The following is a 500,201-nucleotide window of genomic DNA, read 5'->3' on the forward strand; positions in this document are numbered from 1 at the left end:
ACTGAGGGAAAACTTTCTGTAACGGAGTCACTGATCATCATTAGATATGGAGGGTGGAACTTTGGACTTCAAACTATTTTTCATATCCTGCAAAGCATGGGGCTATTCTTGAGTTCCAATTGTTGCACTTAAGCATAAGAAGAATATGACAATCAGGACTGTGTTTTTTCCAAAAGACATGCTAAGACAAAAATAAAACATTAATTTAGTAATCACCAGATTTTTCCAGCAAGCACAGTTTTGTGTTAGAATGTTTCAGAGATGAAGGGAAGGGGGAAAAAAACTGACAAATGCATTTCACTAGCTGTAATTGACGTGTGGATAGGTAAATGGACATGAATTAACAGCTTTTAAATGGTTATGGCAGATGTTTTAAATGGGCCACACTGGACATACATCAATATCCAATCTTCCAATCTTTTTTGTAGCAGAGTTAAGAGACACTAAAAGTACTTTTAAGTTAATGAGTGACTAGCAGGTAAGCAACGAGCAAATTGATAGGTTATCTGTCCCAATTTCATCTGTGCATCTGACAGGTCCCACACAGTATTTAAATTGACTTCAAAAATATTTTTTGTGTTTGCTATTATGAAGGTAATTGGTGTAAAATTCCCTTGTTTCACAAAGACAAGTTAACCAAAAAAGAGTAAAATAAAAATCTCCACCAGAGGTCAGCAGTGTACACATTTTCACCATGGTTTAAACTCAAGAACCCCCACTACAGGTGGGATCTGAGCTTTATCAATAGGGTGAGATGAATTCCCTGACGATAGCACTCTTTTGCCTTATTTCTAAAGCACTCAACTCCAGTAAAAGTTCACAAAATACATCTTTGAAATTTAGAAATTATGAATGCTGCTCATTTTGGTGAAAAGATGAGAGTATGGGCCATGTGGTATGGAAATGGACAGTGGTCTGATGACTGACAAGGGAATAGAAGCCTGGGTTGCTCTTTCCCTGTCACAGGACTGGTGTTACTGCCACATGCAAAAATCTCCTTTTCAGGAGTCTTTTAGGTTATAGTTCGGTGAGAAATATGTCAGAAAGTAGCCACAGAGATAAAGGGTCTTTTTCTTATGTATAGTAAAATAAGGAAAAAAAATATATAGATATAGCTTTCAAGTAATAGCTATATACTTTGTAAATGTTTTTGATAGTCATATTCCTCTAATTTTTGAATATTCTTTCTGGTGAAAGGCAGTCAGTCAAGTTTGTGTTTCTAACTCTTGTCCATTACTGGGATGATGTCTCGTGAGTTAGAAGGATATGAAGGCTTTAAAAGTTTCCCTTGGAAAGGGTGGGATTGAAACTGTTGGTCTCAATGTCTTTCCAGCCATTGAAGTTTGTAATAGTTTTGTTGAAGTTAGCAGTCTTTTGGTAGTTTTTTGATTGGCTTTACTCAGAAACTCTGTGGTCAAAATAGGCATTTGTAATGTGTTTAACAAAGAACATTTTGCAAAATGTCTGACAATATGGAGTATGAGGCAATTGACACTCATATATGAAGTCATCATCATCATTACCCAGAGCAGCCATACCAAGTGCCAACACAACACTGGCTACCCAGCATCACTGGAGGGTGCCAACAGGACCACAGGAGGATGTTGACTTGGAGGATGTTTCTCCAGCGTCCTAGACAGCATTATAGTCACATCAGGATATCTACAAAAAGCAAAGCTATGTTACCACACTAGGGTTTCTTACAATCTTTTGCTTAATTAACATTAATTAACTAAATCTACAAACATGCCACTTCCTTTTTTTTTTTTTTTTTTTTTTTTTTTTTTTGAGATGGTGTCTCACTGTGTTACCTAGGTTGGAGTGCAGTGATGCAATCTCAGCTCAGTGCAACCTCTGCCTCCCGGGATTAAGTGATTTTCCTGCCTCAATCTCCCAAGTAACTGGGATTACAGTTGTGCACCACCACACCCAGCTAAGTTTTTGTATTTTTAGTGGAGATGGGGTTTCACCATGTTGGCCAGTTGGTCTCGAACACCTGACCTCAAGTGATCCAGCCTCCTCAGTCTCCCAAAGTACTGGGATTACAGATGTGAGCCACCACACCTGGCCCCACTTACTTTTTTATCAATAAATCTTGAATGCTTTACATTCCAGAAGAGTTCGAGAGAGAAACATGGGTGCTTTAATCTTAGGCTGTGCATAATATATGATATTTCCAAGTTGTTTCTCAAGAGTTTTAAAAACTGGTCATGAGGCTTAAGTATATTAAATCAGGCTTATTTTCAAAAGCCCTAACTTTAATTTCTATTGACAGTCTTTTAAATAGCAAGCAAATTTTAGTTGAATCCAAATATAAACTCTATACATTCATTATTTTCTATAAAATTGTAAATGACGGTAGTACATAAAGCATATATATATATATATATATATACCCAAAAAAAAGAAATGAAATAATTATTCTTTCTTTGTCCACAGAAGCAAAAGATCACTGAGAAATTCAGTCAATAAATATTTAATAAATATCTACTTGAAAAGATCACTTTAGAAGTTATTGGAGGAACAATAGCAAATAACTGAGTCAATGTCAACAAGATAACCATTTAAGGTAATCATATATATATATTTAATAATTATAAATTATTTATTCAGAAAACACTTAATGATTACCTGAGGAGTACCAGGCTTTGAGAAGAACAGTGGAAATCATTAGTAATAATAATAATGATAATAATGGTAATGGTGATGCCACTAATGACAGCATCTATCATTTATTGAGAGCCTTTATGTGCCTGGTACTGTATCAAGCATTCTCCATTTTGTTTTACCTCCATTTTAAGTTAAAAAACAAAGGACTAGAGAAATTAAATCTCTAATACAAACGTTCAGATATATTTGCAGAACATTCAGCCAATGTCTGATGTGTTTGGCTCAAAAGATGTTACACTGTATGGTACTACTTCTCATACAAAGATATAAAAGACAAATACACTTTCCTTCAAAGATCATAGATCATGAAGGATGTGAAGAAATATTAATAGCTATAAAACAATGTAATGATTGCTGTGATGTAGGGATATCTACACCATAATATCCATCAGGGTGAAGGGAGCTTCTAAATGCCTTGTGGTCCATTCACAGAGGAGAGGATGATGCTCATTTTGAGGTGGCGTATGAGTAGGAGTTCACTGTACAGTCAAGGGTAGGGAGACTTGCAAATGAAGCGAATAGGAGAGCAAAAGTTCCTTGCATGAGAGAACAAGCACATGCTTTAATGAGCCTTTGCACAGAACGACTTTGTAGAATGAACAGGGAACAATGCTAGAAGAATAGGCAGACTGAGGCCATGAATAGGACTGGGTATGCCTTGCTAAGGAGCTTACACTTTATTCTCTAAGCAATGGGGAGAAGTTAAAGCTGAGTGTTGACCCAGTTAGGTTTGACTTGCCAAATAATCACTTTAGTAGCCGTGTGGAGAACAGGGGAGAACAGGTAAGAACAGGAAGAGCAGTTGCAATATTTTAGGTGAGAAATTACAAGGGATTCAACTAAGACAGTCACATGCAGTAGAAATGGGACTGGCTGGAGGGTTGCTGGCTAGATTAAATCAAAAGAGACCCCCTGAAAGTACATATATGGCGCATGTGTCTCATAATTCTGGCTCGAATGACTGAGCATAGGGTGGTACTACTACGTTTGGGAACACTAAGAATTGAGGAGGTTTTAAGGTGGGTAGGAATAATGAGTTGAATTTTAAACATGTTGAATGTCAGGGGTTATGTTACATATAGATTGGTAAGTCCAGTAATGATCAGAAATCCATGGATGCCTGCAAAAGAGAAAAAGTTTTGTGGCATAATAAGCAATTTAGTTAGGGAGTCAGTCTTCCGGCTTCAGAGCAAGGAAGAGGAGAGGTCATGGGTGAACTCCAGCTTTTAAAGGGAAGGTAAAGGATGGTAAACTAATGGAGTAAAAGAGAAAGCGCCAATACGAAGGGAGATAATCGGTGCAAAAAAAATCATTTATTTAGCCATTTTTATGTGCGTTGACTCTGTGGGGGACTGAGTACATAAAGATGAAGAAGACATGGTTTCTCTCTTAAGGAGCTTATAGTGTAGTGGTGGAGAAGTGATTTCAAAGACGTGGAGATCAACAGCATGTCATACCACAGAAGGGAAATGTAGGAAATGGACTGAAAAGTATGTTTGATTTGGCCATTGTCTTAGCTCAGAATTCTATAACAAATTACTACGGACTGGGTTGCTTAGAAACAGACATTTATTTCTCATGGTTCTTGAAGCTGGAAGCCTGAGATTAGGATGCCAGTATAGTTGGGTTCTGGTGGGAGCTTTCTTCCAGTTTGCAGAATGCTGGCTCCTCCCTGTATCCTCACACAGTAAAAAGAGCACTAGCTAGTCCTCTGGCCTCTTCTTTTTGAGATGGAATCTCACTCTGTTGCCCAGGTTGAAGTGCAGTGGTGCAATCTTAGCTCACTGCAAGCTCTGCCTCCTGGGTTCAAGTCATTCTTCTTCCTCAGCCTCCTGAGTAGCTAGGATTACAGGAGCTCACCACTACGCCCAACTAATTTTTGTATTTTTAGTAGAGACGGGATTTCCCCATGTTGGCCAGGTTGGCCTCGATCTCCTGACCTCAAGTGATCCACCTGCCTCAGCCTCCCAAAGTGCTGGGACTACAGGCGTGAGCTACTGGATCTGGCCAGGCCTCTTATAAGTGCACTAATCCCATTCATGAGGGTTCAGTTTTCATAAACGAATTACCTCCCAAATGCCCCATGTCCTAAAATCATCACTTAGGATTAAGGTTTTAACATATGAAATTGGTGGGGGGACAAAAACATTTTGTCCATTGCAGCCACTAAGTGGATGGCCATTTTTCTGTAGGAAAGCAGGTTGGTATGGTGTGAAAGCAGCGGGCAGAGAGGTAAGTGTTAGTTTATATTATTTTTGCCAAGGAATTTAGCTATGAAAGAAAGATAGATGGTGGGATGATCAATAAAGAGCACAGGAGACATAATTAAGACTGATTATTTTTAAGATAAAAAGAAATTTAGCCAGCTTGAATTTCAGGGAAAATATGAAATAAAGAAGATGGAGAGGCAGGATGGAGAGGAAAATTTGATGGAGCAAGTCTTGGAAAGGAATGACATTGTATTAGTCTGTTCTCATGCTGCTAATAAAGACATACCTGAGACTGGGTAATTTATAAAGAAAAGAGTTTTAGTGAATTCATAATTCCACATGGCTGGGGAGACCTCACAGTCATGGTGGAAGGCAAAGGAGAAGCAAAGCCACGTCTTACATGACGGCAGGCAAAACAGCACGTGCAGGGGAGCTGCCCTTCATAAAACCACCAGATCTTATGGGACTTATTTAGTATCATGAGAACAGCATAAGAAAAACCTGCCCCCATGATTCAATTACCTCCCATTGGGTCCCTCCCACCACATGTGGGGATGATGGGAGCTATACTTCAAGATGAGATTTGGGTGGAGACACAGCCATAGTGAGAGGTGACGGCGTGCTGGCAGCCCTCGCTCACTCTCGGTGCCTCCTCAGCCTCGGCGACCACTCTGGCCGCGCTTGAAGAGCCCTTCAGCCCACCGCTGCACTGTGGGAGCCCCTCTCTGGGCTGGCCGAGGCCAGAGCTGGCTTCCTCTGCTTGTGGGGAGGTGTGGAGGGAGGGGTGCGGGTGGGAACTGGGGCTGCACAGGCTTGTGGGCACTGTGGGCATGGGCTCAGCAGGCCCTGCACTTGGAGCTGCCAGCCGGAGCTGCCAGCCTGGGGCAGTGAGGGGCTTAGCACCTGGGCCAGCAGCTGTGGAGGGTGCGCTGGGTCCCCCAGCAGTGCTGGCACTGTGCTCAAATTCTCACCAGGCCTCAGCTGCCTCCCCGTGGGGCAGGGCTCAGGACCTGCAGCTCGCCATGCCCAAGCCTCCCCCACCCCCTCCCCTCCCCGTGGGCTACCGCACGGCCCAAGCCTCCCCGACGAGTGCCGTGGAGCACACTCGGCGGCGCCTTGTCCCATAGACTGCCCAAGGGCTGAGGAGTGAGGGCGCACGGCACGGGACTGGCAGGCAGCTCTGCCTGCACCTGCAGCCCGGTGCAGGATCCACTAGGTGAAGCCAGCTGGGATCCTGAGTCTAGTGGGGACTTGGAGAAACTTTATGTCTAGCTAAGGGATTGTATATACACCAATCAGCACTCTGTGTCTACCTCAAGGTTTGTAAATGCACCAATCAGCCCTCTGTGTCTAGCTTAATGTTTGTGAATGCACCAATCAGCACTCTGTATCTGGCTAATAGGGTGGGGACTTGGAGAACCTTTACCTATAGCTAAGGGATTGTAAATACACCAATCAGCACTCTGTGTCTAGCTCAAGGTTTGTAAACACACCAATCAGCACTCTGTATCTGGCTAATCTGGTGGGGACTTGGACAACCTTTATGTCTAGCTAAAGGATTGTAAACACACCAATCAGCACCCTGTGTCTAGCTCAAGGTTTGTAAATGCACCAATCTGCTCTGTGTCTAGCTAATCTAGTGGGGACTTAGAGAACTTTGGTGTCTAGCTCAGGGATTGTAAATGCACCAGTCAGCACCCTGTCAAAACGGACCAATCAGCTCTCTGTAAAACAGACCAATCAGCTCTCTGCAAAACAGACCAATCAGCTCTCTGTAAAATGGGCCAATCAGCAGGATGTGGGTGGGGCCAGATAAGGAAGTAAAAGCAGGCTGCCCAAGGCAGCAGTGGCAACCGGGTCACATTTCACACTGTGGAAGGTTTGTTCTTTCACTGTTTGCAATAAATCTTGCTGCTGCTCACTCTTTGGGTCCACGCTGCCTTTATGAACTGTAACACTCACCTCAAAGGTCTGCAGCTTCACTCCTGAGGCCAGTGAGACCATGCACCCACCAGAAGGAAGAAGCTCGGAACACATCCAAACATGAGAAGGAACAAACTCAGGACACGCCGCCTTTAAGAACTGTAACACTCACCGTGAGGGTCCACAGCTTAATTCTTGAAGTCAGTGAGACCAAGAACCCACCAATTCCGGACACAATAGGACGTAGGAGATTAAAGCATAAACCTAGGGCAAAACAAGAAGCAAGTCTGCCTGATAACATAGGGATTGAGCATTTAGGTTGGGTCTATGGTGTAGATAATTTTGTTTGGTTGGAGGCACATCGATTTAGAGGGAGTTGTGAAGGCCTGTAGGAGATATGAGGGTTTGAAATAGCCAATGTGGGGAGGGGAAAACAACCTGATCAAAGACCAGAAAAGGCTTGTGGAGAAGTTTTGAGGGTCTACCTGAAATTGGAGATAACTAAATTGAGATGCCATCAATCTTTGCTATGGGAAGGTTTTTCTCCTAACCTTGCCTCAGGAAATCCATGAAAAAGTGACTAGGAAAACTGCTAGATAATCAGTGTTGGCAAGGTGTGTGTGGCAGGGCAGGGTGTAGAGGGAGCTGCAGCTATTGGCAAGAAAAGTGTTGACATGATAAGCCGTGAGATCTGGGCTGGGTATGGGAGTATGCAGGGAGATTATTCGCCATGGTCTGGCATTTGCACGTGTCTTCTGAGCAAAGGATGTTTGCTCAAGGTTATTTGCATATTGGACAACCTTGGGAAGTTGTAGACAATGTTTCCGTCCAGAGAGATTCAGATCTTTTTCTTCCTGGAATCATTCCAGCGTAATAATGTCTCCTTCCCATCACTAGAGCATTCTAGATAATAAAGGTAATTGTTTCTCCCTGGAGGGGAGGACTAGCAGGTTGGCCAGTGACCCATAGATAAGATCCAGGTCTCCTTATTTTGGAGTCCTCAGCTGTGACACAGATCCATGTGTGTGCAGCACTGACCTCACCCCTGTGGTACTTGCAAAGCTAGTTAGGGGAACTCATGTGAACAAGAAACCCAGGCCTTCTGTGCTGTGAGCAGTAAACTGTTGAAATTCATTTGGAATCATTACATCCTTTCTGCTTGAACTTATGAAAGTGTGGGCACCAACCTACCAGCTATAGCAGTTTGTTGCTACTGCTTAGGGACTGCTTGACTGCTTGACACAGTGAAGTGAGGACAGAGGAGGCCAGTTACAGAGTGGGTGTGAAATGAAAAGAAAGGAGACTTTGATGGATGTGAAGAGCAATGTGTGAGTGCAAGACAGGATATAATAAGTGCCTACAGCTTATTCCCCCCAAAAAGGTAACATGCCTTGGGAAGGGTTTGTGAAGGAGGTTCTATTTCAAGCCATTCTTTGATGATTGGAATGTTGTGGTGCTCAATGATTAAGAATGATGGGAGTTTCTTCAATGTGGGTGAATAAACAGCAGATGCAGAAGTTGAAAGCTAGAAGGTAAGAGACCAAGCTTGAGTGGAATAGCTCGGGGCACATGGAGAGGGCAGAGTTGCCCAGTTTAACAGTTACGAGGCCCGATGAAATGATGCTAGAAATGGCTTCAGTGAGGCCAGCATCCAAGTAGCAGACAAGCTTGACAGCAAAGTGCATGAATCAAAGGCTAAAATGATTAAACTTCAGAATATTAATTTTTTTTTGACATAGAGTTTCACTCTTGTTGCCCAGGCTGGAGTGCAATGGTGCAGTCTCAGCTCACTGCAACCTCCACCTTCTGGGTTCAAGCAATTCTCCTGCCTCAGCCTCCCAAGTAGTTGGGATTACAATCATGTGCCACCATGCCAAGCTAATTTTTTGTATTTAGTATAGACAGGGCTTCACCATGTTGGTCAGGCTGGTCTCGAACTCCTGACCTCAGGTGATCCACTCGCCTTAGCCTCCCAAAGTGCTAGGATTACAGGCGTGAGCCATCATGCCCAGCCAGAATATTGTTCAGTTGAACAAAAACTAGGGATCTGTAAAAGGGAAGTAAGAGAATATAGCACTTATTTTTGTGATGTTTCTTGTATTAGAAGTGCTTTTGAGACTCACTGCCTGCCTTCATTTCTGGAGTCCACACACCCAATTTAGAAAGTTATAAGTATTTATTGTCAAGGCTGATCTTTAAAGCAGAATGCTGCATTTGAATTGTACCCCTTTAAGAAAAATAAACCCCGGGGAAAAGTAAGAGCTACTTAGGAGTTGGGATCTTTGCAGTGACAGAGACACAGCTAGAGGATGCAAGTTTACACAGAAGCCTTGAAGCCAAGGAACTTTGAGTGATTTAAATAATTGCTTTTGTAAGAGAAAAAAGTTTCCTGTCCTATTTTTTTTGCTTTAGTATCTGCTCTGTGTAATATTTTTTCCTTTCCTTTACTAATTTATTTATTTAGCAAGAATAATGTTGTTACTTTTAAATTTTGGTGTTTTATCTACTTTTCCTAATCAAAAACGTCAAGCAGATGGCTTGTGTGTTTTTATATTGCTTATATGAATGTCAAGTAAATATATTAGAAATGTTTTAATTTTAACTAGGATTCATGCTTTCCTGAGAGATGCTTTTAAAAATATTTTTGGGTTTATTATACTTTCTCTTGTATGACTTTTTTCTTCATTTTCTTCATCCTCTGGAAATGTCATTAGCAGAGCAAACTAAAAAGGCAAATAAAGATGTCTAGGGAAGCAGACTGCCCTCGCTTTTCCAACTCTGGATAAATTATACAACAAGGTTACTCTCCCAATTAGATAATGTCTTGGGATATAACCAGTCACTTCTAAATACAAGCACATTTGAATTTTAAAATGTTAGTTTTCTAACAGGTAATGCTTTTAGAATTTCTGTCTGGGCTAAGTACAAAGTATAGCAGGCCAATCTCAGTGTAGAAAATGGTATTACATAATTCAGGCCAAGAGACTTTTGCAGTGGTAAGTACAAATTCACCAAACATGCATACGTACATGCACACATATACACAAATCTGTATGACTTGTTTTAAACATTTTTCTTTGACCATTTTATTGTTGAGTCATCGCTTGAATGTTTTTCCTTCGGTGTTCCTCTATTAGTTTTTGACTAGTAATAATTCTATTATTATTCACATTTTTGAAGGATGAGGGGAATTAGAGGAAGACTATTAAGAGTTTGTGTCATTTTTAGGTTGGATGAAGACGTGGTATTTCTAGGACAGGAAATCTCTAAATATTTTAACATCTGATTTTTCTTGAAGGATATCCTTTTTCTGGGCATTCAATGAAATAAACAGGAGTTTTTGAAAATTCAGCAACTAACACCTAAATATAATAATAAATATATTTTAGTGTATATATTTATGCATATTTAACTGAAACACACATTGTACACAAGGCTCTTAACTTTTCCATTCAAAAACTTTTCTCCATCTGCTTTTGTAACTCTAATCAAGATATTAAAATACTTTATATACTTTCAAAACCACTTTTATTTTAAAGTCATTTCTGGAAATATTTACATTTTTCAGCAATATAAATCATAGTCTTCATTTAGCCTGACACTGCTGGCTCAGGAATATGGAATACAGTATTAGTTTCTGTAAGACTGAATTGACTTCACTATGAAATAAGGCTTTCTCGGTATCAGTCCTGCAGAAATATATTGGTTACAGCTAAAATGTATGGCTATGCTTACGCTAAAACATACAGACATTATAAAAGTGTATATTGGTTTCGGTAACAATGTATTCTTTCCAATGGATTCATGTGGCTTTCAGCAAGAATGTATTGATTTCATTAAAATGTGCTCCTTGAGATAAACAAAAATTCAGTTAAAATGCATTGGTTTCTGTTAAAGTTCATTGACTGAAGTGAAGAACATTACACTATTATTGGGTAGCCTCAGGGTTTGGTAAGTATTGAATAGAGAAGTATACTAAGTAATAATAAAGGCTGGGGAAAACAAAGATATTATAAACTGTATAAAGATGTAAAAATATTCAACACGTATTATTAGACTGAGTTTTCCCAGAGGCACTAAGAGCTGCCTCAGATACTTTTTACAAAGTCACTTCGACCTCAGTGTATTTGAATTCATAGGAAGTCCAAGTACCTTACTGTATAGAGGAACTCTTCCTCTGTTCAAATTATTCCTCAGGAGGGCATTGGATTCATGAGGGTGCACTTCAGATCACACGTCTGCAAATTCTACACGAAATATGTGTGCATTAACTCTTTGAAGCACCATACTCTGTGTGTGCGTGTGCGTGCGTGCACGCACGCGTGGGTGTGTGTGATATGCACAGGACTTAAAATATTCACATATAGTGGGCCACACTCTGGGAAAACCCAGTTTATTTTGTTCAACCCACATATGCATGTTTATGCTTGTTGTAGAGAAAAGAAAGACCTAGAGAAGGTAGAGGAAGGATAAGTACGGTTACCCACATTTCCTCACATTTTGATTTCTAAGCAAACAAGATCAGAACTTAAGACTCCTTTGGGTGAAATTATATTTAAATACTGTTAATTACAATACCACCTAGCTTTTATTCAAGCAGAAGGTAGATATGTGCATTTCACTTGGGGAAATATTTTTCTCATTATTATTGTTTTATATAATCTAAGCAATCCAAGATCAGAGTAGAAAACATAAAAACATAAGCAAATATAAGTTATTTTTAATTACATCAAATCCTATTATTGATGAATAATCTCCCTGTTAATATATTTTGGCACTTCTTTTTAATAGACATTTTAATGCTCCATAAATACCATTCTATCTTTATATATTTACACGATTAGAAATTATACTACATGAACTTTATTCTAAACTGTCTTTTTAGTGTATACAGGAAACTGTGTAAAATGTAAGGTCACAGATAAATGACTTATAAAGCTGACACTCATGTATGTATCATGCAGATGAGGAAGTATAGAGTTGACAGTATCCAGAACCCCCGTGCACCCTTTCCAATCCAAATTCCTCCCTTCCCTTCAAAGTTAACCATTATCTTGACTTCCATGCTAATCATTTCCTTGCTTGTCTTCATACGTTTTCTTCCTACCTTTACTAAGTGTGCCTTCCCAAACACGATTGAAATTTGATTTAGTTTTGAAATGTATTTAAATGGAAACATAAAGCAAATATTATTTTTGACTGGCTTCTTTTATCCAATATCATGTTTGTGAGATCAGTGTACATTGTTGCAAAATAGCTGTAATGTGTTAATTACGATGAAGCATTCCATTAAATGATATGCCAGTGTTTGTTTATCTACACGACTGATGGACATTTGGGCTGCTTTTGCTTTGGGCTCCTATGAACAAGGATGCTGTGAACCCATGTCCTGGGAACATGCATGCATTCATTTCTTTGTGGTATATCTTGGTGTGGAGTTGAAGGGTTGTGAGGTTTATGTATCTTAGTCAATAATGCCAATGAACTTTCTAAAGTAGTGGTACTAATTTACACTCTCAACATCAGTACGTTACTCCTCAGTTCTGCTTGCTTACTCTAAATCCTTGGCAACACTTGGTATTTTCATTCTAATTTTAGTTATGGGGAGGGTATAAAATAATATTTCCTATGATTTTAGTTAACATTTATCTGGTGATTAACACTGTTTAAGAGCCTTCCTTCCTGTCTTTCTTCTTTATTTTGGGTTGCCAGTCTTTTAATTGTTTTTTAATTGTTTTGAAGCAACCTTTTATATATTCTATACACCAATAATGGGTAAACTCTGGACTATGGGCCAAATCTGATTTGCCATATTTTGGTGAATGCAGTGTTATTAAAACTCAGCCACACTTACTTCCATGCTACAAGGGCAGAGTTTAGTAGTTGAGACAGAAGCTGTATGGCTTGCAAAGTCTGAATTATTTACTATCTGGCCTTTTACAGAAAAGGTTTTCTGACCTCTGGCACCCACTAATCTTTTGCTGGACATATATTTAGCAAACATCTTTTATCTTTGTATGGCTTGCCTTTTCACGTTCTTGATGCTATTTATTTGATAAGCATGATTTCTTAATTTTAATGTGCTCATGATGATTGCTCTGTGCATTTCAATTATAAATAAACTGCCCTTATCCTAAATTCATGAGAATATTCTCTGGCATTATTTTCTAAGAAAACATTTTGATTTGCTTTTCACATATATTTCCATAATCTAATTGGAGTTTTTATGAATAGTGTGATATAGGAGTTTAGCTTCATTATTTTTTCCTGATGCATACCAAAAATGTCCCAGAACTATTAATAAAGACCACTATTATCCCATGCGTGTGCAATGCCACCTATTAAAAAATTAAATGTTTATATATGCATCATATATTTTCACACTCTTATCTTCCTCCATGGGCATATTCTCTATCCTTATGCTAATATTGCAATATCTTCATTACTGTAGTTTTATTATAAGATGTCATAACCTAGATAAAATCTTGACATCTTGTCCTTTTCAAAGGTGTCATGAATATTCTTGGCCCTTTGAATATTCATATAAATTGTATAATCCACTTGTCAAATTCACTCTCTAATTGGGATTGTGGTTAGAATTCCTTGACCCTATAGCTCAGTTTGTAGAGAACTGACGTATTACAATTGACATATTACATATTGAGTTTTTAATGCATAGGCTTGATAAATATCTCTATTCAAATATTCTTTCATTTATCTTAGCAACATTTCATAGGTTCCTACATAAAGGCCTTGCATTTTTTTTAGGTTTATTCCTTTACATTTAGTATTTTTAATACTTTTGAAAGTGGTTCTAAAATTTCATTTTGTTTCTTGCTGGTATATACAACTACAATTCATTTCAATATTTTCTTTGAAAATCTTTATAGCTTTTGGGCTGGGCGCGATGGCTCACGTCTGTAATCCCAGCCCTTTGGGAGGCCGAGGTGGGCGGATCACGAGGTCAGGAGATCCGGACCATCCTGGCTAACACGGTGAAACCCCGTCTCTACTAAAAATACAAAAAATTAGCCAGGCGTGGTGGTGGGCGCCTGTAGTCCCAGCTGCTCAGGAGGCTGAGGCAGGAGAATGGCGTGAACCTGGGAGACGGAGCTTGCAGTGAGCGGAGATTGTGCCACTGCACTCCAGCCTGGGCGACAGAGCGAGACTCTGTCTCAAAAAAAAAAAAAAAGTCTTTAAAACTTTTGTTTTATATATAGCTATTGATGCAGTTTTATTTTGCCTTACTGGGTTACTTACTAGGTTGATGCAAAAGTAATTGTGATTTTTGCCATAAAATAAAAAGGCAAAAACTGCAATTAGTTTTGTACCAACCGAATAGAATCTCCAGTGCTTATTGAACCTCAGTGATGCATGTAGGTAAACATTTTGGTTTTTTTGCACCCAGTAACAGAGAAAAAGCTTTCAATATTTTTTAAGGATACTTTTTATCACGTTTAGGTACTTCCCTTCTATTGTTAGTGGAGATCATTTTTTAAAACCATCAATAATATTGGATTTTATTATTTTTCCAAGATTGTATAGTTTTATAGCATGTAGGGTGTTTATGGTCTGTGCACACACACATAAAGGCTTTAATGAAAAATTTCATTTCTTTATTAATGAGAGGATTATTCATATTCACAATTTTGTGTGATGTTTTGATATTGTTTTTTGGAGGAATTTGTCAATTTTATCTAACTGAACTTATTGGCATAGAATTCTTAATAAAATCATTGAATGTTTTAATCTCTTTAGTACCTATAGTAATGAAAAATTTATCAAAATAATGAAAAATTTATTTATTGAGAGCAACTTTCTCCCAGTCTACATTCTGAAACAGAATCTCCAAGACAGTCTGGTAATATATTGTGTCAATGGGTTTTCGTCTTAGCTGCACACCGGAAATGGCCAATTCGAAGGCCCCATCCAAGACCGGTGTACTTAGAATGCTGTGGGTAAGTCTCAGGTGTAGATATTTTTAAAAGGCTCTTCAGGTGATTCTGATATCCAATCAAGGTTGAGAAGTATTGCACTGGCACTTCTGGAATACTGAATTCAGTTTCTACTTATCAAGACTGGGAGCAAAATTATTTTACTTCCGTGAGCATATAACTTCATTTAAAAAGTAAAATGAGGGTTTAAGCATAACAACCCCAAAGGTTTTCATGGATAAGGAAAGACGGTAAATATGGTCTGGGGAGCAGCCAAGTATAAGAAAATAGGGCATTTTCTGGGATAAACCGGACGGCGTGTCCCACCAGAAGCATTTCAATCCTCTTCTTTTCATCTTCTAACATTGTAATGAGCAAACAAAACATCTCTGAGATGACTTTGGCTCTTGAATTCTGGATTAAATGAACATCTAGGTCCCTTCTAGCTTCTATATACTCCATAAAATTATACCCATCACTCTAGGGAACTAGTGTGTGATTTAAGTCTTTCTTATGTACTTACAGAAGTAGTCAGAGTTTGCAAGACAAGCAGAATCTAGATAAAGTACCTGATAGATTTGCAAAGAACTTTAATTGTTTCCACATTTTTTTCATTTAATTCGGTGATTTCTAAGAAATAGGATGGAAATTATAGAAACTGTCAGGTACTTGGGTTCACATTATCTTTTTACTGGAAAATACATGTATGGGCTTTGCCAAAGAGAAATTGCACTGGATACTTGTGAAAAATGGCAAGGAAGACTTATTCGACTTATTCAGGACTATTGCAATGAAGGAGAGAGATGGAACTCAACTGCACTGAAACAAAAGGCAGGAGAGCTTGTAATCCCTGAGGTGAGCTAGTGAGAAAGCACTGCAGGATAGTAAGGCAGAGGCTGGTCAGTGTGATTAGGCCATCTGTGTTTGCTGATTGTCACTGATTGAAGTTAGGTTCTGAACTTTCCACAGAGACTGGGAGATAGGGGTACTATCTTTATGATCACATTTCAAAGGGATGGCTCCCACATCAGATTTATTTCTCAAACGGGCAGAGAAAGGACTTACAATGCATGTTTTCTAAAGCAAATGTTCTATGAAAAAAAAAAGAGGTCAGGGACCTATAGTTAGGAACAAACCTGTCTAAAGTTTAGCCAAGCTGAAGGGAATGTTAAAGCCATGTAGGTCAGCTTTTTAAAAGTAAGAAATAAGATAGAAATTGATTTTTCTCTTCTGGGGATCTGTAAGCAAAGCTCTATTAACATTATTCTGCCTATGTGGGGTGTGTGTGTGAGCATGTGTGCACACATATGTACATGTGCATGTGAGTTTGTTTAAGAAAACTGAAAGCTCAGTCCTGAAGGTTCACTGGGAAGGTGACATGAGGCCGAGTTGATTTCTGTGGACTTGGGGCCATAGTATTACAAGCCTGCTTCAGATAAACACATCAGTTTTTTCCTGTTTCATATCTAGAGTTCTTCTTTGAAAGGTTGTCTCTTTTTGTTTATACATTCTTTTACCCCAGAAAACTACTTCAGATATAGAGCCTTTTTTGGATGTTATTAATGCAGTATATGGGTCAAAAGCAGATTTGTTTTATGTTAGCTCAATGGAGACCTTAAAAATTGATTTTTATGAAAATTGTCACAAAGGTCATGCCATTTACTTTCTCCCAAAATGGCTTTCCTTTAATATGAAGGTTCTAAATGAAAGGCTTTGGTCTTGGAAAGCGTTGCAGATTAAATTTGCCTACATTAAATTCTAATATTTTCTGCTCAGTGTTGGTGGTCTGTCATTTCCATATTCTGTTTGAAGTTTTTCAGACATACAAAAATTGAAAATATTTATCACCAGCTGACCTACAGTACAAGAAATGTGAAAGGAAGGCCTCCAAGCAGGAGGAAAGCAATACTAAATGGAATCTGGACTTACATGAAGACACTGGAAGGTAACCACATAGGTAACAATATAGGACATTTTTCTTTTTCTTTTCTTTTTTTTTTTTTTTTTTGAGGTAGAGTCTCACTCCTTCATCCAGGCTGGAGTGCAGTGGTGCAATCTTGGCTCAATGCAACCTCCACCCCCGCTGGTTCAAGCAATTCTTGTGCCTCAGCCTCCCGAGTAGCTAGCATTGCAGGCATGTGCCACCATGCCTGGCTAATTTTTTGTATTTTTAGTAGAGATGGGTTTCACCATGTTGGCCAGGCTGGTCTCGAACTCCTGTCCTCAAGTGATCTGTCTATCTAGGCCTCCCAAAGTGCTGGGATTACAGGTGTCAGCCACTGCATTCGGCCAAGGACATTTTTCTTACGCATTTTGCCATTCAATGCAGTCTGTGGGTTAGCATAATAGCAATAGGAGTTTTCTAGGTATTCCCCTCAAACTTCCGCAGCCTCAAAGGCTCGCTCTCCTTATGCGGACAAGCTCCAGTAGAAGAGTTTATCAGAGGCAAGGTTACCAGAAACCCTGAATTAATGTTTCTAGTAAAGGAGCATCAGTGATAACCAGAAAGGGAGGGCACTGGAAGCCTAATGGGAGTTCAAGCTGTGTTTTTGATAACCACCTACACTTGCTGCTGCTTATACAGTGAACTATTGACTGGGATGAATGTTTCCACGAAAGGCCATTCTTCTTGTAAAATTTCATCAGAATTTAAACCCTTCTGATGCTGACCCACTTGCGTTTCTCTGCTTAGTCCCGGACTCTTATTTGACAGTTAATTACAGTAAGCCTGAACTGTTGAACTGCCTCACAGACCAGTTCAAACTTTCCAACAAAATAAATTGAGCTTCACTTCATCTGAATTAAAAGGTTGAAGCTTTCATCAGGAATCTGGACTCTGCCCCCTGCTTTGGGAAATGAAGCATGCGTTGAGACATTATTTTTCTCTCTCAAATACCCAATTGCTGCAATAGTAAAAAAGAAGCAGAAAACATTCAAGTGAAAAGAAAATCATGCACTAATTACTGGATGTGCTGTTCTGAAGTTCTAATTTCAAGAAAAATGCACAGCCAGTATTTCTAACGGGAAATGAACCAACTTTGAGACCAGCCAGGTTTTTGCATCTTTAATTTGTACTGGGTGCTTTTGATATTGCAGGCCTAGAGAGATAAAAAGCAACTGAGACAATAGGCAGGTGCTGCAGTCCTTTTCAGATGCTGAGCTCTCCCTGGTATCCTAATTACAGACTCTTTACATGAAGAATTCTTTTTGACGCTAATCATAGTGCTGAAGGTAATGAGAGTGAAGGTATCCAGAGGATGCTAATGAAAAAGTTGAGAAATCTCTTTCGAGGATGTCTTAATTAAGAGGTCTGTCTTTCAAGGGAAAGAGAACAAACATTTATTATTGAGGACCTACTATACACCAGGCTTTGTGCTTAGTGTATTTCACTTGAGACCTGTATTCATCCAGTCCTTCACTGACTGTGAACATACAAATGAGGTTACCTTACTATATATGCCTTTTCTATCTCATGTGCCTATGGGAACACAGGCTCATTTTCAAGGTTTCTTCTATTCTATTATCTATGAGAATTCTTAGGGGTTGTTTCCCAGGCTCTCATGATCCCGTTCTCATAGCTGCCCACTTTGGTTGCACTGGTAAGGAAAGAATCCACCCCTCTGTTGCACAGTGTTTCATTTATTGAAAGTGTCATTGCAGCAGAACTGATGGATCCCAAAAGTTCTGAGACAACTCTTCTAGTTTACACATTTTTAGCACCTATTCCCCCAGATTTCTGGTGCCAAACTTCCTTCCCTGTTGTCCTGCAGAAAAACTTCAAATTTGTCCTATGTTTCTGTCTGTTCTCATACATTATGGTGAAATCTGGGCACTACCATCATGAAACAATTCAAATTTATTTCCCATGGTATTCTTCAGCTCTTCTCTCTCTGGAGTAAATCCTTGCCCATAATAAATACTTAACTGTACATGCCAGATTTATTCAAATTTCAAGTTTGACCTAGTTAAGAACACTGCTAGAGAAATATCATCTCACAAAATTCTTGCAATAATACGTCAAGGAGGTGACTGTCCTTATCTCCTTTGACAGCTGAGGAGCCAATTAAGTGATTTCCCCAAAGTCAACATCTTGTAGAGCTGAGATTTGAACTCTAGCATTGATATAGTTTTAACACTGAATGTTTTGGGATAAATACAGACCTTGAGAAAAGAAAATAACATAATGCATATAGTCTCCCTCGCTAATAAAATAAGCTTTAAGGAAATACTTTCTTATGGAGTGGCCAATTGTCGATGTTTTCAACTCACTAAATGGTTAACCTTCAGCATCCAATTATTCACTCGACACCTCTCTTTTCTGTGTCATCATTAATGTTTATAAGGCTGAGTATTTACAGTTTATAGAGCACAGTTTTAGTCCTGGTGGGGAAGAACCAAAAATTCACACAAGTGAGAAAAGGGTGAAGAGAAAACACAGGAAACAAAATAATATAGGCCGATATGGTTTGACTGTGTCCCCACCCAAATCTCATCTTGAATTGATAATCCCCACATGTTGTGAGAGAGACCTGGTGGGAGGTGGTTGAATCATGGGGGCGGTTACCCTCATGCTGTTCTCATAATAGTGAGTTCTCATGAGATCTGATGGTTTTATAAGGGGCTTTCTCCGCTTTACTCGGCACTTCTCCTTCCCGCCGTCATGTGAAATAGGACGTGTTTTCTTCCCCTTCCACCATGATTGTAAGTTTCCTGAGGCCTCTCCATCCCTGTGAAACTGTGAGTCAATTAAACCTCTTTCCTTTATAAATTACACAGTCTCAGGCAGTTCTTTATAGCAGCGTGAGAATGGACTAATACGTAAGGCCATGATCAAATGTTGAAGCTCAATGTTATAAAAGAGCTACCTTTAACCAAATGCAGAGTAAGGTGTCTTTCCTCTCCTCTCTGCAATGGGAGTTCTAAAGCTTTAAAATTTCCCCACCATGTATATAAAGGATTGAAGTGTCACAGTACTGAGTTGGGGAGTTTGGAAGACACTTTGGGATCATATACCTTTGTTTGGCATTTAATTGTTGGAGTAGGGTGGGACCAGATGAGCAAGTATATGGGGTTGTTGGGAGAGAAGGTGCTACTTAAAGCCACTCTCTGAAAGTCCTTTGCTTTGATGTCACCATTTTAAATACATTATCCCTTTTCAAATAATTAATGCCATGTGTAATACCTACAAACTGGAATGTATATGGTCTAGTTTTGGAGCTATAATATTGGGAAAGGCATGGTTGAAACCAAAATTAAGACTTTTACTCACAACATGTAAGAGACTTCAATTGCTTAGCTCACAGCCAATTGTACTAACCAGGCTGGATCCTTCTTATTCTCTGGTACCTTCAAACCTCCAGGGGCCTTTTATTCTCCTGCCTTATACACAATGTCTCTCATCTACAGCCTTCACCACCTTGGTTCCTTGAGCACCTCTCCCTCCATGCCCTCTTGTACATCCCACATATCAACAAAGCCCATTTCCCCTTCACACAATCTCTTTGATTGCTTTTCCTTTAAAAATCTATGCATGTACCTTTCGTATATTTTTTGTAAAGGGAAGTCAATATAAATGTCTGGAAGATGCCTAACACCAACCATTGCTTGTTCAATCATAGGTGGCTATAGGGAGAGGGCTGTGAACCCTCATACACTGTAAGTATTCAGTCCCCACACAGGTCAAACAGCTCTTTTCCAACAAGAGCACTCTTTTTTTTTTTTTTTTTTTTTTTTTTTGAGACGGAGTCTCGCTCTGTCGCCCCAGGCTGGAGTGCAGTGGCGCGATCTCGGCTCACTGCAAGCTCTGCCTCCCAGGTTCACGCCATTCTCCTGCCTCAGCCTCCTGAGTAGCTGGGACTACAGGCCCCTGCTACCATACCCGGCTATTTTTTTTTTTTTTGTATTTTTAATAGAGACGGGGTTTCCCCATGCTAGCCAGGATGGTCTCGATCTCCTGACCTCGTGATCCGCCCGCCTCGGCCTCTCCAAGTGCTGGGACTACAGGCGTGAGCCATGAGCACTCTTATAACATGATGCTGTTTTGTCCTCAGAGACCCAAGTGGCCATACCCCTGTTTACATATCCCCGTTCCAATTGATTTGCCTTAGTGTTACATGTCTCAGTACACAAAAGCGTGTGATAGTGTGAGTTGTTAATGAAGTTTTTAATGTCAGGATTCATCCTGTTCTAAGTCGAATAACTTGGACTTTTTTTTTCCCTTTGTCCAGATAAATGACCTCAGGTTCCCTAGTTTTAATTTCTTAGAGTATAGAGTATGCAATCAGTGTTAAAGAATGCCAGTAAAATCTTCTTGCTGTACAATTTCACCAACTGACATCAGCCGAATGACTAGAACTTTATTTCTAGAGTTATTCTTTTGTTTCGGGAATGGTGATCCAGAATTTCCCTCTTAACTTTCCGATCACACTAAAGATAAGAAACAACCAGTTCTTTTTTGTTTGTTTGTTTGTTTGTTTGAGATGGAGTCTCGCTCTCTTGCCCAGGATAGAGTACGGTGATGCAATCTCAGCTCACTGCAAACTCCGCCTCCCAGGTTCAAGTGATTCTTCTGCCTCAGCCTCCTGAGTAGCTGGAATCACAGGCATGTGCCACTATGCCTGGGTAATTTTTGTATTTTTAGTAGAGACAGCGTTTCACCATGTTGGCCAGGCTGGTCTTGAATTCTTGACCTTAGGTGATCCACCCACCTTGGCCTCCCAAAGTGCTGGGATCACAGCTGTGAGCCACCATGCCCAACCATAAACAACCAGTTCTTAAATACAAAAAGTTAATGGAGGAACTAGAAGTGAAAATAATTATTCTAATTTTATTTTATTATTTTAATTTTAATTTTAAAAAATAATTTCAACTTTTATTTTAGATTTTAGGTGTACATGTGCAGGGTCATTACATGAGTATATTGTGTGATGCTGAGACTTGGAGTACAATTGATTTTATCACCCAGGTACTGAGCATAGTACTCAATAGATTGTTTTTCAGCCCTCTCTTCCCCATCTAGTAGTTCCAGTGTCTATTGTTGCCATCTTTATGTCTATGAGTACCCAATGTTTAGCTCCCACTTATAAGTAAGAACATGTGGTATTTAGTTTCCTGTTCCTCTGTTAATTTGCTTAGGATAATGGCCTCCAGCTGCATCCATGTTACCGCAAAGGATATGATCTCATTCTTTTTTATGGGTGCATAGTATTCCATGATATATACACACAACATTTTCTTTATCCAATCCACCACTGACGGGCACCTAGGTTGATTCCATGTCTTTGCTATTGTGAATAGTGCTGCAATGAACATACAAGTGCATGTTTGTCTTTATGGTAGAAAATTTATTTTCTTTTAAATATATACCCAGTAATGGGATTTCTGGTTTGAATAATAGTTCTAACTCCTGTGAGAAATCTCTAAACTGCTTTCCACAATGGCTAGACTAATTTACATTCTCTTCAACGGTGTATAAGCCTTCCTTTTCCCCTTTTCTCTGCAGTCTCACCAGCATCTATTGTTTTTTGACTTTTTAGTAATAGCCATTCTGACTGCTGTGAGATGTAATCTCATTATAGTTTTGATTTGCTTTTCTCTGATGACTAGTGATGTTGAACATTTTTTCATAGTTTTTTGGCCCCTTGTGTGTCTTCTGTTGAGAAGCATCTGTTCAGGTTTTTTGCTGACTTTTTAATGGCATTGGTTTTCCTTGTTGAATTGTTTAAGTTCCTGATAAATTCTGGATATTAGGCCTTTGCTGGATGAATACTTTGTGAATATTTTCTGCCACTCTGTACGTTGTCTCTTTTCTCTGTTGATAGTTTCTTTTGTGGTGAAGAAGCTCTTTAGTTAATTAGGTTTCACTTGTTAATATTTGTTTTTGTTTCAGTTGCTTTTGAGGACTTAGTCATAAATTAATTCCCAAAGCCAACGTCCAGAAGGGTGTTTACTACGTTTTCTTCTGGGAATTTTTTTTTTTTTTTTTTTTTTTTGAGACGGAGTATCGCTCTGTCGCCCAGTCTGGAGTGCAGTGGTGCGATAGTTTGAGATTTCATGTTTAAATATTTAATCCATCTTGAGTTAATTTTTGTGTATGGTGTAAGGTAGGAGTCATTTCATTCTTCTGCATAGGCCAGCTAGCTGTCCCAGCACCATTTATTGATTAGGGAGTCCTTTCTCCATTGCTTGTTGTTGTTGACTTTGTCAAAGATCAGATGGCTGTAGGTGTGCACCTTTATTTCTGGGTTCTCTGTTCTGTTCCATTGTCCTATGTGCCTGTTTTTCGTACCAGTACCATGCTGTTTTGGTTACTGTAGCCTTATAGTACAGTTTGAAGATGGGTAAAATGATGCCTTCAGCTTGTTCTTTTTGTTTAGCATTGCTTTGCATTTTGGGGTTCTTTTTTGGTTTCATATGAATTTTACAATAGCTTCTTCCAGTTCTGTGAAAAGTGACATGGGTAGTGTGACTGGAATAACATTGAATCTTCAGATTGCTTTCGGCAGTATTGGCCATTTTTACAATATTGATTCTTCTAAACCATGAGCATGAAATTTTTTTTTATTTGTATCATCTGTGATTTCTTTCAGCAGTGTTTTGTGGTTCCTGTAGAGATGTTTCACCTCCTTGGTTAGATGTATTTCTAGGTATTTCTTTTTTTTTTTTTTTTGCAGCTCTTTTAATGGTATTGCATTCTTGATTTTATTCTCAGCTTGAATGTTATTGGTGTATAGAAATACTACTGATTTTTGTTCATTGATTTTGTATCCTGAAACTTTACTAAAGTTTAGTTACAGGAGACTTTTGGCAGTGTCTTTGGGGTTTTCTGGGGATAGAATAATATCATCCTTGAATAGAGATAATTTGACTTCCTTTTTTTTTTTTCTTATTTGAATGCCTTTTATTTCTTTCTCTTGCCTGACTGCTCTGGCTAAGTCTTCCTGCTTTTTATTTTGTATTTCAGATTCCAAAGGGTGACAAAAGTACCCATTGCCTATTTAGAAGAAATTTTAGTCTAATTTTGTCATGTCACTATATACCAAAGCTGTGTTATTTAAATCCATGAAGGTTGGTGACTTCCTCACAGTCACACAATATGTTCAGGTTCATCTAAGGATAATATTTTGGTCTTTTCCTACGATATCATTCTGCAAGTGTTATGAAGAAAAGGAAGACGGGAAAAGGGGCAGGTAGGGAGAGAAAGAGGGAGGGAAAAGGTCTCATTATATAATCAGGCAATGCATATTTGATTTACCTTTAGAATCTGAATTCTAATATTTTATATATTATTTTACACTTTATGTAGTGACAACTGCTTCATTATCAAACTTGATTAAACACCCTCACTCTGGCCCCTACCCCGCAATGGTAGTCAGAATCATGGAATATAGATCTGAACTGAAGCTTGGAAGAAATAGACATTTGTTTCTTTTTCTTCTCTCTCTGATTATTTTGTTAGAATAATCAGAGTATGTGTGAGAATTTGTCCTTGTCATAGAATCTGTACTCTTAGACATTTTGTTCCCAGAGGATTCTGCCAAGATATTCATTGAAGAAAGCAGAATTATTGCAGTTTCAAAACTCTTTGACAAATGTTTTTTTCCTATAGTCTAATGCCTATATGTCAGTATTAAAAATAGTCATGTTTAAGGACTAAAGTCATCATCCTCTGTAAAATCAGTATCTCCAATTTTAATGACTGTGATTATCTTTGATAAATGTCATTCCATTTCTTTTTGGTGAACCCCTGTGGCAATTCATCTTTCATAAGAATGGCTGAAAATAACTAGAATTTTTAAAAACAGCATTAAATGTGAATGAAACAGTGAAAAATAAATTCCTGGAAAAAAATCATCAGGAAATTGACTTGTTGGAAATCAAATATTTTCAAGGGAAAGATTTACCTCAAATAAAGAAATGTGCTCAAAGCCAAGTATTGTGGCTGGTACCTCTAATCTCAGCAATTTGGGAAATTGAGGTGGGGGGTTTTCTTGATGCCAGGAATTTGAGATGAGCCCAGAAAACATAGCCAAATCTTGTCTGTACAAATATATATATACACAAATACATATAATATTATATATAAAATACATTATATATAATACTATATATAATACATTATATATAATACTATATATAATATATTGTATATAATACTATATATAATATATAATACATTATATAATACTATATATAATATAATACATTATATATAATGCTATATATATAATATATAATACATTATATATAATGCTATATATATAATATGTAATACATTATATATAATGCTATATATATAATATGTAATACATTATATATAATGCTATATATATAATATGTAATACATTATATATAATGCTATATATATAATATGTAATACATTATATATAATGCTATATATATAATATGTAATACATTATATATAATGCTATATATATAATATGTAATACATTATATATAATGCTATATATATAATATGTAATACATTATATATAATGCTATATATATAATATGTAATACATTATATATAATGCTATATATATAATATGTAATACATTATATATAATGCTATATATATAATATGTAATACATTATATATAATGCTATATATATAATATGTAATACATTATATATAATGCTATATATATAATATGTAATACATTATATATAATGCTATATATAATATGTAATACATTATATATAATGCTATATATATATAATATGTAATACATTTTATATAATGCTATATATAATATGTAATACATTATATATAATGCTATATATATAAAATATATAATACATTTTATATAATGTTATATATAATATATAATACATTATATATAATCCTATATATATAATACAGAATACATTATATATAATGCTATATATAATACAGAATACATTATATATAATGCTATATATAATATAGAATACATTATATATAATGCTATATATATAATATAGAATACATTATATATAATGCTATATACAATATAGAATACATTATATATAATGCTATATACAATATAGAATACATTATATATAATGCTATATACAATATAGAATACATTATATATAATGCTATATACAATATAGAATACATTATATATAATGCTATATACAATATAGAATACATTATATATAATGCTATATACAATATAGAATACATTATATATAATGCTATATACAATATAGAATACATTATATATAATGCTATATACAATATAGAATACATTATATATAATGCTATATACAATATAGAATACATTATATATAATGCTATATACAATATAGAATACATTATATATAATGCTATATACAATATAGAATACATTATATATAATGCTATATACAATATAGAATACATTATATATAATGCTATATACAATATAGCATTATATATAATGCTATATATAATATAGAATTATATATAATGCTATATATAATATATATATATAATGCTATATATATAATGCAATATATATAATATATATACTATACATATTTTATATATATATATGTATACATATATATACATCAGGTATGGTGGTACACACCTGTAGTCCCAGATATTTAAGATGCTGAAGTAGGAGGATGGCTTGAGCCCGGGAATTTGAGGCTGCAGTGAGCTATGGTTGCACTGCACCATTGCTAGTTGCATCAAGAAATTAAAAAATCAACCAGAAGGGATCAGTGTCAAATATGGAGAATTTCTTATTTTTTCTTTTATGTACAAATTTGTGTAAGAAATGAATTTATATAAAATACAACAAACTGGACAAAAGTCTGTAAAAATAGCTAAAGTCAAAAATAATTTTTGATTTATTTATTTGTGGGGAAATTTCTGTATTCTTTTGTAGCAATTAATGTCATGGAAAGACAGTATCCATTGAAAATCTAGTTTAGGAATTAAAGTAAGATTAGAAATTAGTCTTTAAAATTGTTTTTTGCCTTTGTAGATCACATCAATAGGAATATGAAAACATTATTGGCTTCACTAAAATATAGTCTTATATTTAAGGAGCCATTTAAGAAAAACACAATTCAAAATTATGAATTAGGACTTTAAACATTGCAAAAATGCTCCCTGCTTATACTTCACCCAGTTTTCAACTTATATGATGTAAATTTTGGAGGAAGAGCTCATATAATTCCTTGCTTTCCATTCAAATTTTCTGTTCCTATTTTCTATGCTCAAATGCAGAAGGTACAGTAATGATACCTGAATCATCATTCATCCAGTAAAATCCCCGCTCTTCATTCATTCAATCAATACTCTTAATTCATTCCATTTAATCACCAGTACCCATTTTGTATTCTTCCTTCTCAACATAAGCATCTATTCTCATGTCTTTTTGTTTATAAGTGCTTTTGGAAAATGCATATTATTTTTTATGTCTGTACATTTTCAACTTATGTAAATGCTATTAGTTTACATATAAGATATTATGTTTTTAAAAATATTGTTACTTGGCATTATTTTATAAGATTCATCCATTCTGTTTATAAGATTCATCCATGTTGCTACATGTACATCTAGTCCATTGCTTCCTTTTACTCTGTAGTACCCTATGAAGGGCATCCATCAACCTTTATCTATCCATTCTCCTTGCAATGAACTTGCCAAATCTCACCTCCAACACCAGACTTCCCCAAATAATGCTGTAATAAATATTACACATGTCGTCTTAGAAGTCTGCATGAGAAATTTATTGGCATATCTAACTAGTAGTGGAATTGCTGAATCACACTGCAGGTGGGATTATACCAAGTTTAGTCAAATGTACCAGATGCTCTCCACAGGGTCTGCTGCAGTTTACAATCCCACTAGCAGCGCTTGAGGGCCCCTATGTCTCCACACCCCATCGGTTATCCATCTTTCCAATTTTTGTTAATCCAATAGGTGTCAAGTGATGTTGCTTTGCTTTGATTTGCATGTCTCTGATTTCTAGTAAGTTTGAGTGTCTCTTTATGTATTCATATACAGTTAGTCTTTTGGTGTCCATGGGAGATTGGATCCAGAACCTTCCGCAAATACCAAAATATGCAGATGCTCAAGTCCCTGTTATAAAATGGTGTAGTATTTGCATATAACATATGCATATGCTCCCATGTGATTTAAATTATCCCTAGATTACATATAATACCTAATACAATGTAAACTCTATGTAAATATTGATTATACTGTATTGTTTAGGGAATAATGACAAGAAAAAAAGTCTGTGCATGTTTAGTACAGACACAACCATTCATTTTTATATGTGAATATTTTCCATCCTCAGTTGGTTGAATCACTGATGTAGAACCCATAGGTACAGAGAGCTGACCATACTTCCTAAGTTTGCAGTTTCTTATTCAGACCTTTTGACCATTGTTCTATTGCAGTTACTGTCATTTTCCTATCAATTAACGATGTCTAGACATTTAGACATTGTATTTTCTCAATATTATTCACTTTTTTGCCAAGACATATAAGAATCTTCTCTCATTTTTTTCATCTATGAGAACCATCCATAGTATATGTCTTTGAATAGAAATCTTTAATTTTGATACAACCAAATTTATCATGCATATGCCTTATTATTTTTGCTTTTGAAATTTTACCAAGTCATGGTTTATAAATATATATATGCATATAAATCCTGTATTTCTATTAACTTTAATATAAAGCTTTTTTCCTCTTACACATTTAGTTTTCATCAATTTTTTATGTGTAATGTAGGGGTTCAGTTTTATTTTTTAAAGAAGTTAGTTTTTCAAATACATTATTTTTTATTGATCCATAATATTTTACATATTTATGGAGTAATGTGATATTTTGTTTCATGCATAAAATGTGTAATGATCAAGTCAGGGTATTTGGGATATCCATCATCTTGAATATTTATCATTTCTATCACTTGGGAACATTTCAAGTCCTCTCTTGTAGCTACTTTGTTACATGCCATATGTCATTGTCATTTCTAGTCATTCTAGTTCACTATCAAACATTAGAAGTTATATCTTCTATCTAACTGTATGTTTTGCACCCATTAACCAACCTCTCTTCATCCCCCTTCCCACTCACCTACTCTTCCCGGCCTCTGGTATCTATCATTCTACTCTCTACCTCCGTGAAATCAACTTTTTTAGCTCCCACATGTGAGTGAGAACATGAGTGTTTGTCTTTCTATGCCTGGCTTTTTAAACTTAATACTTAACATAATGACTTCCAGTTCCATCCATGTTGCTGCAGATGACATGATTTTATTCTTCTTATGTCTGAATAGTATTCCATTGTGTGTGTGTGTATATATATACACACACACATATACATATATACATATATATATACACACACATATTGTGTATATATATATATATACATTATACACATTTTCTTCATCCATCCATTGCTGAACATTTAGTTTGGTTTCATATATATGTTATTGTGAATAGTGCTGCAGTAAACATTGGAGTGCTTGTATCTCTTTGTTATACTGATTTCTTTTCTTTAGGATAAATACCCAGCAGTGAAATGGCTGGAGTGTATGGTAGTTTTATTTTTAGATTTTTGAGAAATTCCACATTGTTTTCCATAGTGGCTATACTAATTTACATTTTCACTAATAGTGTGTAAGAGTTCTTGATTACTCCAGCAAGTGGCTTATTGATGTTATCTTTTCAAAACACAAACTTTTTTGTTCACCCTTCGTATTATTTTATTTGTCTCTATTTTGTTTAATTCTGCTCTGATCTTTATTTTATTCCGTCTACTAATTTTGGTTTTGGTTTGTTCTTGCTTTTCTAGTTTCTTTAGGTGCATGGTTAGATTTTTTAAGAAATATTTCTACTTTTTGGATGTAGGTGTTTATTGCTTTAACCTTCCTCTTAGCACTGTTTTTTGCTGTATCGCATAGGTTTTGGTATGTTGTGTTTTTATTTTCATTTGTTTCAATAAATTTTTTGATTTCCTTCTTAATTTCTTCCTTGAGCAGGTTATTTAATTTTTAAATTTCATCCTGAATTTCTCCCAGGACATGTTATTTAATTTCCATGTATTTGTACACTTTCCAAAGTTTCTTTTGTTAGTGACTTCCAGTTTTATTGATTGTGGTCTGAAAAGATAATTGATATGATTTATAATTTTAAATATTTGTTGAGACTTGTTTTGTGTCCTAACATATGATCTCTTCTGGACAATGTTCTGTGTGCTGATGAGAAGAATGTGTATTCTGTAGTGGTTGTATGAAATGTTCTTTAAATGTCTGTTAGGTCCATTTGGTCTAAGTCTGTTTTATCTGATATAGGTATAGCTACTCCTGCTCACTTTTGGTTTCTGTTTGCATGGAATATTATTTTACATTCCCTTACTTTCTGTCTATATGTGTCTTTACAGGTGAGATGAGATTCTTGTAGGTAGCATATAGTTGGGTCATTTTTAAAATTCATTCAGCCAGACTGTATCTTTTAAGTGGCAGGTTTAATTTATTTACATTCAAGGTTATTATTGATAAGTGAGGGCATATTCCTCTCATTTTATTAATTGATTTCTGGTTCTATACTTATCTTTTGTTTCTTTCTCTCATTGTTTGTCATTGTTGTTTGGTGGTTTTTTTGTCTTGGTAATATTTGTGTTTTATCTCTTGTGTGTTTGCTTGACCAGTGGTTTATATATATATATATATTTTAAATGATGGTAGATATTATTCTTTCGCTTCCAGGCATAGGACTAAAGAGTTTCTGTAGTGCCAATTTAGTGGCGATGAATTCCCTCAGCTTGTTTGTTTGGGAAAGACGTCAGTTCTCCTTCATGTATGAAGAATAACGTTGTTGGTATAATATCCTTGGCTAGCAGGTTTTTTCTTTCAGGACTTTAAATGTATTATCCCATTCTCTCTGGCCTGTAAGGTTTCTGCTGAGAAATCCACTCTTAGTCTGATGAGAGTTCTCTTATAAGTGACTAGACACTTTTCTATTGCTGTTTTTAGAATTCTTTCTTTGTCTTTGACTTCTGACAATATGACTATAATGTGTTGTGAGGAGCTTTTTAACTGCATCTGCTTGGGGATTTCTGAGCCTCCTATTTGTGGATGTGTAAATCTCTTACTATACAGAAAGTTTTCATCTATTATATCATTAAGTAGGTTTTATTATCAATTCATTTTTTCTTTACCTTCTGGGACACCAAATATTTGAATATTCAGTCATTTTATGGTGTCCCATCTGTCAGGTAGGCTTTGCTCACTAAAAAAAAAAAAAAATTCTTTTTTCTTTTTCTTTTTTCTTTTTCGAGATGGAGTTTTGCTCTTTTTGCCCAGGCTGGAATGCAATGGTTCAATCTCAGCTCACTGCAACCTCTGCCTCCCAGGTTCAAGTGATTCTCCTGCCTCAGCCTCACAAGTAGCTGGGATTACAGGCATGCTCCAGTACACCCAGCTGATTTTTTATTTTTAGTAGAGATAGGGTTTCTCCATGTTGGTCAGGCTGGTCTTGAACTCCTGACCTCAGGTGATCCACACGCCTTGGCCTCCCAAAGTGTTGAGATTACAGGTGTGAGCCACTGTGCCCGGCCTCTTTATTCTTTATTTTTGTCTAACTGGCTTACATTAAAACACCTGTCTTCAAGTTCTGAGATTCTTTCTTCTGCTTGATCTAGTCTATTGTTGAAGCTTTTGAACATATTTTGTATGCATTCAATGAATTCTTCAGTTCCAGAATTTCTGTTTGGCTCTTTTTTATGATATCTATCTCTTTGGTAAATTTCTCATTCATTGTTCTCTTTCTCTGAATTCTTTTTATTGTTTTTCATAATTCTTTTGTATCTCACCGATCTTCTTTAGTATCAATATTTTAAATTCCTTTTTTTCTATAATTTCTTAAATTTCATTTTAAAATCAAGATATATTGCTGGAAAATTATTATATTCCTTTGGAGATATCATAGTTCCTTGTTTTTTCATGTTTCCTGTGTCTTTATGTTGATATTTGCACATGTGGTATAACAGTCGCTTCTTCCAACTTTTTAAATTTGCTTTCACAGGGGGAGGACTTCTTCCTGAAGCTGTATCTATAGTATTGGTTGTGTAGGGTGCATTGGCTTTGTTTCTCGGTATATGCAGTAGTGTAGTCTCTGTATGATTTCTTTGATGGTAAATAGCATCAGTGATGTCTGTGATTTCCTTGGTGAAGTTTTGCTGAGCCCTGAGATGCTACATGGGCCAGTCTTCAAGCTCTAGTCATGGCAACAGTGGGCTGAGTGTTCCTGTCCTTGTGCTTCAGAGTGGCATATGCTGGCACTGGTGTTAGTGGGTTCAGGCAGGCAAATTCTCGGGCCTTCATGTAGCTTGCTTGGGTGCTGGAAATGACAGTGGTGGGCTGGATGAGTGGTTGGGTTCTTGGCCCTTGGGTAGTGTGTGTGGTATGGGCAATGGTGGTAGCAGTAGTTGGCCAACCTTCTGGGACCCAAGTGGTTCACGCTGGTGTTGGCAGTGGCTGTGATGGGTGGGCTGGGTGAATCCCCAGGCCTGCATGTGGGTGCCTTCCAGCTGTGTAGGTAGTGGTAGGTTGGTTGGGCCCAACTTCAGATCCCAGTAGGAGTGCTCAGGTGCCAATGGTTGTGGACTGAGCTGGGCAATCCCCGGGAACCTGGATGGCATGCTTAGGTACTGGGAGGGCCAGAGCTGGGCTGGGAGGACCTGTTCTCAGGCCTCCTAATGGTGCATGCAGTCACTGGTTGTGGTAGGCAGGTACAGGGTGCAAATGTATATATTTTAAAAACTTGTGCTTTCCTGATGATTTGTGGAACACCTTTATCAAATATTACCTACATGTATAAATAAATGAGTATATTTCTGAGCACTCCATCTTATTGGTCTATTTGTCTGTTTTTACATGCATTTCATACAGTTATTACTATGGCTTTATACTATGTTAATACAGGTAATGAATGACTCCTTCTCTTCACTCTTCTTTTTCAATGCTGAATTAATTTTTTGTAGCCATTATAGATTTTAGACTAAGATTACAAAATCCTCAAAAAATTTCAACTGGGACTTTGATAAAAATCTGTATTAGTGGCCGGGTGTGGTGGCTCACGCCTGTAATCCCAGCACTTTGGGAGGCCGAGGCAGGTGGATCATGAGCTCAGGAGAGTGAGACCATCCTGGTTAACATGGTGAAACCCTGTCTCTACTAAAAATACAAAAAATTAGCCAGGCGTGGTGGCGGGCACCTGTAATGCCAGCTACTTGGGAGGCTGAGGCAGGAGAATGGTGTGAACCCGGGAGGCGGAGCTTTCAGTGAGCCGAGATTGCGCCACTGCACTCCAGCCTGGGTGACAGAGTGAGACTCCATCTCAAAAAAAAAAAAAAATTCTGTATTAGTTTTCTATTGTTGCCATAATAAATTACCACAAACTTAACACAAATGTATTGTTTTACAGTTCTGTAGGTTAGAAATCCCACATGATTTCACTTGCATAAAAAATAAGTCACCTGCAGGGCTGCGTTCTCTTCTGGAAGATTTAAGGGTGAATCTATTTCCTTGCGTTTTTCAGCTTTTAGAGGATATCTTAAGCTCATGACCTTCTTCTTCCATCTTCAGAGCCAGCAACATTGTCATATATCCCTCTGACCACAGCTGGGAAAGGCCCTCTGCTTTTAAATGTCCTCGTGATAAAATCTACCCACTTGGATAATCCAGTATAATCTCCTTATCTCAAAGTTGATAATACTAATCACATTTGCAGATTTTTTTTTTGTCATGGAAGGTGACATATTCACAGGTTGTGGGGATTATCATGTGGGCATCTTTGAGAATCCATTATTTGGACTATCCCAGAATTGCTTTGCATTTACAGAAAAATTTAGGGAAAATTTAAGGTGGCCTACTTCTCTTTTTAGAGAGATCAATCACTGTATCCTGTATGACAGTTTCATACTTTTCCCCAGAGTAGTATTGTGCATTCTTCGTTAATTCCCAGATTCTCTATAATTTTTGTTACTAATGTAAATAGTATCTTATTTTTAGTTGCAGTCTCTTATTGTTATTGCTATTGTGTAGAAATACTATTATTCTTGTAATTGATTCAATATCTGGCAGGCTTACTAAAATCTCTTATCAATTCTAATAATTTGTCCATTGATTCTCTCACACTTTTCTATTTTCCTCATTTCTGTAAGCCAGGGGTCAGGCAGCTCTGGCTTTAGTACCAAATCCATCCTGACCACTGTTTTTGTAAATAAAGTTTACATGTTGCCTGTAGCTGCTTTTGCCCCATGATGGCAGAGTTTAGTAGTTGTGACAGAGATGGTGAGTGGCCCAAAAAGTCTAAAATTTTACTATTTTTCCCTTTCCACCAAAGTTTGCCAAGTTCTGCTCTAAGGCTCTTACTCCTCCTTCCCATAGCTTATAGAAATAGGAGTAGTTGGTATACTTTACGAAGTCTTATAAAGTAATGCCTAAAATCCATTAATCCTTACAAAACTTTCTGAAGTCATACAAGTTTAGTGTGATAAAATTTAATACATTTCTTTTCAAAATTGCAACTGCCACTAGGCTGTAAAATGTAATTTTGAAGACTGAGGCAGGTATTACAACCCTGTGACACTTTGAGTCATTCATTGACAAGATGGGACGGCCAGACTGTGGATACTTAGCTATTGGAAGATCCTACAGTTGAGATCCCATTGAAATGGGAAAATTGATCACTCTAAACTTAAGAGCTTTGCTATGTCATGTAGGGCTGCCCTGGTTTCTACTTCAGATCAACTAAATTTGTATTGATAGAGATGCCCTCTCTAGGAAGAATGAGAACAATGCTAAAGCAAGTATTCAGAGCTTGAAGCATACCTTTTGTGCCTCCTCAAGTGGTCCTAAATTGAAGGACACTCTTTCTGCATTGCTAAATGTGGCATACTTAGACATCATAAGTTAACTTTTAATAAACAATTCTGTTTCTTGTGTATAAAATGAAAGAACTTAGAAGAAATAATCTATGGGACAAGCACTTAGAAAAACTTGTTCAGCTTCCAGTTTTTGGCTTGAAGAAAGCCAAGGTGAAACTTTCTTTATTTGTCTCACATCCAAGTTCATCCCACACCAACATCCTCTATTATTCTGCCTCAGTTCAACCCCAAGAAGATCATAGATGTATACCTGAGGTGTACTGGTGGAAAACTCATGCCACATCTGGTGAGGTCCCAAAATTAGTCTTCTGGATCTGTCTCCAAAAAAAGCTGCTGATGACATCATCAGAGTAACTGGAGACTGGAAGGGTCTAAAGATTATAGTGAAACTGACCATTCAAAACAGACAGAAACAGAGGGAATGGGTAACTTCTGCCTCTGCCCTGATTATCAAAGCCCTCAACGATCTGCCAAGAGACAGAAGAAAGTAGAAAATCACTAAACACTGTGGGAATATCACTTTTGATGAGATTGTCAACATCTCCTGACAGGTCACTACTGATCTTTGGCAGAGAACGCTGTGGAACCAATAAGGAGATCCTAGGGACTGCCCAATCTGTGGTCTGTCGGCTGCAGAGTTGATGCTTCCACCCTCATGATATCACAGATGACATCAACGGTGCTGCGGTGAAATTCCCAGTTAGGTAAGAGTACAAAGAAAAATATTTCAACCACCAAAAGTTTATTCACTTCAGCTTGACATTTAAAGTCCTCTATGATTTTCCCATATACTAGTCATTCCCAAACATGGCAGAATCACCCATGGTGCTTTAAAACAATTACAGATTATTTGAGCTCAATTCTGAACCTACTGAATCAAAATCTCTGGAGGCGTGGTCCTAGAGACTATATTTTTTAGCAGCTTGCTAATACATTCTTATGTAACTAACCCAGCTTACTGTCCTAAATTACCTCTTCAGTCCTGCTATCTTGCTATCCGTTATTAGTCCTCACATAACTTTTCAGAAAAATTCATTTCTCCTTTTTCCACCTGTCTTTTCTATTAGTTTATTTGTCCTTTCCTTTTTCTATCTTTTTTTTTTCTAACTCTATGCGTCCCTTTAAAATTTCCTTGCCCTTTTGACGTTTTTCCTCTCTTTGGAAGAGTGAGAAATTGAGAACAACTACAAAATTAGAGGGAACAGTTCCCATGAGACTGCTCTCACTGCTGATATCAAATGGAAGTTTGAAGGGTTTCCCGTAAACATCTCAGGTTTGATAATTTTCTAGAAAGACTCATATAACTCACTGACAGCTCCTATACTCATGGTTAAAGTTTATTATAGCTCAGATACAAATTAAAATCAGCCAAGGAAAGAGAGGCATAGGGCAGAGTCCAGGATGGGCTCAATATAGAGCTCTAGTTGCCCTCTCCCTGTGGCTTCAAGAGTGGCCTTCCCTCCTCCTGGCCACAGTGTGTGATGATATACACAGATAATTACCAACCGTGAAAACTCACCCAAGCCTTTGGTATCCAGAATTTTATTCAGGTCAATAACATACTACCTGTGTGGCTAAACTTCAGTCCCTAGCTTTCCTGGAGTTTGAGCTAATATCTTTAATTATCAGGTTCTTTGGAGGTCAGAACTGATATGGCCTTGCTCTAAGTTTTCATTACAAATCACATTGTTAGACTTCCTTTTTTTTTTTTTTCTTTTTTTTTTTTATTACACTTTAAGTTTTAGGGTACATGTGCACATTGTGCAGGTTAGTTACATATGTATACATGTGCCATGCTGGTGCACTGCACCCACTAACTCGTCATCTAGCATTAGGTATATCTCCCAATGCTATCCCTCCTCCCTCCCCCCACCCCACAACAGTCCCCAGTGTGTGATATTCCCCTTCCTGTGTCCATGTGATCTCATTGTTCAATTCCCACCTATGAGTGAGAATATGCGGTGTTTGGTTTTTTGTTCTTGCGATAGTTTACTGAGAATGATGATTTCCAATTTCATCCATGTCCCTACAAAGGACATGAACTAGACTTCCTGAAGGACAAAGCTCCCAGAAAATACATTCTCATCAGGCAGGGCACTCGAGGGGCCTGAAGATCACCTTCCAGTAGCCAAAGGCAAAGGCCAGATTTCCTGCTTCTCTTCTTTCAGCCTGTTGTCCCTCTGCCTCATTATTTCTTGATAGAACTTTATTTTGTCAAAATAGGCATGTTTTTAAAGTAATAGTTGGCAGCTGTTAGGAAACAATTGGCAGCGTCTTGCAGGAAGCGAAAGGGTTATGAAAATATACCCCAAGCCTAGAATGCTTACAGCACGTATGGAATTTAACTTTTACAAGAGTTTTTAAAGGAAGCTATTTTTTTTAGATAGGATTAAAAAGCAAAGTCTCAACATGATCACAGAGACAGTAAAGGAGACAGAATTTAAATTTGGGTCTTGCTGACTCCAAAGTGAATGCTGTTTTCTCTGTACCAGATGTCACTCTGGGTTATTATTGCTCTTCCTCACCATGGGTGAATATTCAGTGCAAGGAGCAGCCACTGCTTCTGAGAATGATGAGAAGGGAAAAGAGTCTAGGTCAGCCTGAACGTCAATCCAAGCCCATGGGTCAGTATGGGCAGTGCTTGAGCTGGATACGATGAGCTCTGTTTTCTCTCTGACTCCTAAATCTACTTTAGATGAAGAATTAAAGAACCACTGGAGGCCGGGTGTGGTGGCTCATGCCTATAATCCCAGCACTTTGGGAGGCCAAGGTGGGCAGATCGCCTGAGCTCAGGAGTTCAAAACCAGCCTGGGCAACATGGCAAAACCCCTTCTCTACTAAAAGTATGAAAAATTAGCTGGTTGTGGTGGTGGGCGCCTGTATTCCCAGCTATTCGGGAGGCTGAGGCAGGAGAATCACTTGAACCTGAGAGGCAGAGGTTGCAGCGAGTGAGATCATGCCACTGCACTCCAGCTTGGGCTACAGAGGGAGACTCCAAAAAAAAAAAAAAAAAAAAAAAAAAAAAAAACAAACCATTGGAGAAAACCTCCACCTATGACTTTGTGCTCATATTTCAATTATTAAAACTTACTAAATGCCTATATGTTATTTTTTATTGCAATGCATTATAAAGTAGCCATGATTATATTTAGTTTTACACATGAACAAAGTGAGGCTCAAAGGACTGGAGAGCGGATGAACAGAGAGCTGAAATCAAAATGAAGGTGAGCTTGACTCCCATGCTCACATCTGTCTGCTATACCACACTGCTTTATCTTATCACTGTACATAGATAATTCATGAAACAGAAGTTATTATGCATGTGACCTTTCCCACTTCTTTTGTTATTTATATGGAGGGGCACTGATGCTTTTCCAGTAATGCATGCTCCTGGTATTTTGTGGATAGGAACAAGCTCTGTACTTGTCAAGCTTTCAAAGCAAATGAAGGCTCTGCCCATTGTGTTTCTGGTTTGTCTGCGGCTACCCTTTTCTGTAGAGATAGAGTTGGTTAGACCTGTGGAGGAAAGAATGAAGGCAAAACATCTATTTTTTATGGCATGATGTAATTTTAGATCTTAACTATTTTATTACTTAACCTTCTAATACAGAAGCACTTCTGCAGTTCTTGAGTTTATAATTAAATTTGGAATTCAATGCCTTCTTAGAACATGGTTTCAAATCTAGGGGAAATTAAGAGGAAAAAGTATTCTGAAACTCACAAGAGTTGCACTTAAAGCAATCAATCCTACCAAATTTTAGGACTCACAGCCCAGAGAAAAGTCCAATGCATTAATCTGAATGCTGGGTACCTGTGAATCGGCCAACCCATATCAATGTCATCCTATAAATCATCTATTACCCCTAGAGGAGGTAAAAACAGCCAAACACTATATTTAGTAGATCCTAGTCTTGCAATTAAATGACAAAAAGGGAAGCAGGAGACAAGGTGACTAGCTAGAAATATGACTCAGTAGGACATACAATCTCTACTTCAGGAATGTCACACCATGGTTATTTTGGGAGGAAAAAATGATTTGAATGACTATAAGGTCCCCAACATTGGATGAAGTCATACTTATTTTAAGGAATGAGCATAAAATCAATGGTGTAGTATATTTTGCCAGAAAACAAAATTTAAAGAGAAGCTCCTTAAAGCAGCCAAAAGGGAATTTTCTGAAAGAATGTATTTTCTCTTGTGTTAATTTCAAAATAATATAACCCAAGTAATTTAATTGATCATGACATTTTACTGACTGACACTTTGCTGAAACCAACATTTTGATTTTTTTGGTGGGGGAGCCATTGATGGGTGTGAGAACATCATTTTACAGGTGTCTCAAATTTTTTACTTAACAAGTTAGTGTTTTATATTCAATTCATATTGAAGCCGCCATTGCAAAATTGTAACTGAGACATTGAAAAAGAGCTGACCTAACCAACTTCATCTTGCTTCTAACCTCCAAATTGTCCTGTTTATTCCTGGGTGTAGGCTGAACTAACTTTGGGAGGAACTTAGTTTATAGTTTAAAACACAAACGATAACAACCCTTTCCCAAAACAAACCTCCTACTTGCCTGGGGACTAGACTGCCTTTGTAGGACTAACAAATTAGCCACAAGATTAGAAACTACCACTTAGGAGTCATTGCAGCTGGAGGCTACAAGATTCTGATGCTCCCTAAACTTTTCCTAAGATCAATGCTTGAGATATTTTGGAGACCCTGCTGTTGATGGATCAGCTGGCACCACCCAGATCATAAACTGGCTCATCTGATCTTGTGGCCCCCACTCAAGAACTGACTCAGCACAAGAGGACAACTTCAATTCCCTGTGATTTCATCTCTCACTCAACCACCCAGCACTCTCAACTCACTGGCTTTCCCTCACCCACCAAATTATCCTTAAATCCTCTGATGCCCAAATGCTTCGGGAGACTGATTTGAGTAATAATAAAACTTCAGTCTCCCACACAACTGGCTCTGTGTGAATTACACTTTCTCTATTGCAATTCCCCTGTCTTGATAAATCAGCTCTGTCTAGGCAGCAGTCAAGGTGAACCCACTGGGCAGTTATGGTAATATGTTATTTCAATTAATATAGTTCATATTATACGGTATCATATTGTGATACAAATATATTGCTTTACTTTTTAATTTTTAATTAAAGTCATTTAAAATACTTTGCATGGTGAAAATGTATAATAAGTGTTGATAAATCTTCTCACATTAGTAATATCTTCATAACAAATGTGACTTTTGGAAACTACTTGTGGGGAAATGATAGTTTAGATTTAGATTGAACCTTGCAGGGAAAATTGTGTGCTTCAATGGAAAACTAAGTGCTTTGAGCATACCCTTCTGGGTTATCTGATTCTGATTCTATGGGGACTCTTGGCATTGCCTTTGATCCATTTTACAACTGTGTAAGTTGTAGATAACTGATAGCAAGATGCGATAATTCTTGTCTATAGGCATGCAAAATAATTTTGTTTGGTGATTCAATTGAATTCCCTCCCTCCAGGGAAAAAAGCAGGTCTCTCTCTATTTGTAAATGCATTTAAACATTCCTTTACTACACATAACTTTCTGCTCCTTTAACTTATTTTTAAAAGTGATTGTAACAGCTTACTGTTTTCCTCATTAATGAGTTTAAAACAATCTTTAACACGTATTCATTTTATATCTATGTGAGACTCATGATTTTACCTGATTCTTGAAAATTATCCTTTAATAAATGACACTTAAATGTCATCCTTTTAAGAAACCAGAGTGGTATTTTTCTGTAGTTGTTACATATTGAATCATATTAATTGTTGCTTTTATTTTCATATCTTCTGATATTGCTGCTGTTTCATCTGTCATATTTTTAGTTAAATATTCACGTGTGTGTTTTGTTTTCCCACCCTCATTGTAAGCTCTCTGATGGTTAATGCTTCCCTGTATTCCTTGCTGTGCCTAACATAGCATGTTACACATAGTATGTGATCAGCTTGATGATAACTACAAGTTAAATACAATAAAAATACTGGGTTTCCTATTTCATCTAGTCTCTGTACCTTCTCTGTGGTCTTTTGCAAGAGTTACAAGACTAGTAGCTTCATATTGTAGATTGTGAACATCCTAGGAGTCCTATACTTCAAGTATGAAAAGGGCAATTGGGTATTTCCCAATGAGTTTTTAATTTTAATTTTTACTATTTTATGTTATTTTTATATGACAATAGTAGTATGTGAAAAAATAAATCTAGCCTACATTTCAAACAGATTTCAGTCTTTGCAGATGTTTGCTTTATGGTAATAAATTACTTGGAACAATTTCAACCTAAAGTTTCTTTCACCCAAGGACTGAGTGTCTGGCAAACTTCATCCCAGGGATGTATATGGGGAAGGAGTGCTCTCTCCTAACACATGAACCAATGATGTATACTTTCTAGAAATTTAAGTGGATTGGTAGTTTGTATGTTTTTAGCCTTTGATTAATTACTTTAACATGCATTTTCATATTTGATTTTCACAAAAATCTTATAAAAGACATATTTGCTATTTCTCCATTTTACAGCTGAGTAAACTAAGGGTTTATCAAGTTAAGTGGCTAGAGATTTGAACCTAGGCCTTCTCACATACTAACTCATTCTCGTTTCACTAAAGCAAGCTATTCTCTACATCTTGAGAAGGTCTTATCCTTCCAAGCATCACCTCATGGTATAGTCTTTCCAATATGCTCTGGGTCTATCTGTACCATTTTCTAAATTTTACCCAGAGCATTTCCTAGAAAACTGTAAGGATACAAAGAAAATTGTTAGACCACAAATACGTATATTTTTTTTCACATAAATGAAGGCCTAAATAAAATTTGATATTGAATTTCTCTTCATCTGTTTTTCTCTGAATCGGAAACTTGACTTCATGGCAATTTCATGTTGAGCAACTCCAATCAGATTACTTGCTTTCCAAGGCCTGGCCTGATTACTGCTAGTACAGTGATAGGGAATCCTGGATCTTCCAAAAAAAAAGTAGGAGATCAAAGGTTAGTCTTGAATAGTTATTCCCAAATTTTGTTGCACGTTAGAATCCAGACCCTTAGGATCTGAGCCTCCACATATTTTTTGGGAGCTGCTGATCTAAGGCATTTAATTTAGGAAAGATCTAAGGGCCTGGGAACCAAAGTCCACCAGAGCCAGAGAACTGTAAGTTTGTCGGATGAGGTCACAGTTTTCCTAGAAAGCACTCATCTGATTTTTTAGAAGACTATTTATTTTAGAGCAGTTTTAGATTCATAGCAAAATTAAGAGGAAGGTACAGCTCATCTGATTTTAATGTGCTTGAATCTGTCCCCCTGTCTCTTCTGAGGTGACTAGAGCAGACCAGACATAAAGGTAATCCCAAACCATTCTCCCTAGCTCCCTAGAAGTTTATGTTCTTGAATGGATCTGCAAAGACTTACTTATGAATCATTGGTACAGCACTGTGTTCATAGAACCTGAGAGTTAACTACTGAAGGAACCAATAAGATGTTTTTTGCTAAAATGCTAATGAAACTGGTGCAGTTGTCCCATAGAACTGATGTTTATGGGTTTTTTTGAATAAACATAGAAATTGACCTTCCTAGTCATGAAACTTAAGAAAGCGACATTTCTCTCTTAGGAAACCAACCCTCAGGCTTCCCAGATAGTATCAAGGAGCTGAAACTCACCAGATCACTGCATCTAGACAATGGGATGCCAGACCCCTCACCCATCATGGTGGCCTAACTGACCACCCGTGTCTTTCTGACCAACTCCTCTTGCTTATCCCTCCCTGATTCCTATTTCCTCACATGTAGTTACATTTCTTCTCTACTACATAATCCCCTGATTTTAGTCCATCAGGGAGGTGGATTTGAGACTAATCTCTCATCAACTAGGCTGCAGCACCTGATTAAAGCCTTCTTACTTGTCAATACTTGTGTCTCAGTGATTGGCTTTTTGTGTGGTGAGTAGTAGACCTAGTCTGAAACTCTGGCATTTCAGGGACACTAATGATGAAAATAAGGAGAATAAATTATTATTTAGAAGAACAAGAAAGTTAAACAAATGTTTAATAGGAGAATACTAAAACTGCAACATTCTATTGAGAGATATCAAAGAAGACAAATAAATGGAGAGTGAACTCTGCTTCAGAAAGAAAAGATGAAAAATTTTAAAAGTGTTTTGCCACTTCCCTGCATGAGACCTTTCAATGGATTATGCTTATATTCAAAAAGAAAATCCAAAGTCCCTGCCGTTTATCCAAAGGTGCTTCACAGTATGACCTCTGATCTCTCCCTAACTTGTCATCTTCTCTGTTTTCAAAGAAACAGAAAACGTCATCCAGCTTAGTGATCTCCTTTCCTCTTCTCTTTGACAACCATGTGGCTTTCTTCCTTGCTTCCTTCAGGTCTCTGGTTGTAACCTTTTGAAAGGTTCTTCCTGCATGCTGTACAAACAAAAGTAATCCACATTATTGCAGTAGAGAAAGAGTTTAAACTTGATCAAATGATTCCAAATTCATACATACCTAAATTTAGAATTTAAATTTTAGAATACTTTAAAAAACAAATTCTACTTGCAGGCAGTGATTCTAAAAATAATTGAATAAATGTTCATTTATCTATACCAGGATTTTATCATAGAATTAGTCATAAAGCAGAAACTAGAAAATAATTTTAAGTACATTAATTGGAGCTAGGTTTGTAATTTATGGTGTATAAAATTGAAAGATAATCTCTGACAGAAACAATACAATGATAAGTGAAAGATGTTATCAAACAATATGTAGTGCAAAATTATTTAAAATATATAATTGCATATTTACACATATGCAAAACATGTCTGTAAGACTGTATATGAAGATATTAACAATATTTTTTATTGGTAAGTCTAGAATCACCTTCACTTATTTTAAATCTTTTTCTTTTCTGTCATAACCATGAATTATTAATAAAAGAAAAAGAAAACTATTTTAATTTTTTAAAAACAACAGTATCTAGTCCAATTTTTTTATTGTACAGATAAAAGAAATTGGTCTCAAGATACAAATTATCTGTGTGTGTCTGTGTGTTTAAGTATTGAAAATAGGGATAAACACATTTATCCAATATAATCCATCTGGAAAAGAAGAGCAGGCTTGGTTTTAGTGAAAAGTTGTGAGTTGTTTTATTTTTTCCTGAACCAAATAGCTATTTTTTTATAAACTTCAAGCTTAGCTGTCACATTGCCTTTTGGCAAGACACTTGATTTGAAGGTAGATGTACTCTGCAAATAGAGTATATCTATCACAGACTACTAATGTGGCAAAATGAAATCACACAAGTAATCTCTTTAGATAGATTCCAGTGAATCTTCTTGCTCATTTCAATCTAAATCAAATCTATATTAAAATATTAATGCAAGGATTAAACTATATAAGTACCAGGTCAGACTGGAGGAAGATTAAAGGGAATACAAGAATCAATCCTCAGGCATCAAGTTGTAACTTCAGGGTATGAGCTCATAAGATGTAGCTATTTGCATAAACCAAAGTCACAAAGGAAAAAATGTTCTCAAAAGATACCAACATTAGTAATTCCCTGGATTTATGTGCTGCACATAAAAATAAATATTTATTGTTAAACTTAAATGGCTTTTGTTTAACATACTTGTTTGATTTCATTTCTTGATTATTTCATGTATTCATATAAATATTGGGTTAAAAGAATTTGAGTAGTTAAGTAGTTAAAAGAATTTGAGTAGTTAAGTACTTAAGAAGTTCAATTTTGAAAAGCCCAAGCTGTGAAAATATTATGTGAGATGATGTGAACAATTTAAAAAAACATCTGGGGCGACAGCTAGCCCACGTAACGCCCTTGTACACAGTGGAGAAAGCTGCATCCTCCAGGTGGACATGACCACATGGTTTGGCAAGCCTGTTCTCTGGGCAAGTTGGGGAAAAAACCCAAAAACAAACAAATGAAAAAACAGCATGGCTGTGATGAAGGTGGAGGGAAAAGGGGCCTCTTTTAATCTTGGTCCTTTAAACCAAATCACATTTGGTCCTTTGAAACAAATGTGATAAAAGCCCTTTCCTGAAACAAAACCCCTTTTTGCCTGGGGACCAGATTGCCTTTGTAAGACTAACAAATTGGCCACAAGATTAGAAATTATGGTTTAGGAGTCATACAGCCAAAGGTCTCAAGACAAAATTTCTCCAATTGCTCCTAGGGATAACATCACTATTGTAAAACCTAAGATTGGTGCTCGAGACTTTTTTTTCAGATCCTGCCATTCTGAAGCACCAGATGGCACCACCTAGACTGGTAATCTGGCCCAATCAGGAACAGAAGACAACAGAACAGGGACAGAAGACAACAGAGAGAACCCACCAAAAGCCCCAGTGATTTCATCCATGGCCCAACCAATCAGCACTCCCCACTCCTGCCAAATTATCCTTAAAAAACCTCAGTCTCCACATTTTTGGGGGGAGACTGATTTGAGTAACAAAACTCCAGTTTCTCATTTAGCTGGCCCTGCGTGAAATGCATTCTTTCTCTGTTGCAATTCCCGTGTCTAGATAAATAGGCTCTATCTGGGCAGTGGGCAAGGAGAATCCTTTGGGCAGCTACAGTGGCAGAGACAGAAATGGATTGCACAAAGCTTAACCAGGAATTCACATCACTGGCTTGCTGACAGTGTGAATTCTGTATCTATCCTCAGCCTAGTCCTCTTTCCAGTCTTGTTCCCTCTTTCACCTGCACACTAACTATATTATCTTGTTTCTTTAATGCTCTGTTTTTTTAGTTTCTCAACACAGTTTTAGAACTTTCTGTTCTCTTTCTAAATGCTGATTATTTTACTTTATTTTCTGTTTCCATTTCAGTTAACTTCACCTGTTCATTCTATAGACTTCTTGCTTCTCTTTTCTTTCATTTTAATCTTTCTTCTTTTAAAATTCTTGTTTCTAAAATATTTGAAAAAAATTCCATTTTAACTCCAGATAAAACATTTAGAACTTTCTAATTCATGCTTGATTTGATTCTTAAAGTTTAACTTTTAAATATTATTGGGTTTTAAATTGTATTAAAAATTTTACTCCATTAAATTGTCCCTTACCTTGTCCTTAATCTTATATTTAGTCTCTTTAGCCATTCACCTTCCTTTAATCATCCTACTTTAATTTTCTTTTTGTATTTTTTACTCCCCTCCCCTTTAATAAATATTTTAAAAATGACCTTTAGAATGTTTAGCCAAAGAAGTGGTAAAAATGCAGACATTCCTCACCCCAGACAGGAGCTATGGAGGAGCTCTCCCACCACTGTCTTTGCAGCTTCCCCTTGCTTTCCCCTAATGGATTTCCTGGTCCACTTAAGGCTGGCTCTTCAAAAACCTCACCGCGATACCCCATTGTTCCCACTGACTATAATTCTATTAGTGTGCCTGACACTTCTGATTTCCGGGAATAGTGTTTCTTCCTAAGTTCTCATACCGTGTGGTCTTTACCTAGGCAATACGCATTTAAACTCTATAGTCTTCAATACACTGTACGTGCTATTAACTTTGAGACAAACAGCCAAGAGAAAAAGTATGTGACAGCACTAATAATCACACCAGAAACTTTATGTACTAGCCCTGTCTGGCAAGTCTTGCCCTTGGTAAAGAACCAAGTGGTGCTGACGTGCACATGGGAACTCAGAGAAAAGGAGCACGGGCCCCTTTTAATGCCCTTATCTCCAAGTTAACTGTCATTTCTCTTCTAGTAGAGCATGAGTGGATCCTAATTTTTAGCACCTCTTAGAGCTCTTCCTAAATTCCTGGTTCTCATTATAATGCTCAAAGGGAATCTATTTAGAGCAGCTTTTTAAAAGTGACAATTATAAACCTGCTTGATGGTAACCTTGATTTGTTAGGATTTGTATTTAGCAATTTGAATCTGACTCGAATGTCATTACCTAAGAAGAAAAGCCCATTTTCTTAGACATGCACTTTGTTCCCCAGGGAGAGTTCCTGTAGGGAGGATCCCCATGCTGGGCTTCTCTTACCTCTAAAGAAATGGGAATCTGGGGTGGCCAGAGTCCCTGAAGCTCCATGGTTTGCATGCAGGCTGTTAGTGGAAGCACCCACAGAAAACACACTCTCCTCGTCTTGTGTTCTCACACCTTGAAGCTAGTTCCCTTTTTTCTTAATCTGCCTGGCAGTGTCTCATATGCAGTGATCCAAGAAAGGCAATTTCTACATTTAAATAGCTGACTGAATTTTCTTGTCTCTTTTCTCATGTATATGGCATATAGTATCAACTCAGTTTTAAGCTTCCTGAGAACAGGGGTGATGTTTTTTATCCTTTCTAACCCCATAAGAATCCAATTCATTAAGCTGTATGCAGTGAGTACATAAAATGTAGGCCTCATACGTGGGTGACAAAATAGTTTGTACAACAAACCCCCGTGACACAAGTTTACCTAGGTAACAAATGTTACCCTGGTAACAATACCGCAAATGTTACCCTGGTAACAATACCGCACATGTACCGCTGAACTTGAAATAAAAGTTAAAAAAGTTAAAAAACAATGTTGCTGACCTCTTTTCTTTAGCCTTCATATTTTTAGATATTTTACTCCATATTATAAAAGTCAGTGAATAGTATCATTTGAGTATCTTTCATGGTTTATCAATAAATCTTTGCTCTGCAATAAACAACCACAAAATGTCAGTGGCATACTACAGTAAACATGCATTTCTCATGCATCTGCAGGGTTCGTGCATCCAAACTGGGCTTGCCTGGAGGGCTCTGCTCATTTTGGCTGTGCTCACTTAGGCAGCTGAGGCTTAGATGGTCTAGGCTAAACTTGGCTGATGAAACTCAGCCCCATATATCTTTCATCTGATAGAAGCCAGCCTTCTCATGATGCTTGTAGATGTGCCAGAGAATAATCCCCAAGCACTACTCTTCAAAGCTTCATCTCTCCTAGCATCACGACCATCAATGCAGGTATGTGGCTGAGCAGTTGTTTGGAAAAGAGTATGAGAACAGGGAGGTGTGAGGAATCAGCGCCAAATGATGTCATCAACCACACATAGTGTGGAATATAAGTGACTAGTGCTCTACGAAAAAATTGTGGATGTGCATTCGAGGAGAGTTGACTGTGATCACATAATGCCTTCTAATATTGTGCCCACTGACAACAACTTCACTGACTCTTGGTTAAACTGACTCCTTAAGCTTCCCCAATCAAGAAGGCCCCTTTCATCCCTTTCATTACATTGCTTATTCATTAAGCCAAACACATACAGATTGCATTTCCTATTCCTATTCCTATTCCTATTCTTATGTACCTGCTTGAATCCTACTCATTCTTCTCCATTCTTCAAGGCACAGATCAAGACCTATTTTCCATAGGAAGTCTGCTTTGAACTTCATGCTAAAATGTTTCCATGGATTTGTTAATGTCCCACTTCCCTTTGGATCTCCAGCATACTATTTCCATATAAACTGTATGTTGTGTTACTCTAATCTCTATGTATTTGTCACTTTTTTTTTTTTTTGAGACTGAGTCTCGCTCTGTTGCCCAGGCCGGAGTGCAGTGGCACAATCTCGGCTCACGGCAACCTCTGCCTCCCGGGTTCAAGAGATTCTCCTGCCCCAGCCTCCCAAGTAGCTGGGACTACAGGTGCACAACTATGCCCAGCTAATTTTTGAATTTTTAGTAGAGATGGGGTTTCGCTATGTTGGCCAGGCTGGTTTCGAACTCCCAACCTCAAGTGATCCACCCGCCTCTGCCTCCCAAAGTGCTGGGATTACAGGCGTGAGCCACCACGCCCAGTTTTATGTGTCATTTTTATCTGCCCAGGCAGCATGCAGGCTCATAAAAGAAGACATGGGGACAACTCTAGCTTTAAAGACTGGAAATTTGACTTTTGGTGCTGACTCTGCCATTAGCTAATGAGGAAGCTGTTTTAATCTATAAATGGGAATTGCCTTTCTTAAACTGATGGGGTTAAGAAGGCACTCTGCTGTATATCTTACATTTCTTTGCAGTTGTCCATAGCATTTCATTTAGCATACTGTTACACACAGAATATGTTCTTAATATATGCTTTTTGTTGATTGGTAAAATGTGGAATGAGATTTATAAACTGGAATCCTATAATGCACGCAAAGTTAGGATTGACTAAAGTGCAGAAAGTTTGTCTATGGGGAAGACTGAGCTGGCCCAAAAATGTTCTAGTTAGTTTAGTGATATTTTTATTACTAATAATCACTTAAAGTCATAATAAATATAACTATTCCTTTCATAAGCTTGATTGTAATCCATTAAGCTTTGAAGTTCATAAAGATGCTATTGCATTTTTGCCAACAGATTTATGTTAAGTTGGTAAGATAAATGGATATTCTAGATCAAAATATATGTCATATCAAAATCTGACCACAGTGGGGGACACTACAAAGTAACAGGAAAAACAATATGGATAATTTGATAATGTGGATAGGAACACTGTCATATTTTCCAAAAATTGAAAAAACAAATAGAGAATTTCTTGATAGTTGTAGCTTTGGAAATTTCTAAGGTTGCTTGAAAGGGTACCAATAGCTGCTCATTTGACCTTTGATTCACTAAAGCTACCCATCAGGATTGGGAAAGTTTACCTTCTGTTGTCTGTCCTCTATTGAGAGTGTGCATCTTTCTTTCAACTATACACTTTAGCAAGCTAAATATTATCATTGCATGTCAAAGAAGATTGGTGGGGCTTGTTTCAGGATGGAAGAGTCTCATTCCAAACTATTCTTGCTTGGATTTTCCCCTTGCTCTGTTAGGAAGCTACACACCATTTTTGATTGTTTAGGCCCATGTGATGTGTGCAGCAAACGAGAGGTGACTTCTTATCTATAAGCAGAAGCTGCCTGATAAACAGCAGGGATGAATAATTTATAAGGTAGCAGTATGGCAAGTGGCATTTCACACTTCTTTCCATGTAAAATGTCACATGAATTCCAAACAGGCTAAACAGTTTAGTAGGAAACAGAAACCTAATATTGCTAGCAAGAGAAGGGAAAGAGAGGGTCTATAATGTGGCAATTATGATATTACTCAAAAAGAATTCTGATCCAAATATTGTTCTCCATTGATTAAATGTGAAAGCAAATTACAGTTTCTCAAATCAATATTAGGAAATAATTATTATACACATGGAAATAGCATCCGTAAGGCAAATACACTTGGGTTTTATTCCACTCAATTTCAGTCAACTTACAGTAAATGAATCCTGAAAAACTGTATTTTTCATTTTCTAATCATGCAGTTAGCCCTCCATTAAAAAAGAGCTAAAAAATGGGGTTTGATAGATTATTATGCATCATATTGCATAGTTAACATTAGTCCACTTAATCAGAAAATCCAATCAAATTGGTTCTCTGAATTGGAATCATCAAGCCATTAGCAGCTCTTTATTACTAAAGATGGTTAGTAAAATTAAACTGAAACCATAGAAGCTCAAACTTGAAAGTAAGATTGCATTTTTATTCCATTTGATAATTAATATTTAGTAAGTTGATATTTTGGAAAGCTAAAAATTTAGAGTTACCTTATTGAATTCTTGACATTGTTACTTAATCTTGCTTATAGTGATATAACATTTTTGAAATATATTTTAAAAACCTAGATTCCTCAAAGAAATCTGTTAAATACCTTTATATATAAAATATATAGGGAACATTCTGGGGTATAGAAAAATATACGATTGCTTTTGTCTTTAAGGACCTATCTCTGGATCTGGGTGGAGGGAGGTCACTGATGAATACATAAAAGAATTAGAGATAAGGAAATGAGTTATTGTCTGGTGCTAACCATTACTCAATAGAAATTCAGAGAGAAGCAGCCAGGCGTGCTGGCTCACGCCTGTAATCCCAGCACTTTGGGAGGCCGAGGCGGATGGATCACAAGGTCAGGAGATCAAGACCATCCTGGCTAACACAGTAAAACCCCATCTCTCCCAAAACTACAAAAAAAAACAAAACAAACAGACAAAAAAAAACAAATATTAGCCAGGCGTGGTGGCGGGCGCCTGTAGTCCCAGCTACCTGGGAGGCTGAGGTGAGAGAATGGTGTAAACCCGGGAGGCGGAGCTTGCCGGGAGGCGGAGCTTGCCGTGAGCCGAGATCGCACCACTGCACTCCAGCCTGGGCGACAGAGCGAGACTCCGTATCAGGAAAAAAAAAAAAGAAAGTCAGAGAGAAGCAAGATCAGGCAGCTCTGGAACAGTCATGGAAGACTTGCTAAATAACCAGAAATTTGTGATTTTTCTCAACTCTTTCTTTTCCCTCACCAGTTGACCAATAATTTCATATGACCTTGCTGGCCAAATAATTCTTCTGTTTCCATCTCCTTATTTCTTCTCCCACCATCCTGAAATATGGAAGTACAGTTCTAAAGAATGGCCCTGAAACTGATCAGGAATTCTTCATGCATCTCAGTGCTCTTTCTTGGGCAGTCTTCCTAAATATTTCCCACATGTACAAAGAGCACCTCTCAATCTAGCTCTTTAGTGCAATGCACAAAATCCTTGTTGAGGGGTGCCTGCCTTGTCCATGTTCACAGAGTCAGTAAGTGGTAGAGCCAGGACTCATGTCCATGTGGTTTGCTTCCAAAGCATATGTGTTTGTCTAAAATACCATATTGTAATCATACATGGATTTGTCTGCCTCCCATGAGACTGTAAGTTCCTTGAGGACAACTGAACTATGTCTTACTCATTTTCTATCTTCAGTGTCATGCCCTCCTAAGATACTCAGAAACTACATGTTACATAATTTTTGGAAAACTTGCATTTTGAAGATTGCAATGGTGGAAGACCTCATCAGGAGAACAGAGCCTGTGCCAGCTATAATGAGAGGTGATATTTAATAGGGAGGATTAGCTGCAGAAGTCTTGAAAAAGCTAAACAGATAAAAAAAGGGACAGGAAGGTGACCAAAAGTCAGCATCAACAGAAAACGGGACCAACCTTAGGGCTGGGGCACAAGGGGAATATGGGGTTACCAGAGCCAAGGAGACAGAGCTACCTGTGGTGAGCTATGATCACAGAAGGATAGACTGTCAGGAAGAAGCAGGAGAAATGAAGATACAGGTAATTCCAGAGATAGAGACTGATATGGTTTGATTCTGTGTCCCCACTCAAATCTCATCTTGAATCGTAATCTGAATTTTAATCCCCAGAGGTAGAGAGAGGGACCCGGTGGGAGGTGATTGGATCATGGGGGCGGTTTTCCCCATGCTGTTCTCATGATAGTGGGTAAGTCTCATTAGATCTGATGGTTTTACAAAGGGCAGTTTCCCATGCTCACTCCTCTCTGTCTGCTGCCACCTTGTGAAGAAGGTGCTTGCTTCTACTTTGCCTTCTGCCATGATCGTAAGTTTCCTGAGGCCTCCCCAGCCATGCTGAACTGTGAGTCAATTAAGCCTCTTTCCTTTATAAACTATCCAGTCTCAGGTAGTATATAGCAGTGTGAAAATGGACTAATACAGAGACAGTGCAAACACACATGCTGGTTTTTTCTTTCTTCCACTGCTCTCTAGGCTCTCTGTTGGCTAAACCCAAGGGAAAGCCACTTGTCAAAGTAGCCTGAGAAATGTCATTTGCAGAATTAAGGAGTGGGGAAAAGGCAGGAAATGAGTTGTCCTGGATTGTGCCTGTATTAGTCCATTTTCACATTGCTGATAAAGACATACCCAAGACTGGATGATTTACAAAAGAAAGAGAGGTTTAGTGGACTTACAGTTCCATGTGGCTGGGGAGGCCTCACAATTACGGTGGAAGGCAAGGAGGAGCAAGTCGCGTCTTATATGGATGGCAGCAAGGAAAAAGAGAGAGCTTGTGCAGGGAAACTCCACCTTATAAAACCATCAGATCTCATGAGACTTATTCACTATTAAAAGAACAGCATGGGAAAGACCTGCCCTCATGTTTCAATTACCTCCCACCAGGTCCCTCTTACAACCTGTGGTAATTCAAGATGAGATTTGGGTGGGGACACAGCCAAACCATATCAGTGCCTGTTTCCAGACAGGCACACAATAGGCAGAGGGGAAAATACTTAAGGGGCAAATAGTGGGCTCAAAGACATGGATGGAAACATGCATTTGGGAGAATAGAGGCATATGTTTCAATAGGCAGGGAGAGGCCAATTTTGGAGCTATCTTTAAACCAAACCTAGGTGGAAAAGTTTATAGCCAATATCACTAAGTGTTTGGGAACAGAAAGCATTAAGTGAGCTTTTTAGTAGAATATGAAAATATCATGGCTACAATAGACACTAGAGGCAAATTAGAATAGTTGCCAAGCACAGAATAAAATTCTAAGAATCAAATAATAGAAAGTTGTGATATAATCTCTCACAACCTCATTCTTCTAAAGAGGCATTTTCTGAACTTACTTGATAATAAAATTCTCCTGGTGTTCCTGTTAAGCATGCAGACACACACCTACAATATCAGTCCTCCAGAAAAGAGTTTCTGTAATCTGTGCTACTATCAATAGTGCTAATGGTGATTTTTATGATCAGGCAAATTGAGGAAATGTTACCCGAAAGGGTTTATGTGAGAAAAATACCTGCTTTTTTCAATTGATCAGTATGTGCCACTAGCGATCACTTGCAGGACTTGGTGCAGAATGAAAATGTGGGGCCCCTTGCTCAAGTATTCAGAAAGTGATGTGATAATTGTACTGAAATATGAAGCTTCTTCCTTTCCTCTGCAGTCTCTCTTTATGTGTCATGGTATTTTTTATTTGCTTTTCGATGTTATAAGTAAAAAATAAAAATGTAAATTATCTGCCTGAATTGTATCATTCATCTTTATATTGTACAATGCCAGTTTTAAATGCAAATATTAGAGCATTTAGCTTGTGTGTGGAATCACTGACATGACACCATTTATGTTTCATAGCTTACACGTGTGTATGTATTTCTTTCCTACCAGACCAGTGGAAGTGCTGCACAAAACTAACTCAACTATCTTTAATTCACCTCTTGATTAGCATTTACCAACACTTTCTGCCATTGACTTATGAATGAAGCAGGACTGACAAGAAAAGGAGGTATGTGCTGCCCTGTCTTTCCCTTTTCTACTATGTGGTCATTGTCAACTAAGTGGGTGACTAATACAGGGAAATAAATGAGTAGCAAATAACATGCTAGTGTTCCCTGGTTTTTCATGTTTCTTAGAACATCATTGCCTCTTTCTGGATTGAAAGCAAGTTCTGGTTCAAATAGAAGGTGCGACCTCTCTGGGCTGTCTGCCCCCTGCTTACTGATAGACATAATATATGCTTTCCTTTTCTTTCCTTTGGATCTCTCTAAACTCCCAAACATCATGTGTTCACCTGAGCTCTGTGCTCATGGAGCATTGCCCACACAGTATGCAAATGGGGCAGCAAGGGTCTCTCTCTGCTCACATGGATGATGCTCCATTGTTTCGTTGGACTTCATGTGCAAAACGCAAGTTCAAAGATAATCATTATTTAAAATTTCAGGAGGAGTACAGCAGAACTTCAGATCAAGTGTGGGCCCTTCTGTGTGATGGCACAGGTCCCATGTCCATAAAGCTATCCTTGGGCCAGGGAGTTATTATTATCCTCATTTTGCAAATCAGGAAACTGAGGTTTAGAGAGGTCAAGTCATGTTCAAGGCCACTCACCTGGAAAGTGACAGACCTGGAATTTGAATCAGACCATTGGTCTGCAAAGCTCAGGTGCTAACATAAAATCTGCTTCTTCATTTCACCACACTCTCCCTGTTGCTATATTTAGACATATCTGAAAGCAGATGACATAGTTGTGGAAAGTTTGGTTCAGTGATTAATTAGTCACTCATAATCAATATGTGATTAATTTCCAAGTCCTGTTAAGGATGTAAACACACACCTACACAGTTTTCCAGAAAAAAAGCTTGCATAATCTGTGCTATATTGAAAGGGCTTTTTAAATTATTTAAGTAGAGACTATCTGCCCTGATAGTGGTATTTATTTAACTTGATCTCTTATTTCCACACAAAACCACTCCTATGCACTGGGTGCACTGAGGTATGAGAATAAAAATGGATTAGTTCATAAGGCACAATTTCTGCCCTTAGGAAACTTAAATATGTTTGAAAAACCAACATTTCCCTTAGGTTAATTTCACCTATGTCACCTCCTTTGGCTTTTCTCACAGGTTTTGTTTCTCCTCATTTCTCCTTGGTGCTTACTGGGTGCCTTTTCTAGTTTCATGTTCTTTTCAACAGCAACTGCATGGCTGCTTTCATTACTTTTTCTCCCGCATATTGTTATGGTTTGTAAAACATTTGCTGACTAGGCCAGGCATGGCGGCTCACGCCTGTAATCCCAGCACTCTGGGAGGCTGAGGTGCACAGATCACAAGGTCAGAAGATCGAGACCATCCTGGCCAACATGGTGAAACCCCGTCTCTACTAAAAATACAAAAAATTAGCCTGGTGTGGTGGCAGGTGCCTGTAGTCCCAGCTACTCAGGAGGCTGAGGCCGGAGAATCGCTTGAACCCGGGAGGCAGAGGTTGCACTGAGCCGAGATCACACCACTGCACTCTAGTCTGAGTGACAGAATGAGACTCTGTCTCAAACAAACAAACAAAAAACATTTGCTGACTAATCTGATTCTTCAAATTAAGGATGATGGGATGTTTTCCTTTCCCCTGGTCTTTGACGCCTCCAACAAAGGTGAGGTGTGAATGATACTGGGGTGATCTTCCCCAAGGGCCCAGTGAATTTTCTCCTCTCACGTGAACTCTCTGTGGCTTGTGTACAGTGATTATGCCGAGAGCAAGACTTGTTCTCCCTATTTAAAGAGGGAAAGTCATTTAAAATATTTAAGAAATGAGAAGCTGCTCAGAATACATTTCATTAAGGATGTACTTGGGGTGATTTTGAGTTGGCTGTGGGGAAGCAGTAAACAGTCACAGCTCTTAACCACTCCTTCTGAACAAAATCTTCTTTAGGACAGAGAACATATCTCAAAGCACATTTAGTGTATTATCACACATCCAGTAAGCAATTCATTATAATGTTTTAAATGGCTGTGGAGGACAGCCCGAGGCACCAATGCTTTCGGAAAATATATTTTGCATGTCCACTGAATGGTGTCATAGCGAGTCTATAAAAATATTAGCCTTAAAGGAATCATTCCACCCATACTTTACTCTTAGCAATTATGCCTGAAACCACTCCAGCGATGAGGACTTTTTAAAAATGTATAAGTATCTAGAGATAATCAACCAGGCTACTTTATTACAAAAAGTTCACAACTTCCCCACATGAATATACCTGACAGCCAGTTAGTTCACTTAGCTGCTCTGGTTAGCAGTTGTAGGCTAATCCTAACCTATTTTTATTTTTATTTTATTTATTTTTTTGAGATGGAGTCTCGCTCTGTCACCAGGCTGGAGTACAGTGGTGCGATCTTGGCTCACTGCAAGCTCTACCTCCTGGGTTCAAGCAATTCTCCTGCCTCAGCCTCCCCAGTAGCTGGCATTACAGGTGTGTACCACCAAGCCCGGCTAATTTTTGTGTTTTTATAGAGATGGTGTTTCACCATGTTGGCCAGGTTGGTCTCGAATTCCTGACCTCAAATGATCCACCTACCTTGGCCTCCCAAAGTGCTGGGATCACAGGCATGAGCCACTGTACCCAGCCAATCCTACCCTGTCAATATGTTCTTGTAGTCACAGGGGTTGTAGCCATGGGGAAAAGTGACTCATTTAATATATGTGTCATCAACTTCTGCTATAGGCAAGAGAGTTTTAAATGATGAGAGCTGGGAAGGGGCTTAAAGATAGAGCATATGTTGACCTTGAGCAGCATAGCCACCCATCCCTGTTTATAAGATTTCTGGTACAGGAGATTTTCAGTTTCAAAACATGAGAGGTTCTAGGAAAACCAGGAGGCATTGGTCACCCCACCTTTACTCAAAGAACTTACAGTTTAATTGGAAAGAAGTGCACACAAAATATGAGAAATAGAAAAGTACCATCAGTTGCGAAAAAAAGGGAAATAGTTTTCCGCTGAAGGGATTCTGGATCGGGGAATGCAAATCCCTTGCTATACCTGGGGTCTGTGGGAGAAGAGTTGAATGAATGGCATTTTGGTAAGATGAAACTTGATGGAGTCCAGGCATTTCATTTGTCTCCTCCTAGATCTCCTGTGAAATGGCCAAAATGATAGCAAACTAAAAGAACGTTATTACTAAAAACTAGGGAAAAGAGTCAATCATCTGAGAGAAAGTGCAAATAATTTCTGCTGGAAGAGAGCAATTGGAGGACAATTGAAGGAAAACACTGAAGACTGTTTCACAAGGTCCCCTTCTGAAAAGATGATACAAACATGGAAATTAAGGAAAGCAAGTCCTGGCAGCACCCCATGGATATTCCCTTATTTGGAGTGGTGAAGGGAGGGGTGAGGGTCGACTGTGGGCAGAGAGCACAACACCCTCAGAAGCACTTCTGCTGCTGGAGAGTAAGGATCAGCCCAGGGAAGATCCTCCAGGATGTCTGGAGCTTCCAGCATGGCTGAACCAGGCAGAGAGCTGGTGGTGAGCCAGGCATCCCCCTAAGCAGTGAGCCTTCCCTTGGTAAAGCAGAATTTCTTCCTGGGCCAAGCTCACACCTGTAATCCCAGCACTTTGGGAGGCTGAGGGGGGCAGATCACCTGAAGTCAGGAGTTTAAGACCACCCTGGGCAACATGCCAAAACCCCATCTCTACTAAAAATACAAAAATAAACCAGGTGTGTTGGCAGGTGCCTGTAATCCCAGCTACTTGGGAGGCTGAGGCAGGAGAATCGCTTGAATCCAGGAGGTGGAGCTTGCAGTGAGCTGCACTGTACTCCAGCCTAAGGGACAGAGCAAGACTTCATCTCAAAAAATAAATAAATAAATAAATAAATAAATAATAAAATAAAATAAAAGAATTTCTTTCTGGGCAAGCAAGACTCCCAAGAAGCCTCAATCTGTGTACCTGTCATAGAGACCAGGACAAACAAATTTGGATACAGAAAACTGACCTCTGAGCCATACAGAGAAGAGACTGAACAGAATTAGCCTTGACTGATCATGGTTATGATTCTTCCCCATTTCTTTTAGGCTGCTGGCTTTACTAAAAGGGCAAAGCAATTTTAAATTAAAACAGCAAGGATGACAAAAAATACCCCTTTTGAGCTTAAAATTTGAGAGGCGATTTCTAACAGCAAGCAGATGGATAGTGAGGAGACACAGGGACAATCCTCCTACTCTATTTACAGGCAAGCATGAGGCTAGGAGAGACCTCTCCTCTCTCAAGGATGTGTAAATAGAAAACAGCCAACAGGAGGCCTGTGAAAAGATTTTGCAGCTCAAAATAAGGAGAGGGACATAGTACTCAACATCCAGGAAAGGAGCTAGTTTTGAAGAGATTTATTGCAGAAGATAAATTATATTTGGGCAATACCTGCTTTATGATCTCACTAAAATATAAGACAAGAGGAGATTTTTTTTTTGATAGAAGAAGTGAAAGATGACATGGAATCCTATGAGACTAAGGTGAAACAGGAGCTATCTGAAAACTAAAAACACACCAAAAGGAATCTAAAAGAAGTGAAATAATTTAAGAAAATTAAAAATGCAATTTTGGAATTTACAACTGCATTTCATCATTAAAGAACAGAACCAACACTGCAGAATTTTTACTTACTGGCTAGAAAACTCACCTGAGGATCCTAACAGAACACAAAGAAAGTGGGTGGAGAAAAGAAACAGATCAGAGAGAAATAGCAGATAGAATACATTTGGAGTTTCGATATATACATAATCAATGTTTCTGAATAAAAGACTAAAACAAATGGAACTATTTGAAGATATGAAATAAGGAATTTTATGAGCTGAAGAAATACACAAGCTTCATATAAAAGAGATCAATGAGTATCTGGAAAAATTTATGAAACATGGGAAATGTTATGAAAAGAAACAAAAATTTCAATTTTCCCCATGAACATTTGGAATTTCAACAATAAAATGGGAAAAATGCTAGAAGAATTCTCACAGAGTTCTGTAATGGTCCTGATAAAAAAAAATATTAAAAAATGAATAAAACTTTCCTATATGCTACTTAAAAGAGTTTATTAAGGATAGAGTTCATAGATAATATAAGATGACTCAAATAGACTTAAGAAGCAAGTGCCTATATACATAAGAATCTTTATGCATAATAACATAAAACTTGATAAAGTGATATGAAGAAATGAAGATTTAGTCTTTACTCTTAGATACAAAGACTCAGGATTGTATGCATATTAGTTTTTCCCAAATTTAATGCAATTCCAACAAAAATCTTAAAAATCTTAGAAGTTTTTAAAAACTTGGCAAAATGGTTCTAAAATGTAAAATTATCAATGTCCGAAACAGCAAAAATATTTTGAAAAACAGGGATAATAAAAAGTGACTTAACTAGACTGTTAAAATGCTTAACATAGCTGACTAGATAGAGAAATCAATAAATGAAAATAGTAAAACCAGAAATAGGTACATATACAGAAGTTTATAGTGTATAATCCTGTTGGTATTAAAATCCATTGAATAAATATGAATTATTTATTAAATGTCGAGCGTTAACTATCAGGAAAATGTAATGCTATTTGTATCTTTACAGTATACAACAAAGTTAATTCTAGATGAATTACACCACCAACTATAAACAATCATACCAAAAATTAATGAATATAATATGGGAATAAATATTTCCATTCAGGAATGTGGATTTGACTATATGACATATTAAAATCTTCTTTGTATTACAAAACGTAGTAAGTTAAAGAACACAATAATAAAATATTTAATGAACATATGAGGAACTACTGAAATTCCCAAGTAAATCTTGAATGCTTTCTTAGAAAAATGTTTAATGAACACAAAGTTAGTTTACAGAGAAGTACAATAATAATAATAATGGCCAAAATAACTAGAGGAATAATATTTTTATATAACTATAATAAAACTTTAATTTTTAAATAGCATTTTAAAAATTAATAAATTTAGTAAATATTTAAAATGCTAAGAATTCTGGAGGACATGGTGAGAACTCATGTACAGTCTACAGAATTGTAAGTTTGCATAATGCTTCTGGAAGGGACTTTATAAAGTTATGTTAGTGTAATGATATTTCCATCATTATAACTGGATATAACTATCCATATGTGATTATTTAAGAAAGTTGTAATATGTGTTTATCGTAGAATATTATGCAGCCATGAAAGATGTATTTTTAAAGATGCTAATAGCTGAATTAATTGCTGTGAATTAAATCTATTTGTATATTTTCAAGATTTTCTGTATTTGATTTATATTATATACAATTATGTTATTTTGTAAAAACCAAAGAGTCTGCCCCACCACTGGTGATTCAGTAACACAATATTTGCCACAAAAAGCAGCTTATAATTACTACTCAAGACAATGGATTCTTATTGTCTTAGAAATACAACTTACTGTAACTTTGGAGGGAAACAATAATGTAAAACTTGTAATTGCTATGTTTCCAGTCCAAGGTTTGAGCACAAGGTGTCTTTTATATAATTTCAGATTTGCTTGTTCTTATTATTAAGACTTATGAAAGTTTTTAAAGTAGAATATATATAAAATAAAGAAAAAATATAAAGAACATTCTTAAAAAGAGCCTATAAAGAACTACTCCGCGTGGTCAGAAGAGGGAGCTTTTAGATTGCAAAAAAAGTAAAATTTTAAGCACTCTATTATCAGAAGTAATATTATTTCAAGTCCTCATATTGAATACTAATAAAAAAGTAGCCATGGAAACATTCCTTTATAATAACTTAAAAAACTTTTTGTTTCATGAAATATTGAACTTACCTTTATTCTTCATTGAGAGCATGTAGAATCTCACTCTAACCACTGTCTTCTGACGCTTTGCACATTTGACCTTTGTAAGTGTGGCTGATAAACCAGAAGGCTGCTGACCAGTTTCCATCTCCTGCTTTCCCTTTTCATCTTTGCAGGTCGCAGAGATGGCTACTGAGATAAGGGACAGGAGAGTGGAGAGCAAGGTGGCAACAACTAACCAACAACAAAATTAAAGATTTATTACGTATTATTGAATAAAGGTACAGAGGCAAAGTTCTCTGACCAACATTGTCCATTAAAGATAATACTAGAAATATAAAAGTTGAAACTATCCATCTAATCTGAAGCCTTTTTCTATGTCAATATTCAGATTTTAAAAACTAGTATTTCAGTTCCTAGTGCCTTCGTAAGCGATTCATAAACCTGACCGTGTTTATAGGTACGGCAGAAAATGAAGACCCAGGAGTGAGTTCTGTTATTATAAAAATCATGGCAGTTAGAAGTGTAACCTAGAGTGCAGAATGCAACAATAAGGAGGATAATTCTTTTTTAATTGGCATGGATCACACACCAGTTCCACATTCAATTAGTGGCTTTACATCTTGAAACAGAAGTAGAAAATTTGAAGTGAGTTCATGTACTCATAAGTAACATTCTAATTTGGGAAACAAATTATGAGAAACTCTATAAATAGGGTTAATTTTTTTCTTAGGTTTGTAACTTTAAAGAAAGAATTTGAAATGGTTACTCACCATGTATAATGCACAGTCTATGAAGGTTGATCATATCCAGGGGTGGAACCAGATAATTTCCATCCTGCAAGTGAAAAAAGAAAATAAATTGTTGTTTTCAGTGAATGCTGCAAAACACAATGAAAGTGAGTAACCCTGGGAGTGTAAAAGTCCCCCATTCTTCTGTGTGAATCAGTGCTCATCTAAAGCCTGGACCTGAACAGCCTTAGACGTGTCCTCTATTTGCACCCAGCCTGGTTTAGATGACCCCAAGCCTCTTTCTGAAGTTATGTGTGCGGTTGGCTTAAATTTGACAAAAATATTGGGTAGGGTCAAGGCACTAAGCCAAGTGACAAGGAGCATTGAAGTTTCATACAATGTAAGGAAGGAGAAAGACCTGAGGGAGAAGGAACCTCAGTCATCCCATGAATAGAAGGAAAGTGGGGTGTTTGAGCAGAGAGGATATAGAGGGATATTATTCAAATCAGTAAGAGGAGAAGATATCCTGTCTCTATTCCTGTTGACCTTCTCCTTCTTATCACCAATCATTCATTTACTTTTACTGTCTGAAGAGGTGCAAATATTGTAATTTAAAAAGCAGATATTCCTTATAATAATATATTAAATGCTATATACCTGGAAACATTGTTTTAATGTTTTGTCTGTGTATTCTATGGTCCCTAAATATGGTCACATTTCATACATGTGTACTCTCTAAATTTGTGATTTTAAACATTTATTTAAAAGCCCTATTTATTAATCACTGATCTTGTGAGGTGGTGATGGGTGAAAAGATGAATGAGGCACAATCGTAGAAACTCATAGCCTCATAGGGGAATCAGAGAGGTCAGCAGATGTTTAAAACCTGCTGAGAACTAAGTACAGGTTTCAGTGGTTAAGATGCAAGGTGCTGCTGAGGCAGGGTTGGACCCAGAGATGGAAGAGGCACCGACAGTGATATAGTTGGTCTTAAGCTTTGAAATGATCTCACTCCTGAAAATAAAAATCTTTTTTGCTAGCTGGTCACCTGAATTCATTTAGTTTACCTTGTCTTTTTCCTGTAGTAGGATTTCACAGAGGATTTAACGTGTAATGGTAAGAACTCGGAACTGAGTGCAAACAGTTGGTTTTGACCATCAGGGAGAATAAAATCCAGCCCCTTGGTTTTATTAGGTACTGGGATCCTCGTTTCTCATTGCAGATGGTGGATTTTGTAATGTTTACATCCTTCAAGTTGTGAGTTGCCCTTTCCTGAATACTTGATATGTTCTACATGGCAAAGTCTGCCAGTCAAACGGCACAAAAAATGGTGTGTTCTCAGGTTCCTTGTTAACATACATACAGCTTTTCGGAACACAAATAAGTTCAAAGTTGTGCAAAGCTGTAAGGTGTTCCGTGTTGCCCTGGGCATTAATATAAAGTGAAAGCTAGTTACAGTTTGCAACTGAATTAGTAGCAGTCTCTATTTATAATGCAACCCTACTTCGACATAGCACATATATTTTTAAAGAAAGACTTAATATCCAATTATTTTTACAAGAAAGCTGGCTGGCTAACTCCAAGAAGTTTAAGTTTTCCATTAAATATTGTTTTTTTTTTCTTCAGGGGAGATGGTTGTTATGACAGGATTCTTTTGCCTTATAAAAAGCCTCGTGTAACAGATAAAGTAATTAGCTGTAGACCAAAGTAGTTTGCTCTGTGTGATTCTTTAACACCCCCTCAAAGCTACTCAAGCATCATATTTCATTTAATTAAATACACAAAAAGTCAATTGGAGCTCTCCGCTACATGAAACTTCTTGAAAGTATGAAGAAAGAACGTCACAGGAGGGCTTGTGTGTTCACCACAACCTCAGGACTGTCCCGGTGCTGGGCCTTTCTTTTCCTCAAGGGGCTTCCCAGTACAACTCGAAGCAGTCAGGGCCAGGATTGTGAAATCAGTCCATCTTCTTCACTGGTTATTTGTGGAAGCCCAATTTACCCTACTTTTACCCACATCCCTAGGCAAGTGAGTGCAAATAACTGAAATGACTCATAAAGTCTTTGAATGAATTGATTTTCTCTTTTTACTTGAAATCAAAAATAAATGTTCTCTTTTTTTCTCTGGCAAATTGCCTCCTATGCAGTTATAGCTGTGTATTTCTCCTGGGATTTACAGCATTTGAAAATCAGCACTTGAGAGACTCGTGCACCTGTGTGTCCATATATGGCTTCCTGTTTTGTCACATGAGGCAGTTGCCTGCTATGTTCAGATTCAGGGCTTTTTGAGAGGGAGAGCCATGAATGAATGTCCCATGGAAGGCTGCTGGTGAAGAGTGTCATGACTCTTCTGTTTGCAATAGAGTGTGTTTGTATCCTCATTTATTTTATGGAGAAAACAGGGTGCTTGCTTTCCAGAGACCTTTCTAGGATTCCTCTGTGAAAACCTCCTGTGAAAATTCCAAATGGTTTGAAAGACCCTTGGATCCTCAGGAGCACAAAGCTGGACATCTTTGCAAATGATCTGAGCAACCCCGTCTCTACCATTGCTAAGTGCTGTTTATCTCCATTAGAATTTGAGTCTCATGGTGGGTTTGTATTTGATAACCCCTTTTTATGATCACCTCAGTTCAGGACAGGGGATTGAGAAGCTGTATTTTCAGAATGAAATGAACCTGAGCAATAATCATTAACTCGGCATCGAGGAACAAGAATGTGACACCCACCTTAGGGTAAAGATAACAGTGCTCATATGGGAACAATGCCCTCTGTATTGGTTTCCTTGAGTTGATGTCACAGAGTTCCAGAAGCTGGGTGGCTTAAATCAGCAGAAAATTGAGTTGTTGAGAGGCGCATGCTCTGAGGGCTTTTGGGAAAAAATGTTGCTAGCTTCTGGTGGTTGCTGGCAATTTTTAGCTTTCTTTGGTTTGTAGCCACATCACTCCAATCTCTGCCCCCATTGTCACATGGTATTTTCTCTGTGTCTCTGTCTTCACATTGTCTTCCCTCTATGTATGTGTGTGTGTCCAAGTTTCCTTCTTATAAGACACCAGTCATTGGATTATGTCCCACCCTAATCCACGATGACTTCATTTTAACAGATTACATTTAATAAGACCTTTTTAAAATCAGGTCACATTCTGAGGCTGTGGGTGGAAAGCTTCTTCTGGAAGAAGTTTTTGGGGAACACTGTTTAACTCACTACATTTTTCTATGGCATCTTCATTTCCTTGCAGCAGCCTCACAGAAAAGCAAAACCAAATTTACAGGATCAGTTACTCAAATGGAAATCCATCTTCAGTATGATGTGACTGCATAGCCAGAGTTTTCCACATGGTAGGTTGTAGCCTACAAATGAATATGGCTGCTTGAATGTGGCTGACTCTTTTGGGCTACTACTTAAAATTTTTCCAGTCATATTTTTATAGTGCAAAATAGATTCCCCAGACATTTCCTGAAGTGCTCAGTGTAACTCCACACTAGAACATGTGCCTTCCCAAGTCCTGACAACCAAGTCAATTTCACAAACCGACAACATCATCCTGTGTTCCGATGCCCCCAGTGACCGCTGTTCATATCAGTAATATTTGAAATTTATCCTCACTTGTCCCATAAACATACACAAGCACAAAGCCCTCAGCAGCAACTGGACAAAATGCTTTCATGAGAGAAGCCTAAAGGTCTGTCAGTTATTCTCCCTTTGCTATGCTCATTCAGCATTGCTTCCCATGATCTAGTGAGCTAAGACATATAAACTGATACTCAAGGCCTAAAAAACAATAATAGAACTTAGCATTTTAATCTCCTACCTTTCCCTAGAGTTTCATAGCAACTTTTTGGATTCATTATAAGTAGACATTTAGAATGTCAGCTTCCAGCAATACGTACTCTGTGGTTACAAGTCCCCTGTTTTATATTGGGAACATAAGTATAAAGGGTAAAATATAATGGCATTTTAAATAAAGAACTGAAGAGACATACCCAAATGCCAGAAATGACCAAAATGCTAAAAATCAGGATAGGTGGGTATATTAGGCCATTCTTTCATTGCCATAAAGAAATACCTGAGACTGGGTAACTTATAAAGAAAGAGATTTAACTGGCTCATGGTTCTGCAGGCTATATAGGAAGTATAGTAGCTTCTGCTTCTAGGGAGACCTCAGGAAACTTAGAATCATGGCGGAGGGCAAAGGGGAAGCAGGCTTGTCTTACATGGTCAGAGCAGGAGAAAGAGAGAGAGTGGGGAGATACCACACATATTTTAACTACCAGATCTCACAAGAACTCACAATACAGTATCAAGGAAGGACGTTGCTAAGCCATTTATGAAAACTCTGACCCCATGATCCAGTCACCTCCCATTAGGCCCCACCTCCAACATTGGAGATTGCATCTGAACGTGAGATTTGGTTGGGGACACAGATCCACCCCATATCAGTGAGCCAGTGATCAACTTATGTTTGGCAGGCAGGACGAGCATGCTCTGTAGTGGATTAGTTCTCATGATTCCTAACACCTGAAGCAGCTCTTAATTCCTTCTTATTTGATTGTTTTTTCTTATTGACATACCTTCTTGGTCACATTCTATTTCTAGCTTCCTGAATCAGAAGATATAAAACACAAACAGAAACTTAAAATTGTAGTATATACATTTGTCCACGTGTGTCTGCCATTTTCCCTGCTCCATGTTGCTACTAATCTCCTCTGTCCTCATCAATTCCTGTCTTTCTCAAATAGTAGTCTCTCAGTCTTCATTCGTGTGTAGATTTCTTGATTCCACTGTTGAACTGAAAGTTCAAATGAGTGTGGGTAGACAATTATTTTTTCCTAAGCAGCCTGAGGATAGCATTTCTTATTCACAGTCTCTCTTGTTACTAATGAAAAGCCTCTTAATTATCTTCCTTTTGCGGCACTTCTCGTCCTGGTTGTTTTCTCGTTGTCTTCAGCACTCTCCAGTTTCACTAAACTGGGTCTAAAATGTGTTTGATTTTGATTTCATATTCTGTCCAAGGGCTTTGTTTCTTTCATACATTTCTTAAAAATGCATGTCTTTATCTTAGTCATTTTCTTGTAGAATATTATACTTACCCTACTTTCTCTCTTCTCAGCTCAGGAACTCCTGCCAAATGTGTTTGAATTTTTAATTCTAACCTCCATGGCTGATAACCAGCATTGTATGTTTTAAGACAAATATACTTACCCTACACCAAGGGGAGATTCCTAATTTGTTCTTTTTGAGTTATTGACCATGCTGTGTTTATCTATAACTACTCTTTTGGTGTTGCTTAGATACTAGAGTCAGTGGTGATGTTAATTTTAGCCTCAAAAAATGTAGAATGATCTGTGGACATGGACAGGGTCACAGTTACAGGCACAGAAAGCACTGTGAAGTTTTCAAATAGGCAAATATTTACATATGTATATGGTTATTTAAAAATGTATTTCTTATGTCAATCCATGACTTGCGTATGTCACAATGGAATCTGGTGTAGGTTTTATTTCTTGACAGAAAGAAAGATTCTATCCTCATAGTGTTGAGTCTTTTGCAAGGACCTATGGATATAGGTGGTACCTACATGGGAACACATTGTCTAATACCACCCAGAATGGGTAGCAAAGTTCATAGTGAAGTTTCCACTGTGAGCGGCAGGTGGCGGGCTCTTCTGAGAAAGAAGCTTCTAGATGCATATTGTGGGGAGCAGGTATGGGATAACCACTTGGAGTCTCCCTCATCCTCCTTGGATAATAAGTGGGTTTCTGAAGTCTGCATCTTCTCCGCCTTCTATTTCCTCTAGAAATTTGTATAAAGAAATGTAGACATATTGTATATTACAGAGGAAGGCAGACTTCAGCTTAATTTTGAGGCAGAGAAAAGGGAGTGTTCATTTATGTGTCTGAAATGTAAGCATCCATAGAAAGAAGATTCCTCCTCCTGAGAACCCAACCTGCACCTTAATCAATTACCATTCTTGCCTTCACGTGCTGGCATGTCAGCAGCTTTGGTTCAGATTTTGACAATGACAGGGGATGTCATAGAAGAAGTGTGATTGGGTTCCCTGACTGGGATTTATTGTACAGCAGATTTTGTTTTCTTTTGCTGGGAGAGAAGTAGCAAGGACTCTACCTACCTTGAAGGGGCAAATCCTCCTGGGGAAATTAGGAAGTGTTATGCTTGGGAGCCTCCTTCAGGAGTGGCAGTTCTCTGCTGCTTCTTCACTTCCCCAGGACAAACAAAATTTTCTTTGAGGCTGCCCAGGGACCGGTCTGGACACTCACCTTATGTCCGTTTCTCCTGAAATCTGCCAGGAAATCTGGCCCAGGCTGCATCCTGGGACCCGGAGGCCTCTCTACCCTTCCTCCTCCAGGCCCTGTGGAATTGTTCTATTCTCGGTGGTGGGGGCTGGAGGGTGTAACACCCCTCACTCTCCCCCTGCTTCTCCAGCATGCTGTTCTTGGTCTCCTTCTTTACTACTTCAGCACCCACCCCCCAGCTCCCCTCTCTTTACCTCCTCCACAAACCGTTTGGGTGCTCTAAGACCTCAGAGCAAAAGAGTCAGAAAAAAAAGGACAGTTTTTTATTTTTCTGCTTCAACCTGCCATGTAGCTTCCCTGAGGTATCACAGTGCATATAAAAAATGTTTTCTAGGCCGGGTGTGGTGTCTCACGGCTGTAATCCCAGCACTTAGGGAGGCTGAGGTGGGCGGATCACCTGAGGTCAGGAGTTTGAGACCAGCCTGGCTAACATGGTGAAACCTCATCTCTACCAAAAATACAAAAATTAGCCGGACTTGGTGACACACACCTGTAGTCCCAGCTACTAGGGAGGCTGAGGTGGGAGGATCTCTTGAACCTGGGAGACAGAGGTTACAGTGAACTGATTGTACCACTGCACTCCAGCCTGGGTGACAGAGTGAGATTCCGTCTCAAAACAAACAAACAAACAAAAAAAAGTTATCTAGTGAAATTGATCATTAAAAATTTAAAAACCCCTCAAATTGTATAAACATTATATATTATTTCTGTGGGTGGTGTGTATGTGTGTACGTGCACGTGTGTGTACGTGTGTGTAGAGTACATGTGTTCAAAGAAATGATGCCTTACATTTACACTATGGTAATGGTATGGGATAGGGTGGCAATGGTGCACTTATCCCCCAACATTTGCATTAAAATGAAATTTTGATCCATGCGGTTGCTCAATTCATTTTCTTAAAGAGGCCACACCTGATCCAATAATATCAATACTACGATAAATATCTCTGAAATGACACAGGGAGAACCTGGTTAGTAGGTGAGAGAAGCATCACAATTTCCAGTAACTCACAGTTACTTTTACATCAACCAAATTAAGGAGAAATAGCAGTTATGAGTGAAAATGGAGAGATATAATTAGAAAGGCTTTTATCCCTGTGCTTTCTCATGTCCTGCAATTGGCCATACCTGGGTGCTACCCTTTGCAGGAATGCATGTAACATTGTTTCCAATGACATTCTGGCTTAAGGGAAGGAAGGGAATACTAGCAATTTGTCAACAGAGTTAGCCTTTGAGATTTCTGCTTCTACAAACTGAAGCCCTGATTGGCACCTGAACTTTAGAAGGTTTATTTAATGCTACAGAACCTCAGCATTTTCAGGTTACCCTTCAATTTGGAAGTGTTGTGTATATTTTCTCCAGTGATCCATTGCTCACCTCTGCTTAGCCTCTGAATCCCCTTGCTCTTGAGGTTAGCATCTCCCAGCATGTTTCTGTAAACCTGGGCATGTCTGCTATGCCTGGAAGCCTGGACATAGGTTGGCTGAGATTGTGCCTACGCTCTGGCTTTCCTGGCAATGACGTCTTTACTCCACACCTGCTCCTGGCTATTTCACTCATTTCCACCTTTACAAACTTAGATCTATTTTGTCACCACCTAGAAGCTTCTGGTTCCAATAACAAATGTTCGAAGATGCCCTCTCCCTCTGCCCATTCCTCTTTCTGTCATTTATACCCCCTTCCTCCATTGTCATCTGGAGTTTCTGGGTTCTATCATGACACTTGCAAAATGCCTCTGCTGCCTCAATATATAAATAACACTAATTTGTCATTTGAATCAATGCTGCCTTGTCAGTGTTGTGATAATTAACCCATGGGCTGGCATCCCACGTGTGTGTCTCTGGAATGAGAACACACGGACCCAAGTATGATCATGATGCTTCCAGTGAGTCAAGGAGCAGAAAAATGACGCAGGAACAACTGGAATTAGATCAGCAAGCAGAATAAGAAAAGAAAAATGAAACACAACTTTGTTTCATTCTTTGTGTTCCTGATTGTGGCTCAGGTGGCAAACTTGCCAGCTGCATTGTTTATGTACTCACAGAAGAAATGAAGGCTCCTGGTTACCTTGGAGGATGATACATGAAGAAAAAATCTTGAAAGCTAGTGAGCAAATTGCTGTTTACAGATATGACATTTTGGCTAAGAAATAGGGTATAATTGATGTGCACCAATTCCGGGCCTGGCCCATAAAATATTTTTCAAAATCCTCTCCTCAATCTCATTTTCTCATCTCTGCATGGCAGAAAGAGAAGACATTCAAAATGGTGGAGCCCCATGGAGAAAAGAGCTCAGATCCTTGAATCATCACTGAAAATAATAGTCTTTGGTGGAGGTGAAGACAGATTCATTGCAAATGGACCTGGATTAGAAGTGACTAACCTCGACTGTTCTGGGCTCATATTCTGGGTCAGAGAAACAGACAAGTAATAGAATGCTTGGTAGAGGCCATGTGCTACGAAACACTGGGGACATCTGCAGGAGACAGAATGTGAAGGAGTAAGGGGGAGGACTGTGACCTATGATATGTGTTTCCCATAAAGGTGATAAATACTGGTGAATCAGCATAGTGTCGAGGAAAGAGAAAAATTGAAGGGAACTCTCTGAAATCCTTCAAGCTTCAGATGCTGGAGTGATGATGGCTGCGTACAGAAGGCATTGGGATAGATGCGCACGGAGGAAGCATTGGCTTTTGCCTACTGCATTTCTGACTGATGAAAATGAATGGACAAAAGTCCTCTGCACATGTGTTCCAGGAGACATGGTGGTGGAGGGTTTAGAGAATAGAAACCAGGCTTGCCCAAGTACAGAAATATACTCATTCTTCGTGACATCGGAGATACAAAAGAACTTTGGATTCTCATGTTTGTGTTAATTTGGCCAGAAGAAGAGGCATGTGGTCAATGTATCTTATAGGGTAGAGTCAGAGGACTGAAATCCACCTTCCAGAGGGAGGATTAAAGGTCGGTGAGGCCCTACCACCTGAGACCTGTCCATAATATCCAAGGCCATGGGAATGACAATAGGCTGGTTCTACATCTCCACGAGCAGGGTTCTCCAGAACAGGCTCAGGCCATTGAAGGTGGCTTTACCAATTATTCTGCTGTAACTATGGAGAGAATGAGCACAAGCAGGGGAGCTGAGACAAGGCAGGCAAACAACCTCTAAAAATCTACAATTGGTGATTGGTGTGCTACTGATTAAGGTAAAGGCACAGAATTATACATCCAGGTTTCTATTACTTATGGCAGAGCCTCAGACCCAGGTTGAGAGACCACTGGCCTTAAGAAAAAAAATGGGGTTGCTGATTTCTGGATAATAATCCAACTCTACAAATTGAAGAAGCAACATACCCTCTTTGTTAAAGTCGAAGGAAGGGTAAGATTTTCCTGGAAAATTGCCAGCATGCTAAGAACTTGCTTAAATCTATAAAGGAAGCTAAGGATGGCTTGGGGTGCTTGGAAAATGAGAGAGAAGGGGAATCATAAAAGAAAGAAGTGCAACACATGAGTATTATGGGTTAGCATGATAAGTTGACTGTGGTCCATTCGCCCTCCTCAGGTGGGTGCACAGAGAGAAGGAAAGATGAAAACTCAGGTCAGAGAAGTAGGTAACTATGCTAGTTCAATCTAACCATAACTGCTACTGCTGTTTTGGAGCCAAGGACAGTCTATTCCCATTCCTTGGTCACAGAAGGCCTCTTAGAGTTGTCTCCCAGGACTAATAAATTAGAACCAGATGAACAAATGTGAGGTGATAAGAAAATAAAGGGTGAAACAAACAAGAATTGAGAAACAACCCTTATCTGTGCTTACATATACAGCCCCTAGGGTGGAGGTCAAGAAAGTCACATCCACAATCTGATAGTGTTAGGTGTGTAGTAGACACTGTCACTGAGGAACCAGCCCCAAACAAGTGTACAGTTGGCTCCAATACATACTTTGATTATATATTTTTTCACTTATCTGTCTGTGTAAAAATATATAGGGTAGAGCCTTGGCAAAGACTGCGAAGTATTTATACAATGGAGGATGGAACCTGGAGAAAAAGAAAGAAACATAATACATCTAGGGCTATTTTCCCCATTCAGGGGATTAAAAACTAACTTTTATTTCTTTTCCCATTTATGTGGAGGAGGAGAAAGCTCTGCCTAAAGCTCATCTAGAATATGTTGCATCACATCAATCTCCCTTACCCCCACATTTGAAAAATCACTGCTGTAGATGTGTGAAATGGATTTGTGGAACAGTAATATTTCATTTAGGATTTGAGAAAAATGTATTTGATCCTATGGGAGGTACTCTATTGAGTAATTTAAGAGACTAACATTAGTGAGTAGGCTAACAGGGTCTTGAAACAGGGACACCAATACAAAGTTGTTTAATTGGGGTCAGTGCACAGGAAACAGAACTCAAGAGGGTTCCCATTAGTGAAAGAGTATGATAGCTTGTCATGTTAGGAACTGCCTGTAATGCAAGATGGTGTGAAAGGTTGGAGAAATTAAGTGGAAAAGACCATGATTCTTACTGATCAGGACAGCTTTGGTCAGAAGGCACCTGTCTCATTAGTAGTAGAAATAGGAATTACAATTGGAACTAACAACAAATTTGTGTTTCATGTGATAAAGCATGTGAATACTTGAGTAATTAAATGAAACACTTCTAATTTACTTATTTACATATTGAGCCATTTATTCATTGTCATCATCGGCCTCATCGTCATCATCATGATCATGCCTTCTATGTATTCAGCGTCTACCAGTTTTGAAAGTATACTGGGTATGCTGGGAAGATTTTTATCTATTACTTCATTAATCTTAACAACAACTCTGGTAGACATAACTAATGCTCAGAAATATCTTGGTTTTTTTTTCCTGTCACATGGAAGACTGCAATTCCTAGACTCCCTGTGGTTGGATGTAGCCATTTACTTTGTTCCGGCCGTTGGACATGGAAGAGGATTGATGTGCACCACCTTCAGGCTAAAGCACTCAATTAATTGCCAGTGCAAGACTCTCCACTCCGAGCTTGTCCAACCTGTGGCCTGTGGGCCGCACGTGGCCCAGGATAGCTTTGAATGCAGCCCAACACAAAATTGTAAACTTTCTTAAATCATTGTGAGTTTTTTTCTGCAATTTTTTTTTAAGCTCATCAGCTATCATTAGTGTGTTTTATGTGTGGCCCAAGACAATTCTTCTTCTTCCAATATGGCCCATGGAAGCCAAAAGATTGGAACCCCTGTTCTACTCCACCTTCTCCTGGACATCTAAAAGGAGGCTTTGTATTGAGATAGTAGAGTCAAAATTATTCGGTAGCTTGGATCCCTGAGAGGCCTTCTGGTCCCACAGAAGACTTTGTATGAATAAGAAATAAAATTTTATTGTGTAAAGCCACTGAGTGAAGGATTGTTTGTTATCGTAGCATAACCTTACCTCTCCTCACTCTGCAAAGAATATCTGCTTATTAGTTGCATTTTTCTGAGAAAACTGAGGCTTGGAACAGTAACATACCTTAAGCTGGTATTGCACATTCAGTTCAGCTGGAGTATAAGCCTATCTGTTTCTGTCTCTACAACCGGATGATAGTAAAACAGTTTGAACAATGTAACTAGCTTACTGGGTTCTACTAGACTGACAGTACTATAGAGGAATAGTAGCATAGAAAGGTAAATTGGAAAGACTTTGGGGGTATAAATGGGACATTTTTTGAAGAAGAAATGCTTGAGATTTTTTTATGGTGACCTACAAAGATACTGGCACAGAGGACTTGGGGATCTTCTTTTTGGAAGTGACTTAGCCTTGTCTGGATATTTACCTGTTATCTGTGTCCATATTTTAGATAATTTTTTTTTGCACGAGTTATTTAGAAGTTTAAAAAGATCTCTGCTGCTAAGTAAGAAATGCAGAATAAAATAAACAACAAAAGAGCCTTTGCTTTGGCCTGACAGAAACACTGGCTGGTTCATTCATGCTACACTTGGAAAACATTAGGAAAAACTAAGCCGTTATTACCTGTGGCAAAACACTTTGCTGTGGATGGACGCACTGCTAATGACCTCGCAGCAGGAAGTATGGCTCTGAAAGCACTTCTCCGTTTCCAATGCAGGGTGACTGGAGTGTTTTTCTACATCCTGATTAGTGCTTCAGAATCTCTGTGTGGTGCTTTCTGAGAACAGAGTGGGTCTGTATTTTGTTAAATGTTGCAAGGATGGATGATTGACAATCATGGATCAAATAAGCACTCAGTAATCCATCAGAGGAAAGACTGTGAGAAAAAATAGATGACAAACTACCTTCAAATATATAGTTTGCATACTTTAACACTTATTTCATCAGGATGGTTGCCTTATTGTGACATACCATGTTTTTCCATTTCCTCCCTTCAGAATGACTAACAGAACTTGCAGCTCTTTCTCCTTCAAGACCAGCTGTCAGTGTGAGATAGGGATTAAGGCAGGGCATTTTCATGATGAGACTGTAAATCTCTTGGCGGAGAGGATTTGACCTTCCTCACCTCTGTATGCCCAGATTCCAGCCTAATACGTGACACACAGTAGGTTCTCAGCCAACAATGGGGGAGAGCATGAGGACAGCAGAAGCTTCTGAATGCAGCTCAAATGGAAAATAAGCTCCCTGATACCCTGTCATTTTTAGTGTTTCAAATGTGAATTCTTGTTTATAGAATAGTAAGGAAAATACATAATCATAATATTTTAAAACAGAATATGAAAAGACTAAGTCAGCTGGCAGATTCCAAAGTAGAACACAAGTGTCTTAACCTCTAGCCCTGTTACCGTGTATGCTGCCTGGAGGAGGCAAACCTTAGGGTGGGAGTAGAACCAGGTGGTGGATGGCTGGGTCCCTGCTCTCTCTGGATGGCTTTCTGGTCTCTCAACCTGCCTGAGTCAAGTCGTCCAAGCTCCTTCAGGAAAGTGTTAGGGAAGCAATGTGTTTCCACGCCAGGTTTCCTAAGGATTATGAGAAGCTGGCTTTAATACTTTTTAATAGTAAAATTTAATTAAACTAAATGTACCTCCGGGAACAGTAATGTATGCAAACTTATCACAAAATCAAGGACCATGGTGAGAAAAAGTGAGAGCTTAATGTGGATGAATTCCAAAATATTTGGCTTAAGCAACAAAACCAATTTATTCTATATTTCCCCTTAATATGTCGTGTGGATCTTTTAACAGTTGGTTGTTTAATAATAGTAATCTTCAAGCTTATTTCTCGGATCAGCATGCGTGTGACAGTCCTTCATTCTCAGTAAACACTGTGTGATACAATCAGCCTGCCGCAGATGCTCCTTATTCTATTACTGCGGCATAATCATTTGGGGAAATCTGTGAAACTAATGCAAAATCTCACAAAGCTATTCAGAAATATGGATTGAAAATGGAAGACTGGAAAAATAGCTTGTCATAGCCCATTAGCGACTACACGCTGCGATTTAAGAAACTATTTTTCAAACGTTTCCATTTTGCACATTGCTCAAAAAAAAAAAAAAAAAAAATCCTACCTTGTTTGTTCCTGAAGAACAATGGGAACATCTATCATAGGATGTTAAGGCAGATTTACCAGGAAAATATTCATATTTCCGTTGGAAGAAAATATGTGGACTTGATTTAAGATTAGCATATGCATTTTCCTCAAAGATAAACACTATTTATGGTGTTTATTTTTATTGAGAACAGAGGACAATAATGTAATACAATTTAGTGGTATGATTTTGTTGATCTTGATAAGCAAGATTCTATACTTACGGATTGGCCAGCATTTTATCAGACTGGCTATTAATTCTTTCATTTCCCCTCTTTCTTCATTGTTTTATAAATATTTATTACAAATCTTGCCTATCTTCAACCTGCTCTAACCTGGGTGTCTTTCTCTAATCATTGATCTCTCTTTCCAGAAAGAATCTTTTCTATTTTACTTCATAATCAATGACTTTTGGTTTTTCATTTGGGCACATTATTCCCCCTACTGAGATGCCAGCAACTTTTCTAGGTTTTTCTCAATTCCTTGTTAAGAAAACAGTAGTTCTCCCCATCCCCCATACTCCAGGGAGGAAAAGAAGTAATAGTTACTGTGAACCTATTCCTATATCCTGAGCCTTCTACTGAGAGCTATCATGACAATTTCTTATATTTTATAGGTTGGAAACTGACAGTAAGAGGTGTTAAACAACTTTTCTAAGGTTATACATTGAGTATATTGCAGAGTTTGCATTCAAAGAAAGCCATGTTATTCTGACACTCAAACTCCTGGTCTTTCCGTTCTTGCACGGTATTCTAGAATTAACTACTCCCTACACTAGGCAGAGGCATCACAAGCGTGGGCTACAGTCAGAGGGACGAGGGAACTACATTTCACTCTGCCACTTACTGCCTTAGCAATTTACTTAGTTTTCTAGTGAAAATGATACTTAGCTTTCCAATTTAAAATAAAAACCTAGCAGATAATGTAGCACAATGCTTACGTCTGAGTAAAAAGCAGAAAAAGAGATTATTATCATTATTACCCCAAGAAGAGTAGTTGCATATTTATCCTGGAAAAGAGCTATAAATTATTTAATTATTTTCCTTGATTTGACTATTTCTTTCAAGTTCAAAATTTCTGCCCTCCAAGTTCCTGCCCCCTGCACCTTTCCCCAGGTGGCTTGCACATAATGGAAGGGAAGCACTTATAAGACTTACAAGACCCACAGGCTTAGACCTCTAAGTTAGTTACACTGCCCATGAGAGTGAGGAGACACGCTTTCTGCTGTCTTCCCAGTTTCAGGGAAAGGCGTAAGTGCTGTATTTGGGCTATATTACCCGAAAGACCTTGTTTCACCTGCAGGGAAAGGATGGCCAGTAATACTCAACCTCAGCAGTAGACCCAAATGTGTAGGGCAGATGTATAGAGAAGAGATCAATAACCTTGATCTTTGCTGCTGGGTGACCACCCAGTCATGGATACGGAGAGGCTGCTCTTTTCCATAATGTTTCTTTGGAGGCTGACTCTGTAGACTTTCTAAAGCACACTGAAACTTGTAATTCTCTCAAATATCCATTTCTACTGGTATATTCACAAATAATTATTTATAAAATCTTAAGCAGAGTTTTATGAAATTTATGGGAAGCACATAAAAATGAAAGAAAATGGCTGGGCGCGTTGGCTCATGCCTGTAATCCCAGCACTTTGGGAGACCGAGGCGGGCGGATCACAAGATCAGGAGAGCGAGACGATCCTGGCTAACTCGGTGAAACCCCGTCTCTACTGAAAATACAAAAAAATTAGCCGGGCGTGGTGGCGGGCGCCTGCAGTCCCAGCTACTCTGGAGGCTGAGGCAGGAGAATGGCGTGAACCAGAGAGGCGGAGCTTGCAGTGAGCCGAGATTGCGCCACTGCACTCCAGCCTGGGCGACAGAAAATTTAACGTTCAGGGTTCTAAAGTGCAAACTTTCCAAAGAGGTTCTCCCTGCCTGTATATTTAGGAATGTCTTCTGAATTCTACTTTGGGGGAGGAGACGGGTGCCTCAATTCCTTTTGCCAAGCCCTTAACCAGAGGATTGCTGAATGGGACTAAATGGACATTCCGGGTGTGCTATGAGTCAGGAGGATTCTGGTTTGATTGATGACATTTACACTCTACGTCTATACTGGAACTTTCTGATATCTCCTTTGGTACTTATTCATAAAAATATTCATTTATTTTATGGGTTTTGTTTGTTGGTTTGTTTGAGATGGAGTCTCCCTCTATCACCCAGGCTAGAGTGCAAGGCCGCGATCTTGGCTCACTTCAACCTCTGCCTCCTGGGTTCAAGTGATTCTCCTGCCTTAGCCTCCAGAGTAGCTGAGATTACAGGTGCATGCCACCACACCCAGCTAATTTTTGTATTTTTAGTAGAGATGGAGTTTTGCCATGTTGGCCAGGCTGGTCTCGAACTCCTGACCTCAGATGATCCACCTGCCTCGGCCTCCCGAAGTGCTGGGATTACAGGCATGAGCCATTGCTCCTGGCCTATTTTATGTTTTTTTGAAAATGAGCTTGTGCGTAAAGATAGTGAGTGTTGTGATGATCATAAACGAAAATATACATAAAGAGGTAAAAAGCCTGAAAACTTTCTGAGAGCTTCTACACACCCTTCTCCCTTCTCCTCCCACCCTCCTCCATGCAGGGCTGGGGTGATGCACCCATTTGTCGTCAGCCCTCTGGGATGCTTTACTGCCACCATTGGTTTTGAAAGAACACACCAGGGAAAGGGAAAGCCGTGTGCTGAAATTTAGGGGAGGCTCTGAAGACTACACTCATCTCCGCCTTATCTTCAACCCAAATTGTCTGCCTTGTTCACATTTCATTAGCACTAATTTCTAGAGGGCCTGTCTAGTGAGTTAGATATTGTGTTCCCAAATGTCCACTGTACATACGCAGGCATCTTAGAAGGATGACACAGTAATCTACCATGAGCCTTCCATTAGGGCATGAACACAGAGTTTATGGCATCAGGCAACCCATTGAGAACACAGGTGAGGTGCATGAGGCAAGGAAGCCTCACTGAGGAACAAAATTAGGTTTTCCAGCCTGAGGACTTTGCAAAGAAGGAGGAAAATGAGGTAGGAATGATTTGCAGGTGCATTTGTGTGTGGGGAGGCTGCTTATGGGGGTAAGGTAGGAGGGGGAACGTGAGGGTGTCAGATGGGACAGTGGAATGAGAACCCAAAGACACATTTTATGTACTAAGATATTATAGAACATTTTGAAGTGTGAGGGAGCCCAGGTTCTCTCTTTAAAACTTCTTTATGATGAGTCTGTTCAAGGAGGCCTCAATGTTCCTCTCAGCTTTTCTAAACTTTAGACGGTTCTTCAAGCCTCTAGGATCCTTGCCTTCCTTTTTTTAAATAAGTATTTACTTTTAAAAAATTGCAATTTTAAATTCTTCCTTTACATCTTTGAGTTGAAAATCTCATTAAAAGCTTCTTGCCAGTTTTGCAACTCAGAACTGTCTTTCTCAAGGATCTGGGAGTCATCTCTTTGAAAAGAAATAATCAAAAAAGATAGCATCCGTATCTCCCAGTTTCTACGGGAGGATAGGAGCCTAACATTTTCCAAGTTGTAAAACTGCCTCCTGTCCTCAAGATAGGAGAAAATGTACTTTTCCATTGGGTAAGGCCAATAAGCCAACAGATGCCCTAAAATCCCTCCTCCATCCCTAGTCTTAGCTCTTAAAAGCTCTCCAGCCATTTTTTACCAGTGGAGTTAAGACTGAGTTCTGGTGCCCTTTCCATTATTGCGACATCCTTAAAGTCTTCCTTGCCTATGTGATTATGTGTGCTGCAATTTTTTTAAGCCCCAAAGGAATTTGCTTTTTGATAAGAATTCAGTAACAAAAAGTGGGTCTCAGGATGAATCAGTTTACAACATACAGAATTAACATTAAAATGAGATAAGTAACTTTTATAGAAATATTGACCAGAGAATGTCCTTTCAAATGTTTTTCCTCCTAGCATGACAAAAAGTTTTAATTTGTAAAAATTATGTTATGTTTGCTCCTAATGTTTTAAGAACATATTAATTGCATAAACTATACTCCTATATAAACATCTTAAGAATATTTATTTCATAAGATTGACATTAACCGTTGAGTTCCTCTGTTTCTGCAAACGTGATGTTAGTTCACATGCAGTTTTATTTGATGTTACACAACATATATATCAATTGTCACTTTCTTTTCATGTTTCTTTTCTTTTCCTTTTTTTCCGGCTTTATTTTGGTGTAATTGACAAACATTGTATATATTTATAGTGTACTATGTGATGATGCTTTGACACATGCAGACATTGTGAGAGGATTGCCATGATCAAGCTAATTAACATTGCCTTCACTTCACAGAGTTGTCATTTTTTTGCAAAATTTTACAAAATTATTGCAATCTTTGCTTTGACAGTCCAGTGAAAATGCTGGCCCTTGTTTCTTACACACTTTCTTGGACAACAAAAAGTGCTAAACTTACCAGCTGCCTTAGGTTTACCACGGGCCTTCCATGGAAATGAGTCCTGGGGTGGAAATGGTCCCCTTCTGAGGGAGCTTGCTAAAACCACAAACCTCACTCCTTCATTAAAACAAAGCCAAACAAAATTCACACAACGGCATTTTTAACCTGTGTTTGCATAACAATGAGTTTCATTCTTCACTCTGCCTAATTTATTCCCCATAGTGATTCGCCTCAGGCCCCTAGTCCTTGCTCACTCTAATAAATCCGGTGGCTGAAGACAAAGCTTAGTGTTTTTTTGGAATTAGTAACAAAATGCTAACTGTGGTTCTTCTGTAGAGGCCCTGTTTTACAGGGAAATGAGACAACTAGACAAAGCCCTGAACACTTTCCTTATGGAACTTTGTGACTTAGTTAAATTATCATCCCCAAAGCCTTCCAGGTTAGCAATAATTAGACAGCAACTAAGTGACCCCACCATGATAGCTTCTTTGCATAATAATCTAATGCCTGAAACACTCATAGGAGTAATGTATTGTTATCTCTGCTTTGCAGATAAGATAGGGTAGAGAGGTTACCCATCATACTCCAGATTTCACAAGTAAAAAAGTTGGTAGATCTCTATTTCAAAATTCATTTCAGGTGGCTTCAAAATCCGTGAATTTTATATGTCTTGTGCTATTTTCTTACCTGTAAAATTGACAGAATGATAATTGATGTGTAAGTTACATTTCAAGCTTGGAATTCTCAGAGATGTAGTCCTGAAAGAGAGTGTCTTGGACCCAGAGAAGTGTGCAGAATCCAGACTTTTCAATGAAGGCAGTAGAAACAGTTCTCTTTTTTGAGACACTTAAAACCTTTTACCCCACTGGTTCACTCAAGTGCATGTAACGGTACAGATCACTTGGTCCAACTAGAGAACAACTCTCCGCCTCTCCAGTGAGCAGATCCAGGCTTTGCCTCCATGTTTCCACACATTTGTTTTCTAAACCCAGAAAAGTGATATTTACCGTCAATCTGTTCTTGAGATGCTTCTGGGGTATGGCAAAGGAAACGATCCACGATGTCAGGTGTATTCCTACCTCTGCCTGCTTTTCTTTTCTTTGACCTTCCGTAAACAAGCAACTTCGTTTCCCTAAGCCTTCATTTAACTTCTTAAAGAGTGGTGACAATAACACCCATCTTATGGAGATTTTCTAATAATAAGATAGAGTAGAATCTCAGAGATCCTTGAGTTCTCCAGGCTGAATGCATTATATAAAAGTAATTACTTAGTGTGAACAGCTAGGAGGCATTTCATTCTAGTCAGGGGGTGTCTCTGGTATTTGTTTTGGACAAATAAAGCAAGCTTAAAGGAAGCTTGGCTATCACTTTGTTTAATGCTCTTATTTTAAAGATGAAGAACATGCACAATTATGTGATATTATGAAACTGAGTTCAGTTAGGCTAAAAGTCTTTCTCAAAATCCTCAATAATAAATGTTCTGTAATGTAGATATACATACAGTCTACGAAGGCAACCAGTATTTAACTTGCTTGAGGTAGTACCTACTCTTTTGTTTTATAATAACGTTGTGTCTATTTTCCCAAAGAAGTGCTATGAAGAGATTAATTTTAATTATTTTTAATGTCTCTAACTTAAAAATATATACATTATATGGATATAAAATCATTATAACTTTTTTGTATGAGTGCTGATAAAATCAACCAAGACTTTAATAGGACATAACTCCAAACACTTGGATTACCCCTGACACTGTGTTTGCGGTGGGATAAAGCTTTACGTGGTGACACATTCTGCGTGGAATGCTGGCTCCATCTGCTTTCAACATTCCACTTATACTCAAATGTACATAAATTATATACATATATAAATTTAAAATTATGCTCATAAGTTTTAATTGCCCATTTTATACTTATTATCTATGCATCATTGGCTATCTTGCACCACTCTAGGTCTTATTTTCCTAAGTATAAAATAAGCCTACTTGATCAAGACCCTGGGGGTCTGTGTGTGTGTGTGTGTGTGTGTGTGTGTGTGTGTGTGTGTGTACATATGTCATCCTTTGTCCATAGGATTACACTTCATACAAAGTAGGGTCTTGATAAATATGTGTTGTTTGATGATTGATTTGTTTTTCTTTAAATATACTTAACTCACTGACTTGTACAGCAATATTTAATGAATACTACTTTTGTCCAAGTATACAAAAACAGAATCACATACAAGTATACAAAAAAAAAGAATCATATATCCTGATTTTCAAGACTACACAGTTTAGCTGAAGAGCTACGAATCACTTACAAATAGGTAAATGAAAAAAGACAATACATGTGACTCCAGTAGAATTCAGGGAAAGATGTAGACTCCTGCGGGTACAGAATTCTTAGGGGAGATGGGATTTTCAGTGAGCACTGATTGGAACTTAGAGGAAGAACAGAAGGAAGGAGGTCATTCCAAGCTGATGGACTGACTGAGTAAAGGCTGAAGCTGGCTGATTCTGGTGGAGAATCATTTAGAAGTGATTAAATAGAAATTCTGAGAGCTTTGTGAAGTTTAGGTTGGAGACTAGATTGATTTTTAACTTAGCATATTTGTTAAATAATGTATTGATTCACTGCAATTAAAGTTATATCTAATTAATTGCGTATTGAGTTTCACTAGGCTTAATGTTATAGGACTAGAACAATGAGATGAAATAGACACTGGTGTTTTTACTAAAGAAGGTCTCATAACTGCTAGAACTTCAGTTATTATAGACTTTCTGCCATAGTGACATAAAATTTGTCAACAATGCTTTTTCACATTTTATTTTGATTGAAAATTACTATTATATGATTCCTTATAGTGAAGGAATGGGAGGAGAAGTACCTCTCCCATGTGTTTTCCCAAAGACCTCTATGGTCTCCTCTTGCAGTGGTGAGATGGGTTTTCTTGAAATTCTTTGGCAGTTGGCAAGAAACCGAAAATCCGGATTGTTCTACCTCAAAGACCGATCTGCTCAGATCTTCTTTTCTCTGTGGCATCTTTCTCTTATGAGAGTCTTGGGACACAATTTGGCTTTTGCTTTTGGGTATTCTCATGCAGTCTGTTAGATAGATATTAAAGTTGACAGTGATGCTTCTTGTCCATGTGTATGAAGTAACTAAAAGTTTGGAGAGAACGAACAGCCAATGCCACAAAAAAAACAAAATAAGCTTTGGGTCTAAAGTATTTTGATTTCCTTCTCTCACCATCAATTTTTGAGAAGCACTTGTAACTAATTATTTTTCTTTAAAAATAGATTTATGGCCACCAGAGGGGGCATCTTTCAACAAAGAGACCAGAGTAAATAATAAAAGCTTACCTGTTAAATTTCCCAGCCTGATGTGGAGCATAATTAGCAGAGAAACCAAGCCAATTGCTGTGGGATGTTTTGCAGAACAGATGCTCTTCTTCCATCCTCTCTCTAAGATGGCTCTTCTTTTTTTGTTAGTTTAAAGAGATTCTAAATCTCAATAATAGTTAAGTTTAGAGAAACACTCTGAGTGACACAGCACATATTTTAATTAACTGCTAAAGCTGGTTCAGATTAATGATCTCCTTATCCCTGTGTGGTATGCACACAGTGGTGGATTAAACCTGCCCTTAAACTAGGGTATTTTTTTTTTTAGTTTTATAGCGTTTAGAGAGAAATTCCTGCTTAACATATTAGTCGTCGAAATTGTTGAGTATAATATTTGTTTTGGCGCTAACTTTCTCTTTGCATTTGTGAGATGTCTGGAGGAAATTTCAGATGCTCAAGGAGAGCCAGTTTATTGGTCTGTTTTGTTATGTTCAATGTAGGAAAGTTGTAGCCTTTTCAATCCTCCATTAGCCAGATTCTAGAGAGCAAGGCATGAATGATAGCAATTTAGTTATCACGTTCTATTTCCAGCAGAATTGTTTGTAGTTTAGCTCAAAATATCCATCTTCTTAATTTTAACTGGTTTTGCCAGTTGCCAGTTAAACCAGATTGCAAGTGAAAATGAATATCATCAACACACTTAAATATTTCTGTGCACGGTACAAAGCAGACTGTAGATGATTATAGACTACTGGAAAATGTGTTTCCACAGAAACTTTCTTCTAAATTGCTAGGAGTGTGTTAGACTTTAAGATTACTCATAGGCATGTGCTCAAAAATTTGGTAAACTTTAAAATTTTTTTATTTTACTTTAAAAGTATATTATAAAGAAAGCAATATTCTCTAAGGCAATGAATCATCTATTCCCCTCCAGTATAAAAATGGTACATGGAACATTTACATTATACACAAAAATTACTTTGAATAGCTGTGTGTGATCATTTTAAACAAAGCAAATCACTAAACATTAGGCATGACATTGCTGATCACCTCTTCTTTTTTAAATTTGTATAAATTTATGGGACATATGTGTAATTTTGTTACATGCATAGCTTGGGTGGTGGTGAAGTCAGGGCTTTTAGAGTATCCATCACCCAAATAACGTACGCTGTACCCCAAAACCTCCGTCATCCACCCCCCTCTGTCCCCTTACCTTTTTGAGTCTTCATTGTCCATCATTTGACACTCTACACCTTTGTGTACTCACTATTTAGCTCCCACTTATAAGTAAGAATATATGGTATTTGTCTTTCTGTGTCTGACTTGCTTCACTTAAAATAATGGCCTCTAATTCCATCCATTGTGCTGCAAAAAACATGATTTCATTCTTTTTATGGCTGAATAGTATTCCATTGGGTATATATGCCACATTTTCTTTATCCAGTCATTTGTTGATAAACACTAAGGTTGATTCTGTATCTTTGCTATTGTGACTAGTGCTGCAATAAACATACGGGCACAGGTATTTTTTGATACAATGATTTCTTTTCCTGTGCATAGACACCCAATAACGGGATTGCTGGATAGAATAGTAGTTCTGTTTTTAGTTTTTGAGAAATCACCATGCTGTTTTCCATAGAGGTTGTACTAATTTACGTTCCCAGGAACAGTGTATAAGAGTTCCCTTTTCTCCACAAACTCACCAATATTTGTTATACATTATCTTTTCAATAATAGCCATTCTGACTAGTGTTAAGACGATATTGTAGTTTTACTTTGAACTTCTTTAATAATTAGTGATGTTGAGCATTTTTCATGTCTGTTGGCCATTTTTATGTCTTCTTTTGAGAAATGTCTATTAATGTCTTTTGCCCACTTTTTAATGGGATTACTTCTTTGATTTTTTGTTGAGTTGTTTGAACTTCTTGTAGTTTCTAGGTATGAATCCTCTGTCAGATGAATAGTTCGCAAATATTTTCTCCCATTCTGTAGATTGTCTGTTCACTCTACTGATTATTTCTTTTGTTGTGCAGAAGCTTTTTAGTTTAAGTCTCATTTGTCTATTTTTGTTTTTGTTGCTGGTGCTTTGGGGGTCTTAGTCATGAATTCTTTACCTAGACCAATGTCCAGAAGAGTTTTTCCTAGGTTTTCTTCTAGTGTTTTTTATATAGTTTTAGGACTTATGTTTATGTCTTTGATTCATCTTAAGTTGATTTTTGTATACAGTGAAAGATAGGGGTTCAGTTTCACTTTTCTGCATATGATGATCCAATTTTCCCAGACTATTTATTGAAAAGGTTGTCCTTTCTCTAGTGTATGATCTTGTCTATTTTGTCAAACATCAGTTGGCTATAAAAATGTGGCTTTATTCCTGGGATGTTTATTTTGTTCCACCAATCTATGTGTCTATTTTTATACCAGTACTATACTGTTTTGGTTACTATTGACTTGTAGTAAAATATGAAATCAGGTAATATGATGTCTTCAGCTTTGTTCTTTTTGCTTAGGATTGGTTTGGCAATTTGGGCTCTTTTCGTGTTCCGTATGAATATTATGATTGTTTTTCTAATTCTGTGAAAAATGATGTTGGTATTTTGATAGAGATTACATTAACTCTGTAGATTGCCTTGAGCAGGATTGTCATTTTAATGATATCAATATTAATTCTTCCAATCCATGAGCAGGAGATGTTTTTCCATTTGTTTGTTTTATCTATGATTTCTTTCATCAGCATTTTCTATTTTTCCTTGTAGAAATATTTTACCTTCTTAGTTAAATATATACTTAGATATTTCATTATTTTTTGTAGCTATTGTAAATGGGATTGTCTTCTTGATTTGGTTCTCAGATTGTAATTGGTATATAGAATTAATACTGATTTTTGTACACTGATTTTGCATCCTGCTGAATTCATTTATCAAATCTAGAGATTTTTGGTGGAGTCTTTAGTTTTTCTAGATGTAAGATTATATAATCAGTGAACAGGAATAACTTGACTTCCTTTTATCCAGTTTGGATGCCTTTAATTTCTTTTCCTTGCCTGGTTTATCTGGCTAGGATTTTTAGTACTATGTTGAATAGAAGTGGTGAAAGCGGTTACCTCTTCTTGGTCTTCCTAAGCAACTTCCCTAGTTTATCTCTTCTCTTTTCATCTGGATTGTAGTCATAGCCAAATATGCCACTCTACTTCCACTAGCTCCTTCATAATGAACTTGGAATTATCTTCTGATAATGCACTTCTTTTTTAGGAATATTTAAGACTCATAAATTTCAGAATCAAATCAGACTACTTAATCCAAAAATGGCCTTCCTATGCCACCAGGCCCTCTGAAAATGCCCAGTCTTTTTTTAAAAAAATCACACTGTACCCCTTTCTCTGCTAATAAATTCACATAGCAGCAGTACCTCAATACATATTCTACATGCTTTTCTTCTCACTTACCCCAACCTTCCCCTTTGGCTTATCCTATTTTATTTATTTTTTTTTAAGAATGCTCTTTCCTTTCACATTTCTATACGTTAATGCATTATCATTCAGGGTCCATGTGCTATGATTTGGATGTTTGTCCTCTTCAAACCTCATGTTCCAATTTGATTCCCAAGGTGGCAATGTTGGAAGGCAGGGCCTGGTAGGAGGTATTTGGGTCATGTGGGTGGATTAATTATGAAAAGATTAATGCCCTCTGTCAAGAATGAGGGAGTTCTTGCTGTATTTGTTACTTGAGAGCTGGCTGTTAAAAAGATCCTGACAGCACCCTCCTCCACTTCCTCTGTCCCCATAGGAACCCGCCCATCTCTCACCACGTAATCTCTTGGCACACACTGGCTCCCTTCTGCTTTTGGAGGTGAGGCCCTTACCAGATGCAGGTACCCAGTCTTGAGCTTTCCAGTCACCAGAATCATGAGTTAAATAAACTTATTTTCCTTATAAACTACCCAGTCTCAGGCACTCTGTTATAGCAACTCTAAGAACTACCTCTTCCCAAAAGCCTTCTGAGATATTCCCCTTGCTCCTCACTTATCCACACACCTCAGATTAGTCTTGTACTTCTCCAGGAATGACAGTCACAGTATTTAAGCTCTGCATGGCATGGTCATCCACGGATCAGAACCTAGCTGGTTGAATGTAATGGCTGAATGGCCAGCCTGCAGTTCTGTATCTCTCTCAACTGGTTTTCCTCATGTCCTTAAGGAAGAGTTCACAGACATCTTCCTGACTAAAAGATGACTACTCTGTGGTCCTATAGCACCTGTGTGTGCCTCTGTCATGGCACTAATCACCCTGTGCTAAAATCACACCATGTTATTGTCTCCATGCTCTGCCAGGTAGAACACCTGGCATATCTAGACACTCAGTAAAAGCTTGTTGCCAAACTGATTAAATTTTTTAAAAAATGAATTGAGGCCAAACACAAGTCTTAATATGTCCCAATGGCTCTTCCTAGTAATTGCATTTATAAAATGCTAAGAAAATGTTTGTTGTATTAAATTTGAGCTCTTGATCTCTAATAAAATCTTATTAATCATTTAATAATAACGATGATGATGATACTGCCAAACAATTACATAGCAGTCACTATGTATCAGGCACTGAATTAAGTGCTTTATAGGTGCTTATTTAATCCTCACATCTACCTTTGTGAGGTGGTTGTCTTATTTTTCCTGATTTTTAGAAGAAAACAGAAGCACAGAGAGATTAAATAAACTGTCTAGAATCCTGCATCTCATCAGTGGAATGACCAGGCTTCTAACCTAGGAAGTCTAACACCAAATTCAATATCTTTTTGCTCTGAATTAATTTCAATGAAAGCACTTTTTGATCTGATGAACCTATGGTATATATTCATTGTTTTCTTTTCCTAACCATCCATCATTTCCATTAATTACTAGTACTCTGACACTGCTCACAGTGAGTTGTAGAATATTTTCAATCAAAAGCATGTAAATAACTGTCTTACCACCAACATTCATCCTTGAAATCTTGCTAAGACATGAAATTGTTGCCTCCACACTTAAACTATTTATTTCCTGCTTCTAGTTTTTCATTTGCCTTGTCCTGGTTTTCTAGCTGAGGACAACTTGTAAAAGTCTGTTCCCCCTTCACCCTGCCTTTAGCACTCAGCTTCTCAGTGACTCAGTGATTCCCTGGGCATCTGCTACCACTCATACCCCAGTGCTCCCAGTATCTTTTCCCCTCATCTTAATTTCTCACCCACATTTCAGTTCCAAGTCTCTAAAATAGATACTGGCCTTTCTTTCACAATTAAATAAAAAAAAATCCCTGAAGATTATTACTCTTATCTTAATTCGTATTCTCAAATATTTATCCCTTAATTATACCAGTAGCATTACATGGTTAATCTTTTGAACTAATTATCATTGCAATATGTTTAATGAGATACATTAAGTATGTCGCAATTTTTTTTTACTTAAAAAGGAAAATATATACATACATGTGTATCTTAAATCCATCCATATATGTCTTAAATCTATCTTTCTGTCTCTTAAATTTGTCCTGTTATCCTCCTTTCCTCAATCCTTTTACAGTGAGTCTGATACTTATTACCTTGTGCTATGGTTTGAATGTGTTGCCCCAAAACCATGCAATGAAAACTTAACGCCCAATGCAACAGTGTTGGGAGCTGGGGCCTAATGGGAGGTGATTAGGCATGAATGGATTAATGCCATTATCAGGGGGAGTGGGTTTGTTATTGCAGTAATTATAAAAGGGAGAGTTTGGTTCTTTTCTCTGTCTCACTCTCTTTTGTCCCTCTACTGTGAGATCACACAGAAAGAAAATCCTTCCTGGACACTATTTCCTTGATCTTGGGCTTCTCAGCCTCCAGAACTGTGAGATCACACAGAAAGAAAATCCTTCCTGGACACTGTTTCCTTGATCTTGGGCTTCTCAGCCTCCAGAACCATGAACAAATAAATTTTGATTCATTATAATTTACCCAGTCTGTGATATTTTGTTACCGCAGCACAAGTAGACTGAGCTACCTTGCAATTAGATGGTGATGATAGCTTCTCATATGGCCTCTCCTTCTTGAATCTTCCCTCTGTTCCAATTATCATTCATACAGTTGAAGTAATTATACTAAAACCTTCTTCATAAGGATCATTTCTAGATGATAGCATTATAAGTGATTTCAATTCCTTTATTATTTTCTATATTTTAAAAATTTTCTGCAATGAACATACTTTCTTAAAAAAATTACAGTAATTATATTTTTTTCACAAGAAAAAGAATAGCAGCTATTTTATAAGATACGCTAAGGGACTACTATTTTTTTCTCTAAAATCGAAATAGGCATTATTAGGCCCCTTCTCGGCCATTCGGTTAGACATGCTGACCAACATAGGCTCTCGCTCAGCCTCTATGAACAAGGAGCTGTTCACTGAGATATAGGATTGCTCAGAGCTGCCCTTAATAATTTATTCATTCATCTCCTTCCCTTCTTAGTATGGGAATTCTGAGACTGGCTCATTCATTCCACAAATGTTTATGAGATGCATCTTAATGATCAAATTAATGCTTGAGATTGAGTGATTGAGTGGTGATCAAAGCGTGTCCAGCTGTAGTTTCATGTTGCTTACAGACTTTTCATCTTTACATCTCTCACCCCCAAGTGTAATGTTAAGCACTCAGGAGATCTCTCCAAATAACTACTCTTGATTTAGGATTTTTATCAGTCCACTGTATTAAATTGCCAAAAATTATAATATTCATAGAATTACTTAAACCTCATTGTCTCTAATCAGGTAAGGAAAATATTTCAGACATTAAGCACTTTTGATTGCAGGAAAATTTTTTTCCAACTTTTATTTTAGATTCGGAGGTACATGTGCATGTTTGTTACATGGTCTAGAAAATTTTTTAAATCTTAACTACATATATCCCAGTTACAGATCAATGGAAGAGTAACCTTCCTCCCCGCCCCCTGCCAAGTAACCAATTTTGAAACCAAATAACATGTTAGGTGTCCAAAATAACATCAGAAATAAACAATAATTTATCCTTAATTTTTGCTCCCTCATCTCAATATTTAGGGTCCCTTGTCACTGCTATATTACAGGTATTATAATATACTTTCTATAGTTCTGCTTTCTTTAATACCTGCTTTCTCAGGTTCTGAACATGTGCTTTGTGGCTTAGCCCTGTGGTAAACATTTTACATGTATCACTTATTAACCTCTCACAATAATGACATGAGGTAATTTCATTACCCTTATCTTGCAGATGAAACTCTGAGGCTTTCAGGGACGTGAGGTACGGTGCCAAGGCCACACCACTGGTAAGTGAAATTGACACTGAAGGCTAAAATCTCAATGGCCAAGTCCTTGCCAATGCCCATGTCTCAGTCCAAATAGTCTCATGCCTCCTTGTAGCTTAATGAATTATCAGCCTGGTTTCATCCTGAAAAACCTGGTTTATATGTGTTCTGTCCAGAGATGTGTGTGAACAGAGAGTGCCTATTTTCACACAGTATGCCTGGAATCAGCCTCAGGTCATGGTAAGATAACCAAGGAAGCAACCCCTTTATCAAGTCCCTGGAAGCCAGCCCAATGGACCCAATCTCTGTTCGAACTTCTACCTGCTATGTGGGATGGTTGTCATTAGTAACCCATGTTTTCCCATGTGTGTTTCTGCATTGCTATTCTCATCCAACATCCTTAAATAATAGGGCTGAATTTCTCTCGTGGATTACTCTATTTTCTAAATTTTATTCTCATGTAGAGGGCCCTGAACATGCTAGGAATGAGGAAGTTTGGGTTTTTGTAACTGAGCTAATTTTGGGAGGAGGGAGGTTGATTTCAGTTTTACATGCTGAGCTCTCAAGGTAGAACTAGGTTACTCCAGTAAGAAATCTTTTCCTTCTTTTGGGTTTTTTTTCTTTTTTAAGGTTGCTATCAATGACATCCAATGTCACTGCATGAGACTAATGTAAAGTGTCAGATTAAATCAAATAATGGTGTCTGTCTAATTGTTTTGCAAAATGAACAACCCAAGTCACTTACATTCAATGTAGCTTGACTTTCTAAAGATTTAAATAGAAAAGGTGATTCTCTGGAAGAGTGATATTTGCAAGATTCCTGAGCTACTTGTGCAATGTAGAAAGAGCCTAGCTATTCATCAACTTGGCTTATTTGACCCAAATGAGGTGAATGGAAAAGATATAAATTCTTAGTCTGTGACACCATCACCTGCCACCTGTCACCTGTCACCTCCAGGTCACAATCTTGAACTGCTCTTAACATAAACTGAAAAGGAAGTTGAAAAACCTTTACCTACTGCAAGATGTTATTTTATTTAAAGCTTCACAACTACAGTCTTGGTGGGTGTGTTCAACATGACTGGCAGCTGCCTTTGATTTACCTGGGAGCACTGAAATGAAAATCGCAGCCAGCCATCACCTTAAAATTATTGGGGTGGAGTGCTGGGAGAAATTCTCTGAATTTATGATTTATTTGCTCTTCTGGTCACAGGTAGTATTTCATATCCCACTCTAGACTTACATACACTGCTGCGTGTATGGGCATGGCCATACCAATTGTTAAAATATTAAAATACTTCTATGCCAGTTGATAAATAGTCACTGCATTCAGCCTCCTAAGTAACTCCCTTCCGGTCAAAGAACCTCCCTCAGGATCCCAGGAGATTCCCACAATCCAGCAAATAAAAGAAATAACCCTGACACAGCAAGATTCTTCCGGAACTCTGCACCAATACTGAGGCTTCTGCCATTCTGTTGTTAAATATTTTAAATATTGTCCCTGAAATGAGGAGTGGAGAACCTGAGTGGGCTGTCTTTTACACGGGATCAATTGTAAAAATACTTTTTTATTGGTTGCTTTGGATCTTTTATAAAACTTCAGTGGAAGATATTGTCTATTATGAGTCCATTTTCTCTTATTACAGAATTCATGCGATACATTTTTAAATTTCTTCAAGAGTGCCTTATTCTGGGAATGTAATTTACTTTCCAAGGAAGACAAAAACTAAAAGGCTCTTGTTTCTTTTAATTAGGTAGAAGGAATACATTGCAATGTAGTTTTCTTTTTACTTTGACTTTCTGGAATTCTAGTACTAAAATTAACACCTAGTTGAACAATAAAATTATGCAAGCTATTTGATGTGTCTGTCTTTCCTCTTAAATGACTGATTTGCTAATTTTAAAATTGTATTCTTTTTAATATGATTTAATGTTAGAAGTTGCATTAAAAAATTGGGGGTATGGGGATAGGTTTTTAAAAAATCATACCTAAATGGAGCATGTTCTGTTCTTGGCTGTGCTAAGGGCCTTGGGTACCAAGAGCTGCAGGGATGCCCCAATGCTTCACAGTGTTCTACTGAACAACTTCCATACTTTTGCTGTTATTCCTCTGAAGTTAGAACTGACATTTCTTATTATTAAAATAAAAATAGATTTGAATAAATATTAAAAATCCATTTAATTGTCCATGTTTCCTATTCAGGAATCTTCTGCTGAGGTTTGCAAACCTTTAAAGTTGACCTGGTTAGATATGAGAAAAGGAAATCTGAAAATATCCATTATAATATTATTCTTATTTTACATTTTGCCTTATGTGATATTTACTTAGTTCATGGACAATTGCAATCTTTCCAACTGCTTCTTTTTTGTAGCTTCCTTGTAGCCATTTCACATGAACATGTTTATTTTGTAGAATTGGTAAAGGCAGAAAGAGGTTAAATTCAAAACACTCATTTCGCAAAACAAATTAACTAGAAAAAGAAAAAGGGGCTTAAAGTTAAATGTTGAGAAGACTGCTTGGAGTATATGCCAGTTTTCAATTGTCTGTGCATGTCATTTTCTTTTTTTTTTTTTAATTATACTTTAAGTTCTAGGGTACATGTGCACAACGTGCAGGTTTGTTACATATGTATACATGTGCCATGTTGGTGTGCTGCACCCATTAACTCATCATTTACATTAGATATATCTCCTACAACACTCTCTTTTACCCTATATACCATGGATGATAAGCCAAAATAAATACAAAACTTACTTTAATGCATTCTATGTACCTTCAGTAGTTTGTGCATTTCATAAATTTGGAGATACTATGCTTTTATTTTTGTGCTTCTCATTCTTAGTTCAAGGCTTTATACATAATATGTGCTCAGTGATTGTTTACTCAATTTTATGTATTATGTGCTTAGCACATTGGAGAATAATTAGGTCCCTTTTTCTTACAATTTCTGTGTGTTTTAAATCTCTTATTTTAAGTTCTGCCATTCTGCCAATCAAAAGAATAATCATTATCATCCACCTGTTCTACCTTTTCAGTTACCCAATCAATCAATAATATATTACTTACTGTGCGCCAAACACATTTCCAAAAAAATACATAGCAAAAGAAAACATTTTTTTCCCAATAAATTTTACTTACCTTATGCATTAAAAGATCGATAAGTAAACTTTTTTTACATAATGGACTAACTGAAATAAAAGTTTGAAAAAGGTCTATGGAAACAGAGAGGAGGGATTCATCAGCTCTGTACTAAGAAATTCAGTACAATCTTCACAGAAGGGTTGATATTTGTGCTGTAATTGATGAATTCAGTTGAAAATATTAATATGAGTTTCCTGGTAGACAGAAGTGGAAAGGGCAATGACATTCCAGATTATTGAACCACCTTGTTCAATAATTGCTTGTTTAAGAAAGATTGAGATGTTCATGTTGCATAGGAAGGAGATATGGTAGATAAACTTGGAGAGGTAGGGGAGACGCTATTGTGAAAGACCTTTCATACCATCCTATGAAATGGGGCTTTAGTCTGTAGGTAAAGGACAGCTAACAGAGGTGGTTGGCCATGGATTTAAATTTCAACTGTCAACTTGTGTTGATGTTCACAGACCAATGAAAAGGGGGAGGCATCTCACTTAGATCTTTCTTTGCAGCTTACCTAACTCGTAGACTCCTGTGTTGTGCTATTATGTAGAAGCCCTGCTACAAAAATGTGAGATCTTACAGGTTAAAAGATAGAAATAATACGTTCATCAATTGATATGTGTTACTAAAAGAGTTTCTTTTTAAACAACTTGAATAATATTCATGACTAAACGTTGGAACTACATGCTACCATTTATTTTTAAAATGCGGTATTCATTTCTTTATCATTTTAGATTATAATGGAAACCTTGACTTCTATACACTATGCTGCAAATTTGACTTGTACCTAAAAAGTATTCACGCTTGGCTTATGTGACATCTGTTGAGAAATTTAAATTACCCATTGACAGAGATCATTCAGATAGGAAAAGCTAAATCTACATAGGAAAATTGAAAGGAAGTGAATTGGGCAGCTGCAGGAGAGAAATGATAAATCATCCATTTATGTCAGAGGAAAGTGCCTGCTTCTGTATTGTTGGTATGTCATGTAGTTCAGATTTGAAATACAAAGCCAACAATTTTGTTCTTATATATAGCATCTGTCCATGAAGGGCTCAAACAGCATTTATATAATGGTTTCTCACAATATTTCAGTGGAATAAGGGATAGCCTATGATGGTAATTTATAGATGAGGAGATGGCGGTGATTGCTAGCAAAGTACTAGAAATGTTGTAGCATCACTCGTTAGGGATTTGGTGCAACAAGCAGGCAAACCCGAGAACAAGTCTCCTGTAGGTGGTTGAATTGTGGAAGGCAATGTGCTATGTGAAGATAGCTCCAGAAGTGTCATCAGAAATGGGGACTGGATAATGCCAAGATGGCTCACATTCTTGCACTATTTGAAATAAACATGGAAGAAGTAAATTATCTTCCCCAAATTGAAAAAAGTCTCTAATTTTTGTAGCCTGCTTCTTTGTCCCCTGGATTCAAGGGTGTTCTTTATTTTTCCATTATTGATGTAGTTGCAATAGAAAGTATTTTTATTTTGTTTTATAATAAAAGAATAATGCCAATTTTAAGTAAAATGTAAATTTTTGGCTTAATGTAAATAATTGTTGCATTTATTTACATAAAAACTGAAGGAAGTTGGGAGACTGCCTTATAATTTACCTATATTTGGTAGGAATCAATGAAAGCCTTAGGAAAGAAAAACATCATTTTAAGTGATTTCTCCAAAAGACAGACAGGCAGAATTATTCTAGGGCATTTGCATGAGCAAAGCAATTAGCAGTAGCTCTATTGTTAAATAGATTAAGAGATAATTAATTTTAAACGCTTGAGAATTACTTTATTTTCTCTTGGTTCCTTATGTCTATATGTGTGTGATGATAAAAAGGGGTGCCTCATTATATTAATTATTTGCACATATTCAATAATGATCTGTTTCAAGCGCTCTGCCGAATTCCGTACATACGTCACCTTGTATAAACCTTAGATAATTTCCACTCCCCCCCCGAGTAACTCATGGATACCATAATTGTATTCACCCTTTATAAGAAAAACAAAACACAAAATACAGAGCTTAGTAAAGTTAACTTTAGACCACATTCCCACTGAGTGGCAGATTCTGAATTAGTATGCAGTGTAGCCTGGCTCCATAGTGTATGAGTTTAGCCACAGCTCCATGATTCTCCTGGGCCCAACCTGACCTCTCTGGAGCTGGGAAGAGCAGAGAAGAGAAGGTCTTGGTTCCTACCAGAGGACAAGGGGTGTTTGCTGTGGGCATAGCAGTGCTGGAAAAATGGCTGAGGTGTCATGCCCAGGAAGTGCTGAGGACTCTCTGGGTGGCTTCTGCCTTAGTCTTTTGAGGGTGACACCATCCCAGCATGACTTCACAACCAGAATAAAGTCAGGAAAGATGGAGGGCCTGGCTGTGTGGCCAGCTGTGCTGACAAGCAAAGTCGAGAGAATTAGTGATTCCTCCACATGGTTCCAGGGGAACAGCTGGGACTTCAGACACGATATGGCAGAAGCTCAGCCAGAAGAGCCTCCTGTTGTCACTGTTGCCAATTTTGGGTTGTTTACATCCCTTTGCTCATTACCTGAGAAGCCTCAGAGGGAAGTCTCAGAGCAGTCTCAGAGGTTGGCACTGGTTGCATAGGAGATGAGGTGCCAGTGGAGGATTTTAAGCCATCTGCTAACATTTCTGGCTGTGTGCTATGCTGGCCAATGTAAGGAACAGAGAAGAGAGGACATATAGTTTGGGGAGGAATCTATTGCATTAATTGACTCTAAGTGAATTACAACAAGTACCCAGACCAGAGGTGGATGGAGAAGAGCAGTCAGATTTGGGTGGGAGTTTAGAGTCCTAAATAAATTTTTAGTTTTAAGAGCTGAGAGAAAGACTCTACCTCCAGACTTACTCCTCTCTAATCCATCTTCCACCCTGAGGCCAGAATGATGTTTTTAAAATGTAAGTCATAAGTGACTCCTCATTAAAGTCACCTACAGAATAAAACCCCAGCTGTGAGGAGGCCACAGATAGGCTCCCAGAAACGAATTCCTTTCTATCTTTCTACTCTGACCTCCAACCACAGACATGGAGTGTCCTAAGTGAGCATCTTGCCTTTACTTTGTTTGTCTTGCACAGGCCTATTTCTAGAGCCAGTGATGTTTTTTTCCTTACATACTCCATGGTAAAAATCCTACTTACTTCTTCAGGAGCAGCTTAAATCACACCTGCCTTGGAAACTCTTCCTGATTTTCCCATTTCATAGAACAACAAAAAAGGTCTTTCAACATGTCATTTTCATGGTTTATAACTTAATCTTTCAAAATCCAAATCTATTATCGTTCTTTTCTGGCTGAAAACATTCAGTTTTCCCTTTTCCTAAATGTCAAAGTAGAACTTTACCCTAGATGAAACCAGCTTCATATAAAATAGTAAATACTTGAATAACATAACATTTATTATAGTGTTTTTTAAAAAGTATACATGCATAATAAATATTTGAGAAATATAGTTTTTAAGGTATTAAACATCGGAGGGGCTTCAGACAAAAAGATTTTTAATTTCTTTTGTACCACGCTAGACTCTTAAATTATGGAAGATTAGTTCAATATAAATATATCAAGCATCCTGTGATACTGTAAGAAAAATATCACTCAAAATCACCAAGGTAAATTCGTCACTTTTAGGGCATTCATATATGGAAACCCTGGCAAACAAGAATAGCAGGAAAACAAGGAAGTTGTCTACAGCTGGTGAATGTTATTTGGGGAGGGAAAAAAGTTCTTATTAGCAGGAAAACAGCAGGCAAATCACAGTTTCATAATTATGTCCAGTATTTATATAAACAAATTTTCTTGAACTGATCAAGATTTGTTTTTCTTTATTGAGAAAATATGACTTCTCTGCTTCCCTAGCTGGAGAAGAAAATGCTTTTGTTTTTTTCTGGAGCAATGGTAGGAAAACGCTCAAGCTCAGCATGAGGTCTGACATGCTCTGCATACCTACCTTTTAGTCAATCTTGTTTATTTCGCCCCAAGCTGTTTCTTTGTGAAATGACTCATCATTATTTATCTAAATTGGTTTTAAATGAGAATGTTTAACCAAAAGATCTGATCTGGATATTATGACAGCTGTTATAAAATAGGGGGGTCCAAGTTACGTCATTTTCTTTCTCACAATTTATTTACTTGTCAGATTTATTATTATCATTGTAATATTTTCCCAAAACAAAAGTGTACATGTGAAGTTTTCAGGAAAACTTTTGGACTATGAATTAGGGTAAAATTATGAAAATCAACATCGAGTTATAAATTATGAGGTCTACATTCTGATTCTAGCTCTTACAACAGGAATTGAAACAATCAGGCTAAGCTCTCTGGGCCTGTTTCCTTACTTGTCATGAAGGAGTTAACAGATAATGTCTGCATTCGTTTGCTTGAGCTGCTGTAATAAAGTACCACAAGTTGGGGAACTTGAACAACCAAAGTTTATTGTCTCATGGTTCTGGAAACTGGAAGTCCGAAATCAAGGCATCAGCAGTATCCGTTCCTTTTGACCACTGTGGGGAACCGTGTTCCAGGCCTGTCTCTGGTTCATCTGTGGCTGTCTTGTCCTTGTGTCTTTTCACAACGTGTTCTCTTTGTGTGTCTGTGTCTTTGTCCAAATTACCCCTTTTTATAAGGACACCGGTCATATTAGATTAGGGCCCACCCTAATGACCTCATTTTAATATGAACAGCTTTGTGAAAACCCTGTCTCCAAAATAAGGTAACATCCTAAGGCTCCAGACATTAGGACTCCAGCATGTGGTTTTGGGAGGTGGGCACAGTTTAACCCATAATGACATCCGACTTCTTTCTTTTCAGCTTGAACATTTTGTTAAGGCTATATATGTGCCAGTCAGTAACCCTGAGGTTTTTAGGGACAGAAACACAAATGTACATGGTTTTGGCATAAAGGGAGGAATTTGTTGGCACAATCCAGGAACAGGGAATGACAGAGATGCAGCTCAGGCCCTTCAATGTTGGCAGCGTGCTTTCTCCCTTTGTTCCACTTTGCTTTGTTTCAGCTTTATTTTCTTTTTTATTTTGAGACAGAGTCTCGCTCTGTTGCCCAGGCTGGAGTGCAGTGGTAGGATCTCAGCTCGCTGCAGCCTCCACCTCCCGGGTTCTAGTGATTCTCCTGCCTCAGCCTCCCGAGTAGCTGGGATTACAGGCTGCCACCACCATGCCTGGCAATTTTTTATATTTTTAGTAGAGACAGGTTTCACCATGTTGGCCATGTTGTTCTGGCACTCCTGACCTCCAGGCCTGCCTCGGCTTCCCAAAGTGCTGAGATTAAAGGCATGAGCCACTGTGCCTGGCCTATTTTCTTTCATTATAGATTGGTTTCCCACGTAACAAAAGACTGCTGGCATCTTACAATTCTTCTGAGGGTGGGCATGGGGAGGGACGGACGTGGAGGACTTCATTCAAGTTTGAATAATCAGCAGGGCTTGCATCTAATGGCCCAGCTCCGACCAGGTGCTTACCCAGACTACCCCTTCTGGAGGGGCCTCAGGGAAGAATGTGGCAGTGGTGCCTCCACCTGCTTTCTCAGGAGGATGGTGTTTTAGGAGGTAGGCAGTTCCATAGGCTTTAACTGTAGTAATGCTAGTTAAAAATGTGTTTTCGTCCTTACTGATTGTGTGTGTATGATACAGGACTTGTTTAGGTATCTGCCTTCCAAGTACAGATGAGGGTTTTCCACACTGGAAAAATCTTGGCTTGTTGTATTACTCTGTTCTCATGCTGCCATGAAGAAAACTTGAAACTGGGTAGTTTATAAAGGAAAGAGGTTTAATGGACTCACAGTTCCATATGGCTGGGGAGGCCTCAGGAAACTTATAATCATGGCAGAAGGCACCTCTTCACAGGGCGGCAGAAGAGAGAATGAGAGTGGAGAGAAGGGAGAAGCCCCTTATAAGACCATCAGATCTCATGAGAACTCACTCACTATCGTGAGAACAGCATGGGGCAAACCACCCCCATAATTCAATTATCTCCACCTGGTCCCACCCTTGACACCTGCGGATTATTACAAATCAAGGTGAGATTTGGGTGGGGACACAGAGCCAAACCCTATCAGCTGCAAAGGCTGAAATGAGTGGAAATTAAGTAATAGTCTGTGGAACACAGAGTAGATGGTGGGGCTGTCAGAAGAGACAATATGAAGAAGGAAATTACAAGTTGGGAGCTTAGGAGCCTGGCTTGTGTGTGGCGCAAGTCCTTAGATTCTAGGCCCTGTTGTGCCTTAGGAAGGGAAGTAACGCAGCCTGAGAGGTGGTCCAGGACACAGGTGTAGGGCACGCTGGACTGAAGGACATGCTGGCTTGATCAAAGCTTACGTAAGACATGAAGGATAGTGGTGCTGTTTGGTGCTCACTTGATTTGCCATTGCATTGGGTTGCATAGCGTCCACCTGCACCCCTCCCCAAATCCATGACTACGTGGAACCTATAATGTGACTTATTTGGAGATAGGGTCTTTATAGATGTAATCAAGTTAAAATGCAATCCTATTGGATTCTCATGAGTCTTAATTAGTGACTGGTGTCTTTCTAAGGGAGAGGATAGGGGAATCTGGACACACAGACACAACAAGAGCACCATGTGATGCTGAGGAGGAAACTGGAGTGAGGCAGCCACAGTCCAGGGGACAGCAAGCACTGCTGGCAACCACCAGAAGCTGGAAGAGGCAAAGAAGGATCTTTCGCTAGAGCCTTTGGATGGAGCATGGCCCTGCCAGCACCTTCGTTTTTGACTTCTAGCCTCCAGAACTGTGAGAGAACACATTTCTGTTATTTTAAGCCGCCCAGTTTGTGGCACTTTGTTAGGACAACCCTGGGAAATTGCAACAGATGTGGCACTTCAGTTATGAGCTATAGTCTTTCTGTCTGTCTACTATTATTTGAATTTGATTCACCAACGAATAATATTTTCTTCAAAATGTTTTAAATTATGAGCACATATGTGGACACAGATATCATATGTCAGAGGCTCACGACTTGTTTCAAAAGTAAAGTGTTGCACCACTTTTAAACAACTCAAATCCATAATTAAAATTCCGAAGTTGGGGTTGGTGAGGAGTGATTCTCCTTTGCAAAGCTGTCTTTGGAGTCCTGCTATGTCACACTGAGAGAATTCCTATTTTATATCTATGAGTTGTCAGAAATCCTAAACTCTCATTGTTAAGATCAGTTATACAACGTTTAGAGAGGAACACCTATATGAATTTACTAAAAAGGAATTTATCTGAGAGTTAAACACAAGCCATTAAATAATATACACACACATACACACACACACACACACACACAATATAAATCACTAGTTTTCCTTCTATGAACCACCCCCACCCTTTTTAGGAACTAAACTCCTTAAAGTTTTCTTTGTTTTAGAGTATTGCCTGATTTGGATGAGAAATATTAATTTCCTCAACTGAAATTCTTCAGATTGCCTCTCCAAATGTCAATGCTATTGGGCTTTCCCTGGGAAAACAAAACAAGATTGCTGTCAGGGAAGCAGTTTGCAGATCAGCAGATCAAGTAGATAACAGAATCCAGGATGCTATTATTAGCTATGGAGAAGGCAGTCAGTTTGCAGGTTCCATAAGTGAGGGAAATGGTTGCATTCTGGGAATGAGGAAAGAAATGGAAAATTGATCAGTAAGAAAGATCCGGGCTGCTCTCTCATTACCTCTTTTTTTCCCCACCAAAAAGGAAAAAAATAAAAAAGTCCAGAATTGTGCTGTAGTCTTTCTGTCTGCCTACTATTATTTGAATTTGATTCACCAAAGAATAATATTGTCTTTGTTTAAAATGTTTTAAAGTTGATGATAAATCCTGAGTTCAGGTCAGTGGACACAAGTGAGAAGTAAAAAGTCAAGCACCTTATTATGGAAATGTTATTTACATCACACGCTGCTTTTGCTGTGTTACAGCTTATAGAACAGTTGACAGCCCTTTCTCAAGTTTCTGTGTATTTCTTCACAGTCCATAACAATCTGACTGTTGGTTTGCAATTTCTTTTCTGATGAGATTTTTTTGGCATGTGAAAATGCAGAGCAGCTTTAGTTCTACTCCGGGTTGTTTTCCTTCACCGTTTTTCTCATTTTGGGGGGCCTATTTTTTATTCAGCAGCGGGTTTGGTGCTTTTGTGGTTATTTTCTAACCCTTGGCCATGGCATACTTAGTACTTAATTTCGGACAGAATCTTTTCTGATGCTTGTCAGCTTCTATTTGACTCTCTGTGTTTTCTTAGTATGTAAAACTCAACCACCACTTATTGTTTTTTGAAGATAATGTTGGTCGTGCGCCTGGAACGACTTGAATAAGCTTGCAATAAATGACCCTATCCAAATGAATCAAAGAGTATGTGCGGGGCACAGCCGATAACCAGTGCATGCAGACGGTATCAGTAAAAACTGTCAGCTCCCCAGTAAAAACACCCAGAACCGCCACAGGCAACTCCTCATAATAGAACTTTTGCAGGGAACAGTTTCTTTCCAATGACAATGCTTTTAACAGCCTCCAAACATTCTTCCTCTGCGTGCACTCCACCTCCAATCAAAAACTGAAATTCCAAATCAAGTCTGAAATACTTTTTAGCAAACAGCTCAATTCTTAATCTCCTGAAAATCAAGGAACCAGATCTTTAGTGAAAATACATTCAGAGCAGCAGCCTCTAAACAAGGTTATCTTTACTTTCTTTCCTCAAATCACACTGCTGTGCCTATTCACATAATTAAGGACAAAGTGATGCTAGGTGAGGATACATTCAAATGAAGTCATGCCTGTAATCTGTAGGAAACGGGTACTAGGTATAGCCTGATAAAATCCCTAGGAGAGCCACTTTGGTGCTCCTGGTTTGTGGTTAGATACAGCAGAGCAACCCTGGCAGTTTACTCTTTTTACATGCAGCATTTTATTGGTGCATTTGTTTAATTGAACACATCAGTCCAGCATTGTCTGAAGCGTACATCATATCTTTGGGTGAGGCAAGTTCAGGAGTCTTCCCCTGGAAAAAAACAATGTACATGTGTGTGTATTTTAATCTTGAAAAATCACTGTCAAATAAATATTAAATGGTAAATGAAGACAAAAACCAATAAAGCAAGCAATAGGTAAGGCACAGGCATCCAGTGTAGATCTGCTGTTTATAACCAGTCCCTTCTCTATCAGGATGGATGGGTGCAGGATGGCAGGAAGCGGTCGCAGGTCTAGAAGTTGTCCTTTTAACTTCCTAGAAACAACTTCCAAGAATCTTGAGGCAATCCTTTTGAACATGTTATAGCATGTGGATCCTTTCTTCCCAATCTTCCAATAGCAACCCGTCTTACTCAGAATATAGCTAAAGGCCTTAGGATGACCCTCACATCATGACCCAAAGCCTCCATCCTCCCTCTTGCCCTCTTTCATGCTGTTCCAGTGACACTGACCTTGTTCTTCTTTAAACACACAAAGACTGCTCCCACCTCGGAGACCTTGTATCTGCTATTCCCTCGACTCAGGATGTGTGGCCCACAGACAAGCAGGCTGCCCCTTTTCCCAATTCCCACTTTCTGTGACTCTGCTCATGTATCAGAGAGGCCTTCTCTGACTATCCAATCGGAATTACCTTGCGTTCCTCCTCCTCTTTACTCTCTGCTTTGATTTTCTTTCTTTCTTTTTTTTTGAGACAGAGTCTCACTCTGTCACCCAGGCTGGAGTGCAGTAGTGTGATGTCAGCTCACTGCAACCTCTGCCTCCCTGGTTCAAGTGATTCTCCTGCCTCACCCTCCCAAGTAGCTGGGATTACAGGCACCTGCCACCACACCTGGCTAATTTTTGTGTTTTTAGTTGAGACAGGGTTTCACCATGTTGGCCAGGCTGGTCTCGAACACGTGACCTCAGGTGATCCACCAGCATTGGCCTCCCGAAGTGCTGGGATTACAGGTGTGAGCCACCGCACCCAGCCTGATTTTCTTTAGAGTACTTTTCCCTACATGGTAGAGACCGTCTAAGTAGTTTCCTCTCCATCTCCCCAACTAAAATGAACGCTCCTTGAGGACAAGAGCTTTGTTTTGTTGACTTCTTGATCCTACTGTTTAGAGCAGAGCCTGAGACATCCACGTGGTCAACAGGATTTTGGTGTTACTGCCGTGGTTATGTTATGCGATATATGGCAAGAGAGACTTTGCAGATGGCGTTAAGGTTGCTAATCATCTGACCTTGGGGAGATTATTTTTTCTTATCTGGGTGTGCCTGATATAATCAAATGGGCTTCATTTTCTCAAAAATAGAAAAGGGAGGTAGGAGAGTTCATGGAGAGAGATGTGACCAGGGAAGAAAGACACGGAGAGATGCAGTGTTGCTGGCTTTGCAGGGGAGGAAGGAGAGGCATCAGCTGGGTGTACTTTGGAAGCGGAGAGTGGCCCTCAGCTGTCAGCCAGCAAGGCGATGGGAACCTCAGACCTAGCGCCGCAAGGAACCAAATTCTGCCGATAATCAGCCTGAATGATAAAAAAAAAAAAAAAAAAAAAAAAATGATTCTTCCCTGGAGCCTGAAGAAGAGTGCAGCCTGTGGACACTCTGATTTTTGGCCTGTGAAACTTTAAGAAGCGACTCAACTGAGCCCACCACACCTTTAACCTATAAAAACTGTGAGATAATAAGTTTATGTTGTTTTGAGTATGGACGAATAAAGAAAAAAATAATAAAGCATAAAATAAATCACCTAAGGTATATTTTGGGTTTTCAGATTTGATATCCAGAAAGAACCAAATGATTTCTTAAGCTATCTGCTATTAGATGGAGAAGTACAAAGTAAGGGTGTATGTACATAAGACATACACTCAAAAGCTGTGAAACTGAATAGGTTTTTAAAAAAGGTTACTGTTGAAAACGAGCATGAATTCTCTTTTACTTAAAAGATAATCGTTGTAGAAAAAAGTGAAAATAAAAAAGGGGGAAAAAGTTGTTGGTTAATGTTTAAGTCTCAATTCCATCATTCGCAGGCCCAGTGACTGTATGCAAGTCACCCAAAGTTGAGATAATGATAGTATCTACCTCCCAAGAATGGTAAAGAAACAAAAAGACTGTGTATGTGGTAAAAAAGTCATAAACTATAAGTTATTAAATATGATAACTCAACTCTCTTGTATGTACTGGAACTATTGTCCTTAGAAGAGTTCTTCGATTCAATTCTGATAATTCTGAGATGTTGATTTTTCAGAAGTGCAACTTTTCTCAAAACGCTTTGGTATGATACTCACGCATATGAAACAATGTACTTTAGCATTATATGCATACTTTAAATGAGAATATTCTCACTTCATGATTATGTGAAAATGAGAAGCTAGCTCAAAATATTTATGGCATGTTTAAGGCTGATTAATCTTACGATCTTGAAAACATGATCATTTCACAGTTTCTAAGCTAAAATGGGATGTACATTATTGAGCTATAAAGGTCTTGGAATGAAATTTTCTCCTATATTCATAGTTGTGTAGGAACTAGCATAAGAAATGGCATTTTGCTGGCTGAGCTGCAGCTCAGACGCTGCTGTCTATGTGCACTGGTGAGTGGCGAGTTGGGGTGGCTCAACATTTTCCCCAACAATGTGGATACGTGTTTTAATCAGCATGGGGCTTTCATTTCATAACTGGAAGAAGAGAATGTAGTCTGTCTGGGTATGGAGACTAGGTTATAAAATGTTATGAAATTGAATAGGCTTTTAAAAAAGTTGTTGTTGAAAAAGAATGTAGATTCTCTTTTACCTGGAGAGGGATAGATAGATGCAGTGGAGTGGCTGGCTAGCATCTCCTTCCTTCCTGGCCTGGTGGATCCAGGGTAAGTGAGGAATGAGGGTCCAATGCTGGTGGAATTGTATTTACCAGAGGATTGTGAGCCTCTTGGCACAAGCAAGTAACAAAGTGATACAAAGTCAAAGAGGCAGTTATCCCCACCACTTCTAAATGGGACTCTGGTGCTTGATGAGTCTCTGGAGACCAAATACAAGCATGAATTAGTGTTGCAGGGACCCCCAGGCACTGCTGGTGGGAGCACATCTCAGAGCAGCCCTCATGGAGCATGATACACAAGACTTGGTGAAACAAAATCTGTGTCTTACACCATGGCCACCCGCGCCCTATTCCACTCTTGTATATACACCATGGCCACCTGCGCCCTATTCCACTCCTTGTATATAACCCCAGGAACCTTGTATATAACCCCAGGAACCTTCTCCATGTAGTAGAGAGTAGTTGAAAGCAACTTAGTGTTGAAAACTAGGAGAATGAATAAGTAAAACGAGATGGATGCATGCCATAGAATAACGCCAATCACTCAGAAACAATGGGTTATATGAACATACTGCAACATAGATGAACTTTTAAAATAGTGTTCAATTTGAAAAGTTAGAAACAGAATAGAAACTACAATTCATTATCATTAATGGAAATAAAATCATTGCATATTTTAAAGGATCAAACATACCAAAGCACAAGCAAAGTGGGTGCCATGAGGGGAAGGGGAAGAGAGTGGGAGTTAAAGATGTAAGAGTAAACAGTGACGTCAGCATTATGAAACCAACCAGTAAAATTGGAGCTGAAGAAATGTATCTGGCCTTGGGTTATGTGGTTATAATATAATTTAGTCCTTTATTTAAAAATGATCTACTTGTCCTTATTTTGTCTAATTATGATTCCCTCCATTTGCTTGCCAAATCTGGATGGATTGTAAGAGGTAAACATAAGATTAACAAAGCACCAAGATGACACTAAATACCTGTTGATATCTAGCTGGCAGTCTTGATTTCCTTATATAGTAGTAGATGGCCTAGTATCTGAAAAGCATTGATGGTGTGTGTGTGTGTATATATATATATGTGTATACCAACAATATACATATTATATAGTAGTAGATGGCCTAGTATCTGAAAAGCATTGATGGTGTGTGTGTGTATATATATATGTATACCATCAATATACATATTATGTGTACATATATATGTACACATATTATGTGTACATATATACACATATGTATATGTACATATGTACACATATGTATATGTACATATGTACACATATGTATGTACACGTATTATGTATACATATGTATGTACACGTATTATGTATACATATGTATGTCCACATATTATGCGTACATGTATGTCCACATATTATGCGTACATGTATGTCCACATATTATGCGTACATGTATGTACACATATTATGCGTACATGTATGTACACATATTATGCGTACATGTATGTATACATATATACACAGAGATAATTCTTATGTATGTATACATACATACATACATACATACATATATGTATACATGTATATATACACACACACAGATAATTCTTAATTCAAACATGCCAGAAATTTGGAGAATTTTTACAAATACAGGTGAATTTAAAAGGTAAGAAGTATTCTGTTTCCTGAAACACCACAAATTTCTCCTCTTTGTGAATTACATACAGTGCTTGCTAATTATAGAAGGAAGATTTGCCTCTTTATCAAATTCTTTTTATGCCCTGTTTGGCTTCTTGAGGCCAGCACTGATTGGAAAAGAAGAAACTGGCCTTCTATTAATATCTACCTTGCTTATTGTTTTTCTGTCCCATAAAGAGATTCTTGCAAAGGAAGTTGACTGGAGTTGGTGAATTATTTATGCTCTATAGAATTAGGTTTTGTTGCCAATAGCCTTATTTGTGTTACTTTCTGAGGTAGGCAGAATAATGGCCCTTAAAGATGTTCACATCCTAATCTCTGGAACCTGTGAATATGCTACTTTATATGACAAAGGAGAGTAGGGGCATTAAGATGATGGAATTAAGGAAAAAGCAGGAAAATGCACTTTCCCCTGGAACCTCCACAAGAGAATGCAGTGTTACTGAAACCTTATTTTTTGCCCAGTGAGACCTGTATCAGACATGTAATTTACAGAACTGTACATTATTAATGATTAATTTTTTTTTGAGACGGAATTTTGCTTTTGTTGCCCAGGCTGGAGTGCAATGGTCTGATCTCAGCTCATTGCAACCTCTGCCTCCAAGGTTCAAGTGATTCTCCTGCCTCAGCCTCCTGAGTAGCTGGGATTACAGGTGCCTGCCACCACACACAGTGTAGGGAGACCCCCTGAAACTACTGCTATGGAATAAAAGATGAAATGCTCCTGATTATTGTAAATACAAAATTGCATGCAGGATTGTGTAAAGACAATGCCAGGTTGGACTGCCAGAACGAGCCAGCAGCGCGGGATGTGCTTCCCCCTGCAGAGGGCCTATGAATGGACGTGTAGTCAGGGGGTTTTCACATCACCAAGATTCCTATCCCAGAAAAGCAGATGTTCATACCTCTGGGAGTGGAATGTGACCCTCGTGGAGAGCCTATAAACGGACACATGGGGGTCGCCTGTCCTTATGGATAAGATAGGGCTATAAACGCCCTCATCTTGCCACGGCTCTTCTAGGCCTCTTTAGGGTTAAGGCATACTCCCTTCTGAGAATTTCTGGTCTAACCTGTTGTCTAGCTTCACGTCCTGTTTCCATGGATTGTTTGTAACCAGCTTTTGTTGCAATTGTTACTGCTGATTCATATCTTGCTAATCATAGATTATGGAAAGACTGCGTTTCTGTTTTAAGGCTCTGTTAGAAATTACTGATGCACACACTATATTGTAAATTCTTATCTCTATATACTGTACTTCTACCTACAAATGTACTGTACTTCTACATACAAATGTTATGTTAAAGAATTACTTCATCCCCATGTGACCATCTCACCTCATAATCAAATGACCCTAAATCCCTCACTAACCTACCCCCGCCCTGACTAAACTTAATAATAAATGCTGGTATATCCAGTGCATTGTTGGCACCATGGGACCAGAAGGCGGTGACCCCCCTGGACCCAGCTTTCACTATCTTGTGTGTGTCTATTATTTCTCAACCTGCCGATCTGCCTGGGAACAAAGAGAGAGCCCCATTGCATTGTGGGCTGCTGGCCAGATCCCACAATAACCCAGATAATATTTTTTTGTAGTTTTAGTGGAGACAGGGTTTCAACATGTTGGCCAGGCTGGTCTCAAGCTCCTGACCTCAGGTAATCCACCTGCCTTGGCCTCCCAAAGTGCTGGGATTACAGGCATGAGCCACCGCATCTGGCCAGAACTGTACATTATCAAAACTGTGTTGCTCTAAGCCACTAAGTTTGTGGTAACTTACAGCATTGGAAGAAAATTAATGAAGTCTCTGGGTTTTTGTTGTTATACAGGCATAATCATATGCCTATATAATGATATACCCTCAAAGTTAGGTTAGCAGTACCTATTGACAATATTTCTCTTTTTGTAGGGTCCACTTGTTTTCGAAAATCATTAATTTTTGGACTCACAAGATAGATTGCAGACAAAGCTGTTAGAAAAATGTGGGGTACTTATTAGTCATTCCAAAAAGAAGAAAAAAAGTGAAATATTAATATTTTATGGAAAGAACAAACCACAGGCTATCTTAGTAATTAAAAAAAACTCTGAAAGACAATTATCTTTTTATTTTAAGTTAATTTCAAAGTTTTATTCAGCACTGAGTTAATTGTTTTCAAGATTATCTAGTGGTCGAAATAAGTTATGGTTGGTGCCTGGATTAAGAAAGCTTTTTTAGAATAGTAGTATTAGACAAATATGTCCACCATAGCACAGATTGTTTACAAAGAAAGCTAATTTGTTTAGAGAATGGAATGTCCAAAGATGACAGTGTGACCATCCCAAGAAACAGCTCCCATTATGAATTTTTAAAACTGTAACCGTATTTTATGTAGTTGGACTTTGTATGTGTGTGTGTAAATACGCAATGAAAGCTTATGACCAGTGAATGTTGTTGTAAGAAGTAGCTTAAGTGACCAGCATTCCTTCTAGGTTGAATACCAGGATGTTGTGGCAACCAGAAAAATAGAGATGTGAGAGATTTGATCGACCTGGTGCCCCAACGGTCATCCCCAAGTGAGACAGCCAGACATAACCAGCATACATCACAGAACACCTGACCAGCTCCCACCAGCGGGGCTTCTGTGGGCAAAGAAAGATTTAATTGATCTTTCTTAAGTTTCTGTTAAAGTATCCACTAATGGAGAAGAATTGGAAAGCATTAAGATGCCTACATCTTTCCAGACACTAGAAAGTAGAATGCTGTATTTAAGCAGAGACATGTTTTAACACATGCTGTGGGGGACTGGAGTAATGGAAGTGCTGAGAATTTCTCTAGCAGACTAGGACCTAGGGTAAGAGGGGAGGTTTAAGTGTGTGTGTGTGTTTATTATATTGAACCACTGTTAATAAGTAGTGGATCTCCTGCTGAAAACTAAAGGGGATGCTTTTAGTTCAGCTTCACATATTAGCAAGTCAATTTGTATGTTTTTCAGAATGTTTCTTTTTTTAACAGAATTATTTTCTCATACTACTTTCCCAACGTTTTCTTCTTCAAAAAGTACACATACAAATTGCATAATGGAAAGCTGTATATTTAGTGTAAAAGAATCATAGCATTTACTTGAGGTCCAGTAATTTTGAACACCTTCCCCAATGCCACATGAAAATTTTGGAATATTTAAACATTCTGTGGTTGCCATGGTAGTACAATCTCAGCCTTATTCATTCCCTTCAGAAAATGAAAACTCATAGATATCTTTAAACTAATTGGATACCTTATAAAGATTATAGCAAATGGGTGTGGTATTTTTATGTGGCAACATAAGAATTTTAGCCATCAAACTAGCACTATTCTACAGTAATGTTGAAGGTGGATGAAGTATATCGAATGAGTTTATGTGAGTTAAAGTATTGAATACATTTACATAAATTTGCATGTATGTAACACTTTCCCTAAGAAACTCCACAATGCTATATCTGCTCTATCTTCTGTTTTTAACATTGTGAGTAAATTGGACTCAAAATTTACTGATTTGTACAACTGATATACAAATACTTAACTATATTTCTTGTAACTCATTTCATCTTGTTCACCCCTATTCTGGCTGAAAATGTCTGGCTTTGTCCACCAAGGATGGACAAAGTCCATCTCAGTCTCTCTTGAATTAAAATGTGTCAGCTTGAGTTAATTACTCAGTATTTTAGTTGTTCTCGCCCTTTCTCCCACATTGCACTGGGATGCAAAGGGAAATCTACAGAATATGATGACGTGGATTGATAGGTAGAGGGAGTCTGGGGGAGGGAGCTGCTTAAGTGACTACAGCTGTCATAATTCATAATTGGTTTTCTCATATTGGTCAAGGACCAAGTCTCCTGTGTGAATTCAGCCTGCATCTTGCCCAGGTTGGTGCAGCTGGTTTTGGCCTTTTACAATGAAGTCCTTTTGTCCCTACACTTGGTGACCAGTGAACACCATTCACAATAGCACACATTCTTTCTGGGACATCTGGTAACATCATAGGGAACCATCTCGGATGTACGTTCTTAGATGCTGTGCTGACCATGGGGCCCCTAGGAGACATGGGTTTTCCAGGTCTTTCAAGGGACAAGGGATCTTCCAGGTTGTGTCCAGGGAAGTAAGAAAGAAGCTTCCTATCTAGGATCTCCACCCAACCTCAAATGTTTCTGGAAGTCTTTATTGCAGTCTCTCTTCTGAGATTCAGTTCAGAGGGGAGAGAGGAGTGTAAAGTCTAACCTCATGTCTCTCTCTCTCTCTCTTTCAAGCCTCAGCATCTGAACCTATAGTGACCAGAAGAAATTTCTTCCTCTGGGGTGCAAACTTCCCTTATCTCAGATATCTTTATGTCTTTTCACTAGGACTAACTGTAAAACTATGTTCAGATGTGTAAGCTTTGCTCCTAATAAGAAAAATGCATTTTTTTTTTTTTGCTTGTTATATAATCATCCTACATACCCTTAAGCAAGCCAGGCTTGCAACTCACTGTCTTATAAGGGAATTTAATGATGTCTAATGAGGCCTCCAAAGTGGAACAAGGTTCCCTTTCTCTAGGCTGTCTCCAAAGAAGTGGGGAAGGAAAGCAAGATGGGGGGTTATCTCCAGATTTAGGCTCTTTCTAAAAAGTTGGAAGGAAAAATATCTTTATCTTTCTTGGCTATTCTTTTTCTTAGAGCCACACTTGAGGTTTTCTACATACAGTGGCCATAAGGTGGCTGTTGGTTGATGTGTTTTACTTTCTTTTTTTTCAAAGTTATAAGTAGGGAGAGAGTTTTTTTACAAGTACCTTGTGAAGGGCAGTCTGGTTCCTCTGGTGTGGTCAATCTTAGGCTTTCAGGATGCCTCAGCTGGTTTCAGTGGTCCTGGAATCTGTGTTGGATGCAAGGCAGGCTGGATTTGTACTTGTGCCACTCTGTGAGTCACTGGCCAATCTGAGAAGTAGCACTAGGGAGAAATTAACTCACAAGAAAGGGACCTTGACAGACTAAATTGGAGACAAGTTCACAGGAAAGGGGTGTGGAAATCAGAGTCCATCATTTCCTGGACCAGCTCACAGGTGGGCTTCAGATGGCTGTTGAACTGAAGTGGCAGGAATGTTCTGAGAAGTTAAAGGAACATAGTGCAGATAGCTACATCAGCTAACAAAATATATCAACCATACTCCCCTTCATGGCCACTGGTGGAAGGAATCCATGAGTTGAGTGCCTTGTAAAATGTTTCCATAATCTCTTGGGGAGTGGCAGGAATGAATTTCTCACCATGGTATGGAAAGAGCCATCCACTAAAGACACCATTTGTGAAAAAGCGAGCACCCAATTCACGCCTTAGAGCAGGGAGCCTTTATCTGAAGTCATTGAACTTCTGGGGAAACCATCGATGGCAGCCAGGGTGATTTATCACGCAACCATGTGTGCGTGTGCCTCTGTGCATTTTCTCAGGAGAGATTCTGGGGCTTTCAGCCGATTCTCAAAAGAGTCCCTCACTGCAAAATATCAAGGGCCATTAGATGAATGGAAATGTTGTACTAACAAGTAACATAAAGCTTGATGCATAACCCTTTTCTCTTTCCCAGAAATTCCAGTCAAACAGAGCAATGTCAGTGATCACAAAGTTCATTTCTATTTTCAGGAATTCCTTTTGTGGTAAAACTCATATAAAAATGTCCACTTAAAAGAGAATAACAATAACCAACAACAACAAAAGAGAACAAAGTCTTGTCTTGGGTGTTTTGTGAACACTCTCATAAGGACATTTACTACCAATAAGCAAAGAATGGAGAATATCTTTAAATCACGGACATTCCTTATAGGGTGTCCAGCTTTGGAAATTCATTTGTGAGCCAAGAAGTGTGTGCGTGAGGATGAGCGTGGCTTATGATAAATAACTTACTGTAAAGGGCAAGTTTCAGTTAGGAATTAACGATTCGTCCTCAGGAGGCCTTTATTTACTATTAAAAACCTGAGTGCCTTTTGCTGTTAGCAGGCTGATACAGGGAAATTGATTCTCTTCACAGAATTTCCCGACGGTCCCAATAAGCCATTAAGCGCTCCTGGCCTTACCTTCCTTGGTTTAGTAGCTGCTCTGCCGTGGTCAGCATCGTTCTCTCTGCAGCAATTAGTGGCAATAAGTGGGAGCTCGCACAATTGATGGTGTAAAATGCCTGGACAGTGTGCAAGCAGCAGTTCTGAAATGCTTCACCGAGCAGAGCTCTTGTACTCAATGCCTCCCTCCCATCAGTTTTCCAGGTAGCAGAGCCTAATGAAGGCACACAGCAGGTGGTGCAGGGACCGGAGGATCTCCGGTGCGGAGCTTTCTGTCCTGGTCAGAAGGACCAGACTTTGCTTAACAGGCCTGCTACGGATCCCTTCATCTACCACCCCAACTGATGCAACTCAATTAATCCTGAAGAGGTTTTGAAAAAAAAGAGGCTTTTCCATCTCTCTCTTACAGCATTTTTGATTTCTAGCATTCCTTCTTGATTTTTTTTTTTTTTTGGAATTTCCATCTCTCTGTTTAATTGTCCCCATCTGTTCCTGCAAGTTGTCTACTTTTCCATTAGAATCTCTAGCATATTAATCCTAATTGTTTTAAATTCACAATCTCATAATTCCAACATCCCTGCCTTATGGGATTCTAGTCCTGATGCTTGCACTGTCTCTTTAGGATGGTTTATTATTATTATTATTATACTTTAAGTTCTGGGATACATGTGCAGAATGTGCAGGTTTGTTACATAGGTATACACATGCTATGGTGGTTTGCTGCCCCCATCAACCAGTCATCGACATTAGGTATTTCTCCTGATGTTATCCCTCCCCTAGCCCCCAACCCCCCGACACGCCCTGGTGTGTGATGTTCCCCTCCTTGTGTCCATGTGTTCTCATTGTTCATCTCCCACTTATGAGTGAGAACATGTGGTGTTTAGTTTTCTGTTCCTATGTTAGTTTGCTGAGAATGATGGTTTCCAGCTTCAGGGTTTGTTTGTTTGTTTGTTTGTTTGCTTTTTAGTACACCTTGTGACTTTTTGTTGTTGTGTTGAAAGCCAACATGATGGATGGGGTAAAAGAACCAAATAAGCCTTTCACAATGTGGTGGGAAGGTGCCTGTGGGTGTGTGTTGGGGGTGGGACATTCTATAGTCTTATAATTACATCTCCACTTGTGCCCTGGGCTGTGAACTTCACAAGTGCTTCTCAGTCCCCCTCCTCCACTCCTACCACTTTAAATGGGACAGGGTGGCTTGAGTGGGCTGGAATTGTTTTTTCCCCTTTTCCAACAGCGGGAGGTAGAATTGGGTACTTCCCATTTCCCAGGTCAGTTAGGGTCTGGTTAAAACTTCAATAGTTTAAGGTCTGGTGAAATAGTTTCTCTTGCGGGCAGGCCTTGTTAAGAAGAACAGAATGCTCTGGAATATTTTAAAATGATTATCTTTCCCCTCTCCCTGCCAGAAGCATGAGTAGGATTTTCTTGGATTTTCATTGTAAGGACCTAGAGGAGCTCCCAGAGGTAAAATTTATAAAACTGTGAACCGCCCCCGCCACACCCCCACCCCACCGCTTCTATATTTGGGCTCCCCTGGAGTTTTTGACTCTCAGACTTGTCCACACCAAGCCTCCAGCAATTTGTCAGTTACAATTTGGGTTTGGTGTCTATGGTGGTTTCATGCATGGGTTTCTGCTCTGGTAAGCTATGATTCTGTATATCTGCTTGTCAGTCTCAAATTTTGGGGACTGTGGCTTGCCTTGTGACCTCACTTTTCTGACAGATCTAAGAAGGTTGTTAATTGTTTGGTTTGTTCAGCATTTTACTTGTTGGGGTAGAGTGATGACTTCTAAGCCTCTTACAAGTCCACAGGAAACAAGAAGACTGACTTATTTGGGTACAAAAATTTAATTCATTCATTATATTTTACAAAAACATTTTCGAAACCTTTCTCTGCTATAAAAGGAGCCTCTCTAAGCATTTCCAGTATCCTCATGATTTAATTACTCAGTATATGCAGATGATTCTCTATATTATGTCTCTGACCCTGACTCTCTACTATGCTATATATATTCACATGTTCATCTCGCTACCAGGTTGATATATTTGAATAAGCAAACCTCAGACTCACATGTCCACAACTGCTGTCAATATTTCCTTGTCCTTATTCTGGGATCTTTACTTGCCTCCTGCTCTTCTCATAGCCTCTGTGCTCCCAATCAGTGGTGCTGACATTTACCCAGTTCTCCATGTTAAGAAAATAACAACTTATCTTTCCAGACTGCTAATCTCTCACTGTCCCACATCCAGGCAATGAACAGGACTTGCTGCTTTTACTTCCTGAGGGTTTCTTGGATGCATTTCCCATCTCCACACTATTACCATGGTTTTAGCTTGGGCCACGTGGACTCATTCCTGGATATTGTAAAAATCTCTTAGGTCTCCATACCTTCAAAGTCACTCTTACATAATCTCCTCCACACACTACACAGAGTGTCCTCTCCACAGCTGCACACTGCAGAAGTCACCAAATTTGGTTACTTATTCTTTTCCGTAGTATAATCTCCATTCCACTGTACTGTGTTCCTTTTTAAGATGTTATTGTGTCTCATTAATTAGGACAGCATAGTCTGATTTCCTCCTCATAAAACTAGTAGCAGTTTCTCATTCTTTCTTGGTCCCTAGTCCACACCCCTCTCCTTCAAGTGATTGGTCCTCATTGCAGCCCACCTGTAAATCTGTGTAAGCTGATGGCCTGAATGCCTTCTCAGACTGCACATGCAGGCTTTTGTGCAGCTGCCATTTACACGCTCATGGATCTGAATTATCTTTAGTACGAATGTCTTTGCTGAAATGCAGCTGTGCCTATGACTGGAATTCCAAATACAACATGGCCCAAATTGAGCTCCCCGCTTTGTCCCCAATCCCACTTTTCTTTCTGTTCAAGTATTTCCTGTGGTAGAGTTAGCATTATCAACCACCCACTTGCCCAGGTCAACATACGCAGACCCATACCCAGTCTTCTTTTTACTTTAGCTACAGTAATTCCCTGGGCAATCACCTCTTGTCCCTGTGGTTCTAAATATTATCTAAGTGCTGATAGCTCCAAAACCCCTACCTCCAGCCTGGAATTCTTTCATACATAACTCTCTGCTTAACACCTCTACTTGGTGGGCAAATCATACTTACCATTTTGGTATTCTTTAATACTACTCCGCCATTACTCCTTCCCATCTTGGTTAATGGTACCATCCTCCCATGTCTCTGGCTCAAAACAGAGGAGTCCAACTTGATACCTCTCGTTCTTACTTCTCATACTCATTCTATCAGCCCATCATATCAGCGTTGCATAGCCTGAATTCTAAACCAAACCACTTCTTATCATGTCTCATGCTTCTCCTCTAAGTCATTTGTTTTTACCTGGATTACTGTAGTGATCCCTTGATTTGACCTCCTGATTCTACTCTTATTCCCAATTCCGCCAGTAAAATGCACAGAGAGGCTAAAGAGATTTTTTGAAAAGAAAATATCAACTTCTATCATTTTATTGCTTAAAATCCTCAAATTGCTGCTCATTAAAATTAGATTACAATGCAAATTCATTACCAGGACCTAAAAATCTATGGCTCTGGCTTCTGCCTACTCACTCTCCCTTCCCACTTGTTTACTCTTCTCATTTACCTTTGTTCTCACTCTTGAATAGGTTATGCTTTTTCTGACCTCAGGGACTTGGCATAAGCTTTTGCTGATCCCAGAACACTCTTTTCTAGAGACTTGCATGACCCTTTCACACCATTCAAATCTTCACTCAAATGTCCTGTTTTCAGAAACATATGCCTGACCTACCAACCTAAGGAGGCTTTGCAATCCTTTCCAGCTATTTATTACATCATTATACTGCTCATTTTATTCCTAGCCCTGGCTACCTTCTGAAATAATCTAATTCACTGATTTGTTTAAGCAGTTAGTATCTGCTTCTCACCAGGCCCATCTTCCACTAGTACATAAACTACGTAATAACAGGAATTTTGCCTAACTTCTTCACCATTTTATTTTTAGGCTCTAGAAGCTTGGAGAGCATGTAGCAGATTCTCGTTAAATACTTGTTGAATAAATTTAAAAGTTTACAACTTCATTTTCTTTCTCTTTCAAATCTAATGTGCATTTCATTAAATCCTGTTTTTACATCTCTTATGTATTTCTGACAGTGGCTCACCTCTCCAGCCTCACTGTTCCTAACATAGTTTAGGTCTCCATCATCTCTCCTCTATACTGCTGAAATAACCTTATTTTTCTTGCCCACAGTTATACTTTCTCCAGCCAATTCCTTAAAACTTAACCAGAGTAATCTCTCTATAATGCAAACTTATTGATGTTTTTGTGTAGCTTAAACTATTTCATTGGCTTACCACTGCTTTCAGGATAAAATCTGAACTCCTTTGTATGATTTCCAAGGGGTCCATGATCCAATCCCTGCTTAATCCTTCTCTCTCCCTACCTTGATCTTTGACCTTTCCTGGTTCCTAGAAAAGTGTTCTCTCTTGAATCTGGAGCAGAGAATGCATCTCTTCTCTCCACTCTTCCTTCTCACCTATCTAGTTCTAAATATACTTCAAATCTCACCAGAGCGGGCACCTCCTTCAGAAACTCACCACGGACAAGCCAATGCTGTGCCGAATACTTCTTCCATAAGTGAGCACAAAGAACTTTGTTTCTTCTACCTCAGAAATTAACACTTGGTATTCTAATTATATCTATCCAAAAGAGTTTAGTGGTTGAGAATAGAGACTCTGGTGTTGGACAGAGTGGGTTCACATTACCTGAACAGGCAGCCCTGGCCTCACTGGCCTCTACTCTCCAGAAAACCCTCTAGTCATTTTCACCCCCTTCCTTCCCCTCTATCTTCATGACTCTCAACCCAAGTGTTATGGGACTGGAGTGAGGGGGGTAGGGCGCTTGTGCAGGATATTTATTTCTTGGAGGATGGTGGATAAGAGACCAAGTATAGAGGAGGGTATCTGTGGTGACGAGGGCGGATTTGACTGAAATGTGCTATGTCCAATGAGCGACTGAATGTGCGATGTAATATTAAGGATGGACAGTACTGGTCAATATCCCTGGGGGTTGGGTGTTATGTGGGGGTTAAAGTTGATGTGTTACCTGTATTTTTGAATACCCTGTTTAAGACGTGCCAATCAGCTTGTGTTTTTGCACATATCATGTTGCATCTTTGGGATGTCTAGAATTTTTCTCTTCTATCTTACTGGAATGCTTTCTCTACATTGCTTTCCCATACAACATATTATCTCTCTTTGAAGACTTTTCACATATCTGGGTAAGTCCACACCAGGACTTCGTGGTGCATGCAAATCATCTATTGAAATGCCCATCTTTCTTTACAGGCAAAACCTCTCAAGAGCCAGGACTATGTCTTATTCGTTTTTATATTCATCAGGCTCAGTGCTGAGCACATGCTAAATGTTCATTAAATGCCAGTTGAACAAAGAGGGGAGAGAAAAAGAAAATAACTCGAAGTATAAGGTGCTTTGCCATGTGTTTTTCATGAAAGAAAGAAGGAGATTTAAACAACAGGGAATGAAATTCTGCTTTATCTTTCTTTCATTCTCAAGAAAATACTAGGTTTTCTATCTTTTTTTTTTTTTCCTGAGATGGAGTTTTGCTCTTATCACCCAGGGTGGAGTGCAATGACACAATCTCAGCTCACTGCAACCTCCCCCTCCCAGGTTCAAGCGATTCTCCTTCCTAAGCCTCCCGAGCAGCTGGGATTACAGCCATGCGCCACCATGCCCGGCTAATTTTTGTATTTTTTTAGTAGAGATGGGGTTTCACCATGTTGGCCAGGCTAGTCTTGAACTCCTGACCTCAGGTGTTCCACCCACTTTGGCCTCCCAAAGTGCTGGGATTACAGGCATGAGCCACTGTGCCCAGCCCGAGATTTTCTATTTCTAAATGGATGCAATGAATTCATCTGTAAAAATCATCATGGGTACTTTTCCCTCCTGCACCCCACATGGTAGTTGGACAAGTATTTGTGTTAGTCAGATTAGTCTATAGTATTAGGGACACTTGTCGCCAATATTTATCTTGTGAACAGGCCTGACTGTCTTCCTTCCAGCCTATCTCATCCTCTTCTCTCCATCCTGGTTTCGGTGCATCTCAGATTTGCTGCTCTGCTCTGCCTTTTAGGTGTCCGAGTGTGGAACTCTTCTGACTTTCCTATTTCCATTTTCCAGGTTGCACAGAATACAAAAAGTGGAAGGCTGAATAAAAAACAAGGTACAGACACAGTTCCTCAGAACATTGTTAGAAGTTATAGTTGATTAAAATAGGAAAATATTACTTGTGAAAGATTGTCTACTCTATGGAGAAAAGGTCCAGAATGTGAATTCATAAATAACTAAAATGAATAATCTCATTTCCCATAAGGGACAGATTAAAAAATGGATTTTTTCCCTTAAAACAAGTCAAATTGCAAAGAAGGAAAATAGGACCAATTGTGAATTTAAATGAATGCTCAAACTATTACAATTATAACTGCATTTCTTTAGAAGAGTTAAATATTTCTGAATGATTACAGATTAAGTTTATTTTCAAACCTCTGTTCAGATAATTTATCAAGTAGAAGGTGTCATTTAAATAGGAATTACTATTTCTGTACACTGTACTGAGAGGTTTTTTTTCTTTTTCTTTTTCTTCTTTGGGTTCTGAAATCACACCAGTTGATTCTAGATTGAACTTTCAGAAAAGTTTCTCTAAATGCAAACACCCTTTTAAAATAAAACAGCTGAAAATATGGTTTGAGAGATTGAGCCAGTAAGATAGATATTGTCACCTACCTGGTGTTGTCTTTATTAACTACATTAATAAATGTTTCTCAAATGTAAGGAAACATTGAAAATAAACTGAGACTTAAAATTGTCAGCTCTTAACATCTGGTGGGGATGGGGCTAGCTATATTCTAGAATTCAAAGTTCTGAGCATTCTTAGTCTCGGTAAATATTCAAAATTACATTTTGAAAGAACTGAATACTATTTAAATACAATGAAGTAGAATAATTGGCAAATCATTCATGCCTACACATTTTCTTAAAGAACAAATAATCTACCTTCCTCCACAGTCATCTTCCTATTCAAGAGTTAGAAAAAGTTGTTCTGTACCTCATTTTGCTAAAACTTTGCATGTGAGTAATTATGTCTATCAAACTGTGTACATGTTGTTTCTATAATAAAACCTTGTCTATCTAGGATTAATAGCAAAGATGCCTTAACACGTATGAACGAAGCATGACCTGATATGATTGTTCTCACAACCAGACTGCTTCTAGAAACCTGATTATCAGCTGGTTCATTGAAGTGACTCTATTGATCATGTATACAGAACAAGTGACAACACCTATTCCCAGAGAATCCAGAATGCTTATACTTTAAGTGACTTCAGAGTTAAATTGGGCTGTTTCTTTGTGATCAAATATCCCTGCATTCCTCTTCCATATTCTGTCAAGTCAGTTAGCTTTTCCTGTGCTCTGCTTCTCACATTGTTTTTTTGTGAAATGACACAAAAGGTCTCCATCATCTCCTGCACTTTTGGATTATTAATAATTGTGGGGAAGGAAAGGTCAATACCTAGAGGGCAGACTGGGGCCTCTCAAACCATTCTCAAAGATTCCCTGATCAACCTACAAAGAAACATGCTCTACATTTTAGGATATTCAAAAAATAGTGAAAACTGACTATAATTCTGGATATTTTTGAAACTGCTTTTCTTTTGGAAAATCTTTGGGAAGAGGGGCTTCTCCAGCTGAAGTTCACATTTTAAATATTCATTAAAAAGTTGTCTTCATTTATTGAAGGAAAACTCTTTGCTCCAGGTTTTGGGAAAGAGGGAGGGTGGGAGGTGGTCAGCTGTTCTTACATTTATCTTTGATAAAGCACAGGTCGTTTTCCAGTGGCAAAGTTCTAATGTAAACCACATTGAGCCACGTTGGAGAAATTGAGAAGGAAATGGAAGCAGAGCTCATTTTGCTTTTGTTTTTGCTTTGAGTTCTTCTTAGTACCAAATTATGACCCAATAGGCAAATAGACATTAGTTAATGTACCTTGAAATTTCCACTAATTCTCTTGTGACTTTGGATCCGCTACTTCTTGTTGTATTAAATTCTCTCATAAATACTGTGAGTTGTGACTTATTGACTTTAACTAACAGAAAAGTGAATCTCAGTAAGTCAATGTGGAGTTAGGTGGCTGCTAGATGGCTAAATGGGAGCTGAGACTCAGATCGGGAGTGACTCGGTACCCCCCACAGGCACTGCGTGGCATGCCCTGTGTCTAGGAACTTTTCTGACGGCTTTTGTTTTTGTCATTTTTTTTGTTTTTAAACATCTGTCTAAAAACCATTCCCTGAGTGCCCTGGTTCTGCTGGGTGACAGCTTGCTAGCTTTATAAATGAATCCAAGTGAAGGTGATATTGGGTGCTAATCAGATTATCTGCTATTCCTCTGAGATGATACAACTGAATTTTAATAGAGAAATTCCTCAGATCATTTGTTAATGTGAAAGAGTGGATCTCATGCTGACACTAGAGTCACTTGGCTACCAGATGGAGCAGATATTTTTGGCACATGTATCTATTAATGTCCTTAAAGTTGAACTATGTAGTAGGCAGCTCCTACTTTGGATATTCAAGAGGATTGACCTTAATAATAGTGTTTCTGCTGTTATGTATGAATATGGTCAAAAAGATATATATGTGAATACCAGTCTCTTCCAGTGTAATGTTATAGTTTTATCCCCATTTGTAGGAATTTATTGTCTAATTATTCCTACCGCATATTTGGACAACTGATCAAAAGGACCCCATTCTCTTTACTGACAGCTCCTGTTCAAGTGACCTCACTGCTTTCTGATGACCCCCACTGGCTATGCCACATTTCTGGTGCTGAATGGATGCACAACACGTCCGTACTCATCTGGGCTTCGATGCAGTTGTTCAATTTGAAAAGTAAAGCAGTACTTTAATGGTCCCTTCAGTTCTCACACTCAGTGTTTCAATATTTGTCCTGTTCTACCTGGCTTGTAATCAATCCTAAAACTTCCTCACATTTCCAGATGATGGAATGAACAATCCTGCGTATGGCTTCCAAACTGAAAACTCAGAACTTAAGGCTCTGGTCTGAAGTGGCCACAGTTCATCTCTGGCCTTGACAAGCCATTTGTTGGCCGTGGAACTCATTACTTGAAAGAGATTTGCTACAGCTCCCGTTATGGTGCCTTTAGAAGAAATAAAGATCTCCTGCCTCACTTCCAATACTTCTTTTATGGTAGCACCAGAAATCTTGATTTCATTGGCTTATTTGTGAGAGACCTGACCCATCTCCCAATATGCACTCTGTTCTGGGTCTGATGGATGAAGAGTCAAGGCCCCTGCCTTTTGCTCTCCTGGGTAATAAATGTAGCTTACTGTGTCCACATGCCAGAGATGTAGGTGCCAGCAGGGCAGAGAGGGACACAGGACTTACAGCACAGAGTTCATGCGCTCTGTTTCAGGATAATGCGTTTTTGACTGCCAGGTGTAATCTTCACTCCTCTTTCGTGCAGCCCCCATCTCTCCTCTCACTCCCTGTCCTAGATTTTAAATGGTTATACTTTCCTATGAATCCTCAATTTTTCTTTTGTTTTGGAGCCTAGTACACTGAACATTTCTTCTCATGCATAAAAGATACCCTGGAAACTCCCACCACGGCTGCATAAGTATTTATTTATTTTTTATTTTTTGAGAATCAGGTGCCGAGGTAGTACCTTTAAGAAACAAGCATTTATAGTTTTGTTATATGATTTGGTTCAGTTTTTATCTCCCATACTGTTTGTTTTTCAGGAGCGAAGAGGGAATTAAAAATATTACAGAAAGAGAGCTTCCCTTGGTGGTTAATTTTAGGTATTTTGTGAAGAGATGAATTGGATGGGCTTTTGAAAGGAAATAGAACTAAAAGAAATAGAATAAATCAAATATAGATTAGGTGCTAGAAAATTTGTTGCAAAGATGATCTGAATACTGTTGATCACTAATTTTAAATTAAATGCAATCCTGATATGAAACAGATAATTTAATGATAAAGTTTCTATATTTTGATTTAAGATACCAGTATTTCCCTAGAGTTAAAAACAATCATTTTAATCACTTGGGTAAATTGCCTAAATTGTATATAAATCAGGCAAGTAACAAAACATTTTTGCATTATTTTGCAGTTTTACAAGTTACTTTTCTCCTACATAGCACTAATGTTTTGATTTCAAAAGTTAAAGTGAGGAAATACATGTGCTTTATCATAACATGATAAATTTTAAAAATATATTTTGTTTAGAATATAAGAAACTGAAGAACTACGGCTTTGTTTCTTTATAATTGTATTAGTCTGTGCACACTGCTATAAAGAAATACCTGAGACTGGGTCATTTATAAAGGAAAGAGCTTTAATTGACTCACAGTTCCACATGGCTGGAGGAGGCCTCAGGAAACTTACAATCATGGCTGAAGGCAAAGGGGAAACAAGAACCTTCTTCATATGGTGGCAGGAGAGAGAAGAGTGAGGAGCGAAGTGGCAAGAGCCTCTTATAAAACCATCAGATCTCATGAGAACTCACTCACTATCACAGGAACAGCATCGAGGAAACCACCCCATGATTCAATCACCTCCCATCAGGTCTCTCCCTAGACATGTGGGGATTATGGGGATAATAATTCATGATGAGATTTGGGTGGGGACACAAAGCCTAACAATATCAATAATGAAGAATAGTGTTGGAGTTACTCCTTAGGTAGGCAGTATTGTTGGCCCCTTCTGAAGTGTGCAGTTAAGGAACAGCCTGCAATTCACCCGTAGAGAATTTCTTATGAATGAGAAATCACATTCCAGTTGTTTCCAAATGGAACTATAAAAATATATATGTGATACCAGATGCACAAGTATTATATAATTAGATGAGCTTTTAACATTTTTCGGAGTCAAGTGCTGAGGTTTCATGAAAAAGGTACGTTTCTTTTTTCATGAAAAAGAAACCTTGTGCTAGCTCTGACCAGCCTATTTATAGACAACCTGAATGAAATCTCTAGGTTTTACTTAATGCATCTCTACAAGGTATTTCACATGCTTAACTCCGGATGAACAGCCAAAGTTACCTAAGATCTTGCTGCCAGAAGAATGCAAATTTCCCATCCTACTCCAAAATTGTTTCAAAAGTATTTTTGTCCATAAACCACTGGCCTGTAAGAATACATATCTCAGTCCATCAAGTATGCCAAACCATGTCTGTGTTCTTTCCCTCTTTCCCTTTCCACTTAATAGTTGAGCCATGTTCTTCTGGCTATGGTTTTTCAGAGAGAATAAAAAGTTGGAACAATTATTTGGGATAGACAGCACAAAGATTCTATTTTGACATCTGAAGATTATAGAGTTAAATAAAAACATTGAGATTGGCTGGATTGTTTTCATAAATATTCGACAATATTTATATTTATTTTACAATTGGACCAAAATACAATAGTATGATATAAACATGTTTGTCCCACGCTGCCATTTGTAGCGTGGTGCATTTGCAGATCTGAGTATGAAGAAAGGCACATCAGTCTTAAGCCATGGTGTTACACTGAACTAGATATCTAATGACTTTGAAGCAGTCAAAATAACTTTGAAAACTCCTGGAGGAGAGGTAGAGGATACACCTTCCTAAAGTTAACATCATTCTGTCAGTAGAAATATAATATTGATCAGGCATACTATATTTGATAAAGACTGACAGCTTATAACAAAGCAATTCCATCAATTAATTTATACATAATCACAGGGATACTGAAAGCAAGGATTCTCAGAAATCTGTGAATGTGCTAGATTGAATATCATTATAGACACTACTGGAGAAAATAGGCATGACCTGAAAGTTTTTTAGGCAGATGCTTCTTTGATGGGAGGATTCCTATGATCAATGCTGTATCTTCTGTAGGGAAGGGTTATTTTTAATATGTCTTCTTTAGCTTGAAACACACTTTAGCTCATTCTCTCCCTATAATTTGGAAAGAAGGCAGCTACCATAGCAGTTAATCATGACCGAGCCATAGACTACTTAATCAGGGGGAAAAAAGTCTTCTCCTGATGCAATTTGCTCGCAAAAATTTCAAAGGAAGCAGCCCTGGAGTTACCGAGGGTGAATGAAGTCAGAATCCAATACAATGTAGATGCAATAATTCTCTATTTCGGCACACCTATCCACCAGGTTAATATAGCTGTCATTTGTCACAAAAGGCTTTTGGGAAACCAAATGCAGGATTCTTCCCTTTAGCTAGAAACTTACTTGGCTAGAAGGAAAATTGCTGGGGAGGTTACAGAATAACTAATCTCCATTCTTCCCTCAGAAATGTGCTCACCCTGAATTATCTTGCATTAAAATAGAAGAAAAGAGAGCCCTGAGTATTCAGGTGAGCTACCCTGTCAGTCCTTGGGGTTTGGAATCCTATTAGAGGTGTCTTTATAGTTTCACATTAACTGCAACCGTTTCAAGAGCTCTCCAGAGATTTTCTCCTTACCACTGCTCCCCTCAATCTCCACTCCCCACAATATAACTCATAAATGACTTCTCAAAGTTTTTACATTTCTCAGTCCTCTTTTTTAAAGCATCAGTGAAGGTATTTTTGAAGAATTAATAGGATATTGTATTCCTGGGAGAAAATGACCCAGTCAACTAAACTGGCGAAAATGAAGACTTGTTAAAAAAACCTGGTTTACTTTTCTGAATTAAGAACTGAAGTTGCACTAAGTATGACATTTCTCAACCTCTTTTTGTTATTTCTTGCCCCTTTTTCTGTTTCCTCCACTGGACTCTAAGTTCCATGAGGCAGGAAGAGTGTGTATCCTATTGATTCTTGAATCTCTAGATACACACAGGATTAGTTAATGCCTAAATATTTGTTAAATGATTGAAATAATTAATGAACCCAAGGAATAGGACAAGTAGGAAAAATATTGAGTTTACAGGCATTTAATTCTCTTCCCACTATTTAGGATTCTTGAAATTTGACCAAAGAAACTTATGGAAAAATGCTCGCTCAAATTAGAGGGACTTCTTTCCCCGAGTCAGGCCTAATTTTAAATTATTTTAAAATAAAAACAATGCAGAAATTTCAGCATAACCAAGCCCTGAAGACAAGTCAAAGGTTACATTACTGCCTTCATCTCTGCTTAAAAGCAGTATTGTGCAAAAAAAGCAGATAGCACCATGGTGGCCTCAGCTTTTTGTTTACATAGTTTTAGTCCTTGCTTTGTAAAACAAAATTTGTGGAGACCCTCACGTCACAGCTTTTTCAGTGATAAATATGGGATTTAAAAAAGTAACTAGCATCTGTTCCAAAGAATAAAGGAATTTCAACCCATTTATTATGCAGTCTCAGGACTGAAATCATTAGCTTGATGATATCAAATCATAACTCCATCTCTTCATTGCCACCAGGTTTATGGGCCCTTGTTTGCTGGTTATAACATTAAACAAAATGTTGATACAAAATCTGGCCAACATGGCGAAACCCTTCTCTACTAAAAATACAAAAAATTATCTGGGCGTGGTCGTGTGCACCTTTAATTCCAGATACTTGGGAGGGGGAGGCCTGAGAATAGCTGGACCTCACGAGGCAGAGGTTACAGCAAGGCAGCGAGATTGGGCCACTGTACTCCAGCCTGGATGACAGAGCAAGACTTTGTCTCAAAAAAAAAAAAAAAAAAAAAAAGGTTGAAAAACTTTATCAGACTTTTTTGGGGGAACTTCTCAAATTTCCATATTTGGTATGATGTCATGATAGAATGAAATTTGTTGTTCTGCAAAGATTTATAAACATCGTAGTGTCACTTCCTTGAGGACAATATAATTTTAATCCTTTTTTCCCAGGACAAAGGAAAAAATAATCAAATATATGGTAGATAGTAAGGGTACCTTATGTCTGCAAAAGTCCACATTCTCCTGGAATACTACATCAGCAGTAGCAGGAAGGACACCTTTTACACTTCAGAAATGCAGAGAAATTGCTGTTGGGTAGACAATTGCTGGAGATATATTGAAATAAGCCTTATGATCTCCACTGAGATGAGAGACAAGGTGTCTGAACAGTTAGCGGTGGGGTTCCTGCCACATTCCTGTGAAACTTTATGACTTAGAGGAGTAAAGATAGGCAGAGAGGCAGACAGATGGCTATACAGAGCCAGCTGATGTGTGAGGCAAAATGCTAGGTCTGGAGAAGAGGAGTTGAAGAAGATGATGGCCAGGGGGCTGAGAGGTGTTCATAGACCAACTAGTGAAAGGAGAAAATAATATATATATATATATATATATATATACACACATACACACACACACACACACACACACACATACATATATACATATGAGTATATATTATATTTTATATATATAAAAAGAATATATATGTATTCCTATAGGTATATATTCCTACATGTAATTCCATATATATATATTTCTTTCTCTATATATTCCTCTCTCTCTCTCTATATATATATATGTTCCTCTGTATATATTCTTCTCTCTATATATGTTAATGATTTTCCAACCTTGAAAATCGTACTTTCTTTTGAAAACAAGCTAAACTAACACAAATCTCTCACAATGCATGACCCAAGGGTTTCTGGTTTATCACTCTAGGGGCACGTGACCGTGGCCCTCCTTAAGAATCAAACATTGATATTAACTGATGATTGCAGCGCAGTTGGACCAGTGCTCTAACAGAACTCTGAGCAGAGGGCTTGAGCACACCAAGGAGTAAGAGGTGGTAAGCACTGGCTCCTGTACTGAGGAAACGGACAAAGTGAAGACCACGTTTGAACCCAACTAGGTTCATTCCTCCACGACAAGCTCTGCATTTTGTTTGAGCTTCAGAAACAAGGATGAATAAAGCAAGGTGTGCCAAGGAGGGGACACAATCATACCAACTACCCAGCAAAGTCTTCTGATGTGAGGTAATCCCCATACTGTTGTAAGCAGGTAGCCGAAACCCTCGGAATACCTACTAGGGATTAGTAACAGCAATGCCTCTAGATCCTCAGTTGCAGCAGGACAGCACCCTCATCTGGTTTTGCTGTTTTGGGTCTTAAGCTTCTGGCACAGGGCAAGGCACATGGTAAGCACTCAGTGTTAACATTTGCTGCCGGCATTAAAAAGTGTAGGTCCCATGGGAACATATAAAGGACAACTGAATTATGCTGTGGTGGTTGATTAAAAAACTTAAAATAAATTTATTTCTGGTAAAAATCAACATCAGGCTATAAGAAAAAATATAAGATCCACTTAAATTTTTTATTTTACTCTTTAGGGGAAAATAGCTGTTTTATTCCTGCTATTCCTTCAATGTCTCAGTGCTAGTCTCTCATAGCTTAAAAATTATACTCAAGACCAATGGAAAAAATAAATATATTACCAAAATAATAAAAGCTTTGTGTAAGAAATAATTATAATTTTCTCTGTAAAACTGTCACTTTTTCCTTTTAAAGAAATTTTGTATGTAATATATAATTGGTGTCTAGATATAAATTTAAATCATTTGATATCTCCAAAATATTTTGTTTAGCCCATTAGTAATAATGAGATTTCAATGGTTATATAAACGTACTCACTAAATCCAGACTGTTCTCCACTGGGGGAGCTTTAATTAGATTTTAATAAGAATGGTGAGTTAAATATGACTATTAAGAGACCCTTTATTCTGTATATTAATCATGTGTCAAGATAATAAGATGTGTTTTAGGTATTCCAGTTATGGATAAAGAAAGGGGATGCAGTTTCAACTTAGCTGTTACCAATATTGATGAATTTCTGTTTACTGGTTGGAAAATACATGTTTTCATTGTTTACACATTTCATAATTATCACCAGATGTGCCTTAATAAGAATGGATTATTTCAACTGAGGTAAGTAATTCATTAGCTTGTAAATAAAATGCATATTTGGCAAGCCAAAGAGAAAGCATTAACCAATCTAGAATTGTAGTTTTTTTTCCCCTAACTGCTTACAGATTGCCTAGACATTCAAATCCATAAACCACTCGACACCTCCTGCTGAGGCAAGGCCTTACTAATGCTGAGTAATAGATTGTTCAGCAGCATGGGAAAATACATTAAGGAAAGAAGGGTGATGTTCACGTATTTTTTAAAAAACCCTCCCCCTTCCCTTGCTTTCTTCTGTAGCTTTTAATACAGAGCATTGTAAACTCTTCCTCTGCAGTCCTAGGAAAGGACTTGCTCTGTCTTGAGGGATTATGTCTGTGATACACTAGGGTTATACAGTTAGAAAATTAATGGTGCACAGAACTGTATTTGAAAATAAGAGCACTCCTTTCTTTAAATTAAAATAATTTGGATACTTTTTGATAATTAAATAAATTTGGCTTCATTTTAATATATGATACTTTAAATATTAAACTTGTACTTTGCAAATCTGATGCTATGTCGGATGTTGCAATTGATACTACAGATTTTAAACCATGTTATTTATTTATTTCAGCAAACTTTACTTTTACACTTGTACTATAACAGAACTTTTCTATTTTATTTAGTCAAGTTTAAATTTTCTAACTTTAGATCATTAGAATTTCTAACTTCTAAGAAGACTAAGACATTCTTCTTAATTTTGCTTTAAATATATTAACTACTGTTTGTAATAAAATTGAAAATAATACTATAATGAAATAATGACATTAATTACATGCATTTCAACACACTTATGTACACCATGTTCTACTGGAGATAACTTAGTTGCTTTAAAGGTTAGTTAAGTTGAGGGTTGGGGTTGTGGTGTGAACCAAGTACAGGCTAACAGATAACTTGGTCTAGGCGAGAAAGCCAGCCTCAGTGTCAAAAATATAACAATAGCTTTCTGATTTCTTGTGCATACCTCTATTTGTAAAGAATATTGAGCTTAAAGCAGAAATGCTTTTCATTCTCACTTTCAAATGGCTAAAATTAACCAATAGCTAATGAGAAAAGCACAATAGATGATGTGAACACCAAAACAACAGGCTCAATGGTTCTATCTTTATTTGGTAAAGCAAGGAAATAGCTTATAATAGGGTACTGCCTATTTCTTTCTTGTCATTTATCTATTTTTTATGTGTTTTTGCTTTTGTTATGGTCCAGGGAAGTTAAGATAAATCAGCTATTGTTGTAAGGTTTTTGTTACGATTGATTTTCTGTTGTGTATGAAGCAAATCACACTAAATCAGGTTTCAACTCTTTCAGCAAAGAACAGAAATAATAAGAAAGGCAGAAACTCAACTTTTTTTATTTCTCTAACCATTATAACAAAGTTGATGTTTATTAATTTTTATTGTGGCTTCTTAAAAATATTTGCAATTGTAGCAAATTAAATGTTATGTCATTTAATTTATGACCACTGGGGTCTACCATAGTTAGACAATGAGATCTCCAGGTTAATAAACTCACACAGTTGACATAAAATTTTAAATTCTTTTTAATCTCCAGGTTAAAATCTTCTAGAGGTTTTGTCATCTCTGACTACTGCAACAGCCTCTGGACTGGTCTCCCTGTTGCCAGTCTTGAGTTCCTGCAATTCATTGTCCTCAAAACATTAGGAGTGATATTTAAATGCAAATCAGATCACATCAAAGTTCTGCTCCAAGCCCTCCAGTTGCTTCCATTGTACTTAAAAATATATACATTTCCTTTCAAGACCTCCAAAGCCCTTTATAACCTGGTTCCTGAGAGGTCCCACTACTCTCATCTGATTTTATGCCTCTCTACTCAGTCACAGGGTCAGCTGAATGTTTCATCAAAGCACCAAACTCTTACTTATCCAGGTCTCTTTGTGCTATAGGACAACAGCTACTTTTTATGAGCTTCATTTGGTGAAAGCAGTGTAGAGTAACAGCAAAATCCACCAGGTTACAGTAAAGGGTTGCTTTTAATCCAACTTTAATTATTATACCAGGAAGCCCATGCAGTCATTCAAAAAATTATTTTGTCCCCTTAAATAAAATCATTGCAGTCATTTGAGTTTTATGCCTTTTTAGCATTCAAAAATTTATTTTATGATAGGAACATTATTTGAAAGTTTAAATTCATTGCTATTTCTATCTCCTATGCCTACTTCAAAAAGGTTTTGGATTAGGTTTTATAAATTAAGTCCATTAGAATTTCAGAAAATGTGTTAAATGTAGAGACTTTATCTTTTCTTTCATTAGCAGCTCTGGGTCTGTAGGCACGGCACCATGATATGATAACTACCACCATGTTTAGGCCAGGACTGAAATTTGAGGTTTGCTATCTGTCTATCATCTCTCTCTCTCTCTTTCCCTACGTACCTACCTACCATCTATCTTTGGTCTATCAATCAACTGTCTACTTTTAATATCAAGCAAAAACAATAATGGTCAAGTTTTCAGAACACCAAGTATATAGTTAGAAGAAAAAATGTCCTTTGAACAATGTCACAACCAGTAAAATTGAATATGTCACTGTGTATGCTTTAGTTTTCCACATTAATCTGAAAGAAGCTGATATTTGCCCAGTATCAATCCCTTAGGAAGATCAAGCAATTCCTTCGATAGCATCTGAAATGTTCTGAACACCTCAGCACAAGATGTTCTACAAACACAATGTATTATTATAATCATTGTCTCTATCTATTCTGCACCTAGTAGAGCATACTATTTGCCATCCATCTCATACTGATGTTGTAGGGATTAATGAGATATTATCTATAAGGTACTTAAAGCTCCTTGGAATCAGCAGGTTATGTAAATACAAGGGAATTTGATTATTTTTAACCCAATGTGTTATGTTGCCTCCTAATTGTCCCTTTTCACCCAGAATAGATGCAAATGATTGATCAAATTCACCCTGAGAGAAATAGCAATATAAGATTAAGTTGCTTTGGAAACTGGAATGTATGTGTGTGTGTGTGTGTGTGTGTATTTGAAATGTCATTTGAATTCACTATCTTAGATGAACATGTTTCCATTCTGAGCTATTTTGGTTATACTTAAAGGGATGTGATTATAACTCTCAGATCTTGATCTATGAAGCTAAATGTTTTGTACCACATCTCTATTAGAAAAAAAAAAGTTATAAAGTGAGACATGAAGTCATTTTAGTAGCCTTTGACAAGATTACATGTAATAGCTTTTAGTCAAGATTTTACTAAATCTATAGACACTTTAGAAATAAAAGCCTGAATTGATGTTTCATAAAACCTCATAAATTTTTCCCTTTCTTTTAAAATAAAATTTCTCTTTTTGAAAGAAATTTAATATTCCTCAAACAAAAAACCTACATTTTAAATGAGAAACAGGATGTGGGGAGTATTTGTATGAATCAGAAACAAATTAAATGGTATGTAATGAAGAATTAGAATTAATTCAAGTGCCTATGGTACTGTGCTTTGAAAAATACATATGAAGGATTCTGTGCAACAGACAAGAGCACTGCATCAGTTTCCAGTACCAGTGCGCTCTACTATCTACCCCTCTCTCTTGCTGTCTCATAATCCCTCTGTTTCGCCTTTTATCAATCCTTCCATCCATTGATCTACCCATCTATTCATCCAACCGTCTACTATTTATCCATTCACTTATTCCTCTGTCCATCCATCCATCCATTCTTCCATACATCAATCTGTAAATCTATTCACTCATCTATCATTTATCCACCCATCCATCCATCCATCCATCCATCTGTTCATCCATTCATCCACCTACCCATCAGTATTAGGCAAGGTTCTCTAGAGAAACAGAACCAATAAGAGAGAGAGAGAGAGACAGAGACAGAGACAGAGAGAGATATTAATTTATTATGAGGAATTTATTCACATGATTATAGAGGCTGAGAAGTCTCATGACCTGTCCTCTGCAAGCTGGAGACCTAGGAAAGCTGGTGGTGTTGTTTCAGTCAGAATCTGTAGGCCTGAGAACCAGGAGAGCTGATGGTGTAAATCCCAGTTCAAGGGCAGGAGAAATGGATGTCCCAACTCAGGCAGTCAGGCAGAAAGAACACAAATCCGTCCTTCTTCAGTTTTTTGTTCTATTCAGGTTCTCAATGAATTGGATGATGACCACCTATATTGAGAAGGTCACCAATTAAAATGCTGATCTCAACCAGAAACACCCTCACAGACACACCCAGAAATGATGTTTAATCTGGGCACTCTGTAGCACAGTCTATTGACACACGAAATTAACCGTCACATCATCCACCCATTTATCTATGTATTTCTCTATCTTTAATATATTTTTTATCTATCTATAAATGTTTTCATGCAAATAAAAGCCAGCTGCAGGGCTATTAAGTTTTGTGGACAGGGTGCCTGTGTAACAGCACCACTACTTACTAGCAGGACAACTTCCATAAATTACTCTGTGTACCTCAGTCTCTTTACCTGTAAAAAGGGAATAACCATAGCTCAGCTCATATGGTTGTTGTGAAGGTAAAAAAAAAAAAAAAAAAACTACATGTAAAGCTTCTAAAACAGGGTTTAGCACAGAATAAGCACTCAATGATGTTATCTATTAATAGTAGTGATCATTATTCCCTCCCTAATTCCTTTTAATCTTGCTTTCTTTGTTATTTCATTATAACTCTTATTATTTCCTCCTTCATTCATTCAAAAATATTTATTGAGTAAATACTTGGCATTTATTAATTGAACATTGTATTTTTCTACTGGGTATCTTGAATTTGAATCCAGATGACCTTTTAAATTAATCTAACTATATTGCATTTATTTTTGTTGCTTTGAAGAGGCCACCTATATTAATCCTATTTCTCATCTCTAAAATAGGAATAAGACTGTTTTTCCTGCCTGCCTCACAATTGTGAGGGTCCAACACTATAAAATATATGAGATATTTTGTAAATTATAAAACTCAGTGGAAACATGTGTCTTGTGATTATTTACACACTTCTTGCTTCCACCTTTACTCCATAGGGATGGATTTGCTCAGTTTTACTATCTACTTATGGTGGATGCCTAGCGAATCATCTCCAGTTGCCTATCTGGAAATTGTCATTGGTACCCCCATGTATAGTCTACATTTATATCATTTTCCCTATACGCTAAACTTAATTTCCAAATTCAAAGAACATTCGATTTGCTATCATTGAACTTCCAGTTTCTTTAAGTTGAAAAATCCTGGAGTCAATTCAATGCCACAAAAAAATTGAAAACATCATTCTCCTACTTGAATGACTTCCATAATTCACAGTCACCTACCAATACTTCACGTTGACAGTCAAAGCTTATTATACTATGGATTGTGCTTTAATGTTATAGTCTTAGTTACCAGTACTGCTCTATATGCCCTCTGCATTCCAAGAAGCTGGACAACTTGCATAAGCATGCCTGTGCTTTCTCCTTTCATGAGTTAACTTATTCTTATCCCATTGATACTAAATTCTTTATTAGTTAACAGACAAACTAAGTGAAAAAAAAAGTACTTTAGAAAATATATCACAGAACATATACAGTTAAGAGATTATTTCTAAAAGTTTCTTTTAACTGTCACCTACCTATATGAAACCATTTTTCATCCTCTGCAACATGGTATGCTCTCTTTTCTTCAAAACTCTATGGTACTTTTCTATTTTTTTTAATTTAAGAATTTATTTTACTTTGCAACATAGTTATGTGTACATGTTTTGATATAACTATTGTTCATCAGAGCCGTGTCCTCTCATTTTTGTGGTAAGAATCATAGCATCATATTCACAGTAAGACCTCAATGTAGATATACTTTGGAGACATTGCACATTCAGTTCCAGACCATTGCAATAAAGTGAATATTGCAATAAAGTGAGTCACACATTTTTGGTTTCCTAGTACATATAAAACTTATGTTTACATGATACTTTATGAAGTGTACACAAGCAATATATGTACCTCAATTTAAAAATATTTTATTGCTAAAAGATGCTAATAATCATCTGAGCCTTCAGCTAGTTGTAATCTTTCTGTTGGTGGAAAATCTTGCCACCTCGATGTTGATGGCTGCTGACTGTGGCGGTGGTTTCTAAAGTTTGGAGTTGCTGTGGCAATTTCTTAAAATAAGACAACAATGAAGTTTGCCACATCACTTGACTCTTTTCTTCCATAGAAAATCTTCTACAGAAAACAGCATGTGATGCTGTTTGATAGCATCTTATCCATAGAACCTCTTTCAAAATTGGAGTCAATACTCTCAACCCTGCCACTCCTTTATTAACTTAATTTATGCAATATTCTAAAATCATTTGTTATCGTCTTAACAATGTTCATAGCATCTTCATTAGGAGGTGTATATTCCATCTTAAGACACTGCTACCTCCTCCCATGAATCGTGAATGTTCTTAATGGAATATAAAATGGTAAATCCTCTCCAGATGGTTTTCAGTTTACTTTGCCGACATCCATCAGAGGAATTACTCCCTATGGCAGCTATAGCCTTACAAAATGTATTTCTTAATCAATAAAACTTGAAAGTTGAAATCACTCCTCGATCCAATGGCTGAAGAATGATGTTGTGTTAGCAGGCATGAATATGACATTAATCTCCTTGTACATCTCCATCAGAGCTCTTGGTCAGTTACATTGTTAATGAGTAGTAATGTTTTGAAAGGAATCTTTTCTTCTAAACAGTAGATCTCAAAAGTGGGCATAAAATTTTCAGTAAATCATTGTGTAAACCGATGTGTTGTCATCTAGACTTAGTTGTTCCCTTTAGAAAGCATAGGCAAAGTAGATTTAGCATCATTCTTAAGGACCTTAGGATTTTTGAAATGGTAAGTGAGCACTGGCTTCAAATTAAAGTCACCAACCACATTATCCCCTAACTAGTCAGCCTGTCCTTTGAAATTTAGAAACCAGGCATTGACTTCTCTCTAGCTATGAAAGTTCGAGATGGCATCTTCTTCCAATATAAGGCTGTTTTGCCTACACTGAAAATCTGTTGTTAAGTGTAGCCACCTTCATCAGTGATCTTAGCTAGATCTTCTGGGGATAACTTGCTGCATCTTTTACATCAACACTTGCTGCTTCACATTGTATTTTTATGTTATAAAGATGACTTCTCTCCTTCAACCTCATGAAACAACCTTTGTTGGCTTCCCATTTTTTTCTTGCAACTTCCTTGCCCCTTTCAGCCTTTATAGAACTGAAGATATTGAGAACCTTGCCCTAGATTGGGCTTCAACTTAAGAGGATGTTGTGGCTTGCTTTATTGTCTATTCAGACCACTAAAAGGTTCTCCATATGGCAATCAGGCTGTTTTGCTTTTTCTGTGCATTTACTGGAGTAGCACTTTCAATTGTTTTTCAAGACCTTTTCCTTTGCATTCACAACTTGGCTAACTGTTTGGCACAAGAGGCCTAGCTTTTGGCCTGTCTTAGCTTTTGACATGCTTTCCTTACTAAGTTTAATCACTCTAGATTTTGATTTAAAGTGAGAGATGTGACACTCTTCCTTTCCCTTGAACACTTAGAGGCCATTGTAGGGCTAGTAATTGGCCTAATTTTAATATTATTGTGTCTCAGGGAATAGGGAGGCCCAAGGAGGAGGAGATAAATGAGGAAATGGCTGGTCGGCAGATCAGTCAGAACACACACACTTATTAAGTTTGCCATCTTGTACGGACAAGGTTTGTGACATTCCAAAACAATTATAATAGTAAAATCGAAGGTTGTTGGTCACAGACATAACAATAATGACAAAGTCTGAAATATCATGAGAATTAACGAAGTGTGACACACAGACACAAGGTGAGCACGTTGTTGGAAAAATGGTGCTGATGGACTTGCCCAACACAGTGTTGCCACAAACTTTCAATTCAATTTAATTGTAAAAAGCACAATGTCTGAGAAGTGCAGTGAAGTGAAGCACAATAAAATGAGGTATGCCCGCAGGTACTTCTTAAGTGAAGTTGGGCTGCGTGGGGATATCTCGGTATAATAATTAGGGAAGCAAATGAATAGGTTGTATTTTCTTGGGGATTACATAGTCCAGAAGAGAGTTTCAGCTATTCTCTCTTTGTCCATACCAAGCAATGTACACTGTACATTTTTTCAGTGTAAGCCCTTCATAGCTAATATTGTAGCAGTTTTTTTTCTTTTTTTTTCATGCCTTGATAACTGTGAATGTTTCCAGTTTTGAGACCTCTTATCAATATTCACAAAGCCTGCTATCCTTAGTTTGATCCAATTCAGTCAGAAGACCTTGGATAAAGTTCTGCCTGATTCTACTACTTACTCACTTGTGGCTTTAGGTAGCATCCACATCCACATCTGTTTCTTTATCTATAAACTAGGAGTAATTCTTGCCCTGCCTAACACTGAAACTTGTGTTCATGTATGCCAATACACATAAAAGCACTCTCATTTAAACCCCTCAGCTGATCTACCACCTTCTCATAGCAATTATTTCTTTGTCAGATGCTCAGCTGTAATTAAACCAGTGTGTAGGCTAACTTATACAATCTTTGCTCTGCTGACATTTACAGAATACTGGCTGTATGTGAGCCTTGACCATCTGTGATTTGCTGTCTTTTAAATGAGGGACCTGGAGTTGTATAAGATAAGACCCATGGCCTACGGGAACTCACATAAAGTAAGAGAGACAGACATATCAACAAGTTTAATAAATGTGATAAGTATTTTAGGGAAGTTTATATAGAGTGCTGTGGTGAACAATACAGGGAATTAGAAAAGTTTTTAAAATGAAGATGTTGAACTGGATCTTTGCCACGGCATCCTGCTCTTCTAGATTTTCCTCCACTTTTCCTCCATTAAATCACTTGCATCATATACTACAAATTTCAGCTTTCTCCCAAATCTTCTCAGATTACTGTATCTTCATGTTTTCTAGTGTTTTGTACTCAAATTTTTATTACATTGCATTTCCTTCTAAAGTGGTAGAGTGGGAGTGTTTTTTAGTTATTGAATAGTATAAATCTTATTAGCAGAGACAAAATACTAAATTTATTTTCTACTCTTCCCTCTTACTATTTGGGAAAATAACTGGCATCCTCTGTTGGACCTTTAAATGATGATGCTCTGTCTTCTTTCTGGACTCCCTCTCTCTTTCTCTCTACCCTTACCTGCCAATACTGTGATAATTATCCTTAAATGTATATCTTCAGCCAAGATCTATCTTCTGAGTTACTGATGCTCCTGACTTTACACCTCACCCTGGATGTTTGAAGTCTGCATAAATGACACGGCTCCGATGAGTGAAGGAACACCAGGGTCCGTAGTCTTGTGTCGAATTGGGTACAATGACATGGGCACATGTGGAGTGTTTTTAAGGAGCAGAGAGTTTAATAGGTGAGAAAGAAGGAAGAAGCGCCCCATATAGAGACAGAGGGAGGGGGCTCTAAACCCTAGAGATGAAACCTGGTGTTCAGAAGAAAAGTGGCTGCTTATATGAGGAGGCTGGAGGAGATGGTGTCTGATTGCATAGGGCTCAGGGGATTGGTTGACCAGGAATGTCATTCACGTAGCCCACGACAAAACTGGCCCTCCCACCCTAGCTTTTTAATATGCAAATGCAGGGCGCCATGATGTTCTACACAGGTGGGATATGTGGGGGAAGCCATGTTGCCAGGCACGTGCATGGGCAAGGAAGAAGAAGGCTGGAATCGCCATGTTTGGGTGGAGCCAGTTTCTAATGGCTTGTATTTGCATATCAAAGGTTGCCTGCCCTGCTCTAAGAGCTGGGGCTTTCCTGCTAGACAAGAAACGTTTCTGGGGCTGCTTTAAAAACAACAAAAACGTCCCAAGGACTCCTTTTCCTTTTTATCTGCCTAAAATAATTTCTTAATAACTCCTATAACATTACAAACTGGGTAAAACTAAAAAGAAACATATGTCCTCCCACCACTGTGTGCCCCAGCATGCCCTGGCCAGGAATCTGCTCTCCCTTAAGGTGCTACTTACCAGTAAATGCACGTGATTGCTCCAGAGAGGAGCCTGGGAGACCCCTCTCCTCTCCCGCTCATCCCCTATTTCCAAATACTGACTGTGTCCTATTAAATATATTCTGTTTGCCTCTATTAATCTTATCAACTGCTCTTACTCAAAGCAGTTGATAATGACATCTGTTTAGTTCTCAGACTTGCAAATCAAAACTTAACTATTATATCTGTGTAGTTTTCCTCCTCTGCAGGGAGTCATCAAAGCATTAGAATCAGGTGATCGTATACTTGATAGGCTTACAGGGTGTCAGCAATGGATTTGAGATATACCTAATGGCTATAATCATCTCACTGGCCCGCCAAACTGAAGCAATTAAATATATATGTAAATTTTCCCCCCATATAATCAGTTTTTTACGTGTGTGTTATAACATTGAAAAATTAAAGTCTTAGGTGAAGCATTTTCTGCAGTAATGAAATTTTTCTATTGTAAATGATACATGTCTCTACTTTCTTAAATGAAACATCCTGAACATAATAATTCAATATTTCCTTGAAGAGTCAAAATTGACATTTTGGATATCAGTTATTTTATTATTGTACAATTTTTTTTTTTTTTTTTTGAGATGGAATCTCGCTCTGTTGCCCAGGCTGGAGTGCAGTGGTGTGATCTCGGCTCACTGCAAGCTCCACCTGCTGGGATCATGCCATTCTCCTGCCTCAGCCTCTGGAGTAGCTGGGATTACAGGCACCCACCACCAAGCCCGGCTAATTTTTTGTATTTTTAGTAGAGACGGGGTTTCACTGTGTTAGCCAGGATGGTCTCGATCTCCTGACCTCGTGATCCACCAGTCTCGGCCTCCCAAAGTGCTGGGATTACAGGCATGAGCTACCGCGCCTGGCCTATTGTACAATATGTTGATGCCTTCTGTTTAGTTGTGTAGGCCTATTGCCTGTTCACTAAATGATCATATACACCTATAACTTTAAAGTTTGTGCTTTTATTTTTATCGTTTTTATATCGGACTCAATGTGTCTTTGTAAAATTACATGTTCCTAAAGAGGTGGATCTATCAAGTTTTCTTTACACAGCTCTTAGCACAGAGCTTGCCTAAGTAAGTTAGGGGATTACTTTTAAAGGTAAAAGTATTTGAAGCCATTAAGTTTTATTTATATATTTATTTATTATTTTATTTTATTTTTTGAGATGGAATTTCACTCTGTCACCCAGGCTGGAGTGCAGTGTGGCTCAATCTCAGCTCACTACAACCTCTGCCTCTGGGGCTCCAGGGATTCTCCTGCCTCAGCCTCCTATCTGGGATTACAGGTGCCCACCACCATGCCAGGCTAAGTTTTGTATTTTTAGTAGAGACAGGGTTTCACCATGTTGCCCAGGCTGGTCTGGAAATCCTGACCTCAAGTGATCTGCCCACCTCAGCCTCCCAAAGTGCTGGGATTACAGGCGTGAGCCCCCACACACAACCTAAGCTATGAAGATTTTTTTAAAATTCCATTTTGCGGGAAAAGGAAAATGCTGATCAAGCTAATATAAGTTAATAACTTCATAATTTATCTTTTTTTGTGTATGGAGTTAGATCTTGGGAAATATTTTTTAATCCATAGCATATTTGTACCAATAAAAAAAAGATCTGCAAGGAATAACTTTCCCAATTATAGATAATTTGAAGAATCCTCTTCTACTGATAAGAAAACTGATTTTATGTAGGTTTAAATATATCTGGATGCCACTGCTTTCTCTTCCCATTCCCTTTTCACATACTGTCCTTAACATTTGTCATGGAGAAACAGGTGCATGTTAAAGAGCCCGTTCAAACTGAACACATACACATTTTGCTCCAGGGCAAAGGGGAAAAACAAACACTTATTTCACTGGAAGCAGGATGGCTTGCTGGGATTTCATCCCCTTAGTGCATTGTTGCCCTTCATTTTCTAAAGATAAATACACCAGTGTCCATTGGGTTGGCTTCACGTCTCCAGTTGGCACCTAAACTAACATAATTTCCCTTCTTCATCTTCTTTGTCATCAAGCTACTGAAACCACCATTGCAAATTATAACTGAGACAGTCAAAGAGATCTGATCTAACCAACTCCATCTTGCTTCTGTTTTATTTTATTTATTTATTCTTTTTAGACAGAGTCTCGCTCTGTCGCCCGGGCTGGAGTGCAGTGGCTCAATCTCGGCTCACTGCAACCTCCGCCTCCCAGGTTCCAGCGATTCTCTTGCCTCAGCCTACTGAGTAGCTGGGATTACAGGCACGTGACACCACGCCCAGCTAATTTGTGTATTATTAGTAGAGGGGGGTTTCACCATGTTGGCCAGGCTGGTCTTGAACTCCTGACCTCAGGTGATCCACCCGCCTTGGCCTCCCAAAGTGTTGGGATTACAGGTGTGAGCCACTGCACCCGGCCATCTTGCTTATAACCTCCAAACTGTTCTTGTTCATTCCTTGGCATAGGGTGAATTAACTTTGGGAGGAACTCAGTTTATAGTTTAAAAAAAAGATAGCCCTTTGCCAAAACAAGCCTTGCCTTGAGACTAGAGTGCCTTTGTAAGATTAACAAATTATCCACAACATTAGAAATTATGGTTTAGGAGTCATGTAGCTGGAGGCTACAAGATTCTGACCCTCCTGAAACTGCTCCTAAGATCAGTGCTTGAGATGTTTTGCAGACACTGCACTTGATGGATCAGCTGGCACTGCCCAGACTGATAAACTGGCTCATCAGATCTTGTAGCTCCCACCCAGGAACTGACTCAGCACAAGAAGACCGCTTCAGCTCTCTATGATTTCATCTCTGACCTGACCAATCAGCATACCAGGCTCACTGGCTTCCCCCTACACACCAAGTTGTCCTTAAAAGCTCTGATCCCCAAATGCTTGGGTAATAATTCAAGTAATAATAAAATAATTACTCAAATAATTTGAATAATCAAATAATTATTAATTAAATAAGTAATAATAAAATAATTACTCAAATAATTCGAGTAATAATAAAATAATTACTCAAATAATTCGAGTAATAATAAAATAATTACTCAAATAATTCGAGTAATCAAATAATTACTCAAATAATTTGAATAATAATCAAATAATTATTAATTAAATAAGCAATAATAAAATAATCACTCAAATAATTCGAGTAATAATAAAATAATCACTCAAATAATTCAAGTAATAATAAAACAATTACTCAAATAATTCGAGTAATAATAAAACTTTGGTCTCCCACACAGTCAGCTCTGTGTGAATTATTCTTTCTCTATTGCAATTCCCCTATCTTGAGAAATTACCTCTGCCTAGGCAGCAGGCAAGGTGAACCCACTGGGCAGTTACACTACATGTGAATTAGGATGTGGCGGCCCTGGAAATGGTCTTGCCCCAAGCTTAATAAAGGTGCGTCTCCTTAAGGGTGCACTAATTCTAAATATATCAGTAGGATTGCTGCTTACTGGCCATCTTTCTTGGAACAACCCTAGAAAAAGGGTAGCAGGTTCTCTATATCATGGAGATAAAATTTTCCTGGCTACAGCCACAGCAAGAAAAGCTACAACCCAGTGTAGACTCAGCTTGCTCATCATGTCTTGGTCATCGGATATTCAATCTAAGAGACTTACGTCGGTAAAATAGACAGAGCCACCAGCCAACACATTATACTCCCCATCAGCAGCAGGGGCAAGCTCTGACAGACTGGAAAAAAAATTCAAGCCTCATTTGTCAGGCTCCTTTTACTTCTGACATCCTTTTCCTTCTTCCCACCCCCATCAAACCCATTTCATCTTAGATTTCATTTTTAAAATATGGTTACGACATGAGTGGTTGCAGCAAAAATAACAGGGATTTGAACAAAGAAAACTGACAAAAAGTACCCTGGGACAAGTTTGCCTGAAATATAAATTGTTTTTATGCGCACAGACCAGCTTTCTTGCTGGTCTCGAGCTGTCACTTTGGGTTATTTTTATTGTAGTCACTGAGGATGTTAGCTCAAAAGCAAGCAGCTAAGAATGAATGAAGCAGGGAAGGAGAGTGGCAGTGAAAGTCCCTGGATAGCTCAGAGCCAGCCACACACACAGGGGAGTATTTCCCCAGCTCCCCTAGACCCACACACATGCCTGCTTGCATACACACATGTATAAACATGCCCCACATCCCTACATGGTATATGCGTTCCAAAGTCTCATTTTTCTTTCCTCAAATGTATGAGATAAAGGATCAAAGCCAGAAATTTTCTGAGTTCTCAGCTGTGAACAAAGAGAGAAATCAAAATCTTTTTTCTCTCTGCAAGCTTACTTTGAGTTAAAAGAGATGGATGATGTTCAGCTCTTCACCTAAGTATCATGAACTCTCCTCTTCTGAATTTTCCTCCTCTACCTATTGGTCATCATTAGTGTGCTTTACCATTGACTGCAGGGCAGAGTGGTGCCAAACCTACTCCATTAATCAAGCAACAGATGGAGACTTAAAGCCTATGAAACTGGAAAGCTGGAATTCTTTCTTTCTATCCCCTGAGATTTATGAACAGTACCCAGAGACCAGAGTTATTGAGAGATGATCGTGTACTAATAAGCTTTAGAAATGGTGGCTCTTCCTGTGTGTTTGTGTGTAGTTTGATGTGTTTAAACAGCTGAGCAGAAAACTGACTCTGTATTTTCCAAAGTACTTTGCAAAACATATCTTAAATATAAGCTTTGTTTAACATACCAGTGGTATTCTAATACCAGTGCCTAGTGAACACTCTTCATTCCCTGATGTGCTTTTGAATCTAACTTAGTGCTATAGCTGGGAGTGCCTGTTTAATATTTATGGAGACTCACAATGTGTTAAGTACCAAATGGGGCTGATAAGAGTAAATGTTCAAGGATGACTTCATTTTGTTTAATTCCCAGGAAGCAGGAGTGAAATGTATGCGTCACTGGTTAGGAACATGTCTCAGCAGACATTATTCTATAAGGACATTTGACTGAGGCTAACCAAAGGCTGATAGTAGTCATAGCATCCACCAAAATCAGGTATCCCCATTTCTTTATAAAGGCATAGATCTTAAGTGTACAGCTCTGTGGCTTTTACATGCATATATGCACCTGAGTAACCACACCCAGTGAAGACCGGGAGAGTATTTATCACCATATAAGTTGTCTTATGCCCTTTTCCTGCCACTTCCTCCCACTTCCCATACCTAAACCCTTTCTCAGTTCTATAACTATAGATTTGCTTTGTTGATTTATGAACTTCATATAAATAGAATCAATCAGTATATGGTTATGTGTGTCTGCTTTCATTCACTCAATATGTTTTTAACAACAACAACAAATAATAACATGGGAATTCCTTTATTCCTTTGACCTGCTTCCTATGGGTTCTACTTTTTTTTTTCTTTTTTAGAGACAGGGTTTTACTCTGTCACTCAGGCTGGGGTGCAGTGGTATGAACATAGCTCGCTGCAGGCTCAAACTCCTGGGCTCAAGCGATCCTCCTGCGTCAGCCTTCTGAGTAGCTGGGACTGCAGAAGTTCCACTTTTGTCTCTTATATTGTTTCTGCGTGATCCACGGATTCTCTTCTTTGTCCATGCAGTTTTATGTTCCTACACCCTTCCGCATGCTATATTTCATTTCTTTATTGTTATTTGTAGAAAATATTCGATTTCATGGTCTGCAGTTGCTCCAAGTTGCACTTTATGGCGTCTTGATCAGTTCTTGCATATAGTTGAAATACTGAAGCATCCTCCATCAGCTTTTGATTGCCAGCTCTCAGATACCTAGGGAATGTCTTCATTTCTCGTGGTCCCTTGCCCTGAGGTCGCTCTGTTTCCTGAAAAAAGAATAGGTAGAATTACGTAGATCACATTGTGTCTGCCTAAGGGAAACTACTTCCAAGTTAAGTACTACTTCCATAGTTGAGTGCCACCTAAAAAGTATGTCTACTCCTGTGCAAAAGTCATTTTTAAAAAAATTATATTCTCTCAGTGTGTTGAAATCCACATCCTTCCCATCATTTTTACCTTTGACTTTGCTGTCAGGCCTATTTTGGTGGGTAAACATGCTTGGATGACTTTGTAAGATTTTTGGATAAGCTACAACTGTGCTGAAGAAGTGGGGTGGTAACTAGGTCTTTTGGTGGGTGAGCTGACACTTTGCAATTCACATCAACATCCATCAGATTCTGTGCTCACAGCAACATGCCTCTGTGCAGAATTCAGTTGTGCACCGAGTCTGAAAAGTCGTACCAACTGATACTCCCTGGGGAACCTTCCGATCTGCTTTATGGATATCATGCAAACTTGCTCTCAGGCCTTTGAAATCATCCTGAATTCTAGAACTATCTTTTCTCCACTGCACTAAGAGAAAGGTGCCTTAAGGCTCATGGACTCGTATCACACTATGAATCACCGCTTTGGTGGCCAGTCAAGTAGCAACATCTAAAATGATCCTTGCATACATCTCGGAAGGATAGTCAAGACTCACGTTTATTCAGATGCTCAGTACTTGCACAGGAAATTTTATCTCGCATTTTCTTGACTTTATAAGTATTTCCATGCACATCCTTGTTTATGCTACTTGGATTTAGCCTGGGCTGAACTGTCAAAAGCAATTCAACAAGAAGACCAGCACTCTATCTTTAGCATGAAGAAGTAACAATTGTTAAGCTTTAAAGATAATTTAATGTGCTAAGAGGAAGCAAAGGCAATGGTGTTTGCAATACAAATTCAGTGTAAACATGGTTTTTCATTCCCACCTCTTGGGATAAAGTGGTAGAGATGCTAGAAAACCTGAAGCATGCTTATAGGGTAAATGTCATAACCTGTTCAAAAGCCTTTCAAGAAATACAGAGTGTGATCCCCAGCTTTGGGAAACTCTGGTATCTAAACAGAGTCTCTGATTCTTTTTGTTCTTCCTTTATTTTCTCAGTAACCTCTATCCCTCCCTCCTCCCTCCCTCCCTCTGCCTCTCCCTCCTTCTCTCTCCCTTTCACTCTTCCTCCCTCCTCCTCTCTGCTGCTTTCTTTCTTTTCCTTTCTTCTTCACTTTATTTCTTTCATTATTTGGGTGTACCTAGTGTGTACCAAGTATCTTTCCAGCCTTTGTCAATGATCACATTGTCATTGGTCATAAGACAAAGATCCAGTCCTCATGGAACCTGCTTTTCCCTCTCTTTTCCTTCTTCTGCTTTTTCTCTCTTTCTGATTGATTTCATGCCATGCCATTGAACTAAAACTAGAGTAGCTAGTAGTAGAGATAGAGAAGCTATCTTTCTTGATGTTTACATTTCAAAAAGCTGTTTCCCAGGTCTTTGAGAAAGACATTCTGACAAGAGACTGGGAGAAGATTTCAGAGACAGAGAAAGAATTTGCAATTATACGTTTCCTAAAGTAAATTATATAAGAAAAGAAGGGTCAGGGTCCTATAGTCAGGAAGAAACCTGTCTAAAATTTATTCAAGGTGAAGGACTATTAAGGCTGTATTGGTCAATAGTCATCCATTTAATTTGAGTTCTTGATCTGCTTCCTTAAATGCCTGTTGGTTTCGTGAGGAAGGAATATATCTTTAGTTTCTCCTTTCCCTGGGAGTGGTTGTGCTTTCCTCTCTGCTTACCATCCTCCTGCCCTTCTCGCTTAGTGCACCTTCAGTTTCCCTTAGGAACGCACTCTACATCCTGCCAAGCTCATCTCAAAGGGTCCATGGATTTATCAGTTCATCCCTCACCTGACTTTCTTTGTCAAATAATGTGAAGCAGCCCAATCTCATGACTTCCAGCCTTTAGAGAGTCTGAATTTAGCTTATAGTTTCCTAGAAAACAAAGACCATGTTGTGATTGAGCGCTGATTTGAATAGATAAATGGGTTGGTGAGCCTCCCTTTGCCCCAGCAAAGAAGCACTCATTCCCTGACTCAGTGACAAGTCAGCTGACAATGAGAAATGAAGATAATGGGGATATGTGCCTGTCTAAACAATAGACGGCAGAGCAGTCTGTTCCTAGGCATTCTTTGAAATCTGAATATTCAGTGTGTGCATATGTTAAATGTCAAGTATAATTCACTCAAAATTTCAGCTCCAAAGAAAACAAAAAAGCAAGCGTTGGAATCTACAGGAAACAATGGGGAAGGTAACTTATTGAGGTAAGGAGACTCTGGAAGACTTGAAGTTTGAGGAAAGTAAAAGTGTTAAATGTATAAACAAAGACAAGGCAAGTTCCTATAAACATAAACCAAACTGAGAACAACGTCTAAAGAACCTGTAGAAAAGGATCTTGCAGTGGCCAAGGATCGAAGCCTGTGCAGAAATAAAGTTTAGTTCAACTGAATAGGTCTCAGACCCAGAGATCCTTGTGACCTTCATCATAGAGGAAGCTGTAAATCTGTAGTGTTTTGTGATTCTAAGGAGGAGTTACTTGCCTAATCATGAGGAGAAAAAAAGGAAAAACAATTGACAGAAGCTCATGGAGGAAGTCTACTAACAAAAACTTTAGCTCGTACTGAGGGAAGGGAAGCAGAAAAAGTACGCTTGCAGCACTAGACTCCATTTATCTTATTTAGCAGGAACCTTGAGTTCTCAGGTAGGAGTTCAATGGCTGGGTTAATGGGAGGAACAAATTGTTGATTTATAGTGCATGTGCTTTGCAAAAATAGAATAACTGTTGACCTGTTGTCTTAGTGAGTTCAGGCTGTTTTAACAAAATAGCCATAGGCTGGGTGGCTTAACCCACAGAAATTTATTTCTCACAAGTCTTAGAGGCTGAGAAGTCAGAGATCAAGGCACCAACATGGTCAGTTTTTGGTGAGGGCACTCTTTGTGGCTTTAGATGGCCAGCCACATTCTCAGTGTGTCCTCATATGAGGGAGAGAGAGCAAACTCTAGTTTTTTCTTCTCCTTACATGAACATTAATCCCATCGTGGCGGCCCCAACCTCATGAGCTCATCCGAAATGAATTCCTTTCCAAAGGCACCACTTCCAAATCACATTGAGGGGAGAGCTTCAACACAGGTCTTTTGGAAAGACACACACATTCAGTCCATACCACCTGTTAAAGTAAGCACAATAGGCTAATCTATTGAATTAGGTGGCCGGGGCCCAGGCATTCTCTTGCTGTCAGGAATAAATGGTGGTGGAAACAGTCATTCTTTAATGACGCTTCTTTCTTGTTCATCATGGGTGGGGAGAGGGTTGGGGGTTGCTCAGTTCAGGTCATCACATCTGCTCACATTATGTTGAAACCCTTTTTGCCTTTGATGATGTGTTTCTCGGATATCCCTGTGTAGTTTCTTGACTTTTCAGTGACTCTTAATTATAAAAACAGTGTATCGGCCCAGCACAGTGGCTCACATCTGTAATCCCAGCATTTTGGGAGGCTGAGGTGGGCGGATCACCTCAGGTTGGGAGTTCGAAACCAGGCTGGCCAACATGGCGAAACCCCGTCTCTACTGAAAATACAAAAATTAGCCAGGCATGGTGGTGGGCGCCTGTAATCCCAGCTACTTGAGAGGCTGAGGCATGAGAATCACTTGAACCTGGGAGGCAAAGGTTGCAATGAGCCAAGATTGCGCCACTGCACTCCAACCTGGCGACAGAGTGAACTACGTCTCAAAAAAAAAAAGGTAAAAATAAATAAATAAATACAGTGTATCTTGGCCATGAATATTTACATCCATTCCTTTAAAAACTTTAAACTCAAAGCTTTTGTCCTTTCTCTGCAGAGGTCAGATTTGTGGATCTTGCTGACAGCTGTTGGAAGGTGGTAATGTGGAATTCTCTTCTCTGTCACAGCCATTTGATTGGGATGAAGAGGAGAGAAAAACAAAAATAAATGTATTTGTGCCTCAATACAGTGAGTGCCTGTTCTCTTCTGGGCTGGCTACATTTGCTCTGCCTCTGTGTGATCAGCCCTACTTCGCTGGTGATGAGATGTTTGTCCCCTCTCTCCTGGGTGGGGTTTACTTTTCTAACACTGAGAGGCCAAGCCCTTGCTCCTGGGGTCTTATATTATTCAGCTCTCTTGGGAGCTACTTTTGAGGACTTTGAGCCTCTCTGCCTTTTCTAGGTTTTTTTTTTTTAATCTAAATTAAGCACTCTCTTAGCATTTGCTCTCTACTCTCCATCTTCCCAGACCCTGCCCTCACTCCCTGATGCATCTAGATTGGAGCATGTGCTCTGCCGGTTCTGTGACTCACAATTTTCAGGCAAGAAACAAATGATCTGTTGCTGACACAGTGGGAATAGTTTGGGCACCCGTTCATCTACAAGGAGAGGGAGAAATACTCCTATTTGGTGTTCCATAAACTCTAATATTCACTCAAAATACAAACTCTTGGAATCACCCCAAGACTCTGTAATAGGACCCAGTGGTGGATATTCAGAGGGCTGGAGCAGCAGGACTGTAACAGCTGCTTTGCTAAAACGGCACCTTCAGGAACTGTTGTGAAGATTATGGAATGAGGGATGTTTTGCAACCATACCTCCTTTTATTCTCACCTGTGGTCTCTGGTTGACAATTAATGGAAAATATATCTTATAATATATGGAAAGTATATATTTGTATATATTTTTAAATAATATATGTATATATTTTATAATATATACTATATATGTATATATTTTTATAATGTGTATATATATGAGAATGTGGAAAGTATACATATGTGTATATATAATATACAGAAATATATTTACTATTTTTACTTTAAAGGCAATCTATGCTTCCATGATTATAGCTGGTATATGTAGGGGCTAGAGTGTAAGAATTTTATATTGATAGAAGCATTGTTGCTGTAAATACAAGCTACTATTTTGCTGGTTTAAAGTATTAGTTTCTACACACTCCGTGATGTATTTTTGACAACTTAGACAAATTTCACAGTGAACTTTGAGGACTCTAGATACGAGTGTTTCATGTTTTTCTGTGAGGCATTGATTGATGGCTCCTAAAAATAGAATACTAAGGAGAGGAGATGTCAGAAGTCATCCAGACTAGTCCCCTGCTTTTAAGTGCTTAAATTGAGACTGATTGCAGTCTAAACTTCTCCTTCTTCTTTAAAATCCCTCTATAATGGAGCCCCCACAATCTTCTTTGGTGTTGGTTCACTCGAGCATTTTTTTCTAATATCTAATTCAAATCTTTCCTCCTGTGGTGCAAACTTACTTTTTATTTTTATTTTATTTATTTATTTGCAGTTTTAGCTCACAGTCTATTGCTGCAGCTCTTTGACTTTTCCTTTATATTTGATATCAGTGGGGGATAAAAGTAAACATCTGAATTCCCCTCTGACCTAATATTGTGCCCAGAGGCCTCAGGCAGCTTCTAAACCCTGTGGAAACTCAGGGAGAATGGCAGAGGGCTGGAAGGCCGACGGCTCCCTCGTCCCTCCAGAGCCATGGAAGGAAAAAGGGAAAATTGCATGGGAGGGGAGGAAAAGGGAATAGAAAGAGGCAGAAGGGCACACAAGGAGAAAGCAATGGAGTACGTGAAGTCTGAAGACCCTGTGAAGAGGCTGTCCTGCAGTAAGACCAGCATTTCTTCCCCTTTAGGTAGAAAGTGCTGCCTGGGACCGAAACTACCTGAAACTTCCACAGCACCTCGCTGCCCACACCCCTTCCTAACTCATTGAGTGATATATCCTAATCATCCTTTCCCAAAGAAGAGATACTAGTCGTAGGCAGCCCGTCTGCTGGCCTTTTTCACAGGTAGTGTTACGGACAATGCATGTTTAATGTATGGAGAGCAGAGAGAGAAAAGAATGGGACCTATTGGAGACTGTAGTGGAGAAGCAGGCTGAGTATATGAAGGGGAGGTATGGGGTGAAAGATTAAAATAGGGTTTGAAAGGACAACATCTTTGATATGTGAATATGAGTAAAGAGAACTTATAACTTACAGATCAAATTATTTTTTGGTAGCCTTACCTAGTTTTGGTGATTTAAAAAAGGGTCATTAATATTCTTCTATTGAGTTAATAGAAAGTTTTAACATTGTATTTTTAATATCTTAATACAACTACCTACTTTCTCTCTGGCAAGCTAAGATGCATTTATGTCAGCCCAACATGGAAATGTGATTACATTTGCTTCAAAAAAACCAAAAAAAAACCAAAAAACTCACATGGCTGAATAGTGCTCCATCGTTCTTTTCTTTCCTTTTTTTCTACTTCTCTTTCTTGTGCGTGTGTGTGTGTGTGTGTGTTTCATTCTGCCAATGTTATTTCCTTAATAGAAGGAAAGCTGAATATTAAGAAGAAATGACCATTTCTTCACCATTTAATAGTTTAGAATCATGTATACCTAATGAAAGAACTAAGCTAGATTACTTTCCCTAAAATTGTAACTTTATACCCCAAGTTCTTTTTTTTTTGTATTAAAGATAAAAGAGGCTAGAGCAAGGAACCCCTAGTGTATTAAACTTTTATTATTTCCAGACAAGGCAAAATTACAACTCTGATTTCTATTGCACTAGGGAGAATTTAAGACCTCTATACCTACATTTTTAAAAGGTTAGGAAGAACTGTACACAGCTGACATTTCAGTGTATGATCAAAGTGTTCCTCAATCTTAAATATATATTTTAAATGTGTTAGACACACCATCACCTGCTCACTGTAGCATATAAACTTTCCCACATACCACCTGACATTTCCTGACCGAGTGATTTCATTGTTCAGTGTGTCCTACTTTCTGCTTGTCAAGCTACTCTATTTAGCATGATGTCTGTCTAAGAAGGACCTATTTCACACTGGTAACAGATTATATCTGTGCTTCTCTTTCAGATTCCCTATCATTTTTAGATATTTTAAGTGATTATCATCACCCTTTCTTTGGTGGCCTAAAAGGGGGGCAAGAATCCAATTTTTGCAACATCCTAAGTTTAGCACAACAAATGGCAATATTTTCTGCCATATTGTACCTGGTCTGACAGTGTATTTGAAAATTCTGGGAATTAACTGTGATGTGCAATAACTAGTGGTGCTTTTGTTTCCAAATCAAGTTGTCAAAATCAGCAAGGAGTATCTAAGAGACAGGAAAAAATGCTGTAAGGAAGGAGATCACAAGGTCGTGTGTGTTTTTAAAAATCTATGTAGCCCGGATGATTTTGGGTAAATGCACTAATAATCTCTTTGTGAATTTAAGATATCAAAACAATATGATGGGCTGAGACTGCTGGAGACTTAGATGCATAGAAATCCCACAATTCTTATGGAGTAAGTATCATTTTATATACAGACTTCTTTCTTTTGGTGAAATAATTTTAAAAAATTGTGAAATAATGTAGGCACAAATGTCTTAGGTATTGTTTCTTTTCCAGGGTGAGGTTATTTTGCTTAAATTGCACATGAATTGTTGAACATTATTTCAATGATTTCTATTCTATTTTATGGTAAGTCAAATGATACCTTTTTTTTTTTTTCTTAACTTGTGACAGATAGGCAGCTCAATTGAGGAAGCACCACTAAGAAGAGTGTACTGTTTGTTGGAAAGAATCACTGAGGAAAATAGTGGAAAATCGAGAACCCTAGAGAGGGGCCCATGTGTCATGTGCAGCCACTACTGAGCTCTAAGAAGCCTAGCTTCTCTTTGCTTTCTTCTTTCTCCCTCACCTGGAAGCCCAATGTTCAGTTTAGGAAAAGGGAAATTTACTTCAGCAAACATTTACTAAGGGGCTGCCCTGTAAAAACACAGTTATAGTTTTTATGTGGCTAAGAGACAGTTTACTGAGCTGCAGGCATTATCTACAGAGCCTAAAATCTAGGATATTCCTTATATTTTACATATGCATGTGCAGACATATGCTCATGGGTTATATGCAAACAACCACACATTTGTACTAAAGCATTAAATAAGGTTAATAAAAGAAGAACACACATTCATTTTGCTTTGAAAACGGTCCTAGGTTTATCCTGCTTCTTGTTCCCTGTTTCTAGCAGTGGATTGTGGAATACAAAGACTGGCATCTAATTGTGGGTACAGGAAGCACAAATCCCTCCAAGTGAGTCAATAAAAATGATGATGAGAGGGCCCCCCTCATAATTTTTCTCCTTGTTCGTTGATCCTCTATATTTTAACTTTTGAGGGATATGGAGTCAGTATAATATGGTTTATTTAATCTATACTATGTCTTAAACTGTAGCATCTCAACCCCTCAGGGTATTAACTCTTGAGCTGAGCTGTGAGAGGCCATTCCAATGTTTTTAGAGACCAGCAGCTTCGGCATAATACAGTGTGTATTAGTCCATTCTCACGCTGCTATAAGGACATACCCGAGACTGGGTAATTTATAACGGAAAGAGGTTTAATGGACTCACAGTTCCACATGGCTGGGGATGCCTCACAATCATGGCAGGAGGCAAAGGAGGGGCAAAGGCACATCTTACCTGGTGGCAGGCAAGAGAGCTTGTGCAGGGGAATTGCCCTTTATAAAACCATCGGATCTTGTGAGACTTATTCACTATCATGAGAATAGCACGGGAAGGACCTACCCATGATTCCGTTACCACCCACCAGGTTCCTCCCACAACACGTGGGGATTATGGGAGCTACAATTCAAGATGAGATTTGGGTGGGGACAAAGCCAAACCATATTACAGTGCATAAGAAAACTAAAGGATCACATGTTCATGTGGCCATTATCACTTCTTTGGTATAAAGTGGGCTCTTGGTCTTAGGGTATAATTTGCAGTATCTGATATCAAGAAATCACATAGTTTTTGAGCCCTTGCAGAGACACTGCAGACTTTGGGGGGGCGGGAGGAAAAAAAACCCTAGCAAGAATGCATCAGCATCCCCCTCCAGGGTGGAAGGGGCTCTTGTAATCAATTTGCTACCAAGTGGCTGATTGGTCTCCTTGAGGACTCAAAATTAGTCTCTGCTGATTACAGGTCATATATTCATCAGTGGCAGAGGCTTCGGAGACAGACAGCTCATCTCCATCAAGCCATACATAGCCTCCACACTGCCCCTGTGACGATTCCATCCCTGGGTCCTGGAGTGACTGAGGATAGAGGTCAGCTGATGTCACTGGATGGATAACTTTGTGTTTTCTGATTGTTCAGTTTTCATTTGTGGCAAGTGTTCTCTGGACATTGATGTGAGACCTTAAGATCTACACACTTTGCACCAAACCCCGTGGGTCCATTCAATGGCCTCTTCCACAGGCATCCTTGTCCTTGCTCTTACAATATGCCTCCTTTGATGATGCCTCTCACTTTCCAAAATGTTTGCTTTTGGCCAGGAGTTTGTATATATCCTTACCTCAGACCATTTCTTCCTCTATCCAAAGTTGATGCTAAGAGTACTCCTCCAGACTCTGCCCACAGGGCCGGTTTCCCCTCGCCAGTGTGGTTCAGAGTTACCAGTGGACTTGTAGTTTCACAACTCTCCACTATTGGTCTGATACAGTATTTCAAGCTCACCCTTCTGTGAATAAGGTTCAGAGTGCTTTTCCTCTTTCTATCAGATAGCTGTAGGACACTCTCCCCTCCCCCACCTTCCTGTTGTTTTTTTTTTTTTTTTTTCCACCTGAGGCCATTGAAGTAAACTAAGAGAAAAATGTCAGTTTAAAAGAAGTAGATAATATTTGATTTGGGACACTGGTTTAATGTTTGTACTCTGTGAACCTGCATGGCCCAAATTTAGAAATTTCTATTGTCTGTGACATACTGGTACACCTGCTTTGTCTTGTGATTCTGTGGCTACAACAGGTCCTATCTCATGACAAGCATGTCCTAGTGTACAGTCTCGTAGTGCCCCATGTTTCCATCTGAGTCTGTCAGAACCTGGTGGCACATGCTATGGAGACATTTGTGCATAGTGAATAGTTCCGTGCTGCAGAAGGCGTGGGCTTGCCCTGGAACCCTGGAGTTCTACATTACAACTTTTGTTGTGGGTCTTGACAAAAAACCCCACCTAGTGTCCTTGTCTATCATAGATTCTTCTTGAACCATTGACTCTGCCACATCCCGTAACTCATGCTGGAGGGCCACATGTGGCCATGCTGGTGCCACAGTATGAACCTATTAGGAATCCTTTCTTGGTCTGGATCCTGCTCAAAATTTGCAGCCTTCTGAGTCCTCCAACACATGAGTCAGAGCTCTGTGCCTAAGTAATGTATCTTGTCTTCAAAATCTAAAGATAGTTACCAAGCAATGTGACTCTTAACGGTAATAGGTATACTGTAATTAATTTCCCTTATCCTTGGACATGCCCCCAATCACTGAACCCCTAAAATTCTCATTAATGTAGCAGGCCCAGGATTCTTTAAAGGTCTGTCTTTTATCCTCTGGTGTATCTTCTAGCAAACACAGAGACCCAGAGAGTTTGCTCACTTTGCTTCATTAACATGATGTCAACAATGCAGTGAACTGCACTGCAAGATACAGAGGCAGTCAAGCTCACTTTACACTGTGTTGTGATAGAGGGCAGAATACACACCAACTATTTTAGCTGAGAGTTTACCCTAAGGGCTTGGTTAAATAAGTAATGCGAACCTGAAAAAGCAAAGGGGAATATGGAATTAACACAGAGTGAATAACTGTAGAATGTGTTACCTCCCGCCTGGCAGAGGGGAAAATGAAAGAAGTGGGAGTTTTAAAACCTACCTGAGAGGTAAGACCCAGACATCTGAAACGGAGTGTTTGCCAGATGGTGCTGGTGTCTCAGGAGCTTGGAGGGGCTCCCACAATGCTGAACTCAGGTCTCTGAGGAGGGTGCTGATGGGCCATGCCTGGTGTCTCTGAGGCTGCTTCTGAGAATGTGGGAAAAAAAACCTGAACATGGGCCAACTGTGCTTCTGGCACAAACCACCGTGGCTACAGTAATTCTGGAAGAACAGTGAGCAAACTGGAAGAAGCAATGCCCCTTCTTCCTACTCTAGCCTTTCAGTCCGTCTTTGTGCCACCTGTTGGGAACCAATGGCAAAGGAGAAATGGGGTTGGAGAATTCCCAATCAAAGCATCAAAAAGCAAAGTGCAGAAGGAAGGGTTCAGAGCCCAGGAGTAATAACTCAATAACTAGCACATCTCACAAAATAGTAAATAAAAGATGAGGCCAAATAAATCTGTCCAATTCTCACAAATCCAGATTCAACTCCCTTGGATCCTTTATAAGCTGAATTTATATAAGTGCCTTCTAGCTTCTGAAATAGGTGAGTGCCTCAATGCGTTCATTCATTCATTCTTTCTTTCTAAAACAGTGATTATTATTATTACTATTATTATTTTGAGACTGAGTCTTGCTCTATTGTCCAGGCTAGAGTGCAGTGATGTGACCTTGGCTCACTGCAACCTCTGCCTCCTGGGTTCAAGCAATTGTCATGCTTCAGCCTCCCGAGTAGCTGGGATTACAGGTGCCTGCCACCACACCCAGCTAATTTTTGTATTTGTAGTAGAGACGGGGTTTCACCATGTCGGCCAGGCTGGTCTTGAACTCCTGACGTCAAATGATCTGCCTGCCTCACCTCCCAAAGTGCTGGGATTACAGGCATGAGCCACTGTGCCCGGCTTCTAAAACAGTTATTGCAGGTCTGTTGCATGCCACACCCTCTGGCTGGTTGCTTTGTCTTCAAGACTGTTTCACACACATATTTCCTTCAGTCCAACTGGAGCGGTCAGAAAGTAGGAGAAAAGGGCAAGGAAAATAATGATGTAGGCCAAGGAAAAGAGTTTCAGTGAGGAAAAGCATGTTGAACAGTTCCAAATGTGGGGCTGGGCACGGTGACTCATGCCAGTAATCCCCACACCTTGGCAGGCTGAGGTGGGAGGATCCCTTAAGGCCAGGAGTTTGAAACCAGCCTGGGCAACATAGCAAGACCCTGTCTCCACAAAAAATTTTAAAATGAGCCAGGTATGGTGGTGTGTGCCTGCAGTCCCAACTACTTGGGAGGCTGAAGCAGGAAGATCTCTTGAGCCCAGGAGTTTGAATCAGCAATGAGTTATGATTTTTTCACTGTATTCCTGACTGGATGACAGAGTAAGACCCTGTCTCTTAAAAAAAAGAAAAGTCAATAACAAATGAGATGAGTTAAATGAATAAAACCATAATCTCTAAAATGACATATCTGTTTCCAGTTAGAGAAGAAAAGAGCAATTTACCATTGTCAAGGTTATAAGACATTTTGAGTTGATAGTTTCTAATAGAAGAAGGCAAATAATTTTTTAAACAGATATAGTTTGCATAAGAAATAACAACATTGTTTGGAGAAAGAATCAGATAAATTCTAATGGGGAGTCTACTAAAATATGCTGTTCATCGGTGCAGAAAAAAATGCAAAACAGCATGTAAATACAGTTGAAAAAGTGAGTGCCTACAGTTTGCTGCTAATTTAGTCATTCTGGGATGCCTAAGAGGCCCTGCTTTGCTTACATGGTGTTTTCTTTCCTCTGCTTTGTTTGACTTATTGTTAATTGTTTTATTTATTTTTACAATTATCTTAATTAAAACATCTTTTATTTACCGTTCCTCCTCGGATCAAGGCAGAGTGTAATTATAAAAACAAACAGTTAAGTATGTGTGGCATAGTGAAGACTAAGATCATGGTGAGAAGCCAGGACTGATTCCACTGATGTGGGAATAGTAGCCTGGAGGAGCCTGGAAGGCCTGATTAATTCAGAACAAACATAGGGCACCCAGGGACACCTCACATTGAGGAAGGCCCTGAAGGCTGGGTTTTATTTTAGATAAAACAGATTCACACTCTGCGGCTTCTCCACAGTTGATTGGAAGACATCTTCTTGTGCAGGCCTCTGTCCAGGGACCACTTTGCTAGCCATCCTTGTTGCAAAACATCTGCCAGGGAGCATGGGGTGCCCTCCTTGAGAACATGGTCTTCCCTTAGTGCAAATAAAAGAAGCATAGAAATAAGCCATTATTTTAGACTGATTCATCAACACTGGGATTACTGGGGACTTTGCACTGCTTATTCTGATGCAATTGATAACCTGTTAAAACACAATGAGCGGTGGACTTGCTACCATTTAATGTCCTGAAATAGTCTATGCCTTTCTGAATCTGATTTGTACCAGACCGTAAATGGAATGAGGCAATGAAAGTTCTGATGCTCTATATTGAGATGGAGTTTAATGTAAAGCTTTCTTATAGCCTCCTGTTGATTTGAAACCTAGGCATTTCCTTCAATGAACTGCATCTTTTTAATGTTGCTAAGAGAAATGTCAAGTTCAATATCACAAAGTAATGAATTCTTTGCTTATCGTGATAGCTTTTAATAGGAACTATGTACCAAAGTGTAAAATCCTTCATGTTGACATGCATTTTAATAGCAGTACATAATTGTTTTAAGACCATTAAGGAATGAATATGGTGGAAAGCCAATTTTCTTTGTAGTAGTTTTACAGATAGGCAGTTATAAAAGTGGATTTCATGAAAAAGGATGTTTGCACAGAGAACTTAAATCATATCATATATGTGTAGAAAACTTAGGAGACAAGAAAAATACAAGCCAAACCATTCAGGAATCACTAGCTCTGCCCTTCAATAAATTCAGAAGTTGCATCGTTTTAAGCCTAGAATTTTAAACTAACACTTTAATGAGCATTAAGCCTAGCCTTTAATTTAAACAATGTCCTATTATGACCATGTTAGTTAACTTTCCTGAGAAGGCACTGCTTCCTGAAATTCAGACCTGGCCTCCCCTTCAACAGCACACATTGGCTCTGATGCCAGGTGGGAACTCCCCGGACTTCAGAGATTTAAATTATATGGAGTGAGAGGCCAGGTCCACGTTTGTGACAGCCCCAAGTCACCCCAACAGCTTTTGCAAATTCTTGAGAAGCTACTTTCTTAGGAACATCTCTGTTGCCACATCTTGAGACTGAACATACTATTTATGTTTTTTCCATGTCCCCAGAAGGTGACAGCCTCGTCACTGGTTTCCGCACCTCTGCTAAAAACTATCTTATCCCGAGCATTTATGGGTTTTATGCTTCCCTGAGGATTAGTGGGATTCACATCATTTATGTTTTTGACTTTTCCCTCTCCATCTTCCATCTTTAACTCCCTTTCTCTATCTCCTTCCACTTCTTTCCAAAAGAAAGAAAGAAAAGAAAGAATGAAAGGTAAAGAAAAGAAAGAAAGCTGGGGTAGGGGGAGAGAGAGAAAGAAAGAAAGGAAAGAAAGAGAAAGAAGGAAAGGAAGGAAGGAAAGAAGGAAGGAAGGAAGGAAAGGAAGGAAAGAAGGAAGGAAGGAAGGAAGGAAGATAGAAGAAAAGAAAAGAAAAGAAAAAAAGATAGTTATGATTATGCCACTGCCCTCCAGCCTGGGCAACAGAGCGAAACTGTCTCTTAAAAAAAAAAAAAAAAGACAAAAACAAATAAGATGAGTTAAATGAATAAATAAGAAAGAAAGGAAAGAAAGAAAAGAAAGGAATTAAGAAATTCCCCTTTTATGCAGGATTATCTGAGTCCTTCTCCAAAAATGTGTTGACAGAGCGTGCATCTCAGCAGTTTTTTCAAGATCTCCCCCAACTAAGGCGTTCCTCTCACTGTAAGAAGTCACTCACCTGCTACTGAGAGACCGACTTTCTCCATTTCTTTACATTTCAAAAGTTTTTACAAATATGATTTCAGGCAGAGTAAAACACTATTCATTTCTTCACCTACCTCTGGGAATGTTTGGACAACAAATTGACGGCCTCAGTGTAGAACCCTCATTCGGTAGCACAGAGAGAGAGATCTATGGATACACACGCCTTGTTGTCAAACTGGGGTTCTGCCCTGACTGAGGAAGTTGCCATCATTTCAGCAGATGGAGATTTGAGTGAATGACTTCACAATGAATGCAAAATACATAGCCCTCCTCGTCTTTGAAGTACAGCAGTGGTTACTGGGTGGAGAGGAGGCGGTAGGTAACGTGATGCTCTTTAGGTGGCTCCGTCATTAGGAGCACATTTTGGACCAGGCACGACATGGAAGCATCTCAGAGAGTAGCAGAATTGTGCTTATGACGCCAAATATTGCTGCATGATGTGGGCTTAATTTTAAATTCCTGTATCACTCCTACTCATTAGTGATAACTCTGGATAGTGTCTTCTTTCTCTCTACTAAAACACTGGGACACCCTTGCCATTCATTCTGCTATATGAAGATAGTGAATGTTTTTCTATTTATGTGTTACAGGTATAAATAAATAAATGTTTTTGTCCTACTTGGCTCTATCTATGTACCAGAAGTTTCAATATAAACAGGATTTGTAGTGTCTAAATTACTTATTGCTAAATTACCTAGAAAATTTCTAAATAAGTCATTCACACTATCAGTCTATTTTTACAAAATAACAAACTTCCACCAACAAACGATGCTGTGCCTTTGTGACTTGTTAGTTTGCTAATTTGGAGGATCTCACTGCCAGATCTTTTATTGTGTTATGAAAATGAGAAAACTTTCTGTAATCCCAGCACTTCGGGAAGCCCAGGCGGGCGGATCAGGAGGTCAGGAGATTGAGACCATCCTGGCTAACATGGTGAAACCCCGTCTCTACTGAAAATACAAAAAATTAGCCGGGCGTGGTGGCGGGCGCCTGTAGTCCCAGTTACTCGGGAGGCTGAGGCAGGAGAATGGCGTGAACCTGGGAGGAGGAGCTTGCAGTGAGCCGAGATCGCGCCACTGCACTCCAGCCTGGGCGACAGAGCGAGACTCCGTCTCAAAAAAAAAAAAAAAAGAGAAAACTTTCATAATGTATATGTTCAAGGATAATTTGGTTGAAATAATTTCTTTAAAAATGTTGTAAGGGCTGGGGGCCGTGGCCTGTTCCTGTTCTGATCCCAACACTTCCCAAGGCCAAAGTGGGAGGATCGCTTGAGCCCAGGAGTTTGAGACCAGCCTGAGCAACACAGCGAGACCTCGTCTCTACAGAAAAATAAAAAAAAATGAGTCTGGCATAGTGGCATGTGAACCCAGCTACTTGGGAGGCTGAGATTGGAAGACTGCTTGAATCCAGGAAGTTGAGGCTGTAGTGAGCTATGATCAGGCCACTGCACTCCAGCCTGGGCAACAGAGTGAGACCCTGTTGCAAAATAAATAAATAAAACAAAATAAAATAAAATAAATAATGATAAAAAATAAAATGTTGTAAGGTATGACCAATATAAATGATAACAACAGAAAACATTTGTGAAAAATGAACAATTTTGGTTTATCCAATATAGTACATAATTCACTGAACTGCTGATAATCGCTTGTTGAGTGGATACATTATTATTCTTTAACAAAACAATTGTACAATGGAAACTATTAATTAAGGCCATTTCTCCAAGCCCTTGAGTTGTGAATACTTATTTTTAAATTTTGGTAAAATTATCTATTTGTGATTTCTTTGTCAAAGAAACAATTCATATAAAGAGATAATTCATTTCACTGTAACAGTTTAGATATTTTTATAAAAGTTTAGGGACACTGGGCAGGGCGTGGTGTCTCATGCCTGTAATCCCAGCACTTTGGGAGGCTAAGGTAGGCAGATCACTTGAGGTCAGGAGTTCAAAAACAGCCTGGCCAAAATGGTGAAACCCTATCTCTACTAAAAATACAAAAATTAGCTGAGTGTGGTGGCATGTGGCTGTAATCCCAACTACTCAGGAGGCTGAGGCAGGAGAATTGCTTGAACCTGGGAGGTTGCAATGAGCTGAGATTGTGCCATTGCACTCCAGCCTGGGTGACAGAGCCAGACCCTCTCTCAATAAATAAATAAATAAATAACTTTAGGGACACTGTAGTCCACTTCAACAAAGGGTTATCCAAAACTTATTATGTATAAATACTGTGGAATTGGGAATAAAAACTCAAAGTTCTGGTTCTAGATCCTTGAGGAATTGCCACCCTGTCTTCTACAATGGTTGAACTAATTTACACTCCCACCAACAGTTTAAAAGCATTTGTATTTCTCCACATCCTCTCCAGCATCTGTTGTTTCCTGGCTTCTTAATGATCATCATTCTAACTGGTGTGAGGTGGTATCTCATTGTAGTTTTGATTTGTATTTCTCTAATGACCAGTGATGATCAGCTTTTTTTCATGTTTGTTGGCTGCATAAATATCTAGTTTTCAGAAGTGTCTATTCATATCCTTCACCCACTTTTTGATGGGTTGTTTGTTTTTTTCTTATAACTTTGTTTAAGTTCCTCTGGAAACCATCATTCTCAGCAAACTGATACAGGAACAGAAAACCAAACACTGCATGTTCTCACTAGTAAGTGGGAATTGATCAATGAGAACACATGGACACAGGGAGGGGAACATCACACAGTGGGGCTTGTTGGGGGGTGGTGGACTAGGGGAGGGATAGCATGTGGAGAAATACCTAATGTAGATGACGGGTTGATGGGTGCAGCAAACCATCATGGCACATGCATACCTATGTAACAAACCTGCACGATTCTGCCCATGTATCCCAAAACTTAAAGTATAATAACAAAAATTCAAAGTGCTGATAGGCTACTGAATAGGCAAACTGAATAGGCAAATGGGTCATGTCACCATTCATATGATGTATAATAATGAAGGCATGCTATAATAATAGCAAACATTCTTAGGTACTTACAGTGTCTCAGACCTTCTTTCTGAATCCTTAATCTGTATTTTTTTTCTTAGCTCATTTAAAACTCAGAAGAACCTCATGAGGTATATACTATTATTGTCCCTATTTTATAGATAAAGAAGATAAAGAAGGTGAGTGACCAAAATTAGCCAAAATCACACAGCTAGCCAGTGGCAGAACCAATACCTGAACCCAGAGTCTTAAGTCTCATCACACTCTGTAGCAACAACGGGAAATGGTTGATTCTGACTAGTAGCATAGGGGAGGAGGGAGGTTTCACAAGTGAGGAGTATTTGATCTATGCTTTGAAGAATGATGACAGTCTTATCCAATGATAAAGGGAGAAAGACTTTTTAAGGTTGTGCAGACCAGTATGAGCAAAAGCACAGATATGTAGAAGTGCCTGATGTATTCAAAGGAGAACTTACAGCTCCATGGTTGTGTGGTTGGAGACAGAAAAAAAGAGGGAAAGGGTTTTTGCAGTTTCAAGTGTTTCTGTCCAGACCAGAAATGATGTGATTTTTTAGTCTATGGATCATTTCAAGTTTAACATATTGGTATTTTTTCTTTCTTTGCATTTCCTTTATAAATACTCATATTTAGCAACATCAATCACATGCAACACATACAGTTTCCCCAAATTTTGCTCTTCTGTCATGTGAAATGATTGAATGCATGGGTATAAACAGATACGGATTGGTAGTATACATGATGAATTTTGCTAAATAAAGTATTATTTTTCTCTAGATGCATATGAGTAAGTTGAAAATACTAGCTTAGAAATGAGCGAACAGGGTAACATACAATGAAATAATTTGCATACTGGGTAAGCCCAGCGTCTTCACTTCATTAGTTTTTAATTAAGCCTCTGTCTGATTAAGTTATCCATCTCTTTTCTACAACCTTTTGCTTATAATTTTTTTCATTTGGTCCTTAGCAGCCTCCAAGAAGGGTGAAAAGCAGTATTGTTTGATTATCCCCTGATATCTTTCTTGTGCCTATCTTCTATTAAGTTTTGCCAAAAATATAATGTAAAAAATATCACAAATGCAATTCCATAAAATAAGTATAGGATGTGTAGAGGACATAGAATGTATAGAAACTGTGATGATAGTGACATGGACCCTTCTAGAGCACCCCAGGTTAAGACACATGCCCCAAGAATGAATGAGAAGCTTTTCTGGGCTTCTGAGCCTGACTCTAATTCTTCTTAAGGACAACCAAAGGAGAGCCTCAGGCTTCTCAACTAAAATGCCAAAAGATGATGGAGACCAGTCTCACAAGCAGAACGCCTGCCCAGGCCCCTGCCCCGGGCCAGGTATTTTGTAGAAGGGGCCTTTCTGGCTCTCTTCTTACTGTGCTCTTCCTGCAGGTCAAGGGGATATGCCTTCTCAGAACCTACTCCATTCTCCTCTGTTAGACACGGTCCAGACCTCCAAATTCTGGACGCAAAGTCTCCAAGCTGGTTTCCATAGCTTGCAGAGGCCTCTCCCCTGCCTGTCATTCAGAGAGCGGGCTGAACTGCTGTTTGCTTATCTTTTGTTCTGAGGAATAGCCAAAGGGTGGCTACTGTGGCAGCTACTAGATGGTGGTGGAAGAAGCTTGCAAGTTACAGTGCATTGTCCACTGGCCCATATACCTGGCCCCTCTTGGTTCAGGCCAGAGTTGACAGCGAGAAGAGAAGATGGAAGTTCTATGGATCCCAGGCTTTTGTTTGCACCCTTGTCCCAGGTGCAAATGTTAGGAATGAGCATGATCAAGACACTGAACCTGAAGAAGCTTAATTTAAGGAAACAATGACTGTGGAGCACCACACCTCACCTCATGTTTCTTCAGAAGTCGAATTTATTCTTTCACTTTTCTTTTACATTTCTTATTTATGGAACAAATATTTATTCAAAACCATTCTGTGAGCTTATGAGATGGCGTGGCAAAAAATATATATAAAAATATGAGATAGAGGAGGAACACTGCGAGGTTGTGGGCTCCTGGTAACCAGGGGAAGATGGGCTTTCAGAAGGACAAAGTGGTCAGCAGAGACATTGTCATGCAGTCTCAGAATATGCAGATTGAAGTGTCCTCAGTGGCTCAGAGGAGGGAAATGATTAGGTCTCTGGCAGGAGAGGTCCCAAGAAATGGCACAGGCAGAAATGAGGTTGGAGTGAATTAAAAAGTGAACAATGGTGAATGAGGGCCTGGAACTGGTGGGTAGAGTTTACTCTTCAGGATTTTTTCAGTGAAGGTTTACAGGAAGATACTGAAGTGGCTGGAATGGGAGTGGGATTAAGGCAGAAAGTTTTTAAAAGGGGGTATGTTTGACTTTGTTCAAAAGAAGCTGAGATCCCAAGGGTTTGGGGCACTGTAAAGTACACTGCATTGCTTATAACACTTGCATTTGTATGAGACTTGAGTCTTGTACAACAGGTTTTATTTCGATAATAAAATGTCTGCCTCCAGGTTTAGCAATAGGGCAATTTCTAGACAGCTAATCAATACGACTGTGCCCCTCCACCCTGCTCTCCTAATTATGTAATTATCCACAGAGCTATTCCAAGAACAACTAGGCTGAGCTCTTTTCTCTCCACATTTAGCTGGTAGAGTTCTATTCCCTAAGTAGACTTATTTGTTCCCTAAATTTTAATTTATTAACTGTTTCACCTGAAAGCAATCACCTTTGCAGTCAATTCCCTAAATAAAACATCTGCCTTTTCAATTCAGACAGCTATAAGTGAAGAAATACACCAGGGGAGGAGAATTATGTTCTCTTTTAGAAAGCAGAGATGTTTACAAAGACACGAATTCTGGCACCAGCTGCCTGGTTTGCATCATGAATGAGCTTGCATGGGTGCCATGAGAAAGTGAGGCCCGTTAGCCTGTTTCCTCCTGCTCGTCTGTGAAGAGTCTGCTTCGGCTCCTGTTTCTTAATCTTGCCTCTTGTATTGACCTTTTACAGAGGTTACTTGAGAACTGCAAGCTCTGAGGTCATTAGTTCTCACAGTGCTTTGTTTTTCTGTAGCATCTATTTGCATGCCATTTGTGGTTTCAACATGCTTTAAAATAATTTCTACGTTGAGGCCCTAAGGTGCCTTTCTTTGAGTTTGTTAGGGAGGCTTCAGAGACGGATGATATTCCTGCTAACTTTTCTGCAAACCTTGTTCTAAGTACAGAAGTCTGAGGGCAAAAGGTGGGTGGACACCTTACACTAGGTAATATTTTTATCTCTCCTAAGAAGTGTGCATGAGACAGACACTGAAGAAGATGAAAATGTACTATTAATGTACTGAGGGTGTTTTTCCTGAAAATTTGAGCCCTTCAGAGGTTTGGTTTTTAGCCATTGCTGGCAAACAAAGTGGTGGAGACCCTAAATAATAGAAACAATTCAGAGTTCTCTGGGTCCTGCCTGTTTCCAAACCTCTTCTGCTTACAGGAGCTCAGCCATGAGCACTATAGAGCTGTTTGTAATTATAATTCCTGAAAAAGGCACAAGTGCAGACCAGGTCTTGAGGCTTCCCCGGGCAGACTTCTTTCACTCTGCCACATGCATATCTGTACTTCGCTTGTCAGAGAAGCGAGCAGGAAACAAAATGAGCCCCTGAAAGGTTGTTCTCTTTCTTGTGACGGAAAAAAAAAAAGATTTCTGTGATGACGAGCCACCCAAGCAGCCCACACAGCATTGCGCAAGGCAAAGAAGAATGGAAATTTTTGTGGAGCAGAGGTGTTTCAGGAAGTACTGGGGAGAAGAGAATAGAAAAATTTATCTGTGCTAAGAAAGGTCTAGATGTGGCCCCTTATCCCGTTAAGCAATGATGGTTTGTAAATCAGCCCAGGACTTTGGAGGATAGAATTCCACAAGGTCACAGGATTCTTTTCACGGAATCAAAAACATTGGCTTTGGAGCATAACTCCACTTAACCCATGCAGAGCAAAAACAAAAAAGCTGCAATTTCATATACCAGAGGTTCCATGAAGTATATATTGGATGTGAAACAAAGCAGCTGGTTCTAGGTATAAAAGCAAAAGGAAGCGAAAAACCAGCGGACTGTGTGTTAATTTACTCTGGAACTGATTAACAACAGGTGCAGATGAAAATCATCACTACCTCCTACAATGTGTTTTATGACTGGAAATTACCAAAAGTTTCAAAATTTCCTTATGGTGGATGCTATGCTTGAGTAAAAAAGTTTTTTTAAAACTTTCATAACATTTTAAGTCTATACAAACAGAGTGTTTAAAGAGCTATGTTACAAAAAGAAAGAGAAATGCTGCAGTCAAATAACTTGGAACAAGGGTCTTTACTTCCTTCCATCAAATTCAGAAAACTCAACAGAGATTTGTAACTTGCGATAGACGACAGAACACAGTTCAACTTAATCGTATTTGTTGTCTTTACCTCACGTTGATTAGTCAGGGACTAGGCAAATTGTTTAGTTAGATAAATATTTGATATCTTTCAGCTTTCTCATCAGCACAGAGAAGGCAATTTACAAAGCATTTCCTGAATGAACCGAGTATATTATATCCCAGTTATTCTTTTATAGTTTCTTTTCAATTAAAGATAATTTTCTTCTTAAGAGGAGACCTATGTTTCTGATTTCTGATTTCCTCCCTCAAAGAGGTGGCTTACACTATTCTATTTCCATATTACCAATTCTGCCTACATCACATTCTTTTCAGAGCTCAGGGCTTGCTTCCTCAGGTGACAATTTCAGAATGCAGCACTATCCTTTTCATTATCTTTCACTTCCATTTCTGCATTAAGAAACAGTACATCTCAATATCCACTTAACGTAACTGGATTGCTTGTAACTCAAAGGATAAAGGGTTGAGTGAATGGATAACCCATTCTCCACGATGTGCTCATTTCACATTGTATGCCTATATCAAAACATCTCATGTACCCCATAAATATATATACCTATCATTTACCCACAAAAATTTAAACAAAACAAAACAAATATCCACTTAGAGTATAAGGAATTGGTTTACCTCTCTGAAGGAATTTTTAAAAAATATATATTCTTTTTGAGATGGAGTTTTGCTCTTTTTGCCTAGGCTGAAGTGCAGTGGCACGATTTCAGCTCACTGCAATCTCTGCCTCCCAGGTTCAAGCAATTCTCCTGCCTCAGCCTCCTGAGTAGCTGGGACTACAGGCACCCGCCACCACGTCCGGCTAATTGTTTGTGTTTTTAGTAGAGACAGGGTTTCATCATGTTGGCCAGGATGGTCTCGAACTCCTGACCGCAGGTGATCCACCTGCCTCAGCCTCCCAAAGTACTGGAATTACAGGTGTGAGCCACTGCACCCAGCCTCTCTGAGGAATTTTGGAGCACAAACTCAAAGACTGAGCCAAGCAGCATTAAAACATGGGGTACAGAAATTTGTCAGTAGCTTTCCAGAAAGTTTTAGTTACTTCACCACTTCCAATTTGCTTTTACCTTCCAGCAAGTCAGATTCCTTCTGCCTTAGCACTGTACTCTCTCCAACCTAGCACTCATAGTACTGAGCGAACATTACATGTTTAATTCCCATCGCCCCACCAGATTCCAGGTTACACAAAGGTACAGGGTCATTTTATTCTTGTTTATTTTGTTATTCACAGTGCCTCGCACATTTTGAAGTGCTTGATAATTTGCTGAATCACAATGAAGCAACTACTCTTCCCAAATTAAAGAAGGACTGTGTACATTTTCCATAGAGTATTAGACCCGGAAGTCTCTAAAAATCATCTTATTGAACTGTATGAAAGTCCTTGTCTGCTAATGCCCACACCTCCATCCTGTCTGGTTTGTTTTTTTGACTCTGTTGAGAGTTTCCCACCATTAACCCATCTCCTGTGTATCATCTTTTTTTGCTTCTTTGCTCATTTGTAATCTTTGATTGTCTGCTGCACACTGGAGCCTAGTCTGGATTTTGTTTCTTCTTTTAAAGAGTTTTGTTTTGCGCTCTGGCAGGTCCTTCATTTACGGCAGATCAGCTCAATTCTCCCAGGACTTGTCGTTAAACTTTGGGATGAGCCCAGGATTGTTTTGTTCTCAGAGGACTACTCCACTTAACAGCTTTGCGCATACCGCTTGCTAACACTGAATGCCTTCTTCATTTTCTTTTTTCAAAACTCAGGTTAAATTATATCTGTTCAATGGTGATCTGTTCCCTGATTATCAATAAAAAATGTAAATAAGGATGCCATGGGGTGTTGTAGAAGGACCATAGGATTTAGATACAAAGGATCTGAGTTTCACTCTTGACTCTACCAATTTCTCACTCAGAATTTTAATCGACTCAGTTATGAAATGGGCAGTGTGTACCTAATCTATTTCTCTCTTAAGATTTAAGTTAGACAATATTAAAATGCAATTTGCATTATAATAATTTATACTAAAATGAAGACTGCTCTGTAAACATTCTTAAGACCTTTTTTCTCTCTTGTATGTATTTTGAATATTCAACAATAATTCAGTCTCCTTGTGGGGAACGTTCAATCTCTCATTGCTTTTTCCTTCTGGAGGTACTGGAGTGTCTAGTACTTTAGAGTAGATAGCCAACAAATTCAATGAACTCACTCATGGGAAATGTCTGAGTTTTAAGTGAACAAATCTCTTCTTAATATTACAGTATCATTATTCTTTGTTATTCATGAAAAGAGTAGAGCACAAAAGCATAGAAAAATCAAATATTTTCTTAAGTGAGACTTGTTTTCTGTTTTTTGATACAATGTTCTGTTACAGAGACTCTGAAATATGAAATCTGGCGAATAATGGGGTTTACTAACTTAATAACATAACATTTTCATACCAGTAGCAGCTTCTGAGTAATCTTATGCTGTGTGTGTGTGTGTGTGTGTGTGTGTGTGTGTGTGTGTGTGTGTGTGTGTGACGAGGAAAAACCACGCCAGGCTAGAATAGAGAATCAATATTGACAAACTGAATTGATTTTGCATTTGACTTCCCACCACTTATTCCATATCTCACCCACTCAATCCATCTAGCTTACTTCTACATTTTGTACCCCAACCTCACCAGCACCTGTGCTTTGTTTCCTTGTGTAGGTCTCAATTATTTGCAGGCAAACATCATTTCCAAGTTGCAAGTTAAAAATCTTCCAGTAACCTAATTGTAACTGGCATAACATATACTCTTCTAGCTGATCTTAATAGTGCTAACGAAATATTAATGCATTTTTTTATTTACTCACAAATGTCATAAATACAATTAATAATTTTGTCTCTTTCAGATATGTATTTGAGGATAACTGGGGTTGATTTCTTGAGTCTGCTTGGTTCAGCAAGTTCGGATTGGCTCAGCTACTGGCCATATCCTCATTTTGTCCTGGTGGGTTAGGAGGGGGTTTTGCTCCCATGGCTCTGTGTCTGTTGAGTGGGGCTCAGGGTTATGCTGTCCCAGTAGCTCAGACCCTAACAGTAGCTGGCCTTAGACCAGCCCACCCACAGTTCAGTCCCTCTCCCACAGTGCCTTGGAGGCTGTATCTGGAGCAATCAAACACAGGAACAGGTTTAACAGCTCTAAGCCTTTTATTCCTGCTGACCCTGTAGGTCAAGCTCTCCTTACCCCACAGAGCCTATTCTCAGTACCTCTCACCCTCACACAACATTACACAAAGGTGTGGGACCCTGCCCACTAGAGACTCCCAGCCCCTCTCCTACCATCATGCTCTTTCATATGAGGTGAGGGCCACTTGGCATAGCCAGCAGGTAGGCTCTGGGGGCAGACCGCCTGCCTGTGAGGTCCCACTCTCGGCCCAACTGGCTGTGTGACCTTGGCCTGAGCCCCAGGTTCTTCATTTGTAATGTACTTATAATATTCCTTCTTATTTCAAAGGAAGGAATTCCTTTGATCTAAGATTTGATGAGTCTGTGCACATACAGTACCTAATACAGTTCCCGGCACACTCAGACCGTGGAATAAATCATAACTGTTTTATTTCTCTTTCCATATTACATGTAGTTATATTTCTCCATGGTCCAGCTTAGTGTGTTCCTGTAATCACTGCTGCTTCCACCTCACAGGCTGAAGTGAACGAGTGAAAACCAAGTCCAGGAGACCTTTTGGGAAACAAAAGCATTACGCTTGAACCGTGGGTGCCACATCTCAATGTTTATAGGCATGGACATAGACGTGGAGAAATAGGGATACAGATTTTTACATCACTTCGGTGAGGCCAGATGTGCACCCTGTCACTTGCAGACTTTTGGGCATGCACAGAATAAAAAGTGAATGTCCTTGCCACTTGAGCTATTTTAATTTGGGCATAGAAGCCTTTTCCTTTTTGGATGTTTTGTCCAGAAATGTCTATTTTCTCACTGGGTGAAGTATATAGTCTTGAAAGTTATTTTTCCAGAAGTGAGCTTAGATTTAGATTTATTCACAATTGTCCCTTCCCTAATTCACTTCATAGCTAAAGGCACAACACTGAGGCAGGCAGATGGTTGACAGACGAGGAGGTTTCTACCGTAAGCACCTTTTGCCTCTGCATTGAGATTTAACACCAAATTGCATGAGGTGGTGTTGTTCCTTTACGAACTATTCATAGTCAAATTATTTCACTACTTTCACTTTCAGTTTCCTTATCTCAAAATGGAATAAATAATGCTGCGGTAGATAGAATAATGCCCAACCCCAAAGATCTCCCCATTCTAATCCCTAGCACCTATGAGTATGTTACCTTATATGGAAAAAGAGGCTTTCCCGATGTAGTTAAATTGAGGATCTTGAGATAAGGAGATCAACCTGGTTTTGCTTGTGGAGCCCACTGTAATCACAAGGGTTTTTATAAAGAAAAGGAAAGACAGAAGAGTGGGAGTGGGAGGAGGAGATGGGATGACAGGAGCAGAGGTCTCAGGGATACAAGGAAGAGGCCATGAGCCCAGAAGTGCAGGCAGCTTCTAGAAGCCAGGAAAGGCAAGGAAACAGATTCTCCCCCAGAGCCTCCAGAAATGAACGTAGCCCAGTTGATACGGTGAATTGGGACTCCTGACCTCCATAGATATAACACATTTGTGTTGTGCACCACTGAGTTTGTGATAATGTTACAGTAGGTAGCTAGTCCTTTATGAGCGGGCAGGAAAGGGCACCACCCCCATCCCCCACCCCCACACACCGGGAGTGTCGGGCGACCATCAGGTGATGGTCAGGAGGTTGTTAACTGTCTCTCTAAAGTAATAATTAGTCACAGCTGGTACCAGGGAAAGGCCCGCCCCTAATAGATAGAAAACACCTGAAACAGGTGATCAGCCGCTTCTGGATAAGATCTCAGGTGTTGGGAGAAGTGACGCAAGACCCTGGAAGAAGGCCAACGTATAAAACCCCAAGTCAAAAGGTCAAGCTGTGCATTTGTCTTTCAAGTTTTCTGCTTTGCTGTCTTCCAAGTGCACCTTCCTTTCATTCCTGCTGTAAAACTTGCCTCAGTCTTTCCTGCCTGATACCCCTCAAGCAAATGCCTCCTTCTTCTGAGGAGGCAAGAATTGAGGTTGCTGCAGACCTGATATGGATTTTCCACCGCTAACATATTTTGGTGCTGTGTGACTCAGGTACGTTCAGCGGCTAACAATAATTTGTTACAATAATTTGTAGCAGTAACAGGAAGTTAATACCATAATGCCTAACTTGAAGTTTGTGGGGAAAATGAGAGGTAGTGTATGTTAAGCATGTAGTAGATGTTCCAGAATAGCATCATCATATTTCCTGTACACACCTGAGCCTGATAATAGAGCTCCCTGGTCTGAATGTAATAGGTACATTTCCAAAAGTAATAATAGCATTAACATGTGCATAGTATTTTATAGTTTATAAATAATGCTACTTCATGGGCATTACTGAATTAGAATATCATAAGCTTTCTGTGGAAATTATGTAAATTAGAACTGTAAAAATAAAATTATTAAATTCAGCATAGAAGTCTAATAAAATTCCCTATTGCACACACGGAGGAACCATGGATTTCAGAGATTTTGACCTCCTGCAGTCATGAAGTAAGTGCTGGAATCTGATCCCAGTGTTCTCAATTCAGGATTCTTTCCTCCCACTGTATTTTGTTGTAAGCCTCATGTTTCTGTTGTTCCTACTTGTGGCTAAAGACTGGCTGATAGCTTCCTTTTCATCTGTACCCCACTTTTTTTGAGACGGTAAAAATTCAAAGAAAAAGAAAATAGTTTCAATTTTCCTTTCTGCTCTCAACTTCATGCCTATATCCTAAACAAACAAAAGTTTCCCTAGTGTTTTCATTCTTTTCTTTCAGATTTTTTTTGACACCTTTCTAAACTTGAAAGTGCCATTCCTTCACTCTCAAGTATCACATACTTGCAGAACACAAAACAGCCAGGGTTAGAGAATTCTGACTTGTGTTCTGTTACTTCCCTGCTTATACACATTTATGGGACAATTCACTCAACCTCGCCAAGTTTAAGCTCCCCCTCTGAAAATCGAATGCATTGCTATATTACTCTGAAATGTTATTTTCAGAATAACAGCTTCAAATGGTTAGAAAGCTTTTAAAACATTCCTCTTCCATTTAAATGCATGCTTCAAACCAGGCTTCCAAATGTCCAGTGACTCAAAAACACCTTTAGGTAATATCCTCAAAGTAAATTCCAGCCATCGATTGACAGAAATGAACTCCTAGGGTGTTGAAATATACATCTACCCTTTATTGCCACATCCACTCAAGCACTTTACAATGTGAAGTCAAATCTGTTAGACTAGCCCTTTGGACATGTTTGTCTTGTTGGATTCAGGATGTATTCATTTCTGGCTGCCAAGGGTGTAGTTTGCTTCTCTTTAGGTTGCTCAGTTTGAACTGGCATCTGTTATGGATACTGTCTGACTAACGAAGCCTTTTTATTTTCTTAAAGCATGATGTGACCCAGGGAAGTACAGGGATGAAAAAAAAAGACAAAGACCAAGATTTCACACCAAAATAAAATTTTAGGCGAATGCATGATGTATTATTTTCATTAGAATTCAGGAACGTGAAGTGTAGATGCTGTGTTCTGTTAATCCTTAAATCAGGTTTTCTGTAGGTTCCATGCATGTAGCCCTGTTGAGCGTCCTGGCTGTGACTTACCAGCTCTGTCCCCTTTCACAGGGAAGACCAGAGGCTTCAGCTCTTTCATGAATTTCCCCTGAGGGATAAAGTGGCTAGTTATGCAGAATAAATTAAACAGCCTGGGAAATAAAAAAAAAGGCTATCACCACTGTGATGATTCCATTTAGTGTGGCAAATTTGATTTCAGAAGCGGCACAGAGGTGTGAAGTCAAAGGTTAATCTGCCACAGACTGAGTCCCTCTACGCAGCAAGTGATAGTTATTGGCTGGGCTTGTCAGAACACTAGGGAAGCACCTGCTGTCTAATGTCTTACCTCATGAACTCTATATTCCTAGACTTCTCAAATATTTAGGGTTCAGGTAGAAGACATCACCCTAAAGAGAAAAAGCCTAGTGAGTATTTGCAGACAGACAGTTGATTATATTAGTCCTAATTGGCAACTGCAAACACTCCTCTATTCTTTTAAATTATATAACATGTTCACATTTTATCCTCATAAAAGATACCTTGAGGTGATGGAATAACCCTGCTGTACAGACAAGGAAACTGAGAATTAGGAACTTTGGACAACTTTCCTGAGATCATTAAGATAAGTAGAAAAGGCTGATAACAGGTTTAGCCCTGACTCTTTTGCCCTGCTTGCTACCAAATAATATCATCATTAAACACGGAAAATAAAAGGTGCCCTGCAATATTTCTCTACCATAAAGAATAATACAATGAAATGTCAAGTTTATCCTTTACTCATGCATTTTCCTTACACATCACAGGTGAAACTAAAAAATAGATGAGACACAACAGTATCTTCCAGCCATTGACACAGGATTTAAACATATATATATTTGAGATAATTTGCAAGGTTTGGATTTAAATCCCTGAAGTGGGGCCTTTGCCTTGTTTACATTGTAATCCCAATTTAATAATAAGCCAATAGAACACCCACAGGTTCTTTCTGATCATAGGAGTGATAATAATTCATTTGATGATCTATACATTCTTGAAAAGCAACATTCAATTTTCCAGGGAAAGCCCAACTTGGGTTAAATGCCAGTTTGAGGGGAAAAAAAATCAGAATATATATTTTCAAATGTGACAATGCTTGTACCTCAAATGCAAGGTATTCTCTCATAGCAACTCAGGGTCCCTGGTGTGCACTAGTGAAGAGAATAGACTCAATTGGTCACACAGTCAGCTCAAGGAGGCATAAGACAATGATAAAGAAAAATATAAAGAACCTTATATGGAAATGTCGCAGAGGCCCCAACACTGAGATAACGAGGAGTCTGGGGAGAAAATATGCTAGCAAACTTAAAACCCAGAGTGCAGCCTTAGGCAATGTGTTTTGAGTGAGGGTGCAGATTCTCAAAAAGTAAAAGGCACTATGAAGTGAAGTTTCAGTCATATGCAAAATCACCTGTCTATATGATCTTTTAGTCATCCATGCATAAAGATAGTATTTGCTCTCAGTACCAGCACTTTGTCCCCAAACAAAGTTATGGGGGTGTGGAAGAGACAGTGAAGAATAAAATATGCCTCTGTCCTCACTTTGCCAGTGAGACCAACAAGCAAAATGATCAGCTATACTGTAACTTTATTGCTGTTTTAACAGAGGCAGAAAGTGTTGTTTATATCCAGAAAAGGGATAATTCTGATTGAGTTGAAAATGACTTATTAACAAGGTAATCTTTGACTTGAAATTTGAGGAAGAATATTATTTTGTAATAGGAAGAAAGAAAAGAAAGGTCATTCCAGAGAGAAAGTGGAATATTTGCAAATATTAGGAGGGTGGCAGGAAATAGCATGTTTGGGCTATATCCTATTTTGGGAGTTCATTGTCCATTTTAAGAATCTGATTAAAAACAGAGACCTCTCCCCAGAAAAATGCACTTATCTACTTCTGAATCAAAATGTAATATATAATTTAATGGGCATTATAGTATTAAGTGAGATTTACCAGTTCTATTGGAATAACATAGTACATATTAAATTAGTCTTCTAATAGTAGTCAGACTCTAGTACTGACTACCATCGGAAATGGACACAATTATTTTGCTCTTTTAAGTCCTCATTTCATCATATAAGACATGTTTACTGCACAATGGCCTTAGATTGAGAGGATACCTTTTAGTCAGAGATTATTTTTCAAATTCAGGGCAATGATTTTTTTCCTCTTCATCAGAGAATTTCTGGTTTTCTTTTTATTCTTCCCTGTTCACTTTGGGCTGTTTGCATTTGTAATATGTGCAAGTGCAGCATCTGTCTCCAAGTGACTTCCTGTGTTCACTATTCATTGAAGCAATGAAGCATTTGAAATGCAAGAACATTTCTCAAAACGTTGTTGCTAGTTAATAATTCTTCATGCTCGGAATATTGCATCTCTTGCACCTTGAGTCTATTAATCTTGAGACTAACACGAGTTACATGGTTCTCATTCTATGCCCTTAAAGAATACAACAGAAAGGAGGTGAGGAAAGAAGGGAATTCAGTCAAGAGTGTCTAATTGGAACCTTTCAGCAAACATTTTTTGGGGTGGTACTAAAGTCAAGAAATAAATAACTTTATTAAAATGATATTTTATTTATTGGATTAAAAACTTTGATATGTCAGACTCAGGAATATAGGTAATAGTCTGAAAAACCAATAAAAGATTATCATTCTAGTAGAAAAATAAAATTGGCCCAAAACCACATAGAAAGATATTTAACCTCAACAGTAGTTGAAAATAATAAAAAATAGTAAATGGAAATGCTATTTTTCACCTAACCGATTCTAAACATGAAAAGTGAAGGATGATAACTAGTACTTTTTAGGAAGGGTGAAACAGAGTATAAATGGGTATAAGTTTTTTGAAGGGCAAATTCGCAAATCATGTCAAAATTATAGGAAAAAATATATATTGACTTAGTAAGACCTCTTTTTAGAATTTATCCTCAGGAAGCATTATATACTTATAAAAATGTTTACACAAAAATATTCTTGTCAAAATTTTAACATATTGAAAATTGGAAACTAAGTTTCCTACAATATGTATTGATTTGCTAAATATGTTACATGGGTTTATACAGTAAAAGTTGCTACAACTATTTCACATGAAATATACATGTGTATTTACTGTCATAGAAAGGAATTTACAGTGTTAATTTTGAAATAGCAACTTGTTAACTGAAAAATATTTTCCTCAAAAATACGAATATAATCTATTTAAAAATTATGTTTTACAAGAAAATGTTTAGAAGTATATATAGCAGAATGTCAATAGTTATCATCTCTGGATGATAGGATTTTAGGTAACCTCGTATTTGCTCATCTACATATTTTCAGCTTTCTAAATGTGTATTTGTGTAATGAGAAACATGGAAAGTATATAACAGGACAACAAAAAAGATACATAGTTTATTTAATATTTTATTAGATAACCTGAGTATAGATACAATTTAACTGTGAATAATTCTAAGTTAATTTTTCTTCACTTGTCATTTGATATTCTTTGTCTTCCCCTGTATCTAAGAGAAATACTATAGTATATTAAGCAAAGTAAAGGAGCAGATGTGGATGAAAAGTCTGTAATAAATTCCATGTGCAGAAGCTATGGAGTACATCTACAATGGTGTGTTGGCCAATTCAGCACTCAATTAACAGAAAATTTGCAATCTGGTCTAAATAAGTGTCCAAATAAAATGGTAATATGCCTTACACTGCCTCATAACTAAAAATGAAATTTCTTAAAAATGATGAATAGAAGGAATCCTTTAAATTTCAACTTTTCTTTCAACTCTCAGTGGGGCCAGAAAATAATTTTAATAACAACACACAGCTAGTATTTCATATAGAAATGGAATCATGCCCTAATTCTGTCATGAAAGGATGCAATGCTTCTGTGGCCCTTTGTCTGGTGAATTGACCAAAATCAGACTTCAATTCGGTCATTTATTCTGGTCAATTCACAAGCATATAATGAATGCCTCTGACATGCACAGTACTGTTTTAGACCCTAAAGGAGGATTGACGTCTTGGTCATAGTCATTGTCAACAAGGAGTTAGGAACTAATTTGAAATTAAGACTTACCTATGAAACAGTGTGTAGTGATAATGAGGTGTATGCCTTTATACTTCTAGACTACTGGTGCAAACACTTAACAAGTGGTCAAGGAAGGAAGTGGGGAGAAGCTTGAGTGAGTCAGGACTCAAAGGATAAACTGGACTTAGAGATATGGAATGGAAGGGGAAAAGCCAGTCCAAAGAGAACATGGTCACGTGAGGAGTGAAACATTTTCTCTTTAAACTATGTCTTAGTTTAGTTCTATGAAAATATATGATGTGGGAGCTCCAAATTTAATGTTGACCAAGCTGGTTTTTCCCTTGGACTGCTGAATTGACAGGTAGAGGAAGGGTATTCAGGGATAAAAAGTAATGTAAATGGTTGACTTTAAGATGAATTACTTACTGTGTTATGTTTTATTCATTCAATAAACGTATTTACTGAATGTCCGACGTGCCCCAGGAATTGCGCTCTGCAGTGGCACTGCAATGGTAAACAGAAGATAGTTCTTTACTCCTGTAAAACTATTAAGAGTATGATTCTGATAAAGCTTTTCATGACTGCATTCATCTTTCACTGCATACATATAAAATGCAGTTTATTCTTAGAACACAGTTTCAGTAAAATAAAAATTAATAAAAATGTATTTTATCTGGTAATGTCTTTCCAATGAGTCCATTAGAGAAATAATAAATATGACTACATATTTTTTGCAAGTCTGTATTTTAGCCGTATAATGTGGTGTGATGGCTCTCAACTATTTTTTTAATAGGCTCCACAGGCTCATAGTGAGAAATATATTTTACATCAGGTCTCAGCACACCCACTTCCCACACACAAACACACACACACAAATAAAACAAAACTTTTATAAGAAATAAAAAAGTGAAATGATAAAGTGTGGGGAAAGATGGACTCTTTAATAAACTGTATTGGGACAACCTGTTATGCATATGGAAAAAAATGAATTTGTCCTTACTTTACCCCACACATAAAAATTAACTCTCATGATATTAGAACTTGCAAAATGAAAAAAAATCAGCACTCTAAGTTAGAGGGAATAAAGAAAAGTGTATGAGTGAACTGAGTTGCAGAAGATTTCTTAACACACGAAAAGACACATCCTAAACCGGAAGTAGAAAAAATGAGCAGCCTTCAAATTAAAACACATAAATAAACAAACTTGAGTATATCAATTGATAAAATGCAAAAAGAAAGGACAAACATGTCCACTGAATAAAACAGTTTTGTCCCCTCCTACAAAATTCATATGTCGAAGCCCTAACCCCAAATATAATGGTATTTGGAGGTGGGGTCTTTGAGGAGTAACTGGGTTTTGATGAGGTTTGGGGCCCCTTGATGGGATTAATGCCCTTATAAGAAAAGGAGACTCCAGAACTTTTCCCTCTCTGCCATGTGAGGAAACAGGGAAAAGGTGGTCCTCCGCAAGTCAGGAAGTGGGTCCTCACAAGAACCAAATCTGCTAGTACCTTGAGTTTAGACTTCAGAACTGTGAGAAATAAATGCCTGTTTTTTAAGCCCTACAATCTATGATATTTTGTTATAGCAACCTGAGCTGACTAATACGTATTGCTTATAACCAGCTAGCATTAAAATGCAAAATATATAAAGATTTCTTCAACTTACAACAGTAGCAACAATAACAAAAGCCTTTCTATAAAAAAAGGAGAAAAAAGATGAACAGGTGATTTACAGAAAATAAACTCACAAAAATGCCAACAAATACATAAAACATTCTCAACTTCACTCACTATTGGGCAAATGAAAGCTAAAACTACAGTAAGATGGCATTTCATAACTATTAGTTTGGTAAAGCCAGTTTGACCATAGAGATATTGCTTAAAATGTGGTATATGTGAACTCTCACACATTGCTGGTGTAAAGATAAATTGTACAAACGGCCCATTTGGGAAGAAATTTGGCCAAATGTAATGCTAGAGATACTCTTGCTTATATCTGTATGTAGACCTATAAAAAACTTTTATTTCGTCATAAAAGCAAAATGTGGGAAACAACCTAAAGGCCTATCGATAGGAGAATGAATAATTAAATAATGGAACATCAAGCCTAGGAACAGTATGCACAAGTTAAAATGAATGAACTAGAGGTATATGCATTATTGAAGGTAAATCCCACAGAATAACTCCAAGTGATAAAAGCAAATCAAGAATACGTAAAGAATAATATTTACATGCATATTTAAAATATGCTTATTGTACTATATTTTATATGAACACCAACATATTTATTATAAATGCATGACAAACCTTAAATCAGGAGATTGGTTACTGCTTATGTGAGAGGACCCTGAGATCATCCTCAAACTTGACGATTTGCTAGAACTCAGAACTCAGTTTTTACACTTATGGTTTATTACACAGAGAGGATACAGATAAAAATGAGCAAAGAGTAAAGGCCTATGAGGAGATGTCCAGGAGAAACTAGGCACAGGCCCCCAGGTGTCCTCTTCCAGTGGAGTCATGTAGATGTGCTTAATTTTCCCGGCTGTAATGTACGACAACACACGTGGAGTGCTGTCAACAGGGAAGTTCACTTGAGCCTTAGTAAGTGCATGAGCCACTGCAGTGATGACCTCAGCTACTCAGATTCCAGCTCCCCAGGTGAAAAACAAGTTCTTACTATAAGTCATATTGTTAGCATCAACTATCTGATCTTACTGGTATACCTGGCTCAAGGCCTCAGGAATAAAAAAAACACTCTTACGAGGAAGAATATGCCAAGGGCTCAGACCTTACCTTCCAAGGAGCTTACTAAGGGCCAGACCTGAAGACAAGTCTTTCTTGAGAGTGTACAGGGTTTGAATTCAGGCCTGTCCAGTTAATCTTTTCCTGCATAAGCTGGAGAGGCTAGAAGGAGGCTGGGAATGGCAAAAAGAACAAAGAGGACTTCAATGTAGAATGCAATTTATTTCTTATACTGGGATGGGTGGGTAAATAAGTGTCCATTATGTAATTCTTTGGACACTTTTATCCTAATTGCATAAAAATATAAAAAGTCAATATACTAGGGGAGTATCACTTCATACAGATTCCTCTAAAAAACAGTTAAGATAAATTAATAAAGGAATTTTTACAAATGATAAAAAAATAGCTACAAAATGCATGTGGCTTTGGCCTGGAAATAGTACACCCTATCAAAGACTAAATTTTCTTAATGAAAACAATGCCAGAGCTTTTTTCATGATATTTTGTTTTTAGAGATGGGGAACAATCTGGACGTTGTTTCCTTATCTGGGTGGTAATCGAGGCTTAGCAATTTCCCACAGCGTTACACAAATCCAGATTATTCCACATTTTGCAAATATGTCTTATTCTTTTTTGCCCTTTGGGTGAGTATTGCTTTTTGTTTTCATTCCATGATCCTCCTTTTGTTGACCGTGACTCCTGCTGCTACTTTAAGACTCATAAACACAACCGTCTCTGTGAAGTGTTCCACTACCACTAACCCAATAACAACTACTAGTGTTTATTGATGCCACAGAGCATTCTAAAGGTTTCCCAAGCACTAAGTACTTGAACTTTCATGATACCCAATGACGTAAGTATGATCCTCATCTTATCAATGAGGGAACTCAGGTACCTAGAAGTAAAGACATTTAGCCAGGGTCACACAATTAGTAAATGAAGAATGAAGGATGGGACCTGGCTGTAGAACCACAGTCTGTGTGTCTAACAAGAAGCTTTGCTGCTCCGTGGCTCTCCTCTCCTTCAGGATTGTGCTTTTACTGTGCCTTGTATGTAACTTCATTGTTGCATTTGTGGATTGATGGATGTCTCCTTCCCCAAGCAATGTTTTTGAGGTCCTACAGAATCTGTATTTCCTAGCAAAGACCCAGTATAGAATAGGAGTTAAAAACATTTAATAAATTACTCATGAGACTATAGAATGTAGATTTTATTAGGATGTATACTTAGGTGTAAAAAACTAATGTATAGGAAATTTCAGAATAGAAATACTGGGAGGAGGAAAAAAAGACCTTTAAATTCCTTTGTTTTATTCATATTTCAGTAAGAATGATAAATGATGAAGCAAAAGTATATAAGCTACTCCTGTGTGTTTATTTGAGTATTTTTCAGGGAAACATATGTCAATGTAGATGTTACAGTAGTGAATGAAAAATCTAGAATTGTGCTTTCATTTTATTTTTCTTAATCAAAGGGATTAATATTTAATCATATTTTGATGTTTATAATCATTCATAATACATATTACAGACTCACATGTGTTCATTTCTGTTCATTTTATAAAGACATACCTGTATCTTTTATTGTCATTAGCAAAGCCATTTTCACATTCTATAGGAAAGAATTACCTATAGATCACCGTAAAAAACAAAACAAAACAAAAAAAACCCAAAAACAGTTTACCAAGTTAGTTCCTCTTCTAAATTGTTGAATTGTATTGATGGTAAGAAGAAGAAATATCTGGTATGCTGTCCGAGCGAGACCTAGTTCCTTTTAACTTACCATGTTTTAAGGGGGTTGCCAAAGAGGGTGCTGGCTTTTGACAAAATAGCCTTTATCCTTATTTCTTAAATTCAACCTCTATAACAATTTACTGCTTCAATATTTTGCTTGTTTTTTCTTTCTTTCACATTAAACATTTTACCTGCTTATATCCTTCAATTTGGGGTTTATTTGACTTCCACGGCCAAGGAAATGACCCTTTCTTACGTTAAATCTTGGCCATAGCAATCCAAGTTAACAAATCCATTTCCAAGCAGATCAGGAGGGGGACATGAATCAAAACAATAAACGTGTGAGGCTGAACCACTGACTTTTATTTTTCTTGTTTTTAGATTCAACACTGTTACAGAAAATAAAAACCCAAGCCCTTGGTATCGAAATTAGTATTGGAAGGAATTTTTTATAATAAAAGTTCCCTGTGAGTAGGTGCATCGAGTTACTGTTCAAAAGGGAACGTTTTCTTTGCATTGTAGCAAGCATATGGAAACCTTCACCAAGGAAATAGATATCATCTTCTATCAGCCCACCCTAAACGAAAGCAAGCAAGCAAGCTTAAAATTGGTAGAAGAGTTGATTTCGCTACATGTTTATGTTAATAGGGTATTTGACTTTTGAATGCTTCATAAACCTTGTTATGCTCTGTGCTATTTGAGGAGTAAAACAGCTGGAACACTGCCAGAAGCCTTAATTGGAATCAGCTTAGCAGGGGCTGACAAGGTTTCCTAGTGTTTAGTTTCAAACTTATTATAAAAATGCAAAATTATGTGCTATTTATTTTCTATTCCTCTTTGGTTTATGCCCGTAAAGGTAAGACTTAGCTGCATTAAGGAATAAACTCATTTCTCTCTTGTCTGCCCCAGGCTAGTACTCAAGAGTCAGGCAGCCTGGGTATTGTCTCTTCTAATTAGCTGTGGCCTCACTTCTTATGCGACAGAGAATGTCATGGGGCTCCTTCCCCCATGCGTTTCGATTATTGGCTAAATGATCGCTCAAATGGCCAATCTGTGGTCGAGTTACTGAGCTGTGTGGTCCATCTGTCACCAATCTAGTGAGTAAGGCCACAGAAATATGTTCAAAAATGGCTTTGGGGGGCTCTTAGTTTTCTCCTACCAAAGGGTCACATTTGCTCTTGGTCAAATATCGCAAGCAGGCTCTTGGTTTTATTTCAAGCTATGAGAAGTAGATAAGTTTTTTGCTTTCTGCCAAACTTTAGAGAAGTCATGCTTTTTATTTTGTTTTTTGGTTGGACTTTTCAGCTTCAATTGGCTCTAGTGTTTCAACTCGTTTATATCCCTTACTATACTGTTGCCTGACATGGACAAAATAGTCCAGTTCCTTTAAAAAAAAAAAAAATCATAGGCCAGGCGCGGTGGCTCACGCCTGTAATCCCAGCACTTTGGGAGGCTGAGGCAGGTGGGTCACGAGGTCAGGAAATCGAGATCATCCTGGCTACAATGGTGAAACCCCGTCTCTACCAAAAATACAAAAAATCAGCTGGGCGTGGTGGCGGGCGCCTGTGGTCCCAGCTACTAGGGAGGCTGAGGCAGGAGAATGGTGTGAACCCGGGAGGCGGAGCTTGCAGGGAGCCGAGATTGCGCCACCGCACTCCAGCCTGAGCGACAGAGCGAGACTCCGTCTCATAAAACAAAACAAAACAAAAACCACATGAAAAACCCCACAAAAACTTAAGTACCTACTATGTGCCAGGCAGTGTGCTGGGTGCTAATGACATCAATAGATGAATAACACATAGTTCCTGTCTCGACATTGTTACAATCTTTTTGGGATGAAACAGAAATTTGATCAGATTATTTAGAATTAGTGATGAGTGAACTGTGAGTCAAAATGTTGTCTGTTCAGCTGGCCCAGAGGCAGCCAACCCCAGCTTTTCAGTAAAAGGTCTGCAAGGACACAGAAAAGGATGCAAACTCAGCCTAAAGCTGAGATAGATAAAACCTAGTGCTAAATTCTGAAAGGAATTTTCTGTTCTTATAAGGAACTGGGTTGAGAAAAGAATGTCTACTTTTTACGTCAAACCACGCACTCTACTTTTGCTCTGTGGGAAAGACATTGCTCTAAAATGAGACAGAGGTGCTTTACTTAATCCTCAGCCTCTCTCCCTAGCTCTGCAAAATGTTGGATGGAAGGGCCACCTGGGCATCCTTGCCTTGTTACTGATCTTAGGAGGAAAGCATTCAGTCTTCTGCCATTAAGTGTTATGTTAGCTGACACACTTTTGTAAATGTTCTTTATCAAGTTGAGAAAGTTCCCTTCTATTCCTAGTTTACTGAGAGTTTTATAAAGTACAGATGTTGGATTTCTGTTAAATTCTTTTGCTACATCTATATAGATCATGAGATTTTCTTTTTTAGTTTTGTTAAATATGATGAGTTACACTGATTGATTTTTGGATGTTAAATCAGCATTGCATTCCTGGGCTAAATCCAGTTGTATGCTTTGGGTTTTATTTATTCTTCTTATTCTGGTTTCTTAAGGTGGTCTTTGATTTGAGATCTTTTCTTTTCTTCTAATATAAGAACCTAATGAATTTCCCTCTAAGTCCTGCTTTAGTGTTGTTCTACACATTTTGATAAGCTATGTTTTCATTTTTGTTAGGCTCGAAGCACTTTCTAGTTTCTTTTCAGCTTTTCACTTTGACCCACAGGTTATTTTGTTTCAAAATATCTGGGAATTTACCAGATGTTTTTATATTATGCATATCCAATTGAATTTCTAATTTAATTCCATTAGTGTCAAAGAACATACTTTGTATGAGTTGAATCCTTCTAAATTTATTAAAAGTTATTTTATGGGCTGGGCACTATGGCTCACGCCTGTAATCCCAGCACTTTGGGAGGCTGAGGCGGGTGGATCACCTGAGGTTGGGAGTTCGAGACCAGCCTGACCAACATGGAGACACCCCATCTCTACTGAAAATACAAAATTAGCCGGGTGTGGTGGTGCATGCCTGTAATCCCAGCTACTTGGGAGGCTGAGGCAGGAGAATGGGGTGAACCAGGGAGCTGAAAGTTGCGATGAGTCGAGATGGTGCCACTGCACTCCAGCCTGAGCAACAAGCGTGAAACTCTGTCTCAACAACAACAAAAAATAAATAAAAAAGTTATTTTAGGCCGGGCGCAGTGGCTCATGCCTGTAATCCCAGCACTTGAGGAGGCCGAGGCAGGTGGATCACGAGGTCAGGAGATCGAGATCATCCTGGCTAACACGGTGAAACCTCGTCTCTACTAAAAATACAAAAAATTAGCTGGTCATGGTGGTGGGCGCCTGTAGTCCCAGCTACTCAGGAGGCTGAGGCAGGAGAATGGTGTGAACCCAGGAGGCGGAGCTTGCAGTGAGCTGAGATTGGGCCACTGCGCTCTAGCCTGGGCGACAGAGCGAGACTGCGTCTCAAAAAAAAAAAAAAAAATATGGTTTATCTTGGTAAACATTCTCTAAGCTCTTTAAAAGAATGTATATTCTATTGTTACTTAGTGGAATGGTCGGTTAGTGTCAATTAGGTCATGATGTTAAGTCTTCCATATTCTTACCGATTTGCTATTCACTTGTTCTATCAATGTTTGAAAGAGAGGTGCTGAAGTCTTTGAAATAATTAATTTTTCTATTCATTCTTGCAGTTCTATCAGTTTTTGCTTCATGTATTTTGAAGCTCTGTTATTAGGTATATAAAGTTAATGACTTTTACATGTTCTTGATGATTTGACTCCTTTATCCATTTGAAAAGACCAGCTTTAGCTCTGGTATGAACTTTTGCTATGCAATTGACTTTTCTGATCTTAATATATGTATTGTAGCCTTTTTTGATTAATGATAGCATTATATATATATATATATATATGTTTTTTTTTTTTCTGTTGTTTGACTTGTAAACTTTTTGGGCTAGAAGAAGAAATCCAAAGGGAAATTAGAAAGTATTTTAAACTTAATGAAAATGAAAATATATCAAAATGTGTGAAGAAGTCTAAAGGAGTACTTAGAGGAAAAATGTGTTAAGTGCCTATATAAACATAAATACCTATATGAATGTAAGGACCATTTTGGGCCTTTATATTTAAATTGAGTTTTTAGGCATTGTGTAAGTGGGTCTTGCTTGTTTATCTAATCTGACAACCTCTGCTTTTGATTGAGATTTATAAATGATTAATATTGAATGTGATTTTTACATGGTTGTAAGTCTACGATATTTTTATTTGCTATTTTTTCACCCATTTTTATTTTCCCTTTTTTTGGCTTTCTTGTGAATGATTTCAATATATAACATAATTCCAATTTATTTTCTTTATTGGCTTCATAATCATATTTCTGTTGCATTTTTTAGCGTTTAAAAGTTTATGGTATGCATCTTGTATTTATAAAGTATGCCTTCGAAAGGTATTATACCACATAATGTATAGTAAAAGACCCTGCAGCAGTGTATGTTTATCTCTTCGCTCATGGATTTCATGTTACTGGTGCCATATGTTTTATTTCTACATATTATAAACCATATTATAAAATAATATGCATTATTATTTATGCCTTTAGTAATCAATTATCTTTTAAAGGAAATCTTTATCTGCTCTTGTAGTCAATGTTCCTTATTTCTTTTTGTAGATCCAAATTTCCATAGTTTCATTTTCCTTTTCAAATGACCTCTTAACTTTTCTTAGAATGCGTATAAGGTAGTGATGAATTCTTTCAGCTTCTGTAAATTTTTAAAAATTTTAATTTGCCTTTATTTTTGAGAGATGTTTTTACTGGATTTACATTGTTTCTGATAAAATTGCTCTCATTCTTATATCAGTTCTTCTGTACCAAAGACTTGTTTTTTTAAATGGTTGCTTGTGAGATTTTATCCTTATGTTTCAGCTTTATTTTATTTTATTTTAGAGATGGGGTTTCACCATATTGCCTAGGCTGGTCTGGAACTCTTAGACTCAAGCACTCCTCCAAGTCTTGGCCTCCCAAAGTGCTGGGATTACAGGTGTCAGCCCAGACCTGGCCTGTTTCAGTATTTTGATTATGCTGTGCCTTGGTGCACTTTGCTTCATGTTTTTGTGCTTGACCTTCACAGATATGTGAATTTATAGTTTTCAGCAAATTTCGAAATATTTTAGCAATTACATTTTCAAATATTTTTTCTCCCATCCCTTCCTCCATCCTGTTTGATTTCAAATACATTTTTATGAAGCCTCTTAAAGTTGTGCCACAGCTTACTCATGTGGTCCTTTTTTTTCCCAGTTAGTTTTCTCTGTTTTATCTTAGACCATTTCCATTGCTATGCCTTCAAATTCATTAATTTTTTTTTTCTGCAGCGTCTTTTCTGCCTTTAATCCCAGTGTATTTTTCATCTCAGACATTATAGTTTTCATCGCTAGAGGTTTGATTTAGATTATTTTAGTATTATCCATGTCACTATTTAACATGTCCCTTCTTTCCCCTTGCTTTTTGAACCCATAAGCTCCTATGGGTTCCCATATCTGCTGTCTTATTGCCAATTACTCCAGATTCCCAATCTGGCCATATCTTCAGTGAATTCCTTGTTTATCCAATAGTCCCCATCTTCTCTTGCCCACTCACAGATGTCATTCTAACAATTTTCTTCTGTCTTTCTCCATCATATATTTTTTACTCTTTAATGGGTGATTCATACCAGCATGAAATCATGTTACTGTTTCTTCCATCTTGAAAGAAAAAAGTTATTTCTTCTCTTTGCAGTGAAACTTAACAAAAGAGCCCATTTTGTATTTTTTTTTTCTCTAAAGCCTTGCCCCTTTTTCTCTTTTGACTGCCCTCCAGTCAGGCTTTTGAACTACCAACTCACAAGAAACTGCTCTTGACAAGGGAATGAATGACTTCCACATTGCTGACTCTAATGGACTCTTCCTGTCTTGCATTTTTCCTGATGCATCAGCCCCATTTCACACCAGCGTTCATTCCTTCTTTCCTGATACATCTTCCTCATTTGGATTTCACGACACTGTGCTTTCTTGATTTTCTTCCTACTCAACCATCACTGTGTCTAATTCGTCTTTTCTGGTTCCTGTAGCCTTTTCCTGACTTCTAATGTTTGTATCCTCCAGGGTCCTTGGTCTTCTTCTTTTCACTCTTTATGCTTACTATCCCTAATTTCATCCAAGGCAACATCTATATTCTGACAAGTCTCCAAAGCTTATGCCCCAACAAAACATCTTACTGAACTCCAATCTCATCTATGCAATGTAGGTCAGTGGTGGAAGGGATAGAGTGGAGCACCTTTGCTTCACACAGTTACTCAGAAACCCAGGCTGATGGAAGCTGCACCATCTGCAAATGAATAAAAAACTGGAGAGTCATGACCTACGTCTTCTGCTTCAGCCCAGAGGTGACATACGTCATATGAATAATCATATCGTCTCACATATCGGCAAGGAGGTTGAAAAATGTGGGAGGATTATGGATATTCAATGAGCACATGATATACTGCTATATCAGAGTATAGGTGATGCTATATTTATACGAAAGATGGTGTGTGGTTCTATATTTATGGGCATCACCCTTAGACAATAGAAAACTGTTTGAATTCATGCTTTGTCTTTTTCTATATTTTCTATTTGTTATAATGAACTAATAATTCATTTGTTATAATGAATTATTTTTGTAATTGGAAAAATGTCAATTTTTGATTCTATAACTGAAAACAAGTGTTATTTGGGTTTGAGTGTGGCAGCCTTCTGTGCAAGTTAGGACTTAAGGAAAGGGATGAGGAAGAGAGAGGCATGGAGGGAATTGAAATAGAATGGACAAACAAGATGGAGAAGATTTACCAGAGAGGGAAATGTGAAAGCCATTGGTAAAAAAAATTTCATGGAAAAGAAACTAATTTTCAGAAGAATCCCTAGCTCAATAAGGGAGGGTGAGGGAAGGAATAAAACAAACTTGAGAGATAGATGTGGGGGCCTCAGCCAGGTGTGGCTTGCCTCCTGGGGAAGGTGTATCATGACAAATGCAAAGAAATTGTTCACTAAAGTGAAGAAGTAGAAATAGAAAGAAAACGGTGGTTACAAAAATGGGGCTGCAGAGATGGGCAGAAAATACTTTACAGAAGCTCAAACATGCTGAGCTGTTATTCCACACTGCAAGGAAAGCCAGGAATTGATATAATCTCAGTATTGCTAAGGAGCAAATATATATGCATGCTGCTGGCCTTAAGAGAGATGTGCTATCCTATAAAGCACTATGTATTTAAGAACAAACCTATGTAAGCAGTGTGAAAAGTGAATTGGTCTTAGGATGATATTTGTATATGCAGAGGGGGATGTAAATGTTATTTGAATTTTTATTTTTTTTATTATACTTTAAGTTTTAGGGTACTTGTGCACAACGTGTAGGTTAGTTACATATGTATACATGTGCCATGTTGGTGTGCTGCCCCCAGCAACTCGTCATTTAACATTAGGTATATTTCCAAATGTTATCCCTCCCCCCTCCCCCCACCCCACAACGGTCCCCGGTGTGTGATGTTTCCCTTCCTGTGTCCATGTGTTCTCATTGTTCAATTCCCACCTATGAGTGAGAACATGTGGTGTTTGGTTTTTTGTCCTTGTGATAGTTTGCTGAGAATGATGGTTTCCAGCGTCATCCATGTCCCTAAAAAGGACATGAACTCATCATTTTTTATGGCTGCATAGTATTCCGTGGTGTAGATGTGCCACATTTTCTTAATCCAGTCTATCATTATTGGACATTTGGGTTGGTTCCAAGTCTTTGCTATTGTGAATAGTGCCGTAAGAAACATACGTGTGCATGTGTCTTTATAGCAGCATGATTTATAATCCTTTGGGTATATACCCAGTAATGGGATTGCTGGGTCAAATGGTATTTCTAGTTCTAGATCCCTGAGGAATCACCACACTGACTTCCACAATGGTTGAATTAGTTTACAGTCCCACCAACAGTGTAAAAGTGTTCCTATTTCTCCACATCCTCTCCAGCACCTGTTGTTTCCTGACTTTTTAATGATTGCCATTCTAACTGGTGTGAGATGGTATCTCATTGTGGTTTTGATTTGCATTTCTCTGATGGCCAGTGATGATGAGCATTTTTTCATGTGTCTTTTGGCTGCATAAATGTCTTCTTTAGAGAAGTGTCTGTTCATATCCTTCGCCCACTTTTTGATGAGGTTGTTTTTTTCTTGTAAATTTGTTTGAGTTCATTGTAGATTCTGGATATTAGCCCTTTGTCAGATGGGTAGATTGCAAAAATTTTCTCCCATTCTCTAGGTTGCCTGTTCACTCTGATGGTAGTTTCTCTTTCTGTGCAGAAGTTCTTCAGTTTAATTACATCCCATTTGTCAATTTTGGCTTCTGTTGCCATTGCTTTTGGTGTTTTAGACATGAAGTCCTTGCCCATGCCTATGTCCTGAATGGTATTGCCTAGGTTTTCTTCTAGGGTTTTTATGGTTTTAGGTCTAACATTTAAGTCTTTAATCCATCTTGAATTAGTTTTTGTGTAAGGTGTAAGGAAGGGATCCAGTTTCAGCTTTCTACATATGGCTAGCCAGTTTTCCCAGCACCATTTATTAAATAGGGAATCGTTTCCCCATTTCTTGTTTTTGTCAGGTTTGTCAAAGATCAGATGGTTGTAGATATGTGGCATTATTTCTGAGGGCTCTGTTCTGTTCCATTAGTCTATATCTCTGTTTTGGTACCAGTACCATGCTGTTTTGGTTACTGTAGACTTGTAGCATAGTTTGAAGTCAGGTAGTGTGATGCCTCCAGCTTTGTTCTTTTTGCTTAGGATGGACTTGGCAATGCGAGCTCTTTTTTGGTTCCATGTGAACTTTAAAGTAGTTTTTTCCAATTCTGTGAAGAAAGTCATTGGTAGCTTGATGGGGAAGGCATTGAATCTATCAATTACCTTGGGCAGTATGGCCATTTTCATGATATTGATTCTTCTTACCCATGAGCATGGAATGTTCTTCCATTTGTTTGTATCCTCTTTTATTTCATTGAGCAGTGGTTTGTAGTTCTTCTTGAAGAGGTCCTTCACATCCCTTGTAAGTTGGATTCCTAGGTACTTTATTCTCTTTGAAGCAATTGTGAATGGGAGTTGACTCATAATTTGGCTCTCTGTTTGTCTGTTATTGGTGTATAAGAATGCTTGTGATTTTTGCACATTGATTTTGTATCCTGAGACTTTGCTGAAGTTGCCTATCAGCTTAAGGAGATTATGGGCTGAGATGATGGGGTTTTCTAGATATACAATCATGTCATCTGCAAACAGGGACAATTTGACTTCCTCTTTTCCTAATTGAATGCCCTTTATTTCCTTCTCCTGCCTGATTGCCCTGGCCAGAACTTCCAACACTATGTGGAATAGGAGTGGTGGGAGAGGGCATCCCTCTCTTGTGCCAGTTTTCAAAGGGAATGCTTCCAGTTTTTGCTCATTCAGTATGATATTGGCTGTGGGTTTGTCACAGATAGCTCTTATTATTTTGAGATACGTCCCATCAATACCTAATTTATTGAGAGTTTTTAGCATGAAGAGTTGTTGAATTTTGTCAAAGGCCTTTTCTGCACCTATTGAGATAATCATATGGTTTTTGTCGTTGGTTCTGTTTATGTGCTGGATTATGTTTATTGATTTGCATATGTTGAACCAGCCTTGCATCCCAGGGATGAAGCCCACTTGATCATGGTGGATAAGCTTTTTAATGTGCTGCTGGATTCAGTTTGCCAGTATTTTATTGAGGATTTTTGCATCGATGTTCATCAGGGATATTGGTCTAAAATTCTCTTTTTTTGTTGTGTCTCTGCCAGGCTTTGGTATCAGGATGATGCTGGCCTCATAAAATGAGTTAGGGAGGATTCCCTCTTTTTCTATTGATTGGAATAGTTTCAGAAGGAATGGTACCAACTCTTCCTTGTACCTCTGGTAGAATTTGGCTGTGAATCCATCTGGTCCTGGACTTTTTTGGGTTGGTAAGCTATTAATTATTGCCTCAATTTCAGAGCCTGTTATTGGTCTATTCAGAGATTCAACTTCTTCCTGGTTTAGTCTTGGGAGGGTGTATGTGTCGAGGTATGTATCCATTTCTTCTAGATTTTCTAGTTTATTTGTGTAGAAGTGTTTATAGTATTCTCTGATGGTAGTTTGTATTTCTGTGGGATCGGTGGTGATATCCCCTTTATCATTTTTTATTGCGTCTATTTGATTCTTCTCTCTTTTCTTCTTTATTAGTCTTGCTAGCGGTCTATCAATTTTGTTGATCCTTTCAAAAAACCAGCTCCTGGATTCATTGATTTTTTTGAAGGGTTTTTTGTGTCTCTATTTCCTTCAGTTCTGCTCTGATCTTAGTTATTTCTTGCCTTCTGCTAGCTTTTGAATGTCTTTGCTCTTGCTTCTCTAGTTCTTTTAATTGTGATGTTAGGGTGTCAATTTTAGATCTTTCCTGCTTTCTCTTGTGGGCATTTAGTGCTGTAAATTTCCCTCTACACACTGCTTTGAATGTGTCCCAGAGATTCTGGTATGTTGTGTCTTTGTTCTCATTGGTTTCAAAGAACATCTTTATTTCTGCCTTCATTTCATTATGTACCCAGTAGTCATTCAGGAGCAGGTTGTTCAGTTTCCACACAGTTGAGCGGTTTTGAGTGAGATTCTTAATCCTGAGTTCTAGTTTGATTGCACTGTGGTCTGAGAGACAGTTCGTTACAATTTCTGTTCTTTTACATTTGCTGAGGAGTGCTTTACTTCCAACTATGTGGTCAATTTTGGTTAAGTGTGGTGTGGTGCTGAGAAGAATGTATATTCTGTTGATTTGGGGTGGAGAGTTCTGTACATGTCTATTAGGTCCGCTTGGTGCAGAGCTGAGTTAATTCCTGGATATCCTTGTTAACTTTCTGTCTCATTGATCTGTCTAATGTTGACAGTGGGGTGTAAGTCTCTTTCTAGGTCTCTAAGGACTTGCAGTATGAATCTGTGTGCTCCTGTATTGGGTGCATTTATATTTAGGATAGTTAGCTCTTCTTGTTGAATTGATCCCTTTACCGTTACGTATGACCTTCTTTTGTCTCTTTTGATCTTTGTTGGTTTAAAGTCTGTTTTATCAGAGACTAGGATTGCAACCCCTGCCTTTTCTTGTTTTCCATTTGCTTGGTAGATCTTTCTCCATCCCTTTATTTTGAGCCTATGTGTGTCTCTGCATGTGAGATGGGTTTCCTGAATACAGCACACTGATGGGTCTTGACTCTTTATCCAATTTGCCAGTCTGTGTCTTTTAATTGGAACATTTAGCCCATTTACATTTAAGGTTAATATAGTTATGTGTGAATTTGATCCTGTCATTATGATGTTAGATGGTAATTTTGCTCATTAGTTGATGCAGTTGCTTCCTAGCCTCGAAGGTCTTTACGATTTGGCATGTTTTTGTAGTGTAACTTTCCATGTTTAGTGCTTCCTTCAGGAGCTCTTTTAGGGCAGACCTGGTGGTGACAAAATCTCTCAGCATTTGCTTGTCTGTAAGGTATTTTATTTCTCCTTCACTTATGAAGCTTAGTTTGGCTGGATATGAAATTCTGGGTTGAAAATTCTTTTCTTTAAGAGTGTTGAATATTGGCCCCCACTCTATTCTGGCTTGTAGAGTTTCTGCCGAGAGATCAGCTGTTAGTCTGATGGGCTTCCCTTTGTGGGTAACCCGACCTTTCTCTCTGGCTACCCTTAACATTTTTTTCCTTCATTTCAACTTTGGTGAATCTGACAATTATGTGTCTTGGAGTTGCTCTTCTCGAGGAGTATCTTTGTGGCGTTCTCTGTATTTCCTGAATCTGAATGTTGGCCTGCCTTGCTAGATTGGGGAAGTTCTCCTGGATAATATCCAGGACCAACTTGGTTCCATTTTCCCTGTCACTTTCAGGTATACCAATCAGACGTACATTTGATCTTTTCACATAGTCCCATATTTCTTGGAGGCTTTGTTCGTTTCTTTTTATTCTTTTTTCTCTAAACTTCTCTTCTCACTTCATTTCATTCATTTGTCTTCTATCACTGATACCTTTCTTCTAGTTGATCAAATCGGCTACTGAGGCTTGTGCGTTCGTCATGTAGTCTCGTGCCTTGGTTTTCAGCTCCATCGGGTCCTTTAAGGACTTCTCTGCATTGGTTATTCTAGTTAGCCATTTGTTTAATTTTTTTTCAAGGTTTTTAACTTCTTTGCCATAGGTTTGAACTTCCTCCTTTAGCTCAGAGTAATTCGATCATCTGAAGCCTTCTTCTCTCAACTTGTCAAAGTCATTCTCCATCCAGCTTTGTTCCGTTGCTGGTGAGGAGCTGCATTCCTTTGGAAGAGGAGAGGCACTCTGAATTTTAGAGTTTCCAGTTTTTCTGCTCTTTTTTTTCCCCCATCTTTGTTGTTTTATCTACCTTTGGTCTTTGATGATGGTGATGTACAGATGGGGTTTTGGTGTGGATGTCCTTTCTGTTTGTTAGTTTCCTTCTAAGAGTCAGGACCCTCAGCTGCAGGTCTGTTGGAGTTTGCTGGAGGTCCACTCCAGACCCTGTTTGCCTGGGTATCAGCAGCGGAGGCTGCAGAACAGCAGATATTGGTGAACAGCAAATGTTGCTGCCTATCGTTCCTCTGGAAGTTTTGCCTAAGAGGAGTACCCGGCTGTGCGAGGTGTCAGTCTGCCCCTACTGGGGGTTGCCTCCCAGTTAGGCTACTCGGGCGTCAGGTACCCACTTGAGGAGGCAGTCTGTCCTTTCTCAGATCTCCAGCTGCATGCTGGGAGAACCACTACTCTCTTCAAAGCTGTCAGACAGGGACATTTAAGTCTGTAGAGGATTCTGCTGCCTTTTGTTTGGCAATGCCCTGCCCCCAGAGGTGGAGTCTACAGAGGCAGGCAGGCCTCCTTGAGCTGTGGTGGGCTCCACCCATTTCGAGCTTCCCAGCTGCTTTGTTTACCTACTCAAGCCTCGGCAATGGTGGACGCCCCTCCCCCAGCCTTGCTGCCGCCTTGCAGTTTGATCTCAGACTGCTGTGCTAGCAATGAGTCAGGCTCTGTGGGCATAGGACCCTCCAAGCCAGGCACGGAATATAATCTCCTGGTGTGCCATGTGCTAAGACCGTTGGAAAAGCACGGTATTAGGATGGGAGTGACCCGATTTTCCAGATGCCATCTGTCACCCCTTTCTTTGACTAGGAAAGGGAATTCCCTGACCCCTTGCACTACCCAGGTGAGGCAATGCCTTGCCCTGCTTTGGCTCATGCTTGGTGTGCTGCACCCACTGTCCTGCACCCACTGTCCGACACTCCCCAGTGAGATGAACCTGGTACCTCAGTTGGAAATGCAGAAATCACCCGTCTTCTGCGTTGCTCACGCTGGGAGTTGTAGCCTGGAGCTGTTCTTATTTGGCCATCTTGGCTCCTATTCCTGTTATTTGAATTTCTAATGCCAGATTTGAAATTGATTCTCCTTGTTGGCAGGAGAAATGACTCCCCCTGTCGTATTCAAGGTGAGGTGCTATGTACTTGTTGACATCCTGAAGTTGAGTAAAGGCCATGTCTTGATGAAAAGATGAACCCTGTTGTCCAATTCAGGACAAAGTTCATTTTATTGGCAATAGTGGATTCTTGAATAAACTTACATTGCTGGAATTCATGATCTTCTATGTGTTCTTTAATAATCTGATAAACATTAAGCTACTGCTACAGGGGCTGCACGTGATTAGGAAAATATCCTTTGTATTTGGCAATTTGAAGATGACTGATGACTCTTTCCAGAGAGTTTCAAAAGATTGATGGGATGAAAGCCTCTTACCTGGATTAACTGAGGAGTAAATAGGAGGAGCGGATGCAGGAATAGCTACCAGACACAGCTCTTTAAAAAAGCTTGACTTCAAAGGGAAAATGGGAGATCTGTGCATTGATGGAACGTGCAAGGCTGTGATGATGTAAACACACATAATCAAAAGGTTTACACATCAGAAATAGACTTCTTATTTTCCTTTAAACTATTCTTTTAAAATGGAACCATTCTTATTGGCCCTGTGTTGAAATATAGATTTTCCTTCAATCAGTGAAAATGATTGAAGGCTAAACCAGCAGAGCTACTGGTAGGCTGGCAGTTTGGTTCTCTTCAAGTTTATATTCTTTCTGTATTTTTCTATATTGTTTTTTATTTTGTTTAAACTTTTAAGTTCAGGGGTACATGTGCAGGTTTGTTACATAGATAAACTTGTGTCATAGGGGTTTGTTGTACAGATTACTTTGTCACTCAGGTATTAAGCCCAGTACCCATTAGTTATTTTTCTTGATCCTCTCTTCCCAGCCTCCACCTTCCAATAGGTACCATCTTTCTGTATTTTTCAACGTATGTTTTATGAAGATCTCTAACAGAGTTGAAGGGAAGCTAGAGAAAAGGAAGTCTTCTGGTGACAGTGCTTTCTTCTATTTTATCAGCAGTTTGTCTCTGGCCCCAAATTTTGCATGCCCACTTGGAGGGAGGGAATTGCTGATCATACTCTCTTCAAAACAGTTTGCTAAACCTCAACTGTTATTAGGTTGGTGCAAAAGTAATTGCGGTTTTGAAAATAACTTCAGCATGTATCTTGAGGATCTTACCTCCATCTCAAGTGCCTCTAGAACATTCTTTCCAACAACCCAGAGTCATCTTCTTGAGAGTCCCTGGTAAATATATTATTCTCATCTAATTACACTTACTGTGAATTTTAGCCCCCGCTTATAGACAGGCCTTCTAGACATCTGAGCATCTAATTTGGGTTGATATCTGCTGTTTCCTCCCCAAAGATGAGGTTTTGCTTACAATATCCAGCCTTTAGATGATTGGATTTTGATTAATGAGCTCCTTTTTAAGGACATATTTCCTCATTCATTTCTCCTATTGCCTCCTCTAGTTTCATATTTTCCAGGATGTTCTAAGATCAAAGGATAAGCTGACTGAGCATGATACATGTCTAGACAGTAATAAAATACAAGATCTACTGATTTCAGTTGCTATGCTTATAGGAGTTACAACCAGACTATAGATGAATGATTAACTACATCAACAGCACAAGAGAAAGCTCTACAGCAAACATGAGGAATTATTCAACTGTCAAGACCTGGTATTAAAGGAGGAAAAAGCCACTTTCAAATTATTCTTACTATAGGAATAAAGAGAAGGAAATAAAACTGAGAACAACGACAACAAAAAAGAATGAAAATGAGATTATTTTCTTCTTTTTCTGAAAACTGTTTTGTTGTTTTTGCCCTTTTAAAGAGCTCAAGCTAAAGGCTTCCTTACTAAGACCTTTGCCTGACATTGCCATTAAAGAAATGGATTATAACAGAGCAGAAAGCACCAGCCCCGGAGGTTCTGTGAAAATGCTGGTCATAGGGAATAGGAATTGGAAGGCAGAGGCTGTTCGTGCTGAATTTATCTTCTCCAATGCAAAGGCTTTCTGCCGCCTCTCCCCTCAAGCCCATGGGAGGAAGCAGTGAAATTCACTGACATAACTGGGCCAGTTGCTTTTTATTTCAAGTATGCTGTGAGGAATACTTGAAAGCAATCATCTGTGCTCAGTAATTGGCTGATAAAGCTCAATATCCTCAGCAATTACAGTCACTGTTCATTCAGGAAATCCTCCATACATCATTTGAAAGCAGGGCAAAATTATAAATTATTATAATACTAACCCATGCAACGCTAGTAGAACATACTTTTATAGTGTTAGGAGCAAAGATTTAGACACTGAATGGAAATTCTAGTCAGAGAAACCACAGGTCATTGCAGTTTCAAGGGGAACTGGGAAGGAGAACTGGTTGAGGAGGCGCAGCCACCATGACCCTGAGTTATTCCCGAAGCAAATTTGCACTCAGGAAAAGTCAGCCAAGAATGTGATCACAGGGGTCATGATGAGATTGACAAAAAGAACAAACCACCATGCATAACTACTGTCTTAGTCTGTTATCTGTTGCTATGAAGGAATACCTGAGGCTGGGTAATTTACAAAGAAAAGAGGTTTATTTGCCTTGCAGGTCTGCAGGCTGTACAAGAAGTATGGTTTCAGCATCTGCTCTGTGAGGGGCTCAGGAAGCTTCTGTTTTCCATTCGTGGTGGAATTCAAAGAGGACCTGGTATATTATATGATGAGGGAGGAAGGCCAGGGAGGTGGTGCCAAGGCTGTTTGTTTATTTATTTATTTTTTTTGAGATGGAGTCTCGCCCTGTCACCCAGGCTGGAGTACAGTGGCCCAATCTCGGCTCAATGCAAGCTCTGCCTCCTGGGTTCATGCCATTCTCCTGCCTCAGCCTTCCGAGTAGCTGGGACTACAGGTGCCTGCCACCACGCCAAGCTAATTTTTTGTATTTTTAGTAGAGACAGAGTTTCACTGTGTTAGCCAGGATGGTCTCGATCTCCTGACCTCGTGATCCACTTGCCTCAGCCTCTCAAAGTGCTGGGATTACAGGCATGAGCCACCACGCCCCGCCCAAGGCTGTTTTTAACTATCACTCTCTCTTGGGAATTAATAGAGGGAGAACTCATCCATTACCACAAGATCAGCACAAAACTGTTTGTGAGGAACCCACCCTCATGACCCAAACACCTCCCACCAGGCTGCACGCCTAACACTCGGGATCAAATTTCAATATGAAATATGAAGGGGACAAATATTCAAACTCTATCACCTACCTGAGGTTAAGACAGTAAAAAAGCATGGTTCTAAACTTGCCTATCAAGCACAGGACTGGAGTGGGAGGGGAGATTGCTAGTGATTGGCCTAAAAACAACTAAACTAACAAACATTAATGGGTAAGTGCCTTCTAAGGAGTAACTGAATATGTGGGCATAAAGCACAGGAATGAAAGGCATTTTATTTCACATAGAGACACATGAAGCAGAGAATTTCGAGCTGGGTAGTATCTAGTTAAACTCCCAACTTTCAAGCTAAATGACTTGTCCAGGGTAATACCACTGACAATCAGACCTGAGTTTTCATTTTCGCTCTGCCACCAGAGATACTACCACCAACAAGAGATGGCAGAGCTGAAATGAAAACAGGTCTGCTTGTTATTCAGTAAGTATTTACACATTCAGTTTTATGGCTACCAGGCTTGATTTATATATCAGCATTTAGTAGGTTCTTCATCCACTTTATTTCTAGGGCTTCTGATCAGTTAGCTGGCATCAACAATTCTTACATGTTAAATCATTATAAACACCATTTTGTCCCTGGTATATCCATCTTATCTTTGGATAAGCTCTGTTTCTTGTTCTCTGCTATTCAGAGAGCAATCTCACTAGCAAAATTACTCTTAGCTTAGCTGTCACCATCACACCTGGCCTGCAGAGAACAGGCATCCCAGAAATGCTTGTGTTCCTTTACTAATATGTTTCCCAATTCATTGATGAAGGGAGTGTACTCTGGGCCCTCTAGGAATTGTATGTGTGTATGTAAGCAGGGGTGAATTGGCATAATATATCTACTCCTACATTCCTCTCTCCCTAAACCTTTAGATTTCCTCCTCTATCTATATTATGCCAGGAATGATCTGGCATCTCAACCCCATTAAATTTAACCCACTGATAAGTCAAAGTTTTATTCAACCAACTAATCGATCTGCCACAAACAGCTCCATCTGCCAAAACGTTAAATCCAGAAACTCTGATAAGTGGTCTGATAAGTCAAACAAATTTGACCAGTAAATATTCTGTCCTCCTGTTTCTAATTGCCCCTGGGATTCATTTCCATCCATATATCCTGGGCTTATACCAATATTAATAAAATAATGTAAATTAGTAAAAGTTTGCAATTCTCTTGCTTTATAATCTATTTTTCCCAGATAAGTATTTGAACTTTCTCTGCTGAAGCATTCTGAAATTTAATCCCAAATATGGTTCCAAAATGGGGTGGACATGTGTGTCTTAAGAAGATTAAGCATCCACCGCAAGATGATGGCCCAAAAGAGGTTATTACAGTGTCTTCAAATAAGGGGAAGCTGGTGTTTGGAAGACTTACCAGTTAAGCCTGCTCCACTGGCAAAGGAAGCCCAAGGGTTGGTTTTGTATTCTCAGCTTTTACTCAGTCTACCCAAACATCACCTTCTCAAATCTCAGGGTTGAAGATCATTGTGAGGATCAAATAAGAGTATGTTTTATGTATGTATGTATCTTTCCTATCAGACTAACCTTTTTAAGTGCAGAGATTATGTATAATTCAATTATGAATCACTCCCTGGCAGATAGAAAGCACTAAATAATTGTTAATTGAATAATGAGATCAAAGAGGTCTATTTCACTTCTAAGTACTTTGGCAAATATCCACTGCTTATTATTCTGGAAATGTCTTCTTTTATATGGTCTGCTGTAGCTCTCACTAATCTCTCGTTTTCTCAGTCTCTCTTGCACAGGCAATGATCCGTGGTGGGGTGGTGAAGGGACATTTATAGTCTACTATAAGACTGAAAGAGCTAACTCTCAGAATAAATTCAGTTCAGGGAGAAAGGGTGTCCCCAACTGGGAAGACATTATTGACTAGTATTTTCTATTTTAGAGTGTTAGAGCACCCTGCTGACTTCAGCTTTGCTCTTTGGCACTGCTGTGATGTTTGTGCCTCAATGCACTAGGTCCATGACAGCTACAATGGATGGTGGCTGCATTTGAATTCCTTATGGAGCTCAAGGGCCTTTTTCATAATCCCTTTAGGCATCTCCATTAACGGTCCATATTGCATACTGTGGGAAGTTAATTTGGATGAGAATCTCTGTGCCCTCTGTAAAGTGTCTGGGAGGAAAACTTGGGGGCCTCTTGTCCTTGGTGGCCTGGTGGTATCTCACTGACAGGGAGTACTGCAGTCTGTCAAATGGAGAAGAGTTTTAGCCAATGAAGTCTAAGACTGTGTAAAGGAAGGAAATATTTTCTAAAGAAACGAGGCATGTCTTGCTAGGAAATCACTCAGGACAAATGTGAGGGATGAGAAAAGGGAGAGTGAATGCCGAACCCAGACACCATTCCCAACCTCATTTTCCTTGCTTATCTGCTAATATGAAATTGGGGACAAAAATGGGACACTTTTAGGGTCTGATGTGTCCCCAAAAATTCATGTGTTGGGAACTTAATCTTCAATGCAAAATTGTTGAGAGATGGATTCGAATGAGAAATATTTAAGTCATGACCTCATGAATGAATTAACTCCCTTATAAAAGGGCTTGACAAGGGAGTTCATTCATGTTTGTTCTTCTGCCTTCTGCCATGTGAGGGATAGTGTTCCTCTCCTCTGGAGGATGTAGCTTTCAAAGTGGCATCTTGGAAACAGAGACTGCAACCCCATCAGACAACGGAACCTGCTAATGCCTTGGTCTTTGACTTCCTACCTTCCAGAACTGTGAGAAAATAAATTTCTCTTTTTTATATTAGGTTTGTACAAAAGTAATCACAGTTTTTGCCATTAAAAGTTTTTTTTTTTTTTGCCATTACTTTTAATGGCAAAAACTGCAATCATTTTTGTACCAACCTAAAAAAATACCTAATCTTGGAGAGTCTGTTATAGTAGCACAAACAGACTAAGATGTTCACCTTTCACACCTCCATTGCAGTAGGAAGTGGTCTCGAGATGATTTTCTGGCCAAACAGATCTTAGTAGATGTCTTATGGAAGTTTCTAGAAAATATTTACTTTCTTCCTGAGCAACATGAGGGAGCTCTGATTTTCGACGCCCCTGCCAGCCTTCTTCACCAACCCCCTTCTCCATTTCCTGCCTTCAAATTCTGCCATGATGCTTGGAGCAGCAGCCACCACTGTCAGATCATGAGTTAACAAGTGTAAGGAATAAAGGAAATACCAAAGATGATAGAACAGGAGGATGCGAAGAATCTATTATTAACTTTGGGAACAATAGCTCAATTTTAGTAATTATATATCTCTGCCTATATGGTGTTTTTATTTCTTTCTAACAAAAAGAAAGTAAATATTATGTGCTATATGCTCTATTTGCAAGATTTTTATGAAACATTCAACTTCCTTGGACCTCAGTCTTCCAAATTATAAAATGAAAATAATGCCTTCTGCACAACTATAAATCAAGTAGGATACACAAGTAAAATGGCTAGATGAATGTAAATTAGCCTCACAGAAAATTAAATGTATTCTGCGTGAATATAGCAATTTTGGAACACAAGCTTTCTTTATTAATGAGAGAGTGACATTCACATTTAGAAAGCAGGGACTCAGGAGACACTAATTATTATACCCATTCTTTCCACAGACTCACTTTGTAACCTTTAGCAAATCATTTAACCTCTCTGACCTCTGATTTATCACCCGTAAAATTTGAGACAGTAATGATTTTCCTTCCTGCATAATGGGGTTGTTCTGAAGATTAAAGATGGTGAAATATTTGAAAACTTTTCAAAAATATATTGAGGTATGTAAATGTATATTATAAATACATATTTCATTAGAGACATTTAGACATGAGACTGGAATGTTCTCACTTATGTCTGATGTGGAGTTCAAATACTGAACCATTAATTAATAGTTACTTGTCCCTGTGGAAGAACTCTTGTTTATTAGGGATTTATATTTATTTCTGTATTTTAAAATATCTATTCCCAGGCAAAAAGTGGTATTTTAAATTTTAGAATATTCTTTCAGTTTATTTTTATAATTTATTATATGTATTATTCATACAATAATTAATCTATTTATTATTTTGTAATTACTTTCCAGTGATAGAGTAGCATAGGCAGGCCTTAGGAAAATTTGAGAGAATGTATGAAGATAGAAAACTAGGAAGATACTTAACAAAGAAAACATAGGAGCAATTTGATAAAATAAACTTATTTGTCCTGAAAAAAGTCCTACACACATTAACACATTATATTTTAATAACTGTATTAACAAACTGCCTTAAGTGTTATTTTATGAGGAAAAGTCATCTCTTTTTCTGAGGCTAGAACAAGAGCACACACATACACATACACACAATAGAATACAGAGACAGTCAGATGTAGGATAGAATCTACCTACCTATCTGTATCTTATAATAGATATAAACTAGAATACATGAACATACATGTATATGAATTCTAAATTTTATAAGTAAGGTTATGCTACTGAAGATTGAGGAGGTGTTATGAAGTATATTAGATGATTTGATTTCCAAATATATTTGTTTAGACTTGAGGTGACTTTCTTAAGTTTGTTTGACTGTTCTGTGGAATGCTATAGCATGTACACTATTTTCACAAAGTTAGTTTACATTCTAGACTATCTTATATCCATATTTGAGGAGGCTTGCAACCCTTCACAATAATTAATGTTATTTGCAGTGGCTTTCACTGTGGGCTGACAATGTTCCATGAGAGAACTGAAACTTGAAACCCCCCCACCCCTCTCTCTCCCTCTCTCATTTTCCCTCAAGCACTGTCCTTTCCAGATCCAGACGTCTTTCCAGATGTAGCCGCCCTTTCTTCTCACAGAGCTGACAGCCCTTGCTCTGCCCATAAATGTTATTTTTAAACCTTCTCTTGCGCACTGTTACAAGTTTTGATAAGGTCTTGACCACTAGGACAATTACTGGATGCTGCTGCCTGTCTACATTCTTATCAGACTATTTCTAGTAAAGTTTCTACTTTTCTTATTACCTTCCTGTCTGCCTTACACTCAGGGAGCTTTATCATTGTTAAGAGCAAAAAATTGTACTAGATTGAAAAATACCTGTCCTCTCCAAAATCTAATCAAATTTAATCCTTAGAATGTGATTATTACCATTGTTATAAGAACTGCCAGAAAATGACTAAAAATTATAAATTAGAATTCAGACGTTCCACTGGATACCATTTAGCTCATAGTCCTCGACCGTTGCCTTCCTATTCCAAAACAACAACAACAACAAAATAACCCTTAGACATCCATCTGACTCCTTTCTCATGTGATCTGGGTCATCAGATCAAGACCCTATCGTTCACAATTCTGAAACTGTCTGGTCAGTTTTGATGACTACACTAAGCTGCTTGGCTTTTCATTCCAGTTTGATTCCAGCCCCCAAATAGACCAATTCTGAGCTTAAACACGGCTGGAGTTAGCAGCCATCAAGCATTCTTTAAACTCACACAGAAAAACATTGTCTGTCCTTAGTCCGTCACCTTCAAATCTTCCCCCAAAGTAGATGTATGAGGTCGAGTAGTATTCAAATTGCACAAAACAATTTGTTGCCATCTTAATCCCTACCTTATTTAAACTGGGAAATGTTGCTTTGAAACCCCATTCTCGTACATTTTCTAACTTCTCTTAACTTTATTATACCCACCCACTTCAGTCACAAGATCTCTTACCTGAAAGTGGGCAGGAAAATGTGATGAGCTAGGAGGAGGATTACAGATTAAATACTCATGTGAACTTTTAGTTTAGCATATTTCAAAGTCTGTTATTCTCACTGCTGGTGTGGGGGATTATCCTGAACAGCTTCTATAAATGCTACAGGGAATTACGCATGTACGGTCCATCAGTGTTAATGGGTGAATAAACCTTACAGTTTGTTAAGTAATGTAACATCTATTAGGGAAGGGTGAATTGGTTAATGTATGTATTAGGCTCTGAATTTACCTGAGTCAAACCCCTTAATGGGCTACTTATTTTACGCTTTGTGCAAATGAATAATTCAGTCTCAGTGTATGCACCCTCAAGCAAGCAAACTACTTATTAGTGGTATTTGGGAATTGACATAAAATATTCTGTTCAACCTCAAAAGTGACTCTGTTGTCATCTTCAAAACAATTCCAAATAGGACTGATAAAATTCTCTTTATTAATAGAACTGAACAATATAAAACTGGAAAAAAAGCCAAATTTAGATGTGCAGTATTAATTTTACAACTGAAAGCAGTTTGTATAAGCAGCTACAATGAGCCACACATTAGTGATTATTGCTGCTAATTTTGTGGTTTATGGGGCTTAGTTTTAATTTTTATATGCTATCCAGTGAAGTACGTTAGACATTCATATAAGTTACTTTGCATGATACTTATTACAAGGTAGACATAATTTCCTTGGGAATAAACTACTTGATTCTAAAAAGAAAATTATGACCAAGATTTTTAAACTCTAAGACAAAACTCTTTTTTCATTTCTTCTTCAGTGGCAGCAGGAGAGATAAGTTTCCATCATGCATATGCAACTTAATTTCTCACCTCAGTGCTGTTGTGTACATGGAACTTATTTTACTATGCCTGTTTGGGAACATTGGCTATCTTTCCACATTCAGTTGTAAAAGAATGTAACATGATTGAGACTACTTTCCTTTGAGGAAATTAGTTTTTTGACTAAAATCTACTGCTAGCATTTTAAACACAAGCTTTCTTAAGAGCTTTGGATATTAACAGCTAAGTTTAAAACCAGTTCATCATAAAAGGAAACTGCCCCAGAGTTGATGTAATTCTCTCTGAGAGTGGAAGAATATCTTAAACAGACATGCAGAAAACAACCGTCATGGAATGAGATCTCTTTCTTTTCCCTTCTCCTCCTAAAACTCACTGAGAAACAATGAAGAAATCAAGAAATTGAAACAAAGACCCCATATTCTATGAATCCTAGAGATACCTGCAACCCCAATTCATGTATGTTACAGATACACATATTATGTGAAGAGAGAAAGTTGATGATGATGAAACAGTAAATGACTTAGTGAGATGTTAGGAAGATGAAACCTAAATGACTATACAGGGTGATACTGGTGGACTGCAAGTCTGTTTAACCTGCAGAATTCTGAGAAGGCTCAGGAATTAGAGGTGCCACACACCATAAAATGCAGGGAGGCAGGTAGGGGCTGAAAACAAGGAGTTGGTTTAGATGTTGGTCTAAGTATTTTGTCTCCTGGGAGCCCACCCTCACTGCATTTAGGGGATCTCTTCTGTCATCTCCCCAGCAAATATTCTTTTGAATTACAGAAGTTCTAGAAAGAAAATAGGAGAAATGAAAAATTTTTAACACATTATACAAGCAAAATTTTTGAGACTGAAGGACGTTTATTTCTGATAGAAGGGGCTTTCCAAATGCTAGTAAAATAAATTTTAAAGGATACATAGCAATATTTATAATCACAAAATTTCAAAATATGTGAAAATAATCAATGGCCATTAAAAAACAATAACAGTAAAAGCAAACACACAAGCAAAAAAAAAAGGATTTAAGTAAAATAAAAATACTATAGGCCAAGTTAAAGGTAAAGACAAACTGGAAAATACTATTTGCAGTTACCATCACAAAGAACTTACATTCTTAATAAGTGAAGAACTCTTAGAAATACAAAAGCAGAAGCCCACATCTAATAAACCAAAGTGTCTCAGCAGTTAGGTTACAGAAGAGGAAATATAAATAGTACTTAAAATATGAAAAAAGTTTCAGCCTCATTCATGAGATGCAAATTAAGATTTAAATTATATGTATATATGTTTGTGTATATATATATATATACATATGTAAGATTTATGACATATACATATATAATTATATATATGTATAGAAAGATTGGCAAAAATATAAAACATTGATAACTCAATTTGGCAAAGTCATTGGGAAACAGATCCTTATATAAATTTGATTAGCATATAATTATAATCGGCACAACCATTATATATGGACTATTGTATCAAAGTTAGATTTAAAAATACACTGTAACCTATTACTTATTGATTCAATGGCAATGTATGTTTCAGATATACTTGCATACTGGTACAAGATTTGAAACCACAAAAAAATGACAAAGGAAATACACATATAAACAATGACAAAGTTAATACATTTAGTGGAATGATATGTAGCTATAAAAATATGTACTGATATGCAAGATCTTCAAGATAGATTATTAAGTTAAAAATCAAAGAGGTAAGTACCATGTGGAATGTCCTCTTTTTTGTATTAAAAAAGTGGAGAAAAGACATAATTTTACTTGTATTTGCATGAAGAAACTCTAGAAAAATACCAAAAAAGGTATTAAAATTGGCTGTCTTTCTAGGTGATGAATAAGTGAAAGGTGATTTTCACTTATTGTTTTATGATTGTATTTGCACTCTTTGGCTATTTAAATTATGTACAGGTAGTTTTGGGATATAATATAACAAATTTTAAAATTTACTGCTCTTCTTATTTTCTCAAAGTTTAGCTCTTTCATAGTCTTTTAAGTCTGACCTTTTGGCATCTCTTTGAATGTGTTGATAGGAATATAAACTTTATTTTGAGGAAGAGAAAGGGATTGGTTCTGGGGGAGCAGATGACATGGCATGGCATATGTTGGCTGGCATTTCCCTTAGTTGGAGTTGAGTTGGATGGAGATGGCTTTGGAGTGATGCAACACCAACTTTTCATAAAGCAAATAGCTCAAGCTTCCACTGCAGATTTTAAGCAGCTTTTCTGTTAAGATTATGCCCTCCTCAGCTTGAGAATAACTGAGTCATAGGCAAAAAACAAAAGAATCCTGTTCATGCTCAACTTCAGGAGACTCTGAACCCAAGCATTGCAAATGGGGCATCTTCATTTCAAGACTTGTGCCGCGTGTTCACTCCAGCTTGGACACCATGATTGCTCTGACAGATTGGTCACAAACTGATGGCTTTGAGATCATGAAGATTTAACACACTTGTGGTACACAATGGTGCTTTGAGAGTAGGCACCGTCTACAGTGGGGATAGCAGGGCTTCCTAAGAGGAGATCCTCCTCATGGTGGAGCCAGAGTGTAGAGAGAGGGACACAGGAGATGTTGCATGTGACCAGGACAGACTGCTTTGAAAACACATGTAACAACACAGGATTAAGAAGGAGGTGGATTTCAGGGAGTGGGTTAACTTGCATAAGCATAAATGGGCGGGAGAAAAAAAACTGCTGGAAATTAATGTAATCCTCCTCATGTGTCATTTGTATGCTTAGTGATGTTTGGAGAGGGGTGTATAAGGATGGAAAATGTGGAAACATAAATAACCAGTGCTAGGAAACTGGCTAAATAAGCTATCAAATCGTGTTTGCAGGGAATCCTTTATTATGTAGAATAATCTTAACATATTCCTGTGTCATGTATGGCTCCCTAGTTGTAACAACAACAAAAGAATATAATATTCTGATAAAACTTAAGCAGAAATAAATTTATTGGTGAAATATAGAGCAGCTTATGTAATTTAAGGAAAACTTCAGGGAGAGCAGGCACAGAACCACTGAAGAGGTCTCAAGAGGAGGAGGCAATGGATGTCTTAAGTCTGGCACTGTCAGAATGAATCACTTCCAACCAATTTGCATCCTTATTCATTCCAGGAAGAAGGCTTTTTTTGCTTAAATTGCCTCCTAAGAAAACTCTCAGCTAGAGTAGGGCAAGAATCTCTAAAGCTGCACATAAGAGGAAGGGTAGACCCCCAAAGGAAAATTGGGGTAGTGTGTATGCGTGTGTGTGTGACAGAGAGATAGAGATAGAGAGAGAGAGACAGAGAGATAGAGACAGAGAGGGGATGGTGGGGGGGAGAGAGAGAGAGACTACCTTTCTAGCTGTGTGACCTTGAGCAATGACCTTGAGTCACTGTTCTCCAGAGGAACAGAGCCAATAGGATGTCTGTGTATATATATAGAAAGATTTATTTTAGGAACTTGGCTCATACAATTATGGAGGCTGCCAAGTCCACAATTTGCAGGGTGGACCAGTAGGCTGGAGACACAGGTAGGAGCCAATGATGCAGTTCGAGTCTGAAAGCAATGTGCTGGCAGAATTCTTTCCTCCTCCAGGGATTTTTTTTTTTTTTTTTTCAAGCCTCAACTGATTGGATGAGGCCCACTCATATTATGGAGCACAATTTGCTTTACTTAAATTTCGCCCATTTAAATGTTAATCTCATCTAAAAGCACACTCAGAGAAATAAAGTTTGACCTCATATCTGGGAACCTTAGCCCAGCCAAGTTGATCCACAGAATTAACCATTGCAGGTAAATGACTTAACTCCTATGTCTCCCTTCTTGTACCTGTAAATGGTGATTATCATAGCACCCATCTCACAGAGCTGTTGAAATTATTAGACACAGAGCAGTCAGAACAGTGACTTGTCCATGGAAATAGCAATACATATTTTCTGTTTTCTATTGGTATTCTGTAATGAAGATTTAATCCTTTTATAATCAGAAAGTAAATGTTGTTGGTGTCCAGATTGGACCTTTCTGCATGGCCATGGTTACTGAAGTTCTGATGGCCAAACTAGTTTGCAGTGATTTGAGCCTTCTTATCCCTAGCAAACCTAAGGGAAACTTGGGAACAAGCAACACAACATCACAAAGATGTCCATGTCATGGAGGGTCACGTGAATTATGAAAATCTTCTCTCCTTCTGCAATATTTCATCATCCTCCCCTGCTTTGCTCCGTACAGTCATGAGAGGATACCACCTCCTTGACAATAGCAGGGGGAGGATAAGGAGAGGTGTGAGAGGTTGTCATCACTGCAAACTTTGTTCCTGATTCAAATAATTTTGTGTTTGTGAGAATCTTCATCTTTTTCATGAGCTGGTGGCATTTTTGAATCACGGCATTTGCCCAAGACCACTGATCCAGGTACTCATTGCATAAAGGGGTTTGTCCCTGTAGCCAATATTAATAGAATGAACAAAATCTACAGTTACATAAATCTTATATCAAGTAGGGAAATATAAAGTAAAAGGTTAGGTTATTCTTGAGTGGCTTTGCTTAGTCAGTAAGAACAAGCAGACTTGTCATGTTAATACTCAAATACTGAGAGACAAGGGGAAAAATTAGTCAACAGAGCAGTTCCCATCTCAGGCCCTAGCTGTGTAACCAGTGACACACCAGAATTGATCTTGCAATTCTGACCAGTTATTTATCCTCTCCAAAAGCTTCCCAAAGTCTGTTTTTAGAATGAGGTCCCTGAGTTTAGGCCTTTCCACTGGTTCCCCCTTCTATACCTCCCTTCCTTTTCTCCAGTCCCTTCAGTCAGGCACTTACAGCCCCAGACTATGTAAATTGCTCCTCCCAAGGTCAGAAATAGCACCCAACTTTTCAGCAGCATTTTATGTGATTACCACTGCCTCCTATATGGAGTACTCCTTTCCATTCCTGCCCCTGCACTCTCCTTGTTTGTTTTCCTTGTGTTCTTACCGGCTCTTTCTCAGCCACATTTTCTAACTCTTCTTGATTTACTAGGCCATGGTGGGAAAGCCCTGATTCTATTCATACTCTTCTTCTCTTCTCCCTGCATGCTATTAGCACGAATGTGTAAATTGCTAATTAAAAGACAAGAAAGTTCTGAAGTTGACAATCTCATCTGGTCTCATGGCTTAAATATAAACCCTATATCACTGACTCTCAATTTTTTTTTCTCCAATTCTTCCCCTTCTTTCTCGAGCTTAGGCATATATGGGTAAGTACCCACGGACATCCCCACTGGATGGCCTAACACAATTGGCACATCTAAACCGGTCCCAGACCAAGCACCACAATTTCTCACCTACACCCCTGCAATAGCTCTGCATGGACCTCCTGTTTTTCTTTTGTTCTCCTGATTACACTGTCCACATTACAGTCCAAACGATCTGCTAGGGCATAAATCTCTCTGCTTCCTCATTTCCATGCCATTCTATTGAAATTAATACAGATTCCAAACTCCTTTTCATGATCTCAGTGGCCTGGTCCAGATTTCCTTTCTAACTCCATCTCCATCTACCTTCCCTTACCACACTCCAGCTACACTGATCTTTTGATCCACAGATGCACCAACCTCATTCTTTCTCTTTCTTTTCCAAGGCTCTCCGTCTTTGAACTTATTCTTTCCTTTAGAAAACTTTTTCATCTGACAGTTGCTTGCCTGTCAGACATGCTATCCCACGACGATCTATCAAAGCATACAGGTAGACCTTTGTGACACTATTCTTCAAAACATTCACCACTGCTAGAAGTAAGTTATATAGCGTATTTAGCATTTATAGGCTTATTAGGAATAATAAGCCCCTTTCTCCACCAATTAAATCCAAGCTCTACTAGAGTTACCATTTCAAAGGACCACAAATTGGGTGGCTTAAAACAACAGAAATTTATTCTTTCATAGTTCTGGAGGCTTGAAGTCAGAAATCCGTGTGTCAGCAAACCATGCTCCCTCAGAAGGCTCCAAGGAAGCATGCTTTCTTGCCTCTTTCTAGCATCTGGGGATCCTTGGCACCCCGTGGCTTGCAGCTTCACCACCCCAGTCTCTGCTTCTGTCTTCCCACGGCCTTCCTGTCTGTTGGTCTCCAAATCTCTTGCTCCTTATAGTAACATCAGTCATTGGATTTGGGACTCACCCCAACCCAACATGACTTCACCTTAACTTCATCAAGGGTTTAGGAATTGAACATATCTCTTGGAGGCACATAATTCAACCCCTGGGTTGCTGCTGTATACTATGCTGTATACTATGGAGGCACTGCTGTATACTATGTCAGGTGCCTAGAACATAACAATTACTCAATAAGTATTCCTATCTGCCTGAAACACTCTCTCCCTCTCTCTCTGTCCACTGCAAGTATGCGACTATGCAGTTGTATAGTGTGAGGAAATTCGGGAATATTAACCATTTTCTCATTTGCCCCAAGAATACTCTCTGATGGCACTTGAGGCTACAGTGTTTACCCCAAGACAACTTTGCCAGAAATATCTCACTTTTATTATCATTTTCGCATTGCTCTAGTATATCAACGTTGTAAACAAAAGACATCATTCTATTTATACGATTCTGTTTTTAGTAGTGGTATTTCCACTTACAAAATATAGTAATTCTCAATTGCTGAAAATGTCGTATTCTAGAAAACACCATTCCTACGCATGATGTTAACATCGTTCTGGAAGAGTTGTTGGCCGAAGATTCACTTGATGAATCCAATTTTTCCAGAATAGATGATTCTGATGATTCAAACGATTCTGATGTTAATCCTGTTTAGAAATAGCTCCAAGAACAGTTTTTATATCTTATTTTCACGTTGAAAATCAGTCAGATGTGCTTTAACCCCAAAGAGTTTGAGTTGTTTATGTAAAAATAAATGTTGGCATCGAGCTGCACTTTTTTTTTTTCTAAATAGTAAGAAGGGTTAATGATGAGGGGTTGAGATGTTCCAAATGCTTAATCTATATTATGCAGTGTGGCTGAAAACACTGTACGCTGTTTCTGCTCACTCCATCACCCTTACTTTTGTTCATGGGCCCTTCTCTCTGGCGTATTTTTTATTTTATTTTTATTTTTATTTTTTAGAGACAGGGGTCTCACTATGTTGCCCAAACTGGCCTTGATCTTCTGGGCTCAAGCAATCTTCCCACCTCAGCCTCCGAGTCGCTGGGATTGCAGGTACACACCACTACAACTGCTCTTTCTGAATGATTATTCTTCCTGCTACTCCATATTTTTCTACCTTCTAGGCCCCCAAATCAAGTTGTCTTCTGCTTAGGTCTCCGTAATACAAGCTAGGTTTCTGATTCAAACAACAACTGAATATGGTTAATGAAGCCGCCTCTGTTATCGCCCCAACTATTGCCTGTTTTCCTCATTTCTGTGCCACGATTCTTCCTCTGGTGTTTTACACAAACTCTATTCTACATGTGGATTCTGCTTTCTTTGTGTTCTTCTTACTGGTTTCTTCTTTCAGCCTTCCTTGTATTATCTGGCCTCTGGCTGCCACTTATTTTGCTGATGCAGACACACAGACCTCTTTTATCATCTACCCTCTCAGGGATTTACAGTTTACCTCTGGATGTTCCATCAACCCATGAACTTCCACTGCAGCATTTAAAACATATTTTATTATAGAGTTAGGAAAAAATGTGGACAAAGTATTACAGTGTTGGCTTCTAAATGTGATTGTGTGTGATTTTAACTTTTTTTTTTCTTGCAAATCTTTTAAAATATTTTTTCCTCAATGGAATTTTTTATAGCAATCATGGGTTTCACTGTTGGGGGGTTATTTGGGTAATGTCTCATCCCTCTGATCCAGTAGTTACACAAATGGCAGTAACTCATTGAGAAGTAACTCTTCACCGTTTAACAGAAAATGAAAGTAGTATTTGAAACATTAGATAATTTCACAAATATCACACACCTAGAAAGTGGTTGAACCAGGATTAGAACCGATTCTTGTCAATCCTAAAAGTCCATTTATTTTCACTGACTATATTCTCTGTTTAGAAATGTTTCAAGAAAGTGCAGTTTTACATTAGCTGTGTATTTATACACAAATATATATAATTATATATGTATTATATATATGTAGTGCTTAGTAAATATTTAACAGATAGATGTCATTGAACTCATTCTTACTGATATAAAGAGATCACGAATTGTGAGAAATCACCAGATCTTCTTTTCTGTTCAATACCTCATCTATGTTTTCTCCCACAGGAGTTCAAACCTTGTCTCCTAGTTATGAACTTCCAGCCTGAGCCAAACTAGAATCTCCATTGCTCCCTGTGGGTTTCTCCCACGTTGCACCTGTGCTACCCTTTTCCCCTTACTAAATACTCTTGTTCCAAGACGTATCCAGTTCCTAATTTCTATGGTACCCCAACTAGAATTTGACCTTCGAGGCTCTGCTCTCTTAATGGCTCTCACTCTGACACCTCTCATCTCTGAAATTCTGCCATATTTTCTGTGTGTAGTGCCTCTCAGGGACTTGAAAAGTGGCCTCTTATTTTGTCATTCATTGTCTATGTATAGAAATAGCTCATCCTTAATAACTGTGGAAGTATCATTTACTTCTTGGTTTCTCTGGATCCTAACACTTAAAAGACACTAAGTAAGAGTCTAAGGCATTGGACAATGCAGAGAAGTTTTACATATAACACAATGTAGCAGGGCAGTAGGTCAGTAAAGCTGTTATTGTTATTTCTCTTTGTTTTTTGTTTTTTTTTTTTCCTTTCAGCCTGGACAGACTATGACATATATTACACTTCTTTGTATCTTCAGTGTCCCAGCTTGCTGCCTGGAATATAGCAAGTAGTTAATAATACCAATTAAATTTAACTCAATTAAGGACACTTTTTTGGAGAAGGTGAATTTCCAGAGTTGTTTAAATAATACAAAATAACACTTGATAAGTTCTTAGAAAAGGAATGACATTCCAAACATATTGCTTTTTTCTAGCATATTTTTAAAAGGAAATAAAAAGGAGGGAAAAGGTAGAAGCAAGTGCCTGGATGAAAAACCAAGTAACGTAAATTTTAAATTGCCACATAAAGAATTATAGAAACTTTCTATTTCTGCAATAATTTAGTCACATCATTTTGATTTTGCCTTTAGAGCAATCTTGCTGGATTCCTCAATTTATGTTTTCATTTTAAGGATTTTCAAATAGAAATATTGTATCCTCTGAGTTAAGAGATATAAAATGCAAGCATATATCTCAAAGAAAATGCATTATTTTATTCACATAAGTAGAAATCACAGTTCTTTAGATAGCATCTGTCTTACAAGAATGTAGGAAAAAATCACACTACAGGTTTCCAGTTTTATACCTATTTTTTCTTTTTTTTACTGAAAACAGCCTTCTAATTGCTCTGCTAGGATTTATGTAGTAAATAGAGAAAAGCAATTATTTTCAAAGGGTATTTGTTTTCATAGAAGTCATCAAGAAACAAACATTAGTACAGGCATACTTTTACCGAGATTGAAAATATGGGTAGGTTATAATTGCTCAAATGCAGTTTAAGGAAGTTTTGAACAGAAATAGTAAGGAAAACAAGATCAGGCAAAAGCATTAACAAGTCGTAGAAAGCTTGGAAATATACAACACACACACACACACACACACACAACACACACACACACACATATATATATGTGTGTGTATATATATATATATGCACACTACAAGTTATACTAGTGCATAGAACATTGGAAGGAATTGAAGAGGGCCCCAGAAATGAGGACCAGGCTCATATATAGAAAGGATCTGCCCCAGATCAAAAGCAGTCCAAGAAGCACTGGGGCTGAAATCAAAGAGAAAGGAATTCAGAACACTTCTAATTAGTATTCAAAAATACAAGTGTATGTTTTTGTAATGCCTGATAATGATAAGAGCTAAGAGATGATAATTTACTCTTTTTCTTCATTTTATAGATTTTTCCCTCTCCTTTGTGAAATTAGCAGACAAAGCCTAATTATGTGTCCTGTGATGTAAACTTCTTAGGTTGAGAGTTGCATACCATCTCTTTCTACACTTGCACTGCCTAAACTAAGGGTCCAAGGCATAATCATAGCAGTTGTATCTAGCAGTCATTGACTGCTTACCATGCTAGTAATTAGGTACATATATTAACAAACAGTTAGGAGTTGAATTATATCCCCTAAAAAGATTTATTAGATCTATTAGAGTTTTAACCCTTGAACTTCAGGATGCAATCTTATTTGAAAACATGGTTGTTGTGAATGTAATCACTTAAGACGGGGTCATATTGGAATAAGGTATGCCCTTAATTCAAAATGATTAGTGTCTTTATAAGACAGAGACTCAGAGTGAATGACCAAGAGAAGACACAGACACAGGGGCAAACACCAAGGGAAGATGGAGGCAGAGACTGGAGTGATGCGTTCCTAAGCCAAGGAATGCCTGGGACCACTGAAGCTGGAAGAGGCAGGGTATGATCCTCCCCCAGCGGGCTTGGAGGGAGCATGGCCTTGCCAACCACTTGATTTCTGATTTCTACCCTCATAACTGTGAGAGAATACATTTGTGTTGTTCTAAGCCACCCAGTCTGTGGCACATTTTTACAGCAGCTCTAGGAGACTTAGGACACCCAGTTAATCCTTATTATAGCCCATGTGATTATGGTCCTGTTCCTTTCCCATGTAACAGGTAAGGAGGCCAAGTGGCAACAATGCAAAGCAACAAGCCCAGGGTTACAGTGGCAGGACCAAGAACCCATCATAGGGGGCTTGGCTCCAGAATCCATGCTCGTGATGCCATGCTATGTAGGATACTGCAAAACATTTGCTGGTTAAGTGAATTAGTACCTTGATGTATAATATTGCTCTACAGTTCATGGGCATATGCAAAATCACTCCTCAATATATTGTTTTAAATTGCATTTTAAAAACAGTGGAAACAATCAAAATCTTGCAATAAGGTTTATGGTTGCTGCCCCAACCCGTTTCTACCAATTACTCACTAGTCAGACAGTTAGCTTTCATTCAATTCTAATAGGGTGCCTTATGTCTAATTATTTTTTTAAACCTTTATGGGTAGAAACTAAGAAAATGGCTATTTCAGAGCTCTGAGCAGCTGTTCATCTCTGAGAAAGACCATTTCTTTTTTTCTTGAAAAACCGCTGCAAGTATCTAACAAGTCAAAACGAGATACCTAAGACAACCTTTTGCAACTGAGTGGCTAAATTTCCTTTTTGAAAGGAAATAAACGCGTGGGTAGGCTTCAGTAGAGTTCACTGTCTTTGGTTGATGTATCTGTTCATGAGTATTCTAGTTTGGGAAACTGTGTCAGCTGCTTTGCTAGGTGTCCTTAACTCTGATCACACTCTCCAAATAAGAAATTTGCCAGTAACTGCAAAATTATAGGATATTTGCTATCTAATCATCCCTTTAGACCCAGCGAAATGGTCTGCATTGCAGGAGAACCAGTTTCTGGGTTGCAATTCTCCAGTCGGGGCGGAAGGGAGGAACACAGCACTACTTGATCCCTACGGATAAAGTGGCTCCCTGTCATTGCCCAGTTAAGTGGAGAGATACTCTGATGAGCTGGCCTAGTGTTACACTAGCAGCTGGGGAGCATGACCAGAAACAACTTCCAGTATCCTTTTCAAACATCAAATGACTGACTATTCCAGTAGCACTCTGTCCCTCTTGCTCATATTTAAACATTTCAAAACCTAACTACTGTTGAGGCCATAGGAGTCTTAAGCCTTCAAATGAATAATTCTTCCCAGTCCAGAGAAAAGGCCTCTTAGGGAAAGGTTGAAAGAGAAAGTTAAGCTCTACTTTATAAAGGTCAGGGCACTTAAAGCTTTGTCAGGTGCAGACAGATCCTGCCCTTGCCTTTCAGAAAGGCTTGCAGGTGTGATGTCTTTAGTGCAGACTGAGGCTGAGAGGCTTATGGGTTTTATACAAGAGGAAGCTCCTTTGCTTCTTCCTTCGTGCATGAAGACTGCTGACAATGGCTTACGGGCACATATAAACAATGAGGTCAACAATCAGCTTATTAATTAGAGAGAGTATAACCCAATCTAAAGATCAAAACTATTCTTCAGATATCATATGCCAACGCAATTATTCTACACAGAACGGCAGCATCATTATGGAATTTTAATGGCTAGCTAGAGATGTCGGGCAACTCTATTGGTTTTATTGGAACTTATTTTTCTCATTATATAAAATGAGGTGAAATTTTTAAATTCCTGGGATCTTTTTTTGTGAAACTGTGACACACATTGAAAACCCACACAGAAGAGAGGAAGGAGCCCTTCCTTAGAGCCAAGAGTTTCATCATCAAATCTCAGCTTACTGGTTAACTCAGTAACATTGCACAGGTTGTTGAAATTCCAATCCCCAATTTCATCATTTGTAAAATAAAGATATTTATACTGACCTTCAGACCTGTTGTAGCAATAAGCGAAGATAATATATACAAAGCAATTCTATTATACCTGTTGATAACTTTTACCACATTTCCTTTCTCTGTCTACTCATTCTTTCTAAACCCAGGGAGATGGTCCACACTGAGGAATAACCAATTTCTGAGTTGCACTCCTCATTTCTGGCAGAAAATTTTCTATTTTTTAAAGTGCAGTTTTGATTAACTTCTAACATTATGCCTGGCTGACCGCTGGTTTCCACAAACAAGTGGCTGTTTAAAGAATGCAGGAGTAAAGGAATAAATGAACAAATGCTAGCTATGCAAATGTTCTTCCAGCATCTGGCTCTGTCTGTAGCTGGCCATTATGAAAAACCTTCCAAAAGCTGCCATGCTCTAGTAAGATGGATATGACCTAATTATTTGATTAAAGCACCTTTTAAAAAATAAATCTATTCTCTTTTTTTTGAGACAGTGTCTTAGCTCTGTTGCCCACGCTGGAGTGCAGTGGTATGAACATGGTTCACGGCAGCCTTGACCTCCTGGTTTCAAATGATCCTCCCACCTCAGCCTCCTGAGTAGCTGGAGGCTACTCAGGCACATGCCACCATACCTGGCTAATTTTTTTTTGTTATTTTTTTACAGAAACAGGATCTCCCCATGTTGCCCAGGCTGGGCTCGAGCTCCTGGGCTCAAGTAATTCTCCCATCTCGGCCTCCCAATATGCTGGGATTACAGGCATGAGCCACCATCCCCTGCCAAAAATAAAGTTATTCTTTTTAACATGAAACAGTTTACCTTCAGCAATTACACTAACATTTTATCGAATGTACCTCTCATATGAAGTTTATGAAATAAAAATAATTACCCCATTGTAAACTTAAGAGAGTCTCAGAATAATTGAAATTTTTTCCAAGGTGACTTAGGTAGAAATTAGCAAAATCATGACTTATACCTTGGAGCATCTGATTCCAAAGCTACTAATATTGATCAGTACATTATACGGCCTGAAGTTTAATTGGATGGTGCTCACACACTAGTTAGAGAATGAAGCCACAAGCACACGTAACTATAGATAAAAAGAAAAATAAACTAAGGTCTGTGAGACTGCAGAGGAGAGTTGACCCCTACTTGGTAGACTGCCCAGTGATCTTTGCATATTTGCTGGTCTTTACACTTCCTTTGAGAAAATGGCAAATTTTGACAGGGGGATAAGATTTTAGGGAAATGAAGTGCAAATTATGGCATGAAGAATGATATATGTTTATTATCCAGTCATTGGTTTTAGTTGGAACACAGCGTATGATGTTGGGGGTAGCTGGTGAGCAGGCTGGAAAGGAAAATTGTGCCATCTTTTTTATTTTATTTGGAATACAGAGGAATGCTATGTATATTTCATCCAGTGAATGGCATGCTCAGAGCTGGTTTAAGAGGACTGATCTGGTTGAGGTGTGAAAGGTAGAAGGGAGAGAGGAAATGCCAATGGTAAGAAGCCAAGTTAAGAAGCAGTTGAAATAATTCTGATGAAAAGAAAACAAACATTTGTTAAGTACCTGTTAGGGAACAGCACTACACTAGATATTTTAGTCACATCACATTTTTAGTCCTAGCAATAATCTAATGACAACATATTGACTCAGTTGTACAGATGAGGAGACTAGGTCTTGGAGACTGAATGGTCAGATGGTCAGGAGGAACAAACACAATGCTGGAATCTCAGGCTCTCTGACTCTAAAGACCACTGGGTTAAGGAAGGCTTGATTGCCAGTGGCTTGATGCTGCAGCCAATCCGTAGGAAGAACCAGGTGTGAGTGGAGCGTTAGGGACTTCGGGAACATTAAGGACCAATGCCTGGGGCACTACCAGGTTGCTTTTACTGCTTTCTACATGTCAGAGCCTTTTTTTTTTTTGCATCGAAGACCAACTTTCTTAAATAGTCAGTAATCATAGCTACCAGCAACACCAAAATTTTCACATCTAACTTTGTCATCCATTAGAGAAATTTAACAGACAACAACTTTCAAAAAATCTTTTTTTTTAAAAAAAACTCTATGTCACTAAAACTGTTCTGGTATTAGGGAAGAGAAAATCTTGTGTAGAAAGAATGATAATCACATAACCTAGATGTAGTATTCATCTCCAGACCAATGAACTCTAAGCAAGAGAGTATGCTATGATATAAGATGAACACTTTGGTCACACCTAGTTAATAAGGAGTCTTCTTCAAATAAATATGTAGATGGAAACAAGGCTAGTTTCTACCAAAAGAGGCATGGGGCAAACCATTCTATTGGTAGTCACTACATATATTGTCCTTCCATTAAAAAACCCTTTGGGACAGAGCTTCCAGACTTGAATCACAGGATTACCCATAAAAATGGAAGGGAGAAGGCAGATAGAGTGGTCAATAGAGTCTGAATCACAGATATGGCCATAAACATTTCTTAAGGGTCTGGCTTTATAAAAGGGCTTGCTGGTATAAGTCGTACTGATATTAATTAAAATGGATTTCTGCACTGCAATGAAATTCTTGTTTTGATTTTGCTAGTTCACAACGTTATCTTATATAAGCAACAGATAAAAAACCAGTCAATTTTTTAATACCATGATAATTGGCAGTCCTTACATCATCATCTCATAATAAAATGATGACACACATTGCTTTTTTTTTTTTTTTTTTTTGAGACGGAGTCTCGCCCTGTCGCCCGGGCCGGACTGCGGACTGCAGTGGCGCAATCTCGGCTCACTGCAAGCTCCGCCTCCCGGGTTCACTCTATTCTCCTGCCTCAGCCTCCCGAGTAGCTGGGACTACAGGCGCCCGCCACCGTGCCCGGCTAATTTTTTGTATTTTTAGTAGAGACGGGGTTTCACCTTGTTAGCCAGGATGGTCTCGATCTCCTGACCTCATGATCCACCCGCCTCGGCCTCCCAAAGTGCTGGGATTACAGGCGTGAGCCACCGCGCCCGGCCTGCTTTTTTTTTTTAATCATAGATAGGGATTATTTCAGATGCTTTGATAAAAGGCAACATACTTTTCCCTTTTGTTCCCTCAGTATATGTTATTTGGGGATAAGTTTATAAGAGATGATGCAATAAAAATACCAAAACCTATTTATCAGGATAAAATGTGTTACCTAGGCAACCTGAGACTATTTTCAAGATCAATTTTGCGAAAAGTTAGAAAGTTTATTTTTCAGGCTAAAGACCTTTCCATCATGTCTAGTGGATTATTTGATAATTATCTAACATATTTACAGAATTTTACAGGTATTGTATTTTCACATATATCATCCCTTTTGAGATTCATAGCAACTTTCCAAGGTAGCTGGGGAGGGCATTATTATTCTCATCTTGCAGATGATGAAATTGAGGCTCAGATAAACTGATTTTCCAACTTTCACAGTGTATCAGTCATGACTCGTCGTTGCAAAAATCATAACTCATTTCATTATTAGGAAGGAAATAAATGTAAGGACATTTTATAGTTCATGGACTACCTGGGGTGGCTGTAGATTTAAGCTTTATAACTAGGTAGCCAGAACATTTTCCAAATTACATTGAAGAACCACTCCAGAGAAGATGACTCATGTCTCATACCTGTGACACTGAGCAGGAGAAATGCTCCTGGAGGCCTGATCAGTGTTGTCTTGGGAAGCTGAAGGTTTTCGACATCAGCCCCACCGAAGCAATGCATCACCTGCTTCAGCCAGTAAGTTACCTTGCAATCAATGTTCTACGAGTATATGTGAGTGGTAGCCGCCAGATCTCCATTCTTCTAGGGTGACCAACAATCTTAGTGTGTCCAGGACTGTACTGGTTTTAGGGCCGAAAGTCCTAAATTGCAGGAAGTTACTCATTCCTTGGCAGACTGGGATGGTGGTCATCATACTGCACCATAGCTGCAAGAGGACAAGAAGGCAAATTTCTACTACTTGTACAGTAGATAATTCCTTAAAATATACCAGCACTCTCAACCTTACCAGGCTACCAAAACACAATAGCAAATGCCACTACTCAGAAGTGATGAGTGAGCTACTTCTTCTTAAATTGCTAACTAATAGGAGCTTAAAGTATCAGAAAAAAATTAAAATATATTCAGTGGACATCTTTATTTTTTAATCTTCCGGTCAATATAGATGCCATCCACCTGATCTCAGTGATTGATTGGTCCACAGGTGGTCATGATACATCAGGATGATCACAGTTTATCTGGCTTCTACAGGACAGGTTTATATACACATAGAGTGGGCTACATCTGTGTCTCTTACCTTGCCTCCAACAAGGAGGAAAAGAGATGCTTCTTAGTGGGAACTGAATGAGTTCAACATATGGAGGGGAACAGAATCAAAAGCAGAGAGAAAGCGAGAGATGAAGAGAACAACAGAGAGTGAGAAAGAAGGGAGTAAGAGGGAACTGATAATGCTCTGTGAGTTTCTAAGAAGACCTTCTCAGCATATCATGCTAAATTCCTTAATAAAGTACCCTTTTATTTAAAGTGGACTGGCTTTCCAGCTCTTACAATCAATAGAACATGTACTTGCAGGATTTTTATTTTTGCAAGGTTTGATGCTTGCACCCTGGAAAGGCCTGTTGCAGATGCATGCTGCCTGAGTATGGAGCTCTGGGAAAACAGTTAAAATTACTATAGTTAGGGAGAAAAGGCAGACTCCTAGCACACAAAATTATTATCCTTTTTAAAATATGCCTGTGTATGGTTTATTACATCTAGATTTAATTTATTCCCAATTAAGTCATCTTATCACCAGGTTGTTATATATTCCATTTCCTAAATACCTGTATTTGCTTGTTTCTCTATATCTCATATAAAAATATCAACTCCTATTCATAATTCTTTGCATCATTTTCTTCAGCCCACATTCCATTAATATTTTCTGTACAGGAATAACTTTTATGATTAAGATTTGATTCTTACTTTGGGTCCATAATGCCAATGGTTTAATTAATGTCTCTCTTTTGCTATTCAAATTTCCAAGCCTCTATCTTTGGGGCCTCTTTTGTTAGGACTTGCATTTAAGATTTTTTTTTAATGTGCTTTTTCTGGGATGATACAAATGTTTAGTTTTTAAACACTAGAAAGCAAAAACAAGAAAAGATAGAAAATTTTGTTAACAAATACCTGGAATGTCTATTTTCTTTAATCATTTTAAAAGCCTTATAGCAATTCCATGTATATAAGCTGCAGGGTACGCAATACACCAGCAGTCATTCAAGCACCGATTTTGCGAGGAATAAACCATGCCACTCAAGGCTCTGTTCCAGGGAAAGATGCTTACCATCCTCAAGGCTCTGTTCCAGGGAAAGATGTTTACCATCCTGTGAAACCGCACATTTCCAGGGAAGAGGATGAGCAATAGCAGGACCCATGATGCACTGAAGTTCTCCTGGTGGATCAGTCCAGGCCTGCGGGGCATCCCTTGCCTAACCTAGGTCTCAAGGCCCCAGAGGGTGGCTACATGCTTGCCTTGATGCATGCTGCTGATTACCAGACAAAGGAGGAGTAGATAAGTGACAAGGAACTAAAGACCTGCTTGCTTTCCCTGGAACTTGAAGAAACCACTTCCTCAGCTTGTCTACTATTTCTAGCACTTAAAGATGAAGTCGAATGTAAACATAAAGCTGTCGTCATTGTAAAGCCCTTAAGGTGTGTTAAAATTCTGAGTATTAGCAGTATTTTTCCTTCTCAGACGGAATCTCATGTGAAAATATGAATGCAGATTTGACACGTATGTAGAGGATATCAGTGCTCTATCAATAATACTTTCTACATTTTTTGTGTCTTTAATTTATGTATCCTGCAAGGTCTTTCTTAACCCTAAAATCTGACTGAAGCCTCATCCTGTTGCATCTGTTATCAACTGAAAATCAAACCTGTCTGCCTTTCCTTTCTTCCTATCACCACCAAACTGCTTTAAAGAGAAACCTGCATCTGCTCTTTCCGTTCCTGCTTATTACCTTGAAAGTCATACAGCTATCTGGGAATTTCTTTTTCTCTCAAAGAAGAAAAATAAGTAAAGCAATAATATTAAACTTACCAAATATAACGGATCATTAGTTCCCACCCTTTTGCAACTTCCCTTCTACATTGCACATTAATGAGTACCCTGTCATGGGAACTCTCCTTGTTTTGCCTTGATGACATTCTATCTTCCTGATTAAAAAAAAAATAACTCTGTGTATTATCATCCTTCTTTCAACCTTTAAATATAATTCCCTATAGGTCTTATTTTTCCTTGTTTTCATTATTTTCTTCCATGTCTACATCATTTATTTTGGTTATCGTATGCCTCCATTATTGCAAATCTGTCAACCAATCCTAAAATATTTATCTGCAGGCCTAGCCACCCACCAAATTCCGGTTTCACTTCCCCAAACAAACACTCAGGTGAACCTCCAGGTATAAGGCTTGGTGTCAAAAAATGAATTGATTTTCCTAAATCACTCCTACTTAATTTCCTCTCTTTCTGTCTGGGTTACCATCCCACCCCAATTTTCTAGGCACCTGGTTGTGAAACTTCAACATTTTCCCCCTTTATTCCACATATGGGATCAGTTGCCAGGCTAAGTCCATTAGGCTGCCATATACATTCCTCTTATTCTACCCTCTTTTCAATGCTTTCATTCTTTTATTTGCCTCCTGGATTTTTGCCACCAGCCTCCCATTCAGTGATTTTCAAGTGTGAGCTTCAGCAGAAGGTGAGGCGGGAGAGTGGGGTGGGCAAAGCATGTCCCATTAGGAAGTCCTATCAAGATATTGGCAGGGAATGGAGGTATTTGTAATGTGCAGACAAGGTGCTTTATGAGGCTTGGCCATGAAAATGACTCATGCGTTGTTTTCCTACAGAATCTAGGGATACACACAACCCAGGGAGATGATCCACACGGAGAAGGAACATTTTAGATTTTGTTTTCCCTTTATACTTATCCTGTTTTCAGAAACAAAATAGAAAAAGAATATCAGCTTTATTAATATCTAATGTAGGTCTTGACACCGGCCCTCTGCCCTGCTCCTATGTTCCCAGACAATGAATAGGAAGTGTGGAGCTCCTCAAACCTGGGAGATGGGCAGCAGCACCACTGCTTGCTCCTGTGTTAGCCACGTAGTGTGTTATGTTTCAGGTTAGGGAAACACATAAATGAATTTACAGATTATTTATCAAGCTTTAAAAAAAATCGAAAAATAAAATGTTAACACATTCTAGTAAAATTAGAAGGCAATATAAATAAGCACAAGGAAACAAAAGAAATGGCAGAACTGATACTTCTATTTCTAGTATAAGTATTTTGTCACTCATGTTGCAACAGGACATAATGATAATTTAACCAGATCTGACAAGGAATAGACCTCAAACATCTAAATTAACGAGAAGACTATTTGAAATATGGCTATGTTTCCATTTTCAGTGAAGACGAAATTTGCCCTAAGTGTATATTGTGCCTTAAGGTATTAGCTAAAGATAGCATGTAGCTGTCATAATTAGTAAAACATCTAAAAACTGAGTCTAAATTACAGGATTAATTATGTGTGTGTGTATGCACACTGAAAGCAGAAAAGTTTATTGTACCCTCAAAAACGTAATAAATACATGTTTGAAATACTGTTCATTTTCATTTCATCTTTAAATCCTATGCTTAAATAGTATAGTATAAATTAAGTAAATATATTAAAGGCATACTTTAAACTTTCTGTTGAAAGTATGCATGATAAAAAAAAAAAAGTCTGGAGGCAAGGATCCTTCACCAACAGAGACAGGAAAACTTCCCCAGGTAAGCAAATTCATTGCTTAGGTTAGTACACATAATTAAAACATATACTGTGTTACATTTAAAATAATTATTTATTAAATAATATCTTGAATTTTTTGACCAAAATGAACAATTTATTTCAAAAATCTTAATATAGTAAAAGAAAAACAGGAAATGTTTATCCTTGTCAAACTGAGGCATGGGCCATACAATTCTCTGGGAAACATTTAAGGAACAGTATTCTCAATGGTTTTTCAGTCTATGGACTTTCTCCTTTATTCACCTTTCTGTATATTTGTGTGTACTTGTTTATATACAATTCCAAACATTTATTAGTAACTAGGAGTTTTAGCATCAGAAAAAATGCAACGCAAAAGAAAGAAGTGGTGTAAAACTGCTGGAATTGTAAATTTGAATTGAAAATATCAGTATGAACTTATATTTTCTGTTTTAAAAATGTTTGTATTTGCGAACTCTGCCCACTGAACAAGCCAAAAAACAATGACAGGTCCAGGAGCCACAGTCATTGCTACTATCCAGAATGTGGTCTCTCGACTCCCTAGAAAAGTGACTGACTTCAGATCTTAGACATGAAATGTACCAGATGAGCCTAGCATATTTTACTGTACCAACAAATAAGAATGTTGTCAAAGACAAAATCAGAAGGACTCCAAAGATAATGGATTGAAACACAATAAAAACTGTTGTAATCATATACTCAAATGAGACACATGATACTTCAAAAAATCTCTTTGGTAATCTTTGGAAGGTCCTAGAAAACCAACTCCTTATTCTGAAAACTTGTAAATAAAGGGAAAAAAACAAGCTATAATTCAATCTTCCTGTATGTACTGTATCTCAGAATAATAAAAAATTTTTCTGGAAAAGATATTTTTTTAAAGATAGGCTGGCTGTTAGAATATTAATGGAAAAATGAGACCAAGCAATGATTAACAAAGTAAAAAGCCAATGGGGATTTTCTTAGTACATAAATCAAGCTGACAATTCCTAAACCAACTGATTAATCTTAACAAAAGACAGCCATGTGTTTGGTTATGTAGGTACCTCTAGATGTGATTCAAGGAAGTAAACAATACTACTTATGGAATATTCCTTATAAAGCAAACAAGCACACCTGAAATGACATGACAGCAATGTGATCAGCAAAATTTAAAATGAGAAACTTGAGAGGACAAACGTCCGCTTTTCTCAGCAGGCAAATTTCAAGGAAAGAGAAAGAGAAAAAAGAGTAGCAGAAACCATAGATTTAAAATTTAAGAGGCATCTCAACCAAATGCATTCTGTGTCAATCAAACTCTAAGCAAAAAAAAAAAAAAAAAAAAAAGTTGAATTTTGAACATTGATTGGATATTTGATAATATCAAAAAATCATTATTTGTGTGTGTTATAATGACAATGTGGACATTTTTAAAGTCTTTGCCCTTTAGAGATATACACTGAATAGTTTGTGGAATAAAATTAAAAGGTATCTGAGATTTGCCTCAAAATAATCTGGGTTAGGAGACAGTGAGTGTGATTTTAGAAGCAAGATTTACCACTTGTTGATTATTGTTAAAATTTGTTGACTGCTCTATGAGAGTTTATCGTATTATTCCCTCTACTTTTAATATGTTTACTTTTTTGTAATTAAAACTTACACATACAAACAGGTAAAAATGCTAATTTAATGATCATATATATATCTGTGTATATATAAAAATCTAGTTTAAAATATAAATTTTACAAATATAAGTGAAGATCTTAAGACATGCAATTCCAGTTCAATTAAATGACAAGATTTTATGTAGGTACAGTTATGCTTTATCAGTTCTCAGTTCTGTTTGTCATTTTCTTCCTTTGCTGTTAGATTTTCTTTACTGCTCTGCCCTTGCGCTGGAAGATTAGCCCACAGATTTCCAAGCATTCTCTGCATAGATGTGTGTAGAAGGTGTCTTAGATCTAACTTGTTATCTTTCAGGGATTGCAATGCTTCATCTGGGCCCCTGCACAGCTGTGGTGGATCAGACGTCCTTGGTAGTAGGTGCTGATTCAGCTTCATCAATTTTTGGCCTCTGTAGATTTCCCTTACTTTTCTGCAAGCTGGGTACTTGAGAGAAAGTTTGTTATATTTTATTCAACATGGTTAGGTATTTTGCAGTAGAAAAGTTTGCAGATTAATATGCAATATTTCCAGAAACTGAAGACAGTTTCATCTTTCATACAGCTCCCAGATTAACCTTTCTGGAACATAGGCCTGTATAAAATCATGTATTAAACTATCATTTGTTTTGTAATTGCTAACAAAAAGTATTTTAAAATTTACCTAGCTTTCTAATTCCTCCATTATAATTCCCATATCTGTCTATGACTTTATTTTCTACTCATTTTTTGCACTAAGCAAATTTTTTGCATTTTTCACAAATGTCCATTTCTTTGTTCAGTCTCATTCATTCATTGGGGATGCCCATCTCTTCATCTGTACATGATCCAATCTTACAGCTTTCAAAAGTCATTAACTCTTTTACAAAACTATCTCCCGATCTCTCAATAATATCCTCTCTCTTCAGAAACTTCCGTCCTTAGGAATTCATTTCTTTCCTTTTGTGGTACTACATTTTTATGAACATTTTATCTAATTGATATTTATTCTCTAAGCTTCTCATTGCTAGGGCCTTTTTATTATTCACCTTCGCATTCCCTAAATTACAGACCACAGTGAGTTTCACAAAGAGAAGATAATGACTTTCGAAGGTATTAGTAAATATGTTACAAAAAAGAATGTCTGCTACTTTAACAGCTTTATCTTGGAAAGCAAAAGACACCTATGAACTGAGAACACCTGTGTCAACATAAAGTAGATGAAATTGTAAAACACCTTGATCAATATGACTTCTTTACTCTAGGGAACTTTTGCCTAGGAAAGATAAGAATACACCAGCAAATATCTTCATTATTCACTTTGGGAAATTCCTACAGATCAATTTATTGGAGACAGTACTCTTCACCTGGGCAAACAGCTTGCTTATCTAACAGTTTACTTGTCAACACTGGCTTCCTTGTTCTTGTTGCATCCACTTATCTTAAATTATTATATCACAAATTTTGCCCACCCAAACAGTTCCTTGCTTTGAAAGACCTGCCTTGAAATGACCCGAGCACAGATTTCAAAGCCCCATAACAATCCCACTTGGACTTTTCCCTTGTAAGACACCCCTAAGACCCTGTCAATGGTGTTCCTCCTCACTCCTAAATTAAGGCTGTCTGGTGATATTTTGGGGCTTAACATTGTGTGTTATTGCAAAACCAAATAAAAAACACACACCATTTCTCTCAAAACCTAGGATAATTTATTTCTCTCTCTCTCTTCTTTTCTTTATTATTCCCTTTACCTTTCACTTTCCTCTCCTCTCCTTGCTTTGCTTTGCTTTTCTTTCACAAGGTCTTGCTCTGTCTCCCAGGCTGGAGTGCAGTGGAATGACACAACTCACTGCTACCTTGAACTCCTGGGCTTAAGCGATCCTCCCATCTCAGCCTCCCGAGTAGCTGGGACTACAGGCATGCACCACCATGCCCAGCTAATTTTGGTGTTTTTTTCAGAAACGGGTCTCACTATGTTGCCCAGGCTGGCCTTGAACTTCTGGACTCAAGTGATCCTCTAGCCTTAGTTTTCTTTTTTTTTTTTTAATTATACTTTAAGTTCTAGGGTACATGTGCATGATGTGCGGTTAGTTATGTATGTATACATGTGTCATGTTGGTGTGCTGCACCCATTAACTCGTCATTTAATATTAGGTATATCTCCTAATGCTATCCCTCCCCCCTCCCCCTACCCCACAACAGGCCCCAGTGTGTGATGTTCCCCTTCCTGTGTCCATGTGTTCTCATTGTTCAATTCCCACCTATGAATGAGAACATGCGGTGTTTGGTTTTTTGTCCTTGAGATAGTTTGCTGAGAATGATGGTTTCCAGTTTCATCCATGTCCCTACAAAGGACATGAACTCATCATTTTTTATGGCTGCATAGTATTCCATGTTGTATATGTGCCACATTTTCTTAATCCAGTCTATCATTGTTGGACATTTGGCTTGGTTCCAAGTCTTTGCTATTGTGAATAGTGCCGCAAGAAACATACATGTGCATGTGTCTTTATAGTAGAATGATTTATAATCCTTTGGGTATATACCCAGTAATGGGATTGCTGGGTCAAATGGTATTTCTAGTTCAAGGTCCCTGAGGAATCGCCACACTGACTTCCACAATGGTTGAATTAGTTTACAGTCCCACCAACAGTGTAAAAGTGTTCCTGTTTCTCCACATCCTCTCCAGCACCTGTTGTTTCCTGACTTTTTAATGATCGCCATTCTAACTGGTGTGAGATGGTATCTCATTGTGGTTTTGATTTGCATTTCTCTGATGTCCAGTGATCATGAGCATTTTTTCATGTGTCTTTTGGCTGCATAAATGTCTTCTTTAGAGAAGTGTCTGTTCATATCCTTCGCCCACTTTTTGATGGGGTTGTTTGTTTTTTTTGTTGTAAATTTGTTGGAGTTAATTATAGATTCTGGATATTAGCCCTTTGTCAGATGAGTAGGTTGCAAAAATTTTCTTCCATTTTGTAGGTTGCCTGTTCACTTTGATGGTAGTTTCTTTTGCTGTGCAGAAGCTCTTTAGTTTAATTAGATCCCATTTGTCAATTTTGGCTTTTGTTGCCATTGCTTTTGTTGTTTTAAACATGAAGTCCTTGCCCATGCCTATGTCCTGAATGGTATTGCCTAGGTTTTCTTCTAGGGTTTTTATGGTTTTAGGTCTAAAATTTAAGTCTTTAATCCATCTTGAATTAGTTTTTGTGTAAGGTGTAAGGAAGGCATCCAGTTTCATCTTTCTACATATGGCTAGCCAGTTTTCCCAGCACCATTTATTAAATAGGGAATCGTCTCCCCATTTCTTGTTTTTGTCAGGTTTGTCAAAGATCAGATGGTTGTAGATATGTGGCATTATTTCTGAGGCCTCTGTTCTGTTCCATTGGTCTATATATCTGTTTTGGTACCAGTACTATGCTGTTTTGGTTACTGTAGCCTTGTAGTATAGTTTGAAGTCAGGTAGCGTGATGCCTCCAGCTTTGTTCTTTTGCCTTAGGATTGACTTGGCAATGCAGGCTCTTTTTTGGTTCCACATGAACTTTAAAGTGGTTTTTTCCAATTCTGTGAAGAAAGTCATTGGTAGCTTGATGGGGATGGCGTTGAATCTATCAATTACCTTGGGCAGTATGGCCATTTTCACGATATTGATTCTTCCTACCCATGAGCATGGAATGTTCTTCCATTTGTTTGTATCCTCTTTTATTTCATTGAGTAGTGGTTTGTAGTTCTCCTTGAAGAGGTCCTTCACATCCCTTGTAATTGGATTCCTAGGTATTTTATTCTCTTTGAAGCAATTGTGAATGGGAGTTCACTCATGATTTGGCTCTCTGTCTGTTATTGGTGTGTAAGAATGCTTGTGATTTTTGCACGTTGATTTTGTATCCTGAGACTTTGCTGAAGTTGCCTATCAGCTTAAGGAGATTTTGTGCTGAGACAATGGGGTTTTCTCAATATACAATCATGTCATCTGCAAACAGGGACAATTAGACTTCTTTTCCTAATTGAATACCCTTTATTTCCTTCTCCTGCCTGATTGCCCTGGCCAGAACTTCCAACACTATGTTGAATAGGAGTGGTGAGAGAGGGCATCCCTGTCTTGTGCCAGTTTTCAAAGGGAATGCTTCCAGTTTTTGCTCATTCAGTATGATATTGGCTGTGGGTTTGTCATAGATAGCTGTTATTATTTCGAGATACGTCTCATCAATACCTAATTTATTGAGAGTTTTTAGCATAAAGTGTTGTTGAATTTTGTCAAAGGCCTTTTCTGCATCTATTGAGATAATCATATGGTTTTTGTCGTTGGTTCTGTTTATATGCTGAATTACATTTATTGATTTGCGTATGTTGAACCAGCCTTGCATCCCAGGGATGAAGCCCACTTGATCATGGTGGATAAGCTTTTTGATGTGCTGCTGGATTCAGTTTGCCTGTATTTTATTGAGGATTTTTGCATCGATGTTCATCAGGGTTATTGGTCTAAAATTATCTTTCTTTTTGTTGTGTCTCTGCCACAGGCTTAGTCTTTCAAAGTGCTAGGATTACAGGCATGAGCCACTGTGCCTGGCCTAGGATAATGACTTTCTTAAGTTGTCATTCTTCATACTAATCTCAGTGCTTGGAAAATAGTAGATAAAAATTTTTTCTTGAAGGACCACATTTAATATAAGATTTGATGTAAGATTGCCATTTGCAAAGGACCTTTCACATAAAATTCAGCACTTTTTATTCTGCTGGATAACACCAATTTCTTTCTCACTCACTTCACTTATTAGAGGACTGTTGATTTGATTATGATTTTTAGTTCAAAGAGTTACTGTTAAGTTGGAATATTTATTTTTGTCCATTTAAAGTTTACTTGCACTGGAAATCTGGTTGAGGCAACATTGTGATTTTAAAGTCTCTTGTGAAATATAGAGGAATCACTGTGCTCAAATTATGAAAGAAAAAAAGCAAGGACTTCATTTCTATTAGGTTGCAACTCAGAGTTCTGAACTCAACCATGAAAAGGTTTTGGTAAATTGCAAAGCAATCTACAAATATAGTTTTCCTAATTCTAGAATAGGGCATAGTACCTGACACTTAAGAGGAATGCAATAATGTTTATTGAGCAAATGACAGCTCACAGTCTATGATTAGAGGGCTTTAAAAATGTCTCTGAATAATTTAACATCAGTTTACATTTTCACTGTAGTAAAATTGCTAATATCAGATCCTTCCTCAAAAACAAATGTCATCGAAAGGGAAGGAGAGAGAGTAGCCAGGAGTGTGGGCTATGTGACACGTTTTATGGAGCTCAGAGTGGAAAAGGAGAGACTGGGCTGGCAGAGCTCCCACAGACTGTGGTATACACGCTAGTCTACATGAATGGCACCCCAGGGTCATGCAGTGACTGATGTCACTGAAGCCAACTCCTTTGCATTTCAGATGTGAGCTGGTACCTGCCCTGTCAACATGGAGCAATAGCTAAGAAAATTTATTCCCAGTGTGGATTTGCTGGGAGACTTGCAGAATTTTGTGGTAACTCAGGGTGAGCGAGCCTGCTCATTGAGCTTCTTCTGACTACTTGGCATGTCCCTGAAATTTGCAGAACCCTTAAGGGCTGGTGCCCTTTGGGTCATCATGCTGAAAGGAGCATTGCAAAATGCAAAGACAAAGAGCCACTCCACACAGATTTCAGTTGGGAAGGCAAAGTGGCAAATAGACAATATTTAGTCCGTGTACAGAACAAAGTTAGAGCAGATGAACAGAGAAAGAAAGATCCAGTTTTCATGTTAATGCCTTCAATTATAAAGAACAAAAGAAGAGAAATAGTGTTGTAAATTTTTTTTTCCCAAGTGGATTTTTTTTTTTCTGGGTATCTCTTGTCCTTGTTTCTTAAGTTCTTTGTAAAGAGATGATTACAAATGAAATCTATCCTGGTGTGAATGTGTAAGGAGATTACTCAACCAAACACACACATATTTTAAACACAACACTATCCTGCAGCACAATAACATCCCGCCTTGTTTTAAGGAGGGACAATTACATCATAGAAATGATGGGGCATCATCAGTTTTTTGAATCAGGAGAATAAAGGGCATGTCCCAAAAACAATCTTTCTTTTTGATCTGAAGAGGGAAACAGGGACTGACAAATACATGCCTAATATGAGCAGATTAATCTGCAGAAATGTATGAATGGTGCAGATGGTGGTGGACGTCTCAGCTCAAGAGTCACCTGGGGCTCTGCAGGAAAAGTTGCAGAGCTCCTAGCTGCTTATCTGTGGGTGCAGGATAGGGTGCTCTGCCACCAGAAATGTTCATCTCCTTTAACACAAGTGGTGGTATATGATTACATCTGGGGGACAGCTTCATCATAATATGGGTGACAAGTGACAGGAAGACACAGTTAACCGTCACTGACAAGCGTTCAATGAAGCAAAACAGTATGAAACCATTTGAGATATGCTTTATTTTTCTCTGGAAGGTTTCCTCCCACCTTCTGTTCCCAAACAATGCAATCACACCTGTCCTTGGATTATAATTCATTTGGAGAGACCTTCAGGAACACAGGGTGATATGCGATCACTTTCATTTTCTGGAGTGCATAGGACTTTATGGGATTGAAGTCTACAGCAGTTCCCATTAATCACGCAAGCATCCTAAACTATTTCAGAGCTTCAGTGGAATTGTAAAGTCAAATTAATTTAGTTAAAAGATTTTTCTTTATCTTGCAGAAAAGCACCAAGTGTTAAATAAACTACATAGAGCTAAGAAAAGGAGAAGTGAGGTAGTTCTTGAGACAAATAATGGCCTGAAGAAGTGGGGTGATTATGGAGAAGTGGGGTGGAAGGGTGAGGTGGTAGAAAGCATAAGAAATAGAAGAATTGTATCTTGATCCCTTGGGACACTGGATTTGCACCTTGAACTTAGTGGTCCATTGTCACAATAATGAACATGTGTAGAAGCTACCATGTGCTGAGTGAAGTTCTTATCATAACTCCTTCAATTTTGTCTGGGAGAAGGAGAGTTTATTGTACCTATTTCACAGATGAAAAAAGAGGCCTAGGGATCTAAACATCTTGCTCAACATCACAGAGATACTAAGTAGCAAAATCAGCCTTTGAATTCTGGAGTCTGGATCTGAGGTCTGAGCTCTTACCCATAGGCTATGCTGCTGGATTGTAGCAATCAGGACCATGGGGCTCAGGACAGTGGGTGATATTTCCAGATCTGCATTCTAGTTGGGTGTGCTCTAGTCTTTAGGAGGACCTGGGACTTGAATGATGCCAATTGCTAGTCCCCATTTAATGCATGAGGCTTTCCTATGGCTCAGCATTTACTGACTACATATGTGTGTGCTTGTTGTCATCTGCGTTCTGAACAAATGAAGATCCACAAAGGAAGGCTTTCTGTTTTCTTCGCTTCTATTCCGCCAGCACCTGGCACAGTGCCCAGCTGCCCGTGAGCTCTCTCACAGTGTTTGTTGAAGGAATGAAGGGCATCAGTACCTACTGTTGATTGTTCAACTTCCCCAGTGAAGTGTTTTGTATTCTAAACATCTAAAGAAGAAACTAATTTTGGAGCTACACTTTAAACTGATGCTTTTGAAGTTTCTTATTGACAGAGCCCTAGGTTCCAAGCTCATTTTTGGCAGAAAGGACACAAAGAGAAAAGCATGAAGACAAAAAGCCCCACTCCTGATTTGACTGACATTCCCTGCTAAAAATGCTAACCAGCCAGCTGAGTAACTTGAGTCCTTGGTACAGTTCCTAAATGGGTTTGAAAAGGAGCAGACTGACCCTTGTAAATGAGTTTAACTTGCTTTTTCACATGGATAGAAACTGTCAGTTTTCTGTCATCTATGCTGCCTTGAGTAGCTCTTCATCTTCTGTGTCGGGCAGCTCCATTGTTTTTTTGCCCCTGATTTCATACAACTTCAGGAAAGACTTCTCCCTTTCCTTAGAAACACACCACAGTGATGGAACCAAACCCAGGTCCTTCTTCCTCACTTTACCTTTAGCTCATTGCCAAGGTCCTTGTCTTCTCTTTAAAAACCCTTTAATTTTTTTTGAGAAATGGAAAGGCCGAGCCTGCTTTCCAACTGCTTTTGTCTATTTGCCCAGGGCATAACTACTCTCAGGGTTCTTGGGAAAGGTTATCTGGTTGAAAAGGGCAATAACATATTCGGATTGTTGGGAAACCACATGGGAACACCTCTATGAAGGCAAGGCATCTTCTGAAGCAGATCACCATTCCAGGGGCAGGAGTGGATATTAGGTAGGGTCCTTTGTACCCTCAGCTCTCCGTCCTTCTCTTGTTCCAGCCCAGCATGTAGCAGTGTGACTGACAGCTTCCTCTCCCCCACGCTCAGACCTGACCCTGAAGAAGGTGCCAGAAGCCCAAGCCTGAAAACATTAGCTTCTGGTGCCAGAATCAAAGGTCAAGGCACATAGCTTTCTCGCTGTCCAGCTCCCAGTTTTGCTAAGGTGCCCGCTTGGAAGGCACAAAGTACACCAGTGGCATTGCAAAGAGCAAAGGTATATTTCCTCATTCTCTCATCCCCTCTCCCACTCTTTAAAAAAATACTATTATCTGATTATGAACAAAGAACCTTCTCTTTAATGCATCCTACAAATCTCAAAACTAAAGAGATCGCACAATTTTAGATAAGAAAAAAAAATTGATGTTTTCAAGCACAAGGGCTAATAATTACAGTAATTTTCTATTCCTTGGATCTCTGATTGCCAATATCTTCAGATGGCTTCAAATATCATTTTATAGCTTTAGATAGAGCTTCACTGATGCTTTTGAACATTCTAGTAAGTATTGACAATTTATCTTTGAATGGATGACAGTGTTATAGTTTTATTTAAATGGGAGAAAACAAGAGTCATTTTACACTGGCTTTATAGAAAGAGATGAATATTCCAGGCAAACAGTTATGGGGAAATGTGCACAGGAGGGATGATTGTACCCACTGAGGAATAAAGTGCAAATAGCACCATTCCCTCAGAAGGACTCCCACATAAAGGTACAAAAGCAATTATACAATGCAGGTATTTATCCTCTTTATAAACTTAGCGGAAAATAAGAGAAGGCATCACTGTTTAGGAAAGTAATAGAGAAAAGAAAAGCAAACTCCAAATGCTATATGCTGCCTTCAGTCTCTTCAAGAACTTTGCTGTGACCTCCTGTAGAGATTGAGGGCAAGTATAGGTTGACAATTCTGAAGCGGACTCCTTTGGTTGACCTTATCCCATTCACCAGCCAATCAAGCTCCTCAGTGCTTTCCCCTCAAGTTTCTCTGGTTGGTTGATCTGGTTAATAAACTCTCACTTTCTATATTTTCACTAGTAGAAGTGCAACTCTAAAGCTGTATAAATGCACTGCAATTATTTTGTGATGAGTTGCTCCTTGACCTTGGCAGTGACCTTTCCAGATAATATTTTTAAGTGACAGTGACAAATTTGAAGCTTATGCCATTTTCTTTGCTATTGTAAATTATTTTGGGGATCAAGATTGCTAACATTCCTGTGTATTAGTCTCGATTTCTTTTTTTTTTTTTTGCTACCTCTTCCATTTATATTTCAAGTCCTTGAATCCAAAAAACTTTCCTCTCATCCTACTAATGCATAGAGTGTTTTTGTTTTAACCCCTGAGTCGTACTTTCATGGCAGAATGGTTTTTCACTTTTAAATTCTAGTAATTTTCCACTTCAGACCTGTGTAGCAATCATGTTTTGACTTTTCTCGTTTTTCTCCCCTTCCCCTCCCGTGACAATTCTCTTTCTTCTGTTTAGGTGCATTTGCATGATACCAGCATCCTTATTATTAAGAGTTCATCTGCTCCTGCTGTTTATTCTCCACCTGAAGTTCTAATCCTCTGTTTGTGACAACATAATCATTTCCACAGCAACCAATTGTGAAGTTGCAAAGCAAGGATTAGACTTCAGGTGGGGAATAAGCAACAAGGGGCTGATGAACTCAGAAGAAATAAAAAGAATGCCATTTATATGCAAATCTGCTGAAAGGTGGCGAAGGGGACTGGGGAGGCACTGGGCAAAAAGGAATGAATAATAAAGAAAGAGCATTATTTTAACTAGACTTTAAAAGGCTTTTTTTTTTCTTCTGGAAATTCAGTGGGCCTTTTTCTGCAGCTGCTAGTTGATTGGATCTGTTTATTTCTTTTTTTTTTATTTATTTATTCATTTTTTCATTCACTTTTGGTTTCAGAGACCAGATTTGCCACACTATGCTGTTAAAAGAGGATTTTTTTTTTTGGTGTTAATATCCTAGTGAACATACTTTTCTGAGGATAAATGAAAAGAGTACCTGCTTAGTGAATGCTCCTATTTTAAAAGCAATTTTCAAGAAGAATTTTCTAACCTTTACCTTAAACATGGGGACAGAACATAACAGTGACCACCTCAGCCTTCCTGTTTCAATTTAGGGTAGCAAGACACAAACAGAACCAAGAGACTTCATAAGAAGAAATTGTGAGAGAAACCACAATAAATTGACAAGATTCTAGGAATTTCAGAAGTAAAACAAGGGAGGAGAATATCTGGTTGTTAACACCTCTTCATTCAATTCTAGTCATCTTTTGTTTTGGTTTTTTGAATAATGAGCAAGACTAATTTAGAGTCTTTATTTCCAAGTTTGTTTGAATTCAAAGCTTATACCTCATCACTGATTTCTTAAGTTTTGTAGAATGTTGGAGTAACAAGGGAACATGCAAATAATTTAGCCTAGAAGTTGTATCAAAGAAAAATTGCCCTGGACAGAGTTAAGCAGGCAAGGAAGACTTTATTCAAGTCTATTGCAGTAGGGGAGGGAGACTGACCTTAACTCTGCCGAAACAAAAGGCAAGAAGGGTTTTAAGAGGTGAAGGGAACTTTTGGAAAAGTACTTGAGGACAATAGGGGGTTGGTTGATCAAAAAGATTAGGCTAACTGAACTTGCTAGTTGGTGCTTATTGACAACAAATTTAGAGTCTTAGCCCGCCACAGAGACTGGGAGATAGGGAAGCTATCTCCTTCAGTGATTACGTTTCAAAGGGATAACTCCCAGGTCCTTGAGAAAGATATTTCCAGATTGCAAAACTGCCAAGAGACTTTGAGAATATTTTAAAGAGGCAGAGAAAGAACTTGCAATTCCAAGTTTTCTAAGGTAAATGCTCTAAGGAAAGGGAAATCAAGGCCTAGAATCAGGAAGAAGCCTTTCTAAAGTTCAGGGAAGCTGAAAGGAACTTTAAGTCTGCCTCATCAGTTGCTAGATATGCTGTAGGAGCTCGGGTCCTTACAAGGATGTGGGTGCTGAGTGTTAATGCGCGTCCATGTGAAGAGACCACAAAACAGGCTTTGTGTGAGCCATAAAGCTTTTTAATCACCTGGGTGCAGGTGGACTGAGTCTGAAAAAGGAGTCAGCAAAGGGAGATAAGGGTGGGGCAGTTTTATAGGATTTGGGTAGGTAATAGAAAATTACAGTTAAAGGGGGTTGTTCTCTTGCGGGCAGGGTCAGGGGTCACAAGGTACTCTGTGGGGAGCTCCTGAGACTCATTGTCCAGGAGAAGGAATATCACAAGGTCAATTGATCAATTAGGGTGGGGCAGGAACAAATCACAGTGGTGGAATGTCATCAGTTAAGGCAGGAATTGGCTATTTTCACTTCTTCTGTGGTTCTTCAGTTGCTTCAGGCCATCTGGATGTATACGTGCAGGTCACAGGGGATATGATGGCTTAGCTTGGGCTCAGAAGCCTGACACTGGGGGCCAGGAAGCATAGTGCTAGCCAGCCAGTAAGCTTCTTCCAGCATAACAGGTTTCCAATTGTAACTGTTTTGCATACTCAATTTCCTGTAAGCTTTCTTTTAAAAGGAGTTTTCCTTCCAGAAAAAAAAAAGTTTGGAAACTGCCAGTTAGCTGCTTTTTTTTTTTTTTTTTTTTTTTGCAAGCAAATAAACTAAAGCCGAGAGCAGATTAAATGAAGACAATGTTGAACTTTACTTGAGCCCTGTGATCATGGAAAACTGAAGGTTAAGAAATCTTAGCCTTTTGTGTTCAAGAACCTACTTCATGCAAGAAACCACCACTCCCCATGTGATTTAGATAAGACTCAAGATGCCTTCCTTGTTTACCTATGACAAGGCTAGACACAAACCCTCTAGATTCCTTATTTACTTTATACATGATTGGCTGAACTGTTTTGTTCTTCTGATCCACTGGAGCAAAAGTTTGCTAATTAATTTTTGGCAAATCTTCTTTCTTCCCCCCAGGTTCCTGAGCTTTCCCCGAGTGGGCATGGGCAGCCCCTCCTGCAGGGCCCATATAAGGAGGAGGCTGACTCTGGGGTAAAACATTCTCTGTTCTACTGTCAGCTTGATCCACTTTTCATCTGGTGTATTCTATTTCCTCTCACTGGTTCTTTTTAGCTTTGGTTCCTTCTCCTTATAAAAGAAAAGCTCTTTTCTGCCTAACCTTTGAGACACATGCAGATCACATGGTTGAGGTGCCCTCCTCATTGCAATAGGTTCCCTCCCACTATTGCAATAGTCCCTTCCCTCTCTCAGTCATCCTGTAAGATAAAATCTCTCCTTACTTAAATTTAGATTTGCTTTTTCTTTTTAATATGACAATGACATGTACACATTCAAACTGACTTGCTATAAGTTTTGAATTTGTGGCCTCAAATCCAGTTTGGGGTTTCTTCACTCCCACAGTTTTATCTCTCTAAACTGAATGCAGTGTGGTTGTTACAAAGGAAAAGTCAAGCTTGACAAAAGAGAAAATAGGAAATGTGGTACTAAAGATGTCTTAGGTTAGGTCCCCTCAGAAGCCGACTCTGAGACAAAGATTGATGTGCAACTCATTTATTTGGGAGGTATTCAAGGGAGCACCAGGAAGGAAGTGGGGGAGTGTGACGGGAAGCTATGGGAAGGAAGCCAATCTAGGCTGCATTAGTGAGCAACTTACACAGAAGAAACCAGGGATTCACGCTGCTGGAGGTTGCTGGGGGACAGCGTGAACGTGCCTCTGATTTGGTCCACACAAAGGAAAGGAAGCTGTTATTTATTTAACAATTCCTGTTGTTCAGGAACCCACTTAGTGCAAGAAATCACACTCCCATAGGACTTAGATAGACTCAAGATACCTCCTTTGTTTACCTATGACAAGGCTAGACACAACCCTTTGGGTTCCTTATCTACTTCATAAATGATTGGCTGAACTGTTTGTCCCTGTGATCAACTGGATCATATTCATAATGGTTGAGAAGTGCTCTAAGGAATCTGACATCTTATGACTTCCCTGCATGTGGGCCTAACACATTTCTCTTATATTATTAACATATTATTTAACTTCAATACATGTTGTTTTGAATTGTGGTAAAATACACATAACATTTACCATCTTGACCTTTTTTTTTTTTTTTTTTTTTTGAGACGGAGTCTTGCTCGTTGCCCAGGCTGGAGTGCAGTGGTGCGATCTCAGCTCACTGCAAGCTCCGCCTCCCGGGTTTACGCCATTCTCCTGCCTCAGCCTCCCGAGTAGCTGGGACTACGAGCGCCCGCCACCACACTCGGCTAACTTTTTTTGTATTTTTAGTAGAGACGGGGTTTTATGGTGTTAGCCAGGATGGTCTCGATCTCCTCACCTTGTGATCTGCCCGCGTCAGCATCTTGACCATTTTTATGTGTACAGTTAATAGTGTCAAGTACATTCATGCTACTGTGTAACCAATCTCCAGTACTTTTTCATCTTGTAAAATTTAACCTCCATACCCATTAAACAACAACTGCCCATTTCTACCTATTCCCAGCTCATGGCAACAACCATTCTACCTCCTTTCTCTATGAATTTGACTACTCTGGATACTTCTTATAAGTGGAATTATATTCTATTAGTCTTTTTGTGACTGGCTTACCCTGCAGGGCAGTGGTCTCTTCTCTGGCCCAGGGTGGGTCCAGAAGAGCTGACCAAGAGCTCAGGTCTGGACTCAAGAATGCCCCCCATCCCCACCCCTCAGTGCCTGCTTGGTGCTCTACCCACTATGGCCAAGATGGTATCTAAGGTACAAGATAGAATCTATTTCACTTTTCCCCCTGCTTTTCTACAACAGAAGGAGACTTTCGTTGTAGCCACCACAGCTGTGAATGTCCTGGGTAGCACCTGAAGCTAGCATGTCTCAGAGTCCAAGGTCCACAGCATATTCCCTCGGTATCACTGTTGGGTTATTCATGTCCCAGGGACACTTAAGTCAGCAGGTGATGAATCCTGCCAGGCATCCACTGCGATAGGGCATCCTATCAGAGTACAACGCAATGTACGCCAGTCACTGCAGTCTTCCTCTTCCAAGCACACAGATTTCTCCCAAGCTATGTAGCTGCTGCCAGTGAGTAGGTGAGGGGATGCATAAGCACACCCTTAGCCACCCTGACTGGTGTCTTAGTAGGTCATGTCCCTACCCCTCAACAGTCTACTGGCTCTGTGCTCAACTCACACTAGGACTTCACTAAGAATTGCAGTCCTTGTGGCCTAGACAAAAGAGTCCCTCTGGCTAGAATTGGTCCAAATGATCCCTCTGTGGGTGAACGTCAGCTGAGTATAGCAAGGTTCTGCTTTCCATTGTGACAGGGAAGCATCCTACCCTCCTCAATGTCTCTTTAAGTGATAGGAATTTAAAACCATGTACTGTGATTGCTTACCTGGTTTTTGGTTCTTGGGATGGTACTTTTGGTGTAGAGTTAGTTGTTAAAATGTGGTGTCCCTGTGGTGGGACGTGCAGGGGGACAAACAGTAGTATGGGCTTCTATTTAGCCACCTTACTCCACACCCCCTTTGTAAGATTTTAACACATGTCTTGAGACTTGTGTTATGGCCTAATATGTGTTTTTTCCTAGAGAATGTCCCATGCCCACTTACAAAAATTGTGGGTTGGATGGAGTGTGTCACAGGCATCCCTTAGGTCTGAGTGGTCCACAGTGCTGTTCAGGAGTTCTCTTTCCTTGTGGATGCATGCAGATATAAATAGAGCATTGACAGTATATGCCAGAGCAGGTAACATGGTGAAGTCAGAATGTGGAGACAGTTTCATAATATCCTTTGTGTTTTAGGGACAGTAGTTGAAAAATTTTTATAAAACAGCCACTCAGAGTCATTATTTTCCTTACCTCTGCCTCTGTCTAACTATTAGACTTCCATATATCAAGATATTAAGAAAAAAACCCTGAGTGTAACAAACATCATAAAACCAGAAAATCAGCATTATATATTATTTCTATTTATATCTCTTAAACACTGAAAGCATTTTTCTATATTTTTTAGGCTTAGAGGTATTTGTGACTTCACGTGACAGTGCTGTTCTGGTATCATTTTCTATAGAGAGAATGGAAAGGTCCTTAAGATTTTTTTTGTAGAATAATTGATTTTTTAAAAACACTTTATTTTTGATAGCATGAAAATGTTTTAGTTTCACACTGGTATTGACACATAAATTTTTAGAATTGATATTACATTTAGGAAAATATCTACCATGTTTTTTCAGATATAAGCAGGAAGATTCCAAGGCATTTCAGGCTCTCTTGTTCAAGGACCAACTTTAAATAAGTTGAAATGATGAGACTCCAGGACATTCTGATTGTAGGGCATGTGACAAGTTCCATTGTGGGTGCCACACATCAGGTCATGATGCCAGCAGAGTCTACACAGGTAGCTGTGTTCTTGGAAGTTTTTCCTATTATCCTGAAGCAACTAGCAATCATCTAACCATAAACAAAAGTGGCTGCAAACCATATGAAAATATTGCATATATTCCAAAATAAAAAATCCAGAACTCAATAATCTCATAGTAGATTCCAAAAATTCCTGTGGCTATTACCAATTTACTCAACATGACGAAATGTGTGACAGAGATGAAATTTGTGTGGGAAGAGACATTGGTATAAACTGATGACTTTGGCAGATTAACAAATGACCATGTAAATTCATCATTTGGGCTTTCCCCTGGGGGTTTGGTAGGTAAACATGTAGGTGAGTGGCTTCAGAGCTTAAGCTCCATGAGCTACATGTAAATCTCCTCCTACATTATCTTGACTAATCCAATCCATAAATTTTGATCTAGAATGTCTCAATTTATTTTCTAAATAAACTTACAAACTATCACCTACTGCCCTAGATCCCAGCTGTTTATAAATCCTTGGCTTTGCTTCTCTATTCTGGCAGTTCTCTTAAATTTGGATATGTGCACCTGACCTGGAGGTAGGAAAACACAACTACTGTCCCTAAACTAGTTAACTGTGTGAAATTTGACAAGTTGCCAACAGTTTCTAAGTTGGTGATCTAGTTTGGCTGTGTCCCCACCCAAATCTTATCTTGAATTGTGGCTCCCATAATTCCCACGTGTTGTGGGAGGGACCTGGTGAGAGATAATTGAATCATGGGGGGCAGTTTCCCCCATACTGTTCTCACAATAATGAATAAGTCTCACGAGATTTGATGGTTTTATAAGGGGAAACCACTTTCCCTTGGCTCTCATTCTCTTGTCCGCCACCATATAAGACATGCCTTTTGTCTTCCACCATGATTGTGAGGCCTCCCCAGCCACATGGAATTTTGAGTCAATTAAACTTTTCTTTATAAATTGCCCAGTCTCAGGTATGTCTTTATTGGCAGTGTGAAAACAGACTAATACAGTAAATTGGTACTGGGTAGTGAGGTGCTACTGTAAAGAAACCCAAAAACTGGAACTGGGTAACAGGCAGAAGTTGGAACAATTCGGAGGTCTCAGAAAAAGACAGAAAAATGTGAGAAAGCTTGGAACTTCCCAGAGACTTGTTGAACGGCTTTAACCAAAATATTGATAATGATACGGACAATGAAATCCTGGCTGAGGTGTTCTCTGATGGAGATGAGAAACTTGTTGGGAACTGGAGTAAAGGTGACTCTTGCTATGTTTTAGCAAAGAGACTGTTGGCATTTTGCCCCTGCCCTAGAGATTTGTGAAACTTTGAACTTGAAGGAGATAATTTCAGGTATTTGGCAGAAGAAATTACTGAGCAGCAAAGCACTCAAGATATGATGTGGGTGCTGTTAAAAGCCTTCAGTTTTAAAAGGGAAACAGAGCATAAAAGTTCAGAAAATTCATAGCCTGACGATGTGATAGAAAAGAAAACCCCATTTTCTGAGGAGAAATTCAAGCTGGCTACAGAAATTTGCATAAGTAACAAGGAGCCAAATGTTAATTGCCAAGACAATGGGGAAAATGCCTCCAGGGCATGTCAGAGACCTTTGAGGCAGCCCCTCCCATCACAGGCCCAGAGGCCTAGGAGGAAAAAGTGGTTTTGTGGGCTGGGCCCAGGGCCTCCCTGCTCTGTGCAGCCTAAAGACTTGGTGCCCTATGTCCCAGCTGCTCTAGCCATGGGTAAAATGTGGCCAAGGTACGGCTTGGGCCATGACTTCAGAAGGTACAAGCCCCAGGCCTTGGCAGCTCCCACATGGTGTTGAGCCTATCAGTACACAGAAATCAAGAACTGAGGTTTGAGAACCTCTGCCTAGATTTCAGAGGATGTATGGAAATGCCTGGATGTCTAGGCAGAGGTTTGCTGCAGGTGGGAGGGGGGCAGGTTCTCTATCACATAGAGAACCTCTGCTAGGGCAGTGTGGAAGGGAAATGGTTGGGTGTTTGGTTAGAACTCTCACACAGAGTCCCTACTGGGGCACGGCCTAGTGGAGCTGGGAGAAGAGGGCCACTGTCCTCCAGACCCCAGAATGGTAGATCCAGCGACAGCTTGTACTGTGTGCTTAGAAAAGCTTTAACTGCCCCACTGGACTTGCATGGGGCCTTTACCTCCTTTGTTTTGGCCAATTTCTCTTATTTGGAATGGGTGTATGTATCTAATGCCTGTAACCCCGTCGTATCTAGGAAGTAACTAACTTGCTTTTGTTTTACAGGTTTATTGACAGAAGGGACTTGCCTTGTCTCAAATGAGACTTTGGAATGTGGACTTTTGAGTTAATGCCGAAATGAGTTAAGACTTTGGGGGACTGTTGGGATGGCATGATAGGTTTTGAAATGTGAGGACATATTTCAAATGTGAGGATATTTGGGAGGGGCCAGTAGTGGAATGATATGGTTTGGCTGTGTCCCCACCCAAATCTCATCTTGAATTGTAGCTCCCATAATTCCCATCTGTTGTGGGAGAGAACTGGTGGAAGATAATTGAATGATGGGGGTGGTTTCCCCCATACAGTTCTTGTGGTAGTGTATAAGTCTCACAAGATCTGATGGATTTATAAGGGGAAACCCCTTTTGCTTGGCTCTCATTCTCTTGTCTGCCACCATGTAAGATGTGCCTTTTGTCTTCTGCCATGATTGTGAGGACTCCCCAGCCACATGGAACTGTGAGTCCATTAAACCTCTTTTTCTTTATAAATTACCCAGTCTCAGGCATGTCTTTATCAGCAGCATGAAAATGGATTAATACAGGTGGGAACTTTTTCTTATGAATTTATTTATTCTCAAATTCTAACGTAGTAGCTGTCACACAGTAGGCACTCAGGACATTATATAATTATGTAATGAGCACTTTCTAATATTCTTGGTGATGGGGAATTCGGCACAAAGGGAGACAGTGTCCTTGTCCTCCTGAAGCTTACTTGATGTCATGGGAGGCAGACAGTAGCTCAATATGTAATTTAACAAATATTTAAAAAATTAGTAAATATTAGATAATTACAGCTGTAAGTATTACAAAAGAAAACATAGAAAAGTGGTGAAGAGTAAAGGATGGAGGCAGATAAAAAATCTGTCTTATTGAAACAAACTCAAGTCTAAAACTTTGGAGGTCACTTATAAAATGGAATGTTCAGCCTAAATGAACTCAGAGGTCCTTCCTTGCAATATTATTTCCTGATTCTGTGAAGTAGTGGGGGAAATAGAATTTGTGCTTCTGGAAGATTCTTAGTCATTTTCTTTTAACTAGGATAACTTACCTTATTTTTATGTGAAAAATAATAAGTGTATATATTTAAGGGATACAATGAGATGTTTCAATATATGTATACATTGTGGAATAATTATATCAGCTTATTTAACTTATCCATCACTTCATGCTTATCGTTTTTTGTCATGAAATCATTTAAAATCTACCTGTTTGACAATTCTGAAATATATAATACATTAATATTAACTGTAGTCACCATGCTGTGTAACAGATCTCTGAAACTTATTTGTCTTGTCTAACTAAACTTTGTACCCTTTGATCAACATCTTCCTATTCCCTGCCTCCTCTTCTTCCAGCCTGATAATCACCATTCTACTTTCTACTTCTTTAAGTTTGACTTTTAGATTCCCCACATATAAGTGAGACCATAAAGTATTTGCTTTCTCTGCCAGGCTTATATCTCAGTAATTTTTAATCATTACCTTCAGCCAAAAGGCTGGTACATGGGCCTTGGAAGTATTCTTAATTTTCATGAGTCAAAAGGAAGGAAAGGTAGCAAATACATGTCAATGACTTAATTCTAATCATCTTCTGTCCTATATCTGCCCACTTCTCTTTAAAAAGCACATAGCAGAAAAAGTAAAGAGGAACAGGGGAAATAGGACAAAATGTACTATTTCTGTTGACATTCCCAATAGTGGTAGCTTCCCCAAAGGTAAAAGGAAAAAAAAAAAACAGTCAGGACTTAGACTAAAATCAGCATGCAGAACATATCAAGAATTCCTGAAATCGAATTTTAAAAATCTTACAGAAAAGTAGATAAAGGTATAATAAGGAATTGAAAAGAAATCCAGGGCTGGGTGCAGGGGTTCACGCCTGTAATCCCAGCACTTTGGGAGGCCGAGGCAGGCACATCACCTGAGGTCAGGAGTTCGAGACCAGCCTGACCAATATGGAGAAACCCTGTCTCTACTAAAAATACAAAATTAGCTGGGCGTGGTGGCACATGCCTGTAATCCCAGCTACTCAGGAGGCTGAGGCAAGAGAATCACTTGACCCGGGAGGCAGTGGTGGTGGTGAGCTGAGATCGGGCCATTGCACTCCAGCCTGGGCAACAAGAGTGAAACTCTGTCTCAAAAAAAAAAAAAAAAAGAAAAAAGAAAAGAAATCCAAATCAGTTAATTATAAAATGCCAAACATCATTACAAATCAGAGAAGTGATCATTACAAATACAATTAACTACCAGATCATAAGTGTAAAAGTGAAAAACTTAGAAGAAATCTGACAATCATACACGTGATTGAAGAAGAAATCAAACACTGCTGGGAGCAGGGAGATTTACACAACTGCTTTAAATAATTCTCTAGTAGTTGGAACCTGTAGTTGTGCATAATTTATGGTAACACCTTTTTTTCTAGGACTATAACCCAGAGAAATTCTCACATACTGTACACATGGAAACATGGATACAGAATTTTTAATATGACAGAAATCTGAAGTTACTAAAATCTCCAGCAACAAGAGAATGGGAATACTAAATTTGTGTATTCATGCTACAAACTCTTATAGTGTTTAATATGAGCTATGTGGAAAAATTTTAAAAAACATATCTAATGCTAAGAAAAGAAAAAAAATCCATCAAGTTGCGAGAGAATACCTATAAAATCAAACAATTTATACTAGGTTTTAAACCTTATTTAAGGCTTAAATATGTATGTTTATGTTTATATACACACAAAACAGGAAAGCAAAGATACTAGCCAAATTTAGGAACCAGATCACCTCTAGAAGGGTAAGGAAGTGGAGTGAAATCTGGTAATGTATGGGAACACTTTCTTTCCTAGGAATATAACCCAGAGAAATTCTCACTTACTATATACATGGAAACATGTGTAAAGAATTGTTAGTATAACAAATCTGAAGTTATTAAAATCTCCAGCAACAAGAGAATGGGAATACTAAATTTGTGTATTTTTGTCTTTACACATTACTGGGCTTCATGTATATCTGACATGCACTATTTCCTTACAAAAGAGGAAAAAAGTATAAAAAATGTTGATTTAATAAATCTTGATTGTAAGCACTTGGGTGCTTATTTTGTCTATATTTTCTGTATGCTTGGAATACTTCATAATGAAAAATAGAATGCTGTAAGAAAAGAGTACATTTATCCTCATTGATTTGGTACTCACTGCTGCTGTGAGAGCCTTCCAGAAGCCCTTCTGTGTTACATTTGTACAAAGTATGGTGTAAAGTACTAACTCAGGGCAGGGATTTTCTATAGTAGACAGTAGAGCCATACACTTATCTCTACTTGAAATATATTATTGTTGTAGAGTTTTATTTGTAAAGCAATTAAAAGTTTTTGTTTTCTTAATGCTCAAATTCTTCTGGGGCCACAAAACAGCTAACTCGATTAAAGGTAAAACATCTGCAGCCTTAAGATCAGACCCAAGGCCAAAGCAGGGGTTGGAGGCCACTCATGTAAGAAATCTGGGGATAAAAGTCAAGGGATTTTAGCCTGAATCAGCAACAATAACAGTGTTGTTTTGAAAATAGAGAAGACTTGATCTTATTTTTAGGCAAAAATAACATCAATTCCAAGAAAAGCTCCATCTGTCAGAAGTATGTTTATTAATGCATTAACCAAAAAAATGCTTGGAAAATATTCTTGCCAATAAAAATTTAAATTAAAATATTTACAGAAAAATAAGTGAGAACATGTTTTATTTTTGAAGGAGACAAAGTTCCGTAAGAAAGAGAAACAATTTGTTCACTCTACTTACTTTGCATGCTAATAAATATTGAATTACATAAGTAAATTCCAGTAAAAATAACATAAATCCAAACCTAACATTGTCATTGAAATCAATTTGAGTCAAATATCTGCTTGGACAGCTGGCATATAACGGAATAAACATTTACTTCGAATTGTCACAAGCACATTGGTTTTTATTTAGTTAACTCCTCAATAAGTGATTCAGAAATAAAGTTCCCTTGTGTGGGCCAGCGAGGAAATGGTATGGCACCATGGGGACTGCTGAGGGCACTCTGGGCAGCAATAAAGGCAATTGCAGATGACAGGATGCAGATAGAAAACCCAATCCATATTTTTATGGAAACTAAGTCCCTCAGAAAACAATACTATTTTTGCTTTTGTTATTTTAGCATCTTGTAGAAGATGTATATGTATAACTGTGGTCAATAATAACCACCTTAGTTTCACAGTAAAGATGGCCACATAATAATGTACACATGGCTGGAAAAGGAAAACATTTGGTATGACAACGAGGCTTTTCTCTAAACAATGACAAATCATGGATGTGGTTTTTAAAAATCTTAATTGGGAAATTATTTGCCTAAATGGAACCATTACTTTAGTACAATATATGCAACCATAGAAGAAATAAAAGACCAAAAGGAAAATGGTCTCCTACACTCAGAGTATCAGGGAGGAGGCAATCATTTATTTTACACCCAGCATGTGTGAGGAAATGAGCCAGTTGCTTTATAGGCAGCATCACATTTACTCTTTATGGCAACTATATAAGATGTGTGCTGTTTTCCCTATTTAAAAGTTGAAAAAACTGGAGTGATATCTAATATGCTGTTTAACATCATGTAGTTTGCAAGTAATGGAGCTGTGGAACTGAGAGAGGAAGTCAGGACTAAACCTAAAGCCCACTGTATTAGTCAAGGCTCTCTAGAGGGACAGAACTAACAGGATACATATACAGACAGGAGAGGACTGGCAACGGAGTTCATAATCATACCTATGTGATGAAACCCTATATATATATATAGGGTTAACTTACACAATCACAAGGTCCCACAATAGGCTGTCTGCAAGACGAGAAGCAAGGAGAGCCAGTTCGAGTCCCAAAATTGAAGAACTTGGAGTTCGATGTTTGAGGGCAGGAAGCATCCAGCTTGGGAGATAGATGTAGGCTGGGAGGCTAGGCCAGTCTGGTCTTTTCACAGTTTTCCTGCCTGCTTTAAATTCTAGCCATGCTGGCAGCTGATTAGATGGTGCCCACCCAGTTAAGGGTGGGTTTGCCTTTCCCAGCCCACTGACTCCAATGTTAATCTCCTTTGGCAACACCCTGGCAGACACACCCAGAAACAATACTTTGCATCCTTCAATCCAATCAAGTTGACACTTAGTCCCTGTTCTCACACCTATATGGTCCCTGTTCTCTTCTCCATCTTATTTCTTTTGGTTTTTACTTTGTATAATGTTCAGAATGTATGTACTTTTTTTTTTTTTTTTTTTTTTTTTTTGAGACGGAGTCTCGCTCTGTCGCCCAGGCTGGAGTGCAGTGGCGGGATCTCGGCTCACTGCAAGCTCCGCCTCCCGGGTTCACACCATTCTCCTGCCTCAGCCTCCCAAGTAGCTGGGACTACAGGCGCCCGCCACTACGCCCGGCTAATTTTTTGTATTTTTAGTAGAGACGGGGTTTCACCGTTTTAGCCGGGATGGTCTCGATCTCCTGACCTCGTGATCCGCCCGCCTCAGCCTCCCAAAGTGCTGGGATTACAGGCGTGAGCCACCGCGCCCGGCCCAGAATGTATGTACTTTTAAAAAAACTTTGGTCATAACTTTTAATTACAGGTATGTGGTATTCTCATTGTTATTATTTTTTGAAAGGCTATTTTTTAAAAAAACCATTCAGCATACTCTTAGCCAACAATGGCATTAACTACCTTTGTCATCTTACATGTTTATAAATAATGATTCATGTGTATTTCCTGGATAATGCTTGATAAGCATTGTTTTAAGCTTTTTACATGTATTCTGTGTATTATTTGCAATAACCTTTCAGGTAAATGCTCTTATTTTCTCATTTTACAGATAAGGAAATTGAGGCTCAGTGTTGGCAGGTAACATGTTCAAGATCTTGAAACTAGCAGGTGGCAGAGCTGGGGTTCATCTGTCTCCATGTGCTCAGAGTAAGTATAGCCTGTTTAAATTGCATTGATTTTCACAGTTTTTGTAACTAACAAAGTGGAATATGTTTTTATGTTTAAAAAAAAAACCTGTTGACCGTTTATCATTCCCCCTTAATAACTTGCTTGTTGATATCTGCATCCTTTTTTTTCTGTGTAAAAAATGGCCCCAAATCTCAGCAGCTTAAAATCACAGGCTTTTCTTGTTGCTCATGAATCTGTGGGTTGGCTCGGGTTGAGTGTGTCTAGGCTGGACCTGGTTGTGTGCTTTGTTTTGGACCATGGCCATGGAACACTCCTGCTTCCCTCTGCAGGACGGTGGGTTGGTTGGCACTGGGTCCGGTAAATCTGTCTCATGTGTCTCATCCTCCTTAGCCTGGGGAACTGGATAGGTGTGAAATAAGAAGTATTTTTTATATTGGTCTCTTCCCCCAGATCCTGGCACAGAGCTTCTAAAGCCCTTGTAATTTCCTGGGCTATAGAGATGGAAGGAGAATCTTTTCTTCTAATATTTGGTCTTTGATCCCAATTCCTGACACACAACCACTAAATCCCTTGGTATTTCCTGGGTGATGCAAGTGTCTTATGTTCTAATGAGGTGACTCTTGGTGGGCTCCTGGATGGGAGCTGGTTGCCAGAAAGACCAAGGCAAGACTGGAGGCTTAGAACTTTCAACCCCAGCCCCCATTCTCTAGAGACAGGAGAGGACTGGTGACTGAGTTAATAATCAATCATATCTATGTGATGAAACGCCATAAAAATCTCAAAAGTACAAGGTTCAGAGCACATCCATGTGGCAAACACATCCCTATGCTGGGAGGGTGATGCACCCCAATTCCATGGAGACAGAAGCTCCTGCACTCAGGACCCTTCCAGACCTCACCCTAACATATCTCTTTATCTGAATGTTCATCCATGTCTTAGAACGTTTATGGTACTGTAAAGGAATACATGAGCTGGATAATGTATAAAGAAAAGAGGTTTATTTGGCTTACAGTTCTGTAGGCTGTACAAAAAACACAGCCCCAATATTTGCTTCTGATGAGGGCCTCAAGAAGCTTCCACTCATGGTGAAAGGCGAAGCAGAGCCAGCATGTGCAGAGGTCACATGGCAGAAGAGAGAGAAAGCAAAAGAGAGGGGAGGGTGGTGCCAAAGTCTTATTAACAACCAGCTTTTGGGGAAACTTATAGAGCAAGAACTCACTCACTGCCTCCCTACCCCACCAAGGGAGGGCATTAATCTGTTCATGAGGGATCTGGCCCCCCACCATCATTCACACACCCTATTGGGCACCATTTCTTTTTCTTTTTTTTTCGTTTTTTTTAATCAATAGAACTTTAGATATCTCTTTTTTTTAAATTTTATTATTATTATACTTTAAGTTTTAGGGTACATGTGCACAACGTGTAGGTTTGTTACATATGTATACATGTGCCATGTTGGTGTGCTGCACCCAGCAACTTGTCATTTAGCATTAGGTATACCTCCTAATTCTATCCCTCCCCCCTCCCCCTACCCCAAAACAGTCCCTGGTGTGTGATGTTCCTTCCCCTTCCTGTGTCCATGTGTTCTCATTGTTCAATTCCCACCTATGAGTGAGAACATGTGGTGTTTGGTTTTTTGTCCTTGTGACAGTTTGCTGAGAATGATGGTTTCCAGCTTCCTCCATGTCCCTACAAAGGACATGAACTCATCCTTTTATATGGCTGCATAGTATTCCATGGTGTATATGTGCCACATTTTCTTAATCCAGTCTATCATTGTTGGACATTTGGGTTGGTTCCAAGTCTTTGCTATTGTGAATAGTGCCGCAATAAACATATGTGTGCATGTGTCTTTATAGCAGCATGATTTATATTCCTTTGGGTATATACCCAGTAATGGGATTGCTGGGTCAAATGGTATTTCTAGTTCTAGATCCCTGAGGAATCGCCACACTGATTTCCACAATGGTTGAACTAGTTTACAGTCCTACCAACAGTGTAAAAGTGTTCCTATTTCTCCACATCCTCTCCAGCACCTGTTGTTTCCTGAGTTTTAATGATGGCCATTCTAACTGGTGTGAGATGGTATCTCATCGTGGTTTTGATTTGCATTTCTCTGATGGCCAGTGATGATGAGCATTTTTTCATGTGTTTTTTGGCTGCATAAATGTCTTCTTTTGAGAAGTGTCTGTTCATATCTTTCACCCACTTTTTGATGGGGTTGTTTGTTTTTTTCTTGTAAATTTGTTTGAGTTCATTGTAGATTCTGGATATTAGCCCTTTGTCAGATGAGTAGGTTGCAAAAATTTTCTCCCATTCTGTAGGTTGCCTGTTCACTCTGATGGTAGTTTCTTTTGCTGTGCAGAAGCTCTTTAATTAGATCCCATTTGTCAATTTTGGCTTTTGTTGCCATTGCTTTTGGTGTTTTAGACATGAAGTCCTTGCCCATGCCTATGTCCTGAATGGTATTGCCTAGGTTTTCTTCTAGGGATTTTATGGTTTTAGGTCTAACATTTAAGTCTTTAATCCACCTTGAATTAATTTTTGTATAAGGTGTAAGGAAGGGATCCAGTTTCAGCTTTCTACATATGGCTAGCCAGTTTTCCCAGCACCATTTATTAAATAGGGAATCCTTTCCCCATTTCTTGTTTTTGTCAGGTTTGTCAAAAATCAGATAGTTGTAGATATGTGGCATTATTTCTGAGGGCTCAGTTCTGTTCCATTGGTCTATATCTCTGTTTTGGTACCAGTACTATGCTGTTTTGGTTACTGTAGCCTTGTAGTATAGTTTGAAGTCAGGTAGTGTGATGCCCCCAGCTTTGTTCTTTTTGCTTAGGATTGACTTGGCTATGCGGGCTCTTTTTTGGTTCCATATGAACTTTAAAATAGTTTTTTCCAATTCTGTGAAGAAAGTCATTGGTAGCTTGATGGGGAAGGCATTGAATCTATAAATTACCTTGGGCAGTATGACCATTTTCACCATATTGATTCTTCCTACCTATTAGGCACCATTTCTAACGTTAGGATTTTTTTTCCCTTAAATTTATTTTTACAGAGAGCATCTTGCTTTGTCTCTCAGGCTGGAGTGCAGTGGTGGGATGACAGCTCACTGTAACCTCAAACTGCTAGGCTCAAACAATCCTCCCACTTCAGCCTCCAGAGCAGCTAGGACTACAGAAGCACACCCCCATGCCCAGCTAATTTATTTATTTTTATTATTCTTCTTAGAGACAGAGTCTCACACTGTCACCCAGGCTGGAGTGCACTGGTGTGAACACAGCTCATTGTAGCCCTGACCTCCTGGGCTCAAGTGATCTTCCTGCCTCAGCCCCCCAGTTAGCTGGAACTACAGGTGCATGCTACCATACCTTGCTGTTTTATAGTTTTTTTGTAGAAACGGCGTTTTGCATGTTTCCCAGGCTGGTCTCAAACTCCTGGCCTCAAGTGACCCATCCACCTTTGCCTCCCAAAGCACTGGGATCAGAGAGATGAGCCACTGTGCCTGGCCAGGAATCAAATTTTAACATGAGATATGGATGTGTCAAATATTCGAACCATAGCAAATTGTATCCTTTATCATGTCCTTTACTAAGATAAAAAACTGGTAAAAACAAAAACAAAAAAAAACAAGTGAGTTCTGTGAGCTGCTCTAACAAATTAACTGAACCCAAGAATGGGGTCATGGAAACCTCTGATTTGTTATACAAGTGAGGCAGAGTTGTGGGTAAGCAGGGAACCTACTTCTTGTGATTTGTAGTTGAAATTGTGGCAGAGGGGCAGTCATATGAGATTGAGCCTTTAACCTGTGGGTGTCTGCACAACTCAGATTAGTGTTGGAATTGAATCAAACTGGGACACCCAGTTGGTATCTCAAAATTATTTGATGTGGAGAAAAATCCCCACACATATGGCCACAGAAGTATTCTGCAGCGAATGTTGAACATATAGGAGGGGAAGCTGTTTGTTTTTTCTCTCTATACACCAAGGCATGGTCTACTCATGGCAGTAACAGAAGCAAAATAGAACAGAAGAAACCAAACAAGGCCACTGCGATCAACGCCCCAATAACATATTGTCACTTCTGCCTTTTTTTATTGGCCAAAGCAAGCCACAGAAACAGTCTATAGTGTTCCCCACCTGAGTCTCAGTGCTCATGTGGGAGACTGTTCCTGTTCTGTCTTCAGTCCTGGATGACCAGACCATTTTCTACCTTCTATTCTTTTATTCCTTTTCATTTCAGTTCAGTTCAATTCTGATCAACGTAATTGCATTGAGCCCCTACTATGCACCCCAGCCCACTCTGCAGGGAGCACTGGGAATACAACACACAAAAACAAACTCAGAAGCTTCCCTCTAATATGCCTCGACGGGTCATGGTAATATAATGCAGCCACTGTTATAATCAGAGAGCATGTGGGGTGCAATGGGAACATCCAGATGGGCGCTCAGCACGGGTTGGGAACAGAGCAGCCTTTGGGAAGCGACTTTGTAGAGACTTTAAGGAGTTTGAGTTAGCAAGGTGAAAATAAAAAGTGAAAAGATTTTCTAGGCACAAGAAACTGTGAGTAAAGAAGATGGCCATGGAATAATCTGCAGCATGGCAGGAATGAAAGATAATTCATGATCATTAAAACATGAATCAGAAAATAAATTGGTTACAATGTTCTGTTTCCTCCGTCTTGATGGCCATGAAGAAAAAAACAAAAAAATCCACAAAACCACCCAACCTGAAATGGTTCCATGGGTAACAGGGAGAAAAATATATTATAATATACGACAATAAAAATAATAAAACAACCTTACCCCTTCTCCTCTCTCTGAGGAGTATCCTGACATTCCCCACTTGAAATTCCCCCTTTCTCCTGGTTCTACCCTCATTATGTAACAGAGGGCAGTAACCAAGGTGGTGAGAACTGGTAAGAGAGTGAAATCAAGATCCAGGAAGCTTGGAGAAGTAACAAACAGGAAAGCAGCTGGTGTAGATGAGGGCTTTGGAGAGTTTCAGAGGTGGGATGTGGCTGTGAGATAATTAGAGTTCTGAGGAATAACTGCCCTCCATGTGGCAAGGGCAGCCATGGGGCTGGGATTTTCAATGAGGTTTTATGGTATATTATTCATGTCTCCCCTGTCCAACTACTCATTAGAATGTTTTTGTAAGATTACAAAAAAAAAAAAATAGAGTTTTCTTCTAGACTGCTGTTCCTAGTAATACAACTCTTTCTTATATTTCCAGATACATATTTTTGTATATATTTAAAATGATTAGGAGTGGTTGTATGAAAATCTAGTTTCCACATTTTCGCCAAGTAATACTGCTATTCTTTACTACTATGGGAATGTCCATTCAAGAGTCAAGTTCTTTTTCAGAAGTAGGTTAAAAAAAGTTTCCAATAATTTTAGCAAATATTTCTGATTTGTCTTCAAAGTTGATTAAAAGAAATGTATCTAAGTCATCAAAATGCTTTGTACATCAGAACCTAAAAGAGAAGGAAAGACATTCCCCTCCCTATAGATATAAATACCAATCCACATATTTGAGCTCAATTCTGCTTCAATGAACTGAAAATTGCATATACTATGTTGAATTGCATTCGAAGCGTTGAATCATTTTCTCAACATCAATACATCTTCAAAGAAACTGACATGGGAAAAAATCAGACTTTTGAAAGTCATTGAATTTCAATCAGCAATTCATTACACAAATTTCAAATGTGGGAGCAATTATGTCTAAGTTTTCTTGGAATTGAGTTTTATCAGAGAAGTACAAATGATTATATATAGGCTTCAACTATCTCATGGCCTTTAAGGAAACTTAATCCCCGTCTGAAGTATTCATATTTAGTTCTGACTGCTACTCTTCCTGTGGACTTCCTGAAGGAACTATTCCTCCCTCTTCACAGACACAAACCCTTTCACTACTTGTCTGTTCTTCTTAATATTTTAAAGGGAATATGTGATTTATCAGTTGCATGTATTTCAAAGTTAATTTCAATAACATTCCTGTGAAATCTAATAACTACCTTTTTTCCATTTGCTCTTCATATTTGTATAGATTCTGAGAGGAATTGCTGAAAAGGATGGGGACTCTGAGCTACATATGCATAGCATTGATTTCAGTGAGAAAACTACATATTTTTGACCATATGAAAAAAAATCTGTTCTTGAATTTTGATGATATTTGCATAGTTTTTAAATTACCTCTGGCAGAAAAATTATGTCAAAGATGAACCTAAACAAAAGGGTGAGTGGCATGTAATTAAATATCACGTGGGAGTGAAGGATTGTCTAGAAAGTCAGCCCAAACATTTATGGCTTTGTGGGGTATGTGCTAATTTTGTATCTAACCCAGGAATCTCACCACTCCATAAATACTCAAGCTTCTAAAACACACTTTGAACCAGTCATAACATCTTACTGCTCTCCATCAATGATGAGTTAAATAAATTTTTTTACATGTGATCATTTTGTATTTGTGTGAGAGACATGATTTTTTTTTCCTGAAAATTATACTTAAACTTTCCAATTCCCCAAGACAGTCAGAATCCTTGATAATAAAGATAAGACAAAGATAATGATCCAAATAAAATTTTCTGCGAAAAAGAAGATTTAAAATTGAGTGGAAATTTTAGATCAGTCCATGAACAGGTAGAGTATTAATATGTAAGCAAGAGAATTTGGTCCGATCTGAGCATTGTCAGTAACAAATTTTTTAAGTTTTAAGAAGTAATTTAATTATTCCAGAATTTCTCATTTCTTTAAAAAGGAAGCTATCTAATACATGGAGTTCTGCATTTCAAGGAATGAAATTACCTTGCTCAAATAGAGGCATATATATGTAAATATAAAGCATAGTGGAAGTGGAACTTGATGGGCAGTAAGTAAAATGCTAAAAATAAAGGAACGAAAGTGTGTTTTTCAAAGTGAGTTCTAATTTGTTGGATGCCGTCTTTAAATGCTTAAGATACAAAAACAAACTCAAAGGGAAAACAAAAGTAAATTGTGACAGTTATCTTCCATTTTTAAAGATTTTAATTTAACTTTCAAATAACATGAAAACTTTTCCCAGATAATAGTTTATCTTTTTCACAGAAGTTTGATATTGCAGCAATAAGTCTGTGAAAGAAGCTTTTCTATTTGACCAAAAATTAATTTTATTTCCTATGTATCTTTGGCAATAAGAGGACACCTCATGATTTGTGGACATTATGTCATGTGTTTTGTGACGTTTGATAAGAACATGACACTAGGCTTGGTGAACATTTAAGGTAGTTTCCATTCGGATGCATAGCCCACGGGGTGAATTCCTGATGCACAGGGCTAGTGTATGAGATCACCTCAGCAATGTGTAATTAGTGTGTTTCAATAAACAGCATGTCTCCTTGTGAAGCACGGGGAATTGAAAGCACCCATGATTTAAATTATTTATTTCTGCCTTTATTATTTTATTACTATTAGTCTTTTAAAGATATAAATCACAAGTGATTTATATATAAAACCACTCTACTTTTAAATTTTTATTTCTGCTTTTATTATTTGATTACCACTAGTCTTTTAAAAAATATAAAAGTAGAGTGGTCATTTGCATATTCTTAGATTTACTAGTATTATAACGTACTTGCGTCAAGCAAGTTATGTTTCAAGAAAAATGTTCAGGCCGGGTGCAGTGGCTCACGCCTGTAGTCCCAGCACTTTGGGAGGCCGAGGCGGGTGGATCACGAGGTCAGGAGATCGAGATCATCCTGGCTAACACGGTGAAACCCCATCGCTACTAAAAATACAAAAAATTAGCCTCTACTAAAATTACAAAAAATTAGCCGGGCATGGTGGCAGGCACCTGTAGTCCCAGCTACTCGGGAGGCTGAGGCAGAAGAATGGCGTGAACCTGGGAGGTGGAGCTTGCAGTGAGCCGAGATCGCGCCACTGCACTTCAGCCTGGGCGACAGAGGAAGACTCTGTCTCAAAAAAAAAAAAAAAAAAAAAAGAATAAAAATGTTCATTCTATTCTTGAGTGTCTGAAAATACCTCTCTGTTACATTCATGCATGAAAAATCATCTGGCTGGGATAGGATTTTTTACCTCTAAATTGAATGTGTGGTGTGATGGCCTGCTGGCATTATATGTTATAAAGAAGTATTAAGCAACAAATGTTTTGAAAACTGCTGTGGCAGCACTATTGATCTAGATGTAAGAGACTTAGAGCATAGGTAATTTTGAATGCCTGTTTTTTCAAATAAGTTTTTTGGCCAGGCGTGGTGGCTCATGCCTGCAATCCCAGCACTTTGGGAGGCCGAGGCGGGTGAATCACTTGAGGTCAGAAGTTCGAGACCAGCCTGGCCAACATGGTGAAATCCCGTCTCTACGAAAAATACCAAAAAGTTAGTTGGGCATAGTGGCGGGTGCCTGTAATCCCAGCTACTCAGGAGGCTGAGACAGGAGAATCACTTGAACCCGGGAGGCAGAGATTGCTTTGAGCCGAGATGCACCACTGCACTCCAGCCTGGGCAACAAGAGCGAAACTCCATCTCAAAAATAAAATAAGTTTTTCATTTGTTGAATGAAACAGTTGTGCTAAATGATCCCTAAAGAACATTTCAATTTCCAAATTTTATATTTTATGACCATATTTTATGTGGCTCCAGAATGCATTGCAAATCATAGGTATTAAGTAGATGTTTAGTAAATAATGAATAGATATTGAGGAGAAGTTCTTCTTTGGGAAGACCTGTGTTTTGCTCTGCCCATTTGATTGTTGCGTAGAATTATTTTCTTTTGGGGTAGAGAGAGATTACATTGTATTTTCTCTTTCTTTTAAAATTTTATTTCATTGTGGTAAGAACATTTAACATAAGATCTACTCTCCAAGAAGTTAAGTTCATGATACACTATTGTTAACAATAGGTACAATGATCTACAGCAGATCTCTAGAGCTTATTTATCTTGCTTAACTAAAACTTTGTGCCCATTAATTAATAAGTCCTCATTTCCCCCTCTAGCCCTTGGCAACTACCATTCCACACTTTGATTCTATGAATTTGACTATATATGATAATTCCCGTAAGTGGAATCATGCAGTTTGTCCTTCTGTGGCAAGCTTATTTCACTCAGCATGTCCTCAAGGTTCATCATGCTGTTATTATTTCAGAACTCTTTTTGTAAGACTAAATAGTATTTCCTTATGTTTATATACAACATTTTCTTTATCAATTTATCCATGTATGGTTTTTTATACATCTTCGCTATGGTAAATACTGCTGCAATAAATACTGCTGCAATAAATACTGCTGCAAGATCAATTAAGATCTTGGTTTTAATACTTTTAGATAGATGCAAATAAGTAAGATTGCCGGATCATATGGTAGCTCTATTTTTAATTTTTTTGAGGAACATCCATATTATTTTCCACAGGGGCTGCACTATTTTGTATTCCCACCAACGGTGTCCAAGGATTCTAATTTTTGTACATTCTTGTCAACACTTTTTTTCTCTTTTTTTGATAACAGCCATTCTGACATGTGTGAAGTAATATCTCATTGTGTTTTCAATTTGCATTTCCATGATGACTAACGGTGTTTTTCATTTGTCTCCTGGCCATTAGCATGTCTTTAGAAAAATGTCTATATATGTCTTTAGCCCATTTTTTAATTGAGTTATTAACTTTATTATTGACATTATGGGAATTTCTTATATATTTCAAAGATTAACCCCTTATCAGATACATAGTTTTCAAATATTTTCTCCCATTCTGTAGGTTGCTTTTTCAATCTCTTGATTATTTTGCAAATAGCTAAATCAAGCTTGAGAAGCAAGGACAAATCTGAAGGAATTACACTGCCTGATTTCAAACTATAATAGAAATCTATAGTAATCAAAACATTGTGATACTAGCATAGAGATGGACATATGGACCAATGGAACAGGATAAAGAGTGCAGAAATAAACCCACATTTATATGGTGAACTGATCTTCAACAAGGATGCCAAGAATACACAATGGAGAAAGAATAGTCTCTTCAACAAATGGTGTTAGGAAAACTGGATATCCACACGCAGAAGAATGAAATTTGATTCTTATCTTACACCATACACAAAAACTAACTCAAAATGGATTGAAGACTTAAATGTAAAACCTCTACAAGAAAAGCCAGAGAAACACTCTGTGACATTGGTCTTGGCAATAATGTCATAGATATGACACCAAAAGCACAGACAACACAACCAAAATAAGCAGGACTACATCATACTAGAAAGTTTCTGCATGGCAAAGGAAATAATCAACAGAATGCATGGCAGAATTTCATCTTTTAAAATCAAAAGATCATAATCTTGTGCTTTGAAATGCAGGAGCATCAAACTGTATAAGAAATGCATACTGATGTTAAAATATGGGCCAATGTATTTCAATGTATGAGGAATACTTTTGGAAAATTCTTATCAATATTCAGGAGACTTTATTTTTTGATAACATATAGATTAAATTTAAAAAAATGAAATAAAACTGAAAACCACTTGTGTTTTCTCTTCCTCCAACTTATACACTAGATAAGGGCATGTCATTAGGCAGTTGAGGTAAACTCCAATTCTGCCACTTAAAAATAAGACTAACTTCTCTGAACCTTTGTTTCTTCCTCTATGATCTAGAGATAAGAAAACCTGCTTGTGATTAATATACATTCAGATGAAGACTAAAAGGTGGGCGGATCACGAGGTCAGGAGATAGAGACAATCCTGGCTAACACGGTGAAACCCCTTCTCTAGTAAAAATACAAAAAATTAGCCGGGCATGGTGGCGGGCGCCTGTAGTCCCAGCTACTCGGGAGGCTGAGGCAGGAGAATGGTGTGAACCAGGCAGGCGGAGCTTGCAGTGAGCCGAGATCGCGCCACTGCACTCCAGCCTGGGCGACAAAGCGAGACTCCATCTCAAAAAAAAAAAAAAAAAAAGGCAGCATCAGGTAAATATTAGGAATATAAGAGGTACTTAATAATTACATATACAAATTCGGTAAGGGGATAGCAGAGGTATTATCATCAACATCTAATAGATTAAAAAATGGAAATCACAAGTGGTTTTGAGATTTTCAGAAAAAATGTTATAATAATATAAAACCCCGACAATGACTGGAGCACAGGTTTCTTGACTCCAAGGCTCGAATGCTTCATTTTCCTATAAAGTATGGGAGGTTACTGTTGGGTATAGGCCGGTATTTTTAACCTTTATTTGTTCAAATGTGTTCAGATGTCACAAGAGAGATTTTGGCTATCAAATTGAAGTGAAAGTTCAATACTTTTATCATTATAATTGCATTTTATTCTGGAGAGTGTAAAACATACTTATAAAAATAGAATAATCACATATTTGAACTCATAAAGAGCAAGGTCAAAGCAGAATACCAAATATTTTGAGTCAAATATTAACAATATATCAAAAGCTAAGATAAATAGGAGAAATATTTAAAGCAACAAATAATATACAGGAAATTCTTTCATGAATATGCTTCTATATAGAAAATTAAAGTAGATGGCATAAATTTTACATGCTCAACAAAAAAGTAAACCTAAATGGAAATCTTTTATAGCCTACAGATTTTAAAAATAAAGAAGCAACTTAGGTTACATCTAAAAAATAAATAATACACATAAAAGAACAAAGCAAAAAATGTACAAACCTGGCCCAAGGTACTTTGTCTAACAGTAAAAGACTTCATTTTAGAAAATATAAAAATCTCTCTCATTTTTTAAATTCTTGGTTTCTTTGGGATTTTATGTGTAATCTGTTACTAGTTACAAAGTCCCCCCAAACAATGATAATAACAATAATAAAAACCCTTGACGAAAATTATACATTGAAAAATTTTATAAGTACGTACCTCCAATACATATTTTGCTGGGGAGGTAGATTTAAGTTTATATAGCCTGTACATTGTTGTGAACACAAATAACAACAAGGCTGAAGTGAAGCAACAAATCTGTCTTACAAGATCACAAATAAAACATAAACAGTAGGAGGTCTCATAGCTATTTAAGGAACTTCATGGGCTTTGCAAGCCTTTCCACATGAATCGTGGTGTTTTGTCTCCCAAATGCTCTAAAATTATTTTTAAAATGTTGGCAACTTCACAAATGTTTTATTAACAAAATATACTTTAAGTATATGCTATTTTGTGAAGCAGCAATTGGATGACTTTTCTTATAAGCGTCCATAAACAGTTGGAACTTATTGCCAATTAAAGACAGAAAAAGTGCCTGAGTCAAGGATATGATGATGTTACTCACATAGGTACTACTACAAGAGATTAAGTTATATCACTTTGAAAAGCCCATGTGCTAAAGCTATGTTAAATCTGTCAACTGGGCACAGTGTAGAGAGTGAAAAGAATTCTGTGTTAATAGCCTGGGATGCAGGGTCAAATTTTCCTTGGCTGTACTGCCCGTATAACCTTAAGCAGGACGGTTAAGGTTTCAAGGGAACTGTTTTGGTTACCTGAAAGGCAACCCCCCAGATAATCCCTTGAGGTGTCTTTGCTGTTTTGCTCTGTGATTCTATCGTTTTGCTCTCATTTTCCTAGTCTGAAGGATTAGACATTTCCTAACTTAGAAAGCATGGAACATCTGCTGTACACCTTCCTTTGTTTTGTCTTTGGGTTATCTTTCATGTCTGTGAGTAACCAAGTCCAAAGTATTTTATATGTGGAAGAGAGATCTCTATGCCATCTTTTTGGTTCCCAGAAAATGCCTAGGAACCCAGGTGCTGGAAAAAACAAAAATCACATGAAAAGCTATTTTACAATACAGTAAGAATTTCTACTTCAAGTTGGGTTTATGACATGCCAGTCCATAATCTACAAGCAGAGAAGATGATGAAATAAGCCTTACAGATGGATTCTACCAAGAAAACTCTGAAGTTGCCATTGGAAAGCAAAAGATACATTATGAGGCAGGTTCCACAATTATAAATTAGATGGAAACCACTCTTCTCCAGTCTTAGAAAGAACTACAATGTGAGAAGCTCAGATTTATAAATGATCAAGTTTATGAATAAAATATAAAATTTTTGTCCTTTCAAATAGATAGTTATTACACAGCTATAAGCCTTGGTAAACATTTAATTTATTTAATATAAGATTCTTTTAAAAATTTGAAGATGACAAAGATAACTTTAAATTCCTTTAATAATTAGATAATAGAATCTATGAGCTAGAAAAAACTTCATAAAGCATTCTGAAGTACGAATTGATAAATTTTAGAGCTTGTTCAGGTTGTAATATTCATCTTATTTCAAAATTTCCTGCACACCCTCAGTGTTGCTGCTATTGAATAACATTTCAGACTTTTGCCTAATAAAATTTTTTCTTAGCAAGATTTTTGTTCTGCTATTGGGCTCAAATTCTGTATGATCCAGTATGATTAGTTCCTTGTATCTTTATTTAGGTGACTTGCAAAAGAGCTAGTTGATATGTTCTGTGGACCAAACCTTTATAAATCTGAAGACCATAATGAAAATTAATGAAAATAGTGTGCCTTCATGTGTTCCTTACACCTGAATGCAACAAAATGCACATATTTTCCCATTATCCAAGTAGCTTTTTTTTTTTTTTTTTTTGAGACAGAGTCTTGCTCTGTTGCCCAGGCTGGAGTGCAGTGGCACTATCTCAGTTCACTGCAGCCTTCGCCTCCCAGGTTGAAGCAATTCTCCTGCCTCAGCCTTTCGAGTAGCTGGGATTACAGGCACATGCCACCATGCCCAGCTAATTTTTATATTTTTGGTAGAGACGAGTTTTCACCGTGTTGGCCAGGCTGGTCTGGAACTCCTGACCTCAGGTGTTCCTCATGCTTTGGCCTCCCAAAGTGCTGGAATTACAGGTGTGAGCCACCGTGCCCAGCCGCAAGTAGTTCTTGAAGAGAGAAATCGTGCAGAAAAAAAAAAAAAAAGATGACTTTTGAGAGTGAAATGAATGGTTATTGGTCATCAGCTGTTGTAAATGGAGCAAAGGGTGAGAGAAAAATAATAGATTTGCCATTTGACTCATATAAGAATGCAGCTATTGCATATCAGAGAGACATATTACAAAATCAAATCCAAATGTTTGGTAAATATAGAAGGGACATAGTGGCATGGAAGTGTGTTGCTAAGTGAAATTAACTGAGTGTTCAGCACACAGTGCTAAGAATTGGGCTGTGATGTCAGATTGCTTTCACTCAAATCCTTATTCCACTATTTATTAATTATAGAATCTTTGGTAAAATAGTGTAGTCATCCTTTTATCTGAGGTTTAGCTTTCCATGGTTTCAGTTACTTGCAATCAGCATGGTCCTAAAATATTAACTAGAAAATTCTATAAAGAAACATTTTCTAACTTTTAAATTACATTCCATTCTGAGTATTATGATGAAATCTCATACTATCTTGCTCTGTCTTACCCAGGACGCAAATCACTCCTTCATCCAGTATATCCACACCATAGATGCACCCCTTCTGTCAGTCACTTGGTAGTCCTCTGGGTTATCAGATTGACTTGTAGAGCATCACAGTGCTTGTGTTAAAGTAACTCTTATTTTACTTCATAATGGTTCCAAAGTGCAAGAGTGGTGATGCTGGCAAATCGGATATGCCAAGGAGAAGCAGTAAAGTGTTCCTCTAAGTACAAATGTGAGTTCTCAATAGAGAAAAAAAGTTATATGCTGAAGTTGCTAAGATCTATAATAAGAACAAATCGTCTATCGATAATATTGTGAAGAACGAAAAGAAATTTGTGCTAGTTTTGCTGTCACACCTCAAACTGCAAAACTTGTGGCCAAAGTAAGCAATAAGTAGTTAAGATGAAAAAGGGATTCTATTTGTGGGTAGAAGACATGAACAGACAAAAATCTCAATTGATGGCAATGTGTTGCACCAGAAAGCATCGAGCCTTTATGGAAACTTTAGCAAAGGATCCCCTGAAACAAGTGACGCCAAGCCATTTACTGCAAGCAAAGGATGGTTACACTGATTCAGGAATACAGAAGGTCAATAGTAGCCTAATGCTATGTCACAATGCCTGTCATTCACTTCACTTCCTCTCATCACCTAGGCAATACATCACCTCATATCATCCTAAGAAGAAGGATGGGGGTAGTACAATAAGATATTTTAAGAGAGAAAGGCATAGAGAGTAAGAGAGAAACAGAACACATTCGTGTAACTTTTATTGTAGTACATTGTTATAATTGTTCCATTATATTATTTATTGTTAATAACCTCTTGCTGTGCCTAATTTATAAATTAAACTTTAACATAGATATGTATGTATAGGAAAAGACATACATAGGGTTTAGTCGTATCTGTTGTTTCATGCATCCACTGGGGATCTTGGTGCATATTCCCCTCAGATAAGGGGGAAACTACTGTAATATGAATTTTAAGACTCAGTTTCCTTATGTGCATAATGGAGATAATAATATATACCTCATAAATGAGACAACGCATATAAATTGCTTCATACCATGCTGGGCACAAAGTAAAAGCCCAAGAGATATTAGCGTAGCCAAGAACACTCTAAGTGCTTTATCTCATGTATCCTCAGCAATACAGTGAGTTAGGTACTATTGTCATCCTCCCCATATTATCAGTGAGGAAACCAGGCCAGCGAGAGATTAAGAACTTGCTCAAGGTAACAACAATAGCCCTTGGAGGGGTTTAGATTCTAATCCATCATTCTAGGTACATATTTATCATTACTGTGTGGCACACAGAAGCCACATACTCAAATGCCTGCAACAGCCTGTTGATAAGACAAATAACTGAAATAACCAGTACAAGTCAATAGAAAATGGGTGCTTTCACTTTTTACATTTTTTGATACTGTGCTGGTCTGGCAAAGAAATTTCTGAGGCCAAATTTAGTCTGCAGCTTATTTGCAGTCCCTGCACATCCAAGTATCTGAAGGTAAATTTACACCGTGGTTAGGCTGGCGTTTGCATACTAATGGAATGGTTGGTTTTCCTCCATTTCTTGGCCCCTAAGTGTCCATAAGTGTGGAAAATAAAGGAAAGAAAATCTTAGCACTGAGTAAGTGATATGGAACATTCACTTTCCAGGGAGTACTTATTGTCTCTTCTTTAGTAATGAGTGGGATCCTTCTTTATTTTAATATGCTTGATCAACTGTATAACACAGAGGCAGGCATTTTGCAAGTCTTCAAAGGTGGAATGGATGTGTGACTGTTCAAAAATAACTTAATGAGAAGCAGAATGAATAGATTTATTTTTGGAGTGACTGACTGAGGGGTTTTCCCAGTACCTCTGAAAACACATCAAGTTCTAATAGGATTTTAGAGAAAGTTAATTGGAGACTTAGAATCACTGCACTGGATTGTGGACCTTATTCTTCTTTGAGTCATTTTGTGAGTGAAGACAAATTTCTTAACATCTTTGGTCTATTTCCTCAGCTATAATTAAAATGGTCTGAAGAGGATTGTCTTTAGATTTTCTTCGATTCTAAAATGTCTCTATGTCCATGCTTTTACCTTAATCTTCATCCTTTATCAAAATTCACTTTATGGTGACAAGTACACTTTTGGGTGCCTTTGGTATAAATCAAGTTGTGAGAGTTAAAAATTTAGAAGAAATAATTTAAATTGTGACATTTTATCAAGCTTGATCAAATCCTGAAATACATCTGTTCTGAGTGTTGTGTTGTGCTGACTCATTTAAAATATTCTAGGTAAGTAATATGATGTGTAAATATATGGAAAAATTAACCATAATCTGTATTAAAAATGTAGCCTATTTTGTTGATTTATAGAATTATGTTTAAAGACAGGTGGCATGATCTTTTAGGAGTTAAACAACAGATCTACCGCCCACGAATGAATACTGTGCAAAACCCACCAAGTTCAACAGTCCTTACTCTATTCTGTTAGTTCAGTCCTTGAGGTCAAGAACTTGTTTTGCACAGTATTCATCTGAGAGCAGTTGATTTGTTGTTTAGCTCCTAAAAGATCATGCCAACTTTCTTTAAACATTAAAGACAGGTGGCATGATGTACATTTGGTGTGGTGTGTGGTGCTGTACGTTTCCGCTTCTGGAATGACCCTATTTCCTTTCCCACTTAACTAAACGGCTTGCTCAGCTTGCCTAAAGAACTTGGTGGTGCCCGTTTTGAACCAGCCTTCATAGAAGGTGTTAGTTACATCAGAGAACAATGAAGAAGACCTTTTCTGAACTGCAAATAGGCTGCAGCACTGTGGCTATTTGCTAATAAAGGGTTTTAGATTAGTGCTGTTACTAATTTAGTGTGATTATTTTGCACAAGACTTGCTTTCATTGTCAAACACCATCTTACAGCAGTGATATGAGAGTGAGGCATATTGCTGTGAAGTACAGCCACTGAAGGCTAATAATATTTACCGAAGGTTCTGACCATCAAATTGGGTTAAGTCAGTTTAAGACAGTGACAAAATCAAATACATTACCTGGAGAATTCAGAGACGCATATGACCACTTGAGATTAGAATCAAGGGAAATAGAAGCTAGATCTTTCCTTGGGTAGATAAATAAGATAAGCTGCTGTCAATGATATAAAAAGAAGATAAAGAAAGATATACATTAAAGAATTAATGTGAGTATCCTTTTTCCTGACTCATTCAGGGTAGGGTGGGACCCAATGAGGTTGTTGTAATAGATCTGAGCAGGCTGAAATAGAGATATTGTGGCCTTCTATGTTATTCTTAATTTCTTAATTATTCTTGATTAATTTAAATGATATATTTGTGAAGTTAAGTTCTCAATTCATTCATGTATTTAAAAATATATGTTGTGTCCTTTTCTAAGGTCTAGGGATCAGAAATTAATAAAACAGACAAAAATCCCTGACCTCATTGACCATGTACTTTAATATGGCTATGAAGGCAAAACATACATACCTAATATGTTAGATGGTGATGAGTGTTACAGAGAAAAATAAAGCAAAGAGAGAAGGTAGGGAGTGTTGTGGGAAGGGGTAGCTGCACATAGTTTTAAGCAGTATAGTCAGGGAAGAGCTAACTGCTACACTGACATTTGAGCAGAGGTCTGATGAACGTGAGAGAACAAGCTTTGTGAATGAGGGGTGTTCCAAGAAGAAATAGCTTGTGCGCAGTGAAGGCACAGATGAGGAATCTCAGTAGCAAGTCCTGTATAGCTGGAGCTGAGTGAGAGGGGAAGGGTCATAGGAGATTAGGTGGAGATGGGGGACCAAATTGTGTGGAAACTTGTAGATGCTTTTGATGATTTTGGATTTTATTTTGCATGAAAAGGGAACCTATTAGATTATTTTGAGCAGAGGAGTGAGCTATTTCCATTCATATTTAACAAAGGCATTCTGGTTGTTAGATTGTGAATAAATAGATGGAAGGGGGGTAAGGGCAGAAGCAGGGAGATTAGTCTAGGAGCCTGTAGTGGTTCACCTGGAAAATCATGATCATGGTGGCCCAGACCAAGGAGCAATGGAGGGTGTGAGAAAAGGTTGGACACTATGTATATTTAGAGGGCGAAGTTGTGAGGATGGGTTGACAGATTAGATGTGGTCTGTGCAAGAGTGAAAGGAGCTAAAGATGACTCCAAAAGCTGTTGTCAGAGCACATGCAAGGTTGGAATTGCTGTTATGTAAATAAGGAGGAAACTTTAGGAGAATCAGATCTTGGGGGAAGCTCAAGAGCTTAGTTTTCAACATATTAAGTTGGCAGTGCCTAATAGACATGCAATTGGACATACTGAGTAGACAGTTGAGCATACATGACTGGAAATCAGAGAAGAGGTTTGGGATTAAATGATATATATTGATCATGAGCACATAGATGATATTTAAAATGTTACGAAAGTACGTAACTATGATCAGCTTAAGTGTGAATGCAAATAGGAAAAGGAAGAGGCCCCTAAACTGAGACTAGGAGCACCCCAAAAATAAGAGACAAGGAGGAATAAGGATGAGAAATAAGAAAGGTAGCGTGAATATTGTTTCAAGGAGGAAGGAATGATAAATTCCATAATGGTGTCACATGTCATTTCCTTCCTCTTTGATCTTTAAAAGTTAGAGTGGCTCTATTAAAAATATCTTTTGGGAACTGAGATTATCATCTGAAATATTTTGAATATTTGAAACCCAAGGCTCCTTAGTCCATAAGCTAGGTCAGGGAGAAAGAGTTTCTATATTTGTAAAAATGTATTGCATTTGAGGGAGCCATGAAACCTGAACACCTGAGCAACTAAAATATTGGCAATTTCAGATCCTTTTAGTTTTTTCTCCCTTTTCATGGAAGACAGATTTCTACAATATTTACGTGAGGTCAGCTGGATAGATCTATATGCCCTCTGCCAGAGAGCTCTGGAAATTACAGTTTGCTGAGCACCTGGGATGTGGAGTTGACAATCTGACAACTATTGAGAAATGACAAGAAGCCCCGCAATATTAAATGTTTTCCACAGGCACTACCTAAGGGCTGAACATATGTTTCTCTATTGATGAAAACGCATTTGTTTCACCCTTGGATGTAGCCATTTTTTAAATGTTCATTGGTAAGAACTATAAAGAATGTCAATATTTTCATCAAGAATTGGAATGTGAACCGGGAAAAGATGAGGGAGAAAATATCTCATTTTTTCTAGTATTTTATTATGAAAATGTTTCAGTTAAACATTTAAAATTGAAAGAATTTTCCAGTAGAAACCTGTATAGCCACCACCTAGATTTTAACAATGGATTTTTAAGTGTTTTATTACATACTTATACATCCTTCTACACATTCATCAGTTTATCTTGTTTTTTGAAAGCACAAAAAAGTAATATACCTACATCAGTTTTCTCCCAAATACTTTAGTATGTATATGACTAATTACAGGTCAATATTTGCTTATAGTTTTTCTTTTGATTTATATATGAAATGGACAAATCTGAAATGTGTATTGACTGAGTTTTGCAACGCTAACCCGTCAAGCTATAGAACATTGCTGTCACATTACCATCATCTGGATAGTTCTCTTGTGCTCTTTTCCACACATCCTCCACTCCTATTCCAAAAGTAGCCTCTATTCTGATATTTTTTCATCCAAAATAAGTTTAGCCTGTTTTAGAACTTAGTATAAACGGAATCCTGCACTATTTTCTCATTCAGGTAAGGCTTCTTTCATTCAATATGCTGTTGAAAAACATCTTATTTGAAGACAGGATAGCTTTCATAAGGAAGCCAAAAGACTGATTAATTTAACTCTAAATACCCAGTCAAATAAATGGTTCGAGAAAAGGTGCACAGAAATAGGAAGATATGATTTCTTTTGTCTGTAGATTTCAGAGTAATATTTGTGTGTGTATTGCTGTAGGTAAAATCATCTTGAAATACAAATATATATTCTATTTAAGAAGAGCAGGTGAGGAAGAAGGCTGATATATATGGACCATCTAATGAGCACCAGATATTTAACATGTGCTATTTTATTTAAACTTCATACCCCAAAAGAAATATTATCTCCATTTTACACCTGAGCCATGTACTCCCAATTACACTTTGCTGTTTCCCAGAGCTTTCTGCTATTCTGTATTAGGGAAATGAGGACTCCCTGGCTAAGCTGTCATTCTTAGATAGCCTTCCTTGCCTTCTCCTCATTGTTTTCCAGTTGCCTCATTTTCTAGAGTTTTGCTCCAGACTAGGTGGTGACAAGCAGTTAATCACTTAAACTGCCATGGGTTGCTGTTCTGTAAATGTTGTTATCCTACCATTTGCTTCTTATGCTAGATATATTTACTTTGCATAGGTTGGTGCAAAAGTAATTGGGGTTTTACTACTAAAGGTAATAGGAAAACCACAGTTACTTTTGCACCAATCTAAAAAGCAAGCCTGTGGGAGACAATGTCTTTATCTGAAGAAGAAACTCAATGGTCAGAATTGCAGGTGCTTCTTTAGATAGGTGAAAGACATTGAAATAGGCAGGGATTTGTACATTTCTAACAGGTATATTTACTAACCTTATAACACTTTCTAGATTGTTGCTTATGGTTTCTACATGTGTGCTTGTTTCCATATCCATTATTAGGAATTCAGGTATTTGAGACCCAGTTCAAGACTGTAAACAAGAGTTCCAGTAACTTCAGACCTACTCAAGTTGCTTAATTAAAGCCTATGTAGTACCCACATGAACAATATATCCAGGACTTGGTGTTTTTATTCCTTGACTTCCTTAGTTTCTGTAAATTCTTCATTCTACATTCCACCTCCCTCACCTGTGGTCATATCCGTGGTCATCACAATAATTCATAACTTCCAGACCTTGATTTCAAGGATCTCACTCACTGACCACCACCTTCCCCCATTCATCTCTATCTAGTTCCACAAGGCCTTCGAGTTATTGCTCCTAAAACTGTTTTTGTTTTTTTTTTTTTTTCTAGTCATGTTTTACACCCAAGGTTCATACCTTTTTTCCTTGTCCACTCAGGGTACATAGTCCATACTTACAATCACCCTCCACCCTGCTACACTTGTCTGGAAGAAGCCCAACTTTGGTTAAAAAAATAAATAAATAAAGGCAGCCATCCACTTACTTCATGCCACTCTTTCCAGCACCCAGAAAATGATCTAGCAATATCTACTAAGGGATCTATACATATTCGATGAATGAAAATGGATGTATGGTTGAATGTATGTAGTATGTAAGGTTTATCTTGAATCTAATTTTCTCCAGGATATCAAGAACTACTTGGGGCTGGGCGTGGTGGCTCACATCTATAATGCACTTTGGGAGAATGAGGCAGGCGGATTACCTGAGGTCAGGAGTTCCAGACCAGCCTGGCCAACATGGTGAAACCCTGTCCCTACTAAAAATACAAAAATTAGCTTGGTGTGGTGGTGCGTGCCTGTAGTCCCAGCTGCTCGGGAGGCTGAGGCAGAAGATTCTCTTTAACCTGGGAGACAGAGGCTGCAGTGAGCTGAGTCTGTGCCACTGCACTCCAGCCTGGATGACAGAGAGAGACTTCGTCTCAAAAAACAAGACAAAAAAAGAATTACTTGGGATGATATGGGTGAGACTAGATAATATGACGAAGTGAATACCCTTATGGTCTGATTTTTTTGTACACCTTCCAATGGCTGCTCCATTCTACAGAGGTTACCACCAACGGCTCAGAGGTGCAACACATTGGAAGCTTCTAGATACCACCTCTTGGCAGTTGGCAGTTGCCCAGCATCCCAGGGGGCTCCTCTCAGCAGTTTATCTCACTTCTATTGGTAGTAGTTTCTTGGAATATCCTGTGCTGATAATGGTGACAGCTCCAAGAAATTCCTAGTAAAAAACATATGGTGATCCCGGTGTCCATCCAGGATTGCTTCTGTCCTCATAAAGCTTCTGGCTACATTAAATCAGCACAGTTCAGTGTCTCACAAAGGCAGCTCCAGCTTTTTCAAAGGCGGGCTATTTTTAAATATTTGCCTTTCACGAAAATTATTTAATTTCCCCAAAGTGCTATAGATTAAGCAATGAGTCTAGGAGCACAACAAATGCCACATTCCTTATGAGTCTTCTGTCCAATTTTGGTGCAGGGTGATCTCTTGTTCTCTGAAGGAGCTCTTTACAGAACATGATATATGGAGTCCATCACTGCTTTCTGGCACTGTCTAAACTTGGGCATCAAGAGAAGAGCTCACTTTTTCCCCACGTGTTTGCTCATGGGGTTCAGGTACTTGAATTTCATCAATAGTCCTAGATATAGCTAACTCCCTAAAAAGTTAGAAATGCAATTAGAACTGAATTTGTTAGCTCTGGATTAGTTAAAAACATGTATACAATACATTCAAAATGGTCTATGACATGAGAGAAGTTTAAATAGTCTTCCCTACTTTGGACTAGATCAGTTTCCCAGTTTTGCCTGATTAAATAATCACCGGAAATACTTGTTAAAAATCAAAACAAAACAAAATGCAGGAAGTCCGGGCTCATCCCCTAGAGGTTATAATTCGTTAGCTTTGGTGGTATCTGTTTTGGGGATTCTGGGGGTCAGCCCTAATAGCAATAGCAATAGAATGATTCAAATGATCAGCCACATTTGAGACGTTCTAGATAAGAAAATGGGAATGATGTCATTTTGCTTGCTCCTCTAATGTTCTCATACACTTACGCTGTCAGGAGAGCAGAAAAGTCATCCTTTTTTCAGACTTCTTTTTTCTATCTGGAGGCTGAGTGGGCCAAGAAAATTTTAAAAGTGGGCCACCAGAGAATAAATGATTGTCAAATGGTAAAAGATTGCAGAAACTCAATTTCAACCCTAGATAAATGTGAATTCATTACTTATTCATTAAAGATATTAAGGCTTGCATAAATGACTTCAAATCCTATGAATGAAGATAGATAAAGTGCAGTGATCATTGCATAGGATCAATGCTTAATAATGCACACAGTTGTTTAGGGAACATGAAGGACGTCTCTGATGTGGGAAAGTGTAAAGCCTCAATAGTGTCTCTTTTCTGCTAGTCTACATGAGGCTTTCCCCAGAAATCAAATCTCCTCTCCCTCTCCTCCACTGCAATGGAAGGTTTAATGCTGATGGTCCAGTTTTAAAAATGAGACTCTGAGATACAGGCATGATTTGCCCAACAGATTTTTCAGAGACAAATGAGATTTTGAATTGTTATCAAGATAGGAAAGGACACAAAAAATTGGGAGATGTTGAGGTTAATGCAAGTCTTGGACACAATCTGTACTTGCTTTAGATAGGAGTGTTCATGAGTGGTAAAAAGAACAGTAAAAAGAACAACCACCATGCAAAGTGGAGAATCAGGAGGGGTCTGGGCGGAACGCAAACCTCTGCTGGCTCCAAGATCTTTTCTTTTGTGTTACTTACTGCCTTCTACTTAATAATGTGGCAGAGCATTGGAAGCGCAGTCGCATTCCAGACAGTAATCGTTTGTGTGATTAGACTTGGTTTTGTTGTATATATACATAATGCATGATAAAATGCATGTAATATATGCATATTTATATACGTATGTTCATGGCATACATGTATGTATGTATGTATATACATGTTTATAAATGCTATGGTGTGAATTTTTAAGTCCACCCAAAATTTGCCTGTTGAAACCTAATCCCCAGTTTGATAGTATTAAGAAATGGTGCCTTCGGGAAGTGAGAAGGTCATGAGGGCTAACAAAAGAAGCCTGAGGCTCTTTTAAAATAAGCCTGAGGGAGCATGTTTGTCACTCTCACTGTGTGAGGAGGATACAGTAAGAAGGCTTTATCTATGAACCAGGAAACATGTCCTCGCCAGCCACCAAATCTGCCAGCAGTTTGATCTTGAATTTCCCGCTCTCCAGAAATAAAAGAAATACATTTCTTTGTTTATAAGCTACTCCATGTATCGTATTTTTTTTCCAGCAGTCTGAATGGATTAAGACATTGTTTAACATTGTCATAGGGTCAATGAAAGAAACTTTGAACAAGATTAAAGCCTGTTACTCTGCTTTTATATTTTTCAGTTTTTTTTACATTAAATATGTCCATTATCTGATGCTTTCAATCTCTCTCTCTCCTTTATTTGTTTGAGATGGAGTCTCACTCTGTCACCCAGGCTGGAATGCAGTGGTGCAATCTCAGCTCAATGCAACCTCTGCCTCCTGGGTTCAAGCAATCCTCCTGCCTCAGCCTTCTAAGTAACAGGGATTACAAACGTGTGCCACCAAACTCGACTAATTTTTGTATTTTTAATAGAGATGGTGTTTCACCATGTTGGGCAGGCTGCTCTCAAACTCCTGACCTCAGGTGATCTGCCTGCCTGCTGGTATTAACAGGCATGAGCCACCACCCCAGCCAATGCCTTCAATCTCTCTACATTCTTTCCTCACTGTAAGGAGTACAAAATTTGAGGCTAAGTATTTTCCCCTTAGAGTAGTATTTTCATTTTCTTTAGAGACAATATCTTAGCCAAAAGCAGCGAAGCTCTGCAGCCCTTATGCTCAGAGGAGAGAGAGAAAGTTTCTGAGGTAGTATGTTGGTTTTGCTATTGAAAGATAAGGATAAGCAGAGATTCTACTATAGATTCTATGTCTGACGGAAGTATGGAAAGTTATTTAGAAACAATGAACACTGAGATACATAAGGTAGCCCAGAAACCTGTAACAACATGGCAAATTCTTTACTTCACACTTAGATTTTGAATCTGTAAATATTTTCAAACCACAACTTAAGGGCATGTGTGATCGACAGAAAAACGTATAATCTTTGCTTTCATTAGAGAAGAAAGTTACATAAACTTGGGCTTTTATCAGCTTTCTGCATGTTAAGCAAAGTGAAATATTTATGTCAACTGATTTAGATTTTTATCTTAACTCTTAGGCACAGTTAGCATGTTGGTGTTTACTGATTAATAAATTAGATACAAGTTAGTTTAAATCAGGAAAATTGCTCACATATTTATATCACTTTAAATCCTTCACTACCTCACTGTTTTTAGGCAGTGATGGATTAGAAATAGAATAAATGAAATGAAGACTAGAGAAATAGTTTAAAAATATCCTACTACATTGTTATAAATAAAATTGTTATTATATATTAAAATTTTTTGATAGACCTAAGAGCGCTTTCTTTTCTTCAAATGTTAAAGAAAAATCAGGCATTTTGTGGGTCCCTAAAAGTATCGTGGGCCCTTGGCACTGTGATTCCGGGCCTAATGGGTCAGTTTTCCCTGGAAACTCTTAACAATCCGGCACAGCCACTGTGATTTTTTTTTCAGATCTCTTAAACATGGAATGGTATTTCAATAATCAGTTTTGGGGCCTTTTAATGTCTTCTATCCTCCTCAATGGGTGGCAGATTCCACTCAGCTATGGAGACTTGCCTCAGCCTCAGAAAGTATCTTCTTGGTGAAGGAGAATTAGTCACACCAAGACGTTTCCTTGGCAGTTTGTACATAACTTTCTAGAATTGAAGGTAAACATTACCTTATCATTGTAAACACTCTTATAATATTGCTTACCATATTTCCCCCTTGTTAAATAGTCTTATTTTTCAAAGAAATTTACAGAAAAATTGGGCAAAAGGCAAAGAGATTTTCCATATAGCCCCTTGTCTCACACAAGCACAGCCTTCCTCCACTTCACAATTTTGAACCAGAGTGGTATATTTGTTACAATGGATGAACCTACAGTGACATCATTATTACCCAAAGTCCATAGTAGACATTAGGTTCTAGTCTTAATGTTATATATTCTACGGGTTTGGGCAAATGTATAATGACATATATCTACCATTACAGTATCGTAAACAGTTTCACTGCCCTAGAAATCCTCTGTGCTCTGCTGTTCCCTCACCCCATAAGCATCACTGAGCTTTTCAGTGACTTTATGGTTTTACCTTTTCAAGGATGTCATATAGTTGGAATTATACAGTATGTGGCCTTTTCAGATGGACTTCTTTCACTTAGTAATATGTGTTTAATGTTCTATGTCTTTTGATGTCCTGATAGCTCATTTCTTTTTAGGGCGGAATGGTTTTTCATTCTCTGGATTCTTTTATCTACAGAAGAACTCTTGGTTGCTTTCAAATTTTGGCAGCTAAAGCTGCTATGAAGATTTGTGTGCAGGTTTTTCTTTGGACACATTTTCAACCCCTTTAAGTAAATACCAAGGAGTGTGATTGCTGTATGATATGGTAAGAGTATATAAGTTTTGTAAGAAACTACCAGACTGTCTTCCAAAGTAGCTATAGCATTTTGCATTTCCACAATAAATGACTTTCTGTTGTTGCACATCCTACCAGCATTTAGTGTTGTCAGTGTTGAGGATTTTGGCCATTCTAATAGCTGTGTAGTTGTATCTCATTATTGTTTTGATTTGCATTTCTCTAATGACAAATGATATGGAACATCTTTTCATATGCATGTTTACAATTTGTATATCATCTTTGGTGAGTTTCCTGCTAGGTCTTTGGCTCATCTTTTAAATTGTGTTGTTTGTTTTCTTATAGTTGAATTTTAAGTGTTCTTTGCATATTTTGGTTACAATTTCTTTATTAGAATTTGTTTTCGCAAATATTTTCTTCTAGTCTGTGACTTGTCTTTTTTTCTTTTGACATTGCCCTTAGGGGTACAAAAGTTTTGCATTTTAATGAACTCCAGTTTATCAATTAATTTTGTAATGAATTATGCCTTTGATGTTGTATCTAAAAAGCTATCACAATATCCAAGGACATCTAGGTTTTCTCCTATGTTATCTTCTAGAGGTTTTACAGTTATGAGTTTTATATTTAGATCTATGATCCATTTTTACTTAATTTTGGGAAAGGTTGTAAGGTCCATGTCTAGATGATTATTATTATTTGCATGTAGATATCCAGTTCTTCCAAAACATTTTGTTGAAAATATTATTTTTGCTTCATTGTATTGCTTTTGCCTCTTTGTCCATGATGAGTAGAATATATTTATATAATCTTTGTCTATTTCTTGGCTCTCTGTTCTGTTTCATTGATCTATTTGTCTATTCTTTTGCCAATAGCACACTGTCTTGATTACTATAGTTTAAGGTAAGTCTTAAAATAAAGTCAAGTGGTAAGAATCCTCAACTTTCTTCTTTTCTGTTAAAGTTGTGTTGGCTTATCTTTTTCAACCACATGTAAACTTTAGAATCAGTTTGGCATTATAACAAAAATGATGGGATTACATTAAATCTGTAGTTATAGATAAATTTGGGAAAAGATGACATCTTGATAATATTGAGTCCTGTCCATGAACACGAAATATTCTAAGTCTGACAGAAGTGTCACCCATTTATTTAGTCCTTTTTAAATTTATTTCATTAGACTTTGTAGCTTTTCGCGTATAGATTTTGTATATATTTTGTTAGATTTATACCTAAATGTTTATTTGGGTGCTAATATAAATGGCATTTTGTTTCTAATTTCAAATGTTCTTTGGTGATATATAGGAAAGCAATTGAATTTTGCATATTAACCTATTAGTGTTATATCCGAAAACCTTATAATGTTTTTTTCCAGGAGTGTTCTCTTGTTGTTGATGATGATTCTTTTAGACTTTCTACATAGACAATCATGTTGTCTATGAACAACAGAGTTTTAGTTCCTCCTTCCAAATCTGTATATATTTATTTCATTTTCTTATCTTATTGCATTAGCTAGGACTTCCAATATAATGTTGAAAAGCACTTATGAGACGGGATGTCCTTGCCTTGTTCATGATCTTGGAGGGAAAGCTTTTCGTTTCTCACCATTAAGTATAATGCTAACTCCAGGTTATTTGGTAAAAGTTCTCTAGAGAGTAAGGGAAATTTTCCTTTATTCATAGTTTGACAGAGTTTTTGTCATAATGTGTGTTATATTTTGTCAAGTGCTTTTTCTATACCTATTGATATGATCATGTAAATTTTATTTATTGTTGATGTGATAGATTACATTAATTGATTTTTGAATGTTGAACTAGCCTTGCAAACCTAGAATAAATGTCTTTTACTCATGTTGCATAATAATCCTTTTTATACATTGTGGAATTTGATTTGCTAATATTTTGAGTATTTTGGCATGTTTATGAGAAAGATTGGTCTGTAGTTTTTCTTTCTTTTGTGTCTTTATCTGGTTTTCATATTAGGATAATGCTGGCTTCATAAAATGACTTAGGGAGTATTTCCTCTGCTTCTGTCTTCTGAAAGATATTGTAGTGAATTGGTATAATTTTTTTCTTTAAACGTTTGGTGGAATTTACCAGTAAGCCCATCTGAGTTTGCTACTTTCTGCTTTGGAACATTATTCATTATTCATTCACTAACTCTAATAGATGTAGTCTTAGTGAAATTGTCTATCTTCTTGTGTGAGTTCTGGAAGTTTGTGTCTTTAAATAATTGACTTATTTTACCCAGTTATCCAATTTATGTACTTAGAGTTGTTTATAGTATTATTTTATTAGCCTTTTACTATCTATGGGATCTGTAGTGATTTCCCGTCTTCCATTTCTGATACTAATTTGTGTTTCTCTCTTTGTTTTCTTACATGATAGGGGCTTATATATTTCACTGATCTTTTCAAAGAACTAGCTTTCGATTTTGTTCAATTTTTCATTACTTTTCTGTTTTCAGTTTCATTGATTTCTGCTCTAATTTTATGATTTTTTTTTATTCTGCTTACTTTGGATTTAATTTCTCTTCTTTTTCTAGTTTCCTGAAGTGGATGCTTACATGATTGACTTTAGATCTCTGTTCTTTTCTATTTTTTATTTCATTTTAAGTTCCTGGATACATGTGCAGGACTTGTGCCATGGTGTTTTGCTGCACCTATCACCTAGATTGTAAGTCCCGCATGCATTAGCTATTTATCTGGATGTTCTCCCTCCCCCTCCCCTGACAACAGGCCCCAGTATGTGTTGTTCCCCTCCCTGTGTCCATGTGTTCTCATTGTTCAGCTCCTGCTTACAAGTGAGAACATGCAGTGTTTGATTTTCTGTTCCTGTGTTACTTTGCTGAGGATAATGGCTTCCAGCTTCAACCATATCCCTGGAAAGAACATGATCTCATTGTTTTTTATGGCTGCATAGTATTCCTTGGTGAATATGTACCACATTTTCTTTATGCAGTCTGTCACTGATGGCATTTGGGTTGATTTCATGTCTTTGCTATTGTGAATAGTGCTGCAATGAACATATATGTGCATCTATGTTTATAATAGAATGATTTATATTCCTTTAGGTAACACTCCTCTATGAAGAGTAATGGGAATGCTGGGTCAAATGATATTTCTGATTCTAGACCTTTGAGATGTCGCCACACTGTCTTCCACCATGGTTGAACTAATTTACATTTCCACCAACAGTATAAAAACCTTCATATTTCTCCACAGCCTCACCAGGATCTGTTGTTTCTTGACTTTTTAGTAATTGCCATACTGACTGGCATGAGATGGTATATCACGGGTTTTGATGTGCATTTTTCTAATGATCAGTGATGTAATACATGCATTAAATGCTACACATTTTTTTAAGCGCAGCTTTCACTACCTTCCACAAATTTTGACAAGCTACATTTTCATTTTCAGTTAGTTCAAAATGTAGTTTCTATTTCTTTTGAGATTTCCTCTGAGTCCATGTGTTATTGAGAATTGTATAGTTTAATCTTCAAGTACTTTATATATTTTTCACCTATTTTTCTGTTATTGACTAATAGTTTAATTCCATTGTGCTCTGTGATCAAAGATTGTAAAATTTCCAGTCTTTTACATGTTTAAGATGTGTTTCATGGCCAAAAATATGGTCTCTTTTGGTGTATATTCCATGGGTTTTTGAGAAGAATGTGTATTCTGCTGTTATTGGGTAGTCTACAAATGTCAGTTATATACAGTGGATTGATGGTAGTGTTCTGTTGAGCCACGTCCATACTGATTTTCTATCCGTTGGATCTCTCCATTTTTCATAGGGGCGTGTTAAACCTTCTACAATGTGAATTTATCCATTTCTCCATGAAGTTCTGTCACTTTTTACCTTATGTATTTTGGCATTTCATTATTAGGTACATATATGTTGAAGATTGTTATGCCTTCTTGGAGAATTGACTCATTTATCATTATGTGATGCTGCTGTTTATCCCTGATAATTTTCCTTCCCCTGCAGTCTATTCTGTCTGACATTAATATACCTAGTCTTCTTTTGTTCCCCTCTCCTCTCTCTTTTTCTCTTTCTCTATCTTCCTTTTCTTTCTCCCCTCCCTCCCTTCCTCCCTCCCTTCCTGTCTCTCTCCTTCCCTCCCTATCTTTTCTTTCTCCTCCCTATCTCTCCTTCTCCTCCCTCTTTCTCCTTCCTCTCTCTTTCTCCTCCCTCCCTTTCTCCTCCCTCTCTCTCACTCTTTCCTTCTTTCTTCCTTTCCTTTTCTTTTTCTTTCTTTCTCTTTTTTCCTTTCTCTCTCTTTTTCTTTCGTTCTCTCTTTTTTCTTTTCTTTCTTTCTCTTTCTTTCTCTTTCCCTCCCTCTCTCCCTCCCTCACCCTTTCTTTCTTTTTCTTTTTTCTTTCTTTCTTTCTCTCTTTTTCTTTCCTTCTTTCTCTTTACTTTCTTTCTTTTTCTTTTCCTTCCTTCCTTTCTTTCTCTTTCTCTCTCTTTTCTTTTCTTCCTTCCTTCCTCCCTGCCTGCCTGCCTCCCTCCCTCCCTCCATCCCTCCTTCCTTCCTTTCTTTCTTTCTTTCTTTCTTTCCTCTCTTTTTCTTTCTTTCCTCTTTTTTTTTCTTTCCTTTCTCTCTCTCTTTCTGTCATACTTTGGTGACAGAGTTGCTATGCTGCCAAGTTAGCCTTGAACTCCCAGGCTTAAGCCACCCTCCTCAGCCTCCTGAGTAGCTGGAACTACATGTGCCACTATGCCCAATCTGCTTTCTTTTGATTAGTGTTAGCATAGTGTTATTTTTCTCCATCCATCACCTTTAATTTATACATGTCTTTATATTTATAGACAACATATAGTTGGGTCTTGTTCCTTGACCCACTCTGACAATCAATGTCTTTTAGTTAGTGTTTTTAGACTTTTAACATTTAAAGAGGTTATTGATATTGGATTATTATCCATTGTATTTCTTACTGTTTTCTATTTATTCCCTTTGTCCTTTGTTCCTTTGTTCGTTTTCCACTCTTTTTTTTTTTGCCATTTTTTGTTTTAAGTGAGCATTTTAAATGACTCCATTTTCTTTTCTTTCTTAGCATATTATTAATCATGTCTTTTTGGCTTTTTTTTTTTTTTTTTTTTATGGAGTAGCACGGTCTTAGCTCACTGCAACTCCCGCCCCTCAGGTTCAAGTGATTCTCCTGCCTCAGCCTCCAAAGTAGCTGGCACTATAGGCGCCTGCCCCCAAGCCCAGCTAATTTTTGTATTTTTAGTAGAGATGGGGTTTCATCATATTGGCCAGGCTGGTCTCAAACTCCTGACCTTGTGATCTGCCCACCTCGGCCTCCCAAAGTGCTGGGATTACAGGCGTGAGCCACCATGCCCGGCCCTTTTTGGCCTTCTTAATAGCTGCCCTGGAGTTTGCAATATACGTTCACAACTAATTAAAGTCCACTTTCAAATAACACTATACCACTTCACAGGTACCTTATAATAGTATAATAGTACAAATACCTTATAATAACCAAATATTTTAATTCCTCCCTCCCACTCTTTGTATCATTGCTATAATTTATTTCAATTTATACATATGCTATAATCACTGAATACATTGTTACTTTTATTATATTGAACAAACTATTATTTGTTATATCAATTTAAAATTTTAAGAAAGGGGTTTCTTTCCTTTATTCTTTTTCTATTACTTTTTTTTAAACATAAATGCCTATTTATGACATATATAATTTTCCTTCTCTCTGAAAAACTTCTTTTAACACTTTTTGCTGGTATGTCTACTGGCAACAAATTCCCTTAGTTTTTGTTTGACTGAGAAAGTCTTTATATCTTCTTTATTTTTAAAAGATATTTTCACAGGACATAAAATTCTAGATTGGTATTTTTTTTTCTCTCAGTACTTTAAATATTTCACTCCACTTTATTTTCACTTGCATGATTTCTAAGAAGTCAGATGTAATTCTTACCTTTATTCCTCTATAGGTAAGATATTTTTTCTTTTAATTTTTGACTTTTCTATAATTTGTATATAATATGCCTATGTATACACATTCATCCTGCTTGGTGTTCTCCAGACTTCTTGGATCTGTGGTTTGGTGTCTGGCATTAATTTGAGGAAATTCTCAGTCATTATTGTTTCAAATATTCTCTCTTTCCTTCTTTCTTTTTTTTTCCTCTCATTTCTCTTTTCCTTTCTTTCTTTCTCTCTCTCCTTCTCCTTCCTTCCTTCCTTGTTTTTATACACATTATACCTATGTTATGCCTTTTTTTGTCCAACACTTATTTTGGGGTTCCATTTTTTTCAGCTTTTCTTTTATCTTTGCTTTTCAGTTTTGGAAGTTTCTACTGATATATCTATATATCTACACATAGATATATTCTCAAGCTCAGAAATGCTGTATATATAGACATATTCTTTACATGTAGACATACTCTCAAGCTCAGAGATTCTTTTATCAGCTGTGTCCAATTTACTAATAAGCTCATCAAAGGCATTCTTCACCTATGTTACAATGTCTTTTTTTTAATTACTCATTTTCTTTTTGATTCTTTCTTAGAACTTAATCTTTCTTCTTACATTACCCATATGTTTTTACACATTGTCTACTTTTTTCATTTAAGCCCTTAGCATATTAATCATAATTGTGTTACCGGAAAAGGGTCCTGATCCAGAACCCAAGAGGGGTCTCTTGGACCTCACACAAGAAAGAATTCAGGCTGAGTCCATAAAGTGAAAGCAAGTTTAATAAGAAAATAAAGGAATAAAATAATGGCTATTCCATAGGCAGAACAGCAATGTGGGCTGTTAGAGTAATTATAGTTATTTCTTGATTATATGCTAAATGAGGGGTAGATTATTCATGAGTTTTCCAGGAAAGGGGTAGGCAATTTGTGGAACTGAGGGTTTCACCCCCATTTAGACCATATAGAGTAACTTCCTGATGTTGCCATGGCATTTGTAAACTGTCATGAAACTGGCAGGACAGTCTTTTAGCATGCTAATGCATTATGACTGGCAAATAATAAGCAGTGAGGATGACCAGAGGTCACTTTTATCACCATCTTGATTTTGGTGGGTTTTGGTCGGCTTCTTTACCGCGACCTGTTTTAGCATCAAGGTCTTTGTGACCTGTATCTCGTGCCGACCTCCTGTCTCATCGTGTGACTAAAAATGCCTAACCCATTGGGAATGCAGCCCATAAGTCTCAGCCTTATTTTACCCAGCCCCATTCAAGATGGAGTCTCTCTGTTTCGAATGCCTCTGGCAGTTGTTTTAAATTTCCAGTCTGATAATTTCAATATCCCTGACATATTTGAGTCTGGTTCTTGATGCTTGCTCTATCCCTTCAAACTAGGTGTTGTGCTTTTAGTATCTCTTGTGATGTTTTCTTGAAAGTTGGAAATGATGTACTCCTGTAAGTAGGTCTTTGGTGATATGGTAGTAAGGTGAAGGGGGAAGGGGAATATTCTGTAGTCCAATGACTAGGTGTCAGTCTTGTAGTAAGCCTGTGCCCCTGTGCTTTTGCTATGACAGGATAGCTGGAGATGGCTAGTATTGGTTATGTCCCTTCCCCTAGGTCAGTTAGGCTCTGATAAAACCCCAATGGGCTGGACTTTCATAAAATAATTTCTTTCTTTTTTTTGGTAGGCCTTGTTAAAAATAATAGAATGCTTTAGTGTGTTTCTGAATGTATACTTTTTCTCTTCTCCTGTCAGAACTACGAAGGAATTTCTCTCTGATATTCACTGTGAGGACCTGGTAGTGCTCCAGGAAGTAAAACTCATGGAAGTGTGAGGGCCCCTGTGATGGCTAATTTTATGTGCCAGATTGACTGGGCCATTGGGTGCCCACATATTTGGTTGCATATTGTTTGGGGTGTGTTTGGTTGCATATTGTTTGGGGTGTGTCTGTGAGAGTGTTTCTGGATAAAATTAACATTTGAATCAGCAGACTATGCAGAGCAAATTGCCTCCCCGACTCCCTCCTGTGAGTGGCCCTCACCTAATCAGCTGAAGACCTGAATAGAACAAAAACACTGATTAAGAGGGAACTTCTCCTTCCTGACTTCTTGAGCTGGAACATCAGTCTTCTTCTGCCTTTAGTCCTGAACTGAAAGCTTGGCTCTTCTTGGCCCTCATACCTGTGGGCTCAAACTGGAACTTACCCCATTGGCTTTCCTGGTTCTCAAGCTTTCAGACTCAGACTAGAACTACACCATTTGCTCTCCTGAGTCTCCGGTTTGCAGACTGCAGATCTTGGGACTTCTCAGTCTCCATAATCATGCGTGTCCGTTCTTATATTAAATGTATTTATATATGTACATCCTGTCAGTTCTGTTTCTCTGGAGAACCCAGGTTAACACAGCACTGTCCTGGAGTTTTTAACTCTCAGTCTTGTCTATAATGAACCTGTAGCAGTTCATCAATTACAGCCCAAGATTTCCCACACCAGTACTGGCTCCCAAGGAGACTTCTGCCTGTGAGTGTCTGTTTCAGTAAGTTATAATTTTCGATATTCACGTGTCTGTCTTCCAAATTTGAGGGCAGTGATTTGCACTGTGACTTCAGTTCTCTGACAGATCTAAGAATTATTGATTTTGTAATGTTTGTTCAGCTTTTTACTTGTTAGGACAAAATGGTGACTTCCAAGCCCCTCACATGCTAGACCAGCAACCAAAAGACTTCCGTGTCTGTTTTTCAATAGATTTTTTATTTTGGAATACTTTTTGATTTACAGTAAAGTTGCAAAGACAGTACAGAGTTCCCACATACCTATCACCCAGTTTCAGTTCCCCCTACTATTATTATCTTGCATGAATGTGGTACATTTATCAAAACTAAGAAACTAACATTAATTCTTTACTATTAACTAAACTCCAGGTTTTATTCCTGATTTCACCAGTTTTACCCAATAATGTATTTTTTTCCTGTGCCAGAATTTCACATTTTATTTCGTTATTATGTTCCTTAATCTCCTCCAGTCTATGATAGTTTCTCAAGACTTTCCTTGTTTTTCATGACCTCGATGGTTGTGAGGAAGAATTGTCAGGTATTTTGTAAACTGGCCCGTGCTTTGTGCTTGTCTTTTGTCTTTGTTTGTTTTCCTTGAAAAGAATATTGCAGATGTGCAAAGTCTTATTACATCATATCTGGGGTACTACATTAATTTGTTGCTATGCATCTGCATGTTTTTTATCTTCATTGAGGACAGGTCCCTATGTTAAATTAACCATATTTGTATCTCCTTAGCAGGCAGAGCAATGCCTGAAAAGTATTAAGTATCCAGTGATGTATTTTGCACCAACCTAATAACACATTATTCAGCTGTCTCTCTTGCTTGACAAGAAGCCTCTTTAAACTGGAGACTATGTCTTGTTTATTTGTTCCCTTATCTCCTCAGCCTTAAGCTCAGTGCTTAGTGTAAATAAATACTAAATGAATATTTTCAATTTTATGTTAAACTCATTTTTGTAGCTATTTTCAAGGACCTGTTCCATTTAATGTGTTCACACGGAGAAAGTAGTTGGCAAGTCAAAGACTCCTATGCTTTAGCTGATAAGTGGTTGTTTTTTGTGGGAAGTACAAATGAGCCACAAATTAATGCTCTTTTCTGTTTATGTATATCAGTCCAACTTGATATTTGTGTAACAAATACTTACAAAGTTCTTATTTAAGCCCTGTCTCTTAATAGTGCCCTCAGGGTCTGTACTAAGAATTCTTATTCATTAGCTATTAATTTCTTTACTAGCAGACAATCTGAGTGTTCCTGGCTTAAGCTGAACTTGGCCTAGCAATTTATGATGGGGGGAGCTAAAATCATAATAGTGAAGGTGATACAGAAGGACTCCAAATTAAAGAATTGATCAAGATAAATAGGGTTGGCTTGTAGAACAAGGCACAGTCTAAATGCTTTCAATGGAGGAATATTTAAGTAAATTATGAAAAATACATATAATGAGCTATTGAACAATCATTAACATTTTTGTTTAAAAATATTTAATGGCTTCTTTAAGTTTTGGTTTTTAATCAGATGCATAATATCTACCAAAAAAGTTAACACAGACATGTAAAAGTAGAACGTAAAGAATGCCCCAAATTCAACCCACTCTTTTCTCTGTTTGTGTAATCTTTAAGAGACAGACAAGCTGATGTAGTGGCAGAAGAAAGGAATAGACAGAATGAGAATATACTGGTTTCAACAATATTGTTTTGTAGCATTTCATTTTTTGTGTGAGTGATCCACACATTTTTGGATATTGAGTTTTCTCCAAATAATAGATTTTGTTGAAAGTTTAGATGTTTCACAATTTTCAGTCTTAAAAAAGTACAAAACACAATAGTTAAAATCAATTTAAGTTAAAAAAAGTAAAATAAGGTAGCAAGATATTTTTTAAGTGACTAAAATATTTAATCATTTTGATCAGTTTAATATTCTATTTAATACCATAAATTATGAATATCAAAAATCAATGCTTATGGTTCAATATTTTGATTTTAATGTTGGCTCTTTCAATATTTAACATATTAAAAATATCTTATAGTGGGCCAACATTTACACTAGTTAAAAGAACAAGGACTAGGTGTATTTATTTTCAATTCATTATGAGTGTCATTAAATTATTTTTTGTTTCCCCTTTTGCAATTGATTCCTTAAGGTCTTTTCTCTGTATTGTTTTATTTTATAATATTTTCACTTACCTATGACTACCATAAGGTTCTGTAAACAAATAATACTATACTAATACTAATACTAATAATCATTTAGTAGGGTATTTACTAAATGCAAAATACTGGACTTACGGTTTTACAACAACACCTGACATAATCTCTACAATAGTTATTTAGGTGTTATCTATACAATTTTGCTGATGAGAATAATATATTCACTTATGACTATCATAAGGTTCTGTGAACAAATAGTAGTATACTAATACTACTACTAATAAATCACCATTTAGTATGGTACTTACTAAATGCAAAGGACTGGGCTAATGGTTTTACAACAATAGCTGACATAATCTATGCAATGATTACCTGGTCTGGGTATTGTCTGTACCATTTTGCTGATGAGAAAATTGATAGGATAGACTTTCCAAAGGTCAGATCGTAAATGACAGAGGAATTAAAACTGAGGTCTTTAGTTCTACATAGCCCCAGGCTTTTTCACAAGGCTCTCTATACTGACTCCCAAAACGTCTTATTGGAAATGCTTTTTCTGGCTATTATGTCATCTGTTGGGGAAGCCATGTGTCTCAATGTAGTGTGCTATAGATGGTGAATCTAGCTCATGCTTATTTTACCTCTTTCCCATATTTCATCCATTATCTCAACTTTTTATGCTGCTAAGACATCATAATATAGCATATAAACATCGTTCTGGGGATACACAGATCAAGTGAGGCTCCACTATTTAGTAGTACTTGCTTAATAATTTTCACCCTCAAATTCCTACTCTACTACTTTCATAGCTTACATTTCTGAAGACTAAATAAGAAAGGACTCATATGAAGCACCTCACACAGACTTGACACACACTTGTTGAGTACTGCCATAGTTTCCTTCTGTTGCTGTAACAAATTATCACAAACTTAGTGCTTTAAAACAACAGAAATGAAAACCTTACCTTTCTGGAGGTCAGAAGACCAATGTGGATTTCATAGGAGATAAAATCAAGATGTTGGTGTTGCAGAACTTTTCCTTAGCTCAGCTAAAGACGGGGTGCTTGTCTGTCCCACAGACACGAAAATTTCGGCTCGTAGATGGTTTAAAGGGTGAGTAAAGTCGGGTTTTATTGGGTGAAAAGGGAAAAAAAGGGGGGGAAACAGGGATCCTCTGCAAGGCTAGAGTCCCGTGCTCGAGCGCTTCCCACCCGCAGCTTGAATCCCAGATTCCACACAGGAAGAGAAGGGGCCAGGCTCCCCTCTGCAAAGGGCACGAACTTCCCAGGGCTCTACCCCAGTGGGCAGGCTGCTTGGAGTTTTTCTGGGGACCCCCTCCCACCTGGCTGTCTCATCGGTAAGCTCTGTTCCTTCCGGAGGCTGTAGAGGGCTGTCTGTTCCTTGATTTTTCCAGCCTGATTTTCCCTGGGCTTGCGGGCTCTTTCTGCAATGACATTGCTCAAGTTCTGCTTTCATCAAAGCATCTCCTGCTCAGCCTCTTTGTGTCTCTTTTTTCCCTATAAGTACCCTTGTGATTACACTGGTTCGCTCATATAACTCAACCTACACCTCAAGATCCTTAATTTAATCGCATATACAAAATCTTCATATACATATATATGTGTGTGTGTATTTTACTTTTTGCCATGTACGGGAACATAGTCACAGGTTTTGGTAATTAAGGTGTGACTAACTACTTTGGGGACCAGCCACAGTTCTCCTTTTCTCTTCCTCCTAAAGTTCAAGTCAGATGTCATCCTTTTCCATTTTCAAAATTACACACACACACACACACACACACACACACACACACAAATGGCTATGTAGCATCTGCATATAAACCTCAAAACATTTTAGCATAATATTTGAGACCTTCTGTGATTCAGTCCATCCATTCTTTCCTAACTCAACTCTTGATTTTCCCACCCACGATTTCCAGCTTTTCTTCTACCTATATTAGCCTGCATGCTGTTCTCTCAACACCAGCTACCAAGCTCTTGCTTATATTGTTTCCTGAGGCCAGAATTTATCCCTCTCCCCCTGGCCCCACCAACATATATGGCTCAACATTTCCCTTTCTAAAGAAACCTTTTCTGTTGACTCTAGCTGAAAAGAATCACTCACTCCTCAGCATGACACAAGTCTTTTCCCACTCTATTCCTACACTTATTTCATTCTCCTTGGCATAATATGTGTTTCCTGGGCCACTATTGCCTTGGGGAAAAAAATCCTACCTTTACCTTTCAGTAAGACAGCCACAAGACTGTTCATATGGTTCTCTTCCTATTGCAATTTCAGCATCTGCAAGCCCTTTGAAAACTTCTCCCCTGTATTTCTGGAAAACCTATAAGGCTGTCTAATATCTGTTCATTTAAACAGTGTCTACCATCCGTGTAGAATCTACCATTTTCTTTCTCACATTAGCTCTTCAGATCTCTTGTATTGAGATTTCTGAAGATGGTGCAAAGGACCTATGGATATTCCAAAGCAATATACCAAATCCCCTGTCAATGCTGCTCTAGGTATCCTCTCCCTTTTTTTTTTTTTTTTTTTTTTTTGCTACTGTAATAAAATTTTTCAATATCCTTCATTGGCAAAGCCTGTCCACCTTTGTTGTACACTCTCTCTGAAAGCAATACTACCTAAACTTCTCACCTCTGATTCTTGAAAATTCGGGTACCTCATCAAGAATTTGGTACTCTAGCTCTTTCAGTTTTTGTAACAGTTCCTCTGGTCCTACGATTGGTCACACACTCATAAGAAATGGGTTGTATGATCATCTGAATGATCATCCTTGATCTGTGCTCAAAATAATTTGATCCTCAGGCTTTGTTTTCAGATCAATCCGGTATGTTGCAACCCTTTTTTCCCCTGAGATTTCAGTTATTTTGCTTAATGATTTTCAGTCACACATGCAGCTAGATTCCCAGTAGACTTCCTCTCTAGTCTTTGTTATACCCAAACATACATGCATATTGGGGTGCTACCTGTCTGAGGTTACTTTATGACCCATTTTATTATTCTATTCTGATTTATTGTGTATGTGTCTTTCTGCTTGTTATTACAAAAGGTCTTTGAGAGCAGGGCATAGTTTTGGCATCCACCAAGCATTCTTTGTGTCATGTGTTACTCAAACTAGGGGCTAGATAAGTCATTTTTGAATGAATATAATTGGGCCATTTGTAACATAGAAACTTTTCTCCCCATGCAGCTAATATAAGGGTTAACTTCATTGTTGAAGGAGCACAAATAAAGCCTACAACAAATTCAGATAGGCAGCAGATCCTGGAACTCCATCAAAATGTTTCAGGATGTTTATGCAAATCTGCCATTTTCTCTATGCATACACAGGCACACTTAGAGTTGATGTCCCCTGCGAGAACTGGCATTCATCAAGATTTCTAAGCCATTACTTTTTCTATGGACCCTAGCTGATGCTTCCTTCAAAAAATGTGAAAGGCCTGCTAATTTCTTCTAATGAAAAGGCAACAGAGGCATGGAATTTGGAATCAGAAAGGTCATTCGATAGACCATATGAGGGGGTCAAAGCAATAGTACCTAAATAAGTACCCCTAAAATAAGAATGTGAAAACACATTCACCAAGTAATCATTTTCTACTAATAATCCATAATAAATATGGATATTTAACTCCCACTGCAAATGAATTTTAAAATTTAGCAGTCGTCTATTTTGAATTTATTGTACTCTTTTCCAACATGACTGATAAAAATAGTAAATGACAATATAGTTTATAGCAAATTCTTTTTATTTTATTATTGCATCTCCTGAGGATGTGAAAGAAAACAAACAAACAAAAAAACATGGCTAGGGATTTGTGAGAAGGACCAGAAGACAGAGCTTAACAGTGGCATTAAAGTGCCAGAAACCTGAAGACAAGCAGAGGAAGGGAATGATGATTCCGATTTCAGAGGCCCAGCACCAGAGCACAGAGTGGGTTATTATTAAGCATAAGACACCCATCCTCTAATTGGGGCTTCTATAAACACAACACTGGAAGGTGAGATGTAAGATAATATTAGATTAGGGGATATAGGGATGCACTGTGTCAAAACTAGAACCACACTACACTCACTCCCCAACATGGAAACTGTAAGAGGTTAACTGCTACAATTCAGTTTATTTATCAGAGAATCACTCAGCAGAGCAAAACTTTATCCAATAAAATATTATCAATCTATCTCAACCAAGTCTTCTTCTGCATACAATGATCACAGGCACATACTTTGGGGTGGGGCTAGAAGACCCTACCTTAACCTCCAGTGAATGTTTGCTTAGTAGATGTGATATGTATCCTTTCTCTTGCTGCAGACTGCCTGGGTTTTCACTGGAGATTGGATCCCATAGGAGGGCTTTGGTGTAGGTGAGGTTCAGGTCCTGGCCAGAGGGCTGACTTTTTCTTGTTGGAAAGGTAGATGTACAGCATGTAGCCTATAATTGAGACAACTGTCTTCAAACTATTAAAAACTCAGGGTTTTTATTCTTGATGGACCCTAATGTGCTTGTACTACTTTTGCTAGTGCACATGCTGACTCACTCTCACCCTATGGTGATAGGTTTATGTTTATGCAACATGATGTGTTGATCCAGAGATGTATTGGTCTTCACTGGGCAGCTCTATGTGTTGGTCTTGATAGAGTCTATATTAGTTTCCTGCAACTGTTGCGAGAAATCACCATAAATACACGTCTTAAAACTACAGAAATGCATTTCTGTCACAGTTTTGGAATTTCAAAATCAACATGTGGCAAGACTATGCTCCCTCTGAAAGCTCTAGAAAAAAATCCCTCCTTGCCCCTTTAGTGGTGGTGCTCCTGGCAATCATTGGCACTCCTTGGCTTGTAGATGTCTCACTCGAATCTCTTCCTCCATCTTCACATGCTCTTCTTCCCTCTGTGTGTCCCTTCTGTTTCATGTAAGGACACGCGCTATTGGTTTCAGGGTTTACCCTAATTCAGTGTCTCATCTTGATCCCTAATTAATTACATGTGCAAAGATCCTATTTCCAAATAAGGTCACATTTGAGTTTCTGAGTTGACATGAATTTTGAGGAGACACTATTTAACTCACTTCAGCGTACTATGGCCAGAACTGGGACCTAGAATCCAGCTAAAACACTGGGCAAACAGGCATTTCAATATACCCAGAGCCCACAGCATAAGCAACCCACTATTAGCCCAAAGGGCTTCTTGGTGAGAGAATGCCCTCCATCATGATACTACTGCCATCTGCAGGAAAGTGGACAGATCTAGGCGGTCTACACATGGAATGGTTCTCTTAGAGGTAAGTGGCCTACGTTCTTTGCCATCACATGTAGCATCTATGTCTTCAGAACATTCACTTACTTCTCTGGACCCCACCCTTGCTGTGTCCCCTCCCTGGGAATCTGCAGCGACATTTGGGAAGAGAAAATGTTGCAAAAGACTGAAGTTTTTGTGAGTGAGGCAGATGAGATTTCAGACTATCAAGATTAGGGGAGTTGCAAAATATATGACTATATTTTTACTCCTCAACTATTTGGAATGTGAAATGAAGAATCTTTAAGGTATAAATGTTTTGGATAAATCCACCTTTTATCTAAACAACTGCAAGGGAAATTTAAAATGATCACATTCGGCAAATAATTTACACGGACACTTTAGGCAGGGGTAAGGGGTGCCTGAATTGTTTGGATAATAGCCTTATTTCTCCTTTTAAGCTTTGTGGAAGGAAATTTTTTGACATGTTTCATCCTGGAAGTCACTCAATTTCTCAGTGTTTCTTTTATGCAACTGCTCAAGAAAGACTTGGGGAAGCTCAGGAAGCAGGTGGTTTGGAGGTAGAAACGTTACATATTTTGTTTGTTCTAATTATTTGCTTGCGGCATATGGAGAGAGAGAGTCAATTAGGCAGCTAGGATACCGACCACCAAGATCTTTATAGATTCAGACTTGCACTTGCATCCTGATGGGACACAAAACAGGAAGCTATTTGTTTAAGGGATCCTAACATTTTAACTGCCACCACATCTAGCCCCCTCTAGAATGAAAAGCAAGAGCTGTTTAATCGCCCACAGCATCTCTAAACAACAATTAAGAACAGGAAGTGAGAGGCACTGAGTCCAATTCAAACTCCAAAGGCAATAATTAATGAGAAGCAAGGGGCGCTGCTGATTATTGTAATTTCTTTTGGTTCTGATGACTAACATTCGTAGATTGGATATTCACTGTGCATTTCATTATTTATGTCAATGCATAGTGTTGATACACTAAATATGTAGGATCAAGATTGTAAAGTTTTATGCGGTAGAAAATAATATGGATGACTAGTTTATAATCAGTAAGTTGTAGTTTCCTATGAAACATTGACAGAATTAAGTAGAAATAATTTACTTGAATAAAAAAGAACATAATTGGTGAGCAACAGGATGCTGGCAGAGAATTTGTGAAAGCTCTTTTTCACTGAAATCTGAAGTGTTCATTTGCATAGTGAAGTCATGTTGAGAGTTGCATGTGTTCCGCCAAACATGGAGGGCTGTCAGTGGTTCAGGACTCTCCACCATGAACATTTGTCTATGTGTTCAGACCCTCTTGGGTCTAAGCAGAAACTAAGAGGTCCTGGCCCAGCTCTCATAACCTATTTGTTTGTGTAGACTTGACCAGGGTTTTGGTACCAGAAAATCTGTCTATAGCACCAACATCATTAGAGACATGGAACATGCACTTTCAGCAAGTGGCATGTAACACCTCACATACTGAAGGGTTATGATTCTGCTTTACAGCTTATGTATGGAAAATTTTAAAAATCTCAAGCAACATGTTCCTGCTACTCAGACTTTTGAGCTGCAGATTCAGCAACCGCTCAGAGAGTGTTTGGGGGGTTACAAACCAATAGATTAATCCAAAGGGTAGAGGAAAATTGAGATGATATATGTTTTTTGAACCCCAAGCTTGCGTTGGTTTTGGGGTTGAAGCAGATGCTTTGAGTGCCTGGCCGTATTTCCAGGAACCACCCAACTCGCAGCACTCGCGACTCTTGGCCTGGGACCTTGCTCTCATGCCTGCATGCCCCATGCACATGGCAGGTCAACAAGCGAGGATGTAGATCCACTACCTTCACCCTGGCAGCTCTCAACCAGTGACTTGACAGGAGCTGGGAGATGAACACTCTGTAATCCTGCCCTGGGGTAACTTCCAGATGCTTGTCCTTACCGGTTCTTTGAGCTCTCCAGTGGGATTGAGCTTCCGTTGCCCACAGTGGCTATTTAGCTGATATTACAAACTTTGTTGTTGTTCTTCTTTCCCCCGTCTCCCTTCCCTGCTCCTTCCTCAGAGCTCTGTGGAATTACCTCCTGGCGTAAACGACTTGCACTTGAATGCTCAACTCAGACTGTGCTTCTGGGGAGCCCAGTCGCAGACGTATTTTCCCTTTTCCCTTGCCAGGTTCCTAAAGCTAGTTAACTACGAATGGAAGCAACACCCGGTAGTGTGTCCTGGGAGCCTGCTGTGTGCCTCGACTGTGTTAGGAGCTGCACGTAGAGTGTTTCTGACCCTCAGAAGTACTCTACGATGAAACTCAGGAGTCAAGTTCTCAGCACACATCCTTAGCCAATCTCCTTGCATTTCACTTGCCCATATTAAATATTTATATGAGGTGTATTTTGAACAACAACAAGCAACATGAATGCACCAGTTAGCGGGACTTTCTCCTCTGTCATCAAAAGTCTGTGCCCAGGCAGAAATGGGGCTGTCTGTGTAAGGCTCACTTGAGGCCCCAAGTCATTCACTAAAGAGGCAGTTAGGAATCAGAGAGAGCAGGAAACCTCCGGCAAGGCTGGTTCATTAGTGCCTCTGCTGATTAATCAAGACCTGGCTGCCACTTTGTTAAATGCCCGGAGGTGGAGTTGGAGGCAATCAGCCCTGTGGAAGCTGCTTGATTGCTTCTCGAAGTGGCAGTTTGCTTTTGGACACTGGACTTGTTCTTGTCAGATCTGAATTGTGACCTTCAGTAAGAACAATGACCCTGCCTCCAAGTGCGGAGTCTATGGGCATACTATATAAGAGTCTGTTATACAGCCAGTCACACGTGAAGAAATAGCCGCAAAATCCCTGAGTGCAATTATATTTTGGTTTCATAAATGCAGCCCAATTATTGCATTTGTCTTCCTTTTGTATTTAGCTTGAAACAGCCACTCCCACTAAATGTGCCAAATGCTTTATTTTTGTCTCCATTTTTAGAGAGTACATCAGGAAAATGAAGTGAGCTCCCCCTCCCTCCCACAGTAAACAACCACATAACTGTAATAAGAAGCTTTCTGAATAATTTATAATTTGCAAACAAAAGTTCATCTGATTATGCTGAAATGACAGACACTCTGCCTAACAGTGTGTATTATCAAAGAGAGCTTTTTTCTTTTTTCCATTTTGGTGACTGACTATTTACACAAATTGAAGAGAAATAGCTATGTACACTATTACCTTTAAATTATTTTTTAATCTACCTTTTAATCTTTCAAAACTATACAGGAACAATATAATTATTCTCTGCCAATCACTGACAATGGCACATTCAAAAGCATTTTCCTATGCGGATGAACAAAAAAGACATTCAAGATAATGTGCAATTCATTGCTTCTTTTTTCCTAGGAAATGGGTGTTTCCGGGTTTTATATCATCAGTGACTCATGACTATTTTACGCTCTGTTTTCCTTGTTACATGGACAGAAAACATTTAAGACATATGATTTGCTGTGCAGCCACACCACCCCTTCTTGTCTCCTCTTGTCTTGGTGTCAGATGTGAAAATGATGGAGCTCTTATTTGTTTTAAAGCAAAAGTCTTTGATTAAAACTGATGGTTTGGTTGGAGCCACTTTGGGAGCTAATCAGACAATATAGAGAACAGAAACATTAATACTCCTCTCAAATAATGCCGGGGTAAAAATTGTACAATTTGGAGGGAAGTATGAAGTTTGGCTCATAATTTTGGCATTGATGATGAACCCTTTAAGGGGCCCCTCACTTATGTTTAGGTGATGAAATCCCATACTGTGATTGTTCTGAAAGTACAAGTCATGTCTGCACTGTAAACAATAGCTCTCTTACATTTTCAGAAGACCGGTAATTTTTCTTGAGAGAGTTCATTTGTTTTCTCAAATTATCTAGAATAGCAATCTGTCTTCTCCATATTATTATTACTTAATTTCACTTCAGGTTGGTTTTGGTAAATTTCCCTGGAGTTTGCCAAAACTTGGATATTGGGTTAAATAGGTATGCATAGCGTGGATTCATGTCCAACATCTGCTTTTTCAGAACATTCTACTAAAAGCTGGCAGGAATTAAGAATGTTCAAAACTGTACAATATAACATCTCTATCTTCTAGAATTTGAGAATTCTTTTTAAACAACAGAAAATCACTTTCCATAGACCATAGATTCTAACAATCTGCAAAGAGGAAACCTCTTTCAACATACTCTACTGGGCATTTTCCCCCAGGGATAGAGGAGGCTGCAGTGGCAGGTGCACTGCTCTTCATCAGCTCAGAACCCAAGAAAGCTATGGGAAACCTACCAAAGAGAACTGCAGGGTTCATGGTCATCTGAAGCCAGGTTTTTAGAGACATCTGGCCAAGCCTTTAGAATCAAGCATGGATTTAGAAATCATCTGAGAATCCACTGATTCTCATTCTCCAATGGGAAGTTCATCCCAGTACCATATGGGGCCAGCTGAGAATTCTGTCACCACACCAGCACCAGCACCCATCTGTTCTTTCTTATCTGAAGTGGTTAGAAGACGGACATGGGCTAGCTGTGAGATCAGCACCACTCATTGGGATCAGATGTACAGGCGCCCATTATTCCATCATCAGGGACTTTCATTCTTGGCCTGGAACTATTTGGTATCAATATTAAGAAATTCCATTAGACCAACATTTCTCTGGATATATTTTCACTAATATTTTACTTGGAAAGCAGCCACTAGCTCTTTTTAGACTTTTTAACAGTTGTCAGATGATTAAACTTTTCATTCTATAATAACTTAGGGTGGATTTAAACCATGCCATATCTCCTAGTTTCTGAATCATCCCATCTCTCCCCTATTAGCAAATTTAATGGTTAGGAGTAGGCAGACAGCCCACCAAGGACTTCTCAAATAAGAATGTTTAGAAAGGAGACACCTCCACATTTAACAATGGCAAATGCCGTCCCTCTTAGGAATTTGATTTCATTATAAGGAAAAAAATCTTTCCTGCATTGGTGAAAACTGCATAAATAATAATGTATACATTTTATTTGCCTTTACTCTCTCAGGGGCTTTAATTTCTACAGAAAGGAATATCTTTTGAGTCTATCTTAAGTGATGAAACATGTCAAGAAATTCAGAATTATCCCATCTGTAAGAAAATCACCACCCCCCCCCCAAAAAAAAAAAAAAAAAAGCTCAGACTCAAGCCCAGTAGACTTTCCTTTGTCCCTCTGTGTTGGGCATGCCTCAGCCTCCTGAATCAGCCCCTGGAGGGCATTGAGGCTGGCTTGATGTCACTTCTCCAGGGCAACAGATACTCCTGGAAAGAATGGTGTGTTTATAATTTTTATCCTTTTATTATTGTTTAATTACCTTCTGATACAAACAAGTGTCCTTGTGAAGGCTAAAAATAAACAGGATGGAGTTAGGCCAGACACCATCATAGTAAGACTTTTAGAGACAGACATTTCATTCCAAAAATTGAGTCTTGAATATAAAACTCTCTTTTTGGTTATCTAAGCACTAAGTCCACATACACAGGAGTCTATGAGTCTAATGTTTCCTTCATGACTCTTATTCAAAATTAGGGCAATGCTAGAGTATCTATTAAAGATTCAGGGCTTGGATTTTTATTAATGTTTGAGGTTCTTATTTCTGTTGATGAACAACATGAAAAATAAAACAGTGACAAGACAAATAGTGCCAGAGCAAAAGAGAACTCTATATTTTCTAACATTTCTTTTTTCAGTCATTTAACTTTAAATAAAATAGAGCAGAACATCATGTATTTTCCTGAAGGTGGAGGTGAATGGGAAAGGAAATGGTTTTATAGTGATGAAGATGGAAATTTGCAAATCATTTCACATTTAGCTTTTCCTTTTTACATTTGAAGCTTACTCACGGGAAAGGAAAAAAACGTATCGATAGCACTTGGTTCCATAAAGGGGTTGCAAATATATTTGAGAACATGCTCTACCTAGAAAGGAAACCTGGAAGGGGAAGATTGAGGGGGGACAGAGAATCTTTGTGAGAACGAGAGAAGATCGTGTGAATGGCCCCTAGTAAAGCACCTGGCATGTTGTGGAAATTAAGGAGTGTGGTCTCTTTCCCTGAAAGAAGAGAGAAGAAAACAGCTTTCAGGGGTCGGGGCTGGGGTGGGGTCAGAGAAGTTCTTTTTCACTATGGAAGTTAGTGAAAAGATCTCATTCCCCAATAATTTAATCTTTGTCTTTCCTGGCAAAAGTGAAAATCTTTCTGATCAGTCTTCTTGAATAGTGTATTTTGCTATTCTAAAGCATAAATAAGAGAATTTTGTTGCTGACTTTTTTTTTTCATTTCCTTCAGACAATAGTAGTGACGGGTTGAAGAATAGAAAGAACAGAAGGTAATGTGAGAGCGATTAGAATCATATTAAAATAATGATAGCAGCTGTCATTGACTGAGCCCTTATAATACATGGAGTGTTATATGCAGTATTATACTTCTTAGAACAAGTTAAAACTGGGATTATTGCCCTTATTTTGCAAATGCATAAAACCTTCAAAAAAATTCAAGCGCATTGTTAAAGTGATAACAGTGTGCAAGTGGCAGCTAGGATTTTTAACTGGAATCTCTTAAACCCCAAGTCAGTATTATTTGCACGGTGCTTTCCACTTGTCAGTGGTTCATCTCAGCCAGACAGAAAAACAGCTTTAGCCATCGAAATGGAATCAGGACCTTGCTCTCATGCAGTGTTGACCAGAGTGCTCATATCTAGCAGGGTTAGGTCTCCAAAAGGGTTGCTGTCACAACTGGACAGTGGCTGTTGAGAAAAAAATAAGAATGAAGAGGAAGTGGTAACAAAAAGTCCCAGAAGAGGAGAACAGGGCAGGAACGACAAGAGTGAGGAAGTTAGGAGGTGACCTGCCATCAACTGCATATTTTCTGTGGTCCTTCCTAAACTCCTAGTCAGCCCCTTCATTGTTATCAGAGGGTCACAGGAAATGCTCTGTCCCATTCCCTATCTTTTTTTTTTTTTTTTTCCTGAGACAAAGTCTTGCTCTGTCACCCAGGCTGGAGTGCAGTGGCATGATCTTGGCTCACTGCAACCTCTGCCTTCGGATTCAAGCGATTCTCCTGCCTCAGCCTCCTGAGTAGCTGGGACTACAGGTGTGTGCCACCATGCCCAGCTGATTTTTGTATTTTTAGTAGAGATGGGGTTTCACCATGTTGGCCAGGATGGTCTTGATCTCTTGATCTTGTGATCAGCCCTCCTTGGCCTCCAAAAGTGCTTGGATTACAGGCGTGAGCTACCACGCCCAGCCCTCAATCCCTATGTTTTTTAAGGCACCGCCTATTGTTACTTAATAGATATTCTATATTTTGCCCATGAAGAAAGAACAGAATCTAACAGCTATATTATTGACTCTATTTTCTGAGGCAAGTGCACACCCAGTCTCAGTTTTCTAATTCCCTGTTCCCGACCCCAGTAGCTTGAGCAACCCTTGGAACTGTGCAACTGATCTTGGCACAGAACACCAGAAGGTGAGCGCTTGGGGCCATGCACTGGAAGGTGAGGATATTAGTACTGTCTGCCCAGAAAGACAAAACAACCCACAAGTGGGCTTGTTTTATGTAAGACTAAAGCCTCATTCATCTACTGGCCTGCTCAGACCCACCCATTCAGTTTCTCTGGTGGTTTGGAATGGAGTCTCTGTGGGTGCCCTATGGAATTTTGTTGGGGTGACGTGAGTGCTTCCAAAGAGCTGGTTTCTTGAAGCCAAAGTGCTGAAAATGAGGCTAAGAAGGAAATACAGAAGCCTATGGGGGGAGTGTGGGAACATGACCCTCTCTGCCTTGTTAATGCTGCCAATATTTGTGTTAGAGGAGTAACAGGAACAAGCATTTGATCAATAGTCCAGAAAAGCTTGGGGAGGAGAAAGAAAGAGAGGGCAGCTAATTCCCCAAGTCCAGCTGCTGAAAGGGTGTTTGCTTTACCTTAATCAGTGGTGCATCACCAAGGGATTATGAAAACTGCCCAGAGGTGCTTGCCACCACTGTCTATGTTGGATCCCCAGTAGCTACTCCAAAGAAACATGCAGAATAAATACACACTGTGCTTGGTAAGCAAATATAGCTCTAAGTCAAGTCTCCAAACTCATTGTTCCAACCACATGGAACCCTGCTGTAAAGACATTCTGAGGTAGTCACTGGTGTGGACATAAAGGCTAGATTAAATCTAACATACAGATTCAGTAAGTGGGTATCAATTTGTTTACAGATGTATATACATGCTGGTAAATTTATGCATAGATAGGCAAGGTACAACTCACAAATCTACATTCACATTTCCACTGTCATTCTATCCCTGCACAAAGTTCCCTAAGCTCTGTTGTTTCTCAAAACATAGTCACATTTAATTACCACAATATTTGAGATAAATAAACCATTTTAAATTGCACCAATTCTAAACAGTTCTTCACTTTGTCCTATTTTGGGTTGGGAGTTGAATTTAGAATTGCTGTAAAGTCAGCATTGTTTAAGGGATCTGCCTGGGAAGATGTTGGATGCCAGCAGAGAAGAAGCTGGCTGGGAATGAAGAGAGATCCTGGTTCATTCCCTGAGCATGATTATTGATTAAATTTCAAATAGGAAGGGCACCTTTTGTTATCAGCAGAAACAGAAATCTCTCCATAACAAATATGAGGTATTCTCTCCATAACTATACACAGATAATTTGAGGAGGCCCCTTTTATTCTGATTTGACATTAGGACCAGTCATCACTAGTGAAATTAACTACAAGACAAAGTTGGAAGCAATCTTGAATGTTAGGCAGATAAGTTTTAAACACAAAACTCTGATGCTTTTTAATAAGAAAATGATTTTCAACAGTGTTTTTTAATGTTCTATTGCAAAAGAAAGAAAAAAAAGTATAAATCTTAGGGATGATTTGGATGGGACATCTCAGCCTCCCAGCACTCTGTTCTGGAGGAAAAAGGTATGTACACCAGTAGACATGTGATAAAACTATCAGGCATGCTTGAAATAAGTTGATGTCCATAGTTCTATTGGGTAGAAGTGCAAGTATGACATTTTATAAAATAATTTTAATGTAAATTTACATAAAGTTGTTCCAGAGAAAATTAAAAACCAAAGCCATTGAGAAAACTGCCACTCACAACCATGCTATAATAGTAATCTTACCATCTGGACAAGAAGTGCATTGTTTTGTGAGTTTGCAAAAGAGAAGGGAATACATTTACGATAAACATACTAATATGCAATTAAACCCATTATCTTGCTGACATGAGAAGTGCTTGTATATGTGAAAATGACGAATGGCTGTAACTCACAACCTTTGCGCACTTACCCTCGTTTCTGTCAACTGTTCACTGTAATCATGATCAGAATATTAACCACCAGTAGCTACAAATAGGATTTGCCTGAAAATATGATTTTTCTTCTGGAAAAGTTGCTATTCAGTTGCTTTTAGAATACTTTTAAGTTGTATATGTAATTATTTAAAAGCATTTTATGTGTATTTTGTTTTGTCTTTGAGTATTTGCTCAAATAGGGTTCTGTTTCCCTTGAGGGTATTTTTAGTGCTAGAAATATCCTTGAAACTTTTTCTTTTTTGTGTGTGATTTGGTAAAAATTTCCTGTGCTAGCCTGTCACTGCTGTGACCTTTACTATAGTTTGTTGAAGTAAAAAAAAAAATAAAGATTTTATAGATACCAGATTTTTCACCAAGGTTTGAGTCACCAGGTGCCTACATGTCTGAGTATTAAATAACAGTTCAGATTTTGAGGAATCGAATTTGTTCATTATAACTTGTGTGCCCGTCATTATTCTAGGGTTATTCAGGACCTCAGTGTTTGACTTCCAGGCATTTGTATTTATTAGATAGAGCCAAAATACATAAAATAATTAGAAAGCAGTTAAATTTAACTATACCACACTGATTTTAATTTCCAAGAATAACCTAAAAAGAAAGAAAAGTATGGGTAGAAATTAGACTTTGTGGGGGAGAAGGGCCTATTTTCACTCTTGAACTCTGTTATTATTTATTTCTTAGTAACTACCAGGGAAGTTTTACATAAATCTATTTATACATATGCGTTATCCATCATTTGAGTAGGTCAATGATACCACTGGACTGTGAGCTGCTTCAGGCAGAAATTCAGTCTTATTTCTATCCCAAGGTGCTGGTTCAGTGATGGTCACATAGTAAGAATATAATAAATATTTGATGAAAAATGCATGAGTGAATATTAAATACATTGCTTTTTATTTTATATTTGCATTAGTCCATTCTCATGCTGCTAATAAAGGCACATTCAAAATTGGGTAATTTATATAGGAAAGAGGTTTAATTGACTCACAGTTCCACAGGGATAGGGAGGCCTCAGGAAACAATCATGGCAGAAGGGGAAGCAAATACATCCCTCTTCACATGGCAGCAGAAAGAAGAGGAATGAGAGCGCACTGGAGGGGGAAGCCACTTATAAAACCATCAAATCTTGTGACAACTCACTATCCTGGGAACAGCTTGAGCAGCATGAGGGTAACTGCCCCTGTGATTAAATTACCTCCATCTGGTCCCGCCCTTGACACATAGGAATTATTACAATTCAAGATGAGATTTTGGGTAGGGACACAGCCAAACCATATCAATATTCATAATTTTAAACTAAAGTAGTCCATTTATATAGTAAACAAGTCAATAATCACATGCTTCAAAGGAGTGATCTGTGTAGAATAATGCAATTTAAGTTGTTTCTTTCAATTAAACTCTTTATCATAGTCATGGCAGACTATTTTCCAAAGATGTCCTCAACAAGAACTCCTGTCTCACATACTCTTCTCTAGTGTGACCTTGCCATGCCCCCAGCACATGGTTGAGTTTGCTTCTCCATTCCCTGGATCTGGGCAGGCCTTATGACAGCTTTCACCATGTACAGTGAATTGATACTATGACAATTCTGGAGTAACTCTTACCTGGCCTGGGAGCTTCTGCCTCCTGCCTCTTGGAAGCTTGCGGTTGTACCCATAGTAAAACTATCCAGAGTAGTATCCAAAGTAGTATCCAGAGACTACTTCACTGTGAGATGTTTAAGCTGCATGAAGAAGCTCTAGAAAAGGAAGCATTAGATGGAGAGCCAGGCAAAGGGATACTGACACATTAGAGTATGAGTAAAGAATGTATTAGGGTTCTTTAGAGGGACAGGACAAATAGGATAGATGTATATATAAAAGGGAGTTTATTAAGGAATATTGACTCACAAGATCACAAGGTGAAGTCCCACAATAGGTTGTTTGCAAGCTGAGGATCAAGGAAGTCAGTCCGAGTCCCAAAACCTCAAAAGTAGGGAAGCCAACAGGGCAGCATTCAGTCTGTGGCTGAAGGCCTGAGACTAACTGGCAAATCGGTGGTGTAAGTACAAGAGTCCAAAAGCTGAAGAACTTGGAGTCTGATGTTTGAGGGCAGGAAGCATCCAGCAAAGGAGAAAGATGAAGGCCAGAAGACTCAGCAAGTCTAGTCTTTCCATGTTCTTCTGCCTGCTCTATTCTACCTGCACTGGCAGCTGATTAGATGGTTTCCACCCAGATTGAGGGTGGGTCTGCCTCTCTCAGTCCACTGACCCAAGTGTTAATATCCTTTGGCAACACCCTCACAGACACACCCAGGAACAATACTTTGCATCCTTCAATCCAATCAAGTTGACACTCAATATTAACCATCACGAAGAACCTGTTTTGGAAGTCTATCCTTCAGCCCCAGATGCTCTAGATGACACCACATGGATCCCAGACCAATTTCCTAGCTGAAATTTTCCTAAATCCCAACCCCTAAAATCACTAGTAAATTAAAATGGTTAAGACACTAAGTCATACTATATAGTTTGGTACATGGCATTAGATAACAAGAACATTAGTGAAAATTTTATGAACGATGAAATTTAGAAAAAAGAGCAAACTCAAAACCTGGTCTTAGAATTCCAGATTGCATATTGCTTTAACTTTAGCACAATACTTTCTAATAATCCAATCAGATTTGTGTTTTAGTCTTTACAAAGTATTTCCCACATGTTATTTCACTTACTACTCATGCATGCCTTCTCAGATAGCAATTTCCATGATAAAAAATGACGTAACTAAAGTTAAGTGTTTTCCCAAAGGTTTGACAAAGAATAAAGACTAATGCTATTCTAAGTTAAGCCTTTTAACTCCAAAATTTATTTCCATTTCTGTTCATCACAGACATCTTTCTACACTAAGTAAAGAGTGGTGGTTACAATCTAGATTTTGACTCGATTGAGACCTTTCCAGACTGGGTTCAGATTCTGGAAACAATATGCTGGAAGGTCAGATAGTTTCCTACTTGTGTGACCTCGGGCAAGTTACTTATCTTCTTTGTGCCTTATTTTTCACATGTATCGAACACTTACCTTGTGGAGTGATTATAAGGATTTACTGAGATAATACATGTAAAGCTCTGAAAATAATTTGGTACACAAAGAAATAACTTAATAAATATTAGCTATTATTGTTTGAAGACGATCTGACCTACATGGACAGATATGGTGAGGACACATCCATTTCACCAGGATTTGTGGTCACTGAATGTGAAAGTCATCCCCAGTTGAGGAAGGCTGGGGCACTAGGAAATAACCATTGGGTCTCTGAGTTCCTCTCAAAGCCTTGCTGATCTTCATCTACAGACCAAACTTAGTAGACAAGATAAGCACTGAGTTGGGAAGGTAGGCATGGAGTGAGGGCTGCTTAGGTGGAGGAGAGACAGTGGGAAGAGTTAGCAGGCAATTAGAAGGGAAGAAAACGGGCCAAGTGGCAGTGAAAAGAAGAGCCAGGAATTTAGGTAGTTTCTGGAGCAACCAAAGCACCATTTTGGCATAGACAGGAGTATGCATTAGTCTGCTGGATCTGCCATAACAAAATACCACAGGCTGGGTGGCTTAAACAATAGAAATTTATTCCTCAGAAGTGGAATAACCTCCTAAGTTCACATCTTTATTGTTCACAGTTCTGGAGCCTGGAGTCCAAATCAAGCTGTTGGTAGTTTGGTTTCTCGTGAGGATTCTCTCCTTGGCTTGCATATGGCTGTCTTCTCTCTGTGTCCTCACATTCCCTTTTCTCTGTGAGTGTGTACTCTGATACCTTCTTCTAAGTGCACCAATCCTATTGGAATAGGGCCCCATATTTATGACTTTATTTATCTTTAATTATCTCTTTAAAAGCCCTGCCTTTAGGTATTGGAGGTGATGGCTGTATTAGGGTTCTCTAGAGGGAAAAAACTTATCACACACACACATACACACACACACACACACACATATATAGGTGAGTTTATTAAGTATTAACTTACATGATCACAAAGTCCCACAACAGGCAGTCTGTAAGCTGAGGAGCAAGGAGAGCCAGCCAGAGTCCCAAAACTCAAGAACTTGGAGTCTGGTGTTCAAGGGGCAGGAAGCATCCAGCATTGGAGAAAGATGTAGGCTGGGAGGCTAGGCCAGTCTCGCTTTTTTACATTTTCCTGCCTGCTTTATATTTGCTGGAAGCTGATTAGGTTGTGCCCACCCAGATTAAGGGTGGGCTGCCTTTCTCAGCCCTGACTCAAATGTTAATCTCCTTTGCCAACATCCTCACAGACACACCTAGGATCAACACTTTGTATTCTTTGATCCAATCACGTTGACACTCAGTATTAACTATCACATGGCTTCAGTCTATAAATTTTGGGTGATACAATTTAGTCCATAAAGGATACAAAGAGTTCATGCACTGTCTGGTTGACTGGTGACTGTAGCTGTAACTCTCACTTCTCAGGAACATAATTTGGCAGCTTTCTTGTAGGACTCACTTTTTAATGCAGTTCTTGCTCTGATGTACCTCTGGAGCAGAAATTGGCGAAGGGGTGTTCAGATGGAAACAAGCATCTCAACGTTTATTGCTACCACTCACCCCAACATGGACTCTATCTTTCTATTCTTGCCTTTTACAATCACTCACCTTAAACAAGAACTTAATCAAGTAGTCATATAGAGTATGATCAGATCTTTGTATCAATAACTCTCCAGTTTCTGACTGACAGATTTCTACATCCTTAGGATCTCCATCACATAAAAGGAATGCCACATATGGGAAGGTAGATTTGACGTACCTAAAATGCATGTCTGCAAGACATAACCCTTAAGAAAGGCTAATAGTGTGAACTATCTGCAGGCTATTTTTAGAGAGGCATGGGTAAATCTATTACTTTTAAATGGTAATACTGTGAAATCTCCTATTGTGAATTCTTATTCAGTTGAAAAATATATTAATGTACCATCACCTACTAGAGCTTATTGAAATCCCTGTGCCTTGTGGATGAACCCAAATCCCACAAGCAGGTTAAATGCACGTCTTGCATTTGCCATTCTGTGTGCTTTCTGTCCTTGTACCAGCTCATATCAGAAATTGTGGGACTCAGCACTCTGGCTTCCTGCTCTTGACACATGTGCATTGTGTGGGATGCATGTTAAATATCGCCAACAACTTATGACCTAAGTATCTAGAGGTAGTCACGAAAAACACTCACCTCTGTTATTTTACATTTTCTAAAGCACATTGACTCTTAGAAGGAATGTCATATTGTAACCAGATTGCTTTTCTCTATATATAATTTGTTGGAAAACTATGAGGGAAGGCTACTCTGCATTTGTTCCGAAATTTAAACAAAGGTGTGAACCCAGGAGGTTATTCCCCTTCTGAGAAAGGTTAAGGTATCTTCTCCTAACACCAAACCCCTCTTCCCTACTCTGTGGTCGCTAAATTGGATGGCCATTGGATAGTATCTTTTGCTTGGGCTCTCACTTCTACTCTTTATACACTGGCACTTACTCTACTGCCATGTTGAAAAAATGTCTCTAAATATAATTTTAACATGTCTACTGCATAAATACCTGAGCCCATCTTTTGAGAAATGCAAGTGCCTTTAAAATATGTGCAGGTAAATAAAAAAGATAGAGGAAATGAAGAAATATAACTATAAAAGCTAAGGAGCAATTTGCAATCAGCAGCACAAAACAATTTTTATTCCAGCCACACTTCATATTTAGAGTACCTACCTTAAACATGCCACTGCATTCAAATCCAGTGCTTCCAATTTTCTATTTTGAGAGAGAACAAAAGTAAAAAAAAAAAGTGGGGATCCTTTTTTTTTAATCAAAATAACAACAACAATAAACCTCACAGTTAATTCAATTTATTTTAATATACTTCAACTCACATTTATTGAGCACCTAATATCTTCTAGGTATTGCCCTGGTACAGGGAATATGAATATTGACAAGACAGAACAAGGCACCTGACTGCTTGAAGCTTACATTGGTGTGGAAGAGAATACAGATGGAACAACCAATTCTGATATGATGCATGTTAAATTGCAGAGAGTGTTAGGAGCTATGAGAACACAGAAGAGAGGAATTTAACCTATATTCTAAGGGGTAAGGGATACCATCATAGTTCTGGGAATGGATTCATTTGCTGTTGTGTTCATACACCAGGGGATGGAGCTTGGCTTCCCCATGCTCTTAAGTAGTACATATTTGGCAATGTATTTACAGAAGAATACAAGTTTGTGGTTTGTTTCCATTCAGTTTTGAAACCAACTGAATCATATGAAGAATTCTTTCCTCTATCTGGAATGGTCCACCTTTAGCCTAAGATGATATGGGGTTAAGAATCCCCTCCTGTGTGCTTGAGTGGAATGATCTAGGACTTTTCACCCCGCTTCCATGTCTGAGAGACACTTCCTGGCCCAGGGGAGGGTATGTGAGTGAACTTCCCATGGTGCTTTGTCCCATGAAGGATTTACTCCATGAAAGTGCTGATTGGCCAGAACTGGTCTCAAGGCCTCTATATGTTTTCTGAGGCTCTGCTGGTTCCTAGGAATAGCAGTGAATAGAATGGGCCTCTTTTTTTGGTGTCTGTCCTCTCCCTGTCTCTTAAACTCCATTTTGCCAAATTCTTTTCATAATTTTAATATGAAACACAGAGTGAGAAGGTATCTGATTGCCCTAGGTGATTTTCATCCTAGAGGATACTATTCCCGCCTATTAGCCATGGAACATCATCTTTGGATCTGATGGCCATTCCTGACCCAATTACTGGCCATCCCTGAGTAAGGAAAAGCTTCATAATATATTTCCAAACAGGGTGGCTTAATTCCAAAGGGGAAAGCAGACATGATGAATATTATCTTTGTTACAAGAGTGGAAGTACAGAGCTCTTCTCTTATTTCTGATGGCAAAAGACCAATGTTTGCAGGGCTCTGTCTGGTTTACAGCACAGTGCATTGGTGCACCCAAAGAGAGGGACTTTTTAAAGTTTTCAATATATAGGAGTATATATTTTTAATATCTATGCTCTTTTGATGTGCTGTCAGTATCAGGATTAATGTGTATAATGCAACCTTTCAAGAAACTAAGACCCAGTAGAAACATATCTTAACTTTAGCTCACTCACAGGTTATCTCAGAAAAATAACATAAAATATATATGTTCTTTTCAGCCAGAACCACTCAAGCTACTGGTAAATTGTCTTATTATCACGTTATAGTAAAATGTCTAATTAACATAAAAGTATAGCAAATGGTATATGTGCATATTGTATATGGAAAAAGAAAATTTTAGATCATCCAAAGCTTTTATATTTCCTTTAACGTTGCCACTCTCTTGCTTATCACCTAATTATCAGTTCAGAAAAATAAATAACACAAAATTGGTGAACCTTATCCATAGAACCAGAAACAGGAAGTAGAAATTCTTAGGTTTGCTTCTAACACTGAGGAGGGAAGCAGGGGCGAGGGTAAAAGTATTAGGTTGGTGCAAAATAATGGTAAAAGCCTCAATTACTTTTGCACCAAGCTAATACAAATGGAAATTCAAATACTGTATGCATAAATATTCAGAAACTATAAATTAAGCTAACAAAATGTTCAATAAAATATTTTTCACTCTACATTGACAAGCAAACTATCATCATACGTTGAAGGAAGATTCAAATAGAAAATCCCTCAAGTATTTGAAGTTCTTTGCTGAAACACAGTAGTGAAGGAGGGTCAGCCTCTGGCCTCTGCTCCCCCCAGATGGATGGTGCTGCCACCATCTCCTCCTGCCCTCAGCTCCTTTCTGAACCATTGATGTGCCTCAGGCTCTTATGTGTGGACACCCTAGCCTGCATGCCCAATACCCATCCAAATGGCTACTATTTGTCAACATTTTTGATTAAACAAAAATATGACACATTCATAGACAACACAGCCCATTCTAAGAGGGAAGACTTGTCTATACCAGCCTTAGGGCTAAGCTGGGGCAGCTTGAGAAGAGAATTGTAGGGCCCACAGAGTTTGCAGCATGGTTATAAGTGGGATGGGTTCTGTGGACTCTTTGCCCACAGAGAGAGATAGGCGCAACAGGAGGGGAACCAGAGTAGGGCCCTTTGAAGGACCTGGGGCTTGTGTAGGGACACCTGTTGTCTGGGTCTAAGAGCAGTACCCTCTCCACAATCACTGTGTTCTGCAATAATATTAATAGCCACTTTACTCAGTTCCTAATACCCAATAGGTCACTGGATGGGCTCCATTCCTTCTAGTGCTATGTAGAGGCTTAATTTAGGTCTTTCCACTCAAGTAAGGAAACTGCGGCATACTCTGATTTCTGCTACCTAGTACCTTACCAGGTACTTGGAGAAAAGGAACACAAAGATGACACTAAGGGTTCAGTGAGGCCAGTTTTTCTATGTGGAGGAATATGACTGTCTGTCTACATATTGGTAGAAATTGATGTAGACTTAGATGTATTCATGCCTAGAAATATGTGAAAAGTGATTTTTTTTCAGAGGTTGTATCACAGACTCAAGTTTTAGAGTAAGAATTACTGTTTAACAAAATTTCATGCAAAAGAGAATGAAGTCGGGTGAACATAAATGGAAGATGGGCAATTACCACCTTTCATTTCCCTGATTGGCCTTGCTAGAGCTACAGCTTAAGGTCCCCTAACAGAGAAATGAAGTATTAGATTTTCTTATATACATTAAATCGTGAGATAAGCTGATCATGGCAAAATGCTAAAACATTATGGAATCATCTGTGGTGTTAACATTGAATTGTTGATAAGAACAATTTTTAAACAATTTTTAGACTGATGATAACCCCCTGTATTAGTCTGTCCTCATGCTGCTAATAAAGACATACCTGAGACTGGATAATTTATAAAGGAAAGAAGTTTAATTGACTCAGTTCCACATGGCTGGGGAGGTCTTACAATCATGGCGGAAGGTGAATGAGGAGCAAAGTCATGTCTTACATGGCGGCAGTCAAAAAAAAGCTTGTGCAGGGGAACTCATTTATAAAACCATCAGCTCTGGTGAGACTTATTCACTACCATGAAAACAGTATGGGTGAAATCACCTTCATGATTCAATTATCTCCACCTGGCCCCACCCTTGACACGTGGGGATTATTATAATCCAAGAGGGGGATTTGGGTGGGGACACGGCCAAACCATATCACTCCCTTTTAATGCAATCGTGGTATTTGGCTAAGAGGATTAAAATGTAATACGTCATCATTTTGTGGAGACTAATATTTTCTTTCGCAGTCTATCTATGTGACATGTACTTCTGTCTACTATGGAGGCTGATTTTCTTCACTGTTACCAGGTTAAAAGAACAACAAAAAAATAGTTTAACCGATGATTGAGTCCTGAGATCCTGGGCCACTTCGTGTGTTTGTGCTTATCTATAAGGTGGTCTTTCAGCCTAAAGCAAGATGTTTTATTGCAACACTAACTGCTTGTGGATTCCTTTCTCACTGACTACTCTTTTTAGTATTATTTGCTGGCATCTTGTCTTTGAGTGCTTATCTAGCCCTATCTATTTATGTATTATTTATTTTTCCTCCTAGCCAATTTTTTTTGTCCAATCTATTTAAATAGCATTCTACCCACTGCTGACTTTTGAATAGGTATCTCTGGCCCTGATTTGTTCTGTGAGTTCCAAACTCCTCTATGTAACTATCTACTCAACATCTGTACTAGAATAAATAATAGAATATTGAACTCAACATCCAGTCAAGCTTTGGATTCCTACATAGTCCTCAAGCATACTCCTTCTTTCAACTTTCCCAATATTCCCTGAAGTAAAAAGGTAAGAGTCATTTTTTTCCTCCTTCATTTCCCTCATACTCCACATCTAATCCATTGGCAAACTGTGTTAATCTTTTATCAACATCTATGCTGAAGCTGACCATTTATCACCACCAGCCCAGCCGCTATCCTAGATGGGCTACCATGTCTCTCCATGAAAGTGGCCCCCTAGCTGGAATCATTGATTCACTCTTGTCACTTTGCGGTCAACTCTCCCTAAAGCGACAAAAGTGATTGATAAAAACTGTGAGTCATAGCATACCACTTCCCTATAAAACACAAAGCAAAACATAACAACAAAACACGATAAAACTCTCCATGGCTTTCCTTCACCAACAGAATAAACCTGGTTTATTTATCATGACTTGTAAGACCTCATTTGGTTCTCAATCTCATTTCCCATCAATCCTCATTTCTCAATTTGATTCAGCCTTATGATCTTCCAGAAATAGGCCAATTTCACTTGCATGCCAGGGTCTTGGCACTTGCTAGAATGTTCCTTCTCTAGATCTTTAGCTGGCTCACTCCCCTTTGCCATCTTGTCAGAGAGATACTCACTGACCTCCTTAACAGAGTGACCAGCCTTCTTCCCTCTTGAACACTTTACCCTATTTCATATTTCTTTTTTTTTTTTTTTTTTTTGAGACAGAGTTTTGCTCTTATTGCCCAGGCTGGAGTGCAATGGCATGATCTCAGCTCACTGCAACTTCCGCCTACCAGGTTCAAGCGATTCTTCTGCCTCACCCTCCCTAGTAGCTGGGATTACAAGCATGTGCCACCACGCCTGGCTAATTTTGTATTTTTAGTAGAGAGGAGGTTTCTCCATGTTGGTCAGGCTGGTCTCAAACTCCCGACCTCAGGTGATCTGCCTGCCTCGGTCTCCCAAAGTGCTGGGATTACAGGCATGAGCCAACGTGCCCAGCCCCTATTTCATATTTCTGACACCATATTATGTATTTACTTGTTTTCTCTGTCTCCTTTATTAGAATTAGCTTCCATGAGGTCAGGGAAATTATTTTTTTTTTATTACTGTGCTTTCAGGACAAAAGCAGCTTTAATTAATATCTCTTTAACGATGCATGAATAATTTGAACACTCAGGCTGTGTGTATTTTTTCTTCCAGTAAACAAAGATTCCAAACTTTCCACTTAAGTTCTAATCCCTAAAATTTAAATTTTAATTTTAAGTCAGTTTGTTGATTTAATAGTAATTGGTTCTTTCCACAAAGTTTCACAGTATTTAGATGTGTGGTTATTATCTGACATTTTAAAATGATAGCTATAGAGAGTGCTTTTCACCAGATGAAAGGAATTCAACTAATAACAGGTTCTAAGATACAATAATTTCTTAGAAATGTTGCTCTATGAGTTTTGACTAAAGCCAGTGCATTCTCAGTGAACAGACTCCTAAGCTAGATTAAACTGCTCCTACACTGAAGGCATTTCTGAATCACTCTAAAGGGTGAAAATCGTCTTAAGGGCATTTCAAAGAGAAATACTTATTTTCTCACTTTCCTCATTATTTTTCTAACTTTCTCTACTGGGAGAAATACTGTATACTTACAGTTAACAGGAATGTCAAACAATGTATTTAATTTCATTCTAAGCGCGTGGTATATTTATTTACTTTATAGAAAAGAATACATCTCTAAAATTTAAGTTACTCCTACTTGCAAATAATGAACTTAATTTCCCCTGCCCACCTCATCCCTTTTAAGGCAATAGCTTGTAAGCAATTTACCTGTGAGAGGATGCCTGTCTAACTCCTCCCTCAGGTGCACTTAAGGAAGCTAAGGGTCCCAGATAACTCTACCTGGAGCCAAATATACAACTTTGCTACAAAGTTACAAAACTTTTTCACAAAGACTGATTCTGTACATTCAAAGACTCTTCAGAATCACCTGGAGGTTTTGCTAAGGACAGATTGGCAGACCCCACCTGCAGAATTTTAAATTCTATAGGTGCTACAATCTAAAAGGTTCGTGTCCTCTCAAATCTAAAAGGTTTGTGTCCTCTGTGTGTTAAAATTCTAGCTCCCAGGGTGAAGATATTAGGCAGTGCAGCCTTTGGGAGGTGATTAGATCATGAGGGCAGAGGCTTCATGAAGGAGATTAGTGCCCTTATTTGTTTTTTGTTTATTTGTTTATGGATTTTTTTTTTTCATTGAGATGGAGTCTGGCTCTGTCACCCAGGCTGGAGTGCAGTGGCACTATCTCGACTCACTGCAACCTCCGTCTCCCAGGTTCAAGCGATTTTCCTGCTGTCTCAGCCTCCTGAGTAGCTGGGATTACAGGCACCCCCCACTGTGCCCAGATAATTTTTTTTTTTTTTTTTTGTATTTTTAGTAGAGACGACGTTTCACCATATTGGCCAGGCTGGTCTCAAACTCCTCACCTCAGGTGATCCTCCCGCCTCAGCCTCCCAGAGTGCTGGGATTACAGGCCTGAGCCACCGTGTCTGACAGAAGGAGATTAGTGCCCTTAGAAAACAGACCTGAGAAAGGTCACTTTCCCTTTCCCTCATGTGAAGACACATGGAGAAGCTGTCTATGAACGACCCAGTGAATCTACTGGCTCCTTGATACTGGACTTCACAGCTTCCAGAAGTATGAGAAATAAACTTTTTGTTTACAAGCCATCCAACCTATGATATTTTTGTTATAGCAGCCTGAATAGAGTAGACAATAGATCCAAGTCATGCCCTGTGTGCTCCTGGTTGATGGCCTTACTTTGAGAACCACAGCCCTAGGCTACCCTGAAGGCCAAGTTTGCACTGTAACTTTTAGACTAGAAATTAATTTCCTTTTCATTTCCCTGTGAATTAGGATTCCTTAGAAAAAGCTCACAGGGCCCTTTCCCAATTCAGGATCTAGAATAGTGAGTAAAACCTGACCAAGAGAACAGTGTCCTTTCCTGTTCTGATAACCTTAACATTGATTCTGAAAGGTAAGCCTGCTCCCTTTGTGGGTAACCTACTACAAACTGAGGCAAGAAGTTTTCTCATATAAATGTTGACTATCCTGTACACTTAAAATAGTTTGTGGCCTAAAAACCCTAAAGAATGCCACTTTTCCCTACTGTGCCTATTTTATGAGGTGGGGAATAGTAGAAACATCAGGAATTTCAATAGCACAAAAGAGCTACTAATTACTTTTGATTGCTCTGGAAATGTGAGAAGTCACCCACCATAACATTCCTCTTGAGAGCGAGCAGGGTAGAAAGGGGATTTGGGGCCACTGTATGATATAACAGATCTTTTCAGCTCACTAGGGTATGGTAATGCATCGAGTCATAAAGAAGTGGTTGAAAAGTGGAACAGATTTCCACCTCTCTAACTGGGACGTTATCCCACTGTCTAACGCTTGTGAAGGAAGGTGTATCAGTGCGGACATTATCTGCCTCCTGTGTAAGTTCGTTCTGAGCCTACTGGGGAAGAAATTTAGGCCAGATCTACCTTGGGGGAAATCAAGATTCCATTAGAATATCCCTTATGCCAGGAATGGGAGTTAAAAGCATTCCTCTTATGAGGCTTGAGTGAAGTGGAGGTAGAGGGTGCAATCATGTCCAGTACAATTCTAAGTATAAAGGTATATTTTCTTTTTGTACAACAAATGTGCTTTTAAAAATTTGGAAAATGAAATTTTTTCATTTTATTTTTAGTTGACCATAATTGTACATCTATATGGGACACAAAGTGATATTTCAATCATGTATACAATGCGTAATGATTGTATACAATGTATCATGATTATAATGTGTAATGATTGTAATTAACATGTCTACCACTTTGAACATTTATCATTTCTTTGTGTTATGAACGTTCAAAATTCTCTCTTCTAGCTTTTTGAAAATATACATTGTTGTTAACTATATTTACATAACTAAATTATATTTATATAACTAAAATGCTACAGAACACTATAACTCATTCCTCCCATTTGGCTGTAACTTATTGTTAACCAATCTCTCCTTATCCTTCCCTCCTGTCTTTCCAGCTTCTCACAACCACAGTTCTACTCTCCATTTCTATGTGTTCAATTATTTTCTAGCTCCGACATATGAGTGAGAATATATGATATTTATCTCTCTGTAGAAGTATCCATTTTAATGTCAGTAAAAGACATAGAAATAACACGTATTATAAAATGTACAGCTGGAATGATGGCTAAGATAAGAACATTATTTTTGTTTAGGTAAGCTGTGTTCAAGCAAGTTAGACACTTCCATATTAAAATTTTCAGACTTAGAGAACATCATTTAATTAAGTGAATAATTTCGTCAAGTGTGTATCCATCAGAAAACTAAATCATTCATGAGGGGAGTGATGTAGGGTAGAACACCTAAAATTAATGTGATTTTTAAACCTGCCTATCTATACTTTTTTTTGTGAAGTCAATAAATAGGAAAAATAAGTAAGTAAACACGTAAAGAAATGTGGTCACCTAGCACTGTGGCAGAGACTCTAGACTTTATTTACTAATTGTAGCCCCTATCCCTGGTCACTTGCCACTATATAGACGTTGTACATGCCGGATTTATTTTGAGGCGAACGCAATCATTTTGAAATGCCTAGTTTTCAAAGTAAAAATGTGTTCACGTTACAAAACCACTGTAGCAAGACATTTCTATTAAAAATAGTCCTGGTGCTTCTCTTTAATGCTTTGTAGACTGCTGTGTAACTCAGAGGGGCTGTGCGAAGCACATGGAGGCATTAGAGTAATCATTAAAGATCAAGGGATTTCCAATTATCCAGTCACACTTAGTAGACAATAGACTGAGATAAATGAAGCATGACTTGGCAGTTTCATATTCTGAATCAAATATTTTCAAGAGAATAAGAAAAAAAATGCCTGCACCTTATAAAAGATACAGACAATTGTCAATACATTTGAGAAAGAGGCTTATCAAAACTCTCCAGTAATTCTTTATTTCCAATTCTTTAACAGTTAATAGAAGATATTATATAAAATCTCTCCCTGTGATAAAGAATCCAGGGGTATATTTGCAAGACCATTTTCCACATTCTGATTCCAAAGCTGCTATCCCAAAATAAGGTACATTTTAACCCTATCATTGGGAATCCAATAAAGCCTCAATTAACTGAGATTGTGTTTCTTCTGTGCTTAATTTTAGTAGAGAAAATTCCAATACAATTAGCTGTAAAAAAGGATTTTTTTACAAAAGAATAACTTTTCAAGGTATGTCCTGGGGTCAAATAGAGACCAATCTTCTTTATTCTATATATGTACAACTATAACAGTGTACCTCAATCCTGAAGATTCCAAATGATTCCTACAAGGCACAGCAAGATGTTCACTCATCATAGAAAGATTCAATTATGTTTGCTGGACAGCATCTGCTAAGGCATAAAGGGGGAATAATGTGTTTTAGGAATATTTCCAACAGCATTAGAGAAAGAAAAGGTACATGGCTGGGTGGTCTCATTGTTGTAAAGTGGTGAGCACAGTTCATTGCAGAGAAATGCAAAGCTCTCAGGAAATGTTTTAGTTACGTCATATTTAAAATAAAACATCGGTTAGTGTGAGTTAATTGGGACACAGGTAATCTTGGGACACAAGATTGCTTCTAGCTCTGTCTTTTCATTCTATGTATTGTTACCTGATTTTGGAAGACTTCATCGCCTCAGTCTATGAATGAAAAGAGCTTGTTTCAGTTTCTGAAGCCATATTGAATTCTTATCTAGGTTTCTGGCTCACCCATCAACAAGTATCCAGACAGTGGCATTAAGAAAATTGTGCTTGCCAATTTATTCAGATCCAACCAAAATTTATTGCATTCCTACTGTGTGCATGAGCCAAGAACATTTATGTATATTACATAATGTAATCATTCAAAAATCATCTGAAACTTAACATTTTTAAGTCAGAAAATGAATCTTTGAGAAGAAAATTACAAAATAAATGGCAAATTAAGAACATGAAAGTTTTTAAAAAATTGATTACAATTGTGGCATTTGTTTCTCTATACTACTTACTGAAATATGGCATAATGGAACTTAGGCCAAAGAGCCTCATCTCAACCGGGTTTCCTTTCCTGTTTAGTGTCTTTGGCCATTTCTCAATTCTAAAGGCTGAGGACTTCTCTCTTACTCAGCTCAGATAGTACCTAGAATATCCTCCCTGTATTCAGAATCACATCCATAATACATTGAGGTTTTCTGTGGTTCTTACTTTTATGAGCACACCATGGCTGAAACAGCCTTGCTTTAGCCCTTCAGTGCCTGTCAAAGGACGTTTACTGTTGCAGCTCTGCTCATTCCTTTGGTGAGACCTTGGTGCTGATCCACTCTTTTAAAGTGCACCCTTGGGAAAGAAGTTTGAACTGCCTTAGGTAAGTAAATCCTTATGCTCCTCTGGTTCATTGTGCATTCTCATAAATGGAGTCACTATTGTTGAAAGCCTTTTATAAACAGGAATAGTTCTGGAAGTTGATTATGTGAGAATGGTTAAGACAGTATCTCTAACTTCTATGAATGCATATAGAGTGCAAAATAATAACCCATAACTGCAACCTCTTAAGTGATTTACTAAAAGCACATACGGAACACTATAAGAGGCATGATATGATTAATTCTAGTTAATAGAATTTCAAGAAGGGCTTCAGAGAAAAAGTGGCAATTTATTTACTCTTTGAAGAAGTAGTTGCTTTGGCCAGGTAGAAAAGAAGGGACAGAGCTGTGTAAGAAGAAATAATGACAAATTCAGGAGGCCTAATGGGATGATTAGAGGGTTGGCCCATGGATTGGTTTGCAGGATCCTTCATTTCCTTTGATTTGGATCACAATTCAAGTCACTACAGACTGGTTGAGAAAAATCCAAAACCTCTCTTGGGGAATCCCTTGTACTTTGGGCTTGAAGTCACTTGTAGAAGTAGAGTCCTTGGAGCAGCTGGACTTTCTATATTTTTGAGTAGTCAACAGCCATGTCTGTCATTAACTATTTTATATGTACTCTCCACCCAATTCCTGTTACAGAATAGTGAAAAGTGAACATTTATTAAAATAATTAGTATGCAAATAAAGCTAAATTCCCAAATGACTTTGTGAAAAACTCCTATTTTCTTTTTCCATCATTTGTTGTATGTTCCAGTTGGTCACAGTTAAATTCTTGTTGGTTTCTAATTCTACTGATCAATATACCCAAATTTTAAAACATTTTTGGATAGTTTGTGTGTGATATATCCTTTGTATTTCATATTGGAACTGACCATCCATATATTCCAGTCTGTTAAAAGCACAACTTAATCCTACAATGTCTTCCCTTCTTTGAATCAGAGAGGTCCAGGATTATTTACAAAATGTGGTCATGTGGGAGGAATATATGTTGTTCCCTGTTCCAGAATTGCACTTCATTAGGAACAAATGATGACACGTTGCTTGTTGAAAGTAGTTGATTTGTAAATGCCCCGAGTCTTAGTCAGTTCAGACTGCTAAAATGAAGTAGCATAGACTGGATGGCTTATAAACAAAAGAAATTTATTTCTCACAGTTCTGCAGGCTAGAAATCCAAGATCAAGATGACAACATTGTTTGGTTTCTAGCGGGGTGCTCTCGCAGGCTGCAGACTGCCAACTTCTCATTGTGTCTTCCCATGGCAGAAAGAGGGCAAGAGAGTTCTTTGGAGTCCCTATTATAAGGGTCCTAATTTCATTCATGTGGGTGCTTCATGCATGACCTAATTACTTCCCAAAGATATCATTTCATAATATCATCACATTGGGAGATAGGATTTCAACATAGGAATTTTGGGGGTTCACACCCATTCGGACTCTTATACCATGGAAACTATTGTAATTAGAGTTCTTATAAATGGAAGTTTTTTAAAAAAATATGTCTCACTTCATTTAGCATTATTTTCCAGATAATTAACCAGAATAGTATTAATTATATCTAGAATATTCAGAGAAAGAACTTTTTTAAAAATTTCAAATTTTATTGTAGGTTCAGGGTCTACATGTGCAGGTTAGTTACATGTATAGATTTTGTGTTGCTGGGGTTTTAAGTACAAACTATTTGACCACCAAGGGAGTGAGCATAGTACTCAATTGGTAGCTTTTTGACTCTCATCCTCCTCCCACCCCTCCCCCTCAAGTAAGCCTCAGTTATTGTGTCTGTCTTTGTGTTCACGTATACTCAATGTTTAGCTCCCACTTATAATTGAGTACATGTGGTATTTGGTTTTCTGTTTCTGCATTAATTAACTTTGGGATAATGGCCTCCAGCTGTAACCAGGTTGTTGCAAAAGGTAAGATTTCATTCTTTTTAATGGCTATGTAGTATTCTGTGGTATATATGTACAGCACTTTCTTCATCCAATTCACTGCTAATGGACATCTAAGGACATCTAAGGTGTCCATGTTTTTGCTACTGTGTATAGTGTTACAATGAACAACCAAGGGCATGTGTGTTTCTTTGGTAGAATTATTTATATCCCTTTGGATATATACCCAGTGATGGGATTGCTGGATCAAATGGTGATTCTGTATAAGGTTCTTTTAGAAATTTCCAAACTTCTTTCCACAATGTCTACATTAATCTATCTTCTCACTCGCAGTGTATAGGCATTCCCTTTTCTCTGCAACCTCACCAACATCACTTATTTTTGGACTTTTTATAATAGCCATTTTGATTGGTGTGAGATGGTATCTCATTGTGGTTTTGACTTGCATTTCTCTAATGAGTAGTGATACTGGATTTTTTTTTATGTGCTTGTTGGCTGCGTGTATTTTTTTTCTTCTGAGAAGTGTCTGTTAATGTCCTTTGCCCATTTTTTAATGGGGTTGTTTTTTGCTTGTTGATTTGCTTAGATTAATGATAGATTCGGGATATTAGACCTTTGTCAGACACATAGTTGGCAAATATTCCCCCACTGTGTAGATTGTCTGTTTACTCTGTTGATAGTTTCTTTCGCTATGCAGAAGCTCTTTAATTAGGTCCCATGTGTCTGTTTTTGATGCAATTGCTTTTGAGGACTTTGTCATGAAATCATTGCCAAGGCCTGTGTTGAGAAGGGTATTTCCTAGGTTTCTTCTAGGATTTTTGTAGTTTTATGTCCTACATTAAGTATTTAATCCATATTGAGTTGATTTTTGTATATTATATAAAGAAGGGTTCCTGTTTTAACCTTCTGCATAAGGCTAGCCAGTTATCCCAGCACCATTTATTTAATAGAGTGTCCCTTCTCCATTGTTTGTTATTGTCAGCTTTGTCAAAAATCAGATGGCTATAGGTATGCAGCTTTATTCCTGGGCTTTCTAACCTATTCAGTTGGTGTAAATCTCAGTTTTTGTAGCAGTACTACGCTGTTTTGGTTACTGTAGCCTTGTAGTATAGTTTGAAGTCAAGTAATGTAATCTCTCTAGCTTTATTCTTTTTGCTTAGGATTATCTTGGCTATTTAGGCTCTTTTTTAAATATGAATTTGAAAATAGTCTTTTCTAGTTCTGTGAAGAATATTATTGGTAGTTTGATAGGAATAGCATTGAATATTTAAATTGCTTTGGATAGTATAGCAATTATAACAATATTGATTCTTCTAATCCATGAGCATGGAATATTTTACCATTTGTGTTTCCTCTGATGTTTTTCAGCAGTGTTTCATAATTCTCATTGTGGAGCTCTTTCATCTCCCTGATTAGCTGTATTCCTAGGTGATTTATTCTTTTTGTGGCTGTTGTAAATAGGATTGCACTCTTCATCTGTTTCTCAGCTTGGATGTCATTGGTGTATAGAAATGCTGCTGATTTTTGTACATTTATTATGCATTGTGGAACTTTACTGAAGTTGTTTATCAGTTCTAGGAGCCTTTGGGCACACAATAATAGTGGAAGACATCAACACCCCACTGGCAGTGTTAGATAGATTATTGAGGCAGAAAACTAACAAAGATATTTGAGACGTAAACTTGGACGCTTGACAAAATGAACCTAACAGACATCTACAGAATACTCTAAACAACAAAATACACAATCCTTTCATATGCACATAGCACATCTAAAACTGACCACTTACTTGGCAAAAAGCAATTCTCAACAAATTTCAAAAAACCTGAAATTATACCAACCACACCCTCAGAATACAGGACTATAAAAATAGAAATCAACCTGAGAAGATCTATGAAAACAATGCAATTACATGGAAATTAACATGCTCCTGAATGACTCTTGGGTAAACAATGAAATTAAGGCAGAAATTTAAAAGAATTATGTGAAACTAATGAAAACAAAGAAACAGCATGCCAGAATCTTTGGAACACAACTAAAGCAGTGTTAAGGGAAAAATTTATAGTGCCAAATTCCTACACCAAGAAGTTAGAATGACTTCAAATTAACAACCTAACATCACACTTAGAGGAACTAGGAAAAAAACAGGAGAAAACCAACCCCAAAGATAGCAGAAGAAAAGAAATAACCAAAATCAGAGCTGAGCTGAAACAAATGGAGACCAAAAATCCATATAAAAGATCAGTGAAACCAATAGTTGGTTATTTGAAAAAATAAATAAGATTGACAGACCACTAGCTAGATTAATATAGAAAAAAAGAAGATCCAGGTAAACACAATTTGAAATATCAAAGGTAACATATCCACCAACTCCAAAGAAATACAAAAAAGCCCTCAGACATTGTATTAGTCCATTCTCAATCAGCTGTAAAGAACTGCCTGAGGCTGGGTCGTTTATAAAAAAAGATATTTAATTGACTCACAGTTGTGCAGGGCTGGGGAGGCTTAAGAAATTTAAAAATCATGGAGGAAGGGTAAGCAAACACATCTTTCTTCACATGGTGACGGGAAGGAAAAGTGCTGAACAAAGCGGAAAAAGCCTCATATAAAACCATCAGATCTTGTGAGAACTCACTATCATGAGAACAACATGAGGGTAACCAAGCACCATGATTCAATTATCTCCCACCAGTCTTTCCCATGATGCATGGGGATTATGGAAACTACAATTCAAGATGAGATTTGGGTGGGGACATAGCCAAACTGTATCATTCCTCCATGGCACCTCCCAAATCTCAGGTCCTCACATTTCAAAACCAATTATACCTTTCCAACAGTCCTCCAAAGTCTTAGCTCATTCCAGCATTAACTCAAAAGTTCAAGTCCAAAGTCCCAACTGAGATAAGGTAAGTCCTTTCTTCCTATGAGCCTGTAAAATCAAAAGCAAGTTACTTTTTAGATACAATGGGGGTAAAGGCATTGGGTAAATACACCCATTCTAAGTGGGAGAAATTGGCCAAAACAAAGGGGACACTGGTTCCAAGCAAGTCTGAAATCCAATAGGAAAGTCATTAAATCTTAAAGTTCCAAAATGATCTCCTTTGATTCCATGTCTCACATCCAGGTCACACTGATGCAAGAGGTGGGCACCCATGGCCTTGGGCAGCTCCACCCCTGTGGCTTTGCAGGGTACAGCTCCCCTCCCGACAGCTTTCACAGGCTGGTGTTGAGTGTCTCTGGCTTTCCAGGTGCACAGTGTAAGATATGCCTGTGCACAGTGTAAGCTGTACCATTCTGGAGCCTGCAAGACAGTGGCCCTCTTCTCACCACTCTACTAGGCATTGCCCCAGTGGGGACTCTGTGTGGGGGCTCTGACCCCACATTTCCCTTCCATGCTGCTCTAGCAGAGGTTCTCCATGAGGGCTCTACCCATGAATCAAACTTCTGCCTGGACATCCAGGTGTTTTCCATACATCCTCTGAAATCTAGATGGAGGTCCCCAAACCTCAATTCTTGACTTCTGTGCTGCCACAGGATCAACACCATGTGGAAGCTGCCAAGACTTTGGGCTTGCAACTTCTGGAGCAATGGCCTGAGCCGTACCTTGGCCCCTTTTAGCCACGACTGGAGCCGAAGCAGCTGGGTTGCAAGGCACCCTGTCCTGAGGCTGCATAGAGCAGGGGGCCCCAGATCCCAGCCCAGGAAACCATTTTTCTCTCCTAGGCCTCCAGGCCTGTGATGAAAGGGGCTGTCCCAAAAATCTCTGACATGCCCTGGAGACATTTTCCCCATTGTCTTGGTGATTAACATTTGGCTCCTCATTACTTATGCAAATTCCTGCAGCAGCAGCTTGAATTTATCCCCAGAAAATGTTTTTTTTTCCTTTTCTATTGGATCATGAGGCTGCAAATTTTCCAAACTTTTATGATCTGCTTCTTCTTGAATGCTTTGCCAGTTAGATATTTCTTCTGCCAGATACCCCCAATCATCTCTCTCAAGTTCAAAGTTCCACAGATCTCTGAGGCAGGGAAAAATGCCACCAGTCTCTCTGCATAGCAAGAGTGACCTTTACTCCAGTTCTCAACAAGTTCCTCGTCTCCATCTGAGACCACCTCATCCTGGACTTTATTGTCCATATCACTATCAGCATTTTGGTCAAAGCCATTCAACAAGTCTCTAGGAAGTTCCAAACTTTCCCACATCTTCTTATCTTCTTCTGAGCCCTCCAAACTGTTGCAACTTCTGCCTGTTACCCATTTCCAAAGTTGCTTTCACATTTTTAGGTATCTTTACAGCAGTGCCCCACTACCTCAGTATCAATTTACTGCATTAGTCCATTCCCACGCTGCTACGAAGAGCTGTCCAAGACTGTGTAATTTTTAAAGAAAAGAGATTTAATTGGCTCACAGTTCCACAGGGCTTGGGAAGCGTCAGGAAACTTACAATCATGGTGGAAGGGGAAGCAAACAGATCCTTCTTCACATGGTGGCAGGAAGGAGAAGTGCTGAGCAAAGAGGGAAAAAGCCCCTTATTAAACCATCAGATCTCATGAGATCTCACTATCACAAGAACAGCATGGGGATAACTACCCCCATGATTCAATTACTTCCCACTCGGTCACTCCCATGATGTGGGGATTATGGGAACTACAATTCAAGATGAGATTTGGGTGGGGCCACAGCCAAACCATATCAGAGACTATTATGCATACCTCTATGCATGCAAAATTGAATAATTAGGAGACTGGACAAAATCCAGGAAACATAAAACTTTCCAAGATTGACCCAGGAAGAAATTTAAATCCTGAAAAGACCAATAATTAGTTCCAAAATTGAATTAGTAAAAAACAAAACAAAATGAACAAAACAAACAAAACACCTACCAACTAAAAAAAGCCCTGGATCATACTGATTCACAGCTGAATTCTACCAGACATAGAAGAGCTAGTACCAATCCTACTGAAATTGTTCCAAAAATTGATGAGGGACTACTCTCAAATTCATTCTATTAGACCAGCATCATTCTGATACCAAAACTTGGTAAGGACACAAGAAAAAAAGAAAACTTCAGACCAATGTCCCTGATGAACATAGTTGCAAAAATTCTAAACAAAGTACTAGTAATTTGAATCCAGCATCACATCAAAAAACTAATCCACCATGGTCATGTAAGCTTTATTGCTGGGATGCAAATTTAGTTCAACATTCACAAATCAATAAATGGGATTTATCATATAAACAGAACTAAAACCAAAAACTACACACCCATCTCAATAGATGCAGAAAAAGCTTTTGAGAAAATTCAACATCCCTTCATCTTAAAATTCTCAACAAATTAGGCAGCAAAAGAGCATAACTCAAAAAAATAAGAGCCATCTATGACAAACTCACAGACAACATACTAAATGAGCAAAAACTAGAAGAATTCACCTTGAGACCCAGAACAAGACAAGGATTCCCACTATCACAATTACTATCCAACATAGTACTGGAAATCTCAGCCGAAACAATCAGGCAAGTGAAAGAATTAAAAGGTATCCAAATAGGAAGAGAGGGGCTGGGCGCAGTGGCTCATGCCTGTAATCCTAGCACTTTGGGAGTCCAAGGCAGGCAGATGGCTTGAGCTCAGGAGTTCAAGACTGGGTAACATGGTGAAGCCCTGTGTCTGTCTGTCTCTGTCTGTCTGTCTCTCTCTCTCTATGTATATGTGTGTGTGTGTGTGTGTGTGTGTGTGTGTGTGTGTGTGTATATAGTATTTTATATATAGTATTATGTATATATATAGTAGTATATATATATATATTCACACAAACACAAATAGGAAGAGAGGAATGATGTAATCTAGAATAGGAACCATGGAAATAAATAAAATAGGTATCATGTCATCTACAAAGATGACATGATTCCATACCTAGAAAATCAGAGAAAGAACTGTTGCACGTCAATGAAGTTTCCAGAAAGCCAAAGCATGTCTTATGAAAACTGAATGATTTTATTTTCAGCAACTCTATATTTAAAAAACAACAAAACAACTTTTCAAAAATATATCATATGATATGTTGCCTTTTTAGAGTTTGATCATAATTTTGCCTTTCCTTTGTGACTCAGTATTATTGTTATTGATATAAATTATTGTGCAGTCCTCAAATATAGTCGTTGTCATCTATGAAGTTCTGTTTCCCCCCAGATTAAAAGTCTCTGGATTAGGCAGTGGCTCATGCCTGTAATCCCAGCCCTTTGAGAGGCCAAGGCAGGAGTATTGCTTGAGGCCAGGAGCTTCAGACCAGTCCGGGTAAAAAAGTGATATCTCATCTGTACAAAATGTTTTTAAAACTTAGCCAGTTACAGTGGCATGCACCTGTAGTTCTAGCTACTCCAGAGGCTGAGGCTGGAGGATTGCTTACATCTAGGGGTTTGAGGTTGCAGTGAGCTATGATCATGCCACTGCACTCCAGCCTGGGTAACAGGGCGAGACCCCATCTCTAAAAAAATGTTTTGAAAAATGTCATTGGACTTTTATCTCTTTTTGTGTTTACTTGTAATCTGCTAGTTTCTGTCAAGTAAATTTTAATTCATTTCAACTAAAGCCAAAACAACAGACATTTAATAATTACCCCATATATCCTAGTTGCTGGGTTAAAGGCTGAGATTGCTGGAAAAATAAGAAATCCTATATTTCACTATCCTCTGTAACCCTCAGCAAATTATGAGGCAAGATATATTATGTTGTAACTTAAAATCCCCTTTATGATGTTAAATTTGAAAAGCTAGACACAGAAGACAAATACCCAAATACTACATGATTTCACTCACATGTGGAATTAAACAAGCAAACAAAAAACGAAAACAAGAGACCACAGAAGCAGCGAGTAGTGAGTAGGGAAGGAAGAGGATGATGGGGAGAGGTTGGTCAATGGGTCCAAAGTTACAATTAGAGAGGAAGAATAAGTTGTGGGGCTCCATTGTAAAGTAGGGTGAGTGTGGTTAACAGTAAGGCATTGTACATTACAGAATAGCCCAAGGGGAGGCCTTTGAATGTTCTCACCATCAAGAAATGATACATGCATGAAGTGATGAATATGCTAAGTACCCTGATTTGATCATTATACAACATATATATGTATTAATATATTAAATTGTACTTTATAAATATGTAAAATTGTAATGTGCCAATAAAAAATTTTAAAAATCCTCATCTGGGGTGAATTTCTGTTGATCTCGTGAGCAAATTTATAGGCTCCACTATAGCTCTCTTTTCATATGTAGATATTTTTTCTATTATATCTAGGTTCAAAATGTGACTTTTAGGTTAAGTCAAGTCAACTGTTACTATTTTGGCCTGCCCCTAAATGGAGTTTTTTTTTTTTTTTTTTTTTTTTTCCTGTTTGTGTGGGACTTAATGTTATGGTTCTTTCTACGTGAGTTCTCGCAGAGCAAAGGGTAGAAAGTGAACCCCAGTCCTTCCTCCTCTTGTGATACTAGGAAATGATGGCATTGTTAGTGAGTCTCTGAAACATCCTGACAACTACCATGCTGGGAAGGAAGTGGCTAGAATAATGAGTAATAACAACAATGATGACAGTAATAACAGCAGCATGTTATATATCATGATTTTACGTTAAACTCAGATATATTTTAATTCCTTTTATCTGTTATTCTTTTCCCATCATCTGGCAGCATGGCGAGCTCCTGCATGCTGTACTCTATCAGACAGGGCAGAATAAATCTAAAAAAAAGTCAATTAGGTGATTTGAATGGGATTCTCTAGGAGGAGATAACTTTCTGAAAACTCTTTTCCATGCAGTCTGTGACAGCTGTAGTAGAACAGAAATGGCCTGGGCCATATGTAGGCAGAGAGGGCTTCAAACAGCCCACTCCCCATCATGAGTTTCTTGGTTTCTGCAAAAAGGGGAAGATGTACAAAATTGTCCTGTGCTCTCTGGATTCTTTGCCTTCCCATGCCATTCCAGATCCACGCACAACAACAGAAACAAAGAGTATGGATGAGAAAGTGGGTGATGGCATGTTGTTTTAGGGTGTCATTGTTGTGAGGGAGAAGGAACAAGGGAGCCCTGTGGCAGAGGTTGTAGACAGGAGAGCACCTGTGTGGAACAAGTGGTAGTGCATAGATGGTTCTCAGAGGACTGGTACTACCAGGGAGAGCCAACAAGTCAGTGCGTATGGAGGTGGAGGTGGGGAGGGTAGAAGGACGACAGAGCAACAACAAATTGCTTGTGCTTAGACGGTAGACCACAAGATAGACAACTTGGAACATCCACAGTAGAGGCAGAGGCTGATACTCCAGATTAGGTGGGAAAAGTGACACCTCCATGAAGGCTGTGAGGACATAAGAATGGCGCTGAGACCAGAAACCCCACTCTGTCACAATGTCATAATACTCAGTAAGTACTCCTCTAATTCACCAGTATGGAAATTAGCACTGTGGGCAAGAAGAGATTGCAGGTAAAGCAAGAATGGTGGTACAATGGAGCTGAAATTCACACTTGACCACATTTAAGTTCAATAATGACAAAGTGAGATTGAATGAGTGGGCAATGTGGAGTTCTTGGTGCTGTTGCTTTTGACTTGCCAATATTGGAATCCAGTCCGGTGTGCTAGGTTGCACTGATACAAGAAAATAAAGAAGCTCTGAGTTTGCATGCTTGTGTCCACAGGGACCTCTGGAACCTCCTGATCATCTTCTTATGTTAACAGGGATGGCTGGGCCTTTGTTCTTATTTTCCTCACACCCACATGTCCATAGTGTGGGGATTGCAGGCAGTTTTATGACAGTTGCCAAAACCAATCCTGTGGCACTTTTAGGCGTCATCAATGGTATTCATTTTTAACAAAATTACATTGAGCAAAACTGTTTAATTGTGTAATTTATTACAGCGTGACAGTTAATGATCCATGAGCACTGTACAGATGGTGCCTCACCTGCTGAACAAGTGTGGATTATGATACATTTTCAAGAGGAATCAGGCCCAGTTATACTCTTCCACACATTAACAATTTTTCTTCTGAAATAACTAATGGATTCTTGCCAAATTTCCAGTAGCGTGATGTTCACAAATTTGTTGATTTTGATATTATCCTCTTACCTATCCTTTACATTTATTAAGCAGAGTGTTTTAATTTTCTCTTTTGCTTTCGGTCTGCATCAACCACACTGTATCATGTTTGGTCTTACAGAATAAAATACAAGAAATATGATGTCAATGGAGATGCTTGCAGAGATAGTGAGAGCATTTTCTCTTTTTTTTCTGTTCCTTTCTTTTCTTTCTCTTTTTTTTTTTTTTTTTTTGAGACAGAGTCTCGCTCTGTCACCCAGGCTGGAGTGCAGTGGTGTGACCTCAGCTCACTGCAACCGCTGCCTCGTAGGTTCAAGCAATTCTCCTGTCTCAGCCTCCCTAGTAGCTGAGACTGCAGGCAGGTGCCACCAAGCCAGGCTAATTTTTGTACTTTTAGTAGAAACAGGGTTTCACCATATTGCTCAGGCTGTTCTGGATCTCCTGACCTCACGTGATCCACCTGCCTTGGCCTCCCAAAGTGCTGTGATTACAGGTGTGCGCCAATGCGCCTAGCCCTTTTATTTCTTTAATATAGTAGATTAGAAATTCATTTAATACACATGTAGTTTTTAAAATATTGCCTATAAATTATTTTAATAATGGCTTTATTAAGATACAATTCTCATGCCATAAAAAAGTGCACAATTCAGAGGCCTGTGTTCTCTCTACTCTCCGATGACAATCGTTCAATGAATTTATATGTCTTTCGGGATAAAGATAAAAAGCGATAACATGTCCTACAAAGCCCTTAATGATATTGCTCCTGTCTTTCTCTATGACTTTACTATCTTCCCCTGCTAAGCAGAGTGCTTGACATATAATAGATGTACAATAAATATACTGAATGAATGAAGAAATAAATGTCTTCTACAAGACTTATTTTCAAAGCTGGAGCATACTTAAATAATGGGAGAGAAAAATAAGCCACCCTGGAAAGATTTGCTATGGAAAAGAGAGCATTATTTTTCTACATTATTTTTAAATCATCCTCCTTCCACTTGGAGAACTGCTGATCATGAGAGCAGCACAGTGACCTTGTCAGACTCCTGCCTAATTCTTGAACTTCTCTATGAAGCAAGTAAATGAAATCTGTTCCAAAAACTGCTGTTTCTTTTTCTTCTGATACTTGAAAATGTGAATTCACCTTTCTGAGTAGATTTTGATTTGGGGTAAGTTACAAAATGGGCCTTAGATAAAAGTAAGAAAAAGAAAAATGAGGTTCTGGACAAGGCAGTACTAAAATTATTCTATAAATTAATGTAAAGGTACTGTCTTGTTTGGGTATGAAAAATATTTTGGTGTTAATTTGTTTTTTAATTGCGTGAGGCTTGGGAACTGGTATTCGGTGCCCTTGAAGTAGATGGGGATAGTGGAGATGAAGAAATTAGCTTTGCTGAGAGTGATTGCATATGGTAAAAAGGAGACAGGCTACAGAGCACAGAGGAAGGGGACAAAGGGACTTTGAAGTATGGATGAATGATGAGTTTGGAGACAGCGATGGTTGATGTTCTATCCTGATATCGAATTGAATTCTCTTTTGTGACTTCTTCCTTCCTCCCCACCACCTTCTCAGTCTCAGTCTTTAGTAAGGCTCTTTTAACCATTACAAACTAGAGCAAGCCCTGTCTTAACTCTGCCAAGAATAAAGACAGAAGGGACATGATCATAGTTTGAAGCAGAGTAGGACAAGAGAGAGTAGGAGGAGTTTGTGTGATAGACTGAGAAATTACCGAGGAAAAACCTGGAGCAGGAGTTGAAGATTGACTGGGGATGATCAGATTATTTCTGTGATTATCCACTACTCCCAAACACCCAAATCCAAAGAAAAATCACAGAAAAGAATGTTTCTGAAAATAAATGTAGAATGGGTTTTGACATTATTTTATTTGGAAATTAAAGCTAAAACAGAACCCAAATCTCCTGACTTCCATTACAGTAGTTTGCCTGAGGTTGCAAAAGGGTCTAATAAGGAAGATCTGTACTACGCTTTTTGACAACACATTGAAGACACAGATCATAGCACTATGGCTCAAGATTATAATACCAAATATACGCAACAGAGACAGGTGCTACTCATCCTTACACTTCTCCTGCTCTTTCTTTTATTTATTTATTTTTTTAATATGAACGTGTGTCACAATTTCCTGCCACGAGAGAGGCAGCCCTCTTGACACTTTCTTCTGTGGCTCCATTAGCTGCTTCCATCTCACCACTAAGGATGTGGAAGGAGCCATGGAAACTCTCATCCTGGAGCCCACAGGTCCCTTCCTAGGCCTGGCTCACTGTAAAGTATGGGGGTACCATGATTACAAAAGGGGTGTGCTTCTGAGGCCAGGTAGATTTGGTGCCTTCTAGAACTCTATGTGCTCTCACACAGGTGATGAGATACCTGCTGCTTTTCAGAGAACTTGATTGCAATGGCTGGGTGGGAGAGGTATGAACAGAGATGGGTTCGCCCTGGGGGAGAGAATGGACAGAAGTGGGTTCACCCAAGGACCAAGATGGGCTGGCCCTGGAAGAGTGCAGACAGATAAGAGAAGGGCTCCACATGGGGTTTTAGGCCCACAAGGTCTCATGACCTGCCAGGGCCTGGGGCCAGGGACCACTAGGGCTCATGTCCAACTGTGCAGCTGCTCCTGGGGGCCCTTGGCCACTGGCAACCCCTAAGCCACCTCCCCATGATGCGTGGCCTACCCCCCATCCTTTCTTTCTTTCTTTTCTCCCACCACCACAAATTTGCAGTGGAGCTTCCTATATTTGGGAAAATGGCGGGGGTCAGCACAGTCAGAGGGCTAATCCTCGTCCTGGGAAAACCATGGTATCTCCCCTGCCAGGAAAATATTGCTCACTCTTAACTGTCATGGTACACGCAGCAGCCAGGCAGCTGACATAAAGCCACTCTGGTGTCTGCGTCCTCTTGGGGTCTTAGGATTCTCACAGGAACTCACTCTAGCCAAAGTTTTAGCACAACATTTCAGAAGCGGCTATTTTCTGGCCTGGCAGATATGATCCGTGCAGTGTTTTTTTCTAACCATTTTAAGCTCATGGAATGTTTCAGGATGGCCCACTGTGATGATGACTGATGGCTAGTCACTTTTGTAATGGAAACTGGGTCCCCTGTGCACTGGCTTAGCCCCATTAACATTTCTCAACCCTCCGTTGGATAGATTACTGACTCTTTTCATAAGCTTTCTGACCTTGTCTTAAGCTTTACAATCCACGGTGATGAATTTATAGAGTGATTGTGACTATGTATGAGTAGTGTAACAGAGATAAATGGGCATTTGATGTTGACAAAGCGGAGAAAAAAATATTGTTCTCCACACCTTTTGTTAGCAAACACATGATTCACTAGAACTCTTTTTTAGTGATTTATCTATAAATCTTCTTTTCTCACTTAATAAAATGCCTCCCATTGCTCTTCCGAGGCTGACACCATGGCTTTGTAATATATTATTAAAGCCATGTCACGCTCAAGAGGCAGTGAGCTTGGCTTCACAGCAGTGTTATTTTACCTTCTGTTTCTAAAAATGATCAAACAGTTCCAAGGACGTATTAGCTGCTTCTGTATTATTCCCAACAACTTCCTTTGTAAGCAACCAGACCTACCTAATGCTTTGGAAGTGGGTATTTTTCTTTCATAAAGTTCTTATATATTTTCTATGAAGTTTGGGGAAAACTATGAAAAATGAACCACAGGAGTTGAGAAAATAGTTGTTTTTCTTAAAATTATATTCAGAAGAATCATTTTATACAATGTTCTGGACCTAACAGGTTGAATATTATTACTATTATCCTGCGACTCTTTTGCTGGCACACTTGAAAAAGCCATATTCTCTTTTTTAGGGTCCAAAATTAAAGGTATGTTATTTTAATTTCATTTTATTTATTTATTTTTACTTATTCATTTACTTACGTATTTTGAGACAGGGTCTCCTGTTTCTCAGGCTGGAGTGCAGTGGCTCGATTACGGCTCACTGCAGCCTCAACCTCCCAGGCTCAATTGATTCTCCCACATTAGCTTCCTGAGTAGCTGAGACTATGGGCGTGTGCCCCTATCCCCAGCTAATTTTGTATTTCTTGTGGAAAGAGAGTTTCACCATCTTGCCCAGGCTGGTCTCAAACTCTTGGGTTCAAGCCATCAGCCCACCTCAGCCTCCCAAAGGAATCAACACTTTTTTGAAGATCTTCAGGGGTTTCTTACATGCAGCTAAGTTGGACCCACTGAAAAAGGTTTTGAGAGATGCTTAGAGTTTGGGCTCTTGGAGATGTGGAGAAATAGCCATCCAGGGAGGGTGGCAGCAACTCTGAGTTAGGTTTCACAAGAGATTTGGTCAACTTGGGCTGTGTTGTGTGAGGATGATCAGTAAGTAGCAAACAAGGCTAAAAAGAGAGTTTAAAGCCAGATGAGGTTAATATAAAGTCCCTATTAACAATTTTGATGTTTTGTTTCATAAGCAGAAAATATATTCTACATTTTTACATTGGCTAGATGACATAATTAGAGCAGATCCTCAGGAAGATAAATCTGGCAGTAATGAGTTGGATGGAACAGGGAGAAAATAGGTTGGAAATAGGGCCATCAGCTGGGAGACTGCAAAAGTTCATGCAAGTGGTAATGAGGACCTGACCTCAGAAAATAAGGGTTTCATTAGAAAGAAGGAGGCAGGGACATGAGACTTTCTGGTAAACTGGATTGAATAATTCCAGGTAAATTCAAAAATGATATGCAGAAAATAATGAAGAAATTTAAACCATTCTGTCATGCAATGTAAACATGTCATTCGCTCAAAGCCTGTTATCCTAATATTACATGACAGTGTCCTCTGGGTTATTTTCCATTACAAGAAGTTACAGTAGCTGATAAGCCTGTGACTAATTTAAAATATAATTGTTGTTCTGTCTTTCTGCAACACAGTTTGAGTTTCGATCCTTTAAGTAAACAATATAAACAATTATAGTCAAGTTCAATATTAGGAGCCTGATTCCTAGAAACAGAAAAAGGGCTTGAGAAATGTTTCTAGCTATAAAGCAAATTTGATCTTCAAATTGTCATTTTCCATCTATGGTGGCGCAGTCATTGTGAGTGAAGACCTTGTCCCAGGTCCTAGAATGAGTGAGGTTTTCAGATACTGACACAAGTGGAGGATATAAATTAAACAATGAAGACATGTTGGGGACCACCAGGTTAATAGATCACTAGAAATTCATTTGGAGAAGAAATTTCATAAATTTTAGACTGTTAGCCCTGGAAGAGGTTTAAAGATCACTTAGTTAAGTGTATGAGTTTTAGAGTCAAGCCGAAGTGGGTTTCAATTCACAGCTCCTTCTTGTACTAGATGTGTGGCCTTTATTTCACTAGTAGTCATTTTGGTGAGAAGTTTCTCCATGTTACAGATGGAGACACCCCCAGCTCACAGAATCATGGCAATAATTAAATAAATTAATGGTTGCGAGGTGCTTAGCCCAGTATGTAGCAAACACTCAGCATACAACAGCTGTTATTAGAAGTAAGATGAATGCTATGATTCAGGTCTCCTGAACGCGGACTGAGTCCCCCTCCACAGAGTCATGCCCTCTCCTCTTATATTCCCACTTTAAAGTATTCAAGTATTAAAAGTAATGGCAAAAACTGCAATTACATTTGCACCAACCTAATACCTATTCCAGAAGACTTCCATCAATTTTGACATTTATGTTGACATCAGTCTGTGTATCAAATTGTTTCCATCACTGCTAAAACAGGCTATTAAAGTCAACGCTACATAATCAATCATTTAAACAAATATATTGAGTACCTACTCAATGAAAGGAATATGCTTTTTATGATAAATGACGTGCCATCATTAAAAACTTAATTATTACCTATTTCTCCACAAAATATTAATCATCATTGTTATTTTTAACCAGAACTAAGAGGCACTGTTCTGTAATGAAGTGCTCTGGGATTTGAGGTGTGGGTAGAAGTCAGCCCCTCGGGCAAGGACACTATTTGCTGCTATCAGGATTCAGCTGTGGTTTCGATGGAATCATTCAGGTTATTTAGAATAGGTCTTCAGAAACATGCAATTTATTTAAATATCTGAAATTAGTATCTGATTATACACAACTATCACTAATAAGTGATAGAAACAATACAATATCAAAGCAAACTAAGAACTGCATGGGAAGAGGAGGGGAAGAATGTCATGTCAGCAGAATGGCCAGTCGGGGCTGGACTTTGGAGATCACTGCCTTTCATCCTTGTACAATGTGAGGGAGTGAGTGCTGATATTTTTATTGACATTTCTTCAAGGAGAAAACTAATACTCAGATGGAAACTTGCCAGTCTCACAGATAATAAGTGGTAGGTTGGGATTTGAATTCAGATTCATTTGACTCTAAAACATCTATTCTTTGTGTGTTGTATAAACCTTATTATTACAAGATAAAACACAGAGAAAATGATACATAAAGAATTCATCGCTGCTTAAAATTTTATAAGGTGAATACTTTTGCACCCACCACTCAGGTTAAGAAATAGAAGTTTGCCCTATGCTCTAGAAGACCTCCATCTTCAAAAGTAAGCACTATCCTGACATTGATAGTAATCACTCTTTGGATTTCCCTTCCTCCCTCCGTCCCTACCTCCCTCCGTCCCTCCCTCCCTCCGTCCCTCCCTCCCTCCGTCCCTCCCTCCCTTCCTTTCTGCCTTTTTTTTCTTTTTATTCTGAGATAGAGTCTGTCTCTGTTACCCAGGCTGGAGTACAGTGGTACCATTCAATCTCGGCTCACTGCAAACTCTGCCTCCCTGGTTCAAGTGGTTCTCGTGCCTCAGCCTCCTGAGTAGATTTCTGTATGACCTAATTAGCCAAAAGAACATCCCTAAAGAATTGTCCAGTTTTTTTCTTTTAATTTTTAAGCTCCATGTCTTTAAGGTCTCATCTAATATACAGAATCCCTTTTCCTTTCTTTAGCATTTACCTGCTGATGCACCTAGGCTGTTAATCTGTCGTGTTTCCATCAGTCTGGATTTTCTTTTTGCATACTTATGGTGCTTTCAGACTGCTGCTCTGACCTTTCTTTTCTGTCAGTTGGCCACTGAATCCAGAGGCTTGATCAGACTCGGATTGGATCCCTTGGGCAAGGCGTTAGGAGAGTGTATTTTTTCATCAGGATGCTTGTAGTATCTGGGTATTACTTTTATTTCCACATCTATTGATGCTCAATGCCTATGTTATTAATTCACTGGAGGTTACACACAGTGATATTTTATCATTCTTTTTCACTTATTCCCCAAAATAATTTTAAAAGGAGACACCTGCTTTGTATGTGGTTATTCAGTATTATAGTTTATATAGAAAAGGAACAATGAATGCTTGACTTTTTCTTTCATTTATCTAGTTTTAAAATATATTTAATGTTTCAATCAATTGTAATTCTTGTTCCCATTGAAGCTCAAATTGCCTATTCTGCAATCTTGTTGTATCTGGTTTGACGAGATGTTACACACTCTTCCTGTGTGTTTCTCAATATCTGGAATCTGCAATTTCTCAAAGAAGTTCTATTTCTTTTAGTGGGACATGGTATTTCAAGACTGCAGCGTGGGTCTAGAGATGTGAATTACTGCTGGATAGATTATTGTTTCTAAGTGTTTTTAGTGTACAGAAATTGGACATAGTTAAAATAACCTGTGATTCAATAATGATACATCTAATTCAAATGCACAGGGCTGGCGCTTAATTTCTTCTGTTTTACATCTCTATTCCTTATTTTTCACACTGAAAATCTTAATTTTTCAGGTCATAAGAGGACAAAATTATAATGTGCTATGACTGCTTATTTACTCACATTATATACATACAAGTTTCAGAACAATACTATTATTACATTATCACTGATAATGACTACTCAAAATAGATTTATATATTTTATATGCTATTTCATTATCCCCCAACCATATTTAATGGTTATACTATATCTACATCATAATATCATAGTTTCACTGTAATCTATAATCCTTCAGTTTTAACCTCATTCTGTATTGATTATATAAGTAATTATGTAGACCACCAGTCCTTGTGTTGGTGTTTTCTTTACAAGTGTGGTTGCCTAAAACTTGTTTTCTAGTAGATTTCTTAGAAACTGCTCATGAGGAAAAATACTTTTGAATTACTACAAGTTGTATGTGCCACTTGAAATAAAGGGCAATGTCTTATGGATATAAAATAAGTGGTTCATGTTTTCCTTTCTTGAGTATCTGAATTATTTTACCTCACTTTTCTCTGGAATAACATATTGTTGTAAAAAAGAAAAGGCTGATGAAGATATAATTATTTGTCACTTATAAATCACTGCTCTTTTTGTCTGGATTCCAAAAGAATTTTTAAATTTTATCTTTAATTTCAGACAGCTTTTCTATTTTTTTCCCAGAGACTTTTATTATCTGTAGGTTGGATCTTCTTTACCAGTCTTCAATATTTGCCACTCTATCTAGACTCTTTTTTTAAAAAATTTCCTTTGTCTTTATCTTCTCCTCTTAGCACATTTTCTGATATATTTATTTTAATTTTTGTGTTCCTCCTAGTCCTCACTTCTAAAATATATTTCGTGTTTCTAATTTTAGCCTTTCTAATATGTATTATTTCTAATTCTGATGTATATCGTTCTTCCATGTCATGTGTCATTTTATTAACTATTTTAATCTAATTTTTAATTATGCATTACAGTTTTGATTAGCTTTTGAGTAACTTTTCTTGGTTTGTTTTTATTGTTTATAAGGAGAATATTCTGCTCTTAGTTATCTTTTTCTAAGCAACTTCTTTCGGAGTTTTATCTAAATGTTTTTATTTAACTTTTTAATGTGAACTTAGTTTTTCTTAACTTTTTTTAGTGGGATGCTGACGTCAAAGTTCGAATAAGTTTTATAATTTCACTGATCTTTTTGTTTTTAAGATAGTGTTTAAAAATATGCAATTTTTTCTTCTCATGTTTCTAGACCCTGTCAAACTTTACTTCTGACATTTGTTTTTATTAACTTCTGTTTTCCTTATTCTGTTTCAATCTGAATTCACTTCCTACAGTTTCTCTTCACTGTGGATTCCTGTCCTGTCCTGGGAAACCCTGCCAGCATGTTTTCAAGAATATACTTGGTCTCTGCCCCTTAAGACTTTACTCTAGGACTCTTTCATTTACCTGTCTTTGGGAAAGGAAATCTCTCTCCCCCCACTTTTTTTTTTTTTTTTTTTTTTTTTGCTGCTGTTCTCAGATTGGCCTGCTTTTGCTTCCCAATGATATTTATCGGTCATTCAAGGATTCTCTTTTTCCATGGTCTATCTGGGATCCTGCTACTTCTCTGTTTTCCTTCACTGAGATCCTGCTAACATGCAGGGCTTTGATGGTTTATCCCTACCCACTTGCATTTTGGGGTTTCGGTGGATATCTTTGCTTTTAGTTTCAATGAAAATGTTGGTCCTGGGTGTGACTTTGGTACCAGTCCCTCTTTCATTTTATATATAGGGTTTTAGGAGGAGCCAGAGTCTGCATTTTTACTGCTGCCTCCATATTCTTAGAATTCAATTTTCTAAAACTTGGGCTTTTACAATCAAAATGTTACCTTCTTATATAAACAAAATAAAAATAACAGCTCAGATATTTATTGTATGTGTAACTGAATTGGAATGTGAAAAATAAATTTAGGAAATGACATAACGAAGTAAGTTATAATCACCTGGATGCCCCTGATGATCCACACCCATTTTTGCTAGCTAAGGAAAGAACTTCTTCACTGGGCAAGGTGGTACAGTGGAAAGTGTATGATTTTGAAGCCAGAGAGACTGAAGTTTAATTCTTTATTATGATCATTATTTGTTATTATTATTTTGAGATGGAGTCTCACTCGATCACCCAGGCTGGAGTACTGTGGTGCAATTTTGGCTCACAGCAACCTCTGCCTCTCGGGTTCAAGAGATTTCTCTGCTTCAGCCTCCCAAGTAGCTGGGATTACAGGCACACACCACCATGTTGGGCTAATTTATTTTATTTTTAGTAGAGACAGGGTTTCACCATGGGGGCCAGGCTGGTCTTGAACTCCTGACCTCAAGTGATCCACCCACGTTGGCCTCCCAAAGCCCTGGGATTACAGGTGTGAGCCACTGCACCCGGCCTGAAGTTTAATTCTTAATCTGTTATTTAATACCTGTAAAATTACAGGCAAGATATTTAAGCTTTAAATGGATTAATTTTCTTACTTGTGAAATGCAGACACCTACACGTAGCACATTTTGAATAAATTTTTGTTTCTTTCCCCAAACCCTTTACTCTCCAACGCTATGTAAAGATTGAAGCTTTAGCAGATTGAACATTTTGTTTTTAAAGAATTATTTGCTTTACTTTTTGTTTTTTAGTTGGGTTATTTTTCCTCTTTTTCCCTGGTATCAGTTTTGATTTGTCCCTACTTTCTCAATTTAGGAAAATATAAGAAAGGAAGAAAATTAATGCAAAATTTGAAAAGCTATTGCGTAAATTTAAGTGCGCTTCACAGAAGTGTCTCTTTGCACAGACCAGGGCAAACCCGGAAAATGGATTTTCTTTTTTTGTTTTCTCCTTATGCAGATCGCCATATAACGAATTACAAACAATTCAACTTCTGTGAACTGCCAGAACTGGGGGTTGGAGATGCTCAGAAGATAGGCAGCCATGATTAAAAAGATTTGTCAAACACTAACTTTGAACATGCTGTGGTTTGATTTTTTTTAATGCAACTATGAGCAGAAAATAGCATTTTCTCACTCAGTGAAGTCACACGTCTCTTTGTCAATGGAATAGTTGATAAATCAGTGAACACAAAATTAAATGTAAATTGAGCTTTCCATCTGGCCACCGTGACACTCTAATTCAAGCCAAACAACTTGTCTTTAAGGAAGTCTTTCTCTGAAGTACACTAGATTAACAACATTTTTCAGAGTTCTTCCATAGTTCAAGAGAGTATTTTAGGACATTTGAGAAAAAAAAAAATCTAGATAGGACAAAAGAAGAATCTGAAAAGGAAATATCTAGTAACCTTTACTCTGAGACATACAGTGTATTTGTGTTTAAAGAATATGAATAATTCTCCATTACCCATAATATTATTTTTTGCAGTGTTTTTATTTTCCTTATATACAGGCTCTTTTCCCTCCCAGCTTTATTGAAGTAAAATTGACAGATTAAAACTGCTTATATTCAAGATGTACAAGGTGTTGATTTGCTATACACATACATTGTGTAATGATTACCACAATCAAATTAATTAAAACTTCCTTTAGCACACAGCCACTACCTTGTGTGCGTGTGTGTTGTGAACACTTAAGATTTGCTCTGTTAGCAAATTTTAACTAAGAAATACAGTATTATTAACTAAGGTCACTACATTAAGTATGGCTTGTAGGTTTCCAGAGAGAAGACTAAAATGCAACCTTTGTGAAGTAATAAGGAAGTTCTCAGACAATAATTATTTCCATGTACAGTTCTAGAGAAGAGATGGACCGATTTGCGTAAGATGTTCTTTTTTGAAACAGAAGAATGCAAAACCAGCACGAGTTAGAGTCTATAAAATCACACGTGAACGTAGAGTTAGGTTCCAAGATATTTACTAGGGATGAATACTTCTAACAGGAAAGGGAAGAAAAAGAATGGGAAGAGGAAGAATGTGAACTTCTATGCCAACCTGAAATTTCACATTTGTGTTATCAGAAATGTCCTGACCTTTTGTTTCATTCAGTTACCAAATACGGACTGCGACGGGAAAGTGTGACTTTGGGCAAGGTGGCTGTCTGCCGCTAAGGAAGATTCTGAAGGTGCCAAAGCTGCTGGCTGCCTTCTGACTGCACTCCTGTAGTGGGCAAGCAAGTCCTTCCTCAAAAGGGGATCTGTCTTTGCATTTCCATGTTTGCCACAAAAATATCAAATAGTATCACTTGAAATTTGTGAATTGTAAATCCTGACCTAGTGGACATTGTTGAGCAGACCCCAGATTATTATTCTTGTAATAATTAGGGTTTTGTTATGGAAAGGATGGCCAGGACCCCAGAGGAAAACACAAAGAAATAAGGGAGACTCTGGGCTGAGGGACCAAGGTTATTACAGATAGGCTGGGGTTTTGTTTTTGGTAAAGGAGAACTGTTTCTGGTTACACTTATTGGCACATAAAGTTTTTTAAACACAATCAACTGTCAACTATTCTTTATACTATTGTTTTCCTGATTTTAATTTATGTCTCATGTTTAAAATAAATGCATTTTAGCATCAACTTTTCCTAATATTGAAATATTTAGAAATATAATAATATAATTTTTATATTATAATAATCATATTTAGCATTCATACTAAATAATCATATTTACTTTTCCTTTTCTATGCTAAACCTATTGTAATAGTGCAAATTCTGCCAGGCATTGTGTGACAAAGTGCAGTGACACTATCGGTGTCATTGAATTACAGCATAATAAATGAAAGTACAGTTGACCCTTGAACAATGCAGGGTTAGAGGCACTGACCCCTGAACAGTCAAATATCTGTACATAACTTTTGACTACCCCCAAACTTAACAACTAATAGCCTACTGTTGGCCAGAAGCTTTACCAAGAATAAAAATAGGGGATTAACACATATTTTATAGTTACATGTATTCTTACAATAAAGTAAACAAGAAAACAATGTTTTTATGAAAGTCATAAGAGAAAATATGTTTACTACTCAATACATAGAAGTGGATCATTGTAATGGTCTTCATCTTCATGGTGGTCATGTTGAATAGACTGAGAAGGAGGAGGAAGAGGAGGTCTTGGTCTTTCTGTCTTAGGCGTAGCAGAGGCAGATGAAAATCTGCATATAAGTGGATCCATACAGTTCAAACCTATATTGTTCAAGTGTCAACCATACATATTCCAACTTTGGAAGCAATAGCTCTGTATTTTATGAATGAACTTAAGACCTTGGAGAACAATGGTAGTGGCCCATGACTGCATGTACAAGGACCTGGACCAGTGCCCTGCAGTGAATGAGTATCCAGGGGAGAGGACAAGGCTTTAACATCAGTGTGGTTTGTCTGAGAATAGCAAAAACAGTAAAAGGTAACTCAGCCAACACTTCTCTTTCTGTTCCTAGAATTGGAAAGAGGGATGGATCCTTTTGGACTGAGCAAACCCCTGAGATTTTCTGGGCAATTAAAGTGTGTGTGTGAAGAGGTCATCAGGGAAGGAAATATAACTTTTGCTACTAAGGGAAGTTGGTATTCAAACTATAAATTGGATAAATTAAAGAAGTGTATCCATATTTATACAATGAGACTGTGAAGTAGATCACAGCAATTACATATTTAAAGGAGGATGAAAAGTATAGTTAAAGGGTGATTCTTCATCTTCTTCAGAGAAGATACCGTGTTTCAGTTTCCATCTGATTACTTTATATTGGTATACCTTTGGGTAAGTCCCTTTATCTTTTCAGAACTACAGTTTCTGTGCCAAAATAAAACCAAACCACAAAAAAACAGAAGTAGTTGAAGTAGAACTCCTGAATTCTTTCCAATGTTTTAATGTCTGTAGCTCTTTAAAAATTCTGCTAATAATATCCATATATGATTTTAGTCTCCTGTAGGGTGAGAAAATGGACATTTTTTTATTTCTGTAAAAATTAGGAATAAACAAATAAATCTTCCCCAATTCTGCCTTCAATTCCCTGAAACACTGACATAAAATGTGTATAAAAAAGACCATCCTTTAAATCTGTTTTGTCAATTATTTTGCTGTCGTAGGACCAGAACTCTAACAACAGTTAAATGGCAAAGTTGAAATTCAAAACAACAACATACGACAAACAATAAAGCTCACAGGCCCTCATCCCAGAAATCAAACAGATCAGCTTTTTAATCTAGGCAACCGTCAGGTATTTTTAACTGAATGTTGAATAAAGGGAACCCCTCAAAATTCACAGTTACCATCTCTTGTTCACCAAATTTACCAAAGGGAGAATTTTAGGGCTCAGCATTGCATCACTTTTCCATTAAACTTCTAACAGCACCTGTAGTATCAAATCCCCTTTATTCTCTCTCCGCCACGAGTGATTAGTGTTTTCCTGCATTCAACAAATTCCTTGTGACCTTTACCCCATATTTCAGTGTCATTCCTCTCTCAAATGCAACTAGGATATTCTCTTCTAGCACATTTTGATGGACAAGGCAATCCATTCTGTTGTCTAACCTCTATATCAAAGTGACAAAAGATTCAGTGGTTTAACAGCTGGAGAAATTTTCATTACATGAATGAGATTTAGATAACACTTCCATTAACAGTACTTAAGATCAATGTCCCTAAACTACCATTCCCAAATCAAGAGTTTATTGTGTGTTTTAACACTTTAGAGCCACAAAGTGTTTTCTTACTCAAACTGCCTGTAATACAATTTGGGATGAAAGTTATTTAAATAATGTTGAGATCATATATTGTGAACCTCCAGCAAATAGCAGAAGATGCCCTCACCCTCCACTGAAATTATAAAATGAAATAAATACAGTAAAGGTCTTTAAAGGGTGCTCTACGCAAAGGGTGCTCTGTGCAGTTATGCAGCTACCCTAGCTCCCACCTGGTGTTTATGGAATCCACTGTTGGCTTAAAGAAGTGACTTTGATACAGGAGTTAAGAAGAAATTACTTAGGCAGATAGTGAGGGTATGGAAGTCCTTGGTAAGGTTTTCTTTTTAATGAAAAGCAGCCCCAAATTATTTTTCTGTCTAACAAAGGCAGCCTGTAAAATTGAGCTGCAGACATAGATGCTGGCAGTAGTACCAATCATGTTCAAGATGGAGGCTCCATCTTCCCTTCTCTTTGTCACCATGTGTACGGTAAGGCGCAGACAAGATGGCCTGGCTAAGGGAAAGTTCATTTGCATAATAAGATTAGGGTGGGTTGACCAGCCTTCCCTGTGCACTATGTAAATGTCACACCTGATGGAACCAATCTGTGAGCCCAACATAAATCAGACACCGCCTCCTCAAGCTGGACTATAAAATCCGGCGCGTTAGTCACCAGCCAGTGTTTTCCTCTGGGAAGTCCCATCTCTCTCACTAGAGAGAAAGTTGTTTTCCTTTCTATTTCTTTCTCTTTTCTTTGCCTATTAAACCTCCACTCCTAAACTCCTCCTGTGTGTCCTTGTCCTAAATTTTCCTGGTGAGAGACAACGAAACCCGGGTATTTACCCCAGACAACGAGCTGCTTCAACTTGTTCAGTTGAACCATTCTCAGACACTTAGTCTACCAGTCTAATCCCTCTTCTCACTCACCACTCTTTCAAGTAAAAAAAAAAACTAAGCCAGAATTATGACTTCGTTTTAAAATTTTGTCTTCTGACATAGCTCTTCAATAACTCCCATTCACCGAATAAAAATAATTCCTTTAATTTTGAAATTAATATTTCTGTGAATAGATTGTAAATGAGTAGTAGTCCTCAAATGAGTCTGGGACAGATTTTGGCATATAATGGACAATCCTTATTTACTTGTGAAATTGTTAGGATGAAATGCAACTGGTTTTGTGGTAAGTACAAGAAATTAGTGATAGGGTGATACTGGTTTTTGAATTAATTGTCTCAAAGTTTTGTTTTTATAGAATTTAGGATATACCTTCATTTTTGCTTAATTGCTTGAGTAATATGTATGCCAAGATAAATTTTGATTTCACTGATTCTCTTTATTTTAGCTGATATAAAACAAAGTAACTGACAGTAATTTTAAGTCAAACTTCAAGGATTATTAAGACCAGTGGTTACTAATATTATAGAAAGACTACCTAGGAATATCCAACCTAAGACACTCCCATGAAATATATGGAATATTTTGATGTCAAGAAAAAACATTTTCTAAGTTTCCAACATGTTCCCACCTTCAGCAGTAGGAACTCATTTATAGTAGCTGTGAGATATGGGCCTGGAGATCACTCCACTCACCAAATGGGTAAAGTAAGGCAATGGAATGAAGAGTAAAAATCCACTGACAAGTCTTAAAATATATTGAAAAAAATTAGGAATTTGCATAGTTGGAGCACCTGATGGATTCTAAAAAAAGAAGCAGAGGGAGGCATTAGAAAAACATGACTTTATATGCTAATAAAAGGAAGATTAGTTTCTGGGGATACTAGGAAAGAGGGTATATTTCCAATTTTTTTTGGATTGCTTTTACAAACAGTTGATGTAATCTTTATGGCATAAATGTAGACTGTAACTTCAGGTAAAGTTGCATGGAAAAAAAGAAAGGCAGTTGTGTTTCTACTGTCTCCTACTACCTTATACCAAAACTTACCACTTAGTTGTAATATGTGTTTGGTCAAAGGTATGTCTCATGTGTAGAGTTTGACATAGGGTGGAGAGAAATTTGTTGCTCCTTTGTCAGTTAATGAAGTAACTCTCTGGAATTTCCTACACAAATATATGGAGTTACTTCTTAACCCTACTACTTTCAGCACTCTGTGCACATTTGTTATGTTTTTCTAGATTGGATAATTAAACTTTTGTTGTTATTTGATGGAGATAGTAGTCCAATAAAATCAAACCAGAAGAAGCCAACAATTGAAATTTGCTTTAATTTCGTTATTTTTTAAAGTGAGACAATTTGCCAGATGATTTTGATCATAATTTATACTGGAGAACACATTTCCTGTTTTACATCCAGATATAAATATTGGATCATGTTCGCTATTTCAGTCTTTTTCCTTGTGCTGTACAGGCTGCATTTGGTATTCATTTCAGATTCACCTGCTAGACAATCATTTCCCTTTCCCTTACCCTGCAAAATGAATCTTCAAACAGATGGTATGCATGGAAACGAATCTGATACAATACTCTCAGCAATACCACTAAAAAATCACCTGAAAAATATTGTCTCATGTCTCTAGAGTTCCCATTTTAGCAATTATCTAAAATAGTAAACTCATACCAAATACTATATTTTAATTATGACTAAAAGATTTGGAAGATTCTTAGTGAATGCGTATGTAAAGGAAGCTAACAAAGAAATTCACTTTTCCATGTTATATAAAATTTATACCAAATAAATCCTCTGATTCTGCACATTCAGTTTTCTAACTGGCTGTAAGGTATCAGATTTTACCTCTTCCCTGCATCTCTTTACTAGAAGCTGAATATTAGAAAAATAAGCTTAGGCCAATAACGACAATTATTTAGAAAGCTGATTTTTAATTCTGAAAACTATATTTTTTAAAAAGAATAAAATAAACTAGGAAGAAAACTATTTCTAATTTGTCTTAGAAGTGTGAATCATTGACTGATGTTTCTTCTCTAGCTATCCTTAGAAATGCCAAACTCTACATCACTATATCATTACCTAGTGACCTAGATCTATGAGAAGACGTAAGACTAACATGAGCTAATTTCTCTACTTAAAGGGGAGAGGGTAAGCATATGTTTTTGCATTTTTGGCACAGAAAGGTGATGCTGGAAAGCTCTGGTTTTCAGACATTTTCCAAGCAACTTCTCTGCAGCTCCCAATCTGCATGTTTCTACTGTGTGTGTCTCCCTGGTGTGAAATTGATTAGGAGCAGCATGAATCTGTCACTGAGAGTTACAGTGACTGGGATTTAGGGGGACTTCAGCCTATTTTTGTTGATGCTCTACTGTGCCCACACACCCCTTCAAATATGACCCGGGTCTGAAAATGATGTGGTTTGATGTGTCACGATCCTCATGGACAGATGTTTCTTTTTGAGGAAATATGAAGACAATTTTGACCCCCTTGTTATTCTCCAACAAAGAATGAACAGGTCAGAAGATTAACATGCTTCTCAATATGATAGTAAATATCTGCAGAACTATATCTGAAGGAATAACAGAAAATGTAAGAAAACTACTCATCAACAACTTAAGTGGTCAGAGCCATGTCTTTTATTCGCACAACACTAATCCTTTTTAAAACACATCATACTTCAAATTCCTTGAATTTAGGAGCCTTTAAGTATTTCTTCTATCATGTATTATTGTTTATTTGTAAGAATATATGCCGGTGCTTCATGGTAAAGTGGTGAATTAGTTTATATTGCAGTGGCATTGACATCTATTATTGAAAAGCAGTAGATTGTACATTCTAATAGTATCTTCTTGCAACCAAACAAAAATACCCAAATATTCAAATTTAGTTTGATAGTAAATGTACATTAAATTCATATGATTTGGTTAAATAAAATGATTTAATGTCTTCTTAAACATAGGACATGGTAGTATGGTTAGTTTTAGCTAGGAGTTCAAGGAATAGAACAGATTCTTTTACTTTGGAGTAGCCAAAAATACTGAAATGCCATTCTGTATCTTGAGAAAAGGAACTGTTGCATGTTATTTGAAAATAAAAAAGGAGAATAGCCATAATTCATACCTCTTATCCATTAGTGATTTTGTGCATATTAAACCCAATTCAATCAGAGTCTCTGGGTTGGGGTCTGAACATTAATATCCTCTGACAGCTAATCAACCAGGATTCAGAACCATTGATGTAGCTCAAATAACATTTTCTTCTTTTTGCCCCCACTTTTTTTGCTCACTCCTTCAGACTTCACACTGACATAACTTAGCTTCCCCTCTGTGATAATCACATTTTGCAGACAAATCATTTCTGTGGTATTTCTATGACACTGTATTAGAATTGTTTATGCACATGTCATCTTTCTCTTGCTGGACCATAAGGTCATTCAGGTCACAGATAGTCGTTGTTTGTATCTGACATGATATGTTTGCAGATACAATGATTTAGGCACACAAAGGAACAATTATGCATATTAAAATTTATGGAAATCTAATTACATGGTTTAAAAAACGGTGGTTTTAGTTGATGGGAATAGGTTTTTGATAATGAGAAGCTGGTAACTGTGAAAGGAAGACAGGACGTGGTGGAATTACTTTTGCTTACTCGTGATAGTTTTGTCTCAAAGGTTATGGCACTGAAAGTCAGGAAATACTCAGCTAGGCTAAACAGGGTGCCATTCGAATTTACAGATGTCCTATGCAAGAGTGTAAAACAAGAGCCTGCTGTCTAACTTACCTCTTACCTTCATAAAGAGTGGGTGTGGTATGCAGTCAAATGAAGGAGAGAAAAACAATGGGTAAGAGCAAAGACTGGGAAACAATAAAAACGTGCTCAGAGGTCAGACTCTCCAAACACTCCAGTTACTTAGTACTCCATCTTGAAAACTCTGCTCTCCAAGCAAAACCCTCTAGTAACAAACACAAATATAATTCCATCTTCTATTGTCTGCAAGTTCAGAGAAAAGAGCAATGGTGGTGTGAATGTATGTGACTGCTTTCTGGTTCCAGGTGAGAGGAGGGAGATACCTCACCCTGGAAGTATGTTGGAAGTTGTTCTTCATCCTTAGAAGGATGACCAGTTCAGGCACAGCCAGGCCTCATGGGAAATGGAATGGGGGAGATGGTGACATGGGTGCAGATGTCAAGTCTTGTAAAATCAGTTCTGCACAGAAAATTTGCAACATGGGATTATTTCCTATACCGACATTTTCTCTCTACATGGCACCCTCCAGGCGTTCCAAGTGCCTCTTTCCCTCATGCCCCAGATTCTAGTTTCTTATCCAGCTATGAAATTCTCTATTCCAGCAGAGAACAATACTGATCTTGCTGATATCACACAGACCTCTACATCATATGTAGAGGAGCACAGAACTCATAAAATTCTCATTTTCATTAGAAAAAAACAGAAACATGATATAGCACCATTTTTCCTTGCACTGGTTATATCCCATAGATTGCTGTTAATAATACTTTAATGTAGGAGCATTTGCAAGCATGAAGTTTTGTTTTTTTTCTTTTTTCCTCCTCAGCACCTGGTTGTCATTTACTATGTACGTGTAATCTTGGGGAGGTAGAGAGTGGTAATTCACATAAAAGAAATCCTTCAGAATAAGTTAAAATAACTTAATGCTTCATCAGAACTCCAAAGGAAGAGCTTGGTACAGAAAGACCATAGAATACTGCCCCTGTTTTTATTAAGAAATATAGAAAAAGAGCATTAGCAGAAGTGATTTTATGGTATTTTTATGTTAGGCAAATTTTTCTCCAATTTACCATTTAGTCTACAAAGCAATATATTTTATTAAGGTGAACATTCTTTAAATATAATTCTAAACTAAACTCTTTTATTCCTGTAGATGGTTAAAAAAAAGAATTTATATATGTTAGGAGTAAAAAGTGGTTCTTAGAAGATAAACATGGAGGTTTTAATTAATTTAGGAGAAAAGCATATGGTTAATAATTTACTGTAATTATATGGTTTTTGGTTTCCTGAATCCTGTCTTCCACCATTTCAATAAAAAGCAGAATTAATCATAAGGAAAAAATATAATGGTTTCTTGCATTTCCATAGCTAATCTCATCTGTTATCCAAAACCTAGCTTTTATGACCCAGAGCAATAATTTTTATCTACTACAGAAGCTCTAACTATGGATTAACATTGATTTTTTTCCCTTTTTCTCAACTTCCATAGGCCCAGGAAAGTTTATAGCATCAGGAGTTCATGTTCCTTTACTGTACTCTTAAAGTTTCTGTATACTCTGATTATAATTTAGACAGTTATTTACCATGAGCTACTGCCATTTCATATCAGGCAAATGTTCCATTTTTCAGAATATGAGTCTATAAATTTATTTCTACTTTCACTCTTTAACAATAATTTGGAGCTTACATTCTAAATTATAATATTTCTGTGGTTTCTTTATTCCTCCTCATCCTCTTGATTGTCTAAAAGTACGACTATGTCAAGAATATGCCAAAGTACATCGAATGCCTGGACTGTCTTTTCCTTTTTCTTTTCATTCAAAAGAATTGAATTTCCTGGGTGCGTTCCTGATGGGGTGGCTGTGTGTTCCTTTTGCTCCATTACATTCTCTCATTCTCACTCGTATGTTCTCATTTTCCTTCTCTTTCTCCAGCATATTTAGTAGCCAGTTTTTCAGGTGAAAGATGTTCCATTAGCTTCAGAAAATATTCAAATCGGACCGTGGTCACTGTAGTCAGTATATTTCATTTGCTTCCTTTCTCAACCCAGTTAGTTTTGCCTCCATGTCTTTTCTTCAGCTGTTAAATACTAAGTGGGATTGAATTAGAGGGATGGTGCTGAAGAACTCTCGCTAAAGAAACACAAAGATGTGTACCTTCTTTTATTTTTTTAAATAACATGTCCTTGCCACTTATTTACTTTGAATCCATTTTCTAAGTGACACGAGAAAAGAGCAAAGCATAAATCATGAGGTGTGTCTTTATGAAAGATTTGAGCTCTGGAGGGTACAACACCTGCCCTCTGAGGTCAAAGCAGCATCTCGTGCCCTTTGTGCTGTGCTCTCTCCTCTAGCCAGGCCCACGGGGAGGGCAGAGGAAGAGTCACTGCTGCTTTCTCCAGCGGCTGCTCACCTGCTACCGGAGAGAAAAGGTGACCTTGAAATAAGAGTGTGCTATACTTTGAAAGAAATCGTCTAAATAACAGCACAATAAATGAGGGCATTATTCCCATCATGACTGTCTTCAAGGTTTTGCTTTCTGCTTACCATTCTCCCTGACGGTTCTTTTTATTCCCTCCTACATCAAAATTCTCCTCCTTTGCTTCAAATAAGTTAAGGCGATACCTTCTTAGTACTCACGGCTCTGCTGTATTTATAGGAGTGTTGCTGATTTTCCATTTCTATTTTCTGACCACTTTTACCCTTCCTTAATGCCTTTGACCTCACTTTGTGAAATGTACGCCCATGTGAACACACATGTGGGTGTGCACACACACACTTTTATTTACAGTCTAGGAGTATAATCATGGATTTACTTTATTTAAATAACTTTCCATTTCCCTCGTTCATTTGTTATTCACTGTGAAGCTTCCAGCTTTAAGGAATATATATTTCATTCTTTATTTAAAATGCAGAGTTTCAGGGCCGGGCATGGTGGCTCACACCTGTAATCCCAGCACTTTGGGAGGATGAGGTGGATGGATCAATTGAGGTCAGGAGTTCGAGACCAGCCTGGCCAATGTGGTGAAACCCTGTCTCTACTAAAAAGAATACAAAAAATTAGCCGGGTGTGGTGACATGTGCCTGTAGTCCCAGCTACTTGGGAGGCTGAGGCAGGAGAATCACTTGAACCCGGGAGGCTGCAGTGAACAGAGCAGAGATTGCACCAGCGCACTCCAGCCTGGGTGACAGAGTGAGACTCCGTCTCAAAAAAAAAAGAAAAAAAAAAAGGAAAAATTGCAGAATTTCAGATATTAAATTTAGAAAGTAAAGATTTTCAAAGCACACTAAATTGTGCCAAAAATGCAGAAATGCAAGTATGTAAATGGAGTACAGGGCCATGACTAATGTTCATGAACATTTCTCTTTAATGTCCAGTCACAAAAATATTTTTTTTTTGTTTCCTTTTCCTTACCCTTTCCTTTGCACTTTGATTCTAGACTATTCCATGGACAGAGGTTCAGATCCCGACCTGTCTAAATTTTGGCATCTCTTCACCAAACTCTGGAGCCCTAGCGACACCCTGGCTCCGCTTTGATGTCACCGATTGGTTTCTGGTATCTTGTGTGCACTTTTCCAGCATTTGATCCTTGACATTTTCTTCCTTTCCTTTCCTTTCCTTTCCTTTCCTTTCCTTTTTCCTTTCCTTTCCTTTCCTTTCCTTTCCTTTCCTTTCCTTTCCTTTCCTTTCCTTTCCTTTCCTTTCCTTTCCTTTCCTTTCCTTTCCTTTCCTTTCCTTTCCTTTCCTTTCCTTTCCTTTCCTTTTTTTTTTCCTTTTGAGACAGAGTCTCACTCTATTGGCCCAGGCTGGAGGTCTTGGCTCACTGCAACCTGCACCTTCTGGGTTCAAGCAATTCTCCTTCCTCAGCCTCCCAAGGTAGCTGAGATCACAGGCAAGCACCACCATGCCCAGCACATTTTTGTGTCTTTAGTAGAGATGGGGTTTCACTACGCTGGCCAGGCTGGTTTCGAACTCATGACCTCAAATGATCTGCTCACCTTGGCCTCCCAAAGTGCTGGAATTACAGGCATGAGCCACCACACCTGGTTGATCCTTGGCATTTTCTTAGACTGGACTTTGGATTATTCATGAATAGCTTCAGTTGTCCAAAAAGAAAAAAATAACAAATAAACAAAAATAAACACTGAAGGGCTTATTTCTTATATGAAATCTGAGAATAAGAAATCTAGGGTTGGTATGGGAACCTTATGGAGTTTTCAGAGCTACTCATTTTAGTTTCTGCTCTGCCATCCTCAGCATGTCCACAGTGTTGCCACATATTCCAAGAGGGCTGCTTGAAGTTCAGTCATCTCATCAGCCATTCCAGGAAACAGGTACAAAGCAGTAGAGAGGCAAAAAGTACTCCTGGCAGCTGAGTTAATCTTTTTTCAGCAGCCTGCCTGAAGTTCTGTCACATCCACATACATTTCATCTAGAAAGCTGGGATGTCTTGTGGTTGTAGGTCTTCCCTAAGGACAGAAAGGGGAGATTAAATAATAGATGGCAAGAAGAATTCTCTAACCCATTTTCATTTCAGGGCTGACCGATTATGCCACAAGGAAGTAAAGGAATGGGGCTCAGTGAAGGACTGAAATGATTAAAATTTTTTTACTAACAAAGGAAATGAGAAGAGGAGCAGACCCAACTTGGGCTTGCACAGTGGAAATTGTCTTGCATCCACCCTCCGCTATCAATGTGAGAAACAGACTACATGAATTTACTTCCCTCTTGAGACCAAAGTGAGTCTCACAAAGGCCTTTCTTCAGCAACTAAGCCCTTCTGAAATATTGTTTTGTTTCCTTCAAAAGTCTTTAGTTTATGTGGCAGACTTTTCGCTGTCCTCATTTTTCAAGACCAAATCCCTCAATTTTGTCTCATTTCATTTTAATAACTTCACAAAATAACTCATAAGTATCTTATATTAACAGGGATAATATAATTTTAGACCAATCTGAGGGGTATGGACTCTACAGGTTTTAGGCCTATGTCCATCTGATCGTCAAGAACTCCTCTGTTAAGTTCTTTTTTGTAAATGGAGCTGAGCAGTCTTCATTGAGTCATGCATGCATATGAAAGGCTCTGTTCACTGTTTCCTGCCTTGATTTGGAGACTGCTGTCCTGAAATTGGCAGGCTTGCAGATGACACATGTGCAACTTCTGAGCCTCATCCTCATCACTGCCCTCTTGCTTTTTTGGAATGCTCTGTACTAAGTAACCCCTGGTCCTCAAACCAGTAAGAAGGACATCCAGAACACTTTTTTTCTCTGAGACAGGTTCTACTGCTGAAGATAAGCTGAGAGTATTCCAGGACCCCCTAGGTGTTAGTGGTTCTTCACTTTACCTGAATATTTGATTTGTGGGATAAATTCTAGAAATGCTGATTTAAACATCTTCTCTCCACAGTCTCTAGTCTATGTCCTCTTCAACCCCATGAGTTTACCAATAATACCTTGTGAACTTGACCACAGGAATCAAAGTCTGTAGAATGTGACATATGTTGGCAAATGCCAGATGTATCCACGGTAATGTACATGAACCCCTCCCTAGGTAATAAGGTACCTGCTTCTTCCTTTTAAGATACCTAGTCCTGCAAAAAAAAAAAATTCAATCCTAGTCTTCCAGAACTGTGTTTTCAGTCTTAGAGTGCTAATGCCCATGCGGAAATGTACTTACGTTGAGACAACCTTTGCCTCCCTAGGTGTTTTCTTCTAGGAGGATGTGTTTAATTCAATACATGCTTTATGTCTCCTAGGTACACAGTGACACACACCAGTCATGGGGCACAGTTTATTATGAATGACATGTTATAAATAACAGCAAAAATACCAAGGATTACATATATTTTTTTTTGAATAAAATCAATGAGATAAAACCAAATTTGTGTGACTCTTCCATTATGGTCAAGGTGGAATAAGAAAAAAACAGATTTACTCTATTATCTGAAACAACTAACAAGCAGGACAAAATGTGTGAAATGAAGGCTTTCAAGAAACTGGACATCAGGCAAAAAGGCACCATTATCCCTGAGAGAACAGGTGAGAGAGGCAAGAAAGGCAATTTCTGTACTGCCCCAGCTCACTGCCTGGGGAGTTTCTAGGCTGTGCCATAGGGAGGGGCACCCAGGTTAGATCCGTTCTCAGCAGCCAGACCTGAAACCTCATAATTCATGGGACATTGGGTAAGGTACTCAGGAGTGTCATGCCTTTGTAAAGGGTAATTTAACCCCAGACCAAATTCCGCTTAGACCCCATCTAGCAAAACTTAAGAGCGAGACCTGAAAGGGTCAACATGTTTTTAAGTAACTTAATCATGTCTCAAAAGAAAGCACAAGATTTTTAGTAATACAAAAATATGCAGAACCTCCCCAACAAGATAAAATTCACGAAGTCTGGTAAACAAGCACAAATTGTTGGACATGCAAAGATGCAGAAAAACACTATTCATAATGAAGAGAAAAATCCATCAATCACAATGGGCCCAGAAATGACCCATGATAAAATTAGTAGACAACAACATTTAAACAGTGATTATGAATGTATTCCATATGTTCTGGAAGCTAGAGGAAAGATTGAACATGTTAACTACAAATGTGGAATTTTAAGAAGATCTAAATGCAGTTTTCAGAGATGAAAGCTGTAATGTCAAGGACAAAAAAATACATTGATAGCATTAACAGTGGATCAACATCAGAAGAAAAATAAATGAAATTTAAGAAATAGCAGCAGATGCTTTTCAAAATGAAAACATAGCAAAAAAAAAAAAAAAAGAAGACTAAAAATAACTACCAAAGCATCAATGAACAAAGAAACAACTGAAGAAGCCAATATATGTGTAATTGGACTCTCCAAAGTGGGAGGGAAAGAAAAAAAAAACTAAATAAACAATGTCTGAAAATTTTCAATATATAATTAAAACTAAACCCACAGATCAGTATCCGTTATAATGAAATTGCTTAAAACAGTGAAAGAGAGAAAATCTTTAGAGCAGCTGCAGGGCAGAGAGAGCACGTGAAATACCAAGCAGCAAAAATAAGAATGACAAGCAAATTTCTCATTGGGAACAATACAAGTGAGAAGAGAGTGTAGCAACATCCTTAAAGTAATGAAAGGAAAAAAAAAACTCCTCTTTTAATCTAGAATTTATTATTGAAACTCTATAATAAATCTTTGTGAAAATATCTTTGAAACACGAAGTGAAATAAAAACTTTTTTTTTCAGATATCCAAAATCTGAAAGAAGTTTTCACTGGTAAAGATTGTCTGCTTGGCCAAACTTTAGACAGACTTCTGAATCTTCTCCTAGGCACATCTGTGAACTTCCTTGTAAAATACAGTTTTAGCAAAGAACCTGTCTAATTAAGTTTGACAAGAACTCCCACCTTTGATATCTGATCACAGTCAATATCTGATCAAGTTTCTGATCCTCCACCATCTCCCGAGGAATGTATAAAATAACCCTAGCCTGTCTTTAGCAAGAATCCTGTTAGGTCAATCCTGTTAGCCAGAATTCTCCTTACGCCTGATGTTTCCTCTCAGTAATTTGCTAGCCATTGGTCCTCACCCTGCTCCTTGACTGTAAATTGCTGCTTTCCCATGTTGTATTTGGAGATGATCACAGTCTCTCTCTTCTTGCAAGACCTTGTTGCAGTGGTCTCTATACCCATCACAGTGGTCCCAAGTAAAGTCTTTCTTACTATGCTTTCACAAGTGTCACTGGAAAATATTTTCTTTAACATCACACTATATGAGTTTTTAAAGAAATTTCTTCCAACAAAAATAAAATGATACAGCATGCAAATCTAGATCTATAGAAAAGAATAAAGATTTTTTTATAGATCTAGGTCTATATTATCTATAACTATACTGATAAATATTAAAACTTAAAATTATTTAAACTCAATAAAAGACAATGGTCTGTTTAAAGTAAAAATCATAACAATACATTTTGTGGTTTATGCCATATATAAAAGAAAAATGTATAACCACAATAGTACACAAGCCAAAAGATGAGAAAAGGAACTATACTACTATAAATTTCTTATACTATAAATAAAATAGTATAATATAATTTGGAGGTTAGCTGGGATCAATTAAGATGTATACTATAAGCCCAAAGGTAATGACTAAAATAATACAACAAAGAATTATGCTAAATGAACAAAAAAGATAAAATTATAAAGAAATATATGATTGAACCAAAGAAGGACAAAAAGTAAAAGGGAAAAAGGAACTATGGAACAAATTAAAAACAAATAAGATATTAGAGATAGTACATATAAGTTCAAATGGATCAATAATTACACCAAATGTAAATGATCTAAATATCCCAACTGAGTTGCAGAATTGGTCAGATTACATTAAAAAGTAAGACCCAACTATATACTGTTTTGAAGAAACCCGCTTTAAATATAAAGACAGAAAAGTTTAAAAGTAAAACGATGAAAAATGAGAGACTACACACAAAATATACACTAAAGAGAAGAAAGTTGGAGTGGCTATTTTAGTAGTAGATAAAGTAGATTTCGGGGTGAAGGATATCTCAAAGGAAAAAGGGAATCATTAGTTATTGATAAGCAGGTCAGTTCCTCAAAATACGATAAAAATCATAAAATGTATGTATTTAGTAAGAATGTCAAAAATTGTGAAGCAAAAACTGACAATTTTCAGGACAAATAGACATATCAACAATAAGAGTAGATTAAGCTGCTCTCTTTCAAAAAGTTCCAGGAAAAAAGACTTCAGCAATTATATAAAGGGCTTGAACAATACTATTTACCAACTTACCAAATCAATATTTATATACTACTCCACCAACCACAATAAAACACATTTTTTTTTTCAAATGTGCACTGATAATTTACCAATGTAGGCCACATTCTTGAACACAGTCTCAAGTAATTTTTAAAAATTCAGTTCCTATAAGATATATTGTCTTATCACAATGTTATTAACTTCAAGATCAAATATAGAAAAATATTTGGATTATATCCATACATTTGAGAACTAAATAGGATACTTATCCATAACTTATGAGTCAATTAAGAACTCCAAGATAAATTAAAAAGTATTGTGAAATAAAGGAAAATGGATATTTAATATTTTAAAACTCATTGAATGCAACTAAAGAAAAATGTATGACCACATGCTTCTGAAGCTTCAATTGCAACTAAAACATTATTTAGAGAAAAATGTCCAGTACTAAACACTTATACTAGGACAAAGATATGCCAGTCAATTCAGATTCTACCCTACAATATTAAATATGGAAGAGCAAATGACACCCAAAGTAAGCAAAAGAAAGGAAACAATAAACAACAACAACAAAAGTAGAAAATAGAGAAAAAATGGTGAAACCAAAGCCAGTTCTGTGAGAAAGTCAATAAAATTAATAAACCTCTAGCTAGGGTGATCAGAAAAAAAAGATAAAAGACACAAACTACCAATATCAGGAGACACTGGTTATGTGATTTGGGCATTTTACTCTATGGCCTTTAGCTTAGAGAAATGAACGTGCTAGGTACACACAAAGACTGTCCATGCATACTTACAGCAGGTTTATTTGAAATAACCACTGGAAATAAACCAAGTGTCCATCGACAGATTGGTGGATAAACACATTATATCAATTCAAGAAAATAAAGCGAGATCAAAAAGAGTGCAGATTGTATAATTTCATCTATAAAATTCTAGTAGAATATACAGACTAATCAATGGTTAGCAAATACGGGTAAAGGGATGCAAGGCAGTGTGCAGGGAGGGAGGACTCACAATGGTCCAAGAAGACATTTGTGGGGTGATGATGGATCTTATTGCTATGATGGTTCTATGGGCGTAAATATATGTGGATTTTATTGTATGTATGCCAGTGACACCTCAATATACCTGATAATATGAAATATGTGACTTTTGAGTCCTAATTTTCTTTTCTAAGTTGGGAGAGAGGATTTAGTTGGATTTCAGAAAATGATGGGCAGTCCTGTATAGCTTTTGTTACCACATTCATTCTTTGTTATAGAATCTCCCTGGCAAAGAGTTGAACTTCTGCAGGCTCAGGTCCTGATCTCTTTAGGGTGGCTTTTATATTCACCCTTCACCTGAAAACTTCTTTTGCCCAAACTGTGAAAATGGTTTACTGATCAGATTAATTTCATTTCTTTTAAATTTGGCTGAAATATTTCTACCAGTTTGTTTTCTAGACAGTTGTTTTACCTTGTCCTACTACTTTGCCTTTTACTTATGGAGGAGAATTTATTGTTAGTTTCCACTGTTTTATTCTCTTCCTCCCTTGACCCCTTCTTTTCTTCTCTGTGCCCCTTTTCCTGCCTTAAATTTCTACTTCCTTTTTTCTATAGAATATACCTATATACCTTTTTATTTATTTCAATTTGGCTATAGCTTTTTATTTTTATTGTTAGCTCTTCAAAAAGCTTTTTTCAAAAATAATATTTGAAAACATCAATTTGTCATTAACCAGGTATGTCTTATGTGTGTATTTTTTTTTCATATCAGCACTCTCTTCAGAATTGATGCCTAAAAATGGTCCCTTTTTAATTTTACCCCCTGCTGAAAAATATCATCTCTGTGGTTAAAAAATACTTTTGAGCATGTTATGGTTTGGCTGTGTCCCCACCCAAATCTCAACTTGACTTGTATCTCCCAGAATGCCCACATGTTGACCCAGGGGGAGGTAATTGAATCATGGGGACCAGTCTTTCACATGTTACTCTCGAGATAGTTAACAAGTCTCAAAAAATCTGTTGGTTTTATCAGGGGTTTCCACTTTTGCTTCTTTCTCATTTGCTCTTGCCACTGTCATGTAAGAAATGCCTTTTGCCTCCTGCCATGATTCTGAGGCCTCCTCAGTCATGTGGAACTGTAAGTCCAACTAAACCTCTTTTTCTTCCCAGTCTCAGGTATTTATTTATCAGCAGCATGAAAACAGACTAACACAGAGCACATATATGCTTCATATATACACTCTTGTGAAGTAGAGATAACTAAGCTACAAGTGGGTGCTTCTTCTTTTGTCAAATATGCTGGGATTTTGGTTGGACAGTTTATTTTAAAATTCCCCTGCCATAGTCACTTTATATTTCAATTATCCCATCATACCCAGCATTCTGTATCTTCTTTATTGACATATGGAATTGAAGGATGTCATTGTCCATTTCTAATTTCTTATTTCTGATATATATGCATTTTTTTCTTATTTTGAGTTATTACTACAAGGTTAAATAGCAGCTTATGTCTTTCCCCAAATAGATTTTTTTAAAAGAAATAATAAACATTTATTCTTGTAGCTTGAGTCATATTATTTATCCTGTGTATACAGATCATTATAAAAATGCCTCCCCAAGTTCTCTCCACAAAATTTATCATTATAATTTTCACAAAATGAAGTCCAACATGTATATTTGCTGCCTTAGCCTTTAAGTTGATCCTGGTAATACATCAGTTTTGACTGGTTTCATGGCTGTTTGCTATTTGTTTTCCCTCTGCTTTTTATTTTCACTTAAAAATTAAAAGAATGAATGGGCCCAGTAATGCAAACCATAAATTCTGGAGACGTTCTTAAGCCATGAAGTCCTTTTTGAACAAGTTTTTTTGACAAATCCTTGGACACTTGTTTCTGTTCTTGAGACTAGGGATATTTTCCCTTATATTTAGGAATGGTAATATCTACTGATAGTATTTTTCCTGGAATTCAGATAGAATGGTCACATGATGTTTCTTCAGAAATAAAAAAGTTAATATTCATCTTCACATAAGTAAACAAAAAAACACCTTACATTTACTATGTAAATCCCAATGGTAACTGCAAGAATGTATATATTATTAAAATATCTGAAAGAAAACAGAATGAGAGGAAAATAGCTTCTTGCCAATACATATTAAAGAGATTGAAGAATTGGAGATCAATGAAAATTCTTGGTGTCTAAATGCATAAGCTATCACTGAGATTCATCAGACACTAATTAGGTTGGTTCAGTAGAAGATGGATGTGATGGTCCATTCTGTCACTGCAGGAATAGGAGACCCAAAGGTCCTCAGGGAAGAGTGGGGCTACGCTGATCAACAGCCGCAGGCTGTGGTATCATGTGGTCTCTGATAACTAAGGAACATCACGCTGTTGAAGATTTGGAGAGGGGCAGTGTATGCTTAATTAGGACAGTAGAACATTTAATTTGCAGTCATCTTATTTAATATAGAAATCTCTAAACTGGGAGTGACAATGACATGTTGTGAAGTCCCCTCTGCTTCTTGCGTGAATCTAGGGAAGTCTGTTAACATCAGTTTCCCCCACTCATAAAATGGTGCGTGTGTGTGTGTGTGTGCACATGTATGTGTGTATGTGTGTATGTTTCAATCAGGTTACAGGAAACCACCATAGACAGAAACCTGTTTGAACTCATGGTAGAAATAGAAAAGTTCAAGGGCATACAGTAACCTAGCTTCACCTCTCTATGCTTTGAAACCCGTTTGTGAAGTCATCCATGTATTCAATAAATACTGAGTGGCCCACAATGTGCCTGGCATGGTGGACATAGATGTGAACATCACTGCCTTTGTAGATTTCATATACTTTCTCTTTGTTTCCCTTGCTATGAAGGATATGGACTTGCAGACAGGAAGACCTGAAACTGTTGCACTCATTTCTGTCATCCTCTTTTTCTAGCACAGTACACAAAACACATGTGTGAAATGCATGAACTTATAAATGAACAAAAGTGAGAGCAACAGAGCATTGTCCCACCTTCTCCACTTGTCCTGACTCCTGAAGACTTTGAATCAATATAGGTTTTTCTTTTCTCTTTACTGCTTCTGCTCTTCCAGTTCCAGTTATGCTCCCTGAACACAGCCATACATAAACATGTTGTAAGAGGGTCTGTTGCTTTAAAAAGTAGGGACAAATTTTTTTTTCCAGAGCTGTTGTGTAGTCCCTTAACTCTCAGTGACTCTTATTTCCCTAGCCACCAATAGTGATTTGGTCTTTCCATGGTTTTTAATATATTTTTCCATCTCCCTGGAGCACTATGAGAATTACCTTCTTTTATGTCTGATTCTGTAAAAGGCACCTTCAAGGTCCAAGGAGGAAAAGTGCTGTGCATAATACTAGTAATCTCATCATGATGCATCATAGGAATATTGTAAGGAATAATTGAACACTATCTGTGAAATATGGGACTCTCCTCAGAGGACAGGTGCTCTGTAGTTTTCTTCTGTGTAACTAAGCTTTCTGACTCATAAACAAAAAGTGTCTCCTATCCTACAGTCTCCTATCCTATCCTACAGTCGTTTTTTAAAATTTGCACATGTTATGTCTCTGGGCCTTGAAAGATAACTGCAATAAGAACAAAAGTAGGAAAACTTTTATTTAAATGCTAGTCAAATGAATTTTAGTTTCAGTTATGTAGCAGAAAGCACGCTGATGTGGAAATTAGGGCTTACAGGCTATAATCTCCTTTCTGTGCCTGGATTGTTGTATCCCTTTAGAAGAGTGGTAGAACTATATGAACAGGAAGAACATCTGGTGTGAAGCCATGATAAGAAGTAGACCTCCCTTCCCTTTCCCACCCTAAACTTTTTTGACTCTGGTTCCCCCCAACCCTCCCATCTGGAGTTTCTTGGGACAGAGATCATGCTTGTTTTACATTTTTTTTTTCCTAGTTATAAGCATGGTGTCAGGCAAATGGTAGGCCCTCAATAAACATTTGTGAATGAATGTCTTACAAAATATAAGCCATAATCAAGAGTTGGGTAACAATATTTAGATGCAGCAATTCCAAAGCTTGACATCAGAGACAGCACTTACTGTTCAAAGACGACTGAGAAGTTGATATCCTTAAGAGATTCTCTTGGGAAAGGAACAAAAACTGTCAGACTATGTCATATGGGCCAACTCTGAACAGATGCTGTGCTGAGGGATTTGGGAAAGAGCCCCATGAATTACATTCTAAAATTAAGTGTGCAAGATTGTATGTATTTTTGGCTGACGAGTGGAAATGGTTTGGTAGAGTTGATCCTGCTGCTGTGTTTGAGTGAACCCAACTAGAAGCTGTCTGAGTCCTTAGCACGCAGAAGGTTGAGGGCCAAGGGAGCTTGGTACCACCCTGCTCATCAGCGGGTTAACTGGAGTGCCGTTTCAAGATCATCTATAAAAGATCACTGCAACTTGGAGCCTGAACATAGTGTCCAGCATTGTTTTGGGATCCCTTAGAAAGCAAAATGTTGACGTTTATTAGGTTGGTGCCAAAGTAATTGTGGTTTTTGTCATTGAAAGTAATAGTAAAAACCATAATTACTTTGGCACCAACCTAAGAGGTAACATTAGATTAGGAAATAACGTTTTAGTCTTCTGGATGCAAACTCTAAGTAAGATTAAACAAAATAACAGCAAGTAAGACAAAACAACAAAATAGATTTCACAGATGAGAATCTATATGCTTTTATTTCCAATTATATTTCTTATTTCTAAATTTCCTTCCTGTTCTAAGGGAATTATCATTGAAATATTGTGATTGAAAGAAAGATTTGTTTGGAGAACATTTTTAGAAAATCCAAAAAGATTTTGGATTTTAAGAAATCCAAAACTGAGTGTTCTAGGCATAGTGCAAAGCATTTATGACAATAAAATATCTGGAGTAGAAGAAAGAACAAAAATCTGCTTGACAAGCATGTTTCGAAAAAGGAGGGATAAGTTCAGATATGACTAGAAAAAGATGGCTTTAGTGTGTTCTTAAAGATAGATGCCTGGACTCCATCTTGAAAAGTTCTGAATCAGAAAGTCTGTCTTTTGTCTGTTCTTCTTTTTATAGGTGTTTTCAAATATAAACAGCTGCCACGCCCAAGTAATGTTGCTAATATCCCATGAGAAGCTTCTCAGGTGTAGGCAAACCATACTTGGCTTAAACACTATAAGCATCTTGCCCCATCCCTATGCCTGCCTGGAACATTGCCTTGGTTAGAGGTGTGAATAGAGAGAATGTATGCTGTTCACAGCTAATTAGTGTGCTTTAATTTAGGTTTTCCTTTCTGTTCCATTTCATAAACCCTGACCTTTATCATAACTAACATCCCTCTCTTGCTTTCTCCAAAGTTCCCCAATTGTGAAAGTATTTAAATTCTTTCTGTTATTTAAAAATAGCATGTTCATGTAATCATTTTAGAGTAAATCTTAATAGAGTTTAAGAGATGATTTTTGCCTTTATTAAAGAGCATGCAGGTGCCTTAATTTGCTTTTTTAAGTAAGAATAATCTAAAACATTAGAATTCATAGACATGTGGAAAGGTAAGCATTTTAATACAGTGACAGAATACATTTAATCAGGTAAAGGAATCTAATGAATAAGGGGAAATGCATCAAAATATCAGTTATTGACCCTTGGTAAATGAGAATTCAGGGTGGGTGATATTTTCTATGATATTTTATGACTCTAGTTGGTTTTTAATATTGCAAGTGAATGATAACTTCTGCCACTGCTTTGTCTTTAAAACACTTCAGAAGAATCACTGTATATCAATGGGAGGCTACAGCATGATATAGCTGCATAAAACATATGCTAGTGCAAAGATGCTAAAGAGAATCATTTGTTTTCCTAATAGCTCTATTTCAGCAGACCATGGCCTTACCCAGAAATGCCCTGTTAGCAAAGCTGTCATTCTACAATGATCTCTGGATGCAAGAACGATAATAGAGCACAGGCTTCTGCATTTATTGTAGAATATCATTTTTCCTTTATTTTTGAAAGAATTCATAATTTGTATTCTATTTTCCTTTGGCTAGAATAGACTAAAGTTTGATTCAAGGTAAAAACTCATCCAAGTAGGGAATTATACACTGGAGAAATATTTACAAGATGCACTGTAATCTTTCTAGCTAGAGTACATTAGATTTTCTTCTTATATCCAGGCACTTGAAATTGATACACTGAATATTTTCTTTTCCCCAGGTCACAGTATAAGAATAATATCATTTAGTTTACAAATTATACCTTGGGAGCCAAACTTTATGTAGTACCAAACTAAAGATAGGTTGATAGTGTTTTGGCAATTTACAGACCAAACATCTTCAAAGCCCTTGGGCCTGCAGGAATAATGAGGAGGATGTGATTAAATGGCAGTCCCCTGCTTGAAATCTTTCTGCAGCTTCCCATCATCTTGGATTTAGTTCAGACTCTTCACCATGGCCCACGAGGCCCTAAGGGATCCTGGCCTACACTCTCTCTCAGACTTTATCTTGTATGATTCTTCCTTTTTACTATATTCCAAGTATGCTTGCCTTCTTAATGTCCTTAACACATCAGTCTCATTCCTCCCTTGTGGAATTTGCCCATGCTGTTTCCCCCTCTGAAATGATTTTTTCATAGAGTGTTTACTTAGTTTGATTCTTTTTAATAGTCACACTTCAGTTTAAATGTTTTCACCTTTGAGAGGTTTTGTGATCACCATTCCAGAGTAGGCTCCCAGACACTGAATTATCTTGCCCTACATTTTTTTTTTAAATAACAATTACAACTACATTTTATATTTGTTTACTGTTTCTCACCCCCTCACTAGAAGGTAAGCTCTGTGAGATCAGGTTCCCTGCTTGTCTCATTGCTATACCTGAGACAGTACCTTGTGATAATGGGCACTTACTCTTTGCTTGTTGAATGAAGCAGTGAATGCATAAGTGAGATTCAATCTAAGGACAAAATAGAGCAAATGGAAGTTGATCTCTCTCTCTCTCTCTCTATTTCTTTCTCTCTCTCTTTCTGTGTGTCTCTCAATTTGCTCATGCTTTAATTTTACATTTAAATTCCATGGCAGGCAATATCAAAGGGTAGTTTCAAGTTTCAATTTCCTTCAAGCAAAAAAATTTTATAGTTAAAGCACGATTTGGATATTTTTCTACATTCCTAGAGCTAGCACTCAGGGACTTGGACCTATTTGCAGCAAAGATTGATTAAGTTTCCAAAAGTCTGGCATTTAACAGGAGTTTCCACATTGGTTCTATAAATCTACTGACCTAGAAAAGGTCTTTTAAATTTCTCATGAACACTACCAGACTGTTGCAATGTCAAAGAGATGAAGTAAATATCAGTAATCCAAGAAGTCTGATGCAAAATGGTGCCAACATGAGACTCTGCCATTACATATTTGTCCTTATTTCTTCTTTGGCCTAAACAGTTTGTTTAAGATTCAAAGTTTTTCAACTTCTTTCAGTTTATGTTGTTCTTCCAAATGGTAACCAATGACATCTTGACCTCATTATAAAATAGTTCCGTAGGGGAAATATGAATGAATGAAGGGATGGATAAACAAACAATTTTAAAACATCAATGATGCTGATGAAAAGAATGGGTAATATATTGAGTTATGCTATTTACTGTAATATAATTTCCCTACTGGCCATGCTTAGTTGCTATTTTAATATTATATTTAACTTAAGGGTCAAAGGAAAAGCAATAACAGGAAATAAAAAAATGCTTATATCTTTATAATAAAAAATTATATCAAAATTGTGGCATGAAGCTAAAGAAGAACCTAGAGGGAAAAAAAGCTAAGGATACTGATATTAGAAAACTAAATAGGTCAGATAAAGCAGATAAATATCTACCTTCAGAGGCAAAGGCTAAATAAAGGAATACATCCAAAGGAAATAAAAAGACATTAAATATTAAGGTAGAAAATAAATTAATAAAATTCAAAAAGCTTATTATGTTAAAGTTTGGTATTTGAACCAATATTAATATAAGCATTGATAAAACTTTATTAAAACTAAAAAAATGGAAAACTTGAAAGGAAAATATTAGAAATGAAAATGGGGACACATAACCACAGATATACAAAGAGTAAGAAGATAGTAAGAAAACACTGTAAAACATTTATGACAATAAGTTTGAAAATTTAAACAAAATAGAAAATTCCAAGCAGAGCAAAATTGTCTAATTTTGTTCTGTTTGCAATGCTTCTGAAATGTTCTACATGAATGAAGTGTTGTATTTGATAGGGGCACTCTATTTCCAGTTCATCCTTCTGAAAAACTGACCTTTTTATTCATCTCATCTTGTTCACCTTTAGGAGGGATATAGGAAGTAGTCAAGTAGCCTTCAGCTGCAAGATTCGTTTTTGGTGACTCACCAAGTGACTCTTTTGCCAAAGACATCTATGTTATTGACCTATCTCAAGGACTACATTGTCATCAAAGAAATCAATTTATTGGAGTTAGTAAATCGATTAAAATGCAAACATCCAGTAAAAATGTCTTCAGTATGCAGATTTTTCCATTAATGATGAATAATGAATTAGTTAATACCTAAAAGGCAACTAAAGGTGGCAGAAAAAAGTTTGATGGGGTGGAAACATGCATGTACAGTATAAAGTGAGATCTGGGAACAAGAGGATCTGAGAATGAGAAGAGCTGAGATGAAAGAGGAAATGAACAAAAGGCCCCTAAGTCAGCATTTGAGCACATGTGGTGCCTGGGAGTTTTGGGCTGAGGGTGAAATTAAGCAAGAAAGAATAGCAAAGAAAAATGTGCCTTTTATACTTTGTCTAGGGGCAGATGTGATACAGTGTTTTATTGGAAGGAGAACTAAACTAAAAGTCAAAAGAATTGACTGTTTTTTAGTTGCTGTGGGTTCTGCCTAAGACACTTGGCCTCTCCATAAAGTAATGTTATTTATATAGGAATCCTCTAGGTCTCTCCTTGTTCTGACATTTTGTTTCTATACATTTTACTGCCACTTGCCTAGCCATATGTAAAGCTACTACTTTCCCAGTTATCTCTTCACTAACAACAAAGCTTCTAATTTTCAAGTATCTATATCTCTTATTTCATTGATTTTGAAGTTACACACTCTCCTGTCCTTAAACTGTGGAGCTAAAGGATGTCAACTCGTCATTATTTTTATGGCTATGCTGCCTGTTTGAGTCACTTGTTAGCATTTATGTGTTATCATAAGCACATTAGAGTCAACAATTAATCCTCAAAACAGCTCTTCCAGAGAGGCCCACAAAAGATTTTATAAATACTATTGAAATTCATCTCGTGCCTCCATAGGAAAGTATGCAAGTGATTTTCTGACTGTATAAATATGATTCCATGTCAAGTTTCAACTTAATAAATGGGGCATAGTCAATAGCACGCGTACTAATTAAGCTTCTGTTCTTTAGTATTATTGTGATATATAATTGTTTATTAGCCTCAATAAGATGCTCTGCCAGAATGAGAACTGTCAATTTTGTAAAATTTATTGGCAGGATCTTAGAACCTGGATGGAAAAAGTAAGAGTACAATATAATTGACAGATACTTGTGAAATTTGAGCACATTATCTCTTATTCTCAGGTACAAATGGAGGTAACAAATTAAGTGGAATTCAGTCTAACAAGGAAGAGCTCTCAGCCAATGAGAGCAGTAAAACATGATGTAAATGGATGAGTAAGTGAAACCTTAGCTGAAATTCCATCTTTGGAATGAACAGATGTTGCTTGAACATATATCCTGTCGCGTACTTTCATGCTGGCTCATTTCCTATGGAGAATTCTAAACATATCAACAACATACTGTTTCTATGGGGCTCCCACGTAGATGGCAAAATTACCAAATATTTCTTATTAAAGTTATTTTCTGTGAATGGGTGTTAAAAATCTCATTTGTTTGTGTTCCTCATGCCTACGTTTTTTTCTCTGAGAGAACCCTACAAAGCAGCAAGAGATCACTGAGTAGTGCACTGTGAAGAAATCGTGGGCAGAAAATGAAAAAAAAAGAAACAAAGATAAATCCTATCCACTTCTCATTTCTGCACACACTTTTCTGCCCTGTGGAAGTTAACTGTGGTGTAGACTAGACTAGTCCTCTGTGCCTGGGCTTCAGCTCATATCTGTTTCTGAGCTTGTGCCATTAAAGAAAGTAGGATTTTTGGCTCACTGCATTGGTGTGAGGATGTGAGATAGTGCATAGGAAGGTGCTTATCAAATTGTAAGGTGTGACAAAGTGTTTGCTATACCTTATTGAAACAATCAAACCTGAGGTAATTGGTATTACCATCTCTTGAAACTTCACATATGGTTGCATTTTAACTATAACAATCAAACTACAAATGAAAATTCTGAGTAATTGAATAGTTTTGATATTTAGTACACGTGTATGACCATGTCTACACACACACACACACACACACACACACACACACCCTGAACTCTCAGTAATATACTACAGATTTCATAATATAGTACAAATGAAGCGACCTGTTATTTCTAGATTTAGGATGTCATGAAGGTAGGATAGAAGAAAGAAAATTTTCTCAGTTGGGCCAGGTGACAGTGTGGCTGTCATGAGGCTCAATTGACTCAGAATGCTGTGAAATAGCGTGGTCCTGTCTGGGTGGCACCATATTACATATCAGCCAATGCTGCATCCCTAAACTTAGTGCAACTGTAAAGCCAGCATTTTGCTTTCTACCCTGACAGCAGGTCAGGTCATGCAACATTTCAGTGAAAGCAAAGAAAAAAAGTTTGACAGTGCTAAATGTATTTTTAGATAGTCCCTTAATTGGTCATGCAAAATAATACCCTCCTTTGCCCCATACAAGGCTGATGGGTCAGTATTGAAATAATAGGGTAAAATTATTATGAAAAGAGATTATTTAACAGAACAGATCATGCTTCTTGTCTTGGGGCCTTCAGTTAACAAAAGTTCTCTCTCTCTTTAACCTACTTTAATTCACCTCCCTTAGATGACAGCTTTTTTTTTTTTCCAAATGAGCTAGCAGAAATACAGCCTCAAGGTTACGAATTAATTCAAGTCAAAACAGAAATGATGTGAAACAAAAGATAGTTTCAAAAGCCTGCAAATGTATTAAGTAACATAGAATTCTGTGCAACTAGAATGTATAATATCCTAAATATGAAGGAAAACTCATAATGCACTGTGAAAATCAGTTTGGATAGAGCAAGTCTGACTTATTCATGGAGATATAAATACAATACAATAAAATAAAATACATACAAATAAATACAATAGATGTCTTCAAGATTGTGTAACTATGTCCATACAACTGTCTATGACTCAAATTTTAAAAAAAAGAACCCAGGTTCACAAGAATCTGTAGGTGCTGTAAGATTTAATTCTGGATTGTGAAAGTTCCTTTATACCTTAGATTGTCAACAAAAGTTCCAGTGGTTTATTATATATCATAGCAGAAAGCCATCTTTTTCCAGATTGTTTTGTGTTCAAATAGCAATATTTCTGGCCCTCTAGGAATGACATGTTGTTTGGATTACTGAGCCAGAGAAGCCGCTGGACCATTGAGATTTAGTAGGCAATATGTTTGCCAGCCTTTTTGAAAATTGGAATGTTATTTTTGAACTTTATCGAAGAACATGCTGCATCTCTAAGGTGGGCATTATAAAATTAGTGAACATGTGGTTATCTCTCATTTATTTGTTTGCTACTGAACTAGAAGGTCAAAAATCCACCTTTAAGAGAATATTATTTCTCACACGACTTTCTTGTTTAATGGTATTATTTATATGGATAATAATAAACCTGCTGAATATTCACATTCAATTAAACACACACACACACACACACACACACACACACACACACATTCATACGCATACATAAACTCTCTGGACTACTGTTTTCATCCAAGTAAAGAAATGTCACAAATACAAATATTGAGTTTGATATGCATCTGTTACCATAGAAATGCTTATTTGTGCTAATTAAGATACTTTACCTTGATTAAAAGAATTAGTGGTTCTAGCACATGAAAAGTGGACTGGATTTGTTTTAGATTGATTTGGATGTCACCAGTCTTGCATTTTACAGTGTGCACCTCTCTTTGTGTGCACCTCTCTGTGTTTGCACACAGAATTTGAACCTGTTGCATAAAAACATTTGCTTAGAGTGCTGTGCTAACAAGATCATTGATCTATTTTTGTGTAGGGCAATTAGCTTCATTCCACTCGAAAGCCACACATTGCACCCCTGGTCATGATCTCTACCTTGTAAATGTTTGTCATGTGTCACAGGACAAATCTGGAGACAGAAGCAGTCTGGGTCAGCACAATTTCTTGATAGGAAAAACAACTCAAGGACATTTCTGCTGGTAGTAGGTTGGAGGACGTAGCATGTGAAAGCCAGAAGTGAAATTACAGACAGTTTCTTCCAGCCCACTCAAAGATATCATCTTTGAAAATGAAGACCAGTTCATAATATGCTGAACACAGTGGCTCATGCCTATAATCCCAGCACTATGGGAAGCCAAGGCGGGCAGATCACTTGAGGCCAGGAGTTAGATACCAGCCTGGCCACCATGGTGAAACTCCGTCTTTACTAAAAATATAAAAATTAGCCGGGTGTGGTGGCAGGCGCCTGTAGTTCCAGCTACTCAGGAGGCTGAGGCAGGAGAATCACTTGAACCTAGGAATCGGAGGTTGCAGTGAGCTGGGATCGTGCCACTGCACTCCAGCCTGGGTGACAAAATGTGACTCTGTCTCAGGAAAGAAAGGAAAAACAAACAAAAAACTTATAATATGCAGCTGCGCAGATGCAATGTTATAATAGATACGTAATAGATCTCATATCTTTAAGTCTAATGTGCTACTCACCCTGCAGACACTGATGTTTCTGGGAGGGTAACCGCTTCAAGTTGGCTTAACTATGGGAATATTTGGGACATAGCTCAAGTTTCCTATTTTTGAGGAAGCATTACAACAAATATATTGCTAGGTCTGTTCTTGCTTTGATTGGTCTATGAAAGTAATAGAAACCTATTTTTGGAAAGCCATAATGTCACATAATCCTTGTGATTATTGTGTGTCATAATAGTAATATAATACAAATCTTTTGCAATGTCAATGTTAAAACACATATTAAAGCATTTGCAGTTTCATATTTTCATTGAACATAGTATTATGTAGAGTAAACAAAACAAAATATATTTTAGGCAATACATGCATATTAAATACTACCAAATTTTATTTTTTCGAAGAAGACGTCTCCAAATTGTAAAAATTTTCATATCACTTTTCCTCTGTTCCCCCAAAACTGTGGTGGTGTCTGTAGTATAATTGAATAAAAGTAAAAGATTCAATTACTATGAAATGCTACACATAGCAAGGCTTATTCTAGACAAAGTAGAACAATTTATTGTACATTTAAATGTCCTTATTTACCATTTAAATTATGCCTAGTTTAGTTTAATACTAAACTAAATGGGTTTAATATTGTGAAAATGCTGAGAATCAGAGATAAATTTGGTTAGTTCATGACCTCTAGGGATAAGTAAAACCTGTGCCCCTCGTGTGGAGAAGGTGAAAAAGATGTAGGAAATATCCTCTGTAGTTTGAATGATGACCCATGAAAAGTAGTGTCCATAATTCCAGAACCTGTGAACATGAAAGATTTGCAAAACGTATCGTTGCAGATGTAACTACTTTAAGGGTCTTGAGATGAGCTCTGAGTGGGCTCTAAATCCAGTAACAAGTGTCCTCATAAGGAAAAGAAGAGGAGACATAGATACAGAGAGACCATGTGAAAATAGAGACAGATATTGAGGTTACGTGAGCACAAGTGAAGGAACATCTGGAGCTACCAGAAGCTGGAAGAGGCAAAGAAGGATTTTCCCTCAAAGGCTCTGGCAGAAATAGGGCTCTGCCTGCACCTTGATTTAGAACTTCTGGCTTCCAGAACTCAGAGAGGGTACATTTCTGCTGTTTGCAGCCATTGTTTGTGTTATTTGTCATGGCATCTTTATGGAACTAGCATACCCCTTCTCTTAACTTTCAAACTAATTGAGGCCTTCTGTCAGCTGAAGGAAAGCCTTTAGAGTTCAAAGATGGGGCCCTCTGGTGGTGAAATTTAAGAGACTCTCTAGGGCAGGATTTTTTTTTTTTTTTTTAATTTAAGTTTTAGGGTACATGTGCACAATGTGCAGGTTAGTTACATATGTATACATGTGTCTAGGGCAGGATTTTATACTTGGTTCTATTCAGGGATGTGGTCCCTGAATAGAACATGGAGGTAACTGATGTTTTCACCCACTTGGAAAGTCTCCTCTGTCGACTTGTTGGATTATGGGGCCTTGGTAACATTGACAATGGCAGTAGTAATAATGATAATGTATTATTAAGTAGAGAGCTCATCATACATGCTGGGTATTATTCTGAGACCTCACAATAATCTTATGAGATGGTTGCTATTATTTTTATTGATGAGAAAAATGAGTAATAGAGGGGTTAAGTAAATTTTTCAATGTCAATAGCTAGACAGAGAGCTTGTGCTTATGGTGGCTACTCTATGCTTTCTTGAATGACTTAAAAAAATTTCCTCTTATCTAATTTTATTCTCCTCCTTTGCACCTGCTCATTCTTTTATGAATATGCGTACGTGTTTCTCTTTAAAACAAAATAAAAACCAACTCTCCCAGCCCCCAAATCTCTCACTAGTTGTCACCTTATATCAAGACTATATTAAAAAATAACGAACAGTTAATATCTCCCCAACTATTCAACTGTGGACTAGGTTGAATCATATGACATTGCTGATAATGGACTGATTTTGATGTATAGAATGGCAATCTTATCTGGTTCAGTCAAATGCTTTTCAACCCAATGCAGTCAGCTTCCTACTTTTACCACTCTGAATGTACTCTTTAAAGGTGGACAGGTCATGTCCCACTTACAAAAATGCAGTAGTTACTTTTCATCCCTCTTTTTATTAAAAATAGTTAAAACTAGTAATAGCAGGTAATATTTGCTGGGTGCTTTTTATATAATCAGGACAAGACTAAGCATTTCAGCCCTTGGAAGAGAGACGGCATCCTTTCCTCAATTAAAAGAAGATGGAACTGAAGCTTGGAGAGGTTGCATAAGTTGTTCTCCATACCGGGCAAAGCTGGAATTCAAAGGCTGTTTCATTTCACTATGAAACTCTTGATGGCTATGATATAACACTCTCTAGCTTTTGACACGATTGAGCATTCTCTTCCTGAACACTGTTTTTCTTTCCTGACGTCTGTGAGACTACACTGTTCTCCTTTGACCTCAGGTCGCCTTCCTTTGTTTTGCTGACTCTTATAAGTCTCTGCCTAACTTTTTAAGTGTTCTTTCTAAAGGTTTTGTTTTTGACCCTTTTCTTATTTCACCTTATCTCTTCTCACCTTTTTTTTTTAACTTTATGCACTCATCCTGCGGTTTCAATTATCACTTGTAAACTGTTGACTCTCACATCTCCACCCAGAATTCTTCTCTGAGCCTCAGATGTAATTCACTGTTAGGGCTAACAGTTGAATAGCTTAGGCTGCTCGCTGCTCAAAAACACACATCTATTCACACCCTACACTTCTCCAAACCTAATTTTTTTATTCTCTATTTTGACTGAAATAGTCCCATTGAAGAATCGTGCAAGCTGGGATCAGTTCAGTTATTTCCCCTTCTCTACTTCACCACAAATGATAGTTACTAAGCTTTATACCTATTGCCTCCATAATAATGCTTCAATCTGTTTCCCTTGCTATTGTTTGAGCTCCCTGAAGCTGCTGTCTGATCTTTGCAACAGTCTTTGGACTAGTCTTTCTGTTCCTGTGGTTTCACTTTGAGTGACCTTCCCTGACTTAGGTGGCCTGCCATGGAAAGCTCTATTGGAAGAGCTGTTTTAGGTGGCGCAGCTCTTACCTAGTTCAAAGCAGCTAGGTCTGCTGTGTTTTGTGCCTCCCACAGAATATCTGATGTTTCATTAATATTTGTTGATTAAATACGTGAATTCCCATTTTCTTTGTCAATTTATAAGGCTCTTCAACATATTATTTAAAAAGATGTCATTTTCACAATAAATTTTGGAGTAGGAATACAAACCCATCTTTATTTTATAGATAAGGATAAGTGGTTTTCCCAGTTATGAAGTGAATTGCAGAAATAGAATTAAGCCCAGATTTTTCTGATTCATAATTAGATTCTCTTAAATCTCTGTCAGAAAAAACCCCAGATCTATTTCTGCTCTACACCCCTACAAATAACCCGTTCTCTGATTTGTTAGAGTTTATTAGTAAAAGCCACTGTGTAATGCTACCGGTATTAATATGTATCTGTAATTAGGTGTCACCTTGGAGGTTTCTGGGTCACCAACTACTCATATCAAGCCCCTAAAGTCCTCAGGCATTTTTTGATTAGAGTCTTTTTTTTTTTTTTACTATAATTTTATGGACATAAACTAGAACATAAGTTTAGTTTCCAGAAGTATCCCAGATCATTAAGGCGTGTTCAACATCAATGCTTACATTTATTAGTAGGGGTATTAAGAATGGAATTGCATATTCATTTCACATGGCTGAGAAAGAACTCAGTCACAAGAAATTTAGGTTATGACGTTTGTTTTTCTGTTTCAACTCTCTATTGGCATTTTGCTCTTTGATTCCTGCTGCTAATTCTATTCTAGGCCTGCAAGATTATTCTGTGCCCATCCCATTTATGGACTGCAAACTTACTTGATTCCTGATAGCAGAGTTGAGATATAGGTAAAAGCCATTTTCAAAATGAGCTTTATTAAATATTAAATAATATAATATCAAATATATTTTATGACATTCTTATGCATTTGTTTATATATAATATAAATGTACACAAGTATATTTTAATATATTTGTGTATGTATATTTTATAAATATAAATATTGTTTTGTATATTATAAAAGATACATATAAATATGTATAAATATAAACGGATAAATTTATATATGTATATAAATTTATATATGTTGAAATAAATTATATACATATAAATATATTTCATAATATACATGTTAAGTGTATCAAATAAGAAATACAGAAAATAGAAATACATGATAGCATTTTCCTATCAGAATGAGTAAGAAGTAATTTATCTTAATGTAAAAGGTAGGATTTAGAGTAGATTATGATTCTGTCAATTAAAGAACACATGACTTTGGACAATTTGGTTAACTCTGTATGCCTGTTTTCCTTTGTCATTAGAAATAACCATCTTTTTAGTGACGGACTACTTTTTATCATTAGAAAGTATTATAGAGCTGTGGTGAGGACTGCTATAATAATTAATTTAAAGCCCCTACCTTAGTTCCTGGTATATGCATAATAATAATTATGTTAATGGAAAAAAAAACAAATTCTGTAAAACATTTTAAAGAGGTTTATTCTGAGCCAATATGAGTGACCACGGCCCAGCAAAGATAGTCTGGAACAGTCCTGAGGGAGTGTCCCTAAGGAGTTCTGGTTAGAGTTTGGTTTTATACATTTTAGCAAGACAAAAACGGTGGGTAAAATTACAAATCAATCCGTAGAAGGTATACATTGGTCCAGTCTAAAGAGGCGGTATATCTTGAAGAGGAAGCTTATAGATCATAGGTGGATTCAAAGATTTTCTGACTGGCAGTAGTTTGGAAGCGTTAAGCTTTGACTAAAGACTTAAAAGTCAGTAGCAAGGATCAAGATAAGGGGGTTATGGAGAAAAAGACTCGCTATGCAGATGAAGCCTCAGAGGTGGCAGCCCTCAGACAGAATAGATGGTAAAATACCTCTTTAAAGATGCCAGATTCTCAGCCGGGCGCGGTGGCTCACGCCTGTAATCCTAGCACTTTGGGAGGCCGAGGCGGGCGGATCACGAGGTCAAGAGATGGAGACCATCCTGGCCAACATCGTGAAACCCCTCAGTCTCTACTAAAAATGCAAAAATTAGCTGGGCACGCACCTGTAATCCCAGCTGCTGGAGAGACTGGGGCAGGAGAATCGCTTGAACCCGAGAGGCGGAGCTTGCAGTGAGACGAGATCCCGCCACCGCACACCAGCCTGGCGACAGAGCAAGGCTCTGCGTCAGAAAAAAAAAAAAGAAAAGATGTCAGATTCTCAGTTCATTTCTCCTAGGTCTGGGAAAGGCCTAGAAAGGGAAGGCTTGGCCTTCTACATTAATGGAGAGAGTTTTCAGATGCAAATTTCCGCCATAAAAATGACTTTGCAGGGCCTTTTCAGAATGTGTTGAAGAAATACAATTTGGGGTAAAATATTCCGATTTTCCTTCAGGATCTGCTATCTGTCATGTGATGCTGTGCCAGAGTAAGGTTGGAAAGTAAACCATGTAATATTAAAAACCTTGTTTAACAAGCTTTTATGGTTTGTAGTGTTTGGCTCAACCCTTGCCTTGCATAGTCTTGGGTCTTGATTACAATTTTGTATCTCATATCGAGCCCCTAAAATCCTCAGGCATTTTTTTGATCAGTCTTTTTTTTTTTATAACCTATCATTTTATGGACATAAACTAGAACATAAGTTTAGTTTCCAGAAGTATCCCAGATCATTAAGGCGTGTTCAACATCAGTGTTTACATTTATTAGTAGGAGTATCAAGACTGCCACAAAGAGTCTATTTTGTGAGTCTTAAAATCTCTGTTTTAATATTAATGCTGGTCAGTTATGCTCAAACTCCAAAAGACAGAGTATAGTGAGGCGTGTCTGACCTGCCTGTCTGTCATGGCTGAGAATTAAGTTGTTTAGGTTTTTCGGGGGTCCCCTTGGCTGGGAGTAGATCTGGTCAGTCAGCTGTGGGGCCTAGGATTTTATTTTTCATTTGTAATTACTGTATTGGTAGGAGACTGACAAGAATGTGAAGAGCTCAGAAACTGATGAACTAAAATGACAGAAACAAAGACATTGAATAAATATGGCTAAACCTTGGGGCTAACTTTTCAATAAGCAAAGCCATCATACATGGAAATGGTTTTTATAATACAGTGGGTAGCCAATAGCTGGAAGGGTTTAGGTAGGGGCATTATTATGATTGTGGGAAGTGGAACTACAGAGAAAATTCTTTTAATCAGGTGGATAGATTAGTAAGATGACATTTTGAGATTCCTTTCAAGCCCAATATTATTTGATTTTAAAGCTGAGATCCTCACTACCTGGGGTAACAGTTAAGTCTCTTAGTGATTGGTGTCAGCGTGTGATTGAATGTAACATCCTCTCAGAGTCTTAATGGAGAACAGATTTAACCAGAGTTGGGGAGAGCTCAGTGGAGCTGGGGGATTACTCCACAGAGTAACCAAGATGAAGGTATCCATCAGAAGGAGGCCCTTCGTTCCTTAGAGAGGGGTGGTAAAAGTTGCTGAAAACTAACTTTGCCTAATTTGCTTGGGTGAGCCTTTGTTTTGTCCCAGTTACATTTAATTAGAATATCTAAATTAGTCATGGTGCTTGAGAAATCTCAGCTTTTGAAATATAATCGTTGGTAAGTGTTGTCTCTATACGCTATTTCCTATCTCCTAGTAGCCCTTTATTTTTTTCTCTTTGCTGAAAGAGAATCTGCTATTTTAGCAATTTGATGAGATTTTCAAATTTCAGAAGGTTATGGAAGTTCAGGAATCTGTAATTTAGATTGAGAAAGTGCAAGGAGAACAGGCAGTTGAGTTTTCTCACATTTAGGGTCAGTTCGCTTTATGGTGATTGCAAAATGAAGACTGGTTTTGAAGCAGCCACCAGGGCCCTCTGTGGAATTCTGAGTAGACCTCGTTCAATAAAAGCCAGCTAAGTCCATTGGGACTCTTAGGCAATCTATTATTTGTCCATAGATGAAAGTTGGTGGACAGTTAGCTGTGGACTAACTTTAAGGTGAGTCTACTCACATTTGAAAGGGAGTACTGGGCATATTTATTGAGCACCTATTATGATATTATGTGCTAGTTCAAAAAGACACTTTGGTGTGAAAGTTTCCTTATTAAAATTTTATTTGATTGTTAGTAGTGGTATTACATAACATAACATAAAATTTACCATCTTTAAATTTTTTAAGTGTACAGCTCAATATTGTTAAGTACATTTGCGTAGTTGTGTAACCAATTTCCGGAACTCTTTTCCATCTTGAAAAATGAATATTCTATAAGCATTAAACAGTAACTCCCAATTTCCTACCCCCGACCAGGCCCTAGCAAGCACCACTCTATTTTTTGTCTTTATGAATTTGTCTACTCTAAGTACTTCGTATGCATGGAATCATACAGTATTTGCCTTTTTGACTAGTTTCCCTTGGTGTCATGTCCTCAGGGTTCATCCATGTTGCTGCATGTGTCAGAATTTCTTTCCGTCTTCAGGCTGAATAGTACTCCGTTGTATGTATATACCACATTTGGTCTATTCATTTGTCTGTCGATGGACACGTAGACTGCTTCTTCCTTTTGGCAACTGTGATAACCCTGCTATGGACATGGATGTGCAAATAACAAGGTTAGTCTTAGACACACGTGGACAGAAAAGCTTATTGTGCAATTTCATAAAAAGAACATGAAAAGAACTTTCATGAAACACCACTGATGGGACTTTTCGTAAGATGTCTTATTTCACTCAATCCCCACCTCAACTTTAAGAGGTAGTGTGTTAGTCTTATGAGAGGAAGCAGTTTGTGTGTGTGTTTGTGTATGTGTGTGCACACGTGTGTTTTTTGGGGGAGTGATAAATAGTATCTTGAGTCACATTGCCTGGATTTCCATTTCATCTCCACTACTTACCATCTGTGTGAACTTAGGAAAATTACTTAACTTCTGTGTCTCAGTTTTCTCATGGGAATGATAACTGTTTAGAGTATTAAATCAGCTTATGCATGTAAATATTTCAAAACAGTATCTATACTAAGCACTCATTGATATTCATTATTATTATGAGATTTCCTTCCTTCTTGTCTTCCTTCCTCTTTCCCCCACTAATTCTCTCCCTCTCTCTTTTGCTTTTTTTCTTGTACAAGTGAAGAACTTGAAGCCTAAATGACATGGTTTGGTGAAGATCATGTAGTTATTGATTGACAAAACCAGGATTTGAATTAAGCTTTTATGAGTCTAATGAGAAAGCTCTTTCTGGAATTTCATTGCTCCTTCTCCTGGTTAACAAATAATAAAGCTCACTTTGAAATCCAAATTATTGCGTGTGGACTTAATTAATTGGTATGTTATTTAGTAAATGTTTATTGAGTATCTACTATGTGTCAGTCACTATGTTAAGTATAGGGAATGCCTTTGTAGACTAGGAAAAAGCAAGCGAATATCTTAAATAATAGGGTGTAAGAAAGAAAAATAAATCAAGTAAGAAGCAATTCCAGAAATATATGAGATTTAAAAGAGTTAAAAGCCCCTTATTATAGGGAAAGTCTTACTAAGTTTTAGGTAATTGTTATAAGAGCTGGTTTTCCTTGCATCACAAAAACACATCTGTGTATTTTGATCTTGTTTCCATTCTTACCACCTCCTCCCCTCAACTCAACACTACTTCAATGTTTGAAAGAAAATAATTTGCACAATCATTGCTTCTGGTTGCTCAGAGCTTTGTCTCATGGTGAGAGGTGATAAATGGAGAACAGTGAGAAGGAAAACAATTCTTTTCTAAACTTTGCTCTTCCCTTAACCCTTCAATGCCCAACGCTGCTTAATTCACCAACTAGCACCTACCCTACTAACTTAAATTCCCAGGGCAAATCCCCAAAGCCTCACTTTATTTGTATTTTCTTTACTAAGCAAGGAGCTTGCCAGCTTGAGGTGCCTGTGTGATATGTAAATGATACCCTGAATTGTTTTTTATATTCCACTTGGCACTGGAAAGGCAGTTTCAGGACTGTCATCTTTGCTGAAAGATATCAAACCTCATATGTCAAGGAAGATTCTCAATTTTAATTCCAAAAAGCTGGATATTTGCTTCCTAGCTCTGCTGATTTACATCAGTTTGTTTGATTTATCTGCAATGATGTAAAGGCCGCTGCTGCTTTTTTCACCTTACAGAATCTGAGGTTAATGAGTCTTCAAGGACATAAGTACTTGAAGATGTTCTGTGTGTAGTTGAAGCTGTGGAAGCTCAAGTGCATAGAACACTAATGTAGCAAATTTGGTGATGGGAACTTGGTGGGGACATGCCTGGTAAGGTAAAATGAAGAAGTTAACAGCTTCATCTCTCTTTTCTACTGAAGTCTGGAGGGAGAGCTCTGCTATACAGAACTCTAAATCAGAAAATGTCCTCCCTTGTGAAAAAGGGAACCCCAATCTGGGTTAGGGTCCCGAGAAATTCTCTTGCAGATGTGATTCCTGGGCTGTCTTAGCCTAGTTCCCATGCCTGGGACCCAATCGTGCTTTTTGGCCTTTGCAAACATGGAGTCCCACACTTTTTAGGAAGATGATCTTGGAAAAGGAAAGGCAGTCCAAGTTGGACCTGCTGCAGGAAGGCTATAATGACTCCCATCTCTCTTGAAACTCCCTATATGCATAGGCTACATATACATAGGCTAATCTTTCCAGATATAATAATTCCTCATGACAGGAATTCCTGGGCTACCTTAGCCTGGTTCCCATGCCCGGGACCCATTTGTGCTGGTTGGCCTTTGCAACCATGGAGTCCCACACTCTTTAGGAAGATGATCTTGGAAAAGGAAAGGCACTCCAAATTGGACCTGCTGCAGGAAGGCTGTAATGACTCCCATCGCTCTTGAAACTCCTTTTAGACTTCTCCTTTCCAAAGTGGGGCATGTGGTTGGTACCCAAATAACTTTCAATTCTCAATAAACTGGGCCTAAACAGTTGCATCTCCTACTAGGCCTTTTCCTTGTCTCAGAACTGCATCTGGCTTTTGCCTTTGCACCAGTCACTGAGGACTTATTTAACTACAACTTTGAGGTCATCAGACCAAGGGCAATGTTCTTTAAAGGCTTTCTTGAAAGTTCCTCTGAGGCTGCTGTGAAGAATCTCTTCTTGCAACACACATTGACCTATCTCGTCTGGCACATACATTATATGGGGAATACAGGCACTCTTTGTGTAGCTGTCTGGTGGTGTAAGGGCCTGTAGTGAAAACCTTCTAAATCCACTAAAATTAGGGGCAATGTCTTTACACCTCTAAGAGAGTTTCTTAGATGGAGAAGACAAACACTCATGATGTGGCATTAAGGCGACAAAATATGTAAAAGGTCTTGTATTAGTCTGTTCTCTCATTGCTACAAAGAAATACCTGAGACTGGGTAATTTATAATGAAAAGAGGTTTAATTGGCTTACGGTTCCTTAGGGTGTACAGGGAGCATGGCAGCATCTGCTTCTGGAGGGGCCTCAGGTAACTTTCACTCATGGCAGAAGGCAAAGTGGGAGAAGGTACCTTGCATGACAGGGGCAGGACCAAGAAAGAGGAGGCAGATGCTGCATACTTTTAAACAAACAGATCTTGTAAGAACTCTATCACTAGAACAGCACTAGGGAGATGGTACTAAACCATTAGAAGCCTCGCCCATGATCCAATCATCTCCCACCAGGCCCCACTTCCAGCATTGGGGATTACATTTCAACATGAGATTGGGGTGGGGACACAGATCCAACCCATATCAGGTCTCTAATATCAGAGAGACTAACATCTCGCATTGCAGGTGTCGTCCTTGCCTACCTCTAATTGTGTGAATCTTTCCTTAGAGCTGTTGGTGATGTTGCAAGACTGCTTGGGGATATTGCCACAGGGTCTTTCACCATGGTTAACTGTTTCCAATGGTGGCCTTGTACATGGATAGAACAGACAAGAGATCTTGGGGCAAATGTGGTGAACCACTTATCTCCAACACATATAAAAGATTATTTTCATAAATACCATATATTACATGTTGATAGCAGGCTTGTGGGTGCACATTGATTATATATACCCCCTCTGTGTCTCAGAAGATCCTTAAAATAAAAATTAGCAGGACTAACATTTTTTAAAAATTATATCATTCAAAACATTGGTAATTGAACAATTTTAAAACATTTTCTGAATTCTTCACAGATGAATGTGATTTCACTATAATTGTTGAGAAATATTGGTGAGAGGAACACTTATTTTTCTTCTAAGAGCCAAGAATTAGGACATAGATTTGGTATGTGTGTGTGTGTGTGTGTGTGTGTGTGTGTGTGTGGCATTTAGGTGTTTTTTGTTTGTTTTTTGAGATGGCATCTCACTCTGTTACCCAGGCTGGAGCATAGTGGCACAATCTCAGCTCCTCAGCTCACTGCACTTCCGCCTCCCAGGTTCAAGTGATTCTCCTGCCTCAGCCTCCCAAGTAGCTGGGATTACAGGCACCCGTCCCCACACCTGGCTAATTTTTGTATTTTTAGTAGAGATGGGGGTTTCACTATGTTGGCTAGGCTGGTGAACTCCTGACCTCAAGTGATCTACCTGCCTCGGCCTCTCAGAATGCTGGGATTACAGGCCTGAACCACTGTGCCTGGCTGGTATGTTGTTTTCAAAGTTAGGAACAAATGCTAGGTGGGAGTATAGTCCAACTGAATTTAATATATATAGACGTGCTCTAGAATTGATGGTCACTCTGGTCTTCTTGCATTGGTATCCGGACATACAAAAATAAAACTCTTCAATCTGGAAAACAGAATATTTATAGCTATAGTTGCATCCAGAGGGGCTGCTGCTGTTTAAGATTTTAGCCTCAAATTCAAAGTTAATATGAAGTCATTTCAAAAAAAGAACTGCTGTGAAGATCCGCTGCACTCCCAGGTGGTCATTTCTAAAAAGCCAGCAGCAATACTGCTTTAAGACTGTGCTTCAGGAACTCATGAGTTATTTCTTCCCTCCCCTGCTGGTGGAGGCTGTAGAATGCCCAGTGGGTCCTCTGTTTGGACAGCGGAGAATGGTTGCTCTGAAAAGAGCTATGAGAGCCACATGCACTCCTGGGCTGGGGTTGGTCACCGGGAATCACTGTCCAGAGTTTAGTGCCATTTGTAGGCAACACCAGGAAATCAAGAACACATAGTTGTTCCTTATGGGGTTTATCCTCTGTGGTTTATTTAACTACATCATAGATAAATAGCTGGATAGATACACACACAAAACACACACACATACATATGTATGTATATACATGATTTAGTCAAAAACATAATATGTAGTTGAGCTAAATTATATAATTATATATAACATATATAATGATTTTGTATATATTATATATTATTTAAAATGATTGTACACATATTATTTTTCAGCTTGACCATTATAGAGACCCAAACTGAACTCAGTGCTTTATCAGTTGTCTGACCAATGACCAATACTTTCTTTCAAAGCAGTACTTCTGTTGTTGCAGCCAAGCCTCATATTTGTTTAAAAATAATAGTACCATATTACTGATGCCAACTGGGATTCTATATGAGTTCTGGGTCTTATACAATATATTCACAATTTTACACCATCCTTAGGATTCTCTGATATAAATATCTTACTCTTTCTTTGACAAACACTTCGTATATAGCAAACAATTTGTACATATAACTTGACAAGTTAACACTTAAGGAGCCAAAGAGTAAGGATTCACTTGGCTTAGCCTGCCTGATGTCCAGTTGTAAGTTATACCTTCTAATTTCCCTGATTTATCACCAAGGTAATCAGCAAATGTCTACCACCATAACAAAGTGTTAGCCTCATGCTGTCAACTACCTAGAGCAATAAAGGAAGGACTGAGATCATTTATTGAGAAAGCAGGTATCAGATGGAGCTGGAGTAACTAAAAAAGTTCATGACAAGCAAGCCCCAGGTGATCAGAAGGGGTGAAGCTTCTGAGCAAATTTGATAGAGAAAAATGAGAGTATTCACTCAGTAAGCCTTGCACCCAAATGGCCTTTGCGAACTCCCAGAAACTTTACAGTTAGGACTGAATTTATTGCTATAAGCATAGAAGGTGGTGTGAATGATATTATTTGCATATTTAAAAAGGATAAAGCCAGAAACCTGTAACCTTTGTCATAGATATTTGGTTTATGAGGTGACGTGGCTGGAATAAGATGCTGGACACTCACTGGCTTTATCTAAAGATTATATGGCCAGTGACTTGGCAAGAAAAGTAAAAACATACCTATAGCAGATGTTAAAAAAAACTCAAATGCCTGCAGTGGCCAGCAGGCCATATAAGTGTATAAACTGAATCAGGTCTATAAAAAGCAACAGCAGAAGCTTGATAATAAATGGATGCTGGCCTCAGCCTCAGTAGGAAGGTGGTAGTAGCTAGTATTGAGGACCCCCTGGAGTGCACAGCCCTCCTCCTCCTTCTAAAGGGGCAGCTTCTCCAACAGAGTGGTCCCTTGCGGGAAAGAAAACCTGTCATGGCTAGCCATTTAAACTTTTCAGTTGAGCCAAAAATCCAGATTTTTATGTGATTTATCAATAATTATCAGTTGTTGTCAACTGATTTAATTTTAAAAAAGAGAGAAAAAAGAAAAAAACAGTTAAAAAAAAAAAAAAAGCTATGAAAAATATGCCCCATGGGAAGAGCATATAACTCTTCGGTCATTTGCACTTGGCTTCCGGGGATCCAGATTGCCCTCTCGATCAGAGCGAGCACACGTGCATCCTCCAGGCCCAGGTAAGGCTGAGTGAGAAGAACTAGAGAGCCAAACAGTGGCAAGATGTGGCTGGGTATTTGAAGGAGAATTAATAGGCATTGGAATTGAACATTGCCCCTATATAATTTTCTTTAGATCTAGCCCAGATGGCTATAGATTACTATATTAATAAACTAAATAAACCATGAAAGTCAATCATTTCCAACCATCTACACTGCCACTTAAATGCTCAAGGAGAAAACAAATTTTGAGCTGGGAGTAAAGGTGAGTGATCACTTACTGGGTATGAACACCTTCATTCCTTTTATCAGAGCATTTGTCTAGCAATAAAGAGAATGCTTTTCCTTTTTTTTTTAAGTTTAGGGGTACATATGTAGGGTTGTTGTATATGTAAAGTTGTGTCATGGGGTTATGTTGTATAGATTGTTTTGTCACCCAGGTGTTAAGCCTAGTACCCATTACTTATTTTTCCTGATCCTCTCCTTCCTCCCACCCTCCACTCTCCAGTAGCCCCTGTGTCTGCTGTTCTCCTCTATGTGTTCTTGTGAAGAGAATGCTTCTCTAGCACGAGTTCAATATGATGTAAGTTCTGCTGCCCATTATTGATAAAACTATTTTTCTTTAAAGAGTATCCAGAGATACCTTTTGGTTTAATTTGTCTCTCTTGTATCTTGCTTTTCTCTCTAACTCTGGCTACCCTCACTTCAAGCTGGGAATTTGAACTGGATCGGCTAAATACTTTATCAGTAGGAAGAAAACTCTCTTTACAGACTGAAAATCATTCTGCACAGAAGCACATATGCGCATACTCACACACACACAGATGCCTTCAAGTGAGGATGCCTGAAGTAATTAAAGGTAATGTGTATCAAGCGTTAATTACAAAATCACTGTGCTCTTCTGAATTGTACACAATTATCAGAGAAGCAGCACAAATATCATCATGCCACAAGGCTGCATTTCCTACCATGAGCTTTAACAATTTATTTTCAGAACTTCACTTATCCATTAGTTATGCATGCATCTCTACACATTCCCTATATGCCTGGATTATTAGGTATACGCCATATCATGAAGGCTGTGAAAGTGATTACAAGAAAGTCAAAGATACCCAGATAGGATCTTTCCTCAGAACCATTTACTTATGCACATTCACCCACATTTGTAAACATAATATTGCAGCAAAAGGCTTGGGCTCCAGTCATTCAGAGTAGCCACACTGCCCAGGAATATATAACTTTATGTACTTTTTTTTTTTATCATGGAACATAAGGGACTATTCATTCTGTAAATCCAGATCTTGTAATTTCAGTGTCTGATATAAGTCAGACTACTGGAAAGAAAGAAATTTAATTAAAATTAGAAAGGAAAAAAAAAAACCTTTTATGATTCTTCCAGTCCTACATTTTTTATTATCAGATGCTTTGGCACTGTTTGTTCCAGGTGCTAGAAGGATGAGTGACACTGACAATCTGAAACATTTGTTAGTGAATTGATAGATGTTTGAAGTACATCTCCATTGCTGAAGAAAGGATCCTGAATCTGGGATCTCAACCTAAAATGGATACACCTTCCTGGCCTCTATCTAAACTTTCAGGGCTGTTTCACAGGGAACTAAATAATAAATATTTAATAAATGATTGTGTTTGGCATAACTGGATTGAGTGTCCTCAAAGAAAACTAATATTTTAGGATCTAGGAAATATACAACAGCAGAAATGGAAATAGAAAATACTACATATAATTTAAAAAGACAAGAATATTTGAGGTTTTGAATGGCTCTTGGATACTTGTCATCTGACCTAAAGCTTCCACATAATTATTGTTAGGTATTCATTGCAACAGATTTCACATGTACAAAACATCTTTATAGGTAAATACAAAAAAGTGAAACTCAGTGTTTACTGGTATTCCACCCCAGTGGCTCTCAAACTGTATGTGCATCAGAATCATCTGAAAGCCTTATTTAAGCACCACTAATCTTTGGGTTCTACCTCCACAATTTCTGATTCAATAGGTCTGGGGTGGCATAGAGAATTTCAATTTTGGGGGGAGGTTCCAAGATAGCCAAATAGGAACAGCTCCAGACTACAGCTCCCAGGGTGAGTAACGCAGAAGATGGGTGATTTCTGCATTTCCAACTGAGGTAACAGGTTCATCTCACTGGGTCTTGTCAGACAGTGGGTGCAGGAGAGTGGGTGCAGCCCACAGACTATGAGCCGAAGCAGGGCGAGGCATCGCCTCACCTGGGAAGCGCAAGGGGTCAGGGAATTCCCTTTCCTAGCCAAGGGAAGCTGTGACAGACGGCACCTGGAAAATTGGGTCACTCCAACCCTGATACTGCACTTTTCCAAGAGTCTTAGCAAAGGGCACACCAGGAGGTTATATCCCGCACCTGGCTCGGAGGGTCCCATGCCCACAGAGCCTTGCTCACTGCTAGCACAGCAGTCTGAGATCGAACTGCAAGGTGGCAGTGGGGCTGGGGGAGGGGCACCCACCATTGCTGAGGCTTGAGTAGGTAAACAAAGTGGCTGGGAAGCTCGAACTGGGTGGAGTCCACCGCAGCTCAAGGAGGCCTGCCTGCCTCTGTAGACTCCACCTCTGGGGGCAGGGCATAGCTGAACAAAAGGCAGCAGAAACTTTTGCAGACTTAAACATCCCTGTCTGACAGCTTTGAAGAGAGTACTGGTTCTCCCAGCATGGAGTTTGAGATCTGAGAACGGACAGACTGCCTCCTCAAGTGGGTCCCTGACCGCCGAGTAGACTGACTGGGAGGCACCTCCCAGTAGGGGCCAACTGACACATCATACGGCCAGGTACCCCTCTGAGACGAAGCTTCCAGAGGAACGACCAGGAAGCAACATTTGCCATTCTGCAATATTTGCGGTTCTGCAGCCTCTGCAGGTGATACCCAGGCAAACAGGGCCTGGAGTGGACCTCCAGCAAACTCCAACAGACCTGCAGGTGAGGGTCCTGACTATTAGAAGGAAAACTAAGAAACAGAAAAGACATCCACACCAAAACCCCATCTGTACGTCACCATCATCAAAGACCAAAGGTAGATAAAACCACAAAGATGGGGAGAAACCAGAGCAGAAAAGCTGAAAATTCTAAAAATCAGAGCATCTCTTCTCCTCCAAAGGAACGCAGCTTCTTGCCAGCAACGGAATAAAGCTGGACGGAGAATGACTTTGACGAGTTGAGAGAAGAAGGCTTCAGAAGATTGGCAATAACAAACTTCTCCGAGCTAAAGGAGGATGTTTAAACCCATCGCAAAGAAGCTAAAAACCTTAAAAAAAGATTGGATGAATGGCTAACTAGAATCAACAGCATAGAGAAGACATTAAATTACCTGATGGAGCTGAAAACCATGCCACGAGAACTATGTGACGCATGCAGAAGCTTCAGTTAGCCGATTCGATCAACTGGAAGAAAGGGAATCAGTGATTGAAGATCAAGTGAATGAAATGCAGCGAGAAGAGAAGTTTAGAGAAAAAAGAGTAAAAAGAAATAAAGCCTTCAAGAAATATGGGACTATGTGAAAAGACCAAATCTACGTCTGACTGGTGTACCTGAAAGTGATGGGGAGAATGGAATCAAGTTGGAAAACACTCTGCAGGGTATTATCCAGGAGAACTTCCCCAACCTAGCAAGGCAGGCCAACATTCAAATTTAGGAAATACAGAGAACACCACAAAGATACTCCTCGAGAAGAGCAACTCCAAGACACATAATTGTCAGATTCACCAAAGTTGAAATGAAGGAAAAAATGTTAAGGGTCGCCAGAGAGAAAGGTTGGGTTACCCACAAAGGGAAGCCCATCAGACTAACAGCAGATCTCTTGGCAGAAACTCTACAAGTCAGAAGAGAGTGGGGGCCAATATTCAACATTCTTAAAGAAAAGAATTTTCAACCCAGAATTTCATATCAAGCCAAACTAAGCTTCATAAGTGAAGGAGACATAAAATCCTTTACAGACAAGCAAATGCTGAGAGGTTGTGTCACCACCAGGCCTGTCTCAAAAGAGCTCCTGAAGGAAGCACTAAACATGGAAAGGAATGACTGATACCAGCCACTGCAAAAACATGCCAAATTGTAAAGACCATTGATGCTAAGAAGAAACTGCATCAACTAATGAGCAAAATAACCAGCTAACATCATAATGACAGGATCAAATTCACACGTAACAATATTAACCTTAAATGTAAATGGGCTAAATGCTCCTATTAAAAGACACAGAGTGGCAAATTGGTTAAAGAGTCAAGACCCATTAGTGTGCTGTATTCAGGAGACCCATCTCCCGTGCAGAGACACACATAGGTTCAAAATAAAGGGATGGAGGAAGACCTACCGAGCAAATGGAAAACAAAAAAAAGCAGGGGTTGCAATCCTAGTCTCTGATGAAACAGACTTTAAACCAACAAATATCAAAAGAGACAAAGAAGGCCACTACATAATGATAAAGGGATCAATTCAACAAGAAGAGCTAACTATCCTAAATATATATGCACCCGATACAGGAGCACCCAGATTCATAAAGCAAGTCCTTAGAGGCCTACAAAGAGACTTAGACTCCCACACAATAATAATGGGAGACTTTAACACCCCACTGTCAACATTACACAGATCCATGAGACAGAGTTAACAAGGATATCCAGGAATTGAACTCAGTTCTGCACCAAGTGGACCTAATAGACATCTACAAAACTCTCCACCCCAAATCAACAGAATATATATACTTCTCAGCACCACATCACACTTATTCCAAAATTGACCACATAGCTGGAAGTAAAGCTCTCCTCAGCAAATGTAACAAACAGAAATTATAACAAACTGTCTCTCAGACCACAGTGCAATCATACTAGAACTCAGGATTAAGAAACTCACTCAAAACTGCTCTACTACATGGAAACTGAACAACCTGCTCCTGAGTGACTACTGGGTACATAATGAAATGAAGGCAGAAATAAAGATGTTCTTTCAAAGCAATGAGAACAAAGACTCAACATACCAGAATCTCTGGCACACATTTAAAGCAGGGTGTAGAGGGAAATTTAGAGCACTAAATGCCCAGAAGAGAAAGCAGGAAAGATCTGAAATTGACACTCTAACATCACAATTAGAAGAACTAGAGAAGCAAGAGCAAACACATTCAAAAGCTAGCAGAAGGCAAGAAATAAATAAGATCAGAGCAGAACTGAAGGAGATAGAGACTCTTCAAAACTCTTCAAAAAATCAATAAATCCAGGAGCTGTTTTTTTGAAAAGATCAACAAAATTGATAGACTGCTAGCAAGACTAATAAAGAAGAAAAGAGAGAAGAATCAAATAGACGCAATAAAAAATGATAAAGGGGATATCACCACCGATCCCACAGAAATACAAACTACCATCAGAGAATATTATAAACACCTCTACGCAAATAAACTAGAAAATCTAGAAGAAATGGATAAATACCTCGACGCATACACCCTCCCAAGACTAAACCAGAAAGAAGTTGAATCCCTGAATAGACCAATAACAGGCACTGAAATTTAGGCAATAATTAAGAGCCTACCAAAAAAAGTCCAGGACCAGACGGATTCATAGTCAAATTCTACCAGAGGTACAAAGAGGAGCTGGTACCATTCCTTCTGAAACTATTCCAATCAATAGAAAAAGAGGGAATCATCCCTAACTCATTTTATGAGGCCAGCATCGTCCTGATACCAAAGCCTGGCAGAGACACAACAAAAAAAGAGAATTTTAGACCAATAACCCTGATGAACATCAATGCAAACATCCTCAATAAAATACTGGCAAACCGAATCCAGCTGCACATCAAAAAGCTTATCCACCATGATCAAGTGGGCTTCATCCGTGGGATACAAGGCTGTTTCAACATACACAAATCAGTAAATGTAATCCATCACATAAACAGAACCAAAGACATGATTATCTCAATAGATGCAGAAAAGGCCTTCAACAAAATTCAACAGCCCTTCACGCTAAAAACTCTCAATAAACTAGGTATTGATGGGATGTATCTCAAAATAATGAAGGCTATTTATGACAAACCCACAGCCAATATCATACTGAATGGGCAAAACTGGCAGCATTCCCTTTGAAAACTGGCACAAGACAGGGATGACCTCTGTCACCACCCCTATTCAACATAACATTGGAAGTTCTGGCCAGGGCAATCAGGCAGGAGAAAGAAATAAATGGTATTCACATAGGAAAAGAGGAAGTCAAATTGTCCCTGTTTGCAGATGACATGATTGTATATTTAGAAAACCCCATCATCTCTGCCCAAAATCTCCTTAAGCTGATAAGCAACTTCAGCAAAGTCTCAGGATACAAAATCAATGTGCAAAAATCACAAGCATTCCTATACACCAATAACAGACAAACAGAGAGCCAAATCATGGGAGAACTTCCATTCACAATTGCTTCAAAGAGGATAAAATACCTAGGAATCCAACTTACAAGGGATGTGAAGGACCTCTTCAAGGAGAACTACAAACCACTGCCAACGAAATAAAAGAGGACACAAACAAATGGAAGAACATTCCATGCTCATGGATAGGAAGAAACAACATTGTGAAAATGGCCATACTGCCCAAAGTAATTTATAGATTCAATGCCATCCCCATCAAGCTACCAATGACTTTCTTCACAGAATTGGAAAAATCTACTTTAAAGTTCATATGGAACCAAAAAAGAGCCTGCATTGCTAAGACAATCCTAAGCCAAAAGAACAAAGCTAGAGGCATCATGCTACCTGACTTCAAACTACACTACAAGGCTACGGTAACCAAAACAGCGTGGTACTTATACCAAAACAGAGATATAGACCAATGGAACAGAACAGAGCCCTCAGAAATAATACCATACATCTACACCCATCTGATCTTTGACAAACCTGACAAAAACAAGAAACGGGGAAAGGATTCCCTATTTAATAAATGGTTCTGGGAAAACTGGCTAGCTATATGTAGAAAGCTGAAACTGGATCTGTTCCTTACACCTTATACAAAAATTAATTCAAGATGGATTAAAGACTTAAATGTCAGACCTAAAACCATAAAAACCCTAGAAGAAAACCTAGGCAATACCATTCAGGACATAGGCATGGGCAAGGACTTCATGTCTAAAACACCAAAAGCAATAGCAACAAAAGCCAAAATTGACAAATGGGATGTAATTAAACTGAAGAACTTCTGCACAGAAAGAGAAACTACCATCAGAGTGAACAGGCAACCTAGAGAATGGGAGAAAATTTTTGCAATCTACCCATCTGACAAAGGGCTAATATCCAGAAACTACAAAGAACTTAAACAAATTTACAAGAAAAAATCAAACAACTCCATCAAAAAGTGGGCAAAGGATATGAATAGGCACTTCTCAAAAGAAGACATTTATGCAGCCAAGAGACACATGGAAAAATGCTCATCATCACTGGCCATCAGAGAAATGCAAATCAAAACCACAATGAGATACCATCTCACACCAGCTAGAATGGCCATCATTAAAAAGTCAGGAAACAACAGGTGCTGGAGAGGATGTGGAGAAATAGGAACACTTTTGCACTGTTGGTGGGAGTGTAAACTATTTCAACCATTGTGGAAGACAGTGTGGCGATTGCTCAGGGATCTAGAACTAGAAATACTATTTGACCCAGTCATCCCATTATTGGGTGTATACCCAAAGGATTATAAATCATGCTGCTATAAAGACACATGCACACGTATGTTTATTGCTGCACTATTCACAATAGCAAAGACTTGGAACTAACCCAAATGTCCAACAATGATAAACTGGATTAAGAAAATGTGGCACCATGGAATACTATGCAGCCATAAAAAAGGATGAGTTCATGTCCTTTGTAGGGACATGGATGAAGCTGGAAACCATCATTCTGAGCAAACTATCGCAAGGACGGAAAACCAAACACCGCATGTTCTCACTCATAGGTGGGAATTGAACAATGAGAACACTTGGACAGAGAGTGAGGTACACCACACACCAGGGCCTGTTGTGGGGTGGGGGGACGGGGGAGGGATAGCATTAGGAGATATACCTAATGTAAATAACGAATTAATGGGTGCAGCACACCAACATGTCACATATATACATATGTAACAAACCTGCACGTTGTGCACATGTACCCTAGAACGTAAAGTATAATTAAAAAGAAAAAAGAGAATTTCAATTTTAATTAGGTTACTCATTGAAATGGTTTGGCTGTGTCCCCACCCAAATCTCATCTTGAATTATAGTTCCTATAATGCTAATGTGTCATGGGAGGGACCTGGTGGGAGGTAGTTGAATCATGGGGGCAGATTTCCCCATGCTGTTCTCATGAGAGTAAGTTCTCACAAGATCTGATGGTTAAATAAGTGGCTTCTCCCTTCTCTGGCTCTCATTCTTCTCCTTCCTGATACCATGTGAAGAAGGACTTGTTTGCTTCCCTTCTTGCCATGATTATGAGTCTCCTGAGGCCTCCCCAGCCAAGCCAAACTGTGAGTCAATTAAAGCTCTTTCCTTTATAAATTACCCAGTCTCAGGTACGTCTTTATTAGCAGTGTAAGAATGGACTAATACACTGGTGATGCTGATGCTGCTGTTGAGAGACTACAATGGGAAAATCACTGCTTTACAACATATGCTCCATCACATGAAGGGTAAAATCTCTCTTGTTTATGCTGGTCCCATAGTTAGTGTTCAACAAGCAGATAATAAATGAATAGTACTGCTGAAAGCCATCAAAATGCTTGCGAACTTTTATTACATATAATTTTAAATGAGCCACCCTAGAGTAGGAAATCATCCGTACTTTGGTTACAAAAACAGTTGACAAGCTCAGATGCTTCCATTAAAGTAAAATATTGTTTTTTACCTTATTAACCAAATGTATTACTAATAGATTTTTTATTATGTTTTCAGCATTTCTATAAATTTTGCTACATTTAATTTTTGCTCTCCATTTAAAGTTATATTTCAGAGCTTCTGCTTTTCCCATTCCAACAGGGGGTTGGGCATTGAGATTTTTTGCAGAAACGTCTCATGTCAATATTCTTATTACTGTACGGTACAGTGGCATTAAGTAGATTCACATTGTTGTCCAGCCATCATCATCATTCATGCCCAGAATGTTTTCATCTTCTCAAACCGAAACTCTAAATCTATTAAACAACTCATCATTTCTTCTCCCTGGCAACCACCATTCTACTTTCTGATTTTATGAGTTTGATTATACTAGCCACCTGCTAGAAGTTGGACCATACAGTATTTGTTCTTTTGTAACTGGCTTATTTCACTTTATGTAATGTCTTCAAGTTTCATCCATAGTGTAGCATGTGCCAAAATTTCTTTTCTTTTTAAGGCTGAGTACTATTCCATTGTGGATATATAGGCCACATTTTGTTTATTCATTCGTCCATCAATGGACATCTGGGCTATTTCTACCTTTGCTTATTACGAATAGTGCTTCTTTGAACATTGACATGCAAATGGTGTTTCACCATATTGTCTTCCACGGCGGTTACATTATTTTGCATTTATTTTATTTTTTAACTTGATTTTTCTCTTTCCCACTCAGCTATAATTGCCATTTAAGACTGTATCTCTGTGACTACTTCCAATAACAGGATCAAAGAAGCTACAGTAAAATTTACTGACTAAATAAGTAAATAAACCATATCATGTGTAAAATCCAATGTATCTGATTGTATGTTTTTAAATTTCCTTAAGATTTTGTAAAGTTAATTTATTTCTGAAATTTATTGTTGAAGAGGCATCAAATATGAGACCAGTTAGATCTATGTCCTCCAAAACAAGCTTGCTTTTTGTTTCATTTTTATACTTAATGCTTGTAGGGTTTTGTTGTTACACTTTTAATTTAAAAAGTTGTCAAGACCAAGTCTTGAGAGGGATTTTGTTTTATTAATTTTGTCTCAAATACAATTTTATCTTACGCTGAATTAGTCCATTTTTAAATTCAGGTGGTTTCCAGTTATGGCTTTGATTACTCCTTCATCTAATTATTCTGTTTTATTTTAGGAAGAATGTTTAGAAACATGAGATTCAATATCTCATATCTCACTTCTATATACACTACCTTCTTCCTTATTCTATTCAACATAATATGCTTTGATGCTGCAATTTGGGAAAACTTTTAGGGGTTGTCACATATGTTTGTGTTAAATAGTTTGTATTGAAAGGGTAGTGGTTGGCTTATGAAATGATTTCTCTAAATACTACTTTAAAGTCTCTCACTAAAGTCAATGTTTTTGGGATTTCATGGAAAATGGTGACATACAATACTCTAAGAATTGGCCCTTCCACTGAAGCAATCAGTAAGGTAGCATAAATGACAGAATCGAGTTTTTTTTTTAAACTCTGTATTCTAATCAAATACTTATAGTAACCAGGAGAGCACTTAATAAAGAGGCTGCAAAACTATAATAGGCCAGGCGCGGTGGCTCATGCCTGTAATCCTAGCACTTTGGGAGGCCAAGGCCATCTCTACTAAAAATACAAAAATTAGTCAGGTGTGGTGGTGGGTGCCTGTAGTCCCAGCTACTAAGGAGGCTGAGGCAGAAGAATAGCTTGAACATGGGAGGCAGAGGCTGCAGTGAGCCAACATCTCACCATTGCACTCCAGCCTGGGTGACAGAGCATGACTCCATCCCCAAAAAACAAAAACAAACAAACAAAAACTATAATAAAAGAATGTTGTGGCACTGTCACTCACCTGCCTACCATTGCCCATTTTCCTCCAGTTTGTCATTGACTACAGGGTTATCAGTCCGTATTTGTGACGCAGCTTTCTGGTGCTAGGGTAATGCAATACAAACCTTTTTGTAAAAAAAAAAGATGTGAATTTTGATCTGTTTCTTGCTTCCCTGAGGGGCCAGCACAGAGGCTTTCCTTCTTTCAGCCCAACCTTCACTCCCACAAGCCTGAGCAGCTTTCTAGGGGGCATATGTCAGCAGCAGTTAAAAACATACTATCTGTGGGCAAGGAATTGCAGAACAACAAGAAAAGGGAAAAAAAGAAAGGCTGCTGAGGAGTATTCTTGGGGCAGTAATAGCTTTGAAGGGCTACCAAGTGCAGTATGTATGCTTAAGGTCTAATGCATGCACAGAAAAGGCCCGAGAAGCCTTAGATTAACATGTGTAGCTACTCTTTGGACCACACACAAGCAGATGAAGGCTATGGGAGCTTTCAGGCAACCTAGGTAAGTACTGAAGGCATGTCCCAGTTCAATGGCAACTTTCAGAGAATAGGGTAGTTCACTGTTCCTCTTCTTTTTGGCACCAGATATTTAAGAAAGTCTCTGTCAAGTCAATGGCTGGCTGCTGATATGACAGAAGACAGATTTTAGTGACCACACATGATAAGAAATACAGTATTTGCAAAAATAATTTGGGAAAGTCACTTTATGAAGTGCCACTGCAGCTCTCAACAAACAGCAGCAGCAAACCATGGGGAGGAAGAAGGATCTGCTTTCCAGATATAATATTAAAAATGACCAGTCTTCAATAAAAACATAAGATATTCAAAGAAACAGGAAAATATGGCCTGTTAACAGGAAATAAAATGACAGAAGTTGTCTCTGAAGAAGCCCAGACATTGGACTGACTAGACAAAGACTAAATCCATTATCTTAAAATGCTCAAAGAATGATGAGAACCATGGACAAGGAACTAAAGGAAATAAGAAGAATGGTATACAAACAAATAGGGACTATCAATACACAGGTAAAGTTGTATAAAGGAACCAAATAGAAATTCTGGAGCTAAAAAGTGCCACACCTAAAAAGAAAACAAATACACTACAGGGCTTCAGCAATGGTGTAGAGCAGGCAAAAGAAAGAATTAAGAGACTCAAAGAAGGGACAATCCAGTCAGCTGAGCAGAAAGAAAAAATTAATGCAAATAATGAAAAGACCTTAAGGGACCCAAGGATACCAACAGGTACACCAACATACACACTAACAGAGTCCCATAAGGAGAAGACAGAGAAAAGATCAGGAAGACTTGAAGGAAGAATGTCCCCAAACTTCCCTAATTTGAAGAAAGACATGTGTCTACACATCTAAGAAGTTCACCAAATGCTTGTAGGATAAACCCAAAGAGATCCAAACCAGTACTCATTATACTCAAACTTTCAAAAGAAAAAGAAAAGGAGAGAATCTGAAAAAGCAACAAGAAAGAAGGGAATCATCATATACAATGGATCCTTCACAAGACTAACAGCTAATTTTGTAACAGGAAATATGGGGGCCAGAAGGTGGTACACTGGGGGGTAGTGTCATATTTAAAGGGCTGAAAGAATAACACTGCTAAGACTTGTATCAGGAAAAACCATACTTAAAAACTGAAGGAGAAATTAAGACATTCCTAGATAAACAAAGTTGAAGGGGTTTGTTGCAAGAAGACTTGTCTTATCAGAAATGTTCAAAGAAGTTCTTCAAGCTTGTAGTTCTCAAACTACAAGACAGTAAATCAAAGCTCTACAAAGAAAAACATAGGCCAGTAAAAAAGCCAGCATTACTAAATTTTTGACTTTTAACTCTTCTTTGTGTTTAGAAAGTGATATAAAAGAAAAATGCATAAAACAATAATTGTAAATTTATGTAAATGAACTTGCAATCTTTAAAGATGCAATTTGTGACAATAACAGCAACATAAAATGTGAAAGTGTAGCTGCATAGGGACAGAGCTTTTCTTATGTTATTGAAGCTAAATTAGTTTCAATTCAAATTCAGTTTTTACAAATGTATGTGATTGATTATAATCCCCAGGGTAGCCACTAAGGAAATAATTAATTAATATATGAGAAGTGAATACAACTAGTACATGTATGTATTATGTAGAAAATATTTACGTAATACAAAAGAAGTCAGGAAATGAGGAGCAAAGATCTAAGACATATAGAAAACACCATAATGGCAGAAATAAGTAAGTCCTTCTTTATCAGTAGGTATATTAATTTTATTGTAAAAAGTGTTCCTCTCTATGTAAATTTTATCCATTTTTGGGTATCCAGATAAAGTCTTACCTCCTTCTTTAATTTTTTCAAACATTAGATAAAATTTCTCTTACATATAGGAAGAAAAAAGGTTTGAAGATTACTTTGGTTATTTCATTAAAGAAAACTAAACCTCAGTTTCCTCAATATTATATAGAAAATCTAATGAGAACCATTATTTAAAAAGTCATACTTTTTGCACCTCTCCTTTCTGTACTCCATAATTATTTTATATCTGTTTGTCTTTCTTTTTCCATAAACATGGACTTATATTATTTTTATAGGCATATAATTATTCATACAGAGCATTTAGTATAGCATATTATAATACTTAATCAAACTTAGAAATCTGAAAGACTTTTAAGTTCTGGCTCTGACACCTGTTATAAATTTTGAAGATGAAAAAAGTTCATCTCAATTAGCCTTAACTTCTTCATTTATAAAATGGCAATAATATTACTTATCTCATGTGTTTCAAGTGATAATTCAAAGATACAATAATAAATGTAAAGTACTTAATAGTTATAAATAACAAATGGTTTATATTATTAGTACCATATTCACCTTAGTTAAATATTTCTTGCTCTTGATTGAAGGATTATTTATATTTTAGTAATCTATATTAGTTTTTACATAGTATCTGGAATATTTGTAATGGATTAAACTGTGTATCTGTTGTTATTTTTTAAAAAATCTGTATGTAGATACATCACTGATCTTTATTGCCAGGTCTGTCTGCTTGACGTCTCCAAAACAGACATCATGATTTCTCTTATTTCCCAACATTTCCTTTCCCATTCTATTCACTTAGTTTCTCAAAAATAAAATCAATCCTTCATCCCTGTCTTTTTCTCACACCGTACATTCATCCTCAGCTGATCCTGTGTTTTATTCAAAAAACTTACTCCAGAACCTATCACTGTTCCTATCTTGACCAAAGGTGCTTCCTGTTGCAGCACTTATACTGTGGGCCAGGAGGAAAAAGCAGGAAGAAATACAAACTTCTGTATTGAGATCACTTATCTTGGGATCTACAAAGAAAAACATTAGAGGCCTAATCTAAGGGAGGTAACACCAGATAGGATACGGGAGCACAGTTTCACCATTTACTCACAGAACACAATTGAGGAAGTTAATTGCCTATCTAGTCTCTGTTGACTCCTTCATTCTATTTCCTTGTTCTGTTTTCCCTTCATTCCACTCTCCTACCTTCCTATTACCTCTATTTACTTTTCATTTACTCTGCCTGTAGGTCATCTTTTAGTATATTACTTGAACTTTTATAACAACAGAAATTACCTAAATCACACAATTTTACATTTTTCCAATTGCTCAGGACCTACATTCAAAAGACCAAATGAGGCCGGGCGTGGTGGCTCACGCCTGTAATCCCAGCACTTTGGGAGGCCGAGGCGAGTGGATCACGAGGTCAAGAGATTGAGACCATCCTGGCCAACATGGTGAAACCCGTCTCTACTAAAAATACAAAAAATTAGCAGGGCGTGGTGGCGGGCGCCCGTAGTCCCTGCTACTTGGGAGGCTGAGGCAGGAGAATGGCTTGAACCCGGCAGGCGGAGCTTACAGTGAGCCGAGATCGCGCCACTGCACTCCAGCCTGGGCGACAGAGCAAAACTCCGTCTCAGAAAAAAAAAAAAAAAAAAAAAGACCAAATGACCACACTCTGCTGTATTGGTTTGAGAAGCCTGTATTTAGTAGCTGAACAGCTTCCTTTATATTTATTTATTCCAAAAAAATTCTCTAAACTTTGGGAAAATTAGTTAAGAAAGACCTCTCAGTGAGCAGTAGACTGTCAAACATAGACTCCTCTACTGACACTTTGTTTTTTTTAATTGGGGTAAGATATGACACAGGTATGAAAAGTAACCATTGCCAAAGTGAACTAATGAATATATTAATATTTATAAGGTGATCATTAAAGCATTAACTTTAATTTGAATGATAATGCTGTGGGCAGACTTGACACTGTATTCATTTCCATATACAAACTTGATCCCTGTAAAAAACATTACCCATACTCACTCCCTCTTCAACTGAGCATGATGAACAAAGGCCTTTCCTAGTCATGCTGGAACATGATCTTGAATTGATTGCACTGTGGGAAGACAGTCTTGCTTTTATATATTACCATTGTTTGCCTAATACCCAGGACATAAAAAAGAGATTTAGAGAAATATACACTGCACTTTGACTATAACATGCTTGTTGAAAATCCTCATCTCCGAAAATGTTTCAAATAATGAAGAAAATTGAGGCTTTTATGATATAAGGCAATTCATTTTAGAAATACACAACAGAAGTGCTAAAATAACTGAAGTGTTATTTAATTATTGGTAGACTGATATTATGTATCACTATAATAGCTGTTGCATGTTGCATAGTTATTTTAAATTACTGGTGGTACAAACACATTTTTATGGGCACATAAAAAAGTAAATTCCTTGTACCAGGCTTTATGAAAACTAGTATTATTCTATCCTTATATAGTTTTGAACTGCATTGGAAAACAATTGTATGTGTTTATTCAGGGTAATATTTCTTTTTTTTCATTGGATTTGATTATAAACTCTTTCATGGCCAGTTGTTTTGATAAGAATACTGTGTAGCTAAGATCCAAGCATACTGTTTTTAATACATATTATTCACCATTAAAATCCAGAAGATGATTTCTAACTTGTTTGTAGTTGTGAACATTAAGTATTTTCACATATATAAAGTGTCTAGCAGTGCTTGAACACAGAAGTTGCTAACAAATATCACTCATTGTTATTATTGCTACTATTACTACTAGTATATTCTGTGTTAATATTTTATGCTTCGAGTTTTAACCTTTTTCTCTTTATTTAGAATGAGCTACATTTCATTTCAGGCTACTTTAAGGCAGAGACCCTCTGTTTTGTATTTTATCTGGTACCTAGGACAATGCTGAGCACATTGAAAGTGTTCAATTTAATTTAGATCATCAGACATTCATAAAATATTAGATTTGGCTATCGTGTGTTTAAAAGAAAGCCTAAGCTTCATTAGGGAGCCCCAGGCTGTACAGTGGTTTCCTCTCTTGTTTTGCCAATGTGATCCGTTGGTTAGAGTAAAAAAGCAAGGATTAAGCCATTTCTGTGGTTATTTTGTAACATCCTGGATCCTCTTTCCAGCTTCACCTTACGTGCTTGACAGAGTCTCCAGCCCCAGTGCCGTATTACAGAACCTTGCTTTCTGTGCTCCTCTTCTGAGGCTAGAATAAATTTCTAGAGTGATAGTCACACTTTCTAAATTAAATAGAGCTTCATTGCAACTCAGCAACTGTAATAACAGCAAAATGGCAGAAAGGATTTCTTCTCCATGAGTTCTTGTCCTTCAGAGTCTAGGAAAGCACTAGGCCATAACAGAGTAGGAGACAGGTATTGCAAGAGTACTAATTTGGACCATATGAATGTTGTATAGTGAGGGCATTGCAATAATGGTGATAACAATGTCTATTAATTATTAACATTTCCCAGGCATTTTGAGATGCATATTGTCTAGTTCATTGTCATAATTACTCCTTGTAAGATGGATATTATTATACTATTATGTCCATCTTACAGATGTTGAAATTCAATTCAGAAAGGTTAAATCACATTCCCAAAGTCATATGGCTACTTAAAAGGCAAAGTTGAGATTTATAGCACAAGAAGTTTGAATTTCAAAGTTTATTTTTTTCCACTCTGCTATGCTACACATTTATTTTAGGTTGTTATTTAATACTTTTGTACCTTTTTATGTCTTTAATTTTATAACCTCAGTTGCATTCCTAATCACACACTCGGCGATTGACTTAAACTTCACTTTATCTTGAAATTCAGAAGAATAAGTTGTAATCTTTTTTCCTTTCCTCTATGTATGTATGTATGTATGTATGTATCTACCTACCTATCTAATCTATCATCTATCTGTAATTTCTTTATGTCGTCTTACAAAAATAAATACCCCTCATTTCTCAAACTAAGTCTTCTGCTTCTGCTTTTGCCTATACCACCTCGCCAGCTTTTGGACTTTATTTTCTAAGAATAAAAGCCATTCTAGTTTCCTACATGAATATACATTTCTGTTATGTTAACAACAGACATATCTAATTCTTCCATACTGAGTAAGAGGATGTGAAAGACAACACTTGAGTGCTGTCCTCAATTATAACCTTGGTTTGATTACTCTTTTAAAATTCAATAGTATTGACTTTTATAGTTTGAAAAATTCACATCTGTACTGAATTTTACAGATTGAAAATCCTCACCTCATTTGATCCACACCTCATTTCAGACTTTCTACAATCATCTCCAGCTAAGTGTCTTAAATTCAATTCATGCTTATTTTTTCTCCTATGGCCTAAAATGGCTAAAACCACTTTTCCCAGTGATCAGAAACCTTTGAGTCATCTTGTTCTTTTTTTCTTCATAGATACACTATTTTATTTTCCACCAAATAATTTTAATTCTGAAATGTCTCTTTGTCTCTCAGTTTCCATGATTATTTTCTTTTTTGAGGCAAGGTCTGGCTCTGTCTCCCAGGCTGAAGTGCAGTAGCACGACCTTGGCTTACTGCAAACTCTGCCTCTGAGGCTCAAGCCATCCTCCCACCTCAGCCTCCTGAGTCGCTGGGACCACAGGCACGCACCACCACGCCTGACTAATTTTTGTATTTTTAGTGGAGATGGGGTTTTGCCATGTTGCCCAGGCTGGTCTTGAACTCCCAGGCTCAAGCGATCCATCTGCCCTGGCCTCCCAAAGTGCTGGGCCTATGGGTGTGAGCCACCTCACCCAGGCGAGAATTTAATTAACTAAGGGTTTTATTATAATTTAGAAAATCGTTTTAGGAACCACCAAACTCATTCCTCTGGCCCATTTTCCACATTTCACAAATGTGATCTCATTCTGCTGCTTACCTTTAGCTCTAACTTCTTGATCTCATTTTCTCTCTTGACCTTCTCTGGATTCCCCACCTACCTTACTCTTTCTACACCAAACTTTGCCTTTTCCCAGAAAATATCTTGCCCTTCCATGAATGCATAACTTGCCTCATATTTTTCTTTTCTGTTGTGATGTTCATCTTCTTTCTACATTTGTTGAAGTTGTCAATCATTCTCCAATTTATGTCAAATATCACCTTCTTACTAAATCATTTCCTGATCTGCCAGGTAGAATTCAAATTTTTCTCCACTATGATTCTATAGAAATTTGCACATAGACTCTTCATAGTTATAGCAATGTTTTGTTGTCATTTTATTATGAAACTTAGAATTAAAGCTCTACAAAGTCTAAAAAGAATGAAAATTTTCTTATTTTGTTTCCCAAGAACATAAGCATGAGTCAAATTACATACTTGATACTCAGTATTTACCATTAACTTATCTAGAAGTCCTGAACCTGGGAATCAGTCATCTTTTACAATTTTTTAAACTATAAAAGCATTTTTATAGTGATAAGTACTTTTTGCATTTCCTAGCTTCTCACTTTGAAGCACAAATGGGAGATATTATAGGCTTTATTATTATTATTTTAAGAGCTGGGATCTCACTATGTTTTCTAGACTGGACTCAACTCCTAGACTCAATTGATCCTCCTGGCTCAGCCTCCTGAGTAGGTGGGACTACAGGTGCATGCAACCACATGGAGCTTAAGTGTATTTTAATTCTACCTTCATTATTTGACATCTTCGAGGGATGATTTCATCACTTGATATCTAGAAATCTGGTTGTGCTGAGAATTAAATGTGATGGCATAAGTGACCTGTTTTACAGAACCTGACTGATATGTGATGCTTTGTGATCTTAACTTTCTTCTTTCACTGACTCATTCATTCAAAGTCCAATTTCACATCACTATTCTATGATTCTCCCTTTTGAAGTTGCCCTACTATTCTCAGTCAGAAATTCAGATTTTCTGTCTTTATTTTCCAATGCTTCATATTTGATCATTTAAAATTTGATTCTAGTCCCATAAAAGGCATATTCCATGAATTACTCTAAAATTTTTGTAGCAATTTTACTAGCACTCCATATACACCAGAAATCAATAACATTTTCAGGATTGATTAGCACTCCTGGAAGATGACATCATGTGCTGACTTTCCCTGGGCAGATCAGAAGCAATTAAGAGTACATGAGGCAGTGTCTTTGTTCTCTCTCCAGCACCTACACTACCCTAACCTCCGAGTTTATACTCCTAGCCTGGAACTCGGTTTGAAAGAAAGAGAATGAGGCAATAGACTTAAGGAAAATTACTTTTATTTTAAAATATTAACCTGTTAGCAACATGTTTGGGCACTTACTTATTTATTTATTTTTAGAAAATGTATTGAAAATGGTTGAGATTTTACTCCTAGGCCAGGTGCAGTGGCTTATGCCTGTAATTCCAGCACTTTGGGAGACCGAGGCAGGTGGATCACCTGAGGTCAGGAGTTCAAGGCTAGCCTGGCCAACATGGTGAAAACCCATCTCTACTAAAAATACAAAAATTAGCCAGGCATGGCGGTGCATGCCTAAAGCCCCAGTTACTTGGGAGGCTGAGGCAGGAGAATCACTTGAACCCAGGAGGCAGAAGTTGCAGTGAGCCAAGATCATGCCCCTGTACTCCAGCCAGGGCAATGGAGTGAGACTCCATCTCCAAAAAAAAAAAAAAAAAAAAAAAAAAAAGATTTTATTCCTTAATTTTTTTTTGGCAAGGTAGCTATTTATTTCACTGAAATATTTATTTCAACCCTAAATTCAAACAGAAAAATAGGTTTGTACACATCAAGTGTACTGAATGAAAATAAATGCGCATGCAATCTAATAGTGATAAGTAATTTTTGTTTATTCTTTTACTCTTGTTAGTGGTGGAATGTATTTCAGTTACTCCAGGTTACTGGCAGCATATCCATATGAGTCCACAGCACCTTCAGCCCTTGCCTCCCCAAAAGAAAGAATTCGACGGAGGGGCATGAAGCAGGAAACGAGACCTAGGCAAGTTCCAAAGCAGGAAAGGAGGTTTATTTTAAAAGATTTTAGAATAGGAAAGAAAGGAAAATTTGCTTGGGAGAGATCCAAGTGGGAGCCTGAAGGTCAAAGAGAGAAAAAGGAAAGACGGCCAAAAGCCCTTTTATTCAATCTTGATCCTGGGACTTCATAGGCTCGCCTCTTTTCCCATGATTCTTCCCCTAGGATGCGCTTTCTGCTGTGCAGTGCTTTCCTTACCCTTTGGAAATGGGCAGCGCAGTGTGTTTAGGGAGTGTTACATGCCTGCCCATCTGAGGCTTTTTTCCTTTTTCTGTGTGCCCCCAGAACCTCATACTTCCCCATTTTGCCTCTTAACGTGCATGCCCAAGAAGCTGCTCCTCCCTGGGGTCTGCGTTCAATTAACACGAATGTTAACAGGTGTGGACCATCAGGAGATTTGTCTCTCCCTGACTGCCCAATTATTATTTTTAGAGCGGCAATGCTAATTGCCGAAATATCACCTGACGCTCATAGTGGGTGCAGGGAGAGCTCTCTCCTGTGTGCTCGTGCCTGTCTACCTACCTGCAACACTCTTAAGAAAATTTGAATCTAAGACAAATGTCAAAATAAGTCATTTGTATTAAACATGTTGTAGTGCGTAAGTTTGAAGGAAAAGTCAATAGGTTAAAATATGGTGGACTTAGTGTGTGTGTGTGCGAGTATCTGTGTGTTTTAACTTAACCAGAAGGTAAATTCTTAAGTATTATCTTAAATAATAATGATAGCTATAGTTTACTGAGTGTTCATCAGTTACTTTAAATTTACTTCCCTGTTTAATTCTAATGAAAACCCTCTTCAGTAAGTGCTGTCATTATCCTCCTTTTATAGACAAGGCATGAGATTAAAAACTTGCCCAAGGTCACGGAGCTTATAAGTGGTGACACAGAACCTTGAACTCAGGTTTGCCTCAAAGTCTGTGCTTACATGAGCATTGTGCTTTTCGTACTATGGACTTAAATTTGAATCTGCCCAAGGTACTTAGTATTAGTAGCCTTTTGATCTACCTATACTTCACTCACCTAAGCTTTATATAGACAGAGGCAACTAAAAACAAACAAACAAAGAAAAAACCAGACTGTTAGGTGCCAAATTTTTAATTTGGCTCATGCCTCATTTATCAAAATGAAGCGAATCACAGTTTCAAATAATGAAACTTGAAATAATGTTAGAGATGATGCTTGGGCTCTCAGTTTATTCCACCATCTAAATTATAATAGAGTTGAAATGTCATCACAGATGGTTAGGGCTGAAAGGGCCATGGATATCATGTAGTTCAGCCCCCTAATTTTATAGAAGAGGAAATTGAGGCCCACAGAGGTTAAATGACTTGCTAAATGACTTGCAATGAACAATAGCAGAAGAATTGCTATTGCAAATATGTAGTATTTCAGGTTTATTATAGGTTTTTGTGGGCTTGCTTGAGAATACAACTGCTGTTTATATCATTGCTTTTGCAAGAAAGTATATGGTAAGTACAAAAACCCACTACAACCTCATCCAAAGGAATGAAATAAGAACCAAGGAGATGAGGCAAGCATAGAGTAGTGGTATATAGAAAATAAACAGGGAAGTTCAGGAATGTGATTCATTCTTCAAGAGAGCCTCCCCTGGAGAGAGAAAGGAAATGTATGATTATCAAGAGTAACTTATGTGCTAAAGCCAGTGTGAAGCACACTGTTTTTTTTGTTTTGTTTTTTTTTTTTTCCAATTACTGAATACTTGAATTAAAAAAGAAAAATGGCCTGGACTTGACATTGCTCTTGGGAGAAAAATAGATAACTATATAACATACATTTTTTTTTAAAGAAATGAAATTCCTGTGAATATTCTAGGCTTTTTGGAGCAAAAAAGAATATTAGTCCAAATGAATTTACTGACTCATTTTACAATTTGATTTATAGTGAGTGCTTTACCATATATAAGGTACTAATGCATTTGGATGTGTAGGAAGGAAAAATGTTTTTCTCTCTACTCTTGCTTAGTGAGTCTTAGCTGGGACCTCTTGTTGCAAAATATGAGACAAAAGATTAATGAGAGAAAAACAAAGAATGTTAGTAGCATGTATACGTCATTATATATGAGAGATACCCGGAGAAATGAGTACATCTCAAAGAGGTGGCTTTGAACTCAGGCTTAAATATGATTCTTTGATACATTTGTTGAAATAGGAAAGAAGGATGTGGGGCTGGAAAAGGGGAAGTGACCAGGAAAAGCAAACAAGGGTCAAGTTTGTCATGCAGATTTCAGACAGCACCTATTCTCTCTTGATTGAGTTTTTAGTGAATGGGAGTCATCCTTCTCTTTCTGGTACAGAAAGGTAGACACTCTTATGAATAGATATTTTTTAATAGATGTAAATTTCCCTTGTAAAAGTTTGACTTTTTCTTTTCAGAGCTTTTTCTTTGTCTATGTCTCGAAAGAGACATATTTTAGGATGGCATATTCTAATCTCCTAGAGTTGTAGATTATACCATAGACTCAGTTTTTCTTGATTTTTAAGTTTTTAGGTCTTGCTCTATTAATTTAAGCCATTATTTATAATTTCATACTCATTTTCACTTGAACAAGTTCATCTTTAGCTAAGGAACACAGAAATTAATTGTTTAGGCTCTTGCTACTCTTAACACTTACAGCATTAATGGGAGGAAGGAGAGAACCACAGGAAAACGAAACCACCAGAGCACATCCAGGCATACAGGTGATGTGGTGAGTGTTCATAATCCAAACAAGGATGTGAATGGCCCAAAGGAGACTGCCTGTGCCCTGACCTCTTCCCCCACAAAGCCATAAGCAGGAAATGTTCTGTGCTGCTTTCCCGAGACCCATAATGACTCCTGTGTCTGCCTCCCCTGCTGCAGGTAATGGCTCACCCATGCAATTACCTTCTTTTGTCTTCTCTGAGTTCAAGAGAAATTATTTGAACCTCTTTGCAGGGGGCATCTGAAGCTGAAGTTATTTTTAGGGAGAAATAATTTTTTTCATGTAAGATGCAGAAGTTGTTACTCCTCAGGCTACTGAGAGAAAAATGAAAGGCACTTGGAGTCTTTTTAAAAGCCGGATTCTGATGTTTAGCTTGATCAAAGAGAAACTTGGGAAAGGAGGGGAAGTAGAGGATAGAACAGAATATACGGCACTATGTTCTTTGAAGGCACTGCCATTACATTTCTGATCTTTGAACTCAGCAAATTATTTCATGAGGACGAACTGAATTCCGTGCATTTGTGAAGCTAATAACCAGATAGCTTGAGCAATATGTACCAACCTTATGAACAAGAAGGCAGGCTACACTTCCTAACGTGATTAATACAGACACCTATGTTTATACTTGCAAATACATTGAATCACCCTTAAAACACTTTCTGGTGTTCATGGAGTCAAAATGATAGCTTTTGGAGGAGCATCTAGGAGTTCTTCTAGCCTTTATACTGTCTTAATGGCATAGTATTATCATTAAACGCTCAACCCTGCAGTCTACTTGCCTGTGTCTCACTTCTAATATCTCTATACTGGCTGTGAAAGTTGAGGGAAATTCTTTTGTTTTTTGGAGCCAGAGTCTTGCTCTGTCGCCCAGGCTGGAGTGCAGTGGCATGATCTCAGCTCATTGCAACCTCCGCCTGCCAGATTCAAGTGATTCTCCTACCTCAGCCTCCTGAGTGGCTGGGATTACAGGTGCCCGCCACCATGCCCCGCTAATTTTTGATTTTTAGTAGAGACGGGGTTTCACCATGTTAACCAGGCTGGTCTGGAACTCCTGACCTCAAGTGATCCTCCCGCCTCGGCCTCCCAAAATGCTGGGATTACAGGCATGAGCCACCGCACCCAGCCTGGGAAATTCTTTAACTTCTCTGTGCTGACTTACTTCAAAAACAATGGCTAATAAAATAAAATAAGTAGAATTAGGGCTGATTTTGAGAGGTTGCTGTGAAGACTAAGTGATATAAGTGTCTGCCTTATTGCAAATTTTCAGTAAATATTAGATGTTATTATTCATTACACTCTATAGGAAGATGATTTTCTTTTTTGATTGACTTTCATTTTTCAATAGTGTGCCCATAAGGCTGTTCAACACTTACTTCAAAGATACTCAGCTGAACACACAATTTCAACTATAATTCCACACTAAATCACATACAAGTAGTGCTTTATATCTAATAGACATTCTGGTTACCAAGGTTTGCTTGACACACCACAATGACTCTTGTTAACTAAGAGAAAACCAGTTCCTCCCTTCACTGTTCCTTCTAATACGAAGAGGTGAGAAAAGAAAGAAAGAAAGAAAAAAAACAGATAAGTTTTGGTATAGAAGCAGGTTACTTGTGGGCTTGTCCTTATTGCCCATCTGTCAGTGAGAACCACCATAAAGTTTTTCAGCACCTCGTATTGATCTCAATTACATCCTGATTGTTTCCTAAGTTTATCTTACCTGGAGCAATAGAGACTAGAAATCCATCACATTTTATTACCTTGACTATGGAGACACCCACAAGATACAATTTCAAAGCAATGTGCACGATGTCAGGTATTTCATAGTGCAATTTTTTTCCATGGGGAAAGAAATGGCTGTGAGAACCAGGACATATTTTAATCCTTCTCACCTTCATTTTCACGCTTGCCTTGGCTGTTACATACTTTTTATCTGCTAATATGTTAATGTATGTTTTGCTTCTCTCTTTTCTCTTTAAGTGGCTTTGCCAACACAATAAACACTGACAAGATTCATAAGCAGTGTGGTAAGTATTTGAAGAAAAAGGAAGGATTTTTTATTCTGGTGTTAACCATTTATTAAGAGGGAAAGATGATATTTTCATTGCATTTAAAGTATTTGAACCAATTTTGATTAAAATCTATAATTTGGGGAGAATGGTATGATTTGTCCAATTTGTTCACAGTCTGTTAAACAGGTTGCATATGACTTTGATTTATCAAAGCTTAAGGCAGTCATATTTAATGCAATATTAAATTTGATTATAGGAAATAGTGTTGAAAAGTCTCAAAATAGATACATTCAAACAATATGGCCTATAAAACATCTTTTGAAATATTCTATGGTAAATTTTGATCTATGGGCATTAAGTTTTGTATTACAGGGGCGTTTTTAGTAGTATTATAGCCACGTTAAATTTATTATAATTTTTTTTTTTTTTTGAGACAGAGTCTCTCTTTGTCACCCAGGCTGGAGTGCAGTGGCGTGATCTCGGCTCACTGCAAGCTCCACCTCCCGGGTTCACGCCATTCTCCTGCCTCAGCCTCCCCAGTAGCTGGGACTACAGGCGCCCGCCACCATGCCCGGCTAATTTTTTGTATTTTTTAGTAGAGATGGGGTTTCACCGTGTTAGCCAGCATGGTCTCAATCTCCTGACCTCGTGATCCTCCCAAAGTGCTGGGATTACAGGCGTGAGCCACTGCACCTGGCCTAAATTTATTATAACTTTTAAGTGAAACTTGGTTTGACCTAAATTTTACTCTACTTATTTATATTCTCTATTCCCTAGCTTAAATTTGACTTTTGGTTATGTTCATAAATTGTATTCAATCTCAGAGGAAGAAGATTTTCTACCATTTAGGTAGAAGTACATACTTAAGATAATATGCTACAGAGTCTGAAAGCAATTCCAGGAGAGGCAGCCCAATAACTTTTTGGTCAATGATGACATTACTAAAATGACGGAATAACTTCTGAAGGTGACCTTTGTGCTAAAGAGGCAAAAGTCACTTGAGCATGTATGTTTTGGCAGAGTTGTTAAAAATATCAGTGTCAGTGCACCTACATCTCCCAAAATCCCTTTATAACACAATAATCTGTTTTTAAAATGAGATAGGTCTTAGAGTTCGAGGAAGTAAAATTGTTATTGTTTAGGCAACAAATTTCCAGTGAAAATGGAACTTTCACTAACAACACATCATGTAAAATTTTATTTTTGAGTTTTCAGGGCCAGATAAAATGTTTACTAAACAGGAAAATACCAAGAACACGATCTAAGGCAATGTTTGGGGGATGGAGAAACAAACATTAATTCTTCTGGGAAAGCAACTTTAATTTTTCCAAACTTCCTCTTCCCTCTTTAAACTGTATTGCAACCTGTACAAACCTCTCTTTTACCACTTACCTCAAAGTAGTTAAATTATTCATGTAAGTTCCTGCCCCTCCTACTCAAATCTGGGGGCTTTCAGGACACCAATCGTGTCTTATTCATTATGGTATTTGCAGAATCTTACACAATGTCCAGCCCAAATTAGATCCTTCATAAATACTTATAAATAAATGAATAAATAATTTCTTGAAATTAAGCTGTGGAAACCTATTTACTTTTATCTCTAAAGAGAGAAAGGTAATAAAATTATATCATGGATGGAATATGGGAAACAATATTGTGGTATTTTCTTTGTTGTAAAGTTATCATATGCCACAAAGTTCTTTGAAATTAAATGATTAACATCTGCAAGAAAGAGTGCCCTGCCTCTGAGATGAAGTAAATTGCCCAATAGCTCACAGGAAGTTTGACAGGGAAAATGAAATAATACATACAAAAATCTTGCAGATCTCCAACTTTAGTTTTGACGTGTAAAAACCTTAACAGTCACTACTCCTATGTTTAAAACAAGTAAAAGCTAAATAAACTGAAAAATCGGTGACTTTTTTATTCTATCAGAAAACTGAGATTTTAAGACAAGACACTGCCCCCAAATCTGAAGAAACAGGTGAATTAAGAAAATTAAAGCCAAGATCTTCTTTCCTGAAGCAGATTCTGCTGGAACTGCACACTTTTAGGAAAACTGAAATGATAATTTGTACAAAGTACTAGTAGCTGTATATGGACAAGCTTGAGGATAAGAAACCCTGGGGAGCTGAAGTTTTAGGGAAACCGCACACTTCGATGACTTTTTATGTGAACACCACCAGGGTCTAGTGGTAAAGATCGCAGTAATATTCTCTCATGGACCTTGTTGGAGACATAGAATAGAAATCATTGAAAAATATTCCCAAAGTGTTTTCTGTAACAAAGCCTATGTGCAGGGGAGAAACACTTTACTAAAGCTTCATCCCCACTGGGAATGAGTGTCATACTCACTCTAGGTCCCACCAGCTTTCCTGCCCACCAAAGAGAGAACGAGCTACACCATTGGACAAGCACTTGTGAAAGTCGCAGGTCTGAGACACAGGCTCACTAAAAAGTGAAATTTAATTAGAAGGTTACAGAAAAGTTCCCCTCTCTCACACAGTATCGCCAAACAGGGTTCAAGTATGGTAAGTGTGGATTAAAGAAAGACACAGACTCTGTTTGAGGAGAAGTAATGAAGGAAGACTAAAGTCAAGAGGTAAAACAAAAACCAAAAAATTTATAATACAGAAAGTTGAAATTGCTGACACAGCTACATCAAACATTAAAGACAGCTCAACTCCTAGTCAGGTTGGTATAAATCCTCACACTCAAGGCCTATTTACTTCAGTTCTCAACACTCAATAAGATGACCAGATTTCAACAAAAAATTTAGAAAGAATGTCAACAGACAAGAAAAAAAAATAGTCTGCAAAGATAAAACAAACATCAGAAACAGACTCAGCTATAACATACATTTTGGAAGTATTAGGTTGAGATTTAAAAATAACTATGATTAATATGTTAAGGGCTTTACTGGAAAAAGTATACACATGAATACATGTGTAATATAAGCAAAGGAAAATTCTAGAAATAAAACATACTGCAATAGAAATGAAGAATGCCTTCAATGGGTACACTGTCAGACACAACATGGCCAAGGAGAGATTACAGATATGGAAATAGAAACTCCCCAATTAAAATACAAAAAGAAATAAGAGATTAATAAAAGGGAAAAAAATCAAATATTCAAAAACATTGTGACAATTTCAAAATTTGTAAATATGTTTAATTGGGATTCTCTTATAGAAGGAAAGGAAAAATAGAAGAGAGAATAAGTTATTTAATAATAGCTGAGAACACTCTAAAATTAAGGATGAAACTGAATAACAGATCCAGGAAGCTCAAAAAACATCAAGAAGGCTAAATACCACACACTACATGCAGGCATGTCATATTCAAACTACAGAAAATCAAAAAGAGAAAATTTTGAAAGAAGCTGGCATATGCATGGGAAGGTATTATATATTAAAATATTATATGGTAAATTTTTATCTACAGGCATTAAGTTTTCCATTAGTGGGGAATATAAATATATAAATATATCCCTCTAATAGAAAATATATATTTATATTTATATACCCCTCTAATAGAAAAATTAATGCCCATAGATCAAAATTTACCATATAATATTTCAAAAGATTTTTTTATGAGCCATATTATTTGAATTTATCTGTTTTGACACTTTTAAACACTATTTCCTATAATGATAAATCATATTTAATATTTCATTAAAGGTGACTGCCTTAAGCTTTGATAAATCAAAGTCATATGCAATCTTAACAGATTGTAAACAAATTGGACAGATCATACCATTCCCCCAAATTATAGATTTTAATCAAAATTGGTTCAAATACTTAAAAATGCAATGAAAATACCATCTTTCCCTCTTGATAATTGGTTAACATTAGAATAAAATTGTAGAGAAATAATAATGAGAATTACAAGGGACTTCTCATCAAAAACCATGTGTGTGTGTCTGTTCACACTGATGTAACACAAATATCATAAACAGTGGCTTATAAGCAACAACTACTTATTTCTCATAGTTCTAGAGTCTGGAAAGTGCAAGATCAAGATGCAGACAAATCTGGTGTCTAGTGAGACCTGTTCCTCATAGATTTTGGCTTCTCATTGTGTCCTCACAGGGTGGAAAAGGACAAATAAGCTCCCTTGGGCCTTCTTTATAAGGGCACTAATCCTATTCGTGAGCGCTTTTTCTTTTCTTTTTCTTTTTCTTTTCTTTTCTTTTATTATTATTATACTTTAAGTTTTAGGGTACATGTGCACAATGTGCAGGTTTGTTACATATGTATACATGTGCCATGTTGGTGTGCTGCACCCATTAACTCGTCATTTAGCATTAGGTATATCTCCTGATGCTATCCCTCCCCCTTCCCCCCTCCCCCCACCCCACAACAGTCCCTGGAGTGTGATGTTCCCCTTCCTGTGTCCATGTGTTCTCATTGTTCAATTCCCACCTATGAGTGAGAACATGCGGTGTTTGGTTTTTTGTCCTTGTGATAGTTTGCTGAGAATGATGGTTTCCAGTTTCATCCATGTCCCTACAAAGGACATGAACTCTTCATTTTTTATGGCTGCATAGTATTCCATGATATATATGTGCCACATTTTCTTAATCCAGTCTATGATTGATGGACATTTGGCTTGGTTCCAAGTCTTTGCTATTGTGAATAGTGCCACAAGAAACATACATGTGCATGTGTCTTTATAGCAGCATGATTTATAATCCTTTGGGTATATACCCAGTAATGGGATGGCTGGGTCAAATGGTATTTCTAATTCTAGATCCCTGAGGAATCGCCACACTGACTTCCACAATGGTTGAACTAGTTTACAGTCCCACCAACAGTATAAAAGTGTTCCTATTTCTCCACATCCTCTCCAGTACTTGTTGTTTCCTGACTTTTTAATGATTGCCATTCTAACTGGTGTGAGATGGTATCTCATTGTAGTTTTGATTTGCATTTCTCTGATGGCCAGTGATGATGAGCATTTTTTCATGTGTTTTTTGGCTGCATAAATGTCTTCTTTTGAGAAGTGTCTGTTCATATCCTTTGCCCACTTTTTGATGGGGTTGTTTGTTTGTTTCTTGTAAATTTGTTTGAATTCATTGTAGATTCTGGATATAAGCCCTTTGTCAGATGAGTAGGTTGCAAAAATTTTCTCCCATTTTGTAGGTTGCCTGTTCACTCTGATGGTAGTTTCTTTTGTTGTGCAGAAGCTCTTTAGTTTAATTAGATCCCATTTGTCAATTTTGGCTTTTGTTGCCATTGCTTTTGGTGTTTTAGACATGAAGTCCTTGCCCATGCCTATGTCCTGAATGGTATTGCCTAGGTTTTCTTCTAGGGATTTTATGGTTTTAGGTCTAACATTTAAGTCTTTAATCCATCTTGAATTAATTTTTGTATAAGGTGTAAGGAAGGGATCCAGTTTCAGTTTTCTACATATGGCTAGCCAGTTTTCCCAGCACCATTTATTAAATAGGGAATCCTTTCCCCATTGCTTGTGTTTGTCAGGTTTGTCAAAGATCAGATGGTTGTAGATATGTGGCATTCTTTCTGAGGGCTCTGTTCTGTTCCATTGATCTATATCTCTGTTTTTGTACCAGTGCCATGCTGTTTTGGTTACTGTAGCCTTGTAGTATAATTTGAAGTCAGGTAGCATGATGTCTCCGGCTTTGTTCTTTTGGCTTAGGATTGACTTGGCGATGCGGGCTCTTTTTTGGTTCCATATGAACTTTAAAGTAGTTTTTCCAATTCTGTGAAGAAAGTCATTGGTAGCTTGATGGGGATGGCATTGAATCTATCAATTACCTTGGGCAGTATGGCCATTTTCACGATATTGATTCTTCCTACCCATGAGCATGGCATGTTCTTCCATTTGTTTGTATCCTCTTTTATTTCATTGAGCAGTGGTTTGTAGTTCTCCTTGAAGAGGTCCTTCACATCCCTTGTAAGTTGGATTCCTAGGTATTTTATTCTCTTTGAAGCAATTGTGAATGGGAGTTCACTCATGATTTGGCTCTCTGTTTGTCTGTTATTGGTGTATAAGAATGCTTGTGATTTTTGCACATTGATTTTGTATCCTGAGACATTGCTGAAGTTGCTTATCAGCTTAAGGAGATTTTGGGCTGAGACAATGGGGTTTTCTAGATATACAATCCTGTCATCTTCAAACAGGGACAATTTGACTTCCTCTTTTCCTAATTGAATACCCTTTATTTCCTTCTCCTGCCTAATTGCCCTGGCCAGAACTTCCAACACTACGTTGAACAGGAGTGGTGAGAGAGGGCATCCCTGTCTTGTGCCGGTTTTCAAAGGGAATGCTTCTAGTTTTTACCCATTCAGTATGATATTGGCTGTGGGTTTGTCATAGGTAGCTCTTATTATTTTGAGATACATCCCTTCAATACCTAATTTATTGAGAGTTTTTAGCATGAAAGGTTGTTGAATTTTGTCAAAGTCCTTTTCTGCATCTATTGAGATAATCGTGGTTTTTGTCTTTTGTTCTGTGTATATGCTGGATTACATTTATTGATTTGCATATGTTGAACCAGCCTTGCATCCCAGGGATGAAGCCCACTTGATCATGGTGGATAAGCTTTTTAATGTGCTGCTGGATTCGGTTTGCCAGTATTTTATTGAGGATTTTTGCATCAATGTTCATCAAGGGTATTGGTCTAAAATTCTCTTTTTTTGTTGTATCTCTGCCAGGCTTTGGTATCAGGATGATGCTGGCCTCATAAAATGAGTTAGGGAAGATTCCCTCTTTTTCTATTGATTGGAATAGTTTCAGAAGGAATGGTACCAACTCCTCCTTGTACCTCTAGTAGAATTCCGCTGTGAATCCATCTGGTCCTGGGCTTTTTTCAGTTGGTAAGCTATTGATTATTGCCACAATTTCAGAGCCTGTTATTGGTCTATTCAGAGATTCAACTTCTTCCTGGTTTAGTCTTGGGAGGGTGTATGTGTCAAGGAATTTATCCATTTCTTCTAGATTTTCTAGTTTATTTGTGTGGAGGTGTTTATAATATTCTCTGATGGTAGTTTGTATTTCTGTGGGATCGGTGGTGATATCCCCTTTATCATTTTTTATTGCATCCATTTGATTCTTCTCTCTTTTCTTCTTTATTAGTCTTGCTAGCGGTCTATCGATTTTGTTGATCTCTTCAAAAAAGCGGCTCCTGGATTCATTAAGTTTTTGAAGGGTTTTTTGTGTCTCTATTTCCTTCGGTTCTGCTCTGATTTTAGTTATTTCTTGCCTTTTGTTAGCTTTTGAATGTGTTTGCTCTTGCTTTTCTAGTTCTTTTAATTGTGACGTTAGGGTGTCAATTTTGGATCTTTCTTGCTTTCTCTTGTGGGCATTTAGTGCTATAAATTTCTCGTGAGGGCTTTTTCCTAATATCTAGATACTTCCCAAAGGCCCCATCTCTTAATCCACAACATTGGGTATTAACATGTGAATGCTGGGGGGAAACAACTTTCAACCCATTCTACCATCATGCAAGCAAAGACAGTTGAGTGAAACGTTTAAAGGATATAAAGGAAAAAATAGTAAACAGCAACCTAGAATTATATATACAGCAAGATTATCTGTCAAAAGTTGAGAAATACTCTCTCTGAAAAACAAAATCTGAGAAAATTCATCACTAGCAGGTCCGCCTTGTAAGAAATGTTAAAAGAAAATTTTCAGAGAAGGAAACAGATATAGGACAGAAACTCAGATCAACAAAATGAAGTGTCATACAAGAGAGAAATGAGGCATAAATAAAATAAAATATTTCATTTTGTATTTTTAATTGATGTAAAGAATAATTGCTTGCAATAAGAATAGCAACAATATATTAGACAATGAAACCATATGGATAAGTGAAATGAATGAGAGCAATGTCTCAAGGAATAGGAAGGAAAAATCAGGAATACTCTACTTTGGGATTCCTATACTACTCTTCAATTAGTATACTATGATTTCAAAGTAGAGATAGATTTGTTAAAAATGTATGTTGAAGGAATACAACTTACAATGGATGTGAAAAACCTCTTCAAGGAGAACTACAAACCACTGTTCAAGGAAATCAGAGAGGACATAAACAAATGGAAAAAAAAATTCCATGCTCATGGATAGGAGGTATCAATATCGTGAAAATGGCCATACTACCAAAAGTAATGTATAGATTCAATGCTGTTCCCATCAAGCTGCCATTGACTTTCCTTGCAGAATTAGAAAAATCTACTTTAAGTTTCATATGGAACCAAAAAAGAGACCATATAGTCAAGACGATCCTAAGGAAAACAAATAAAGCTGGAGGCCTCATGCTACCTGACTTCAAATTATACTACAAGGCTACAGTAACCAAAACAGCATGGTACTGGTAACCAAACAGATATGTAGATCAATGGAGCAGAACAGATACCTCTGAAATAACACCACATATCTGCAACCATCTAATCTTTGACAAACCTGACAAAAACAAGCAATGGGGAAAGAATCTCCTATTCAATAAATGGTGCTGTGAAAACTAGCTAGCCATATTCAGAAAACAGAAGACAGTGTGGTGATTCCTTAAGGATCTAGAACCAGAAATACCAAAAATTATAAATCATTCTACTATAAAGACACATGCAATATTTTTCCATTTGTTCGTATCCTCTCTTACTTCCTTCAGCAGTGGTTTGCAGTTCTCCTTGAAGAGGTCCTTCACATCCCTTATAAGTTGTATTCCTAGGTACTTTATTCTCTTTGTAGCATTTGTGAATGGGAGTTCACTCGTGATTTGGCTGTCTGATTGTCTATTATTGGTGTATAGAAATGCTTGTGATTTTTGCACATTGATTTTGTATCCTGAGATTTTGCTGAAGTTGTTTATCAGCTAAAGGAGTTTTTGGGCTGAGATGATGGGGTTTTCTAAATATACAATCACGTCATCTGCAAACAGAGACAATTTGAATTCCTCTCTTCCTATTTGAATACGCTTTTTTTTTTTCTCTTGCCTGATTACCCTGGCCAGAACTTCCAATATTATGTTGAATAGGAGTGATGAGAGAGGACATTCTTGTCTTGTGCTGGTTTTCAAAGGGAATGCTTCCAGCTTTTGCCCATTCAGTATGATATTGGCTATTGGTTTGTCATAAATAGCTCTTATTATTTTGAGATATATTCCATCAACAACTAGTTTATTGACAGTTTTTAGCATGAAGCACTGTTGAATTTTGTTGAAGGCCTTTTCTGGATCTATTGAGATTATCATGTGTTTTTTGTCTTTGGTTCTGTTTATGTTATGGATTACGTTTATTGATTTGTGTATGTTGAACCAGCCTTGCATCCTATGGATGCTCATTGATAGGAAGAATCAATATTGTAAAAATGATCATACTGCCCAAAGTAATTTACAGAATCAATGCTATTCCCATCAAGCTACCATTGACTTTCTTCACAGAACTGGAAAAATTTACTTTAAATTTCATATGGAACCAAAAAATCCTGTAAAGCCAAGACAATCCTAAGCAAAAAGAACAAAGCAGGAAGCATCATGCTACCTAACTTCAAACTATACTACAAGGCTACCGTAACCAAAACACCATGGTACTGGTTCCAAAACAGATATATAGACCAATGGAATAGAACTGTGGCATCAGAAATAACACTGCATATCTACAACCATCTGATCTTTGACAAACCTGACAGAAACAACAATGGGGGAAAGGATTTCCTATTTAATAAATGGTGCTGGGAAAACTGACTAGTCATATGCAGAAAATAGAAACTGGACCCCTTCCTTACACCTTATACAAAAATTAACTCAAGATGGATTAAAGACTTAAACATAAAACATAAAACTATAAAAACCCTAGAAGAAAACCTAGGCAATACCATTCAGGACCTAGGCATGGGCAAAGACTTCATGACTAAAACACCAAGAGCAATTTCAACAGAAGCCAAAATTGATAAATGATATATAATCAAATTAAAGAGCTTCTGCACAGCAAAAAAAAAATATCATCAGAGTGAACAGGCAACCTAGAGAATGGGAGAAAATGTTTGCAATCTATCCATCTGACAAAGGGCTAATATCCAGAATCTACAAGGAACTTAAATAAATTTACAAGAAAAAAACAACCCCATCAAAAAGTGGGCAAAGGATATGAACAGACACTTCTCAAAAGAAAACATTTATGTGGCCAACAAACATATGAAAAAAAAAGCTCATCATCACTGGTCATTAGAGAAATGCAAATCAAAACCACAATGAGATACCATCTCACGCCAGTTAGAATGGCGATCATTAAAAAGTCTGGAAACAACAGATACTGGCGAGGATGTGGAGAAATAGGAATGCTTTTACACTGTTGGTGGGAGTAGAAATTAGTTCAACCATTGTGGAAGACAGTGTGGTAATTCCTTAAGGATCTAGAACCAGAAATACCAGCAGGCGCAGTGGCTCACACCTGTAATCCCAGCACTTTGGGAGGCTGAGGTGGGCGGATCACCTGAGGTCAGGAGTTCCAGACCAGCCTGGACAACAAGAAACTCCATCTCTACTAAAAGCAGAAAAATTAGCTGGGCCGGTGGCAGGCGCCTGTAATCCCAGCTACTCAGTAGGCTGAGGCGGGAGAATAGCTTGAACCCAGGAGGCGGAGGTTGCAGTGAGCTGAGATCGCGTCACTGCACTCCAGACTGGGCGACAAGAGCGAGACTCCATCTCAAAAAAAAAAAAAAAAAAAAAAAAACTGGAAATACGATTTGACCCAGCAATCCCATTACTGGGTATATACTCAAAGGAATATAAATCATGCTGCTGTAAAGACACATGCACATGTATGCTTATTGCAGCACTATTTACAATAGCAAAGACTTGGAACCAACCCAAATTACCATCAGTGATAGACTGGATAAAGAAAATGTGGCATATATACACCATGGATTACCACACAGTCATAAAAAAAACAATGAGTTCATGTCCTTTTCAGGGACATAGATGAAGCTGGAAACCATCATCCTCAGCAAACTAATACAAGAACGGAAAACCAAACACCACATGTTCTCACTCATAAGTGGGAGTTGAACAATGAGAACACATGGACACAGGGAGGGGAACATCACACACTGGGGCCTGTCAGGTGGTGTGGGGAAAGGGGAGGGGGAGTATTAGGACAAATATCTAATGCATGAGGGGCCTAAAACCTAGATGACAGGTTGACAGGTGCACTTGAACAATAAGAACACATGGACACAGAGAGGGGAACATCACACATAAGGGTCTGTTGGGGGAGGGGGGAAAGGGGAGGGAGAGCATTAGGACAAATACCTAATGTATGTGGGGCCTAAAACCTAAATGATAGGTTGGTTGGTTGCAGCAAACCACCATGGCACATGTATACCTATGTAACAAACCTGCATGTTCTGCACATGTATCCCAGAACTTAGAAGAAACGAAAAGAAAAAAGACTAATGTACATGTATGTTTATTACAGCACTATTTACAATAGCAAAGACTTGGAACCAGCACAAATGTCTGTCAATGATAGATTGGATAAAGAAAATGTGGTACATATACACCATGGCATACTAGGCAGCCATGAAAAAGAATGAGTTCATGTCCTTTGCAGGGACATGGATGAAGCTAGATGCCATCTTTCTCAACAAACTGTCACAGGAACAGAAAACCAAACACTGCATATTCTCACTCATAAGTAGGAGTTGAGCAATGAGAACACCTGGACACAGGGAGGGGAACATCACACACCGGGGCCTGTCAGGGGTCGGGGGAAAGGGTAGGGAGAGTATTAGGACAAATACCGAATGCATGCAGGGCTTAAAACTTAGATAATGTTGATAGGTGCAGCAAAACACCATGGCACATGTATACCTATGTAACAAACCCGCACGTTCTGCACATGTATCCCAGAACATGTATCCCACATGTATTTGTTAAAGTAAAAAAAAAAACGTACGCTGAGAACTCTACAGTGACAACTAAAAATATTTTTAAAAGTGTAAATGGTATGACAAAAGAGGAAATAAAGTGGAATCATACAAAGTACTCAATTAAAACCAGAGTAAGCAGAAAAAGAGGAAAGAAAGAACAAATGCAACAAATAGAAACCTGCTATGAATATAGTTGATATTAATCCAACTACATCCATAATCACTTTAAATGTGATTGGAATAAATTCTCCAGTTTAAAGATGAGAGATTATCAGAATGGAGTAAACAAACAAAAAAACAGGACCCGAGTATATGTTGTAGTTAATATGTTGTCTGCACAAACCCACTTTAAATAGGTACAAGTAAATATATGGTACAAATAAGCTCAAATAGGTACAAGTAAATATATGGAGAGAGATATACAATGGGCTTACACAAATCAAAAGAAAGAGTAGCTATATTAATTTAAGACAAAGTAGACTTCAGAACAAGAAAAATTATAAAGGATAAAGAAGTATCATATATAATGATAAAGGGTCAATTTTATGAGCAGACAAATTGACTAAATGTGTGTAGAACAAGTGACAGTGTCAAAATATGTGAAAAAATAGTACAACTGAAGGAAGGAATATACAAATCCACCCTTATAGTTGGAAACTTACCTCTCTCAGTAATGAACAGATTAAGCAGGCAGAAAATTAGAAAGAATATAGTTGATTTGAACAGCACTAAAAATCATTTTGATCGAATTACCATTTTTAAAATACTAATGTGTAGAAGAATATATATTCTTCTCAAAACATTCACCAAGATAGGCTTCATTCTCAGCCATAAAAACACATTATAGCAAATTTATGAATAAAAATTATAAAATTTATGTCCTCAAACCACAATGTAACTAAACTAGAAATCAATAACAGAAAGTTAATTAGAAAATCCCCAAATATCAGAAAATTATACAATGCATTTTTAATTTCTAACACATAGATCAAAGGGGAAGTTTCAATAGTGGAGATAAGTTTGGAGATTTCTCAAAGAACTAACAGTTGAACTACCATTTGACCCAGCAATCCTGTTATTGGGTATATACTCAAAGGAAAAGAAATCATTCTACCCAAAACACACATACACCTGTATGTGCAATGCAGCATTGCACAATAGCAAAGACATTGAACCAACTTAGGTACCCATCAATGGCGTATTGGATAAACAAAATGTGGTACATGTACACCCTGAGCTACTACACACCCATAAAAAAGAATGAAATCATGTTCTTTGCTACAACATGGGTGCAACTGGAGGCCATTATCCTAAGTGAACTAACACAGAAACAACCAAATATTTCATGTTTTCACTTATCAGTAGGAGCTAAACCTTGGACACACATGGATAGTAGGATGGGAATAATTGACACTGAGGAATACAAGAGTGGGAAGGTACAGAGTGGGGCAAGTGTTGAAAAACTATTGGATACTATGCTCACTTCCTTGGTGATATATTTAATTGTACTCCAAACACCAGCATCATGCAATATACCATGTAACACACCTGCACATGTATCCCTAGAATCTAAAATACAAGTTAAAAATAATAATAATTTAAACTAAATAAAAATTAATATACAACTTTTAATTTTTGAGATGTTAAAATGGAGGTTTTAGAGAAATGTATAGCATTATATGAATGTATTGGAGAAGCATAAAGATCTAAATAATAATCTAAGCTTCTACCTTGGGAAACTGGAGAAAGACGAGACATTTAAGTATAAAATGAGCAGAAGAGAACAAATACTATTTAGAGCAAAAATTAGTGAAATTGAAAACAGGAAAACAGAGAAAAATCAATAAAATCAAGTTGCCTGTTTGAACAGATAAGTAATTCTAAATCTCTAGTCAGGCTAATGAAATAAAGAGATAAGATACCAATTACTAATAACAGAAATGAAAACAGAGTAATAGCTATTGATTCGATGGACATTAAAAGATAATAAAAAAGCATGTTACTAACAGCTCTAAGTTCACAAATTTGATAACAGGACAGATTCTCTGAAAAACATGAAACTCATACAAGGAGAAATTGATTATCTAAATAGGTCAATAATTATTGAATGAATTGAATCAATAACATAGACCTTACATACTTCATAAAATTGACTCAAAATTGATCATAGCCTTCAATTAAAACAAAGAAATTATAAACTTCTATAATAAAACACAGGAAAATATGTGACCTTGAGTTTGGTGATATATTTTCGTATATAATAACAAAACCAAAATCCATAAAATTAAAAATATATATATTTTTAATTTTAATATATGTATAAGTTGAACTTTATTAAAATTAAAAATTTTTGGTCTGAAAAATACACTGAAAGAGAATGAAAAGAGAAGGGACACATTGGGAGAAAATGTTTGAAAAAGACGTATCTGATAAAGAACTTTTATCCAAAATGTACAAAGACCACTTTAAACTCAATATTATAAACAAAAACCCAGTTACGAAATGAGCCTAAGATCTGAACAGACACTGTACCAGAGAAGATATATAGAAGGCAATAAACACGTAAAAACATGCTTATGAGCATGCATCATGAGATAATTGCAAATGAAAGCAGCAACAAAATACACATTTATTAGAAGGGTAAAAATTCAATAACTGACAATGGCAGTTGCTGGCAAGGATGTGGAATAAAGGAGCTCTCCTTTATTGCTGGTGGGAATGCAAAGTGGTACAGCCACTGGGAGGACAGTTCAACAGTATCTTACAACAAATAAACCTAGGCTTATCTTACTAAACAATCCAGCAATCACTCTCCTAGGTATTTGCCCAACTGACTAAAAAACTTGTGTTCACACAAAAAACTACACAGGATTGTTATAGCAGTTTTATTCATAATTGCTCCAAACTGGCTGTAACCAAGGTATCCATCAACAGATGAATGGATAAACAAACTGGCTCATCAGTTCAAGGAGGTGCCTAAGAAAGCCACAGACTCTATGATTTCAATGATCATACATTCTGGAAACAGTAACACTATAAAAATGATTAAAGAATTAGAGGTTGACAAGGCTTCAAGTAGTGTGGGGGTGGGGGGAAGACTATACATATAGCTCAGGGAATTTTTGAGGGTGATGTACCTATTCAGTATGATACTGTTATGTTGATGTGTGCTACTATACATTTCTCAGTAGCTATAGAATTTTACAGCATAAGGAGTGCGCCTTAATGTATGCAAAATTAAAAAACAAGATCACAGGATGAAATGCAGAGTGTGATAAAATGAAACAATCTAATTGTATAAGAAACATTTAAAATGACTTCACTGAAGGAGGTGGGGTGAAAGAGTGAATTATATCCTCCCCAAAAAGAAATGTTGAAGTCCTAACCCCACTAACGCAGAAAGGGATATTATTCGGATAATTGCAGGTGCAATTAGCAAATGTTACATCATGCTGAAGTAGGGTGTGTAATCCAGTGTAATTAGTGTCCTTCTAAGAAGATGGCCCTGTAAAGATAGATGCAGGGGAAATGCCATGTGGAGATGAGGATTGTAAGAACGCGTTTATAAGTCAAAGTTTACCAAAGCTTACCAACAAACCATCAGAGCTTAGAAGAGTCAAAGAAGGGTTCTCCTACTGGTTTCAGAGGGAGTATGGCCCCACTGATACCTTGATTTTGGACTGCTAGACTCTAGAATTGCATGTCAATACATTTCTGTTGTTTTAAGCCATCTAGCTTGTGGCACTTTGTTATAGCAGTCCTAGGAATTATTATACTCCTCCAAACCCACAAATGCAGTGTAATAGTGTGATAAACATTAGACAAACCCAACTGAGGGACATTCTACAAAATGTTTGAATAGTGTTACTAAAAACTAGCAAGGTCACCAAAGGCAGTGAAGATCTTAGACACTGTCAAAACCAAGAGCAGTCCGTGAGAATTTGTAACAACGAAATGTAATGTTGTATTCTGGGTAGGATTCTGGAACAGAAAAAAATACATTAAGTAAAGCAATGGAAATTGAAATCAAATATAAATGTTATTTGATAGTAATGTGTTGATATTGGTCCATTAATTGTGGCAAATTTACTATGTTAATGTAAGTTATGTATTTATATAAGAAACTAGGTATGGAGTATGTGGGAACTGTATTATCTTCATAATATTTTGTCTGTCTAAAACTATACTAAAATAAAAAGTTTGTTAAAAGAAACTAAAAACATTAATAGCCTAAACACTTTAAACAGGACAGTGGAAAACAGGAGAGATTGTAGACGAGATCAGCTGCATGTCCTGATGTGTTCGGCAGCTCCCTGGTTCCATGTTTCGCTAAGGAGGAATTGCCTTCTTCTGTATTTTGAATCTCCCTTTTGAAGATTCACAGCATATGTTAGCATAAAAGGTCCCCAAGAAGTCCCACATAATCAGTGACACTCGATTTTACTCAGCATTTCCAGCTTTAATTGTTCATTTTTGTTAATGCCTGCATAACTGGATCTTCAGATGTACTTGGTTAAAAGTTAACTCTTGGTTAGATTTTGTGATTTAAGAGCCACAACCAGGATACCATTCCAGTTTAGTCAGATTCCACCATTAAGCTTGAGGAGTTGGAATAGGGCGTGACCTCAGGAGGGGTGACGGTGCACAGTAAGAGTGAGCCTGCCAGTCTAACGTGGAATGACTGAGTTCCTCTGTCTGACTGCAGAAACCTACTAGTGTCTATCCCAGTTCATCTGTAAATTTTATCCATGGTGACTGTGCTGGAGGTGTGAACGGAGTGAGTCAATAAGTCCTGGGGAGGCCTGTACACTGGATATGAAGAGCTGGGGGTCCCTGAGACTGAGTCAAGGAAGTGAAAGACTGAGTCCTCTTTTCCAGGGTTGAGACAGTAGTCTTTTATCTGTTATTGCAGCCCCTGGGGAAATGAGGCTCCTAAAATCTTTATGCAGACCATGAATGAGCATTGCGTAGACTCAACAAAATACTTCACAGAACTATGTATTTTTTACCATGTGTACAAGTGGCTGAAGTAAATTGAATGAATTAATTTAATTAACTCATTTATAAATGCCACTGCATATACACTAGGTCTCTCAATCATCACATATTTTCTCAATTAACGTGCATTAAAACAGTGCTAAAATATTGGAGACCTCTAAAAGTTTAGCCATTCTCAAAATTACTGGATCTAGATCAAAATGGGTAGAATGAAACTTATATAAACATCATGAATGAAGCTCACTGGCTGTTATTCATGGTATCCAGTCAATATACTAATTGACTAATTGTCAATATTTGAGAACAAATAAAGAGGTGTCAGATATTATGGTATTGTATAGTGAGTTTTGAAATTAATTTTCACCAAGCAACCATTTCCCCAACAAAAAGATAAAGAGTTTGAAGTGTTGGGCTTTATAGGCTGACAGCTTTTCATCTCTCTAGAAGGCAATATTTTTTATTTGCTAGCCATATATAGTTATATATTATGTTATTAACCCCATCTGTTAAATGGGTTAATACTCCTTTCCTTATATATTACACATATTGGAAGTTGTATAGATATTAGTGGTGTAGCATTCCAGCAAAATAGTAGGCATTCTTTATGATTTTTTTTACCATTGTTTTAATTGATATAGTTTTGATCGTTCTAGTATAATCATGTGAAAAATAATTTTAGTAGGAGTGTTGTAATAAATAAGACATAAACAGGCACAGTAAAGCTAAAAAATCACCATAAACCTGAGATGATAAAGAATTAAGAAGGTGACAATTACCTGGATTGGATGAGACATGATATAGCACTAAATTTTCTTTCTCCAAATTGCTAAGCTTTATGCTCCTCTTTGTTCTTCATTGTTTGGGTAAAGGAGTAAGAATGAACTAAGTGTAGAACTGCTTTCTTGAAATGTAGTTATTGAGAAAATTAAATTATGCCTGAATGTCTAATAAAAGCATCTATTTCATTCCTTCGGTTATTGATTAAGCACCTACTAAGTATCAGGTCGTGTTCTAAGCTCTGGAGACAGAGCTGCAGACTAAGTGGATAAAGCTTATGCAGAGCTTACATTTAACCAGGAGAAGAGACAGTAACATGTGTAGGTATATAATCAAATAATGCTTTAAAAAATAAGCAGGATGATGAAGTCACAAAATAATGGTACAGGGGGAGAGACTTTTTAAAATAGTACTGTCAGAAAGGTGTTTTGGGAAGGGAAGGGGAGTAGCCACACTTAGGAAGGAGTATTTCAGATAGCCAGTAAAAGTACAAAGGCCTTTTATAAGGGCAAGCTCATTGTGTCTTGGGAAGAGCAAGAAGATCAGCAAGGCTGGAGTGGAGTGAGGGAGGGCAGACTTGTACAAAATGCAATAAAAGAAAGTCCCAGGAACACGATCACATATATGCATCTTCAAAATCATAGTAGGGCTTTTTAAAAAATAGGCTTTATTTTTACAGCAGTTTTAGGTTCACAGCAAAATTGAGCTGAAGCTACAGAGATTTCCTATATACTCCCTGCCTCCACACATGCATAGCTTCTCCTATTATCAACATCCTCTACCAGAGTGGTACATTTGTTAACAATTGATGAACCTCATCATAGATATTTTGAGTTTATTCTTATTGAGATAGGAAACCACAGGGAATGTGATCAGCTAAGTGACATGATCTGATTCACTACCCTGGCTGTTGTGTGGAGAGCAGACTGTGGCAGTGAAACTAGCAAGATTGGAAGGAGGAAAATTCATTTGAAAGTTACTGAAAATTGGAAGAGAAAGATAAGGGCTAATTGGATTACAATATTAGTGTTGTAGAAAATAGTAAGTGGTTATGTCAGGATTTACTTTGAATGTAGAGATGACAGTGCTTAGCTAATGGATCTGATGTGGAATGTGGAAAAAAAAGAGGAGTAAGGATGACTCAAGGATTTTACGTATGCATTGAAAGATACTTGAATATACAGACATCTTTATACATGTCAGTCAATCTGAACATTTCATCTCTAACACAGCAGTGATCAATACATGGAAGATCGCAGGTCCTAACATGTTGTTGTTTAACTCCATGAGGATTGGAAATACGTCTGCTGTGTTCATTGCAGTCCCAAACCTTAGGATAGTTCCCAGAACATGGTGAGCTTTAAACAAATTGCTTAAATAAATTAATGAAAATTACTAATAAGAAACAGGGTTGAATAACTCATTACGGGTTGAATACGCATGACTCTTAAATTAAAAGGGCTTGATTTGAAGTTTGAAAGGCATTTTGTGAAAAATAATTTACTAATGAGTGTTCTCCAAAATCTCTGGCTAAAAACCATGCATTTATTAAGGCACTGGATAAGCCTCACTGCTTTGAACCACTGGTGACTTTAATCAATTTGATTTTAGAACATGTCACATGTGTGAAATACGTATGAATTCATTTTAGTTTAAAATTTTGGTTTTGGAATCTTTACTTTCCAACTCAAACTGGCATAATTAACCTAACATTACCTTTTCATCAGCATAGACTTCAGTTTTATATTACTTTGACCTTACCCTTCAAATTCCACTGCACTTTCTAACTGCCTTTTAAAAATTATTAATAACCTTTGGAGGCCTCTGTCGTCTGTCTACCCATTTTTCTTTCACTCTATTCCCATTTATTCTGCTTTCCATTTATCTTTTGTGTTTGTTTCTCACTCCCTTAAATATACATGTCTACATTTCCAGTAATTTTTTATAAGTTCCTTTTTGTTCCTCAAATGTTTAGTCTTCCAAATATGTAGTTTTATCCAGTTTAATTCATCAAATTCCTCAATTTTTAGAATCTACTGATGTCATCTTACAAATAATATAAGATGAAGATGGATAGAATACCTATACATTTGTCAACCTTCTCTTCTCCCTTAGTACATGCATTACTGATTTCACATTTATGTTTCATCTGCATATGGAGTTATTAATTCCAAGAACATAAGGAGAAAGATTCATCCTGTCCTTACTGCTCAGAGTTGTGGAGAGTGGTGGCCCTGAGAATGAGAAGTTTGGATTTTTTATTTCAGTGAGCATAGTTCACAGAGGATTGCAGCCTCTGTAAGTTCAGTGGTGGCTTCCTTCAGCAGGCCAGGGCCAGCAGTTGAAGAGGCAATCATAGAGTTGGGCTTGATGCCCTCCCCCACAAAGTGATTGAAACAAGATGGAAGCTCTTAACTACCAGAATTCAAGAGGCCTTAGTTACCTGGAATACCAAGAGGGGTAGCCAGGGAATTAGACCTGCATGGTATTGTGGGATGGTTAATAGATCATGATGTTCTCGGGTATAAAATTAGTAGAAAATCATCAAGGGTACTGCTTAATATTTATTTATTTATTTTTCAAGAAGAGCAAGAGTAGAGAAGCATGAGGCTGAGCTTCATCATCCCAATGAAAAAAATTAAAAATTTATGACTCCTTCTTTATCCTCAGACCAGAATCAATTTTCAGATCTAGAATTCATTGCCAAAAGAGGCAACTGGGTCCCTAGGAGGAAAAACCTTCAAGAGTGATGTTTTCCTCTCAGTTATCCCTCAAGGGCCCTAAGACTTTTATGTTGGCAATTATATCCTAGAGAAAAAGGATTAACCAGACATTTGGGGCATTTGGCATTAACAAATTGATTATTGATTATAAAACTTGTTTAGAAAAGTGGGGACCTGGAGTTCCATATCATCATCATGAACCCCTTTCTGTTAGATTGGAGGCCTGTGGGTTAAAGTCCACTGACAGTGGGTCCAGTACATCTGCAAACCCACCTACAGGTCATCTCCCCAGTCCCTGGAGGTGATATACTTGGCATTTGATGTACCCATCATGTTGGTTCCCTAACTTGACAGATAAGTTATTGGAGTTGAAAGATCAAGTGTAAATTTCTAAAACTGCATAATTCCCTTCACCTCCCATCCTCCGCCAAGCCAAGACAGTAAGCAAAAATCAACACTGTATCTATTAAAAACATAAATGGCGCAGGGGTGTTAGTTCCTGTCATATCTCCATTTAATTGTAGACTGCTACAGACTTAACCAAGGAGAAGCCCTGATCACAGCTGCTTTACCAGATGTAGTATCATTGCCAGGGGAGAGTAATAAGGCCTCAGGTACACAGTTTGTTGCCACTCATTTGGTGAACATGTTCTTTTGCATTCCGATTTCAAAAAAGAATATCAGAAACAGTTTGCATTTAAATGGGACATCCAACTATATTCACTTAAAGTTTTGTCTCAGGGCTATGTTAACTTTCCACCCCTTCCAAAGAGCTCTGTAGCACTTGTACATCCCATGGGACATCACACAGATTCATTACATTGACAATATCATGCTGATTGTACAGGGTAAGCAAGAGGTGATAAGCACGCTGGAGGCATTGCTAAGACAGTTTCTCTACAGAGGGTACAAGATAAATGAAGTTTCAGGAACCAGCACAGTAAAGTGTTAAGATATTCAGTCATTAGGACCATGCCAAAAATACTATCCAAATAAAAGAAAAAACGCTGCAGATTCCATCCTCACCGCAAAGAGAGAAGAAGAGAAGCATGCAGCATCTTTGGGCTCTTAAGACAGCATATTCCATACACTACTCCAGCCCATCTTCCCAGTGATATAGAAGGCTACCAACTCTCTAAGATACCCAGCAGACATAGACTCTGTATCAGGTGTTTGTAGGTCATTGCTACGATCTGAATGTTGTGCCCCCAAATGTCAAATGTTGCAACCTAATCCCCAATGTGGTGATATTAAGAGGTGAAGTCTTTGGAAGGCGTTTTGGTCTTCAGGCAGGAGACCTCATGAATGGAATGAATGCCCTTATAAAAGAAGCCTGAGGGAGCTTGTTTGACCCTTTCATCTTGTGAGGATGAAGGGCAAAGTTGCCATCTGTGAGAAAGCAGGTCCTCACCAGATACCAGATCTACTGGTGATTTCATTTTGGACTTCCTGGTCTCTAGAACTGTAAGAGATAAATCTATGTTCTTTATAAACCACCCAGGTTATGGTAATATGTTATAGCAACCTAAATAGACTAAGACAGTCATGGTGTCATCAGGCCTGAAATAGACAGTATAATCAAGCTGACCCTATATTGTTGAAGATGTCATCGGTGTGAAAAGGTGCTGTGTGAAGTTTATGTCAAGCACCAGTGAGAGAGTCACAACACAGCTGCTTCATATTCTAGAGCAAGACCATGACTTTCATAACAGAGATTATATATCCTTGGGAAATGCATTTTGGAATGTTACTGGGCCCAGGTGGAGATGGGCAGCAAGTATTATTTTCCTTGGGACAGCAAGTATTATTCAGAACTACCTCTTAGGATCTGAGTTCTATTAGGCCTGAAAATCATAGAGTTGGACTGGACTAGTAGAAGTTCATTATAATTTGAAATGTTAGATCTGGGATTGAGCATGAGCATGTCAGAGAGTTAGAGCATACTGCTGGAGCACGTAGACCAGAGGCTCCATATCACCCTAATAGTTGCCCTCGTGCCCCTTCCCTGGCTCACATCCATGGCAGGAGGGCCCTGTACAACCAGCTGAAAAAGAAGGGAAAAATCCGAGTTTGGATTGTGAGTGGGTTAGCTTGGTGCATGAGTGTGAACCAAAAACAAATAGTGTCTGAGTTACAACCACTCAGGGGTGACCCTAAAAAGACATTGGAGAGAAAAAAAATGTCCTTATAGGTAGAGCTATGAACAGTGCACCTGGTCATCCCTGTGTGTGGGAAGAGAAGAGGACTGAGGTGATGATATATACAGATCCCTAGACATTGGCTCAGCTGTCTGTTCAAGGGCTCAGGAGAACAAAAATGAGTAGAAGAGCAGAGAAAGAATGTCTGGCATAGAGACACATGGACAGGTGTTTGGGAATGATATGAAGTGTGTGAAGCCTTTTATATTACACACTAACATTCAGCAGAAAACACCTACCACAGAAAAGGCCCTGAAAAACTAAACAGACAAAAGTAACCCAGTCGTCATTAGCTGGCCTTTGTCACTGGCCCCTACAGAATTGGTGTGAAGATCACGCAAGTGAAGTGATCGTGTTGGCAGAGACAGAGGCTACGTATGGGCCCAACTCCAATTTTTCCGCAATGGATACCAACACTAATCCTCTAACAGGGCAAGACTCCCTAAAGAGAAAACAATGGCTATTTAGGTTCCTATACAGAGTATTTTTCATCTTAGAAAAAAAATAGTCATTAGTCCTTACAAGATAGATACTATTCCAGGTAGAGGTTTGCCTTTCCTGCCCAATGATCCTCAGGAAGCACACTGTCCAGAAATTTTCAGAATATTCGATACACAGTTATGAAATCCTACAGAGCATAGCATCTGACAAGGGGATCCACTTCACAGCCTAATAAGTGTGTGAGTAGGCTCATGCTAGATATGGAACACTGCACCATGGCCAGTGGTCACAGGATACACTGGTCATTTCACATATTAAGCCATCTGGATGTACCCAGCCTCATAGAATGCTGAAATGATCTTCTAACAACTCAGCTGAAACGCCAGCTCAGAGGCAGCACTCCAAAAGAATAGGTTTCATTTTTTTTTTAGGAAGCAATTTATATATTAAATCCAACATTTCCATATAGTGTGATGTTCTCAATAGGGTTCAGGGACCAAGAGATGTGAACAGAAGCAGCCCCACTCAGAAAGGGTACATCAAAAGTCTTATTGAACATCAAGTTATGGTTGCCAACAAGACACTTTACACTCGTTGTGTCAAGGCACCAGCAGTCAAGAAAAATGTTACACAACTGAGAGAAGCAACTGCTTCAGATCCACGAGAGGAGACAGAGCATTTGTGAATGTGAGCAGGTCAGAATACATGTTGAACTCAGTAGATTCACCTTGGCTCCAACCAGTATGCACTTGCCTCATAATAATTGTGAATAGATTTGAGACTAAGAGAGGTGTGCTTACCAGCATCCTCATTTCAGATGCAAAATATCAGATGCCAAGTTTGTGGGTAAAACTTAGAATCTTTGCATGTGCAAGGATGTCATTGCACTATCACTTTTGATGGCCAGGAGTTAGGAGCAATTGGGGATCTCACCCTTGTTAAGGTAAGAGAAAGGAAAAATATGCTGCATGTATACCATGGAGCCATATGCAAAAATTCAAAGAGGCAGAGGATTGGCTAAACATGAAATAACATGCATAGACCTTAAAAATAGTGTTTATTAGAAAAAGTAAAGAAAATAAGGAGACATTCAAGATAATATATTAATGATGATTAAAGGCATATGCCCACCAAAAGACAATGCACATTTTGAAAGAATATATACATTCACACCACATTAGAATATTAGAATGACATTCTGCCTTTTGGGAAATTTGGAGGAGAATAGGTATTTAGGCATTAAAGAAAACAAACAAACAAAAAAATCCTAAAACTGGTTAGACAGGAAAAATCACAACAAAAGCATAGATGCTCTTCAATTTGTGATTGGATTATATTCCAGTTAACCCACTGAAGTTGAAAATATCGGAAATCAAAAATACTTTTAATGTATCCAGTGTAGCAAACATCATAGCTTAGCCTAGCCTACCTTAAATGTGCTCAGAACACTTACATTAGCCTACACTTGGGCAAAACCATCCAACACCAACCTATTTTAAGTTGAATGTCTTACGCAAGTTTACCCTCATGATCATGCAGCTGACTGGAAGCTGCAGCTCACTGCCTCTGCCCAGCATCACAGGCCTAGGAAAAGACCAAAGTTCAAAATTCAAAAATCCAAGTGTAAGTTTCTAATAAATGCATATTATTTTTGCACCATCCTAACATCAAAAATTTGTAATTTAAACTATTGTAAACCAGGAAGCATCTGTAGTGCCCACCAAGTACTTTCTAGCCATCATCTTTTCATGTATCCAACACTCCCCTCCACCTCAATGAATGCTACTTCTAAAGCATCCTTTATTCCAACACTTGCAACATTTAAATTCATGGTAGATTTCAGGTGCCTGGCAGTCCTAGACATTGCCGTATATTTTCCAGATGATGAGCTCTGAATTTAGGCAATGATTCTCCATCCTGCTTCATTAACTGCTTCCCATCCACATTGCTTTCCCTCAGATGGTTGACTTGTCACTTGGCTTTGGTTTTCTGCTTTGGTTTCCTTTTATTCTCTCAGTCTTAACCTGGTAACTTTCCAGTTCTTGCTTAGTTGCATAGAATGTATTATTTATACATAAGTCCAAGAGAAAAATTCATTTTTTCACAAAAAGGAGCTTTCTGAGAGTAATCTCCCATCACTAGTGATTTTTTTAAATTTTGTTTTGGCTTGGTTTTCAGGGATTTGAGCTATAATCATTTATGAGAAAAATAGCTCATTGAGAGAAGATAATATTGCTGTTCTGTAAATATATTATAAACATTGTCCACAAATCATGAATTTTACTGAAACATAAACAGCGTAGCTCCCATAGAAAACAGCCCACAGGACCTAACCACTTGGACAGGGATTCCATCATCACAGCATTATAGGCTTTTTTTTTCAAAAAAAACTATGACCTGGAGTCACTTTAGGTGTGTGATGTTCCCCTCTTGCTCAGTTAGAAAAACAGAATACAGCCTCTAAAAGAATGTATCCTTAAGGACAAAACATCAGATTCAATACTTAACTATTAGCCAATTGACAATGACCTGAGAGGCCTAATAGCAACTAGGCTGCTGTCATTTTTCTTGACTGAACATAAGAATTCATATTTTGTTCTGAATCAATGGATTTCATTTACTACATTTGGTATTAAATGGTAACAAAGAACAAAGAACACTACAAAGTGTTCTAATTTATATTGAGTACTTGCTGTGTACCCAGCACGGCTTCACGTGCTTTGTATGTATTAACTCATGAAATCCTTCAAACACAGTCACGAGACAGACACAATGGTGAACCTTACTTTGTCATTAAGGAAACACAGAGGGAAACTTCAGGTAAATTATTCAAGTTTAAAGAAGAATAAGCAGAACTGGAGGTTGAACTCAGGCCTTCTTGCTCTGAACTTTTGTTCTTCACCCGCAGTGGAAACTCCCTCCCCCAAATTCTTTCAAGTTGTTGTAATTTTACCACCGTTGTTTGTGTTGGAAATGTGTGAACAGTGGACTGAGGAATTATTTTTCTTATGTGAATAAAAAAGTAATGCTCTCTTCAAGTCTTATAGAATTAGAAAAGAGGTTTTGGGGTTTGTTGTTATTGTTGTTGTTGTTATTTGTTTTTGTTTTGAGATAGAGGCTCTCTCTGTTGCCCAGGCTGGAGTGTGGTGGTGTGATCTTGTGATCTTGATTCATTGCAAGCTCCCTCTCCCAGATTCAAGCAATTCTCCTGCCTCAGCCTCCCGAGTAGCTAGGACTATAGGCATGTGCCACTACGTTTGGCTAGTTTTTGTATTTTTTTTTTTTAATTTTAAAATGGAAACTAATTCTTTTTTTTTTTAGTAGAGGTGGGGTTTCATCATGATGGCCAGGCTAGTCTCTAATTCCTGACCTCAAATGATCGACTTCCCTTAGCCTCCAAACTTGCTGGGATTATAAGCGTGAGCCACCGTGCCGTTTTTTTTGTTTGTTTGTTTTTGTTCTTAATAGCAGGACATCTAAGAATTCCAGTACTCAGTTTCAGACCAAAGCAGACACCTGAAATCACTGAGGTTTTAGTCCATGGTGCTTACTTTTTTTGATATTGACATTATCTGCATGTTTAAAAATATGCATAAAATTATGGTTATGTGCATGTAAGTAAGGGTCAGATAAATAAGGGATAGAGAATGAAGTATTCACTAGCTTTGTAATAGGTTTTTAACTGAAGCTTAAAACTCCAAGCCTCAGTTATTAAAAGTTGTTTTAATGAGTATATGAGTGCCTACTTTAGGATATTTGTATAAGCATTAAACTAAAGCATGTTTAGTGATTAGCAGAGTGCTTGGATGTTAACCAAAATGCAACGCTAGCATTATTATTATTTATTAGATTAATATTCCTCCCATGAGAATTGATTGAGGCTTTATATTTGTTTATTTTTTTCTTTTCCTTTTTGATGATCTTAGAAGTGTTCTGTTTTGAGTCATTTCTGCTTATTTATACTAGCAAGCTCTCCAGGAAATGGACTTTGCTGCATCAACTTTAGCCATGGCATCCTAATTTAACTCAATAACAGCTAGAGTGGATACTAGAATTTTTAGTGAAATGGTGCTATGTCCTGAGGAGGGTGGAAGACAAAATATCCAATATCTAAGGGGGACAGTTAGAATAGTAACATACATTTCTGTAATACGACCTGTCTAGTGGAAGAGATGGATAGCAAATTGTTAGCTCCTTTCCTAATGCTCCTTCCTTCTTCAGTCTTGATTCATCATCCAGAAATAGTCTCATCATTTTCAACCAATGGGGTAAGAATGAAAGAGAACATATTTCAAGGTTTTCTAACTTTTAAAACACAGATATTGAGATTACATGGATTAAAATGGCTACATTTGCAAGAATGGCTTATTTTATGAATTACACAGGCTGGGAGATACTTGTCTGGAAAACGAAGCTACTGATCTTTTAAGAGGAGGCTCTTGGCAATCTGCCTTCACTCTATTTTGCTCTGAGTTAACCGACACTTTCTACTTACTCTCTGCTATCTGCTGACTATCTGGGAAAAGCCTGGCTTTTCCTCTAAATTGAAAGCAGATCTCTGATCTTGAAAGTAGAAAACACTTAAAATAAAAAAAAGAAACAAACAAATAACAATACATAACACCTCACTTCCTCATTTTGACAAGTTAAAGTTATTTTAAAATCCTCTAGTCATTCTCACTGCAAGACACAAAATTTTAGGTAAGAAACAGGAATATTGCTTCAAAGTAAAAAAACAAATGTCCTAAAATAATATCATTATATATTTCTAGAATCGTTATTGAGTGGATTATCCTCTCTACCATCAATGCAGTTGTGAATAAATCTATCCGAATATTCCAAAGTCGAGATTGTTCTTAAAAAAAAAAAATTCAAGCACTTGAAGAAGGCTATGAGTGCTTTCATGCCGTGCAGACAGTGGGGCCATGTGTGTACTCTAAAGCACGTGGCTGTGTTTGCTGCAGACAGATTGCAACAGTCTGACTCTGAGGGCGCTTCCATCAAGGCCATCATTTTTGATGTAGATTGGTAATTACCCAGCATGCTGTCTTGAATTCAGTCTCAAGCTGTTTGTATTCCTTTTTACTAATTCCACCAAATATTTTCGTATCTTAAATTGCATTAACAGTAGAGAGGCTGTTAGAGTGCCAAAGTACATTTTGAATTATTAAATTGATTTATATCTTCATTATTTCTTAACAATTATTAAGGATAAAGAGAAGAGAATCTTCTCTCAAGAATTCCTGTGCCCACAGGGAAAGGTTCATAGTTCATCTCATCCTCAGGTAAGTTTTATAAGTTGTTGATTCTGCATTTTAGATTAGCTCATTCATTCATTCATTTATTCAATTATTCAATAAATAATACATTTGTTAATGTGTTCTGTGAGCCATACATTGGAGGTTTGGCAAAAATGCAATAAACCTCGTTCCTTTTCTTAAGGAACTTTTACTTGGAATGACTTCCTCATCTCAGCTCACAGATTTCTCCTGTTTCCTCACTTGGTCAACTTCTCCAGACCCTTTAATTTGTATACAAATACTCCCTGCTCTGTGAATCTTTTCCTGATTTCATCCTAAAACTTGGTAGCTCTTGTTTTCTATCTACTTCAATGTGCAAATGTCCATTATAACAATTACTTTAGGGCAGTGGTTTTCAGAGAGCAGTCCTTAGACCAGCAGCATCAGCATCTTGTGGGAACTGGTTTGATGTGAATTACTGGGCTGCTTCCTAGGCCTGCTAAATCAGACACTGGGGCTTGGGCCCAGCAGTCTACATTTTTACAAACCCTATGGTGATTCTGATGCAAAATAGAAGCTGAAAAAAATACTACTTTCGTGTATTGCAATTTCAAATTGCTGTGTCTGTCTTTCCACTAAATTGTAAAAAACTTGAATGCAGGGATGATGTCTTTTCACCTTGAAAAACTGAAGTACTGAATACAGTAATTTGTTGAAAAATCAATTAAAACCTCATTATGAGGCTTTATTCTTTTAGATTAGTATTCTTTTCCTCCAGAAACCTCAACTGATATACACATGTACCAAGGAGACATATTATTGAGGTAGAAGGAGTACAACCCATTAGCAATCATTAACACCTAATGGAGTGTGAGGCACCATGGTTTATTAGACAGTTGTTGAGTTAATTAGCAATCAAACTCTGATTCTAGTACTTTAGCCAGAGAAAATTAACCACCCTTTTTGAGTCTTGATTTTCTTACCTGTAAAACACCAATCATAACAAATAAATCACAGGATATCCATGAACATAAGATGGAAAAATGTATGAATAAAATCCCAGTAGTATATATTGTTAGTCACAGAGTTCTGGTTCCTCTGAGAATCTTGAATTCTCTGTTGAAGAAGAGGATCTTATTTTCTATTTTCAGCTTCTTTGCTCAATATTTCAGGACATAAACCTACCTACCAGTTGCCTTGAATGGGGAAGCTATGCAAGATACATTTCTGAGACAGGATGTTGTAGTTGGCCTTAAGAAGAAGGAATTAGAATAGATATCAAGAAAAAAAAATAAGGTAGTACAACAGATTCAATATGTCTGAGAGTTATAGATAATGTGATTGAATGTGTTCAGATGGGTAGCAAATACAAAAATAGTGCTGGGTTTAAGGCCCTTCATGTTGCACACCAGTAAAGACGGATACACACAGTTTTAAAAGAAAGATAAATTTGTGTGTGTGTGTGTGTGTGTATGTTCTTCTCTATTTCAAGGCTGTTTAGCAGGAGAATAGCGTCTTCTTCAATTGCAAAATTAATGTAAAATTTGCCATAGAAAATCAAAATTGCAATAGCTTATCATTTTGAGCATACTACTTAGTTGCTATACTAAATTTTACAGATCTTTTCTCTCATTTCAGAGCTAGCTGCATAATTTGTAGGACCCCATGCAAAATAAAAATGAGGAGCACTTTGTCAAAAAATAGTGAAAGATCGCTATTAAAGATACTAAAATGAAAAAGGTTTTCCTAACTTCTAGACTCTGTCTAGGTTTTCCGTGATGTTTTCAAAAATTTGCTATTTAATGTCATTGTAAGCTAAAGAAAAACTAAGCTTTTAAATTATTGGTGAATTTTGCTTTTCATATTCATATTGTGTGATGTCCATTTAACTCATCTATAAAATTACTGCAGTTACACAACATGTACTTTTTTTTAGCTTGTGCACGCGTATACCCTTTGTTCTTATCATAACAGTAGAAATGCTACACAAAACTAACTCACCTGTTCTATTTCATCTCCTTGGTAAAGTAAGTGCACAGTCTGCCAATACTCTGTCTTTGGTTACTGGTGAGTAAGTACTGAAAGTAATAAGAACTGTATGTGGCTCTTCCCTTTCGCCTTATGTTCTCTTTTTCAGCCTAAGTAACACCAGTCAGAGAGATATAATAAGGTTCCTTGGTCAGTTGGGGCTTTTTGGAACACATTGACTTCTTTCTGTGTTTTAAATAAGTTCTGTTTCTAATGGAAGGTGTGGCTTTTTGGATTGTCGTTTTCCCCACCTAGTCATGGATGTAACATGCTTACTCTGTACTCACCTTGAGTCTTCCTGGCCTCCCATGAACCACAGGTCACCAGAAGTGTGTGCTCATGGGGCATTGCAAACGCTATATGAGAATGAGGTGTCACAGAACAGTCTCCATGCATGTTATGTGTATGTCCCTCTGCTCACATGTATCCATCATCACCCCATTGCACTTTGCTTACAAAACAAGTTCAAAAGTAAAATTTATAAGAATTTTAATACGGCAAGAGAGAAGTTTTGAACCATATTTGCAGTCCTTCGAGAATGGGGCCCTGAGCAACTGCTCGGGTCCCATGTCAAGGAAGCCATCCCTGTCTCATTTCATCAGGAAGTAGTGTGGCTGTGCCAGCCTATTAGGTAAGCACAGCTGCATTTCCACTGTATAAATTAGGACACAAAGGCACAGTTGGAAACTCATGGATGGGGATTTGATTTCAGACAGCCAGGCTCCAGAGCCCATGTTTTTAACCACTATTTTCTATATTGAGGTGGCACAATTTTTAGCATTTGCTGTATTATGTACCAGGTATTGTTCCAAGGACTTTATGAATATTAACTGATTAAATCCTCACAACAACTCTGTTAGGTGTTAGACTATTATGCCCAATTTACAAATGAATAACCCAAAGTTCAAATAATATCAATGTATACCCAGCTCATAAGTAGTGGAAGTAGATTCAAACCCAGGCAATTGGCTCTGAAGCCCTTTCTTATTACCAAGCTAATTCTCCACAGGATTGTTTGCTGCAGGCAGAAATATTGCCATAAAGCAGGTATTCAACACAATTATTTTTTTCTTTATTCATTAAATTCCTTTTTAGAAAATAAATACTTTTCATGAGCTTGCTGAATAAAACAAAAGTGAAGACTGTAAAAAGCACCACTTATCTGTGTATAGGATATTGCTAGTAGATGGCAGGAGCATTGAGTTGTGATTAATTCTTGACTGGATTAACAGAGTAGTTGGTGGGTCCTGAGTGCTATAGGGAAAAGACAAAGGTAGAAAAATAGCAACAATTCCTGTTACTTTCATGCCTTGTGCAAAAGATTAAGCCCTTTTATTTATTTACTTATTTATGTATTTATTTGAGATGGAGTCTCACATTATTGCCCAGGCTGGAGTGCAATGCCATGATCTTGGCTCACTGCAACCTTTGCCTCTCTGGTTCAACTGATTCTCCTGGCTCAGCCTTCCAAGTAGCTGGGATTACAGGTGCCTGCCACCACGCTTGGCTAATTTCTTGTCTTCTTAGTAGAGACAGGGTTTCACTATGTTGGCCAGGCTGGTCTCGAACTCCTGACTTCCACCTGCCTCAGCCTCCCAAAGTGCTGGGATTACAGGCGTTAGCCACCACGCCTGGCCAGCCCTTATTTTTCAGTGGTACATCACAAAGGTTGCAGACTTTGCAGAACTGGGAAGTTTTTATAAGGGAGAAAGAAAAACGATGCAACTCTATTCCCCCCAGTATAACATGACAAGTTTCATACATAGGGGCCTGTTAAAAACCCTTTTGTACAAAGGAATTCTCAGAAGAGCTTCTGGTAAATTACAGTTTTCATTTTCAAACACTAATAAACATGATTGTATCTAATTGCAGACTAGAAGAAACCTCCAGTAATTTTCTTTAGCAATATTGTGTCAGATAGTCAAACTGGAAATAATCAATTATGTTATTCTAAGCTATATTTATAATAATTGCTACATCTCCTGCACACAAATATTACATTTTTCCCTTCTGATTTTGCTCTTTAAACTACATCGCTGAACTCAAAATTTTGCTAACTTAACTACTATAGATTTAAAATGACAGTAATTTCATTTGGGAGATTGAATCTTAATATTCCAGATCTCAGTATTTTCGGTAATTAGACAAAGTCTTTATCTTAATACAATGGTAATTAGGAATGGTCATATTGTCTCTGATTTTCTCTGACAAACTCAATTATATATTAATCTAGATCCAAAGATATGATTTACTTTACATAACAGATGAACTGAGTTGCAAAATTAAGCTAAAATAAAAAGATGCACAATGAGTGTTTTGGAAAAATGTATAAATGAATCAACTCACTGGCAAATATAAATGTTGTCATTATGTAATATTTTACATAATGAATTTTCATCTTACAAAATGGTAGTTTCATGTAAAATTAGCTCAACTTTTATTCATTAATTTTCAATAAGACAATCAATGTCAATATGTGACTCCTTTGATTCACATTTTCGTCTGTTCGTTACCTGCTTTGGAATCAAAGAATCAGATTCCATTTTTATAATATCAGCTTTAATTTCTACATTGCAACTGTAGATCCCAAACTTAGCTTTGTTATGCTACTGTGAACCGTTTGAACACGTCATGATCTCAAATTTATAATAATGAAAAATACAGAACACTAATCTGCTTAAAAACAATTCATATCTTTCCAATTTACCAAAATCTATCATTTCTAAGGGCAACATTTTATTGAATCACTCTTTATGTTCTATGTGTATATATGTATGTATATATTGATAAGAGATACAATCTTCCCAAGCTTTTTGAATTTCTAATTTAAAATAGTGTGAATTTGTGAAATTTTCTTCATTCTTTCCTAAGCCTTCATAAGAACAAAAATAATGGGGCTGTGGTGTAAAAGACACCAGCCCGCAGAAGATTTCAACAGGTACCTAGAACACAGAAAGTGGATGGATACCTGTAAAAGCATAAAAGGGAGTACAGGCAATCACTCAGAATAAACAGAAACACCCTCAGTGGGAGGAGCTGAACTCTCTGATGAAACTTTCCTGGGTGTTTTTCTGCTAAAGCTTCAGCAAACTTTCTCAAGACACTCCCATAATAAGCAAATGTCATTTTTCTTTGACCCTTAAGAAAGTGTTGCCATGACCTTTGCTCCTGATGGTCCATTTTGCTTTGACTGGGCCACTTCCTCCTCTTGGTAGCTATTGGATTGACTGTGTGCTGTCTTCAAGATTATACTGGTAAAACCGTATTCCATCTCCTGTTATAATTCTTCAAAGAAATTCTTGAGGATCTTGATCCCACTTGTTTAAAATTTCCCAAAAACAAAATCACAAATGAAAAAGGAGTTATCACAATGAGTACCACAGAAAATAAAAGTATAATTAGAGATTACTATGAACAATTTATATGCCAATAAAATAAAAAACCTAGAGGAAATTGATAAATTCCTAGACACATACACCCTATTAAGATTGAACCAAGAAGAAATAGAAAGCCTAAACAGAGTAATAACAAGTAATAAGATTGACTCAGTCTTCCCCCCAAAAAATCCAGTACCAGATGCCTTTACCACTGCATTCTATTGAACCTTTAAAGAAGAAACAACTGGCCGGGCGCAGTGGCTCACACCTGTAATCCCAGCACTTTGGGAGGCCGAAACGGGTGGATCACGAAGTCAGGAGAGCGAGACTATCCTGGCTAACACGGTGAAACCCCGTCTCTACTAAAAATACAAAAAATTGAGCCAGGCATGGTGGTGGGCGCCTGTAGTCCCAGCTACTCGGGAGGCTGAGGCAAGAGAATAGCGTGAACCCGAGAGGCGGAGGTTGCGCTGAGCCAAGATTGGGACACTGCACTGCAGCCTGGGCGACAGAGGGAGACTCTGTCTCCAAAAAAAAAAAAAAAAAAAAAAAAAAAAAAGTCCTTCATATATACAGACATATATGCATATATGCATATATACATATATACACATACACTTATATGGTAGTGTGTAAGAGTGAGAAAGCAAATGTGTAAAAATGTTGTTAATTGGTGAATTGGATTGAAGGATAACCTGGAGATATTTTTTGCTATTCTTGCAACACTTCCGTAAGTTTGAAATTACTTCAATTTAAAAAGGGAAAAATATCACAGGCATAGGTAGTTTCCTTAATTGTCTGAAAATACCAGACACTGTCAGGTTTACTACATTAAACATAACAAAAAATGGAAAGAAGGGGATAGGAGAAGTATACCTAATTATCTTCTGTGATGGAGTCATTTCCAATTGATGACCTGACATGGAGAGACGCAAGCAGGAACTAGAGGAGCAGCTAGCTACATACGGAAGACTCCAGGCAGTGGGACTGTGAGTGAGGAAGGTTAGAGCAGAAGCCGACACTTTCCATTTTGAATTCTTCTGTACTGTGTTTAATTTAGTAGTTTCAAAATATGTGTGTGTGTTGCTTGAATAGAAAACAAAATGGCCAAAACATTCCCACTATCATACAATAATATGTGAGGAGTACAGGGATCTCCCTGCAATGGTCTCAGCCTACAGTAAAAGGCGTCATACTTTTTAACACCAGGACGACTTGTCAGTTCCATCAGAAAAGTAGTCCAAGGTGGGAAAAATTTAGTCAAATAGGGAATTAGATGTCATTGGGTTTTTTTACTTGTAATTTTGCTGGTCAGTTAGTCAGAGATAATCCTGGGAAGAATTGTGCAGTCAATAAGAGTCCTTATTCATTTTTAAAATTTGTCATTGTTCTTTTCCTTCTCCTTTAAAGCATCTCACCCCTCCCCCTCCTTCTGGAATCCAAGTATTCAAGGGCGTCACCTCTTTCTTTTTTTTCTCTGGTTGTATTTTTCAGATCACTCGTCTCTGCTCTATCTTATTATTCATGACAGCTACTCTCACTAAAACATCTTCCTCCCAGCTAATTCCTACTTCTGTCCCTAAAACTTTAAATCCTTTGATGTATGTAATAGATACTTTATTTTATTTTATTTTTCAATAGCTTTAGTGGTGGTACAAGTGTTTTTTCGTTATATAGATGAATTGTATAGTAGTAAAGTCAGGGATTTCAGTGCACCTGTCACCCGAGCAGTGTACATTGTACAAAATAGGTAGTTTTTTTTCATTCCTCATTCCCTTCCACTGTCCCCCTTTCTGAGTCTCCAATGTCCATACACTACTCTGTATGCCTTTGCATACCCGTAGCTTAGCTCCCACTTACAAGTGAGAACATGCAGTGTGTGGTTTTTGATTCCTGAGTTACTTCATTTAGAATAATTGGCCTTCAGTTCCATCCAAGTTGCTGCAAAAGACATTATTTCATTCTTTTTTATGGCTGAGTAGTATTCCATGATGTGTGTGTGTGTGTGTGTGTGTGTGTATGTTGCATTTACTTTATCCATTCATCAGTTATCAGTTGGTGGGCATTTAGGTTGACTCCGTATCTTTCCAACTGTGAATAGTCCTGTGATAAACATATGGGTGCAGGTGTCTTTTTGATATAACGATTTTTTTTCCTTTGGGTGGATACCCAGTAGTGAGGTTGCTGGATCAAAAAGTAGATCTATTTTACTTCTCTGAGGAATTGCCATACAGTTTTTCATAGAGGCTGTACTAATTTACATTCCCATTAGCAGTGTATAAGTGATCCCTGTTCACCACATCCATGACAACATGTATTGTTTTTTGACTTTTTAAAAATGGCCATTTTGGTTGGGGTAAGATAGCATCTCATTATGGTTTTAATGTGCATTCTGTGATGATTAGTGACGTTGAGCATATTTTCATATGTTTGGTGGCCATTTGTATATCTTCTTTTGAGAAATGTCTATTTATGTCTTTTGCCGACTCTTTAAGGAGATTATTTGTTTGTTTTTCCTTGCTAACTTGAGTTCCTTTTAAATTCTGGATAATAGTCCTTTGTCAGATGCATAGCTTGCAAATATTGTCACCCATTCTGTAGGTTATCTGTTTACTGTGATAATTATTTTGTTGTGCAGAAGCTTTTAGTTTAATTAGGTCCCATTTATTTCATTTTGTTTTTGTTGCAGTTGCTCTTGGGGTCTTATTAATAAATTCATTGTCTAGGCAAATGTCCAGAAGAGGTTTTCCTATGTTTCCTTCTAGAATTTTTATGGTTTCAGGTCTTGGACTTAAGTATTTAATTCATCTTGAGTTAATTTTTGTGTATGGTGGGAGATAGAGATCCAGTTTCCTTCTAGTACCTGTGGTTATCCAATTTTGCCAGCACTATTTATTGAGTAGGGTGCCTTTTCCTCAGTTTAGGTTTTGGCATGCTTTGTTGAAGATGAGTTGGTTATAAGTATTTGGCTTTATTTCTGGGTTCTCTATTCTGTAATATTGTCTTATGTGTCTATTTTTATACCAGTACCATGATGGTTTGGTTACTATAGCCTTGCAGCACAATTTGAAATCAGGTAACGTGATGTCTCTGGATTTGTTCCTTTTGCTTAGGATTGTGTTGGGCATTCAGGCTCTTTTTTGGTTCTATATGAATTTTAGGTTTGCTTTCGCTAATTCTATAAAAGTTATGGGATGTTGATAGGAATTTCACTGGATCTGTAGATTGCTTTGGGCAGTATGGTCATTTTCCTGATATTGATTCTTCCAATCCATGAGCATGGGATGTATTTCCATTTGTTTGTGTCATCTATGATTTCTTTCAGCAATGTTTTGAAGTTCTTTATAGACCTTTCACCTCCTTGGTTAAGTAGATTACTAGGTATTTGATTTTTTTTTGTAGCTCTTATAATAAAAAATGACTGAGTTCTTAATTTGATTCTCAACTTGTTTGTTGCTGGTGTATAGCAGTGCTACTAAATTGTGTACCTTGAGTTTGTAATCTGAGACTTTACTGAATTCATTTTTGGAAGAGTCTTTAGAGCTTTCTAGTATAAGATAATATCATTGGTGGAGACAATTGACTTGCTATTTTCCAATTTGGATGCCCTTTATTTCTTTCTCTTGCCTGATTGTTCTGGCTAGGACTTTCTGTACTATGTTGAACAGAAGTGGTGTAAGTAGGCATCCTTGTTTTAATAACAATATATTCTACTTTTGAAAAATACTGTAAGAGTAGATTTTAGGTGATCTCACCAGAAAAAATGATATCTACTTGGTAACTCATATGTTAGTTAGCTCAATTTAATCATTTAATAGCATCTATATATCTCAAAACATTACATTGGGAATTATAAATATATACAATTTTACTTGTCATTTTAAAATGAAGTAAAATGTTAAAAAAGACTGCCCTAGAAGAGAAGATTCAGTATAAATAGAGGGCCAAGATACAAATTGTACTTATATATGCATAATAGCTAATTGCAATAGCTTCTCCTTTAAATTGTTACATGTGAATAGTTGGTTCACTAGAGAAGAGTTAGCTATTATTTAAATGTGTCAAATACTGGGTTCTCTCTCTCATTTTATTGAAAGTCTATTTGGCTCAGTTATTATGAGTATGTTTTACTTTCTCAAATATGTTTTACTTTCTTCTTTCAACTTCAAAAATTTAAGAGATCTGATTAGTACAGAAGTTGTCTTCAGATCATTAGAGAATCCTTACTGGCAATGATAAAGCAAGACCCATTTTGACATAACAACACTGAATCAATCATTTTCTAGTACCTTACCAGTTGGCCTCCCCATTGCTTCCTTCCTGGCTGTTACAGGTGGGTTTGTAAAACAACCTTCTTCCAAATTCTACTATTGATTGAATGTAATTTGCTGAGAAGCAAAATCATAATAACAATAATAAAAATAATTAACTAAACTAAAACCCTTCATATTTAGACTTTGCTTTTGACTTAGACTTACACAGCATCTTTCTGTAGTCCATTGAACATGTATGGTATATATTTTCTTGTCATAATCACTAATGTGTGTTGGAGCAAGAGGGTACAAAAGGAAAAAAAGGGTAAGAGTATTTTACATTTTTAAAATTCAATAGTGTGTATATATAAATAGAAATTCAATTAGTGTGATATACTAATAGAAAAGTCCACAAGTGATCATTGTATAGATCAATGACTTTTCAAAACCAAACATATCCTTGTAACCAACACCTGTACCAAGAAACAGAGGCTTCTACCTGCTCTCTCCCAGTTGTTACATCCTCCCTAAAGCAAAAAGTTTCATTGACTTGTAACATCATAAAATAGTTTTTCCTGTCTTTGAACCTTACAGAAATAGAATCACAGGGTATATAGTCATGCTTGTCTGCTTTCTTTCACTCAACAATGTGTTTGTGAGACCATATTTATATTTATGAAAAAAATACAATGTTTATGGAACCAGGTTATTTTATACATTCATCTTCATCAATTGACTCTGTATAAAGGTACCACAATATTATGTTAGTGCATCTATAAACATTCTTCTTTATATCTTATGGCTAATAGATACACACAATGCGTGTGGAAATGTGTGCAGAAGTAAAATCTGTGTTATCAGGTGTATTACGTAGGTTCAGCTTGAGTAGTGAATACCAAAGTCTGGTCCAAAATCATTGACCAATTTCCATATCCCCATAGTGTAATAGTGTATAATAGTTCTAATTCCACTTTCTTGCCAAAATTTACTATTGGTTGTCTTTGTCATTTAAGTTATTCTGGTGGGAACACAGTAGCAATTAACTTGATTTTAATTTGTACTTTTCTGGTTACTAATGAAATTGAGCACATTTTCATGTATTTATTGACCATTTAGATATCTGTTTCTGTGAAGTGCAATCTATTAATTGTGTTGTCTGATTTTTTGGTTTTGATTTGGAGTTTTTAATATATACTGAATATACATTCTTTGTTGTCTGTAATTACAGTAAATCTCTTATTCCACCTCGGGCTTGCTTTTAAAATTCTTTTAAAATTTTAGTGGTGTCATTGATGGAGAGAGTCTGTTAGTATTAATACATTATACCTTATATCTCTTTAAATTAATGATTAGTGCCTTTTGTATCTAGTTTAATAAATCATTCTCTAAGCACAGGCACTTTTTAGTACTCTTTTCTAATATCTTTCGACTTTTTCATTTTCATATTTTTAAAATTCCAGTGATCTTTGGTTTAGTGTGAGGTAGGTAACAATATGATATTCAGTTACCCTAGCACCAATTATTAAAAAGACCATCCTTTCCTAGCCACGTGAAAAGGTCACCTTTGTCATTGAAAAACTATTCAGATATATGTAGGTTTTTCTTTTCCTAACTGTCTACTCTTCCATTATTCGATTTGTCAACACTTTCAATAGTATCACATGGTCTTAATTACAGCGGTTTTATTATAATTTTGGACATGTGGTATTGTATGTTCTCCTCTTTTTATTCATGCTTGGCTTTTCTAATCTTAGTCATTAGACCTTTCATTACAATTTAAATTGTCAACATTTACAATAAGAAAAAAACTGCTACAACTTTGAGTGTCACTGAATTGAATCTGCATATTAATTGGGGAGAATTGACATCTTGAAAATTTTGAGTCATCATGTTCATACACATAAAATGTCTTTCCCTTGATTTATATCTTCTTTCATTTCTCTTAATATTTTAAAACGTTGTTTCATTATGGATTTCTTACAGATCACTTGCTAGACTTACTCCTAAATATTTCATGGTTATTGCTGCAATGCAAATGATAATTCCATGTTTAATTTTACTTTTGATATGATCGTTTTAATTTTATTAGGAATACATTTGATTGTAAATATTGTCCTATATTTAACCACCTTGCTAAATTCACTTGTCAGGTAATATATCAGTAAGTATCTTGGATTTTTTGGTACACAAACATGTAATCTGTAGATAAGGAGTGCTTTATTTGCTTCACTATCCTTATAAATTCTACTTTTGTTTTTACCTTATTTTACAGACTAAGATGTCCAAAATAATGCTGAATAAAAGTGACAAAAAGGCTTTTACTGCTCACAGAGACAAATTATTTAAGTATTTTATCATCAGTTTGTTTTAGGTAATTGTTTTATAGATGCTTTTCAATAAATAAGGACATTTTCTTCCATTTCTAATTTGATAGGAGTTCTCATCATTTACTTATGCTGAATTTTTTTAATGCCTTTTCTTCGTTATAGAATTCATTATATGATTTTCCTCTCTATTTTTGACAATGTGGTGAATTATAATTAAGAATATTGAAATATAAAGCCATCTTTGCATTCCTCATATAAGTCCAAATTTATAGTAATGTATATTTTTCTATATCAATTTTTTTATTTCCAAATATTTCATTTAGTTTGCAAGTACTCATGAGACAGATTGTCCTATAATTTATCTTTCTTGTAATATCATGGCAATTTTGCTTCCAAGTTTGTGCTTAACTCATAACAGAAGAAAATTGTTTTTGTGTTTCTTTTCTGAAGGAATTTATGTACGATTATTATTATTCCTTTTTAAATACTTAAAAGGATTTACTGGTGAAGCAATACAGAGCTAATAATTTCTCCATGGGAAATATTTTATTACAGATTAAATGTTTTTAATAGATCTTGGGTTTAACATTTTTTCTTTTTCACGTGTTTTTAAATATGTATTTTTATAGGAATTAGCTTATTTCATTTACAATTCAAATTTATAAGCAGAGTGGTTAATAATGTCCTCTGATTTTTATAATAACTGAGGTCTGTAATGAGTCTTTAGTTTTGAAATTGTATGTCATTTTGTGTTAAACATCAGTACTTTAAAATGTTCTATTTTGATCACTACATTTACATCTAACAATGTGCTTAGGGCCATTTGTGCAACATGGGAGCCTAGGGAAGGTGAACTACTGTCCTGTGAGATGATACATATCATCACAGACTCTTACTTGAATGAAGCACCTAATGAAATTGCATGATTATGAATTGAAAATGTTGCTTTTACTATTATTCTGAAATAAGGAGAATAAATCAACATTGAATATGAACTATAATTTATAATTCACTTGTAATTAAATCTAAGTACTTAGAAAAACAACAACAAGCATTCTTAACTAAAAACTGTAATCTTTTATTTACATTTTTTACATTTTCTGAGTGTGCACCACTTATCAGAAATGGTGTGGGGTGTTAGAGACTCAAAAAGACACAATGAAAACATGGTCACTATGCAGCGTATCTATTAATGTGGACATTTTAGATGAAACTTTCAGCTTTTTGTCTTCTCTGGTAAGATAAGGGGGAAAATACTCCACAGACTTTGAGGCAGGTGATTCTGGGTACATGGCAGAGTGGGAAGCACTAGAAATCAGTCTCCTCACCCAAACAACAATTTCACTGACAGACTCTCCCGTGTAACTATTTTGGAATTCTGGAGTTCATTGAAAGCTTGCAAATCCCCTGGGATGGCTTGGCTGGTAAATTGTAGCATAAGTCAATTTCAATTTAGAGATGATTTGAAGAAATAATGGTTTTGTGGGATGAATAGAGGTCTGGAGACAGATGGTGGTGATGGTTGCACAACAATATGAGTATATGTAGTATCACTGAATGATGCACTTAAAAATGGTTAAGATGGTAAGTTTATAATATATGTATTTCATCACAATTTTTAAAATTGAAAAAAATGGCCCAGAATAAATAGCTGACTCAGTTATTTCTTTTTCTATTTGAGGACATGATTTTAATGCTTATAATTCAACTTTTAGCCATGGAGAAAAATATTAGATGATATGCTATATTACCAATATCACCTAATTTGAAACATCAGAGAACATTCATTATTGATATAAAAGTTAATGCTTTCAAAACAAATAGGAAGAAAGAAGTACTAAAATCTCAAGTCATTGATTATGATACCATATATAATTGATTCTAAAATCATGCTTGTTCATATTTTATGATTTCTCAAAACAAGATTTACAATAAGTGTCATCTTAAAATCGGTGTTTTTTTCAGTGGCGTAATTTACATTGTCTAAAATGGGTGAAACTAGAGATTTGTTCTTGGTGGTGTCTATAGATAATTGCAACCACCCTTTGATTGATCTTCACATAAGAGCACCCTTCCCATTGATCTTCACATAAGAGCAAGAAGGTGCCAGCATCAGAATCTTCAAAACGTGCGTCAATGGCTTGGAAGAAAATATCACAGATAATAGTGGGACATTCTTTTAAGAAATGCTACATCACCGATGTTCTTAAGGTCAAAAACAAACTTTAATGACTGTCAAAAACAGATTCTGAATACATTTATTTAGAATGAAAAGTATTTTAGAAAACCTTTAATAAATTTATTTACATACATTTTTATATTACATAAATTCTGGTATGTTACATAATAAAATGTTTAAGTCTAAAATTATGTTTCATTAAAATAAGTGATGAAAGCATTTTGTAACAGTTTAACAGGTAGTGACGTTTTCTTAATGGTACAAAATACAGTGATGTATCTTACAACTGATGCATTTGTGGCTTCAATGAAGTATGGCATAAAAAACACACATCCCTAAAATGCAATATAAAGAGAAGATATGGATAAAATGAGGGATATTATAAAAATATTTATATAAATGTACATATATACATGTAAAGTAATAATTTATAATTTTTAGAAAAATATATTATAGAGTCATTTATTAACTATATTTTATGACTCATTGAAAAGATAAGAACAAGAGAAAAACATTTGAATGGTCTTATTTCAAAAGTCAGCATTTGAATATACTCTAAAAATATCCTTTTATCTCCTTTAAATCATTTTTGTGCATATTAGGAGAAATTTATATCTGGAGAAAAATATAAAACTTGTAAATATGTCATTTTATAAAGAGGCACTAAATATTTTAATCTGTTTCATATCTGTTGGCAATAGATACAAGTAATATTAACAAAAGAAGATGTTAATAAAACTTTCTGTCATTAGGTTAAGCTGTACTAAGCTCTGAAAGAAAATATCTCCATGTTTTTCATGCTGTTTTTTATGACCCTTGTGGTACAGTAAGATGCTTGTTTCTAAGCAGCAGTGTTAAACAGAATAAGAGTAATTATTATTGACACGTAATTACCTATAATGTATTGGGTTCAAATGAAGAGGAGCATTTTAATCTTCACATGAAGCGATTGATGTGTTTAGCTCCCATTTGTGTTAATGGCAAGCATTCCCATGAATCTCAGTGTCAACAGAAGAGAAATGTACTCTAAAGGATGCTCATCAGAAATTCAAGCTGTTTTATTTAGCAGAAAGAACAGAGCTTCCTGAGAAATATCTATTTTTTAAATGAAAAGCAATTTCTACTCCATAGAGCATAACCAAAGACTCCCCGCCCTTCCGAATATCTCCCATGTACTGTTTTCGACTAAAGAGGATCTGATTCCTTTCAGGCTTTTTGTGATTTGAAGTAAAATTTCTTTTTGAAGAAATAAATGATTTGTGCAGAATTTTTTTCAAATAATGTGCTTGGTGAAGACTCCAAAATCTTCTATTAAATATATATAAAACGGAGATATGGACACAGCATTATCTTTACATCCAAGAAAACCATTTCCTCTTTTCCTCCATTTGTTTTCTGATGGAAATAAAAGACTAATTACTTTCCCCACATTCAGATGAGGCTGTAAGATCACAGGCATTAGGATAAAAAATGTGAGTTTCCAGATGTCCTCCTTGATATAATTTTCATAAAATCAAATTTTCACTCATGGTATTTTCTATGGTAAAAGCAATAAAACATCAATAATGCAGAAAAAGCCATATCCAAGTTGACTTAGTCTCCAATTCAAGCAAATATTAAAATAAAACAGCTTGATTCATTTTAATTATTTACTACTATTTGAATAATCTTCAAATATAAAAATGACACTAAAACAACATTCTATCTTGGGATCCTTTAGGGAACCATTTTTGAATAGATTAAAATTATTTGTAATAAACATGTAGTTTGCCTGTAAGTAAAACAAAGCTTTTAAAGTATCCCCAAATATTGGCAAATTAAATTGTGGCATATTTAAGCAACGAAATACTAAAAAATAATGTTGTAAAAGAATATTTAATATCTTGGGAAAAGATTTATACCCTTAATTGAAGGAGAGTACAAGTTAATGTATAAAATAGAGCCTTAAATATGTAACATCAGTACACATATTTATATAATTATTTCTGTCATTGGGACTATAGAGAGACTTATAAAGGGGGACAACTGAAAATACAACAAACTGTTAAAAGTTCCTATTGTGGCATGGTGGGATTACAGGTAATTTCTATTTTGTTTTCATGCTTTTTTGTAGTATATAAACATCATACAATTAGTAGCTACTACTACTACTACTACTGTAATCAATCATATAAAAGAGTGCCTTAAAATAATCTAGTGCAGGCAAAGTACAGACTGAAATATTACTTACAAATATAATATATGAATATATAATATATAATATAATATATACTGTATATATTATATAATATAATATATACTGTATATATTATATATATTATAAAATTTTATATATATATATATGTGTGTGTGTGTATTTTTTTTTTTTTTTTTTGAGATGGAGTCTCGCTCTGTCACCCAGGCTAGAGTGCAGTGGCATGATCTCGGCTCACTGCAACCTCCACCTCCCAGGTTCAAGCGATTCTCCTGTCTCAGCCTCCTGAGTAGCTGGGATTACAGGCACGTGCCACCACGCCCAGGTAATTTTTGTATTTTTAGTAGAGATGGGGTTTCACCATGTTGGCGAGGCTGATCTCAAACTCCTGACCTTGTGATCTGCCTGCCTCAGCCTCCCAAAGTGCTGGGATTAGAGGCGTGAGCCACCGCACCCAGCCACAAATATAATTTTACTGGTATAATTTTATCAAGTATAGAAGAAACTTAGTTTTTATATATTGTAATTCTCATCCAAATGATCATGTTTCAATTAATCAACCTTCAAATAAAGTTGCAATATTACTGCTTTGTTTTTGAATTTAAGTTTCCAGTTAATATTAGGTAACTTAATTGCATTATATAATATTAGATATAAGTCTCCAAATGTTTTGAGAAATATAAATATAAGCTTTGAAAACTCTTTGAAGTAAGCCATGCTGCTCACCTATTTATTAAGCAGTCCAAATGGAAGGACAGAGATTAATTGATTTCTTCCTAAGATTAGATGGTGAGTTTAGCTTGCAAGGATATCTTGTTTTTCTTCCCTTTGGGAGATGTTTTCAGCTGATTAGTGAAACTACAATATCAACATAATAGCTTCTGTCAGAAAGCTTGATGAAATCTTTTTCAAAGACTTAAGGTACATATCTTTATTATCTTTGCAAGTCTATTCTGAGAATATGATACTAGACTAGGCATAACAATAATTGTTAGGAGATTTTTTTGACTTTGGGTTGGCTAGAAAATTTGCTTATTTAAATTATGAAATGTTATACTCTTCCAATAATTTCTTAAATATATATTTGAAACATGCATAAATGAAAATAGAAAATTATGTTTGCAGCGGCTACTAGCCAGTAGCAAATCTCTTAGCTTAAGAAAAGAGAAACATTGAGGATTGAGAGGATAGATTCATATCTCAAAGGAATTAAATAAGATTAAAAAGAAAGGTAGGACAATAAATATTTCAAGTAATTCTAATAATGCCAAGTGAAGAAAAATATGTAACTGAAATTTGAATTTTTTCCACATCACTATTTTAATTCTGGATCACGTGAAATTGTGATAAGAAGGAAAATTTTACACAGAGTCAGATTTATTCATCAAAATGATGAGAGAAGGGCAGAGTCGTGGAGAAAACAGTTGTGCTAAACTCTAGGACAAATATCTAAAAGAGCTTCAGATGAATTTTAGATATAATATTGTGGAAAAAAAATGCTGGAGCAGAAATTGGGAGATGGACTAATGATATATATCTGCAATGCTGTCTTTGGAACTAATTTTTTCTTGCCTATGAAATAGTGGTTAGAACTATTTTCCATTTGTAATGATATAATTGCATAAAATAATCATTGTCTTTTGTTTTGCTACATGTAACTCAGGAGTAAATTTGCCCTGTGTTGAAAATTGTATACTGGATACATTTTAGATTGTCTTTCCTTAAAGATTCATTGTAACATGTAGCATGAGGCAAAATGGATCTTCAGTTCGATTTACTATCACAGGATAAAACTATTTCTCACTCAGTGCTATGTGGGTTTGGGAAAGACCTCGTAGTGAGCCAAAATCTTTTCTACAAGACTGATGTGTTGTCATATGGCTTAATGAAAAAAGTATTCTTTTGTGTCATAATTTCAAAGGCCAGGAAATTCATGAACAATTAAAATACGAAGATGACATAATTATAATATACATTCCAATGGGGAATAATATTTTCTTGTCAGAGAAAATGATCCTATTTTATCAAAACTGCCATGAGTTCTGTTCATTTCAAGTTATGCTTATTGGTTGACTTTTATATACCACACAATATGTTGGTTTGGAAGACACAAGAGTTAGTTCACTATCAAATAAAGAGGAACACACAAGGTGCATCGACTATGTGCATTTATCTCTTCTGTCTACCAGAACATCAATGAAATGGACACAGAAAATGGGGTTGAAGGCAATAGTGGATAGAACATCTGAACAAGTTTGACAGATAGGAGTCAGAGGAGAATTAACTGTGGAACAGAAGACAGCACTGCAGAGGGGCACGTTAACCAGAATCAGCAAAGTTTCACGTTGAGGACTCCAGGCACAGTTGAAGACAGGGCTGAACTCCAAGAATGAAAATAGGAAGATTAAGAGAAACTTCACATACTGAATTCTGATACTTCCAGCTAGCCAAGTCCCCCACAGAGGTTCAAATATTATTCTTTGAGTCTGTGCTATAAAGACTTCTTTAAGGTGAGAATGACAAATCTGCACGGCGGGTCCTTCTACAGAATTTCTAATCATGTTTTTAGGGGTCTTGTTCCTATATATGTATAAACAGCAAAACTATCATCAAACTTGCGGAAAAAACTTCTATAATGGAAGAGAATAGTAAAGTACAAACAAACACAAACAGAAACAAGGTTTGTGACGAGAAAAAGTTATTTCAGAGAGCAGACGAAAGAACATTTAAAAATATAATTGGTAACTTCAGATAGGCAAAGATATTATATCCTGAAAATAAGGATTAAAAAGAGCGATTAAAGAACAAGATGGGAAAAATCAGAAATGTTAAATGACAAGGACTCAAGAGGTTTAACAAACAAAATGAAGTCAATATTTTAAAACAAAGAAATAATGTTTTTAAAAAAGAAAAATAGCAGAGGGAAGGCATGAAAAATATAAGGCTTATTTAATCTTTAAGTCTTCTAAATCTACGGTTTACTTAATGGGAATTAGAAAAAACTGATACAACAGAAGCAGAAGGGAAAGAATTATAAATAAAAAAAACCACAAACAAGTTTTGCCTTGGTTTAATCCCCTCTTCTGTGAACCATATCCTTCAATGGTACATAAAAGGTAATTGTTAAGTCCTTGTTTTTGTTAGAAAGTGTCTTTCTTCTACTCACAGTTGATTGATGAAATTTTAGGTTTAGATGTCTAGGTCATAGATAATTTCCCTCAGAATTTTAAATGCTTGTTCCAACAGTCTTCTATTATTGAGTGTTACTGTTGGGGGGGGAAATAGAGGATGCAAAAACGGAGTTCAATAAGGAAGAGAGGGAGCAGAAATTCCCATAGTGAAAGCTGTCCACAGGCTTTTATAGAAAACAGGCTAGTTGGAACCAGGTGGACAGAGAGCTGAGGGAGGGAGCTCAGGGTGGTCTCCTGTGAGAGAGGAAGACGGGGTATTTTGTGAATAACAATCTTCAGAAAAAAATCATTGTTGAAGACTGACACATCTGCTGGTGGTTTTAAGAAAAAAGAAACAACCTACACAAACAAACAACATAATAAAAATAACTGGTATAAGAGTAGATTGTAAGTGTTTGCACCACAAAACGATAACCTTGTGAGAGAATGCGTAACTTAATTAGCTAGATGTAGCCATTCCACAATGTGTGTATGTTCACGTACATATATTTCAAAACATCATGTTGTACACAATAAATGCATACATTTTTATCTGTCAATTTAAAAATAACAAAACATAATAAAATAATTGGTATGAACTTCTTGAAAAACAAAAAGTTATGTGAGAGAAGGAACATGAAAAAATATGTTTGTTTTCTGAAAGAGGGGTGGGACTTTTTGGAAGAGGAATAGATAGTAAGCAAAGCAGATAAAATTATTATTAACTACAGGTAAAATAACAGAAGTTGTATATGGATAGCAAGAATATGATCATGGAAAATGACTTCATTTTGACTGGGCACGGTGGCTCATGCCTGTAATCCTAGCACCCAGGTAAGAATTGCTTGAGGCCAGTAGTTTGAGACCAGCTTGGGTAACACACTGAGAACTTGTCTCTACAAAAAAACAAACAAACACTAAAAACTAGCCTGTACGGTGATGCAGGCCTGAAGTCCCAGCTAATCAGGAGGCTGAGGCAGGAGGATCCCTTAAGCCCAGTTTAAAGCTGCAGTGAGCTATAATCAGATTACACCACTGCACTCCAGCCTGGGTGACAGAGTGAGACCCTTTCTCTTAAGACATTAATAAATAAATAACTTCATTCAGCATGGGCACCATTTGCATAGTCATAAATTATAAAAACATACTTGGTTTAGTAAAGATTTATGATATAAAAATATTAGAAAAAGAATCAAGGAAGTGTATGGGGTTATATTTAACACAGATAAATTCTCAACTACAAGAAACTTAGGAGATATTATCTGAGTTTCATAAACAAAGAAATGTCAGCATATGCATATTATTTAGAAAAAAAAACAAAAGAATTTGCTGCCTCTGGGTATCAGACTTGGGGATTAAGGAGGATGGAAAAGAAAACTACTATTTTTTATATGATACATTCAGTGCTTTAAAAATATATACCTCCAGAGCTAACAAAGTTAACTTGCAATAAAATAAGCAAATTTTATTTTCATGTATGTATGTATGTATGTTTTCAGTATAAATTACATGATTCAAGAATTGCAGGGATATACACTAAAAAAAAGCTAAACAGAAGGGTGTGCTTAGTATCTGGAAACCCCTATCGTAGCAGAGCAGACATTATTGAAAGCATTGAAAAAAGATGGTGACGGTACACAATTTATATTTTAGCTTCTGTAGTCTTTTATTATGGAAGCACTCACTGCTTTGACTTCTACGATATGTCATTCTCATGGTATCACTTTTCTCAAGTGCTTTTCCAGCTCTTTATTGCTATTCTCCATCTAAACTTTAATACTGAAGTCTCTCACATTTTAGTACTAAATGCTTTTTTTACTTTTAAATTTTTGTTTTTTTTTTTTTTAATTTTACATTCAGGGGATTCGTGGGCAAGTTGGTTACAAAGGTATATTACACGATGCTGAGATTTGAGCTTCTATTAATCCTCTCACCCGGATAGTGAACATAGTTCCCAAGAAAAAGTTTTTCAGCCCTTTATCCCCTATTTCCCTTCCCCCTTTGGAAGTCTTTAGTTTCTATCGTTCCCATCTTTATGTCTGTCCATACCCAATATTTAGTTCCTACATATTTGTTTTTCTGTTTCTGCATTTGTTTTTCTGTTTCTGCATTAATTTGCTTAGGATAATGGCCCCCAGCTGCATCCATGTTGCTTCAAAGGACTTGATTTCATTTTTTAATGGCTGTGTAATATTGTATGGTGTATATGTACCACATTTTCTTTAAGCCACTACTGATGGGCACAAATTTGGTTTCATGTTTCGGCCATTGTGAACAGTGCTGTGATAAACATATCACGCAAGTGAAGGTGTCTGTTTGGTAGAACAATTTATTTTTGGGGATACATACCCAGTAATAAGACTGCTAGGTCCTAAAAACTTTTCTCTTGTCATTCCAAGCCCTTTTTTGAACTCATTACATTGACACTTAGAACATTAAGGAATAGTTATGCTGTGAACTGACCAGTGATATCTCCAGTTCAGACCTCTCTTCTAGGTTTATTTGACATCTTTATGTGAATGTATCTAAGGTATCTCACTATTGTCATGTCCAAAACTGAACTCATGCCATTTAGCCCACCACCAAGTTTTCTTCAGAGGTTTCAGTTCTTAGTGAATGCCGCCTCTACCACATTGTACTTCGAGCAAAAAAGTGGGAATTTTCTTTGAGAAATAATTTTCCCTTTCTTTCTGTAATGACTCTGTCACTGTTGATTTTCCATTTGAAATATCTCTTCAGTGGATGTATTTAGTCTATTTCATGCTGCTGATAAAGACATACCCAAGACTGGGTAATTTATAAAGAAAAAGAGGTTTAATAGACTCACAGTTCCATGTGGCTGGGGAGGCCTCACAATTATGGTGAAAGGTGAAAGGCACGTCTTACATGGTGGTGGCAAGAGAGAATGAGAGAGAAGTGAAAGCAGAAACCCCTTATAAAACCATCATATGTTGTGAGACTTATTCACTACCCAAGAACAGTATGGTGGAAACCGTCCCCATAATTCAATTATCCCCTACTGGGTCCCTCCCACAACACATGGGAATTATGTGAGCTACAATTCAAGATGAGATTTGGGTGGGGACACAGCCAAATCATATCAGATAGATATCAAAAATAGATATCTTTTCCCTATATCTACTTGCCTTGCCTTATTTCAAGTGTAGATAAATACAAAAGCTAAGTGTTTCACTTGAAATCAAAACTGACTAGAATAAGAACAGTGGAGCAGGAAGGTGATTTAGGAGTTAAAGGAAAGTGGGCAGGCCTTGAAATCACCATTGAGGCCCGGCGCATTGGCTCACGCCTGTAATCCTAGCACTTTGGGAGGCTGAAGTGGGCAGATTGCCTGAGCTCAGGAGTTCGAAACCAGTCTGGGCAACACGGTGAAACCCTGTCTCTACTAAAAATATTTAAAAATTAGCCAGGTGTGGTGTCGTGCGCCTGTAGTCCCAGCTACTCAGGAGACTGAGGCAGGAGAATTGCTGGAACCGGGGAGACGGAGGTTGCAGTGAGCCGAGATCGTGCCACTGCACTCCAGCCTGGGCGACAGAGCAAGACTCCATCTCCAGAAAAAAAAAAAAAAAATAGAAATCACCATTGAGGAGAATACACCAAATTGCATATTAAGTCTGAAGCTTTTATATGTTCCAGATTCTTACAGATTCTTACAAATATTCTTCAAGTTGTTTGCAGTACCTTCTTCAATGTGTGTCCTCAAAGCAATATTCAATGTTATTAAAATTGTTTCTAACTTACTGGAAGTAACTGCAATAAGATGAGTCATATAATTAGACATCCAATTTGTTTTGTTTTCTGCCGATTATAATGATAATAGAATATATAATAACAAGTTCTGAATATTAAAATATATTTCTTATTTAGCTCACGACTCTATATGTAGATGAAAATTCACTTTCAAAAGCAAATGTCATTCCCCAAACAATTTTTTTTTTAAAAATAGGAGACCGTTGTTGCGATAGAGAAATTAGTGCTCCCACGCTGAATTGTGAGAATACCTTATTTTCACGGAGAATATCCAAGTCTACAAGGGAAAAAGAGATTTCTGACATACTTAAAATGTCTAGTGTCAGTATACTCTCCACTAGTTCTACTTGCCTGAAATTAAAATATGGCAGAACAGGAGAACAAAAGTGTTTGGGACGCTTGTCACTTTCACTGACCCTCTTCTCTTTCATGTAATCTACTCCCCAAGAACTGAGAAGCGGAATTCATAGTAGTAGCAGGATGAAAAGATAGCTCAAAGGAAGGGAAAAAAATCAATAGAAAAAATCAATGTGAAAGTTGTAAAAGCTATACCAATTAGCTCTCTAATATATGGCCTTTTGAAGTGCCAAAGAGCATTTTTAAGTGCGACTTTTTATTTTTATTCGAATAGACTCACTGCTAATGGTACGGAAGCAATCATGTGAAACCAAAAAGAGACTAAACCCCAAAAAGAGCCTTCAAAAGCTAAAGGAGTATTTATAGTCTATACGTTGGGTCTTTCATATTCACATCTTGTTTTTCTTGCTTCCTCTCGGCCACCTTCAATATTTGTGAACATAAGAACTTGCAGAGTGTGTTTCAATCTCTTAAATAGAGCAAAAGAACAGAAGAGATACCGTAATTTGTACCTCTATGTGATATTTTGGGAATACATTTATTGTTTTACTTAAACATATTATCATTAAGGAGTTTAAATTCACAAAAAGAGGTCTTTTGGTGGTAGAAATAATGAGACTGAATATTTTATTTTAAAAATCTCATTTGGATTCTCTGATTTTTTTATGCAAAGTGTAATACAAATATTGAAGGCTATATTGTTCTTCGTTCACTGTAAACCTTTCATTCTCGCAATTAAACCCTTACAAAGAAGATGAGAAAGATGAAAGAAATTGATCTTGGGATAATAAATTACAATCAGTTTTAAGTAATATTAACTCTTACCTATGTAGTTCTTTTTGTAACCCAACACTGTTCTGGTGTTTGTTACCTTGTCAATTCTTCTAATCTTTATAATTGCACGTCAGCCTGGGCAACTGAGCAAAACTCCATCTCAAAAATGAAAATAAATAAATAAATAAATACATAAATAAATAAAATATGAGGTAAAACTCAGAACTGAAAGGACAAGTAGAAAACACACTGTTATAGTTGAAATTCAGCACATCTTTCTTAGGAATATATAAAGAACAAGGGCAGAAAATCAGTAAGGTATAAATGATGTGAATAGCACTATGAATCCGATTGATTTAATTGATATTTAAAACACTTTCATCCTACAAAAATAAAATACACATTTTTTTGAAGCTCACATGGAACATTCACCAAGACCGACCAAATTTTCAACCATCAAACACACCATAATAAATTTAAAAGAGTCAAAGTTATATCATGATTGTTCTGAAAGCACAATGAAACTATACCAAAAAATTAATAACAGAAAGATAGCTGGGAAGTCTTCAGATATTGGGAAATTAAGCCATCCACTTTTAAGTGGCAAATGACCAAATGAGGAAGTATCAAGAGAAATGAAAAATATTTTGAGCTAAGTAAAAGTGAAAAATAAAACAAAAATTTGAGGAATGCAGTGAAAGCAGTGTCTAGAGGAAAATCTATAGCCTTAAATGTATGTATTAGAAAAGTAAATTAAATAATAAAATTAGTAACTAAGCAAGCAACAATCTTCAGGAACTAGGGAAGGAAGAACAATTTAAGCATAAATCAAGTAGAAGAAAATAAGCCATACAAAGAGAGTAATCAGTAAAACTGAAATCAGGAAAACAATAGAGAGAGCATGTAAGCAAGCAAGAGCTGTTTCTTTGAGAAAAATCAACTAAATTAGTGGATCTATAGTCTGAGTAACACAGAAAAAAATGAGATTAATCATAATTTAAAAATACAGAATAGGATGGGTCATTTCTACTAATCCCACGTACATTATGCCCACAAATTTGATAACAGGTGAGCTGAATCAGTTCTGAAAAACATACAGTACCATATCTCACATAAAGAGAAAGAGATTATCTGTAGGGTCTTATGTCTCTTAAAGAAATTAAAACTATATCATAAACTTCAAAGAAACCATCAATCTCAGGTAGTTTCACTTCTGAAACATATTGAGGAAGAAATAGTTTCTTCCAAATAGTACAATACAAAAAGGTGAATAAAAAGCATAGCTTTAAAGTGAAGAAATTGGACAAATTCGATCTCAGATCAAGTATTAGTAACAGTGGTATGTTGATATTATGTTCCTTTGATATGATACAATGAAAATGACATAACTGTGGTTTCCTCCTAAAAACCCATGACCCCAGGTTGATCATAAGAAAAACACCATCTGACCCTAACTGAGAGAGATTCTATAGTATACCTTAAAATTGTCAAGTTTATCAAAAGCAAGAAATTTCTGAGAAACCATGACACCAGAAGAGGAGCCTGGACATCATCACCAAATGTAATGTGCTGTCTTAGATAAGCCCTGGTGAAAACTAAGGTCAAAATAAAGTATGAACTTTAGTTGATAATAAGGTATCAATGCTGGTTCATTAATTGTGGCAAATGTGCTGTTTTAATATTAATATAAGCTTTTGGTAATAGGGAAAACAGAGCATTGAGTATAAGGAAGTCTAATTTTTACAATTTTCTCTAAATCTAAAGCAATTCTAAAATATTATTTGTTAGCATTATTTACAAAACACTTAAGGAAAATTGTATTTTAGTAGAGGCTATATCTTCAAAAATGAATGTGTGTGAATACTGTAAATAAAAAATGTTATTTAAGACAACATAATTATCTAGAAAGAGTATATATTATGCATGAGAATGAAATTATCCATGTCACTTCTGGCTCTAACTACTTTATTTGCTTAAATAGTGCCCTTCAATAATGTATTAGTAGAGATTATTAAAAATTAATATTATTTTTTAAAAAAGAAAACCAATGATTTTATAACTATTCTTTAAGCCATTGAAATGAGATTCCCAGATTTCTATTGAACCCCAGCTGGGTCTTGGAACTTGATGTCTCAAAAATTCCTTACACAGTAGCAGAATGGAAACAATCACATTAAATAAGATCATATTACTTTTTTTTTTAAACATTTACTGGCAATTCCTTTAATAAGTCTTTTCTAAAGAAGTCATGGTTTTATTTTAATGGGCATATGAAAAGATGAGAAGGAATCTGACTCCTATTAGCTGGATTTTATAAGTAATAAGGAAATAATTAATAGTGGCCTGATCCTTGATTGTATATTTTACATAATTTCATACCCCTGGGAAATCAAGCCATTCCAGATCTATGGCACACTTATTGGTTCCTTACATTTTGTCTCTTATAATATACATATCAATAGCCAGATAGCTGATTCTCATATCAAATAGGACAAAAGGACAACACTAAGCAGAAATAAGACCACTCTAACTTGTCCCATGTAGTAGTTATTCCAGATTTTCCTCATTGTAACTCTATTTTGACAAGTCATTTTGTCTTACCTGCAGCTGTGTTTACATATCAGTAAAGTGTGCATAATCATAGTACCTAACTCATACTTATTTGGGAGTATTAAATTTTATAATAGATAAAAAGCACCTCATATGCAGTACGTTCTCAATAACTGTCAAACACTGATATTTCTTTTTGTTGATCAGGGGAATTACTGAAAACATTATTGATGAAAACACAAAGTTGAGTTCAAAATAAATGATTTACCAACTCAAGATAAACAACAACAACGACAACAAAACCAACCACAATGGATGGAGAGCTGAAAATACTGTCTTCAAGAGGGGTTTCACACACATAGTAATTTCTTAGCATAAGGTTGCCATCTTTTCTTTTACTCCTTATCCTTCTTAAAGTGTATTTCTTAATGAGGAGAAAGCAATACAATTAGGCTATCTTTGTCAAAATAGGTTGGAATGCTTTATAAATCAATCCCCAAATATCAGCGACTTAATACAATGAGGTTTATTACCCATCAGGTTGAATGTCTTTGAAGGTTGGCTGCTTGCCTTTGATTTGCTAAACTGAGTCATGTGGGATACCTAATTTCAATGGAATAAGGATGTGCAAGTCCATAAGGTGTTAAAAAAATCAGAAATATTTGGTAAATATCTCTAATGATATGATTTGGTGCAACCCTTTCAACTTCTTTTCTCCTTTATGTATATCTACATACATTTCTTACATATATGTATGGTTAAAATTAAGATCACACATTATAAACAAAAAATTTATATCCATTTTTAATTTAACAATTTATGGGTTTTAATTGCCCATGTCATTAAATGCAAATGGAAATGTGATTTTAATCAAATTTTATGATATGGGTATCACAGAATATATTTAGATCCTGTAATATTATTAGACATATAATTTGCTTTCAACTGTTTCTATTTTAAACAACTCATGATGAAAATTTTCAGAAATACCCTTGCACTTTCCTTGAATTTCTAGATATGTAATTTCTGGGTCAAATTTATGTGATATTAAGGAATCTGGATGAAATAATATAAATAGTCTTCCAGAATGGTTATTCAGCACTATGTGAGAATACCTATTCAGTGCAATCTTGTCAACGTTAATAATAAGAGGTTAAATATCTTTGCAGATTTGGTTGGTAGAAAATGTTGACTCATTAATTTAATCTCCTTCAACTCATGTTTACTGAGGTTTACTAATTGCCAGATGCTCTTTTAGTCATTGAAGATATAGAAATAAATGAATTGTTTGCTTTAATGAGCTCACAGTTTAGTTGTGATGACAAACAACAAACAAACAAAAATACTAAATGTAGCTATCTCTCTATATAGCTATACATATAGTATATGTATACATAAATACATATACACACCTATGTATAATAATACAGTACATGTAATCAATGGGTTAAGAATATTATACGATCCACCAAGTTAAGAGAAAAGTGAAGAAGGGGCATGCTATTTTGTGTAGATTGATCAGAGAAAGACTCTTTGATAAGGTAACATATGAAAAATGACCAAAATGAGAATGAGGTAAAGAAGGTATGAATGCAGGTATTTGGGGTTTGATCTCTCCAGGCAGAATAAACAACAAGTGCAAATAGAGATGTGAAATGCTTGAAAATTGAGTGGAAGAGAAGGCATTGGCAATTAGAGCAGTATTAGTAAGGGGATGGCATCACATTGGGCAAGGGAGGTGGTGTGGTTGGATGGGAGCCCCTGAAAATTACTTAAGGCTCTATATGCTCTGACAAGGTGATATGGTTTGGATCTGTGTCCCCACACAAATTTCATGTTAAATTGTAATCGTCAGTGTTGGAGGTTGGGCCTGATGGGTCGTGATTGGATCATGAGGGTGATTTGTAATTGTTTAGCACCATCTCTGTACAGTTGTTCTTGCGATATGATTCTCAGGAGATCTGGTGGTTTAAAAGTGTGCAGCACCTCCCCACTTTCTCTCTTCCTCCTGCTCTGGTCATGTAAGACCTGCCTGCTTTTCCTTCTTTTTCTACTATAATTGTAAGTTTTCTTAGATGTCCCCAGAAGCAGAAGCCTGTATAGCCTGCAGAACCATGAGCCAACTAAACCTCTTTTCTTTATGTAAGTGCAAGAATAGACTAATACAGAAAATTGGTATTGAGAAGTGGGACATTGCTACAAAGATACCTGAAAATGTGAAAGTGCCTTTGGAACTGGGTATTGGGAGAAGTTGGAAGAATGTGGAGGGCTCAGAAGCATACAGGAAAATGAGGGAAAATTTGGAACTTACTAGAGCCTTGTTGAATGGTTATGAACAAAATGCTGACCGTTATATGGACAGTGAAGTCTAGGCTGAAGAGGTCTTAGATGGAAATGAGAAACTTATTAGGAACTGAAGCAATGGTCATTTTTGTTATGCATTATCAAAGTGGTAGGCTGCATTGTGCCACTGCTTTAGGGATCCTTGGAAGTTTGAACTTGGAGTGATGTTTTAGGGTATCTGGTAGAAAAAATTTCTAAGCAGCAAAACATTAAAGAGGTAGGCTGGCTGCTTCTAAAATGCTATTCTCATACACATGAGCAAAGAATTACCTGACATTGGAACTTATATTTAAAAGGGAAGCAGAGTGTAAAAGTTTGAAAAATTTGCAGCCTGGCCATGTGATAGGAAAAAAAAAGCGCATTTTCAGGGGAAGGATTAAAGAAGTCTGCAGGAATTAGCATAACTAAAAGACAAATGCTGATAACCAAGACAATGGGGAGGCCTCAAAGGCATTTCAGAGATCTCTATGGCAGACCCTCCCATCACAGGCCCAGAGGCCTAATAGGGAAAAATGGTTTTGTGGGCAAGGACCCGGGCCTTGTTGCCTTGTGCAGCCTCAGGTCACTGCTTTCCATGTTCCAGCCATTCCAGCTTCCCCTCATGGCTAAAAGGGCCCCAGGTATAGCACTGGTAGCTACTTCAGAGGGTGAACGCCATAAACCTTGGTGATTTTGACATGCTTTTAAGCCTGTGTGTGTGCAGAGTGTAAGAGTTGAGGCTTTGGAGCCTCTGGCTAGATTTTAGATTTATGGAAAAGCCTGGATATCCAGGCAGAAGCCTGCTGCAGGGCAGGAACTCTCATGAGAACCTGTACTAGGGCAGTGCAGAGGGGAAATGTGAGCTTGGAGTCCCCACACAGAGTCCCCACTGGGGCACTTGTTAGTGTTGCTGTGAGAAGAGGGCTTTTGTGCTACAATTTCAAGAAGGGTAGATCCACCAGCAACCTGGACACTGCACCTGGAAGAGCCATAGGCACTCAATGCCAGTGCATGAGAGCAGCTATGGGGGCTGACCCCTGCAAAGCCACAGGGTGGAGCTTCCCAAGGCTTTGGGAGCTTATCCCTTGCATCAGTGTGCCCTGGATGTGAGACATGAAGTCAAAGGAGATTATTTTGGAGCTTTAAGATTTAACCACTGCCCTACTACGTTTTGGGATTGCATGGGGCCTATAGCCCCTTTCTTTTGGCCAATTACTCCCTTTTAGAAGAGGAGTATTTATTCAATGCCTATACCTCCATCATATTTTGAAAGTCACTAACTTGTTTTTGATTTTACAGGCTCATAGGATCTGTCTATCTGTGTTCCCATGCATAACTCATGTTGAATTGTAATCCCCAATGTTGGAAGTGGGGTCTGATGGGAGGTAATTGGATCATAGGGGCATTTTCTAATGGTTTAGCACCATCCCCCAGTGTTGTTTCCATGATAGAGTTCTCATGAGATCTGGGTATTTAAAACTGTGTGCACTCCCTGCCCCCCATCCCTGCTCCAGCCATGTAAGATGTACCTGCCTCCCTTTTGCCTTCTGACACGATTGTGAGTCTCTTGGGGCCTCCCAGCTATGCTTTCTGTACAGTTTGTGGAACCATGAGCCAACTACACCTCTTTTCTTCGGAAAGTACTCAGTCTCAGGCATATCTTCATAGCAGTGCAAGAATGGACTAATACATAAGGACTTCAATTTTTATTGAAAAAAAAGAACGACGCAGATTTCAAGGAGAGAAATGACATGGTCTGAATTGCATTTCTTTCATTTTAGTGGCAATGGAGAATTTTTCATATGTATATTGGGTTTCTGCATTTCTGCATTTTAAAGACATTATTTCCACTGTACTTACAATTTTTTCCATTTTTATATTTGCCTTATCATTTTTTATTTTGTGCAAATTCAAGTCTATACATTTTTCCATTTTTATTACTTCTAATATGTTTGTTTCAGTATAATTTAACTATGCACTTTTTAAAAATTTTTACAAAAGGAATTGCTTTTAATCTTCATATAATAAATAGATGTCTTTATAATTCAGAAGCAGAGCATTGCAGACAAAAATCACTCAAAATCGTACAACTACAAAATGATGACCATGAAGATATTAATACATAATCTTTTTGACAGATATTGCTTCTAATCTTAAAATGATTTATCAAATTTAAAATTTTTATATAATTTTTTGAGATACAAAAACTTGTATATGTTATATCTATATAATTTGGTAAGTTTGGAGAAAAATATGGTTGTGAAGTCCTTACTTCAATTTATGCCATAAGCCTATCCATCGCCTCCATAATTTTATGAGTTTGACTATATTTACCATATAATTGGTATTATGTAGGATTTGTCCTTCTGTGTCTGGTTTATTTCACTTAGCAAAATGTGCTCCAGGTACATTCATATTGTTTCAAATGGCAGGAGTCCCTACTTTTTAAGGCTGAGTAATATTCTGTCATATGTATGCACCACATATTAAAAATCCATTCATCCTTTGGCACACATTTATGTTGCTTCCATGTCTTGGCTATTTGAATAGTGTTACAATAAATGTGAGAGTGCAGATATTTTTTCAAGATCCTGATTCTATTTCTTTTGGATATATATCAGGAAGTAGAATTCCTGAAACCTATGATTGTTCTATTTTCAGTTTTACAAAGCTCCAAGCTATTTTTATAATGGCTGAACTGAGTTATAATCCCACCAAGAGTGTGTAATGATTCCCTTTTCTCCACAACCTCACCAGCATCTTTTCCTTTTTCAATTTTAATTTATTTAAACCATTTTACCACTGGGATCACGTGTTAATGACTGGAGTAGCCAACTGGTAGTGTGAGTATTACTTTGTTCATAATGGTCATAATTAGACCATCAGATTATTTGTGAGGAGAGTTCATATAATTCGATTTTGTTACCAAATAAATTGTTGCTATTGCTGCAGAACAATTAGAAATACTTTACATATCTGATTGAAGCTACTTTAGACACATTTGCCATTTTTGTGCTGGTTTTATATCCTAATATGTGGGGCAAGCACAGGCTCCACTGCTTTTCTCTTCTTCTTCTTCCTTTTTTTTTTTTTTTTTTTGAGATGGAGTGTCACTTTTTTGCCCAGGCTGGAGTACAGTGGCACCATCTTGACTCACTGCAACCTCTGGAGGCCTCCCACACTCAAGCAAGTCTTGTGCCTCAGCCTCCTGAGTAGCTGGAACTACAGGCGCATGCCACCATGCCCGGGTAATTTTTGGGTAATTTTTGTATTTTTAGTAGAGACTGGGTTTTTCCATGTTGGCCAGGCTGGTCTCGAACTCCTGACCTCAAGTGATCCACTTGCCTCAGCCTCTCAAAGTTCTGAGATTACAAGTGGGAGCCACCATAAGAGAGCCTGGCCCTCTTCTTGATTATCTTAGGAATTATTACTTTGTTTTATTATTTTGATTTTTAAAATGTTGCTTTATTATTTTGATTTTTAAAAACCCACTATGTTGAAAGAAGATTTCATTGATTTTTATAATTTGGGGTCAACTGAATCTTCCTTCCCAGAATCATGATACATGTCTTTATTTACTGAAACTTTTTTTGTTTTTAAAAGTTTTAAAATTAACATACAATTATAGTGCATATTTTTGTAGTACATAGTGATGTTGTGATACATAAAATGTATAGTATTCAGATCAGGGTAATTGGCAAATTCATCCTCACAAACATCATTTCTTTCTGGTTCTAGCTATTTGAAACTGTATGTTATTGTTAATTATAGTCTTTTATGTTCTACAGGGAGATGTTGTATTCTCTAGTCATCTATTTTTCATATTTTGCTTTACATTTTCTTAAAGTAGCATACGTACATGCATTTACAAGTGTATATTTTACTTTTCATTTTGTTTTTAAATGGTAACCACTTTCATTTGAAAAAGGCTTTCTTTTTATTTTTAATTTTATTTTTGGTGTATAACCTACTACCTTATTAAATATCATTGGCAAATAATCATCATTTTTACTCTCTAATATTTATTTATTCAATGTACCAGTTAGGCTTAGAGAAGAATGTTGACTAACTGCTGTGTCTGCAGATAGCCTTGTCTTATTCTTTTCTTAAGAAGGCATGTTTTCTTTCTGTTTTACAGAAATACTCTTTGTCATGTTAAGAAAAGGGGTATATTTTTCTAGTATATTAATACATCTTATTAAAGGATGATTAATTTTATTGTTACTTTTTAGCATCTATTGAAATAAATCATCTACCTTTCATTTTGTTATCTTAAAAGATAATGATGATGACACTTTGCTGATTTCAAGCAATCTCTGAAATTTTAATAAACTCTTTGGTGCCATGTTGTATTAGTCATATGGGTTGCATATGCTAGTATTTTATTTGATATAAAAATGTTGCATCTATGGCAACATTTTTCTTCGTTCTGTAACAATATAAACAGCACCAGAATCACTTTTCTTTAGTGCAGGACTTTCATCAAGTAAAATTCTTGGTTAGAGTTCTTTGACAGCAATTGTTTGATAATTGATCAGTTATAGCTCTCTTTTGTTTCCTTACTTTCTTTGAAAATAGTGGTAATTTATATTTTCATATATTTTAAAAAGTTTTTTAGCTTGTGGATATTTCCTAGTATAATGTTTTACAACAGGGTTCCCTTTATTTTTTAAAAAGTTTCCTCCAAATCCTTGAATATATTGCATTTCTTGACTTTGTTATATTTAGTAATTTCTCTTGTATACATCCTTGTTTAGACATTTTTAGGGCTTCGACTATGTTAATAACAATTTTAGTAACAGTTATTCCTTCATTCTATCAATGTAATTTCTTTATTTTGTTTTGTAGTCTCAGCTTATCATCATCCACATCTTTTATTCTTTTAAATTTCTTAATTCTTGATTTAAATGCATTATTTTCATTTATCTTCAGCAACAGAAGCCTTTAAATACTTAAATTTTAAGTTGAGGACAGTAGCATAAGTTTTGAGATATATTTTATTAACCTTCCTTTCATAATTTCTTAGTCTATGGTGTATTTTTGGCAATGGAATTTTCAAAAGAAAATACTAAATTTCTCATGTGTTTAGATTTAGAAGTTGTGCTTTTGTTTGTAATTTTTACTATTGTTGACTTGTGGTCAGAGAGTTTGGCCTTAAAAAATTTTATGTTAAAAATCAATTTTCGTCGAGTTCAATATGTGTGTTTGTATGTGTATGGTAAAGTATTATTAATTTTTATACATAACACACAGCATTTCACATCCTCACCTTCTCTTCAGGTGAAAGAGGTTGTATATATTATATATATACATATATACATATATAATATATATCATATATACATATATAATATATACATATGTACATATACATATATAATATATACATATATGTATATATATTATATACAAACATACTCATGTGTGTGTATACATGTATGTATAGGTATATATATAGTATGTGTGTGTATCTTAAATACTTTAATTATAATATTTAGATGTTTTATGCCATTCACACTTATTGAATCTCATACTACATTAGGTGGTAAATTATCTTCTGTAGAAGAATATAAAATATTCACACAAAATATTGCATATAAATTCAAAGAGTTCCCCAGAAAGCCCCTCTGAAAGAAAATAATGAATTCCTTTATTCCTATGTCCATTGGCCACTGTTAAAAACATCTCCCCTATATGTTATATTATGATATCTGTTTAAGCAGCCAAATCCAGAAATGAAAAGGTATTTAAATTTCCCATTATGATTAAGATTCATCAATCTCTTTTCATTTTTCTAATAATTCAGGCATATATACATTGATATTATATTGGATGTTACACAAAAATATATTACTGACATACTGTGCCTTCTCTAGGACTAGTACCTGGTATCAGTAACCAGTAACCCTCTTTGTTCTGTTTAGGATTTCCTTATATCCATTTACTCATGTTAATTTACACTGTTCATTTCCTGTAACTTTTAATGAATCTGAGTAGTGTTTTGCTTGAGACTGTGGGATATTTCATGAATACTCACAGAATATATAAATAATTTTATCTACTCATTTCTAGCATGCAACTTTGATTTCTGTATCTTTATCTTATTGCATTAAACTATATTTACATAATATTGTTAAGTATTAGAAGAAGGCATCCCTTTAATTGTTCTTTTTTTTTAAATGAGCTTGCTTTATGTTTTACAGGGAGTTTAACAGTAACTGTTACTTTAAAATAAGTTTTCTTCATCATGTTAAAATTATTCCTATACATTTAGCTTTATAGTATTTTAAAAATCAAGAATAGTTATTTAGCCTCTCCTAACAATTTTTTTCTTTGCTTTCCTCTTATTTTTTCAAGTCATCAACTCTGATCAAGGGTATTACTGCACTTTGACTTTTCAATTTACAAATAGAGCAACTACTTTATTTCTCTCCCCTTGCCTCCTTTTCACAAATATACAGCAATCACTGCTACCAAATGGAAACAAAGCTAACCCACTGCACTTCCATTATCAGCAATTTCTGGTTCCCACAATTCCATACTAGTCACGGTAGAACGGTTTATTACTCAGAAACAACACTGCAGTTGACACTGATGTTAAATATGAATGAAGGAGTGATTGGTTTGAGAGCATGGAGTTATGTTTGATAACCCACAAAACCCTTTCTGGTGCAGCATAGGAGAAAACAATGCAGTCTCTGGATATTTCCTAAAGATGCTGAACGATCGTGACTGGCTAACGAAACAGGCTTTTTTTGCTCTTAATAAACTTTTCTGTATGAAGAATTTATTAAGTTAGGCATATGAACAAAGTACATAATGAAATCTCTAGGTGTTTGGGTTTAAAAGTTATTCTTTATGTTATTCCATGTTTTGATTTTTTTTATTTTTTAAATATTTATAATAAATTATCATTTGGAAGACTTAATGGTAAGAAAAAACAATTTCTTCAAGCATATAATGAAGTTGTCCTTACATAATTTTAACCGTGTGGAATGTGACTAGTGTCACTTTTAAGATTATGGTTTACATTCATTCCAGATAAAGGAATAGTTTTCAAAATGGCATTTCAAATAAAAAAGTAATTGCTAGATTGTAAATCTTTTGCTGGTAAAGACTTAAGAGAGTTTAATGTCTTTTTAAAAAATCATATGTAGAATAATGCTTTCTATTTAAAAAACTCAATTTATAATTATTGACTTATTTCTCTTCATTTTGCTAAAAACTGATGAATTCTAGGGGAAAGAAACTATTTTTAATCACCTTTCGGCTTATCTTTTTGGTTTTCTATAAGTTTCTGGTGCCCTTAATGCAAATAACCAATAAAAAATAAAGAAATACTTTAGGCCAAAATATTTATGGATGTAATGTTAATTACTGTTCAGTTCACTGTCTTTTAGTAACTTGAAAATGTTTGGTATATGATAAACACAGTTTTTTGAATGACTGGTGTATTTGTGTCAGAGAACAAAATATCCTGAGAAATTTCTGCCCCCACATTGATTCATTCTGAGATGTAAAGCTAAGGTGGCTTATTGTCTATTAGGCACTATAGGTATATAGGTCTGTAAGGTAAGACCCACTTACCTTAGTCTAGGCAGGGGAGAGAGCAGACAAGCCGCTGAGCACTAAGGGTTTTAAAAGCAGGATGCAGACAGACATTTGTGCTACATTACTCTGAAGTTTATAAGCTATGGGAAAGAATCAATCAACGTTTAAAGTTTTATTTCAAGTTTTTTTCCAGCTAAGATTGTTTGTTATGGACTCTAAGCCTGTCCTGAAATAGCTTGCCCTGCTCTTCCACAAGTGTTGTTGAGCATTGGCACTGTGGGTAAAAGTAATGTCTACAGTGATGTTGTAAAATACGAAGATACTTTATCCAAGAAGTATATACAACTAGGATTAGATTTTAAGATTCAACATTTGAGGAAATATTATCCTGTTGTCAATTATCTTCATAAACCACGGCACCTTTTATATTTGTCAGGTTAGTTCCTTGCAACGAAATTGTGCAAATAAAGGAAGGAAAGTAAGAATTGCAGAGCTGAAATTTAAATTTAGGCATCTTTGATGCGAAATAGGATCCTTCTACTGCTTGATACTATAATGGAGAAACTAAAAACTTTATTTATAAATATAAACAGCTTTTCTTCTTCCAGGAATTTTCATTTTTATTAGAATTTTTTAAAACCTGGGATTGCTAAAAAACATTTATTTTTTTCTGCCTCTGAGTAGTATCTGGTGAATGCAGACATCAGCATTATTATCCACAAAGAGACAGAAAAGTGTATAGGTAACACAAAGCCCTGAGTACCTGCCAGTGAGTGAACTCTCCAGAGCTTTCATCTGGCCGTATTCCAGGTATTTCTGGTTACTGCTTACTCTCCATCCCACAGCAGTGGCATATGTTTAATGATGTAGTTTAGACCATTAACTTTCTTAGCAAGTATTGCAGTTATCAAAATTAAAATCTTCATCAAGTGTCAATAGAGTTGCTCAAATATTAGCCTTCACCAATTTTATTTTTCTTAAAAATTAAACCTTACAATTATTGCTACTACTACAATTCATTGAGTGCCTATTGGTGCCAAACACTTTATAAATTCATAAAAATACAATCAGAAGTGAGTTTTATAATCCCCAGTTTTACAGATGAGAGAACTGAAGCTCAGAGGTCAAATCATTGCTGATAGTGTTTTGGCACAAATTCGAATCTCAGTATGCCTGTTGTCGTAGCCTATATTCTTCTCACTATACTTTGTTGCTGTTAAACTAAATAAATAAAATTCAGGCATCAGGAGAGGAATGCAATTATTTAGGCAGGCATCTAGTAATATAAATACCTTTCATTTGCTCTTCACAGTCTCTTCTCTGTAAAATCTCATTTAATTCACTAACTGTGTAAGAGCAAAGACCACGACTAAAAGAAAGGAACGTGCAGGAATATGGAGTGAAAAAAAAAATGCCTGCTTTATATGGAATCACTAAAGGAAAGACAGGTCACATTGCCAGCTGGTGCTATGCTGTCTGTCATCAGGTTTGACAATATAGTGTAAACATGGGGTCTGTGACACTGAACAAGTAGGGAACACCTTATTACCTCCAAAAATAGCACAAATGCCAAGCAACTTTAACTGGCTTAGTCTCAGGAAATTTCTTCATTGCCTACGAATGTAAGGTTACAGTAAATTACTTAGAAACTTAAGGCTTGAGTGTATCAAAAAACTCAGCTTTTCTGCATTATTTTGATGATGGTTGAGTATTACTTCAAATTAGATTTGCTACATTGTTGAGTTAAAATTCTCTGAAGAGTCCTTAATATGAAATCAGGTGAAGAATTATGAAAACTAAACATAATATTCTATTAAATGAGGAGAGGAACTATACATGCAAAGGAACTTGCCACGTTCCTTTGATTTTAGAATGAAGAAACTATTTCTCAGGCAAAGTTTGTCTACCAACATTCATTCTGTAGGGAATACTTGAAATGAAATTATAAATCTGCAAGCAGAGATTTTATTATAGTGAAAAACCTTACAGAATCTTAACCACAAAAGCCAAATGCTGCAAAGGCTGTGATGAATACCAGGTCTATACAGTTCTTAAGTAATTAGTACAACAAAGAGAAGAAAAAATTAATTAAGGATAATTTCATGTTCATTCATGTTGATTTCTTACTAAAAGGATAATATTTTCTTTTTATAAAATTAATTTTGATAATTCTCCCTGAGATATTTTATATTACAAAACAACTTTAAAGAAATATTCTGACTTTGCAAAACTTTTTCATTTAAAATAGAGTTTTTTTTTTTCCCAGAGAAAATTCAGCTTTACCAATCCTGTGATATTTTCTTCTAAAAGAGGAAAAGGTGTTTATATAATATCCATTTCCTCTCGCCTATTATCCATATGTCTTCTACCTAAGCTGACTGCAACTTATTTGGCAAAGCAATGTTTTTCTAACTTTAGCAGTGGGAGCCTATGTTTAAATGAAATTGTGTATAGAGATCTGATATGTAATGCAAGTGGAAAGTCAGCTGGTGGGTTGAACATAAAGTTGGGAATGGGGGGAGATCTGACTTTGCGTTGCTTTTGCCCATTCCTTCTCAATGACCCAAGGAAGGCTCCATGAAAACCCTAGGGATCTTCCGACATAGTCTGAAACCATTGGAATAAATCACCCAGCCATATTGTTGACTGGATTGGATTTGTTTAGGTTCTCTTCCATTTCATTTTCAGCTGTTAAATGCCTATTCATGTTTCCAAATTTCTCACACGTATTTTTCTTCAGGAATAACAACAACCATAAAAAAATTATTTTTTTCTGTTACAAGGTTAACTGCAAGTTTCAAAACTTTTTGGCAAAATATAATCATAAAAGTGTGGGTTATTTTATGAAAAAAATATTGTAGCAAGATAATGGATCAGTCAGGGTTCTCCAGGTGTCAGGTGTTTGAAGGTGATGTAAAAAGATTCAAAAGGCTCAACAGAACTCACTTGTCTATCTGCCTGCAACCCCCAAGAGGCCAAACTCCTAATGAAGCTCTGAGTGTCTGCAAGATTTATGGTATTCTTAGGTCTAAATTATCCTCTGAGCTAGCTTCAGATACCAGAGACTGGTTCCCTGGACTGGGCTATAGTACACTCCAAACCTCCAAGCACACCTGTCCTTGAATTCTGTTGGGGATGTCTTCTGTAGCTCAGGCAATAAGAATAGGTAATAGGTATCCAATCCTTATTGGAGTCAAGCCCTGCTATAAATGCTTTCTATGCATCAACTCCTTTATTCCTTATAACAGCCCTTTAAAGAAAGTTCTATTACTATTCAACTTTTGCAGATGTGATAAACAAAACATAGAATAGTTAAGTGGTCCACAGTCACACAGATAATAAAGATAGAGTTGAGACTGAAGCTCAGGTAGTTAAGCAAGAGACTTCATCTTAGATCAAGAATATTTTACAGGGCATCCCATAGCTTGAGGATATATCACCATTGCATTATGCCACCTTCAGGGAAGCTGCATAGATACCCAAGCAAGGAAGTGTGCTTAGCTAAATTAAATCTACCGTAAGTAGCTCAAGAGAAGTAAGTGTAAACAATGTAATCTAAAAGTATAGCTAAGCTACGCAAAGATATATTTTTTAATGTTTCTAAAGAACATTTTTTCTTAAATTGTGTTGACGCCAACATGATAAGAAGTGGATTATCCAAGTGGAATTTAAAAGTGTGAACATCTTAGTATAGTGCTTTTAAACATTTTAAACAGTTTATTTTGCTCTATCTTCAGAATCACTGACTTCCAAATGTCTTTAATTTCCAATTTCAGTAAGACTATATGCTTTTTTCTCAAGTTAAAACCGCATGATAACTCATGTGATTAGTCAGTTACTCATTGAGATATAATCTGTGCCACATAGTTTTGGCTTTAAAATAGAATTGACCAATGTAAGTGACAGACTGACACTGATGACCAAGTGTGTCTGTTTTCTGTTATACATATCTAGACTGAATGGCTATTATACATTAATTCATACACAAGATTGAGGTTATTCTCAGGGTCTGTGTAATGAGAAATTACACAACTCATTTTACATAAATATACTCAATTAACTTCTAAATTTATAGTTATTATTTTGGATATTCTGACCTTTTGTACTTAACAAAACCGGTGTTACTTTTGATAATTCTCAGCTTGTTATAGGAAAAAAAAACTTTGTCCTTAATTAGACTCATACAGAGCTTATATTATAAAAAGAAAAAAAAACTAAATATCTTTTACTTGTATTAAATTAAGTGTAAAAACCCTTTTAAGTATATTATCTTGTATACCAGCTTTAATAAATTTAGAAGATTAATGACATTACTTCTTGAGCAAATTTAGAAAGAATCAGATTCTTTTCCAGAATATGTTATAGTACGTCCCATAGCTACCAGGTATGTCACAAATTACATTCTTTCACATCTTATTTTCAAATAAGAGGGTGATCTATATTGAAAATCCATTGTAATCCTGCTACATTGCATTTTAACTGAACTCTACAAAATACAATCAGGAAAGGTCTCTGATGATCATCTAGTCACATATAATGAACAGCCATGTTTTACAACTCCAGGGTGCACCCATTGTGGAAGTGTCTAAGAAAATGGTGTTCCCTGGGGCACAAATATCACGCTGTTCATGGTGTCTCCTGTGGTTGTGAACTAAGAGGTCTTGTGAATACCTTGTGTACTGTAAGAATTCCACCTGCAACCTCCCTGACAGGTGCTTATTCAGCCTTTTTTGGCCACCCAGAGCGTCTCTTCTTGTTTCCCTTTTCTTAGAACAATCGTGACCTTACATCTTTGTATGTGTAGAGTCTCATCTGTCTTTAGGTCTTCACTCAAATATCATTTTCTCAGAGAAATCTCCTAATAAGTGAACGAGTAAAAGAAAATTCAAGCAGCTCTAGTGACAATGGCATGTTATCCCGTGGGTTCATCATCTCATTGTTGGGCAGCTGTAATTGTTGAAACACTCACTATAGAGAAGTCCATTTATATGTTTGCTAGCACTGCCATAACAATATGTTACAGACTATGAAGCTGAAAAAAAGTAAAATTTACTTTCTCAAAGTTTTGGAAGCTGGAAGTTCTACATCAAGGTGTCAGCAGCTTTGGTTTCTCCTAAGACCTCTCTCCTTGGCTTGCAGATGGACACCTTCTCACTGCTTTCTGACAGGTCTTTCCTCTATGTGTGCCCATCCTGATGTCACTCTGGGTGTCCCAATCTCTTCTTCTCCTTCTCCTCCTCCTCCTTCTTCTTCTTTTTGAGACAGAATCTTGCTCTGTCACCAGGCCAGAGTGCAATGGCACGATATCGACTCATTGCAACCTCTGCCTCCTGGGTTCAAGAGGTTCTCCTGCCTCAGCCTCCCAAGTAGCTGGGACTGCAGACATGCACCACCATACCCAGCTATTGTTTGTATTTTTAGTAGAGACAGGGTTTCACCATGTTGGCCAGGATGGTCTCGATCTCTTGGCCTCATGATCCGCCTGCCTTGGCCTCCCAAAGTGCTGGAATTACAGGCATGAGCCACCATGCCTGGCCACCCAATCCCCTCTTCTTATGAGGATGTCATATTGGTTTAGGGCCCACCCTGATGGATTTATTTTAGCCTAATCACCTCTTCAACCCTTTCTCATTTGGAAAAAAGATAAAGAAAATGCAGCTCACTGCCAGCGCTTATTAATTTTACAAACACTCTCTTTGAGGCTGAAGAAAATCTGACTGATTTTCAATGTGAAAACACAATATAAAAACTGCTAACTGAGTTGTTTCTAAACAGAACTAACATCAGAATTGTCTGAATCATCAGAATCATCTATTTCAGAAAAATCAGATTCATCAAATGAATCTTCGGCCAACAACTGTTCTAAAATGATGTTAATATCACACATAGGAATGCCATGTTTTCTAGGATTTGACATTTTCAGTGATCAAGAATTACTATATTTTGTAAATGGGAATACCACTACTAAAAACAGAGTGCTATAAACAGAATAATGTTTTCTGTTTCCAAAGTCGACATACTAGAGTGATGTGAAAATAATAACAACATCAAGGTATTTCGTGGCAAAGTTATCTTGAGGTAAACATTGCTGCTGAAGCATCGCTGGTGAGTATTCTCAGGGAAAATGGGAAAAGGTTTCATAAACCTATCTCCAAATGCAGTCACATTCTGGAACTTCAACATCTGTCTTTTGGGTTACACAGTTTAGTACATAACTCCTATCTTTGCCTAAAGGCTTCTGGCTGCTTTCCGGATTCCCACAGCTTACCACCCCCTTCTATCTCAACACTTTTCTTTGCAGTATTATCTCATGCCCTTGGCCATATTACATAAGACTTAACTGATCTTATGTGAAAAAGCATGGTAATTTACTATGGCAGATGAGATAATATGGCTCTGAGATTTCCTATTTCAGGGAGCATGAGTGACCAACAGCTTCAGCCACAGTGCTCTAAACCCTTCACTGCATCTGCACCACAGTGAAAATTCTCTTAAGTGCTCCCAGCCAGTGACTGAGTGCAGCACAGGGACTAAGGCAGGCTATTTCCTATAGGAAATAGGATTCCTCTGGTGGAGACTTTGGCATGGGGACCCCCCATTAGTCTTGTCAAACTCTTAGAATCACACTGCAGTCTAAGACCCTCCTTCCTTTCCTTCTCCTTCACAGGGGTCAGATATACACATTAGGCTGATAGTTTCCCATCCTTCTCTGGCTCCCTCATTTACCCTTGCAGGCATTTCTCCCAAAAATACGCTGCACATCTAATCATTTTGACCTCTTCTTCTTGGAGAGACCTAGTCATATTGCTTGTACATGTGTAAATAAGGAAGTCTTCTCTCTTTAGAGACTATAACTTAAACTAAAAAAAAAAAAAAAAATCAAAGGTGGAAATTCTAGCTGACAATTGAGAATATGTATTTTAGAAAAGCTAAATCCCATTGAAATAATGCAAAACTTAATACAAGAATAACAAATTTAAAAAGAGTATTTCATATTTCTAAAAAAATTACACATTTTAAAATATAAAATTTTCTGTTCAAAAAATTTATTCTGAGCACAAGGATATTTTATCCCTCTTTATACTTAGAATAAATATAATTTCCTGTATGAAAGTCATCATCAAACAAAAACAGATCATCATCAGGAGTCCAAAGGGATAAGACCAACACATTGAGGAAGGATAGACCCTCTATTTGATGTCTCCGTAACTATTTCAGCAAGGGCAAAATGGGACCTACTCTCAAACAATCACAGCCTAGCTTCCACTGTCAACTTTGAGACCAGCCAGAACTAATCTCATTAAGCTCATTATCTGTTTATGTCAATCACCACAAGGAGTCCCAGGATTCTAGGTTCCCTCACTGTACACACGTTAATCACTCTACATTATTGCATATCCTTTATTATGTCCCTTTCTTCCATTCTCTTTAATCCCTAAAACCTCTCTAGTGAGCCCTCTGGAATTTATGGTCCATCATACATAAAACCTTCATGATCTCTTCTCTAAAAATTACCTTCAACTCACTCTAAATGAAACTTAAATCTCCTTTAATGATGCTATTGCCTCTGCAGGCACTTGGTTGGAAGCTGTTTTGTTTTACACTGGGCCCACCTTTTCATAAGTGTCCTCTTTGTTCCTCACTGCCAGTTTCATTCTGTAATCTCTCCGTGGTCTTAAGTGTCTATAACATTGATTAAAATGTCATTACCAGTTTGTCCACACATTGATCACTCAATGAATTTTCTCCAACACCAATGGTCTCATCAGATTTCTTCAAACTCACTGGAACACACAATTCTCAGGGCCTTAGGGCTTTCTATTCTCTCCCTTGATAACATGCTTTTGAACATTTGCCTAGCTTGACCTGCTCTATCAACTTAATTTTAAAATCAAATTTCAAAGAAAGCTACCCTGACTACAATATATAAAATTGTCATCACTCTTTACTGTATTTCTTCTACTCCAGGTTTCTCATTTTTTCCTAATGGCAATAGTTTTCGTCTGCATCTTCTATCAAGAATTTAAGCTTCAGATACATGGATCATGTTCTTCACTGTTGTATAACCAGGGTCTGCTGTAAACTAGGTACTTGCTATGGTGACCTTTCCCAAGTCATATATTGGAACATAATACCCAATGTGACAGTATTAAGAGGTGGGGCCTTTGGGTAGTGAGTAGGTCATGGGCAGAAGCTTTCATGAATGGAAATAATGCTCTTATAAGAGGGGTTAAATGGAGCTACATTGCCTCTTCCATCATGTGAGGATACAGCAATAAGGCACCATATTTGAAGCACAGAACAAGCCCTCATTAGACACTGAACCTGCTGGTGGCTTGATCTTGGACTTCCCAGCCTCTAGAACTGTGAGCAATATATTTCTGTTGTTTATAAATGACCCAGCCTAAGGTATTTTGCTTTAGCAGCATGAACAAGCTAAGAAAATATTTAATAAATATTTACTGAATGAATGTAATAAGTTGAATTTATTGCAACTATAATCTTCCTCTCAAATCAGAGAAAAATAATGGGTAAATGACATTGCTTTCTGTTTCATTCAACATATTTTTATCAGTTTCTTCAGTTATGTGCATGGTTCTCTGCTTATAACACTCACGTGAATAAAACAAAATTTTATAGCTTGAACATTCCCTTTCTAGCTATACAAACACAAATGTATACAGATAGTAATAATTATAGAGGTAAAGATTATTTATGCATAGATTTCAGTTTTCTCTAGCAACTATGTGGAAGATAGTTTTGAGAGGAACAAAATCAGAGACAGGTAAAGCAATTAGGAATGTGCACAGTCATGAAGGTGAGATGAATTGATTAGTAGTGATGGATAGGAACAGACAAATAGAACATATTTAAGTGGTAAAATTAGGAAAAAATGATTTTTAACTTTATTTCCTCTATCTTTAAAAAATAGGAAAGTATATCTAATAAGGAGATATTAGAGCAGTCAGTTGCAAGGGGAAAATAAAAAATTAACACTTTATTGACTTAATTTTGATGTGACACCAAGAAGACACCTAGAAAAATATCTCCAGAAATATTGATCTGAATATAAAGCTTAATATACAGGTCTAGTATAGAGAAATTAATTTGAGAGTGTTCAATATGCACAGGAGTAAATGAGATAGCCGAGTATAACATAAAGACAGAACAATAATGAAACAAAGAAAAACACTCTAAGAATAAGAACTTAGAACATTTACTGAAAGGATACTCATTTAAGAGAGATAATAAAATGTTGGAAGCAAGGGAGAAGAACAGGAGGAGATGAGGGAGGTGAAGGAGGAAGAATTTAACAGTGTAGTGCATAGTGTGGTACATATTAGAAGTAAAGAGTGAGATTAGATAGTGTCAAGAATGAAAAAGGAAGCAAAATTCCCAAAAGCACTAGAGAAGCTCAGTAGAATAAGAAATAAAATCCAAAATACATAAGAAACTCCAACTGAATAGTAAAACAAAAGCAAATGAAAAACAAAAACCCTGATTTAAAAATGGGTAAAGGAGCTTTATAAACATTTCTCCAAAGAAGAAACACAAATGACCAACAGATACATGAAGAGGTGCTCAACATCACTAGTCATCAGGAAAATGCAAATCACAACCACAATGAGTTATCACCTCACAGCTGTTAGGATGGATGTTATATATACAGAGATGTTAGAATGGATGTCTTTACATATATATGTGTATGTATATGTATATATGTGTGTGTGTATATATATATATGTATATATATATATATATATATACAAGTGTTGTGAGGGAGGGAACCTTTGTACACTGTTGGTGGTTATGTTAATTGGTACAACCATTATGAAAAATAGTGTGGAGTTTCCTAAAAAACAAAACATAGAATTAGCATATGATCCAGAAATCCCACATCCTGATATATACATATATCACCAAAAAATGAAATCAGTATCTCAAAACATATCTATACTCCCTTGTTCACTGAGGAATTATTCACGACATCCAAGATAGAAAAATAATGAGAATTTAGTATATACATGGAAAGAAATATCATTTACCCTTAAAAAAGGAAATCCTATCATTTGCAACATCATGGATGCACCTTGATGAGATCACGCTAAATGAATTCAGTTGGAAACAGAAAGACGAAGACTGCAGGATCACATTTCTATGTAGAGTTTTTAGGAGTCAAACCCAAAGAAGTAGGAAACAGAATGGCGGCCCCCAGGGTCTAAGGAAAGGAGGAAAACAGGAAGTGTTGATCAAAGGATACAAAGCTTTAGTCATGCAAAATAAATAAGTTCCAGAGATTACTGTATAACAGAAGGTGTATGGTTAACAAAGCTGTGTTGTTGTTTTCTGTTTCTTTTTTTTTTTTTTTTTTGCTAGGAGGGTAGATCTTATATTAAGTGCTTTTACTACAAAAGGAAAAAAATGCAACAAAACAAAAACAGGGAAACAAAAATAACCCAAGTGGGGCAGGAGTAAATTTTTTGAGGTGAGAGATAAGTGTATGACATTGTGATGATGATTTCATGGGTGTATACTTACCAAAAATGACATCAAGTTGCATAAAATAAACATATACAGTTTTCTGTATGTCAATCAAAGGTTGATAAAGAGGAAGACAATTTAAAAGAGAATTACTATTGGACTTAATATTAGGAGACCACCAATGGCTATCACAGAGTTTCAGGAGCACAGAGAGAAGCAGAATGCAGGGCACTGCACATTGAATGTGAGGTAAAGCTGTTAAGGACATGACAATAACACTTTGATTCCAGATGAAAGTGGGAGTGGGAAATGGGGCAGTAGTTGGATGGGTATTAGGTAGGTAGGAGATGGTTGCGTTCATTTGAGGCAAATAAAAGGAAGTAGAAAGGGGGATGCTGAAAGTACAGTAGAAAGAGTAATTAACAGACGATGCAATGTTCTGGAAGCAATAGTGAGGAGTGGGATACAGAGCTGAATTAAAAGGTGTAAGAGAGAAGACAGGAAGACAGGACAGTCGTGAGGGTAGATGTGGATGTAGATTAGCTTGTAGGAAAGGTTCTGGATAGTTTATGTAAATTCACAGTCTCATTTTGTTTTCCAGGCTGGAGTGCAGTGGCGCGATCTCGTCTCACTGCAACCTCCGCCTCCTGGGTTCAAGTGATTCTCCTGCCTCAGCCTCCTAAGTAGCTAGGATTACAGGTGGGCACCACCACACCCAGCTGTTTTTTCTATTTTTAGTAGAGATGGGGTTTTGCTATGTTGGCCAGGCTGGTCTCGAACTCCTGACCTCAGGTGATCTGCCCACCTCAGCTTCCCAAAGTGCTGGGATTACACCACTGCCCCCGGCCATTTCTTAAAAACTAAGGGAGGTAAGGTTTGCTGCTGATAATTGTAGGCAGGGGTTTTGAATACTAAGCATAAGATATCTGTGTATTATTGGAATACTCATAAAGGAGGATGAAAGAAAAGGATGTACTAGAGCAAATAATCAGAATCAAGCCACAGATTTCTTGGGGCACCAAGTTTTACAGTGGTATAATATTCTATGATAATCACCAGCCATCCCCATGTGTAAATGGTTAGGTGGGCTTTAATTCTGAGTTGCAGTTTGGCTAGAAAAGTAGAGTAAAATAAAAATCACAAGGTAACTGAGATACCTGAGGGGGAAGAAGTAGATGATCAGTGATATGGTTTGGGTTTGTGTCCCTGCCCAAATTTCATGTCTAATTGTAAACCCCAATGTTGGAGGCAGGACCTTGGTGGGATTTGATTGGATCATGGGAGTGAATTTCCTTTTGCTGTTCTCATGATGGTGAGTGAGTTCTCACGAGATCTGGTTGTTTAAAGGTGTGTAGCACCTTCCCCTTCACTCTCTTCTTCTCTGTCCTTGTGAAGATGTGCCTGCTTCCCCTTCACCTTCTGCCATGATTGTAAGTTTCCTGAGGCTTCCCCTGCCATTCTTCCTGTACAGTTTACAGAATCATGAGCCAATTAAACCTCTTTTCTTTATAAATTACCAGTTTCAGATATATCTTTATAGCAGTGTGAATGGACTAATGAAGTGAGTCATGTAGTCTCTGTGGGACTGAGAAGGAAGAGAGTCCAGCAGGAGTTGATAGATCAGAAGAACATAGAAAAGTCAAGAATCTTTGCATTTCTTTAAATCAAAGAGTAGAAATGATGTGAGTTACATTACAGGAAAGCTGGACGGATGGGAATATAATATCAGAGAGGTTATTGAAGTAGAATCTCTCAAACATATTAGTTTCAGATGATTTCACTCTCAAAAAATTATTTGATATGGAAAGGGGTAAATATTGTGATCGTTAATGATGTTCAAGAATTTGAGACTAGACAAGATTTTGGAACCAAAGGAAAATATTAAAATATCCTTGTTTAGTTTTAAAATAAGTAATCTGTCAGAGAAATAACTTGTCTGTGGTCCCACAGCTACTATGTGGAGGAATTACAAGTATTTGTGGTGGAATTAGGAACAGAATTAAGATTCTTTTGACAAATAGATTAGTTTTTTTGTTATTATTACCTCTGTTACCTAATATTGGAGAGTGTATTAATATCTTCTTTTTGTCCCCGAAAATGAGGAATCAATTGCTTAAGGTAGCAGTGAAACTTTTGTCAACAATATGTCTCAGAACAAATGATAAGCAATGGTAAAAAATAAAATGTTGCATGTCTTTTGCTCATGAAACTATATCCGTCATTAATAAAATGAGCTCTCCCTCTCTCAGTGTTTGCATATACACCTTATAGAGGAGGGGTGGTAGAAGACATGTTAACATTTGGATGGAATTTATTATTGTCTTTTATTATTTTCACATACTAGTCAAGAAAGATATCTTATAAATATATTATAAAAAATGATCTTTACCTTTGCATATTGAATTGTATTATTTTTCTAGTGTTGATGCAAATATTTTTGCTAAGTCTCCTATGTTGAATCAAAGGTATTCTAGAAGTCCAGAGTTTGCATGCTGATGTGCTGATTATTGTCTCTTGTAAAAAGAAACATCTACTTTAGAGGCAGTGTTAAGTGATGCTGTGCACACATTTGCATGTATTATTAACACTTTGACAACAGGGGCCGGTGTCTGTGGTGAAGGTAGAACAGGTGCCACAACCCACTGAGCTGACTCTTACCATGGTTTCTAGTTAGATTTCAAAAGATGAAGAAAATTGCATCCTCACCTCCCAAATAAGGTAATTCTTGGGCACATGTCAAATGACTGTGAATAATTCTATGAAATCAATTGTCACATGAATTGAGTTCAGCACATCTTTCCTTTTTTTTTTTTAGGTAGGGAGGCACTCTTTTCATAGAAACCATAAAAATAGTGTGATGAAATTTACTGAGTCAATCAGACAGTTTGAGTGATTCAGTTAAGCTCTGATCCTATTATTAGATACCTAATACATACAGAAAACACAACAGAAGGCCAGGCACGGTGGCTCACGCCTGTAATCCCAGCAGTTTGGGAGGCTGAGGTGGGTGGATCACTAGGTCAGGAGTTTGGAACCAGCCTGCACAACATGGTGAAACCCCGTCTCTACTAAAAACACAAAAATTAGCTGGGCGTGGTGGTGTGTGCCTGTAGTCCCAGCCACTCAGGAGGCTGAGGCAGGAGAATCGCTTGAACCCAGGAGGCCGATGTTGCAGTGAGCCGAGATCACGCCATTGCACTCCAGCCTGGGTGACAGCGACAGACCAAGACTGCATCTCAAGAAAAAAACAAACAAACAAACAAACAAAAGCATACAATACAAAATAACCCTAAGTCACAGAAATACTTGTAATGATTTACATTAACACTTTTTAAGTACTATATTCATTTGTTAGCTATTTAAGGCAAAGGCATATGCACTTAGGAAAGTATATGAGGTAGTTGAGAACTCAGCTTGATATGAGACTAAGAATTTGGAAAGTCTGTTCTAGGTGGAGGGAGTATGGAGGTGTAAGAAAGGGAAAAAACAACTAATTTTGAATTATTGGAACATAAATTGTAGAAGTAGAGATAGAGGCAATGCTACATTAAATTGGAGAGGTAGGCAGAAACTAGATCCTGAAGCAATACTGATTAGGTAAAGTCACAACAGAAATCAGTCAAGGAGGAGAGAAGATGCAAATATCATTATGCACAAAAGCTAAAGTAAATATTGTAATTCATCATAACATTTTTTCAATATTATAGGAATTGTAATGAAAATACAGTCATCCTTCAGTATTGCTGGGGGATTGGTTCCAGGGCCTCCCTTGGATACCCAAACTGGAAGATGCTCAAGCTACTGATATAAAATGGCATAATATTTGCACATTCTCCCAAGTACTTTCAAGTATTTCTAGATTACTTATAACACATAATATAAATGCGATGTAAATAATTGTTACAGTGTATTGTTTAGAACATATAAACAAGAAGAAAATCTATACATGTTTAGCATAGATGCAATTTTTAAAAATTGATTTTTGATCCACAATTGGTTGAATCCATGGATGAGGAACCCAGGTACAAGAAGGGCCAGTTGTATTACTTTACCTAATCTGGTTAAATTATTTCCATTGTCCAAAAAATAAAATATATACACATATATTTTAAGAGACATAGTACTTAAAATAAAATTGTGTGGCCTCTTCTCAGTTCTTCACCTATTGGTTACTTTTTAGTATTTTCCAGTATTAAGTATTATTGCCATTGTAACTTTAATTTGCGATAAAAATATAGTCTACTTATGTCCTGAAAGCTTACCTCAAGCCTTTTTTTCTAGCCCAACCTAATATTACTCCTGCCCTTTCTTGAATTATATTCAGTAAATAAGTCTATTAACTGCTTCTGTAAGCTTACTCTGAGTTTCTGTGACTATCCCTGCCCCACTCCCAACACACTTTTCTTCATAAAGACATCCCCGTCCTTTTATTTCCACTTGCCAGAACCTACTCAAGTTCGTCTCTGGAAAAGTGCTACTCATCACATGAAGCTCTAATTAAGCAGGGAGAATTGGCCTCTACTTTTGCTCCCACAGATGTGGTTAAACCTTTATTCGAATACAAGGATTGTTTCTTTCTTAAATTATATATAAACCACCCAAACCTTTGTACAAGGTGCTGTTATTCAAAAGAAAGCTAGGCGTTGGCTACTGTTACTTCTCCAACATCATCCTCCTTGTTTGGTTCTGACCTCTGCAACCCTCTTCCTCTCATAGACAGGATGGTTCACCTCCACCAGAATTACAGTCTAATCCCAGTGCTCAGGACTAGTTCTGAACAAAGCAGCCTTTAGGCCTAATCGATTTAAAGATCAAACCCATTTATACTAGCCACTGATATATTCTATTTTCTACTAAAACTCCATGAACCTTTTTACCAGTTACTCTACATGGTTACCTAGTGGATCATTCCTCTATTATCTCATGATTGACTATTCTGTCAGTTTTTATGGTCTGAAATATTATATTTAAGTCCTTCAGTCTCTACCCAAGACACTGATTATTGGAGTGGGTAGACATTAAGTGTTCAATAAATGTCTTTGGAGTGAATGAATGAATGAATGAAGTACATGCAGAAATCAGTGAATGAATTGTTAAGACTTGAGGAATCATGTACTGATTGCCACTGTCCAGGGAATTACACTCAAAAGAGAGGCCACTCCTTAGTTTCATACCATTTGTCCCACTGTGCAGCTTTCTTTCTGATCAGGGGTATGTTGTTGCTAAGGAATGGACTTGCCAAAGTAAATCCTGCCCTCTCTGTGTGATAAAGAAAAGGAAGAGAGAGTCCTTTGATGAATAATGTATCTAATATTCAATAATGATACTAATTACAAGTATCAACATTGCAATATACACTTTTTTTTTTTTTTTTTTTTTTTTTTGAGACGGAGTCTTGCTCTGTCGCCCAGGCTGGAGTGCAGTGGCGCGATCTCGGCTCACTGCAAGCTCCGCCTCCCGGGTTCGTGCCATTCTCCTGCCTCAGCCTCCCGAGTAGCTGGGACTACAGGCGCCCGCTACCACGCCCGGCTAATTTTTTGTATTTTTAGTAGAGACGGGGTTTCACCGTGTTAGCCAGGATGGTCTCGATCTCCTGACCTCGTGATCCGCCCGCCTCGGCCTCCCAAAGTGCTGGGATTACAGGCGTGAGCCACCGCGCCCGGCCGCAATATACACTTTTTAAAGCAGTAAGAAAACCTCAAGGTTACTCACACTTCATCCTTTGTACAGAAGAGTCTCTTAAAAATAAGAAAGGTTGAGTTATTTGCCGAAGTTTCGTGGTAAATTGCAGCAGAATTGAGAAGACAGCCTTGATTTCCTATCTCACCATCCAGTGCTGTTTCCATTATAAGCACATTTACATCATGGCCTTAACAATGAAGTGAGCTAATATGACTTAATCTTCATATTTCTTGACTAGTGATTACATTTTTACTTATTGCTGTATCACAAAGTTGCCAAGAAGCTTTATAAAAAAATGGCACAAACTGTGATTTTATGATACATCAGTCTTTTCTTGATATCGACTAGGCTGAAGATGACATTTTTTTTTTGGCCAACTTTTCTAATCTGCCAAATAGCTTTTTAAAAGCAATAAATATAAAGTAAAATTTCAAAGCAAATGCTCACTCAATTCTCAAGGCAACAATTTAGAAAAGGAAAGCAACAGAAATGTCAGGAGGAGCCTCTAAGAGGTCATGTGGCCTTGGATGGAACTTTGCACTCTCTCAGATCCCTCCAGGAAGGAAAGCCATTTGTGCTGGCCGCGCTGGGGCGGAGCAGTCCCTGAGAGTCAGGTGCAGAGCTGCTTGGGATGTGCTCTCCACCCTTTTCCTCCCCAGGAGACTTCTTAGAGCACTTGGAGCAATAAAAGAAGGAATCAATTCAACTCTCCTGCTTGTGGAACAGATTAGGAGATATGGACTTGTGTAAAATACTTTAATTTTCACATTGCTAGAATTTATTATTATATTGAAGGCTGTTGTATTAGTTTGTAAGGGCTGCCACAGCTAAGTATCAAACTGGGTGGCTTAGGCAGACAAAATCTATTTCCTCACAGCTCTGGAGGCTAAGCTTAAGATCAAGGTGTCAGCAGGGTTTCTTCTGAAGCTTGGCTCATAGAGTGTCATCTTCTCTTTGTCTCCACACAGCCTTCCCTCAGTATCTCCCTGTGTCCTCATCACCTTTTCTTATAAGGACATCAGTCATATTGGATTAGGACCCACACACATGACCTCATGTTATCTTAATTACCCCTTTGAGATCCTGTTTCCAAACACAGCCACATTATGAGGTAATGAAGGTTAGGGCCTCAATATAGGAATTTTGGAGGAACACAATTCTTTAACAAATGTCTTTTGCTAGAGATCCAACTTCCAACATGAAGTAAAGAAAATGTGGGGCCATGATTTGAGGATGCTTTTTGGGAATATGACAATTCTATATAAAGTGCCAACCAGGCCTCTGCTTTTCTGTTGGCAGAAAACCTGGAAGACAGTTCTGAATTGAGCCCCTGGTTAGGTAGCTTGCAGTTAGATTCCAGGACCCTAACACTGAAAACTGACACTTGTTTGTTATTTCCATAACTTAAAGTCTATGTTAAACAACATTCTTGCTTATAGTTAGGGTGGGCTTATGTCAGTGACAGAAGCTTGATTCAAGTGCTCATTTATAATAAAACATCAGCTATTTATTTTTTGATGACTAGTTTATTATGGTATATTAGTCAGGGTTCTCTAAAGGGCCAGAACTAATAGGATAGATATATACATGAAGAGAAGTTTATTAAGGAGTATTCACTCACACAATCAGAAGGTGAACTTCCACAATATACTGTCTGCAAGTTGAGGAGCAAGGAAGCAAATCTGAGTCCCAAAACCTCAAAAGTACAGAAGCCAATAGTGCAGCGTTCAATCTATTGCTAAAGGCCCAAGAGCCCCTGGTAAACCATTGGTGTAAGTCCAGGAGTCCAAAAGATGGAGAACTTGAAGTCAAATGTTTGAAGGCAGGAAGTACCCAGCACGGGAGAAAGACGAAGGCCAGAAGACTCAGCAAGTTTAGTCTTCCCACATTCTTCTGCCTGCTTTATTCTACCTGCACTGGCAGTTGATTAGATGGTGCCCACCCAGATTGAGGGTGGGTCTGCCTTTCCCAGCCCACTGATTCAAATGTTAATCTCTTTTGGCAACACCCTCACAGACACACCCAGGATCAATACTTTGCATCCTTAAATCCAATCTGGTTGACACTCAATATTAACCATGACAAGTCCACCCCTTGTGAACTTGAACCCGTACACATCTCCTGGAATCATATATAATATTCAAATAAAGACAATAATGAAGTTCATAATTATGCCTAACATAATACAACTATCTTTCATACAACCAGAAGTGTACTAACCCTTAACATAAATACTACTTCATGAAGTTAACAACACTTAAATCCTGACATGAAGTCAATAACTCTTATGTCACATGATAAAGGAAAAAGGAAATAAAATGAAGATATTTTATTAATACAAGTGTATACATTCACGAACGTGTTCTTAACAAAATAAGAAGGAAATACTCATCACAATTAGTCCTCGTTTCTGCAACTGGTCATGTGGTTGTCGCTGGTATTGATGACTACCTTCTTCTACTTTCTGTAGAAGTACATTCTGTGTTTCCTTTGCCTTCAGCAAGCACCTCAGCAGGTTGTAGTTTTTTACCTGGTGAAGTGACCCAAACCTTCATTCACGAAGGGTCTGGTCCATTTGCAGTCCTGCCTGGATTGGGTTGTTGTAGTTTCCCATTGATCTTAATCACAGAGCATGGTAATACTAACAGACACACTAATGGGTGTCTTGTATTCCATGCGTACTCTTCCTTACCTCCATTATGGAGTAGTACACAGATTTCATCTGGTAGTCTGGGTAAATCACCCCAGCAAATACTGTAACTCTCTTCTAACCTGTTGGCTTAGAGGTAGGAGAAGCCAAAAGTGGCCAGATGGCAACCTTAACTTCCAGTTTAATGGAATCATTGTTGTATATCCTGGTGGCAGCATTCCTGTCTCTGGAACTAAGACCTTTAAGCCAGCAGAATGTAATGTCATGGGAACATGAAGCAAGAATTTTGCTAGTGCGTCATTAGGGGTGATGATGAATGGTGCCACTTCCACTTCCATCACTTGATTCCTGGACCTGTGAATCCTGGTTATGGGAGAAAGAGTACCATATTTTGGATGCTGATTTAGAGCATACAAAGATTTCTGGAGAACTTTGCCCCAGCTCTGCAAAGTATTGTCACCTAGTTAGCATTAGAATTGTGACTTCAAAAGGCCATTCCACAGTTCTATCAATCCAGCTGCTTCATGATGGTGGGAAACATGGTAAGACCAGTGAATTCCATGAGCATGAACCCACTGCCACACTTCTTTAGCTGTGAAGTAAGTGCCTTGGTCAGAGGAAATGCTGTGTGGAATACCATGACAGATAAACCATTCTGTGAGTTCATGGGTGGTAGTCTTGGGAGAAGTATTGCATACAAAATAGGCAAACCCATATCCAGAGTAAGTGTCCATTCCAGTGAAGACAAACTGCTGCCCTTTCCATGATGGAAGAGGTCCAGTATAATTAACCTGCCACCAATTAGCTGGCTGATCACCCTGAGGAATGGTCCCATATCAAACGCTCAGTGTTAGTCTCTGCTGCTGGCAAATTGGGCACTCAGCAATGGCTGTAGCCAAGTTAGCCTTGATGAGTGGAGTTAGCCTTGATGAGTTCATGTTGCTGAGCCCATGCATAACTTCCATTCTTGCCACCATGACCACTTTGTTGATGGGCCCATTGGGCAATGATAGGGGTGGCCGAGGAAAAAGGGTTAGTGGTGTCCACAGAATGAGTCATCCTATCCACTTTATTATTAAAATCCTCCTCTGACGAGGTCACACTTTGGTGAGCACTCACATGGGATACAAATATATTCACAGTTTTTGACCACTCAGAGAGGTCTATCTGCATACCTCTTCCCCAAATTTCTTTGCCACCAATTTTCCAATCGTGCTTTTTCCATGTCCCTGACCATCCAGCCAAACCACTGGCTACAGCCCATGAATCAGTGTATAATCACACATCTGGCCATTTCTCCTTCCAAGCAAAGTGCATAACCTGGTGCACTGCTCAAAGTTCTGCCCACTGGGAAGATTTACCTTTGCTACTGTCCTTCAGGGATGTCCTAGAAAGGGGCTGTGGTGCTGCAGCTGTCCACTTCTAGGTGGTACCATCATATCTGGTATCATGTATAAACACCTGTAAACCAGGTTCTGGTATTGTGCAGAACCGTCAGTAAACCAGGCCCTAGTCTTCTCTTCCTGTGTCAATTAATTATAGAGATCTCCCCATGAGGTCATTGGTGCAGGCTGTGGGAGGGAAGGCAGGATAGCAGGAGTGGAAGTCATGGGCATTTGAGCCACTTTCTCATATAACTTACTTGTGCCTTCTGGACCACGTATATACCATTTCCATTTGATGATGGAATGCTGTTGTGCATGCTCAACTTAATGGCTAGATGAGTCAGAAAGCACCCAGTTCATGATAGGCAGTTCAGGTTGCATGGTGACTTGATGATCCACAGTTAAACATTCAGTTTCTACCAAAGCCCAGTGACATGGTTTGGCTGTGTCCCCACTGAAATCTCATCTTGAATTGTAGCTCCCATAATCCCTATGTGCCATGGGAGGGACCCAGTGGGAGGTAACTGAATCATGGGTATGGGTTTTTCCCATGCTGTTCTTGTGATAGTGAATAAGTCTCATGAGATCCAATGGTTTTATAAAGGGCAGTTTCCCTGCACATGCTCTCTTGCCTGCCACTATGTAAGATGTGCCTTTGTTACTCCTTTGCCTTCCACCATGATTTTGAAGGCCCCAGCCATGTGGAACTGTGAGTTCATTAAACTTATTTTTCTTTATAAATTACCTAGTCTTGGGTATTTCTTATAGCAGTGTGAGAATGAACTAATACAGTAAATTGGCACTAGTAGAGTGGGGTACTGCTATTAAGATACCCAAAAATGTGGAAGCATCTTTGGAACTGGGTAACAAGTAGAGGTTAGAACAGTTTGGAGGGCTTAGGAGTAGACAAGAAGATGTGGAAAAGTTTGGAACTTCCTTGAGAATTGTTAAACAGTTTTGACCAAAAAGTCCAGGCTGAGGCGGTCTCAGATGGAGATGAGAAACTTATTGGGAACTGGAGCAAAGGTGATTCTTGCTATGCTTTAGCAAAAAGACTGGTGGCACTTTGCCCCTGCCCTAGAGATCTGTGGAACTTTGAACTTGGGAGAGATGATTTAGGGCATCTGGTGAAAGAAATTTCTAAGTAGCAAAGTATTCAAGATGGGACTTGGGCGCTCTTGAAAGCATTCAGTTGTATTGATTCACAAGGATACAATTTGGAATGGCTTAGGTTTGAAAGGGAAGCAGAGCATAAAAGTTCAGAAAATGTGCAGCCTGATGATGCAATAGAAAAGTAAAATCCATTTTCTGAGGAATAATTCAAGCTGGCTACAAAAATTTGCATATGTAACGAGGAACCAAATGTTAATCACCAAGACAATGGGGAAAATGACTCCAGAGCATGTCAGAGGTCTTCACAGCAGCCTATGCCATCACAAGCCAGGAGGACTAGAAGGGAAACTGGTTTCATGGTCCAGGCCCAGGGCCTTGCTGCATTGTGCAGTGTTAGGTCTTGGTGCCCTGAATCCCAGCCATGGCTAAAAGGGGCCAATGTACAGCTCAGGTCATAGCTTCAGAGAGTGTAAACCCAATGTCTTGGTGACTTACACTTGGTATTGGGCCTGCAGGTGTACAGAAGTCAAGAATTCAGGTTTGGGAACCACTGCCTAGATTTCAGAAAAATGTGTGGAAATGCCTGGATGTCCAGGCAGAGGTGTGCTGCAGGGATGGAGTCCCCCTGGAGAACCTCTGCTAGGGCAGTGTGGAAGGGAAATTTGGGGAGGGAGCCTCCACACAGAGTCCCCACGAGGGCACTGCCTTGTGGAGCTGTGAGAAGTGGGCCACTGTCCTCCAGACCCCAGAATGGTAGATCCACTGACAGCTTGTACCATGCACCTGGAAAAGCCACGGGCATTTAATGCCAATCCATGAAAGCAGCCAGGAGGGGGGCTGTGCCCTGAAAAGCCACAGGAGCAGAGCTGCCCATGACCACGGGAACTAACCTCTTGTATCAATGTGACCTGGAGTCAAAGGAAATTATTTTGGAGCTTTAAGATTTCACTGCCCAAGTAGATTTTGAACTAAATGGGGCCTGTATCCCCTTTGTTTTGGCCAATTTTTCCCATTGGGAATGTGTGTATTTACCTGATATCTGTACCCACATTGTATCTAGGAAGTAACTAACTTGCTTTTGATATTACAGCCTCACAGGCAGAAGGGACTTTCCTTGCCTCAGATGAGACTTTGGACTTGGACTTTTGAGTTAATAATGCAATGAGTTAAGAACTTGGGGAACTGTTGGAAAGGCATGATTGGTTTTGAAATATACGGACATGAAATTTGGGAGAGGTCAGGGGCAGAATGATATGGTTTGGCTCTGTGTCCCCACCCAAATATCACCTTGAATTGTAGCTCTCATAATCCCCATGTGTTGTGGGAAGGACCTGGTTGGAGGTAATTTTCTCATGGGGGAAGGTTTTTTTGCATGCTGTTCTCATGATGGAGAATAAGTCTCAAGAGATCTGATAGTTCTATAAAGGGCAGTTCCCCTGCACATGCTTTCTTGCCCGCTGCCATGTAAGATGTACGTTTGCTCTTCCTTTGCCTTCTGCCATGACTTTGAGGCCTCCTTAGCCATGTGGAACTGTGAGTTCATTAAACCTCCTTTTCTTTGTAAATTACCCAGTATTGGATATTTCTTATAGCAGCATGAGAACTGACTAATATACCCAGTAACATGCCAAGAGCTGTCTCTCAAAAGAAGAGTATCTCTCTGTGGAAGATGGAGGGCCTTGCTCCAAAATCCTAGAGGCCTCTGCTGTGAGTCACTTATGGGGGCCTGCCAAAGGCTCCAAACAACATCCATACCTGCCTCTCACACTGCAAGCACCATTGGATCTGCTGGATCATATGGCCCAAGTGGCAGAACAGCTTGCACAGCAGCCTGAACCTGTTGCAGAGCCTTCTCCTGTTCTGGACCCCACTCAAAACTGGTAGCCTTTTGGGTCACTTATTAAATGGGCTGGAGTAACACACCCAAATGAGGAATATGTTGCCTCCAGAATCCAAATAGACCGAGTAGGAGTTGTGCTTCTTTCTTGATTTTAAGAGGGGCCAAATGCAGCAACTTATCCTTCACCTTAAAAGGAATATCTTGGCAGGTCCCATGCCACTGGTCCCCTAGAAATTTTACTGACATAGAAGTTCCCTGAATTTTAGTTAAATTTATTTCCCATCACCTGGCACACAAATGTCTCACCAATAAGTGCACAGTGTTTGCTGCTTCTTTCTCATGGATCCAATCAGCATAATGTTGTCAATGTAGTGGACCAATGTAATATTTTGTGGAAGGGAAAAGAGATCAAGATCTCTGTGAACAGGATTATGACACAAAGCTGGAGAGTTGATATACCCCCGAGGTAGGGCAGTGAAGGTACATTGCTAGCCTTGCCAGATGAAGGCAAATTGCTTCTGGTGGGCCTTATGGAATGGAGAAAAAGGAATGGAGAAAATGGCATTTGACAAATCAATGGCTGCATACCAGGTACCAGGAGATGTGTTAGTTTGTTTAAGCAATAAAACCACATCTAGTACAGCAGCTGCAATTGGAGTAACTACTTGGTTAAGCTTACCATAATCCACTGTCATTATTAAAGATCCATCTTTCTTCTGCACGGGCCAAATAGGAAAGTTGAACGGGGTTGTGATGGGAATCACCACCCCTGCATCTTTCAAGTCCTTGATGGTGGCACTAATCTCTACAGTCTCTCTGGGAATGCAATATTGTTCTTAATTTACTATTTTTCTAGGTAGAGGCAGCTCTAATGGCTTCCATTTGGCCTTTTCCACCATAATAGTCCTCACCTTACCAATCAGAGAGCCAGTGTGGGGAATCTGCCTGCTGCTGTGTATGTCTATGCCAATTATGTATTCTGGCACTCAGTGCCCTCAGCCTCATCAGGGTCCTCCCACACATCCCCCATTCCAAGTTGCAGGGTCCCGTATTTTTTCCAATTAATGCCCTCACTTTAACAGTAGACACACCTGGTGAGGCCAAGCGTGTACGTTTTGTTGCAGGTCAGCCACTAGCATGATAAGAGCTTGTGTCTGATATTCCACAATTTCAGCCCTTTGTCTACAGGAGATAAGATTCTCACCCAGGGGAATCTTTTAGAAGATTTGAGGCTCAGTATGTGCTCTGGAGCTGGGAATTAGAATCCCCGAGCACATCATTTTCTTTCATCACTTTGTCCAGCAAACATAGAAGCAACAAACCAACTTCATTATGTTCCATGGTTTTCCACATATGGTCAAAGATATCATGTGTAGAGTCACTAAACTCCTTGCCTCTCATAAGCAGTGAATCAGGAGTATCAAATATATTTATTTTGCATAACTCTCTCAACAATTCATGCAAAGGGCTATCAATGTTCTCCATACTATTAGAAAGTAGAGTCCTTATCATTTTTGGGCCTAATAATATTAAGCAGTCAACTCTTGAAACCCTCAAAGCAACTAAAAAATCCATCCTTAAAATTCTGTTCCTCTCAAAGCACTTCTGGTACCAAAATCTGTTTTAGTCAGGGTTCTCTAGAGGGAACAGAACTAATAGGATAGTTTATTAAGGAGTATACTCCTTAATAAACTCCCTTAGAGTAATAGTATAGTAAAAGTGTGAGAAGACATTACTTTGTAATGTTAAATGTATTAAAAAGAGAAAACATGACTTCCTTCTTTTTATGCCTATGTAATATTCCACTACGTATGTGTACTACGTTTTCTTTATCCAATCCACTGTTGATGGGCACCTGGGTCGATTCCATGTCTTTTCTATTGTGAATAGTTTTGTGGTGAACATATGGTGCATGCATCTTTTTGGTAGAATGATTTCATTTTCCTTTGGAAATAGATGAAGCTGAGAACTCCAAAGTCCCCAATTCACCTGATTCTCTGTCAACAGGAGAGCCAGTTCATGTACACTCATCTGAATAAATTAGTTTTCTATATAGGCACACTGCTTATATGAAATGCACACAGTGTTTTTTTGAAGGGCATTGCACTGAGTAATAATTAAAATGACCACTGGGTTGTATTGCTGTTTTATCTCATGTTCTTTTCTAACAGCGTATTTATTTTTACTGCAGTTTCTACTTTTGTTTCCACGACCCTTGGTGTCACTTTTCTCTCCTACAGCACTTCTAATATTGCTGATATAAATCATTTTCTC

General features: G+C 37.7%; 4 long non-coding RNA genes and 1 pseudogene across 9 annotated transcripts, besides 3 other annotated features; 2 read left to right on the plus strand and 3 right to left on the minus strand.

Moving 5' to 3' along the window:
• On the plus strand, positions 34,843-35,324 carry RPL12P39 (ribosomal protein L12 pseudogene 39; annotated as a pseudogene).
• LINC00305 (long intergenic non-protein coding RNA 305) lies at positions 42,668-111,761 on the minus strand. Of its 6 annotated transcripts, none has more exons than NR_190191.1 (7): positions 111,626-111,761; positions 111,448-111,530; positions 74,416-74,483; positions 73,528-73,681; positions 61,250-61,313; positions 60,507-60,668; positions 42,668-43,075 (listed from the first exon to the last, which is right to left on the minus strand). It is a non-coding gene; the product is annotated as a long intergenic non-protein coding RNA 305 (long non-coding RNA). The 6 variants fall into 6 exon arrangements; NR_190190.1 differs by having other exon boundaries at positions 74,337-74,483; NR_190189.1 differs by having other exon boundaries at positions 73,528-73,780; positions 74,337-74,483.
• On the plus strand, positions 66,764-386,274 carry LINC01924 (long intergenic non-protein coding RNA 1924). Its single transcript, NR_033881.1, has 10 exons — positions 66,764-66,908; positions 90,058-90,112; positions 211,974-212,066; positions 250,468-250,565; positions 256,600-256,788; positions 369,794-369,931; positions 374,978-375,056; positions 378,605-378,784; positions 385,403-385,477; positions 385,605-386,274. It is a non-coding gene; the product is annotated as a long intergenic non-protein coding RNA 1924 (long non-coding RNA).
• Positions 73,363-73,864: an enhancer, noted in NCBI's record as "NANOG hESC enhancer chr18:61777924-61778425 (GRCh37/hg19 assembly coordinates)". NCBI's record gives its function as "activates a minimal SCP1, AML or CMV promoter by ChIP-STARR-seq in naive H9 embryonic stem cells {active_cell/tissue: H9 hESC(naive)}" and the evidence as "EXISTENCE:reporter gene assay evidence [ECO:0000049][PMID:30033119]".
• Positions 79,377-79,967: an enhancer, noted in NCBI's record as "OCT4-NANOG hESC enhancer chr18:61783938-61784528 (GRCh37/hg19 assembly coordinates)". NCBI's record gives its function as "activates a minimal SCP1, AML or CMV promoter by ChIP-STARR-seq in primed H9 embryonic stem cells {active_cell/tissue: H9 hESC(primed)}" and the evidence as "EXISTENCE:reporter gene assay evidence [ECO:0000049][PMID:30033119]".
• On the minus strand, positions 143,938-155,495 carry LOC124904357 (uncharacterized). The gene is made up of 2 exons (XR_007066467.1): positions 155,197-155,495; positions 143,938-144,432 (listed from the first exon to the last, which is right to left on the minus strand). It is a non-coding gene; the product is annotated as an uncharacterized LOC124904357 (long non-coding RNA).
• Positions 175,755-222,728, minus strand: LINC01538 (long intergenic non-protein coding RNA 1538). Its single transcript, NR_033983.1, has 3 exons — positions 222,588-222,728; positions 220,891-221,192; positions 175,755-177,719 (listed from the first exon to the last, which is right to left on the minus strand). It is a non-coding gene; the product is annotated as a long intergenic non-protein coding RNA 1538 (long non-coding RNA).
• Positions 379,542-380,109: an enhancer, noted in NCBI's record as "OCT4-NANOG hESC enhancer chr18:62084104-62084671 (GRCh37/hg19 assembly coordinates)". NCBI's record gives its function as "activates a minimal SCP1, AML or CMV promoter by ChIP-STARR-seq in naive H9 embryonic stem cells {active_cell/tissue: H9 hESC(naive)}" and the evidence as "EXISTENCE:reporter gene assay evidence [ECO:0000049][PMID:30033119]".
• Positions 386,275-500,201: the final 113,927 nt, after the last annotated feature.

Source organism: Homo sapiens, chromosome 18 (assembly GCF_000001405.40).
Source record: "Homo sapiens chromosome 18, GRCh38.p14 Primary Assembly".
NCBI classification, from domain to species: domain Eukaryota; kingdom Metazoa; phylum Chordata; class Mammalia; order Primates; family Hominidae; genus Homo; species Homo sapiens.